The sequence below is a fragment of the Artibeus jamaicensis genome, unplaced genomic scaffold (assembly GCF_021234435.1).
Source record: "Artibeus jamaicensis isolate MK-2021 breed Jamaican fruit bat unplaced genomic scaffold, CSHL_Jam_final contig_332, whole genome shotgun sequence".
In the NCBI taxonomy this organism is placed as follows: domain Eukaryota; kingdom Metazoa; phylum Chordata; class Mammalia; order Chiroptera; family Phyllostomidae; genus Artibeus; species Artibeus jamaicensis.
Genome location: NW_026521788.1, coordinates 39,438,747 through 39,934,696, shown reverse-complemented (window position 1 = coordinate 39,934,696; position 495,950 = coordinate 39,438,747). Strand labels below are relative to the sequence as shown.

The 495,950-nt window shown below is 39.3% G+C and overlaps 4 protein-coding genes across 8 annotated transcripts; 3 read left to right on the top strand and 1 right to left on the bottom strand.

Annotated features, from left to right (window-relative positions):
• Positions 1 to 10,720: 10,720 nt before the first annotated feature.
• MAPK8 (mitogen-activated protein kinase 8) lies at positions 10,721 to 150,903 on the bottom strand. Of its 5 annotated transcripts, XM_037142082.2 has the most exons (13): positions 150,813 to 150,903; positions 117,938 to 118,052; positions 54,870 to 55,040; positions 51,360 to 51,489; positions 46,796 to 46,854; positions 46,568 to 46,706; positions 28,587 to 28,752; positions 25,038 to 25,109; positions 23,480 to 23,662; positions 22,864 to 22,988; positions 22,039 to 22,102; positions 18,977 to 19,054; positions 10,721 to 13,049 (listed from the first exon to the last, which is right to left on the bottom strand). In XM_037142082.2, the coding sequence occupies exons 3-13, from the start codon at positions 54,989 to 54,991 to the stop codon at positions 12,904 to 12,906; spliced, it is 1,284 nt and encodes a 427-aa protein (XP_036997977.1). In that variant the 5' UTR covers positions 54,992 to 55,040; positions 117,938 to 118,052; positions 150,813 to 150,903; the 3' UTR covers positions 10,721 to 12,903. The 5 variants fall into 5 exon arrangements, with proteins under 5 accessions (XP_036997977.1, XP_036997996.1, XP_036997969.1 ...); XM_037142101.2 differs by lacking the exons at positions 25,038 to 25,109; positions 117,938 to 118,052 and adding an exon at positions 25,462 to 25,533 and having other exon boundaries at positions 150,813 to 150,902; XM_037142074.2 differs by lacking the exon at positions 117,938 to 118,052 and having other exon boundaries at positions 150,813 to 150,902.
• Positions 150,315 to 162,669, top strand: LOC128627181 (homeobox protein cut-like 1). The gene is made up of 4 exons (XM_053663864.1): positions 150,315 to 150,331; positions 150,659 to 150,986; positions 156,546 to 156,602; positions 162,619 to 162,669. The coding sequence occupies exons 1-4, from the start codon at positions 150,315 to 150,317 to the stop codon at positions 162,667 to 162,669; spliced, it is 453 nt and encodes a 150-aa protein (XP_053519839.1).
• A 92-nt stretch (positions 162,670 to 162,761) lies between these two features.
• On the top strand, positions 162,762 to 271,848 carry FRMPD2 (FERM and PDZ domain containing 2). Its single transcript, XM_053663863.1, is given in 25 exon segments — positions 162,762 to 162,834; positions 185,025 to 185,092; positions 186,887 to 187,075; positions 188,959 to 189,091; positions 190,660 to 190,748; positions 191,670 to 191,824; positions 195,606 to 195,657; positions 197,772 to 197,952; positions 206,518 to 206,663; positions 207,291 to 207,345; positions 207,348 to 207,424; positions 217,554 to 217,709; positions 223,414 to 223,531; positions 223,534 to 223,598; positions 230,145 to 230,273; positions 240,888 to 241,124; positions 252,653 to 252,757; positions 253,841 to 253,934; positions 254,770 to 254,855; positions 256,667 to 256,814; positions 258,524 to 258,627; positions 265,189 to 265,314; positions 266,694 to 266,762; positions 266,764 to 266,808; positions 271,447 to 271,848. Coding segments are annotated over 25 exon segments (3,102 nt in total).
• Positions 271,849 to 316,176: 44,328 nt separating this feature from the next.
• On the top strand, positions 316,177 to 473,826 carry PTPN20 (protein tyrosine phosphatase non-receptor type 20). Its single transcript, XM_053663862.1, has 10 exons — positions 316,177 to 316,393; positions 370,429 to 370,523; positions 377,724 to 377,821; positions 380,324 to 380,433; positions 428,752 to 428,900; positions 431,516 to 431,606; positions 454,792 to 455,126; positions 457,515 to 457,730; positions 472,848 to 472,910; positions 473,761 to 473,826. The coding sequence occupies exons 1-10, from the start codon at positions 316,177 to 316,179 to the stop codon at positions 473,824 to 473,826; spliced, it is 1,440 nt and encodes a 479-aa protein (XP_053519837.1).
• The last annotated feature ends 22,124 nt before the right edge of the window (positions 473,827 to 495,950 follow it).

Genomic DNA, 495,950 nt, shown 5'->3' with positions numbered 1-495,950 from the left:
ACAAGGCACGTGTCTGAAGAAGAGGTGAACCAAAGTGCTGGGAAGTGCCCTTTCTCTGCTCTCAGGGAATCCATGCCTCAAGCCGTGCCCGTCTCCCTTGCAGACTCCTTTCCAGTTAGCACCAATCCCTCTCCAATGCCTGTTCACTTTCCCTCTGCAATTCATCCTTCACTCAATGCTCCAATTAGGGCAAATCCTTCAAGAGAGCCTTTCTCTAGCCATTAGCACACACGGCCTGGGCCTGGGCCAGAGCTCCTTGGCATGGGCCACAGGGAGCACCGGAGAAGCTGCCTCCTCCAGGCGGGGATTTGTCTCTGGGGCATTGGCGATACCGGCACCAGGGTCCCTTCATCTGTTCCTGCTCAATGTCCTTATGCAGTACCTCTCATTACCAGAAGCAGTAACCTGCAGTGGTGTTTTTTTTTTTGGCTGGAATGGCTACGAGGTAACCAAAGTGCCCCAATTTCTTCCCACTCTATCTGGAGCAGTCATTACACCACCCATCTTCCCAGAGTCAGGCATAAACTATTGTGCCAGTGCTTGAATGCCAGGGTCTCAGTGCTCCCAGGCAGTGCTGGCCTCAGTGGGAGCTCTAAGTTAGGGGGTCAGAGGGGAGCAAGACTTGGTCTGCCCTCAGGCCCACTGCCATCACAGCAGGCAGCCTGGGTAACCAGATTTCCCAGAAGATAAAATAATTGTCCCCCCTTTATTTCAAGGAGAAAGAAAAGAATATGAGTGACTTTGATTGCTCACAACTACTCAGTAGGGTAGGAATTGGCCCACACTCCCAATTCAGAGGAAAAAAGCTAGCGGGAGGTAAGTGAAAACACAGATGTATTCTTAGGGTCCTGAGTTCCACAGACCTGGAATTCTGCCATCTTTGACCTGGCGATAAAATGCCCCCAAGCTATCAAAGGGACAGAAAAGACCAAAGGGCTATCACATAATGGAAAGGGCATTTGTCTGTCCTTTCTTAGCTACTAATATTGGCAAAGGCTGAGCTTTCAGTCAAGTCCTTTGTCAAAACCTGCTCATGAGCCTGCTGACAAAACCTGCAAGTGCATTTTTTTCACAGAAAGTAAAGTAGCAATGTTCGGTAGACGTTCTGCCCTCCAATTCCCACTTACCCAGCACCTCCTCCCCCATTTGGTCTATAATACACGCTGACTTTTGCTCATGAAGCTCTGGGTCTGGCAGGCTCTGTCTGTCCCCTGTTCCCTTTCACTCTGGTTCTCCTCAAGTGAATGACAGATGCTGTTCCCAAACCTGTGGATTCAAGCTGTAGTCCTTGTATTGACATCATTGAATATGATGAATGATTTATTCATCATCAAATAAGGCAGTGAAGTATGAATGTGAAAAGACAAGGAATTAATTTCTTGAAAAATCTACCTGAATGCTTTAGAAAAGACTCAGTAAAGTCAAGTTGCTAAAAGAAAGTTGTCACATTAAGTATGGATGGATTGAACATGCAGTAGCAGAAAATTAGTGAAAATGTAGCACTCTGCTTCAAAACTACTTCAAAATGTGTTTACAGAAAAAACAGGAAATTTTAACTCTCATACAGAAAAAAAGGTGCCTGATATTAAAAGACTGACAAATGATGTATGTTTTAAAGTTAGAATGCAGTTTTGTATGTGTGTGTGTGTGTGTGTGTGTGTGTGCGCACGCGCGCACGTGTATGAGAGAGAGAGAGAGGCAGAAATGGCTGTTAAATAATGAACCAGGCACAAACCATGTTCCCTTCACATTGTAAAAGGACTTTGGAATGAAGTCCATGTATCCATGCTCTCTGGCCTGTGGGAAACTAGTGGAATCAGAAATAATCACAGTTGATGGTCTTAAATATTTCATTTTGGAGGATAAAAATGGTGTAGAAGATAGGTCCTGGCCATTACTTTACCAGCCCAAGACTTTCTGAATGCCAGCTTCCCCGGTGTTAACTGAGTAAGACAGGTTCTTCACTCCAGGAAATGCCAGACGGAAGTATCTGCAGAAGCTGAGCACACAGGATGCACCTGCAGACAACATGAAGAGGCCTCCAGCACACTGATGTCTTACACCCTCTGTGAGACAGGTGGGGAGAGTGAACAAACACCAGATGAGCATGTGGAAGAGAAAGGCATTGCAGAGGGAGGAGGAATTCCTTGAGCTGGGCCTAAGCAATGAGGATTTTAAATAGGCAAGTGCAGAGCAAGTAAGCAAAGCATCCAGCTGGAATGAGCTAGACAGCAGGAATGAGATGAAATTGACCCTCAACAAAATTCGATATTGACTTTGAGGAATTTCTCTCCAATGAGGAATCATTCTCATCAACCATGTGAAGATTGGGATTACAGGCGATGGAGATGGTGATTTGGGGATTAGAGTGTATGGAAGTTTTGTGATGCAACACTACACAGAACACCTCCCTTTCTTGTCGTTGCTCCATCTCTTAAAATACGTCTTTTCCTTTCCAAAGCTAAAGCCAATAATTACACTTGCTTTACATGGGTTATTTTAATAAAATACATGAAGTCAATTTTATAAAGTACATGAAGTCAATCATTACAGTAGCCCTGTGAGACTCTCCAATCACGTGAAAGATGAAGCTACACTACACTCCTCAAAGTTAAGCCTTGTTTGAAGTTATTCAAACTCTGCATCTTGAGCTCAGGCTGACTTGGACCCATGGGATTCAGCAGATACCACCTTGTCTAGGACCTCGTCTTGTCAAGGCTTTTAGTTCTCCCTCTTTTTTCTCAAGACACTGTCATGTTTTTTAATATTTCCTGCCAAAGTTTCAAAAGGACTTTTTACTATTGCTTCACCGTTGACTCAATCCTTATTGATCCAAGCTATGCTCCCACTTGTCCAGGTAGTTCTAAGTCGTACATATATTACACCCAGCAGGAATCCCCTTGTCCTTCTCCTCTGTCCACAAAATGACAGAAGGGAAATGGTGCAAGAGCTGTACCAGCAGAGGAGGCAGACCTCATAAGGGAAGAGACTGCAAGACTGGAGAGGTCTGCTGGGTTAGGGAGCAATTATTCCTTTCCTCTCACTTTCTCCCCAGGTCTGAAACATACCCAATGTGTGTTCTGTCATAGACTCTTCAGACTGGGGTGTACCAGCTGGAAAGTACATTGGATGTATTTTCCCTGCACATCCACAGCCCAATCACAAGGGCTTGAAACCTGAATAGCTGAAGTACTTATTAAATGGAATAGCAACTAAAAAATAATTAAATAAAAACAACCTCCCCTCTGCCCCAAATGCTAATCTTGGTGATTTTGCTTAGTAATGCCAACATGAGTAACCTCTTTTCCATTCTCATTACACAAAAAGGACCACAACTCTCTCATCTGAGTCTCTGTGGCTTCCCAGTCACCAATTTCCACACCTCCAATGTAATGAAACTAGCTTCCACTGCCAGTGACCCTCCTAAAACAAAAGTGTGGTCATATTACTCCTCTCTCTCACAACTGCAAGTTCTTACTGCCTTTTAAATAAAGACTTTTCCTCCAAAATGTGTCAATTCTGATCCTGAAATTTCAGTCTCATTGCCCATTTTATTTTCTCTTCACATTCCCATGCCCATGCCATTCCTCACTCCTTGCCCATTCATTAAAATTTTTTTTTAATTTTAGTTTTTCCATTACCATTTAACCTACTCTTATAATCCCCACTTCCCTGCAATGACCACACTGTTGTCTACGTCCATGAGTCATTTTTCCTTTTTGCTCAATCCCTCCGTCCCTTAACCTTCCCCCCTCCAGTAGCTGTCATCCTGCTCTCCATCTATGAGTCTGCCTCTATTTTGTTTTGTTAGTTCAGTTTGTTCATTAGATTCCACATGTAAGTGAAATTATATGGTATTTGTCTTTCTCTGATTGGCTTATTTCACTTAGCATGCTCTCCGGGTCCACCCATGCTGAAAAATTTACATAAAGGGTAATTTTTTATTTTTTATGGCTGAATAGTATTCTGCCGTGTTAATGTCCCATAGTTGTTTTATTCACTCATCTACTGATGAACACTTGGGTTGCTTCCATATCTTGGTGATTATAAATAACACTGCAATGGACATAGGGGTGCATAAATTCTTTCAAATTGGTGTTTCAGGATTCTTGGGATGTCTTGCCATAAGTGGAATCACTGAATCAAAAGAGAATATAATTTTTAATTTTTTGAGGAAACTCTGTTTTTCACAGTGGCTGCACCAGTCTACATTCCCACCAACAGTATGTGGTTCTCTTTTCTCCACATCTTTGCCAAGCTGTCTGTTAATTTATTGATGGTAGTCATTCTGACAGGTGTGATGCAGACATTGGCGAGCAGTGTCTACGGCGTTGTGGGTGAGACGACAAATTCCTATGGACTAACTACCAAGTCCTTGGGAGGAAAAGGGAAGGCATGGCCACTCTCTCAAGAGATCCTTGAGATAATGGAAAGGGCATTTGTCATTTCTTAGCCACTAATATTGACTAAGCACACTGACCCTTGCTTTGACAAGCTTTTATTGGCTTAATTTGTGTAGGAATATGGGGCATATATGGAGAGCTCGTCAATCATTGTCAGGCAGTAATAATCAAATAGATAACATTTAAAGAACTCTGAGGGCTTATTTTGAGTCAGGGTCAGATACCTGAAGGGCCATAATACTTTAGGGAAACAGACTCATTTCAGGCTTGGACCCTTATTATTTAAATTGAGGGTATTAGCAAAGTAGGTTTCACAGGATTTTTTGCATTCTTTCTTAGGCCTGATTGCCCCAGGAACCTGCCCCTTCCAGCACAGGGCTGCACCCACCTCTGACATTGTTTCAAGCTTAGGTTGAGCAGGGGAAGTAAGGCAGCCAAGAGATTAGGAGACTTCTTGCAGACAGAATGAGGACTCAGGCTATGTCAAAGCTGAGGGGTGAGGGTCCATCACCTCCTTTTTCTATAGCCCCCCAAGTCCTTCCCTGAGGGCCTCCTCATGACCACACCTGTCTTAGGTCATCCCTCCTTTGAGGAATCTTACCTGTCATTGGCTAACCAGTCATGCGCTGGGAGCCAGGGAGGGTGAGGTAAAGTGGGCAGTGGTGGTGCTCCTGCCTGGGAGATAAGCTTTGTCTCCTTAGTAGCTTAGCATCTCCAGGTCTCTCACTCAGCCTTCGCCACGGGGGGTTACAGTTTCTGAAACTAGGCAGGGCAGTTCCCAACATGCGAGGTGGTATCTCATTATGGTTTTAATTTGCATGTCTCTGATGATTAGTGATAATGAGCATCTTTTCATATGTCTATTGGCCATCTGTATGTCCTCATTACAGAAGTGTTTATTCAGGTCCTTTACCCTTTGTTTTAATTGGAGTTTTTAAAGTTTCTTTTATGAATTTTTGATATTAACCCCTTACCAGATGTATTGGCGAACACGTTCTCCCGTTCTGTGGGTTGTCTTTTTATTTTGTTGATGGTATCCTTTGCTGTGTAATAACTTTTTGGTCTGATGTAGTCCCACTTGTTTTTTCGTTTGTTTGTTTCCCTTGTCTGGGGGGGTAATATCAGATAAAATATTGCTATGAGCAGTGCCCAACATTTTACTGCCTATATTTTCTTCTAGGATTTTTATGGTTTCAGGTCTAGTATTTAAGTCTCTAAATCCATTTTGAATTATTCTTGTGTGTGGTGTAAGAAGGTGGTCTAGTTTAATTTTTCTGCACATATCTGTTCAATTTTTCAGCTCCATTTGTTGAATAAACGATGTTTAGTCCATTCTATGTGCTTGCTTCCTCTGCTGAATATTAATTGACTATAAAGGTGTGGGTTTATTTCTGGACTTTCTATTCCATTCCATTGATCTGTTTGTTTTTATGCCAGTACCATGCTGTTTTGATTACTATGACCTTGTAGGATAGTTTGATACTATGTGGAATGATTCCTCCAAATACGTTTTTCTTCCTCAGGATTGCTGTTCCTATGCAGGGCTTTTTATGGTTCCATATACATTCTTGAAATATTTCTGTAGAAATATGACATTGGAATCTTGATAGGAATTGTATTGGGTAACATGGACATTTTAATGTTAATCATTCTTATCCATGAACATGGTATGTGCTTCCATTTATTTGTATCTTCTTCAGTTTCTTTCTTCAATGTCTTATAATTTTCCCAGTACAGGTCTTTTGCATCCTTGGTTAGATTTATTCCTAGGTATTTTATTCTTTTTGGAGCAATTGTGAGTGTGATTTGCCTTTTTCCTTTTATATTTTAATTAATTATTTATTTATAGAGGGAGAGGGAGAAAGACATGGCGAGAAACGATTGTGTGAGATACATCTACTGGTTGCCTCTCACTTGTCCCCTACTGGGGACCTGGGCCACAATGCCAGGAATAGCCCTGACTAGTAATAGAATCAGTGACCTTTCAGTTTGCAGGCTGGTGCTCAGTCCACTGAGCCACATCAGCCAGGGCTGGAATCGTTTTCTTAATTTCTGTTAGTTTATTACTGGCATATAAAAATGCAACTGATTTTTGGGTATTTGTGTATCCTGCTACTTTGCTGAATTCATTTGTCATTTGCAAAGCTCCTTGCCTATCCTTTAACTTGGGAATACCCCATCCTCTCCAAACCTTCCTTATACCAAGGCTCAAAAAAAAAAAAAAAAAAGGAAATCCCTCCTCTCCTTTAACCACCCCTTCTGTCTGCATCCCTTCAACATTGTTCTTGCTCCTCTACATAATTACTGCAATCAGGTGAACTACACTCTTTGAGTGACCTTCATTTTTTTCTCTCCTCAACCCCAGCATACAACACAGGGGCTTAAAATTAAGGGAAATGTTAAGACATAAGCCTAACATTTACAAAGTATACCTGTAGTATCTTTTAAGTTTAAAATGAAGTCCAAAAATATATTGGTATATTAGTTGTAAAAGCTAAACAAAATTTTAAAGTACAAATCAGTACAATTTAATTTTCATTCACATAAAGTCAATAGACCTTTCAAGGAATAACACTAAAATGCAATGCCTAGATTAACAAGAAAAATTTTTTTTATTGTATTTTATGTTATTACAGTTATTCCCCCTTTTCCCACTGCCACTCAGCACCCCCCTTCTCAGGCCATCCTCACACTGTTGTCTGTGTCTATGGGTTATGCATAAATGTTCTTTGATTATTTCCTTCACCTTAAAATTTTTTTAACAGAATGATGACCTACTTTTTAAAAAGATTTTATTTATCTTTAGAGGGGAAGGAGAGGGAAATATCCATGTATGGTTGCCTCTCATGCATCCCCTGCTCGTAATTGGCCTGCAACCCAAGCTTGTGCCTTGACTGGGAATAGAACTGCGGTTGTTTGGTTCGCAGGCCCACGCTTAATCCACTGAGCTACACCAGCCAGGGCTAAAAAATATATATTTAAAATATTTATTTATCTTTGAGAGGAAGGGGAGAGGGAGAGAAACATCATGTGGTTGCCTCTCACATGGTCCCAAGTGGGGACCTGGCCCACAACCCAGGCATGTGCCCTGACTGGGAATCTAACTGGTGACCCTTTGGCTCACAGCCCATGCTCAGTACACTGAGCTACAGCAGCCAGAGCCTCCCTTCACCTTTCATCCAGTCCCCCCAGCCTCCTCTGAGAGCTGTCAGTTCCATGTGTCCATGCCCAATTTTATTTTGTTCATCAGTTTGTCCATTAGATTCCACATGTGAGATCTTATGGTATTTCTTTCTCTGATTGGCTTATGTCACTTCAGCACAATACTCTCCAGTTCCATCTATGCTGTCGCAAAAGGTCAAGATTTCCTTTATTTTTGTGGCTGCATGGTACTCCACTGTGTAAATGTACCACAGCTTTTCTATCCACTGATCTACTGATGGGCGTTAGGGCTGTTTCCAGATTTGGCTATTGTAAATAATGTTTCTATGCACACAAATTATTCTTTCACTTGGTGTCACCAGGGTGTTATGACTGGGTGGAAAGTAAATGAACGAACATTCTACTCTCCGCTGTTGCCACCATTTTTCACTAGAGGCCCCTCCAATGACTGATGCAGCAGGATGCGCTGGGTCAGCAGCAATGGTCAGGTCCTGTCCTTCACTCAAAGCAGGTAAGTCCAAGTGCAGACAGGGTGGGAACAGCAGAACATGGGGGTGATCTGAAGCAACTTGAGCAAGACAAAGGAGTGCCAACATATGATGCTGGTCACATGTAGCAAGTGACCCTGCTAAGAAGCCTGCCCAACGCAGGCTGAATGTAACGCTTGACAAAAGCTGGAAATGTGCTCAAAGCTAAAATTCCCGGGTTGTTTTGAAAGAGATCCTTTTAAAACACTTACTTTTGCCAAGTGGTCACAATAGCCGGTCTCTTATATGGTTAATAAGATTAGGGTGAGGCACTGAAGCAAATTTCCTTTTTATGATAAAGTTTCTCCAGTGACTTGAAACACCAGAAAAGCAAGAATAGATACACCAGAAAATCAGGGCAATAGATTAGGCTACTTATAAAATCCCAATCTAAGAAACTAACCCTAGTACTATCCTTGTTATCCCAAGCCACAGGATATTTTAAAATTGCCCTGAAAAACTTTTTACTACAAATTCAGATTTTTCAATAGAAACACTCAATTTCATAGTTTTCATACCACTTTTTTTATTTAAAATATTATAACCAATGAACATACTAGATAACATTGTTTACATTCCAGTGGTGCATGTTTAATGAGTAGGGCATGAATGATTAAAAACCACAATAATTATCTCAGCATTCCCTACAAAGTGCCCCATTTTGTTTTGACTAGAGAGAAGAGGGAACAGAACACAGGGGAGAGGAATGAAGAAAGAATGGCATCATAATACAGGGAGGAAAGCAAATGTCAATTATACTTAAGTTTTCAGGCTTTAAAACCTGCTGAATAGGATAAACTGCAATGAGAAAATAGATGTCACAGTCCAGGTAGACAGCTAGTTCAATTTAAATTCATCATTCGGCTAAAAGATTAAGAGCTTCTCAAAAATATACCAAATATCGGGCCTACAAAAGTAATTTATTTCTTCGTAAAATTTACTAAGATTTATTCCTTTTGTAAAATGTAAAGAATGGACTGATATCACGAGCAGGTTTCTACTTACAAAACAGATGCTAATAATGTCCAACAAACACATCTAACACAATTTGCCAAGATATACAGTGGAAGATTTTACATGTGAGTCTCTTACTGATGCAAGGTATGCGTTTTACATACTTACTGGTACTGTGTCAACATTGGCTATAAAGTATTTTACACACATTTATCATCACACTCAGTAAAGATCTAACAGCAAGGGCAACAGCTTGGGAAAGCATAGAAAATTAGTGTGAGGTAGTTCAATACAAGCCGAGTTTAATTTGTAAGTTACTGTGAGAATAAAATGTTGTGCAAAACTAATCCACAGGTAATATTTCTTAAGTTTCAGTAATGAAGAGAACCTAAACCAGAAATGGCCAGGAAGTGTTACTCTTACTAGACTCTCCTTAAGAGCACTTAACTAAGAGCAGTTAGTTTGAAATTAGGACTTGTTTTCCTTATGTGTTTTCTAATCATACCCCAAACTATACGTTTCTGCTTCAATGCCCTTTACCTCCTCATCTTTCTTGCTAATAAGGAAAAATCAGTTTCCCCTGATTCAGAAAAAAACCTAAGAGAGATCAGTAGAAACACAATCTATACTAAAATGTAAAGGACACAGAATCAACATTTAAGACGGCTGCTAATGACAGAATGGTGGTGTTTAGTTTTTCTACCAGTTAGAGAAGTTTACTGGGATCATGGGGCTTCATGCAGTCACTCTACCGCTAATATGTGACTAATGAACAAACACTCACAAACTACAACAGTGTCTTTGAAAACGGACTATGCTGTACCTCAAAATGTGCAAGGCTTGTGCCTAGGCAACACCGAGGAGTTAAGTCTTCACATGCGTAGCACATACTGGCTGATTGTGTATACCAAGTCTTATTTGTAACCCCGAAACTTGCCTGCAGCTGACTTTACAAATATTAGACATTGATGTCTATTCACCTCCATCTTTTTAGACAACATGGCAGGATTAGCATGGAACAGAGTAACAAGGACTTACAGGAAAAGTTTGCTGCTTTACACACAATCAAGCTTCTCTATATTGTCAAAGGGCTTGTGTGGCAGCTTCATATAAGAGGCTGGCATTTCTCTAGGGGTCTCGTGTGAATGCACTGTGCCTTAACCAACGTGGAAGGGTACACACCAGGAAGAACCAGCAGCTGAGGATATGTGACAAAATGAGAACTGTTCAGCAAACAGTATCAAAGAGTTGAGCTGCAATCCCAACAACACAATCATTTTACAGTTGGTCAATATACATTAGAGGGTAACATAATAATAACCAGGAAGAAGTATGCAGAAAGAATTAGAATTAGTGTCTCTTTCCTAACCTATAAAGTTGAGTAACAGACCTTGGTCAAAATAATTTTCCAACAGTAAGATGATGGCTATATTAAGTGTATAAAGTTGAAAACTAAAGTTTACAAGAAAGGTGGTTTTACATTAAGTACTGCCTGGCAGAAATCTTATTTGTAATTTCTCTTAAAACACAAATGTTTAAGATACTTTAAAGGTTCAAAAAGTTTACAAAATAAAACATGTATATGTTTAGCTTACCAAATTTAAGAGGAATAGTTGTATTTAGATATTGCATGTTAAACCTAGGGTACACAACATTTAACAGACGTTTTCAGGACAGAGTTTAAGTATTTTTTAATCTACATTAACTAATAAGAGTTCATTTTCTCTGAATCAACTGAAACACGCTGGTTGGCAAGTGGGAGCTGGCATTTACAACAAATGATACAATAAGAACACTTGGTTTTCCTTGCTTAACCACAATCTGTATCAATAGAGATGGCTTACTAGCAATCAAACAAAATATGGGAAGCTTCTGAAAGCATGTCAGTTATTAAAGTGCAACAGTGAAATGATCTATCCTAGAAAACAGCTAATTAACTGTAAAACTAACAAACTAATAACACACTTATGCTCAGATTCCTCTGTATATCCAATTCTGTTTCTACAAATCAAAAAGTCTCAACACTCTAATCTGCTTAATGAAATTAATATACCATGTTGTATGAGTAGAAAAGGGTTTGATACAAAGGTTGGTAACTTTGAGACAGGAAATCATGACTTTTAAACCACCAAAAACAAACTTGCTGTTTTAAAGCATATAAAAAGGCTAATGTATTTAATCCTAAATATTGCACATTAACAACAATCTAAAATACTTTACTCAAAAGGAGTTTTGCACTAAATACACAAATAACATGCCAAGCCAACTTTCAGACGCCACATGCTGAGCCACACCAGTTCTTGCTCTTGTTGGCCTTTAATTCTAATGAGCTTTCTGCCTAGAACCCAGTCACTGATTTAAGTATGCATTTCCCAGTTCACGACATGTAATCTCTCTTGTTCCAAATATAACAAAAAGTGCCTGGGGGATTAGAGACAATGCATTTTAGAGATGAGACTTCAAAGACATTTTACTTAAGAAAAATTCAGTTACGCAGAAATAATTCTGCAGATATAAAATGTAAACAGTTAACATCCACTCGTCAGGAGCAGCACCGTTCTTACACTACTCAACACCCACAGTGTGTGTTTCACTGAAAATCAGATATAAAAAAATGAAAGCCTTAGACTAAATAATCACCATTTATGCCTGCTCTGCTCAGTGTGAAGAAACAGTCCTAGGAAAATGATACCTTATATATGGCTGTGTGCTACTATTTTCTGATGAACAGTATATTGCTCATTTGATACATTACCTACAAATATCTAGTAGGCTTTGGAACCTCCGAACAGCTTGCAAAAACATGATTATGCTACAGGTAGAATCAAATGGCCAGAAACGCCCAAACTGGTGCTCAACTGACTGACACTCTAACAGGAAACCAAAAAGGTCCAAGGGCTTGAGGCTGCAGGGAGGAGAAAGACCAGATCATCACTGGGGCCTACAGCCTGAGCAGATTAACTCAGTGTGTATGAAAATAGGCTCATAGCTAGTAGAAGTGAACCATGTTTTTATTTGCATTGAAATGTATTATTTATTAAGTATCCTCTTGATTTTATGTGATCATAAGCTTTGAGCATGCCACAGATTTGCAGAAAACACCACCTTCTTTTCACTTCACATTTGTTAGGTGTGGTTGGGGGAATAGAAGGGTGGTGGTAGATGCCCAGCATTTTCAAAGACATGCTCCGAGTTATTCTGTCATTTAGATGATGGGGCTTTTGCCAAAATTCTTGTAGGACTGTACACCAATTGCTTAACTAAATTAGGTTTGGCAAGTAGCAAATCTGGAGGTTCTTTTTTTAAAAACATGTTCATCATTTACAGTAGTTATTCCTGAATATAAGTGGCTACAAGTTATTCCCTCTCACTCTTCTGTGATTATTTCATTGATAAGCACATAACCCTGAAGGACAGCATCGTGAACATTTGAAATAATTTCAAATTAAAAAAAACTATAAAAATCTTAAATAATTCATGATATAGGCAAGTCACCACATAATAGTTGCTTTGATAAACAAAATCTTATAAATTCAGTAAAAAAAATCAGCAGCATAAGATAAAGCAAATATGCAAAAATTTTAAACCATGATAAAATAATTAGGTTTACATTATACAGTTAATTACAGCAAAAATATAATACGTTTTGTTGCTGTTTTAAAACACAACTTAAGTTTTAAATTACATCACTTGAAATTAAAAAAAATAAACTACTTTACTACAAAATGAATTCTACCTTTTTGAAATCACTCAAAATAAGACCACTGACTTACTTTTAGTTTTCAAAGTAGTTCTATCAATGACTAAACGACTCCCCATCCCTCCCACCCTGCCCCCACCCCCCAAGGCCCAAGTAGTCATCTACAGCAGCCTAGTGGTCCCGTTGAGGCTTCTAGACTGCTGTCTGTATCTGAGGCCAAAGTTGGATCTGTTGACATTGAAGACACATCATTGACAGACGACGATGACGATGGATGCTGAGAGCCATTGATCACTGCTGCACCTGTGCTATGAGAAACAAAACAGCAAATCAGTTGCAGACAGAGTTGCAGACCCAGCTACTTCTACTGTACTGGCTACCTCCAGTGGTAACTTTTCTCTAGGCTTTAAAAGGCTCACTAAAAATAATCGCAAGTGATATTCAACACAACACTAAGTTACAAAGTCTTTTTTATTGCAATCTATGAGGTGAGAATTCTGAATATCTGGAAACCTGGAGTCCTGTCCTTTCCATAGATTTGTTTTTTCAGTTCAAGACAAGAATCACCAAGTCCAAGCCATTTAGAAATGGGCTACAGGTTGTGTGTGAATAATACTGACAATACACACAAAACTGTGTTTTATTTTGTTGGAAAGGGGATCTTAAAGCTATGTATGATTCAAAAGGGTAAAAACTACTGCCCTAATAAAAAGTGATTTATGATACTCTCACTGTAAAAGTCCAAACAATACTTCTGGTACACCTTGTTTCAAAGTGAAAGCCAGGACAAAGACAGAAATCATTTCCACTGGAAGGGTATTTAGTTCAACTGCCCCAATTTACATAGGTTACATGACTTGCCTCCATCAATTAAGCGCCCTAGTTAGGTAAACTCTGGTCATGTAATTTCTATTTTAATAAATACTTGATAAATGAAAATACAGATTAAACAGGTAAAGTTGGGGAAGACTGTTTCCTTTACCAAAAACATAGCCTAAGACTTCTTGAATTAAAAAAAAAAAAATAGTAGTACAGGCATGTCTCCTTTTATGGTGTGTCACTTAATTGTGCTTCATTGGCACTGCAATTTTTTGGTATACTTTACTGATTATGCTATTAGTTTTTATAATTCCCCCCCCCTTTATTTCCCCTCTGCCATGCTACCCCTACCTAGTTCAAAGAACATGTAAATTCTTTGAATTGTTTCCTATACCATTCTTCTTCCTATTTTAAGCCTGCCAATTATGCTGCTTCTTCCCTGTACCTTTCCCTTCCTATTTCTCCCCTTCTCCTCCGCTCTGAAAACCCTCCAATGATGTCCATTTCTGATTCTGTTCTTGTTCTAGTTGTTTGCTTAGTTTTTGTTTTCATTTTTTTTCTTTTTTAGGTTCAGTTGCTGATAGTTGTTAAGTTTGTCATTTTACTGCTCATAGTTTTTGCTCTTCAATTTCTTAGGTCCCTTTAATATTTCATATAATAAGGAATTGGTGATGAACTCCTTTAACTTGACCTTATCTGGGAAGCACTTTACCTGCCGTTCCATTATAAATGTTAGCTTTGCTGGAGACAGTAATCTTGGATGGAGGTCCTTGCCTTTCATGACTTCAAATACCTACTCCATTCCCCTCTTTCCTGCAAGGTTTCTTTTGAGAAATCAGATGATAGTCTTATGGGAACTCCTTTGTAGGCAACTCACTCCTCTTGCTTCTGAGATTCTCTCTTTATTTTTATCTTGAGTAATGTAATTAATGTGTCTTGGTGTGTTCCTGTTTGAGTTCAACTTCTTTGGGACTCTCTGGGCTTTCTTATAAGTCTCTTTCCTTTGCAAGAGTGGGGAAGTTTTCCTTCATTATTTGTTCAAATAAGTTTTCAATTTCTTGCTCTTGTTCCTCTCCTTTTGGTACCCCTGTAATTCAGATACTGGAATGTTTAAAGTTGCCCCAGAGGTTCTTAAAAGCCTCTCTTCATTTTTTTTTTTTTTAATCCTTGTTTCTTCATTCTGTTCTGGTTGGATGTTTATTTCTTTCTTTTGTTCCAAATCACTGATTTGAGTTCTGATTTCCTCCCTGTCACTGTTGGTTCCCTGAATATTTTGCTTTATTTCACTTTGGGTATCCTTCATTTGTTCTTCCATTTTGCAATCAAGCTCAATCAGTTCTGTGAGCATTTTGATTGCCAGGGCTTTGAACTCTTCTTCATCAGATAGGTTGGCTATCTCCCCATTGCTTAGCTCTCTTTCTGGAGTTTTGCTCTGTTCTTTCATTTGGGCCATATTTCCTCATCTCAGTGCACCTGTTAAATTGTAAAGGGGTGGGACCTTAGCTATTCACCAGGGCAGGGCAACCCTCTTTGCTGTGTTGTGGCACTGTGGGGGAAGGGTCAGAGAGGGAACAATGCAGCTTGCTTGCTCAGCTCTACCCCCACTTCCCAATGAACTCTTGTTTGAGACTGGGTTTCTCCCTCTATGGGAACCCCTGCTATAGTCCACAGTCAGCTCTGAGTCTTAGGTTTCCCTTTCAGTCAGCCTGGCCTGTGCAGTCTGTTGCCTTGCCATGAGTTCTATCCATCTTGCCTGCCTGACCATCTTCCTCATCTCCCTCCTACTGGGTCTGGTTGGTCTGGTTGACTGTTTCTTTAATTCCTTGGTTGTCATAGTTCTATGTAGTTTGATTTTCTGGTACTTCTGGTTATTTATTGATTTTAGATAGGTTGTTATACTCCTTTTGGTTGTGTGACGAAGCAAATGATTTCTACCTACACTCCATCTTCACCAGAACTCTGCATTTATTTAAAAATTAAAAAAATATTTTATTGATTTTCAATTACACTTGTCTGCATTTTCTTGCCATCCCTCTCCCCTCGTCCGAACCTACCTCCCTCCCTTGCTTCCACCCACCTCCTTGGTGCATTAAAAAAAAAAAAAAAAACAATCTGCCCTGGCTGGTGTAGCTCAGTGGATTGAGCACAGGCCTGCAAACCACACAATCGCGGTTCAATTCCCAGTCAGGGCACATGCCTGGGTTGCAGGTCAGTTCCCAGCAGGGGACTCACAAGAGGCAACCATACACTGATGTTTTTCTCCCTCTTTCCTTCCCTTCTCCTCTAAAGATAAATAAATAAAATATTTAAAAAAAACAACAACAAAACCAATCTTAAGTCAAGACCTTCCACTTGCAAAACAATTACAACTTGCTTTTTATGATGCTGTCTTTGTTCTAGTGGTCTGGAACCAAACCAGCAATATCTCTGAGGAATGCCTGTACTTAACTTACAGATAAATCTTCTCAAGGTCACAAAAAGGGGGAAGAAATGATATTGGGGGGTTGGGAATGTGTTAGAAAAGGTGATTCATATAGTAGGTAAGAACTTACAAACTTCATGATCACTAAATAACGGTCTTTCCAGATTTCAGTATATCAAGTAATGCAAGTTATACAAAAGTTCCTAAGAACACATTTATGGAATAAAAGCAATGGTTTACAAAATGAGCAGTAAGGAAATTTCTAGGGGTGAGTTTCAGGCACCCATCAATGTTTAAAACCAAGCAGGTTGAAAATCACTGTTCCAAAACCCATAATCCTGGTGTTTGAAATTCTCTCTCCATTCTGTCTAATGACAAGTAATAAAAGCTTAAATATGAAAGGTCCTCTAAGAGCTTGTCTTCAAATGCAACAAGGAAATAGCCAGAAAAGTAGGATTAAGTAAATCTTTAGGATGTTGGGGAGGGGACTGGGAGACAAAAAGGAATGAAACCACAGAAGACAGACAGGCAATTAAAGGTGTAATGAGAAAAAAGGAAGCAGACTGAGTACTTCAGGTCTTGATAGGAGAGAAGAAAAGCAGAAATGTGATAACCAAAAAAGATCCATTAGGTTCCCTGCTAAGAGTGCAATGAAGATACTATACTTTTTAAAAAGTTCAATCCGTATGACATTATTGGATATGTCTGCTGTGAGTGAGGAGTATTCAAATACAATGGCTAACTTCAAAGACTTGTACTGAAACATTCAATTCATAAAAGGATTCTACCATACATACTTTTCTATGCCTCTGTTTTTAAATCCAAATTCCCTAATTTGATGTTTCATTTTAAAAAATAAATGGTATTGTAATTATCTGATATTTTGACATCAAAGACTGTTCCTTCTAATCTTTGTATAGATATGAAAATAGAATATTTTTATAACAGCTTCACTAACATTCTTCTCTGTAAGCTATGAGAATTCAGAGGATGTCCAGAAACATGAAGTCCTGTCTTTCCCATCAACTTTTCTTGTAACCACAGTCAAGTGCTGTCTAGGATCCAAATTTTTCACTTATAAATTAAGAACAAATAAAATTGTTCTATCTCATGAGATTAAATTTATTCAAACATTCAACACTTAGGATGTGCCACTCAGTAGGACAGTATGCTACAGTGTATTCAGTTATATGACTACTGTTTATCAATACAAAGCTAATTAATTAACTCTGCTATTAAAGCATTTATGATATAGCTTTGTTATGACTAAATTTTATGTAAAAGCCATCAAAATAAATTTATATTTTCAACAGGGCCTATATTATAATTTGGAAAACTGCATTTCTGATTAAGGACTTAATGAAACCCCCCCAAAAATCTAAAACTTTAAAACCAAAAATGTCACAGGAAGCTACAGAAATTATTTAAACAAATGTTTACAGTACAACAAATGGGCATCTGAAACTAGAGTTAAAATTTTTACCCATAAATAGATACAGTATCTTTTTTTCTTAGAATTTAGAAGAGTTTCTGAGGGATAAGTAGCATAGTTTTACTCAAATTCAAGTGTATCTGATGAAACACTATCCAACCTTCAACAATCAGCCCAACTTTCAACTCTTCTATGAAACTGTCCTAACTTCTGGGGCCAGAAAAGAAGTCACTGTTCCCAGCCAGAGGACATACAGGATGCTGGGAAACCACGCCATCTGAAGTTACCGATAAACATGGCTTCAAAATATTAACTTTTCTATACAATATATTTGTAACCTTGTTTCACTTAATTTTTCTGAATTTTAGTTCCCTCATCTGTAAAGTGTACATAATGATCCCTCCTTTGGGGTCTTGAAGGTGAAGTGAAATGAACTACATAAACTATCAGGGTTTGTTATATAGCTATGTACTTAACATGTAAATGCTGCTTGCCATTTAACTTTTCCCCTCAACTCTTTATGCTTTTACAAGTACTAAAATTAAATATGAGCTTATGATAAAAAGAAAATGTTTAAGTCTTATAAACGAGTTTCTTCTTTTTTGAACAGTACTTGTTTTTTCTTTAATTTTTTTTAAAAGGTTTTATTTATTTATCTTTAGAGAGGAAGGGAAGGAGAAAAGGAGAGAAGTATCAATGTATGGTTGCCTCTCATTAGTCCCCTTCTGGGAACTAGCCTGGAACCCAGGCATGTGCCCTGACTGGGAATTGAACCGCGATGGTGTGGTTCGCAGGCCTGTGCTCAATCCCCTGAGCTACACCGGCCAGGGCTAAACCAGTTTCTTCTTAGAGAGAGAACACTTTCTAATGGTAATTTTAATGTTACTGCTTTAGTTCAACAAATCAAAAACACCAACAAGAGAAAGAGGGTAACTTGGTATCACATGTAACAGTTTATTTATTTATTTTTATTTTTTACTTTTTTAAAAAGATTTTATTTACTTACTTTTAGAGAGGAGAGAAGGGAAGGAGAAAGAGAGGGAGAGAAACATCAATGTGCAGTTGCCCCTCACGTGGCTCCCACTGGGGACCTGGCCTGCAACCCAGGCATGTGCCCCGACCAGGAATTGAACCAGCAACCCTTTGATTCACAGTCCACACTCAATCCACTGAGCCACACCAGCCAGGGCCAGTTTTTTTATTTTAGATTTTATTATTATTTTTAGACAGAGGGGGAAGGCGGGGAGGAAGAGAAACATCAATGTGTGTTTGCCTCTCAAGCACCCCCTACTGGGGACCTGGCCTGCAACCCAGGAATGTCCCCTGACTGGGAATCCAACCAGTGATCCTTTGATTCCCAGGCCAGTGCTCAATCCACTAAGCTATACCAGCCAGGGCCCAATGCTTTCCAATTTAACCACCCAAATTATACTTATACTTACTTAACTTTGTGTAATAATGGTAGTAAGTATGGAAAGGAGTGCAGGTTTCAGGCCACTGAAGATCACAATAAAAGAAGTAAACTGTAATCTTAACCAAGCTTATATTGTAACCAACCTAAAGGAGAGGGCTGTCCGCGTATAACTCCATTCTTGGTTCTCTCCTCCAAGTCCATAACTTCCTTGTATATTAATTCTGAAAAAGAGGTGAACAAAGACAAGCTTTTCAAAGTCTGAGAGCCAATCTCACAAGATATTTAGGTTTTTAGTGAACATTTTAAAACACACATTAAGTACTTTAAATTGTATCCTCCAATGGTAGAGGGTCCGTAAGTGCCAGCCTAAGATCCAAAGATGTTAAAAACAACTTCTTGATCCTCAGCCCTGAATTATGCTGAAAGAAACAAAATCTCTGCCTTAACTAGTGTTCCTGATGTTGGATTAAGGATACAGCTTGATCTTTTTAACTACAGAAGCACTTTGCACTGTACCATGGCATACCATGTATTACTCTGTTTTATAAATGCTTGTTTAATTCTGTCTCAGTGAGGGCTCAAATCACATTTGTCTTATTAACTTCTATTTTCTGATAGGACCTGGTACATTGAAGGTGCTTACCCAGATACCTGTTAAAAGATTTAAATGAAAAAGCCTGTGAAAGCCTCTTTTTAACAGAATAATATGTAAATACATTGTTATTAAAGGAAAAACAGTAGATGGCTACACTTTAAATCCTTCTAAGCTGAAGCATGACATGCAGTCACTGTCAAGATTTCTCCATGGGAACCTTGTTCTTTTACTAGGCTGCAGACAGCAAGTGGACTGCAGTGAGTCCCTCTACAGTCACATCAGATGCTCTCCTGTTGGAGTATATCTTGTCCTGTATTCTTCTAAGTGATCCTGATGTCAAGTGTGATGGGCCTTGTGACTCTGCATGTCTATTTAAGAAGAAACATCTGGTTGATGCTACAAAGCCATTATTCATCATCGTTTTGGGGTCATGGAATAATTTAAGAATTGTATAAAAGCAATGACCCCTCTTCTGAGAAAAATGTACAAGCAAAAAATGTTGCATAGAATTTTATGGAGTTTGTAATTCTTTAAACTTATGATAAAGAATCTGTGATTGTTTAGGGTATAACAATGTTTATGCTGGTAGCAAGGTAAAGCAAGTAGATATGCTGGAATGAACAAGTGCTAGAGACACCTAAACTTACTTGCTATGGTAACCTTCAGGGACTTGGAAGAATAAAAATAGGAAGTCTTGACAGATGAAAGAATAGTAGATGCTTTTCTTCAAAGAAACAAAAAGGAATGATAAGTGTTCTAGATAGGGAGACTTAAATTTATTTATTTACTTTTAGAGAGGGGAAAAGAGGGAGAGAAACACAATGTGTAGCTGCCCCCATGAGCCCCTATAAGAGACTGGCCTGCATCCCGGGCTTGTGCTCAATCCACTGAGCCACACCAACCAGGGCAAGATCTTTTGTAAAATGAGAAAACAGCACCCCTTTATGAACAGGGATTAAGGCAAAAGATCCAAAGCTAATTAGCAGTACTAACTAGACAAAGCAATCTGTAGTTAATGGCTTTGACAATGAATTTTTCTTTGTGTTGTGATGTTAAAACTTTTAAGCATATCTTGAAAAAGGCGGTTTGTAGGCAATTACTGTACAGCACCTAGGGCCAGGGGGAAAAATATAGAATAAAAGTAAACATATTTAGAGTATTCAGAAATCCCAGCTATATCCTTATACAACAAAAACACTATGTTTTACTGATTTTAAGATCCACTTTCCCCCACAGTTTAGTATTTCTGAAATTGGGATGTATTTTATAACCAATGGTGCAGTGCAGCTGGTAGTGTTTTCTCTTAGTGGTATATTATGGAATGTTTTACAATTGGTGGCCTATTAAGATTCTATGAGATAGCATAAATGTCTACTATAAATGTAATGACATAAAAATATCAGGTTAAATATTTTAAATATACATGCTGGTACACAGTTATATCCTTACTTACTACATGGCAAATTAACTCAGTTTCAATCAATTCTATTGTTCTGGTGGGTCTACAAAGCCTAATTATGTCTCCAGAAGTCAACTCAAAGAAAACTAATCACTGATTATTCCATGGGAAGAATCAAATTCATTCCTCCCAAATAAATTTATAGGTGGATTCCCTGTCAGTTTTATACCTCTACAGTCCCTTTTGCTTTCGCAGCATTTAGGACTTAGTTCTTAATAACAGTTTTAAGTTCGGGTAAAAGAGGGGGTCAAGTGACTTGCTCAAAGTCACACAACTACATAAGGGGTCCAAACAGTAAATTACAACACAAATGTAGTTAACAGGATCTAAAAATTGCCTGGCCTAAATGTCCCAGGGAATCTTTTAAAGAAATATTTTAACACTTCTATGACTACCAAAGCATTATTAATGTCCAACCACATTCATAAAATAAAACTATTATATTTGCACAGATTACTCACTCACTCTGTTGGTGAGGGTAAGGAAAAAACAGACATTCCTGTACAGTGCTGAAGGAAATGTAAAGTGCTACAACTTCTTGGGAAATAACCTGGAAATCATTGAAAAATATCCTTTGTCCAAACAAATCTTATAGAATTCTTTTATAGGCATGTTCTCACATGTGTACAGGAACACTGTAGTTGTCTGTAATAACAGACTGGACACAGCTTAAATAAAATACTCTTTAAATGGTTGGTGGATATACAGATTGTGACACAGCTGTAAAAGAGTATACCACTTGCAAATGAGCCAGGAACGTGGAGCCTAAGAGGATAACCCTCTGGAATATGTCACTACATCAACAAAGCAAGTGCGCACAGCATTCAACCATTTATGATTAAAATGGGGGGAGAGGAGAAGGGGGAGACAACAAACACACACACACCTAAGTATTTGCAAACTATGGAAACACAAAAAATTACAGAAAAAAGTAATGTTTCTGTATCTGGGGTGGAGAAAATGAGAAATTCGGATTAAGTTGGGGAAGGAGACCTACTTTCTATTTTTGAAAAATAAATTACTAATCATATTACCAAATATGAGTTATGAGTAATACAAAATATCTTTAGTTTCCCCAACATGAGGAATAAATCAACATAAAAAGCCAGAAGCTCTCTCAGCTTTATCTCTAAGAATCTGGTGACTGTTACCTTTCCACTCTTCTATCGTGTGTTCCCTTTCATCTAACTGCTTGTCAGGTATCTTTGGTGGTGGCTGAAAAACAAAAGGCAACAATAATTGAGTCAGTTTATTGGAAATACGTAACTTCTTCATAATTATCTGAAGTATCAGCCAGACAGAAAGGGTTTGTGAAAATAACATTACTAGACTAAAATTGATCAATCATCTTTGTATGGAGAGAGACTACTTATGCAAGACTCCTTCATGACAGGAAGAGGATATTTAACCATCTTTTTTCTTTTTTCCAACTTTTGAAATGGTCACATTTTATTTATTAGCATAGAACAAAAGGGGCTATGCTTTGGACACAATAATTTGTTTTTATAACTAAGGATGTTCTCCCAAAGCATTCAATGTTCTAGCTCACCAGACTGTCACAGCTCATCAGATCACATGTCATGACAAGAAGGCAAGAAACTGTGACAGGTAACTTTATTTTGTGTAAAAGATGCTTGGATATATGTTAGTAACTTAAGTTTTTTTTTAATGCAAAAACAAAAGAACACCATCATCATTTATCTGTATTTTTATTTCACTTATAATATTTCCTCTAAACCTAACTTTAATCCTAACTATAAGAGGCAGTATATTCTTCAAACATTAAGAAAAGAACTTAAAGAGCCCTGGCCGGGTAGCTCAGCTGGTTAGAGCACTGCCCCCTAATAGGCCAAGGTTGCAAGTTCAATTCCCAGTGAGGGCACATGCAAGAATCAGCCAAAGAATGCATAAATGAGTGAAACAACAAACTGATGTCTCTCTTTCTCTCAAACCAATAATAAAAAAAAAGAACTTACAGCTTCTGCTTCAGAAGGATCATACCAGACATTGATGTATGGGTGCTGAAGAGCTTCATCTACAGAGATCCTTTTAGATGCATCAATGACCAGCATTTTGGATAATAAATCCCTTGCCTGACTGGCTGCAAAAAAATTATGATGTTAATGTACGTGTATCTCATGAAGGTTTTTAAATTAGCAATACATTTCAGAACCTTGAAATTATGGTTCATTAAAAAGTATGTTTTTTTGAGCCCTGGCTGGCATAGCTCAGGGGACTGAGCGTGGGCCTGCGAACCAGAGTATTGCGGTTCGATTCCTAGTCAGGGCACATGCCTGGGTTGTAGGCCAGTTCCCAGCAGGGGATACACGAGAGGCAACCATACATTGATATTTCTCTCCCTCTCTCCTTCCCTTCCCCTCTAAAGATAAATAAATAAAATATTTTTTAAAAAAGTATGTTTTAAAAAAAATAGATTTTACTATAAAATCAGGTGATACATATGATGAAAAAATAGTTACAGAAAAAAACCCCTAAAACCTTACGTTATTCCACCATCCAGAAATAACCTTGTTCCATAATAACATGAAAACACACACAACAGGATTAAATATATAGATTTATAAAAAGTACCTTTAAGTTTGTTGTGTTCTGAGTCGGCAGGGAAAAGTACATCGGGGAAGAGTTTCTCAAAGCTATATCCAGCATACTTAGGTCTGTTTTCAACATAAGTCCTTACTGTTGGTTGTAGTTTCTTCATGAATTCAGGACACGGTGTTCCAAGCTGTTCAATAACTTTATTCCACTGATCAATATCTAATATCAAGTAGCTAAGAAAAATATTCTGTATCTAATGTTCAACACATCAGTCATAGCCATTAAAATAACAAAATAACAATTATAAAATCCTAATAAAGAATGTGGCAGTTTTAAATCTTATATCTTACAGCTACCTTGCAAAAGGTGGACAGAAAGATCAATAAACAAGTGTTGTTAACCTTATTTAGAGAAAGTGTGTATGTGTGTGTACTGTCTAAATTGATTTTAGCATAAAAATGAAAGCTTAAAGTAACAAATTCTAAATACAAATGACAAGTGACTCAAAGAAGAATGATTACCCACAGGGACTCTAAATGTAAACTGTACACAACTCTAGAATATAAAATTTTGCCTTTTCTTCTGGCATATAAGAAAATGTGAATGCATATACTATAGGCTAAGAAATACTTATGATAACAAGTCCTTCCTAAAATATTCTATGCTAACAGAAAATAATAAAAAATGATGACTTTGATAAAAGTGGCATTTTCTTTTGCCATTCTTTGTTCAGCTTATGTTAATAAAAATTTTTTTAAAGCTCTGAAACTTATGAAAATGAATCAGTACTTTGATAAGTTGTAAGGTTAGAATTCCCTAGTTTTCTTCCTCCCACGTCTTTACAACGAAAGTCCTCCCTGCAGACTAAGAACTAAAAGTTTCTTATTGTTGACTACTGCATATGGCTTTTCCCATTCCTTCTGTTACTAGCTGATTGTGCACCCATGTTTTTGTGTACATTATACACGGAATTATTATACTCATGGCATGTAAAATCATTATACCCATGTATAATACACATGCTTATTTTCCCTCAAAAATTTGGGCAAAAGTACACATTATAGTTGGCAAAATACGGTACTTAACACCATAAAAAAACTATTACTGCTGAGATTCTTAGATAAAAAATCAGTATGTTATGTTGAGAAATGAGACAACAACCCAAAGACACAAAATACATCAGACGTTAACGAAAAAGAAGGTGGGGATGGAGGATAAAACAAAAGGATGACCAGAATCAACAGACAATTCCAAAATTCACATTAAAGTCCTACATACTTCTAGACTTACTCAAGTGTATAATTACCAGAAATTTTTAATGCAAACCATGATTTTTGATTTAGGTTAAATAAATCAACTCAGAGACAGCAAGTAATTGTGGATAACTAATTTGAGCAGTTCTCAGAAATAATATATAACACAATCAGTGAGGGAAAGAAAAGTCTATGTCAAACAGCAGGTGGTATTTTGAAAGAGTAGAGTAATTTAACAATATTATTAGGGAGAGACAAAATACATTAACCTTGACCTAGCTAAAGTGCTGTCACACATTTTGACCTTTAGAGACTACATTTTAGGCCAAAGATAAGGATACGATCTGTACCTGGGAACAAAACACCACCTTTGATCATTTCTCCCATGATGCACCCAACTGACCAAATGTCAACTGAAAATAAAATGCAATGACATTAACATAAAGATTTTGGTTAAAATAAAAAAAATACTAACATTAAAAAAACCACACACCATGTATACTGTAAAATTATAGAAAGCAGTATAAAATAAAAATGAGTGACAGTGAATGTGCTCTAACTACCAGCAGAGACTGTTATTTCCTACTGCCAGATGCAGCCTACAAATATTTCAGCTTATCTCAACCATTTTTGAACTATAGTAGCCACAAACTTTGTATGTTTTAAAAAAACCCCATGTATGAATGTACCATATTCCTTTTCATTAGAGAACATAAGGAAGTGCATCACCTAACTAATTAAACTGCTGCAGCAGCACAAGGATACAGTCCCTTCCTGGAAAGAGGATTTTGTGGCAAACCATTTCTCCCATAATGCACCCCACAGACCATAAGTCCACTATATGTTTGCAGCACAAAAGAAGGAAAAGCAAAGCAAAAGGTCATTAAAATCAAAGAAGCATAATATGACTGGATTATATAAAAACTATAAAACATCACAAAAAGAAAAAAAGTGATTTTAATTTTAGCTAATGGAATACTTTAAAACACAAATATATTTCCAAAGGCTTTGATTCACAAAAGCAAATGTGAAGTGTGGCCTTTCAACTATACATCTAATTTTAAAGTGAGAGCTATGCATAGAAAGCACATACTTAAAAATGTTATGCATTTATCATTGAGAATTTGTTTATAAAGTATGAACTAGAACCAAACACAAACTTTGTCAATATGGTTGAAAAAGTACTTGAGTTAGCAAAACTTGAAAAATAAAATCTTGACACTATTTTAAGATTCAACTGTGCATTATGCTCTCTCTTTAAGTCAAATAAAAGAAAAAGCATGAGCAGAAATAATCTAGTATGTTAAATATTTAACAGAAAACATGTATTTCTATGGATAATTACATTAAAAAAATTAATGTAATGCCCTTTAGAAATTTTCAAGCTGGATTTCATAAATTTATTTGAGTAGTGCTATGTTTATTCTGAACTGAAAGTCCTTTGTTTTTTTTTGGCAATGTCATGCTTCATCTACCCTACTACCCCAATAGGAACAAATGCAGAGAGAATGAACAAATGATAAATTAAGGAAACTTACTTTAAAAAAGTATATATCATTTTTCCATCTAAAGTTTTTAAAGCCATAAAACTGAATGAAAGTTCCCATTTTAATGGGAACTAATCAACGCTGAAAAGAATCTGCTAGACACAGAAATTTGCAATTTGAGGATTTCCACCTGTTTCATTAAAACTAACAATACGCCCTGACATTTTATATCTTTATGTTTGAAAATAAGATAAAAAAATACTCGGTAATTTCAGTTTAATAGGAAAAGAGGGGAAGAATGAGCAATTTAAAAGGAAAGCCTTAGAAACTTGCATTTGTTTCTGAGGTCTGAAGGTCCAAATTCTTTCAGGGCAAAAGAGAAAAATGGCAAAAACTGATGTGAGAGTGTGTGAGAGAGAGAGAAAGAAAAAGAAAGAGACAGAGAGACACCCTTTAATCATGTTGGAGCACTTAGGAAATTGAAGTGTACTTTCTAATACATTCATAAAAGGAGACTGCCAGTTCATCATAGAATCTTAGGTGCTAAATTGGAAATAAATTTTGGAAATCCTTTGGAACTAAAGTTTCTCTAAAATTTCATATTAATTTATACGCAAATGGTTTTATACTTATAGTATGATTCAACTTTCAAAAATAAAATTTTAGAGGAAAGTTAATATTCATAAATCAGTTTAGAAAAAAAATTTTCCAGGGTTTTCATTTTTGGTCAAAATCTATTGCAATGAACTTTCCCTACAGATTTTATAAAGAATGGCAAACTTTAGTTAAATATCCAGGATACAACTATGTAAAGCACTTTAAAAAACATATTAACATATTTTAAACAGATTTCAAAAGCTACAAGCATGGGAGAAGTTACTGTCTGGGTCAGTGGAGACTTTCTCAGAACACGATAAGCCTGGTTCACACACAAAACTAGATTGGCTTATTAGGCAGTTTAAACATATTCCACTATATCATACTTTCCAAAAAGCTTTGACATAGCATGCAATAAGACAAACTGGGAGCAACACTAAAAGAAGGAAGTTCGTGTCTTTAACCTCGATGGCTAATGCAGTAATCATAATTAAGTACTATATTTGACTCAGCTTTCTGAAACAGAAAAGACAATACAGGGATCTACATAATTCTTATCTAAGACAGGAAATCATGTCAATTCTTTATATGACATTTTTTCCTTGGAAAATTTATGGTAGGGAGCTATTTCCCTGAATTACATTTATTGGACGTTGAGTGACACATTAGACAGGATCTGAGACAATCAATGGTTTTACAGCAAATGCAAAAGCAATCTTCATGTTGGTCGCTTGTATGAATTCTCAAACAAAATCAACCAACCAAACAAAAAAACCTCACCAAAAACCCCCGCTCCCAACAAACCCCTATGAGTCTAATACTAAATCCAACTCACTAGAGTCTACAGGGTGTAAGACAATTTTAGCTAGACAGTAAGAGAATAAAACATGTTTATTTAAGAACAAAAGACTAGTAGATGTTTAAATATCTGTTTTTAATTAGCTCACAAAAGGAAACTGAGCTAAAATTCTCAGTTCAATGCTATCTTTTATAAAACTGAATCATGAAGATTCACTCAATAGCTTATTAATTCAAAGTGAACTGCTGCTCCAGATTCCTTGCTAGAAAAAATGTCTAGGTCCTATTCTAGGGAGTATATTGGATGAAGTTACCAAATTTAAAAAGTTATAATTTAAATCAATAAAGTCCTGTGCAGACTTACCTCCTGAGAGTCAACAAAATTTCTTCTTTAATATATGTATATTTTTTTAATTCATGAACTACATGCCTGATAATTTTCTTCAACCTTGATTCTAATGCTGATATATGTAACTAAATATACCCATACATAATAATGACAATTCTTTAAGGCTGGACACAGGGCTTTGATGAAACAGTTTTCTACAAAAGGTCACCTTAATTACCCATCAGTTTTGCAGAATGGCTTTACCCTAGCTCTTAAAGTTTATACTAAGTGCTATTACCATTAACTCTAGTTTCAGGGGGTTGGAAATAGGTGCAAATGTTACTAACATCAAACTAGGACTACTACAAAAGATAAACTGTCAGTCCACTATATACTTCCTTAAGCCTATGTTAGAAAAATTCCCTTTCAAGTTAGAAGAAAGCAAATTTTAGGGGCAATGGCAACAAATTCTTTATTCAACAGTAGTACTGATAGTATTTAAATAAACAAGAGCCCTAAGTTTTTCTAAGCATTTATGACAAAATTTATAGTTACTTTCAAACTCTTGATAAAACATTTCAAACAGTGACATATATTTAACTAAGCATTTCAGCTGAAATATTTACATAAGAAATCTGATAAAAACAGAAGAGTATTTCAAGTAAATAGTGTTTGCTGACCGTTCTCTTTGTAGCCCATCCCTAGGATGACTTCAGGTGCTCTGTAGTAGCGAGTCACTACATAAGGTGTCATCATAAAACTAGTTCCTGCAGTCCTGGCAAGTCCAAAGTCAAGAATCTTCAAAGTGCAGTCTGATTTTACTACTATATTACTTGGCTTTAAGTCCTTAAAAAATAAAAATAAAAAATGACTGCTATGATATGCGCAAATATTTTGCAGTTCACAAGTTTTAAGACCACTGGTAGAACAATTCATGCTAATTTATTTCTCTCACCGTAACTGATATCCACTGTACAGATTCATCATAATAGGCAAATCTGAGGAATTGGCTTGATGACATTTGACTTTATGAATACATACAGTTATTAGAGAAGTTAGTAATACTTTATTTGCTGAAAAGTAATTTTCAATCAGGTGGAGTAAAGGTGATTTGGAAAGGCATTTAAAAGCTTACATAAGAACTAACACGATAAAAGAAAAAGATTCATAAATTAACCTTTATATTCACTCGTATACTAAATTACCATAATTTAAAAAAACGATTTTAAAGATACAATGAATTTTATATAGTATCATACATAAATCAACAACGGGGCATTCTATGTCAATCCAGACAAGTGTCATTTGACCTTTCAAATTGACAGATGTTCATTTCTGAAGGACTGAAATAGTCATTAGTAGTCTTTCTATCACTAACTTCCCAGCCTGAGTCATACAAATTTGTTCATAAAATTTTTGTCTGCTCGTAGAAGTAGAACAGCACTGTCCTAGTGCCACTAATCTGTAAAACTACTTGTTGTTAATGCTACTAAATAATGTCTTTGTGAAGAATTTTCCACCTGACCTCAATCTTAGGGAATTCTCTTCTATGCTCACTAAAAGAAAGGCAGCAAGCATAAACTCACAGTCTCAAGTTCAACACATTTTGCCTACTAGCTCCTATGAAACTTATCATGAACCAAGAGACCAAAGAAAGCAAGCGTATATACACAACACAAACACATTCCATTACTGGAACTGACAGCCTGAAAGGCAAGGATTACTTTTGTAATGTCTACACCCACAAAAATATTATATGTTGTCTTTAGAACATTTTCACAGGCAATCATGGATGGTTTTAGAAGATGTAGAACCCAAGGGTTTTTATCAAATTAAAAATAGAAATTAAACAGGCTTAGTAAAACAGAAGATGAAAATTTTCATTCTTGCTATTCTATAACATTTCCACTATTTTCAAAATATAGTATTTCAGCAAAGTAACAATGCATGTCCAAGTATAAAAATTATAAGCTTTGATACTTTAATGTCTACTGTGATGGTTAAAGATGAATGGGTTTTAATACTAATGCATTTTCATCTAGAAATAAGAATCCAACATTAACCACTTCATTTTGGAAAATTAAGAGCAAAATACACCTTCAAAAAGATATTTTTAAAGAAAAAACTGTGCAAAAATGCCTCAAAGAATATTACCAGAAATCTATTCTTGTATATCCAGGTGTACCTTTCTACAGATGTTAGAACCACTGCTAACTATGTAAGAGTAACTGGATTTGTATGAATTTGTGGAACAGGCAATAGAACTAACCTAACTCCATCTTCACTCCCAGAGAAATTCCAGCCTGCTCACAATTAAGTAGGTAAGTAGGCAAGCTTACAATGGGATGTGAAGAGGCCCACAGAACAGAAGGGCATCCTTTTGTCCTTTCCCCTGCTTTCACTAACATCCCAGATAGTGAAGCCTCTGTTAGTCAGTGTTCTGAACATCTGTGTAAAGCAGAGTCCCATCATGACCTGCTCTAGACATGCAATGTAGGAAATAAGGCTGTTAAGCCCCTGAGAAGTCAGGGTTTGTTACCTAGGCTTAGCTTAGTTGTGAAATTGTGACTTATAGTAAATATATATTTGGTCTTTGTCCCAATTACTGACACAGAGCTCCTAAAAACCCTCAGAATTTCTTAAGTGGTAAGAGCAATGAAGGTGAAAGGAGTGTTTTTTGTTATATATAAAAAGTCCTTTTCACTACTTGAGTTTATGGTAATGAGGTAACTTTTGGAAAGCCCAAAAGGATGGTTGCTTGTTGCTAGGAAAATAAATCAACATTGTGACTAGAGGATGGGGCTTTCAGCCCCACTCCCACACCTGGCTAGAGATTAAGTTCAATAACCAATGGACAATGATTTAATCAACATGCCTAGAGAGGCAATGAAGCCTCCACAAAACCCCAAATGGACAGGACTCAGTGAGATTCTGGGTTGGTAAAACCCCAAAAGGACAGGAATGACACACCCAGAGAGGGCATGGAAGCTCCACACCCCTTCTCACATGCCTTGCCCTAAGCAACTCTCCATTTGGCTTTTCCTGAGTAATGTCCTTTGTAACAAACTGGTAGTTTAGTAAGTAAAATGCTTTCCTGTTCTGTTAGCCCCTCCAACACATTAATTTAAACCTGAGAAGGGTGTCTTGGGGAACCTCTGAATTAGAAACAGTAGATGAGAAGCACAGTAACAACGTGGGCTTGTGATTGGCATCTGAAGTGTGGGCAGTCTTATGGGACTAAGCCCTTGAACCTGTGGAGTTCTGATGCTATCTCCAGGCAGATAGTATCAGAACTGAGTTAAATTGTAAGACAACCAGCTGATGTCCACAGAAGCTGAGAATTGCTGGTATGGAAAGACCCACCACGTATCTGGTGTCTGAAATAGTGCCATAGTACAGTAAACACACTGTCTTTCCTTTTCACTAGTCTATTCTGATAACACTGAAATTGGTGCCAGGAGTGAGTGGGGTGTTACTACTATGCAAACACAGGACCACAGCTTAGCAGCTGAGCAGCATACATCTGGAAAACTAACATCAAACATTGGAAAAGTGACCCAGGTTATATAGTAGCAATGCATTTCAAGACACTGTTACCTGCGACAACTTGGAAGGCACAGCCCTGCATAATAAATGTGAAACTCTAGAACAAGGGTTGGCAAATTATGCCTGTGAAGAAAGTTTTACTGGAACACAGCCACACTCATTCAGTTGCCCATTGTCTATGGCTATTTTTGTGTTACAACAGTAAAGCTAAGCAGCTATAACAGAGACTGCATCATCTGCAGAGCCTTAAATACTCCAGGGCCTTGCCTTTACAGAAAAAGTTTACTGAACCACTCTGAAGAAGTGATTGGAAAGTAAAACTTCAGCACTGTATGTTGGTGACTACTGCATGTATTTGAAAGAACTGGTCTTTTTAAAGATACAAATGAAAGCAAACAGAATTTAGAATTTCAGCACCTTGCCATTCTACAAAAGCTAAAAGCTACAAGCTACTACTAGACCGTTAAAAAACGGTGAGGGCATGGAGGGTGGCAAGTGTTCAAATATCTCCTCCTCCCAACCCAGTATACTTCTTTACCTTATTGATGGGCCTAGTCATATGACTTGATTCACTCAACAGAATGTGAGGGAATGTGATGTTACCAAATCTAAGAAGTTTTAAATGTGCTTGCTTTATTTAGCTTGGCTCTTCTTCTTTTATATTTCACCATGAGAAAAGAATGAGCCCAAGGAAGGCACTTCTTCAGCCTAGACAATGAAACCTGAATGTGGAATACACCGTAAACTGGACTGACCCCATGATCTGGAGCAGTGCACGTAGCCAGCCTGCAGACCTGAGCAAGCAATAAATGCTGCTTTACACCACGGATGCCTTGGATTTGTTTCTGATGCATCATTTTCACATAATTCTAAAAACCCTTGAGAGAAAAAGACTTGTAAACTCTTCCAACTGGTAACATTGCTTCAGCCTTGGTAACATTAGGCTGAAAGCTTGAAGTTTAGACATTAAGTCCAGTGAGCTAATGTTTATGTGCTTTGAAAAGAATTGTAAATAAAAGGAGATAAAAAAAGCCTCCTAAGTTTCTGAGAGAGCTATTCTATATCGAGGGGGAAAAATCTTCCACAGTTCTGTAACTATTTTAGCCTTAAAATAGTGGTTCTCAATTCAGCAAAATTTGGCCCCAGGGGATATGTGGTACTGTCTGGAGACATTTTGGGTTGTCACAACCGGGGAGTACATATGGCATCTAGGGGGTAGAGGCCAGGAATGCTGCTAAATACTTCACAATGCACAGGACAGTCCCTCAAAAACATTTACTCATCTAAAATGTAAATAGTGCCCAGGTTGAGAAGTATGGGCTTAACATGAGACTTGACCCCCAATCTTTTACAGACAGAAAACTGAGAAAGCTGAGCAGCTCCAAGAGAACACATTTTCTAATACTCACTTCAGAAATATTCAAGGAGGATAGTGGAACCAGGTACCACAGAGAATAGTGTATGTACAAGGTATTCTTTGCACAGATCAGATTCAGAGATTCAGAGCCTAATCAAGGAATATTCTTCACCCCCAAGGGAAGAGACACTCATTATGTCTCACCAAGAGAATTTCAAATTACAGCCCTGGCTGGTGTAGCTCAGTGGATTGAGTGTGGGCCTGCGGAACAAAGCATCACCGGTTCAATTGCCAGTCAGGGCACATGCCTGAGTTACAGGCCATGTCCCCAGTATAGGGTGTGCTAGAGGCAACTATAAATTCATGTTTCAATCCCTCTCCCCCCCCTCTAAAAATAAGTAAATAAAATCTTAAAAAAAGAGAATTTCAAATTACAAACAACCAACAATTGATTTTTCAATTTCTCAAATGGGATTATTTATTGTGGTTACCTCAGCCCTGTTTGACCACAGTTTCTAGGGAATGGGGCAGGGGATAGGTATGAGGATGGCTGGATAATTGTCATTTTAGTTCCAATGTTTCTGGAGCAAAAGGAACAATGTTGGGACTTGCTACAGATTCCCATGTATCACTTGGAGCTAATGCCTTAATAGACTAGGACTTTAGTTATCTCACCTAAGGAGGGGGTAACTATGAGATAAAGAGAGCACAGGAATTTTGGATAACCAGAAGGACAGACTGTGGCAGAGACTGGTGCTCCCCGTATTTCCCTTACAATGAGGTAGGTCCTTATGGCTATTTCTGACAATGGGCTTAGGGCAGAAGTGATGTGTATCATGTCCAGGTCAAAGCACAGAAGACCTTGTACATACCACCTGGCATTCTCTTTTCCAGACAGTAACCAGCAACTACCTAGATAGTAGAGACTCAACTCAGCTTGGGGCTCTGAGTGACTCTGTGGAACCCTATTCCCCACCCTTTCACTGAACCCATAAAGGCTGAAAGTTCAGGTTATTTTATCAAGTAAGCAATCTCAGACCAGCAGAGTTATTAGCTTAGGGCGAGGGGAATTTGAATGAGCAGTACTTATTTGAATAGCAGAGAGGTTAAATACCAATTATGGCCTCATTACCAGATGTAGAAGTGGGTATAGTAGTTTATCACATTAAACTTCTTGTAAGTTACTCAAGGAAAGGAACAGACATAAGATAAAATCATGGAAGAACAGTTTCCAGAACTAACTCTATGAAGAAAGTGGGAACAAGGAGCACGTGATGAATGGCCTATAGTCGGTGCTGTGAAGTGTACTCTGATTCTTGGTTCAGTACTGAGGAGGCATTCATTCTTCCAGCTGCTGGTAGTGTTGCTGACAGTTTTTAGCAAATCTCTTTGGGGGACCTGTCTTTAGCGGCAGAGTGCCACATTTTCCAGGTTACACTGCTCCCTAGGGCAAAAGTTCAGCTGAATTACCAGCTGAGGCTCTATAGTGATACATCCAATTCCATTTCCCACTCTGTACTTTTCCTTCCTTTATTCCCTCAGAGATGCTAATCCTAGGGAACACCCCAGGACACTTCTTACATGTGTATTTCCACCCTAGAGTTTGTCTCCTGGATAGAAGTATATTCTTTAAAAAAAAAAAAAAAAAGTCTTATTTATTTTTAGAGAGATGGGAAGGGAGGGAGAAAGAGAAGAAGAGAAAAACATCCATCAGTTGGCTCTCACACACCCCCAATTGGGCACCTGGCCCATAACCTGGGCATGAGTCCTGACTGGGAACTGAACCAGTGACCTTTTGATTCTCAGGCCAGTACTCAATGTACTGAGCCATACCAGCCAGGGCTAAAAAGGCACATTCTTCATCATAGGTAACAAATCCCAGAAGGAATTTTATTGGTTCAAATTTTTATATAAATATTCTGTAGCAGTTCTGCATTTTTAACACTTGTATTTATACTAAAGGAGTATATTAGAAATTCCAATACTATTGTGTTTGCGAATTTATTTTTTGCAATGTAGGATTTGTACATTGCACTCTACTCCATGTATCAAGTTTCTTGACAGTTATTTAACAAAATGAGTATTATTCCTTTCATCCTTAAAAAGTGACTCTTGACCCTGGCTGGTGTGGCTCAGTGGATTGAGCATGGGCTGTGAACCAAAGGGTTGCAGTGTTCATTTCCCAGTCAGGGTATATGCCTGGGTTGCGGACTAGGTCCCCAGTTGGGATGCATGACAGGCAACCACACATTGATGTTTCTCTCCCTCTTTTTCTCTCTCCCACTCTCTAGGAATAAATAAATAAAATCTTTTAAAAAAGTGATCTTTTTCCCATCATACTCAATTTCACCTGGCTAAATAGTTGCCCTTGTTTTCTTATTTATTTTTTTAAATGGAATCTATTGGGGTGACATTGGTCAATAAAACCATACTGGTTTCAAGTGTACAACTTCATAACATACATACTGCATCGTACACTCACCACCCAAAGGTGCACTCCTCACCCAAAATCAAGTCTCTTTCCTTCACAATTTATTTTGCCTTTGCCCTCTTCCACTTCTCTCTATCCCTCCTTCCCTCTGGTAATTACCATACTGTTGTTTGTTGTCTTTGTGTTTTTTTTCTTCTTCTTAATCCCTTCACCTTTTCCACCTAGCCCCTTAACACTCATCCCTTTTTGACAGCTGCCAGTCTCTTTTATCCTAGTTTCCACGTTTACATTCTCTCAGTAGTCTTTGCTAACACCTTTGCTTTCAGCCCTTGGAAGTTAGCTATAAATGTTTTTGTTAATACAAACATGGAGTTGTTGGTTTCGTGTGTGCATGTCATAATTTGACTTTTTGTTAAGAGGTTAATGTTATATATTAGTCTTCTGTATGGTCTTCCCTTTTTATGCCTTTTGCTATTTTTAAAAATCTTCTATTATCTGGTCTACGATTTCCGTTCTAATCACCTGCTGCTCCCATTAATCTGGAAATTTTCCATTTGGAAGATATTACTTTACTAAAATCAAATAAATTCCATGGTGGCATGTTGCTGTTCTGATCCACAGGACAAAGAAAGCAAAAACAACATCTATCTCATTTGCTATTACATTACTGCATTAACTCATTTGCTCCACCTCACATAATATATGAGTATGGGCTGAGAAAGATAATACTCTCCCATTTAAAGGGATTATCTTTTGTTGCTTAAAGAAGGCATTAGACATAATATTATAGCAGTTGCATATGTAATATACTGTATGAAAGTTAGAATAATAACTAAGGTTAAGCCTGAATACCTCAGATACATAATTACCTTAAAATAGTTAATTTGAGCATAAATATCATGTTTATTTTATGAGGTAGGTTATTTGATACAAGGTAGGTTAGAAGGAAGACACAATTACAAAGAATTAAATAAATTTTCAAGATATTCCTCTCAAAGTATATGCAGTGTTCATAAAAAATAAGCTAGAATTAAAACTGAAATGCAAAAATGTATGTCCACACAAAAACTCATACAATGTTCATGTCAGCATTACTTAAAACAGGCCAAAAAATGGTAACAGCCCAAGTGTCCCTCAAGTGATGGATAAACAAAATGTGGTATAGCTATATAATGAATATTATTTGACAATAAAAAGAAATGAAAACTGATACATGATACATACATGGATGGACTTTGAAATATTATGCCAAATAAAAAAAGCCAGCCACATAAGACCACATACTATATAATTCCATTTACAGTTGAACCTTGAACCACACAGATTAGAAATGTACAGGTCCACTCATCAATAAATATTGTAAGTGTATTTTTCTTTATGATTTTCTCTTAGTAACATTTTATTTTCTCTAGCTTACTTTACTGTAATTATACAGCATATAATACAAAATTTGTGTGCACTGACTGTTTATGATTGGTAAGGCTATAGGTCAACAGTAGGTTATCTACAGTTAAGTTTAGGGGAGTCAGAAGTTATATGCAGATGGTAAGCACACAGTGCAATATACAGATGATGCATTACAGAATCATACACTTGAAACCGACATAATTTATTAATCACTGTTACTCCAATAAATTGAGTTCAAGCTGTCAAAAATAAGTTATATGCAGATTTCTGACTGCACAGAGGGTCAGTGTTGATCAATAGTCAACTGTGTATGAAATGTCCAGAATATGCAAATATATGGAAACAGAAAGTAGTTCAGTGGTTGCTTAAGGCTGGGGGTGAAGTTGACAGGGAAGAATGAGATCCGAAGGTAGATGGACACAGTTTTTTTAAGGAGGGCAAAATTGTTCTAATCTCCGATTACAGTGATGGCTGCATAGCATTTAAATATAATAAAAAATTCTGAATTGTACACCTAAGTGGGTAAACTGTATGGCATGTGAATTATATCTCGAGTAAGCAGTTAAAAATACCCAGTACATATAGCAGTTAAATCTCGTACTTCTGGCCAGGTGGAGGCATAGGTAGATACACTTTGCCTCATCCTTCATTTGGTTGGACAATAAATAAATTTAGAAACAAAAACATCCAGAACTGCCAGAAAATTGAACTGTATGGAAGTCTGGCAACCAAGGAGTTAAAGAAGAAACATTCACCCAGACCAGTAGGAGGGGTAGAGACAGGCAGCTGAGGAGAGGACATGTGGCAAGGCAGCAGCTGGAGGACAAGGTGGGCGAGAGAGCGGCTGGAAGTACCACATTCGAGTACAGATAAACCAGGAGGAACAACTGGGGAGCAAGACACTGCACAACCCACGGTCTAAGCGTGGGAAAATAAGGCTTCAAAACCTCTGACTGTAAAAATCTGTGAGGGATAAAGCAGCAGGAGAAACTCCCAGACTCACAGAAGAGTTCATTGGAAAGACCCATGGAGGCGTAGAAAGTACACAAATCTACCCATCTGGGAATCGGCACCACAAGGGCCCAATTCGTTTGTGGGTAGTGGGGGAAGTACTGAAAGCTGGCGGGAGAGTAGAGTGGCATTGTTCCCTCTCAGACCCCTCCCCCAGAATGCAGGGAAGTGGGCTTCCCCACCCAGGTGAATACCTAAGGCTCTGGCCCTTACTATGTAACAGGTGCACCAAGACAAAGAAATATGGCCCAAGGGAAAGAACACATCAAAGCTCCAGAAAAAGAACTAAGTGACAAAGAGATAGCCAGCCTATCAGATGCAGAATTCAAAACACTGGTAATCATGATGATCATAGAAATGGCTGAGTATGGCTGCAAAAGAGGAAAAAGTGAAGGCTATACAAAATGAAACAAAGGAAATTTATAGGGAATCAACGGTGAGGGGAAGGAAACTGGGACTCAAATCAACAATCTGGAGCACACAGAAGAAATAAACATTCAACCAGAACAGAATGAAGAAACAAGAATGCAAAAAAATGAAGAGAGGCTTATGAACCTCTGGGAGAACTTAAAACATTCCAACATCCAAATCATAGGGGTGCCAGAAGGAGAAGAACAAGAACATGAAAACTTATTTGAAAAAACAATGAAGGAAAACTCCCCCATCTGGCAAAGGAAATAGACTTCTAGGAGGAAGTCCAGGAAGCTCTGAGTGTTCCAAAGAAGTTGGAACCCAAGAAAGCACACACCAAGGCATCCTCATAATTATATTACCTGAGATTAAAGATTAGGAGAAAATCTTTAATGCTTTAGAAAATGCTAGAAAAATGCTTTAGAAAAATCTTTAATGCTAGAGAAAATCTTTTCTCTTTAATGCAAGAGAAAAGGAGACAGTTACCTACTAAAGAGTTCCCATAAGGCTATCAGTTACTTTCTCAAAAACAAACAAATAAACAAAAGAAAACAAACAAAAAAACCTTACAGGGAGGAAGGCACTGGGAAGAAGTATTCCAAGTCATGAAAGGCAAGGACCTACATCCAACATTACTTGACCCAGCAAAGCTATCATTAGAATGAAAGGGCAGATAAAATGCTTCCCAGATAAGGTCAAGTTAAAGGAGTTCATCATCATCAAGCCATTATTATATGAAATGTTAAAGGGACTTATCTAAAACAAAAACAAAAACAAAACAAAGTAAGCAAACAACTAGAACAGGAACAGAATCATAGAAGTAGAAATCACATGGAAGGTTATCAGTGGGAGGGAGCAGGGGGGGAAGATACAGGGAATAGAAGAATAATTGGTAGGTACAAAACAGATAGGGGGAGGATAAGAATAGTACAGAAAATGGAGAAGCCAAAGAACTTAATGTATACGATCCATGGATATGAACTAAGCTGGGGGGAATGCTGGTGGAATGGGGAGTACAGGGCAGAGGGGAACAAAGGGGAGAAAAATAACGGGACAACTATAATAGCATAATCAATAAAATATACGTTAAAAAGATAAAAGCAAGTTGAATAGAAAAATACACAGGCTACAAAAATATAAAATATTTCTGAAAAAATAAACATGCATATGTATATACACATACACACACACACACACACACATATATATATAAAATAAGCTAGTGAATGTTCAATTTTATGTAATTGTTAAGGATAGTAGGTATTTTACATACTGCTTAATTTTAGGGCAAAAATAACTCAATAGTGCTCCATATAAATCAGCAAAATACAATGCTCCAAGAATTTGATGAAAGGCTATGATGTCAGCAAAAATGGTAGAGCAGATAGCTCCATAGAAACACCAAAAAGCAAAACAAAAATGATCAAAATAAAATTTTGCAGAAATCTAGAAAATGTTCAAAGGCTTATACCAAGTGAATGCAGAATCAAGAAAGAGGAAACTTCAAAACAACAGAAAAATTTTGCGATGTTTTCATTAGTCCTTGCCCTATCCATCTCCCCAGCTGGGTGAAGAGTCTTAAAGAAAGCAGTCCACATTCTCAGTGTGGAACCCTGGTCCTAAGCTAGAGAGAGGGCTTTTCTTGATAATGTTTTATAAGGCAAATAAACACTTTGCCTAGGATAAAACAAAGTGGAGGAAAACAAGACATGGAATACCACTACACAGTACACACACAATGGGACAAGTCCCGCAAGGATAGAGGAAAAGGGGCAGAAAATGTTTTAAGAAATAATGACTAAAAATTTTCAAACAAAAGACATAAATCTACATATCCAAACTGCTCAACTGCAAAAGGATAAAAGCAAAAAATCTTCACTGAGACTCATCAAAATTAAACTAATGAAATACAAAGATAAAAAAAGTTAATGTTGAGAGCATCAAGAGACAAGCAACTTGTCATTTACAAGAGATCTTCAATGATTTTAATAGCTAATTTCTCAAAAAAAATCATGGAAGCCTAAAGGTGATAAGAAACAAAGTGCTGAAAGAAAAAAAAAGCCAAACAAAAATTCTAAATCCAGAAAAACTATCCTTCAAAGTGAAAGAGAAATTAAATTCTGAGATAAAGCAAAGGGAGTCTCTTGCCTATCCTATATAAAAAGAGTGCTTAAGAGTTCATCGGGTAGAAATAAAAGAGCACTAGACAGTCACTTGAAGTCATAGGAAGAAAAGAATACTGGTAAAGGTAATTACACAGGTACATAAAAAGGCCAGTTCTATTTATATAATTAGAAAACAAATGCAGTAAACAGTAATTACAAATCTATCTACTAAATGGCACATAGTATATAAATTTGTAATTCGTGACAACAATATAAAGGGAAAAGAAGAGACTGTATAGGATCAGAGTTTTTGTATATTATTGAAGTTAAGGGGGTAGTAATTAAAAACAGATTGTTATAAATTGAAGAGGTTAAATTATAATGCCCAAGGTAACCTTAAGACTAGAAAATATACAGAAAAGGAAAAGAGAAAAAAAATCAAATGATATACAGCAAAAAATGTAAGCATACAAAAAGGCACTAATAAGGAACAAAAGGCAGTAGTTGAGGAACAGAAAGGTATGACTTATAGAAAATGAACAGTACAATGTGCAGGAGACTGGTTTGTCTTGGCCTGGCAAATGTGACTCAGCTCTGTATGGAAAACCTACAGATGCAAAGTGGTGGGCAGGAGCAGACCTTCAAACCCAGTTTTCCTGTAGGAATCAGGCCTGGAAAATGCATACAGACCGTTAATGGCTTACTCTTGCTAAAATGCTATCATCACCTTGGTCTAAAACAACAAATGTGTATTGTCTATCTTCAAGGTAATATCCAAAGCCTGTGTGAATTTTCCCAAGGACAGAGCTAATCAGCTCACCACTATTCCCCTCTGCACGTTATTTTCATTTCCTTGATTGTACCTAAAATGTAGACAATAATATTCTATGTAATAGATAATAAATCTTTCTCTGATGTAAGATCCCAGGAAAACAATAAAAGCCTGTCTAGACAAGGGTCAGTGTGCTCCCCTCTTGAGGGAGTGGTTGAGGCACCATAGGCACTCTCCCCTTGAGAGAGTAGTCGTGCCTGTTCGCTTTTTCCACACATGATTGTTGTCACCTGTGCACTGATTCTTGTTGTCAACCACAACAGGTGGACTCTGCTGGCTGGAGTCAGCTGCAACAATGGCCAAAACTCCTTCCTTATCAGCAATCACTTTTCAGGTAGATGCAGTAAATAAACTTTCCAACTAAAAGCCAGAGAAGGGCAGAAGGGATAGAAAGACAGTACTACAGACTAGCTGTAATAGACTCCTTTAGTTTCAAACACACAAACAGGTTGAAAGTGAAAGAATGAAGAAAAAAAAAGCCCACTATATTTCATTCAAATAGAAATCAAAGAGAAGTGGAAAGCTATTCTAATGTCATACAAAACAGACTGTAAGTCAAAAACTTATATGCGGGCAAAGGAGGAGAATATACACTGATAAAAGGACCAATTCATCAAGAATATATGTATACACACTTCACAAAGTCCCACAATACATGAAGCAAAAAAAAAATTGACAAAAAGGGAGAAACAGACAGTTATACACCAATAGTTGAAGGTTTCTATACTTCACTTTCATTAATGAAAAAAACAAGAAGATTAATAAGGAAACAGAATGTGAACAATACTATAAACCAACTAGACATAACAGATATATATAAAATACTCTCTCTAAAACAGCAAAATATATATTTTCCTCAAGTACATATGGGACATTCGTTAGTACAGACCATATGTTGGGCCACAGAACAAACCTCAATAAATTTTAGAAACTGAAATCATACAAAGTATCTCCTCTGACCAAAATGGAATGAAGTTAGAAATCAAGAAATGGAAAAGCAAAAAATCTACATATCTGTGGAAATTAAACAACATACTCAATGGTTCAAAGAACAATTCACAAGAAAAATTGGTAATACTTTGAGAGGAATGAAAATAAAAATATAACATACCAAAATTTAGAGAATGCCTAAAAAGTAAGAGTTTCGGGGTGATTTTATAGTTGTTAACACCCACATTACAAAAAAAACACCCTCAAATTGATAATTTAATATTTCACCTTAAGAAACTAAAGAGAAGAGCAAACTAATCCCAAAGCAAGAATATGCCAGGAAATAATAAAGTAAAGATGAACAAACTAGAGACCAGAAAAGCAGTAAGAAAATCAACAAAATGAGAGGTTGGTTCTTTAAAAAGAGCAACAAAACTGACAAATGTTTACTCACACTAAGAAAAAAGAAAAAGCAATTAACTATAATCATAAATGAAAGTGAGAACATTACTACCAAATTTACAGGAACAGAAGGATTACAAAGGAATGTTATGAGCAAGTATATACCAGCAAATCAGATGAAACGAAGTTCCTAGAAACACACATTACCAAAACTAACTCAAGAAACAAAATATGAACAGACACATAATACAGAAAGTAAATCAATTATCAAAATCTAAAAAGCTCAGGATAAGATGGCTTTAGTGGCCAATTCTTTCAATAATTTAATTAAGAATTAACACCAATCCTGCCCTGGCTGGTGTGGCTCAGTGGACTGAGTGCTGGCCTGTGAACAAAAGATTCGCCAGTTCGATTCCCAGTCAGGGCACAGCCTAGGTTGTGGGCCAGGTTCCCCAGTAGGGGATGGGTGAGAGGCAACCACACATTGATGTTTCTCTTCCTCTCTTTCTCTCTCCCTTCCCCTCTCTAAAAATAAATAAAATCTCAAAAAAAAAAAAATCCTTCTCAAACTCTTCCAAAAAACAGAAGAGGGAAAAACACTTCCTAATTCATTCTGAGACATTACCTTGATGCCAAATTCATACAGACAGCTTAAGAAAAAAACAATAACAACAAGAAAACCCTACACAGCAATAACCCTTATGAATACAGATGTCAAAATTCTCAGCAAAATGATCCCAATAGCATAGTAAAAGGATTATTCATTATGACCAAGTAGGATTTGATCCCAGAAATGCAAGGGTGGCTCATAACAGAAAAATTAATCAATTTAATGTGCCACATTAACTGAATCAAGGAAAAACAAACACTATCATCTCAACTGATACAGAAATGCATGTAACAAAATCCAACAACTTTTTATAATAAAAACACTTAAATTAAGAGAATGTATGAGGTGAAAAATTCATCTTAATGTAAAGAGAGGTCTGGCTTTTGCTTCTGCTGTCAGTTATAGGTGATCTCCAGGCTGCTGCAATGTCCTGGCCGACAGCAGTGTTCTTGCCTGGAATTCTGGCCACAGAACAGTTCGCAATGTGAGGGACTAAAGGTATTAGTGTAAACCTTAGGAAGGGTGGGAGACTAAAGGCCAGTTACCATGTAGGTAGTATGTGACTGAATAGCAAGAAAAACTTTGGATACTGAAGGCTTGGGTGAATTTTCCTGGTTGGCAATTCTCTGTATTTTAAACTTTATAAGGAGAGAATGACTGAGTGAAATCTCCATGTCTGGACTTCTTTCAGACTCAGCCCAATGCATCACCTTCTTTGGGCCATTCTAATTTGTATTCTTTTGCTACAGTAACACAGTAATAATAAGTATAATGCTTTTTAAAGTTCTGAGTCATTCTAGTGAATTATTAAAACTGAGAGTGGTTGTGGGGACCCCAAATTTGCAGCCAGCTGATATGATATGTATGAGATTGGTCTTGGGATCCTTGCAGTTGGTATCTGAAGTGAGGGCAATCTTATGGGTTTGTATTCCCTAACTGTACAATGAGGCTAATTCCAAAGCAAAATGAAATTTCCTCAAACAGATAAAGAGCAGTTAGGAAAACCCCACAGCTATTATTATACTTAATGGTAAAAACAAAACAAAATTATACTAAACTGGAAGCCTTTCCCCTAAGATCAAGAACAGGACAAAGATACCACTTTCACCACTTCTATTCAATATTTTGCTGGATGTTTTAGAGCAACTAGGCAAAAAAAGAAACAAGAGGTACCTACATTGGAAAGAAAAGAGTCAAACTATTGAGCAAATGAGATAATCTTACAAAGAGAAAATTGTAAAAAACAAAAACCTTAACCCTATTAGAACGGACTGAGCAAAGCTGCATGATATAACATCAACACACACAAATCAGTTTTGTTTCTATACACTCGCAATGAACGAGCTGAAAAGAAAATTAACAATATACTTTCATTTATAATGGCTTCCAAAAGAATAAAATACCTGGGGAAAAATTAACTAATGAAGTAAAGACTTACACATTGAAAAGTATAAAACATTGCTGAAAAAAATTACACATGATCTATGTTATAGACTGCACTGTGTGTCTCCCCACCCCCATTTTTTTATGTGGAAGCCCTAATCTCTAATGGGGCTATCTATATTTAGATACAGGGCCCTTGTGGCAGTAATTAAGGTTAAACAAGGTCATATGAGTGGGACCCTAATCCAGAATAACAGGTGTCTTAGTAAAAGATACGAGAGCCTGTGCATGCACAGGTCACTCCCTTCCCTCCCTGTTACAAGCCGGAAAGATAGGTCTCACCTTCCTTTTTGCTGGTCCTGAACTTCTAATCTCCAAAACTGCAAAAAAAATAACTCTCTGTTGTTTAAGGTATCCATTCTATAGTACTTTGTTATAGAGCCCAAGTAGACTAATGTAATCAAAGTAAATGGAAAGACATCCTGTGTTCATGAGTTAGAATACTAAATATGGCTGAGATGGCTAAACTATCCAATCTACAGATTCAAGAAAATACTAAAATTCCATTAACTTTTCTGTAGAAATGGAAAAGCTGATACTCAAATTCATACAAAATCACAAGGGGTCCTAGATAGTGAAAATGATGTTGAAAAAAAAATTAAGGGACTCACACTTCCCCATTTCAAAATTTACTACAAAGCCACAATGTTCAAAATAATGTGGTACTGATATTAAGGGTAGACATACAGATCAACGAACAGAACTAGGAGTCTGGAAATAAAATGATATATGGTCACTTTTCCACAAGGGGGACAAGAACATTCAATTGGGAAACAATACTCTCTTTAATAAAAATAGTGCTGGAACAACTGGATTTCCACAAGCAAAAGAAGCTAGATCCTTACCTTACACCATATACAAAAATTAAACTCAAAAAGATGTAAACATAAGAGCTAAAACCATAAAACTCTGAGAAGAAAACATAAGTGTAAATCTTTTAAAAATGTATTTTATTTGATTTTAGAGAAAGGAGAGGGGAGGCACAAAGACAGGGTGAGAAACATTGATATGAGACAGACACATCAACTGGTTACCTCCCATATGCACCCCAGGGGACTGAGCCTGCAACCCAGGCATGTGCCCTGACCAAGAATTGAACCGGCAACCTCTTGGTTCACAGGATGATGCCTGACCAACTGAGCCACAAGTATAAATCTTAATGACTCTGGATTTGACAATGAATTCTTGTATATGAAACCAAAATAATAAAACCAAAGACAAAAAGAGATAAACTGAATTTCATGAAAATTAAAAACTTCTGTGCAAAGAATATCAAAAAAGTGAAAAGACAACATACAAAATGGGAGAAAATATTTACAAATCACATATCTGATGAGGGACGAGTATCTGTAACTTAACAATAAAAAGGCAAACCATGTAATTAAAGAATGAGCCAAGGGCTTAAATAGAAACTTCTCCCAAAAGATAATGCACATGCCCAACAAACATATAAAAAGATGTTGAACATTAGTCAAGAGGAAAATGCAAATCGAAACCACAATGAGATACCATTCACTACGATGGCCTGAATAAAAGTCAGTAAGTACCAACAGAGATTTAGAGAAACTGTATTCCCAGTCATAAATTGTTACTAGGAATGTAAAATGGTGTAGCCACTGTGGAAAACAGTTTGGTGGTTCCTCAGAAAGTTAAAAATAGAATTATCATATGAACCAGCAATTCCACTCTTAGGTAGATACCCAAAAGAATTGGGTAATAAAAAAAAACTCAAACTCAAAAATAAAAACGCAAACAAATACTTGTACATGAATGTTCATAGCAGCATTATCCACAATGCTAAAATTTAGAAATGATCGATGCTATAATGTGGACAAAGTTGAAAACATTATGTTCAGTTAGAGAAGCCAAACACAAAGTTCACGTAATTATGATTCCCAGTATATAAAATCCAGAAGAGGTAAGTCCATAGAAACAGAAAGATTGGTACAATGCCAGGGGGTGGGGTAAAAGGGAATGAGGAGTGACTGCCTGAAGGGTATTAGGTTTTCTTTTGGAACAATGAGAATATTTGAAATTTGATATTGGTGGTAGTTGCACATTTTGTGAATGTACTAAATGTCATTGAATTGTACACTTTAAAATGGTTAATTTTATGTTAGATGAATTTCATCTCAATGATTAAAAAGAGATTATGATGATGGGTTTTTCTACTAACCCGATGAATGATTCCAGCAGAGTGAAGGTGCTTGATTCCACACAGCATCTGATAGAGAAGGTAGGACATTCTTTCATGATCTAGTTCCATCTGAATCACTTGGCAAAGATTTGCATCCATAAGCTCCATGACTATGTAACTTCATGGGTGAAAAAAGATGACAGCTAAAGTATACGGCAACAATGTAAAAATAAAGTACTAATATAAAATTTTAATTATGACACTTACACATCTTGAAATTCTTCTAGGGATTTCTGTGGTGTGAAAACATTCAAAAGGCCAATTATCTGTGGCAAAAGCAGAGAAATTAAAAAAATTACAAACTGCTTGATAACAGTTTCATTTACAAACTGCAAATACATGGATTAAAAAAGATCCATGATCCATTTAAAATTGTTCTAATCTTATTATCTAAGTTTAAGTAATCTCTTTTATATATTAAAATTTTATGGCTAGGGGTAGGGGTTGGGAGGGAACCAGAACAGAGGATCTTTAGGGCAGAGAAAACACTCTGTGTGATACAATAATAGTAGACATCTCATTATATACTTGTCCAAACCCATAGAATGTACAACACCAAGAGTGAACCATAATGTAAACTATAGACTTTGGGTGCTATGGATGTGTTAGTTGTAAGATTACTGACAGTAACAAAGGTATCACTCTGGTAGGAGGTACTAAAAATGGGGGAGGCTGTATGTGTGGGCAAACATTATCATTTGTACCTGAACTCCTTACCATTCCAGAGTGCCTTCTCTTTTACAATAGAAAGCTCAGATTGATTTTTTTTTTTACTTTTTCAATACTTGCACTGTAATAAGTATTTTAAAGGATGTTATCCATTGTATTCTCAGTCTGAACTTCAACCTCTTCATTCCCTTTGCACTATACAGGTTAAGGATTCTAGTATCATAATTCACATAGTGACTTCTAAACACTATGTTCCCTAACAATGGTTTTCTGTAAAGCTAGCTACCATTTTACTGTCTTTAACAGGGTAAAAGAAAGATCTGATCATATTAGTCACCTCCTTAAAAACTTAATGCCAACAAATCCTATTTTTTTGTTGTTCAATTACAGTTGTCTGCATTTACCCCCAACCACCCCCCCTACCCCAGCCATTCCCACTTCCTGCCCCTGCTTCTACCCCCACCCCCCTGCCGGTTCTGTCCATGTGTCCTTTATAGTTGTTCCTGAAAACCCTTCCCTGTTCCCCCTATTATCCCCTCCCACCTCCCCTCTGGTTACTGTCAGATACTCCCTTGCAGAACATTCAAAGCCCTCAATGAGAAGACATCAACCCATTTTACCTCCCACTAGCTAGTCCTCTATTAAACTTGATACTATGGCCATACTAAATTTAATTTTTTTAAAAACTCTCAATACATTTAAACATACAGTTTCATATGACTGTTATTTACCTACTAAATTTACTTACCTTCAAGACAGACTTCTTTTGTAAAGTCTGACAACCCTTAGTCCTTGGCAGAGCTGAATATTCTCTCTACTTTGTCCCTATAGTGTCTTATATGTTATTATGATATTTAACACATTGTAGTATAGTCTCATTTTCACAATAACTTTGTCCCAACCATACCAAGATCCTTGTTAGAAAGAGCTGTGTCTTATTCCCTTTATAGCCTTGGCACAAAGAAAGATTATCTGACACACATTTTAAAATGTTTGCTGACAATTACACTCAGGGATAGGACATAAACTTCATTAGGGCAGAATCCATGTTATTCATCTAGGTATAAAGCTTTGCTTATAGAATGCATTCAAATATATGTTCAGTAAATAAATTGGGAAAACTTTCAGACCAGAAAGGGTAAAACATATTTAAGATAGGGGAAGTGATAATAAAAAACATTTACTGCTCTAAAGGAACTCAAGTGTCTTAACCAGTTAAACTGCATGCCTAGAAACTTGGAGAAATACTAAAACTGTTCATACTAACATATGGGAAGTCTTAGAGTAGAAGAGAGGTGTTAAAGATGAAAGAAATATAGACGGAAAGGAGACTAGTGGTTGCTTAGAGCTAAGAAGGGTGGAGATGGGGAAATGAGAGCTAAATGATATAGGGTTTCTTTCTGACATAATGGAAAAAGTCACATCAATGAATAAACTGAACACCACTGACTTGTTCAGAGGAAATGGATGAGTAGTATGCTATATAAAGTGCATATTAATAGAGCTATTACAAAGACACTAAAACAGCTGCCTGATTTTTCAAAAAGAAAATTACATAAATTATAAGCTAGAGCCAAACAAAAGTTAAAAACTGATATGATTTATGGGCAGCATATGACTACTATGAAAGAAGTAATAATTACTAGGAGCAGGAACAGGTAAAAATTCATTGAGAAACTTTATATTCTTTTGTGAATAAAAACAACAAAACAATACTAAATCAGAGAAATGCAACTAGATATATGAAGATTTCAAAAAAGCATTTAAAAAATTTCTCTGATAATCATCTCCATGTGAATAAGATGAAGAACTGGGGATACCTAGATAACTTTTAATTAGACATGCAATATTTGCAGTAGAGCCAAAGGTTGCTAATGAACTAATCCAGCTATTAAGAAGGCATCCTGAGCAGAACTGGAAGTAAAGTCAACAAGTGAAAAGTCAGAATGAAGAACAAAGCAATCCCTAACAGTCCAGGAAGAGAAACCAAGTTTTTCATGTAAAATTTAATAGGGAGAAACAGAAAGTCCTATATTTATTCTCCCAAACCAAACCAAACCAAACCAAACCAAACCAAACCAAACCAAACCAAACCAAACCAAACCAAACCAAACCAAAGAAGGATGGGAGAAACGCAATCTGTGAGCAGGCCTGTAACAAAGAGTAACTTGCTTAGGCAATGTAAGTCAAATAAGGGCCAGATTTTCAACCAGGATTATAATGTCCAGTCAAGAGAAAATGGAAAATGACATGTCTCAGCTCCTCTTGGAAGATTCAATTAGACATGCAGTGCTGTGTTCTAGGTGACATATTAAAAGTGTATTCAAAGATAAGTGACCAAGTCAAAAAGGAAACTCAAAACCACCTATGAAAAGAGTGGGAAATGCACAATCATATGAATGGCCTTAGTATCACTTAAAAATGGTTAACCACCTATGTTTTGTGATATGTGTATTTTACTGCAATAAAGAAAAAAGGCAGAGATGTTTAGGCCAATAAAGAAATGATCTGTATAGAACATGAAAACACTGATAAGGCAAGACATTACAAAACCATCCACCCATTACAGAGTGAAAATATTTACTTTTACATTTGTTCACTGAACAAATATGTGTTGAGCACCTAGTCTGTGCCAGCATTGTTCTAGGTGGCAAGGGTAGTGGCTGGATAGATCTGAGCTACCCCCGTTAGGAGTCTGTGAAACAAACTTTCCACACCTTCCATTTAGATGATGGAGCCATCGACTGTCCAGACTCAGGAAGTGCAGCTGCCCAGGCTGAGGAGGTGGGAGTCACTGGCCATCTTTCATATGAAACTAAGGCATTGCTGGCACCACCACCACTGCCATGAAACAGGCTGCAAAGGGCAGCACTAGTAGCTCTGAGTGCTGGAGGCCACCAGCAAAACCTGACAAGCAACATGCCTGGGTCCCACCTACCAGAAGATTGGCTGATACAACCTCCCCATCACTGACTGACTTGAAATTTTTTTAATTCTATTTTTCCTCTCTGGCAGGTCGCCTTTCTTCAGCAATCCAATTTTTACTCCGTTATTTAAGAATCAGTCTGGGTCCACCCTTTCTCAAAGCTTTTTCATTTTATTATATTGTACAGCAATCTTTTCTCTCTTGGAATCTAAGCACTTATTTCTCATTCACCATGGTTTGACAATTAAACTTCTATTAAACTTTATTATATTTGGTCTTTAACTCTTTGTATATTTGCTTTGTCTTCAAAATAACAGTGAACTCCCCAAATAAGGAGCCTAATCCTTAATTTCCATAAAATTTTCCCCCTAGTGACTAATCTAATTAACTCCAATACACAGAGGCTTTGTACTTCGTTAATTTTGAAAATGTGGTAAATTGTGTCATCTGCAATCAGAAAGTACTGAGCTGATGACATTTTATACACTCCTTTGGACAAAAACCACAAAACATCTCTAATCAGATACTTCCGGTTTAGTTGTTCATAAAAACGTTCCTTGCACAATTCACCCCCAGTTTATTTCCTCTCAACATGAAGATAACATTCTATTAAAATATTTGTAAAAGTATCATTATACTTAATGTAAGCTTTAAAAAGTGAAACCATTTATTCTCAAAATGAGTGAAAGTTATGTGGTTAAGTCCTTATAATTATTAGAAAACAACTGGAATGTTTTTCTAATTCCATTTAAATATGTTTTAAAGTTTTTGCTCAACTGCTTTATAGTTGCTGGTTATCCTCCACATGAAGTGACCAGTGAGCACTGAAATAGAATGAGAACAATCTACACTAAGGCTCATTTTCTGAAATGTCAGCATGACAGTAAACAAGTAAAAGATGAGATGAAGCCTAAAAACGTTCTTCTAAAACATCTCTTTCAAAGTCCTTTTACAAATATCAGAAAACCACACAATCAAAATTTCAGAAGCTGTTTTTCTTTTAATTTACTAAGGTTGAGAAAAAATTCACACTGTAGAGATATATAAACCTTTTAAACAATGTTTCAATCCAGAAGAACAATTTAAAACATCTCATGTTTTTGGCTTTTGATTTTCACATATGAACAAATCTATATATCATCTATACTTAAGAAATTTTCTAAAATGTTCACTTACATTTTTGTGATTAACACATTTCATAAGAACTAGCTCTCTGTAAGCCCGCTTAGCATGAGTTTGATTCTGAAATGGCCGGCTTAGCTTCTTGATTGCAACATTTCTTTCAAGAATGGCATCATAAGCGGCACTGTAATAAGAAATTAAAAACAACAAACAACTTAATAAAAAATCTGCAAAACTGAATTTATGAAACATTCATTCAGATTCCTTACTTTCTCCAAAGATAATGCAAGTGGATCGGTTTCCAGTCTTTGATGATCAAATGTTTCTTCTATACCTACTACAGCATACTCCACATAATGTATAATACTGTCTCTTCAAATGCTAATAGTTTCAAAGAGAAAATGGATTGTGACTGTGAAGAGAGACTACCTGTTCACTGGGTTCCTCCAAGATCCACCTAGACTACAAATAGGCACTCAATGCACACATTTTTTTTTTAAAGATCTTATTTATCTTTAGAGGGGAAGGGAAGGAGAGAGAGAGAGAAATATCAATGTATGCTTGCCTCTTATGCGTCCCCCACTGGGAACCGGCCTGCAACCCAGGCATGTGCCCTGCCTGGGAATTGAACCGCGATCCTTTGGTTCGCAGGCCCGTGCTCAATCCACTGAGCTATACCAGCCAGGGCAATGCACACATTTTTAGTAAGTATTCAGGTCCAAAAGACAGGTTAAAGCCTAAGTGAACCATTCACCCTGCATGTACACCAAGGAAAGATAGAATGAAGAATGTATGTGGTCATCAATTCTACTCAAAATATTTGCTGAAGAATTCTACTTAAGTACGTCACTTCCATGCTCTCTGGATGCCACATAAATACAGAAAGAAGAAAGGGGACATAGAGGTTATCTATACAAAAGATTATTTTACTATATAAAAAGCCCTTAAAATTTGTGTTAGAGAGGGAATTAAAAATGAAGGTGTTTATAGGCTGCTTTGTAATTGTTAATGAAATGCCTATAATTCTGGGGAATAAAACATCATACTTATTACTCTTCATATTTTCCTCTCCCATGACACTGACCAAATGGCATGTTACACATAGGACAGGTCAGAGAAACTAAAGCACAAATAAGGTAAAGTATCTTAAAATTATAAAATATTATATAGTTCAAAGAAACTTTAAAAATCATTTGGATTCACCACTGCCTGATATAAGGCCAGAGATTAAGCACTTTGCCCAAGGTTAGCCAGAAAGTTAAAAAGCAAAGATGAGACTAGACGACTAAGACATGAGGTCACACTCTTCACACTGGATCACCTAACATACTATAAAAGACTATTTCTGTTTATTTAATGTTCGAAAAGTCAACACATTATTGATTAAAATTATTCTCTTATCTAAATGGAAACTCGAGTTTGTTTTGTAGCCGTCTTACTATATCAAATATACTATAGAAATACATGTGTTAAGAAATGGGTACTGCATAAGTGAACACATCTATACATTCTATATATAGCATAACTATTGCTTATACATTTTTCAGGGTGGGTAAGAAGTAGGTTTATAGTTGTTCACAGGGAAAATAATTGATAAGTAATAATATGAGAATAAAGTCTGTACTTTCTGCTCTCACAACTGTAAACCTTTTTTGTCCCATCCTGTATATACATACCAAAATATACATAAGTATTATGATCTTTACTTAGAAAGATAATTTACACATTTACATATTTACAGATATGTCCCTCCTAAATGAAAAATTAAAAAATCAAACATTAAGGGTCATGCAAAATGTTTAGAAGTTTTGACTATTTCAGATGAAACATTTTATTTTTAAGCATTAAATTCATTCTTATTAATTTTTATCTGCTAAGTCAAAATAATATTTCAAACTCTGAAGTTCAAACATATCTGAGTAGGTTATACCATTTTATATCCAAGGAAATTAGATGTCTAGTTTTTGATTAGTAAATGTGTACAATCAGAAATATCTGGGAACTCAGAGTTCCTAATCCAGACCCAATGAATCATACTATCTATGACTGAAGCCCAAAATTATGTCTTTAAAAAAATACATTAATGTATTTTTCTTCAGTTGATTCGATAGTAACATAAGAGTGAGTTAAAATTTATTGAATATTTGTTTGTTTCATAGTAAACTTTTATTGAAGAATAAGCAAAACTTTGAAGACTCATAGATAAAGAGCAGAATGACAGCTAGAGTTGGGTGGGGACTGGATGGGGGTGGAGGGAGTGACCACAGAGAAAAAAGGACTTGTGGACATGGACAATAGTGTGGTGATTATGGGGGGTGGGGGAAGGAGGTATAAAGGGACTAAACTGTAATGGGAAAAAAACAGTAAAAATAGAAGTCTAAATCAACTGTTAAAAAAGAAACAGGCTTAGATGTACTAATTAGCTATTAGTCAGAAAGTTATTAAATCACAGACCTAGAATCTAAACTAAGAGCTGGCTTTCAGCATCCTTCCCATATTGACTTTATCACATTTTCTTTATCTTTAATTTGTAGTTGATTAACTATAGTTTGTTCAAATGACAACCAGCAAGCCAAAAATGCATTGTAAAATAACTGTTTCTATAATTTTTGACTATATTACTTCAAGAATACAGAGTTTACCCTTGTTACATATAGCTCTAGTTCATTTAAAATATTGTATACTATTTCACTGTACATATATACCATATTTTAAAAATTCTCCTATTGACTGATTTGATGCTGCTTTATAAACGATGCTGCAGAGAACAGTTCCATGTATTTCTCTTTGTGTATATGTGCAAGAGTTTTTCTAGAACTGAGAGAAACTTATTACTGAGAGTAATAAGCACATAATTTTTTAATAGATTCTGAAAGACATCTGGCTCAAGAACAGGTAATCGGTATAGTTGTGCTTGAATGAGGCTTAGAAACTTTCCCCAAACTCTAGCTTATTATGCTAAATTAGTGATTTAAAATCATTAGCAGAACAGTCCCCAAGAGTGTTTTTTGCCTTTCAGTTTGTAAGGAATTATGCTGATATATAAACTCTAGACCTTTTACAGAAATTAGTTTGTAAATACATTTTAAAAATATGTAAGAGTTTTGAAGCACACAAAGTTAGATGATATAGCTGACTTCAGTCCCCAGAGTAAAATAAGATTCTGAAATTCAGAGTTTCATTATAGTGTGAAAGTGATGATTAAGTAAAACTTCTTATTAAACAATCAACTATGGGAATAAATGTATACATGAAATTAATAAGTATCCCATTTATTTTTTCCTGGTACAGGTATTTGTTTCTACATGGTTTACAGCCAAGTATTTAATCATAATTTATACTTAAAGATGATTGTGCTGATTTATTGTTATGTTTTATGAATAATAAAAAGATCATTAATCCCTGATTAAAACAACTTACTGTGTTACAACTTTAATATAAATTTTATAGTTTTAATTATTTTTGAGACAAATTAAATATTTTCACCAAGATATCTATATTAAAAAAGGAGAAAATAGTAGCAGTTAAGAATTCTTTGCCTAATTTTTGGAAGTAAAAACTTACCATACTATTCCTTGAGCTCCTGAGCCTATAGGTTTTAAATTCTGATATCGTTTCAGGACTGTGAATGTAGAATCTCCAATTTCTACACTATAAAAATTGCTGTCCCGCTTACTTCTGCTCATGATGGCAAGCAATTAGTTTAATGGCTTCATCCAAAAATTCACTGAGAAGCTGCAAAATGGAACAAAAGGTATTGTTAACAAAATGAATTTGTGTAATCTTAAAATTCAAGTTCTCAGTTCACTAACGGTAACACCAACTGTTAGATTATGTTAAAAGGGCTGCTTCATTAAAAACACACACACACACAATTTGAAAAAGAAAACACAATTAGAAAGAAAAAAACATCACAGAGCCTGGTTAGCATTCTGCTATACTTAAGGAAACGACTAATAGTTTAAACACAAAACTTGTACAAGAATAAACAGTTTCTCCAATTTAGAAGTCCCTGGCATTAATATGCATACATGTCTCAACTTAACTGGAAAACTGGAAAAAACAGCAAATAATTATAATAAAACATATTTTCAAGGTCACTTCCACAGTATGAAATTTAAAACCAGTCCTTTTTGTGAGAGATTGAAAAACTTTCATTTGAAAATAATTCACAATCTCATTTAGAGTGACATGGGAGGAAAAACAAATTTATATTCCAGTAAGCTAGTTAATACATATCACTCCTATCTAACAAGCCCAGAGCAGCACAGTGTTCTCACTGTAACAGCCCTTGATCCCCAAAAGCAACATCTGGGAGTGATGTACATGTTGAAGTTGTAATGGTTGAAAGAGGTAGAAAAATAAGAAGACATACTATTATTTAAAAAATGAGAAAATATGAGAGAGTGAAAAGCATTTAGTATATCAGGATCAAAACAATACTGTTCTGAACTGTTTGGGGTATCAAAAGCATGATCTAAGTTCTCAGCATAGTTATTACCACCTGTCTGATTAAAAAGCCAAGGTAGTCTTTTTCTACCCTTTTGGGTACTGGTTATTAATAAAACTATTATCCATTCTTACTAGACAAAAGTGGCCTATTGCAAAAGGTATATAGCAAGATAGTTTCAACCCTATCCTTACATACCACAATAAACCAAGAAACTTGTTAGGTCTGAAGAGTGTGTGTGTGTGTGTGTGTGTGTGTGTGTGCGCGCGCGCACATGCAGCTGTAAGACAATGCTAATAAAACAAAAATAACATCCCGATAAGAGTTACAAGACAAAGAATTAATTAAACAAATACAAAGTGCCTACCATGTAGAAGCTCGTGAACTGAATTCCAATAGCCCAATTCTAAGAGAAGGGTAGAAGCCACAGAAAGTGGAGAACAAGAGAGTTGGAAGAGGAAAACTAATGAGCTACTGCAATAATTCAGATGAAAGAGAACATTACAATTAACAAGGGTTCTCAGGTGTGATGAAATTAAAAATAAACAAAAACTAAACATCCAAACAATACAAATTTTACAGAAGAAATAAATTGAAAGTAATGGAAGAGTTAGATAAATTTAAAAAAGGCCCAGAGAAACATTTTCAAAATCAGTAACTAAACTAGTCATATAATATTCCAGAGAAGACTGTCTGGAATGACAAGTCTCACAAATTCTGCCTAAACAGAGAGGGTTTAAACAGTTTGATAATGATTTAAACACTCAGCTATACTCACAGATTAACAAGCGCAGGTACTGGTAATCCAGGTCAGTTTTGTACCTTAACTTGAATTCCCTCCTTGTCTACCAGAGTAGGGAAATAGGGAGGAAGAGAAGCAGAACGAGGAATGGAGGGAAGTGTTAATTGTCAGGTCCTTCGTCAACTATTTTACATATTTACCCTGGAAACTGGGTCTGCCTGTGGCTTGGAGACAATAATAGTGGAACACAGAGCTGACAGTGTGTGTACCTCATGAGAACAGTCTATTGTGTGTGCAGATCAGATTTTCTAAGCTTACACAAAAGACTTGCATTCCTCTCCTTAGGAAGATAAAGAGGTACCCTTGGTGCTTTATAGGAGTTTATTTACTGTTAGCAAAGCAGGGAACAGAAAGGCTGTGTTGCAGTTACTCTACTTGCTGGAAATCAAAGAAAAAGCTTAGTAGATTCAGGATCATACACAGGACAGGTTTCCCTTTCTTTAAAAAAAATTGTGTAATTTAAAAAATATTTCATTAATTTATTTTTAGGGAGAGGGGAAAGGGTGGATGGAGAAAGAGAGGGAGAGAAACATCAATGTGAGAAACACAGATGAGTTGCCTCTTGCATGTACCCTGACCAGGGACTGAACCCGCAACCCAGGCATGTGAGAACATGGCAGCCTTTTACTTTGCGAAATGACACCCAACCAACTGAGCCACACCAGTCAGGGCAGGTTTCCTTTTCTGTTAAAAGAATAACAATAGCAAGGAAAAGTTTCTCTCCCTTCTCAGAAAAGGGTGGCCTACCGGAAGGAGTGGGGTCCATGGAGAAGTCTGGACAGACCTGTGATAGCAGCTGCGCAGGACAGTGTGGAGGCAGCAGACAGAGGACCCAAGGTTAAGCAAGCAGCCCCAGTTACAGGTACCCTCCTCAGAAGCCACAGCTCCCATTCCTATGAACAGGAGATGAAGAGAACTTGATTCAAGCTCTATGCTAAGGTACTAAGAATACAACAGGAATCAGCATCTAGACATTTACAGAGCTTGCATTTAAGACAAAATGGCTGGTTAAGAGCAATGAAGAAAAAATGGAAGCAAGTCAACACTAGTCTGAGCTCAGGAAAAGGTTCTTTCCCCTAGTGGTGTAATGTCTGAGCAGGAGCTGAACACTGAATGTGAGTTAACCAGGAAGGGTGAGAAGGGAGCTATCTGGACATAAGAAACAACACATGTGAAGGCTCTAAAAAAAAATCCATCAACTTTAACCATACAATGAATGAGTTTCAATAAATGTATACAGCCCTGTTATCACCATCAAAGTCATGATATAGAATATTTCTATTACTGCAAAAATTTCCCTGAATGGTCAATCCCTTTCCTCTATCACTAACCCTTGGCAACCAATGAACTTCTTAGTTGTGTCTTTTCCAAATATTCATATAAATAAAATAATACAGCATGTAGTTTTTTTCATTTGGCTTCTTTCACTTGCCTTAATGCTTTTAAGATACAGCTATGCTGCATTCCTTTTTATCACTGAGTAGTATTCCATTGTGTGGATATACCATTTGGACATGTGATTCTTCCCAGTTTTGTGGTTATTATAAATGATACTAGTATACCTAGCATCCTTTCATACCTAGGAGTGGGATATCTGAGTTCTATGTTTAACTTTATAAGAAACTGTCAAATGTTTTCCAAAGTGGCCATACCATTTTTTTATTCCTACCAGTAATGTATGAGAGTTCCAGCTGCTCCACATTCTTGTGATTGCGATTTAATTTTTACCTATACAAGTGGGTGTATATTAGTATTTCACTGTAGTTTATATTTTTATTTGCTAATAACTAATGATGCTGAGCATCTTTTGTGGGCTTACATGCTACTCATATATTTTTTAGATAAAATAGATAATTCTCTTGCCCATATTGTCTTCTTGTTATTGAATTCTAATATTTGTATACCCTAAATATACATCCTTTATCAGACGTTTTGCAAGAATTTTCTCCCAACTGGTGGCTTGCCTTTCCATTTTCTTAACAGTGTCTTAAAAAAAAAAAAAAACCAAAAAAACTCTTTTACTGTAATATAATTTTAGATTTACAGGCTGCAAAAATAGTACAGACTTCCAGATTATTCTTCACCCAATGACAACATTTGGCATAACTATAGTACCGTTATCAAAATGAGAAAACTGATATTGGTATAATACTATAATCAAACTTTAGTCACATTTTGAGTTTTTACATGTCCTGACTGTGTACATGGTTCTGTGTAAATTTATCACATACATATATAAATGTTACCTCCACAACAATCAGGATAGAGAATTTTTTCATCATCCCAAAGAGAGTACTTCATGCTATCTTTTTATATAAGCATATACTTCTGCCAACTCCACCCTTGGCAATTACATTTTTCCAATTAAAAATTTTATACAATGATATCACATAATGTGGAATCTTTTGAGATTGCCTTTTCCCATTCAGTGTAATGTCCTCAATATCCTCCAGACTGGTGGTATATCAAGAATTTGTTCTTATTTTTATTGAATATTATTCTGATGTATGAATATAGCTTATTATCCATTCACCTGTTCGTATGGTCATTACAAATAAAGCTATTTACTATGAACCTCTATCAATTTTTGTGTGAAAATAAGCTTTAATTTCTTTAGGGTAAATATCCAGGAGAAGGACATGGCAACTGTACATTTTACATCGTAAGAAACTGGTAAAGTCTTTCCTACAGTGGCTGTTTACACTTTGTATTCCCACCAGAAATGCATGAATGATCTAGTTTTCCAATGTCCAATCAACACTTAAAGACAATGATTTTTATTTTAGTCATTTTAGCAGGTGTATAGTATCTCAGCAGGGATTTAATTTTGTATTTCTCTAATGGATAATAACATTAAACATCTTTTTGAGACTTTTGGCCAAGATAGAGGTGTAGGTATATATACTTTGCCTCCTTCCACAACCAAAAGAAGGCCAACAAATTTAAAACAAAAAAACATGAATTGCCAGAAAATTGAACTGTATGGAAGTCTGACAACCAAGGGGTTAAAGAAGAAACATTTACTCAAGGCAGTAGGAGGGACAGAGATGGAGAGCCAGGAGTCCCACATTTGCATGTGGATAAACTAGGAGGAACAACTAGAGTGTGAGGCAGACCACACAACACACAGTTTCAGTGAGGGGAAATAAAGCCTGAAAATCTCTGGCTCTAAAAACTTGTGGGGGTTGCAGCAGTGGGAGAAATGTCTAGACTCACAGAAGAGTTCACTGGAAAGACCCACAGGGTTCTAGAACATACACAAATCTACCCACCCAGGAATCAGCACCAGAAGGGACCAAGTTGCTTGTGGGTAGAGGGAGAAGTGACTGAAAGCTCGCTGAGAGTCAAGCAAGCAACATTGTTCCCTCTCCGATACTTCTCCCATATACAGTGCCACATGCAGCAGCATGGGTTGCCCCAGTCTGGCAAATACCTAAGGCCAAGGGGCAATACCTAAGGGGCAAACCCCTTACAACTTGTAAAAGGCATGCCGAAACAAAAAAAATATGGCCCAAATGAAAAAACAGATCAAAGCTCCAAAAACAGAATCAAGAACTAAGTGATGAAGAGAAAGCCAACCTATCAGATGTGGAGTTCAAAACACTGGTAATCACAGTGCTTACAGATATGGTTGAGTATGGTCACAAAACAGAGGAAAAAGTGAAGGCTATGCAAAGTGAAATAAAGAAAAATATACAGGGAACCAACAGTGAAGGGAAGGAAACCGGTACTCACATCAACCATTTGGAATAGAAGGAAGAAATAAACATTTATCCAGAACAGACTGAAGGAACAAGCATTCAAAAAAATGATGAGAGGTTTATTAGGAAACTCCAGGACAACTTTTAAACATTCCAGCATCTGAATCATAGCGGTGCCAGAAGGAGAAGAGGAAGAGCAAAAAAAATTGAAAACTTACTTGAAAAAATGATGAAGGAGAACATCACCAATCTGGTAAAGGAAAGACGCTCTCAGGAAGTTCAGGAAGCTCAGAGAGTCCCAAACAAGTTGGACCCAAAGAAGCACACACCAGGGCACATCATAAATATACTACCCCAAAATAAAGATAATGAGTGAATCTTAAAAGTAGCAAGAGCAAAGGAGAGAGTTACCTATAAGAGTTCTCATAAGTCTATCAGTTGATTTCTCAAACAAAAGCTTGCAGGCATGAAGAGCCTGTAAAGAAGTATTTAAAGTCAAGGACTTACATCCAAGATTACTCTCTCTAGCAAAGCTTTCATTAAGAATGGAAGGGCAGACACAGTGCTTCCCAGATAAGGTCAAGGTAAAAGAGTTCAGCATCACTAAGCCCTTATTATATGAAATGTTAAAGGGACTTATCTAAGAAAAAGAATAAAAATATGAACAGTAAAAAGACAACAAACTTACAACTATCAACAACTGAATCTAAAAAAGACAAACTAAGCAAACAACTAGAACAGGAACAGAATGACAGAAATAGAGATCACACAGTTATCAACAGGGTGGGGGAAAGGGGAGAATAAAGAAATAGATACAGGGAATAAGAAGCATAATTGGTAGGTACACAACAAACAGGAAGAGGTTAAGAATAGCATAGGAAATGGAGAAGTCAAAGAACTTATATGTATGACCCATGGACATGAACTAAGGCGGGGGGATTGCTGGAGGAAATGTGGGTACCAGGTATGGGAGTATAAATAAGACAAAAATGGGTCAACTGTAATAGCATAATCAATGAAACATACTTAGAAATAAAAAAACTTTGCAGGTGGAAGGGAGTGGCAAGAGATAGTCAAAGCGATGAAAAGCAAGGATCTACAACCAATATTACTCTATTTAGCAAATCTACCATTTAGAATTGAAGTACAGATTAAGAGCTTCCCAGATAAGAGAAACTAAAGGAGTACATAACCATCAAATCAGCTTACATGAAATAATAAAGGGTCTTCTTTAAGAAGAAGTAAATAAAAAATATAAACAATAAAATGGCAAAAACTACACATCTATCAACTACTGAATCTAAAAAACAAAATAAAACAAGTACAATAGAAAGAGAATCATAGATCCAGAGAACATTTTGATGGTTGCCAGATGGGAGGCAGATAGAGGATTGGGTGAAAAAGGTGAAAGGATTAAGAAGTACAAATTAGTGGTTATGGTCAAGTCATGGGGATGTAAACTACAGCATAGGAAATGGAGTAGCCAAAGAATATATATGTATGACCCAAAGACATGAACAGGGTGGGAACTGCCTAAGGGAGTGCAGGGGCAGGGAGGTGCCCAGTTGAGAAGGGCAAAAAGGAAAAACTGGAACAACTGTAAGAGCATAATCAATAAAATATAATTTTAATAAATAAATAAATAACCTAATTTTACACTTACAAGAACCTGAAAAATAACAATGTCCAAAGTGTGTAGAAAGAAAATAATAAAGATCAGAGCAGAAATAAATAACATAGAGTCTTTAAAAAAACACAACCACCAAAAGAAAATAAAAACAAGAGCTAATTCTTTGGAGAGAAAAAGACTGACAAACCTTTAACCAAACTTATCAAGAAAAACAAAAAAAGTGGACCCAAATAAATAAAACCAGAAATGAAAGAGAAGTCACCACTAACACCAAAGATATACAAAGAACTGTTAAGAAAATACTACAAACAACTATAGGCCAAAAAATTAGACAATCTAGACAAAATGGATACTTTCCTAGAAACATGTAATCTTACAAAACTGAATCAAGAAAAATTAGAGAATCTAGACAGACTACAACTAGTGAAATTAAAGCAGTAACAAAAACAAAATTCTAACAAGTCTTCGATTGGATGGTTTCAAAGGTGAATTTTATCAAATATTCAAAAAACTAACACCTGGTCTTCTTAAACTATTCCAAAACAAATTAAGAGGGGAAAACCCCCAAGCTCATTTTACAGGACCAGTATTATCCTAATTCCAGAACCAGATAAAGACACTAAAAAAAAAGAAAAGTATAGGCCAATAGCCCTGATGAACATAGACGCTAAAATCTTTAACAAAATATTAGCAAACTGGATCCAGCAATACATTAAAATGATCATACGCAATGATCAAGTAGGATTTATCTTAGGAATACAAAGTTGGTACAATATCCACAAAACAATAAACATGATTAAACCACGTAACTGAAGAATAAAAACAACATGACTCTATCAACAAATACAGAAAAAGCATTTGATAAAATCCAGCACCCATTCATGATAAAAACTCTCACCAAAGTGAAAATAAAAGGAACATTCCTCAACATAATGAAGGCCATATATGACAAACACACAGCTAACATACTCAACAGCCAAAAACTATAAGCATTTCCCTTAAGACTGGGAACAAGACAGGGATGTCCACTTTCACCACTCTTATTTAACACAGTACTGGAAGTACTAGCCACAGCAATCACACAAGAAAAAGAAATAAAAGACAAAGTGGGAAGGAAAAAAACCTCATTATTTGCAGATGACATGATATTGTATATAGAGAACCCTAAATATTCCATCAAAAAACTACTAGAACTGATAAATGAATTAAGTAGCAGAATATAAAATATCCAGAAATCAGATGTATTTTTATATACCAATCAAGAACTACTAGAAACAAAAACTAAAAAAACAACTCCATTACAATTGCTTCAAAAAGAATAAAATAACCTAGCAATAGATTTAACCTAGAATATAAAAGACCTATACTCTAAAATTTATAAGACACTGAAAAAAGAAACTGAAGAAAATACAAATAAGTGGGAACATATATTATGTTCATGGACAGGAAGAATTAACATCATTAAAATGTCTATATACCCAAAGCAATCTACAGTTCAATGCAATTCCTATCAAAATGCCAATGGCATATTTCACTCAACTCTAACAAACATTCCAAAACTTTATAAGGAACCACAAAAGACCCCAAACAGACAAAGCAATCTTGAGAAAGAAGAACAAAGTTGGAGGAATCATGATACCTGATATCAAACTACACAGCAAGGCCACAATAATCAAAACAGCACAGTTCTGGCATGAGAACAGAAATGTAGATCAATGGATTAGAATAGAAAGCCCAGAAATAAATCCATACTTTTCTAGTCAATTTATATTTGACAAAGAAGGCAAAATAACTCAGTGAGGTAAAGATAGTCTATTCAATAAATGGTGTTGGGAAAATTGGACAGGTATCTGCAAAAAAAGTGAAACTGATACAGGGTGCAGCCAGGGGGGCCCCCCAAAAAAAATATTTAGAAAGGTGTCCAGAATTCAAAGTGTATAGAAATATTGGAGAGACATATAAGATGTCCTCACCGCCCCCCCCCAGGGGGAAGGGATGAATGGAGCCAGGCCATTGAGAGCTATTTTGCATAGCAACAGTTTTGGAGCTAACCTCTGGAGGAATGGTTATTTAACATATCTATAAACTTTAACTGGTTTCATAGATATGTTAAATAGCAGTGGCCAAGTTTGGAGCGAGGGAGAAGGTTATGGCAGAGACTCAAGATGGGAACTAGGGGCTGCTCTCCTGAGTGAGAAGGGTTTGGACTCAGGAGGGTAACGAGGGACTCCTGAGTGAGAAGACCTGTGTGAGAGCTTGGAAAAGACTGGCTCCAAGACATGAAGTGTCCCCGCTTGGCCAGATGGAGAGAGAGCCACGCGGTTTCAGCAGAATGAGGACCCCCTCTTGGTGAGGTGAAAGAGGGAGCCACGCGGTTTTGGCAGGGTGCGGACCCCCTCTTTCCCAGGTGAAAGGGAAGAACCACGCAGCTTTGCCAGAATGGAGATCCCTGCAGCCAGGTGAAGAAGAAAGCCACATGCTTTTGGTGGAGTGCAGACCCATGCAGCTTTGGTAGAAGAGGCCCACGCAGCTTTAGGATGCCCATTTGGCCGCGTGGCCTGAAAAGCAAGAGAGACTATGACTGGAACTGGGTACAAAGGACTCTTGCCAGTGGACCATGAGAAGGTACCACAGTACTTTGGATTAACTCGAGATCCTGCCTGCACGGTGACACAGCTGACGGTGCCAGCGGCCTGCAACACAGACGTGTGCTCTTTTCCTGGTTTACAGTACCCGGAGTTGGGACAGTGGGAGAAGGGAGTGCTGTGTGGGTGTAGGTGTATATCCTAAAGGACTTTGATATTTTAGTGGTGGCATTAGGCCTGAATAGCATTAAATAAACATTTTGTTTCCTTTTCACAAATCTCTGGCATTAAGAGATGTCTTTCCAATTGGCGGCGGACAGAAGGGCCCAGTAGATTTTAGTATTTTGTTTTCGGGAGGGGCCCCTGTTGTATAGCAGTTTTGGGCATCCCTAAGTGGGCCAAATATTGTATTGCCCCTCCCTCGGACCTCTTGTTGTTCGGTAACAAAACTAGACCATCTTCTTACACCATACACAAGAAAAAGCTCAAAGCAGATTAAAGAGTTAAATGTTAGACCTGAAACCATAAAAATCCTAGAAAAGAAAACATAGGCAGTAAAATCTCAGATATTGCTTGTATCAATATTTTTTTCTGGTACATTTCCTCAGGCAAAGGAAACAAAAGGAAAAAAATAAACAAATGAGACTACATCAAACTAAAATGTTTTTTGCATAGCAAAGGAAATCATCAACAAAATGAAAAGACAACCCACTGAATGGGAGAATATATTTGCCAATGATACATCTGATAAACAAAATTTATAAGAAACTTATAAAGCTCAGTACGAAAACAACATACAATCCAATTAAGAAATGAGCAAATTACTTTACTAGACACTTCTCCAAAGAGGACATACAGATGGCCGTAACAGACATATGAAAAGATGCTCAATGTCACTAATCATCTGAGAATGGAAAATTAAAAACCACAGTGAGATACCACCTCACACCTGTCAGAATGATTATCATTATTAATCAACAAATAAGAAGCATTGGCAAGGACGTAGAGAAAAGGGAACCCTAGTGCCTTATTGGTGGTAATGTAGCCTGGTACAGCTACTGTGGAAAGCAGTATGGAGTTACTACAAAAATTAAAAATGGAACTGCCTTATGACCCAGTGATTCCACTTCTGGGAAACCTGGAACACTAATTCAAAAGAGTATATGCACCCCTATATTCAATGCAGTATTATTTACAGTAGCCCAAATTTGAAAGCAGCCCAAGTACCCATCAGTGGATAGAAAAGCTGTGTTATATTTACATGAAGGCATACTGCTTAGCCATAAAAGGAAAGAAATCTTACCATTTGCAACACTATGGATGCACCTGGAAAGCATTATGCTAAGTGAAATAAGCCAGAGAAAGACAATTACTACATGACTTCACTTATATGTAGAATCTACTGAACAAAAGAAACAATATACAAACAAACACAGATACAAACAGATGTCAGTATCTGTCAGAAGGGAAGGGATTTGGGACTGGGTGAAAAGGATAAAGGGATTTAGCAAGGCAAAGCAAAAACAAAACAAAACAAACAAAAACCCTCAAAGACGCAGACAACAGTTTGGTGATTACCAGAGGGAAAGGGGGGAGGGTTGGGGGAGGTAGCCCAGAGTAAAGAGTGGATAAACCCAATAGGGGTGTGATATTATCTTAACATTTCTGTTAGTTCCTACGCAAGATTCTAAAATGCTTTGCACTCAAAATGACAAAAACCTCAAAATATTACAGAGTTGGTGCTGGGCTTCTCAATTGTATCTAGATTATTCATGTTAGGGGCTAAAACACAATACCGATGTTCACAATGACATTCAATTCAATTAAAAAAAAAGGTAATCTAATTGGAAAGAATATACTATTTCCCAAAATATACAAAAGGTGTTTTCATTTTAAAGCTAAAAAGAGTTCATAACTGAAAGTTCCTATAAGTTTCTAATGAGTTCTTATGCAAGAAAGAATATCTAGCTTTAAGAGCAAACGTATCTTTAGTTAACTCTTACGTTATCCAAAAAAAATTCATTACATAAATATTCTTCTTTGAGAATTACATTTTCTTTTTTTAAACTTTTAAATTTATTTTTCAAATACAATTTTCTGTCTATTACTCCCATCCCAGCCCACCCTGGCCCGTGCTCCCACCTCCCTCCCATTTCCACCCCCCTTAGTTGTCCCTGTGTCCTTTATACTTGTTCCTCTAAATCCCTCCCCTCTCCCCTCTGGTCGCTGTCCCCCTGTTCTCTATTTCAGTGTCTTTGTTTTTATTTTGCTTGCATATTTTCTTGTTTAGCTTCCTATTAAAGGTGAGATCATATGGTATTTGTTTTTCAACACCTGGCTTATTTCACTCAGCATAATGCTTTCCAGTTCCATCCATGCTGTTGCAAAGGGTAGGAGCTCCTTCTTTCTTTCTGCTGCATGGAATTCCGTTGTGTATATGTACCATAATTTTTTATCCATTCATTTACTGATGGGCACCTAGGTTGCTTCCAACTCTTGGCTATTGTAAATTGTGCTGCTATGAACACTGGGGTGCATAGATTCTTTTGGATTGGTGTTTCAGGACTCTTAGGATATAATCCTAGCAGTGGAATTGCTGGGTCAAAAGGCAGATCCATTTTTAGTTTTCTAGAAAATTCCATACTGTTTCCATAATGGTTGTACCAGTCTGCAATCCCACCAACAATGAACTAGGGTTCCCTTTTCCCCACAACCTCTCCAACATTTGTTGTTTGCTGCTTTGTTTATGATGGCCATTCTGACTGGTGTAAAGTGGTATCTCATTATGGTTTTAATTTGCATCTCTCTGATAACTAGCAATATTGAGCATCTTTTCATGTGTCTCTGGATCCTCTGTATGTCCTCCTTGGAGAAGTGTCTGTTCAAGTCCTTTTCCCATTTTTTAATTGGGTTGGGTGTCTTCTTACAGTGCAGTCGTGTGAGTTCTTCGTATTTTCTAATAGTAATTTTTGCCAAGTCTTTTAGAAGAATCTCAGACTCACAAGAGAAGAAAATGTTGATCACATTCAGCTACCACCAGAGACTTTTTCTAAAACCATGAATTAGAAATAGCAAATGAAAAAGTGTCCCAGGTGCATGTTACCAGGGACTTTGTTCATACTAATTAATTCTGTATGTAATTACTATACTTTATCTTGCCAGCGATGTAATTATGATCAAAATTTTTATTTATATTTATTTATTTAGATTTTCTTTATTTTCAGAAAGAGGGGATGTGAGGGAGAAAGAGAGGGAGAGAAACATCAGTGTGTGGGTGCTTCTCATGCATTCCCAACTAAGGACCTGGCCCACAACCCAGGCATGTGCCCTGACTGGAAATCAAACCAGTGACCCCATGGTTCGCAGGCCGGTGTTCAATCCAGAGCCACACGAGCTATGGCTATATGATCAAAAAATTTAAAAAATGCTAGGTGGTATTAGAAGAAAATGTTTCCATGACAAAAACAGCTTTCTATAATTAAATGTGCCTGCTTCCAGCAGATAAAAAAACTCACTACATTTCAGAGTAAATTATACCATGTTTCAGAATCTGAAAGCTCAGCAAGATGGGAAGAAAACCAGCATTTCCATTTGATTGTGATAACTAGCATGACAAATCTAAGTTGAACATTTGCAATAGTTAAAAAGTTTAACTGTCCAGCTACAAAACAAATTAATCACCCAGAAAAAACTTTAATTTTAAGCTCTATCTCATCTTCAAGTTGCCCTTCACTGGGGAAGAACTAAGCTTGGGCCACAAAAATCTTTGTTTTTGCTCTAGCCAGGTGGCTTAGTTGGTTGGAGCATCATCTCAAAAGGCTGCAGGTTAGATCCTTGGTCGGGGTGTTACAGGAGGCAACTGATAGATGTTTCTCATACGGATGTTCCTCTCCCCCTAAAGTCAATAAAATATATCCTCAGGTGAGGATTAAAAAAAAACAACAGACAAACCTGTTTTTTCACTACCAACATAGGAACAGCAATGAAGGGCAGAGACTAAACATATTTTTTCCCTGCATGAATCTATAGCAGATGTTAAGTGTTTTCTCCTATAATCCTCTCCCCACCCCCCAGAGTATGAATTTCTAGAGTAGTTTAATAACCTATGCATGGAAAAAGCTCATGAAATCACTTAGAAGACAATTTAAACATAACATGGGTATCCAGGATACCAACTGGCAGAAGTAAATAAAATGGCTTTTTTCCTACTAGTTTGGAATTTTTGAATCATTTGCTGGCAATAAACATGTTTCAAAGAAGTCACAGTTACTCCTCAAATCTTTAAAATCTCCTTTTATGTTCCCCTATCTCTTGTACCCTCTGGAGAACAACTCACAAGTTCCCAAATCCAGTGGCCTGTTCACTCAACTACTCTTTAACCTTCTTGTGTTTCTCCACAAACTGCTCAAACCTAGCAAGCACACTGTCTCTACTTCCTTGTCCTTAAATATACACAGTACAAAAGAAGACTTTATCACTCTACATTATTTCCCTTCCTTGGTAAATTAATGGCTTCAATTATAATATCCAAATTTTGTTTCCAGTCCTGATCTCATTCCTATACTTTCAATTGCCTCTTGGTCATCTCAGTATCAGATGTTCCACAGGAGTATCCATACTCCAAAATAGTGTAACCTGCCCTGACCACTGTGGCTCAGTTGGTTGGGCATCATCCCACAAAGCCAAAGGTTGGCAGTTCTATTTCTGGTCAAGGCACGAGCCTAGGTTGCAGGCTCAGTCCTAGTCGGGAAGCCTCCAAGAGGCAATTGATCGTTGTTTCTCTCTCACATCCATGTTTCTTTCCCTCGTTCTCCTTCCTCGTTCTCCTTCCCTTGCCCCCTTTCTAAAAATAGTTTAAAAATGGAATAGTGAAAAACTGAACTTTTTTATTCTGTCCAAAGTGTTGCTCTTCCTTCCATATCTATTTCTATATCAGCAATACTATTGTTCTAGTAGCACAGCTTTGAAATCCTTAAAGAAACTACTGGTTCATTTTCCTTTTGTGTCATCTTCATCTTAGGAAATAATTGTTACTGAGTTACTCTCACTCTTTACATATAAGGTCCCCCAGACCTTTTAACAACTCTTTCCTATCAGTTCTCTTGTGCTTTTACTTTTCCTTCCTCAGTTTATATGCCATGGTCCATTAGTTAGATCACTACTAAGCCAGTATCCCTGTTCTCTCCCGATGCACCAATCTGAAATAGAACAGTAAGAACCAAACTAACAGTTGCCATCTTTTGAGCCTTATCTCAGCTGCTGAACAAAAAAATGCAAAGGTGCATAATGGCACTGCTTTTAAATTCAAGGCCTTCAATTTAGGCCAGACAGAAAACCCTAAATTTTCCTAGTCAGCTGTCTTCTGTAATTTCTACAGTATCTATTTCAAAATAGTTTCCCTGCCTGCTCCTTTAAATCTTTAATCCTTCCTCACTAGAGAAAATAGAAGTCAGGAAATACGTCAACTTACTTTTATTAAACCAGTGTCCATACAATAATCACTTTTGCATCATTCTTTACTATTACAGTGTGGTAATGCTCTGAGTAAGTCTCCTGACCTTGCTTAAATAAGTACCACTCTTTCTCCTAGCACTCAAATATAACAAATACCCTGCTATTTAAAACACACACACACACACACTTTAAAAAACCCTATTTCGAACACTTCCGCCAAGATGGAGGCATAGGTGGAGACGCCATGCTTTCTCACACAACCAAGTTGAGAGACAACAAAATATTAGCAACAGAGAACACAGCCAGAACACAGAAAACTGAACTTTTCGGAAGTCTGATAATAATGAATTCTTCAGCCTGACCGGTAAGAGGGGCGAAGCCAGCAGCTGGCAGAGCGGGGCTGCAGAGGAAAACTCGGTCAGACAGACTCAGGCCTGTGGATCCCAGGCGTGGAGTTGCAACAGGTGGACCCAGTGAGCGACCCAGTGAGTGGCTGGCAGATCCAGCGAGGGCGCAGGGTGGCGGGTTGACTGTGGTTGCACATTCATGCGCATACACCAGTGAGGGAGTGAGCGGTGAGACTTGACCGAGCAGGCCCCAGGAACAGGAGGCAGCAGAGGGGGCCACCACTTCCCCGCTCTAACCCCGTCCCCACATACAGTGTCACAACCCAGTGACCTGAGCGGCCCTGCCCTGGTGAACATCTAAGGCTCTGCTCCTCATATTTAACGGGCCCAAATAGACCAAAAATGGCTCAGGAAGATCTCAAAGCCCCAGAGCCTATAACTCTAAGCAACAAAGAAATAGCAAAACTTTCAGATACACAGTTCAAAATACTGGTGATCAGGATGCTCACAGAACTGGTTGATTTTAGTCACAAATTAGAAGAACATATGAAGGCTAAACTAACTGAAATGAAGGGAATTGCACAGGAAACCAATAGTGATGAAAAGGAAACTGGGACTCAAATCAAGGGAGTGAGCCAGAAGGAAGAAAAAAAATGACCAAACAGAAAAATATGAAGAAACAAGAATTCAAAAAAAATGAGAGGCTTAGGAACCTCGAGGACATCTTTAAATGCTCCAACATCTGAATTATAGGGGTACCAGAAGTGGAAGAGGAACAGCCACCAGTGGAAAACTTATTTGAACAATTAATAAAGGAGAACTCCCCAAATGTGGCAAAGGAAATAGACTTCCAGGAAGTACAGGAAGCTCAGAGAGTCCCAAAGAAGTTGGACCCAAGGAGGAACACACCAGGGCACATCATAATTACATTAGCCAAGATTAAAATGAAGGAGAGAATCCTAGAAGCAGCAAGAGATAAGGGGACAGTCACCTACAAAGGAGTTCCCATCAGACTGTCAGCAGATTTCTCAAAAGAGACCTTACAGGCAAGAAGGGGCTGGAAAGATGTATTCCAAGTCATGAAATCCAAAGACCTACAACTAAGATTACTCTATCCAGCAAAACTTTCATTTAGAATGGAAGGACAAATAAAGTGCTTCTTAGATAAGATCAAATTCAAAGAGTTCATCATCACCAAGCCCTTATTATATGAAATGTTAAAGGGACTTATCTAAGAAAAAGAAGATAAAAAAGATGAACTGTGAAAGGACAGCAAACTCCCAGTTATTAACAGCACACCTAAAACAAAAGCAAACTAAGAGGACAGCTAGATCAGGAGCAGAACCATAGAAATGAAGATCTCATGGAGGGTTAGCAACAGGGGAGTGGGAGGAGGAGAAGGGGGGAGAAGGTACTGAAAATAAGTAGCATAGATGGTAGGTAGAAAATAGATTATATTTAGAATGTATGGGAAATATAGAATCTAAAGAATTTGAGACACATGGTCATAAACTAAAGGGAGGGTTGGTGGGGGTGGGGAGAGTGCAGGGTAGAGGGGAATGAAGGGGGGAATAGAACTGTAATGGTATAATTAATAAAAATTTTTAAAAACACTATTTCACTGTTAAGAATAAATCTCTAGCTATTGGTCTCCTCTACTTTCTCTCACAGCACACTTTCTCAAGCACTATTTATATTTATTTTGGTCTCTTCATCTCTAAAGTCCTCTACCCTCTGCTTCAATTTTCACTATTTTCATTAAACACATTCGCCAATGTTATCAATCTGATCCTTGCTCTGAAATCAAACAGAACTTTTTTTCTGCTGTCCAGCAATCTCAAGCACTATATTACCCTGTCTGAACACTTTCCTTGGTTTCCTAAAAACACTGCATCCTCCTGATATTTCTTACCTTCTGTTCCTTATCAGTCTTCCCTTGTAGGTTCCTTTTCTCCCACCAGCTACCCTCAAATATGATTCTCCTCAGGGCTGTCTTGGCTCTCTTAAATCCCTATCAAATCTGCTTCTAAATTCTTCCAGCTCAGGGACTGCTGTCAAAATCCATTCACAGTAACTGAAGCCTTTATTCTTTACTCTGACCGCCCCCCCCCAATCAAACTTAACATACAATTCTGGAGATTAAATCTTTATCACAAATTCATTCTCTTCTTATTCCCTATGCTAACTCAGTTCAATAGTATCTATTGCCTGGATTACTCTATTCTAACAGGGGTCTCTAGTCCCCCTACCCACAATTTTTCAGTATGATCTTTTGACGCTGGTTCATTCTGAGATATCTGCTCAGTCCATACATCACTGCACCCTCTTAATTATGAGAGGGGTGGGTGTTCAAGCAGTTTATACTTATGCTAAAATGCTCTCCTAGCTACAGCTAATCAGACCAAGAGGAGACAACTTAATGAGCCAATCAGATTCTCTCCAGGGATTTGGAATTGGGAGAAAAACTAAATGGCCATGGATTAGCTCTGTAGTTAGAGAAGCAGAGAAGCCTGGATACAAAGAACAATGAAGCACAAGCTAGGGACAAAAGATACCTTGAGGGGAGGAAGAGGAAGACATAGAGCAAAAGCACCTGCTAATTGATAACTTTCTGGTTCCAGACCTTTGTTAATGGAGATCAGCTATACTTCCTACCCTGCATATTCTTACTTGGATAATTTTGTCTCTTGAGTTTCTTACTTATAATTAAAACACCCTCAACTAAAATAATCCATGTAACATGCAATCTCCATTGCTAAAAGTCATTTATCACAGTTCCTTTCTGCTCAAAAGATAAAGCCCAAACCTTTCATTAGGGTTTTCAGGGCTCTGAATGATTTGGCCTTGGCCTCCTCTACAGTCCCAGAATATAGACAAAATGAACTTTCAGTTCTACAATGTTACCACAATCTCTCTCATCCCTAAACTGACACAGAGGGTTTATTTCTTCCTCCAATATAATTCTACCTACTGACTTTCTCTGGACCAGACTTCTTCATCCATGTGGCTTTAAGTGTAGTGGTTGGTGCACTCACTCCCAGGGCACACTGGCTTTCCTTTACGGCAGCATGTGCATTACCCTGAAATGTCAACATGTGAATTTCCCACTGGACTAAAATGCTTAAGGCAAAGAGTTATGTATTTTGTTCATATTTTTGTCACCAAAACTGACAGCAGATACAGAAATATTAAAGAATGAACCTAATCCGTTGCCAGATTGTATTGACTTTACTGATATGTTGGTAAAGTGTTCTATTTTTGTAGATACCGTCCTACTCAATTTCCTTTCTTCTTTTTTAAACTATTTCAATGAATTTTTAACTAACCTCCCTGTCTAATTTCACCCCATTCAAATCCATCCCATTATTTCCTATAGCAGGTAGGATTTACAAGAGATGTTAGTTCTCTTCTCTTCTTAAAAACTGCCTCTACATCAAACTGCAACCCAAATGGACTATATTTTATTTTTTGAACACATCAAATTTGTCTGCCTTTTTACATCTATTCCCTTCTGTGACATGCCCTTTTCACCAGTTCCAACTGTTCAAACATAAGCCATCATAAAAAGCCAGGAAATGGAACTTATCATCTGAATTCTATCTATACTTGTCGTGACATTTAATGGTTTTTATATTGTACTAAAAGTTACCTGTATATTTAACTGTAAACTTTTATGTCAACCAAGAACTGTAAACCTCTTAGTTGCAAAGGTGAAACAACAAAAAGTGAGTTATTAATATCCCCACATATGATAATAATCATGCTTACTTTTAATTGATAAACTACATTTGTCAACAATACAGACTTTTCATATTTAGAATGTTTTCATTACCAAGGGTTGATGCTTTGTCCTGTTTAATGATATCCCCTTAAATAATTAACTTGAAACTTATTTTCTATTCACTGAAATATTCTTAATTGTAAGGGCACACACATAACCAAGGTATCTGATTTTATTGCTTGAGCATACCTTCCAAACAATTTTGAAGTCCAGAAAATAAAAGTGGCATAACACTTAGTGATTACCCAGCAGAGAGGATTCAAAAAAGCAAGATGTTTTTAAAGCTATTTTTAAACTGCAATAATAAAGCTTTACAAATGTTCAAGCTGCTTTAGAATAGTCAGTTGCTAATACTTAGGGTAAACAAATTTACTTTTTGATCTTGTATGGCAGTGTCTTCCTAACTATGAGTCTGAACCCAACCTATTGATGGGTCAGGAAATCAACTTGGTGGGTTAGACTTCTTTTTAATGAAGAAAAGAATAGAGAGTATCAGAGTGCAACTCAGGTGAATTTTTGTTTCTTGAAACACGTAAGTGTGCACTGCATCACAATAAAAGTCCCCCCCCCCCCCACGGATTACCGTCAAAACGTCAATACAGCAAATCAATGATGTTTTACAAGACACCGGGGAATAAAACGTATACTAAAAATATTCATTTAAAAATATTTGCTTAATTTCTAACTAACAAAAGCTATAGCAGATTTAATATTTAAGTATACCTAGGGTTCTCTATGTAAGAACATTCCTTCACAGCCACCTTGAATTATAGGAAACAGACTAGATGAGGTGCATTCTAAAAGAATTTTCATTTGTCTTCCATTTCTTGTGAACTTTTCTTTACTCGCCAAGGAAATTCTGCAAGCTACGAAGTAGAACATACTAGCTATTAAATGACTACATATTGTGACTTCTTATTGAATCAGGAAGTGACTAAACAATGCGTTATGCAATTAAGATTTAGATGAGACTGATTCATCAAGATATAATTGTTATTCAATTGTCATACCACAACTGTAACTCAGTGAACATGCTTATTCCTTGACAACAGAAAGTTTCTAATACTCATCTAAAATATCACCCAGATACATAGCAATCAATAACAAAATGGCTAAGAATTCAACATATTAAAAATACCTCTGCCAAAAATTTATTTTATTTACTTACTTTTAAAGAGAGGGGAAAGGGAGGAAGAAAACAGGGAGAGAAACATTGATGCATGAGAGAAATACTAATCGGTTGTCTCTCCTACATGCCCCAACCAAGGACTGAACTGGCAAACGAGGTAGGTACCCTCACCAGGAACTGAACTTGCGACCTTTTACTTTGCAGGCAGTGTCCAACCAACTGAACCACACAGGCCAGGACCAGAGATTTTTTATAGGCAGATGAGTAATTTTATATTTCCCTCAAAAGATGGGATAAGAATCTCCTCAGCTTCTCATTATCTTGGCAAAGATAATTCCAAATTGGAAATTTCAAATTTGGAATTTCCAATATAAGTCAAAATTTTGTAAACACAGTAATCATATTGAATAATACTGGGTAATAAGGAATAAAAATCTCAGTATATCTAGGCAGAATGTAGGATACTTTATAAGGTGACACGAGAGGAAAAAATTTACTTATGGTCAGAGCAAGATGACATTGTAACTAAAATCTAATTATACAATATGACATTAGTAGGTTCAAGTCAGTAAGCAGTACTGATTATTTGTTTCAATAGTTGTGAAGGTACAACACAAAGGTAAAACTTTGAAGGATATGTACCTAATGATACAGGGAAAAAGGACAAAAACTACAGAGCCAAGAAAAGTGATATCATAGCCAAAGAGAAATTCAGTACCCCCTTTGAATAAGTTTTAAAATCATTTCTTTGACTTTACTTCACTTTTGTTTCCTCAAGAAACTTAAAGATAATGACCATGTTTCCTCTTTTACATAGCTTAGCTACTGGACCCTTAAACAGGAAAATATATAGGAGTTTATAAAAAGAAACAAGTTATTATTAGTTATATAGTTACCATACTATCAATACTTTTTGTATGTTTTAAATCAATAACATGCCATTTAAAAAATTATATATTATATTTTCAAACTGATAGAAGTAATTCATAGTTATTACAACTGATAGTGAATAATATATACATACACACATACATGTATACAGTGCCTGAAGAATTAATGTTAGGTGTAGTTTCTCTAGATAAATCCATTTTTACACAAAGTTTGAGGTTATCATTCTAAGGTTATCTGTTAAAGAGTACTATGACTGCTATGGTTGGGTGACTCTGGTGGTTGGAACACTGTGCCGTACATTGAAAAAAGGTTTGGGTTTCATCCCTCCCTGGTCAGGTACATAAGGGAAGCCACCAATCCATGTTTCTCTCTCACATCAGTTCATGCTCTCTGTCTCTCAAATCAGTAAAAATATTTTTAAGAAAGAGTTAATATGACTGATTGCTCTAGTGTGCCAAGAACACTTCCTCATATCTAAGGTCTTTATAACAAGCAATTGCCAAAGACAATGTTTGGCATTTTCTGCCTTTAGGATATAAAAGTATCCAACCAGTTAAAAAATAGTTAAAAATAGAAGAAGATACTTAAGAAAATTATGATTTTTCTCTTGGTTAAAAAAGAATAAAGCAACCCTAGATATCCCAAAAAGACCCAGGTTCCCTTTTTGGAGTCACAGCCATCTTCCCAAGAGATTATGTGGGTACCTGGAGAAAATGAGAGCTTTGAAGGAGGTCTGATTAAGGACCCAAATCTTGCTTCTCCACTTAGTAGTTGTTTAATCTTGAACAACTTACTCAACCCATTTGATCCTTCATTTTCTTTGTCTGTAAAATGGAGATATATGTATTTGTCTTCCACGTTCTTGCCAGAATCAAATTAACTAGTGTATATTAAGTGAGAAACTGGCACATAATGAGCTTTGAACTGATCTTAATTCCCCTTCCTTTCTACATCAGAACTACAAGCATAAAATACTTCTGAAGAATACAGTTTTTAAAAAAATTCTTATAGTCACAGAGTATCAACAAGGACAATGTCAAAGAGACAAAATTCTCTTCTTCCTGTACACATGATTGATTACAACATAACCTCCACCAACCATTTGTTTACCTAATAGTACTTGGCTTCATAAACTTAAGAAAAAATAATGCAGTAGGCTCCCTACAGATAAACATGTCCTGTTTATTCACTCAGTATTTCTCACCTTTCCACCTAGTATAGTGCCAAACACATGAAAACTCAATAGATATTACTACTGAGCTGAAGCAAACAGCCCTAATATGCCTTAAAAATTCCTACTTATGTACCACCATATTCTGCAAAATGACTCAAAACAACTATGAGTCAGGAAGAATTATTTACTAACTATATGGCCCAGTATGAGGGAATCTATTTACAGATTACTGAAGCCCTAAACAGCTTCTGAAAGCAAAAAATATCTTTTAAGCATTGTAATACACTGTCTTCACTTTTTATATGAAGAGAACTTTAGCTGATTTTCACATGTTTGTACATAACTGGAAAATGTGGGAAACTTGTCATCACATATATGTACAAAACTGGGATAGTTGGTTCAGGTAAGAGTTCATCTAGATAACTTAGAAGCACATGGTATTCAGAAAGTAAGAATCACAGGCAAAGTAGGTAAAGGTCAACATGAGGTGCCAATGTGGTGCACTTGAGCTATCTAGCGGATAAGAGAAAAAAAAGTAAGGAAAGTCTTCTGTAAATTCTGTAAGGAAACTGTCCTATTGTTTCAATTTTCCTCTATGAAAACAAGGTATATGCTTTTGGGAATAGTAAATTGCACTCTATAAAAGAAAGTAGAGAACTAAGAAGTAGGTGTTGGAGAAAGATGAAAGATCAAGTGGTAACAAAGCTGGATGGACAGAATTGGGACAAACACTTCCTATATCGAAATTTCTTAAAACCATAACTACTACACTATATGTAAGTTTGTAAATGATATTAGAGAAAATGAGAAAGATTTCATACCAGCTACAAAGGTCTGAAGGACTACAGACAGTAAAAACAAGGTGGCAGGCTTATGATTAGAAAGAAAAACAAAGGAAACAGAATAAAGTAAATTTCTGTAGGACTAAATTAAAAAAAAAAAAGATAATGCTACCTTTCTGCCAGAAGAGTCTCATTCACCTAGGGTTATGACAACCCCAGCTCACTTAGCATGCCCCCCCCCTCACACTGTTAACCCTTCCTCAGAACAGGAGGCCCTTGAAAAATGCAGAAGAGTTTTAAACTCTTCTAAATACTCCTGTCAACAGCATTGATTCTAAAAGTTGAAATGTGAAATTTTAAAATTTCAGAAGACACAAACAACATGCACAGTATAATTACTGTATAATTCGCTTAATTCTGGAGGCATATTTTTCTCATCTATTAAATTGTGGTCTTGGAATAAATTAATGGCAAAATTACTTTTAACTCTAAAATTTAATGATTTTTTTAAAGGACAAAAAAAGAGGACCCATTCATTATTTTTTTATTTCAAAGAGTGAAGGGGGGAAAAGAGGTAGAGAGAAAGAGAGTGAGGGAGAGAGAAACATCACTCAGATGCCTCCCATGACTGAACAGGGGACTGAACCCTGAAATCTAGGCAGGTTCCCTGACCCAGAAGCAAACCCACGACCTTTCAGTTTATGGGATGATGCTCCAACCAACCGAGCCACACTGGCCAGGGCCAAATAATATTTTCTGATTTCAAAACTCACTATAAAATTACAGTAATTAAACACTATGTTACTGGTACATAGATAACAATCAGAAATGGATCGACTCCATCAATGGTCAATTGAGTTTTGACAAAAGAACGAGATAATTCAATGGGCAAAAGTGTTCTCTCCAATGACTGATCCTGTCCAACTACATAGCCACAAAAAAGAAATAAAATAAAATTGAACCCTTCTCTATACCATATTAAAAAAAATAAAAAAGGATTAAAAAACCTAAATATAAAAGACACAACTCTCAGAATAAAAGATATGGGAATAAATCTTCTTGATCCTGGATTTGGCAATGTATTTTTAGATATGATACCAAAAGAACAAACAACAAAAAAAATGGACGACTGGAACTTTGCCAAAATTAAAAACTTTCTAGACCAAAAAGAAATAATACAAGAATATAAGACAGCCCACAGAACAAGAGAAAATATTTGCAACTCATATATCTGACAAAACTCTACAATTGAGAATATATAAAAAAACTCTTACAATTTACCAACATAAAAAAACCTAATTTAAAAATGGGCAAAAATCATCATTAACCTTCAACTGTTTTTTTAATATATTTTATTGATTATGCCATTACAGTTGTCTCATTTTCCCCCTTCATTCCCTTCCACCCTGCATACCCCTACCCCACCATTACCCCCCATTTACTTTATGTCCATGTGTCATAAGTTCTTAAGATTCTATATTTCCCATACTATTCTTGCCCTCCCCCCTGTCTATTTTCTACCTACCGTCTATGCTACTTATTCTCTGTACCTTCTCCCCCTTCTCCTCCTCCCACTCCCCTGTTGCTAACCTTCCATGGGATCTCCATTTCTATGGTTCCACTCCTGATCTAGCTGTCCTCTTAGTTTGCTTTTGTTTTAGGTGTGGTTGTTAATAACTGTGAGTTTGCTGTCCTTTCATTGTTTATGTTTTTTATTTTCTTTTTCTTAGGTAAGTCCCTTTAACATTTCATATAATAAGGGCTTGGTGATGATGAACTTCTTGAACTTGATCTTATCTGAGAAGCACTTTATCTGCCCTTCCATTCTAAATGAAAGCTTTGCTGGACAGAGCAATCTTAGATATGGGTCTCTGGATTTCATGACTTGGAATACCTCTTTCCAGCCCCTTCTTGCCTTCTTTTGAGAAATCTGCTGACAGTCTGATGGGAACTCCTTTGTAGGTAACTGTCCCCTTCTCTCTTGCTGCTTCTAGAATTCTCTCCTTCATTTAAATCTTGGCTAATGTAATGATGATGTGCCTTGGTGTGTTCCTCCTTGGTTACAACTTCTTTGGGACTCTGAGCTTCCTAGATTTCCTGGAAGTCTATTGCCTTTGGCAGATTGGGGAAGTTCTCCTTGATTATTTGTTCAAATAAGTTTTCCACTTGTTGCTGTTCCTCTTCCCCTCCTGGTACCCCTATAATTTGGATATTGGAACATTTAAAGATGTCCTGGAGGTTCCTAAGCCTCTCCTCATTTTTTTGAATTCTTGTTTCTTCATACTTTTCTGTTTGGTCATTCTTGTTTTCTTTCTTCTGGTCCACTCCATTGATTTGAGTCCCAGTTTCCTTTCCATCACTATTGGTTCCCTGTGCATTTCCATTCATTTCAATTAGTTTAGCCTTCGTTTGTTCCTCTAATTTGTGACTAAAATCAACCAGTTCTTTGAGCATTCTGATCACCAGTGTTTTGAACTGTGTATCTGACAGGTTGGATATCTCTTTGTCACTTAGAAGTATTGGTTCTGGGGCTTTGAGCTGTTCTTCTTGAGTTATAATGTCGGACTTTGGTACAATTCAATTCTCTTGTGTTCGGTACAATTCAATTCTCTTCTTGTCGGACTTTGGTACAATTCAATTTTCTGTGTTTTGCTTGCGTTTTTGTTACCAAAACTTTGTTTTCTTTAACCTTGGTTGTGCTAGGAGGCACAATGTTTCCACCTATGCCTCCATCTTGGCAGGAAGTTGTCAACTGTTGTTTACACATGAGTCTCCCCTATGAAAGGCCTTTCAAGGAAATGTTTCTCTTGAAAACATGTTGAATAATTTCTTCAGATGTAGCTTTCAGTTCATTACTTTTCTATTCAAGTTTATATGATCTGCAATTAAATCCATCCATTGAATTTTTTTTTAAGTTTCAATTAGTATAAGTTTCAATGCTGTAAACTCTGCTGGTTACAAAAACCTTTTTAAAAAATATTTTTCTATATTTTTAGCCATGTTTTTACTGTCGTTCAAGTACAGTTTTCTGTCTTTGCACCCCCACCCCTCCTCATGGCCCTCCCCTGCTTCCACTCCCCCTTGCTATTGTCCATGTGTCTTTTATAGGTGTTCCTGTAAACCCTTCACCCTTTCCCCCTATAATCCCCTCCCCTCTCCCCTCTGGACACTTTCAGCCTGTTCTCAATTTCAGTGTCTTTGGTTATATTTTACTTGCATGTATGTTTTGTTGATTAGGTCCCACTTAAATACCATTTGGTATTTTTCTTTTACTGCCTGGCTTACTTCGCTCAGCATGCTTTCCAGTTCCATCCTTGCTGTCACAAAGGATAGCAGCTCCTTCTTTCTGCCTACTGAGTAGAATTCCATTGTGTAAATGTACCGAAGTTTTTTGATCCATTCATTTATTGATGAGCACCTAGGTTGCTTGTAGCACTTGGCTATTTTAAATTGTGTTACTATGAACATTGGAGTACACAGGTTCTTTTGGACTGGTGTTTCAGGGCTCTTAGGGTATAATCCAACCAGTGAAATTGCTGGGTCAAAAAGCAGATTCATTTTTAGGTTTTTGAGGAAATTCCATACTGGTTTTCATAGTGGTCGCACCAGTCTGCAATCCCAACAACAGTGAACTGGGGTTCCACTTTCTCCACAACCTCTCTAACACCTGTTGTTTGTTGCTTTGTTTCTGATGGCCATTCTCACCAGTGTGAAGTGGTATCTCATTACAGTTTTTATTTGTATTTCTGATGGCTAGTGATACTGAAGATCATTTCATATGTCTCTGGGCCCTCGGTATGTTCTCCTCAGAGACGTGTCTGTTCAAGTCCTTTGCCCATTTTTTAATTGGGCTGCTTGTCTTCTTCAAGTGGAGTTGTGTGAGTTCTTTAAACACTTTGGAGATCAAACCTTTGTCTGAGGTATCATTGGCAAATATGTTTTCCCATACAGTTGGTTCTCTTTTCATTTTAACACTGTTTTCTTTTGCCCTACAGAAGCTTTTTATTTTGATGAGATCCCATTTGTTTATTCTTTCCTTTATGTCCCTTGCTCTATGGGACTTATCAGTGAAAATACTGCTGTGTGAAATATCTGAGATTTTCCTGCCTATGTTCTCTTCTAGGCCTTTAATGGTGTCACAGCTTATATTTAAACCTTTTATCCATCTTGAATTTATTCTGGTGTATGGTGTAAGTCGGTACTCAAGTTTCATATTTTTGCATGTACCTGTCCAGTTCTCCCAACACCATTTGTTGAAGAGGCTATCTTTACTCCATTTTATGTTGCTGCCCCCTTTGTCAAATATTAATTGGCCGTGGAGACTTGGGTTTATTTCTGGGCTCTCTGTTCTGTTCCATTGGTCTATGTGTCTGTTCTTACGCCACTACCAGGCTGTTCTGATTACAGTGGCCTTGTAATACAGTTTGGTATCAGGTATTATGACCCCTCCTACTTTGCTCTTATTCCTCAAAATTGCTGCAGCTATTTGGGGTTGTTTATAGTTCCGTTTAAATTTTTGAAGTGTTTGTTCTGTATTTGTGAAATATGCCATTGATACTTCAATAGGTATTGCATTGAATCTGTAAATTGCTTTGGTTGTATGGACATTTTAATGATGTTAATTCTTCCAATTCATGAACATTGTATATCTTTTCATTTGTTTGTGTCTTCTTTAATTTCTTTCTTCAGCATTTTGTAGTTCTCTGGAAGCAGGTTTTTTACCTACTTGGTTGGGTATATTTCTAAGTAGTGTATTTTACTTGTTGCTCTATTAAATGGGATTTTCCCCCTGATTTTTGTTTCTGATGTTTCACTCTTGGTATACAAATATGCCTTTGATTTCTGAATATAGACTCTGTATCCTGCTGTTTTGCCAAATTTGTTTACTAGATCAAGAAGTTTTTTGATGGAGTCTGTAGGATTTTCTATGCACACTATTATGTCATCTGCAAACAATGACAGTTTTGTTTCCTCCTTTCCAATTTGGATGCCTTTTATTTCCTTTTCTTGTCTGATCACCATGGCCAGAACTTCCAATACTATGTTGAAGTGGTGAAAGTAGACAACCTTGACTTTTTCCTGATCTTAGTGGGAAAGTTTTTAGTTTTTGCCCACAGAGTATGATGTTGGATGTAGGTCTCTCATCTATGGCCTTTATTATGTTGAGGAATGCTCCCTCTATTCCCACTTTACTGAGTGTTTTTATCATGAATGGATGCTATACCTTATCAAATGCTTTTTCTGCATCTATTGATACGATCATGTGATTTTTGTCTTTGCTTTTTTTTATATGTATTATGTTTATTGATTTGTGAATATTGTAACTATCCTTGCATCCCTGGGATGAATCCCAATGATAATGGTGTCTGATCTTTTTAATGTATTGCTGGATGTGGTTATTTTGTTGAGGATTTTTAGTGTCTATATTCATCAGCGATATTGACCTCAAGATTTCTTTGTTCTGACTTTATCTGGTTTGGGATAAGGATGATGCTGGCTTCATAAAAAGAGTTTGGGAGTCTTCCATGTTGTTGGATTTCCTGGACTCACCTGTGAAGGATAGGGGTTAGCTCTCCCTTAAATGCTTTGTAGAATTCTTCTGTGAGACCATTTGGTCCAAGGCTTTTGTGTGTCGGGAGTTTTTTGATTACTGCTTCACGTTCATCTGCTGTTATTGGTCTGTTCAGGCTTTCTGCTTCTTCTTCATTGAGTTTTGGAGGATTATATTTTTCTAGAAATTTGTCCAATTCATCTAGGTTTTCAAATTCTTGGCATATAGTTCTTCATAATAATTTCTTATAATCCTTTATATTCCTGTGGTATCAGCTGTAATTTCTCCTCTTTCATTTCTGATTGTGTGTATTTGGGTCCTCTCTCTTTTTTCTTGATGAGCCTGCTTAAAGGCTTGCAAAGTTTGTTTATATTTTCCAAGAACCAGCTCCTGGATTCACTGATCCTTAGAATTGTGCTTTTAGTCTCTATGTTGTTTAATTCTGCTCTGATCTTGGTTATTTTCTTCATTCTACTTGCTCCGGGCTGTTTCTGTTTTTTGAGTTCTTCTAGGTGTAGGGTTAGGCTGTTTATTTGAAATGTTTGTTTTTTTAGATAGGCCTGTATCGCTCGCTAAGAATTTTCCTCTCAAGACTGCCTTACCTGTGTCCCGTAAGTTTTGGGATGTTGTGAGTTCAATTTCATTTGTTTCCCTAAACTTTTTGATTTCTTCATTGATCTCATTCTTGACCCATCCATTGTTTAATATAGCATGCTATTCAATGTCCATGAATTTGTGTGTTTTTGGGTTTTTTCCTTGAGGTTGGTTTCTAGTTTTGTAGGGGTAAAAGCCAAATGCCATTTTCTTAAAGTTGATGCAATAACCTATATTCTAGCTTCTGTAACCCTGTTTGGCGTGTGTAAACCACAGACACCCACCTGCCCCAGCAGCCTTGTGCAAGAAACCCTGCAAAAAAGTGGTGCTGAGCAAGCTAAAAACTGACAGCTCATCATGGCTCGTTCAGAAGTATAAAAGAGAAATAAAGGGACTTCCGCCAAGATGGAGGCATAGGTGGAAGCACTGCGCCTTCTTACACAACCAAGTTTAAAAAGAACAAAGTTTTAGCAACAAAAATGCAGCCAAACCACAAAAAATTGAACACGGAAGTCTGACAACAACAAACCCTTCAGCCAAACCAGTAAGAGGGGCAGAGCCAGCAGCAGAGCGGGGTCAGGCAGAAAAGATCCACCAGACCAACCTGGGCACGCAACGCAGGTGAGCCGGCAGCCATGGGCAGATCCCAGGTGTGGAGAAGCGGGCAGACCCACTGAGGGCACAAGGCAGTGGACTCACTGAGGGCTGAACACAGTCACACATTCGAGTGCAGATAAACCAGTGAAGGAGCGAAGCAATGACAGACTGGGCAGGCCCCAGTGGCGGAAAGTGGCAGAGGGGACTGCCACTGTCCCACTCTGACCCCGCCCCCACATACAGCATCACAAACCAGCGACCTGGGTGGCCCCGCCCTGGTGAACACCTCCTCGTACATATGTAACAGGCACGAACAGACCCAAACATGGCTCAAGAACAACTCAGAGTCCCTGAGCCGATAAATCTAAGCGATGAAGAAATAGCCAGACTTTCAGATGCACAGTTCAAAACACTGGTGATCAGGATGCTCACAGAACTGGCTGATTTTAGTCACAAATTAGAGGAACATATGAAGGCTAAACTAATTGAAATGAAAGGAAATGCACAGGAAACCAATAGTAATGGAAAGGAAACTGGGACTCGAATCAAAGGAGTGGACCAGAAAGAGGAAAAAAATGACCAAACAGAAAAGGATGAAGAAACAAGAATTCAGAAAAATGAGGAGAGTCTTAGGAACAACCAGGACATCTTTAAACGCTCCAACATCCCAATTATAGGGGTACCAGAAGGGGAAGAGGAACAGCCACCAGTGGAAAACTTATTTGAAGAAATAATCAAGGAGAACTTCCCCAATCTGGCAAAGGAAATAGACTTCCAGGAAATCCAGGAAGCTCAGAGTCCCGAAGAAGTTGGACCCAAGAAGGAACACACCAAGGCACATCATAATTAGCCAAGATTAAAATGAAGGAGAGAATTCTAGAAGCAGCAAGAAATAAGGGGACAGTCACCTACAAAGGAGTTCCCATCAGACTGTCAGCAGATTTCTCAAAAGAGACCTTACAGGCAAGAAGGGGCTGGAAAGAGGTATTCCAAGTCATGATATCCAAAGACCTACATCCAAGATTGATCTATCCAGCAAAGCTTTCATTTAGAATGGAAGGACAGATAAAGTGCTTCTCAGATAAGATCAAATTCAAGGAGTTCATCATCACCAAGCCCTTATTATATGAAATGTTAAAGGGACTTATCTAAGAAAAAGAAGATAAAAAAGATGAACAGTGAAAGGACAGCAAACTCACAGTTAGTAACAACCACACCTAAAACAAAAACACTAAGAGGACAGCTAGATCAGGAGTGGAACCATAGAAATGAAGATCACATGGAGGGTTAGCAACAGGGGAGTGGGAGAAGGAGAAGGGGAGAAGGTACAGAAAATAAGGAGCATAGACGGTAGGTAGAAAATAGATAGGGGGGAGGGCAAGAATAGTATGGGAAATATAGAATCTAAAGAACTTAAGACATGTGGTTATAAACTAAAGAGGGGTAAGGTGGGGGAGGGGATGTGCAGGGTGGAGGGGAATGAAGCGGGGAAATAGAACAAGTGTAATGGCATAATCAATAAAATATATTTAAAAATAAAAAATAAATAAATAAAAGAGAAATAAAATAGAAGTTTGGGGCCCAGACTTTGGGAGGCTACTCCTCTGGGCCCACATGAGTAGTAAAGTTCCCTTCATTACTTCCTCTCTTGCTTGAATTATTTCTGCAACATTTCTGCTTCCCTGACTGGGTGAACGACCCACGCAAGCATGCACTTTGCCTCCAGTGGGGTGCTCAGGGGAGCCCTGTGATGAGCAGGAGGTGGGTCACTGGACCCTTTCTCCAGGACCCTCCTTGCTCCTGGGTTCCCTGGCAGGCGCCCGTCGTCTCTACCCTGACCTGGGCTGCAGGGAAGGACAAACAGGCAATCAGAAGCCACTCAGCATCAGGAACAGGTAAGTGACCTTGGGCCCCATTCCCAAGTCAGGACCATCCTTTGGGATGGAAGGAGGGACTGATCTCCTCTCGAGGCCCTCAGGCCACCAGCAGGGCCCTCCAGGGAAGCAGGGAGTGGACAGTAAATAACCTCTAGATACCTGTAGTGTGACTGCAGTGTGTATGTTTGTGTGGCTCCATGAACCTAGCCCACGGCGTCTGAGTGGGCCCCAACCTGCGGTTCTTCAGCACTGTCATACTTTGTAACGGCTGATTAATCTGGACCCTGTGCAGGCAGCCTTAGCTAAGACAGGCCCAAGTTCCTTGTGAGAGAAGAGGCCAGGCGGGCAACTGAATGGTTCCCCAAAAGGAGACACCCTTCCATTACATGCCTGTGTCGCACTAGGTGGGAGGAACATGAGAGGCAGGCAGTCAATCCCCACTGCGTTAGATTGTATGCTGCAGAACTTTGGCCGGTTTTGGGGCATGGACCCCTCACTAAACCCAGACACTTTGGCCACCTTCTGCAAATCTGAGTGTCCCATCTTTGGAGCAGGCTGGCCCCCGGAGGGAACTTTAGACCTAGGGATAATCAGAGCAGTCCATCTCATCGTGACGGGTCGCCCAGGCCATCCAGACCAGCACCTATAGACCACTGGCAGGAATTAGTACTGGCAGGAATTAGTACAACAAATACCATCCTGGCTTCAGGCTTGCACCAGCAAAATGCCCAAGAGAGAGGGTTCCCCAACGGGGCACATCCAGCCCATGTGTGGGCTGGCCAGGCAGTCCAACAAACCACAAGACACTATCCTTGTCGCCCAGGGTCCAAGGACGAGAAGGCATCCTGTCTATCACACAGACCAAGAGGAGGAACCCCCAATACTAGCTCTTCCTCTACCATATGCCCCAGGAGGGCCAGGAGAGGAGCCAGCACTTGATACACTCCCTCGGTCAGTTTCTCCACCAACAGCACCAGAGCCGCCTCAAGCAGGCACTCCAGCAGCAACCCGATTCTGTCCCCAGCCAACAATCCAAATGCCCCTCCAAGTACACAAGCCCCTCCGCCCCAATTAGGACCAGATGGGACTCCCCAGTCAGGCCAGGCGATAGTCTACCAACACCCCTTCACCACCATGGACCTTCTGAACTGGAAGCACCACTCCTCCTCCTACTCGGAGAAGCCACAGGCCCTAATCGACATTATGGAACCTATCATAACGTCGACCCACCTGGTATGACTGTCACCAATTGCTCCTTACTCTGTTCAACACTGAAGAGCGGTGGAGGATCCTCTAAGAGGCTTTCAAGTACCCCCAGGTCACCACCCCTGTGGGAATGCTCAACCCAGAGGTGTGGGCCAGGGAGGCCACACCTGAAATGCAACCTGACTGGGACCACAATACGGAGGAGGGATGAGCGGCACTCCAGTGCTACTGAGAAGCACTCCTGTGGGGAGTGAGGAAGGGTGTTGGGGGCTGGGATAAGCCTGAAACAGGCTGATACAATCAGACCTGAGAGATACGCCTTGAATGGCAGGATGTTGCAGTCAGGAGCCATAAAAACCCCCCCTCCTGGACATGCAGGTAGCACACCAATCAGTGCCTTGATCATGCGCCCCCCGCCCAATCGTAGGCTAGAGCACGCCTTGAAGCCCCCTATCCACTGCGTTTCCTCTACTACCCTCCTCTATATAACTCCCTCCATTTTGAAATAAAATTTGCAGCTTGATCAGAATCCTTTGTCTTGCTGCCATTCTTCGCGCCTCCTGTCCCATCCCCCTTCATCCGTTACAGGTATATCGGCGGACCCCGTTGACTGCCTCGCTGGCCGAGGCGACTGGTGCCCAATGTGGGGCCCCGCTGATCGCCTGTGCGGACCGCTGTCCCCTTCGATCGCAGCGTTTCGCCCGGCTCACCGCGGCTACTCGACCGCGCGCCGGCATTCCCTGACGACCCCCGTTCCCCGACAGCGGCATTTCAAAGGTAAGACCCAGCCGTGGGACAGGCATGCTCACAACATGATTTGTTCGTTGCTCAATTAAAAGAGTCTCTCAAGGTGCGCAAGATAAGAGTTCGTAAAAAAGATTTGAATTCCTTTTTCACTTTCGTTTTTAAAATCTGCCCATGGTTTCCTCAGGAGGGTAGCATTGACTCCCGCGTCTGGCGCCGTGTAGGCGACTGTCTAAATGACTATTATAAGGTTTTTGGCCCCGAGACTATCCCTATAACTGCCTTTAACTATTATAACCTCATAACAGACATCCTTAAAAACCACAATAATTCCCCCTGACATACAGCGCCTTTGCAAAGAAGGGCAAGAAATTCTCCGCGGGCCGGGCAATTCTCCGAGTCACTCCCCGGCCCCCTCCAAAGCCCCCCTCAGTCCACGGCCTTCCCGACGTTCGTGCTGACTCGCTTTCGCGACCTCCCTCACGAGCGCCTTCAAACTGTCCTTCTGTTTCCATCCGAATAGATACAGACCCTCAAGTCCCTTCTCTGTACCCTCCCCTTCAGGACTTCTATTCCTCTGCTCCACCCCCCAATTCCCAGGACCCCGGCGACCAGTTAAACCCCTCTGAACAGGCAGAGTTAGAGTACGAGGCCGCTCGCTACAATAATCCTGACTGGCCGCCGCTCGTAGCGGCAGTCCTTCCGCCATTTAAACCGCTTCCTTACAGTCCCCCTCGCGCACCCGCCGCCGCCATTCCGCCCGCGGCGTGCAAGGCACCCACTGCTTTGCCGCTGGCGGCCACCGCCGCACTCACTCCGTTTCCAAAGCCTTTCCTTCAGGAAACCCTCTCTTTCATCCGAGATATTAAAACCATTGCCAATGAACTCTCCGCTCCTACGATCGGTCCCCCTCCCCACGAAACTTTAGCATTCCCTGTTACTAGATCCCAGACTCGCCCAGATAAGACCGAGAACGTAGATAGTTCAGCTGCGGCTGCAGCTACCCCCCTTCCTGACAGTGATGACCCCGAAGACTCTGACAGCTCCCCTTCTGATATAGACGAAGCACAGCCCAGTACAAGAGACACTACGACCCCCCAAGCTTATTTTCACACGTATAAAAAACTTAGTCTTAAAACACTAGAAAAAGTCAAAGCTGCTGTAACACACTACGGGCCCACGGCTCCCTTTTCCCTTGCCCTAATTGAAAATCTTAGTGAGCGCTGGCTCACGCCCAATGATTGGTTCTTTCTAGCAAAGGCGGCGCTGAGCGGAGGTGACTTTATTCTTTGGAAAAGCGAATATGAAGACACCGCTAAACAGTTTGTCCGGCGCAATATGCGAAAATCCTCCTCTAAAAATTGGACCGTCCTTAAGTTTCTTGGCTCCGCCCCCTATCAAAGCAATGAGAGACAAGCTCAATTTCCCCCCCCGGACTTTTAACCCAAATCCAGTCCGCGGGTCTTAAAGCATGGAGGCGCCTTCCACAAAAAGGCACCGCAACCACTTCTCTTGCAAAAATAAGACAAGGCCCAGATGAGCCATACAGTGATTTTATAAGTCGTTTACAGGAATTAGCTGAGAGGCTCTTTGGCGCGGGCGAAAGTGAAAACGCTTTCGTTAAACACTTAGCTTATGAAAATGCCAACCCCGCTTGCCAAAATGCCATCCGCCCCTATCGCCGAGGAGAGCTCTGTGACTATGTTCGCCTCTGCTCCGGCATTGGCTCTGCCCACGCTTTCGGACTTGCCATCGGCGCCGCCTTACAAAATTTTATGCCCCCACAGCCGGCACGCCCCCCTAATCGCCTTTGTTACAACTGTAACCAACCTGGACATTTTTCCCCGAGCCTGCCCCCAGAGGAGCCAGAATCAGACTCAAATTCAGATCCAAAACCCAACAGGACCTAATACTAATAGTCCAGGAGCCCCTGCCACAAGATGCCCTCGCTGTAGGAGAGGTTTTCACGGGTCCTCAGAGTGCAGATCTAAGACAGACATCTATGGACAGCCCATCCCCCCAAGGCAGGGAAACTCCAACAGGGCCCAGCCCCAGGGCCCCATTCCGGGTGTGAGCTCCGGGGCTACGCAGCTCACCCCCCAATCGCTCCACCCACAGATCCCTGCGCTCCCGGTAATCGATCACGCCGCCACGTCACAGACCTGTGGAGAGCCACAGCAGGCGGCGCAGGACTGGACCTCTGTGCCGCCACCGACACAGTACTAACCTCAGATAATAGCCCCCTAATAGTCCCTACCGCCTAACACTTTCCGGCTTATTTTCGGCCGAGTTAGGGGGGGGTTGGGGGGTTTTTTCGGTGGGGATGGTTCTTTTGTTTATCTCCAGCTGACCCTTCGAGGGATACAAGTCCTCCCTGGCATTCTAGATAATGATTTCGAAGGACAAATCCAAATTATCCTCTCCACCACTTCAGATTTAATTACCATCCCCAAAGAAACTAGATTAGCCCAAATAATCATCCTCCCCCTTCAACATCTTAATTCTAATTTTCAAAAACCCTTTCGAGGGTCAAGCCCCCCCCGGCTCTTCAGATACGTATTGGGTACAACAGGTCACTGAGGGCCGTCCCTTACTCGAACTCAAAATTAATGGTAAAACTTTTTCAGGTGTTATTGACACAGGAGCTGATGCCACTGTTATTTCCGAGTCTCAATGGCCTCGAAACTGGCCCTTAACCATAGCTGCCACGCATTTGCGTGGCATAGGACAGTCTACCGATCCACAACAGAGCTCTAAAACCCTTAAATGGGAAGATAATGAAGGAAACCAGGGCCTCGTGACCCCGTATATACTACCTCACTTGCCTGTTAACCTATGGGGGAGAGAGATTCTCGCCCAAATGAGAGTAGTCTTATGTAGCCCCAGTGATATGGCCATGACTCAAATGCTAAACCAGGGATTCATACCCGGCCAGGGGCTAGGAAAAAACCATCAAGGCATCACTCGACCCATTTCTATTAATCCAAAGCTTCATAAGACAGGTCTAGGATAGACCCAAAATTTACCCTAGCGGCCATTGACAGTCCTGCACCCCATGCAGATAAAATATTATGGAAATCCGCTGAACCTGTATGGGTTGATCAATGGCCCCTTACTCAGGAAAAAACCCTTGCTGCTATTACGTTAGTGCAGGAACAGCTTGCGGCAGGGCACATGGAGCCTTCCGACTCCCCTTGGAATACCCCTATTTTCATCATCGAAAAGAAATCTGGAAAATGGCGTCTTTTACAAGATCTTAGAGCCGTCAATAAAGTTATGGTCCCCGTGGGAGCCCTACAGCCTGGTCTCCCGTCACCTGTTGCCATTCCTGCCGATTATTACAAAATTGTCATAGATTTAAAAGACTGCTTTTTTACCATTCCTCTTCACCCTGAAGACAGACCCTACTTCGCCTTCAGCGTTCCTCAAATCAATTTCCAAAGCCCTATGCCTCGTCACCATTGGAAAGTACTACCTCAGGGCATGGCCAACAGCCCCACCTTGTGTCAAAAGTTTGTTGCTGCTGCCATCGCCCCAGTCAGAAAGCAATGGCCCCAGGCCTATATCCTCCATTATATGGACGATATCCTTTTAGCCTGCCCCGACAGGGACATCGCTAGAGCCTGTCACGCCCATATGATCGCATGCCTTGCCAACCGGGGACTACAGATAGCCCCTGATAAAGTGCAAACATCTGATCCATATTCCTATCTAGGATTTGAACTATGTCACCAACAAGTATTTACCCCCCGAATATCCCTCAGAACTGATCATTTAAAAACACTCAACGACTTTCAAAAGCTTCTTGGAGACATTCAGTGGCTCCGGCCATACTTAAAACTGCCCACAGAAGCGCTCCTCCCACTCAATCACATTCTGAAAGGAGACTCAGATCCCCTATCTCCGCGTGCCTTAACCCCCGAAGCAGAACATTCCTTAACCATGATCAACGAAGCCATACAGCGGCAAAGCACTCAACAAATTTCCTATAATCTACCTCTAGTATTCATATTACTCCCTACAGCCCATACACCCACTGGAGTTTTCTGGCAATCGAAAACCACAGACCTCACAAAAAATGGCCACCCCCTTCTTTGGATCCACCTACCGGCTTCCCCCCTCACGAGTATTATTCACTTATCCCTCCCTTCTTGCCACTCTAATTATTAAAGGGCGATCCACTAGCCGCCAACTATTTGGTAAAGACCCTGATTCAATAATCACTCCTTATACACAGGACCAAACAAGTTGGCTTTTACAGACCTCTGATGAATGGGCTATAGCATTATCCTCCTTTACAGGGAATCTTGGTAATCACTACCCCAGTGATCCCCTCGTTCAATTTGCCAAAACTCATCAATTCATCTTTTCTAAACTCACCAAAGCAGCTCCAATTCCTAAAGCCACCCTCGTCTTTACCGACGGATCTTCAAACGGCACGGCTGCCTATATCATTAACAAACAGACTTTTACAGTTAAATCTCCTTACTCCTCTGCTCAGCTCGTAGAACTGTTTGCCATACTTGAAGTTTTTACCTCGCTTGCCAACCAACCGTTCAACCTCTATACTGACAGCGCCTATATAGCTCAGTCAGTCCCTCTATTAGAAACAGTTCCCTTCATCAAACCCTCCACTAATGCCACCCCTTTATTCACCAAACTACAGAACCTTATCTTACAAAGACAACACCCTTTCTATATTGGACATCTTCGTGCTCACCTTGACCTTCCTGGGCCCCTAACAGAAGGCAACGCCCTGGCTGATGCTGCCACACAGGCCATCTGCCCTATTCTTACAGACCCAGTTACTGAGGCCACGCAAGCCCATACCTTGCACCATTTAAGTGCCCATACCCTTCGCCTTCTTTATAAAATCACTAGAGACCAAGCTAGGGACATCGTTAAAGCTTGTCCTCATTGTATAGGCGCTAATCCCCGTGGCCTTATACCCAATGCTATATGGCAAATGGATATTACCCACTTCGCCGCCTTTGGGAAGCAAAAATTTATTCATGTTACAGTTGATACTTTTAGTGGATTTATAGCTGCCACGCCCCAAACAGGGGAAGCGTCAAAAAATGTAATCTCTCATATGATTCACTGCTTTTCCACCTTGGGCAAGCCCCACACCATTAAAACAGATAATGGCCCTGGCTATACAGGAAAAAACTTCCAAACCTTTTGCCAACAACTCCAAATTAAGCATATTACTGGAATCCCTTATAATCCTCAAGGACAAGGTATAGTAGAGCGGGCCCACCAAACTTTAAAGAATGCCATTAATCGCCTAACACCCTCTCCTCTTGGATTTTCAAAACAACAACCTCGGAATCTTCTCAATCATGCCCTCTTTCAACTTAATTTCCTTACACTAGACATACAGGGCCGCTCGGCAGCCGACCGCCACTGGCACCCACAGACCGCATCACGACAAGCCACAGTCATGTGGCGCGACCCCCTCACTCACGCCTGGAAAGGCCCAGACCCCGTTCTCATATGGGGGAGAGGCTCAGCCTGCATTTATGATCAAAAAGAAGGTGGCCCACGATGGCTCCCCGAAAGGCTAATAAAACATGTCAATCATCGCCCCACCCCACCAGTTAAACCTAATCAAATCCCAGGGAATAATAATATGCCCTGAGGAGATTTTCTCTTCTTTCTATTTCAGGTAAAACATGTTTTCCCAATGGCTCTTCTTCCTGCTACTACAAGCACTCTTACACCCAAGGACATATGGAGGGCTTCAAGCGCCGCCTGGCAATATTTACCACGTCCTCTTTGGGCCACCGTGTGAGTGCCGTGGAGGAACTACTACCGACCGTGCCATCCCCTCGTCTTACACTCGGGCAGTAGACTGCAACACGAAAACAGCTTACCTAGCTTATTCACCCACAGTAACAGGGGGGATGTCCAAACCCACATGGACCTGCGTACCTAAGCCCCCTATCATACCTGCCATGAATGGAAAGCCAGGACCATGCCCGTGCACCACCTTTTATTCAACAATGCACTCTTCTTGCTACAATAAGGTTCGAGAGTGTACCCTTGGCAATAAGGCATGTTTTACTGCCATACTCCAAAAAACAAAAAATGCTGCAAACATAGGGGACTGGGGAGATAACTCATCACCCGTTGGCCTTAGTTCTACCAAATACTTACAAGCCGGCTGCCAAGGCACTGTAGGACAGTCAGTGTGCTGGGAACAAATTCCCCCTATTCACACTTCTGATGGAGGTGGGCCTCAAGATATTATAAGAGAACTCACCGTCCAGAACCAAATAGAACAGCTCATTGAAAATCAATTCCCTAAACTCACCCATCACCCTCTAGCTCTTCCCAAGTCACGAGGAGTAGATCTAGATACCCAAACGACAGACATTTTGACAGCCACCCATCGGGCGCTAAATATTTCTAACCCTACGCTAGCCCAAGATTGCTGGTTATGCTTAAGCCAAGGCACCCCTATGCCTCTAGCTGTCTCCACCAACATATCAGCCCTGAATATCACCGAACAAAACTGCACCCTCAGCATACCCTTTAGAGTTCAGCCTATGCTCTTTGACTCCTCCCCTTGTATCTATAAAGGTTCACAGAATAATTCTTTTGATATTTCTGTTGGTTTCGCCAGCTTTACCGATTGTAGCCACACGCTTAATTACAGCACATCCCTCTGTCCTGGCCCAGGGCGAGCATTCGTGTGTGGTAATAATCTAGCTTTCACCGCCTTGCCCGCCAATTGGACAGGGCTATGTGCCTTAGCTGCCTTATTACCTGACATAGACATCATCCCAGGAGATGAACCTGTTCCCGTCCCTGCTTTTGACCACTTCGCAGGACGACACAAAAGAGCCTTAGCTGTTATTCCCCTGCTTGTTGGTCTAGGAGTCTCTGGAGCGGTAGCTACCGGAACTACAGGATTAGGAGTCGCAATTCACTCCTATACAAAACTTTCCAAACAACTTGTCGATGATGTACAAGCCTTATCAGATACTATTACTGACATTCAAGACCAATTAGATTCCCTAGCAGAAGTAGTCCTACAGAATAGACGAGGTCTAGACTTACTCACAGCAGAGCAGGGAGGTATCTGTTTAGCTTTACAGGAACGATGCTGCTTTTATGCCAACAAGTCAGGCATCGTACGGGACAAGATCAAGACCCTTCAAGAAGACCTGGAAAAACGGCGAAAAGCTCTGACTGAGAGCCCTTTCCTTACAGCCTTCAACGGACTGCTCCCCTTTCTTCTCCCTCTCCTCGGGCCTTTAATAGCTATCATTCTTTTCCTGACCTTTGCTCCCTGGGTTCTCAGGCGCACCACAAACCTCATCCGAGACCGACTTAACTCCCTTCTTGGCAAGCCTATCCAGATACATTATCACCAGCTAGAAATGAATGAACCTGGCGCTGACTCGCGGCGTTTTCTCCGAGAATGTCCCCGCGCATAAACTCCCTTTTACACCCCCACCTCCTATGGGAACAGTATAACTCTTGGCATTATACTTTACATATGAATTGTAATGGATACCGCTAGGTGCAGAGCAAAGCATCGCAAGGAGAAGCTACCCCGAAGGTGGCCCTGCCATGTCTCCTGAGAGGCAAGTCGGCTTGCATAGAGGTCAGCGCCCCAACCCTCTCCTCCGAAAAGGGCGCTTCAGAGCTCAGGACGAGCTCCGGAGGAGCCAGACCTCTGCCTCCCCTAGCCGGTTAATGTCCACTCCTCACCTTAAAAATAAAAATAAGGGAGGAGATGTTGGGGGCTGGGATAAGCCTGAAACAGGCTGATACAATCAGACCTGAGAGATACGCCTTGAATGGCAGGATGTTGCAGTCAGGAGCCATAAAAACCCCCCCTCCTGGACATGCAGGTAGCACACCAATCAGTGCCTTGATCATGCGCCCACCGTGCGCCCCCCGCCCGATCGTAGGCTAGAGCACGCCTTGAAGCCCCCTATCCACTGCGTTTCCTCTACTACCCTCCTCTATATAACTCCCTCCATTTTGAAATAAAATTTGCAGCTTGATCAGAATCCTTTGTCTTGCTGCCATTCTTCGCGCCTCCTGTCCCATCCCCCTTCATCCGTTACAGGTATATCGGCGGACCCCGTTGACTGCCTCGCGGGCTGAGGCAGAAGGGAGCTCGGAAGACCACCAACATGTCAAAAGTTGACACCTATGATGCAAAGGCCAGATGAATGCCCAGGGGACTTCTATGAATGCCCCTAAGAAGCATGCTGCATCTACATCCTGTTCGATCCTGAAAATTCTGACAACTAGCGCATGGTGAATACTGCCTTATGCCAGGCAGCGGCTGACATAAGGAAAAAGTTCCAAAAGTTAAAAGGGTTTGCAGGAATGAACACCAGTCAGCTCATTGAGATATCTAACAAGGTCTACAACACTTGAGAGCAAGCGGCAGAGAGAGAGGCCAGGAAGAGAATGAAAGAAAAGGCAGCACTACTAGCCCCTGCTCTCAGGCAGCATAGACCACCTAAAGGGTTAACGCCTCTGCCCAAGCAAGAGGGGAAGAAGACTCAAGGGCCCCTGGACCCGGACCACTGTGCATACTGTAAAGAGAAAGGGCACTAGAAAAGAGAGTGCCCAAACAGTAAGGGGCAGCCCCACCAGAACCAGTACATCCCAGAACATCAGCTGGGCTTGACTCATACTAGGGAGGACTGGGCTCCCTCCAACCTAGGCCCCCAAGAGCCCATGGTCCGTGTCCAGATAGGGGCCTGAACAATCTCCTTCATGGCAGACACGGAGGAAGAACATTCTGTTGTCACCTTGCCAGCTGCAACCCCCTCAGGGTGAGCCACCCACATAGTAGGGACAACTAGACAGCCAAGCTCCCAAAAGACTTTTTGCCAATCACAAAGCATCTAAATAGGGTGCCACAGAGTCACACATGAGTTCCTCTACCTCCCACGATGCCCGATACCCCTCCTGGGAAGAGATTTGCTCACTAAACTCAGAGCACAAATAACCTTCCACCCTCGTGGAGATGCAAGCCTCCAACTTGGGAAAAGTCTCACCCTCCTAGTTATCTGCTGTCAGAGGAGGAATATTGGCTCCGTACATAGCAAGCCAAGAGTTTGCTCAACCTTGGCGAGAAAGAAGTAAAGAAACTCAGGGCCTGACACCCTTAAGTTTGGGCAGAAAACAACCTGCCAGGCTTGGCTGTCAACCATGTGCTGTTAGCGATAGACCTGAAACAGAGTGTGTCCCCCGCGCAGCTATAGCAATACCCAACCCCCCTGGAGGCCAGAGTTGGCATCTCTGAAATCATAGTGCAGCACCAAAAGAATGGAATTCTCATACCCTGCCAGTCCCCATGCAACACACCACTACTGCCGGTTTGGAAACCAGACAGGAGTGGCTACCAAACGATCCAAGACTTGTGGATGGTCAATGAAGGCACCATCAGTCCCCACCCAGTTGTGCTGAACCTGTATACCCTCCTTGGGCAGCTTTCCTGCAAGCAGCCTGGTTCACCTGTTTGGATTTAAAGGATGCTTTCTTCTACCTATGGCTGGTGGAACAGAGTCAGCCCCTGTTTGCCTTTGAGTGGGAAGATCCCACAATGGGGACCAAGACCCAGCTCACTTGAACCCGAAGGCCCCAGGGGTTTAAGAACTCTCCCACCCTCTTCGGGGAGGCCTTGGCCAGGGACCTGGGTCCATTTGTGGCCTCAGAGAAAGGGCTCACCCTCCTCTAGTATGCAGATGACCTCCTCCTGGTGGCACCAACCTGCCAGCAGTGCTGAGAAGGCACCTGCAACCTCCTAGGGCACCTGTCAGGGGCCGGGTACAAGATGTCCTGGAGGAAGGCCCAGATCTGCCAGCACCAGGTCAAATACCTGGGGTTCATCATCACTCGTGGAAAAAGGACCCTAGGACCTGAGGAAGAAGGTCATACACACCCTACCTGTGCCCAACAGCTGACGAAAATTACGAGAATTCCTAGGAGCTGCAGGGTTTTGCCACATCTAGATCCCAGAGTATACCACCCAGGCCAGACCATTATACCAGGCCCTAGTCTGTCCAGATACGGCACCATTTTCCTGAGGACAAGCACAGGAGGAGGTTTTCCAGGCTATTAAAGAGCTGTTAGGGTGGGCAGCAGCTGTGGGACTACTGGACATGACACGAGTATTCAACCTTTTCTTCCATGAGGACAAAATTGCCCTAAGGAGTGTTAAACACAGACAGTAGGACACTGGCAATGGCCGGTAGCCTACTTATCAAAATGGCCTCAGTGCTTGCAGGCCATTGCTGCTACAATAACACTCCTCCAAAAAGCAGACAAACTGACCCTAGGACAAGATATAGAGGTCCATGTTCCCCACGTTGTGGCCAGCCTCCTGACCAAATACAGACACAAATGGCTGTCCAACCCACGACTGACCCAGTACCAGGGGCTCCTCTGTGAAAACCCCCGAGGGAAAGTCAAAGCAGTTCGAAGGTTGAACCTGGCCACCTTTTTGCCTACAGAAGGAAAGCCCGAACATGACTGTGGAGAGGTCACCGAATAAATATATGCAAGCAGGCCAGACTTGCGGGACCAGCCCCTGCATAACCCCGAGCTGACTCTATCTATACACAGATGGGAGCAGCTATGTAGAACAGGGAACCTGATATGCAGGGTATATGGTGACTGACCACCACTGAGTTTGGGAGGCAGCCGCCCTACCAACAGGGTGGTCAGCACAATGGGCAGAGCTATGGGCATTAATCTGTACCCTACAGCTAGCCAAGGGGAAGATTGTTAACATATATACAGACCCATGGTATGCCTTCACCACCCCACACATCCAAGGGGCCATCTTCAAAGAAAAAGGTCTTCTCCCCTCAGGAGGTAAAGAGATTAGAAATAAAGGAGAAATACTCTAGCTACTAGAGGCCGTATGGGCCCCAAAAGCTGTAGCTGTAATGCATTGTAAAGGCCATCAAAAAGGAGAAACAGAAGTGGCATTAGGAAACCAAAAGGCCATAAAGCTGCCAAACAGGCAGCAAGAGGAAACAGAGTTAACTAAGGTGCTCCCAGCCAGCACCTGTCCCTTACTGACCCAAGACCTGCTCAAACCGGCATACACCCCCAAGGAGAATGCATAGTCAGAGAAAGAAGACTGTGCAAAGGCCCCCTCAGGCCTGTGGCGCCTGCCAGATGGTAAGATATATGTTCCCCATGGGCTAGCATTGGACCTGGTATCAATGGCATTACAGAATGCCATCAAGGTACCCACCTAGGAAAGAGAGCAATGGAAGCCCTGTTTAAGAAGTACTACTACATAGCCAGACTCCCCAGCCTTTGCACCCCCATTAGTGCCCCACTGTGTCACCTATGCCCGGAACAACCCGCCACACCACCCAATGGCTCCACCCGGGATCCAGATTACAGCTAGTATGCCTTTTGAAGATCTACAAGTAGACTTTACTGAAATAAGATCCAGCAAGGGCTACAAATACCTGTTAGTGTTTATATGTACCTTCTCAGGACGGGTAGAGGTATACCCAACTCAGACTAAAAAGAGTCAAGAAGTCACCAAGGCCCTTCTGAAATCATACCCTGGTATGGGCGGCCCCAGACTATTGGGAGAGACAACAGGTCAGCTTTTGTAGCAAAAATAATACAAGAACTGAGCAAGCATCTACAAATCAAGTAGATCCTACAAGCAGCATACCAACCCCAGAGCTCTAGAAAAGTAGAACTCATAAACAGGACCATAAAGACCACCCTAACCAAATTCCACCAAGAGACAGACAGGACTGCTCTGAATGGAGCTCTTGCCCTTAGTTCTGTTCCGGGTGCGAAACGCCCCGAACCGGGCTGGGTATACTCCCTTCGAGCTCCTTTTTGGGAAACCACAGCCAGTCTTACCTCTACCCCAGGAAGATTCATGAGTTCTAGGAGAAGCAGAACAGGGGGCCTTCCTGCACAGGCTAGGGAAAATTATAGCCCAAATACATAAAATAGCACTAAGCCGGGAACTCATTCCGCTGGCGGGAGGGGGCAGTGGCGGCTCAAGTTCCACTCACCACAGCCGGGAGACTACATCTGGGTAAAAGATTGAAAAAAAGTAAGCACTCCAGCCCATATGGACTGGTCCTTACCCAGTTGTCTTAACTACCCACACTGCCCTTAAAGTTGCAGGTCTCATGCCATGGATACACCACAGTTGGGCAAAATTCACTGCCCCCCACCAGAGACCTGAATGAGAGAGGTGGCAGACCACTCCAGACCCACAAGACCCTCTCCGGCTCAAGCTGCAGAAGACCTCTGTGACAAGAGGCAGACGATGGGAAGCTGCACCTGGCAGTTCCTACTGTGCATCAGCATCCCAGCAACTATGCTCAGAATCAGCCTGGTGACAGTCACCCCAGCAGATTGGAATGATGGCCAGCACTGGTCTATCTGGTCCTTAATGTGACATTTGGGTGCCTTTGCTGTTTTCCCACTAACACATGGGAAGGTTAAGACTACCGTTCACTATTATTATAATAGCGACACTTGGGTGGAAGGGGGGCCTCACCAACCTGGCATGCCAATGTGCACAGGGAGGACAGATGATAAAAGTAGGGGTCACATACTGGAAAAGCCCACCCTCTCCTTTTGTTGCCCATACCTTGGTACCTGCACGTTGCTCACAATGGGAGGGAGGCAACCCTCTGTGCCCACAGAGGGGCCACCTACTGGACAGGCATTCTGAGCTATTCCTCTAGTAGACTATGTCAAAGAATAGGATGAAGTGGAACCCAGGCATGCTGAACATACTTCCCTGAACCAGGGAGCTCAAACAGAGGAGGCAAACAGGATCAGGCCTTACGGTGCCACATAAACCAAGTCAGACACAATTTAACTTGCCCCAAGGCCCAGATGACCTATAAAGGACTCAACCTAACAGGGTACTTAGAGGCAGTCCAAAGATTCAGTCCCACAAAACAAGTAGAACAAGTAGTCCAAGGAGTTTACTCTCTCTACCATAATACTAGCCAGACAGCAGGTGGTTGATGCATCTGCTTACTCTTGACCTGACAGGTGATCATTGGGGTATCTACCCCCTCTAATTGTACCCCAACAGGGACACCCCAAGAGAACACCACTGTCCTCCTTGGGCCCATGGTGACTAGGGTAAGACTCATTAATACAGAGACCAACCTCACCTGCTTAACTCCCCAAGATGACCCCTCCAGAACCAATAAGAGCTGGAACCCTCACCGGGTATCAGTGTCAGTGAAACAAGACCCTTAGAAATAATGGGACTATATATATGCAACCCCCCAGGCTTTTCTTTCTACGCAACACTATGGCATACTGATGCCTATAGGCCAACTGAATAGGACTTTGCACATAAGTGTTCTTAACCCCAGATATCTATCTACACCACAGAAGAAGTAAGGAGTTATCTCTTCCCCAAATGGCGACAAAAGAAAGCTGTGCTAGCTGGCACACTTACAGGAATCAGTCTAGCAGCAGGAGTAGGCACAGGTGTAAGTGGGTTAGCAACCTCTGTGGGAGTTTATCATCAACTATCTCGAAGAATCAGTGAAGACATGGAATGAGTAGCAGACTTGCTCATGACCCTCCAGCAGAAAATAAACTCCTTAGCCAAGGTCACCTGACAAAACTGCCGGGCCCTTGACTTCCTTACTGATGAAAAGGGGGGAACCTGCATGTTCCTGGATGAGGAATGTTGCTATTTCATTAACCAGTCCAGGATAGTGACCCAGAAATTAAGAGAACTAAGAGAACACGTACAAAAGGCCAGGGCAGACTCTACTAGTTTCCTGGGGATGGGGCACCGAACCCTGGATACAGTGGCTCCTACCCCTGCTAGGACCCCTGCTCACTATCATAATAGGAATAACCCTTGGACCATGTATATAATACAGACCCTGGTCCAAACCACAGAGGCCATTGTGATCCAGAGAACCAACACATGGTTACTAGCCCTCCGAGAATATCAGGCCTTGAGTACTGAGGGAAAAAACACCTAATCCTAGAAAAGCAAAGTGATGCCTATGGTGATGCCCTCTAATATAGGGATCAAAGGGGGGAAAATGTAGGGGGAAAAGCCAAATGTCATTTTTTTAAAGCTGATGCAGTAACCCCTACTCTCGCTTCTGTAAGCCTGCCTGGTATGCCGAAACTGCAGACAACCACCTACCTGCCCCAGCAGCCTTGGGCAGGAAACCCTGCAAAAAGTGCTGCTGAGCAAGCTAAAAACCGATAGCTCCTCATTGCTCACCCTGCTTCTCCAGATGTATAAAAGGGAAATAAAATAGAAGCTCGAGGCCCAGACTTTGGGAGGCTATTCCTCTGGGCCCGCATGGGTCATAAAGTTCACTTCGTCACTCCCTGTCTCGCTTGAGTTATGATCCGGTCCCCGGTTTTCTGCAACAGTTTCAGTCCCTTGTGGTCAGAGAAAATGCTTAATATGGTTTCAATTTTCTTGAATTTGTTGAGGCTTGTTTTCTGTCCTATCATGTGGTCTATGTTTGGAAATGTTCCATATGCATTTGAAAAGAAGGTGCATTTTGCTTCTCTGGGATTAAAGGCTCTCTCTATATATATCAGTTCAGTCCATTTGATCTGGGGCATGGTTCAATGCCACAATATCTTTATTGATAGTTTGTTTGGAAGATCTACCCATTTTTGACAGTGGGTGTTAAAATCCATTACTGTAATTGTTTCCGTCTATGTCTTTCTTGATGTCCTCCAAGATTTTCTTTATGTATTTGGGTGCTAATATGTTGGGTACAAATATATTTACAATGTTTATGTTTTCATGATGGATTCTTCCCGAGTATTATGAAATGACCTTCTGTGTCTCCTTTTATAGCCCCTTTTTTGAAGTCTATTTTGTCCGACATGAGTATTGCTAACCTGGCTTTTTTCTGTCGTCTGTTTGTTTGGAGTATTTGTTTCCAGCCCTTCACTTTCAGTCTGTGTGACTGAACTTTTGTTCTGAGGTGGGCCTCTTGTGGGCAGCATATGTGTGGGTCATGCTTTCTTACCCATTCTGGTATTCTGTGTCTTTTGATTGCAGCATTTACTCCATTTACTCCATTGGTAGGTACTTATTCATTGCCATTTTTTTATACCAGTGTTCCTCTCTCTCTCTCTTTTCCTTCCTTTTGTTAAAGCAGTCCTTTTAGCATCTCTTGCAGAGCTGGTTTGGAGGAGGTGTATTCTTTCAAACTTCTTTTGTCTGGGAAACTCCTAATTTGGCCTTCCATCTTAATTGAGAGCCTTGCTAGGTAAAGTAGCCTTGGTTGCAGGCGTTTGGTTCTCATTACTTGAAATATTTCTTGCCATTCTCTTCTGGTTTGGAGTGTTTCCACTGAGAAGTCTGTAGCTAACCTTATGGGGGGCCCCCTTGTATGTTTCTTCCTGTTTCTCCCTTGCTACCTTTAAGATTCTCTCTTTGTCTTGGAATTTTGCCATTTTAATTATGATGTCTTGAGGTGGGCCTGTTTGGGTTCCTCTTGATTGGGACTCTCTGTGTTTCCTGGACTTGTATGACTTTTTCTCTCATCAAATTAGGTAAGTTTTCCATCATTACTTTTTTAAACAGGTTTTCTATCCCTTGCTCTTCTTCTCCTTCTGGTATCTACTATATGGACATTATTACTTGTTTCTTGTTGTCCTGCATTTCCCTTAATCACTCTTCATTCTTTCTGAGCCTCTTTTCCTTTTATTGCTCTTTCTGGGTGTTTTCTTCTACCTTGTCCTCCAGCTCACTGATCCGACGCTCTGCTTCATCTAACCTGCATTTGATTCCTTCTACTGTGTTCTTCAGTTTAGAAATTGTGTTCTTCATTTCCTCTTGGCCCTTGTTGATAGTTTCTATTTCCTTTTTCATGTTGATATAGTTTATGGAGAGTTCATTGTAGCTCCCCTGTAGTTTCTGGTAATTCTCTGTGAGCTCACTGAGCTTCCTGATAACCACTGCTTTGAACTCAGTATCTGATAGTTGACTTGCTTCTATTTCATTTAGCATTCTTTCTGAGGTATCCTTTCCTTTCATTTGGGGACTGTTTCTTTGTCTTCCCATTGTTTGTGAGACTCTTCTTGCAGCTGCTGCTTCTTAAATTGATCTGTATGACCCACTGCATTTATGATGTGAACTTCTATGGCAGGAGACCTGTGAAATTCAGTGGTGCAGTCTCCTTGATCTCCCAAGCTCGCTGGTCTTGGACTGTCATTTATGTTGGCTCTGTGTTTGTCTTTGGGTTTTGATTGTTGTTGGGTCTTTCTTTGGTGGGTCCTTCCCTCTAGCTGGTTAACTGAGGGTCACCCCTTCCACCACATCTTGTATTCTGTTGTGCAGGTGTGGACAGGTTGTGTTGAAGCTGAGTTTTCTCTGTGTATGAAGTTTTGAGTCTTCTCTTGCACCTGTTCAGTTGTTTGTTCTGGATAATTTCTCCACCATTTAGTTGTATTTTCAGATCAGTCCTGGACTGAGGTTAGTGTGGCTTCCACTCACTCCTTTGCCTTCTTCTGTTATTTGTTGATGGTTCCTTTGTTGATGTGTTTTCTCTTCCAGCAGGTACACTGGTGTTCACAGCTCCCACCTACTCGGGTCAGGGTCCATCACAGTCCAACTTGTCCCAGCCAGCATCCACAGTCTCAATGGGTGCACACCTCCCTGGTGTGTTTGCCACTTCATCCTCAAAAATCTTCATGGATACTCTTCATACAGCTGACCCTTGAACAATGTGGGAAGGTAGGGGCACAAACCAAATGCAGTCAAAAATCTGTATGTAACTTTTGCATTTGTATCAAAGAACAATTGGCCTTATATTCCTGGGTGTCTAGTGTAGTCTACTGACCTACAGGTCTGCCAATTCCACACTGTCTTCATTCTTCTAGCTATATAGTAAGTTGTATTCTTTATTTTTCAAAATTGGTTTAACTACTCCAACTCCTTTGACCTTCCAGATAAATCTTAGGATAATTTTTTCTATAGCTACAAAAATACCTTGCTGAGATTTTGATAGGGTTTTTATTAAAACTTATATTGTCTTTTGGGGAAATTAGACTATGCTAAGTATGTCTCTCCATTTACTTAATCTTAGATTTCATCAGCATTTTACTACTTTTAGTATACAAGTCCTATACATGTTTTGTTAGGCTCACATCTAAATATTCATTTTTCTGAGCAATTGCAAGTGGTATTGTATTCTTAATTTCTATTTCCATTCATTGGAAACACATTCATTGCTAGGGTATAAGTTAATTTTTGCATGTTGGATTTACACCTGTTATCTTGCTGAACTCAGTTATTAGTTGTACCATTTGTTTGCAGATTACTTGGGATTTTCTACATATATGATCGTGTCACAGACAAAACAGAAAGAGCTTTAATTTTCCTGTTCTAATCTTTATGCCTTTCCCCCTTGTATCTTATGCTCACTGGAACTTCTAATGATGATGAACAGAAGAATGAACATCCTCACCACCTTGTTCTCAATCATAGGAGGAAAGTATTCATTCTTTCATCAAGTATGACGTTAATTCTTAACTTTTCTGTACATGTTCTTTATCAAGCTGAGGAAGTTCCCCTGTATTCCTAGCTTTCTAAGAGTTTTAGTAATAAACAATATCCAACTCTGCCAAATGCTTTTTTTGCGGCAACTGATATAATTGTGATTCTTCTTCATTACGTTAATACGGGCAGTTATAAAATGACCTGTTTTCAAATATGAAGCCAACCTTGCATCCCTGAAAAAAAGTCATAGTATATAATTTTTAATATATTGCTGAATTATATTTATTTATACTTTGTTAAGAAATTTTCTTATTTATACTTATGAAGATTATTAATCTGTGGTTTTCTTTTTCTGATCTTGGTAGTAGCAATGTTTCATAAAATGAATTAGGGAGGGTTCCTTCATCCTGTATTTCCTGGCAGAGATTGTATAGAAGTAGTGTGAATTCTTAAACCATTTGGTAAAACACCAGTGAAACCATGTAGGTCTGGTTTTCATTTTAGAATGAAATTTAGTTTAATAGTTACAGGGCTATTCAAATTACCTATACTACATTGTGTGAGTTGTGGCAGCTTTTGCTTTCCAAACAATTCACTCACTACATTAAAGTTGCTTAGACTTACTCTTTGTTGGAAATTTCTATTTTTCATTTGTTTCTTTGTTTGTAATTGCTTGCTGAAATATTTTATGATGGCTATTTTAAAATCCCTGTCAGTCCTGGCTGGCATGGCTCAGGTAGTTGGAGCATCATCCCTTAATGGTCAGGGCACTTGTCCAGGTTTTGGGGTCAATCCCTGGTTGGGCGCATGCGAGAGGCAGCTGATCAGTGTTTCTCTCTTGCACTGATATTTCTCTCTCTCTCTCGCTCTATCTTGCCTGCCCGCTGTTAAATGAGAATAAAAACAAATTCCTTGTCAGTTTATTCTAACACCTGTGCTATCTTAATGCTGGTATAGATTGTCTTTTCCAATTTGAGTTAAGAGATTTCTGGTTCTTGGTATAAGACATTTTTAATTGAAACCTGGACACTTAAGGTATTATGTTATGATTTTCTACATATATGATCGGATCTTATTCAAATATTCTATTATAGCAGGCTTCCTCTGACTGTGCTCTGGTGGGGAAGGAGGACACAAAATTCATTATTGCCTGGCAAGGGTAGAAGTGCAGATTCCTCACATTAGGTTTTTACTGGCCACAGGTGAGGGAGGAAAAAAGGCAAAACTTGAGTTCAGGGTCCTCACTAATACTGCAGGCTAGAAAGAGTGTATTGTTACTGTTCCCCACATCACCTCCACTGATACCATGGGGGGAGGGGTTACCTTGTTATATCTGAGGAGGGTGAAGTCTAGATCCCCACCTGACTTTTGCTAATCAGGGTAATTTTTAATGTGTATTTGGCTGGAGTGGAACGGTTACTGTTTAAAAGTTCTGTCTTATTAAGCTATCCTTTTCCTGGTCCTTGGTTAGAGTAGACTTTTCTTGGGGCTTTTGTTTGTACCCTAAATTTCTGGGTTGCCAGCTTCTCCACATCCATTCTCATATATACGAGGCAATAAGAAAGCCCAAGATTTCTGCCATCATGTCCTAAGCCAATTTAACCTTCTGCTCCCACTTTTAGGACTCTTAAATTTGTTTTACACATTGTGTCAAGAATTTTTGCTCTACTTAGCAGAAGAAATAGGGAAAAAGTACATCTATTCCATCTTTCTGGAGGCAGAAGTTTCTGGAGGAAAGGTTTTCATTACTCCTCCCCACCAAGTTTCTCAAAGTATTTAGCACACTACCTTGTTTATAGCAGAAAATTTAATGAATTTATTTTAAATTTAAATTAATCTGCATTGCCATCATTTTTAAGTTTACTTCTTTACGGTTAGGCTTAGTAAAGAGGAGTGTGAGCATCTGTGTGAGTTGGAGTGTAGAGGGTTGTGTGTGTGTTAGAAAATTATGATCTTGAACTCAAAGAAATATTCCTAATTCATTTGACTCACATGGGTCCCAATAACTCTCCAAAACTTGATGATTTTATTTCACAAAATATTTAGAGTCAGTTTTCTAGAAGAAAATAACAAAGAACCTGAGGCTTGTATCCTGGCTGATTCATGAGCCAAACTGAGACAGCATACAGTAGTTAAGAGAGAGTGAGTTGAGCATAAGGAAATAAAGTAGGGAATCCACAGAAACACTGGCTTAAGCCATGAAACTAGGAGCTTCTCACAGGTTTACCTAAATCTCTAATATGGCTTATCTTGTTTTTCTCTGTATACTTTACTCAGAGATAAGTATGTTAAGGTCTCCCACTATGATCTATCAAAAAAATAAATAAATAACAAGAAACCTTTCTGTTCTGTTTACTGTTTTATGCCTTGAATTCTACCACATTTGATATTATTAACCTTGGTTTTCTTTACAATTTCATAGCCTTATAAAATATTTATGAAATTGTTTTTAATTTGTAACCTTTCTGCAACACTTTGCTTTAGGTGATTTTCTTTTATAAAACATCTACCTAGATTCTTTTCCTGATTCTATCTGGATTTCAGTGGGCTGAGAGAAAGAATAAGAGAGATGCAGGATCATGTCACAATCTTGCCAAGCATTCCTGAACTTCTACAGCATTTTAACTTCACCTGCCTTAGTAATTAAATGACAAGATTTTGGCATATTTACATACATGCGCTCTCTCCATGGACTGTAGGCATTTCAAAGGCAGAAAGGTTTTCATTACTCCTCCCCACCAAGTTTCTCAAAGTATTTAGCACACTACCTTGTTTATAGCAGAAAATTTAACGAATTTATTTTAAATTTTAATTAATCATGAAGATTAATCTGAGGCTAGAGAATATATCAACAATGAGATCCTAGCTACCAAGCCTCACAGTTTAGAAATGTACGGCCACTGACAATATATTCAGTTTCCACTCTTCAAAGCAGGAAAGAACAGAAGAATTACTTTGGTTAAGTACATGAGGAAAAACCAGTAACCAGTAGGAAACAACAGCCGATGGTCAATCTGGCAACAATTTTAAATAGGGTGTACCTCTTCAGGAATAAAGACAACAGGGAGTTATAAATAGTGCCAGAATATGTTAAGTTCAAAAGTAGCTCACAAAATCTGTGCAGTTTTAAAACGCATATAGAGAGGCAAACCTGTTCCCATAAACTCCCTAAGCTTTGTCTGGACCAAATTTTACTTATAATAACTGCCAAAGGTGACAAACTATAGTTGCCTCTAAATTATCTGTTGCATTGAGGAACCCATATTTAGAATAGATGCCAGTGACCTCTGTCTACTGTGATGCTGCTATATTTTACCACTTAATTTGCATACTTTAAATGTATCCTGGCTACATGGCAGAGACTAGGAAAACACCAGAAATGTGCTACGTTCAATGGGTAACCCAGCTAGGACTGAAATACTATAATGCCACACATCAAATATTCCAAGTTTGTAATTAAAAATTTTATAGCACGTATTTCCATATATATATATATATATTTGAGATTTTATTTATTTATGTTTAGAGAGGAAGAGAAGGAGAGATGGAGAGAAATATCAATGTATGGTTGCCTCTCATGCGTTCCCTGCTGGGAACTGGCCTGCAACCCAGGAATGTGCCCTGACTGGGAATCGAACCGTGATCTTTTGGTTCACAGGCCCACGCTCAATCCACTGAGCTGCACCAGCCAGGGCCCATATATTTTTATGTATGGCATTACCTTCTTTTTCTCTGCCTCCTTCACCTGTAGCTCCATACAGCCTTCTCTCGAAAATAGTAGTAATGAAAACCTATGAAAGCTGCATTACTTGCCATGTGAGGCAAGTTAAGACTGTAATCAACTGATGCTTTCACTTCATTCATGTTAGTCAACTGTTTTGGGAACTGGCTCTGGTAGCCACCATTTCAAAGAAAAGAATGAGATGAAATTAATCATGGCTGTTATTCCTCATTCCATAGAAAAATAAAATAGCCCTGGTCAGGTAACTCAGTTAGTGCGTCATCTCAATATGCCAAGGTTGTGGGTTCCAATCCTAGTCAGGAATCAATCAATACGTACAAGAATTAACCAATCAATGCATAACTCAGTAGAACAACAAATCTGTCTTTCTCCCTTTCCTTTCCTATCTCTAAATAATATAGAAATTACTGCCTAATCAAATGCCCACTATGAACCTCGTGGCATTCTACACCTTTGACCTGACCAAGGCCTTTACTCCTCTACCCTCCTAAACTTTTCTATGGAGCTATTAGAACTATAGCTCCAAATTATCCTATGTCCTCAAACATTTTTGCTAAGCATTTGCTTTTTTGTTTTGAATTAAACCTTATCTTTTCTCAAGATACCACTTTGCATGCTGCTCTCTCAAATGGTAGTATAGGTATGTTGCTTACTCCCCAAAGCTACCATACTTCCCAAACCCATATAAGTCACTTACACAAAAACTTTCTCCTTTAAAGCTCACATTATTCAGCCATAACACCCAGTTCCCCTCTTTGTTGCTGTGATCTACGAGCCTTGCAGTCACCCCCTCATTAGCTGAGGACTGCCACACTTGGTTAAAGTCTTCCCCTTTAAGTTCCTGCCATCATCCTGGGTGATATCAATATCCTTGAGACCAAACTCTCTAAAACTATGGTTTTCCAGTTTGTAATTAACATCCCTGTCTACAATAATTTACCTCTCTACCTAACCCTAGTCATCTACTCTCGTGGCCACTACCTGGATCTAGTCATCACTTGAAGCTGATCCACCTGTAGAAAACATATTTCTGTTATCCTACTGTAAACACAATCTCTTCTTCCAACAGCTTGCTTACAAACTACCCTAACTATGAACACTCTTTGGCCTCAGTTGGTCTTCTAGTACTTTAACTTTCTACCTTCCCCCACCTATCTTCCTTTTATATATTCATTTATTTTCCTAGGCAACTTAAAATTCCGTATTTTGTCCTGTTGAAAATACCCTTATGAATATCTTAACCTCCTTAAATTTCTGTCTTGCAAAGTCCCAAGACCTGATCAACTCGGCTTTTTTTTTTCTCCACTTATGCCCAAGTGCAAACAGAAAAAACACAACAGGACAGATACATACAACTATCATTTCATGATCAACCTCACTATGAGAACATAGAGATGCCCTTTACTTTCCACTCTCTACATTTCAAATTTTCTCCATTCTCCTCAAATTCTAATCTCTACCATTTCCTTCTCACAGAAGAGATGCCATCAAATAAGGATGGCACTCTCAATACCCTCCAATTTTGCTTTTGCCTCCAACAAACAGGTCTCTCAGGCTACCAATGAAGCATTTTCAAACAATTGAACTAGATCTTTCAGCTGTACCTGACATAATTAATCAATTAAATACTTGAAACATCCCCTTCCCTTCTGTGAAGTTGAAAAATGTCCTCCAAAGAAATCAGGCCATAATCTTTGGAACTAATGAATAGTATCCATTGAATGTGACATAGTACAAAATAGATATATTTGATTTAGTCCCTGGTTCCTACGCATAACTCCTAAAACCCTTGGACTCTCCAGAGAAGTAAAAAATTGTCTTTTATATACTGATGAGATGACTGGTAGCTCATAGGTAGCTTCAGGAGTGGTGCTGGTTTCTAGAAAGACCAAGAACAGATTAGAGGGTTAGAACATTCAGCCCTACCAGAACTAGAGACTGAGCTAATCACCAATGTCCAGTGATTTAATCACATATGCCTATATAATGGTACCTCCATAAAACCCCCCACATGATGGGGTTTAGAGAGCTTCCCAGCTGATAAGCACATCAAGGTGTTGGGAGGGTAATATCCCTATAGAGGGCACAGAAGCTCTACACATCCTTTCTCCCCATGCCTTGTCTTATACATCTCTTCCACCTGGCTGTTTCACAGTGGCATCCTTTACAATAAATGAGTAACACTATGTAAGGTGCTTTCTGAGTTCTGTGAGCTGTTTCTAGCAAATTCCCAAACCCAAGGGCAGGAGATGGGGGGAACCCCCCCACATCCCACAACCTGAATTTCATGGCTATTTGGTCCAAAGTACCCAGATTTGCAATTGGCATCTGAAGGAGGGATAATATTGTAGGACACCCAGTTATTGTCCAGAGTTGAGGAATTACTTGGTATGAGGGAAACCCGCACACACATTTGGTGTTAAAAGTGTTGTGTAGATAAAAACAGCTCAAAGTAAAGCTTTGGTAGATATGGTTAAATTAAGGGTCCTGAAATAAGATTATCCAGAATTATCCAGGTGGACCTTACACCAATCACAAATGCCCTTATATGGCAGAGAGAGATTAGACACAGAAAGAGAGAAGGCACTGTGATCACACAGTGACTGGAGTGATGTGGCCATAAATCAAGGAACACTGGCAGCCACCCAAAGATGGATGAGGTGCTGGAAGGAATGTGACTGCCAACACCCTGATTTCAACCCCATAGTTCTACTTATTTCAGATTGTGACCTCTAAAATTATGAGAGAATATACATTTCTGTTGGTTCCAGTCACTAAATTTGTGGTAATCTGTTAAAGCAGCCATTGGAAACCAATATTCTGTAGCTTTAATAATTCACTATCCTGGTTTACTGAAATCAGTTCTTTGGCTTCTTTAATGATTCATCATCTTTCCTACCTAAACATTTAAAAAGTGAACTTCTCTTTCTATATTCCTTTCCTCTGGCTAATTTCACCCACAAAAATTACCACTTCAACAAAATAAATCCAACTGTCTACTTTCAACTCTGACCTCTTCTACAGGATATTTCCATTTGGACGTGCCTCCAAATTCACCTCCAATTCAGTGTCTCCAAAAATCAAACCTGGTCCTCTCCTAGTGTTCTTTGTCTTAGCAAATGGTACTCTGCTCTCCAACCACACTAGCCTTCTCTTGGGTCCTTGGAATATGAAGGGTCCTTTCATAATAACTTCTGCATATGCTTCTCTGAGCTTAGACTGCTCTGCACATATTCTACTCACCCTACTTCCTCTTCTTGTTACTAAGCTCTTGCTCATCCTTCAAACCTCAAGTTTCTGCTTAGCTATCAGCTTCTAAAGCTTTGCCTGGCTCTCCGATCTAAATTGGGTGTCCTTATACACTTTCATGACAACATGCTCTTCTCCACTGTATTTATCAGAGTTCTGATTGTTCACTTTTGTGATTAGACAATTAACTCCAAAAAGGCAGGGGAATGCTTATTTTATTCATTCTGTGTGCTGAAAGCCTAAGTCTAGTGCCTGTCACATACAAATCACCAACTAATATTTGCCAACTGAACAAATGAAAAATGAAACCAATTATTTCAAATATGAGTGTCCTGGAAGTCACATAACCTTTCTTCCTTTACCTTTTACATGTAGTTATTGATGCTATTAACATGTTTTAACCCAGATCCACAAAAATATAGCAAAACTTTCCTAAATTTCAATGTCCATATTACCCATATTTAAAAAGAATTCGATGCTTTTAAAATAGTTCTTAAAGCAACTCTAAAGATCAAAATTAATAAAATGGACTTCTGCTTTTAGAATGGTGGAGTACTGGGATCAGATTTATCTCCTTTCAATAATTAGAAAGTACATAAAATATAATACTGTTACCAGACATTGGACAACCGTGAGTTGGGTCTCAACCCCTAAAAAAGGGAAGAAATTAGGGAAGCCATCTAACTGCCCTGCCATTCTGACTGGGTGCCCTTTCCAGATCACAATGCAGAAGGGGCCATACCACACAGAGAGTGTAACAGCTTCACTGAATTGATAAGGAGCTAGATGAGGAAGATGAAGGTAACTGGAATCTTGATGGCATAGAAGAAAGCTACTGACAGAATAAAGTACTCCAGAAATCACCACAGGGGTTCTCTTAGATCTTTGGCAGAATACTGATTTACATATGCATAAGGCAAAACTCTACAAGCCTTAAGCAAAGGACAGCTGCAAAGGAGCTGTAAGATGAACAATACCCAGAACTCATTCAGAAAGAAGGATGAAAATTACCAGAGACTTTTCTGAAATTGTGCATGTTAGACACAAGGACATTACAGCTTTAAAATGCTGGAAGATAAAAAACATCAATTCAAAAATGTGTATCATTTGCCTTTCTCATTCTCTCATAAATGTATAGTTTTCCAGAGGCTAAGAGACGTGTGATATCAAAACAGATTATTCTTTTCTTTTGGAAAATAGTTATTTTTTGTTAACTTGTAATTGGTTTATTATTTTGTAAGTAAGCTGATATTTTTAAAGTTCTTAATTTTTATTTCTAAGAAGGTAAATTTTGATAACCATAGCCAACAAAAAGAAAAATATATTTGAGATCCTCAATTAAGTTTTAAGATTGAGAAGACATTCCAAGAATGAAAGGTTTTGAGACTCACTGCTTTAAGAGTAGTGGTCCCATCAAATTAGTGTTCATTTGTGAGGTCACAAAACCTGTGTGAAAGTTTTCTATTACAAACTCAATTTCCCTAACAAATACATGGCTTTCTTATTATGTCAGTCAGTATAATACATATCTTTAAAAAGAATATGTCCATTTCATCTAAGTTGTTTAATTATTAGTATATACTTATGATACTCCCTTAGGCTGCAGCATACACAGAGATGTCTCTCTTTCACTTGAGATATAGATAACTTGTGGATGCTCTCTTTTTATACTGCTCGGTCTGTCTGGATAATTTTTTCCTCAAAATTATTAATTGCATAAATTTTGACACTCTAATACTTGACACAGATGGGTTTTGGTGATAGCCCTGTGAGTCCTTGTAACACAATAGCAATGGTGATTTAATGAAATATAACATTTAGAAGGTCTGCAGACCTCACTGAGCCAGTATTTTTCAAATGATCAGTGAATGGGCAAAAGTTCATTTAAATGCAAAATAGACCAATGGATTTGAATATAATAAAGTATGAAAATTTTATTTATATGATTCCATATTTCACAGTGCTGTTAAACTGTTGAATTTTCATGTAGTATAAAAGAGGAATCCAAATTATCTGTAAGATAACATGGGAAGTACACATAAGCACCTCTGCTGTGCAGAGGAAAGAAAAAGCACCTGTACAATATTGTTGTAATTGTACAACTGAGTTGTGAGCCACCTTATTATTTTTTACTATTGTTCAATTACAGTTGTCCCCATGTTCCCCCATTACTTTCCCCTGTCCTACCCACCCCCCACCTCCCACATTCAATCCTCTCCCCCAGTTGTCCATGTCCATGGGTCCTGTATACATGTTCCTTGACTTGCCCCTTCCCTTTCTTTCCCCCATTACCCACTTCCTCCCTCCCCTCTGGTTTGTCAGTTTGGTCTCTATTTCCATGTTTCTGGTTCTAATTTGCTCACTTGTTTGTTGATTAGGTCCCACGTATAGGTAAGATTATATGGCATTTGCCTTTTGCCATCTAGGTTATGTCACTTAGCATAATGCTCTCCAGTTCTGTCAATGCTGTCGCAAAGGGGAGGCATTCCTTCTTTCTTTCTACTGTATAATATTCCATTGTGTAGATGCACCATAGTTTTTTGATCCACACTTTTACTGATGGGCATTTAGGCTGTTTCTAGCACTTGGCTCTTGTAAATTGTGCTGCTATGAACACAGGGATGCATAAATTCTTTTGAATTGGTGTTTTGGAATTCTTAGGATATAATCCCAGCAGTGGAATTACTGGGTCAAAAGGCAGTTCCATTTTTAGTTTTCTGAGGAATTTCCATACTATTTTTCACAGTGTGAGCCACTTTTTAATGTAACATTATTTTTACTTGAAAGAACAACTGACAAACTATTAATTGGACTAGAAGACATTCTAGTAACTGGAAGAGATTTGCTTGAAAAGTGAACCTGTTACTTCATGGTAAGCAAATGATAACATTTACTTCTAATGATAAGATTCAAACTATCGACTGAAAACTAAAATTTTAGAAAATTTGTACTTGTCCCTTTGATCCCTGGCAGCTTCCCAAGATTTCTAATAACATGGTGATATTAACAAATAATTTTTTTGATATTATATAATGAAGCAGCTCTTAAATCTTTGGTCTTGGGACCCCTTAGGCTCTCCAAAGTTACTGAAGATCCCAAAGAACTTTTATTTATGTGGATAATATCATTATATACTATATTATACATTAAAACTGAGTTTTTGAAGATCTTTTAAACTTAATTAAAAATAAATATAACACAGCTATTATTACATGTTAATAATACTAGCATTTTAATGGAAAATAATCTTTTTATACTCCAGTGAGAAGAGTGCCACTATTTTACATTTTTACAAATCCCTTTCCTGTCTGGCTGAATTTCAGACAAGCTGTACTGTTTTATGTGTTTCTGCACTCACTCTGCTGCAACATCACAGGTCAGGTCATGTGGCCTCTGGAAACTCTTGAGAAGCATGAAAAAGGCATATAACATCTTAGTATTACTATAAAAAGTTTTGACTTCAAAGAACCCTTTAAGCCCCTTCCTGTATCTTCCACTGTTAGAAGGAAGTTAGGAGATGGTCATAAATCTTAGCTAAAGTAAGGTACAAAGACCAATGTTGCAAATCTCTTATTTTACAAAAATTCTTTATTAAGCAACAGATTTCTTTTAAGCATAATCTATTTTTAAGGCTTTATCCTTAATAAAATCAAAGCTGTTATCACTATTCTAGTCCCCAATTCAGGTATGTTAATACTACTTTTAAATCCCCTATACACATATACATGTATGTATGAGCCCATGTGTACAGCGTGTATACATAATCTCTCACACGTGCACAAAATATATGGGAAGAAATACAGCAAAATATTATTACCAAGACTATGGGTAATTTTGATATTTTTATCATTATTTTACTCCCCCCCAATATTCTATGTACACATATATGTTTTTGCATTTAATATTTGTTTATTTATTTAATCAATCCTCACCCAAGGACATTTTTTTCATTGTTTTTTAGAAAGAGAGGATGGGAGAGAGAGAAATACCGATGTAAAACAGAAGCATCAACTGGTTGCCACTTGTGCACACCTGGACCAGGGACTAAACCTGCAATACAAGTATGTGCCCTGACTGGGAATTGAATCCACAACCCATCAGTGAAGGGACAATACTCCAACCAACTGAGCCACACTTGCCAGGGTTGCATTTAATTTTTCGAAAATAAATGGATAAATGCTACCCACTACTCTCTTCCTTTCATTAGCACTGAATAACATCTTTTCAAAAGAAGAAGAGTGTCCTAACCCTAGGGAACCAGCAGGCCTTAGTAACTACAAGGAGGCAGAGAATAAGGAGAAAACAACATCAGGAAATAGCATATAGTGGACCTCATGCTGCTATATAAAAAAACTAAAATTTAGAATTGTGATGTGAGAATCTAGGATTCCCAGTAAAATATATTCTCAAAAAATAATGATCTGTTTTACACAGTGCTGCCAGGTACTGTGTACACAAACACACTCATTAAAAATATTTAGTTGTCTGTAACTTAAGTGTTTTTACTTACTCTCCTTTGATCTTACCACAGAATATAGTATTTTAAAATTCCTACTCTTAAGTGGACTTAAACTTTTTTAAAAAGGAGACATCAATCTTTTTGGAGATTATCACAATTCATAAAAATGGCTCTTAGCCAAAAGAACTGCAGCAAAGGGCCAATAACTCAGAGCAATGACATACAAGTTCTGAATCCTTCCAATGAGGGATCTCAAGAACTCTATTACTTAAATAACTGGTGTCTACAATGCTACATCAAGGAATGAGGATGGGACAAGTGGTACCCACTATACCATAATTAACATGAAGAGAGGGGGAGAACATGATGCGGGATCATAACAACCCTTTCACCTACCAGTAGAGAGGGAGCACAAAGCAGTGGTTAAAATTCAGACTCTGGAGCAAAATGTGTGGATTCAGATTCTGGTCCTACGACCCAGGGAAGTATTTATCTGCCTCAGTTTCCCCATCTATAAAATGAAGCAGAGGGTAGAATAATAAATAATGTATACCTACAAGGCTGTTACAAGGGTTAAATGTATTAGTATTTTAAAGTGTGGCACATAGGAAATACTTGCAGAAGAAAAGGAAAAAATGCTTAAGTTAGAGTTCAAACACTTTAAAAATAAATGATAAAATAATTGTAGAGATGCATAGAAGCCAAATCAGGTAACTGAGAATACTGTATACTCAGTTTTCTTAGCAGAAGTCCACACTGCTAAAGTACAAATCACTTTCAGGGACTTCACAGAAGAGTTTGGCTATATGTAATTTAAAATATATGTAATTTAAAATGTCTTTATTCCTATGTAAGCTGAAAAGGAAAATGTTTTGTTTTTGAAATAAGGAGGTACACATTCAATAACAGCATGGACAGGAAGCCTCAGTTGCTTTGTAGACTACCAAACAAAAGCAAAAATGCTGATCCTGTGCGCCAAATCTGTTCAAAGTCTGAATGAAACGAACAATTATGTAAAATTAAGATTAAAACCAATTCCTAAAGAAATGGAGTGTCTGAGGCTGAAGAAGCTTAAGTACAAGCTGAAATGCTGTCTGCCATCATTTTTTTCCTATTCTGCCAGAAATCACGGAAGCACTCAATGACCAACCAGATCAGATCAAAATGATACAGCAGTCATTCCAACAAATTCCCACTGGTCAAACCTGGGACAACATGAGCACCAAAAAGAACGTAATAATTGACACCTAAGTTTATCAAGCAGAAAAAAAATTAGAGCAGAAATCAATGAAAGTGAAAATAGGAAAATAGAGAAAAATACTCAATGAAAACAAAACCTGTTTTTTAAAAAATATAAATACATTGATAAACCTCTATCTAGACTGAGTAAACAAAAGAAGACAAATTATCAATATAAAAAATGAAAGAGGGGCCATCATACTGATTGCAAGTAAATTAAAAGAATAAAGAAATACGATTATCAAAAATTCTATGCTCACAAATCTGACTACTGAGATGAAACAGACCAGTTCTGTGAAAGACACAATCTACCAAAATTCATACAAAGAGAAATAGATAATCTGAATAAGCCTATGTCTATTCAAAAAAATGAATCAGCCCTGGCTGGTGTAGCTCAGCGGATTGAGCGCAGGCCTGCGAACCAAAGGATCGAGGTCCGATTCCCAGTCAGGGCACATGCCTGGGTTGCAGGACAATTTCGGCTGGGCACGCACGAGAGGCAACCATAAATTGATATTTCTCTCCCTCTCTCCTTCCTTTCCCCTCTAAAGATAAAATAAAATCTTTTAAAAAGTTTAAATAAAAATAAATACATTGAATTAACAGTTATTAATCTTTCCAAACTGAAAACACCAGGCCCAAATGGTTTCACTGGTAAATTCCACCAAACATTTAAGGGGGAGAAAAATGATATCATATCTCTATAATCTCTTATAAAAAATAGAAGCAGAGCAAACACACTGTACCTTCTTCTATGAAGGCAGCATTATCCTAATACAAAATCAGGTAAGGACATTACAAGAAATCTTCAGAACAGTATCTCATAAACACAGACGCAAAAATCTTCAACAAAATATTAGCAATCAAATCCAACAATGTATAAAAAGAATTCTATACCACAACCAAGGAGGACATATCAGGTATGCAAGGCTGGTTCTAAAGTCTATTAATGTAACCCACCAAATCAACAGGCTAAAGAAGAAAAATCATGATTATATCAATGGATGAAGAAAAAAGCATTTGACAAAATCTAACACCGTTCATTATAAAAACTCTCATAAAACAAGAAATAGAAGGGAATTTCCTCAATTTGATATGGAACATCTGCAAAACAACCAACCAAACAAACAAAAAACAACCCCAAACCCTATAGTTAACATTATACCTAATGGCAAGAAACTTGATACTTCCTGTATGTTCAGGAACAAGGCAAGAATTTGAACAATTCTCTCACCACTCCTATTCAATATCATACTGGAAGTTCTAACTACTGCAGTAAAACAACAAGAGAAAATAAATGGTATAGAGATTGTGAAAGAAGAAATAAAACTGGTTTTGTTCACAAATAATATTTTATGTAGGAATTTAAAAAAAAATCAACAAAAAAACTTCCACCTTGTTGATAGTTGTTTCCATTTGGGTGTGAGTTAATTCTGATATTGCTATACAGTTGTTTCCATTTGGGTGTGAGTTAATTCTGATATTGCTATACGTGTATACTGTACATAGTGGAATAGAATAATTATCTAATGGATAACTGAATGGCATATGGTAAGAGGCAGTTTTTTCACAGTTGAAGGAAGGATGCCAGAAAGACTGACATGGCAATGGATTGAAGTTGAAGATGGTTAGGAACTCACATTTAGCTTAATACAGACATAGATGGTTACAACCAGAAATATTTATAGATATGTGTACAGACATATGTGTGCTAATATATATACACTCAATCTTTGCTCTGCTGAGAGTGCCTAAACAAACTACATCCCAGTAACAAGCACAACTAGCACCCAGATCTTGGATCTAATACTATTTAAAAAAAAGAAAGAAACAGGGCTCCTTGGAGAAACAGTTGATTCTAGGACAGGGGCAGCAAATATAAAAGATGAACTGGGAGCATCTTACAGTGTCATAAAGTAAGAAAGTCCTCAAAAACTGGCACACATACACACACACAAACAATACTCATTTTGACACAGTATGTCAAATGGACACAGGAGCCAAAGGAAAGTTCTCAAAAGGTGAAAGCTGGATCAATCTGAGCAATAAAATAAAGTAGGTTTGGATTATAACTCAAAATATAAAATACATATCCATGACTCTGTACTGATAATAACTGAATAAATTAAAAAATGGAGAAGAGACAAATCTCTCATGGGGAAGGTTTCCAAATAATTTATGCTCTCCACTCTCAGAGAGGGACAGCATAACTCCTTAGTTAATCTTCAAGTGCAGGGTGAGGATGGGGAGAAAGGAAGTAACTTTATAGTGGTGAAATGTGACAAACACTACACACTACCTTAGCCAGGTGATCAAAGTCAACATCAATAATCAAATTATGACTTCCGCCAAGATGGAGACATAGGTGGAGGAACCACCTTGCCTCTGTGCACAACCAAATCTAAGAACAACTATTTTTAACAACAATCACAACCAAGCCACACGGAAAATCGACAATACGGAGTCCAAAGACAACTAAATGCTCAGCTAAACTGGTAAGAGAAGCGAAGCCAGCAGTGGAGCAGGTGAGCAAGAAAAAATTCCCGGGTGGTGCGCCGCGCGCAAGCAGCCGAAGGCACTGATCGCGAGCTAGCTACCGGAGCGCACAGGGAAGAGGCGAGGCGGGCTGTCTGCGGTGGTCGGTAGGTCAGCGCATCTGCATGCGGAGAAACCAGTGAGAAGGGAAGCCTGCACGGGGCAGCAGGCTCACACAATTCTGCTCACACAATTCTGATCGGATAAACAAGCCCGGGGCGAGACTGGACGGGCTGGGCTAGCGGAGAGGACTGCCATTGCTCCCTCTCTGACCACGCCCCCACACACAGCGTCACAAACCAGCGACCTGGGTCGCCCCGACCTGGTAACAACTAAGGCTTCGCTCCGCTTACTTAACAGCACGAATGGACCAAAAATGGCTCTAGGACAACTCAGAGCCCCAGAACCGATAGATCTAAGCAATGAAGAAATAGCCAGTCTTTCAGATACACAGTTCAAAACACTGGTTATCAGGATCCTTACAGAACTGGTTGATATTAGTCACAAATTAGAGAAACATATGGAAGCTAAACTAATTGAAATGAATGGTAATACAAAGGAAACCAATAGTAATGGAAAGGAGACTGGGACTCAAATAAAGGGAGTGGACCAGAAGGAAGAAAAAATGATCAAACAGAAAAGAATGAAGAAATAAGAATTCAGAAAAATGAGGAGAAGCTTAGGAACCTCCAGGACATCTTTAAACGCTCCAACATCCGAATTATAGGGGTACCAGAAGGGGGAAAGGAACAGCCACCAGTGGAAAACTTATTTGAACAAATAATAAAGGAGAATTTCCCCAATCTGGCAAAGGAAATAGACTTCCAGGAAATCCAGGAAGCTCAGAAAGTCCCAAAGAAGTTAGACCCAAGAAGGAACACACCAAGGCACATCATCATTACATTAGCCAAGATTAAAATGAAGGAGAGAATCCTAGAAGCAGCAAGAGCTAAGGGGACAGTTACCTACAAAGGAGTTCCCATCAGAATGTCAGCTGATTTCTCAAAAGAGACCTGACAGGCAAGAAGGGGCTGGAAAGAGGTATTCCAAGTCATGAAACACAAAGACCTACAACCAAGATTGCTCTACCCAGCAAAGTTTTCATTTAGAATGGAAGGACAGATAAAGTGCTTCTCAGATAAGACCAAATTCAAGGAGTTCATCATCACCAAACCCTTAGTATATGAAATGGTAAAGGGACTTACCTAAGAAAAAGAAGATAAAAAAGATGAACAGTGAAAGGACAGCAAACTCAGTTAGTAACAACCACACCTAAAACAAAAGCAAACTAAGAGGACAGCTAGATCAGGAGTGGGAACATAGAAATGAAGATCTCAAGGAGGGTTAGCAACAGGGGAGTGGGAGGAGGAGAAGGGGAAAGAAGATACAGAAAATAAGTAGCACAGACAGTAGATAGAAAATAGATAGGGGGGAGGGTAAGAATAGTAGAGGAAATACAGAATCTAAAGAATTTGAGAAACGTGTTCATGAACTAAAGGGGGAAATGGTGGGGGAGGGGTATGCAGGGTGGAGGGGAATGGAGGGGGGGAATAGAGCAAATGTAATGGCATAATCAATAAAAAAGTTTAAAAAAAATAATCAAGTTATGTTAATAGTAGGTATCTTTGATATGATGTGATAAAAACAGCACTTTACCTAGTGGCTTTCCTCCCAATACCTTAAACCATGATCTAAAAATGAGAAAAACATCAGACAAATTCCAGTAAAGAAAATCATAATACCTGCCTGATCAGTACTCCTCAAAACTATCAAGGTCATCAAAAGCATTCAAGGACTGTCTGGGAAATTCAAAGCCAAGAAGACCCTAAGAATTCATGACAACAAAATGTAATGTGGTATTCTGGATGATGATACCTGGAATAGAAAAGGACATGAGTTAAAAACTATGGAAAGCTGAATAACAGGAGAAACTGGGTGCAGGGTATGGGAACTGTCTTTATTAAATTATTATTTTTGCTGTGAGCCTAAACTTTATCTTTTTAGATATTTTTGGCTCACAGTAAAAATAAGAATTTATATTTCTAAAAAGGTAAAGGAATAGTGACTAATATGTTTATAAAAATAATGAAAAAAATAAAAATCTCTGTAATACTGAAGGAGAGAGGAAAACACTAAGTTTTACTGCCATTGGAGATGACCGGTAACCAATTTTCAGAGATTAAATCCTGTTCAGATTTCAGAGTTGAAAGAGTTAAAGAGCTGGTCTATCAAAGGAAAGGAAAATAAGCACTGACCTTATCTTTTAAGAGACAACTGGAGATTAATCCCAGTTGATATGGGAGAAGTCTTTGTAATAGAGAACAGTTGACTAACAGGTCCAGAGGGATGATAGGGTTACAAAGGCATCATTTTGCGAGAACAAATGAAATAACTGATTTAGACAAGGCTAACCAGACGCTAGAAGCGTAAGGCAAAAGGCTTCTGGAAAAGAGAATATTTGCAATTGCTAATTACAAAGGGGGAGTCACATTTTAGATAAAATGGACAGATCTGGTAATACCATCTCAACCAAAACGACCACACTTTAGGTAGACAACCTGATGTTACTGTCTTGTATTATGAATCAATATAATGTACACAGGGGCATCTAAACCAAAAGAAAAAGAAAAACTAAATGTAATCCAGCCAACTTTTTTTAAGGTAACAGTGGCTAAAGATACCAACCAGATCAACACTACAAGGAAACAACAAGACAAATCTAGAATGTAGGGACATTCTCTAAGACAAGTGGCCTGATCTCTTCAAGAAGCCAATGTCAGGGGGGAACAGTGAAGGTGTACACAAGTGAAGTGTGTTAAAAGTGACTAAAACAACAATCAAAGGTAATGCATAAACTCTGACTGAACTCTGGAGAAAACCAGCTACAAATGGACAATTAGAGAAACCTGAATACAGACTAAATATTGCTTTTTCCTCCAAGTATGGCATTTGTTGAATACGTTTAACTTTAGGAGATGCTTGCTGTAACATTCAGGGGTCAAGTGCAGCCAAACACACACACCCCCAAGAGATATACACAAAAAACTCCCAAAATGTTAACAATAGTATCCAACGGGTAGTATTCAGGGGTTCATTATACTATTCTTTCAATTTATTTGTATGTTTGAACATTCTTAATAAAAACTGGGGGTGGCATGAATGAATAAAATTGTTAGAAAAAATAGTGGCCAAATGATGAGTTGTAAACCACCAGAAAACAGTAATAGCAGATTCTATGGAAAGGTATAACAAAAAAACATGGATTTTAACCAGTCTCCTGTGACATGTAACACTGTATGACTACTAGGAAGTGGGGGGGGGGCATGAAAGAGAGGGAATCACTTTAAGAATTCCTATCTTCCAAAAGTTTAAAATATCAACCCAAACCCTACTGATACCATCACCTGACAGAGACACCACCAATCTCTCATTTTTTCCACAAGGACTGAAAAAGACATGTCATTTCTGCTCTTCCATTGTAGAGGATGAAGAGTGATAGATTTTGTAATTTTGAAATTTCAGAAATACAGGAGTAAGGGTAATCAAGTTTACATAAATTAACTCATGAGGACCATGAATTAATTTACATACATAAATACATATGAACATAGCACACTAAATCAACATCAGTAAATAATATATCTTATATTAATACTGGGTTTCATAAAATTAAGTTCTCTCTGCAATTATTTACCATACTAGTTGCTGTGTTGCAAATATATACTTCTTACAAGGCACAACCACAAGTCCAGCCCCAGAGTCAACCCCTCTATGTAATGACTTTGAAGGCTATCCTGCGGTTTCTCTGTGGAACAAATATAAAAATATTATCCAACATAAATGAGTGGATGCTTCTTGGTGCCTCCTCCACAATATCTAGGATTCTACAGCCCTATAACTATGAAAATATCATGACGACAAATATGTCAGCTCCTGTTATGTGTGACTGCCCTTTCCCTTAATGTCTTTCCCTTCTGTGTTTTATGTTGCTGGTAGATATAAAAAGGTTACTTTATCTCTCCCAAAGTTTGCAAAAATACCATTTACTTTGCCTTTTCCCCTCTATTTCTATTCCTAATCCTATTTCCCTTCTCTAATAATTGCTATAGTCCATATAAAATGAACATATAATGCTACATAAAGATACTGGTACCCCAAATTTCATCCTGAGGAAAAAACTAATACCACATGAGAATTTCAAATAGGGGACTTCTGCCAAGATGCAGGCATAGGTGGAGATGCCGTGCTTTCTCACACAACCAAGTTGAGAGTCAACTAAATATTAGCAATAGAAAACACAGCCAGAACACAGAAAATTGAACTTTTCAGAAGTCTGATAACAACAAATTCTTCAGCCTGACTGGTAAGAGGGGCGAAGCCAGCAGCTGGTGGAGCAGGACTGCACAGGAAAACTCGGTCAGATAGACTCAGGTGTGCAGAACCCAGGCGCAGGGTTGCAAGGGGTAGACCTAGTGAGTGACCCAGCAAGCGACCACAGGGAACCAGCAAGGGAACAGAGCCGAGATTTGACTGTGCTTGCGCATTCGTGCGCAGATAGACCAGCCAGGGAGTGGACGGTTAGACGGGACTGAGCAGGCCCCAGTGGTGAGCGGCTGCAGAGGGCGCCGCCATTTCCCTGCTCTGACCCCACCTCCACATACAGCGTCATAACCCAGCAACCTAAGTAGCCCTACCCTGGTGAACCACCTAAGGCGCTGCTCCACACCCAGAGGTGTGAAAACAGCAGAGGGGGTTGCCATTTCCCCGCTCTGACCACGCCCCCACATACAGCGTCACAACCCAGCGACCTGGTAGTCCAAGACTCTGCTCCTCATACTTAATGGGCCCAAACAGACCAAAAATGGCATAAGAAGATCTCAAAGCCCCAGAGCCTATAAATCTAAGCAATGAAGAAATAGCAAAACTCTCAGACGCACAGTTTAAAACACTGGTGATCAGGATCCTCACAGAACTGGTTGATTATAGCCACAAATTAGACAAACATATGAAGGCGAAACTAATTGAAATGAATGGAATTGCACAGGACACCAATAGCAATGAAAAGGAAACTGGGACTCAAATCAATGGAGTGGGCCAGAAGAAAGCAAATAATGGCCAAACAGAAAAGAGTCAAGAAGCAAGAATTCAAAAAAAATGAGGAGAGTCTTAGGAACCTCCAGGACATCTTTAAACGCTTCAACATCCGAATTATAGGGGTACCAGAAGGGGGAACAGCCACCAGTGGAAAACTTATTTGAACAAATAATAAAGGAGAATTTCCCCAATCTGGCAAAGGAAATAGACTTCCAGGAAATCCAGGAAGCTCAGAGAGTCCCAAAGAAGTTGGACCCAAGAAGAAACACACCAAGGCACATCATCATTACATTAGCCAAGATTAAAATGAAGGAGAGAATCCTAGAAACAGCAAGAGCTAAGGGGACAGTCACCTACAAAGGAGTCCCCATCAGACTGTCAGCTGATTTCTCAAAAGAGACCTGACAGGCAAGAAGGGGCTGGAAAGAGGTATTCCAAGTCATGAAACACAAAGACCTACAACCAACATTGCTCTATCCAGCAAAACTTTCATTTAGAATGGAAGGACAGATAAAGTGCTTCTCAGATAAGATCAAATTCAAGGAGTTCATCATCACCAAGCCCTTATTAGATGAAATGTTAAAGGGACTTACCTAAGAAAAAGAAGTTAAAAAAACATGAACAGTGAAAGGACAGCAAACTCACAGTTAGTAACAACCACACCTAAAACAAAAGCAAACTAAGAGGACAGCTAGATCAGGAGTGGGAACATAGAAATGAAGATCTCAAGGAGGGTTAGCAACAGGGGAGTGGGAGGAGGAGAAGGGGAAAGAAGATACAGAAAATAAGTAGCACAGACAGTAGATACAAAATAGATGGGGGGCAAGAATAGTATGGGAAATACAGAATCTAAAGAACTTGAGACAAGACACAAGGTCATAAACTAAAGGGAGGGTAATGGTGGGGACGGGGGTAGGGTGGAGGGGAATGAAGGGGGGAATAGAACAACTGTAATGGCATAATCAATAAAAAATAAAAATAAAAAAAAGAATTTCAAATAGGGAATCTAATGAGATATGTAATTAGGACCAATTCTTACTAAGAGCAGTGAGAAAAATTGGAAAAACAAACAAACATACTAAACACCTCTTTGAAGACATGACAGTGTGAAGGCAATGGATGGAGGATAAGATCTCAGGGAGTAAGGAAATCCCTAAAGGTGAGGCAGGCATCTGAGGTGCCTTTTTCGCAGGGGGCATTTGCCAATTCCATAAAGGTGGTTGAGAAGCTCATTAAACTTTTGACAGATCTACAAGACTTGAGATAGTTGGTGGAGAAATAGGGTTTTAAATATTGGAAGTAAGGGCCTAACAAAGTATGATGGTAGAAAATGGGGGAATGGGGAGCAGCAGCTGATAATACTCCTCATTTTATATTGGGAGTTAAAGAAAGCATAAAATAGACCAGCCTTTGCAGATTCTGGAGCCTAGCTTTGAAACATCTTTGTTTCTAACTAGGTGAATATGATCCAAGATTGCAAGTGTCACTAGCTAGGCTCCTACCAAAGTAAAACAAAAATCCTTTTTGGAAGGAGATAATATTTTTAAACCTTAAGCCAGCTCTATCATTTTTCACATAAAATGTCTTCATAAAAAAATCCAGGTATATGAGTGAGATCAAGTAAACAGTGATACAAAAGCCTACAGGATAATGAAGATCAAGATAATAAAATTATTCAAGACAACACAATGTATTTTTTATAAAGATTTTAAATTGAGAGTCATTAAAGACTGTCACAGTACAAAACTTTGCTAATTTCAAAATTTCACATCAGACCTAATTTCCTAATCCTTAAATTAATTGCTGATTGATTCTTTAGGAATTGGCACAACTGTTCTAAACTCTCCTTACTCCTCTTAAGTACACATATCCAAAAAGAACACTTCACCTACTAAACTAAGAAAAGTCCAACCTAAAAGGAATTCAATACACCAACAGACAGGCCCCCCTAATCTGCCTTTCAGTACATTCCCTAAGAGGGAACATCCCAGATTAAGTCACCACAAGAGAGTGAACTACTGCAAGGAGCCACTGTAACTCAAATGAGAGGTTTTCAAGCACTTTACATCACAACCAGTGTGTAATCTTACACATAAGTACACAACTTAATTGAAACACAAATTTCAAAAAACAATTCTTAGCTAAAGTAATTAAGATAGGATGACTGACATAAGGATAGATTATATAGATTAACAGAACAGAATTGAGTTTTTAAAATAAAAACAAGAATGACAAGACAATTTGATAATAAAGTACAGTATTCAGTGCTAGACAACTTCATTACCAGATGCAAAAGAATAAAGTCAGATCCCTTCCTCACACCATACGCACAAAAAAATGAACTCAAAATGAACTGCCAATCTAAATGTAAGAGCTAAAAACTATGAAACTTACAGAAGAAAACACAGGAGTCACCTTCATATCCTTGAGTTAGTGCTTTCTTAGAGAAAAACACCAAAAGCAACAAAGAAAAACTAAACTGAATTTCATTAAAGTTATAATCTTTTGTATTGCACATGATATAATCAAGAAACAATGATATTTTTTTTGCCCTGGCTGGCAAAGCTCAGTGGATTGAGCGCGGGCCTGCGAACCAGAGTATCGAGGTTCGATTCCCAGTCAGGGAACATTCCTGGGTTGCAGGCCAGTTCCCAGCAGGGCATGCATGAGAGGCAACCATACATTGATGTTTCTCTCCTACTCTTTCTCCTTCCCTTCCCCTCTCTCGAAAAATAAATAAATAAAATTTTTAAAAAATTAAAAAAAAAAGAAACGATGATATCTTTTTAAAGAAACTGAAAAGACAACCCCAAAATAGGAGCAAGTATATACAACTCGGATCAAGACTATACAAAGAGGGACTTCCGACCCAGATGGAAACATAGGTAGACACACTGTGCCTCCTTGCACAACCACAGGAGGACAAAAAAAAAAACAACCAGAACTGACAGAATACTGAATTGTATGGAAGTCTGAAAACCAAGGAGTAAAAGAAGAAACATTCACCCAGACTGGTAGGAGGGGTGGATACCAGCAGCTGGGTGGAGAGTACTACTACTCACAGCAAGGGAGTGGCTGGAGGACCTGGTAAGGAGGCAGACTGATGACTGGGAGGTCCCACATTCTTGTGCAGATAAAACAGGAGGAACAAATGGGAAGTGAGACAGACCATGCAATCCAGGACTCCAGCACTGGGAAATAAAGCCTCAAAGCCTCTGACTGAAAACACCTGTGGGGGTTGAGATGGCAGGGGGAAAAACTTCCAGTCTCACAGGAGAGTTCACTGGAGAGACCCACAGGGTCCTAGACCATACACAAACCCACCCACCTAGGAATCAGCACTAGAAGGTTCCAATTTGATTGTGGGTAGCGGGGGAAGTGACTGAAAATTGTCAAAGAGCAGAGTAAGCAGCACTGTTCCCTCTTGGACCCCCCCACCACGCCCCACCTAAAGGCTCCACCCCTTATTAAGTAAGGCAGGCCAAGACCAAAAAAAAAGGGCCCAAATGAAAGAACAGATCAAAGCTCCAGAAATAATACAACTAAGCGATGAAGAGATAGCCAACCTATCAGATACAGCTCAAAACACTAGTAATCATAATGCTATCCAAATCATTTGAATATGGTTGCAAATTAAGAGGAAAAAAAATGAAGGCTATGCTAAGTGAAAAAAGGAAAATGTAGAGGGAACAAACAGTGAAGGGAAGGAAACTGGGACTCAAATCAACAGTTTGGACCAGAAGGAAGAAAGAAACATCAGCCAGAACAGAATGAAGAGAGACTTAGGAACCTCCAGGACAACTTGAAATGTTCCAACAGCCAAATCATAGGGGTGCCAGAAGGAGACAGAAAGAGCAAGAAACTGAAAACTTATTTGAAAACATAATGAAGGAGAACTTCCCCAATCTGGCAAAGGAAACAAACTTCCAGGAAGCTCTGAGAGTCCCAAAGAAGTTGGACCTAAGGAGGAACAGAACACACCAAAGCCAAGGTAACAGCTAGGTAATCATAATTACCTTAGCCAAGATTAAAGAGAAGGAGAGAATCTTAAAAGCAGCAAGAGAAGAGACAGTTACCTACAAAGGAGTGCCCATAAGACTATCAGCAGATTTCTAAAAAGAAACCTTACAGACAAAAAGAGTCTGGAAAGATGTATTCCAAGTCATGAAAGGTAAGGACCTACATCCAAGATTACTCTACCCAGCAATTCTATCATTTAGAATGGAAGGGCAGAGAAAGTGTTTCCCAGATAGGGTCAAGTTAAAGGAGTTCATCACCACCAAGCCCTTATTATATGAAATGTCAAAGGGGTTTATCTAAGAAAATAATATAAAAAATGTGAACAGTAAAATGACAACAAACTCAGTTATTAATGACTGAACCTAAAGCAAAAACAAAAATGAACTAAGCAAACCAGAATAGGAACAGAATCACAGAAATGGAGATCACACAGAGAGTTATCAGCAGGGGAGTGGGAGGAGGAGGGAGGGAGAAAATGTACAGAGAATAAATAGCATAAATGGTAGGCAAAAAATAGACAGTGGGAGGTTAAGAATAGTATAGGAAATGTAAAATCCAAAGAACTTATATGTATGACCCATGGACATGAAATAAAATGGAGGGATGAGGGTGGGAGGGGGTATGCTGGGCAGAGGGGAATAAGGGGGGGGATGGGACAATGTAATAGCATAATCAATAAAATATGTTTTAAGAAAACAACCATATAAAGAGCACTCACAACCTAATACAAAGATAAATAAACCAATTTTTAAAAATACGCATAGAATCTGAATAAACATTTCTCCCCAAGATATACAAAGCAAATGGAAAAGATTAGCAACATCGTTAACATCAGAGAAATGTGAATAAAAGCACATCAAGATAACAATTCATTCTCATTAAAATGGCTACATAAAAATACAGACAAAACAAACACTGAGATGTGGAGAAATTGGAAACTGTACCTTGATAGTAGGAGTGTTGTAACCACTCTGAAAAAGTCTGGTGGTTCCTCAAATGTTAAACATGGAATTACCTACATGACCACCAATCCCAATCCTGGTTATATACCCAATAAACTGAAAACATAGGTCACAAAAACTTATGAATGAATGTCCATGACAGTATTACTTAGTATAGCCAAATGCCCACCAACTACTGAAGGAATTAAGTGCTGATACATGCTACAAGATGAGTGAACCTTGAAAACATTATGCTAAGTGAATTAAGTCAGCCACAAAACACTATATACTTTATGATTGCTTTATAGGATGCTCAGAATAGGCAAATCTATAGCAAGAGAAAGTAGATCACTGGTGGGCCAGGACCAATGGGTGTGGGTGGGTGGGTATGTGTGTGTGTGCCATAATGGGAGTGACTGCTAATGGCATGGAGTTTTTTTCTTTTCAGTCATTTTTTAAAATTAATGTTCCAATACAGTTGTCTCCATTTTCCCATTACCACTTCCCCCACCCCGACCTCCCACCCTCGATCCTACCCCCCTGAATGGGTCCTTTATACATGTTCATTGAAGCCCTTTCCCTTCTTTCCCTTATTATTTCCCTTCCTCCTCCCCTCTGGTTAGTGTTGGTTTGTTCTTAATTTCAGTGCCTCTGGTTATATTTTGCTTGCTTATTTGTTTCATTAACTAGGTTCCACTTATAGGTGAGTTTCTATCTAGAGTGATAAAATGTTCTAAAACTAGGATGTGGTGATGGGTGCATCTTTACACAGTGAATAATAAAAAACTCTGAATTGTGTACTTAAAATAGGTAAACTGTAATGGTATGTAAATTAAACTTCAATATAGCTGTTAAAAAATTCTTAGCCCCTTATTTACTTGTGATACACCCTGATATCAAGATTCCAATGACATATTTCACAAAACTAGAACAAATATTTCAAAGATTTACATGGAACCACTAAAGGCCCCACACAGCAACAGTGATCCTGAAAAAAGAAGAACAAAGTTGGAGGAATCATGCTACCTAATATCAAACTGTACTAGAAGTCCATAGTAATTTAAAAAGCTGGTACAGGCATAAAAACAGACACACAGATCAATGGAATAGAATGGAGAGCCCATAAATAAATCCATACCTTTATAGTCAATTAATATTCTACAGAAGAAGCAAGCACACACAATTAATGGGCTAAAGATAGTCTATTCAATAAATGATGTTGGGAAACTGGACAGAGAGGCAGAAAAATGTCTATATTCTTACACCACACACAAGAATAAATTCAAAATGGATCAAAGATTTAAGTGTTAGACTTGAAACCATAAACATCTAGAAGGAAATGTAGGCAGCAAAATCTTGGACATTGCTCATAGAAATTTTTTACTGAATATATCTCCCCAGGAAAGGGAAATGAAAGAAAAAATAAACAAATGGGACTTCATCAAACTAAGATGTTTTTGCACAGCAAAGGAAACTGTAGACAAAATAAAAAGACAATCCACAGAATGGGAGAACATACTCGCTGATATATCTGATAAAAGGTTAATATCCAAAATTTATAAAGTACTTTAAAAACTCAATACTAAAAGAACAAACAACCCAATTAAAAAGTAGGCAAAAAACCTAAATAGACACTATTCCAAAGAGGACATACAGATGGCCAAATAGACATACAAGATGTTCAACATCACTAATCATCAGAGAAATGCAAATAAAAAACACAATGAGATACTATCTCACACCAGTCAGAATGGCCATCATAAATAAATCAACAAACAACAAGTGCCTTTGAGGATGTGGAGAAAGAGGAATCCTTTTGTACTGCTGGTGGGACTGCAGACTGGTATAGCCACTGTGAAAAGCAGTATGAAGATACCTCCAAAAATTAAAAATGGATCTGCCTTTTGACCCAGCAATCCCTCTTCTGGGAATATATCTGAAGGAACCAAAACACTAATTCTAAAGAACATTAGCACACCTATGTTCATTGCAGTGTTCTTTACAATCGCCAAGATATGGAAGCACCCCAAGTGTCCATCAATATATGAGAGGATGAAACAACCATGGGATTGTACTTGGCCATAAAAGTGAAGAAAATTTTACATTTGCAACAGTATGGATGAAACTGGAGAATATCATGCTAACTGAAATACACCAGAGAAAGGTAAATACCATATGATTTCATTCATGTGTGGTATCTCTTGAACAAACTGACCTAACCAGCAAAACAGAGACATACTCATAGACAGAGAACAGATAACAGCTAGTGGGGGACTAAGGGGAGGGAAAGGTAGGTGGTGAGGGACTGAGCAAAAGGAAAAAGGACTCATGGACATGGACAACAGTGAAGTGATTGCTGGGGTGAAAAGGGTATAAGGGACTAAATGGTAATGGGGAAAATATAATAAAGATTATATTTAAAAAATAAAAAGTTAAAAATAAAATAAAAATACAACACTAACTGTGAGCTCCTAAGTTCATTCTACTACCTACTAATGGGTCATGACTGGTTATTGGAAAAACACTGCCATAGAGACCTCTAGTAGAACTGATACCCACTTTCTCCTATTATTAGGATTAATCCCATTATACCTCACATCCCAGGAAAAGTCCAGCTCTTCCTGGTCATCTGCCTGTTGCTCCCCCAAGTTCATATCACCACCCTGCTGGGCATATCCTCCACTGTATGTACCCTTACTTCCTTCACCCTTTGCTGATTTCACCATTAATGCACACCGAATGACCCCTTTAATACCTCAGCCTCTTTATTCACTGGTCTCTTCATTTCCTCCTCAGCAGCCCACTCCCAATACCATCCTGGGTATTATCACCATCAGAAACTGTTACACCTGTCAAATCTCTATTTTAAGCATCCATTCTGACCACCACGTTCAATCCTTACTCCACATCACTCCACCCTACGCCCTACAACAATTTTAATTAAAATTTCCAAAACAGTGATACTACCATTTCCTTACTATTTATCCTCATTTCACCTACTTTCTTGTCCACGTTAAACTTCACAATTCATCTCCACTCCTCTAACCATTCCCTTTAAAACGCCCTCATTTCCCTTGTCCATTTTCCTTCTACACTGAGTTAGTTTTATTAACTTGGGCTATAGTCTTGTTATTCAATCATATACTAGTGTATAAACGTTAATGTGAAGGTATTTTGTAGATGTAGGAGCATCCACAATCAGTTAACTTTAAGTAAAGGAGATTATCCTCAACAATATGGGTGAGCCTCACCCAAGCGGTTGAAAGCTCTTAAGAGCAAAACTAAGGTTTCCCTAAGAAAGAGGAAATTCTGCTTCAAGACTGCAGCATCAGCTCTTGCTCAAGTTTCCTGCAAGGCTGCCCTACAGATTGCCAACTTTTCAGGCCCATAATTATGTAAGCAAATTCATGGAAATTTCTTTATACATACGTATCTCCTATTGACGCTATTTCTCTAGAGAACTCTGATACACCCAGCAAAACGTCAAACCAGAGGAATCCAACCACCTGCAGTATCTGTGCTTCTATCTAGCCAGTTAAATAATGCTGGGGGGAAAGAAAAAAAACTAGGCTGACTGATACCACCTTAAAATTCAAGATTTCAAACTTTAAATTAACAACCAATAATTACTGGCAAACTGCTTCAAACTTCCCACACTCCTCTGCTCACACCAATATCACAGTTCACTGAGAAAACAGAAACCACAAGAGAAAACAAAAGCCAGGAGGATAAGGCTTCACCTTAAAGCCAACAAACTCCCTTGCAAGGGTACACAACTTTTCTGTGTTCCTTCCAGTTCATGGAAGACATCTCTTTCACAAAGGTCACAAAGGTTCATCTGTCTCTACTTGTACTCCATCCCCTTTCCACAGATTCTCTTTTCACCCGCCTGGACTCCACATTTTCTTTTATCTATCAACCCACTTCTCTGTTCCATTCACAGCTAATCTTCAAAAAGTTGTCTACAGGGGCAGTAACATAAAATGGAGTAAATATAGCCTCTTCAACAAATGGTGTTGGGAGAACTGGACAGCTATGTGCAAAAAAATGAAACTTGAGCACAGACTTACACCATACACTAAAATAAATTCAAGGTGGATAAAAGACTTAAATGTAAGTCGTGACACCATTAAAGTCCTAGAGGAGAACATTGGCAAGAAAATCTCAGATATTTCACGTAGCAACTTCTTTACTGATATGTCCCCTAGAGCAAGGAATGTAAAGGAAAGAATAAACAAATGGGATCTCATCAAAATAAAAAGCTTCTGCGTGGCTAAAGAAAACAGTATTAAATTAGCAAGACAACCAACTGTATGGGAAAACATATTTGCCAATGATACCTCAGACAAAGGTTTAATCTCCAAAATATACAAAGAACTTACACAACTCCACTCTAAGAAGACACCCAACCCAATTAAAAAATAGGAAAAGGACTTGAACAAACACTTCTCCAAGGAGGACATACAGAACATTCAGAGACACATGAAGAGATGCTCAATATCGTTAGCTATCGGAGAGATGCAAATTAAAACCACAATAAGATACCACTTTACACCAGTCAAAATGGCTATCATAAACAAAGCAACAAACAACAAATGTTGGAGAGGTTGTGGGGAAAAGGGGTTCTTAGTTCACTGCTGATGGGATTGCAGACTGGTACAACCATTATGAAAAACAGTATGGAATTTTCTCAGAAAAATAAAAATCGACCTGCCTTTTGACCCAGCAATTCCACTGCTGGGATTATATCCTAAGAATCCTAAAACATCAATCTCAAAGAACCTATGCACCACAATGTTCACAGCAGCACAATTTACAATAGCCAAGAGTTGGAAGCAACCTAGGTGCCCATCAGTAAACGAATGGATCAAAAAATTGTGGTACATATACACCATGGAATTCTATGCTGCAGAGAGAAAGAAGGAGCTACTACCTTTTGCAACAACATGGATGGAACTGGAAAGCATTATGCTGAGTGAAATAGGCCAGGTGCTGAAAGACAAATACCATATGATCTCACCTTTAACAAGAAGCTAAACGTCAAAACAAACAAGCAAGCAGAAAAAAAAAAACAAAGACACTGAAATAGAGAACAAGGGGATAGTGACCAGAGAGGAGAAGGAAGGGAAGTTAAGGGGAAAAGGGGAGAGGGATTTGGAGGAACAAATAGGAAGGACACAGGGACGAGAACTAAGAGGGATGGAAATGGGAGGGAGGTGGGGAGCACGGGGCGGGGGAGGCTGGGAAGGGAAAAATAAACAAAAACACTGTACTTAAAAAATAACTAAATACAATTAATTTTTAAAAAAAGTTGTCTACATGCAATGTGTCTGGATATGCTTTCTTACTCGCTTAAAAATTTTTTTACATGCTTTGTTTTTAAACTGACTTCTGTTTGGTTTCTTTCTCTTCACTTTAATAAAACTCATCCAAATCACCTATAATTCCCCACAAAATCTCTCTGTACCTGCTTATCTATAAAAATGGGAGTAAGATTAACAGTGTCTACCTCATAATGTTGTTGTGTGATGTTTAAATAATTTTAACATATGTAAAGCGCTAGAATAGTGCCTGGTGTATGATATACACTGAATAATTAATGAGATATTCTGGATTCTTGTTTTCCCTTGGTTCTGATTTTATTTCTAGCGCATTTGACAATGTGAGTACTTGAGTAGTAAACTGTCTCAGATTTTGGGGGGCATGGTAAGTGGTAAGAGAGAGAATATAAACAAACTATTAAATCTCCATTAAGCAATGAGATTCCTACTGAATTTTGACAAAGGATCTTCAATCAGCTACCACATGATTTCACAAGGATGAGTTACCTCAAACCCAAAACTCAAACCAAACTCACCCCCCTCTACTCCCTTTCTCACTCCCCAAGCTTTCTTGACTTGTAGATTTTTGCCAGTATCATTTTTCTAAGCATAAGTCTTTCCTGTTGAAATTCCTTCTACACAGCTTGCCCCTCTACCTTAATTATGTACTTCTAGGAAGCAAACTAAGTTATATTTCTGGAAATTGCCTCTGGGTGCTATACACATAGAAAACAATCTACATGTATTGCTAAATAAAAGGCAAGTTAATTACTAATTTTGCATTTGCTGTCAAAAGATCACTAACTTATCTATTTGACATTCTGACCATAATTCAAGTTCACATTAATACTAAGAGAAAACTTCACACTACTCTAATTACTCCCATAATCCCTCCCCAATTTCACTTATTCAGATTCTTTAAACCAATAGTGTCAAACTCATTTTCACTGAGGGACACATCAGCCTCAAAGTTGCCTTCAAAGGACTAAATGTAATTTTAGGACTGTATAAATGTAACTACTCCTTAACAGTTAGTTAAACAAGAGCTCAGAGCTGCCATGGGGTAGAAACAAGGTGCCAGGTTGGATTAAAAAAAAGAAAAAGGTAGAGGGCCAGATTCAGCCTGCAGGACTTGTTGTTTGCCACCTGTACTTTAAACAGTCAGTAGGTACACAGGTATTTTGGTTCTTGTTTCATATGCTGTATGGAAAAACTACAATGTTTTAAAAATCACTGCTGCCAATGCAATTTAAAAAAAAGCTAGGGGTATGAAAATTGGGAGAAGGAGGTAAAGGCTGAAGTACAGTAACTTGGGTAAAGGAAACAAAAGAAAAAAATAAACAAATGGTACTATATCAAATGAAAGTTTTTGTACAGGAAAGGAGATCATCAACAAATGAAAAGACAACCCACTTAATAGTCTATCTGATTAGAGGTTAACATCAAAAATTAATTAAAAGAAACTCATACAACTCAACACCAAAAAACCAAACAATTTAATTAAAAAATGGGCAAAGGACCTGGGCAAAGGAAAAAAAAAACTGAAGCAAAAAATGTGGTAAAATATTTAATAACATAAATAAAATAGTATTTCACCAATATAAATGTAAAGCTACATTTGGACTATAAGATGCACGCCCCCATTTCCCCCCCAAATTCGGGGAAAAGTGCATCTTATAGTCTGAAAAATATGGTATATATGATCTATATATAGATATATGTGTGACTGTTACTTGGCCATAAAAAAGAATGAAATTTTCCATTTGCAACAGCATGGATGGACCTAGAGGGTATTATGCTAAGTGAAATCGGAGAAAGACAAACACCATATTCACCTGTATGTGGATTCTAAAGAACAATATAAATGAAAAAACAAAACAGAAACAGACATAAATACAGAGAACAAATGAATGGTTGCCACAGGTAAGGGGGTTTGGGGGAACATATGAAAAAGGCAAAGGGATTAAGAACTACAGACTGATAGTGAAAAAATAGTCATGAGGATACAAAGTACAACATAGGAGGTGAAGTCAATAATACTGTAATGCTTATATGGTACCTGGTGGATACTGGAAATATTAGTGGGAACAATTTGTAAAGTATATGACTGTCTAAGTACTAAGCTGTACACTTGAAACTAATACAGGGGAGTTCCCATAAGACTGTCAGCTGTTTTCTCAAAAGAAACTTTTCAGGCTAAAAGGAAATGGCAAGAAATATTGAGTTATGAAAAGCAGGGACCTGAAGTCAAGATTGTTCTACCCAGCAAAGCTATCATTTAGAATAGAGGGGAAGATAAAGAGCTTCCCAGACAAGAAAAAACTAAAGAAGCTCATCATTACCAAACCATTAATATATGAAATGTTAAAGAAACTTATTTAAGAAAAAGATTAAAACTATCAACAATAAAATGGCAAAAAATACAATCTATCAACAATTGAATCTAAAAATCAAACTAAGCAAACAAGAACAGAGACAGAATCACGGATCGAGAGCATTTGATGGTTGCCAGATGGCAGAGGGGTGTGGGGAATGGGTGAAGAAGTGAAGGGATTAAGAAGTACAAATAGGTAGTTACAGAATAGCCATGGGGATGTAAAGCACAGTATAGAAAATAGAGCAGCCAAAGAACTTACATACATGACTCATGGACATGAACAATGGTGGGGGGAATGCCTGAAGGAGTAGGTGGTGCTGGGTGGAGCAGCAGCAAACAGGGAAAAATCAGGACAACTGCAATAGCATAAACAATAAAATGTAATTTAAAAAATCAAAAATACTGAATGTAAACTGTAATTAAAAAAACTTGTGGAATAAATTTAAAAATATTTTGAGGAAAAAATTGAAGTAAAAAAAGATAGCATGATTTATACCTGAAAAATGAAAAATTTCAATTATACAGCTACTACAAACAGTAACAGAATTTAAAAAGTAAGTTTGTTGTAGGCTAAAAAGTGGGTTTATTTAATATACAAATATTAATTAATATGCAAACTAAACAGATTTCTTATATATAATCAGGTAGAAGATAAATATACAACAGCAAGGAAAATAATTTAAAAACTTAAATATATAAAAATTTTATCCTAAAAGTATTAAAAATGCTATTAGACACCCCAAAAGAGACTTGAACAAATGAAAAGGTAAAGTTTTCCATATTCCTGGATAGAAAGACACACACCATAAAGCTATTCTCCTACAAAGAAAATACTAATGGCAAACTGCATCAATGTGATAGAAGTTAATCATGGTAGAGGTGCAGGAGGAGGAGATATTAACTTAAAAGGACATGAGAAAACTTTCTGGGTGATGATAATGTTCTAGATCTTGATATGGGTGTTACACAGGTGTATACATAGGCCAACTTTCATTGGGCTGTAAATTTAAGGTTTGTGAATCTTTCTGTATGTAAATTTTAATTCAAAATAAAAAATTAAATAATCCTAACAGAAATGGCAACCAGACTAGATAAATTGATTCTAAAAGTTTATATAAAATAAGTTAGAAGAGTCTGAAAAAGAAGAGAAATAAAAGAGAATTAGTCCTGATAAAAACATAGTATAAAATATAATAATTAAAACAGGATGGGTTGGTTCCCAAATGGACAGATAGATCAGTGGACCAGAAATGATCCCAAATACACATAAAAATTCAGCGAAACATAAAGGTGGCATTTTCAATATGTAAGACAAATGAATTATTCAATAAATAATGTTGAGATCAACTAGCTGATCCCCTAAAGGAAAAAAATAAGATTGGATTCATACATTGTATCTTACCCTGGAATAAATCCCAAATAAATAAAAGAATTAAAGATACTATAGGAGAGCCCTGGCAGGTGTGGCTCAGTTGGCTGGAGTGTTGTCCCATAGCAGAAGGGTTGCAGCTGGTTTGATTCCTTTCTGGGGGTGTACAATCCCTGCTCGGGGAGGAAGCCAATAGATGCTTCTCTCTTGCATTGATGTTTCTTTCTCCCCCTTCCTCTCTCTAAAAAACGATAAAATAAATGTCCTTGGGTAAAGACAAAAATAAAACAAAATATAAAAAGAGAGAAGAACGAACCATAAAAATACTAGAGAAATAACATTTGAGAGTTCTTTTCTTTTTTAGATTTTATTTATTTTTAGAGAGGGATTAGGAAGGGAGAAAGAGAGGGACAGAAACATCAATGTGAGAGAGACATATCAATAAGGTGCCTCTTTGCCAACCAGCAACCAAGGCACGTGCCCTGACTGGGAATCGAACCTACAACTCTTTGGTTCACAGGCTAGCACTTCACTGAGCCACACCAGCCAGGGCCATTTGAGAATTTTTACATCATACTGAATTAGGGAAAAACTTCCAAACCATTTCATGTAACTTAGAAGTCGGTAAAGATTGGTAAGTTTAACCACTGAAAAAAAAAATCATCATGACAAACCATGATAAAAAACTCAAAAAGCAAACAATAAATTGGGAAAAATATTTCCAAAAATTAGCAGTTATTTTCCCTAATATAAAAATGAGTCCTACAAACCTAAGAAATAGTACAAAAAGACAGAAAACCAGACAAAAATATGAAGAATTCACATTAAAAATATGAATAGCCCTTTAAAGACAAAAGATGTTTAATCTCACTCATGGCAATGAGGAAAGAAGCAAGCATCCTTATACAGGGCTGGTGAATGTAAGTTGTAACAACCTCTACATACAGCACTTTGGTAATATCTAAAAAATTATATGTGCACATAAATTATGTCCTAGCAAATCCATTTCTGGGAATGTATTGTATACATTTCTATACAACTATGAAATGATATATGTACAGGACAATCCATTGCATCACTGCTCTTGATAGCAAAACACTGAAAACAATCTAAATTTACATCAAAAATGGCTAAATAAATGTTATACCTGTATAATATGATGGGCAGAATTTTTGTGTCTTCCCCAAATTCATATGTTGAAGCCCTAATGAAGCCCATATGTAGGTGGAAGTGGGACTTTAGAAGATAATTCAGTTTACAAGAGGCCATAAAGATGCGGCCCATGGGATTAGTGCCATAAAACAAGGGAGAGAAGAGCACTCTCTCTGCTGTGGACACAGTAAGAAGGTGACATCTCCAAGTCAGGAAAAGACCTCACCAGGAACCAAATTTCTAGGCATCTTGATCTTGGACTTCTACATCTGATCTTGGACCTCTGGAACTGTGAGAAATAAATGTCTGTTGTTTAAACCACTCGGTCTATGGTATTTTGTTATAGTAGCCCAAGCTGACTAAGACAAATGGTATGCCACGAAAGTGCTAAAAAAAAACAACCCATGCTATTTATGTACTGATATGACTAATATAACATCATCTCTAAACTATATGGTTAACTTAAAAACAAAAGGTAAAGGTATGGTGCATGGTATGAAACAACTGAAATTAAAAAGAGGAGGGGAGGGCAGAGGGCACACATTATACATTATGTAAGACACACAATCCCTGACTGGAAATCTGAACTCCATACACCTCTGAAAAATAAGTTTTTAAAAAAGTAAGTTTTAGTACAAACCCATTTGGTGTCAAAATCTGAGAAAAAAATTCCACTAAGACTCTTTATGATCTTTACTTAGCCTATTTATTGTACTATTTATAATACAATACAGAAATATTAATGTGTTTGATGATGGGATGCTATGCCACTTCTTGCTTAGGGATTTTGTATAATATAGTAAGTGCACTTATATTACCTTTCTATAATCACCACCCTCCCCTTCCAAAAAACAAAACTTAATTCTGAAATACATCTGGACCAAGGATTTTAAACAAGGAATTAATATATCTATTTACTTGCACATACATAAACTATCTTTGGAAGACGTCACAGAAACTTAATACCATTTTCATGCAGAGGAACTGGGTAGCTGCAGAGAGTGGAAACTTTTTTAAAAATATATTTTGATTATGCTACTGCAGTTGTCCTATTCCCACCCCCTCCCACCCACATTCCCCCCTTTAGTTCATGTCCCTGTGTCATACATGTAAGTTCTTTGGTTTCTGCATTTCCCATAGTATTTTTACCCTTCCCCAGTTTATTTTCTACCTACCATCTATCAGAGTGTGGAAACTTTTTATTGTCTTTTAAAATCTTTGGAACTTTATACCAAAGTGAATATACCACTTAGTCAAAAGATAAATAAAATGGAAATATAATCAAATCACTAAAACTCTTTCACTCTCAACAGTAACAAACAAAGCCTTTGGTTTTTGTTTGTTTCAACTATAAAGTGACCCTTTCTTAAGTTACAGGGAACATCTATACAATGCTGGCTCTCCTTTATCTCACTTCTGGTTGACCCAAATGCAGTTTCAGAGTTACCCTCTCAGGAGAAAGTCAGGGAATGGTGAGTTTCCACTCCTATTAACAGCTTTTAGACAACAGCAACATGGATTTTTTGATTCCATGTGCCAAGCAAAGCAGGTGTGCTGGGCTGTTTTTCTTTTTTAGTGTCATCAGAAACATGTTGGGGCTCAGGCCTCTCAGCAACAGGACACAGTGAAGCCCACTCTTCTCAATATCAGAAGAAGGCGTAAGAAAGTGCTACCAGCACAGATCTAGTCTTAAGTATTCAGAGCTTCAATAAAGAGTTTGAGGATTCCAGTTAATACTTGAGGAGCATCTTTTCAACTATGTGCTTTTCATACACTTATTTTGATACCTTACTCTGTTCCAAAATATATTTGAGGTGACTATAAGGTTCACCTTTTCTTATGATTTAGACTAATCTGTACCACACTTACAATTTTAAACAGAAATTAGGAGAGAAGACATATTTTTTGTGGTTTTTCTAGCAAGTATAATTTAAAAGGAGGATCTGTTTGTTTTCTTTTCTAGGGCCTCCAGAAAGAATATGCTGGGCTTCGGCCTCTCAGTAATCAGAGATGTGTAGTATGATGTCCCCAAATGCCCCAATGTCCAGCCATCAGGCCTGATAACTAAAGAAATTCTTAGTAAAATGCCTAACAATATTTGGTTCATTTTGTTGGAACATAAATGCACTTAATATCTGTCCTTATTTCTCTTAAAGTTATGCTCACTAAAAGTAGAGATTGTCTGGCCATCACTTCACTTAATACCTATTAATATTTAGTCTCAAGGAGTACTTCCTGTGCAAACCCAGCACCATTTCATAGTTGTATCAAGAAGGAGCAAGAAATTTGATGTACTGCTATAATAGAAATACTGCACAAAAAACAGAAAAACAGAAGAAAAGATATATTTCTACGTTACATCTAATGAACTGGTGTTGTTACCAGGTCTCTGAGAAATTTGCAATCTATGAGTCAAAGATCCCAGTAAGATTAAATTTAGAAGATCAGAGAGCATTCTGTTTTCTTTAAATATGGGAACATGATAAAGCTATTCCCAGCTCCTGCTTTCCCATTCCTTTAGATATCAAAATAAACTGAAGAAGGCTTAAACAATTCTCTGCAATAGGGAAAGGTAGAGTGGCAAAAAAAACAAAACAAAACAAAACAAAACGACCCACTTTTGTATCAGAGAATGAGGCAGAAACATTTACTTTTAATACATGCTTTGGAACAGTTCCAATTTTGAAGGCAGAGAGGATCACTGGTCCAAATGTTAAATCATTTCAGGCGATTCAGATTAGATGAGATAATAACATTTTAAATAAAACTCCTCAGAGATGCAGAGGGAAACAATGGGCATATTCTGGAGAATGTGAATGTATACTGTACATCAAATTGGTTTTAAATTTACTTGGCACTTTGCACTTTTTCTAAGTTAAAAATAATAAGTGAGAACGACCACTAAAATTTCCTGAATCCTTGCATCTAGTGCTACAGGCACTGGACATGTAGAAACTTATTTAAATCTCATAGCCCTGTGAGACTGATTATGTGCTATTATTCTCATTTGACAGATAACAAAACAGGTCAAAAGATGTCATGTCATATAGCTTATGCCATATAGTTAGTTGGATTTGGAGCATGGATTGGAACTCAGGGCTGACCCTAAAGCCCATGCTAGCAACCACTTTTCAGTTTGGGCTCAACTTTCTAAAGAATTGGCAGATTTTTAACCAAAAAGTAACAGGATACACCATATATTTGTGCTATATTTGCTAGAGTGTGATATAATCCACCACCTTGAAAAAAATGGCAGCTAATAAGTTTTCTAAAAGGCCTTATCACACTCACAAATAATTTCAAATACTAAATTTCAATGAACTTGTGCTTGCTTCGGGAACACATATACTATATTTCAATGAACTTTAGCCTACCCAGAGATTTGTGGTAGATGTTTGTTTGAGGGAAGACCTCCATAAATCTTTTAAAAGAACATAAATTCACTATTTTGCTATGCCTTAAGTCCCATCCCTGATCATAAGCTTCTTAAGGCTAATAAATTTTTCATCTTCACATCTTCTACTAAGTCTCTGACAGTAGTCTTGTTAGTAAACATAGAGCTGTGGAATGCATAAAATCTATCCATGGAAGAACTCCCGGCTTATAGTGAAGGTTTTTATTTGTTTTGTAAGTATGAATATTATAGAAAACATTTGACTCAACAATTTACTCTGCTTCTAAAAATTACAAAAAGCCTAAGTTTTATTGCTATTCTTGACATGGGATTCTTGGATTATCACCTAATAAGGCTCTTTTTGTCCTAATATGTTTTCTGAAGAACCACCTATCTAGGGAACAATCTTCCCATTAAAATAAAAAAAGTTCCAAGAGTGTCAGGGTTCTAAACCCAAAAAGGTTAAACAACTTGTCGAAGGCTCTAGAGGTTGTTGATGGCAAAGTCCAGATGACGAGTATGATTCGCTGATTCCACTTTCTCCCCTAAATGATACACGGTAACTCTTATTTCAATATTCCTGAAACCGTTTATGTAGTAAAGCCTATTGACTCAGAACTCAAGTCTGAAATCAAAGTTCAAGTTAATTTGCATTAGAGTAAGACAAAGGTTCTAAATTTTCATGTAAGAAGCTAATGACTAAGACAATAAGCATCACAGGTCACTGAAATAGGCAAATGATTCATATCTAAAGCTACATGGCTATAAAGACTTCCATACACTACATGAATCAGAAAGGCTACTATCCATACCACTGACCTGACTGACCAGAGACCTCTAGAGAGTTGGCATCTTAATGTCAGACATTACACTTCTACAGGTGCAACAAAGCATCTCAGCTAGATGACTGAAATATGTCAAAACTCAATTTAATGACAAAGTAGACCAACAAGAATTACAACTAGAACAATTTGACTAGTAACTTAATTACTTCAAGTTGTTTCATAGAGCATTTAGTCTCTTTACAAGGTCATTTCCACAATATTAGGCATTGAGCACATACATAGTTAAGATTCTGACCTTATTAATTGTGGTAGAATTTATTCCTAAACTAATTTCCTTTCAGAGCGGACTTTCTCCCAAGATCTAACTCTACCTGACACCTAAAGGGAGCCCTTTCCAAGCATATTTATGGAATATACTTACTAACAGAATTAGTGCTATCTTACCTTTAAACATTAGAGAGGAATGGGGAGTGAATGCTATAGGGTTATAAGGCTTTCTTCTTGCAGTGATGCAAATGTTCTGGAATCAGTAGCGATGTACACTCTAAAAGGGTAAATTTTTGCCCTGGCTGGTGTAGCTCAGTGGATTGAGCACAGGCCTGTGAAACAAATCATGGTTCAATTCCCATTCAGGGCACATGCCTGGGTTGCAGGCCAGTTACCAGCAGGGGATGCATGAGAGGCAACCATACATTGATGTTTCTGTCCCTCTCTCCTTCCCTTCCCTCTAAAGATAAATAAATAAAATCTTAAAAAAAAAATAAAAGGGTATATTTTATGATATGTAAATTTTATCTCTACAATGCTGTAATTTTTAAAAACCCACAGAAAATAGAAACCAAAAAAAAAACCCCAAAAACCCACCTCTGGTTTCACATATAGCCCAACAGTGAGCCAAAGGATTTGTACCAATAACCCTTACTGGAATCTGACATACCTAACTAGCTAAAGCAATAAATAAGTTTGGTATCTCAAGATTCTCATCCATTATTTTAACAGAGTATCATTTTCTTAATTCTCTACATCAGATGGTAAGCTCACCCCAAATTCATATCCAAAACGAATGGTAAAATTAATTACATAGTGACTGGCAATTAAATGTAACTTGAACAAATTGATATTATTTTGAGTTTTATGTGCAAATGTTTCACCAATAGCATTAGTAAAAGAAAGAATTTTAAATTAACCATTTCTTAAGCCCTGGCTGGCGTAGCTCAGGGGATTAAGCATGTGCTATAAACCAAATGGTCACCAGTTCAATTCCCAGTTTGGGCACATGTCTGGGTTGTGGGCCAGGTCCCCAGTGGCGGCCATGTGAGAAGCAACCACACATTGATATTTCTTTCTCTCCCTCCCTTCCCCTCTAAAAATAAATAAATAAAATATTTTTAAAAAGAAAAAAATGAAATTAACCATTTTTTTAAGGTTTTTAAAATTTACTTTTAGAGAGAGGGGAAGAGAGGGAGAGAGGGAGAGAAATATCAATGCGTGGTTGCCTCTCCCACACTCCCAACTGGGGACCTGGCCCACAACCCAGGCATATGCCCTGACTGGCACATGGAAATCAAACCAGTGACCTTTTGGTCTATAGGCCGGCACTCAATTCACTGAGCCACCCCAGCCAGGGCGGAAGAATTTTAAATTAACCATTTCTAACATGTTATTGAAAATTAAACATTTCTAATAAAACTTTTATGCAGCTTGTTTTCTTCTAATTTTTCCACTTAAAGGAATCATCAGAAACTTTTCATGTAATATTCACAAAAGGATAAATGCAACCATTTATATCACTGTGCGTGTGTGTGTGTGTGTGTGTGTGTGTGAGAGAGAGAGAGAAGGGGTGGGGAGAAGAGGGAAGGAAGGAGAGAGAGATAATATGTAGACACATTTTAGACAAAGTTTTATTTTAGGATAGTGAATGGTTTAATAAGTGGTAAAAACATAATTGATGCTGAAGTAATTCAAAAGCCACTATTTCCATGACAGATAATATGTATGAACTGATTATTTAGACATTTGGAAGTGACAATTTGCATAAGATTTCCAAAACTTTACACAGAACATTAAATTTTCTTTTTTTTTAAAGATTTGATTTTAAATACTGTCAACTGTAAAGAACTTTTCACCAATCTGGCTTTTATTGAACACTTACTAATATTTCAGGCTAGGGGCTGGAGGCACATATGCAAGACAGGCATGTCTTTAAAGAAGTCCCATTTTGACTGTTTCTTTTTGTCAGGCACAAAACTAAACATGTGCACTTACAGCATCTGACATCCTAGGCTTAACCCACACCAGGAAAATCTGAGGCGAACATTACAGCAGACTATAAAGCTACAAGGTTGTAAGACTAAAAAGTTAAATTTGGAAATAAATAAAAGCTGTTGTATATTTAGGCTAAATCTAACTCAACTTTCTATATAACATTACACTAGAAGTTCCAGATCTATTACTAAAGGATAGTAAAATGACCCAGAATAAAACTATGTTTAACACAAATCACTTACTTATACACGGTGGGCAAAAAGCAGGTTTAGAGTTGCTCATATGGAAAATAATACAATTTAATTAATGAATAATAATGCAGGCTATGTTCTGCCTACTCAAAACTATAAACCTACTTTTGCCCTACCCTGTATAACACCTTATTTAAACGTACATCTACTGTGTTAATGTATCACAGCCTTTTTACCCACTCATCTACTGATGGTCACTTGGGCTGCTTCCAAACCATGGCTATTGTAAGTAATAATGCAAAGAACACAGGGATGCATCTTGCAATGGGATATAACTCAGCCGTTAAAAAAAAAAAAAAAGGAACTCTTACTTCTTGTGACAGCATGGATGGACCTGGAAAGCATTATGCTAAGTGAGATAAGCCAGTCAGAGAAAGACAAGTACCATATGACTTCACTTATTCATGGAACCTAATGAACAAAATAAATTAACGAGCAAAATAGAAATAGACTCATAGATAGAGTACAGACTGACATCTGTCAGAGGGGAGGGGATTTGCAGGGCTAGAATTAAAGGTGAAGAATTAAGAAAAAAACCTTCATAGACACAGACAACAGTATGGTGATTACTTAAGAGAAATTGGGGTTTGGGGAGGTAGAAGAGGGTAGAGGGGGTTTAGAAGGAGACTTGACTTGGGGTAGGAGAAAATATACATATTATGTATTATAGAACTGCACACCTGAAACCTATATAATTTTATTAACCAATATCACACCAATAAATTCAATTTAAACTAGGTACATCTATTGTATTTTAAAGCGTCATTTTTCATTAAAGGATTTTTCTTACTCTCAAACTCTTGTGAACTCTGAAAAAAAAAAAAAAAGATGCTTACTAAGAAGGTCTCCTGGTGGCTAACTGGGCTCAAATTTTTTAAAAAGCGGAAGCCTAGCAGCCATTTCTGCACTAGTGCCTCTCATACAAACTGCACTTTGTAGAGAACCCTCCCTCTGTACTACTGCCTGCCTGCAGTGTACTTCTGCCATCTAAGCTAGCCCTCATAAAGGAGTTCCTGGAATCCTATTCCAACAAACAGTACTGAGATTTTTCCCATCCTGCACAGCTCTCATCAATCAGAGTGGCTCTACTCTGACCAATCAGGACAGTTCCTTTTGGGCCTATCAAAGTGCCACGGTTCTGAGCCCTCGTTTTACACGAGGATGGACCAATCAGGGGCCAGAGGAGGAAACTTCTGTCCAGCTCCCCGCTCCCCCCCACCCAAGGTCAAGACTAAAGACTGTGTCTCGCTAGATGAACTGACACCCTGAGTGGGGAGCCCAGCAAACCATCAAGAAAGGGGCCTGACCCCAGAGATGTTCTACAGCTGTGCTGTTTTCACAGCCCACTGTAACATTACTGAGCTGTTTGGACTCAATATATTGTTTCTTTCCTCAGTGCACCCCAAATTGGGGATTCCTGTTGGCATTTGAATTGGCACCAGCAACCATGGTTAAGATTCTCCGTCAGGATACAGTACTGAACAATTGCTGAATAAATGAATGAAAGAATGAATGAAACATGTTCTAATGGCCAAGAAGGTACTTGTTAAAACACAAGGGACTGACAGACCAGAATTCTACTAAAAAGATCACTGAATTTCAGAGGTAAAAATAGTAACAATTGGTCATTATCCGTTATTAGGCACTCAGCATGTTATTAAGTTCACAGTAAAGATCTGATAAAGAACTTTCAGATATCAAAATGAAAAATGTTAATCAAAATACTTTAAAATGGACTTGTACCTACCTACCACCGAAGGACTGGAAACACAAGAACACCACATAGCTATGGGTGGGTGGGTAGGTGAAAAGGATGATAAAAAGTCAAAAGGTCACCACCAAGTGACCCTCAAGAGAAATGCCTGCTGACCACTGAAGCTGCTCGCGCTTGATGATGAACATTCCCCGCCCAAGCCAAGGGCGCAGGCTCTCCCTCGCAGCCCAGACCTGAAGGCCACCCCTGCCTTTTTCCGCGTGGCGCTTACCCAGGACGTTAGCACAAAGAAACCACAGAGAAACAAAACGGTCCCATGGATAGTGGGCAGGCGTAAGGACCCGGTGATCCCAGCGCTCCCGGCGGGTGCCCACCGCGGGGGGTGGTAGCCAGGGCGGCGCAGCGAACCACCCAGGTTCCTCAGTCCTCACCTTCGCTGAAGTGTTTCTGAACTTGCCACCCACCTCCCTGCCCCCACTCCACCGCTTCGCCCGCCCCCCCCCCCCCCCCGCCTTGGCGTGGACACGGTACCCGGGCGAGGACGGGAAGGCGGCGATGTGGTGACAGACTGGGGGCGAATGGCCAGGGCGTGCAGGGGTCCCACGCCTCAAGCCCCCAGGCCGAGCCCCAGCCTCCCGGGGCACTATTGTTCCCGCGCAGCCCCGGGCCGCCGCATGCCCCACCCCCGCACGCTCCCGCCCCCACTCCCCGGAGGGGGTCACGGGGGAGAAGGCGGCGGCAGAGGCGGCGGCACAATAACATAAACACCGCGAGGCCGAGGGCCGACCGGTCCTTTGGCGTCATCTGCACTTACCCAACAGCACAACGAACGGCAACAGGAAAGCCTGCCCGAGGGGGCCGGTGCTGTCCGGTTTGTCGCCAAGGCCGTTACCCAGCACGACTCACTGCTCTGCCTTTTGGACCGCGTCGTCCGGCCTTGGCGGCTTCGCTGAGTAACTGGGACGCGGGCCGTCACCACGCACGCCCGGTACGTCATCGCGCAGGGCACCGCCTCTGCGCCTCACGAGCTCCGGGGCCCGGATTGTGGGGGCGGGGCCCGCAGTCTGAGGGCGGGGCTACTCAGGGGACCCGGTGGACTTGCGGAGGTCACCCCGAGGAGAAGCAGAGATGGAGCCTCTGTGTGCTCCTAGTGAAGGGGCGGGACGGGGAGAGGGGGCGGGGCCCTGCTGCTAGCGCTTGGCAGGGCCAGGACTACAGCTCCGTAAATGCCCGGGGGCTGTCTGCTAGTCCGAGCCTAAGCCTCAGGTGCTTCACTCCCCAATCTTTGGAGGGCAGGTGCGATGAAACCAAACCAGCCCGAGGAGCAGGCACACACTTAAAGAAAAGCTCATTATATTGATCGACAAGTTACATTCTGAGAACACCTGCCCTGGGACAAGCAACCCACAAGCAAATGAGTTCTCTTCAGGCACCTGATAAAGCTGCTTCCGGTTTTCCCAAAGTCCACGTCGTCCTACTAGAGTGTGTGCATTATGTATTTATCTCTGGGCCCTCAAAAAGCGTATATATGTTAGTTATAGAAATTACAAATTGGCTAGTCCTTAAATACCCAACAACAAGTGAAAAGGTGTCTAAGTTACATACATCTATGCAATAGAATGCATTTTAGCAATGTAAATGAGATGTCTTCAAGGAATTCTTAACATAAGAAAATGTTCCTAATATATTAAGAGAATGAAGCAAGTTTATATAGATAAAACGATTTTATATACATGCTATATATACACAGAAAAAAACCGAAAAGAAATATGCATAATAAACAAATATAATAAACAAATTATATTAACAGTTCATCATTGGACTGTGAAATAAAGGCGAATTGGTTCTTTTTCTTGTATGTTGGATATTTTTGTCATGGTTTCCAAATGAAACAATTATTTTCATAATCAGAAAAAGTATGTTACTTTAATAATGAGTAAATAACAAAACAAAATATTTGTTGTATACATGAATGAATTCCAGGGTGAATTCCAGCCTTTTGGTGTCTCTGGGCCACAGTGAAGAAGAGTTGTTTTGGGCCACACATTAAATACATTGCAACATGTAATCACACACACAAAAAAAATTCATACTGTTTTAAGTAAATTTATGATTTTATGTTGGGCCACATTCATAGCCATCCTGGGTTGCATGTGGCCCATGGGCCACCAGTTGGACATCTTTGAATCTTCCCATGTCATGTTGGGCTGGCCAGTTTCCAGTGATTCTGAAGTAGAACATAGATGTGAGCATTCATTTATTTATTTTTCCTCCATTCCCTTGCTCCCTCTCAGGATTCTTTATTTTCTTTATTTATTTATCCAATATTATCTCTAGCTTGATTCTGTGCCAGGCATTGTGCTAGCACTAGCAACACAATGGAGCTTACAGACTTAACCATTTTGGTATGCAAATAATAGCAGTAAAAAATGCAAAATGATCAATGAATATATTTTTAGAGAGAGGGCAAGGGAGGGAGAAAGAGAGGGAGAGAAACATCACTGTGTGGTTGCCCCTTGAACTGCCCCCTACTGGGGACCAGACCTGCAAACCAGGTATGTGCCCTGACTGAGAATTGAACCAAGGACCTTCCGGTTTGCAGGCTGGCATTCAATCAATCTACTGAGGCACACCAGCCAGGGCTAAACAATAAATATAATATTGCCGGAACTTGATATGTATTCATATAGTATTATGAAACCAATTGATATAATTAATAAAGCCAGGAAATTGATAATTAAGGAATGCCTCTTGAGTTGAGAATAGATTTAACTAGTTAGAATATATTTCAAACAGAGGTAACTTGGTGTGCAAGGGACCTGTGGAAGAAAAGGGAATTGAGTGAGTTGGAAAAACTGAAGTAAGGCCAGTGCTGCTGGAAGAACAAGGAAGAAGGACCTATTAAATGAATTTGGAAAGAATGGAAAAGAATCAAATCTAGTGCAGCCAATCACCCATGTTGAACAGTGTGTCTTTATCCTAAGTGCAACAGGAAGCCCTTTACATGCTTCTGCAAAAGAGGTGGCATGTCAGAATGGCATTTTAAATATCCTAAGTGGCAGAGGTAGAGGCTTGGTCTAGAGTGATGGTCATGAAAACAGTAAGAGGAAGGCTCTGAGGACCATTTAGGAGCTTCAGTGCACAGAAGGTGATGATGGATTAGGTGGACAGTGAAGGAAAGGGAGTCATCAAGAAAAAGCCATAGGTTCCCTGCTTGTGGGTAAAGGATGGATATTGGTTCTGGTTCACTGAAAAGGAAAAAAGACAAGGTTTGAGTGAAAAAAATCATGAAAGCAGGTAGTTTGATGGCTTTTCATCTACCCAAAAGAGATGTCAAGTAGTTAGGTATACAGAGCTGAGCTCAGGTGGATAGAGATGAAGCGACAGGTAGCCATGACTTGAAGCCTTGGGTAAGGGTAAGATAGCTTAGGCCTGAGGGAGAGAGGTTAGTGAACGAGAAAGAAGGCCAGGGGCAAATCTTGAGGAACTTCAGCACTGAATGGCCATAGAGAGGATAAGCCTGCAAAGGAGCTGCTGGGGTGGTAGAAGGCAAGAGGGAAACAAGAAGACAAGAGTGATCAATAATATCAAATATAAGAGGAGGCTTGAATTCCTGGAGTACTTAGACACAAATGGATTAGAGTGGCACAACCTCTTCTTGATCATCCCTGATGGCTCCAGCAGAAACTGGTTTAAGGGGCTTGCAGCATCCCCTTCTTCCCTTTCTGCTGGAGCCCTGAGGGATGGTCAGGAAGAGATTGCACCCTGTCCAGAGCACTTCTTCCCTTATCATTTTCCCCAGAAAAGCCCCCACCCACATTGATGGAGCTGAGCCTTTGGCAAAGGTATCAGGTGAATCCTATACCTATAGCTCAAGGGTGCAGAAAATAAAAGTTGAAACTTCATCTCATGTCCTAGTTTCCTGACCTCACTCCAGGGGTGGGGAGGAGAGGGGACTTACTAACTAAGGCCTGCAGCAAGACATCTCCAAAGATACATCCTTTGTTTCCCACTCCACAACCATCCTTCTCCTTTAGCCTTGCTTTCACGCCAACCCATCTGGTTTCCCAACCATGCCCTTGAATCAAGTCTAATTCTCCCTCCACAGGAGAAACCAGTTTAGCTCCTCAGTCAGTCACCCTCTGACTCTGGGGATGCTCTTTGGAGCTTTTGCAGGGTAGAGTCTGCTGTCTCCAGAGGGAGCAGCTCAGTTTCTGATTGCACGAACAGAGAAAAAATGATTGCTCATATTGCAAACTATCTTTTTAACTTCAAAGATCTGCAGCTTATTTTGTCAGGAGTAGGATGGGGCTAAAAATGACCAGAGTTGCTCAGTCACAACTTGAGCAAAACAAGTGGAGACAGAAGTGAGTGGTTCTCTGACTTGAACAAGTAGCACCCCACTCTTTGCTTGAGTTTTCTTTTCTCCTTCACCCCCATATGCGTATGGATTCCAGGTGCACACAAGAGACAGACAAACCAGCTAGTCAAGTCTGTAGATAGAGTACACATGCATGGTTTCATGTACAGAACAGTCAACATTTATTCCTCTAACATATTGGTTCTCAAATTATGATCTCCAGACCAGCAACATCAGCATTACCCAGGAACTTGTTGGAGATACAAATTTTCAGACTTACTCCAGACAAACTAAATTAGAAGCCTTGGGAGATGGGGCCCAGCCCTCTGTTTTAAGGAGGTCGCCAAGTACAGGCATACCTCAGAAATATTGTGGATTCAGTTCCTGATCACTGAAATAAAGCAAGTTGTAATCTTTTTGCTGGTGGAGGTTCTTAACTTCAATTTGTAAAAACTGAAACATCTGTGAATCTCAACAAAGTAAGTGCAATCAAACGAAGTCTTCCTGTTTTTCTAGAGACCACTCAAGTCTGAGACCACTGTTCTAGAGCATAGCCCTCAAGTTGGCCTGCTCATTCAAATTACCTTGGGAACTTTTAAAACTATTCACACTTCTGGAGATCCTTCTTCAGAGGTTTGGAGAGGAACCCACGCTCCTGTAGGTTTCTCATAACCCCTCACATGATTTTGATGTGTAGCCAAGATGGAGAGTAAGTGCCTTAAGGAATTCAGGATATTTTGTGTTCCTTAAAAACCTCACAGCAAACAGAACAGGACAATTGGCCCCACACCAGCTTTTGTGTACAAGTTCTCTCTTAATTCCTACTTACATTATTGGCTCTTTTTTCGAATGTTCTGCATTCACCTCCCACAGCTTACGTATACCTTTGATAAATTGTCTTCTTTCTATCCAGACTCGAATATTGAAAATATTCAATATTTATCTTCTGGGAATTAATGTTAAGAAAAAATAAGTTACTGAAGTCCTGGAACTGATAAATAAAATCCTGGTACTTGTTTTAAATAAATATACATTAAGAAGGAGGCTTTCCATCAGACATCTCAGCATGGACCCTATGGCCCATTTACAGTTTCTTAGCCTAAACATGGATGGAACTGGAAAGCATTATGCTGAGTGAAATAAGCCAGGTGTTGAAAGACAAATACCATATGATCTCACCTTTAATGGGAAGCTAAACAACAAAACAAATAAACAAGCAAAATAAAAACAAAGACACTGAAATAGAGAACAGGGGTACAGGGACCAGAGGGGAGAGGGGAGGGAATTTCAGGGGAAAAAGGGGAGGGATTCACAGGAATAAGTATAAAGGAGACATGGACAAAAACTAACGGGTAGAAATGGGAGGGAGGTGGGGAGCACGGGGGTGGGGTGGGCTGGGATGGGAGTAAAAGACTGAAAACTGTACTTGAACAATAGTTAAATTTTTAAAAAAACAATTTCTTAGCCTAGAATTTCTTCCAGCGCAGTGTAATTTTGCCATTTACAATTTTTGGCCTGGAGAATATTTGTCCAGGCCTTGTGGTGGAGAGAAGACAGCACCCCAATACTGGTCTTTGTCCCTTGGAAGTTTTAGGAAGAATCCATTTTTATCTCCACTTTTATTTTTATCTCTTTCTCTACCTCCAGCTCCAATTCTATCTCCATCTCCACCTCCATCTCCAATTCTATCTCCACCTCCACCTTCTTCCTTATCTCCATCTCTACTTCTACATCTATTTTCTCTCTGCCTCCATCTCCCTCTCCACCTCTAGAGCTTTAGCACCCCACCCACCTTCAGATGTAAAACTAGAGCTCATGCTATGCTAGCCGGCATTCCACAAATGAACCTTTTGGCAGGGAAACCCCAATGAATTCCCTCTGCCAAAAGCTTTACCCGTTCTCGGCTAAATTTTAAAAGGCTCTTTATGGTGTTATTGGGTAAAAGAAGAAGATTTTGGCATCACCACAGAGTGAAAAGTCATTGTCTGCAGGTGGCAGGATTTTTAGCCCCTCAGACAGCAAAAGTGCTGCTAAGAGAGGTATTCTCTTGCTACTTCCTTGCCAAGGTAGGATTTGTCTTATGTCCCTGACTTCAGAGGTGATCTGAATCCCTTTGATTATCTGGAGATGTTCTTGCTTCTAGAAAGCAGAGGTTAATACACACTCTGGTGTCTGATTTTTCAACAGCTCCTTTATCCTGTTCCTGAAGCCGATTCCCAGACAAAGTCAGCTTTGCTTCTGAAGGTAAGTTTCATTGCCCTTCTTACCAAAATCCAGCAGGATTAATTATCAGATGAGGGTTGATTTATCTGCATTAGCCTTTCCAGCTCAAGCCTTGTTATGCGGCTAAGAAGAGAACAGAGGGAAGTGCTAAAACCCTTCAAGTTGTTTGAGTTGTGGCCCTCTTAAATAAAAGACAACTACACTGGGAAGACAGTAAGCTTTCCTTCCCTGAACCTGAGATAGTCCACACTCCAACTGACACTTGAGGAATAAGCAATCCAGGCTATATAGGGGTGAATTCATTTCTGAGGCCTCTAAGTCATCTCAAATCCAGACCTAGGCCTACTCGTTGCCTCCCCCCTTGCAGTTTTCTATTTCTTAGGAAAGCTAGAGTGTACTTGATAAGTGTCAGCTTATGCAGATCAGAGAGCAGAACTTCCCTTGGAATCAGATGGAACAATAGGATGTCACAAATATTGTCTTCTCAAAGGCATAGCATGGCATGAGGTTCTCTCCTTCACCAAACAATCAAGCAAGGTCTACCAAACAAGAGTGTGACAGAGACATAGGGTCTGCCTCATTGGGATCTTCTTGTGAGGGCACATACCACATACTTAGATATGGGACCATGCAAACTGACATCGGATGCACATACTTGGTTCACTCTGTACTCACAGCAGGTTTGGGCATCAGGACATAGGGCATGGAATTTATCCATTGTTTCAAAGGTCTGCAGCCCTGGAGGAGAGACTGGTCAGGGGTTAGAGAGGCAAGCCAAAGAGAAACCCCAATATGAAGAGCTTAGCTCAAGGGCAGCAATCTTAATCATAAAAAATAAGCAAAAAACCCAACTACACAGAAACAAAATCCCCCTGAAGGGATTAGCCAAGGCACTAGATTTCTCTCCACTCCAAATAGTTATACAGCCTATATACCCAAGGGAAGATATTTAAGAGTTCTGAGTAAATGGTGAGTTCAGGATTTTTGAGTAGTCCTCAGTAGAATCAAAAGCCATAGACTCAAAATTGCATAATTGTGAACATTTCTCTAGAATCCCTGTTAACCCAAGTAGAGAAAGAGACACTTGGAAGTGTGTATCTGGAACCTAGGGTGTCCCTGGGCATGTTGAAAGCAGAGATGGAGGGCAAGGAAGATTAAAGTGTTCCTGAGAGGATTAGGGTAAGAACTTCAGGGTCCAGGCTAGGCAGGAAGGACAGAAGAGGAAAGTAGATTGGGACCCAATTCACATAGGGAACAAGGACTTTCTGTTCTTTAGGACCAAGAATGTTTGTCAATGTACATGAAGGCATGCAAGAGGGATATAGACAGAGAGGAACTGGATGAGATCTAATAGTTTAAATTTCTAACATGAAGCAGCTCCTAGCTATGTTTACTACTGTGAATAGTTTGTTTGAAGCAGAAGTAACAGTCACTCGAAATGAGTAGTCAAGGAACTGTTAACCTTTTGTGCATGACAGGTAGTTTAACCAGATCTCCCAGCTTTTATATAGGATGGGTCCATTTTACACCAGTTCCCCAGTATAATTATTAATACTGCTTGCTGCTGTGGAAAGTACCCAGGTTTGAAAGACTAACTTGAACAGTAGTGATAGTCGTACAAGCAGCAGTGTTGGAAGAGTGATTGTGATGCAGGAGAGAGATGGCTTCTGCATGAGGGCAGCTCTGGGGCCCGTGTGAGGCACCTCCTCGTCAGCCTCCAGACCCCATCCCTGTGGCATCTGCACAAATGTGGACTTTCTCGCCAAAACTCAAGGACAAAAACTGCCCACACTCCGGCAGTAATTTCTTTGCTATAAATGTGTACTCTTATTACAAAATGAAGATGCAAATAGACATTGGAATAAAGCATATCAAGACATTATCGAAGTTCTTCAAGGCATGTAAAATATCTGGTTTTGAAAACTGAGGCAACATGACAAAACGAATATTCACAGACTTGGAAATAGAATTTAAGATGCAAGGTAGTCAAACTCAACAAAAGGATCCTATTTTCATATGAAGCGTTAAGTGAAACAATTATTAACAAGGAACACAATTTCAAAAATAATTTTTTCTTATGATGCTTAAGTAGGTGTCTTGAATTATACACAAATCATGAAGTCATTTTCAGTTTCTTCTTCAAGTTGTACAAGTTACAGGAAATGTCAGAGCAAATATTAAAAATGCTATTGCATAAGTTCACATTTAAAATTATGAGACTTACATAAAACTGAATTATATAAAGAGTTAAATATTTTTACACAAAATGTTTCTTTTATTTTTATTTTTTTAATTTTTTAAAGATTTTATTATTTTATTTTTAGAGAAGAAGAGAAGGAGAGAAATATCAATATATGGTTGCCTCTCGTGAGTCCCCTGCTGGGAACTAGCCTGCAACCCAGGCATGTGCCCTGACTGGGAATCAAACCGTGATTGTGTGGTTCACAGGCTCGTGCTCAATCCACTGAGCTACACCAGCCAGGGCCAAAAAAATGTTTCTTTTATACACCAATAATTAAATATCAGAAAGAGGAACTAAGAAAAACAATCCCATTTACTATTGCATAAAAAAAAAAAACCTAAGGTACCTAGGAACAAATTTAATCAAGAAGGTAAAAGACCTGTACTGGGAAAACTATAGAACGCTGAAGAATGAAACTGAAGGAAATACAAATAAATGAAAGCATATACTGTGTTTATGGACTGGAAGAAGTAATATCATTAAAACGTCCATAGTACCCAAAGAAATCTATAGGTTCAATGTAATTCCTACTAAAATACCAATGGCATATTTCACAGATCTAGAACAAATATTCCAAAAATTTATATAGAACCGAAAATGACCCCAAACAGCCTTAGCCCTTGTGAAAGAAGAACAAAGTTGAGGAGATCACAATATCAAACATTACAAGACCAATGTAATAGAAACATCTTGGTACTGGCATATAGATCAATGGAATAGAACAGAGAGCCCAGAAATAAACCTATAGGTCAATTTATATTTGACAAAGGAGGGAAGAGTGTACAATACAGTAAAAACAGTACAATGATGTTGAGAAAATTGGACAGGTACATGCAAAAAGTGAAACTAGACCACCAACTTATACCATACATAAGAATAAACTCAAAATGGATAAGAGACTTAAATATTAAGTCACGAAACTATAAAAATCTGGAAGAAAACATAGGCAGTAAAGCCTCAGACATCTTGCATAGTAATATCTTTTTCTGATATATCTCCTGAGGCAAGGGAAACAAAGGAAAAAAATATATAAATGAAATTACATCAGATTAAAAAGCCTCTGCACAGCAAAATAAAGCATCAACAAAATGAAAAGGGAACCCACTTTGTGGGAGAACATTATTCACCAGTGATACATCTGATAAGGGGTTAATCACCAAAATATAGAGAACTTACACAACTCAACACCAGGAAGACATATAATTCAATTTTAAAAAATGGCCTAAGAACCCGAATAGACACTTCTCCAAAGAGGGCATACATACGGCCAACAGACATATGAAAAAAATGTTCAATGTCACTAACCATCAGAGACATGCAAATTAAAACCACAATGAGATGTGACCTCATGCCTGCCAGAATGGCTACCATCAACAAACACCAAGTGTTGGTGAGGGCGTGGAGAAAAGGGAACCATGCACTGTTGGTGGGAATGTAGACTGGTGCAGTCACTGTGGAAAATAGCACAGAGTTTCCTCAAAAAATTAAAAATGAAACTGTCTTTTGACCCAGTGATTTTACTTCTGAGAGGATCCCAAGAATCCTGAAACACCAGTTTGAAAGAATTTATGTGCCCCTATGTTCACAGCAGGGCTATTTACAATAGCCAATATCTGGATACAGCCCAAGTGGGTAAAAAAAGCCGTTGTACATTTATAAAGTGGAACACTACATGGCCATAAAATAGAAGGAACACTTACCTTTTGCAACAGCAGGAATAGACCTGGAGATTATTTTGCTAAATGAAATAAGCCAGTCAGAGAAAGACAATACTGTATGGTCATACTTACGTGTGGAATCTAATGAACAACATAAACTGATGAACAAAATAGAAATGAGACATGGACATATGGGACAGACTGACAGCTCTCAGAGGCAAAGAGGGAGGAGGGACTGGATAAAATAAGGTGAAGGGATTAGCCAAAGAACACATATGCATAGTCCATAGACACAGACATCAGTGTGGTGTTGGCCTGAGGGAAGGGGGAGCAGGGAGGTGGGTAAAGAGAAAGAAAATGGGAATATCTGTAATAGTGTAAGTAATAAAAATAAAGTTTAAAAAATCATTCCTTAAGAATTGTCACTTGCAGATGTACTACAATTTATATTCTGAAGTAATTTGTGAGAAATTCATCCTTATGTTATCACAACCTTTAAAATAGTCTTAGCTCTAGTAACAGTTATATCAGCAGAAAGATCCTTTTCCAAATATATAATTATCAAAAATTATTTGTGATCTTGCCAAGAGCAACTGATGTCACTTTCAATTAAAAATTGATTTTTTAGAAGTTAACTATAAATTTTGATGACCTAACAAATGAATTTGCAAAGTGAGCTACAAAAAACATTATGATCAATCAAGATATCACATCAATAAGATATATTTTATTATATAAAATTATTATGCCAAATATAAATAATATAAAATAGCACCAAAATCCATTTTTGCTATTACTCATGAATTATTACTACTCCTATTACATTTCATAAGTAATATTTTAAAGAAAAAAGATATATATATATTTTGGTACCTTATACTTTTTCCTGCTATTTGAACAAGAATTCCATTTTGACACTGTGTACAAGGAACCATTCATTTCAGAGGGGAAATTGTATTTTACGACACTATCCCCTGTGTATGTGATGTGCCAGTGACTGGCCACATACCAAGCTAGCACATCCAGAATTTAACATCATTTTCATTTGTCTGTTTGAGACATAATATCAGGATTCCTGTTCACATGAGGAAATCTGTTCAGAGGGGCTAAGTAACTTGCCCAAGAATATCCAGCTTCTCAATGGCAGAGTCTGGAGTTCAAACTCAGGTATGGCTCTAATCACTAATCCATGCTGTCTTCTAAAAAATGTGTTATTTTTCTCTTTAATTTCTAAGAAATAATCACCTTAATTTGGGTTGCTCACTGAGTAGTCCTCAAGGTCATCCTGACAAAAAAACTGGCAATTTCATGACTGGGAGGGTTGGGTGTAGTTCCAGAGATGGCCAGCAGGTGTCATCATCTTTGGTCAGATGCAGCATGCTGGATCTGCATTGTTAAAAATGGGACTGCCCAGTCATTGTTCTTAGAAAGTCTTTCTTTTCAACAACTTAAAGGGAAAAAACACCCCAGACAATGAGCACCACACCTTTCATTATATGTTCCTCCCCACGTTTGGATACACACTTTTTTTTTAAATTTTTTTTTTATTGATTATGCTGTTACAGTTGTTCTATTCCCCCCCTTCATTCCCCTCCACCCTACCCCCAACCCCACCATTACCCCCCTTTAGTTTATGTCCATATGTCTCAAGTTCTTTAGATTCTATATTTCCTGTACTATTCTTGCCCCCCTATCTATTTTCTACCTACCGTCTATGCTACTTATTTTCTGTACCTTCTCCCCCCTTCTCCTCCTCCCACTCCCCTGTTGCTAACCCTCCTTGAGATCTTCATTTCTATGTTTCCACTCCTGATCTAGCCGTCCCTTTAGTTTGCTTTTGTTTTAGGTGTGGTTTTAGCCAAGGGAAAAAGAAGTCATATTGGCATAGAGTTCATGACTCAAGAGAATAGAAAGAATTCCTAGATTTCTAGAAGAAATGCTTTAATTAAAAATACTTTTTACAGGCAATAAACTATAGAGTTAAATAGAGAGGGGCAGTGCTTCAAACCTCTCCAGCACTACACACTGTGAAGTATCCTGCCAGAGTTGATTTCAGTAAATGTTTTAGTAAATGCCAATGATTAATTTACATCCATGCCCTTGCTGATTTAATTCTCACATCATTCTGTTTTCACAGAGAGATAAAGTAACTCATCTAAGTTCCTGCAGCCATTTAGTGGTGAGATAGGTGAGTAAATGAGTGACTGAATGATGGAGATAAACTTCATTGTTGTTATGTTCGAGACTAGCCTAAGTCTGTGAAAAGAAAACTCAGGAAAAATGGTGGCCACAGAGGAGCAGAGGAAAGACCAGGAGCAGAGTTTCTCTTCCCCAGATGCACATGCTATTAAAGGTCTGGTGGGGAGTGTCTGGGGTGGGATATGTAGCTGTGTGCAGCAAGGTGATATGGTAAAGCACCACCTTCTCATATAATGACCAAGAGTAGCACTTTCAGCTTGGCACGAGTATGTCTCAAAGTCATCATGGGCCATTTATGGATTAAAGCCATCTCACTAATCAAGGAAAATACTTGGGTGAAAAAATGATAGGAAGATACTGGGTTAGTCCCTTAATTACTGAGCAAATGTAGGGGTCTACTGCTCCCAGTGACGTGAAAGGAGCAATCACAAAGGGTCTGCCCCAGCAAATCTCTCCTCAGGGGAGAGAAACTGTCAAAGAATGGGCCACTTTCTTGAATTTTGCATTTCCCTTTTCAGTTGTATACTCAAGAGTTCATCTGTCTCTTTATAGCACCTCATCAGCAAATAAAGTATGTTGCCATGATTAGAAAGGACACAGCAGCTCAGGTCTTCAAGCTTCACCTTGGTGGCCTTTCCCTCTGTCCATCTCTATCTGTTCTGTATCCCTAGGGACCTAATTTGCTCCTCTTCTGTCCGCACAGCTGGCTTCAGTAGATTCTGGCCCCAACTCATGGCTGCTTTGTCTTGGAACTCTAGACTGGTCTTCTTTTCCATCTGGGCCAGAGCATACCATTGAGCTCCATGGCCTGGAAAGGAGAGCCACTGGAGTTGGCATGGGCAGGGGATAAGTGTTTGCATCTACATCATTTGACCCTGAGCTGGGTGATCCTGATCATTGTGAGGACCTTTTCTGTCTCCTCCTCATGACTTCCAGGGTTGGACCACACACCTGACAAGTGAGCTTTACAGAACTTAAAACTGTAGCCCTGAGGCCGGTAAGGAAAACAGCAAGTCTCAGTCCCTGCCCCAACATTTCTGGCTGGTCTGCCAGTCTCAGATGGCTCTGTTCCCCAGAGTCCCCCAGGATCCTCTTTGGTCACATCAACAGATCCAGTTCAGCCTGGCCCTGCCCTGCTTAGCACACTAGCTGGCCCTGAAACATTCCTTTTCTTGATTATAGCAGGATCCTCCTTCCTTTGTATACAAAACCTTTCTGTTCATTCTTCTCCATAAACAGATGTCATTGTTCCAGTTATGAAACCTGGTATCTGGTCTTTAAAAATCTCTGCCCTCCTCACCAATGGGAAATGCAGTATCAGGCATTGAGCCAGTCTTTGTTTGGCATTTGTTCCTGCCTTGTCCCAGTTACCCTCTCCTTCACTGGGCCTCCCACTGGCCTTCCTGATTCACTGACCTTCTGCAAAGCCTTAGCCCCTTGGGCCCACCTGCAGCTCACTATCTTCATTATTGTTCTCAAATTGATCACCATCTCACTTTTCCTGCTGTTCACTCCAAATTGCTTCCATTTTAAAGTCTGAAATTCATCATACAGATGACTGGATGCCACTTTCCTGAAAAGATTGATGTCATCTGCATGAGATTTTTGAAATTCTACCTATTGGCCTCAAATTTTCTATGTCCTCTCACTCATCCTTTTGCCCTCTCTCCCACCTCGAAGAAAGAACTACTTCTCCGAGGCTTTCCCTTGTGTTGGTTCTTCAGGTGGAAGGAACACAGGTTTTGAATTCTGTTTTGGGTTCATGGTTATTTTTATTATTATTGAAAATCACTTTGGCACCTAAGACCTTTACTTTTTGTCTTCCTGAGTAGATCATAGATTTTAAAGTCTGTTTTGGGTTCAGATCTTAACTCTACCATCTGTTGTAGCTATGTGTCTTTGGGCAAATTATTTGGCTCTTCTGAGTCTCAGTTTCCTAATTTGTAAAATGGGGATATTACTTTCTACATCTTAATAGGTGTGTACAAGATATCATATACTATTTTTAAAAGCCTCGACACACTGTAGGCTTTCATTAAAGCAAGTGTTCCCGGCCTGGTCCTGCTGTCATCATCAATTACTCCCTTGCTCTTAAAGCAATGTCTGGCACTTGAAACTGCTCCATGGATTGATCACCTAATCTGTTCCTTGGATGAGTGAACTTGCCCAGTTCAGTGAACCTCTCTGAGCTCTAATCTTCTTTAATAAATAATAAAAGAGGTATTCATCTCACAGGGCTGCTATAAGAGACAATGAGACTAGGCCAAAGTAAGCACGTTTCTACAGTGTCATTGTGTATGTTGTCAGGTCCTGTGTCTGTATCATGTTTAGTCTACAAAGTCACACATATTCCATCCTCCAGTCAGCACATATTGACTGAGCAATTGTTCTGAGCCAGGTCCTCTTCTAGTTGCTGAGGTACAGCACTGTGGCAGACATTCTTGGTTTTTCACCCAACAGACAATACCCCTCCTTCCTTGATTTCAGGGCCCCAGTTTGTGCATATACTAGGGAATTAGGTGCTCCAGAAATATGGGAAGTTGGCGAGGCTTCGGAAAAAAATTCCAGAGACATGAGGAGATAAAGCCTTTTCTTTCTGCTCTGACATGGTTGGGTCAGGATGTGAAGATTGGAGCTGCAGCAGCCAGACTTTAGTGTGAGAAAAACAAAGATGTCTGACATTGCTGAATTGCTAAATGCACACTGATGTGAAAACTCAGATGTCCTTGATTGTCTAAGCTACTTTTCATCGTTTTGTCTGCCGCATAAAACTGAAAACATTCTTCAAGCAGTAAGCTGGATGAATCAACTTCCTGCCCTCATATAGCTTACATCTGTCAGTGGGGAGATAGGAAATAAGCAAGACAACAAATATACACATAATATTAAAGTAGAAAATGACAATTGCTGAAAACTAAATAAGACAAGGGGATTCAGAATACTGAAAGCATACTACTTAAGGGACAGCCTTTCTGAGAAGGTAACACTTGAACAGAGACTTGAATGAAGTGAGGAAGCAAATACATGAAGGTCTATTAAGGCATTCCAAAGGCAGCAGCATTTGAAAGGCCTTGGATCAGGAATGAGCTGGGCCTGTTTGAAAAATCACCAAATACCCATATGACTGGAATTCAAGAAATCAGAAGGAAAGTGAGTTAACCAGGGTTAAGTAGCACTCCGTGAGTCACAGTAAAATGTTCAGATTTTATGAGATTAGTGTGATGGGAATCTACTGGAAGATCTTGAATAAGGTAATCACATGATCTGCTTTTGGTTTTAAAACGAGAACTTTGACTGCTTAGTGGAGACCATGCTAGGAGGGGACAATTGTTGAATCCAGAAAACTGCTTAGGTGGTTCTGGTGAGAGGTGATAAAGCTCCAGTAAAGGGTGGGGCGGGGTGATGGAGAGCTATCATATCTTGTTTGGTTCCAGGCTAAAGAGGACTATGTTTTAAATAAGACTTGCCCATAGATTAAATGTGAGGTATGAAAGACATGGAGGAATCAGAAATGACTTTTAGTTTTTGTGGAGCTGAGCAACTGGGAGGATAATGGGGACATTTATTTAGACAAATGAACTGAGAAGGGTGTAAGGTTTAGTTTTTCTGGGGAGAGGATTTAGAAATAACCAATGCTCTTTCAGATAAACTTATGTTTGAATTGACTATTAGACCTCAAAGTAGAGACGTGTGGGTATTTAGATAAAAGAATCCAGTTTATTGAAGAAGTAGGGAATCTTTATAAATAAGAATTTAGAATTCATTAGCCTGGAGATGAAAGCCAAAGCTATGGAAGTTGAGATTTTTGAAGTAGGTACTATTATCTCTCTTTTACAGATCGGGAGACACAGCACAGAGAGGATCAGTAGCTTGCTCAGGTAGCAAAGCTAGCATGAGGCAAAGTCAGGATTTGAACCCAGGTGGTTGTGTCTCTATAATCCTACCATTAACCATTATATTTTGATGTAGCTTATACTTCCACACATAGGTTTGTGATTTTAGTCGTAGGGTATACTAATGTAACTGATATGACAAAATATAATAGCTCAGAAAACATATATTTTTTGTTTCTTAACATTCCAATGAAAGTGTTGTATATGGGTAGATGTTTGGGCCCAAGGCTGAAGAGGACTCCGTCATCAGTAATCTGTTACTCCCAAGGTCCCTGAGGTTATCTTCACTGCCATTCCTGTTGGGGTGCACATATCTCATTCACTCACATTCCATTGGTTGGAGCTGTTATATGGCTCCAATCTACCTGCAAAGGAAGCAGAGAAATGTAGTCTGGATATATGTCTACAAGCTAAGGGAGAACAGATTTTAGTGGATGGCTAGCAGGAATTTCTGCCACATAGACAATGGGTTCTAAGCTGGATAATGAGGAAAGGAAGTATAGGGGGTGAGTGATGAACAGAGAAAAAGAAGTGGTAGGGTCCATGGATGGAAGGTCTCAATGGGCACAAAAATTTGTCAGAGTGAGGATTACTTGAACAAATAGCTGGAAATGTAGGAGTTGATGGGTTGTCTGAATCTACATGTTTGAAATATAAATTTTGGAGGTGATGCAGTTATTCACAATGACAACGGCCAAAGTGTGAACATGGGAGTGAATGGTTGTGGTGTGGTGAGGCAGGTGAAGTGAGGTGGTCAAGAATATGCTGAGGCAGGAGAAACTACTGTATTTTTGGACCATAATATGCACCTAGGATTTAGAGGAAAATAAGAAAAAAAATTTTGAAGCAAAAAATGTGGTAAAATATATAATAACATAAATAACATAATATTTCACCAATGTAAATGTAAACAGAACTCAACAGCAGCATTAACAACCATTATTCCTCCCAAATTTGAGGGAGGGGTGCGTCTTATAGTCTGAAAAACACAGTACATGAAAGCCTAGAGTTGACACTGTCAATGAGTAGGTGCAGGTCTTCTTTAACTTTTGCAGGGCCCAGGGAAAGAATACAAATGGAGGTCTAAATATACTTTAGGTCTAAATATTTAAGTTATAGGTTAAACCACTAGCTTTAAATACATATCTGTCTTCTTACTTTTTTAGATATGCCTTTATAAATTCCTGGAAGACTAAATTTGAAATGAAAATTCTGTCTGTGGATTTTATGAGAAGAGCTTTCCTGGCTTTCTAGCCTCAGGCTGTGGGCCAGTCTTCTTCCAGCTCTGCCCCATAGTGTATGGGGGTTCAGTCCTCACATCCAAGCTCTATCCATGCTCACAGTGAAAGACAGACACATGGGAGAGACCTGCGCAGGCCCTGAAACAGGCTCAGTGGGTGCTGAGCAGGACAACGTTAGCAAAGTCCAGCAGAAATACACAGGGGCTGGGTCAGCATGAACCCTTGGCCCATGGACTTCTCACCCACTGGGGAGAAGTATCTTCAAAGAGTGTGGATTGGGTCTCCTTGCATAGGTCTGGGTGAAAACTTCTTAGGAGCCAGTAGGGAAGGCAGAAGGGATAGCAGAGCATCTTGTCATTTATCTCAAAGTGGCTCAGCTTTTAGAGGGATGGTGTTGGAGAAATGGTTAGAGGAGTGTGGAGGATGCCTCCCAGACCCTGTGGAGGTAGCCAGGTGAGCCAAGGCTGCAGGAGGTAGAGTCAGGTGGACAGTTCAGGGATGAGGAAAGCCACAAATCTTTTGTATAACCACCAACTCACACAGAATACAGAACTCATTCATCACCAGAAAACTCTCCCTTGTACTCTTCCTATATAATCATCCCCTCTCCCATCATCCCTAACCTCTAGAAACCACTAATCTGCTTTCCATCTTTATAATTTTGTGACTTCCAAAATGTTATATAAATAGTCATACTGTAGGTGACCATTTGAATTTGGCTTTTGTCATCAGCAAAATGCCCTTGAGTCCATCCCAGTGTTGCACATACCAATGGTTCATTTGGTTTTTGTTGTTGTTGTTTTGCTGTGTAGGATTCTCTAGTAAGAATGAACCACAATATGTTAATTCATGCATGTACTGTAGGACACTTTGGTTGTTAACAGTTGACTGTTGTAAATAAAGCTGACAATCATGTACACATTTTTGTGTGGACTGAAGTTTTTATTTCCTTGAAATAAATGCTTAGAAATTCAATTACTGGCAAAAATATGTTTAGTTTTTTTAAGAAACTGTCAAACTGTTTTCTGGGGAAGTTGTGTCAATTTTATATTCTCAATAGCAATATACAAGAGGTTTTGGACTCTGTTTAGAATACTAAAAATGTATTGTTTTAGATTAAATTAATTTGTAATGTATGGGAATATAGACATTGACCATGTCCTTGGTATAAAGCATAAGATAAGCAGCACAATCGGGATCGGTGTTAGTGTTGAATTCTACTTGATTATACATTCTTTTCAAGAACTTTGTACAGCTATGAATAAACATGCTTCTTTAAAGTGAAAAAATTAATTAAATATGCAAATTAAAAGATTTTGATAATTATGATTTTCTTTGCTTTAATTTGAATGAATGAAATCTTAGTAGAGGTAACGATAGAAAAGGATTAAGACTGAGTTCTAACATTTGCAATAAAAGAGGTGAAGGCAAACCAGCTTTTGCCTGGGTGTCACTGACCTACATGTTGTTCTCTCTCTCTTTTTTAAATTAAAGCAAACTTGTGTTTATTATGGAGGGGGAATCCAAATTTTGTTGTTCTCTGTTCTGCAGTGAACCAGCCACATGGCAGAAGTTCACTTTGTCTCTCTTGGACTCAGTTTCTTCAGTTGTACATGGTTAGTCTGAACAAATTACTAAATAAAAATTACCTGGGTACTGCTAAAATGCAGATGTTCCTGGCTCTCCCTCAGAGATTCTGGTTCAGCAGTTTTGTGGTCGTGATAGGGAATCTACATTTTATCCAGTTATAGTTTGAATCTGATGAGTAGACAAATTTAGGAGAAAAAGCACAAGATGGTAGGTTGCAATTATTGTAAAATGCTTTACTAGCTAGTGTAGAATGTAAGTAGTTTCAAGCAGGAAAAAGGTAAATTTTGTGAAATGTATAAGGTTTATTAGTTTTTTTAAAAGACAACATAACGCAAAGTAAAAGCCCCCCAAGTGGACAATAATTTCCCTGACTAAATAAAAACTAACTAATGACTAAATAATAACTCAAAACTCTTTCCCCCAAGCAACCACTATTAAATTTCTAGTGATTCCTTCTCAATAAAGAATATTTATAAGAATATATAAACATACATAAAGAATACATTTATACATATTTTGTATATCTACACTAAGAGAAATCATGCAGGGTATTCCATACCTTTTATTTTTTAAATGATTTTCTTCTCAGTTGTTGGTGACCAGCATGCACAGATATACCTTCCTCCTTTCACTGCTGTATAGTTGGGTCTCCACTGTGTGTGAACCATAATTTATTTATCTATCCACTATTAGTGGATACTTTAGTGCCTTTTACTTTTTAACTATTACCAAAAAAATCCCACAGTGAGAATCCCTTTTTCTACTCTTGGGTGAATTTCTGCAAGAATGTTCTTGGGGACAGTTCCTTGCAGCTGGGTTTACAAATGATATGTGCATTTATGGTTTCAGTGGATATTCCTAAACACCCTCTGAGGGGTTGCACTAAACCACATTCCCACTAGGGGTATCTGGAACTACATCATTCATCATGCCCTTGCCAGCCCTTAGTTTCATCACACCTCATTATTTTTTTGGTTCAATATATGAAGTAAAATGTCTATTTTGTTTAAAAAAAAGTGCCTCTCTGTTTTGTAACTGCTATTGACTTAAAGGCTCCCAGAAATATATTTTTCACCCTTACCTCTGTAGAGCTATGATCTGATTCCTGCTGTTGCCCCTCTTCTGACTTCTTTCTGAACCCAAGTAGCAGAGAGTGTAAGATTTCCTCCTCTTTCTCCAACCACATCCCTCCTTAAAAAAGGAAAATTAACTTTGTCAAGGTATTATTGATATACAAACAACAGGACATATTTAATGTATACAACTTGATGAGTTTGGCAATAAGTATATACCTATAAAACCATCACCAGAATGTATGCCATAAACATATCCATCATGTCAAAAAGTTTCCTCCTTTCCTTTTTTATTATAATTATTATTTTTGTGAGGATTTATATAATGGTAACAACCACACTCCTCTTGCCTTCACATGGGCACTTGCATCACTCCTCATGATGACTTTGCATGGTTCTCTGTTCAGTTCAGCACAGGTTTGAAGTCTGACCATTTCGAAGGGCATGGAGGACTGCTGAGTTAATGAAATTAAGGCCTGACTCTTGGCTGGCCCAAAGTTCCTTACAGTAGAAATTGTAGTTCAAGGAAAAATCACAATGCTCAGTATTAGACATCAGAATGGCACAGTTAACTGTCTTGAAAGTTTGTTTTCATCGAAGACTTGAAACCAGGTTTGTGATGTCACCAAAAATGTACAATTTACAGGTGCAAAGGACCTGTCAAATTGCTACTGTTAAATGTCATTGCAGGAAGGACCTTGCAATGGAATGTCTTCCCAAAAGACAGTCTCATAGGCGCAGAGACTGGTTTGGGGATTGTTGTGTGAATTAACCTGTGTTCTTCTGTTTTCATAGGGTGTATGCCTATGACCTGCCTATGCCTATGGATGATTAGTTACAATATAGGCCTCACTTAAGGAGCCCATCTTCGTCATCGCCCCCCCTGAGACTCAACGGTTTGGCTGAACTAAGTAGTTGGGTTCGTGAAGGGCTGGGGCGGTCTGTGGGCTTCACTTTAGAAGTGATTTTCCCTTTTCTAGCTTGATGGCTTGGACAGAAAGGGCTCAGAAATCTGAAAGGAGGGAAATCCTAATGTATTCCCCTTCACTTCTGAGTGAAGTATAGTGGGCTACAAAAGTCTTGAATAGGTGTAGTATGACTTGCACACCTTCCACTAGATAAGCCATTCTTTACTTAAGTCCCTGCCTTTGTCAATTAACGGTTATGATTTAATTGTGCTTGCAATTTCTTGCCTAATCTGTCACCTCCAGAATATGACCTGACCAGAATGCCAATGGTCCAGTAATGCCAACCTTTGGACACCAAGCCTGCGACTTCCTGGTGACAGCCAACTGACCAGGACCCTGTAAGGTCGTTCCCCTTACAGGAAGGACTCCCTCTGTGCCACACTCCCCCCTTTCAGGGCACCCCTGACCCAGGGGTAGGTGGGAAAACATCCATGTCCAGACAGAAGTAGTTAGAAGATGAGACCTTTGTCCATTTTTATTTTTTGAAGCTAGCACTTTTTTTAAAATTTATACTTTATTGATTATGCTATTGCAGTTGTTCTATTCCCCCCTTCATTCCCCTTCACCCTGCATCCTGCCACCATTCCCCCCCTTTCAGTTTATGACCATGTGTCTCAAGTTCTTTAGATTCTGTATTTCCCATACTATTCTTGCCCTCCCCCCATCTATTTTCTACCTACCGTCTATGCTACTTTATTTTCTGTACCTTCTCCCCCCTTCTCCTCCTCCCACTCCCCTGTAGCTAACCCTCCATGAGATCTTCATTTCTGTGGTTCCGCTCCTGATCTAGCTGTCCTTTTAGTTTGCTTTTGTTTTAGGTGTGGTTCTTAATATCGCTTGGATATGTTAAATGGCTGTGGCCAGGCTTGGAGCTAAGGGGATGAAGTCACTTTCCCCAAGATGTAACTGGGGGCAGGTGCCCCGAGTTACAGCACCTGCATGGGAGCTTGGAAAGGATTGGCTCTAGGACATGGGGCCATGCATGCCCAGACTAACCATGGTAGCCTAGTAAACTTGGAATAATACAGAAATACTGGCAGGTATAACTGATCATGGGAGGAGTCAGAAATAGGGGTGCAGGGGAAGATTTGGCTCGGGGATTAAAAACCCAGACAAAGCAGCCATTGAGGGGAAGCCACGTGGTTTTAGCGAAGTAAGGGTCCCCTCTTGGCCAGGTGAGGGGAGAGTCACGCGGTTTTGGGCAAAGTGAGGACCCCCTCTTGGCAAGGTAAAATAGGGAGCCACGTAGTTTTGGCAGAGTGCAGACCCCCTCTTTCCCAGGTGAAAGAGAAAATCATGCAGCTTTGCCAGAATAGAGATCCCTGCAGCCAGGTGAAGAAGAAAGACACATGTTTTTGGTGGAGTGCGGACCCCTGCAGCTTTGGTAGAAGAGGCCCACGCAGCTTTGGGGTGTCCCCTTTGGCCGAGTGACCTGGAAAGCAGGAGAGACTTTGACTGGAACTTGGTACAAAGAACTCTTGCCAGTGGACCTTGAGAGGGTGCCATATGACTTTTGGATTAACTAGAGATCCTGCCTGAGGGTCAACACAGATGACGATGCCAACAGCCTGGAAAAACAGACATGTGCTCTTTTCCTGATTTAGGGAACCTGGAGTTGGGACAGTAGGAGAAGGGAGCTGTGTGTGTAGGTATATACCCTAAAGGACTTTGATATTTTAATGGAGGCATTAGGCTTGAATAGCATTAAATAAACATTTCGTTTCCTTTTCAAAGAGTCTCTGGCACTGAGAAATGTCTTTCCAATTGGCAGTGGACAGAAGAGCCCAGTAGGTATTAGTATACTGTCCTTGGAAGGGGCCCCTGTTGTTCTGTAGCAGGTTTTGGCATCCCTTGGTGGGCCAAATATTGCACCCCCCTTGGACCTCTTGTTCGGTAACAATTCTTCTTTGAGTCTCACTCTGGTGCTTTCACAGCACCAGGTCTTAGTGTCTCACTTATTGGGGGGGGGGAGGAGAAAGGGGGAAAAAAAGCCTCCTGCTGGCTTTGTAGAGGCCAAGCATCTTTTACAGTTCTTCCTTGCTGCAGCAGGTTGAGGGGAGGTGGGTTTCTCTTTTCTCCCTTCCTGTGGTTTTAAGTGGTTGGGAGCAAGATCTGGACTGCAGTCCTTATAGTTCCCCAGCCTTCAGCCCAGCTCCTCAGTTCACTGCTGGGCCCCTAGTGCCCTTCAGCACCAGGCCTATGACTATTTCAGTCCACCAGTCGTGCTGTCCTTGAGGTGCGCCAGTTAGGGGCAACTCACATGCAACCTTCTCACTCTTTGCTGTCCTAGATACTAGGGATTTTCAAAGTTTCTTCAGGGCAGTTTGGTTTCCCCACTGAGTTCATTCTTTCTGGGGATTGCTGACTCCCTGAGCCCTGCTCCTCCCCTTTGCAGGGGGCGCCTCCTCCTTCCTCTTAGCACCAGAGCCCAGCTCAGCAGGGCCAGAGTACTGCATGACTATGGCAGTGGGTTTGGGCATATGCCATTGGGACAGTGGGCCCGTGTGCACATGGCCTCCACTTCTGTGATGGCAGCAGGGCAGGGGACGCAGCCTTGGCAGTGGCAGGGTCAGGAGAAGCCTGCCGCTGGGGCTGTGACAGCTGTGTTGGGCACGCATAGCTGGAGCTGTGGGCACGTTCAAGCGCCCTTTGCCTCTGCAGCCAGGAGTAGAGAAGGGCCACAGCCAGTCCTGGTGGCTGGGGCAGGCCTGTATCTGAGGTTGCTGTGGCTGCAGAGGCACAGCCAGGGAGATGGGGGTGGCCACTAAGGGAGAGTTCTCTAAACAGCAACCGATAGCCTTTTTTCCCCCCAAAGATTTTATTTATTTATCTTTAGAGGGGAAGGGAAGGAGAGAGGGAAACATCAATATATGGTTGCCTCTCATACATCCCCTGCTGGGAACCAGCCTGCAACCCAGGCATGTGCCCTGACTGGGAATCAAACCTCGAGCTTTTGGTTCGCAGGCCCATGCTCAATCCACTGAGCTACACCAGCCACGGTTGATAGCCTTTCTTTTTAATAAAAAATTCCCCCTGTTCAAGCCTGCCTCTCCTAATAGGCACCCAGCCTCTCACACAGTCCAACTTTCCAACCAGACTGGAGACTATCTGCATCAGGGTCTGTCACAGCCCAACTCTTCTCCCCGCTCCAGGTTTCACCCGCCTCCCCAATTTTTCTGGTAATGATTCAGCTGGGGTCCACAGTCTCAGCGAGTGAACACCGCTTCTTTGCATTTGCCAGTTTGTCTTTATTATCCCCAGTGACTTCAAGCATCCAGTTCCATCCTGGTGCTGCTCTAACCTCCCTGTTTGGCAGGGGAAGGAACCACTGACCTTTCTCTCTCCCAAGAATCCAATGTGGCAGGCCCAGCAGGTGCTGGGCCTGGGGCTGCAGCCACTCTAGTCCCTGCACTTGTCCTAGGGACCTTATTGTCCCAAAGCAATCTCCTTACCATCTAATTTTTCAATGTCCTCTAAAATTTTTGCCTCCAGCCTTCATGTATGCTGGGATATCATTGCCTGTTCACTCTGTTCCTCAGAATATCGGCTAGGTGTTCCACCTGTGCACAGGGGGAAGTAGACTCCACTCCCACCTATCTCACTGCTATCTTCTCTCCCCTAATATTTTAATATTATCTTCCCAACAGTAACATGAGGTAGTTGCTGTGATTAATCCTATTTTTCAGATGACAAAACTGAGGCTCAGAGAGGTTAAATATGTGCCTTTTGCCCAAGCTCACATAGCCAGGAAGTTAGGGGGTTGGGGACTCAACTTCTTGACTCATGTCTTCTTTTAGCCAATTAGTAGAGTGTTGAATGCAAAAGAGCCTGTGATAGGCTGAATAATGCCTAACCAATCCTCCTGAAGATATCCATATTTTCATGGGTGGAACCTGTGATTGTTACCTTATATGGCCAAAAAATTTAAAAAAAAACAACTCTGTATGTGATTAAGTTAAAGGGCCTTGATTGGGAGATTGTGCTTGATTATACATGTGGGTCTTCCTGAGGCAGCCAGAGGAGGAGGCGACACAACTACAGAGACAGATTGGAGCAATATGACCACAAAGCCAGGGGTACCTGCAGCCACTAGGAAATGGAAGAGATGACAAATTCCTTTCCCTGTAGGGCCTCTGGGGGGACTGTGGCCCTTAACTACCCCCTGATTTCAGCCCAGTGAACTGATTTCCCTGAGATTAAATTACTGTTGTTTTAAGCCACCAAGTGTGTGGCATTTTTACAGCAGCCACAGGAAACCCTGTATTAACAGGGCCTGAGTAAAATCCTGAGGGGCAACACTTAAGGAACAGTGACAGAGAGAAAGAATACTGAAGAAGTTAGGGGGAACAAGGAGTGTTTCAAGGAGGGATTAATTGCCTTCTATCCAACCTCCACAATTTCACCCAGCTTCTCTTCGCTCTTAGAATCTGCCCAGCCCTGAGATTTTGTGCCCATTGTTCCCTTTTGTCTGGAAATGGTTTCCCACAGCTGAACCTTCAAATCTCAGTTCAAATGACACCTCCTTGAGTCACCTCCCTGACTACCCAGCTCAAGTGCATGTTTTAGTGTATCATGTATTACCATGTCTATCTCTTCTTCTTAGTCTCTCTGTGGAATTATTTTCTAATCTGTTTACTTGTTCATTCTGCCTCCTGCTGCTCCCCACTGGAATAGAAGTAGAATGTCATATTGTTTACCATTCTTTTTAAAAAATTTATTTAATTATTGTTCAAGTACATTTTTCTGTCTTTTACTCCCATCCCAGCCCACCCCCACCTCCCTCCCATTTCCACTCTTGTTAGTTTTTGTCCATGTGTCCTTTATACTTGTTCCTGTGAGTCCTTCCCCTTTTCCCCTGAAATTCCCTCCCCTCTCCCCTCTAGTTACTTTCAGCCTGTTCTCTATTTCAGTGTCTTTGGTTATATTTTGCTTGCTTGTTTATTTTGTTGTTTAGGTTCTTGTTAAAGGTGAAATCATATGGTATTTGTCTTTCACTGCCTGGCTTGTTTCACTCAGCATAAGTTTACCATTCTATTCATATAACAGAGCTTAAAATATGCAGATCCTTGATAAGTACTTATTAAATAAGGGATGGCTGAGGCAAGGGTGAGAGGATAACTTCACAGAGGAAGCTCAGGGCCACCGCCACCAAAGCCCACATGAGAGAGTGGCTCCACCAGAAGCACTGAAGAGTGGGCATAGGTGAAACTTCTAGGCTGGGCCAACTCATGTGAGGTGGCTACTGGAAGCTGGAGGCCAATAGAGAATATCCCTGGAAGGCAGGATGAACTGCATCATAAGAATTTTGGGGAAACTTAAGGAAGCTCTTGAATGGGCAATGGGGCTTAAAATAGAAAAGGAGACTTTTAGGCTACTAGATGACATTGAAACCTTCAGAGAATGAAGTCAATACAGAGGAGTCACCACAGAGAGTGAGGTCCAGGAAGATGCATGAGAGATGCATCCAAGAGGTATGCCCATTGGCTGGAAGCTTGTCTCGAGCATCACTCACAGGTTTACCTATGCAGCGGGGTTCATCTATTCCTTAGATGGTTACTGATGTTCTTTCTAGTGAGTGAGTGGTACAGCAGTACCTCAACCACCAGACTTTTAGAAAAACTTGAAAAGAAGCCTGGAGGCATAACAGCATGCTGGTGAAAGGCTAATGATGACTATTTTATAGCTCGAGATTAATATACATAAAGCATTTGGGACAATGACTATTAAGCATATAGTAAGGCTATAGAGTGTCTACTTGTGTTGTCATTAGAGGAAATCTCAGCTCTGAAATAAAATTTGCAATGGTACACAAAAAGATAACAATGTGAATGTGAGTCCAGCTTGTTTCTTTGAGGGCGAGTGGGTTGGAGAGAATTCCTCAAGTGTCCCCTAATAGTTTATCCCCCCTTGAAGTGAAGGGGTGTGGCTATGGCTGCCAGGGAAATTCAGAGGGTGGCATAGCTCCCAGGCATCCATGCTCTCTCCTGCCACCAACTCACTACTGTAAGCGGATAAAAACAGTCCTCTGGGACATTAGGGTCAGCCAGGCAGGAATTTTGTATGCAGAAAAGAGAAAGGTACACATTTTTTTTCCTGAAGGAGGATCATGTATGTGCTTTGGAACAAGTGTGACAATTTTGTTTTGTTTTGTTTTATTTAAGGGAAAGGATGATGAGTACTTTGCTGGCATTTACTTCTAGGTTCAAAGTTGCATTTGTTGTGAAAACTGTGATCCTGACACTTCCGACATGAGAACAGCAACTTCAAACCTCAAGAAACTCTTAGCTCTAACAACCAGGGTGCTTGATTGGCTAATCTGATCAGTTATGTAGTTTTATAGATGTTAAACTCCCTATGTCCTTATGTACCCTAGAATAAAAGAAAAAAAAACCATTGGGCCTTTTAACTGTCAAGCATTTGTTGGCAGGGTTTCAGGACAATTCTCTTCAGACAAGTTTAACATAACTAATGAAAGTTGTTGGATTCATATTTCAAGAAAGAAGGTGGAAATGTAACATGTTTTCCTGGCATTCACTTGAAATTGTTTTGTTTTAATTGTGAAATAACAGATACAGAAAACCAACAACAAATGTATAGCTTAACGAGTCATTATAAGGCCAACACCTTTGTAATCCTCACCCAGTCCAAGAAATAGAACTTGGCCACTCAATCCAGAAACCATTCAGTATGCTCTGCCTTAATCATAGTCCAAATACTCCCCAAACATAACCATTACCCTGACCACCACTACTTCCTTCATTTTTTTAAATGTTTTTATCTCTCAAATGTGCATTTCTTGACACTATATTTTGTCTTATGTATTTTAATTACATGTTCCCCTCATCCCCATATTTTCTTTCTTTTTAAAAAATATTGAGTTATAGCTCACATATCATAAAATTTATGTTAATAAAGTATACAACTAGGAAGCTTTTTGTATGTTCACAAAGTAACATAACCATCACCACTAATTTCAGAATATTGTTATCATCATTCTCAAAAGAAATCCTATACTCATTAGAAATATCTCTCCCCTCAATAAATAGGTTGTATTCTTCTGTAGTTTTCTAATCTTAGGATGTTTTTGTGTCATTTGGTATTAGGGTAACAGTGGTCTCATAGAAGTAGATGAGAAGTGTCCCGTCCTCATCTATTTTTTGAGGCTATGTGAGAATTGGTGTTAATTCTTCTTTTTGAGTGTGTGCAAGTCTTTTTAAATTTTAATTTATTTTTTATTTTAATTGTTGTTCAAGTGCAGTTTTCTGTTTTTTACTCCCAGCCCCCAGCCCCTCAGCCCCTCCACCTCCCTTCCATTCCACTCCCTCCCCTGCCCCACTTTTTATCCATGTGTCCTTTATACTTGTTTCTTTAAACCCTTCCTCTTTTCCCTTGAAATTCCCTCTCCTCTCCCCTCTGGTCACTGTCAGCCTGTTCTCTATTTCAGTGTCTTTGGTTATATTTTGCTTGCTTGTTTGTTTTGTTGTGTAGATTGCTGTTAAAGATGAGATCATATGGTATTTGTCTTTCACCATCTGGTTTCTGTTGCTGAGCATAATGCTTTCCAGTTCCATTCATGCTGTTGCAAAGGGTAGGAGCTCTTTCTTTTTTTCTGCTGCATAGAATTCCATTGTGTAAGTGGACCATAGTTTTTTGATCCATTCATTTACTGATGGGCACCTAGGTTGCTTCCAACTCTTGGCTTTTGTAAACTGTGCTGCTATGAACATTGGGGTGCATAGGTTCTTTGGATTCGTGTTTCAGGGCTCTTAGGATACAATCCTAGCAGTGGAATTGCTGGGTTACAAGGCAGATTCAGTTTTAGTTTTCTGAGAAAATTCCATACTGTTTCCATAGTGGTTGTACTAGTCTGCAATCCCACCAACAATAAATTAGGGTTCCCTTTTCTCCACAACCTCTCCAACACTTGTTTGTTGCTTTCTTTCTCTGACGGTCATTCTGACTGGTGTGAAGTAGTATATCATTGTGGTTTAAATTTGCATCTCTCTGATGGCTAGCGATATTGAGCATCTTTTCATGTGTCTCTGGATCCTCTGTATGTCCTCCTTGAAGTGTCTGTTCAAGTCCTTTGCCCATGTTTCAATTGGGTTGCTTCTCTTCCTAGAATAGAGTCATGTAAGTTCTTCATATATTTTGGAGATTAAACCCTTGTCTGAGGTATCATTGGCAAATATGTTTTCCCATATGGTTCGTTCTCTTTTTATTTTAATACTGTTTTCTTTAGTCGTGCAAAAGCTTTTTATTTTGATAAGATCCCATTTGTTTATTCCTTCCTTTATGTCCTTTGCTCTAGGGGAGGTATCAGTGAAAATGTTGCTGAATGTAATATCTGAGATTTTCTTCCCTATGTTGTCCCCTAGGACTTTAATGATGCCACAGCTTATATTTAAATCTTTTATCAACCTTGAATTTTTTTTGTGTATGGTGTAAGTTGGTGCTTGAGTTTCATTTTTTTGCATGTAGCTGTTCAGCTCTCCCAACACCATTTGTTGAAGAGGCTATTTTGATTCCATTTTGGGTTGCTGCCCCCTTTGTCAAATATTAATTGACCATAGAGACTTGGGTTTATTTCTGGGCTCTCTATTCTGTTCCATTGGTCTATATGCCTGTTTTTATGCCAGTACCAGGCTGTTTTGATTACAGTGGCCTTGTAATACAGTTTGGTATCAGGTATTGTGATCCCTCCTATTGTGTTCTTTATTCTCAAAATTGCAGCAGCTATTTGGGGTTGTTTATGGTTCCATATAAGTTTTTGGAGTGTTTGTTCTACATCTGTGAAATATACCATTGGTACTTTAATAGGAATTGCATTGAATGTGTAAATTGCTTTGGGTAGTATGGACATTTTGATGATGTTATTTCTTCTAATCCATGAACACGGTATATATTTCCATTTGTTTGTGTCTTCCTTGATTTCTTTCTTCAGTGTTGTGTAATTTTCTCATACAGGTCTTTTACCTCCTTGGTTAGGTTTATTTCTAGGTATTTTATTTTTCTTTTTGCTGCACCAAATGGAACTTCTTTCCTTGATTTCTGCTTCTGGTGTTTTATTCTTGGTATAAAAAATGCCTTTGATTTCTGGATATTGACTTTGTATCCTGCTGTTTTGCCAAATTCATTTATTAGGTTGAGCAATTTTTTGGTGGAGTCTATAGGATTTTCTGTGTACACTATCATGCCATCTGCAAACAGTGACAGTTTTGCTTCCTCCTTTCCAATTTGCATGCCTTTTATTTCCTTTTCTTGTCTGATTGCTGTGCCAAAATCTTTCAATACTATGTTGAATAGAAGTGGTGAAAGTGGACAACCTTGACATGATCCTGGTCTTAGTGGAAAAGATTTTAGTTATGGCCTATTGAGTATGATGTAGGTCTGTCATGTATGGCCTTTATTATGTTAAGGAATGCTCCCCACTTTCCTGAGTGTTTTTATCATAAACAGGTGCTGTACCCCATCAAATGCTTTTCCTTCATCTATTGATATGGTCATGTGATTTTTGTCTTTTCTTTTTTATGTGATGTATTACATTTATTGATTTGCGAATATTGAGCCATCCTTGCATCCCTGGGATGAATCCCACTTGGTCATGGTGTATGATTTTTTTGATGTATTGTTGGATGTGGTTTGCCGATATTTTGTTGAGGATTTTAGCATCTATGTTCATCAGCATTTTGTTGAGGATTTTAGCATCTATGTTCATCAACCATTTATCTGGTTTGGGGATGAGGATGATGCTGGCTTCATAGAAGGAATTTGGGAGTCTTCCATGTTTTTGGATTTTTTGGAATTGCCTGTGAAGAATAGGGGTTAGCTCTTCCTGAAATGCTTTGTAAAATTCTTCTGTGAGACCATCTGGTGCAGGGCTTTTGTGTGTTGGGAGTTTTTTTATTACTGCTTTAAGTTCAGTTGTTGTTATTGGTCTGTTCGGGCTTTCCTCTTCTTCTTCATTAAGTTTTACAAGATTATCTTTTCCTAGAAATTTTTTCATCTCACCTAGGCTTGCAAATTTCCTGGCATACAGTTCTTCATAGTAATTTCTTACAATCCTTTGTTATTTCTGTGGTGTCAATTATAATCTCTTTCATTTCTGATTGTGTTTATTTGGGTCCTCTCTCTATTTTTCTTGATGAGCCTGCTTAAAGGTTTGCAAAGTTTGTTTATATTTTCCAAGAACCTGCTCCTGGATTCATTGACCCTTATAATTGTGCTTTTAGTCTCTATGTCATTTAATTCTGCCCTTATCTTCTTCCTGCTACTTGCTCTGGGCTGTCTTTCTTGTTGTTCCTCTAGTTCTTATAGACATAGGGTTAGGTTGTTTGTTTGAAATGTTTCTATTTTTTTTTTTAGGTCTGCCTGTATCACTATGAACTTCCCTCCCAGTACTGCCTTTGCTGTGCCCCATATATTTTAAATTGTTGTGAGTTCCTTTTCATTTGTTTCCAGAATTTTTTTTTATTTCTTACCTAATTTCATTCTTGACCCATTTATTGTATAGTAGCATGCTATTTAATCTTTATGATTTTGAGTGCTTTGGGTTTTTTTTTCCCTTGGTGTTGGTTTCTAGTTTCATTCCCTTGAGGTTGGAGGAAATGCTTGGTATAATTTCAATTTTCTTGAATTTTTTGAGGCTTGTTTTGTGTCCTATCATGTGGTCTATCTTTAAAAATGTTCCATGTGCATTTGAAAAAATGTGTATTTAGCTTCTTTGGGTTGAAGGGCTCCATGTACATCAGTTAAGTCTATTTCATCTAGGGCATTGTTCAATTCCACAATACCTTTTTGATATTTTGTTTGGAAGATCTGTCCATTTTTGACAGTGGTGTGTTAATGTCCTGTACTATAATTGTATTTTTATCTATGTCTTTCTTGAAGTCCTCCAAGATTTTCTTTATGTATTTGGGTGCTCCTATGTTGGGTACATATATATTTACAATATTTGTCTTCATGATGGATTCTTCCTTTGAGTATTATGAAGTGACCTTCTGGGTCTCTTTCTATGTACCTTTTTTTGAAGTCTGTTTTGTCTGATATGAGTATTGCTACCCTGGCTCTTTTTTTCCTGTCCATTTGCTTGAAAATTTTGTTTCCAGCCCTTCACTTTCAGTCTGTGTAGGTATTTTGTCCTAAGGTGGGTCTCTTGTAGGCAGCATATGGGACATGCTTTCTTATGCATTCTCCTATTCTGTGTATTTTGATTGGCTCATTTAATCCATTTACATTTAAGGTTATTATTGATAGGTACTTTTTCATTGCCATTTCATTCCTGTGTTCCTCTCTGTCTCCCTCTTTTCCTTCCTTTCCTTAATGTAGTCCCTTCAGCATTTCTTGTAGAGCTGGTTTGGTGGAGGCATAGTCTTTTAGATTTCTTTTGTCTCAGAAGCTCTTTATTTGGCCTTCTATCTTGATTGAGAGCCTTGCTGGGTAAAGTAGCCTTGGTTGTAGGCCTCTGGTTCTCATTACTTGGAATATTTCTTGCCATTCTTTTCTTGCTTGGAGCCTTTCCATTGAGAAGTCAGCAGCTAACCTTATCAAGGCTCCCTTGTATGTTACTTCCTGTTTCTCCCTTTCTGCCTCTAAAATTTTCTCTTTGTCTTGGAATTTTGCCATTTTAATGATGATGTGTCTTGAAGTGGGCCTCTTTAGGTTCCTCTTGATTGGGACTCTCTGTGTTTCCTGGATTTGTGTGACTTTTTCTCTCATCAAATTAGAGAAGTTTTCCATCATTACTTTTTCAAACAGGTTTTCTATCCCTTGTTCTTCTTCTTCACCTTCTGGTATCCCTATTATATGGATATTATTACTTTTTATATTGTCTTACATTTCTCTTAATCCCTCTTCATTGTTTCTGAGCCTCTTTCCTGTTTCTTGCTCTTTCTGGGTGTTTTTCTTCTGATTTGTCCTTCAACTCACTGATCCAATCTTCTGCTTCATCAATCCTGCTTTTGATACCTTCCACTGTGTTCTTCAGTTCAGAAATTGTATTCTTCATTTCCTCTTGGCCCTTGCTGACAGTTTCTATTTCCTTTTTCATGTTGATATAGTTTGCAGTGAGCTCATTCAGTTTCCCTGTAGTTTCCGGTAGCTCATTGTAAGCTTTTTGAGCTTAAAATGGTTAACTTCCTGATAACCAGTGCTTTGAATTCAATATCTGATAACTGACTTTCCTCTGTGTCATCTAGCGTTCTTTCTGAGGCTTCCTCCTTTCCTTTCATATGGGGATTGGTTCTTTGTCATCCCATTGTTTGTGAGACTCTTCTTGTTAGCTTTAACTTCTTTGATTGATTTGTTCTGGCTCCCTGGGTTTATGGTGTGAACTTCCGTGGTAGAATACCTGTGAGATTTAGTGGTGTGGTCTCCTTGATCTCCAGAGCTCTCTGGTCTTGGGCTGTCATTTAAGTTTGCTTGGTGTTTGTTTGGGTTTTGATTATTGTTGGGTCATTCTTTTGTGGGTCCTTCCTGCCAGCTGTTTAACTGAGGGTCACTCTGTCCACCACCTCTTGTATTTTGTTGTGCTGGTGTGGGAAGGTTGTGTTGAAGCTGGTTCTTCTGTGTGTAGAAAGTTTTGAGGATTCTCTCTTGCTGTTTTTCAGTTGTTTATTTTGTGTAATTTCTCCTCTATTTAGTTGTATTTCCAGACAGGTCCTAGATTGAGGTTAATATGGCTTCCACTCCCTCCTACACATTCTTCTGTTGTTATCTGTTGGTCGTTCCTTTGTTGTTGGGTATCCTGGTCTTCACAGCTACCACCTACTCTTTTTTGTGATCAGTTGGAGGGGGAAGGCAAAATGGTTTAAGACAGCAAGGGAGTATTATATGATATTTACAGTAGCAGCCAGTAGAGAACCGATAGGAGATCCTTTGGCTGTGTATAGTGTTAACCATGATCTTCCACCCAACTATTCACTTTTTAGAAAGTGTGGAAAGAAGATAAGGCTTTTTGGGGGGAGGGAAGGGTTGTGAATTGGATCTAGAAAGCAGTGAGTTTGTGGGAGGTCAGATTCTGAGGTAAGGTGAGAGTAAAGGTAAGGTTAAGTATACTTAACAAGAAGTCTGGGGATTGGTTAGCAGCTCAAGGAATGTCATTAAGAATCCAGGCTGTGTGTTTCTATTCTGTTCTCTTTAGCTGCTGTTTTTTGTTGTTTTTATACTTTTTGCCTCATGGTCACAAGGTGGCAGTTCAGATTCCATGTTTGACATCAGACTTCAAAGCAGGAATAAGGAGGAAAGAGTGGGACTGGTCACATGTGTTCTCATAGTCAGTAAAACAAAAGTTTCTCAGAAGCTCCCTAACGGACTTCCCTTCATCTTTTGCCAAAATTGGGTATCATGGTCAGTGTGGCTTTTAGTTACTCTGGATGGGGCAGATCTAGAGCATCCCTGTCAATACAGTTCTGTTGAGCAGGGTTCTATAGAGCAGGAGGCAGCAAAATTTTAAGAGATTTGCAGATGGTTATTGGGTTAGCCAGCCAGTAGTGCCTGCCACATGTGGATATATAATCGTGTTTTTGACCATAAATAACAGAGGTGACTAAAATTTAATCATGTGCTTTTTCTCTTGGAGAGATACACATCTATTCTTTAGGAATGACCCTCTACTGGTCAGCAGGGTTTCATGTTCCACCAAATCAGGTCTGTAATAAGATACTCAAGTTTTTAGATTTACTTAGCATTATTTTTCTGAGGCAGAGACTATGTCTACTGAGCTGTGTGCCACCACTTCTTCTGCCTAGGTTCTAAGAAGGCATTGCCAACCAATTATAGGCCTGCTCTTGCTGAGTCCAGAGACAACCTTCAAGTCCTACTCATGGCAATCTAGGCAACCACAATTTAGAGCTGGCAAACAAGATAAGGCTTACTTACCACCTCTGTTCAGAGGAAGTAGCAAGCTAGAGGATTTGATGGCTCCTAATGACACAGATTTATAAAACAGGCTTTAGAGCAGTTCTTCCTGAAGTGAGATGCTTCCCTGAAAAAGGGTTCTGTGCTGAACTGATTTAGGAAAATGCTGCCTACAATGTCTTTCTCTAAAAAATTTTTTAGAGTAGTTTATTAAAGACTCTGAGAAGAATTAAAGCATAGACATTTTTAACTTTATCATAGAATTTCACAAAAATTTTGATTACAGAATTTGTGTGTGCGTGAATATGTGAGTTTTTATCCGACAATATAAGAAACCAGTGTAACAAGAGCACATGCTGGAGAACTCTGCCCAGCCTTTCATTCTTCTTTCCCTCCTTCCTTCCAACTTCTATCTCATCCTTGCCTTCTCTAGTTCAATGTTCCAATGTTTCCTGGTGCTGTTTCTGAAACAGGAACCTGCTCGTGTCCCTCCTCCTATGAAATCTTTTGTAGCTCCCCAGTACCCATGGGATGACATTCCACTTCCCAGCAGGGCATACCTGGAGCACAGAATTGGGTTCCCACCTATGGTTTTGTTTCCTCTCTGTACTCTGCCATAATCAGGGCTAGTTTCATGGCCATGTGGCCTGCATAATAGCACAGCACCCTACATTGACAAGAACACCATGCTTTATTTAATGCTTTGTGATCACTGTGTTGAAATTCTGAATAACTTCAAATAAAGAGCCCTGATCATCATTGCCCTGGGCCCTGCCCATAGCCCCTTTCCTTTCAGATATATGCTGACCTTTGCACATACTGCTCCCTCCACCTGCAGTTCGCTTTCCACTTTTCTGGTTAACTCCAGCATGGCAAGAAGTGGTAGTGCAATCTTTATCCACAGAGTGACCAGCAGTATGGATGAGCCTGAGAAAAAAGCCTGATTTGAGTCTGGGTGGAGGCCCTCCCCATATAAATAGTGGCCACGTAAATGCATGAGGGAAGTGCTTAATACAATAAAATATTGATTTTTTTCCTTTTGTTTGGTATATACATGTGACATAAAGTTCAACCAAAACTTACTTTGTGCTGCCTGCTGAAGATTCCAAAATGAAAAAGTCACTGTCCTTTTATATTGCTGAAACTTATATTCTAGTTGAAAGACCCAATGAGACCCATCCAAATAATCTGAGAAACATCACAGGCTGCCTAGATGAATGTAAATTAAAGGCTGTTTGAGCCCTGGTTTAATCTGGATGCTTGGCATGGGTGGAGATCCATTTGGTCAAGCACTTATTTTCCATAAGTATCCCAAGCACATGTGTGGGCTCTCTGTGCACTGAAGGGCATTGCTGTTTAGACAGCAGAAAACCTCACACAGCTAGCACAGTGACAGTTGTTCTGCATTTGGTGGCCTCAGTGATTATCTTGTATCCATCCCCGAATTCTCCAGAAGGACCAGGCCTTGTCGAAGGGTCATGAGAACATATGTTTTTGTTGCCTCCACTGCACACCTGCAGGAACTGGCTGCAGAGGAGCAGCTCTCCAGCTGGCTCATGGCTCATGCAGCACCTTGCTCCCCAGCTCCTGCAGCTCCTGCCCTTGCACTCTCTCCTGCTGACCATGTGTGAAGAGCAGCCTGGCAGGTGGCTACCACTATAGTTGGTTTTGGAAGCCTGCTGGGTTCATCAGGAAGAAGGGGCTGTACACTCAGCCTCGGCCAGTGTCCACGTCAAATGGCTGGTTGGCTTGCTTCTGGGCACCATATCTAAGGTCACTGTGGATCTTTGCTTCTCATGCCAGGAGCCATTAGCTGTGTGTGGTGGTTGAAATTTAAATAAGCCAAAATATAGTTAATTAAAGTGAAATACAATTAAAAATTCAGTCCCTCAGTTTCACCTGCCACGTTCAAGTGCTCAGTAGCCACATGGAGCTGGTGCTGGTCATTCTGAATGGGGCAGATCTAGAGCATCCCTGTCAACATGGTTCTGTTGGGCAGTGCTGGCAAAGATCTTGGGGCAAGCCAAGTTTCTCATGTGGCTAAGACCCTAGGGATGTTGGAAAGAGCCTTGTTACATAAAATCAATCATGTTTATAAAGCAGGAGTCATTTTGCCTATCAAAATTAAACTCTAGGACTCTTGTACAAAAAGTCTTCCCTCACCATGCCTACATGCCCCCCACCCCACCCCGTATGTGCTCCCCTCTGCCATTTTGCACCTGCAGGGCGTCTCCTTTCTGCGCTTGTCACATTGTGACAGTGCTGCCCTGTACCCTCCCCAACACCTAGGAAGGCACTTGGCATGTACTAGGTATTTGATTTGGGCTGGGTTTTCTTTTTTTTAAATATCAATGTATGGTTGCTTCTCCCGCATCCCCTGCTGGGAACTGGCCCCTGGTGGGAACTGTCCTGCAACCCAGGCATGTGACCTGACTGGGAATCGAACCGCGATCTTTTGGTTCACAGGCCCGTGCTCAATCCACTGAGCTACACCAGCCAGGGTTGGGCTGGGTTTTCCTGATGCAAAGACAGGAATATTTATGAAAATTACTTATTGGAAGATAAGTAATTGGAGTGTCACTTATTACTTATTGGAGTGTTCTTGGGAGTGATGGAAAGAGGACAGGAAGTGGAACAAGCCAAGCAAGAGGGTTACCTCAGGTGGAGACAGCCTCAGGGTGACTGCACCTGCATTGGGTCTCCTCAAGGCCAGGGCAGAGCAGGGACTAGGGTGAGGCAGATGAGGTGGCCAAAGTACAAATACAAAGAGGTTAGCATCTTAGAGGAACCAGAGAAGGCTGGGCAGCCCTGAACTCATCTTGGAGACAGGCTGGAGAACTGAGCCATAATTAATGAAGGGGTGATGTGGGTGGAGAGGAGAGGACAGTTGTGGGCAGGGGGACACTATCAAAAGTCAATCAGAAAATGGCTCTCGCATTCTGTTTTACTTATTGGATCCCTGCTTTCTTGGCATGTGGACATGTTGCCCCTATTTGTTGAGCCAGAGGATTTGGTAGGGAAGGGGATCTATTTGTTTCAAACACATTAGACCCTGCCCTCCTTTGGTGCCTCATTGTCCCCTGATGGACACTGAATTGACCTAAAAGCATTTTCATCAGGGAACCATAAGGTAGATTCTGGTCACTAATTGCACATTCATTGGGGCTGAATTAGGTGAGCTACAATGAGGCATAAAGCACACAGTGAGGTTGGGGGAGACAAATAAGCAAGCAAATGTGATATAATGGAATGTAATAGATGGACTTGTGAGTATAGTGATGAGGGAAGGTGCTGAAAGGACATTTACATCTGCCTGAGGGCAGAGGTGGAGAGGATTAGAAGTAGGGGGGCGTAGGTAGCTCTGGGTCTTGGAGGCACAGAGGACCTCAGCAGGGAGTCCCCCAGTAGCGGAGGAAGAGTGTGGGCAAAAGCACAGATGTGCATAAGTACACAGGTATTGGGGTGGAATTCCTTTCAGGGTGTGTGTGGGTGATGGGTACAGAGCATGTCTGAGTGCTAGGGAATGCATTTCTAGGCTCTCACTGTGTGGGACAGACACTTCCACACTGACTCAAACTGACAGTTTAGTCTATATGTATCTATATAAATGCCCCCTCAACCTTGGGATACCAATGTGTGATGCACTTGACCTTCAGGTGGAAAGGAAAGTTGTGGAAGAAAGCTTCTCTGCACAGGAGGACAGGAGCTACCTGCTCAAGAGTATGCTGTACCAGACGAGCTATGAGAGTTCAACAGCATGGACCCTGGAGGGTCTGCATCCCAGCAGAGGTGGGTCGGTGCCTGGGTGGGCCACTGGAGACCATGTGCTGCCATATGTGGGCCAGATGTCTATGCTGTGGTGACAGAGAATGCCAATGCAGAGAATGTGGTGAAGAGAATGCTTCTCTTCCAGGAAGCCCTTGAAGAGAAGGGGCTGAGCTTAGAACTCCTCTGTGTTGTGGAGAAAGCTTCATTTGGAGGTACAATTTAACAGAGATATTTATATCAAGTATAAACTTATAATTATAGGGATCTGGTGGTTTGAGTTGGTAAAACAATTGAAAACAAACAACATAAAAGACAATTTTCTTTAGTTTCTAAGTAGGGGGAAAGTGATTTGTAAAATATTGTTTTTATTGTTACATAAGTTAATCCAAAGTACTGTGGTACCCTCTCACAGTCCACTGGCAAGAGTTCTTTGTACTCAGTTCCAGTCAAAGTCTCTCCTGCCTTCCAGGTCACGTGGCCAAAGGGGGCAACCCAAAGCCATGTGGGCCTCTTCTACCAAAGCTGCAGGGGTCCGCACTCCACCAAAAGCATGTGTCTTTCTTCTTCACCTGGCTGCAGAGATCTCCATTCTGACCAAGCTGCATGGTTTTTTCTTTTACTTCACCAAGAGGGGGTCTGCACTCTGCTGAAACCGCATGGCTGTCTCTTTCACCTGGCTGCAGGGGTGTGCCCTCTTGTCAAAACCGCATGGTTCTCCTCCCAATGGCTGCCATGCCTGGGTTTAAATCTCCACACCCATCTTCCTTTGCAGCCCCATTTTCGACTCCTCCTACAATCAATTACACCTGCCAGGACTCTCATACCCTCTCAGTTTTACTGAGCTGCCATCATTAGTCTGGGCAGTTATGGCCCCATGTTCTGGAGCCAATCTTTTCCAAGCTCTCACGCAGGCACTGTCCCTCAGGGGAGCAGCCCCTAGTTACATCCTGGGTAGAAGCCACTCCTTTCTCCCTGGCTCAAAACTTGGCCACAGCTACTTAACATATCTATGAAACCAGTTAAAGGTTGTAGATATATTAAATAATCATTCCAGAGGTTAGCTGCAAAACTGTTGCTATGCGAAACAGCTCTCAATGGCCCTGGCTCTATTTGTTCCTTCCCCCAACTCACACCTGTGAGGGGGAAGGGGTGAGGACATCTTATATGTCTCTCCAATATTCCTATACACTTTGAATTCTGGACACCATTCCAAATCTTTTTTTGGGGGTCCCCCCTTGGCTGCACCCTGTATCAGAATGACCTTTAAATCTGTTCTCTACTTTTCAACTGTGTCAGAGATTAAAAAAAACCAAAATACAATCATTTTTGTTTGTTGTCTTTAAAATAAGGTACTCTTTCCTGTTAGGCTTTATCTTTCCCTTAGAACCTCCTTCAAACTTCTGTCACTTTCATTTCCATTTTCCACATGAGGAAACAGACTCAGAGAAATTAAATAATTTTGCCAAGGTCGCACAGCCAGTAAGTCAGGATACTGATATCCACACTCCAGTCTGTCTTATTCAAGAAAGGAGGGCAGATGACCCAGCTCTTTGTCTCTGCTCACACCCTCTACTATGTTATTGAGTTAGTTTCAGAGACAAGCACAGAGATCCAGAGTTCTCTGCAGCCCAGTCCAAGCACCTCAACACATAATCACTGTAACCTCTCTGTTAACAGGTAAGCAGCAAGGTGTACAGGGCTTTGAGCTTGATGTGGGAAATAGGGTGGTAGGTGTAACCTATTTCTCTACTGATTACTGATGAGAAGTCTATTGCTTCTCTAGAAGAAACTGACCCACTGGTAGGTGAAAAAGCCACATTTAACCAGATACCAAGCCAAGTTGATGAGGTGCCTAATGGCAGGTGTGCTGTCTGGGAATCTGTCTCCTCTGGGAACCAAGAGCAGGCTCAGTTATGGAACAACAACGTGCTTTTATATCCTTATGATTATCTATTGCCATGTGAGGCACCATAACAGCCACAGACCACAGTGGCTGAAAACAATGATTGATGTAGCTCTTGATTCTGTGAGTTGGGAGTTTAAGCTGTGCTCAGTTGGGAGGTTCTTTTGGACTCTGCTGGATACCACTGTGCACCTGTGATCAGCTACTTCTGGGGGGATGGCTTGCTATTGTCTTGGAGATCCTAGCTCTTTATCAGAAGTCTAGCCCATGATTGTCAGAGGGAGAAAGAGAAGGGAAGGGGAGGGGAGGGGAGGGAAGGGGAGGGGAGGGGAGGGAAGGGGAGGAGAAGGAGAGAGAGAGGAGGGGCACAGAACTTTCAGAACTAGCCTCCCACCATTTTCACCTTGTGGTATTGGCCAAAGCGAACCACAGACCAGCTTGGATTCAAGAGGTGGGGAATAGACTCCACCTCCTGATGGGAGGATGGACAAAGTCACACTGCGGCCTTAACTTCTCTAGGCCTTGGCTTCCTTATTTGAAAGTGGATATAGTGCCTCCCTCATATGTGTAGGGTGAAGATGAAGTGGTGTGCACATCCTGACTTGCTGAACATCTGCATGTGGTGGTCTCTTATTAGCTGGAAGCCATTTCCACTGTTAATTGTTCCTCCTATTCTGTGACTGCTGGCTGGCCGGTGCTCTTCCAGCTGAAGCTTCCCATGACCTTCAGGAGGGCAGGAGGCCCAGCTCCAGATCCACTGTCTCTGTAGCAGCGCATCACTCATGGCCAGAAACTCCTTCTCAAAAGTGTTTCCCGAAAAGAAAGGGAAAGGTGAGCATGAAAGAATGGATATCCACAAAGAGATTTGAATGGGGAGTGGGGGATGGGTGACATAGCAGCCGAAAATGGCAGGGTCTTCTTGGAATACCAGTCTTCCTGGGCTGAGATTTCTAAAATTGAACTTAAAAACCCTGAGACATTCAAGTCAGGGCATTAGGTGTTCATTGAGTGGCCTTGCTGTAGTAAACGATGTGTAGGATAGGAAGTTGAAGGTGCCAAGTCTCACCCTTCAGGAAGTTGACAGCTGTGGTGGAGAGGTGGCAGAATGAGGTAGGTGGTGAGAGAGCTGACAAGGCCCAATGTACTTGGAAGGGGCCTTCTAAACTGAGGGGAAATGCAGGGGCAAAGATGTGAGTGGGAAGGACAGGGAAGAGAGTCTGTGTTCTGGTTGGTACATAGGATAACAGGGTTAGAGCCGCAGCTGACAGAGGGACGGATGACAGAGACTCCTGCAGTGTGCTCATACCTGTGGAGACCCTCGACTCCTCACAGGCAGGCTGCTCTCTGCTGAAGGGCCTGTGCTGGACAGTGAGATTGGGCGGTCCCAGGATGCACCCTCTACCAGAAACAGCCCTCAGAACAATTTTCAGGGCTTAAAAAAAGCATTGCTTCCTCAAGGGTGACACTGCCATGGGCTGAAATATTGTTTTAATACCCACATGACACCTGGGGGAATAGCATTCCCTGGAGTGGTGACAGGTCCCTTATGCACAGGCTGTTTCCTGAGGAGACTACTTCCACCGGGCCTTCTGTTGAGTATTTGATCCTTTGGGAATGTCAGATCCAGATGCCCTCAGAAGGCCTTTGTCTGCCTGTCACAGAGACACTTGTTTCAAGCTTCTCAACAAATTAGAGATGAGCTGAGCCTGCAGTAGCCTTAGGTCATCCTCCTTCTGCATGGCCCTGGGCTGCCACCCTCTTAGCCCAGACCCCATTGCCCTCCAAGGCTGCTCTCAGGTCCTCATGATCTCTGGGGAACAGAAACAGGTTCATCTTCTTTGGCTTTTCTTTCTCACCACTCATTAAAGACACTTCTATTGAGTACTCTCTCAGGATGTGCACCACCCCTGGCTGGACCTTTGGCCTCTTGAGACAGATGTTCTGTTGGGTACCCTTGGGGGCACATTAGAAAATCCACCCAATTATCTCAGTCACTGATATTGGATATGGGAGAGTTTATTAACCTCTTAGAGCCTCAATTTTCTGCAAAATAAGTTGAGACTCTGTACCTCACAGCATAATAGCAGGGTCTAAATAATGCTGGGTATTAAGGTATTTCCCAGGTCATAAATGTGATACAGACATAAAGTATCATGTTATGAGAATGGCTGCACCTGCATGCCATTGATTCAACATCCATAGTTAGAGATAAGTTTTATCTAATCTAAATTAAAGTTATCTTTGTTTTCAAAAGTTCTTACTGCATATAGCATACATTTATATTATACAAGGTACTTTTCAAAATATATTTTATTGATTATGCCATTAGAGTTGTCCCATTCCCCTTTTTCATTCCCCTCTACCCTGCACACCCCCTCCCCCACCATTCCCTCCCTTTAGTTTATGTCCATGTGTCACAAGTTCTTTAGATTCTATATTTCCCATACTATTCTTACCCTCCCCCTATTTTCTACCTACCATCTATGCTACTTATTTTCTGTAGCATAGAAATTCTGTAGCAATGATTATGTAAGCATGCATGAATCTCCCCCTAATCCTCCTCCCACTCCCCTGTCGCTAACCCTCCTTGAGATCTTCATTTCTATGTTTCCACTCCTGATCTAGCCGTCCGATTAGTTTGCTTTTGTTTTAGGTGTGGTTCTTAATAACTGTGAGTTTGCTGTCCTTTCACTGTTCATGTTTCTTTAATTTCTTTTTCTTTGATAAGTCCCTTTAACATTTCATGTAATAAGGGCTTGATGGTGATGAACTGCTTGAACTTGACCTTATCTGAGAAGCACTTTATCTGCCCTTCCATTCTAAATGAAAGCTTTGCTGGATAGAGCAATCTTGGTTGTAGGTCTTTGGATTTCATAACTTGGAATACTTCTTTCCAGCCCCTTCTTGCCTGTAAGCTTAGTCTCTTTTGAGAAATCAGCTGACAGTCTGATGGGAACTCCTTTGTAGGTGACTGTTGCCTTAGCTCTTGCTGCTTCTAGGATTCTCTCCTTGATTTTAATCTTGGTTAATGTAATTATGATGTGCCTTGGTGTGTTCCTTCTTGGGTCCAACTTCTTTGGGACTCTCTGAGCTTCCTGGATTTCCTGGAAGTCTATTGCCTTTGGCAGATTGGGGAATTTCTTCTTTATTATTTGTTCAAATAAGTTTTCTACTTGTTGCTGTTCCTCTTCCCTTTGCCCTATAATTTGGATGTTGGGATGTTTAAAGATGTCCTGGAGGTTCCTAAGCCTCTCCTCATTTTTTTGAATTCTTGTTTCTTTATTCTTTCCTGTTTTGTCATTCTTTTTTCTTCCTTCTGGTCCACTCCATTGATTTGAGTCCCAGTTTCCTTTCCATCACTATTGGTTCCCTGTGCATTTCTCTCCATTTCACTTAGTTTAGCCTTCATTTGTTCCTCTAATTTGTGACTAAAATCAACCAGTTCTGTGAGCACCTTGATCACCAGTGTTTTGAACTGTGCATCTGATAAGTTGGCTATCTCTTGGTCGCTTGGCTCTGGGGCTTTGAGCTATTCTTCTTGAGCCATGATGTTTTGGTCTGTTCGTGCCTGTTACATATGAGGGGCAGAGCATTAGGTGTTCACCAGGGTGGGATGACCCAGTGGCTGGGTTGTGATGCTGTATTTGGGGTCAGGGTCAGAGAGGGGCAATGGCTTCTGTTTTGCTCTCTCTCTGATTTCGGTCCCCTCTGCTGCTTCCCGCAAGCAAATTGGGCCCTTCTGGTGCTGGTTCCTGGGTGTGTGGGCTTGTGCATCCTCCAGGACCCTGTGGGTCTCTCCAATGAACTCTCTGTGAGCCTGAGAGCCTCTCCCAGCACCTTGACCCCAAAAGTTTTTCCGATTGGTGCTTTTAGGCTTTATTTCCCAGCGCTGGGGCCCTGGGTTGTGCGGTCTGTCACACTGTTTGTTTTTTCACCTGGTTTACCTGCATGCAAATGTGTGACGGCAGTCAGCCAGCCGCCTTGGGCCCTTACTGGGTATGCCCGTTGCCACCCCATGCCTGGGATCTGCCAACCACTGACTGCATACCTGGATCGGTCTGGCAGCTTTTTCCTGCACAACCCACTCTGCCAGTCGCTGACTCTGCCTCTCTTACCGGTCTGGATGAATGGTTTGTTGTTGTTGGACTTCCATACAGTTCAATTTTCTGTCTGTTTTGGTTGCATTTTTGTTACTAAATCTTTGTTGTCTTTAAACTTGGTTGTGCGAGGAGGGACAGTGTTTCCACTGATGCTTACATCTTGGTCAGAAGTATATAAGGTATTTTTATAATTTTGATACACACAATGATTATGTAAGCATCATGAATTATGAAACATAATAAAATAGACACCCAGCTTAACTAGAACATTGCCACATCACTACCCTCCTGTAAGGCTGCTGCTTCAAACTGCCCTGCGTAACTAGGGACTCGGGCCCATTTAGCCTCGTGTCACTGAAACCTGTTGACTGCTGGCTCTGGGAAAGGGAGTGCTAGGAGGGTGTGGGGGGAGGTGTGCCCACAGAGGAATCCTAGTCCCAAAGCTGAGGGGTCTAACCCCATGGCACATGACTTCTCTTCTCTACCTTGAGTGACCCTGGCTGTTTCCCCACTTCTCCAGGCTGGTATTTACCCTGCTGGCTAGAGAAGCCCCGGTGACTTTGCATCTGCCTGGATCAATTGTGGTAACTGCTGGGTTAGACTGGGCAAGGGTGGAGGGTGCTGAGGGAGCTGACTAACTGGGCATGTCCAGAGGCTGGCTGACCTGACTGGGGTTTCAGCCTGGAGGGGTCCCCAAAGTGCTCATTCTGTCCTCTAGATGCCTGCCAGAGATCTCTACGAAGTCATACTCCTGCTTCATGTCCTTTAGCATGTCCTTTTCCCCCTTAAGAGAAACCTTCTGCAACTTTGGCAAAGTTCTTTTTGTCCTTTCAGCCTTAGCTCAGCCTTCATCTCCTCATTCAGTCAGAAATATTATTTAAACGTCTACGAAGTATCAGGCACTATTCCAGACCCCAAATCTATAGTATGGGCCAGAGTCCTCTTTGGAGCTTATAGTCTAGCATTTATACATTTGTCCATTTTCTGGGGCAGAAAATTTCATCTCCTCTCTTTTGGCTCTGTGCCCCAAGCCCAGGCAGACTACAGACTCCCAGAGGGGTTGCAACCTCTGTGTGGATAGGCACTGGTGCCTGGATTGGGGGTGATGAGATGGCTGTCCCTGCTGGGTCACCCACAGAAAGAGCTCTGGTGCTGCCAGCTCTGAGTGAAGACAGCAGCTGCCGTGCCCTGCTCTGAAACGTCTTGGAGTGTGTGTGTCTGACTGGGACCCTTCTCAAGCCAGCCCCTGCAGAGGAGGAGAGTGATGGTAGAATATGAGCTGGAGGCCACCCTGGGTGTCAGGTGGCAGGGGTTGCAGGGTAGGGAGGAGTAGGAAGGGGCCAGGTGCAGTTTGAGGCATCAGAAAGCAGAGGACTTAGCAGCCAGAACTCATTGCCAGGGGTGGGGAGGCAGGACCATTGTGAGCTTAAGCTCCATGTGCAGGCTCTACTGTCCCCTTGAAACACACATAGAAAATGCACAAAGATACAAATTTTAAGATTTCAAGAGGGCAACTACAGAGCAAGTAAACCCAAGCATAGGGTGCCTAGAACGTAAGGGATGAGCACTCCCCCACTTCTCTTTCTGTCTCTTTCTATCTCTTTTCTACCCCCATTGGTCCCTGAATCCACATGTTAAACAACTGCTCAGGTGATTCGGGTGTGCAGCAAGGGCAGGAGCCATGGTGGCTAAAACTGTGCCATGTGATTAGCTCTTCCCAGGATCTTGCAGAAATCTTTTCCCACAGGGTCCTCAGATCTGCATTGCCCCCTGCAGTATCCAGAGGATTGGGGTGTGGTGTGGTCTCAAGGCACTAAAACTACACATGTCTTTGTTTATCCACGGCTGTCCTCTAAGGAGAATTTCCCTGGGGAAGCCTGTGCCGTGGCCCACACGGGCCTTTGTAGCAGAGAAGGGAGTGAGTGACTTACTCTCCAGATTATAGCCAAGAGTCCTGAGCCTGACCTGGAAGGCTCCTAGGAACTTTCCATGTGGGGACAGAGAGAGAAGAGCATTCTATGCAGTGGGTGTTGTGTGCAGAGACACAGGCTGACTGGGTCAGGGGCAATGGAATGTGGGTGTTCAGAGGCCATGGTGGTCAGGGTGAAGTTGTGCTGGTGGATGAATGTGGAATTAATCTGAGTGCGTGGAAAGGCAGAAGGCTGACTGCTATGCATTTTTGGATGGGGCTCTGCTGACCCATTTCTTAATGTGAAGAAATCCCTTTGCTCCAGTCCTCTCTTCATTGGATCTGTGCCAGCCCAAATTCACTTTGCTGTGTTCTGGAGAACCTGGGGGGCACTATAGGGTTGAATGACACCACCAGGGGTGTCTGATTTATTGATAAAAGCCCCGAGCAGTCCTTTTGGAAGCAGAGTCTGAGGGGCAGCTGGGCTTTCAGCAAGGTAGAGGGACCAGTGAGACCTGCCTCCTCATCCTTCCTGGCTCCTGTGGAGCCCGGCAGAGAGTGTGATTTACAGCTGGCTATGCCTGTTACTAACTATGCTGCCATGAGTAAGTCCCTTACCATCTCTGAGCCTCATTTCTCATCTGCTAAATAGTATCATAAACATTCTTAAGAGTCGTATGTCAGTTAAATGAGACAATGCATATAAAGTGTTTAGCATAGCACCTAGGCCATGGTGAAGATTCCATGTCTTGTAGTTACTGTTACAATCGATACTGTTACTATTTTCAGGCCAAAAAAGGGAAATCCTTTTTGACTCTCAGGGACCTCTGTGTGGTGCTGCTGAGTGGGCAGTGTCTGGAGGTGAAATGTGACATCACATCCACAGCAGGGGCCATCTACAATGCTTTTATATCCTTTGCCAACTTTGGGGAGCTGACCCACTTTGGCTTGGCTTACATGGAAGGTAAGTGTCTCTTGTGTAGCCCACAGCTGTCCTGGTGCCTCAGGTAACCCAAGTGTCTAGGTACTTGAGCAATATTCCTTCTAAAATAACTGGGCTGGGGCATATCACCCTGCACATTTAGAAATTACTTAGCGTGGTGAAGGCCTCAAGTGTTCATGTTCAAAGTGTCAAGTAAGTGCAGAGGATTGTAATGTGTTGAGAACCACCCTGCCTAGTTTCAGGAGCTGTAATCCCCCCATGGCTAAGGCTGAGTGAATGACCTTTGGACCATAAGCCGCTAAGGAGACAAAGCTTATCTCCCTGACAGGAGGGCCACTTCCGCTTCTTTTTTCATAACTGGCCCCCAACCCTTGATCCATTAGCCAATAACGAGTAAGATTCCCCAAGAGGGGAACAACCTAAGACAGGCATGATCACGTGGAGGCCCCAGGGAAGGACTTGGGGGGCTATGGAGAAAGGGGTGATGGACCCTCACCCCCTTCACTTTGGTGAAGCCTGACTCCCCTGAGTCTGTGAGAAGTCTCCAAAAATTCCTCGGCTATCTTCCTCCTCTGCTTGACTTAAGCCTGAAACAATGACAGAGGGTGGTGCAGCCCTGGGCTGGAAAGGGCGGGCTCCCTGTGTGAGGAGGCCTGAGAAAGGATATATAAAATTCAGCGAAGCCTGCTTTGCTAAGAATGCTCTTAGTTAAATGATAAAGGTCCCAGCAGAAAATGAGTTTGTTTCCCAAAGTTTTGTAGCCCTTTAGCTAACAGACCCTGACTCAGAATAGGCCTTCAGAGTTCTTTTTATGCTATCTACTGTTTGATCCTTACTGCCTGACAATGATTAATGAACTTTACCTGTATTCCTGTTCAAACTGAAACCCAATAAAACCCTGTCAGGGCAAGTGTTGGAGTGCTCCCCCATGAGGGAGTAGCCATGTGGTCCCTTTTTCTTCACAGGACTGGTAGTCCTTGTTAATTTGTCTCATATCTCATCCATGACACCAGGGGCACTGCAGTCCAGTGCACACATCAGCTGGCTCCTGGAACAGGGACCTAAGGATTTGGCACCTGCTTTAACCCAGAGGCTATGAGCCATCATTGTAGACAACACACCAGCTTGGTGGGAGTTGGTGCGAATCAGCTCAGGTAAGGGCCAACGACCTCAAGTGCTTTTCAGGAATGTCATAGGGTGTGTTGGATTTCAGAGGAAAAGGATTTTCTTCCCAGGTCTCCCTCTCTTGCGACAGCTTTGCAACTGTACCTTCTTTAGTAAGCAGGAGCCTTACTGTCTCTCCTAAGCATGTGCCTGCCCACTAGGTCTAGGCTTGGGAGAAAAAGCAAAGACTTTCCCTTTATCAGCTTTAAGAATAGCAACTAGTTACAGGGCTATCTACAAGCATATCTGCAAATTGTTTCTTTCAAGCTCCTCTTGTAGTCCTTTTGATTTTTCTTTCTGGCTGCCTGCATAAGGAAAAGCGGATAGTGAATGAGTGTTTTGGTTTGGACCAGACTCTGCAGAATGCTTTCCGGAAGATTTAGTGTTAGTCCTAGTTTTTGTATGAGAGATTTTGGCATTTGCTGAGCTCCAAAGACAAAAGGCACTTCCTATCCTTAGCTCAAGAACTTGAATGTTTTCACGGGAGTCAGAACCTCTTGAGGGTGTCTGGGATAAATCCCCAAAATGTGAAGGGGCCTTATAGGGACCTCCAACACCACCTAATCTAACTTCTGGCTTGTCTGGGGAAGTGACACTTGAAGGTTGGTCATCTAGTGCTTCCAGCCTCCTCTCTTAGTCTTAAACACTTGGGGGAGATCCTGAAACCCATAAGCAGGGTTGGGGTATGAGGAAAGTCCAGCTCCTCCCTGACTGTCTTACACCAACAGCACATTTCTGACCCACTACTTTCTTTTCACAAATAAGAAGTAGGATTTAAAGGTGCAGGTGGAGTGAAAGTAAAACTGAAACTGGTTTGGTAATTGCTGTGCTTGTGGTGGGAGGAATTTCAAAAAAAGTTCATTTATTTGTTAAGGAATTTCTTGAAAGGTTTCTAAGAATCCTCAACCATGGGGAACAAGCTCTCTAAGGACTAAGAGCAATGTTTTAAGCTAGTTCAGCAGGTATGGGGCTGCTAAATATCTCCCTGATAAGGGATCTTTAGACATAGTTATTTAGGAAAAAGTTGGGCAGAAGTTGATACAACACTAGGTGGTGTGGGATAAGATTCTAAGGTTAATGTCTCATTCCGTCTTTTAGAGGATTTAATTAGAAAATAATTATGGGGGTCCGAGTCCAGTCCCTGTTCTAAGCGCCAGATGTGGCAGCGACTACTTCGAGAGGTCCCCCCGGTGCCACGGGCACGCATGAGTGAATAAATGTGGCTGAGACAAGATGAGATCTGTTTGGGGATGGAGGAGTGGGCTGTGGCCAGTTTCTCTGGGGAGAAAGAGACCAGCAGCGGCCAGTTTCTCCGAGGAGAAAAAGGCCTCGAGGGCCTTCTTCTATAGCCTTTTATTGGGTTGTAATACACAGGAATACAGGGCGACAAGGATCAAACAGTAGATAACATTACAAAGGTCTGAGGGTTTCAGTCTGAGTGAGTGTCTGTCAGGAAGTGAGCTGCAGAAACTTTGGGAGACATACTCATTTCCTCTCGGACCCTTATCATATGAATGAAAGCACTCTTAGCAGAGCAGATTTCACAGGCTTATCAACAAGTCTTTGTGGTGCCAGATTTTTCCCCAGGGCTCGCTCTGGCCAGGCAAAGAGCTGTACCTCTCCCCATCAGGTATTCAGGCTTTAGGGGATTAGAGGCAGGAAGTGCTTCTCCCAGAGAACATGGAGACTCGGGCTTTGACAAAGCTGGGGGGCGAGAGTCCATTGCTCTCTGTTGCAGCCCCCTGAGTCCTTCCATGAAGGCCTCCCAGGTGATCGAGTCTGGCTTAGGTTGCCCCCTGCTGTGAGGGGTCTTACCTGTCATTGACTTCTGACCAAGCTCTGGGGGTAGGGAGAGGAACTGAGGCAGCATTTGCTACCAGAGACAGGCTCTGTCTCCTGTGGCTGGCATTCCAAAGGTTGTCTCTTGCCCTCAGCCACAGGGGGTAGAGATACAATTCCTAAAATCAGGCAGAGTGGTCTACTACAAATAATGGTTTGCCTGAATTTTGTTTTTGTTTTAAAAGGAACAGTTCATTTTCAAAGTATTTTGCTAAACCTCTGGTAAATAGAATAAGATCTCTAATCTTGTTACATCATAAGGATTCTACTCAGAAAGAATTTAAATTGATTGTTTAAAGAAGGAAAAAAGATTTCCCTCAGACAGTAAAAAGCACAGAAAGAAAAATAATGAGAAAATGTGTCTTTTAAACACTCTGAATCCTCCTTCTGGAGGCCCAGAGACTGCCTTAGTCCTAAGAACAAGGCGTGTGAAGTGTAACATTAATGAAATCATACCTCTAAGATCTTGTGCATTTCTGTGATTTGCCGGGTCTGGTTGGCTGATATCAATGTACTGATAAGCAAATGTTAAAAATGTTAAAATGGAAGGACTTCCGCCAAGATGGAGGTTTAGGTGGATGTGCCGTGCCGTGCCTCCTCACACAACCAAGTTTAGGGACAACTAAATATTAGCATCAGAAAACACAACCAGAACACGGAAAACTGAACTTTTCAGAAGTCCGCTAACAACAAATTCTTCGGCCCGACCGGTAAGGGGCGAAACGGGCGTCTGGTGAGGAGCTGCAAGGGAGGGCTCGGTCGGACCCGGGTGCGGAATCCAGATGCGCGAATCCAGACGCACGGGTTCCAAACCCAGGATTGGACCTAGTGAGCAACCGAGCAACCCACCGGGTGAGCGACTGCAGAGGAGACAGTGGGGAGGCGGTGTAGCGAGTTGACTGCGGTTGCCTAATTGCGCGCGAGCGAGGGAGTGGGCGGTTGGACCGGCCTGAGCGGCGATAGAGGGCGCCGCCATTTCCCCGCTCTCACCACGCCCCCACATACAGGGTCACAACCCAGCGACCTGGGAGTCCAAGGCGCAGTTTCTCACATTTAAAGGGCCAGAACAGACCAAATATGTCGCAGGGAGACCTCAAAGCCCCAGAGATAAATCTAAGCGACGAAGAAATAGCAAAACTCTCAGACGCACAGTTTAAAACACTGGTCATTAGCTTCCTCACAGATCTGGTTGATTATAGCCACAAATTAGAGAAACATATGAAGGCTAAATTAAGGGAAATGAATGGAATTCCACAGGAAACCCATAGATATGAAAAGGAAACTGGGACTCAAATCAATGGAGTGGACCAGAAGAAACCAAATAATGGCCAAACAGAAAAGAGTCAAGGAGCAAGAATTCAAAGAAATGAGGAGAGTCTTAGGAACCTCCAGGACATCTTTAAACGCTCCAATATCCGAATTATAGGGGTACCAGAAGGGGGAAAGACACAACCACCAGTGGAAAAACTATTTGAACAAATAATAAAAAGAAAATTTCCCCAATCTGGCAAAGGAAATAGACTTCCAAGAAATCCAAGAAGCCCAGAGAGTACCAAAAAAGTTGGACTCAAGAAGAAACACACCAAGGCATATCATAATTACATTAGCCAAAATTAAAATGAAGGAGAGAATCCTAGAAGCAGCAAGAGCTAAGGGGACAATCACCTACAAAGGAGTCCCCATCAGACTGTCAGCAGATTTCTCAAAAGAGACCTTACAGGCAAGAAGGGGCTGGAAAGAAATATTCCAAATCATGAAATCTAAAGACCTACAACCAAGATTGCTCTATCCAGCAAAACTTTCATTTAGAATGGAAGGACAGATAAGGTGCTTCTCAGATAAGACCAAATTCAAAGAGTTCATCATCACCAAGCCCTTATTATATGAAATGTTAAAGGGACTTATCTAAGAAAAAGAAGTTAAAGAAACATGAACAGAGAAAGAACAACAAGCTCACAGTTATTAACAACCACACCTAAAACGAAAGCAAACTAAAAGAACAGCTAGATCAGGAGTGGAAATATAGAAATGAAGATCTCAAGGAGGGTTAGCAATAGGGGAGTGGGAGGAGGAGATGGGGGGAGAAGGTACAGAAAATAAGTAGCATAGACAGTAGATAGAAAATAGATGGGGGGGGGCAAGAATAACATGGGAAATATAGAACCTAAAGGACTTGAGACACATGGACATAAACTAAAGGGGGGTAATGGTGGGGTTGGGGGGGCAGGGTGGAGGGGAATGAAGGGGGGAATAGAACAACTGTAACAGCATAATCAATTTTAAAAAATAAATTAATTTTTAAAAAATGTTAAAATGTTAAACCCATTTCCATCTAGGTGGGAATATAAAATGGTGCAGCTACTATGGAAAATAGTATGCTTGTTCATCAAAAAATTACAAATAGATTTTCCATATGACCCAGCAATTTTACTTTTGCATACATACCCAAATAATTGGAAACAGATTTCTCAGAGATTTTTGTACACCTATGTTTGTTTGTAGCAGCATTATTCACAGTATCACAGTAGTTAAAGGACACTTGTGGTAGCAACCCAAGTGTCCATTGATGTTTAAATGGATAAGCAAAATGTGGTATGTATATACAATAGAATATTATTCAGCCTTAAAAAGGAAGATAATTCTGTCAAATGCTGTAACATAGATAAAACCTGAGGACATTGTACTAAGTAAACTAGTTGCAAAAAGATAAATACTGTATGATCTCACTTATAGAAGTGAGGTACCTAGAGTAGTCAAATTCATAGAAACAAAGTGGAATGGTAATTGCCAGGGGCTGGGGAAGGTCGGGTGGGGATTTATTGTTTAATGGGCACAGACCTGCAATTGTGAAAGATGAAAGGGCTTGGAGATGAATGGTGGTGATGGTTGTTCAACAGTGGGAATGTACTTAATACCACTGAACTGTACATTTAACTACAGTTAAGATGGTAAATTTTATGTTATATGTATTTTATCATGATAAGAATTTTTAAATATTCATCTAATCATTCAGTATTAATGGGAAATCAGTACCCTAACCCTAAGTTAAGAATGAGTTCTGAAGATCCAAAGAAAAATGTTTCTATGCCTTCTTTTCATCTCTGCCCTTCCATTAAGTGACTCTTTATTTCAATCAACCCCAAATGTCCTTTTGCTATAGTTGAAGTGCTTTATCCACTATGTGGAATAATGGGAAGGAAGCTGAGATGGGAACATGTGGGCCTTCAAGGTTAAATACTGGCTCTCCCAGCCCACCTTGCTAGGTGTCATAATCTTGGTGTTCTTCTTCTCTTCCTCCTCCAGTGAGCGAAGCTCATAAGCTTACTGTGGGATCATCCTGTATGCCACAGAGGTTTAGGAGGGTGGCCTTATCTCCCCATAGTTCTCTGCAGACCTGTGAAAAGTTTCTTTCCCAAGTTAAAAGCATTACATGTTTTGATGTGATCAATTGATGTTTCCTCAATCTTTAGAAAAATGTGAATAGAAGAATCTTTAGGAAGCATTGTATTTTTATTGATCTGTAATATGCAATCTAAATAAAACCAGTGAGCTTGCTCTGGGAGTAGTACACCATAGGGCTTACCTGCTACTGCCACCTCCTGGTCAGGTGCTGGCCCTAGGACCCCTCCCATTTGACATTAGCTGTTTAGCTGGGGCCTCCTGGGTAAATCACTCAAAAGTGGCCAGTCTGGGATTTGGCTATAAACCTACTAGGGAGGGTTTGCCAGGCAAACGGAAGCAGGGACCTACCATTCCCTGAGGAGAAGTGACCCTGAGGGAAGGGTGAGATGGTATGGGGACTCAGATTCAGCTGCAAGGAAGAGGAGGTTTTTTGAGTTTTTTTTTAAATGACATTTCCATATTTATTTACTGAGATCTGGTACTTTTGCATTTTCAAGAGCCTCTTGTGCCCCCTCCCCAATATGGGTAGTAAATGTGGTGAAAGTTAGTTGACATACACTCTAGGAAGCCGTTAATCGGGATCATTATGTTCATTCTTGTCTTTTTAAAAAATCTGTATGTCCCTAAAATGTTCTAATTTTGCTTAGAACTTAAATTTGCATATATATATATATATATGATTTTATTTATTTATTTTTAGAGAGGAGAAAGGAAGGAGAAAGAGAGGGAGAGAAATATCAATCCGTGGTTACCTCTTGCGCCCCCTACTGGGGACCTGTCCTGCAACGCTGGCATGTGCCCCAGACTGGGAGTCAAACGGGCAACCCTTTGGTTTGCAGGCCAGCACTCAACCTACTGAGCCAGACCAGCCAGGGCTGCTTTTATATTTTTAATTATTTTCATTAAGTTAAACCATTAAGAAAACATTTTGCTAACTTGGAATTAATATATATGTCAAAATAAGACATTGGGCACTGTGTAGTGACTGTTAACTTGAACTTTTCTGGACACCTCTTTCCCTCCCCCAATCATGCATATACATGCCTTTGGAAGGGAAGGCTGGTACCTGCTTAAGGCTTTGCCTTACAAAACTTGGCAACACTCCTGTGGCCAGGAAACCTGCTATAGGAGCATCTCTGTGCTGAGAGAACAGAGCATAGAGAAGGCTGTGGGGCAGAGTAGGCCTGGGGCAGATCTGCAGGAGGCCTGGGGGAGTGGCCAGGGCACCCAGGCAGTGGGGAGGGGATCTGTTTGCCCCAAAGAGTGCAGGGGTAGAGGCAGGGCCATCAGTGGCTGCGGCCAATTCAACCTCCTTCCCAGAGGTGCTAAGTACAAACAACAGGAGTTGAAGTCCTGAGCTTGGATTGGTAGAGTTTTTAAGCTGGCAACATTTAGGTCAAAAAGCAAATGTAACTCCATTTATTGCCCTGTCTTGGTCAGCTCGGGCTTCGAAAACAAAATGCCGCATACTGGGTGACTTAAACAACATTTACCTCTCATATTTCTGGAGCCTGGGAAGCCCAAGATCGGGGTTTGATCCTGGTCAGGTTTAGGGATGTCTCTCTGGCTTAGGCAGTCTCCTTCTCACTGTGTCTTCACACAGCAGAGAGAACTCTGGTTTCTTCCTCTTTTTGTTACATTATCCCACAATGATGGTCTACTCTTACCACCTTAACTAAATCTAATCACCTTCCAAAGGCCCCACCTCCAAATACCATCTCATGGAAGGTTAGGGCTTCAGTCTATGAATTTGGGGGAGACACATTCAGTTCATAACATACCCATGGCTGGGGATGCTTGGGGACCATCCAGTTGATGAAGAGGGCCTGGCCTATGGCAGGGATGGGATAAATACTCATTCCTTTGTTTTTCTTTTTATCTCCATGAGATGGTAGCTGGAAAGCAGATAATAGTGATGTCTTCTCTAAGATGAATAATCACGTTTTCTCTTTTGCTGCCAACTTTCTCCTCCTTGACTCTCTCCTCTTTGTCTCCTACTGCAGACCCTCACAGACCCAGAAAATCCCCAATGATAGCAGGTGTGCAAAGAATTTGCTTCCTGCTCTCTCCTGTAATGAGACAGCTCTTGTCCCACATTCTGGGCAGGGCTCAGGGCTATGGATCTGAGAGGTGGAGCCTGCCTGACTTCTTTTCTCTCCAAATATTCTCTACTTCCATTTCAGGCAGAGTTCTTTTTACTGGCTGATGAAACCAGTTTGTGCAAAATAGCCCTTAAAGGATGGGGTAAGCAACCACAGACGACCTACTGGAGTACCTTCATACTCTTCCTGAGGATCAAGTTCTTTGTCAGTCACAGTGGGCTGCTCCAGTGAGTTCTACAGACGTATTGCATTGTTCATTAAGGGATAGGCACATCCAGGCTGACATTAGAGGTGATAATTAGAGGCAAGTGCTCGGTGAACTTTAACTTGTATATAAATAATGATTATTGTGGTTGATCTTCTATTGACTGGATTCCAATATGATAGGAAAGTGGGGAAAATCAGTGTTTAGGAGAAAGGTCTGGTCAAAATGAGAATTTGCTTTTTTGTTTCAAATATATTTCACTTCAGGTCAAAATTCTATCTCCCCTGACCTACGTGCTCCTTCCCAAGCAGCCTAGTCATGAAGGTTGGAGGATAGGGTCATGGCTTTGGAGTTTAGTCATTGCTTCTTTGTTCTGTAGCTCACTAGAAAAACCACCCAACTGAATGTCAGGTTTTTTCACTTGAACCACAGCAACAAACATATCCATGGGTGTAAGTACATGGTACAGAGTTGCTTTCACCTAGAGGCAGGAGACATGGTGTAGATAAAGAAGACCACACTTGTCTTACTGGCATTGCCCTCTGGGTAGTATTTGTGTGTATCCTATCTTCTCTCCTTTCCCTGTTTTCCAGACTGAGAAAACCCTCTCAACATTCCAGTGGCATTTATTTCTTCTTTTCTTTCTAATGCAGAGCTGGACAAGACATCAATTTCCCCTGTAGCTTCAGAAAGACATCCTGGAGGAGAAGTGTACTGCAATGATGAGATGCTGCTGCAGCTGGGAGTCCTGGCCCTGCAGGCTGAGTTTGGCAGTTACCCTGAGGAGGTAGAGGAGGAAAGCTGGGGCTCTTGATAGGGTCAGCACAGAAGCAATTATGGGACAAAAGGAAACTGTTGAAAATGTGGAGACTACGAAGTATTGTTAGCATGTACAACTTAGATATGGGTAACCATCCATCCACCCACCCATCCATCCATGCATCCATCCATGCATCCATACATCCAATCAAGTGATCTTTGTGAGGCTCTGATGGATACAAAGATGAACAAGTCAAGTTTATATATTACAATGTAGTTCTAGTCTAAGATTCCTCCTAAAGACAGTAATTTACTAATTTATTTGGTTCCCATCATCATCATTATCATCAATATCATCATCAATTAACAGCCCACCTTTATTAAGAGATCACTATGTACCTGCCATTGAGCTAGAGATTTTCTACATTAACTCATTTATTTAACCATCAAAACAACATTGCAAGGTTGATACTCACATTTTCTGGAAGAGCAATTTGAGACTCATGTGCCAAGAAAATGGCAAAGTCTAAATTTGAGCCCAGGTCTATCTGCCTCCAAGGCCAGTGCTGTTTCTGCCAGATCTGCTGCCTCTCAAATAGCAGCTCTAACCTTGCTGGCCAAGCCCTTGTCCCTGCGGCACAATCATATGTAAGTTTTTTTGGTTTAATTTGTTTCTGATTGTCCTATGTTACAGCCTTCAAAACTTAGTAGGGGATACTGGTTATTTAATTTGCAAATACATCAATGTAGAGAGGGATAATGCTAATATATTTTTAACTTAATTAGGATTTAAAATAGAGGTGCCAGGCAGGAAGGAAGGAACAACCAGGTGAGCTATGACAGAGAACACTGCAGCTTTCTCTTGGATTCCTGAAGGTCACCCACCCATGTTCAAAATAAAGGGGTATGGGAGGGTCTGTTTATACCTCAATGAAAATCTAAACAGTGTGACATGGCATCCGAATGTGGAGTCTGTCTCTGGCTGCATCAGTAGGAGCAGAGAGGGAAGAGGAGTAGAGGTAAAGGTCTCACCAATGTCTTCCCAGGTGACTTCTCAGCCAGTGCACTAGTTTTAATCTTGGAGGGAATCACCACTACCATGTTATAAAAACCAAGAGCCTCTGAGGGTACTTAACCTGGAGAAGAGATGCTCTAAAGAGGACATGAGAGCTGAGTGATAGAAGGGTCCCTTGCCTGAAAGAAAAAATGAGGTTTAACACATATGGCCTTGGGCCTTTGAATGCTTTCCCGGTAGGGTCTACATTTTCATCCTGATCTCACCCACCCACCAAGATCAATCCAATCCCAACCCCACAGCTTTCCTGGCCTCCCCACCTATGGGAGGAAATTCTCCCCATATTCTCTGGACCCTTGTGTACATTTCCCCCACACTTCTTGTCCAGGACAGGTGACCACTCAGTATTCTCAATAGCCAGTGACAGGAAAGCTCACCTGGCTTAAATAAAACATGTAATTTATTGGCTTGCAAAACTGAAGTGTCCAGGCCTTCCTGCCCCTTGGACAAGCCTCCAGTCCTATCACTGCTTACCTTGTAGCTACCTCCTGTCTCCTTGGCCCCTAGGTCTCCACAGTCTCCTGGTCTTTGCCTGGGGATTGCTGGGTGCACAGACCCAAATGGCATCAGCAGGACTTGGATGTCCTTCATCTCTAAGTTATGTACTATCCTCAATCAAGTTTCCTTTCAGCGGCTCTAGATTCCATCCTCCAGGTTGCAGCCCAGCACCAAAGGGAGAGGCCCTCTCCCAGTAATGCAATGGAAATCCTGTTCTATCTCACTGGTTCTGACAGGTCATGTGCCCACTCTAAGCTAATCACTGTGAAGCGAGATGCTATGCTCTGATTGGTTGCACTTAAGTGATACTGCCACTCTAGGGGTTAGGGGTAGAACTAACACTAAGCAAAATGCTTGCACTGACAGGGAGAAGGGTGGTTTCCATTTCCAGAAAGGAGGGGCACAGTTGTACATTACCAAAAACATATGTCCCACCAACCAGTGAGCACTCATGGTGAGGAATGCTACATCCTTGGTAAACAAAGGAGATGCATTTTGCTAAAGTTCTGAGTCTGCTGGAGACATCTGGGTGTGGCCTTGTGTTATGCATTGAATTATATTCCCCACAGTTCATATGTTGAAGCCCTAACTCCCGATACCCCATAATGTGATTTTCATTGGAGAAGGGTCTTTAAAGTGGTTATTAAATTAAAGTCAGGCTGTCTTGGTGGGCTCTAATCTAATCTGACTGGAGTCTTTATAAGAAGGGGGGGATTAGGACACACAGAGGGACACCAGGGAGGCAGGCGTCCAGCCGAAAGACTATGAGAAGACACAGCAAGAAGGTGGCTGCTTGCAAGTCAAGGTAAGGCCTCAGAAAAACCAATCCTGTTGAGAATTTGGTTTTGGATTTCTGACCTCTAGAACTGTGAATTAGTTTATGTTGTTTAAGCCACTTAGTCTGTTGTATTTGTTGTGGCAGCCCCAGAAAACTAATATACCTTGAGTCTGCAGCCATCACCAAGTGTTGCTACCTTCACAGCATTCTCTGTTCTTAGTTCTCATGTAATGTGGGTTGGAGAGGGCAAGGCTGTGACCTCAGTCACAGTTTGTCTTTTCTGTCCCAGTAACTGGGTTTAAGGGTGAGGTCAAGTTAAAAAATTAAAATGGCTATTTGAGAACACTGGCTTACAAATGTTCTATGCCATGACCCATTATAGAAAAAATTATAGATGTTATAACCCAAAACACACATATGTATGTATCACAGAACTGAGACAAAAAATTAGGAAATAATATGCACCATTTCTATATGTCTTGACATTGGTATTTCCTATTGTATTCTAGTTAATTTAAAATTTTCTGGTTATGCCATACACCAAAATAAATTCAAGGTGGATAAAAGACTTAAATATAAGCTGTGAAACCATTAAAGTCCTAGAGGAGAACATTGGCAAGAAAATCTCAGATATTTCACGCAGCAACATTTTTACTGATATGCCCCCTAGAGCAAGGAACATAAAGGAAAGAATAAACAAATGGGATCTCATCAAAATAAAAAGCTTCTGCATGGCTCAAGAAAACAGTACTAAAATAAAAACACAACCAACTGTATGGGAAAACATATTTGTCAATGATACCTCAGACAAAGGTTTAATTTCCTAAATATACAAAGAATTTACACAACCTCACTCTCAGAAGACAACTAACTCAATTAAAAAATGGGAAAAGGACCTGAACAGACACTTCTCCAAGGAGGACATACAAAGGATCCAGAGTCACATGAAAAGATGGTCAATATTGCTAGCTATCAGAGAGTTGCAAATTAAAACCACAATGAGATACCACTTTACAACAGTCAGAATGGTTATCATAAACAAAGCAACAAACAACAAATGTTGGAGAGGTTATTGAGAAAAGGGGTCCCTAGTTTACTGTTGGTGGGATTGCAGACTGGTACAACCGTTATGGAAAACAGTATGGAATTTTCTCAGAAAAATAAAAATCGACCTGCCTTTTGACCCAGCAATTCCACTGCTGAGATTATATCCTAAGAACCCTAAAACACCAATCCAAAAGAACCTATGCACCCCAATGTTCATAGCAGCACAATTTGCAATAGCCAAGAGCTGGAAGCAACCTAGGTGCCCGTCAGTAAATGAATGGATCCAAAAATTATGGTACATATACACAATGAAATTCTATGCAGCAGAAAGAAAGAAGGAGCTCCTACCCTTTGCAACAGCTTGAATGGAACTGGAAAGCATAATGCTGAGTGAAATATGCCAGGCACTGAAAGACAAATATCAGCTTCCTTTAATAGGAAGCTAAACAACAAAATAAACAAGCAAGCAAAATAAAAACAATGACACTGAAACAGAGAGCAGGGGGACAGTGACCAAAGGGGAGAAGAGGGAATTTCAGGGGAAAAAGGGGAAGCATTTGCAGGAACTAGTATAAAGGACACATGGAAAACAACTAAGGGGGGTGGAAATGGGAGAAAGGTGGGGAGCACGGGGGGGTTGGGATGGGAGTAAAAGACAGAAAACTGTACTTAAAAATAATTAAATAATTTAAAAAAGATTTACAAATTTTCTGGTTAGGAACCACTAAATTGATTTCATAATTGCCATTTGCAAAAAACACTTTTCAGACTATATTAGTATCATCTTGCTTTCCTCCCAGTACATCTTCAGAAGAGGCTGCTGTGTCTGGGGTCTTCAAAGTTCCTCTTTATCCTCTCACACAGCTGTATTTGTCATTGTAGTAGACTGCTCTGCCTGATTTTAGGAATTGTATCTCTACCCCTTGTGGCTGAGGGCGAGAGATGACCTTTGGAATGCCAGCCACAGGAGACAGAGCCTGTCTCTGGTAGCAAATGCTGCCTCAGTTCCTCTCCCTGCCCCCAGAGCTTGGTCAGAAGTCAATGACAGGTAAGACCCCTCACAGCAGGGGGCAACCTAAGCCAGACTCGATCACCTGGGAGGCCTTCATGGAAGGACTCAGGGGGCTGCAACAGAGAGCAATGGACTCTCGCCCCCCAGCTTTGTCAAAGCCCAAGTCCCCATGTTCTCTGGGAGAAGCACTTCCTGCCTCTAATCCCCTACAGCCTGAATACCTGATGGGGAGAGGTACAGCTCTTTGCCTGGCCAGAGCGAGCCCTGGGGAAAAATCTGGCACCACAAAGACTTGTTGATAAGCCTGTGAAATCTGCTCTGCTAAGAGTGCTTTCATTCATATGATAAGGGTCCGAGAGGAAATGAGTATGTCTCCCAAAGTTTCTGCAGCTCACTTCCTGACAGACACTCACTCAGACTGAAACCCTCAGACCTTTGTAATGTTATCTACTGTTTGATCCTTGTCGCCCTGTATTCCTGTGTATTACAACCCAATAAAAGGCTATAGAAGAAGGCCCTCGAGGCCTTTTTCTCCTGGGAGAAACTGGCCGCTGCTGGTCTCTTTCTCCCCAGAGAAACTGGCCAAAGCCCACTCCTCCATCCCCAAACAGATCTCATCTTGTCTCAGCCATATTTATTCACTCATGCGTGCCCGTGGCACCGGGGGGACCTCACGAAGTAGTCGAGCCACATGTCATTATAACATTTCTTACCACTTGGCATGGGATATTTCTTTGTCAGCCTTAATGCTGTTCTCTCCCTTAGAATGAAGCCTGCCTGAGGGTGAAAGTTCTGTTTGTTTTGTTCTGCTGTTTCCCCAGCACCAAAGCAATGCCTGAAACACAGGGAGTTTGCTCAAGGGCTATTGATGTAAAGTGAATGAATGAACAAAGTACAGGCTCCTGGACTGGATGGCACTGTGAATAACAGGCAGCCATCCGAAAAGTTATCTTGCTTGTCAGGTTGATGTGGGAAGCTTTGGAAGACCTTTGTTCACCCAGACCCCAGGCGCCCTGGGAGAATGATAAGGCCGTCTGGGAAAAGCAAATAGCAGGATAGTCACAAGGACTGGGGCTAGCACCCCCACAGATAGAACTAATTTTCACATTTAGCCTTTGTACTCTGCTTCTGCCCTGTAGATAGAACTAATTACTGCATTCCGCTTCTGTATCTCGTTTTGCTACGTAGACAGGAAGACCCCATAGGCTATATAAACCCCAAGGATCCTTTGTTTGGGGCTCAGAATTTGGAGACTGACTCCTCTGAGCCCGTGCATGTAAATAAACCTCGTACTCCAGAATCCCTCAGTGTCTGGTTGCTTCGTTTTCCTATAACAAGGTGATAACTGTAGCTCAATTCCCAACACCTCCCTCCACCCTCACACCCCTGTGCCCACCTCAGTCCCTGGAGACTGGTATTCACTGACTCCTCCTGGCACTGTGCCAGCCTGGCCCGACAGTCTCCCAGAGCAGCCCTGGCTCCTATAACCTTCTCCTTGCCCCTTTGACAAGTCTTTAGCCCTGTCACTGATCACATGGAGCTCCTTCCTATATCCTTAGCCCCAAAGCTGGAAGCCTTACCATGTCTAAGTCAGCTCTCTCTTGCCCTTGTGTTGCTACATTTGGTGGGGGGGGTGCTTGGCAGGAGAAGAGCTCTGACATTTAGAGAGTGCTGTAAGCCACAGTTGCCATAGTGAAGCAGTTGACATCCTTGCTGCACCCTCTAGTCCAATCCTGTATATGGCTTATGTGGACAGGATAGAGTGGCTTCTAGCTGCAGTATTAATCCATCCTCAGCAGGTTCCATGGAGCAGAGTGGGCCTCAGTTTTGGAATCAGATGGAACTGGGACCAAACCCTGCCTGATTTTGTTAGTCATGATGTGCATGACTGGCTACATTATCTCTCTGACCTTCAGCTTTTTCATCTGCAAAATGGAAATAATAGGTCCCTTGCAAAGCTGCTGTAAGGGTGGAAGGTTATTATGCATGTATGATCCCCGGCACATAGCAACTGCTATTTGCAAGCTCCCTTCTCCCTTCCCCAGAATTTGGAGTGCTCTATTATTAAACCACACGAAGACTTAGCTTTCAGTCTCTGGATTCAGACATGAGATGTAATACCTGAGGCCTTTAACTGTAGCCTTACAGGTGGTGGAAACTGTGGGCCATGTCCATTGAAGGCAGCTGGGAGTCTGAGTAAGACTCAGCCCAGTCCTTCTTATGGGTTCACTCATCCCATGGTTCAGGGGCTCAGCCTTGTCTCTAGGTGCTCCATTGGTGACTCCCTGTGCCTGTCCAGTTTCTGATTGACCTCACCCATCCCCTACCTTATCCTGATCTCATCCTCCACCTCTGGCTCCTCCCCCAGATCTTGCCCCATCTCAACCTCTCCCATTGCCCTGGGGATCATAATTGTTCTGAGATGCTCTCTGATGCTCCCAATGGCAGATCTTTTCCCCTTCTCTTGTTTGTGTACAGAGGCAACAGATTACACAAACTCATTCATTTGTACATCCACTTGCTCAGTCCTAATTTATGCAAGGCCTGCTCCATGCTTGGCATCATCTAAGCCTATGTCAACCCTGCAGAGCCAGGGTAATTTCCATTCACAGTTGAGGAAAATTGTGCCTCTGTGAGGTTAGGTAAGCTGGTGAGAGCAGCAAGTACTCACTTCCGGGGCCTTGCTTCCTTATCCTCCTGGCACTGCGGTGGGCACATCAGAGGATGTTAGGGGAAACTCAGAGAGGAGAGTCCAACCATATGTATGTCACTAAAGGCTGCCTGTGCAGAGAGCTACAGATATTCCACTGCTGTCCTGCCTACAGGAGCTCTGAGACTGAGTGGTACTGCCAGTCTGGTCCAGGAGGAACTTATTGTGCCCTCGTATTTTGTACAAGGCCCTTGTAAGGGACTTGTATTTTGTTTGATAAATGGTTCTGGTGATGGAAAAAAAGAAGAATTTGGAGACCAGTGCAGTGGAAGATTGGGAGCCACTGATGAATTCTAAGCAGGAAAGTGTCATGATTACATTTGCATTTTAAAAAGAGAAACAAAGACATTTGGCATAAAAATAAATCTCCTTAATCACATTATTGCAGCAGAGCAGCTTTCCTCTGGGTGCCTTCTCCTGCAGCCTCTGATCACATGCAGAGATTTTATACAGTTGTAAACACTGCCATGGTTCATTTGCATTCTGCTTCCTCACTTGATGACACACGTCTTCTTGTGGCTTCCTAATGATCATTTGGAATAGCTATGTGTTACCCCATAACAACATTGGATCTCCACTTACCAGTATGAGTACAATATCAGGCATCATCTAGAAGTGTCATGTAAGTTGTAACTACTGTTATTATTATTCTAGCTGTTTTTGATCTTCCTCTTTTATAAATGACATAGTAATAAATGTTTGTGCTATAATTATTTTAGTTCCATGTTGACTTCTTCTCTTGGACATACTCCAAGCAATGAGATGCTGGGTCAAAGGTCTTAAACACTTAAAAAAATGTTTACTAGTTTTAAGTTTGCAGCAAAATTGAAGGGAAGGTACAGTGAGCTCCCAAATTCTACCTGCCCCCCCACAGCCTTCCCCATTTTCAGCACCCCCCAACCAGTGGCACATTTGTTACAGTGACAAACCTACATAGACACATCATAATCACCCCAAATCCATAGTTAACATTAGGATTTTTCTTCATGCTATATATTCTATGGATTCGGAAAAATTCACAATGACATATATTTACTATTATAGTATCATAGAGTAGTTTCACTGCCCTAAAAATCCTCTGTGCTCTATCTAATCATCCCTCCTCCCACCAATCCCTGGTAACCACAGGGATTTTTACTGTCTTTACAGTTTTGCCTTTTCCAGAATGTCATATATTTGGAATCCTACAGTATTGAGTCCTTGCAGATTGGCTTCTTTCACTTAGTAATATGCATTTAACTTTCCTCTATTTCTTTTCATGGCTTGATAACTAATTTCTTCTTAGCACTGAATAATATTTTATTGTCTGTGTGGACCACAGTTTATTTATCACCTACTGAAGAACATCTTTTCTTCAAGTTTTGGCAATTGTGAATAAAGCTGCTATAAACATCCACATGTAGGTTTCTGTGTGGAGATGTTTTTAACTCCTTTGGGTAAATACCAAAGAGCATGATTGCTGGATTGTATGGTAAGAGCATGCTTAGTTTTGTAAAGAAACTGTCAATCTGTCTTCCAAAGTGGTTGTACCATTTTGCATTTCTACCACCGATGTTGCTCTATACTTGTCAATACTTGGTGTTGTCCATACTCTGGATTTTGGCCACTCTAATAGCAATCTGAATGCTTTTTATGTATTAGATTGCTGTGCAGTTTCTTTTCCTTTATGTTTCCAAGTTGAGCTCAGAGCTGGTATGAACCAGTCCTAGGCTGGAGGATTCTCAGTCTATGGCCACACAGGACAAGCCTGTACCACGTCAGGAGCATGGGGATGTAGTGGACACTGCTGTTCCTTCAGATCTCCTTATCTGGTCATTTTGCCCATCCCCTGATATGAGAAGGCCAGGTGCTCTTGGCTCCCAGTTGCCTTCCTCTGGGGTAGTTGGATAGTTGCCCTCAGCTGTGGGGAAATCTTGCTTAAGGTTAGGCTGGAAGGGGCTGCCCGAGACCAAGAGGGCTGATTCAGGAACACAAGGGCAGGAACACCTTCACCCTCTGTCAAGTCCTGCCTCCCTCATTTTTAACCAGGGACCCCAAGACCACTCCTCCAAAACTGCATACCCATCTCTGCCCCGGAGTCCACATCAGAGACTCAGCATCAAGCAGGGGCGATGCCTCTACTAGCCACTCCTGCTGGGGCTGCAGCTTCTGGTTCTCTGAGGAGCCAACTGATGAAGAGTCAGACCTGGCACAGGGTGGGGCTGTCAGATGTGTTTTTTTGTTTTGCTTTGTTTTGTTTTAAAATATTTTATTTATTTATCTTTAGAGGGGAAGAGAAGAAGAGAGGGAGATAAATATCAATGTATGGTTGCCTCTCGTGCATTCCCTGCTGGGAACTGGCCTGCAACCCAGGCATGTGCGCTGACTGGGAATCGAACCGTGAGCCTTTGGTTCACAGGCCCATGCTCAATCCACTGAGCTACACCAGCCAGGGCAAGAGGTTTTCTTGTTCATGGGTCAACTTGTTGATCACCTTCTTTTGGAGAGACAGTGTCATAACCAAGACCTCTCCTTATAAAGAGAAGACAGTGCACCAGGAGCACACATGCATAGAAATGCTTAATAAATTAAAAAAAACAACAACAAAGTTTCAGGACCAGGTTTTTCTGTCCTGAAAAAAAATTTCATCATGCAATGTGTGAGGGCTTGTATGACCAAATCTTCTTGCTGTCACTTACATTGGTGTGACCATTGAGTGACTTCCCTCCTTGTTCATTGTGTTTATCTTGTGTCTGATAATGCTGTCCCTGTAGGATTACTGTGAGAATCAAAGGAACTAATGGTTCTGAGGACCAACTGGAATACAGAACAGGCTCAAAACCAATGGTTTTTCTTTTCCCTCCCTTCCATTTGCATCATATGATGTGATGCAACTTCTATATAGTAGAAGAAAGATGTGCCAGGTGGGGATTTTGAAGGAACATCCTAGCCCTGAGGCCCTGACCTGGGTTTTGACTGCAGGCAGACTTCTGTTCTGCTTAGAGTCCCATAGAAGGTATTCCTATGAGCCCCCTTTTTTCCTGCATCTTATTTCTAGCAGGTAGAAACCAAAGCCTATTTCCACATTGAAGATTACATCCCAGCAAGTCTGACTGAGAAGATGACTGCTCTCAGGGTCCAGACCCAAGTCTCAGAGATGCATCATCTCAGTCTTGTGCTCTGGGGACAGGAGGCCAAGCTGGAGTTCTTGAAGGTGAGGCCCTGGTATTCTTGGAAGAAGTGTTGGTGTTCAAGGGCACACAGTCAGCAACCCCCTCTGACACCTTTCCTGATGGGTAAATGTGCTCAGACCCAAGAGGAGTTACAAGCAAGGGTTCTGAGGCTTGGGGAGAAAGAAAGCTCCATTGCCCACCAGGCAAAGAGAGGCTTCTAGAAGCAGTTGGCATTGGAAATAATCTCAAAAGATAGGTATGATTTAATGGGCTGTGGTGGGTTCATATGTCAGGGCCTTTCTTCAATCTCAGAGCTCACAGTCACTCTTCTGTGAGTGGGAAGATCACATTTCTTGTAGATGACATATGGGAAAACTGAGGCACAAAGTCGGGTGGTGAGCCAAAAGCAAAACCATTGGAAGATGCCCAGTTTTCAGACTTCCAGAAAACTGTCCTCAGCACAGCACAAATAGTGTGGTTCATGCATATGGGTGCATCTCTGGTCCACTCTCTCCTCAGCCCTTGAGCCAAAGGAGCAGCATTTTAGGTTCCATGTTGGTGGGCCTGCACCACCAACAGAGCCTTCATACAGAGCCTGCAATGAATAGGCTTTGCTCACTCTTAGACTTACACCAGCTTGAGCCAGTCACTGTGGGCAGTGGAAAATACAACACATGTTCCCTGCCCCCCAGGGAGTCCCAAGTCTCCTGGGAAGTACAGACAGGTACCCTGAGGTATGCAACACTGTTATAACTACCCCATGAGAATGACAGCAATAGCAGTTACTCTCTCTCAGGGTGGGAGGGAGTGACTACTATGCCCCTGGAGGCAGAGCTGTCAGGCATGTGGGAGCAGTTCCCCCCACCCAACCCCAAGTCTTTCCCAGGGCAGGATACCTGGCTGGGCCTTTAGAGTCAGAAGCAGTTTAAAAAGGAAGTTTGAAGACTTATACATTTCTCTGTACAAAGTCTTCTGAGACAGATAGAAATATTCTGTTACTGTGTTTTGCCTTTAATAAAGACAGGCATTAGAATGCCAAACTGTTGAGGGGAGGTGTGACTTTTTCTTTTTGGTGGGTCACTTAGCAGAACTATTTGTAGCACCCAGCATGGTGTAAACCTGCAAACATTTTTCATTTGAGAAGCCCTGTCAGAAAGGTGCTGGCTGCATTCCAGAATCTAGTGTTCATGTGTGCTCCTTGTCAAGAGGATGCAGCATCCCCTTGACAAAGGGCCAGTGGGGACTGCAAAGCCATCAGCACACATTTGGTAGAAAGTGGCCACAGAGCCAACAGAGCCAGTGGAGATGCCAAGGCCTCAGGCCCACAGAGGCCATGCAGGACTGACAATGCCCACCTGCCTCTGCTCAGGCCTGGCTTTGTGGCTGGGCTCACTGTATCCCTTCCTCCCCTGGTTGAAGAATAAAAATGATTGTAAAGGAAGCCACCATTTCATAAACAAAGCCCTGACAGATTTGATTTTACTTGCATGCAATTTTATCAGTTTCCAGCTAGCTTTTTGAAATTTCCCTTTGTTGGGCTTGCTAATACTATGTGCCACCTGAGGTACAGAGGTAGCCCAGAACACATTGTGACCCTTTCTATTAGAGTGAATGTTTGCTAAACAAAGTCCTACCCCACGATTGTAAAAGCAATGATTTGTTTCTAATTATGCCTCACTGTAGATAGCACAGTTACACTGGGATGTATTTATTCTTCTCTCTTGTTCTAGGCATTCACATGTGCATGTACATATATATTTAAAATTGGCTTTATATTATATATGCAGTTTTGTGTATTTTTATAATCCCATCTCAATAAAATTTGAAACTATTTTAAATCAACACATGTACCCTAATTTTTTTACTTAATAAGGTTGAACATGGGACTATTTAAAACAATACTGAGATTAGTACTTCTTTTTTTAAAAATTAATTTCTTCATCTTTAGAGGAGATGGGAAGGAGAGAGAGAGAGAAACATCAATGTATGGTTGCCCTTTGCGCATCCCCTGCTGGAAACTGGCCTGCAGGGAACCGGCCTGCAATCCAGGCATGTGCCCTGACTGGGAATTGAACCGCGATTGTCTGGTTCACAGGCCCGAGCTCAATCCACTGAGCTACACCAGCCAGGGCAGTACTTCCTTTTTACGTAAGTCTTTAGTTGCACTTCTGCTTAATTCCTTAGGAATAGAATCTCATGAATGCACTTACAGGATTGAAGATTATGAAAACTGTAAACATTTAAACATGCTAAGACACTTTATGTTGTAGTTATTTCTGTGCATTTCTTGTCCCCTCTACTAGGTTGTAAAGGTCCACAGGGCCCATCTCAGAGCCTACTTGCTCTATAAACAGGCTCTGGATTATTTAATTACAGCTCCTCCAGGCTCCCTTTTCCATTATCAGATGGTGCCTGTTGGTGTGCTGTTCACTGATGACTAATTCTGCTAGTTCATCATCTCACACTGGAAGGAGACTTGGCAGCAGTCCAGTCTGGGTAATGCTGAATAATGTACTTTGTCTGGAAGATTCACAACTACATTAGCATATTAATCCCAGAACAACCTGTTCAAGGTTAATTCAGTGTTTTCTAAAGTTCCTCAATCACAGAACCATTTTCCCACATAACTAGGGGTTGTGATATACTATTGAAACACTTTTTTTCTGTTGAAATCATACTGGTTGTATCTTATATTTTCCTCCACTTAGCATTATAACATATGCATTCCCGGGACAATTACAAATGCTTTATAAATATCCTGTGTTAAAACTGCCTGATAATCCCTTTTAAGGCAGTACTGATTTTAGTAAATCACTGACCTCTGGGAGCTGGTACTCCCAACTTAATCTTGTAAGTCTGTCCTGAACATTTCTGTGAGAAGTTTGTATTGATTTTGTATTATATTTTCTTAGGACGGAGTTCCAGGAGTGGAGTTATGGGAGGAGCTCCCAGAAACTCAGTTCTTCTCGCAGATGCAGTAGAAAAATCACAGATCAGCTAATCTATTAGCGTGCAAGCAAGGTTTATTAGTCATCCATTCTCATGGATGACAACAGGCTAGCTAAAGTGGTGGGGGGTGGGAGTGGAGTTCAGTGAAAGTCATAGACAAAGCAGTGTTTGGGTGGCTGAAGTAAGTGTGGCCAAAGGCCATGGTGCACTGCATGGCCAGGGGTGGGTGGCCAGAGAGCCAAGGGAGAGAGAGTCCTTTATTCTGAGGGCTTATATAGTTGGCGGGATGGGGTGAAGAAGTTACATACTGATTGACAGGTAGATGTGACTACCCAAACTTAGGTATGTGTGGGGGGTCTGTTAGCCCAAATCCTCATCTTGCTCCAGACCCCATTTGTACATCTTGGTATAAGACAGATACGTGACTGGAGGCAGTTAAAGTTGGGGCAGGTACCAAAAGGGCTCTTCCTTTAAGCATTAGGGACTCCCTCATGAAACAGATAGTGACCAGCTGTAGGCAATTAACTAAAGTTGTTCTATGGGCTCCTTCCCTTGGGCACTGTAGATCCTCTCCTGCCTTTTGGCCTTGAGGTAAAAGCACAGTTTCAAGACTTTCCTCAAAAGTGGAAACAATACATAGAATTTCAAGGGTTTCCCTCATCCTGTTTTAGCATGGCATTTCTTATGATGTTGTTACATCTGGCAATATTGGACCAAGCTCGGGACTGCTAAGTTTGTAGGTGAGACATGTCTCCCTCCTCCTTCCTGCCTTGGTTTTCTATCTACCCTACCTAACAGAATTATAGAGTCAAAGTATATGAACTGTGAATCTCTTGATGAATAGCTGGAAATAACTCATTTGTTCTGCCAGTTTTCAGTACAGAGAGGGTGCTATGTGGGCTGGGAGCCAGGAGAGCTTGGGTCCAATCTCAACTTTGCTGCCCCATTTAGGGAGAAGGGGAAAAGAATGAGGTGACCCTAAGCACATGGAGATGAAATGACCCTCTGAGAGGAAAGTCAGGGGTAGCAACACAGAAGGGACCAGGAGAGATGGTACTGAAGACTCCCTAGCAGAGCACGAAGACATAGATAATGTTATCTTTTTTATTTTTATTTTTTTACAAATTGCAAATGCCCTCAACAACCTTATATATTGTCAACCATGTTTCCAGACTTTACAGCAACTGTATGTGTGTTGGTAAGAGTGAAGACATAGAAGCAAATAGACTCATGTTTCCATTACTGGCACCCAGTGGGAACTTTGTAGATTACTCAATCCTTGACCCTTCTGTGCTTATATAAAACAATGCCTGAGGAAATACCTAGAATGGTGCTTTATATATTTCAATAGCTTATCCCTCTCTATGTAATTACAAGTAAAATTAATAATTAATATTAAACAATTAAAAATGTAAGTGAGCCTTTCAAAGGCATCTTTAGTATGAGTTCATTTTCCTGTCTTACATTATTTTTTAAAGAAATATTACATCAAATACTTTTAAAGAATTTATCTAATTGTTTTAGTGTGACCTTGATTTGTCATACCTCAAGCACATACCTAGTCTGGCCATTGGCTATTTCCATACCAGTGGTTAATAAATATTGTTTTGCATGATGGTGACGAAGATGATGATGATGGTGACAATGATAATGACAGGAATAATAAAGTCTCTCCAGAGTTAAAAGAAGGAGGCTCAGGGTCCAGAACTTTCATGAAGATTATATGAAGAGCTATAGACTCTGTACCAAGCAGAATTAATGCATAGAGATTATTGATTCACAAAAGGAGAGAGGTTGGCAAGGAGCATGAGAAAGGAGCTCTCAAAAGCCATAATTTGTCCCTGTGTTTGTGACCCTGCCTGGGGGTGAAAGAGATGGGACAAGACATGGTACTCTCTGCTCAGTAATTAGAGATAGGAAGCTGGATTTCACCACTGAAACCATTCTGAGAGGTTTTCAAATACCTTGATCAAGATGTTCCAGGTGTGACTCCAGGTGCATCAATCTTCTGAAGAGAACTGGAGTCATCCAGTGGAAGATGAGGATGGTAGAGAGCAAGCTAGAGACATAAGTAAAAATATTTCTGTTAGGTTTATACTTAAGTCTTTTAAGAATTTGGTTGGCCTGATGCAGTGCCAGCCAGCTTTGAATGACACTCAAGCCCCTGACAAAATTCAGCCTCCTAACCAGGTAAACTGGCAAACAGGACAGACGCTGGACTTGGGGAACCACAATGAGGCACTGCCACATGGTTAGAAATACCAGTGATTCCTCATTTTCTCTGCAAGATGTTAATGGCTCATCTTGCTTTAATGGTGATGTCAACAATTTGGACAGTGGCTTTCTGTAGCTGGGCCTTAATTTTTTCTATCAGTAAAGTGAATGGGTTGGATCAGATAATACTACAGTTGACTTTGACGCAAATAGAAAAGGAATTTCTTATGGTGAGATTATCCAGAAGAGTCTGAATTCTAGAAACTTGTCCACAATACTATTATGCTATTGTACCATTTTCATAACTGTATTCTAGGTGTTTTACAAAAGTACTCCATGAAAAAAGGATTCCTTGGGTTAAAAAAATAGAAAAATGTTATCATATCAGAAGTGCAAGAGAGATTCTGGAGTAAGGAGATCTATTTAGCTTAGTGTTTCCTAAACTTATTTGGCAAGCTTATCCTGTCCCTCTTTCTTTTTTTCTTAAAGAACATCTATTAAGGTGTTTTATAGAATCTCTCGAAGCCCTTTATTTAGACCAGTGTGACTGTCTTTTATAAATGGGCATTTTTCTTGCTCCAGGTCACTCAGCAACTCCTGGAACATGGTGTCTTGGTCCACCAAGTTCTTCCAGAAAAGATGAGGCTTGAAGGGGGAGTGGCCTTGGGGATCTGTGCCAAGGATCTCATAACATATGAAGTGAAAACAATAGCAGGATTGCAATTTTACGATTTCAGTGGAAAGAAATTGGGAAGATTTTAACTTATGTGAGTGTAGCTCAGTTGGGAAATGACCAATGCTTCATTTTTCTTTGATCTGTTGCCTCTTTAAAGGAGCAATGAATGGGTCATGTAATCTTCTCCTGACCAGAGGAGTTCACAGCCTGCCAGGTAACCTGCACTCAGATACACTGTGGCATATTTATAGGAAGAACACCAGGGGATTTGAGAGTTGTCAGGAGGCCATTTCTTCTCTATAGGCTCTCACCCAGTCCCTGCCCCACTTCCATACATACACACTCCCATGAACAGCTATCAGCCTAACGGGCTACACTTTCACTCTGGGTAAAGTTCTGTTAATGTGGGGAATCCACTGATGTTGAGAGCAAGGCTGGAGGTGGGAGATGGGAAAGGAGGACGTATTGTAGGTGCAGTGGAGTCCACAAGGTTTTAAAACATTTGCCTTTTGTTTTAATTTTCCCTTCACATACAGTGTGCTGAGGCTCCCCGGCCTGTCTCCCATGGGCTACAGGTGTGCTGCAGGACACTGATCACTGCAAACCTCTGATACCCATCAAAAGTCTTCAAAGCCTTCTTTTTAACGCCCCCCAAAAAATCCCTAGTAAACACGTAACATTTGAAATTGTATCTGAACACCATTTACATGAGTATATATACCTCCTGGATTTAGTTACAATAAATTTGGCACTGAAGAACATTATGTGCTCCTGCTGTAGTCAGTGCTCTGGGATCCAATCTTCCTACAGCCCTGAGGGCCATCCCACTTCAGCAATGATTTCACTATGAAACATGAAGTTCTTCACCTTGTGGCCCTTGAAGAAATTGAGTTCTCTTCTATTTAATTTTCTCTCATGTTTTAAAAATATTTCTTTCTCACTAGAATGCTGATTTTATTATCATAATCTGATGTTAGAGTTTCCTAAGTAGAATGTAATTGAATAATGCATTTTCTCAATGTTTCTTTCATCTTAGCTGTTGGAGTAACATACTATTAAAGTATGATTCTTGATAAAATTTTATAATCAATTATTGTTTGTCTTTATGAAAAAAGCTTATATTCACAAGTAAATAATAACAGCATAATTTAATTGAGGTTATTAAAGTGGCCTTTATACTAACAGGAAAATGACTTTTTCCCAAATATTTTTACAACCCTAAAAATAAATATTTATATTTGGGAATTGTTTAGAATTTTAAAGCTATATTACTTTAATTTACTTGGAAGATTATTTAAAGAATTTTTATTGTTGAATTAATTCAATATTATTGCATTAGTCTCTCTTTTCTTTACAACCCGCTTAATTGTTACATTTAAAACAGTAACCTGTTTTAAAATAAATCTGTGAAAATGCAGATAGCCTAAAAACTAATTTTGAAAAATAGAATTTTTTAACATGTAAAGTTTAACGATTTCCATAAGTAATACTTTATATTTCAGTTGGTTTAATTTTTACAGATACTTATTTTCCCCATAACCAAGGATGATTTCTTGATTGTAGCTGAGAAGTCATCAGGTGCACCAGTCAAACTTAGGAGCTTAAATAAAAAAAATTGCTACTAATTAGTATTTCCATGCCCTAATGACCATCCTCTTTCTCAGCATGAATGTCTTTTGTTAAAGTCATCAGGTAAAATAATTTTACCAGCTGCTTGGCATGCACCAGGTATCTTACACAGAAAAGGACTTGGACTGTTCACACTTCTGCAAACACAAAATGGGGAACTCTTTGAACAATAGGAGAATGAGTTCAGGAACCTGGTTTGAAATTTGCTTAATTAATAGTAGAAGCCAAAATGCTTCAAACAATCACAGGTCATTCATCTTGCTAGCCTACAGGGAATTAGCAAAAGAAATAGGGAAAATGCCTTTTCAAAGAATATGGCTTGTAGGTGTATTGGCAGTCTATGACACAGACAACACAATTCAGAAGATCATTCAATTGAGAAAGTATTCATTGTAGAGTGATGCTAGTAACTGTTCTTGGTTATTAGCAATAGCTAAAATGTCTGAAGAGAAAATAATGGGCTTTGTAGGCCTCTTTCTAAGAAAAAGAATACAAAGTTCAAAATACTACAATATACAAGTGAATGTTCATTTAGAATGGGAAAATAAAATATCATAATTTTTGAACTTAAAAAAGCTGAGCAGATATTGCAGAACTACAAAAGCCAAAAAATAATATATTAACTCCCTGAAGAACTCTATAATTCTTCTTTTCCTTTTAAGTTTTCATTGGCATACACTCTGATTACATTTTTAAAAGATTTTATTTATTTATTTTTAGAGAGAAGGGAAGGAAGAGAGAAAGAGAGGGAGGGAAACATCAATGTGTGGTTGTCACTCATGCACCACCTACTGGGGACCTGGCCTGCAACCCATGCATGTGCCCGTGACTGGGAACCAAATGAGTGGCCCCTTGCTTTGCAGTCTGGTGCTCAGTTCACTGAGCCACACCAGCCAGGGCAGAGTACATTTTAACATGATGACACTTTTGTAATATCATTTTTTTCTAGAGAAAATAGAAATATAATTTAGTCTTCCTTCTAGTATGGCTGATCAAAGATTATTTTTGTTTTTGATGCATAATACATGCAGCTTTGCAGAGACATAAGTACTCTCTGTAGTGCTGCCAAAAGTTTCTATGCTAGAATGCTAGAAATCTAGTAACTTCCATTTCATGGGATTGCCATCAAAAAAGAAAAGTATTGTGTAGTGTATTGATAATGAAGCATATAAAATTAATAAGGTATACCCCTGAGAGGATAGAATTTCTACTTGATTGAGTGCTTTTGAGAACTAAATTACAGTTTATTATTCTGACAATTGGAAAAATTTCCGGTGTACTGGTCTCTGGCACTGTACATTTCAAGCCTGGTTCCCTTCCAATGCTGCCCTGACTGCTTCTGGTGCTGGGGTATTGTGGAGCACAGTTAATGTCATATGGCTACTGGGCTGATATTGTTATTCTGAGACTTTGAGTGTGCTGGCCTAATGGAAGGACTATTCTGGGACAGCTTGCAATAAATTATTGCAGAACAGACTGCAAACCACATAAATAAATCCCACTAAATCCACACAGTACATTCTCATCTTAACTTCTTAGTGGGATCTGCTTCCATACCACATACCACCTGTAGCAAGGAGAAGTGAGAATGAGCTGGAGTGGAAAGAAGAGTCAATAGTCTTAGTGAAATTCTGGTGAAAGCATATTTTCCCCATGTTTTACAAGAAAGCATGGAGACTTTGCCAGGGTTTCTCCTGGGAAGTGACCTACCCAAGTGAAGGGCTCTGGAGCTTTAGCTTCATTAGCTTCATGGCAAATGCCCCTCTGCCTGGGAGAATGTTATTGTTCTGCAAAGATGTATCAGAGCAATCAAACTAGAGTATGAATAAGCAGTGACAATAAAACTACTAGGGATGAAATGTTTGCAATGGTAAAGCAATGCTTTGAAACAAATAAGATGCTACAGAGGTACTAGCATGTCTGTACTCCAACCACAGGGGTGTAAATAAATTCTTCATGTTTATGCTGAAAACCCTAAGGTTTAGGTTATACATAATTTTATTCATAAAGCAGCTAGCTCTTGAGAAAATTTGCCTGCAAATATGAATTTCTCATTAAATAACATTATCAAGATGGAAAAAATCCAAACCATATACTCAAGACTGTTTTCAGCTTTATGCCAAGAAATAGGATCAGAATTCCATTCTTTCTGTTGTTTGATACCTTAGACTGACCATTGATGTCCAAAAGGAGAGTTTTGTTGAGAGTTTATGAGCTCAAAGATTGAGGTGTGTGTGTGCATATGTATGTGAGAATTATTTTCTCTTTGCAGATTTGTTATAGAACAGCAATTACATTTGTACAGATGACTTATCTAATTTTTTCTTCTTTATATATTTTATTAATTATGCTATTACAGTTGCCCCATTTTTCTCCCCTTTATTCCCCTCTGCCCTCTACCTGCCCTCACCATCATTCCCCAGCCTTAGTTCATGTCCATAGTTCACACACATAAGTTCTTTGTCTTCTCCATTTCCCATATTATTCTTAACCTCCCCCTGTCTATTTTGTAGCTATCATTTATGCTTCATCTTCTCTACACCTTTTCCCCCACTCTCCCCTTTCCCTCCCTGCTGATAACTCTCCATGTGATCTCTATTTCTGGAAATCTGTTCCTGTTCTAGTTGTTTGCTTAGTTTGCTTTTGTTTTTTTAGGTTCAGTCATTGATAGTTGTTTGTTGTCATTTTACTGTTCATATTTTTTATCTTCTTTTTCTTAGATAAGTCCCTTTAGCATTTCATATAATAAGGGCTTGATGATGCTGAACTGCTTTAACTAGACCTTATCTGGGAAGCACTTTATCTGCCCTCCCATTGTAATGATAGCTTTGCTGGAGAGAGTAATCTTGGATGTAGGTCCTTGCCTTTCATAACTTGGAATACTTCTTTCCAGCCCCTTCTTGCCTGAAAAGTTTCTTTTGAGAAATCAGCTGATAGTCTTATCAGAACTCCTTTATAGGTAACTGTCTCCTTTTCTCTTGCTGCTTTTAAGATTCTTTCCTTATCTTTAATCTTGGGTAATGTAATTATGAGGTGCCTTGGTATGTACTTCCTTGGGTACAACTTTTCTGGGGACTCTCTTGGCTTCCTGGACTTCCTGAAAGTCTATTTCCTTTGCTGGATTAGGGAATTTCTCCTTCATTATGTTTTCAAATAAGTTTTCAATTTCTTGCTCTTCTTTTTCTTCATCTGGCACCCCTGTGATTCAGATGTTGGAACGTTTAAAATTGTCCCAGAAGTTCTTAAGCCTCTCCTCATTTTTTTAATTCTTGTTTCTTCATTCTGTTGTTGGATGTTTATTTCTTTTTTTCTGGTCTAAACTGTTGATTTGAGTCCCAGTTTCCTTCCTTTCATCATTGATCCCTGTACATTTTCCTTTATTTCACTTTTCACAGCCTTCACTTTTTTCTCTATTTTGTGACCATATTTAACTATTTGTGTGAGCATCCTCACTACCAGTGTTTGGAACTTTGCATCTGATAGGTTGACTATCTCTTCATCACTTAGTTGTATTTTTTCTGGAACTTTGATCTGTTCTTTCATTTGGGCCATATTTCTTTGTCTGAACACACCTGACTTACCTAAAAATTTTTAACACCTGAGTGAACTTTTATAAAATTGTCACGACTCAATGAAAGCATATCAATAATGTACTGTCAAGGTAGATAAATCTCAGGCAAATATTCAACTTCAGTAAAGTGTGACTAAAATGATTCACTATTAGAGTTTAGGCATTATTATAATATGAATATAAGGAAAAATTATTAAGGCTAGTAGGACAGCATCTATCAATGTTTGAGAAAATATATTATTTAAAAATTGTAGATATAGTATATTCGGTTGGATTCAAAATCCATTTATTAGTACAATAAGGCTTAACATTATACTTATTAATAAAAGAAAAGATTATTTAGAGAATGCTCAAATTATCTAAAATTAGGTTAATGATAAAAAATTTCTGGGAGAAAATATGATGAATAGTTCTCTGACTTTTGTTACTATCTGGCTTGTGTGAATGAGGTTCCTTAGAAAAGGTAACCATTGTGAATTAAAAAAGAGCCAACATTAAAGAGGATCAGGAGTTTCAGAGACCCCTTTCAAGCAAAAACTTTACATTTACTAAGTTATCTTCATTGGAGCAACTCAAGATTCTTAATGAAATATCTAGAATAGCAAGTATTTAGATTTTATTTGGGTGTTACATATAAATTTATACTTCATGTAATCTCTATTACTTTGTACTTTATTAGTATTCTTAGAATTATATATTACTAAAGTTATGAACTTTTCCCACAAAGCTCCATATAAATAAACCCATATAGATAATCCTCTCCAGTTTATCTCAAGGATCTGTACAAATATTATCACTTTGTATGTGGACCATGAGGGTATAAACACGGGGGAAGTGTTTTGTGGTGGTGTAACCTCAATTCCTGTTGCATTTTCAGAACTGGTGGTCTATTACCTAATCTGTAGAATAAGGATCATATTATGACTTCCCTCATTCTGGAGCTTTCAGGGAGAAATAAATTAATACCCAGAAAACAGAACAGAACTTGGCTCATAATTGTAAGAAATATGAAAATATATGCAGTGTTTTTATCTTTTCTATAACCCCACTAGGTGAGATTTTTGTCTGCAACTTCTGAGAATTTTTACAATGCAAACTATCTTTATATTTAATGGCCTTCAAAATGTGCACTGAGGATTATGTTCACTCTTTGCTCAAGGTCAAGTGTACATGTACCTGACTCAATTTATATTATTTTCACTTAGCATACCTTGGTGGATAGAAGTCACCTGACAAACAAATGTCCAATTTATGAATGGAGGAAAAATACAAAGAGGATTTTTTCTTAATCAGAGAAAAATTATTGAGCCATGGGCAGACAACATGTGCCATACATTTCTGATGCCTAGAACCTTAACATTGAACTGAGGCCCAGAATTTGATTACTCTCTGGACAGTTGTGCTTTATAGTTTAATGTCTGTGTTTGCTTCCTTCAGCAAAAGATGTTCACTGTCACAAGTAGCATCACTGGAAAAAAGCACACATTTGTCACTGATTTGGCCAAGACCTGTAAATATTTACTGAGCCTGTGCTCTGCTCAGTATGGCTGTAATGCTCAAATGAACGCTCCCTGAGTTGCAACTGGTGAGTAGACACTATGCTTTCAGTCTTCAGAAATTTAGCCTTGAGTGATGGGTTTATCACATTGCCTGTTGATCTCTAATCATCATTTCTTGTTGCAAAAAGCAGGATTTCCTTCTTTTTAAAAAATTTTTATTTTATTGATTATGCCATTACGGTTATTCTATTCCCCCCTTCATTCCCCTTCACTCTGCACCCCCCATCCCTACCATTCCATGTGTCTCAAGTTCTTTGGATTCTATATTTCCCATACTATTCTTGCCCTCCCCATATCTATTTTCTACCTACCATCTATGCTACTTATTTTCTGTACCTTCTCCCCCATTCTCCTCCTCCCACTCCCCTGTTGCTAACCCTTCATGAGATCTTCATTTCTATGGTTCTGTTCCTGATCTAGTTGTCCTTTTAGTTTGCTTTTGTTTTAGATGTGGTTGTTAATAACTGTGAGTTTGCTGTCCTTTCACGGTTTATCTTTTTTATCTTCTTTTTCTTCGATAAGTCCCTTTAACATTTCATGTAATAAGGGCTTGGTGATGATGAACTCCTTGAATTTGATCTTATCTGAGAAGCACTTTATCTGTCCTTCCATTCTAAATGAAAGCTTTGCTGGATAGAACAATCTTGGTTGTAGGTCTTTGGATTTCATGACTTGGAATACCTCTTTCCAGCCCCTTGTTGCCTGGAAGGCCTCTTTTGAGAAATCTGCTGACAGTCTGATGGGAACTCCTTTGTAGGTGACTGTCCCCTTATCTCTTGCTGCTTCTAGGATTCTCTCCTTCATTTTAATCTTGGCTAATGTAATTATGATGTGCCTTGGTGTGTTCCTTCTTGGGTCCAACTTCTTTGGGACTCTCTGAGCTTCCTGGATTTCCTGGAAGTCTATTTCCTTTGCCAGATTGGGGAAATTCTCTTTTATTATTTTTTCAAATAAGCTTTCCACTGGTGGCTGTTCCTTTCCCCCTTCTGGTACCCCTATAATTTGGATGTTGGAGCGTTTAAAGATGTCCTGGAGGTTCCTAAATCTCTCCTCATTTTTTTGAATTCTTGTTTCTTCATATTTTCCTGTTTGGCCATTTTTTCCTTCCTTCTGGTTCAGTCCCTTGATTTGAGTCCCAGTTTCCTTGTCTTCACTATTGGTTTCCTGTGCAATTCCCTTCATTTCAATTAGTTGAGCCTTCATATGTTTCTCTAATTTGTGACTAAAATCAGCCAGTTCTGTGAGCATACTGATCACCAATGTTTTGAACTGTGCATCTGAAAGTTTTGCTATTTCTTCGTTGCTTAGAGTTATGGTCTCTGGGGCTTTGAGATCTTCCTGAGCCATTTTTGGTCTGTTCTGGCCGGTTAAGTATGAGGAGCGGAGCCTTAGGGGTGGGGAGGGGCCTCCAGGGTGGGGTCGCTGGGTTGTGATGCTGTATGTGGGGGCGGGGTCAGAGCCAGGAAATGGCGGCCCTCTGCTACCTCCCATCACTGGGACCAGCTAGGTCCCATCTCACTGCCCACTCCCTCACCGGTCTATCTGTGCAGGAATGCTCCACCAGTCAACCCGCCACCCTTTGCCCTCGCCAAATCTGCTGGTTGCTCACTGGGTCACTCACTGGGCCCGCCCTTTGTAACCCCATGCCTGGGATCCACACTCCTGAGTCTGTCTGACCAAATTTTCCTGTGCAACCCTGCTCCGCCAGCTGCTGGTTTTGCCCCTCTTACCGGTCAGGCTGAAGCATTCGTTGTTACCAGACTTCCGAAAAGTTCAATTTTTTTGTGTTCTGGCTGTGTTTTCTGTTGCTAATATTTTATTATCTCTAAACTTGGTTGTGTGAGAAAGCACAGTGTCTCCACCTATGCCTCCATCTTGGCAAAGTCCCGATCTCCTTCTTTTTAATGGCCGAATAATATTCCATTGTATATGTAACCACATTTTCTTTTTCCATTCATCTGTTGATGGACACTTAGTTTGTTTCTATATCTTGGCTATTGTGAATAATGATGCAGTGAATATGGGAGTGTAGAGATCTCTTTAATAGTTTCTTTTTGCTTCCTTCAAGTTCATACCCAGAAGTAAAAGTGCTGAATCATATGGTAGTTCTATTTTTAATTTTTTGAGGAACATTCATACTCTTTTCCATAGTGACTGTACCAAATTACTTGCCCACCCCCAGCCCCCCAAGTGCAAGGGCTCCCCTCTGTCCATATCCTCACCAGTTCTTATGTTTTGCCTTTTTTTATGATAGCCATTCTAACAGGTATGAGGTGATACCTCATTGTGGTTTTGATTTGCATTCCCCTGATGATTAGTGATGTTGAGCGTATTTTCATGTACCTCTTGGATACTTGCATGTTTTCTTTAGAAAAATTAAACAATTTTTTTTGTCTTTTAAAATATTTTTTCATATTAGAAACTCTCCACATATACCATTTCAATGCATCCAGGTGAGAATGAGCCATCTTCATCTGATGGCCCCACAGACTCCTCACACTCAGTGTATCTGAAGTTGACCTCATCCTCCCACACATAATCCATCTACCTTGGGAGGGTCTGGACCCTTTCTCCTCACTTCGCCTGTCACCAAGTCCTGGGAGTCATGTGCCCCCAAAGACATCTTGCTGTTAACCTTCAAAGTGGCAAAAGGACCAATCCAACTATGTTCTTCCACACAAAAATTTGTCCCCCTCACCTCCCCTCCTCCCTGTGCAAATGGGAGCAACCTTTCCCTGTGTCCAGTGCCAGGTGTGGTCTTGACCCACTGGATCTGCCCCCCAGGCCATGGTTCCATGCAGAGCCTCACCTTGGACAGTGCCTAGCAGCAGATTAGAACTGTTGCAGAGAGCATGTTGCAGAGGGAAGTTCCAGCCAGGTCTTCTCTGAGGTAAGGGGCAGTAGCACCCATGCTTTGGGAGGCTGCCAGCATGCTTAATTTCAAGAAATGGATTTCTATTTTGTTTGCATTTCTATAACTGGAATAGGGGGCATTTCTCAGCCTGCAAAAGTGGATTAAGCTCGGGCCTGCAACTCAAACAACCACCATTTGATTCCCAGTCAAGGCACATGCCTGGGTTGCAGGCCAGTTCTCAGCAGGGTACACACAAGAGGCAACCATACATTGATATTTCTCTCCCTATCTCCTTTCCTTCCCCTCTAAAGGTAAATAAATAAAATCTTAAAAAAAAAACCGAAGACATAGGGTAGGTGAATGGATAAGAAAACATGACCCAAACATATGCTGCCTACAAGAGACCCACCTCAGAGCAAAAGCCTTACACAGAATGAAAGTGAAGGGCTGAAAACAAATATTCCAAGCAAATGGGCAGGAAAAAAAGATGGGATGCAATACTTATATCAGACAAAATAGACTTCCAAACAAGGCCATAAAAGGACCCCAGAAATATACTTCATAATATTCAAGGGAAAAATCCATCAAGAAGACATAAACATTATAAATATGTATGCATACAACATAGAAGCAGAAAATACATAAGGAAAGTCTTGGAGGACTTCAAGAAACACATAGACAGAAACACAATTATAGTAGGGGATTTTAACACACCACTATCAACAATGGATAGATATTCCAAATGAAATATCAAAAAAGATATTGCAGCATTTAACAATGTCCTAGAACAAATGGACTTAACTGATATACATAGAGCCTTTCATCCGAAAGAAGCAACATACACATTCTTTTCAAATGCACGTGAAACATTTTCAAAGATAGACCACATGATAGGACACAAAACAAGCCTAAAAAATTTTAGAAAATTGAAATCATATGAAGCATCTTCTCTGACCATAAGGGCCTGAAACTAGAAATCAACCTCAAGGAAAAAACTCAAAAACATTAAAAATAATGGAGATTGAATAGCATGCCATTAAACAATAAATGAGTTAAGAATGAGATAAAGGAAGAAATCAAAAAGTTTCTGGAAACAAATGAAAATGAACTCACAACAGTCCAAAAGCAATGGGACACAGTGAAGGCAGTCCTGAGAAAAAAGTTCATAGCAACAGGCCTACCTAAAAAATATACAAAAATTTCAAATAAACAACCTAAACCTACATCTAGAATAACTGGAAGGACAACAACAAAGACAGTCCAGAGCAAGTAGAAGAAAGGAAATATCCAAGATCAGAGCAGAATTAAATGACAGAAACTAAAAGCACAATTATAAGGATTAATGAATCCAGGAGCTGGTTCTTGAAAAGATAAACAAAATGGACAAGCCTTTAAGCAGATTCATCAAGAGAAAAGGAGAGAGGACCCAAATAAACACAATCAATAGTTAAAGAGGAGCGATTACAACTGATACCACAAAAAAATAAAGGATTGTAAGAAATTACTACCAAGAATTATATGCCAAGAAACTTGAAAACCTAGGTGAAATGGACAAATTTCTAGAAAAATATAATCTTCTAAAATTGAATGAAGAAGAAGCAGAAAGCCTGAACAGACTAATAACAATTCATGAAATTGAAGTAGTAATCAAAAACCTCCCTACACACAAAAGTCCTGGACAGGATGGTTTCACAGGAGAATTTTACAAAACATTTAAGGAAGACCCAACCACCATCCTTCACAGATTATTTCAAAAAATTTAAGAAGATAGAAGACTCTAAATCCTTTTTATAAAACCAGCATCTTTCTAATCCCAAACCAGATAACAACACAATAAGGAAAGAAAACTACAGGCCAATATCACTGATGAACATAGACACTAAAATCCTCAACAAATATTGGCAAACCACATCCAGCAATACATTAAAAAGATCGCACATCAAAATCAAGTGAGATTCATCCCAAGGATGCAAGGATGGTACAATATTCATAAGTCAATAAATGTAATGTATCACATAAAAGGAAAGACAATAGTTACATGATTATATCAATAGTTGTGGAAAAAGCATTTGATAAGGGGTAGCAACCATTGAGGTAAAAACACACAACAAAGTGAGAATAGAAGGAGCATTCCTCAATATCATAAAGGCCATATATGAGAAACCTACAGCCAACATCACACTCAATGGGCAAAAACTAGAAGCTTTTCCACTATGATCAGGAACAAGACAAGGATGTCTACTTTCACCACTTCTACTCAATATAGTATTGGAAGTCCTAGCTACAGCAATCAGACAAGAAGAAGAAATCAAAGGCATGTAAAATGGAAAGAAAGAAGTAAACTTGTCACTATTTGCAGATGACATTGTAGTGTACATAGAAATCCTCACAGACTGCACCAAAAAACTACTTGACCTACTAAGTAAATTTGGAAAACAGCGGGATACAAAATCAATATTCAGACATCAAAGGCATTTCTGTATTCCAGCAATGAAATATCAGAAACAAAAATCAGGGCAAAAAATTCCATTTGATACAGCAACAAGAAAAATAAAGTACCTAGGAATAAACCTAACTAAGGAGGTGAAAGACCTGTACTCAGAAAACTACACAACACTGAAGAAAGAAATTAAGGAAGACACAAACAAATGGAAGCAAGCACCTTGTTCATGGATTGAAAGAATTAACACCATCGAAATGTCCATACTACCCAAAGCAATTTACAGATTCAATGCAATCCCTATTGAGATACCAATAACACATTTCAAAGGCATTAAACAAACATTTCAAAAATTTATATGGAACCACAAATGATTCTGAATAGCTGCAGCAATTTTGAGAAAGAAGAACAGAGTAAGTGGGATTACCATACCTGACATCAAAGTATATTTCAAGTCCACAGTAATCAGAACAGTCTGATGCTGGCATCAGAACAGATACATAGACCAATGGAACAGAATAGAGAGCCCAGAAATAAATCCAAGTTTCTATGGTCAATTAATATTTGACAAAGTGTGCAGAAACATAAAATGGAGTAAAAATAGCCTCTTCAACAAATGGTGTTGGAAAATATGGACAGCTACATGAGAAAAAAAAAAAGAAACTTAGCCACTAATGTACTCCATGCACAAAAATAAACTCAACATGGCTAAAAGACTTAAATATAAGTTTGAAACCATAAGAGTCCTAGAGGAGAAGTTAGGCAGGAAAATCTCAGATATTCTCTGCAGCAATATTTTCAATGATATGTTCCCTAGAGCAAGGGACATAAAGGAAGGAATAAACAAATGGGACTTCACCAAAATGAAGAGTTTATGCATGGCAAAAGAAAACATTAGCAAAATGAAAAGGGAACCAACTCTATGAGCAAATATATTTGCCAATAATATCTTGGACAAGGGTTTGATATCCAAAATATATAAAAACTCACAAAACTCCACTCCAGGAACACAATTAACACAATTAAAAAATGGGCAAAAGACGTGAACAGACACTTCTCCAAGGAGGACATACAGAGTCCCCAGAGACAAAGGATGTTCAGCATCATTAGCCATCAAAGAGATGCAAATTGAAACCACAATGAGATATCACTTTACAGCAGCCAGAGTGGCCATCATGAACAAATCAACAAACAATAAGCACTGGTGGAGTTGGGGAGAAAAGGGAACCCAAGTGCACTTTTGGTTGGAATGCAAACTGTTTCATCTTCTGTGTAAAACAGTATGGAATTTTCTCAAGAAACTAAAAAATGAAATTGTATTTTGAACCAACACTTCCATGGCTGGGTGTACACCCTAAGAATCCTGAAACACTAATTCAAAAGAACCTATGCACCTCAATGTTCATTAGCATCACAATTTACAATAGCCAGTGCTAGAGACAGTCTAGGTGCCCATCAGTAAATGAGTGGTTCAAAAACCTGTGGTATATTTACACAATGGCATACTACATAGCAGAAAGAAAGAAGGAGCTCCTGCCCTTTGTGACAACATGGATGGAGCGTGAGAGGATTATGCTAAGTGAAGTAAGCTGCCACGCAGTGAAAGATAAATACCATATGATCTCGCCTATAAGTGGAACCTAATTAACAAAACAAACAAGCAAGCAAAATATAACCAGATACATTGAAATTAACAACAAACTGACAGTAACCAGAAGGGAAGGGAGAGGGAAATAATATGGGAAGGAAAAGGGTCATAAACAAACATGTCTAAAGGACTCATGGACATGGCCAAAGAGGGGTATGACTGAGGGTGGAAGGTGGGGGTGGATAGAGTGGCAGAAAGTGGTGATGGGAAAATGAAGAACTGTATTCAAACATCAATAAATTTGTTTAAAGGCAAAAAGAAAAAAGAAAAAAAAGAAAGTGGCTGCTTCAGGATTCTATGTAGTTGGAGCTTAGTTGTGGCAGTCAGGTGAGAGGAAGACTGTGAACTGTTCTTAAAGCTGAATTTGCATAGCAAGCATGTTATCTTACTTGTTTAAGACTTGACATGTTAGAGATCAACAGATTTGGTGAAAATTTTAAAAAGATACCTTTATCCATCCTTAGATACACATGAGAGAAAGAGTAGCAATTGCCATATCAAACAATAATGTTTATATGTTTATTTGGGCAGATTTGGGGAGTGGTGGAGGTAATAAGGAAAGGTTAAAATCCTCTTTTCTTCCATTTACCTGGGACCACTGCTGCTTTTTGGTTGCATGACCCTAGAATTTAAGAGCAGGCTGCCTGCAAATTCAGTCTCATGGACTTCTTCTTCAAAGTCCAGGGTCATTATACAATTTCCCTTTATGATCAGAAAAAATTCACATTGCACCAGCCAGTATTTCCTAGTTCTTTAATGTAGTCACCCTATTTGCTTCACCCTTTGAAAACCACACACACTCTCACTCTTTTACATGAACACACCATCACCAGATGGCTTTACCAGATCTTGCAGGTACCTATGGTCCAGATCCATGGAGGATGGGAGGTGTCAAAGCTGGAACTTCAGCCATGTGCCTTTCATCCCACCAGGGGAGCTGACTGAGGTGCCTGCGCCAGCACTTCCACAACAGCAGCCCCAGCTCACTGTCTCACTGTGTCTGTTGGGTTTGCCAACATTGTCATAATGTTTTAGCTTTTCCCTCTGTACTTTACACAGGGGTAGGACTAAAAGGACTAATACCCCACACACACATTTTTTGGTCAAGAAATATGATGCAGGTGAGTTGGGCTTAACAGTATTGTTCAAGGATGGACTGCTTTAGTAGAGGGTGTCAACGCATAGATGACAAGCATCTCTTACTCTTGGCCTCTAGTTGGTCCTCAAGCTGTAACTAAGTGACTTGGCTGTTGACAACCTATAAGGAGGAAAAAGACAAGGCTGACTCTGGTGTATGGAGATACGTGTGTTTCAGCCCCAAGATCCAAACCACAGTCATATTACAATTTGACAATGAGTTTTTTACAATGCATGTGGATTAAATGTCCTTTCACTGTGGGTCCCCAGTCACTGGTTGGTCGAGTTGCCTCATCACAACTGATGTTTTTATGCAGCTTCTATCACTGCTGGAGAAAGATTTTTCCATGGTGATGCTGACTGGGTCATCGTAGGCAGAGGCTGGACCTCCACAATTTCTACCTGGTTAGGTTACTGCTGGGGCAGGCATTCTAGACTGGAACTCAGGGACAAGATTGACGTGAGCCCTGACCAGCAGTGCCCGCAGAGTTATGAATGATCAAGACAAATTCACACGGACTACTGAGTCCGGTGGAGAATAGGGGCAGGACACTCTCTATGAAGAGCACCGTGTAATGTTGCCTAGACAGGTTTTTATTGTTTTTGTGTGTGTGTGTTTGTGTGTGCAGGAATTCAAGTACAATTTATTAGTCCTTGTTAGGCAGTAAACAGTAGATAGTATACAAAGAACTATTAGGGCTTCCTCTAAATCAGGGTCTATCAACTAAAAGGCTATAAAACTGGGAAAATAAAAAATGTTTAACTAAAAGTATTCTTAGCAAAGCAGGTTTCACAGGATCGTTAGGAATTCTTTCTCTTGCCAGATTACCCAGACCACACTTTAGCTGGCAAAAGGCTGCACTGTCTTTCCTGTCATAGGTTTTTAGGCTTAAGTGGATTAGAACCAGGAAGTGCTTCTCCCAGAGGACCTGGGGACTCGGGCTATGTCAGAATAGCCATGGGGTGAGGGTTCATCACTCCCTCTTTGTTGCAGCCCTCTGAATCCTTCCATGATGGCCTCCCAAGTGATCGTGTCTGGCTTAAGTTTCCTCTTCTCTGAGGGGTCGTATCTGTCTCTGACTACTGACCATGCTTTGGGGGCAGGGGGATGAAGCAGAAGCAGTGCCTGCTGCCAGAGACAAGCTTTGTCTCTTAAGTGGCTCACATTCCAGAGGTCGCTCACTCAGCCTTAGATGGTTACAATTCCTGAAACCAGGCAGAGCAGTTCCCAACACAAGATGTAACATTTTCATGATGAGTAGCCATCACTGTCTATAGTAGATTGAGTTTTAATTACCTGCAGAAGTTCTCCCTAGCCAGTGTTTCCTTTAGGCATGGCACAAGCTGCAAAGCTTGATTTTTTATTTCGGTCATGAGTCCTGCCTTCATTTCTCATGGAGGGTATGGAAGAAAATACACAGTTGTTTACAAAATTGGCAGAAGGACAGTGGAATCTGTGGATGAAAAGGGCAGTAATAGGCATTATAGAACAGTAGCCCTACCATTATCTGCTGAATACCTTTAGGTTTGAATAATTTCAAATCTTATTCAGTAAAGTATGTTAATTTAAAAGGTGAGTTTGGGCACTTCTCTGGCTGCTGATGAGTCTGTATCAAAAATAGTAAATTTACTTGTGTATTTCTATATCCAGATCCAAAGAAAATCTAACTAGTATGTCTTCTTCCCACATACATTTGTTCAGCAGGTAATATTATCATATTGATAGTCAATATATTTACTGAGGCTCTCTATCAGGTACTATGCTGTCATTTCCCCTTCTCTCTCTCTTCATATGTAAAATCTCTCTATATAACTTCTAAGACTCACCAACCCTATAATATAGCTGATATTATCTCTATTTTAGGTATAAGAAAATTGAGGTTCAGAATTCAGTACCTCTTCGAGGTTTTACCTTTTGATTACAACCTTGTGTCCTTTTCTCTGTTCTGTGCCAGATGAAGGGGCATTTATGGGATAAATAGGAAACAGTGGCTCAGCCTTCACTCACAGGGAGTTCACTATCTGGTTCAAGTTCCCCAAAAGAAACTGAGATGTTGGTTTTAGAATCACACGATGATTACAGGTATGCTCAGCAGGGTCTCCAAAAGTGGCTGGCTTTAAGAGCACTACCACATACTACTTGTGGGGCCTCACAAAAGCTGCTTAATCTTTTTGACCCTTCTTTCTGATAATTGAACTGGGATAACACCTCCCTGTTGCACATATTGAAAAGATGGAAAGGTATACATATGTGTGTATGTGTGTTAGCATGTGTGTGGTGCTCATCACATTGCAAGAGCTTGATAAGGGGGAGCTGGCATTATTAATTCTCCATTGCCCCTCTGTTTTCATAGCTATGTCACAAAACTCTATTTAGCTTTAGAAACCACACCCAGTATCTTCCCTTCCTTATTCTAAATGTACCACCCTTCATGAGGTGTTAAACTCACATAATTCCCAGAAGCTATAAAAGGTCTTTCTGTCATTGGTGAAAATGCTGCACCCCACATAGAGATGCCACTGAGATGCCAACTTTTCCAAGCTGTTGACTTCTTCTTGGTTTGTTTGTATGGGTGTTGGTGGAAACACCCTAAACGAGGAGAAGAATAGCACAGCCAGTTCTGTGGTCTTTTCCACAGACACTCTGAGCAGTGGGCATCAGGGAAGATTTTCTTCACACATGCAAGACCAGGAGAGAAATACTGAAGAACTAGAAGTGGCTGGAGCTCAGAGCTTACTGTTTGGATAGAGGCCTCAGCTATGTGCTCTCCCATTAGAGGTCATTGTGCCTGTGGGTTACTCTCTAGAATTTGAAGGAAAGAGAACAAGTTGTAGAGCTCAACATCTCTGGCTTCAAAGTCCCTCTTTGCTCTCTATTTACAATATTGGGTGGATAGAGGTTATTTAATCCTTCTGGCCCCCAGCTTTCTCATTGGCAAAATGAAAAATGCCTGCACTGCATGGTTTTTGAAAAGGATATAAACAGAAAAAGGCAAAGCTTCTAATATAATACCTGGGACATAGACTCAGTGTTTTAGCCTCCAGTCTCCTTTGTCTGATGCAGACACTGGCCCTCAGTGTCCATGGCATTATGCATGAGATGAGACATTCACATGGACTATCACCAAGTCCTGTGGAGGAAAGGGATGGCACCACTACTCTCTCAAGGGGAGAGAGTGCCCCAACCCTTGACATGCTTTTATTGGCTTTCAATTTGCACAGGAATATAGGTAAAGCTCATTAATCATTGTCAGGCAGTAAGGATCAAACCATAGTAGCATACAAAGAACTATAAGGGATTATTCTGAGTCAGGATCTGTTAGCTAAATGGCTACAAAACTTTGGGAAACAAACTCATTTCCTGCTTGGACTCTTATCATTTAATCGAGAGCATTCTTAGCAAGGCAGGTTTCACAGGATTTTATATATTCTTTCTTAGGCCTGATCACCTGGGGAACCCGCCCTTTCCAGCACAGGGCGGCACCCACCTCTGTCATTGTTTCAGGCTTAAATCAGGCAGGGGAAGTAAGGCAGCCAAGAGATTAGGAAACTCCTGGAAGACAGAATGAGGACTCAGGCTATGGCAAAGGCAAGGGGTGAGGGTCCATAACTCCCTTTTGCTATAGCACCCCAAGTCCTTCCCTGGGGGCTCCCTGAGATTGTGCCTGTCTTAGATCACCCCTCCCTTGAGGAAACTTACCCATCATTGGCTAACCAATCAAGCACTGGGGGCCAGGCAGGGTGAAGTAAAAGGAGCAGAGGCGGCACTCCTGCCAGGGAGATAAGCTTTGTCTCCATAATGGCCTATGGTCCAAAGGTCCCTCACTCAGTCTTAGCCATGGTGGGGTGTTACAGCTTCTGAAATCAGGCACTGCAGTTCCCAATACCAGAGAGCCCACACATAAACATCTGATATCACAAGTGTTGTAAGGGGGATAGTATGTTAGAGTAAGGAAAATAGGGAGTTGTCTCTAGACATAGGCCTTCTCCTAGGCAGAATCAACTAGAAGGCAGAGGGGAATATAGTCCATAAATGTCAGTTTTGCAAGGCCCATAGAAAAAGGGAAAAATGTCTAGAGGGGAGAAAGAAAACCATTCTACCTCATTTCCAAGGAGACAGAGCTGGATGGTGGTGGTTCTGGGGCTGAAATACATGGCTCTCTATACACCAAAGTCAGCCTTGTCGTTCCTCCTTATGGGTTGTCAAGAGCCAAGCCACTTAGTTGCAGCTTGATGTTAGGGGCTAAGGGAAATAGTCTTAAGAAAACTAAGTTGTTTGTTCAACCTTAGCTGCTTGCTCAAGCTTGGGTGGGGGGACCGCACCCACCCCCGGGCAAATGTTCCAGGAAGTTAAGAAGTTAAGAAAAGAACAATGAAGTGACAAGAATTGGTCAAGCAGATAGCTTCTTGGAACATTGATCAAGCAGATAGCTTCTTGGAACATCCGGGGGGAAAATTTTTAGCCCTAACATGAGCCCCTAGGCCAATGGCTAAACCTAAGCACAAGCTGTTCATGAGTCCTGCCAGTCAATCATCAGCAAGATCACGAGCCCTAGCATAAACCCCTGAGCCAATAGCTAACTGTCACCTTTTGCTTCTGGAAATTGCTTGCTTGCTTGCTTCTATAAGAACCCTAGCCTGTAAGCATTAGGGCGACTCTCATTTGCAGCCATTTTGGCACCTGTGTCTCTGGAGGCACCCCGAGAGTTCGCCCCTGCGCAGGTAAAACTTTGAAACTGGCCAATAAAGTTCCATCTTAAACTCCTGAAGGCTTCCGACATTTGCTCGCATTGGGGTATGTTACACTTGAGAGCCAAGTAGAGCCAAGAATATGAGATGCCTGGTTGTTGATGCATTGTCCTTGGCAGGAACCAATGTTATTACCAGTAACAATTGTAATTAATGACTAATGTTGGGAACTGCGGTGCCTGATTTCAGAAGCTGTAACACCCCCACCATGGCTAAGACTGAGTGAGGGACCTTTGGACCATAGGCCATTATGGAGACAAAGCTTATCTCCCTGGCAGGAGTGCCGCCTCTGCTCCTTTTACTTCACCCTGCCTGGCCCCCAGTGCTTGATTGGTTAGCCAATGATGGGTAAGTTTCCTCAAGGGAGGGGTGATCTAAGACAGGCACAATCTCGGGGAGCCCCCAGGGAAGGACTTGGGGTGCTATAGCAAAAGGGAGTTATGGACCCTCACCCCTTGCCTTTGCCATAGCCTGAGTCCTCATTCTGTCTTCCAGGAGTTTCCTAATCTCTTGGCTGCCTTACTTCCCCTGCCTGATTTAAGCCTGAAACAATGACAGAGGTGGGTGCCGCCCCTGTGCTGGAAAGGGCGGGTTCCCCAGGTGATCAGGCCTAAGAAAGAATATATAAAATCCTGTGAAACCTGCCTTGCTAAGAATGCTCTCGATTAAATGATAAGAGTCCAAGCAGGAAATGAGTTTGTTTCCCAAAGTTTTGTAGCCCTTTGTGATGTTGGCTGTAGTTTTCTCATATAGGGCCTCTATCATGTTGAGGAATGCTCCTTCTATTCCCACTTTGCTGAGTGTTTTTATCATCAGTGGGTGCTATACCTTATCAAGTGCTTCCTGTGCATCTATTGATGAGATCATGTGATTTTTGTCCTTCCCTTTGTAATACATAAGTGTGTAATATATCACACTTACCGATTTGTGAATATTGTACCAACCTTTTATCCCTGGGATGAATCCCACTTGATCATGGTGTGTGATGTTTTTAATGTATAGCTGGATGTGGTTTGCCAATATTTTGTTGAGGATTTTAGCGCCTATATTCATCATCATTATTGACCAGTAGTTTTCTTTCTTTGTTGTATCTTCCTCTGGTGTTGGAATTGGGGTGATTCTGGGTTCATAAAAAGAGTTTAGTGTCTTCCCTGTGTTCAATTTTTTTGGAATAGTCTGTGAAGGATACAGGTTAGCTCTTCCTTGAATTTCTTGTAAAATTCTGCTGTGAAACCACCTGTTCCACAGCTTGTGTGCTTGCAGTTTGTTCATTACTGCTTCGATTTGGTCAGCTGTTATTGGTCTGTTCAAGGTTTGTGCTTCTTCTTCATTCAGTTTTGGAAGATTATATTTTTCTAGAAATTTGTTCACTCCACCTGGGTTTTCAAATTTCTTCCATATCATTCTTCATAGTAATTTCTTACAATCCTTTGTATTTCTGTGGTGTCAGTTGTAATCTCTCCTCTTTCATTTCTGATTGTGTTTATTTGGGTATTTGTGTCCTCTCTCACTCTCTCTCTTTTTTTTTTTTTGATGAGTCTGCTTAAGTGCTTGTCTATTTTGTTTATCTTTTCAAACAATAAACTCCTGGATTTATTGATCCTTAGAATTGTTCCTTTAGTCTCTATGTCATTTAATTCTGCTCTGATCTTGTTATTTCCTTTCTTTTACTTGCTCTGGGCTGTCTTTGTTGTTCTTCCTCCAGTTCTTGTAGGTGCAGGGTTAGGTCGTTTGTTTGAAATGTTTCTATCTTTTTTAGGTAGGCCTATGTCACTATGAACTTCCCTCCCAGGACTGCCCTTGCTGTGTCCCATAAGTTTGGATTTTTGTGAGTTCATTGTCATTTATTTCTAGAAACTTTATTATTTTTTCTTTATCTCATTCTTAACCCATCCATTTTTTAATAACATGCTATTCAATCTTCAGAAATTTGAGATTTTTTGAGTTTTTTTCTTGAGGTTGGTTTGTGGTTTCAGGCCCTTGTTTTCAGAGAAAATGCTTGATATGATTTCAGTTTTCTTGAATTTGTTGGGGCCTCCTTTGTGTCCTAATATATGGTCTTTGAAAATATTTCATGTGCATTTGAAAAGAATGGGTATTTTGCTTCTTTGGGATTCAAGGTCCTATATGTATATATCAGTTTAGTTCATTTGATTTTGGGCATTGTTCAATGCCACAATATCTTTGCTGATATATTTTTTTGGAAGATCTGTTCATTTTTTGACAGTGGGGTGTTGAAATCCCCTAGTATAATTGTGGTTCTGTCAATATCTTTCTTGATGTCCTCTATGTTTTTCCTTATGTATTTGGGTGCTCCTATGTTGGGTGTATATATGTTTGTAATGTTTATGTCTTCTTGACGGATTCTTCTTTTGAGAATTATGAAGTCACCATCTGGGTCTGATTTTGTGACCATGTTTTTGAAGTCTTTTTTGTCTGATATCAGTATTGCTACCCTGCCTTTTTCTTTTTCCTGTTCATTTGTTTGGAATATTTGTTTCCAGCCCTTCACTTTCAGTGTGTGCAGGTCTTTTTTTTCTAGATAGGTCTCTTGTGGGTATCAGATGTGTGGGTCATATTTTCTTATCCCTTCAGCTATTTTATGTCTTTTGATTGTAATATTTAATCCACTTACATTTAAGGTTATTATTGATAGGTACTTAGTCATTGCCATTTTACTTCTCTATACATGTGTTCCTCTCACTCTTTTTCTTCCTTTTATTTTTTTAAAAACAGTCCATTAACATGTCTTATAGTATTAATTTGTTGGAGGTGTATTCTTTGAGGCTTCTTTTGTGTGAGAATGTCCTTATTTTGCCTTCCATTTTAACTGAGAGACTTGCTGGTTGTAGTAGTCCTAGTTGTAGCTCTTTGTTTTTCATTGCTTGGAATATTTCTTGCCAGTCCCTTCTGGCTTTGAGAGTTTCCATTGAGAAGTCAGCTTCTAGTCTTATTGGGGCTTCCTTGTATGTTACTTGTTGTTTTTCCATTGCTGCCTTTAAGGTTCTCTCTTTGTTATTGGAATTTTGCCATTTAATTATGTGTCTTGAAGTGGGCATCTTTGGGTTCCTCTTGTTTGGGACTCTGTGCTGTTTGGATTTGTGAGACTTTTTCTGTCATTATATTAGGGTAGTTTTTCTTCATTACTTTTTAAACAGGTTTTCTATTCTTTGCTCTTCTTCTTCTCCTGGAGAAAAACCTATTATATAGATATTATTATGTTTCATATGGTCTTGCAGTTTCCTTAACGCCTTGTTGTTCTTTCTGACTATTTTTTCTTTTCTTCCTCCTCCTGGGAGTTTTTTTAAATCCTGTCCTTTATCTCACTGATTCAATCCTCTGCTTCATCTAACCTGCTTTTGATTTCTTCTACCCTGTTCTTCAACTCAGAAATTGTATTCTTCATTTCCTCTTGGCCCTTGTTGATAGTTGCTATTTCCTTTTTCATGTTGATATATGTTGCAGTGAGTGCTTCATTATTTCTCTATAGTTTTTTTATAAATCTCTGTGAACTCATTGAGCTTTCTGATAACCACTGCTTTGAACTCAATATCTGATAGTTGACTTGCCTCTATTTCATTTAGTGTTTTTCCTGAGGCTTCCTCCTTCCTTTTCATTTGGGGTTTGTTTCTTGTCTTTCTATTGTTTTTGAGACTCTTCTTGTTAGCCTCTGCTTCTTACATTGATCTGTTCTGACTCCCTTGATTTGTGTTGTGAACTTCTATGGTAGGAGATCTGTGACATTCAGTCAGCAGTCTCCTTGATCTCCTGAACCTACTGCTCTTGGGCTGTTGTTTTTGTTGGATCTCTGGATATATTAGTTTTGAGTGTTATTGTGTCTTTTTTTGGTGGGTTCTTCTCTCCAGCTGGTTAACTGAGGTTCATTCTGCCCACCACATCTTGTATGTTGTTGTGCAGGTGCAGAGAAGTTATGTTGAAGTTGGTTCTTCTGTCTGTCTAAGGTTATGACTGTCTAAGGTTATGACTCTCTAAGGTTATAGCTCTTGCTATTGTTCAGTTGTTTGTTCTGGGTAATTTCTCCACCATTTAGTCATAATTTCAGATTGGTCTTGGGTGGAGGCTAGTGTGGTTTCCACTCACTACTCTTCCATCTTCCTGTTTTATTTGCTGGTGGTTCCTTTGTTGGTGGGTTCTCTCTTCTACCAGCTGAGTGTTCTCAGCTCCCACCTACTCTTTTATGTGATCATTTGGAGGGGTATGGCAAAATGGATTAAGACAGTCCTGGCTGTTGTGGATCAGTGGATTGAGTACCAGCATACACACCCTTTAGGGTTGTAGGTTTGATTTCCAGTGAGGGCAACTAAAAGAGTGGATTAAGACAGAAGGTGCATGTTCTATTGGATTTAAAGTACCTACCTGTACAGAAGAGATAGGAGACCCTTTGGATAAGTGTAGTGTTAACTGTGATATTTCACCCAACTAGCCACTTTTTATAAAAGGTAGAGAAGAGATAAAGCTCTTTGTGAGCTGAATCCAGAAAACAGAGCTCTTTTGGTAGGTTAGATTAAGAGATGTAGTGAAAAAAAAATGGATAGGAAAACAGGTGTGGTGTGCAAGAGAATAGAGTTAATGAAGTAGTAATAAGGCTCTGAAGATAGTGAAATGGGCTAAGATTCAGGAGGGGTGCTGTGTAGTATTTACAATTATATGGAAGAACAATTACTTACAATAATACTGGAACAAAATAATATGACAGGAACTATATGATCTGAAAAACAAGAATAGTGAGTACATGACCTAGAGTAGTGTGCTGTTGTAACACAAGTGAAGTGAAAAGGAAAATTAAAATATGCTATGAAAGAGAGAACAAGAACAACCAGTCAAACCATGCAATTAAACAAACAAATAAAATGAAGAAAACTAAATAGAAAGAAGAGAAATAAAAAAGTACTAATAAAATAAAAGAAGTACAAATAATGAAAAACATAATACAAGTAAACAATAACATGCAAGTTCTATAGGATAATAGAGTGAAATTTGTCTCATTTTCTCAGTTGTTGGTATTAGCTTTGTGTTCCCTCTATGGATCTGTCTCTGCAACTTTCACAGCTCCAGGTCTTATTGTCTTACTTGTAAGAAGGGTAAAAAAAAATGCCTCTTTCCACCAAGCAAGTTCTGCTGGTCTTCTTGGATGCTAGAGGTGGAGGGGGATTGGGGTTTGCTTTTCTCCCTTCCTGTGGTTTTGCAAGCAATGGGGCCAGGTCTGGGATGCAATATTTACTGTCGCCCAACCTCCAGCCCAGGTCCTTCATACACTGCCACCACTGCCTGCCCCCCACAATTCATCTATGCCAGGCCAGCACCTTTAATCCACCAGTTGTGTCATCCATGAGGTGCACTGGTTAGGGTCAACTCAACTATCCTCTTCCTTTTTGCTGGACTGGGTGCTGCACACTCTTAAAGTCTCTTTAGGGTAGTTCAGTTTTCCCACTAAATTAAGTCTCTCTGGGGACTGCTAACTCCCTGAACCCTGTTGCCCTCCTCTGATGGTCCTCTTCACTAGCCAGCTACTGAACAAGCCCACCGCATGTGAGAGCACCACCATGAGAGCCAGCCGCTGCACAAGGGTTCTTTAAACCGTGGTTGAGAGCCTTTTTATGAATAAATCCACTTGTTTAAGCCTGCCATTCTTAACAAGCACCTGGATTTTCACACAACCCAACTTTCTAACTGACCAGAGATTACCCAGATCAGGGTCGATCAGGGTCCAATTCTTCTCTCTTCTCCAGATGTCACTCAGCTCCCGAATTTCTCTGGTAATGACCTAGGCTGACATCCACAGTCCTAGCAGGTGAACACCACCTCCCTGCATCTCCTACTTTGTCTTTATTCCCCCCAGTGACTTCAAGTAACCAGGTCTCTCATGGTAATGCCACACTGTCTTCCATGCTTTGGTAATAGAGTGGGCTGCTGATATGGTTCTCCTCCAGAGATCTTGTGGCTGCTGCCAACCATGGCAACAGGTTCTGGGCTGGGGGCCACAGCAGCCTTGGTCCCTGCACAGGTCCCAGGGACCTTATCATCCCTACCATCTGTTTTTCAACATCCTCTACGATTAGGCCTTAAAACTTCATATAAACTGGGATTCTGTTGGCTGTTCACTTGGTTCCTCAGAAGATCAGCTAGGTATCCAGCTGAATGCAGGGGAAAGTGGGCTCCTCTCCCACCTACCTCACTGCCATCCTAATTAATTTTTTTTGCAGCTTTTGAGATTCTCTCCTTGTCTTTAACCTTCAGCATTTTAATTATGGTATGTCTTCTTGTGGGCCTCTTTAGGTTTATCTTTTTTGGGACTCTGCTCTTCCTGGGCTTATATGTCTAGTTCCTTCACCAGGTTAGGAGAGTTTTCCATCATTATTTTTTCATATATGCATTCAATTTCTTGCTCTCTTTTTTCTCCTTATAGCTCCCCTATGATGCTATATTGGTATGCTTGAAGTTGTCTCAGGGGCTTCTTATACTATCCTATTTTGGGGGATTTAAAAAAAATTTTGCTGTTCTGATTAGGTATTTTCTGCTTTCTTATCTTTTAAATCACTGTGTTGATTCTCTGTAATGTATTCTTCATTTCACTTAGTGTGTTAATTTTTGACTGGTTCTTCTTTATGTTTTCCTCTCCAGTTAATTATGTTGAAGTTCTTACTAAGTTCCTCTACTCATCTCTTAAGTTCACTGAACATCATTATAACCAGTGTTTTGAACTGTGCAACAGTAGATTTCCTGTCTCCATTTTGTTTAGTTCTTTTTTGGGAATTTTGTTCTGTTTTTTTCATTTGGGACATGTTTCTTTATCTTCTCATTTTGGAAGTCTTCCTGTGTTTGTTTCTATATATCAAGGAGAGCCTCTATGTCTCCTGGCCTTGATAGAGTGGCCTTAGGTAGCAGGTGTCCTGCAGGGCCCAGTGGCAAAGCCTCCCCAGACACCTGAGCTGGGTGCTTCAGGTACACCTCCCTTGGTGCTGGCTGTGTGTACCCCACTGTTGTAGTTGAGCCTTGATTACTATTGAAATATCAATGGGAGGGATTTACCGCCAGGCAGATCAGCTGTGGGAACTGACTCTTACCATCTTAGAGAACTTGCTGTGTAGAGGCTGATCCCACAGAGCAGAGTTCACTTCAGCAGGGCTCAGGTAACTGTAGATTCCACCCCTTGAGTGTGTTGCTCATGAAGAAGGTTGGTGGTGGTTTGGTGTGATCTGATTCTGCCCGCTGGGTGTGCTGGCTCTGGATCCTCCTCAAGAGGAGGTCAAGGTCAACTGCCACCAGTGCCCCTCCCAGGGCCACCTGGAATGAGCTACAAAGCAATCTACACATGGCTGTCACTTGTGCTTGAAGATACCAGGGAAAGGCCAAGTCATGAACCAGGACTGGCTGCTGCTAGTGCCAGGCTGAGGTCACATAGCAAGAAGTATGGAGGATGTAGAGGCCAGTTACTGCTCTTTGTGAGGTTTTTAGGAAAGTGAGCAGCATGAGCCAAGACATGCCATTTGTATGGAACACCCACTGAGAAGGGCTTGGATGGGACCAAAAATTGGGTGGATAAGGGTCTCAGGGAATCACCAGGGTGGGGTGAACAGTGTGAGCTAGGGTGATGGAGACTCAGATATGGCACCTGACTGCTGACTCTGTGGCTGGAGGGCTTAGCAAAGAAACTTTTGCTTGGGAAAAAGCTGCCCTCCAGCCAGTCCTTGTCATAATGCCAGATAATTCAGTTCCTCTCCATATGTCTAAGGCACTTTTCAAACTGCTACCCCACTGCTGGAGCTCAGAGTGAGTGAGTCTGGGTGTCTGTGCACGGACCATTTAAGAGGAATGTTTGGAGCTCTAGAACCTGTCTCACTCGGCCACAATCCCCACTGGACTTCACAGCCAGAAGTAATGCAGACTTCTCTTCCCAGCACTGTAACCCTGGACTGAGGGCTTGGTCTGGGGCTGAGACCACTTGCTCCTGGGGGGAACTTTCACAGCTGAGATATCCCACCCAATTTTTGGTGTTGGACCAGCATGTTCCTCATGTCTGTTCCACTTACAAATCTTGATGTGGTTTCTTATGCATATTCTTAGTTACAGAACTTCCGTTCTCCTAGATTTCAGATGGTTTTGAATAATGGTTGTTCTGAAGTTTAGTTGTAATTCTGATGTGGTTATGGGAGGTTTCAAGTACTGTGTTTACCTACACTGCCATCTTGACTGTAGGCTCAACCTCATTTTTATTTTGGTTGTAGTAATGATGCCTCTCCACAGAGCTGTGGAGAAAAAAGTACCCAGGATCTGCTTCACAGTAGAATTTGAAGAATGTTAGTTCTTTTCTTATTGACCATCATGCTCACCTGGACAGCATACCACATGAAGAACCAGGTGTGGGGTCAACAAAAAAATAATACTTAACAGTGAACCTTTATTGAGTGCTTAACCATGTGTTAGGTGAGGGCCCGAGCACTTGGTTTTGTTATCTCATGTAAGCTTCATGACAAGCCTATGGGCATTACTATCCTTACTCCTTTTATATGTGGGATACTTGAGGAACAGAGAGGAAAGGAACATGCCCATGGTCTCTCAGGGAGTTAATAGCAGAGCTGGGATTCAAATCTGAGGAGGAGACTACAGAGAAGAAACCTTCACCCTGGACTGCACTTTGGAAGACCCCCTTCTGTAAGAAGCAAGGCCTAAAGGGCTTCCATTGAACTGATAAATTTTTTAGCTTACTTTAGCCTGCTTAGTTTCCTATGTGTTATATTTTCCAACATGGGGGTGGGCTAGAAAGTATCTAAGCAAAAGGGGAAGTTAGGACAAAAGGATGGGAATATCTCTGGTTCCATCTTCTGGACAGAGTTCATTAAAATTCTCTCCCCCACTAAACAGTAGTTTGATAATGGCAGGTCTGTCTGATCACTGCCATATTTCTGGTGCTCAGTTAATGTTGTCACATGATTGGATGAATAAATAAACAAATCCTATATGGTTATTTTACAATACCAAGCAAAAATGCCTGACATGTGTGGTAGATAATTCTCCCCTTTTCTCAAGGATTTATCCACTATAAAGAAGAAACCCAATGTAGCTGCTCTTGCTGGGGATGATTGAAGGTTCTCCTGAGGTTTTCTTTTGCTCAAGAAGCTGCTGAATATCCAGTATACAGCATGCTATAACTTGGCTGATGTCATATGTGATGGTACCAGGAAGTGCCTTGATGATTTCAGTTTTTATAACAGTATTTGCATCTTGAGTAGTGACTTATATTTATTGAGTCCCTGCTATGTGCTGGGCACCATTCATAGTCACAGTTAGAAGAGGAGCTCTTATTCTAGTTCTGTGGACTTGGAAACTAAGGATGGAGAACTCAAGAGCCTGGTCTAGGGTGATGTAGGGAGTAGCTGCTAAAGCTGGAAACAAATCCCCTGTTGGCCCAACTCTGTTCATGCCTGTTTTGGTGTGCAATGCTGCCAGTCCATGAGAGCAGGTGAGAGCTAAGAGGTGCTATTACTTAGGCAGGACAAGTGACCTCACACTTTCTTTATTTTTGTTTCTTTGCAGCAGGGTGCTGGTTCTTCTTGTTTTCCATCACTTTCAGAAACCAATGCCAGTGGAATTTGCTTTGTGGAACTGGTTAAAGAAGATGGGACACTTGGATTCAGCATAACTGTAAGAGTTATTAGGAGAGCTCAGAATGTAAACAGTTAATAAACTGTTCATCTGGAGGCTTGATGGGCATTCTACTCACATGGTAACCTCTGATAATGTGCTCAATGGTACAAGCAGAATACAAGAAGTGGGTGAACCAAGAAAGTTGGTTTGGGCCTTTGTGGGGTATGGGAGTTCAAAAACAAACTGGGAGACATAAGGCAAACTTGGGATAGGCAGTGTGGGTAGAATTGGGTGATGTGCCCTAACTCTGAGTTTATGCTGGGCAGCAAGGAGAGGGTAGCAGGGTGGGGCTGGAGGGACACAACCAAAGGTGAGAGGGATAATCTACAGTCACCCAGAGAAGGGTCATGATAGAGTCTGGTGCTCCTACTCTCAAGGTCAGGACAAAGTCAGGTTGGCAACAACTCTTTTCAGAATGGGCACTTTGCATTTGGTTTGTGAGCTCTATGTGGCAGATCCTGGAGGAGGAAGGAAAATACTGTACAGGACTGATGTAATACCACTGATCTAACAATCTGTATATATATATATATATATATATATATATATATATATATATATTCATGAAGTAATCAGAAGAGAAAGATAGAATTAAATCTTTATCTCATGGCCTATAGGTATGTTCATGATCAATTATTAAGTTTTAAAAAAGTAAGTTGCTGAATAGTATATAGTGTAATTCTAGTTTTGTATCCACAAACCAGCACACAAGCATACAGGACATACCAGGTAGCAGTCAGTGATGTGATAGGCACAGCCTGTAGCTGCATCCACCTTTATTGGCTCCTGCTTATGGAGAGACAGTGTGGTGCATTGATGTGGTGCTCTGATTTTCAAGCACCTGCCATGGGCCATTGCTGGGGCTGGATACAGCACAACTCCCTTACACAGCTCGTATTGTTATACTTCTTGTGAGTACCTGCTCATGGATAATATATGCTAAACAAATGAGTGAATAGATAAGATGGTGTCACATGGAGATACAGTGGCAGGCAGATAGGGGCTCTTTTAGTCCTGAAAGTCAGGGAGGCCCTCCAGGAGGGAGCAGACAGGTGGTGAGTTTTTTGTTGTATTTTTCAGGATGGCATTACCACAGGTGTGACCCATGGAGGGATATACGTGAAATCCATCAATCCTGGAGGACTAGCTGCCAAGGAGGGGCAGATCATGCAAGGTGAGGAATGGAATCATCCTGGGAACTGAATTCTGCAGTGTGCAGAACCCTGGCCTGGGAGGTGTAGCCCCACTCCCACTGTTGAGACATTGTGCAAATAACTGCCTCACCATGTCATAGCTGCCTCACCTGGAAAAGGGGACAATTTACGTTGGCCCACTTACTTGATAGGTTCATATAGTAATCAGATATTTATAGTAGCACTTTGGGAACCACAAGATGGCTCAAAAACATAAGATTTTAAATAAGCATATTATGGTTTGGCCTTCATAGGAGAAAATAGTGGTTTCCATGGAAGACAGAGAATGCTTTGGTGATGCTCACTTTAGTGTCTGGGGTGGACACTGGTGAACCTTCTCCCTGCCTTTCCTTATGTCCACTGCTCTAACAGAAGTGGGTGATTAATATTGTTCTCTAAAACAGCCATAATTGAACCAAAAAGGGCACTTAGGCTCTTACTTCATTTCCCCTAGAATTCCAGTGTCTCTGGCATCAACCAGGTCTCCCTGACCTATTTTAAAATAAAAAATATTCTGGAGATAAACATTACCCCAAAGTGACTTGAAAAACTTTCAAAAACAGTTTCACAGGAAAACAGGAGAAAGGATGGGGTTGTACAGAGATGGCCCAACCAGTTGAAAGGCTTCTCTCTCACAGGTAGGTGAAGGAAAGATGTTCACAGCAGCGCTGATACTCAGGCCCAGGCAGGGCTCCTTGCTGCTCTGCTTCCTACCTCTCCTGGAGGCTGCATAGAAGTGCGCTAGGAAGTAACCCCCAGGAGAGTCCTTCTTGCAGCCTCAGGGACCTTTGAACATCACATCTGTCTCCCTGCCAGGTGACAGGCTCCTACAGGTTGATGGAATGAGTCTGTGTGGCCTAACCCACAAGCAGGCTGTGCTGTGCTTCAAGGGCTCCACGCAGGTAAGTGCACCATCACTCATAACTGGGGAGATTCCCTTCCTTTCAGAGCTTTCCTGGACAACATTAGACACTGCAATTTCCTATGAGTGGGCGGGGGCAGGCAGGAAACAAAACAATACCTTCTTCATTGTCTGTTTGTTTTTCTTTTGTGTCCTTCCTTTCACCATTCCTTTTCTATGTGGATGTGAAAGCCAGGAGGAAGCAGACGGATGTTCCCAAGCGGAAAACCTAACCCCTATAAACAGCCTTGAAAAACGTACTTGTCCTTTGCTTAAATTCTGGAATCACACAGCTGAACAGAGCTGATGGAGTGGGGCCATTTTTCTTCCCTGGCCCTGGCTGCCCTCACTCTCTGTTCCAGCACTAAGTGACCAAGGCTTCCCACCTACTCTTAGGCTCTCTCACTAACCTGCCTTTGCATATGCTTATCCCCCACCCCCACCCGACCCCAGTTTTTACCGTTTTCATCATGCTGTGGTGTTAAAGGCCACATTGTCCTGGGAATCCTTTTATTACAATGAAGTAGAAATTCAAGATGCTGAGAGCTAGAGGCCTTCATCCAGGCAGCATCTGGATATTATCACATTGTTCCATTCTCTGCCTAAGGGTAAGAGACTCTACTTGTCCTAGCATCCTAAACTACAGAGCTAGCATGACTCTCTCAGTAACTGGGGATTCTGCAGAGACAGAAAGGACCCCAGAGAGCCCCTTCTGGAAAGCTTTGCTTTTTTTAAACCAAAGCAGTCTTCTGGGTTTTGGTAATTTACTTATATTGATAGCTTTGATTCACATATCTTGAGAACAGAATCATAATTTATTAGTGCTCTTTGTTCTTTAGACCTTTGCTAATTAACATGATTACAAAGGTACTTGGCCAGCCTACTGGTGGTGATGACAGGTAGGAATTGTCACTCTAGGATCATGGGCTTAATGCTAAATGACAACTGCAGCAAAAGAATGTTAGGAGGGCCAACTCCCTTGAATGGAAGTTTGACATTTCTAAAAAGTGTCCAGGTGATATCAAGCCACTGGTTCTTGAACCATTATTTGGGTAACAAGAGTTTGAGTGTGTGAAGAGGGATGGAAATCAAACCAGAAGTAAAGGGGGTCCAGGTTGGCACGGGCATGGGATATTATGCTAGGGGTTGGGAGTTTAGCTGATGGGAAGCACTGGAGACCCTTAGTTAAGAGTATTGCATATTTAGTTTGTGTCTTTGATCAATCCCTGGTTATCCATGAAGAGGACAGGCCACAAGAGGAAAAGTTAGGGTCCAGCAAGCCAAGGAGCTTTCCACAGTCCAGCTGGGCAATGGTAGCAGGAGAGGGAGTAAAGAAGTGGGGAGCACTGAGAAGTTTTTGATGGCAAGCATTCGAGCCTTAGAAATCAAATGAGAATTTTAAGGACAGCGGGGGAGAGCTGACTACTGCAAGCCTGGCCCTGGCAGAGTAGTTGAGGGATGTCCCATATTCTGGAAGAGAAAATGCGTGGGGAGAAATGTTTTTGGCAAAAGGAAGAGGAGGAGGGCAGGATGAGTGAGGGGGAGAAAATGAATTTGGCCTTGAATACACTGAAATAGAGGCATGTGTATTATTTCCAGGAGAATTTATCCAATAGGCAGTTGGAAATATGACTCTGGATCCCAACAGATAGGATAGCTCGGAGATTTTAATTTGAGAGATTCAAATGCAGCAGCTTCTGAAAGTATCAGAAAATTAAAAAGCATTTGCAAAAAAAAAAAGCATTTGTAGGGTGAAGAGAGAACCTTTGGGTGATACACAAGGTATAAATTGCATTTGTTTGCGCATCCTAGGTTACAAGACTGGCCTTAGAGAGAAGAGGCCCAAGGACTGCACAGCAGTGTCCTTATGTTAATAATGGGATGGGACTTGAATGCATGGCTGTTTCCTTGGCAACAGCCTTGCCTGGCAAGCCTGCAAGCTGTGTCTCAGTGACAGATGGTGAGAGGAGAGAAAATTGTTACTATTGTCATGTCATCCTGTGTTGCTTTTGAATGGTGAACTCAAAAGGGGAAGTAGAAAGGCTTTCTCTGGGTTCTCAAAAAGATAGTGAGCAGTGGTGGTCATGATGTTGTCAGCTTTCTAATTAGTGGAAGACGATCTAATAAATTGTGTTTCTGGAAAAATAATGCATTGTCCCAGAATGATTTCAAGGCATAATTCTGCCACCAAACCTTCTGAGGGTTTCTGATCAGCTGCTAGAATATTTGTGTTAAGTATTTGGGGGTGAAATTGAAATGAAAAGGTCATTCATTTTTCTGACCAAAGCTCCACATTCGAGCCAAGGTATTTGTAACAAAAGATCTGAGGAAAGATGAAGCTGACTGGGAGAGAAAGGTGTTCAGAATCTATTCTTTTTATCAACATCATTTTAAAAAGCAGACCCACAATCAGTTTACAAGGGCATCAGTGCACATCTTCTGGGGGTTGCCCCTCTGACCTTCCCTGTGATTTTGTTAGGAAAAAGGCTTATTTCCATGGGATATCATGATTTGGAGCTTAACTGTTTTTCTAATCTCTTTGTAGAGATTTTCTGTAAGGTGTAAGTCAGGTGGGATGCAAGGTAGCCGTAGTGAATGATGGGTTGGGTGGAGGGGCACACATGTACATAAACAAGTCTGTTTTCTTTTATTACTCCTCTGTTGATTCCAGTGAGGACCTTTGAGAAACTGAGTACAAAATGAGCCAAAGGGGCAGATGATGGTGAAGGTGAAATCAGTCACACAACATACTTGCACCTAAGAGCTTCTGATGCTTTTATTCCTGCCCCAAATCAAAGTTCGCAAAGGCAGTGCTCTTTGCCTCTATTGACCCATGCCAGCTGAGTTGAAGAAGCCAAATGAGGGGATACTGAGAGGCCTCTTTGGCTGCCAGACACCCAAGTTCCTGGGACTGTATCTATCTTGGGTTCTCAGAGGCAGCTGTTTTTCTATGGTCAGTCCACATGGCTAAACAAAACAGCAGCTACAACATTTCCATACAGTTGGCCACAATTGTCTCCATAGTCTAATTATGGAAAATTTAGCTTAAAATATATTAAAAAAAGATTGAGGTTCTAAAGGAGTACTAAGAGTGTATGTGATACTAGTTTTACTAAATGCAATGGGTATATTGTATATGTATAAAGAAATAGTTTACATATAGACTTTGTTGATTATCTATAATTGCATTGTGTGATGTGATTGCCATTTGTCACATGTGCCTATTAAGTACTTGAAATGTGGCTAATCCAAATTGATAAAACACACTCTCAATTTCTGAAAACTTAATGAGATGAGTGTAAAATATTAATACTCTTTTTGTGTGGATTGCAAGTTGAAATGGTAATACTTTAGACATATTTAGAGATATGTAATCATAAATAAAATACATTATTAAGTTTATTTTATCTCTTTCCTCTCACTTTAAAAAAAATAAATGACTTATGTAGTTTGCATTTTCAGCTAACATTCTATTTTCATTGGACAACATATATAGATCTATTATATGTTATCTATAACATATATAATAGATTCTGTCATAAAAATTAGCAAAGTAAAATCATTTATGTAAAACAAATAGTTCATCTACTTGATAGTTTACATTTTGAGGCTGGTCAGTTTCACTTGTAATCTACTGAAGAATTTATTCATTCACATCCTACAATATAGGTCCACAATTTGAAGTCAAACTGAAAAAGAATGCCAGTGGTTTGGGATTCAGTTTTGTGCAGATGGAGAGAGAGAGCATTGTGCCACCTCAAAAATGGTCTTGTGTTTGATTTGGAAGATGGCAACGGAGTAGGAGGGAGCAGATTCCAGTTCCCCCTACACACGGGAGAAAAACCTGGCCGATCTATGGAGGAACAGAGTAAACAGTCAACAGTACGCTGGCATATGGGAAAATAAGAAAGCAAAAATTATAGTGGACACTGAAAAAACAGAAAATAAGAAGATTACTGCAGGACAATAAGGTCCCAGGGACCAGCTCGGGGACCATGGCTGTAGCCCCAGGCCCAGCGCCTGGTGCCTGGCACTGGCGCTGGGTCTACCACAGACTTTTTGGGAGCTGCAGGCCTGCCACAGAGCTCTTGGGAGAGAGCCAGGTCAACTGCTCCCTCCCTCCCCAGCCAAGCAGGGTTTGAGCAGCACCAGGAGAAACCTGGTTGTTTCATTGCAGAGAGGGGAATAAAGACAAAGAGGCAAACCACACAAGGGCCTTGATCACCCTCAGAATCTGTGGTCTCTGGCTTGGGAGAGTGGAGAGCTCCACAGTGACGTGCATGGACCCTGATAGTCACTGGTCTGGCTGGAGAATTGGGCTGTATGGACAGGCAGGCTTGAGTACGAGGAATTTCTCAAAAATTAAAACTGTTTGGGGGATTCTCCTGTGACAGCTTAACTTACTCCCCACCCAGTTAGGCAGCAAGCCCAAGGTTGTGTGGAAGGGTTCGTGGCCAAACCGTGGGACCCAGGCAGCCTGGCCAGGCACTAACATGCACCCACATCCCAGCCCACAGCAATAACCCTCTGGGAAACAACACTCTGAAGAAGACCTGGATACCTCACTTAAGGTGCCCAGGAGGGGCACCAGGCTAGCCCTTGGGAGAGTGCTTACAAGAATGGCTGAGTACACATCAGGAAGGGAGAAAGACCACACTAATCACCCCTCAGCCTGCTGCGGCCAGTGAGACCAGGAAAACTGATTTGGCCGGTATGAAACCAACAAGAGAGTAAGTGGAAGTAGTGAACACCAGGATACCGACTGGAAGAGGTAACCCAACAACAAAGAAACCACTAACAGATAACAACAGAAGAAGGTGAAGGAGGGAGTGGGAACCACACAAACCTCAATCCAGGACCTATCTGGAAATACAACTAAATAGTGGAGAAACTACCCAGTACAAACAACTGAACAAGAGCAAAAGAGAATCCTGAAAACCTTGTACACACAGAAGAACTAGCTTCAACACAACCTGCCCTCACCAGCAAAATAAATTACAAGAGGTGGTGGGCACAGTGACCATTAGTTAACCAACTGGTGAAATGACCCAGAAAAGAAAAAACTCCAAAATAATCAAAATCCAAAGACAAACACAAAGTCAGTTTAAAGGACAGCCCATGACCAGTGAGCTTGGCAGTTCAAGGAGACCACACCACTAAATCTCACAAGTATTCTACCAGAGAAGTTCACACCATAAACCCAGGAATCCAGAGCATCAATTTAAGAAGCTGAGGCCAAGAAGAAGAGTCTCACAAACAATGGGAAGACAAAGAAAAAAAACCCCAATAAAAGGAAAGGAGGAAGCCTCAGAAAGAATGCTAGATGAAATAAAGTCAGTTATCAGATATTGAATTCAAAGCACTGGTTATCAGGAAGTTCAAAGAGCTCACAATGAGCTAACTACAGGGAAACTATAATGAGCTCACTGCAAACTATATCAACGTGAAAAAGAAAATAGAAACTATCAACAAGGACCAAGAGGAAATGATGAATACAATTTCTGAACTGAAGAACACAGTGGAAATAATCAAAAGCAGGATCTATGAAGCAGAAGATCAGATCAGTGTGTTGGAGAACAAAATAAAAAAAAAAGACACCCAGAAAGAGCAAGAAAAGGAAAAGAGGCTCAGAAAGAATAAAGTGGGATTAAGAGAAATGCAAGACAATATGAAACATAATAATATCTGAATAATAGGGATACCAGAAGGAGAAGAAGAAGAGCAAGAGATGGAAAACCTATTTGAAAAAGTAATGATGGAAAACTTCCCTAATTTGATGAGAGAAAAAGTCACACAAATCCAGGAATCACAGAGAGTCCCAATCAAGAGGAACCCAAAGAGGCCCACTTCAAGACACATTCCAATTAAAATGGCAAAATTCCAAGACAAAGGGAGAATCTTAAAGGCAGAAAGGGAGAAACAGAATGTAACATACCAGGGAGCCTTGATAAGTTTAGCTGCAGAATTCTCAATGGAAATGCTCCAAGCTAGAAGAGAATGGCAAGAAATATTTCAAGTAATCAGAACCAGAGGCCTGCAACCAAGGCTATTTTAACCAGCAAGGCTTTCAATCAAGATAGAAGGCCAAATGAAGAGCTTCTGAGACAAAAGAAGTCTAAAAGAATATGCCTCCACCAAACCAGCTCTGCAAAAGATGCTAAAGGGACTGCTTCAAAGAAAAGAAAAAAAAGAAAGAGACAGACAGGAACACAGGTGCAAATATGACAATGAATAAAGACCTATCAATAATAACCTTAAAAGTAAATGGATTAAATGCTCCAATCAAAAGACATAGAATAGCTGAATGGATAGGAAAACATGACCCACACATATGATGCCTACGAGAGACCCACTTCAGGACAAAAGACCTACACAGACTGAAAGTGAAGGGCTGGAAACAAATCTTCCAAGCAAATAGACAGGGGGAAAAAAAGTCGGGGTAGCAATATTCATATGAGACAAAAGCATCTTCAAAAAAAGGGCCATAAAGAGAGACCCAGAAGGTCACTTCATAATACTCAAGGGAAGAATCCACCAAGAGGACATAAACATTGTAAATATATATGCACCCAACATAGAAGCACCTGAATATATAAAGAAAATCTTAGAGGACTTCAAGAAAGATATTGACAGCAACACAATTATAGTAGGGGATTTTAACACACCACTGACAAAAATGGACAGATCTTCCAAATAAAATATCAACAAAGATATTGTGGCATTGAACAATGCCCTAGATAAAATGGACTTAACTGATATATATATATATATATATATATATATATATATATATCCCTTTATCTCCCAAAAGCTAAATACACATTCTTTCAAATGCACATGGAAAATGTTTGAAGATAGACCACATGTTAGGACATAAAACAAGCCTTAACAAATTTAGAAAATTGAAATCATACCAATCATTTTCTGTGACTACAAGGGATTAAAATTAGAAACCAACCTCAAGCAAAAAACCCCAAAACACTAAAAAATCACGGAGATTGAATAGCATGCTATTAAACAACAAATGGGTCAAGAATGAAATTAGGGAAGAAATCAAAAAGTTTCTGGAGACAAATAAAAATGAACTCACGACAACCCAAAACTTATGGGACACAGTGAAAGCAGTCCTGAGAGGGAAGTTCATAGCAATAGAGGCCTACCTAAAAAAGTCAGAAACATTTCAAACAAACAACCTCACCCTATGCCTACAAGAACTTCAGGAACAACAATAAAACAGCCCAGAGCAAGTAGAAGGAAGGACGTAACCAAGATTAAAGCAGAATTAAATGGCAGAGAGATTAAAAGCACAATTCTAAGGATCAATGATCCAGGAGTTGATTCACTGAAAAGATAAACAAAATCAACAACCCTTTTAGTAGGCTCATCATAAAAGAAAAGAGAGAACCCCAAAAAACACAATCAGAAATGAAAGAGTAGAGATTACAACTGACACCACAGAAATACAAAGCATTGTAAGAAAGTACTATGAAGAACTGTATGCCAAGAAATTTGAAAACCTAGGGGAAATGGACACATTTCTAGAAAAATATAATCTTCCAAAACCCAATGAAGAAGAACCAGAAAGCCTGAACAGACCAATAACAGCAGATGAAATTGTAGCAGTAATCAAAAAAACTCCTGACACTCAAAAGCCCTGGACCAGATGGTTTCACAGGACAATTTTACAAAACTTTTCAGGAAGAGCTAATCCTTATCCTTCACAGACTACTCCAAAAAAACCAAATGATGGAAGACTCCAAAACTCTTTTTATGAAGCCAGCATTATCCTAATCCCCAAACCAGATAAAGGCACAACGAAGAAAGAAAACTTCATGCCAATATCAGTGATGAACATAGATGCTACAATCCTCAACAAAATATTGGCAAACTGCATCCAACAATACATGAAAAAGATTGTAGAGCATGACCAAGTGGGATTCATCCCAGGGATGCAAGGATGGTTCAATATTCGCAAATCAGTAAATATAATACATTACATAAACAAAAGCAAAGAAAGAAAAATCACATGATCATATCAATAGATGCAGAAAAAGCATTTGATAAGGTACAGCACCCATTTATGATAAAGACACTCAGCAAAGTGAAAATAGAGGGAGCATTCCTCAACATAATAAAGGCTATATATGAGAGACCTACAGTCAACATCATACTCAATGGGTAAAAACTAAAATCTGTTCCACTAAGATCAGGAACAAGACAAGGTTGTCCACTTTCACCACTTCTATTCAATATAGTATTGGAAGTTTTAGCCACAGTGATCAGACAAGAAAGGAAATAAAAGGCATTCAAATCGGAAAGGAGGAAACAAAACTGTCACTGTTTGCAGATGACATGATAGTGTACATGGAAAATCCTATAGACTCTACCCAAAAACTTCTCAACCTGATAAATGAATTTGGCAAAACAGTGGGATACAAAGTCAATATCCAGGAATCAAAGGCATTTTTGTATACCAACAATGAAACAGCAGAAGCAGAAATCAAGGGGAAAAAAAAACCATTTGATATAGCAAAAAGAGAAATAAAATACTTAGGAATAAACCTAATCAAGGAAGTAAAAGACCTGTATGCAGGAAATTACACAACTGAAGACAGAAATCAAGGAAGGCACAAACAAATGGAAACATGTACCATGTTCATGAATTGGAAGAACTAACATCATTAAAATGCCCATACCACCCTAAGCAATTTATAGCTTCAGTGTAATACCTATTAAAGTACCAATGACATATTTCACAGACATAGAACAAACACTTCAAATATTTATATGGAACCATAAATGACCTTGAATAGCAGCTGCAGATTTGAGAAAGAAAAACAAAGTAGGAGGGATCACAATACCTGATACCAAACTGTATTACAAGGCCACTGTAATCAAGACAGCCTGGTAATGGCATAAAAACTGGCACATAGACCAATGGAATAAAACAGAGAGTCCAGAAATAAACCCTAGTCTCTACAGTCAATTAATATTTGATAAAGAGGGTAGCAACATAAAATGGAGTAAAAATAGCCTTTTGAACTAATGGTGTTGAAAGAACTAGAGAGCTACATGTAAAAAGATGAAACTCGAGCACAAACTTACACTATACACTAAGATAAATTCAAGGTGGATAAAAGACTTATATATAAGCCATGACACCATTAAAGTCCTAGAGGAGAACATTGGCAGGAATATCTCAGATATTTCATGTAGCAACATATTTACCGATATGTGCCCTAGAGCAAAGGACGTAAATGAAAGAATAAACAAATGGGATCTCATCAAAATTAAAAGCTTCTGCATGGCTAAAGAAAACAGTATTAAAGTAAAAAGATAACCAGCCATATGGGAAAACAGATTGCCATTGATACCTCAAACAAGGGCTTAATCTCCAAAATATAGAAAACTTACATGACTTCACTCTTAGAAGACAAGCAACCCATTTAAAAAGTGAGCAAAGGACTTGAGCAAACACTTCTCCAAGGAGGACATACAGAGGATCCAGAGTCACATGAAAAGATGCTCAATATTGCTAGGTATCAGGGAGATGCAAATTAAAACCACAATGAGATACCACTTTACACTGGTCAGAATGGCCATCATAAATAAAGCAACAAACAACAAGTGTTGAAGAGGTTGTGAAGAATAGGGGACCCTAGTTTTCTGTTGGTGGAATTTCAGACTGGTACAACCACTATGGAAAACAGTATGGAATTTTCTCAGAAAACTAAAAATGGATTGCCTTTTGACCCAGCAATTCCACTGCTGGGATTATATCCTAAGAACCCTGAAGCACCAATCCAAAAGAACTTATGCACCCCAATGTTCATAGCAGCACAATTTACTATAGCCAAGAGCTGGAAGCAACCTAGGTGCCCATCAACAAATGAATGGATCCAAAAACCATGGTACATTTCCACAATGGAGTTCTATGCAGCAGAAAGAAAGTAGGAGCTCCTACCCTTTGCAACAGCATGGATGGAACTGGAAAGCATTATGCTGAGTGAAATAAGCCAGACAGTGACGACAAATACCATATGATCTCATCTTTAACAGGAACCTAAACAACAAAACAAATAAACAAGCAAAATATAACCAAAGACACTGAAATAGAAAACAGGCTGACAGTGACCAGAGGGTAGAGGGGAGAGAATTTCAGGGGAAAAGGAGAAGGGTTTGCAGGAACAAGTATAAAGTACACATGGACAAAATCTAAGAGGGCGGAAATGGGAGGGAAGTGGGGAGGGTTAGGGGTGTGGGCTGGGATGGGAGTAAAAGACAGAAAACTGTACTTGAACAACATTAAAATAAATAAATTAAGAAGATAAAAGGAAAAAAATGATCTTGTGAGGATCAAGCAGCTCTTCCCTGGACAGCCTGCTGAGGAGAACAGGGCCATTGCAGCTGGTGACATTCTGGCAATGAATGGAAAGCCCACAGAAGGCCTTGTGTTCCAGGTGGGAGGCTATGAATGATGTTGCCTCATGTGCAAGCTGATGTCAACCATGCTTTTTTTTAGGCCCACTCACTGTAGAGAATACTCTGGGATCTTGAAAATCATACCTAGACTTTGATCACACACAGATCATTGATCACAACAATTGGAAGAACATTGTCACATTTAATTTTCCATCTTAGTGTTTAAATAGGTGACCTTGTTTACCCTTGCTTCTAGTTAGGTTCATAATGAAACTGAGGATAAACCCTGGGCTTTTGTGTTGTCTAAAGGTCTCCTAACATGTTCTGGTAGGTGAGTATAAGGCTGAAGGGACTATAGTGGGTCTCATTTTCCCTTCTTCCCCTTTTTCTACTAAATTCACAGCTTTTGGAGTATAGTGTTGTATTGGTTATCCTGAATATGATAAAAATGTAATTTAAAAAAGAGTGAAAAGTAGACACTTTTCAATGCTTATTCAAAGAAGCTCTATGAAATATTATACATATCAGTCAGGGTTCTGGAAGAAAACTGGGTCACTCAAGGGAATTTTAATAAAGGTGTTGGCAAGGGAGATATGAGATATGGAGCCCTGGGGCTGGGAACATAAGGTGCAGTTATCCACTCCCCCAAGCCCGAAGGGATATGGGAAGGAGCAATTACCCAATCCTAGAAGCTGGAGCAGACTCACTGAAATGAGCTATGATGTTAACTGAGGGACGCAGTCATCACTAACCTCCCTCTGTTCCCTGTCTCTATCCATGTCCATGCTGGCTCCAGCTGAGCCCAGCAGGAAGCCCCACTGCTGCTCATACAGGTCCACCTCTGGAGCACAGCACACACATGCTGTGTGAAGGTGGAGAAGGGCTCCAGGTGGGGTAGGGAGTGGGGAGTATCCCCTAAACAGTGTATGTTTGGGTGGGGAATGCCTTTTTTCATCTAGCTTCAGATCTAAGGGGTATTCTCTGAGAACTGTGGCAATATTACAGTCAAGAGGTTCCCAGGGCCTTGGCTGAGCACTGGCTGCAGTGCCTACATAACTGGTGGTTTTGAGATTAGGGGGTGGAAGGAAAGGAGGTTGAGACTGGAACAACCATTTGTTTGTGTCACTGTATCTCTGAAGAAAGACATTATTATTGGAAGATGCTCTATGAACAGGCCCTGGGTAAACTCTGACTATTTCCAGTCCAATATTGGTGCATTACCTTTGTGGGAGCTGCAGGCTGGTGGCCTTGCATCCTTGCACTTTGGGAAGTTAGGCCCACAGTGGTGTTCTTCCAGAGTTTTCTGGAAGTGAGGAAGTGAGGAAAAAAGGGTGGGGAGTAGAGGAGCCAGCACAGGGAGATAGTGGAGAGCACAGAAGAGGAGATGCACGGCCATGCCAGCTCCATATCTATGGAGTTTGGTTTCTTATATGAGGTGCTCCATTTACTGAGAAGGGCCTCACAGGAAGTCATGCTCCTACCTTGCTGACCCTCTTCCAGGTGTCTTGCCTGAGATGGAACAGGGATGGCCGGTAAGATGTGGTGTCCTTGCTCTCTCCACATGCCTCAGGTTCAGGTATCCATTTCCCTATCTGGGGGCTTCTGAGAAGCCCAAATTTGCTTTCTAGGTAGGGTTCAATGCCAACTTCTCTCACTGGAACAGGAAAATAGCTGGTCCCCAAACCCAATTGGTTGGTAACAAGTTCATGAAGTCATATCTCTGCCTTTTCCTTTCCCTCCCTGATTCTGCCTCTCCTAATGTTTGAATCTTCCTGTAGATGGTTACACATGTTCAGGTCTTGGCCATAAAAACTCTATAGCTAGACTCTATGAGAGCCAAGCTGATTGTGGGGAAACCAGAAGCAAGGGAAATAAATACAAAACCAGAGTGAAGGAAGGGAAGGACTTCCATTCTGAGGAGTGAAAACGACAGCAGAATGTGATCCATCCTCCTAACGCATGAATTAACTACATATGGTCTAGTGCAAGGAAAAGAGGCATTGGAATAAAAAAAAAATGAGGTTTTACTTTGATGCCTGTATTAGGTTCACCAGAGAAATAGAACCAAGAGATGTGTATGTGTGAAGGTATATGTGTGCCAAAGCAGGTTCATATATACAGGAGAGTGAGAGAGGGAGGGGAGAAAGGAAGAAGGAGAAATAAGAGGTGAATAGGAGTAGAGAGGAGGAGGAAGAGAGAAGAGAAGAGGAGAAGAGGGAAGGTAAGAAGAGAGGAGAAAAGATCAATTTTAAAGAACTGGATCATGTGAATGTGGTGGTTGGATAGCCTAATTCTGCAGGGCATGCTGGCAGTCTGAAACTCCAGGGAAGAGTTAATGTTACAGCACAAATCCTAAGGTAATCTGGAGATTTTATTCAGTCTTGGAGTTCTTGGTCTTTTTCTCTTAAAACCTACAGCTGATTGATGCCCACCTACATTACAGAGGTTAATCTGCTTTATTCACAATCTACTGATTTAAACATCAATCTTGCCTAAAAAAATACCTTTACAGAACATCTAAACTAATATTTGACTAAATGTCTGGGTACTGTGGCTTAGCCAAGTTAGCCCTTAAAATTAACTATCATGATGCCATGTGTTGGGTCCCTAGGGCACAGGACCTGCAGGAGAGATTCCAGTGTCATAGTTGCATAGGGCTCATTCTTGGAAACACTCTTGGGAAGATGGGGAAAACAGTTTGAGGGGGTGGAAAAGGAGAAGAAATGTGGTGCAGCTGCAACAGGGGCCTTGGCTGACCCCACAGGGAACTCTGGAGCTAGGATGGCCTCTTCCAGCTGTTCTTAAGTGGGACATTTGTACTGAATATCAACCAGCACTGGCACATGGGCTGTCCCAAGGGAGGGGGCCTAACTTTGGCTGAGGCAGCTCCCTTGAGCTGAGCTCAATTTCTAGGGAGGGACTTGGTGAGTGCTATCAGCATCTGATACCCTTAGCAACTGGGGAATCAGGGCCTCAGTCCTGGAAGAGGATCTGTGTGGACATCCTGGAATCCCCCATGCCTGCTCTGTCACTCACTTGCCGCCTGGCTTTGGGCATGTGCCTAACTTCTCTAGGGCTCATGATTCATCATCTATGAAATGAGGGTGAGAGTCACTAGAGACAGCACAGGAAACTTAGTGATTCAGATTCTTTTGGTGCTCATACTCTGAGAGTTGGTTGATGATGACTTTGGTGAGAAAAGAGCTATTAGAAGGAAATAAGAAACTTACCCATTTGGAATAAAGTTTAAATGACAGCAATTGTTTAAAGCAATTGAACAGGGTGAAAGAGGGTCAAGTTTTGCACATCAGGCTGAGGAGTTGGGTACCCTGGATTTTTGTTGGGATATTCAGGAAATACCAGGGGAAAAGTTGTCCTCTGTCCCGGGAAATAGTTACCCCTGGGAGAACCCAGAAGAGCTAGGTAGGATGGCTTGGGGTAAGGTATGGTGGGCATGCCTTCTCTCTCCTACCTGGAGCCAGGTGGAGAGGAAGTTTCATTTGTGTTACTCCAAAGGTCAGATTGAAGACCAAGAAAGGGGACATTTAATTTATAATTAGAATAAAGTAATTATGAGAAAGAGGCAGATGTAAAAACATTTTGAGTAAGGTCATTCCAAGCAGAAGGAACAGCAAGTGCAAAGTCTCTGAGACAGGAATAACCTGAATGTTTGAAGGACAAAAAGATTAACAGTTGGTGTTTGGACTGTAGTTAATGAAGGGGAGACTAGAAGGAGAAGTGTAGAGGCAGTTGGGGCCACAAGGACCTTGTATGTTTTGGTAATGTGCTGGCTGCAGTGAGAAGCCACTGGAGGGAGTGGTGGTGGAAGATGAAGTGTTAAGCAGGAACATACCCACACCTGGTCTATGCTTTAGAAAGATTACTCATTGCTTGCTGGTGGAGATGGGCTAAGGGAGGTAAACCAGTATCGTATAGGGAATATATTATGTGACATGGACTCAGGTTGTAGTTGAATATTTGGCAAGTAGTGAGATTTGGGATACATCTGGGAGGTAGATCCCAGAGAATTCTATTTCAATTAGATATGGGTACGAAGAAAGAAAACAGTTTGTCTTGAGAAGCTGGATGAATGGTGGTACCACTTACCAAGATAGGGGGTGCTTAGAGGGAGGAGTTCACAATACATGGAAAAGAAGCAATAGTTCTTGATAGCATGTAAAACTGAACTGTTTATGGAACAGCCAAATGGAGATGTCTATTAGACAGTTATGTGAGGAGAACTGAAAGTAGATTTGGGAATTGTCAGCAAATAATGTCATTTAAAGCCATGAAATGGATGATACTACCTTGGCAAAGAGTGCAGAAAAAGTCAAGAAGAGGGCTGAAAAAGTAAGTCATGGGACACTCCAACATTGAGAGGTCTGGTTCAAAGAAATGAGACAGAAAATGGGACTAAGTGGCCTGGGAGGTGGTAGTAAACTCTGAACATTTAAGTAGAATAAATGAATAACTAATGCTCTCAAGAAGGATGAAGGCTCAGTTATACTGGATGTTGCTGAGAGGTAGAGTGACATGAGGACAGAGAATTGTCTTTTGGATTTAGAAAGAGGCAGATCTTCAGAGACCCTGATTGGGACAATTTCAGTTGGGGACTGAATGATGGGGACAGAAGCCTGGTTAGAGTGCATACAAGGGAGAATGGGGAGATACAGAAATAGCGAGTATAGACACTCATTTGAAGAGCAGAGAAATAGCATGGCTATTAGAGGAGACGTGTTGGGGTATTAGTAGAGGAGGGTGTTGGGGTAGGAGGCAGGCTGGTCAGCTGAATTTACTATGAGAGATGAAGGATTCTTATCTGAATATGTTCATTCTCACTATGAAGTAAGAGACAAGGTGGGGGAACTTGGGGAGAGAAGATGAGAAATAATTTAGAGAGTAGAGAGAACAGAAAACTGAATTTACTAAGAAAGTAGAGAAAGATTATCTGGAAATCTTGAGTGTCCATTTTACCTCTGCATCCCTACATTTGGAATTAGTTGGTGTCTCAAAAGGAGGCACAAAGTCCACAAAGTCGGCTTTGCTAAGAGTGCTTTCATTCATATGTGAAGGGTCTGAGCAGAAAATGAGTATGTCTCCCAAAGTATCTGAAACCCTTTTTCCTGACAGACACTGACTGACTCAGACTAAGCCCTCAGATTTCTTTGAAATGTTATCTACTGTTTGATTCTTACAGCCTGTATTTCTGTGAATTACAACCCAGTAAAAGCCGTTGAGGAAGGGGCTCTTGGCCTTTCTCCTCTGAGAGACTGGCCACCTCTCTTCCCCAAGCAGATCATGTCTTGGTAGTGTTACTTTCATCCATGGCGGACAGGAGGACTTGCTGGCAAAGTTGTCCCCACACCCCAGACTGTGCTAGAGGCAATGCATAGTTTCCTACTGAAAAATAGATTCTTTTTTTCCTCTAGAAAGTTGAGTGGTGTTAGTGCTCCATAGCAGGCCATCAAAATCAGAACCTAAAAGGCCCAAGAGGAATGTAAAGAGTTGAGGACAATCAAGCAATATTTGGAGAAGTGAAGAGTAAACCCAAGAAATGGCATCATGTTGGGAGGGAAGGTGAGGCTGTGAAATGGGCCATCTTGGATGAGGACAGATGAAGACAAAGAAACAAAAACAACTTCCTGTTAGAAAGTGGGATAAAGAGTCATTGTTACTTCTGTTTTCATATTGTTTAAGTTTTCAAAATATTTTTTAAAGGTTTTATTTATTTTTAGAGAGAGGGGAAGGGAGGGGGAAAGAGAGGGAAAGAAGCATTAATGTGTGGTTGCCTCTCGTGTGCCCCCCACTGGGAACCTGGCCTGCAACCCAGGCATGTGCCCTGACAGGGAATCAAATTGGTGACCCTTTGGTTCTCACACCAGCACTCAATCCATTAAGCCACACTAGCCAGGGCTCAAAATATTTTTACTAAAAAAAAAAAAAACCACATTTATCAATGGTCCCAAGCTAAGGGGTTTAGAGATGGTTAAATGTGCTGCCCAGGGCCCATGGGAGCTGGGGTCCTGACAGAGGGAGAATGACCCCAGAGCATGTCTCTTAACTGCTCTATTCTACCGAAAAAATGCCTCGTTATTTTAAATGGAAGCAACTTTTAGATTCTTCCCACTGTACATCATGGATCTATTAATCCTTAGCATTTATTTTAATAGATACTTGTTTCAGACCAAGAATTTACCAAGGCAATATGCACTGACTCAGAGCAGAGCCCAAGCCTGGATCAAGAGAACAGGTGGAGGGACAGTGCCTCCCCAGAAGTAGGGGGAGGCCTGGGTCTCAGGCCAGAGTCTTGGCAACAGGCCACCAGAGAGGCACAATGGTACCAAGACATAAGAAGACCCTGGGCTACTTCCTTGATGCGTCCTGTGGATTCCAACCCTGATTTATGCAGACAGCAACAGGAAGTAGAGGCTGAGGCATTGCCTATCTCTTTGGAAAAAGATATGAAGCAAAACTGCTATTCAGTCTGTGATATCAGAAGACTTGGTAAGACTCCCCACATGTGCAGAGGTTTTGTAAATGGTGTGCATTTCATGGCTAAAAATTACAATTGAGTCATTAATAACTGTGCTTAGATACTTACTGGGTCCAGCACTATTCTAGGCATATGGAGGGGAGGCCAGCACAAGACAAGCATAAGGTCTGGAGCTGCTGTAATCACAGCTTGTGAACTTTTGGAGGCTGCAGATGGTTTGGAGGCTGCGTTGGGGTTTTTTTGCAGCACACAAATCTGTATCTTGCTCCCTCATAGCATCTTAAAGCACTGTGGTAAGAAAGAATTTCCTTGTATGCATCATCTCTATTGCTAATATAATGCTTCACAATCAGCAGCAGATTAAAAAAAATGCCTACATTTTCAAAACTAGACTGAAACATTCATTTCAATAGCCATTTTTAACTTAGCTTTATTTTTGTGCTCATGCAGCCCTAAGTATTCCAGTTCTCAATCCCGTCTTGGTGGAAAACATACTATTTGATTCCACTTGACATATTTATTACAGATATCCAAAGTGCACAGAGACCTGTTAAAAGCAGAGAGAGGGGCACAAATACTGAGAAAGGGTAGGATAGTGCTCCTAGGTGTGTGCTAGGTGGAAGCATGAGCACAAAGCAGGCAGATAATGAGAAACAATTGTTTGTGTTTTACACCATATAAACACAGTGAGATTAAAGGGCTCCTTTTTTGTTGATCAACTTAGAAGACTGACAAGGGAAGATCTATAGGGACGAGTCAGTGACGTGAAATGTGAAGTAGCCCACATAATGCAACTAGGCAGGGTGAGATCTGTGACTAACAGGAGCCATATATGTTCCATAAATGTATTCAGAAAACTTTTAAAAGAAGACTGTGCCAGACAAACAAAAACCAACTTAGTCTGCAAAGTAGAACAAAGTGGGTAATCACATTTGTCAGTGTTATTAATTTCATTGTCTAAAAATGCATAAACACAAGTGTATTCTAGGCAGTAACTGAAAAAATTGGTCAAATAATAAAAGAAGTAATCTACAGAGATTTATCTAAGGACAGTTATGAGCATGATCTTATAGGAAAAATAAAAGAAACTACTTGCTTGTAGGCATGGGACCACTCTTGGAATTTGAAAGGTTTTTACTGCCAGATAATTTAGGGTGATGGACCGAGACCCTGAGAACTGGCTTACTCTGGGTTTAGGTATAGCCTGGATTTTGACTTGCCATAAGCCATTAATCTGACATGGTTATAAGTTATTGGTAAGTTATTTTTTTAAACTAATTATTAGTATAGGAAGTCACTGCTTCATTCGCTGAAGAATTCATTACAGAATCTCAGGATTGTTTGATATAAAAATCATTGACTCCAACCATAAAGCCCATGCTGAAATCTGCTCTGTGATGTTCCCGAAGTCGGGGTCCTGCTTATGCTTAAATATCTCCAGGGATACAGAATTCACTTCCTTTTGAGGTGGCCCATTTTATCATCATGTTTCCAAAGTTAGGGAATAAGGTGAAAATCACCTCAAGCCATATTACCCTTGAACATCACTTTGGAACATGTGATGTTCCCTCCGCCTCCCCACTGTGGAAACAGATCACTTTTTTTTGGGGGGGGGGGTTAAGCCTCCGATAAAGTCTGGTGACTTGTGTTTATGGGCTCTCTGCAAAATGTTCATCTTTAAATGCTGGCCTTATAGGAATGAAGGGATGAGAAATTCAAGTTTCCCACTGATGTTCACTTCAGGGCTTACCCTCATTGAATGAAGAGTTGGTCATTGCAGAATATTTTCATTTATTTCTCCCCTCTTTCTCTCTCTTCCTCTCTCTCTCCTTCCACCCCCAGCACATATAAATTCATGTAATTAAAACACATGTAGTTTTAGCAACTAGCATTTAGTGAAAGAAATGATAGGAGTCTTCATAGTAATTTAAGAATGTAAAATGAAGTCAGAGTTCTTGAAAGAAACCCAGAGTTACTCTATGCCTTCATGGAGGCAGAACACTATTCCTGGATAATAAGGAGGCTAAAGGTCTAACTCTACTGCAGCTGCTGTGCCAGCTGTGTCATCAGAACAGCTGGCTGAGGGATGAATGAGGCTGGCAGGTGAGGGCTGTTGGTCCAATGGGAGGGTGCGGGGGAGCTCTGTGAGGCCTGCTCTGGAATCGGAGTGTGGCTGAGTGGAGTGAGTGAGGCTGATGCCTGGCTAAGAACAGGAGCAGTATAACAGCAGGGCAGAGCCCTCGTCAGGCTGGGGCCTGGGCACTGCCTTCAGCAAGGTGCTTTCCATATACAGATTCTCAGGGGAAAACATCTACCCCCCCCCCATGCATACCACTCTGACAATCCTAAATATTGATCTCCAACAGAATCATTGTTTATACTTCAAACCCAGTAGTCCACTGGACTTCCACTTGATGTCTTAGAGACACTGCAAATCCTACATGTTAAATGCTGATGTTGGGGCTCATAAGAACAGTGGCCCTGAGTTCCCAGCTGCACTAAGTAGGGCTTACAGGATACCAGGCCGGGCTTGTTGCTGGAGAATTGAGAAGGCTAAGCTTCATAAAAAAGACATAAAACCTGAGCTTTGTTGTGAGTTTAGCCACAGTAAATGGGGTGATGACAAAACTTTAGCATCTAGGCTTGAAATACTGTCTACTCATTTGACTTGTCTTCCTGGAGGGTACACATGATTTTGGTGGGCCAAGTCTCCAAAGAACAGCTGTTCAGGGAAGTAAATACCCTGTAATAAGCAAATGCTTCACAATGATTTCACTTACTAAAACTTAACTGGGATTCTTTTAAGCAGTATTTGAAGAGCTACAGGATTTGGGGTCCTGGGCCCTGCCAGTTTGTTTGGAGAATGTGGCTGGGCAGGGAGCTCACATCAGGTCTGCAGATTCTCCTCTAGTTATCTTATGTCTAGCAGCAGCTAAGGTCATTAATTGTACCTGGAGGTCAGCAGAGAGCTCTGTGACCTTGATCCCCTCAGGCTCTTAATAGGAGTCCTGCTGTATTACTCCCAGATGCCCCAAGCTAGCTTGGAGCCCTTGATGAAGAACCCTGCTTCTTTACCTGGCATGTCCACCTGCCCCAATATCTGGCCTTGCTCTAAAGCAATTGTACCACCCTTATTAAATTCCCCAAATCTCTAAGTCTTGCCCCTTCCATGAAATAAGCTGTGCCTTGGAGGTCTCATGGGACTTTCTGTGCTTCTTTTTCACTTCCTCACCCTTCCCCACCCTTACAGTCAGACTCCAGGTCACATCTCAAGAGCAGCTTGGTGGCATGTGTGAAAGGGCGGGAGGAAAGAAAGTCATTCTCCCTGACCTGTGGTGGGGTGATTGCCAGGATTTTTTTATTTTGGGGCTACTAAGCACCCCCTAGGCTTTGGCCACCTTGCCTCTTGCCTCCCAGGCTGATGGCTTCACTGGGTCTCTCTCTTCAGGCAGAGCCAGAAGTTGAAGCCCCAAATCAAACCAGGAGAGCAAGGAGCTTATTAGAAATGTTGGAAGCATATGGTGGTAGGATTTGAGGCCTGGACAGTTCCATACTGCTGTGGCTGATGAACACACGTTTCCACCTATTTCTCCCCCTCAGAGAACCTCTCCTGGGAGGTGGTGGTGGGGAGTACACTTGGGCAATAGGTTGGATTTCCCACTCTTCAGCAAAATCTCCATTTTTTCCTGCACAATTTCCTTACAATTAAGAAGCCATATTTTCTATACAATTTATCAAAGTATTTTAAAGTTTTAAACCAATTTTTTCTTTTAAAGTGCTTAATGATTTTAAATAAATGATTTTTTAGAATGAATGTTCTTTAGTTTGTTACATGCAATTTCCTTATATACATAAGAATATGTGTATATTTACATGGAATGAACATTTTCATATACCCCATAGCTCTCATGAGCAGAAATAAGCTCTTGACAGCAAAACTGAGGTTGGAACAGACACTCCGATTCTACTAGAAAGGAAGACAGGTGCTATGGGTATTTGGGGGCTTGTGCTATTGGGAGGCACCTGAGCTGATTTTAAAGAAAAGAGGAATTGTTAGAAAGGGAAAGAGAGGGTTAGGGGACATGTAACAAAGCCAACCCGTTGATTTGAGGGTCGGGAAGGAGGCTGATAAACAAAGATTTATGAATTTGGTAAAAAAAAAACAACTAAATCTATGTGCATTTCTTTTAGATTTTCCTACTCATCATCTCTAACTAGACTTTCAAGAGATACTTTCTGAGCACCTTCTCCACATATTTGAAACTGCAAAAACTGTTCCATCTGCACAGGCTGCTCTTTTTCATCAAAAAGCATGTGTGGTGACTTTGGAGAGCATCTAGAAGGCTATTCTTTCATTGTGTTTGTGTCTTCTTTGCCAGACAATGAGTCTCACCGTTCATCTGCTTCTTGTGTCACACAAGGAATCAATGTCATTCTAGCTGGCTGCTTCCAAATAGGCACTTTTTCAGTGCTCAGGAAACGATCTGATATTTGCACAAAGTGCTTTGAAGGTCACCTGCTTGAGTTGCTCCCAACCTCCTGCTTTATCCCTTCTCATCTAATTCCTCTGCTGAAGTAACAATCATAATCAGTGTTGTAGTTTCTGTTTTCCAGTCCTGAATCTGACCAGGATGATGAGCAAGGCGACATGTGCCATCTGACTGAAGTTCCTTCTTGTACTGTGGATGATGAAGTGTATCTTCCCATCAACTGTGTATCAGAACACCAGCTACCTTGGGGAAAATGTTTGGAAGCAGATTCAGGGACCATTTTCTTGCCACAGTTCTGTTCTTGGGGTGCTCCCTCAGGGTGTTTGCCTCTGGGAAGGTCTCAAGATAGTGAGAGTGAATGGGAAGACCTATAGGAGATAATGGACCCAGGTGATGGCATCCTCAGGTGGGTATCACTTTGTCTTGGCAGAATGAGGCTGGACTGAGTTCTTCAAGTTGAGCTCACTGTTTTCAGTCTACTTTGGCTGGATGATGGCCTGTGGGAAACACTGCATTCCCCTCAATTCCCTCCGAGGGGGTCCCATATCAACATGACAGGTGTTTTCACTGAGCACTTACTATGTCCATGACAATGCCCTTATAAGAAAAGGTTATTATCATTCACATTTTACAGATGACACATGTGGGACTTTTCCACAGTCTACAATGAGTAAGTGATAAAGTCATAATCCAAACCCAAGTCTCCTACTCCATGAATCACATGTTCAGTGTTGTCCTCTGCTGCCTCCAGCACTGGCTGGGCAATCATCTCTCCTCGGGCTTCTCTGTTTTGGTGGGCTGCTCATGACATGCTGATTTCTATTTTGTCTGCTCCTACCCGACTCTGGGTTTGATATATTTCATAGAAAAGTCTTAGTATCATGTAACCTTGCCCTTCTTGTTGAGCCACCATGGCTCAATACAACAAGCTCTTTCTTTTTTTTTTTAAATTTATTTTTTTAAATTGATTATGCTGTTACAGTTGTTCTATTCCCCCCTTCATTCCCCTCCACCCTGCCCCCCATCCCCACCATTACCCCCCTTTAGTTTATGTCCATGTGTCTCAAGTCCTTTAGGTTCTATATTTCCCATGCTATTCTTGCCCCCACCTTCTATTTTCTATCTACTGTCTATGCTACTTATTTTCTGTACCTTCTCCCCCCTTCTCCTCCTCCCACTCCCCTGTTGCTAACCCTCCTTGAGATCTTCATTTCTATGTTTCCACTGCTGATCTAGCTGTCCTTTTAGTTTGCTTTCGTTTTAGATGTGGTTGTTAATAACTGTGAGTTTGTTGTCCTTTCACTGTTCATGTTTCTTTAACTTCTTTTTCTTAGATAAGTCCCTTTAACATTTCATATAATAAGGGCTTGGTGATGATGAACTCCTTGAATTTGATCTTATCTGAGAAGCACCTTATCTGTCCTTCCATTCTAAATGAAAGTTTTGCTGGATAGAGCAATCTTGGTTGTAGGTCTTTAGATTTCATGACTTGGAATATTTCTTTCCAGCCCCTTCTTGCCTGTAAGGTCTCTTTTGAGAAATCTGCTGACAGTCTGATGGGGACTCCTTTGTAGGTGATTGTCCCCTTAGCTCTTGCTGCTTCTAGGATTCTCTCCTTCATTTTAATTTTGGCTAATGTAATTATGATATGCCTTGGTGTGTTTCTTCTTGAGTCCAACTTTTTCGGTACTCTCTGAGCTTCTTGGATTTCTTGGAAGTCTATTTCCTTTGCCAGATTGGGGAAATTTTCTTTTATTATTTGTTCAAATAATTTTTCCACTGGTGGTTGTGTCTTTCCCCCCTTCTGGTACCCCTATAATTCGGATATTGGAGCATTTAAAGATGTCCTGGAGGTTCCTAAGACTCTCCTCATTTCTTTGAATTCTTGCTCCTTGACTCTTTTCTGTGTGGCCATTATTTGCTTTCTTCTGGTCCACTCCATTGATTTGAGTCCCAGTTTCCTTTTCATCTCTATGGGTTTCCTGTGGAATTCCATTCATTTCCCTTAGTTTAGCCTTCATATGTTTCTCTAATTTGTGGCTATAATCAACCAGATCTGTTAGGATCCTGATGACCAGTGTTTTAAACTGTGCATCTGAGAGTTTTTCTATTTCTTCATCGCTTAGATTTATCTCTGGGGCTTTGAGGTCTTCCTGCGACATTTTTGGTCTGTTCTGGCCCTTTAAATGTGAGAAGCGGCGCCTTGTACTCCCAGGTCGCTGGGTTGTGACGCTGTATGTGGGGGCCTGGTCAGAGCGGGGAAATGGCGGCACCCTCTACTGCTGCAAGCCACGGGGACCGCAGGGCCCCGGTCCAACCGCCCACTCCCTCGCCTGTCCGCTCGCCCGCAGATAGGCAACCGCAGTCAACACGCAGCACCGCCTCCCCACTGTCTCCTCAGCAGTCGCTCACCCGGTGGGTTGCTCGGTCGCTCACTAGGTCCAATCCTGGGTTTGGAACCCGTGAGTCTGGATTCGCGCCTGGATTCCGCGCCTGGGTCCGTCTGACCGGAGACCTCCTGTGCAACCCCTCACGAGACGCCGGTTTCGCCCCTTACCGGTCGCGCTGAAGAATTTGTTGTTAACGGACTTCCGAAAAGTTCAATTTTCCGTGTTCTGGTTGTGTTTTCTGATGCTAATATTTAGTTGTCCCTAAACTTGGTTGTGTGAGAAGGCACGGCACGTCCACCTATACCTCCATCTTGGAGGAAGTCTAACAAGCTCTTTCTTGATTAAGAAAGTGAAACTGTCTACAGAAGACATCACTGGAAGTTGGAACTCAGTCACCAGGGTGGGGTAAGATTATACCATGAAGACACAGGATGAGGAAGTGTAATAAAAACTGTCAGACTTGTAGTAGAGTAGGTTAAAATGTTGACATGTTGCTAAACCACTCAACGTTGTGTTAAAATGCCTGTTATGTGCAGTTCCAGTTTTTAAAAATTGCTGAGTGATCAAGAAACTCACACAAACACATTTTCAAGTTGCAGTGGAACTTACCAAAGCATTGCCTCATGGAGATTTAGCTATAATTGAAGCATACTCATTCACTGTCATTCTATTGTGGACTAGCTACATTTTCATCACAAATGATTGAATTGGATTCTTACAGGATGTGGCAGGTGAGCTGATAATGTGGGTGGATATTTGAAGTTCAAATATGACAAAAGTGCTGGTTCTTATATGAAATAGGAAACAAAAACTTAATAGAGGGGCAACATGGAACCTTTGAAGACCATGTACAATTTATGGGGAAGTTGGGTACTCTGACATCTTTGTAAATGACACATATGGATTCACAAAGCATGGAGCAAGCAGGGAGCAGCTTATCTATGAAGGACAATCTTCTGGAGAGGGCCCCTCAGGGCTGGGGAGCTGAGAGAAGATAGAGTCAGCAATGCTCTGGGGGCTCAGGGAAGCAACTAAGGACCATGAGTGTTAGCAGTTACAACATGATCCATGAGATCTGCAGTGCCCTGAAGGGAGGCTGTGGAGAACAATTGTTAGAACAGGGCTTTGCAGCTGGATGGGTTCAGGCTCCAAACCTTGCTCCACCACTCACTAGCTGAGTGACCTGCAGCAAAATGGCTCTCACACCACCTAAGACTCAGCTAAGTGACTGCCAAGAGGAGATAACAAAACCTACCTCATGCTGTTACCCTGAGTTAGAGGAAAATCTGTGTCAGGTGTTTGCCATACTCCCTGGCATGTTATGAGACTGAAAAGGCATGAGCTATTTTTTTCTTATAAATTATAAAGGAGGCAATAACTTCAGTGAGTTGATGCAACCTTATGAATGCATTCAATCCTTTTGAAAATGTTTCTGCACATAGATGAAGGAACTAAGCAGTCAGATTTGTGTCCCAACATGAGGCATAGAGTTGGGTGGAGAGAAATACTGGTTTATGGAGAGGCTGTCAAGATCTGGAATGGACTGAATAGCCCTCAGCTATGAACATTGGCTTAGGAGGTAATCAGGCTGAGTCTTGTCACCTTCACTTACCCTTTCCAGCTAATAGAAGGCAGGCACGCAGCTGTGAGTGATCAAGACATTAGCTCTTAGCCTGGGTTCTGTGGAGCAGCCCACAGATGTGTCTCAAGGCATCCATGGACTTCTGTGTCTATTGTAGAATGTTGACTTATATGGTTCTTTTGGAAAAAAAAGCAGCTCTTAACCTCTTTGAATTCTCTAACAGATCCATCACCTCCCAAAATTTAAGAATCTCTGTTGTAAATATTCCTTCTCTCGTCCTGGAAATGGGGAGAAGTGTTGGAGGGCATAGAGGGCTTGGCTTATGGGTGAAGTAGTGCATCCTTGGCCTTTAAACTTACATAACAAAATTTTGTCCTGTTAGGCAGTAACAGTGTATAGGTAGAATCTATAAATGATTTAATTTAATCCTCACATCAACTTTGAATGGTATTCCTCTTTTATAAACAGGGTTAGAATGTTTATTTAATTATTCCAAGAGCATGCAGCTAGAAGAGATAGATCCACATTGCGTCTATCTGATTCTATTTTTGATACATTTTTACATTTTCCCTTGAATATGTCTTTCAATGTGAACTTATATAACAGAGATGTCTTTCCATTACATGTCATGAGTCCTACTTTTTCCGTTACAGGATATTTTTCTCTAATGAAGCTAAAACAAACCTTGCTCTCCAGTAGGATTGGAAATCAGAGCAACTGTTCTGTTTAGGAAAGGCTGCTGGCCAAATGGTGGAGGCCACCCAGCAAAACCTATGTCTTGTTTTAGATAAACACAGTCTCTTATGGCAGAACCTGATGGTTTCTGCATGGATGTCCTTTTGACTGTGATCACAGGAAGAGCCCTCAGATGTCCTTGGTCCAGAAAATGTGCCCATAGAATCTGCCACCAGGAAGGAGAAGGAGCCTGGGAAGAAAATCTGTGATGGAGGGTCTGGCCCAGTTTTTAAGAACTAATATTGAAAAAATCATGCCTGTCATTTCTGAGACTCATTATGAATAGTGACCTGTATTCAATTCTGAGGTGTATGTCAAGTGTGTTTGAGTGTGTGTGTGTGTGTGTGTACCCTTGCACTCATGGCTGGGAGTGGGGGAATTCCCTTTGTGAAAGATGTCAAGAACCAACCTTCTATCAGGTTTGTTCAACCTGCGCGCCGCATACAGTCCAGGATGTCTGTGAATGCAACCCAACACAAAATTGTAAATTTACATAAAACATTATGAGATATTTTTTGTGATTACTTGTCACAATGTATTTAATGTGTGGCCCAAGACAACTCTTCCTCCAGTGTGGCTCAGACACACCAGAAGGCTGGACACCCTTGTAACTACATTAAAATAAACTTGGACGAGGCAAGATACTGGTACACACTTTCTGGGACAGATGCAATGTTCCAGTTTGCAGCTTTTAGTTCTCCATTCATTGGAGGAGTTTTCATGGCTTTCAAAGTGCCCCAGTTCCTTCAAATAAATCTGCTAAGTGTCTTAGCTCAAAGGTCATGAGAGTAATGCATTTTGACATATTTTTGTGTTCTTTCTATGCAACTCCATATTACCATAAATTTTTTGAAAGAATTTTTCCTTTGAGACTCAACAATCTGAATCTAAAGATTATATCAAGGAAAAATAAGATGGAAACATATAAAAAAAGAAGAGTGAAGTGGCAGATCCAGCATTACCAGATATTAGACATATAGCCAACACCATAACAAAAAGATGGAAACTGTGGGATTAGCTAATACACAAAAGAAGTAGACTTGATGGGCCACAGTGTGAGCCAAGGAAGACACTCAACACTACACAATGGGAGACTCATTGCTGTTAGTGTCCCAATGTCAGGAAGGGAGAAAAACCTCATCGAGAGAACAATGATAATTAAAAAAAGATGACTTAGCTTTAAAGCTACTTCATCTACCAAAATTACATATAGATTGATTAAATGCAAAATCATTTTTTAAAAATCAGAAAAATGCTGCTAGAAAACAGGTTTCCATTGTATCAGATCTATAGATGAATAGTAAACTTATCTCTGGCTTACCATAACAAAGGACTACAAAACTGATGGTATTAAAATAACAGTGCTAAAATTAATGTAAAAATAGCAATGGATTGGAAACCATTTACATACTTGTAAATAAAGATTAATATATATAATTTTTATAAAGCCCATTATAATTTATAATACATTAATATTTAAAGGGCAGTGCATAGAATAAAATGTACATGGTGGATAAATACATATTTTAATCAAAATAATGTTAATGCACTTGTTCATATTCATTATTTTTGCAAAAATTTAAAAGGTAATATCCTATTTTGGCAAAATTTTAGTGAAGCTGATATACTCAGAAATATTAAAAGCTATAAACAAGGTTATGTCCAATAACTTAATATCATTCCTGAGAATTTATCCCAAAGAAATTCAAAATAATAAGTAAAATCTGTATATTTTAAAATGTTTATTGCAGTACTCTTGTAAAAACAACAACCTGAAAATGGCTAAAATGGAGTTCCAGCAAAGATGGAGGCATAGGTAGAAACCCTTCAATTCCTCACACAACCAAAAGGAGGATAACAACCAATCTAAAATCAATAAACAACCAGAAGTGCCAGAAAATCAAACTGCATGGAACTCCAACAACCAAGGAATTAAAGAAAAAAATCAATCAGAACAACAGACGAGTAAGGCGGTGGACTATGTGGGCCAGTAAAAAAACTGCAGGAAGTCAGTGGATCTTCCAGGCAGGGCTGCCTGTGATGTGGAGACGGGCTGCATGGGCTGTGTGGGTGGGGCTGACTTAAGGGGAAACTGAGACTCAGAGTTCTATGACGGTTGCTACATTGGGAGAAATTCCCAGTCTTACACAAGAGTCCACGGGAAAGTGCACTAGGGACACAAAGATCTCTACTGGTCTTTGACAAAAGTGCAGAAGGAATTTAACCGAAAAATTGTCTCTCAACAAATGGTCTTGGAATAGTTGGATATCTATGGACAAAAAGAACATTGACATAAACTTCACACCTTGTACAAAGATAAACTCAAAGTGGAACATGGATTTAAAAGTAAATGTAAAATTATAAGACTTAAAAAAAAAAGAAAAGCTTTGGGGACTTAGGGTTCCCTAAAGAGTTCTTAGGTTTGACATCAAAACCATGAAACATAAAAGGAAAAATTGATAAATTTGTCTTTCTCTCATATCCAACAAAATAATAGTACCTGGAATAGGTAAAGAACTCTCAAAACTAAATAGTGAATAACAAAAAATCCAGTTAGAAAGTAAGCAAAGGCAATTTCACTGAGGATGATATAAGCAGATGGCAAATAGGCATATGAAAGGATGTCCAACCTCATCAACTATTAGAGAATTGTAAAATAAAACTTCAATTAGATATCTCTTAATATGTATCAGAGGATTAAAAAATAAAAAAAGTAGTGACAATACCAAAGGCTGGTGAGGATGTAGCAGTATGAATACAGGCATTCTGGAAAACAGTTTGGCAGTTATCAAAAGATTCATAAGTTGCATATTAGACATTTATCTCAGAGAATTGGAAATATGTTCAATATGTTTCATGTACACAAAAGCCTGTACATGAAAGCTTATAGCAGCTTTATTTGTAAAAGCCAGGAATTGGAAACAATCCAGACGCCCCTCAAAAAGTTGAAAGGTTAAACAAGCTCTGGTACATTTATACCAAAAAAGATGGAACTATTGATACATGCTTGGTGGATCTGTAGAGAATGATGCTGAAACAAGTCCAGTTCCAAAGGTTTGCACAGTATGATTCCATTTATATCACATTCTTTTTTTAAAAAGATTTTATTTATTTATTTTCAGAGAGAGGAGAAGGGAAAGAGAGACAGAGGGAGAGAAAAATCGATGTGTGGTTGCCTCTCATGTGCCCCTTCCTGGGTACCTGGCTCACAAACCAGGCATGTTCCCTGATTGGGAATCAAACCAGCAACTCTTTGGTTTACAGGTCCACACTCCACTAAAGTAAACCAGCCAGGGCTATATCACATTCTTATAAAGACAAAATTATACAAATGGAAAGCAAATTTATGGTTACTAAAGGTTAAGGAGGGAGTAGGAGAGCAGGAAGGGAATGAGTGTGGTTATACAAGGGCAACAGAAGGGATCCTGATGGTGATGCAGCTGTTTTATGTCTTGACAGTGATGGTGGACATGTGAACCTACCCATATATAAAATTATATAGAACTTAATACACCCACACTCACACACAAATAAGTATAGGTAAGTCAAAAGAAATCTGAACAAGACAGATGGATTATCTCAATGTCAATATACTGTTTATGATAATGTACTATAGTTTTGTTAGATGTTACCATTGGGGAAAACTGGGTAAAGGGTAGAGGGAATCATGATATTATTTCTTACATGATGATATAATTGTGTGAGTATAATTATTTCAAAACAGTATAATTTAAAAAGTGGTGGGGAGAGGGAAAATGGCAGAGGCATGAATGGAAGTCACACTGACTTCCTCCAAGGACCAATCTGGAATTACAGCTTAATTGTGGAGAAACCACCAGAACAAACAACTGAGCAATAGCCAGAGAGAAGCATATAACCTTAGACAGACAGAAGAACCATCTCTGGCACAAACCTATCTTGTAAGGAGTGTGGTAGAAACTTGAAAAGGCTGGCTAGGCACCCACAGGCAGCAGCACGTGTGGGATAAATAAGTGGTAATTGGATACCCCAGAGAAGATTGGGGTCTAAACCCTAAGCTAGGATTCCCAGACTAGAACACCAGAGCCCTAAAAGTACACAGATAAAAACCAGCAGCAAAAAGAGGCAGGGTTGCTCTCTGCCAGAGACAAATGGCTGGAGAAGCAAGGGCCATTTAAAGAGACAATACGCAAATTTTCATTTGCAGCCACTTACCTTGGGCTCTGGCAAAGGTGTGGGCAGAATGGGCTGGAGGTGCTTGAGGAGAGAAGGGGGGATGGAGGCCTTAGGGAGAAAACTGAGAGTAGCTACCTGGATCCCAGTGCTGAGTCATCCCCCAGATAGCAATAGTCTTTATGCTTAGGCAGACCACACCTCTCTGAGCAGCTGTAGCTGGAGGGGAAACAATAGCCCCAGTGCCAGGAGGGTCTCTGCCTCAGCCCTGTGGTGCTTAAGCATGACTGCTGAGTCAAGTGATCAGATAAACAACCAAAGGAGACAGCCAGAGACAGTAGATCTCTGGCAAAGGAGGCACAGAGTGGACTAGATAGACGTGAAGAGAGACTGGGGTTGGAGGCTTTGGGGAGAGAACTGAGAAAGTAGCCTCCGGGATCCAGTGCTGAGCCAACCTCGATATGCAGCAACATTCTGCTCAGGCAGACTACTGATCTGAGCAGTAGCTATCTGAGTGGAAACAATAGCCCCCACTGCAGGATGGATTCAGCCCTGCTTTCTAGTGCTTAAATCTGGTTGCTGAGTGTGGAGTGGCAATATTAACAATTGAAGGAGACAGTCAGTGGCAGAAGATCACCGGGAGTATCAAACAGGGTACATAAGGTCTGACAGGGTCAATGTCTGACATCACCAAAGGCAGATCTAGAGAGAAAAAAAAAAAAACCAGTGGTAAATAAAAGAGTCTATCAAGATGAAATCCACTGTTGTCTTCTTTATGATTTGCCATGTTTTCTTTCCTGCATAGCTTTATAATATTCATTTGTTGTCCAGTAAATTTGTGTATGTCACTAGATTTTATACTATTGTGTATTTCAATTCACATATTTTGCCCCTCCCTTAACTTAGCACATTTTACCTTTCTCTTTACTTGCAATATTTTCATTTCAAATTTGGTTTTCTTTCTAGCTACAACTTGTTTCCATTTCACATTCTTACTATTTTTCCCCCATCCAGACACTCAAAACATATTTTCTTGTGAAGGGTCATTTCACACCCTTTGGCCCAGCTCTTAAAATACCCATGCTCTCTCTATACCTTTAGCAAACAGTGCTAGTTGGGTGTGGGTAGGGTAGTTGTTGTTGCATTGTTTTTTCAGGGTTATCTCTAGAGCATCACTAACTCTGTATTTCAAATTAGAAATTTCACTGGATCCTTTTTCTCTTGTTTTCATCTCAAATTTTAATTTTGCCATCTTAGCCTGTTTTTTCTTATTTTTCTTTGTCTTTTTCTATTTCTCTTTCATTCTGCTGTTTTATTCTTCTTTATTCTCCTTTTTTTGCTTTACTTCCATATTTTATTTTTTTCTCACTTACTCTGGTTTTTGTTTCTCACTCAGTATTCTGTCTCCCTCTATTATTACAAAATCACTTCCCATTCCTCTAAACATCTCTTAGACTTTTCTTTGTTTCTTATTTTCCTCTTATTCTCATATTACCTATATTAATTTGAGCTCATTTGTTGTTGATAGTACTCTGATGGATCTTTCAGCCCCCCAGTGGCAATCATTTACCGCAAAGTAACTTTCTAAAATCCATGCTAAATCTTCCAAAAAGGAGTATAACTGGTTCAACCACTTTTGCCCTTTTCACTTGCAAATATTCCTCTTCTGTGATGTGATTAGCAGCATTGGCTCCTTTGTTTTCTGTAAAAGGTAACCTGTGCATACTAAATGAGGACCATTGTGTAATATGCTGAGAAACTCAATAAAGGCCGGTCATGGCAAGGGCCTCAGCTTTTGCTCCCCTTGAGAGAAAAGCCATGCTGTCCCTTTTCCTCCACCAGACTCCGTAGTCTGTGTGAATGTCTTATTTCATCCATAATGACACTGTGGGCTGGTGTTTGCATCAAATTATTTAATATTTTCCTTATCCTTTTCTTATTTCTCTCACTTCATTTTAACTTCTGTTTAAATCTTATATTATATGTTTCCCTTGTCATACTAATTCCACACTCTTCATTACTTTTACTCATGAGGTAAACTTTACCTTACCTGTTCTCCTTCTGTTGCTTCAGCTCTCAACTCTTATTATTGCTCCTCACTCTACCCTCTCAAAATCATTTCTCTTTCAGTAAGTCATCTCATATCCACTCTTGACATGTGCACCAGCTCACGGTGCCTGAGGCATCATGGACAAGATATGAGACAAATTCACATGGACTACCAAGTCTTGTGGAGGAAAAGAGATATTGATACAGGGTGCAGCCGGGGCGGGGGGGCCCAAAAAAGATTTGGAATGGTGTCCAGAATTCAAAGTGTATAGAAATATTGGAGAGACATGTAAGATGTCCTCACCGCCCGCCCCCCCCCCACAGGGGGAAGGGACAATGAAGCAGGGCCATTGAGAACTGTTTTGCATAGCAATAGTTTTGCAGCTAACCTCTGGAATGATTATTTAACATATCTATAACCCTGAACTGGTTTCATAGCTATGTTAAATAGCGGTGGCCAAGTTCTGAGCCAGGGAGAAGGGAGTGTCAGGGACTCAGGATGAAACTAGGGGCTGCGCCCCTGAGTGAGAGTGCCAGTGTGAGAGCTTGGAAAAGATGGGCTCCAGGACATGAGGGGATAACTGCCCAGGTGAAAGGGAAAGCCATGCAGCTTTGCCAGAATGGAGATCCCTGCAGCCAGGTGAAGAAGAAAGCCACATGCTTTTGGTGGAGTGTGAACCCCTGCAGCTTTGGTAGAAGAGGCCCATGTGGCTTTGGGATGCCCCCTTTGGCCACATGGCCTAGAAAGCAGGAGAGACTTTGACTGGAACTGGGTACAAAGAAATCTTGCCAGTGGACCATGAGAGGGTACCACATGATTGGATTAACGAGAGATCCTGCCTACACAGTGACACAGCTGACAGTGCCAGTGGCCTGCAACACAGACGTGTGCTCTTTTCCTGATTTACGGTACCCGGAGTTGGGACAGTGGGAGAAGGGAGAGCTGTGTGGGTGTAGGTGTATACCCTAAAAGACTTTGATATTTTAGTGGAGGCGCTAGGCCTGAATAGCATTAAATAAACAGATTCTAAGCCTCTGTGCCACTGCCATAGCGACAGGACTGGACGCCGGGGAGTCAGGTATGGAAGCCGGGATGCTCCAAAACCCTGTGATGGCCCTGGGCGGCAGAGGAGCCAGCTACAGGAGCCGGGACATTCTTGGCCCCTGTGCCGCTGCCGTAGTAATGGGCCTGGGCGCTTCAGGAGGTGGCTACTAGAGCTGGGATATTCAGCAGTGGTAGGGGACCAACGCAGGGACCAGCGCGAGGACCAGCGTGAGAAGAGGTGGAGACAAAGAACATCAAGGAACTTCAAGGAGTCTGCACCACTGAACTTCACAAGGATCATACCACAGAAGTTCACACCATAAAACCAGGGTTTCAGAACAGATCAATTTTAGAAGCTGAGGCTAACAAGAAGAGTCTCAAACAATGTGAAGACAAAGAAACAATCCACAAATGAAAGAAAAAGCAGAAACTTCAGAAAGAATGTTAGATGAAATAGAGACTAATCAATTATCAGATAGTGAATTCAAAGCACTGGTTATTACAAAGTTCAAAGAGCTCACAGTGAACTACCAGAAACTACTGGGGAACTACAATGATCTCTCTGCAAACTACATCAACATGAAAAAGGAAATGGAAACTATCAGCAAGGGACAAGAGGAAATGAAGAATACAATTTCTGAAATGAAGAACACAGTAGAAAGTTTCAAAAGTAGGATAGATGAAGCAGAGGATAGGATTAGTGAGTTGGAGGACAAGGTAGAAAGCATCTAACAGAAAGAGCAAGAAAATGAAAAGAGGCTTAGAAAGAATGAAGAGGGATTAAGAGAAATGCAAGACAATATGAAACGTAATAATATCAGAATAATAGGAATACCTGAAGGAGAAGAAGAAGAACAAGGGATAGAAAACGTATTTGAATGAGTAATGAGAGAAAATTTCCCTAATTTGATAAGAGAAAAAGTCACACAAATCCAGGAATCACCGAGAGTCCCAATCAAGAGGAACCCAAGGAGGCCCACTTCAAGACACATCATCATCAAAATGGCAAAATTCCAAGACAAAGAGAGAATCTTAAAGGCAGCAAGGGAGAAAAAAGAAATAACATACAAGGGAGCCCCAATAAAGTTAGCTACTGAATTCTCAATGGAAAGACTCCAAGCAAGAAGACAATGGCAAGAAATATTACAAGTAAGGAGAACCAGAGGCCTACAACCAAGGGTACTTTACCCAGCAAGGCTATCAATCAAGATAGATGGCCAAATAAAGAGCTTCCAAGACAAAAGAAGTCTAAAAGAATATGCCTCTACCAAACCAGCTCTACAAGAAATACTAATAGGACTGCTTTAAGGGAAGGAAGGATAACAGGGAGACAGAGAGGAACACAGGTACAAAAATGGCAATGAATAAGTACCTATCAGTAATAATCTTAAACGTAAATAGATTAAATGCTCCAATCAAAAGACACAGAATAGCTCAATGGATAAGAAAGCATGACCCACACATATGCTGCCTACAAGAGATCCACCTCAGGACAAAAGACCATCACAGACTAAAAGTGAAAGGCTGGAAACAAGTTTTCCAAGCAAACAGACAAGAAAGAAAAGCTGGGGTAGCAATTCTCATATCAGACAAAATAGACTTCAAAAAAGGGCCATAAAGAGAGACCCAGAAGGTCACTTCATTATACTCAAGGAAAGAATCCACCAAGAAGACAATAACTTTGTAAACATATATGCACCAAACATAGGGACACCCAAATATATCAAGAAAATCTTAGAGGAATTCAAGAAAGATATTGATAGCAACACAATTATAGTAGGGGATTTGAACACCCCACTATCAAAAATGGACAGATCTTCCAAACAAAATATCAACAAAGATATTGTGGCATTAAACAAAACCCTAGATGAAATGGACTTAACTGATATATATAGAGCCCTTCATCCCAAAGAAGTTAAATACACATTGTTTTCAAATGCACATGGAACATTTTCAAAGATAGACCACATGATAGGACACAAAATGAGCCTCAAAAATTTCAAAAAAATTGAAATCATACCAAGCATCTTCTCTGACCACAAGGCACTGAAATTGGAAACCAACCCCAAAGAAAAAAACCCCAAAGCACCCAAAATCATGGAGACTGAATGGTATGCCATTAAACAATGAATGGGAAAAGAATGAAATTAGGGAAGAGAGCAAAATGTTTCTGGAAACAAATGAAAATGATCTCACAACAACCCAAAACTTATGGGACACAGCGAAGGCAGTCCTGAGAGGGAAGTTTATAGCAATACAGGCCTACCTAAAGAAGATAGAAACATTTCAAACAAACAACCTAATCCTACGCCTGCAAGAAATCGAGGAACAACAACAAAGACAGCCCAGAGCAAGCAGAAGGAAGGAAATAACCAAGATCAGAGCAGAATTAAATGACATAGAAACTAAAAGCACAATTCTAAGGATCAATGAATCCAGGAGTTGGTTCTTTGAGAAGATAAATAAAATAGACAAGCCTTTAAGTAAGCTCATCAAGAAAAGAAGAGAGAGGACACAGATAAACAGAATCAGAAATGAAAGAGGAGAGATTACAACTGATAACACAGAAATAGAAGAGATTGTAAGAAATTACTATGAATAACTGTATGCCAAGAAATTTGAGAACCTAGGGGAAATGGACACATTTCTAGAAAAATACAATCTTCCAAAACTCAGTGAAAAAGAAGCAGAAAATCTAAATATACCAATAACTGCAAAAGAAATGGAAGCAGTAATCAAAAAACTCCCATCACACAAAAGCCCTGGACCAGATGGTTTCACAGGAGAATTCTACAAAGCATTTAAAGAAGAGCTAACCCCTATTCTCCACAGACTATTCCAAAAAATCCAGAAGGATGGAATACTCCCAAATTCTATTTATGACGCCAGCATCATCTTAATTCCAAAACCAGATAGAGACACAACAAAGAAAGAAAACTTCAGGCCAATATCACTGATGAACATAGATGCTAAAATCCTCAACAAAATATTGGCAAATCGCATCCAACAATATATCAAAAAGATCATACACCAAGACCAAGTGGGATTCATTCCAGGGATGCAAGGATGGTTCAATATTCGCAAATCAGTAAATGTAATACATCACATAAACAAAAGCAAAGACAAAAATCACGTGATCATATCAATAGATGTGGAAAAAGCTTTTGATAAGGTACAACACCCATTTATGATAAAAACACTCAGCAAAGTGGGAATACAGGGAGCATTTCTCAAAATAATAAAGGCCATATATGAGAGACCTACAGCCAATATCATACTCAATGGGAAAAAACTAAAAGCTTTTCCACTAAGATCAGGAACTAGACAAGGATGTCCACTTTCACCACTTCTATTCAATATAGTATTGGAAGTTTTAGCCACAGCAATCAGGCAAGAAAAGGAAATAAAAGGCATCCAAATAGGAAAGGAGGAAGCAAAACTGTCACTGTTTGCAGATGACATGATAGTGTACATAGAAAATCCTATACACTCTACCAAAAAACTGCTTGAACTAATTAATGAATTTGGCAAAACAGCTGGTTACAAAGTCAATATCCAGAAATCAAAGGCATTTTTGTATACCAACAATGAATCAGCAGAAGCAGAAATCAAGGAAAAAATCCCATTTGATATAGCAAAAAGAAAAATAAAATATCTGGGAATAAACCTAACCAAGGAGGTAAAAGACCTGTATGCAGAAAACTACACAGCACTGAAGAAAGAAATCAAGGAAGACACAAATGGAAACATACACCTGGTTCATGGATTGGCAGAATTAACATCATCAAAATGTCCATGCTACCCAAAGCAATATACACATTCAATGCAATACCTATTAAAGTACCAATGGCATATTTCACAGACATAGAACAAACACTTCGAAAATTTATATGGAATCATAAACGACCCAGAATAGCAGCTGCTCTTTTGAGAAAGAAGAACAAAGTAGGAGGGATCACAATACCTGATATCAAACTGTATTACAAGGCCACTGTAATCAAAACAGTCTTCTACTGGTATAAAAACAGACAAATAGACTAATGGAACAGAACAGAGAGCCCAGAAATCAACCCAACTCTCTATAGTCAATTAATATTTGACAAAGGGGGCAGTAACATAAAATGGTGTAAAGATAGCCTCTTCAACAAATGGTGTTGGGAGAACTGGACAGCTACGTGCAAAAAAATGAAACTTGAGCACCAACTTACACCATATACCAAAATAAATTCAAGATGGATAAAAGGCTTAAATATAAGCCGTGACACCATTAAAATTCTAGAGGAGAACATCGGCAAGGAAATCTCAGATATTTCACGCAGCAACTTCTTTACTGATATGTCCCCTAGAGCAAGGAATATAAAAGAAAGAATAAACAAATGGGATCTCAGCAAAATAAAAAGCTTCTGCGTGGCTAATGAAAACAGTATTAAATTAGCAAGACAACCAACTGTATATGGAAAAACATATTTGCCAATGATACCTCAGACAAAGTTTTAATCTCCAAAATATACAAAGAACTTACAGGACTCCACTCTAAGAAGACACCCAACCCAATTAAAAAATGGGAAAAGGACTTGAACAGACACTTTTCCAAGGAGGACATACAGGACATCCAGAGACACATGAAGAGATGCTCAATATCGTTAGCTATCAGAGAGATGCAAATAAAACTACAATGAGACACCACTTTACACCAGTCAGGATGGCTATCATAAACAAAGCAACAAACAACAAATGTTGGAGAGGGTGTGGGGAAAAGGGGTCCTTAGTTCACTGTTGGTGGGATTGCAGACTGGTCCAACCACTTTGGAAAACAGTATGGAATTTTCTCAGAAAAATAAAAATCGACCTGCCTTTTGACCCAGCAATTGCACTGCTAGGATTATATCCTAAGAATCCTAAAACATCAATTTCAAAGAACCTATGCACCACAATGTTCGAAGCAGCACAATTTGCAATAGCCAAGAGTTGGAAGCAACCTAGATGCTCATCAGTAAATGAATGGATCAAAAAATTGTGGTACATATACACAATGGAATTCTATGCTGCAGAGAGAAAGAAGGAGCTACTACCTTTTGCAACAACATGGATGGAACTGGAAAGCATTATGCTGAGTGAAATAGGCCAGGTGCTGACAGACAAATACCATATGATCTCACCTTTAACAGGAAGTTAAACAACAAAACAAACAAGCAAGCAGAAAAAAAAAGCCAAAGACACTGAAATAGAGAACACAGGGACAGTGTCCAGAGGGGAGAGGGAAGGGAATTTAAGGGGAAAAAGGGGGAGGGATTTGGAGGAACAAATAGGAAGGACACAGGGACGAGAACTAAGGGGGGGTGGAAATGGGAGGGAGGTGGGGACAAGGGGCCGGGGAGGCTGGGATGGGAGAAATAGACAAAAAAACTGTACTTGAAAAATAACTAAATAAAATTTTTAAAAAAGCATTAAATAAATATTTTGTTTCCTTTTCACAAATCTCTGGCATTGAGAGATGTCTTTCCAGTTGGGCGGTGGACAGAAGAGCCCAGTAGATATTAGTATTTTGTCCTTGGGAGGGGCCCCTGTTATATAGCAGTTTTTGGCATCCCTAGGTGGGTCAAATATTGTATTGCCTCTCCCTCAGACCTCTTGTTGGGTAACAATGGCATGGCTACTTCCTCAAGGAGGGAGCACCTCGGAGTAGTCTGGCCACTCTCTCAGGGGACAGTGCCTCAGAGTGGCCTGGAAACTCTCTCAAGGGGAGAGTGCACTGGCCCTTGCCTTGACAGGCTTTTATTGAGTTTAATTTGCACAGGAATACAGGTACAGCTTATTAGTCATTGTCAGGCAGTAAGGATCAAACAGTAGATAGCATACAAAGAACTATTAGGGCTTCTTCTGAGTCAGGGTTTATCAGCTAAAAGGCTACAAAACTTTGGAATAAAAACTCATTTCCTGCTTGGGCCTCTATCATTTAATAAGGGCATTCTTAGCAATGCAGGCTTCACAGGATTTTACATATCCTTTTTTCAGGCCTGATCTGCCAGGGAGCTGGCCCTTTCCAGCCCAGGGCTGCACCACCCTCTGTCATTGTTTCAGGCTTAAGTCATACAGAGGAGGCAGATAGCCAATGGATTCTTGGAGACTTCTCGCAGACAGACTGAGGACTCAGGCTTCATTAAAGCTGAGGGGCACGGGTCCATCACCCCCTTTCTCTATAGGCCTCCAAGTTCTTCCCTGGGGCCTCCACATGATCATGCCTGTTTTAGGTCATTCCCCACTTGGGGAATCTTACCTGTCATTGGCTAACAGATCAAGCATTGGGGGCCAGTTATGAAAAAAGGAGCAGAAGCAGTGCTCCTGCCAGGGAGATAAGCTTTGTCTTTTTAGTGGCTTATGGTTCAAAGGTCACTCACTCAGCCTTAGCCATGGCGGGGTTACAGCTCCTGAAACCAGGCAGGGCATTTCCCAACATGCTCTTTTTTCTTATAATAGTCTTAATCTCATTACACCCGTATTAAGAGAGGTCCATTTGCTATTGATAGTGGGATTGTGTGTGAGGGGGATTATAGTTGTGGGTGTGGGTTTGTTGCATGGGCTCTGTGGTATTGTTCAGGCAGCACCTGCACAACAGTGTACAACATGAGGTGGGAAGAGTGACCCTCAGTCAACCAGCAGCAGGCAATGTCCCATAAAATAACAACCTGACAGCAATCAAAACCCAATTACATACAGGATGCCAGCACAAAATGCATAAAGGACATGCCAAGAACATCAGGTTAAAGTGATCAAGGATGCTATAGCATTGAATCTCACAGCCTCCAACCATAGAAGTTCACACTACAAAGTCATAAAGTCAAAACAGATCAATTTAAGAAGCAGAAGCAAACAAGAAGCATCCCACAAACAGTGAGAAGACAAAGAGAAAATGCCCAAACAAAAGGAAAGGAGGAATCCTCAGAAAGAATGCTAAAAGAAATAGAGGCAAGGCAACTATCAGATACTGAGTTCAAAACAATGATTATAAGAAAGCTTAATGAACTCAATGAAAATTACCAAAATCTACAGGGAACCTGTGAGTAATTTACTGCAAAATGTGTATTAGCATAAAAAACAACAGAAACAATCAACAAGAGCCAAGAAGAAAGAAAAAATACAATTTCTGAATTAAAGAACATAGCAGAAAGAATCAAAAGTAGGCTCTCTGCTGTGTAGTATTCCATTGCGCGGAAAGAAAGAACACCTGCTGTCCTTTGCACCAGCATGAATGGAACTGGAGAGCATTATGCTAAGTGAAATAAGCTAGGTGGTGAAAGACAAATACCCTATGATCTCACCTTTAAGAGGAACCTAGTCAGCAAAAGAAACAAGCAAGCAAAATATAACTAGAGACATTTAAATTAAGAACAATCTGACAGTAATTAGAGGGGAGGTGAGAGGGGATAATGGGGGCAAAAGGGGAAGTGTTTTTGAAATAACAATAAAGGACTCATGGACAAAACCAAGGGGGGTGGAATCAGGGGAGAGAGAAGGGGATGGTTGGGGTAGGAAGAGTGGTGGGGGTAAATGGGGACAACTGTACTCGAACACCAATAAAAACAATTATAAAAATCATTGAAATTAAAAATGAAACAAATACAAACAAACAAGAAATACCAAACTCAATTAAGCAGAGGACTGAATCATTGAGCTGGAAGACAAAGTAGAAAAAAACTCCCAGAAAGAGTAAGAAGAGGAAAAAAAGACTGAAAAAGAAAGAAGAGGGGGTAAGGGAAATGCAGGAAAACATGAAATGGAATAATATTCATATAATAGGGATACCAGAAGAAGAAGAAGAGGAGCAAGGGGTAGAAAACCTATTTGAAAAAGTAGTGATGGAAAGTTTTCCCAATTTAATTAGGAAAAACACACAAGTCCAGGAAGCACACAGGGTCTCAATCAAGAAAAACCCAAAGAGGCATATTGCCAGACACATCATAATTAAAATGGAAAAAAAAAAGAAAGATAAAGGGAGAATCTTAGAGGCAGCAAGGGAGAAACAGGAAGTAACATATAAGGGAGCCCCAGTAACGCTAGCAGCTGACTTCTCAACAGAAAAGATCTAAGCCAGAAGGGAATGGCAAGAAATATTCCAAGTAATGAAAAGCAAAGGCCTGCAACCAAGACCACTGTACTCAGTGAGGCTCTTAATTAAAATGGAAGGCCAAATAAGGAGCTTCATGAACAAAATAGGCTAAAAGATTAAACTTCCACCAAACCAGCATTGCAAGGTATACTAAAGAGACTGCTTTAAGAAGAGGGGAAAAAAGAAAAAACAGTGAGAGAGAAAGGCACAAAGGTACAAAGGTAGTAAAATGGCAATGAATAAGTACATATTAATGACCTTAAACATAAATGCATTAAATGCTCCAATCAAAACATATAGGGTAGGTGACTGGATAAGAAAATATGACCCACATGTATGATGCCTACAAGAGACACACCTCAGAACAAAAGACCTACACAGACTGAAAGTGAAAGATTGGGAAAAAATATCCCATGGAAACAAAATATCCCATGGAAACAAAAAATATCCCATGGAAACAAAAAATATCCCATGGAAAAAAAATGGCAGGAGAGCAATACTTGTATGAGATAAAACAAACTTCAAAGCAAAGGCCATGAAAAGAGATCCAGAAGGACACTTCATAACTCTCAAGGGAAGAATTCATCAACAAGACATAAATATTATAAACATATATGCACCCAACATAGTAGCACCCAAATATATAATTTCAAAAAATCTTGGAGGACTTTGAGAAAGACATAAACAGTAATGCACTTATACTAGGGGATTTTAACACTCCACTGTCAAAAATACACAGATCTTCCAAATAAAATATCAACAAAGATACTGCAGTAATGAGCAATGCCCTAGATCAAATGGACTTAACTGATATATACAGAACCTTTCATTCCAAAGAAGAAAAATACATATTCTTCTCAAATGCACATGGAACATTTTCAAAGATAGAACACATAATAAGACATTAAACAAGCCTCAACAAATTCAAGAAAATTGAAATCTTCTTCTCAGACCACAAGGGCCTGAAACTAGAAACCAACCCCAAAGAAAAAACTCCAAAACACGCAAATTCATGGAGAGTGAATAGCAGGCTTTTAAACAATGAATGGGTCAAGAATAAAAGCAAGGAAGAAATCAAAAAGTTTCTGGAAATGAGTGAAAATCAACTCGCAACAAACCAAAACTTATGGGACACAAGAAAGGCAGTCCTGAGAGGGAAGTTCATAGAGGTACAGGTCTACCTAAAAAAGATAGAAACAAACAAACAATATTTCAAACAAACAACCTAACCCTACACCTGCAAGAACTGGAGGAACAACAACAAAGACAGCCCAGAGCAAGTCGAAGAAAGGAAATAAACAAGATCAGAGCAGAATTAAATGACATAGAGACTAAAGGAACAATTCTAAGGATCAATAAATCCAGGAGTTTGTTGTTTGAAAAGATAAACAAAATTGACAAGCGCTTAAGCAGACTCATCAAGAAAAAAAAAAGAGAGGACCCAAATAAACACGATCAGAAATGAAAGAGAGATTACAACTGACACCACAGAAATACAAAGGATTTTAAGAAATTACCTCAAAGAATTATACGTCAAGAAATTTGAAAGTCTATGCGAAGTGGACAAATCTCTAGAAAAATATAATATTCCAAACTGAATGAAGAAGAAGCAGAAAGCCCAAACAACAACAGCTGATGAAATTGAAGCACTAATCAAATAACTCCCAGCACAAAAAAAAAAACACCCTGAAACAGACAGTTTCACAGGAGAATTTTACAAAACATTTAAGGGGGAGCTAACCCCCATCCTTCACAGACTATTCAGAAAAATTTAAGAAGAGGGAACACTCCCAAACTCTTTTCATGAAGCCCGCATCATTCTAATCCCAAAACCAGATAAAGACACAACAAAGAAAGAAAACTTCAGGCCAATATCGCTGATGAACATAGACGCTAAAATCCTCAATAAAACATCGACAAACTGCATCCAGCAATACATTAAGAAGATCATACTCCTTGATCAAGTGGGGTTCATCCCAGGAATGCAAGGATGGTACAATATTTTCAAATCAATAAACATAATACATCACATAAATAAAAGCAAAGGCAAAAATCATATGATCATAGAAATAGATGTGGAAAAAGCATTTTTAAATATATTTTATTAATTATGCTATTACAGTTGTCCCATTTTCCCCCTCTATTCCCCTCTGCCCTGCACACCCCCTCCCACTCACATTTTCCCCATTTAGTTCATGTCCATGGGTCATACGCATAAGTTCTTTGGCTTCTATATTTTCTATACTATTCTTAAACCCTCCTGTCTATTTTCTACCTACCATCTGTACTACTTATTCTCTGTAACTTTTCCCCCTCCCACTCCCCTGTTGATAACCCTCCATGTGATCTCCATTTCTGTGGTTCTATTTCTGTTCTGGTTGTTTGCTTAATTTGCTTTTGTTTTGTTTTAGGTGTGGTTGTTAATAACTGTGAGTTTGCTGTCATTTTACTGTATATATCTCTTATCTTCTTTTTCTTAGTTAAGACACTTCGACATTTCATATATTCAGGGCTTGGTGATGATGAATTCCTAGAACTTGACCTTATCTGAGAAGCATTTCATCTGCCCTTCCATTCCAAATAAAAGCTTTGCTGGATAGAGCAATCTTGGATGTAGGTCCTTGCATTTCATGACTTGGAATACTTCTTTCCAGCCCCTTCTTGCCTGTAAGGTCTCCTTTGAGAAATCAGCTGACAGTCTGATGGAAACTCCTTTGTAGATGACTGTCCTCTTATCCCTTGCTGCTTCTAGGATTCTCTCCTTCATTTTTATCTTGAGTAATGCAATTATGATGTCCCTTCATGTGTTCCTCCTTGGGCCTAACTTCTTCAGGACTCTCTGAGCTTCCTGGACTTCCTGGAAGTCTATTTCCTTTGCTAGATTGAGGAAGTTTTCCTTCATTATTTCTTCAAGTAAGTCTTCAATTTGTTGCTCTTCCTATTCTCCTCTGGCACCCCTATAATTCAGATGTTGGAATGTTTATAGATGTCTTGGGGGTTCCTAAGCCCCTCCTCACTTTTCTGAATTCTTGATCTTCATTCTTTTCTGGTTGAATGGTTCTTTTTTCCTTGTGGTCCACACCATTGATTAGAGTCCTAGTTTCCTTCCCATCACTATTGGTTCCCTGTACATTTTCCTTTATTTTTCTTAGCATTGCCTTCATTTTTTCATCTAATTTGTGACCAGTTTCAACCAGTTCTGTGAGCATCCTGATCATCAATGCTTTGAACTGTGCATCTAATAGGCTGGCTCTCCCTTCATCGCTTAGTTGTATTTTCTCTGGTGCTTTGATATGTTCTTTCATTTGGGCCATTTTTTTTTGTTCGTTTCAGCACTCCTGCTATGTTAAGGGGTGGAGCTTTAGGTGTTTCCCAGGGTGGGGCAACCCATGTCACTGCTTTGTAATGCTGTATGTGGGGAAAGGGTCAAGAGGGAACAATGGCACTTACTCTTCTCTCTGCCAGCTTTCAGCCAGTTTCCCCACTACCAAAATGAAAAGTGGGGCCTTCTGGTGCTGATTCTTGAGTGGGTTGGTTTGTGTAAATTCTGGGACCCTGTGGGTCTCTCCAACAAACTCTCCTGTGATGCTGGGAGTTTCTCCCACTACCACCTCAACCTCCACAGGTATTTTCAACCAGTGGTTTGAGACTTTATTTCCCAGAACTGGGATCCTTGGTTTGGAGCCTGCCTCACTCCCCAGGTGTTCATCCTGGTTTATCTGCACATGAATGCGGAGCGGCTGCTCCACCAGCCACTGCCTTGCTGGCCCACCAGCTGCAGACTTGCTGGCCAGCTGCAGCCTTGCCTGCCCTACTCCATAATCCAGGACTTCACTGGGTCCACCAGCTGCCACCTTGGCCATGCTGGTCCTCCATTGCTGCTTTACCACGAGTCCATTCTGCCCAGCTGCCCATTTCCACCCCTCCTACTAGTCTGGATGGATGTTTCTTCTTTAACTCCTTGGTTGCTGGTCTTCCATATAGTTTGATTTTCTGTCAGTTCTGGTTGTTTTTTGTTTCTAAATTGTTGTTGTCCTTTTTTTGGTGATGCAAGGAGGCATGGTGTGTTTACCTACACCTCCATCTTGACCAGAAGTCCCAGAAAAAGCATTTGATAATGGATAGCACCCATTTATGTTAAAAACACTCAGCAAAGTGGAAACAGAGGGAGCATTCCCAACATAATAAAGGCCCTATATGAGAGATCTACAGACAACATCATATTCAATGGGCAAAAACTTAGAGCTTTCTCACTAAGATAAAAAACTAGACAAGGATGTCCAATTTCACCACTCCTATTCAATATAGTATTGGAAGTCCTAGCCACAGCAATCAAACAAGAAGAAGAAATTAAAGGCATGCAAATTGGAAAGAAGGAAGTAAAATTATCATTTTTTGCAGATGACAAGGTAGTATACATAGAAAACCCTACAGACTCCACCTAAAACTATTTGACTTAATAAGTGAATTTGACAAAAGAGCAGGATACAAAAATCAATATTTAGACATCAAAAGCATTTTCGTACACCAACAATGAAATATCAGAAACAGAAATCAGGAAAAAAATTCCATTTGATATAAGAACAAGAAAAATAATGTACCTATGAATAAACCTAACCAAGTGTAGAAGACCTGTACTCAGAAAACTACACAACACTGAAGAAAGAAATTAAGGAAGACACAAACAAATGGAAGCATCTACCATGTTCATGGGTTGGAAGAATTAACATCATCAAAATGTCCATACTACCCAAAGTAATTTAATACAGATTTGATGCAATACCTATTAAAATACCAATGACATATTTCACAGATATAGAACAAACATTTCAAAAACTTATGTGGAACCATAAACAAGCCTGAATAGGTGTAGCAATTTTGAGAAAGAAGAACAAAGTAGGTGGGATCACCATACCTGACATCAAACTGTATTACAAGGAAACTTTATTCAAAATATCCTGGTACTGCCATAAGAACAGACACATAGACCAATGGAACAGAACAGAGAGCCTAGAAATAAACTGAAGTCAATATGGTAAATTAATATTTGAAAAAGGGGCAAGAAGCATAAAATGGAGTAAAAAATAACCTGTTCAACAAATGGTGTTGGGAGATCTGGACATCTTCATGCAAAAAAATGAAACTTGACCAACAACTTATACCATATACAACAATAAGTTCAAGATGGATAAAGGACTTAAATATAACTCATGATATTTTAAAAGTCCTACAGGAGAAAATAGGCATGAAAATCTGAGATATTCCATGCAACAATATTTTCACCAGTATGTCCCCTAGAGCAAGGGACATAAAGAAAAGAATAAACAAATAGGATCTCATCAAAATAAAATGCTTCTGCATGGCTAAATAAACCATCATCAAAATGAAAAGGGAACAGAATGTATGGGCAAACATATGTGCCAATGACACATTGAGAAGGGTTTAATCGCCAAAATATGCAAAGAACCCACACAACTCCACTTCAGGAAGACAATAAACCCAACTAAAAAATGGGCAATGAACTTAAACAGACACTTCTCCAAGGAGGACATTCAGAAGGTCCAGTGACATATGAAATGATGTTCAGCATCACTAGCTATCAGAGAGATGCAAATTTAAAACACAGTGAGATACCACTTCACACCTGTCAGAAATGGCCGTTATAAACAAATCAACAAACAAGAAGTGCTCACGAGGTTGTAGAGAAAATAGAACACTAGTGCACTGTTGGTAGGAATGCAAACTGGTGCAGCCACTGTGGAAAACAGTATGAAATTTCCTCAAGAAACTAAAAATTGAATTGCCTTTTGATCCAGTTTTCCACTGATGTGATTATATCAAAAGAATTCTGAATCACTAATTAAAAAGAACCTATGCATCTGAATGTTCATAGCAGAACAATTTACAATAGCCACATGCTGGAAGCAGCCAAAGTTCCCATCAGTTAATAAGCAGATCAAAAAACTGGTATATTTACACAGTGGAACACTATGCAGCAGAGACAAAGGAGCTCATACCCTTCATGAGAACATGGATGGAACTGGAGAGCATGATGGTAAGTGAGGTAAGCCAGGTGGTGAAAGACAAATACCTTATGGTCTCACATATAAGTGGAACCTAACTAATAAAGCAAACAAGCAAGCAAAATATAACCAGAGACATTGAAATAAAGAAGAAGTAAAAAGACTTCTAAGATGGAGGCATAGGTAGACACACTGTGACTCCTCGCACAACCAAAATAAGGACAACAAAAAAATTAGTAACAAAAAACAACCACAACTAACAGAAAATTGAACTGTATGAAAGTCTGACAACCAAGGAGTTAAAATAGACACATTTATTCAGACCAGTAGGATGGGGCAGAGTTGGGCAGCCTAGCAGAGAGGGTTTGTGGCAAAAAACGCGGTGGCTCCCAGACCCTGGGTGCTCAGGCAGTAGCTGGCAGTCCCTGGGCGTGGGGTGGCAATGGGCAAACCCAGTGAAGTGGCCAATTGTGGAGGGGTGCAGTGCACAAGGCAGCTAGCAGGCCAGGTAGTCCCACTTACACGAAGATAAACCAGGCGAAACTGGGGGGCAAGACAGACCGCGCAACCCAAGGCTCCAGTACAAAGAAATAAAGCCTCAAAATACCAATTGATTGAAAACACCTTTGGGGGTGTAGGTGCCAGGAGAGACTTTCAGCCTCACAGAAGAGTTCATTGGAGAGACCTACAGGGTCCTAGAATGGATACAAGCCCACCCACACAGAAATCAGCACCAGAAGGTCCCAGTTTTTTTGGGGGAAGCAGTGGAAGGGACTGAAGTCCGGCAGAGAGCAGAGAAAGTGCCATTGTTCCTCTCAGACCCCGCCTTCACATACAGCATCACAACCCAGCAACTAAGTTGCCCCGCCCTGGTGAATATCTAAGGCTCTGCCACTCACTATGTATCAGGCACATCAAGACAAAAAAAAGTGGCCCAAACAAAAGAACAGATCAAAGCGCTAGAAAAAATACAACTAAGTGACAAAGAGATAGCCAACCTATAAGGTGCACAGTTCAAAGCACGGTGATCAGGATGCTTACAGAATTGGTTGAATTTGGTTGGAAATTAGATGAAAAAATGAAGGCTATACTAAGTGAAATAAAGGAAAATGCACAGGAAACCAACAGTAATGGGAAGGAAACTGGGACTCAAATCAATGAAGTGGACCAGAAGGAAGAAAGAAACAACCAAACAGAAAAGAATGAAGAAATAAGAATTCAAAAAAAATGAGGAGAGAGAGGAGGAGGAAAATGGCGGTGAGGTAGGAGGGAGTAGATTCCACTTCCCTCTACACATGGGAGAAAAACATAGCCAGCCTATAGAGGAACAGAGCAAACAGCCAACAGTACCCCAGCATATATGAAAATAGGAGATCAAAAATTGTAGTGTACATTGAGAAACCAGATAGTAAGGAGAGTGCTTCAGGACAAAAAGGGCCTAGGGATCAGTGCAGGGATGAGGGAGGCCTCAGCCCCAGGCCCAGTGCCCACCGGGTCTGCCACAGTATTACCAGGTACAGTCAAGAGGGAGACCCCCAAAAGGGATCTGGAGTGGGTGTCCAGAACTCAAGGTGTCTAGGACATATTAGAAAGATATATAGGATGTCCTCACCCCTTTTCCCTGCAGGTGTGAGTTAGGGAAGGGACACATGGACCAGAAACATGCAGGGCTCTTTTGTACAGCCACAGCATTGCAGCTATTTCATGGCAGGGTCATTTAACATATCTATAGCTTTGGTGGGTTGCTTAGATATGTTAAATACCTGTGTCCATCTTTGGAGCCAGGGGATGGAAGTCACTCCCCCCAAAAAAGTAACTGGGGTGAGGTCCTCTGAGTTACAGCACCTGCATGGGAGCTTGGAGAGGATTGGCTCCATGACATGGGGCCATATCTGCCCAGACTCATAATGGCAGCCCAGTAAACTTGGAATAATACAGGAATGCTGGCAGGTGTAAGTGACTGTAGGAGGAGTTGGAAATGGAGAATGGGGGTACAGAGGAAGATTGGCACAGGGATTTAAACCCAGACACAGTAGCCACTGGGGAGAGTACCATGTGGCTTTGCCAGAGTGGGGACCCCCTCTTGGCTTTGCCAGGAAAAGAGATCCAAGTGGTTTGACCAGAGTGCAGACCCCTGAAGCTCTGGTGGAGGAAAGAACCATGTGGTTTTGGCCAGAGTGCAGACCCCTGAAGCTTTGGCAAAAGAGGACCACGCAGCTTCAGGGTGCTCCCTTTGGCTACGTGGCCTGGGGAGCAGGAGAGACTTTCCCTGGAAAACGGGTACAAAGAACTCTTGCCAGTCACATGGCTTTGGATTAATTATAAATTCTGCCTGGAAGGCAACATAGCTGATGGTGGCAGAAGCCTGGATCCTGGATGTTTGCTTTTTCCCCTGAGTTACGGTACCCTGAATTAGGGCAGGGGGATAAGGAAGCACTGTGTGCATCTGTGGGTATCCTAAAGCTCTTTGATATTTTAATTGAAGAAGTTAGGTCTTTAAGTCCTAAAGTTTAAGTCTACTTAAATTCTTTATAGCATTAAATAAGCATTTTCTTTCCTTTTCACAAATCTCTGGCATTGAGAGATGTCTTTCCTATAGGGCGGCAGACATAACGAACCTTGGCCCCAGTTGTTCTGTAACAACAGGGCTCTTGTAGGGAGGGCTAGGTCAACTGCTCCCTCTCCAGCCAAACAAGATTTGAGCAGCACCGAGAGAGACCTGGTTGCTTGAAATTGAAGAGAGGGGAGTAAGGGCTAAGTGGCAAGCACACAGGGTCTGTGAGCACTCACTCATAGCCCCGGGAAGAGTGCGCATCTGTCCCTGTGTGACCAGAGGTGCCCTGGCTGAGAGCCTGAGCCCACAACCTGGGGAAAGTGTGCTCTGTGGAAGGCCAGGAGCCGACATGGTAAACTTGGGGACAGCGTGCTCTTAGGAAGGCCTGGATCCAACACCCAAGGCCCTGTGGTGACATGCCAGGCTTGCTCTGGAGAGAATGCTTGGCTAGCCCTGGGGAGTGTACTCTGCTGAACAGGGAGGGAGAAAATCAATACCAATTGCTCCTCAGCCTGCTGCAGCCAGCAAAACTAGAAAAACCTGATAGGCCAGTTTGAAACCAGTAACAGGTTTTTATGTTTGTTTGTTTGATTTTTTTTGTTTTTTTAAAGGTAATTTTGTATTTTTAATATTTTCTTTTTTAATCTCTCAATTCATTTTGCTTCTTTTTCCTTCTTTCTTGTTTAATTCCTTCTTCCTATCTTTTCATTTTTTCTTTTCTTCCTTCCTTCTGCTTTTTTTCCTTTTTGAATACCCACAAGTGAATTAAAAAACAAACAAACAAACAAACCCTGGAACTGTGAAAAGACCAGAGTTGGACCCAAACAGGGGGCATCCCAACAGCTGAGACAGTGAGAAAAATTTCACTTTGCTATTACAGAGATCCTGCAAATTATTGCATATTTGTATTGTTATTTTTTCAGTATTCTTACATCTTTTATTTTAATAGTATTTTTGCATTCCTCTTCTTTCTGTTTAGTCTTCTTTGCTTAGATGCTTATTTGTATCATTTGACAGGTTTCCCCTGTCCCCTCATTCACAGTGTATTGCTAATTTACTGTCATTCCCTTCACTTGTGTTACCTTAGCACACAACTAAAGGTCCTATACTCTTTATTTTTGCTATCTAGATCTCATAGATTCTGTCATATGGTTGTTGCTTTAATATTACTGTAAATGATAGCTGTTTCATACAATTATAAATACTGCATAACACTACTCCCAGATCTTAGCCCCCTTCACAGTTTCCTGAACTCTATTACTGTAGTGGTTAACTCTATGCTCTCGCACACTATACCTATTTGCTATCCTTTATTCTCACTTTACCTCAGAATCTGACCTCTCACAAGCCAAGTACTTTCTAGATCCAACTCACAATCCTTCCCTCCCCAACAAGAGTCTTCTTTCCATCCTTTCTGAAAAATGTCTAGTTAGGCAGAAGATCACGGTTAACACTATACATAGCCAAAGGATCTCCTATCTATTCTCTACTGGCTGCTGCTCTAGATAGGATAGAATTCACTCTTGCTGTCTTAAACCATTTTGTCTTCCTCCTCCAACTGATCACACACACACAAAAAACCTAGGTGGAAGCTGTGAAAACCAGGATACCCAAAGGAGACTGCACCACTGAATCTCATAGGTATTCTACCACATAAGTTCACACCAGAAACCTAGGGATCCAGAACAAATTAAGAAGCTGAGGCCAACAAGAAGAGTCTCACAAACAATGGCAAGACAAAGAAACAACCCCCCAATGAAAGGAAAAGAGGAAGCCTCGGAAAGAATGCTAGATGAAACAGAGGCAACTCAACTATCAAATGTTGAGTTCAAACCATTGGTCATCAGAAAACTCAATGAACTCACAATGAATTACCAGAAACTACAGGGAAACTACAATGAACTCAGTGCAAAATATATCAACATGAAAAAGGAAATAGAAACTATCAAGAAGGGCCAAGAGGAAATAAAGAATACAGTTTCTGAACTGAAGAACAAACACAGTGGAACGAATCAAAAGCAGGATTGATGAAGCAGAAGATTGAATCAGTGAATTGGAGGACAAAGTAGAAACAAACACCCAGAAAGAGCAAGAAAAAGAAAAGAGGCTAAGGACTTCCGCCAAGATGGAGGTATAGGTGGATGTGCCGTGCCTTCTCACACAACCAAGTTTAGGGACAACTAAATATTAGCAACACAAAACACAGCCAGAACACCGAAAATTGAACTTTTCGGAAGTCCGTTAACAACAAATTCTGCAGCCTGACCGGGAAGGGGCAAAACCAGTGGCTGGTGGAGCGGGATTGCACAGGAGAACTCAGTCAGATGGGCTCAGGTGCGGAATCCAGAAGCGGAATCCAGGCGCAGGGTTGGACCTAGTGAGCGACCCAGCGAGTGACCAGGCGAGCGACTGCGGAGGAGACAGCGGGGGAAGCGGTGCTGCGTGTTGACTAGGGTCGCCTATTTGTGCGCGAGCGGACAGGCGAGGGAGTGGGCGGTTCGACCGGGGCCGGCTGGAGTCCCCGCGGCAAGCGGCAGTAGAGGGCGCCGCCATTTCCCCGCTCTGACCAGGCCCCCACATACAGCGTCACAACCCAGCGACCTGGGAGTCCAAGGCGCCGCTTCTCACACTTAAAGGGCCAGAACAGACCAAAAACTGTCGCAAATTCTCAAAATCCCTGAGCCCATAGACCTAAGCGATGAAGAAATAGCAAAACTCTCAGACGCACAATTTAAAACACTGGTCATCAGGATCCTCACAGAACTGGTTGATTATAGCCACAAATTAGAGAAACATATGAAGGCGAAACTAATTGAAATGAATGGAATTGCACAGGAAACCAATAGCGATGAAAAGGAAACTGGGACTCAAATCAATGGAGTGGACCAGAAGAAAGCAAATAATGGCCAAACAGAAAAGAGTCAGGAAGCAAGAATTCAAAGAAATGAGGAGAGTCTTAGGAACCTCCAGGACATCTTTAAACGCTCCAATATCCGAATTATAGGGGTACCAGAAAGGGGAAAGGCACAGCCACCAGTGGAAAACTTATTTGCACAAATAATAAAGGAGAATTTCCCCAATTTGGCAAAGGAAATAGACTTCCAGGAAATCCAGGAAGCTCAGAGAGTCCCAAAGAAGTTGGACCCAAGAAGGAACACACCAAGGCACATCATAATTACATTAGCCAAGATTAAAATGAAGGAGAGAATCCTAGAAGCAGCAAGAGCTAAGGGGACAATCACCTACAAAGGAGTCCCCATCAGACTGTCAGCTGATTTCTCAAAAGAGACCTTACAGGCAAGAAGGGGCTGGAAAGAGGTATTCCAAGTCATGAAATCCAAAGACCTACAACCAAGATTACTCTATCCAGCAAAACTTTCATTTAGAATGGAAGGACAGATAAGGTGCTTCTCAGATAAGATCAAATTCAAGGAGTTCATCATCACCAAGCCCTTATTATATGAAATGTTAAAGGGACTTATCTAAGAAAAAGAAGTTAAAGAAACATGAACAGTGAAAGGACAACAAACTCACAGTTATTAACAACCACACCTAAAACGAAAGCAAACTAAAAGGACAGCTAGATCAGGAGTGAAACATAGAAATGAAGATCTCAAGGAGGGTTAGCAACAAGGGAGTGGGAGGAGGAGATAGGGGGAGAAGGTACAGAAAATAAGTAGCATAGACAGTAGATAGAAAATAGATGGGGGGGCAAGAATAGCATGGGAAATATAGAATCTAAAGGACTTGAGACACATGGTCATAAACTAAAGGGGGGGTAATGGTGGGGATGGGGGGGTAGGGTGGAGGGGAATGAAGGGGGGAATAGAACAACTGTAACAGCATAATCAATTAAAAAAATAAAAATTAAAAAAAAAACAAAAAAAAAAAGGAAAGAGGCTAAGAAAGAATGAAGAGGGATTAAGAGTCCCTCCTGCACTCTTGGTGGGATTGCAGACTGGTACAACCACTATGGAAAACAGTATGGAATTTTCTCAGAAAAATAAAAATGGATCTGCCTTTTGACCCAGCAATTCCACTGCTAGGATTATATCCTAAGAACCCTAAAACACCAATCCAAAAGAACCTATGCACCCCAATATTCATAGCAGCACAATTTACAATAGCCAAGAGATGGAAGCAACCGAGGTGCCTATCAGTAAATGAATGGATCCAAAAACTATGGTACATTTCCACAATGGAATTCTATGCAATAGAAAGAAAGAAGGAGCTCCTACCCTTTGCAACAGCATGGATGGAACTGGAAAGCATTATGTTGAGTGAAATAAGCCAGGTGGTGAAAGACAAATACCTTATGATCTCACCTTTAACAGGAAGCTAAACAACAAAACAAACAAGCAAGCAAAATATAACCGAAGACACTGAAATAGTGAGCAGGCTGACAGTGACCAAAGGGGAGAGTGGAGAGAATTTCAGGGGGAAAGGGGAAGAAGAATTTACAGGAACTAGTATAGAGGACACATGGACAAAAACTAAGGGGGGTGGAAATGGGAGGGAGGTGAGGAGCACTGGGTGGAGCAGTGGGCTGGGATGGGAGTAAAAGACAGAAAATTGTACTTGAACAACAATTAAATCAATAAATTTAAAAAAATAGCAGAGATGAACACCACACAAAAAAACAAAACCAAATATAAGACACATTTTTAATTTTCACCAAAAATTTTAATGATTGAGATATTTTGAGTATGTCGTCTATCTCTCACTATTGGGTAGAGGCCGGGGGTGCTGCTAAACCTCTTCCAATGCATAAGATAGCCCCACAGCAAAGAATTATTTGGGCAAAATGTCAGGTGTACGAAGAAACTTTGCAAATCACTTTTGACACATTTGATCAGTCACAGCACCTTTTCCATACACTGCACAAACTCTTTTGTGTGTTTCAGTTGTGTTTTTATCTTTCTTGAAATAATAAAACATAATATGCCAAAAACATTATGTATTTCTACCATCTTCAATATTAAAATGACTGCACAAAAATTTACCAATTTTGATAAGTTTTTTTAAATGCATGCTAATATGACAGCTGTCACGATAAAATCTAACAAAATTGTTTTGAATGAAGTTAAAGACAACTAAACACTACTAGAGCCATTGGAAGTAGCTATGCTCACCACTATATCACCAATGCCACTCCTACTAGAGCCATTGTATGGAAAAAAAATAAATGAACTTTTTGGTCAATCCAATAGTTTATTCGGAATCATAGATTTTTAGTGTAGTTTTTATATGTAAGGAAATTGAGATCTAGAGAGTTTCAATATTTGTCTGAGATCACAAACAATTAGTGGTCCCAAAATAAAACCCAGGTCACTCTGGAATAAAGCTCATGCCTTTCTCTCTCAATGATGATGTGTGGGGGCGACTTCTCTGTGAGTCCCCCCAGTGCCATGGACACACGTGAATGAGTAAATATGGTTGAGAGATGCTGGATCTGTTTGGGGAAGAGGAGTGGGCTGTGGCCAGTTTCTCAGGGGAGACAAAGGCCAGTGGCGGCCAGTTTCTCCTTGGAGAGACTGGCCTTGAGTACCTTTCTCCATAGCCTTTTATTGGGTTGTAATACACAGGAATACAGGGCGGCAAGGATCAAACAGTAGATAACATTTCAAAGATATCTGAGGACTTCAGAGTCTGAGTCAGTGTGTGTCAGGAAGAGAGTTGCAGAAACTTTGGGAGACATACACATTTCCTCTTGGATCCTTATCATATGAATGAAAGCATTCTTAGCAGAGCAGATTTCACAGGTTTATCAGGAAATCTTTGTGATGCCAGATTTTCCCCCAGGACACGCTCTAGCAAGGCAAGGAGCTGAACCCCTCCCCAACAGGTATTCAGGCTTATGGGGATTAGAGCCAGGAGGCACTTCTCTCAGAGAACATGGGGACTTGGGCTATGTCAAAACCTGGGGGTGAGAGTCCATTGCTCTTTGTTGGAACCCCTCGAGTCCTTCCATGAAGGCCTTTTAAGTGCTTGGGTCTGGCTTAGGTTGCCCCCTGCTGTGAGGGGTCTTAAATGTCATTGACTTCTGACCAAGCTTTGGGGGCAGGGAGAGAAAATGAGGCAGCGTTTGCTACCAGAGACAGGCTTTGTCTCCTGCGACTGGCATTCCAAAGGTCTTCTCTTGCCCTTAGCCACAAGGGGTAGAGATACAATTCCTAAAATTAGGCAGAACGGTCTACTGCAATGATGCCTTCCTAAGAACTTGGCAAACCAAGGAGAATGAGTGTCTTACAAGACTATTAGAAAGACTTCAATAAGTAAGTAAAAAGTCATAAATTCTTTTATTCTAATTAGAAGATTCTCTAAATATTGCTTATTAATGTTCTTAGCTCACATTAAAAAAAAAGTTTCCACTTTCACTGAAACTTTCCATACTGTATCCAAAGAAAGCATGCAAAGAGGAAAGTAAAAATATGTGCTATCTTTTAAAATATCCTTTGATGGCTAATCCTATAGGATAGTATTCAAATTTCTTAGCACAATATGCAAAACACTCCAGGAATCTGGTACAACTCAGTTCTCCACATTTCAGTTCCATCTCTTTGTCCAGCCCTGAAAATCTCTTTCTTATGCAATCACATGGAGCTCCAAGAACATGCTGTGCTTTCTCATACCATGTAGCACACTCTCCCTCTTTTTTCAATCAACACCTATTTATGCTTTATGAATCACTTCCTCCAGCAAGCCAGCAGCACTGGTGATCATCCATACATAGCTTATGAGACTTTGGAGGACTGGGAAGTCAGGAATGAACAATTACTCTGAAAGGTTGTTGGAACACTATGCCATTTCACCCATTTCTGAGATAGAGTGGTGCTTCTCCTTTACCTCTGCCTTTTTGAGAGGGAATTTAAGAGAATAATTTAAAAGGCCTAATATGTGTCTCCTGAAATTTGAGGGGACACAAGGGCTTAGTGTTTGACCCATGCCTGAGCAGTCTAAAGGTGAAAGGTGATGGCTCAAACAACATGCCTTGTGGGAGAGCAAAGAGAAAGAGGACAGGCCCCAGGATTGAACTGGCAACATGTTTGGTTGGCAGAGAGTGACACGCAAGCCCTTATTATAGCCAAGTGGACTTACAGGCAAGGCACAGCCTGGAGCTGCTGCAAAACGAGAGAGAGTGATATGGCCCCAAACAGAGAGAGAGAGAGCCAGACCCTCAATTCATAACAGAGGACGCACTGGTGAGAATCGTGAAAAAAGCACCTCCTATGGCTGATGAACTATGTGAAGGTTGCCTTTCCTCCCTTTTAGAATCCTCTCATTTTGAACAAAAAACCAATTCTTCATTTTGGCCTCTACTTACCCATTTGTCTAGTACATTTATTTATGGCACAAACCATATAAAACACATTCATGCCCTGAGTGAGCCCACAGAAGGCAAGAGTAGAGGGAGGGCATTATACACAGCTGGACAGAGGTGACATCACCCAGGTGGTAGAGTTGTACTTGGACACATCTTGCAGGGGGAATTCTTAGGAAACCACAAGATTCTCTCCTAGGGCAACTGCAAACACAAAATATCTACTGAGTCCAGAGGGCTTATCAGTGGATTCTAACTGCAATGGTATCAGTACTGTGTCTGGAGAGTGTGAAGCCATGTTAAAAGTGATAGAAACCTTTAATTTCCTAAGCCTGTTTCCAATCCAAAGAAGTCCTGGCCTTGATGCAGAGAGAACCTATCACCTAGATAAGAAGTCAGAGAGAGTCTTGCAGTGAAATGAGACTATTCTGGGTGTTAAAAGTTATGGGCCTGTCCAAGATTTTATATGCAAGGGCCCAGGGGGTGGGGAATGCATCTGGGCATTGAGTTTGACTGGCATTGGAAAAAAAGAAAAGAAGTTGTCTTCTGCATGCACCCTATTCAGTATGGCTAATAAGATGCAATAAGGTGGTGACATTTGTATTCTTGCTGTAAAGCACAGGGCTTGGCACAGACCGACTGGTAAATGCATGAGAATGGAAAGGCATGTATCCAGCTCCTGTCTTAGAATTTGGCAGTGTTTGCAGTTCCCTTTCTTCCACATCATTATTTTACTGTCAATAAGTAGAGCTCAAAGTGAAAGGCAAGGACATTTATTAGAAGAGTTTGTGGCAGGCTCTCCTGCCAACTTAGCAACTCTCCTATCCAAGCCTAAGTATTCTTTCTCCTTGTGGTGTGTGCATGCAGACCAGTATGGGCTGGTTGAAGGTCTGCAGATAGGTGAAAAGCCAACTAATGTGTCACTCAGTTCTTATTAGGCATCTACCATGTGACAGACTCAGGGACTAGACAGCTAGGAATCCATGCCAAAGTAAGGGCATGCCCTTCTGCACTTTGTATAAACTAGTTTTTAGCCCCCACTGGAATTTTTATTGCCATCGTAATTTTTACAATTTATTTTTATAGAATATTTTATGTGAAGTCTCTCAAAGCCGAGTAGAAAGAAACACACAGAAAAGGCTTCCCAGCTCACAGCTTCTTCTAAGCTCGTGGTCCTCATCAAATGACACTTGGTGGTGTTGGGTGTGAAGAGCACCATCTAAAAATAAACTGGCTACATGCTGAGGTCTCTATCTCAGTGAATCCTATGAAAGTGTGGTGTTGCTGAAATGTTATTTTTTTCTGTCATTGTTTCTTATCCTTAGTTTTCTGCCTTTCTCTGGCCCCAAGTCAGGTTTAGAAAACCCTAAACTTGAGCATGGGTCTTAGAGATTGTAAAGAAATGACTTTGGGTCCTGAGATTCTGGGTGTGAGCTGTCTGAGGTCTGGGAGCCCTCATTGCATGGGTCCTCTCTGGTTGTGTCTGGATGTCCATGGTTTGAGATGCAGGGTCATTTTGGCAGTGAATTCTTACACTTGAAAGGAACATATGGGCCCCTGCTCAGCAGAAAGCAGATATTTGCCTGGCCTTCAGAGTCCATCTCAGAGGGTGTGTGGATGCCCAGACCAGGGATAGAGATGCAGATAGTGAGAGACCAGAATCAGTATTAGCTGTCTGTGCTGGTCACTGTTGCTCCTCTATTTGAGCTTCCCCATGGATCTTCAGTGAGCCTGGGGCCAACCAAGACATGTGAGCTCATACCTCATATGAGGTATATCTGGGGGCAGCAGAAAGGGGACAACCAAGAGACTCCTTAGCCTAGAAAAGGGACCTGGAGGATTGGACTAGGAGAGGCAGAACTGAGGCCTGGGCTGGAGGACCAGAGTGGAACCAGGCCTGCACTGAGGATTGTACAGTAGAAAGTTGTGAGATTGAGTCCCGGAGTTAAGAGGAAAGGAAACATTAGCAACCTGACCTTTTGGATTCTGCTTAGGAGCGACTGTCTGATGTGTGAATACACCTGGCCTGATTTGTCAAGGGTATCCAGCCTTACCCACAACAGAACAGAGACCATGACTGTGACAGGTCCTCTGCTGGGAGAGAAACAGACAGTGAAAGATAGGAAAAGTGAGCACAGAAACTCTGGGAGAGCCACATCTCTAGGGAAATTTGTGGCTCTAACCTCCTGGGAAAGGAAAGTAGTGCTTAATGCCAGACATAGTGTTGGGTTCTTCCATCCTTTGCCTCATCTTTTGACTCATAACCCTATGTCCTCTCTAAAAAGAGAGAGAGACTAATGCAAAAGTTGGGAAGAAATTTGCCCAACGTCAACAGCTATTCAGTAGCAGAACAGGGACTAAGTCCAGGCCTGCAAGACTCTTTAACTATCAGTAATTAGCAAGACACAAGGATTTGAAAATGTTCTCCAGAGTAGTAGAAACCAGCAACAAATTCACAACTATCAACAGCTGAATCTAAAAAAGAAATTAAGCAAACAGGAAGAACAGGAACAGAATCATAGGTATGAAGATCATTTGGAGTGTTATCAGCTAGGACAAGAAAGTAGGAGAATGGGGGAAGAGGTATAGGAATTAAAAAATGCAACGTGGTAGGTACGAAATAGACAGAAAGATGTTAAGAATAGCATAGGAAATGGAGTAGCCAAAGAACTTATGTGAGTGACCCATGGACATGAACTAGGGGAGGGAATCGTTGGAGGGAAAGGGGTACCAGGAGGAGGGAAGCAAAGGGGGAAAATTTGGACAATTTAAAATTGGGACAATTTATTGATTATGTAAAAGCATAATCAATAATATATATATATTTAAAAAGTGATAGAAACCTTAAGAAAGCACTCAACTTTATAGCTCTTTGAAGATCTCACTAGTTAAAAAAGAAGCAGCCAAAAAAAAAAAAGACTTTTCTGGGTCAGTGGTTTCTGGGAGTATTGTGTGGTTTAGCTGGAAGTTAAGAGGGGTAGAAAAAGACTTCAGGGTCCATTCCCAGAAAGTGTTTCTTCTCCATTCAGGGATTTCCTAATGCTTTGATTGGGAAATCTTCCCTCTGTCTGTCCCCAGGACAGCCATCTATGTAGGCATACAATAATATATATGATGTTTGGATTCAGCCATGCTGCTCATGTTTGTGAAATGGTGACCACGTACAGTTCTTATTATCAGACATTATGAGAAACAAAAGACACATCTAACATGGGGTCTGCCTTTATGAGGAATCCTACCTTGGCACTTGTACCACTCACCTAGAGGGTACCTTGACTGCCAGGAAAGGTGAGGCCTCAGATGGAGAGAAAGCATCCACCTTCGGTGACTCACAGAGCAGGAAGCTGATCCCTACAGACCTGGACAGAAGTGGACTGTTTTCTCTCAGGCTCAGTTCATCTCAATGATATGGTTCTGTCCTTGGACCAACACTGAGGGTTGTGGGCTAAGAAAGACAAATCTAGTTATGCCTTCAAGGCTAATGGATCTGTCAGTGTGGCTCTGGTCAGGACCAAATGGAGACGGGTGTGCTTACCAAGAGAAAAAGATTCTGGCTTCATGTCTTGAGGGATGTTTACACTCTGAAGTCCCTGCTTGATCACCCTAGTTGAAACACTCAGCTGACCTAGTAGCCAACTGACCTCACATTCTAGCACAGGTTAGGGACTCCTTCTGCCATAATCTCTTTTGTCCAAAGTGTGCACTCTACATATGCCCCTCAGTGACACTGTAAACTGACCCCAAACCCAGCCCCTCTATGACTCAGTATTGGCCTTAGCACAGCTATGAACCATGTGAGCACACCTAGAGAACACAATGTTCAGTGGTTCAGGATCTAGGCATGGGTCAGAAGTTGTTGGCATTAGGAGCCTGGCTTAGGTGAGGGACGTGTACAGAGTGGTGGATTCCCCTGCCCCCACCCACAAAGAATTTACTGCTGGTCCTCAGCAAGCGTTACAATGCCTGCGGCGGGCAACAGAGGGCAGCGCTGTAGGCTCTGGTCCAGCCAGCAGATGGTGTTGGCACTGGGCGAGCTCTTGTGCGCAGGCTCACGGGCGCTGCCAGGATTGGACTGTGCCGATCCCGAGGGCTGGTTGCCTTCTGGGAAAACTCAACTGGTCGGGCAGTCGGGAGCAGCTGGGGCGGTTGGGGCCAGGCCTGTCAGCGCAGAACCTGGTGAGGAAAGTTGGCTGGGGACTAGGTGGGCCACTGGAGAGAGGGAGAAGGCTGCTGCTCTGCCTCACTAGGGGCAGAGTTGGGCCCACCCGGTGGTCCTTACACGAAGCTACCACTGTTGTGTAGGGGCCGAAGGAGTGAATTGTGCCCCCCAGACACCAGGAGGCTTTTGTGGGCTGGATTTGGACGGACTCTGAGAAGAATGAGGCCAGAATCCTCCAAAGCCTCAGCCTAGGCAGTGTGATGCCTGGCTCTACTGTGACATCTGCTGTGGTCCTGTGTGTGACAGGTGTGAAACAGGAAACACTTTGACTCTGTGGTAAAGGAAGGTACTAAGTCATGGTCTGCTCTGGCCTGGGCCAGGGTGTCTGGGATGCAGAAAACTCCATTCTTACCCAGGACTGGTGGGGGTTGAGGGGCGTAGAAACAGCGTTGATTCATCAACTAATTCAACAGTTACTTTTGAGTACCTGTGTGCCAGGTACTGTTCTTGAAGTTGGGAATATTAATGAACAAGATACACAAGGATTCTAGTTTTTTTGGAACAGGTAGAGTCAAGAATTATGTTTTGATATGGTAGTTTCTGATGCCTGGTAGATTTTCCCCCCAACATATACTATATGAACAGCATGGTTGGGAAGAATTTTCCAGTGAACTGGTACACCCACCACCTAGATCCCACCATTAATGTTTAGCTATACTTGGTTTTTCACATGTCAATCACCTGGTAGATTTAGTTTTTACTGTAGTAAAATATATACATAACATAAGTCATCTAATAGATACTTAGGAAGTCAAATTGGCCATTGGAAATTTGAATCAAGTCCTGGGGGATATCAGGGCTAGAGTTGATATTTGGAATCATCATCATATACATGGTATTTATTTATTTTTAAAAAATTTATTTATTTATCTTTAGAGGGAAAGGAAAGGAGAAAGGGAGAGAAACATCATTGTATGGTTGCCCTTTGCGCATCCCTTGCTGGGAACTGGCCTGCAGGGAACCGGCCTGCAACCCAGGCATGTGCCCTGACTGGGAATCGAACCTCGACTGTCTGGTTCGCAGGCCCGAGCTCAATCCACTGAGCTACACCAGCCAGGGCCCATATACATGGTATTTAAACTAAGGGCCTGGATGAAACTATCTAGCTTGAGAGTGTACACAAAGAAGGGGGCAGAGTCCAAAAAGGGGAAGGTGGCACTCAGTGGGTGAATTGTATTGTGCAAGGTGGGCTTGGCAATTAGGAGAAATTTAATGATTATCATTTTTAATTCTCACCTGAAGATATGTTTACTGATTTTGAGAGAGAGACAAAAAATCAGAAACATAGATGTGAGTATGAAAAAAACATCAATCAGTTGTCTCCAGTAATGTGCCCCAGTTGAAAACTGAACTCACAACCTAGGTATGTGCCTTGACCAGGAATTAAACCTGCACCCTTTTGGCACAGAGAATAATGCTCCAACCAACTGAGTCACCTGGCCAGGCCTAGGAGGATTTAATTATTTTAACAAGGACAACATTTCATGGAATAAAGGGCCTTAAGATCAAAAAGAATTTTTTAGGTAGACTTTTTTTTTTAGAAGAAAATAGCATGTTTATATACCAGTGGGATCAAACTCATAAAAAGGGGGTACATTGCAGAGGGAAGTCCTCAATACCTGAGAAACCATAGAGCAGGTCGATAGTTGGCTTCGAAATGAGCATGAACACATATTTTGTGGTAACTGGAGGAGACACTGACAATGGGTACAGATGCAGATAATGGTAGAGACAATGTCTGTGAAGGCGGTTATTGGCTGAGAGTAAGGGAAGCAGAGGAGAAGAAAAGAGATATTAGAACTTGGAGGAGAGATATGTGACATAGTCCTTCTGGAGAATGGGAAATTGAACTATGCAACTAGGAAATGAGATTGGATTGTCAGACTGTGTTGAGTACCTGTTTGAGATGTGAATGTCATGAATTTTAAAGTGAGATCAACCATTGGGGATTGTGTGGTTTCCTGTGGGAATGTTAGCCTTGGAAGGGTGTTGTAAGGATTCAGTGAGATAATGCATGGATAACATTTAGTACAGTGAGAAGTATATTATGAATGTTACCTACGTTTGTTTTCCTCATTTTGTTTTTCTTTTGCTTCTATAAATGGGACTGGGGAGCACAAACATTTACCACCTGATGGGATCTTCTCCTGTAGTATGTTCTGCAGTCAAACAACTGCAGTTTGCAACTACTTGGAGCTTGACTCCTGGTATATTTGCATTTATGTAGCTTGAAAATTGAAGATGTTCACTAAAAATAAACTATAGTAAATAGAGCTCTCCATTGTCAGACTCCATTGTCAAGACTAATTCATGGTCTTGGACTGGATGGGCTGTGCATTTGTCACAGTGGCAGTTCATAAATTTTAGTGAAAATCTTTTATCACGGTGTTTCATATTGCACTGATGTACAATATTGGATCTGATATACTGGGAATCTACAGAATCCACAGCTTTAAGATCACCAGGGAAATATTCAGTTTAATAGGTTGTCATTTCTTCCTGACCACTTGGGCTGTATTATGATACAAATAATAATGACTGACGTTGACAGCTCTTAAAAGTGCTACTTTTCTAAGCATTTTGTATACATAATTCTTGTTGAAGCCACACAGTGTGAGGCAATTGCTATTATTATATCTATATTTCAGATGCAAAAGTAGGCTCAGAGAAGTTAAAGAATTTCTCCAAGGTACATTTAATTTGATCTCCAGCTTCAGCTGCAGACTTTAACTGTTTTTTTTTTTTTAAAGACTGCTTGGCCATTACTTATCTACATATTAGTGAAGTAAAAGTAATGGATTGATGCAGATTTTCTAGCTTCAAAAGCTGCCACTTACTAGCTATGGGACTTGGAGCAAATCATTTAAGCTCTGTGTGCCTTTGTCTTTATATCCATGAAATGGGAATAATATTAGAAGTCCTGCATGAAAGGGCTATTGTGAGGATCACATGAGTTAATACATTTAATAAGCAGTGGCTGGTTATTTAAATGCTGCTGTTATCCTCTGACTGGTCCTGCAACCAGCGTGGCCTGTGTACTGATCAAAATTCTTATAATCACTGTGCCCAGGTAGAATTTAAAAATCACAGGCTTTCTGCTAATGTTCCTAACTCAGGCATTACCTCTGTTTCCTCTGATTTTATCATCTCTCTGAGCGATGCAAATTTAACAATTTGCTTCTTGGTGCAGAAAACAACTCAGACTTCATTTAGACATGTCTGACCAATGAGGTTCATTCCATTAGTCTTGATATTTGCATGCCACTTCGAAACAAGGCTTAGCGTGATACCTTTTGCCTTTCCCAAATGGGAGGGATTTGGTTGGAAAGGCCAATATACTAGTCAGCTGTTGCTGAGCATAACATACGGTGAATGTTAGAACTGCACATGAAAGCGTTCTGAAAGTGTCTATAAAATTTAGACTTACTTTGATATGTTGTATCAGTTACAGATTAAAAGCAGCTAGCCAGGCTTGACATGGGAGGTCAGTGTAAGTTTACACAAAAAGAAGACTAATGAATAATATAAAATAGTGATCACAGTGAGTTTACATCAGAATCTTTGCAAAATACAGATTCCATGTGCACATATTCTAAATTAGTAAGTCATGATGTTGTAGATGGAAGTGGGGTCTATGTTTTGGTGGTCACAAGCATAGAATTGGACTATCCGCATGGATATTGTAAAACAAAGCACGTGGGAAATTTATTAAGGAAGGAATAAATTTTCAAGAAATAGGAGTGTGCCATCTCTGGCCAGGGGATGACTATCTTCTGTTGAAGGGTTACAGGCTGTTTAGGGTTTTTACTTAAGCATCTACACATGTGATTTCCCACAATCCTCTTTGATTGCCCACTCTGAGTGGAAACCACAATGCTAATTACTAACAGGTGTTACAAGGTAATTCTCAGAAATCAAGATACTCATTGATGAAGCTGCAGTGTCTCAGGGTTTCCTGTTCTATCTCCTGCCTCAATTTCTGCCTGAGAGACATGGTTCTCAAAAATTCTCTTTTGGGGTTACTAAGGAAAGATGGTCAATCTTCTGTATCTACTTCTTGCTGGAATAGGACAATAGACCCCACCTGCTGAGAATCACGAAACTCTTGCCCTATCTTACCTCATGGTTGTGGAGGAATTCCTGAGACAGGCATGGGCACTGGGTGTTGTATGATGTTGGCATCAGATTCTTTAAGGATTGGTTGAAAACCTTAGAGCACTATTATCCTGATGTGGTGAGTCTGGAAGATATAAATTTAACCAACAGGTTAAAGATTCAAGGGCCAAAGATTAACAAGTCCCAACAGAGGTAGAAACCAAGTTACTGAGGGAATGTATTTCTTTAATAATATCCCAGATAGTTTCAGTTATCCCAGATACAATCCTTTTAGCCATGTTGCTTGCTGTAATATTTTATAAGCATTCATTTCTATTTGCCCTAGTGCACAAATCCCACCTTCCTAGGTCAATAAGTAATCTACTTAAAAGTTCACTCAGATTTCTGGGCTGGAAGAGAATTTTGAGGCTTGGATTGTGTGTTAGTTCATTTGGCCCAAAGTACTATTAGGGATATTCCTCCTAACACTGCTCAGATTCTGTGTTTTGGCTCAGGTCCAGGTGCTGAAGTTGTCATGACTGACTTGTTTCTCTATCAGGTTGCCTACTGTATTGTGGGTGATGAGGGCAATCCCAGCAATTATTAAAAGTACTTCCCCAGAGCAAATCCTGGGTGATTTAGAAAAGAGAGTTATTGAAGCAAGAAGGAGTAGCAAGAGTGCAAACAGTTAGCTGTAAGAGGTTTCATATTGATTTACCTTTATGTTTTTTTCTTTTTGAACAGAAATTTGGGGGTCTTCTAAGGGTCCATAGGCATAGGTGGGATCCAATTCTTCTGTTGGCCTGGGGGAGAATCTACTGGTTTTACTCTGGAAATGTGGACTTAACTATCTACTCCTAGCAGGTTCATGGCCATGGGGGTACTTAGAAAACCTGGTAGAGTCCCTTTCATTTAGGGCTAAGTTGATCTGTTGGGGCTCCCTCTTTCCAGGTTTTGAGAAGTACCCAATCCCCTGGAGATACAGTGGTCTGGAATTTTCCTTTGGGAGTGTGTAAGACCTTATTTCCATATTCCTGTAATGGTTTTTGTACCTGTCCTAAATTTATTAATATGCTTAACTGCTCAATAGGTCTCTATATTCAAATATCAGATCTAGAATTAAGAAAGGCCTGCCATTTAGCATCTCAAATGGACTCTGTCTAGTATTGACCTTAGGGGAGGCCCTGATTTTCATGAGTGCTACAGCTGGTAATTTAACCCAATTTTCAGAAGTTTTTGATGGGGCTTTGCCAATGACCTTTTCAAGGTCTGATTTGCCTGTTCTACCTTCTCAGAGGACTGAGGTCTTTAAGCAGAGTGCAGATAATATTCTATGCCTAGAGATTAATCGAATTTACATCTTAGATGTAAAGGATGGCCCTTATCATTTTGTAGCAGAGTGTGGGAGACCAATTGGGGTATTATTTCCTTTAGGAGGGTTTTTGCTATTTCTGTGGCTTTCTCCATCCTTGTCAGAAAAGCCATAGTCCATCCAGTAATGGTATCTATCAGAACTAATAAGTATCCTCATATATCCTCTAAAGGGAGGTATTTTGAAAAAAAAATCAATCTGCCAGTCTTCTGCCAAATAGGTCCCTTTTCACTGAATAGGCTCTGACAGTGAGGGAAGGGATTTTTTCCCCCAGGTATATTGTAGGCATAAAGAGTGTAAGCTTGACAAATACCTTTTATGGCAGTTGTTAGCTCTTTGCCTACAAATAATTTGTTAACCATTGTTGTTGTGGCATCCCTTCCTCTGTGGAAAGAGTCCTGTAAAGCCTTAAAAAGTTTCCACCAGGAGGCCTGGGGAAGGAAGAGTTTTGGGCCAACGTATATCCAAGATTCTTCATGGATGCCCCCTTGCTCCAAAGTCCAAGATACCTCCCTAGATGTATAGTTGGGCTTGATATCTGAGTCATTCACAGAGAGAAATAAAGCCAGTTGTTTGATAGTCCTTAGTGCTGCTTTCTTTGTCTCTCGGTCTACCCTTCTATTTCTCTAGGAGATAGAGGACATATCCTTTTGGTGAACTTTGCAATGCATGACTTCCACTTAGGGAGCTTAACTGCTTCTAATAGATTTAGGATTTATGGTCCATTTGTAATGGGAGAATTCCTAATAGTAAAGAGCCCCCTTTCTTTCCACATAGCAGTGTGAGCATGCAGAAGAGGAATCTGTTAGATATTAATCCACTTTCCTTATCCTAGAATAAGAGGTGGGTAAGGGCCATAATTTTAGCCTTTAGGGCAAAGGTCGAGAGTGAAAGGGGTTGTGCTTCAGTGGTATCATATAAACTAACTGCTGCATATCCTGCCTTTTGTTGCCCATTCAGTACAAAGCTGCTTCCAACAGTGGAACCAGTCTTCATCAGGGTTTTCTAAGGATTGTTCTAGTAAGTCAGTTCTACTGGCATAGGTGAGATTAAAAATCTTTGAGCAGGAATGCAAGTCTGGAGATGATTCTATAGGCATGAAGGAGGCTGGGTTTAATGTATTACAGGTTTTTACAGTTACTTCAGGATTGTCCAGAAGAAGGGCCCTGTACCTAGTCAGTCTGTTTCCTGTTAGCCAGAGGTTCCCTTTCATTTCTAGTATTCCTTTTACCTGATGCTGAGTTAAGATCTGTAACTTCTGCCCAAGAGTTCACTTAGCTTTTTCTGTTAGCATGGCTGTGGCTGCAACTGATCTTAGACATGGAGGCCACTTGGTTGCTACATTGTCTAGCTTTTAGAGAAATACACAACTGATCAAGCTTTGTTTCGTAGTTTTTGGACTTAGACCCCTAAAGCTATTCCATGCTTTTCTGATATGTATAGAGAGAAAGGCTTGTTTAAGTTAGGGATGCATAGGGCCAGGGCCTCAACTAGGGCCTACTAGATTTTATTAAAAGCCCAATCATGTTCCTTTCCCCATATAATGGGTTTGGTGTATGGCCCTGTAGTAGCTTCATTTAAAGATTTTGAAATTAGTCTAAAGCTTGGCATCTAAATTCTGCAATATCCAGCCATTACCATTTCTAAGAAAGAAAGAGAGGAGTTGTTCAGTATTAGGTGGTGTTAAGTCAATGGTTGCTTTTATTCTTTCTTGTGACAGTTGTCTAGATCCTGGGGTTAGGGTATATCCTAAATAGTTTACTTTTTGTCTGGTAATTTGGACCTCTTTTTTCCTTAGAGACTTGATATTTCAGGTCCCTAAGGAAGTTCAGAGTTTGGTTAGTATTATGATCTGAAGCTTCCTTCAAGGGCTGAAGATTAGGATATCATCTACATAGTATGAGATGTTTCCTTATGATTGTAATTCCCTTAGATCTTTTTCTAATGCTCTTGCAAACAGATAAGGGCTGTCTCTAAGCCCTCGTGGTAGTACCAACCAGGTATATTGCTGATGGGTCATTATTTTTAGGTCTGTCCACTCGAATACAAGTAAGTTTTGGAAATGTGGGTGGGCAGGGATGCCAAAGAAGGCATCTTTTAGTCTAAAATTGTATATACCACTGGGTATAGTCTGGTACTTGAATGAGTATGGTGTAACCATTGGTTATAAGAGGATGGAAGGGAACTATAGCCTCGTTAACTAGTCTTAAATCCTGGAGCAATCTACACTCCCCTTTTGGGTTAAGAATGGCGAGGATTGGAGAATTGCAGGGAGGTCAGCAGGGTACTAGCAGCCTGTGTGCTACATATTTCTCTATGATGGGCTGCAGACCCTCTAGGGCAGGGGTGTCAAACCCATTTTCACTGGGGGGCCACATCAGCCTCATGGTTGCCTTCAAAGGGCCTAGTGTAATTTTAGGACAGTATAAATGTAACTACTCCCTAACAGTTAAGTGAGAGCTAGGTGCTATTGCCAGGTAGAAACAAGGTGCTGGGCCAGGCAAAACAAAGTGGAGGGCTGGATTTGGCCTGGGGTCTTGTGTTTGCCACCTGTGCTCTAGGGCCTCCTGTTTGACATGATACTGTTTCCTATGACAATCAGCTGTTCCAGGGCCTTTAGTCAAATTTGAACAGGTTGGGCAGCCTTGGCTTTCAAATTGACAGGTGACGGGGGTATGTGAAAACAAGTTTGAGATGTTCCTTCAACATCCACAATATTAATTGAACAAGGGGAGAGAGGTCCAGCATAAGAATTGAGGACAGAATAAGTGGTCCCAGTATCAACAAGAAAGTTACTTTTTTTACCTGCCACATCAAGGTTTACCCAGGGCTCCTCATTAGAGATCAAAATGCTGGTGTAGGCTGGGATCAGTCTGATCCCTGGGCACCCTCAGTCCTCAAGTGCTGCCATGGCCTTATGTGATGACCCCTTTCCACTCTGAGAATGGGGGCAATCTACCTTCCAGTGCCAGATGTCAGGGTTTGCACCTTTGCATGTGGCATATGGCCCTGGGGGTGGCCTAATGTGATCCCTTGCTCTGTTCCCAAAACATTTACATTTAAAGTATTTTTGATCTTTTTGCCCTTGGCATTTCTGTGGCTCTCCTGGGTTACCTTGAGGTGGCTCCACATTGCCAATGGTGTTGCTAACAGCAAACACTATTTACATGGCCTATCTTTCCACTCCCTCTTTCCTATGCTGGATCTGTTCCTCCCTTTCCTCAAGGTCTGAGTTGTTAAAAACCAATAAGGCTGTATCAATTAATTGGGCTATAGGAGTTTTTGGACCCATTTATAACTTTTGAAGCTTTCTACAGATACCTGGTGCTGACTGGCTAATGAAATGCTGTTTCATTAATACTTGACCTTCTGGAGAATATGGATCTAGATTAGTATATTTCCTGAATGCCTCAATCATCCTGTTATGGAAGAGAGCAGGATTCTCTTCATTTCCTTGTGCTATTTCCAATACTATTTGCCAAAAAGAATATTCTTGTTTTTCATTGAATTGTCACTGCTCCTTTGTCAAAGATTGTGGACTGTATCTGTGTGGGTCTATGTCTGGGCTCTTTATTCTATTCCACCAATCTATTTGTTTATTCTTTCACAAGTACCATGCTGTCTTAATTACTGTAGCTTATAGTACACCTTGACATTCTTAGTGTCAATGTTCTGACTTGTTTTTCAGTACTGTGTTGGATTTTCTAGACCTTTTGCTTTTCCAGATACACTTTAGAATGAGTTTGTTGACAACTAGGAATACAAAATAACTTTCTGGGATTTTGAAAGGGATTGTATTGACTATAAATCACATCAGGAAAAATTGAGATCTTAACAATATTGAATTTTTCTATCCAGGTACATGGAATACTTCAACATTTACTTAGATCTTTGCTTTCTCTCTTCACTTTTGTAGAGTTCCTCATATAGATCCTGTACATATTTGTTAGACTTATCACTATGCATTTCATTTGGGTGATAATTAATGTAATGGTAATATGTTTTTTATTGCCAAATCTAATTATTCATTGCTGAACTATTGAAAGGGAATTTGCATATTAACTTTGTATCCTATAATCTTACTATAATTACTTATTAGTTCCAGGAGTTCTTTATAGTTATTGATTCTTTGGGATTTTCCTCATAGACAATCATGTCATTTAAGGAGAAATGCCAGTATTATTTCTTTCTCCCTATTTGTATACTCTTTACTTCCTTTTCTTGTCTTATTGCATTACCTATGACTTCTAATATGATCTTGAATAGGAGTGGTGAGAGAGGACATTGTTGCCTTGTTCCCTATCATAGAGGTATGTAGATTCTCACCATTAAGTTACCTGTAGTTTTTTAAATAGGTGTTCTTTATCAAGTTGACAAAAGAGTTCTCTTTTAGTGATTAAAAATCATAAATGAAATTTGGATTTTGTCAAAATTTTTGGATATGTTGATATGATAGTATGATTTTTCTTCTTTAGACTGTTTTGTTGCATTACATTAATTTAATTCCAAATGTTGAACCAATTTTGCATACCTGGAATAAGTTCTGCTGGTCATAGTGTATAATTCTTTTTGTATGTTCATTATTGGATTCAATTAGCTAATATTTTTGTTGAGGAGTTTTGTATCTATGTTCATGAATGATGTTGGGCTATAGTTCTTCTTCCTTCTAATGTCTTTATTTGGATTTTGGTATTAGGGCAATGCTGGCTTCATAGAATGAGTGACAAAGTGTTTCATCTGGTTCTATATTTCAGAAGAGATTTGAGAGAATTGATGTAATTTTTATTTTTTCTTAAACGTTAGATAAAATTCACTGGTGAAAATATCTGAGTCTGGTACTTTTCATATTGGGATGTCATTAGTTATTGATTTAATTTATTTATAAGTGTTTTTTATTGATTATGCTATTACAGTTGTCCCATTTTTTTCTCCCCTTTATACTCCTCCACCCTGCGCACCCCCACCCTCTAGCACCCCTCCCAATCTTAGTTCATGTCCATGGGTTGTACATATAAGTTCTTTGGCTTCTCCATAGACAGGGGGAAGTTGAGAATAGTACAGGAAATGATTCAATTTCCTTGATAGACATTGGCTTATTAAGATTATCTATTTTTCCTTTTGTGAGTATTGGTCAGTTTTCATTTTATAAGGGACTAGTTTCTTTAAATTGCCAAATTTTGGGGCATTATAAAATTCATTTTATCCTTTTAATATCCATAGAATCAGTAGTAATAACCCCTCATTACTACTAATTTTTGTTATTTTTGTTATTAATGATTTGTAACCTCTCACTTTTTTCTTGGTTACCCTTGACTATACATTTGTCAATTTTATTTATTTATTTTTTTTACAAAGAATCAGCTTTTGGTTTTACTGATTTTCTATTATCAATTTAATTTATTTCTTTTTTTATTGTTGTTGAAGTACATTATGCTAAGTGAAACAAGCCAGATGGTGAAAGAAAAATACCATATTATTTCACCTATTTCATTTATTTCTACTCTAATTTTTATTATTCATTTATTTTTGCTTGTTTTATGTTTACTTTGTTCTTTTTTCTCTAATTTCTTGGGGTAAAAACTTAGTTGTTAATTTTATCTTTTTTCTTAATATTTGCATTCAGTGCTACAAATTTCTTTCAAAGCACTGCTTTTGCTGTCTCTCATAAATTTTGATAAGCTGCACTTCCATTTTTATTTAATTTAAAATATTTAAAAATTTCTCTTGAGACTTGCTTGACCTATGTGTTATTTAATCACATGTTTAATATCCATCTCTCCCTCTCTTATTTATTTCTAGTTTAATTTCACTGTGGTCTGAGAGCACACTTTGTATGAATTCTACTCTTTTAGATTCATTAAAGTTTCCTTAATGGCCATAATTGTAGCCTCAAAACTCTTCCAGCTTCTATGCATTACCCAGTTACTTCTGTGTTAAGTATTCTTGACAGCAGCACCCCTTTTTCTCAGTACCAATTTCTGCCTTAGTCGTTTTGGGTTGCTATAACAAAATACCATAAAATGAGTAGCTTAAATAATAAACATTTATATCCAACTGTTCTGGAGGCTGGAAGTCTGAGATCAGGGTGAATGGTTGGGTTTTGGTGAGGGCTGTTCTCTAGGTTTTATCCTCACATGGTGGAAAGAGAGCTAATTAGCTCTCTAGTCTCTTTTTATAAGGGCACTAGCCCCATTCATGAGGGTTGCACCAATTACTTCCCAAATACTCCACCTCCAAATATCAGTTTGGAATTAGGGTTTTAATACATGAATTATGGAGGGACACAAACATTCATTTCTTCACAGGAGGAAAGCGGATGCAAGCTTCATCTCTTCATGGAGTCACACAGGAAGCACTTAATTCTCCCTAGCAACAAGCTGTGACAGCTTGTGGGAAGTGTGTACTAGGGAAGCTCACTAGAAATTTAAGGTCTTCTTTAGGGGTCAGTCATGGAGGTTTACAGTGCCTGTGTGATCGATGGAAGTTCTGAAATTCCAGACACCCAGGTGTTAGCATACATGTCATCATTTGTACAGTTGAGACAGTGAATCACTCTTATCAGTTAGGAGAAGTTTTACCAGGCAAATTTCTAGATGCCAGTTAAGGCCTAACCTTGCAAATAGGCCTTTCTAAGCATAACAGGCTCAGGACTATTTGGGTAACTCTTGTCTGTACACAAATGTAATATGCTTATGCTCTTGACTGATATCTCAGTTATGGAAATAGTTCAACTGTACCTTATAAATAGTAGTTCTTTAGGTAATGGAGTACTGTATATTTTGGAGTAAGCATTATCATATTTACTTGTGAAAGAGAGAGAAGAAGATAGGATAGAAGGAAACAAGGAAGAACAAACAGATGGATAGTCAGAAGGACCTGAGGTTCAGGAGGATTGAGGGGATATGCCAAAGCAATTTATGCCATCAATAATACAAACCAGAGAAAATTGTAATATAAAATATTACATTAGTTTCAGATGTACAACATAGCAATTAGACATTTATATAAATTACCCTAATTACTCTAGTACCCATCGACACCATACATGATTATGACAGAATTATTGGCTAAATTCCCTGTGCTGTACTTTATATCCCTGTGACTATAACTGCTAATCATACTTTGTAATCTCTTCACCTTTTTCATCCTTCTCCCCAACACTCTTCCTCTCTGGCAACCATCAATTTGTTCTCTGTATTTATGAATCTGTTTCTGTTTTATTTACTTTGTGTTTTTAGATCCTACATATAAGCAAAATGATATAGTCTTTCTCTATCTGACTTCACTTAGCATAATATCATCTAGGTCCATCCATGTTGTTGCAAATTGCGTTTTCCTTCCTTTTTATGGTTGAATAACATTCCATTTTATATATGTACCACAACTTCTGTATCCATTTGCCTAATGATAGACAGTTGGGTTGCTTCCATTTTGGCTATTGTAAATAATGCTGCAATGAACATATGGGTGTATATATCTTTTAGAATTAGTGTTTTATGTTTTCTTGGATAAATACCCAGAAGTAGAATTGCTGGGACTAAGTAGTTCTATTAGTAGTGTTTTGAGGAACCTCCATACTGTTTTCTATAGTGGCTATACCAATTTTCAGTCCCACCAACAATGCACAAGGGTTCCCTCTTCTTCACATCCTTACCAACACTTTTTTGTTGCTTTATTGATGATAGCCATTCTGACATGTGTAAAGGTGATATCTCATTGTGGTTTTAGCTTACATTTCTCTAATGATTAGTGAGTTTGAGTTTCTTTTCATATGTGTATTGACAATATGTATGTCTGCTTTGGAGAAATGTTTATTTGGAACTTCAGCCCATTTTAAAATTGGATTGTTTGTTTTCTTGGTGTTAAATTGCATGCTTTCTTTATAAATTTTCCATATTAACTCTTTATAGGATGGTAGCTTCACCCAGTGTGGAGCTTCCATTAATGAGTAGCTTCTCCCAATGTCTTTTCATTTTGTTGACGTTTTCCTTTTCATGCAAAATTTTGTTCAGTTCGATGTAGTCCCATTTGTTTATTCTTACATATGTTTCCCTTACCTAAGGAAATATGTAAAAAATATTACTAAGGGCAATGTCAGAAAGTTCAGTGTCTAAGTTTCTTCTAGGAGTTTCATGGCTTTGGGCCTTATATTAGCTGTTTAATACACTTTGAGTTTCTGGTGTAAAAAGGTGGCCTAGTTTCACTTTTTGGCATGTATCTGTCTACTTTTCCCAACAGCATTTATTGATTAGACTATCTATGTCATTATGTATTCTTGCCTTCTTTTTTCCTAGATTAATTGACCATGTAGCTGTGGATTTATTTCTGGACTGTCTATTCTCTACCATTGATCTGTGTGTTTGTTTTTATGTCAGCACCATGCTATGTTGTTTATTTATAGGCTTGTAGTATTGTGTGATATTAATAGTATTAGAGCTCCAACTTTAGGCTATTCTGGGTATTTGTGGTTCTATATAAATATTAGAATTATTTGATCTAGTTCTGTGAAAAATGCCATGGCATTTTCATAGGGATTGTGTTGTAACTATATGTTGCTTTGGGTAGTATGGACATTTTTAAAATGTTAATTCTTTTTTTTAAAGACCCAAACTTATATTTGACATTTTAGAACAGCTCTTTTAAAACCTCTTTAAAATTTATTTATTTAATTGTTGTTCAAGTACAGTTTTCTGTCTTTTACTTCCATCCCAGCCCACCCCACCGCACCGCAGTGCTCCCCACCACCCTCCCATTTCCACACCCCTTAGTGTTTGTCCATGTGTCCTTTATGCTTGTTCCCGGAAATCCTTCCCCTTTTTTCCTGCAATTCCCTCCCCTCTCCCTTCTGGTCACTGGCAGCCTGTTCTCTATTTCAGTGTCTTTGGTTATATTTTGCTTGCTTGTTTGTTTTGTTATTTAGCTTCCTGTTAAAGGTGAGATCATATGGTATTTGTTTTCACCACCTGGCTTATTTCGCTCAGCATAATGCTTTCCAGTTCCATCCTTGTTGCAAAGGGTAGGAGCTCCTTTCATTCTGCTGCATAAAATTCCATTGTGTATATGTACCATAGTTTTTTTATCCATTCATTTACTGATGGCACCTAGGTTGCTTCCAACTCTTGGCTATTGTAAATTGTGCTCCTATGAACATTGGGGTGCATAGGTTCTTTTGGATTGGTGTTTCAGGGTTCTTAGGATATAATCCTAGCAGTGGAATTGTTGGATCAAAAAGGAGGTCCATTTTTATTTTTCTGAGAAAATTCCATACTGTTTTCCATAGTGGTTGTACCAGTCTGCAATCCCACCAAAAATGGGTTAGGGTCCCCTTTTCTCCACAACCTCTTCAACACTTGTTTGTTGTTTTGTTTATGGTGGCCATTTTGACTGGTGTAAAGTGGTATCTCATTGTGGTTTTAATTTGCATCTCTCTAATAGCTAGCGATATTGAGCATCTTTTCATGTGTCTCTGGATCTTCTGTATGTCCTCCTTGGAGAAGTGTCTGTTCAAGTCCTATGCCCAGTTTATAATTGGGTTGCTTTTCTTCTTAGAGTGGAGTCATGTAAGTTCTTTGTATATTTTGGAAATTAAACCCTTGTCTGAAGTATCATTGGCAAATATGTTTTCCCATACAGTTGGTTGTCTTGCTAATTTAATACTGTTTTCTTTGGCCATGCAGAAGCTTTTAATTTTGCTGAGATCCCATTTGTTTATTCTTTCCTTTATGTCCCTTGCTCTAGGGGACATATCAGTAGAAATGTTGCTGTGTGAAATATCTGAGATTTTCTTGCTAATGTTCTCCTCTAGGACTTTAATGGTTTCATGGCTTATATTTACGTCTTTTATCTACCTTGAATTTATTTTGCTGTATGGTGTAAGTTTGTGCTCGAGTTTCATTTTTTTGCATGTAGCTGTCCAGTTCTCCCAACACCATTTGTTGAAGAGGCTATTTTTACTCCATTTTATGTCGCTGCTTCCTTTGTTGAATATTAATTTACCATAGAGACTAGGGTTTATTTCTGAGCTCCCTGTTCTGTTCCATTGGTCTATGTGCCTGTCTTCATGCCAGTACCAGGCTGTTTTAATTACAGTGCCCTTGTAATACAGTTTATACCAGGTATTGTGATCCCCCTACTTTGTTCTTCTTTCTTAAAATTGCAGCTGCTATTCAGGGTCCTTTATGGTTCCATACAAATTTTTGAAGTGTTTGTTCTATGTCTGTGAAATATGTCATTGGTACTTTAATAGGTATTGCATTGAATGTGTAAATTGCTTTGGGTAGTATGGACATTTTGATGATGTTAATTCTTCCAATCCATGAACAAGGTATATGTTTCCATTTGTTTGTGTCTCCTTGATTTCTTTCTTCAGTGTTGTGTAGTTTTCTGCATATGGGTCTTTTATCTCTTTGGTTAGTTTTATTCCTAGGTATTTTATTTTCTTTTTGCTATATCGAATGGGATTTTTTTTAAAATTTCTGCTTTTGCTGTTTCATTGTTGGTATACAAAATTGCCTTTGATTTCTGGATATAGACTTTGTATCCTGTTATTTTGCCAAATTCATTCATTAGATTGAGCAGTTTGGGGGTAGAATCTACAGGATATTCCATGTACACTATCATGTCATCTGCAAACAGTGACAGTTTTGTTTCCTCCTTTTTGATTTGGATGCCTTTTATTTCCCTTCATTGTCTGATCGCTGTGGCTAAAACTTCCAATACTATATTGAATAGAAGTGGTGAAAGTGGACAACCTTGTCTTGTTCCTGATCTTAGTGGAATAGATTTTAATTTTTGGCCATTGAGTATCATGTTCCCTGTAGGTATCTCATATATGAACTTTATTATATTGAGGAATGCTCCCTCTATTCCCACTTTGCTGAGTGTTTTTAGCATGAATGGGTGCTGTAACTCATCAAATGCCCTTTATGCATCTATTCATATGATCATGTGATTTTAGCTTTTTGTTTTGTTTATGTGATGTATTACATTTACTGGCTTGTGAATATTGAACCATCCTTCCATCCCTGGGATGAATCCCACGTGGTCATGGTGTATGATCTTTTAAATGTATTGTTGGATGCAGTTTGCTAATATTTTGTTGAGGATTTTAGCGTCTATGTTCATCAGCGATAGTGACCTGAAGTTTTCTTTGTTTGTTGTGTTTTTATCTGGCTTTAGGATTAGGATGATGCTGGCTTCATAACAAGAGTTTGGGAGTCTTCCACCATTTTGGATTTTTTGAAATAGTCTGTGAAGAATAGGAATTAGCTGTTCCTGAAATGCTTTGTAGAATTTTCCTCTGAAACCATCTGGTCCAGGGCTTTTGTGTTTTATGATTTTTTTGTTTACTGCTTCAATTTCATCTGCTGTTGTTGGTGTCTGTTCAGGATTTCTGCTTCTTCTTCATTGGGTTTTGGAAGATTGTATTTTTCTAGAAATGTGTCCGTTTCACCTAGGTTTTCAAATTTATTTGCATACAGTTCTTCAAAGTAACATCTTACAATCCTTTGTATTTCTGTGGTGTCAGTTACAATCTCTCCTCTTTCATTTCTGATTGTGTATACTTGGGTCCTCTCTCTTTTTTTCTTGATGAGCCTGGTTAAAGGCTTGTCCATTTTGTTATCTTTTCAAAAAACCAGCTCCTGGATTCATTGATCCTTAGAACTGTACTTTTCGTCTCTATATGACTTACTTCTGCTCTGATCTTGGTTATTTCCTTTCTTCTACTTGCTCTCGGTTCTCTCTGTTCCTTGAGTTCTTGTAGGTGTAGGGTTAGGTTGTTTGCTTGAAATGTTTCTATTTTTCTTTTAGGTATGCCTGTATCTTTATGAACTTCCCTCTCCGGACTGCCTTCGTTGTGTTTCATAAGTTTTGGGTTGTGGTAAGTTCACTTTCATTTTTTCCCAGAAACTTTTTGATTTCTTCCCTAATTTCATTCTTGACCCATTTGTTGTTAATAGCATGCTCTTCAATCTCCACGATTTTGTGTATTTTGGGTTTTTTTCTTTGGAGTTGGTTTCCAATTTCAGTCCCTTGTGGTCAGAGAAGATGCTTGGTATGATTTCAATTTTCTTGAATTTTTTGAGGCTCGTTTTGTGTCCTATCATGTGGTCTATCTTTGAAAATGTTCCATGTGCATTTGAAAAGAATGTGTATTTAGCTTCTTTGTGATGAAGGGCTTTATATATATATATCAGTTAAGTCCATTTTATCTATGGCATTGTTCAATGCCACAATATCTTTGTTGATATTTTATTTGGAAGATCTGTCTATTTTTGATAGTGGGGTGTTATAATCCCCTAGTATAATTGCGTTGCTGTCAATATCTTTCTTGAAGTCCTCTAATATTTTTTTATATATTTGGGTGAAACTATGTTGGTTGCATATAAATTTACAATGTTTATTTCTTCTTGGTAGATTCTTCCCTTGAGTGTTATGAAGTGACCTTTTGGGTCTTTCTTTATGGCCCTTTTTTTTTTTGAAGTGTATCGTGCTTGATATGAGTATTGTTATCTGAGTTTTTTTTTTCTGTCTGTTTGCTTGGAAAATCTGTTTCCAGCCCTTCACTTTTAGTCTGTGTAGGTCTTTTGTCCTGAGGTGTGTCTCCTGTAGGCAGCATGTGTGTGGATCATGCTCTCTTATCCATTCAACTGTTCTATGTCTTTTGATTGGAGTATTTAATCCATTTATGTTTAAGGTTATTATTGATAGGTACTTATTCATTGCTATTTTTGTACCTGTGTTCCTCTCTGTCTCTCTGTTTTCTTTACTTTCCTTAGAGCAGTCCCTATAGCATGTTGTCAAGAGCTGGTTTGCTGGAGGTGTATTCTTTTATATTTCTTTTGTCTTGGAGGCTCTTTATTTGGCCTTCTATCTTGATTGAAAGCCTTGCTGGGTAAAATAGCCTTGGTTGCAGGCCTTTAGTTCTTATTACTTGAAATATTTCTTGCCATTCTCTTCTAGCTTGGAGCATTTCCATTGAGAAGTCAGCAGCTAACCTTATCAGGGCTCCCTTGTATGTCACTTCCTTTTTCTGCCTTGCTTCCTTTAAGATCTCTCTTTGTCTTGGAATTTTGCCATTTTGATGATGATGTGTCTTGAAGTGGGCCTCTTTGGGTTCCTCTTGATTGGGACTCTCTGTGATTCCTGGATTTGTGTGACTTTTTCTCTCATCAAATTAGGGAATGTTTCTATCATTCCTTTTTCAAATAGGTTTTCTATCCCTTGCTCTTCTTCTTTTCCTTCTGGTATTTCTATTATTCAGATATTATTACATTTAATATTATCTTGCATTTCTCTTAATCCTTCTTCATTGTTTCTGAGCCTCTTTTCCTTTTCTTGCTCTTTCTGGGAGGTTTTTTTTTTTCCTACTTTGTCCTCCAATTCACTGATTCAATCTTCTGCTTCATTGATCTTGCTTTTGATTCCTTCCACTGTGTTCTTCAGTTCAGAAATTGTATTCTTCATTTCCTCTTGGCCCTTGCTGATAGTTTTTATTTCCTTTTTCATGTTGATGTGATTTATGGTGAGCTCATTGTAGTTCCCCTGCAGTTTTTGGTAATTCCATGTGACCTCATTTAGCTTTCTGATAACCATTGCTTTGAATTCAATATCTGATAGCTGACTTCCCTCTATTTCATGTAGTATTCTTTCTGAGGTTTCCTCCTTTCCTTTCATTTGGGGATTGATTTTTTGTCTTCCCATTTTTTGTGAGACTCTTCTTGTTAGCTTCAGCTTCTTAGATTGATTTGTTCTGGCTTTCTGGGTTTATGGTATAAACTTTGGTGGTAGAATTCCTGTGAGATTCAGTGGTGTGGTCTCCTTGAACTGCCAAGCTCATTGGTCATGGGCTGTCCTTTAAGTTGGCTCTGAGTTTGTCTTTGGGTTTTGATTGTTTTCGGGTGTTTCTTTTGTGGGTTTTTCCCACCAGGTGGTTAACTGACTGTTTCTCTGTCCACCAACTGTTGTTGTTGTGCTGGTGAGGGCAGGTTGTGTTGAAGCTAGTTATTTCATGTCTACAATGTTTTGAGGGTTGTCTTTTGCTCTTGTTTAGTTGTTTGTACTAGGTAGTTTCTCCACTATTTAGTTGTATTTCCCGATAGGTGTGGATTGAGGTTTGTGTGGTTTCCACTCCATCCTTCACCTTCTGTTGTTATCTGTTGGTGGTTCCTTTGTTGATGGGTTTCCTCTTCCAGTCAGTATCTGGGTGTTCGCTGCTTCCACCTACTCTTTTTTTGTGATCAGTGGGAGGAAAAGGCTAATGGTAATGACAGCAGGAGAATATTCTGATAGTTACAGTAGCATCCATTATAGAAAATATAGGAGATCCTTGGCTATGTATAGTGTTAACCATAATCTTCAATCCAACTAGCTACTTTTAAGAAAGGATGGATAGAAGATAAGACTCTTGTTGGGGAGACAAGGCTTGTGAGTTGGATCTAGAAATCAGTAAGGTTGTGGGAAGTCAGATTCTGAGGTAAGATGAGAGTAAAGAATAGTAAATAGGTGTAGTGTGTGAGAGAATAGAGTTAACCACTACAGTAATAGAGTTCAGGAAACTGAAGTGCGTGAGATCTGAGAGGGGTGTTATGAAGTATTTATAATTGTATGGAACAGCTATTATTTACAATAATATTAGAGCAACAATCATGACAGAATCTATATGATCTGGATAAATGAATAGGGGATATTTAACTTTGAGTAGTGTGCTAAAGGAAAACAAGTGACATGAAGGATAGTATATTATTAATACACTGTGGAAGAAAGAACAGGGGAAACCTGTCAAATGATACAATATAACCAGCCAAGCAAAGAAGACTATACAGAAAGAAGAATACAAAAATACTATTAAAATAAAAGATGTAAGAATAATGAAAAAATAATAATACAAATATGCGGTAACTTGTAGTTTCTCTGCTATAGCAAAGTGAAATTTGTCTCTCTGTCTCTACTGTTGAGTTGCCTCCTCTTTGGGTACAACTGTTGTCCTTTCACAGTTACAAGTTTTTTGTCTCACTTGTGGGTAAAAAAAAAGGCAGGAGAAGGAGGAAGAAGAGATATGTTTGGAAAGAAAGAAAGAAGGTATAAAACAAGAAAGAAGAAAAAAGGTACTGAAAGATAAAACAATAATAAAATTAAAAAAATAAAAGATTACTTAAAGAAAACAAGCAAACAAAAAAACCCTCTTGTTGGTTTCAAACTGGCCAAACCAGTTTTTGTGGTCTCAATGGCTGCAGCAGGCTGAGGAGTGATTGGTATGATCTTTTTCCCTTCTGGATGTATACTCAGCCAGTCTCATGAGCACTCTCCCAAGAGCTAGTCTGGCACCTCTCCCCAGCGCCCCACGCAGGGGATCCAGGTCTTCTTCAGAGCACTTTTTTGCCTGGGGTCATCTCCGTGGGCTGGGGTGTGGGGGTCGTTTGCCTGGCCAGGCTGCCTGGGCAGGGAACCCTTGGACGGGAACCCTTTCCAGTACTATAGAGGAATGCAGGGCCTTTCACCTGGCTGGGTGGGGAGTAGGCCCAGTGGCTGTTGCAAAAGAATCCCCCAAACAGTTTTACTTTTTGAGAAGTTCCTCCTACTCAAGCCTGCTGCTCAGTACAGCCCAGTTCTCCAGCCAGAGCAGTGACTATCGGGGTCAGTGCACGTCACTGGGACTCTCAACTCTTCCAAGCTGGTGACTACAGACTCTGAGGGTGATCACAGCCCTTGTGTGTTTGCCTCTTTGTCCTTATTCCCCTCTTTGCAACTTCAAGGAACCAGGTCTCTCCCGGTGCAGCTCAAATCCTGTGTGGCCGGGGAGGGAGGGAGCAATTGACCTGGCTCTCTCCCAAGGAGTCTGTGGTAGACCCAGTGCTGGGCACTGGATGCTGTGTGCTGGGCCGAGGCCACAGCTGCCACCTTCTCTGTCTCTGCACTGGTCCGTTGGACCTTATATTCCCGAAGCACTTTCCTTACCATCTGTTTTTTCTGTGTCAGCTACAATTTCTGATCTCTTATTTTCATATATGCTGGGGTACTGTTGACTGTTTTTTCTGTTCCTCTCTAGATTGGCCAGTTTTTTCTCTTGTGTGCAGGGGGAAGTGGAATCTGCTCCATCCTACTCCATTGCCATCTTTTCAATCTAAAAATAAAAAAAATTTATCATTGTTCAAGTATATCTGTCTCCATTTTCCCAGCGCCACTTTCCCCCATCCCCCCACTTCACCTGCCACTGTCAGTCCTACCCCCCTTTGGCTTTGTCCATGAGTCCTTTATGCATGTTCCTTGATGACCCTTTTCCTTCTTTCCCCTATTATCACAATCTCCCTCCTCCCATCTGGTTACTGTCAGTTTGTTCTTTACTTCAGTGCCTATCTATGAGCATGATATATACTTCCATTTATTTGTATCTTTTTCAATTTCTTACAATTTTCTTGAATACAACAAGTCTTTGTACTCAAAGAACCATTGGCTATATTCAAGGCTTTTAATTTTTTTGATGCTATTGTAAATGAGATTATTTTCTTAATTTGTCTTTCTGATAGATAGTTCATTATTGATGTATAAAAAATATAGCCAATTTCTGAATATTAATTTTTATTCTCCTGCTTTACTGAATTCATTTATCAATTCTAATAGTTTTTTGGTGGAATCTTTAGGGTTCTCTATGTACAGTATCATGTCATCTCTGTGTAATGAATTTTACTTCTCCCTTTTCAATTGGGATGTATTTATTTACTTATTTTTTTTATGTGATTGCTGTAGCTAGGACTTCTAATACTGTGGTGAAAGTGGACACACTTGTCTTATTCCTGATTTTAAAGAAAAAAAGCTTTTGGCTTCTCACTGTTGAGTAACATGTTAGCTGTCTGTTTTTTATATATGGCCTTTATTATGTTGAGGTACATTTTCTTTATTCTCACTTTGCTGATATTATTTTTATTTTTATTACAAATTGGTGCTATATTTGCCAAATGCTTTTTCTGTGCCTATTAATATGATCACATGATTATGTGTTTTTTCTTTTATTTTGTGTAATTGATTTATGGATGTATAACCAACTTTGCTCCCCAAGAATATATCCCATTTAGATGATGGTATGTGACCTTTTTAATGTATTACTTCATTGGTTTGTTAATATTTTGTTGAAGATTTTTGCATCTGTGCTCATAAGGGATATTGGGCTGTAACTGTTGTTTTGTAATGTCTTAGTTTTGGTATTAGGTTACTGCTAGTCATACAAAAATGAGTTTGAGAGCCTTCCCTCCTCTACAGTTTTTTTTTGGGGGGGGGAATAGTTTGAGAAGGTAGGTATTAATTCTTTGACTAGTTTGTAAAATTTACCTGTAATGCCATTTGGTTTATGTCTTTTGTTTGTTGGGAGTTTGTTTATCTGTTTATGTATTTTATTGTATTGTATTTATCAGGGTGACATTGGTTAATAAAATTATATAGGTTTCATGTGTACGATTCTATAATACATCATCTGTATACTGATGTGTGTTTTCCACCCCAGGTCAAGTCTCTTTCCATCACCATTCAATCTCCCTTTACCCTCTTCTACTTTCCACATACCCCTTTCCCTCTAGAAATCACCATGCTGTTGTCTGTGTCTATGAGGCTTTTTTCTTTCTTTTGCTTAACCCCTTCACCCTATCCACCCAAGCTCCCAACATTGTCCCTTCTGGCAGCTGTTAATCTGTTCTCAATATCTATGAGTCTGTTTCTAATTTGTTTGTAAGTATATTTTGTTAATTGGATTCCACATGAGTTAAATCATATGGTACTTGTATTTCTCTGATTGGTTTATTTCACTTAGATAACACTCTCCAAGTTTATCCTTGCTGTCACAAAAGGTAAGATTTCCTTCATTTTTATGGTAGAGTAGTATTTCATTTTGTAAATGTACCACACATTTTCTATCCACTCACTTACTGATGGGGATTTGGACTGCTTCCATAGTTTGGCTATTGTTAATAAGGGTGTGCGGGAGCAACTTTTCCTGAAATTCCCCCTGTGTGCCACAGATGAGAGTAAACATGACTGAGACATGATCTGCTTGGGGAGGAGAGGTGGCCAGTTTCCCAGAGGAAAAGGGCCTTGAGCAGTGGCTAGTTTCTCAGGGGAAAAAAAGGCGTTGAGCCCCTTCCTTCAAGGGCTTTTATTGGGTTGTAATACACAGAAATACAAGGATCAAACACTAGATAACATTTCAAAGAAATCTGAGGGCTTAGTCTGAGTCAGTGTCTGTCAGGAAAGGGGGTTTTGCAGAAACTTTGGGAGACATACTCATTTCCTCTCAAACCCTTAACGTATGAATGAAAGCACTCTTAGCAGAACAGATTTCACAGGTTTTTCATGAAGTCTTTGTGATGCCAGATTTTTTCCTGGACACACTGTAGTAAGGCAAGGAGCTGCACCCCTCCCCATCAGGTATTCAGGCTTAAGTGGATTAGATCCAGGAAGCACTTCTCCTAGGTGACATGGGGACTTGGGCTATCTCAAAGCGGGGGGCAAAAGTCCATTGCTCTTTGTTGCAGCCTCCCAAGTCCTTCCATGATGGCCTCCCAAGTGATTGTGTCTGGTCTAGGTTGCTCCTCCTCTGAGGGGTCTTACCCATCAAGGACTTCTGGCCATGCTTTGGGGGCAGGGAGGAAACTGAGGCAGCTTTTGCTGCCAGAGACAAGCTTTGTCTCCTGTGGCTTATATTCCAGAGGTAGTCGCTCACTCATCCTTAGCCACAGGGGGTAGAGTTACAATTCTTGAAACCAGGCAGAGCGGTCCACAATAAGGGTGCAATGAACATGCATATATTTGAATATATGCAAAGGCATGCATATATTCTTACAAATTAGTATTTTGATTTTTAGCAGATAAATTGCTAGAACTGGAATCACTGGGTCATAAGATAGTTTCGTTATCAATTTTTAAGGAAACTCCATAATGTTTTCCACAGTGGCTGCACCAATCTGCATTCCCACAAACAGTGTATGAGGGTCCTTTTGGTGTTTGTGGGTTTATTGATTATAGCCTTTCTGACAAGTGTGAGGTGATATCTCTTTGTGGTTTTGATTTGTGTTTCTCTGATGATTAGTGTCATTCAGCATCTTTTCATATGTGTATTGGCCATCTGTATGTATTCTTTGCAGATGGTCCTTTGCCCATTTTTAAATTGTATTGTTTGGGTTTTTTGGTGTTAGGCTTTATATGTTTTTATATAAATTTTGAATATTAACCCCATATAAGATGTATCATCAACAAATATGTCCTCACATTCAGTGTGTTGTCTTTTTGTTTTGTTAATGGTTTCCATTGCTGTGTAAAAAACTTTTAAAATTTGATGTAATTGTATTTCTTTTTTTTTATTTGCCTGAGGAGATATTTCAGAAAAAAAATTGCTATGAGATTTTACTGCCTATGTTTTTCACTAAGATTTTATAGTTTAGAGTCTAATGTTTAGAATTTTTTAGATTATTATGTTGTGTATTTAAAATATATTTTATTGATTATGTTGTTACAGTTGTCCCATTTTCCCCCTTTTCCTCCCCTCTGCCTTGCTCACCCCCGCCCACCCACATTCTCCTCCTTTAGTTCATGTCCATGGGTTGTACATATAAGTTTTTTGGCTTCTACATTTTCTGTACTATTCTTACCCTCCCCCTGTCTATTTTCTACCTACCATCTATGCTAATTATTCTCTGTATCTTTCCCCCTCTCTCCTCTTTCTACTCCCCTGTCGATAACCCTCCATGTGATCTCCATTTCTGTGGTTCTGTTCCTGTTCTAGTTGTTTGCTTTTGTTTTTGTTTTAGGTATGGTTGTTAATAATTGTGAGTTTGCCATCATTTTACTGTACATATTTTTTATCTTCTTTTTCTTAGTTAAGGTATTTCAACATTTCATATAATAAGGGCTTAGTGATGATGAACTCCTTGAACTTGACCTTATGTGGGAAGCACTTTATTTGCCTTTCCATTTTAAATGAAAGCTTTGCTGGATAGAGCAATCTTGAATGTAGGTCCTTGCCTTTCATGACTTGGAATACTTCCTTCCAGCTCCTTCTTGCCTTTAAGGTCTCTTTTGAGAAATCAGCTGACAGTCTGATGGGATCTCCTTTGTACGTGACTGTCCCCTTATCTCTTATTGCTTCTAGAATTCTCTCCTTCATTTTAATGTTGGGTAATGTAATGATGATGTGCCTTAGTGTGTTCCTCCATGGGTCTAACTTCTTTGGGACTCTCTGAGCTTCCTAGGCTTCCTGGAAGTCTATTTCCTTTGCCAGATTGAGGACGTTCTCTTTTATTATTTGTTCAAATAACTTTTCCACTTATTGCTCCTCTTCTCCTTCTGGTACCCCGATAATTTGGATTTGGGAATGTTTAAAGATGTCCTGGAAGTTCCTAAGCCCCTCCTCATTTTTTTAATTCTTATTTCTTCATCTTTTCTGGTTGGATGTTTCTTTCTTCCTTTTGGTCCTCACCATTCATTTGAGTCCCAGTTTCCCGCTCATCACTATTGGTTCCCTGTACATTTTTCTTTATTTCACTTAGCATAGCCTTCATTTTTTCATCTAATTTGCCACTAAATTAGACCAGTTCTATGAACATCCTGGTTACCAGTGTTTTGAACTGTGTATCTGATAGGTTGGCTATCTCTTCATCGCTTAGTTGTATTTTTCTGGAGCTTTGATCTGTTCTTTCTTTGGGGCCACTTTTTTGTATTGACATGCCTGTTATGTAGTGAGGGGCAGAGCCTTAGGTGTTCACTTGGGTGGGGCAACCCACGTGGGTGCATCATGAAGCTGTAGATGGGGGAGGGGTTGAGAGGGAACAATGGCACTTTCTTTGGTCTCTTCCAGCTTTCAGTCACTTCCCCTGCTTCCTACAAGCAAATTGGGCCCTTCTAGTGCTGATTCCTGTGTGGGTGGGTTTGTGTACATTCCAGGACCCTGTGGGTCTCTCCAGTGAGCTCTCCTATGAGGCTGGGAGATTCTCCGGCTGCTGCCTCAATCCCCACAGGCATTTTCAATCAGTGGTTTGAGGCTTTATTTCCCCTCATTGGAGCTCTGAGTTGCATGGTCTGTCTCATTCCCCAATTGTTCCTCCTGGTTTATGTGTGAAGGAACGTGGGACTGTCTGCTCTACTAGGCACCCACGCAGCCTTGCCTGCCAGCTGCGGCCTTGCGCACCCAGCTCCACTATCTGGTGCTGGGTCTGCCAGCTGCTGCCTTGCCTGCCCCAGTCCTTCATCCACCACCTTGCTGCAACTCTTCTCTGAGTGCCTGTCTCCACCCCTCTTACCAGTCTGGGTGGGTGTGTCCTCTTTAACTCCTTGGTTGTTGGTCTTCCATACAGTTCAATTTTCTGTGGGTTCTGGTTGTTTTTTGTTTTTAAATTGTCCTTCTTTTGGTTGTGCAAGGAGGCAGTGTGTCTATCAACACCTCGATCTTGGCCAGAAGTTCTAATGTCTAGATCTTTAATTCATTTCGAGTTTATTCTTATGTATGGTAAAAGAAAGTGGTCTACTTTTTTTTTTGCACTTACTGGTTCAGTTTTCCCAACACCATTTATTGAAGAGACCATCTTTACCATATTTTATTAATATATTTTTGCCTCCTTTGTTGAATGTTAATTGACTGTAAAGGTGTAAGTTTATTTCTGGTCTCTCTTTTCTGTCCCATTGATCTATACAGCTGTTTTTATACCATTACTATCTTGTTTTGATTACTATGGTCTTGTAGTATAGTTTGATATCATGTAGCATGATTTCTCCAACTTTGTTTTTTTTTTCTCAAGATCTGCGGTTATTTAGGGTCTTCCATATTTCTATATAAGTTTTCAGAATATTTGTTCTAGTTCTGTGAAATATATCACTGTTATCTTGATATGAATTGCATTGGCTCTATTAATTGCTTTGGGTAGTATAGACATTTTAATGATGTTAATTCTTCCTATCCAAGAACACAGTATATGCTTCCATTTATTTGTATCTTCTTCAACTTCTTTCTTCAGTTCTTAGAATTTTTCGAGTATAGGTTTTAATCCTTGGATAGATTTATTTCTAGGTATTTTATTTTTTGATACAATTGTAAATGGAATTGTTTTCTTAGTTTCACTTTCTGATAATTCACTATTGATATATAAAAATGTCACTGATATTTTGATATATATTTTGTATTCTGCTCATCTACTGAAATCATTTATCATCTCTAGTAGTATTGGGGTGGAATCTCTAGTGTTCTGAAAATACAGTACCATGTCATCTGCAAATAATGACAGTTTTACTTCTTGCTTTTCTATTTGTATGCTTTCTATTTTTTTTTCTTGTTTGATGGGGGTGGCTAGGACTTCTAGTACCATGTTGAATGAGAGTGGTGAAAGCCAGACCAGCCACAGATCTTTAGTTTGTAAACCATCCAATTATCTATGAGGTGCAGTAAAGTGAAGTGCAATAAAATGAGGCATGCCTGTCCCATGTAAAATGTGTATATATCACCAAGCAATCTGCATAATCATGTCAAGAACTCTGGAAAATTATGGAAGTAAGATTTCTAAATTAAATGTTTCCCTTCAAATCCTAGGGCAGGTATAGACAATCAGTAAATTAACCCTGAGAAGGGGAACCTGAAAAAAAGTATTACTTGTTTTAGGATACAGCATTAAGCTGTATCCCAAGATACTTTAAGATACATTAAGATACTAACCAAGGAATAAAATCTCCAATGTGGTGCAAAGTGGTCTCATCTGATCATAGAGGAAGAAAACAGATGTTTGTTTTGCCTAGTCAACAAAGACATGACATTTTGCTTCAGTAGTTAGAATAAGAAAGAAGAAGAGCCAATGAATTCTGGACATATTCTCATTTGGGGTGCTATTTTCAGTTTATCTCAAACTCAATTAAAACTAAAGTAGATGCTGGCAAAGAAGGTTTTCTCATAATTGACTTTATGTTGGATACAAGATGCCAAGATACAGAATTTTAATCTGAGGCCACTGCCAGTTCTTTTTAAAATTCTGTCACATCTCACTCTCAGAGACCTAGAACTAGCATGGAAAGAAGGGGTTAAAAGAAGCCCCAATGCCCAATACTGAGTTATCTTCCTGCCCTACCTGAATTACTTTTAGTTTAGTTGTTGTTATTGTTTTTTAAGGAATAGTGTTGTTCCTTTTTCTAATTATGAAGAAAACCAATATTTATGCAGAAAGTAATCATTAGTATGGTTAATATCTGACAGGACAATAAATCATAATCTTTGATGTTTTCATTTGTATTGCTACTGGATAAAAATCTATAGGGTAAGATATAATTGACAAAGTCTAGAATTTTGAATCAATTGTAAAAAATGATTTGAATAAAGTACAATAATACTTTACTCAATAATACCTATGTATTCATAACACATAAGTACTTATGTATTATCCACATAATATTCAATGATTTGAATAAAATACAATAATATATAAGTACTTATGTATTATCATAAATACTTATGTATTATCCACATAATTATATAAATCTCTAGAAGACCTGTTAAACATCACCCTTGTATAACATTAAAAGGACATGCTGCTTATCTTTTTGCCTTACTTCCATGTTTTCAATAATCTTTTTTAACATCCTATATCTAAAAATGTTAAAATATATGTTTTAAAACATTAACTTTTAGAGTCAGATTATAGTAATCTCATTTCATTTGGAACAAGCTAATTGAAAGGTTGACAGAGAAAAAAATACTTTAGGTTTTAACCAATGCAGGCAATATAACATGATTTCACAGGCCTCTATGGAAAAGATTAGATGAGACATAAATATTTATCCTATATGAGGATGTTTTATAGATTAAACATGAACTCTTTAAAGAGGTACTCTGTAGCTAATTCTTACATCCATGCATTGCATACCTAGCACTTATTTCAGCCTAAGTATGGCATTAAAAGTATCAAGTCACTGAGTGACAGTGACTGAATAAATGAGTAATATATCAAGCTGTGAAAACTTCAGTTGTCTAATAGAAAATCCTTTGCATTGTGTGTTTGACCAGGTGAACATCAATTGTGTGCTTGCTCCAGGATACTAGGTAGATCTGCTTGAGACTTAGGACACAAGAAGCTTTTTACCAATCTCATCTGCACATGGGGAAATGTCTTCACCCAGAAAGGCTACGGCAGAATCTGGTAGGTTCTCATCCAGCACACACTTTGGGGTGTGCAGGGACCAAAAGGAACCAGAGTAGTCTTTCTCAGACTGTAAATATGCCTGGAAATCCCATGTAGATTTGTTAACCCGCAGATTCTGATTCACTGCATTCATAGATTCTGCATTCATAAAAAGGTTATATATAGTACTTACAGTAGCGAGGTACTTAGAGTAGCGAGAATTAGACTCTTGTGTTTTATTTCCTCTTTACAAGTAACATTTTTTCTAATTATAAATATAACATATTTATTGTGGAGAATATGGGAAGTACAAAGGAGCACAAAAACACAAAAAGAAAGCTCTTGGTATATAATATCAATGCAGTGATTTAATTAGATGCCAACTCTTTCCCATCTAACTTATATTGTCATTATCTTGCCTCAGGCATTAGTAGCTTGCTTTCATATTTCAACCTTTCTTATGGTATCAATATGTATCTTTCCTCATTCTTTTTATATTCACCTCAGTTCCTGTTGCATCTTCTACCCTGCCCAATTTATTATCAGTGTTTCTCACTACAGGTTTAAAGTAGAGCTGCACAGGGCAGTTTCTGGCCTTGCCATTCCAAAGTCAGAAAACGTAAGAAAAGATCCAAAAGTCCTTCTGGTCCCATTCACACTCTGAGAAACCACAGGCAGCTTTCTTTCTAATTATGGTATTATTTATCCATAGCATGTATATTGTTTCCAGCTTATCCTTCTGTTATTGACATCACTATTGATAATGTATTGATATACTATTTATAGATTTTATTCTTTTGTTGAATTCTTTAAGATAAATTCTCAGAATCTGGATTCTTGAGCTAGTGAGTCTGAGTTTTATATTACTTTTACTACTGCCATATTATTTTCCAGAAGAGGTTAATTATGTTATTATTAGTTTACCAGTTATATTGTAACCTGACCACATTTGGTATTATCACAGCAAGAAGAATTTACTTGTTATGAAGTGATGCCTTGAGTTGTTACATTTCTTTGATTACTGTCCAGGATTATTTATTTTCTTTTGTGTAACCCAATTTTTTAAAAAAAATCTGTTTCATTCTTTTTTCTTTTTGAACTTACTTGTGCATTAACAGTTCTTAGTTAATTATCTTCTGATCATCTGTCTACTTATCTAAGGAAATTCTAAATTTTATTGGAGTCTTTTTAAATATAATTTTGATTCAACTTCTTTTCTAGTTTATGTTCTAAACACAATTCCTTTATTTTAGCTTCTATGAAAAAGACAAAAGTTGTTGAAGCACCCATTTACTTAAGACATTTGCAAATCAGTAGGCAAGTGGACACAATGGGTGGGTTTCCTTCACAGAAATTACAGTGAAAGTAGCAATTCTTATACTTTATTGGCAAGACATAAGATTTAAAGTACATTTTTTCTATATTCAAAAAGTGCTTTGTATGTTATGATAATTTATAGTTTTGGTCTTTATTGCTACCTAGTGAATGGTTTCTTTTCTCAAGAAAAGATAATGCTTTGTAAACTTGAAAAGTTAACATATAGATGAGTTTAAAGTCTAAAATAAGAAAGACAGAAACAAAAACAAAGAGAAAGTGCCAAATTACTTTAAGTAAATTAAAAATCTTCAGTCACAAACACAGTCCCAAAATCACTTATTAAAAGTATTTACAGTTTTCATAGAATTCCAGCTGAAATTGAATTATCTTTTCTGGGCTCCTTAAGGCTTTATTTATATCTTTATTGGAGTGCTTATTCATTGTCTCATATAGTTATTTTTATATTTTCTTTTTGAAGTGCAAACTTCTTGAGGCTTAAGCTTGTCTCTCTTTTTTGTTTAAGCAAGCTCAGTGCTTTGTATATTGTAGATGTTTAATAAATGTCTATTGAGTTGAACATTATCTCAGAGCTGTTCTTGGTGGTGGAAGAAAGGAGCAGAAAGGGCACTACTAATCTGTAGTTTCTACAATATATTGTCCTTTAGGAAAGGACAGATTAGTAATTCTGATTTATGACAAACTTTTAATTACCAAACAGATGGTTTGTGAGCCCTTGATAAAAAAATGAAGTGATCTTTAAGAAGTGACCAAGTTTCACTCAGAACAAGACAGGTTAAACTACCCTTCAACTAGGTAGTCTAGAGCAGCCCTGGACCTAGATTTTATAGGAAGCACCTTATTTTGATGGGCAGGTACTCTTTTTCCTGGCCACCCTAAGAATAGGATGACCCAAATCACCAAACCCCCAGGAAGTTTTCGCTTGGAGCACCTAGTGGCCCTAAAATCTCCCGAGAACCCAATTGCAAAGACAAACAATAGGTGTTTGCCGAAATCAGGAACTGTCCTTTTTTTGATTCTCAAATGGTAGAATACATGGGAGATTCATTTACTCATCTAATTAGTTTACTAGTCACTTAGATGTCCTATTAACAAAGTCTATGTGAAAATTCTCAGCCTTCTTCATGTTGCAGGCTCCTTTAAAACTTAACCATGATGAACTGAAATTTCTGATAATCTTATTGCATCAGGTCTGATATTCAGAATTATACAGAACCACCTAGGACCTGAGCTAGCTAGCCCAGCATTTATGCTACATTGTTAATTCTCATTATAGTAAACATTAATGCTAAAACAGATTACTTGTTTCTGATTCCTTGTGCTGGTTCATCTTTATTTTCTCCAGTCAACCCCACTTTTTTTTAACAGAAACTTCTTTCTGATCTTTCCACCCGTGTGTCTGAGAGGGGCCACCTTTGTGCCTTGTACTTTTTAAGGTTGTCTAAGTTTATGTCTACCTACTAATAAACCAGATGGGGTATTTAAAGGAGTCACTGGAAAGTACTTTTGATATTGTGCATTTATGGGTAAAGTGACAGGCTACATAGTGCCCAAATGTTGTATTAATACATAACAGGTAGTTAAATCAGTCCACACATCTGTCATAGTAATTCTATCCTACACTTCTAGTGCTATATACTTTATCTATAGCCATCCTAACTCTGGCTTTGGTAAGGAGTCTCAATCCATGAGAAAGACTTATTGGATCATCAGGGGCTTCAACAAGGATTCAACTGATATGTTATTGCTCAACAGTTGAAAGCATTCCATAGGCAACCCAGATTCACTCAACCCCTGTGAAATCTCTATTACTTAACCTTTCAAGAAACTTGAAGATTGCATTCTTGTTCTTTCTGAGTCACTGAAGTTATAAAGGTTACCACCTTTCTACCACCATCACTTCATTCATTCATAGTCTCCTTGTCTTTCACCATTCCTTACCATCTTATGACCATACCCAGGCCCTGGGTATTGTATTGCAGCCAGGACTTTCAGGATACGCTCCACAAGCAGCTTTCAGGATATGCTCCACCAAAGGCCTGCTTTGGTGCCTGAGCCAAGGAGGAAGGCTGGACATTAGAGAAGCTCATAGGAATCTGAAGCTCAGGAAGACTTTCTTAGGAAGAGGATTTCAGACTGGGCAAAGAAGAGACATCCTTGCCTTTTTTCAAGGCTAGGAATCCAGGAATGAGTGGAATGGGAGAAGCAGGTGTTTAAAAGCATGGTGCTTTTAAACTTGCATATCTGTAGCCCCTAAGTCACACATGGGCACACATAAAATGAGTATCTAGTTTCTATTCATTTGTCATGAACCCAATTAATTTATGGCCTTATTCCTTTTGTATGACTTACTCCTAATCTAGCTTTCCGCTTTATATTTAATTCCTCAGACTGATGCTTAGCATCCCTTCTCTAGCTTTGACCTCCTACATTCCTCCTTGATTCTGATTTGGACTCTTCTGCACAAGCGATTATTATGATTTTGAGAAAATATCTTGTTCCTTATACTCTGCCAATCTAGAATCCATGATAAAATGGCACATATCCACCACAACAGAAAAACTTTCCCCATCACTCAGCACCTTGCATTTGTTCAAACCTGGGAAAAGTACTCTTATTGTTAGAGAAACATACAATAAAATGGATCATACAATGAGAATTGATAACAAAATTCACTATTCTATAGACATTTGTCTAGTGAATGTTCTGTCCTGGGCATTGTATTCTGGGTTGGAAATAGAGAATTAGATAGAACATGGTGTCTCTAAGGAGATTACAATATACTATGGAAGTCTGTATGCAGGTAAATTGTATACAAACAGGGATCTTATAATATTAATCATATGGGGGAAAATTGCTATAGTAAAGTAATCTCAGCAGGTCTGGAAAAGGAACTAAGCAATGTGAAATATAGTAGGAATAACGTTAAAGTTTTCATTTGTTTTGTAGAAGGATATGACCAGGATAAATTGTGCTTAAAATACATTCAGGAAACAAGCACCTAAGAGATTCTTGCACCAAAATATAGCAGATTAAGCTTTAGTGCATGCTCCCTCTGGAAATCCTACTGAAGAAATAGTGAAGAGATGAAAAGATGTAACCACAAGAACATCTTATAAGAAGCAATAATAACAGATGAAAAAGGCTTACCATTTGGGAATATGGAAAGCAGATGGACAAATAAATGCCTTTAGCAGAGTGGAGAAGAAACTGAACTGCCAGAAAGGCATGGGGGATGGGAAATGGCCAATAAGCAACTACCAGATTTTTGCATTACATCTAGAAATGATAAGGAGTTAAAGGGAATAGTAGCTAAAAACAGGGTGACTGGCTTAAAGTCTATATTAGAATTTTTTTAGACTCTTAGATCACTTCTCTCAGCCTGTGCAGCAAGATAACTGTTCTAACTTCATCTTAACAGTAGGTGGTAGACTTGCTCTGTTGAGAGGTGAAGGTGAAAGAGTTCTTTTGGATTGGAGATTGGCTAAGCTGGGAGTGGGGGTGGGATGCTAAACTGAAAGCAGGAGAAATAGTTGAAAGTCTGTACTTAACACAATTTTATGATCCCTCCATCTTTTTTCCCCCTCAGCTGTCCTGTTTCCTTCACTCAGCTTTCAGATTTATACTCACTAGGTAGAAATTCTCGCTAGAGAAATTGGCTTGTCCAAGAGAAAAGATCTACAGATTTTGGGCAGTTCCCAATTAAGGAACAATCTCTCTCTCTCTCTGTCTCTCTCTATCTCTCTCTCTCAATCACTACACTGTAAGATTGTAAGGGCTAGTATTAGCTAAGCAACCACATACACACGGCTCCTATTCAACATCTTAATATCTCAATATGATCCACATAAATGGGAAAAATGAATTCAGAAGCAATGCAGGTAAAAACAAACAAATAAGTAAACATAATTAATTTTCTCAGAGAACTAAGAAACTATACTGAATCAAGAAGCACAGAATGTGGCTGTTGGCCAAGATGGAGGCATCGGTAAATACACTTTGTCTCCTTGCAGAACCAAAAGAAGGACAACAAATTTAAAAACAAACAGTAACCAGAACGACAGAAAATCAAACTGTAGAGAAGTCTGGCAACAATGTTAAAGAAGAAACATTCATTCAGATTGGTGGGAGGGGCAGAGGAAGGCAGCTGGGACAGAGGATACATGGTCAGGTGGCAGCTGGAGGACCAGGCAGTCTCATATTTGCCTGCAGATAAACTGGGAGGAGTAACTGGGGAGCAAGACAGATTGTACAACCCAGGGTTCCAGCACAAGGAAATAAAGCCCTAGAACCCTTGGCTGTTAAAAACCTGTGGAGGTTGCAGCTGTGGGAGAAACTCCCAGCCTCACAGGAAAGTTGATTGGAGAGACCCACAGGGTCCTAGAATGCATACAAACTCACCCACCCAGGACTCAGCACCAGAAGGGCCCAAATTGCTTGTGAGTAGCAGGGGAAATGACTGAAAGCCAGAGAGCTGAGCATGTGGCATTGTTCCCTCTCGGACCCCTCCCGACATATAGTGCCACAATGAAGGAAGGTTGGTTGCCCTGCCCTGGCAAATACCCAAGGCTCTGCCTCTTACAACATAACAGGAGCACTAAGACAAAGAAGTATGGCCCAAATGAAAGAACAGATCAAAGCTCCAAAAATATAACTAAGCAATGAAGAAAGAGATGGCCAACATGTCTGATACTAAGTTCAAAACACTGGTAATCAGGATGCTCACAGAAATGGTTGAGTATGGTTGCAAAATGGAGGACAAAGTAAAGTCTATGCAAAGTCAAATAAAGAAAAGTATACAGAGAACCAACAGTGAAGGGAAGGAAACTGGGATTCAGATAAACAATTTGGAGCAGAAGGAAGAAATAAATATTCAATTAGAACAAAATGAAGAAACAAGAATTCACAAAAATGAGGAGAGGCTTAGGAACCTCCAGGACATCTTTAAACATTCCAACATCTGAATTATAGGGGTATCGGAAGGAGAAGAGAAAGACCAAGGAAATGAAAACTATTTGAACAAATAATAAAGGAGAACTACCCCAATGTGGCAAAGGAAATAGACTTCCAGGAAGTCTAGGAAGCTCATAGAGTCCCAAAGAAGTTGGACCCAAGGAGGAACACACCAAGGCACATCATCATTACATTACCCAACATTAAAATGAAGGAGAGAATTCTAGAAGCAATAAGAGATAAGGGGACAGTCACCTACAAAGGAGATTTCATCAGACTGTCAGCTGATTTCTCAAAAGAGACCTTAAAGGCAAGAAGGAGCTGGAAGGAAGTATTCCAAGTCATGAAAGGCAAGGACCTACATCCAAAATTGCTTTATCCAGCAAAACTTTCATTTAGAATGGAAGGATAAATAAAGAGCTTCTCAGATAAGGTCAAGTTCAAGGAGTTCATCATCACTAAGCACTTATTATATTAAATTTTAAAGGGACTTATCTAAGAAAAGAAGATAAAAATATGAACAGTGAAAGGACAGCAAATTCACAGTTATTAACAACCACACCTAAAACAAAAGCAAACTAAGTGGACAGCTAGATTAGGAGTAGAGCCACAGAAATGGAGGCCACATGGAGGGTTAGAAACAGGGGAGTGGGAGGAGTAGGAGGGGAGGGGAGAAGGTTCAGAGAACAAGTAGCATAGAAGGTGGTGAGAAAATAGACAGGGGGAGGGCAAGAGTAGTTTGGGAAATGTAGAAGCTAAAGAACTTATGACACACGGACATGAACTAAAGAGGGGGAATGTGGTTGGGAGGGGGTGTGCAGGGTGGAGGGGAATGAAGGGGGAGATGGGACAACTGTTATGGCATAATCAATAAAATATATTATAAAAAATAAATAAAAAGATAAAGAGACAGGAAATAGAAAAAAGATAGGATTAGGGGATGAATACAAGACAGCCTGGATTTAACTAAGAGGAATTTAGAAAAAAAATGAAGTTTGAAGAACTATTAAAGATGAAAAAATATTAAAGAAAAATTTCCAGATTGAAGAACATGAGTTTCTAGATGAAGAGTAAGTTCAAGTACCCAGCAAAAAGGAAGGAAAAAATGGTACCACACCAAACATAGAAGAAAGATCCTAAAAAACTTTCAGTAAGGGCGAATAGAACAAGGTCTAATAATGAAATGTGCTCTACAGTCAGAACAGCATTGGATTATCAGTTTGTCAAATTTATCTCACTGGAAGCTAGAATAAAGGATTTCTCAGAATGCAGTGTCATCATATGTATTTTCAAGGTAGATCAAGTAAGGAATCTAAGTTGTTGAATAAGGAAGTAGGAATGTTTATTCAAAGAAGAGAGCCTAGGAATAGACATTATACCTCTTAGCTCTTCAGAAGAGTTATCATGAAATGATTCATTTTGTGGTACTCCAGAATGCAGAAGTAGGATCAAGGATTATAGATTGAGACTCTGGTTTATTTTGTTAACTATCTGTGCTATTCAATGATGAAAATATGATTGTCTAATACAAACCAGTACAACTTTAAATAGAATTATATGAGACTCTTGAGGAGTGGCTAGACTATTTAATGTAAAATATATACAATAAGATGCCATTATGAAAATAAATACCATTTTATTCTTTAAAATAGTAGAGAGAAAGTTTTCTGGCATAGGCAAAGGTAAAAATTTGGTGGGGTGAAATGGAGACAATTATACTTGAACAACAATTTTAAAAAGTGTGTCAGTAGATCCAGTAGGTTTATGTTTTAAAATTTTTTCTTTTAAATTTATTTTATTTTATTTTTATTGTTGTTCAAGTACAATTATCTCCATTTTCACACTACCACCCACCCTCACCCCAACCACTCTGGTTTCCCACACCCTTTGGCTTTGCCCATGTGTCCTTCACACATGTTCCTCCATGCCCCCCCCTTCATTATCCCCTATTATTCCTCTCCCACTTCCCCTCTAGTTACTGTCAGTGTTCTTTATTTCAATGTCTTTGGTTGAAAGAAGGAAAATTAAAAATATACTATGAAAGAGAGAACAAGGAAAACCAGTCAAATGATACAATTAAACAAACAAATAAAATGAAGAAATAAAAATAAAATAAACAGAAATAAAAAATACTAATAAAATAAAAGAAGTGGCCCTGGCTGGTGTAGCTCAGTGAATTGAGCACGAGCCTGTGAACCAGAGTATCACAGTTCGATTCCCAGTCAGGGCACATGCCTGGGTTGCAGGTCAATTCCCAGCAGGGGACACATGAGAGACAACCATACATCAATATTTCTCTCCCTCTCTCCTCCCCTTTCCCTCTAAAGATAAATAAATAAAAAATCTAAAAAAAGATTAAAAAAAATAATAAAATAAAAGAAGTGAAAATTTAAAAAAAAATTACAAATAAACAATAACTTGCAAGCTCTGTGGAATAGCCAAATGAAATTTGTCTCAGTTTCTCAGTTGTTGGGATGACCCCTCTTTGGGTCTGACTCTGGTTCCTTCACAGCTCCAAGTTTTATTGTCTCACTTGTAGGGGGAAAAAATAGAAAGAGAAAGAGAAAGAGAAAGAGAAAGAGAAAGAGAAAGAGAAAGAGAGGAGAGAGAGAGAGAGAGAGAGAGAGAGAGAGAGAGAGAGAGAGAGAGAGAGAGAGAGAAAGAAAGAGAAAGAGAAAGAGAAAGAGAAAGAGAAAGAGAAAGAGAAAGAGAAAGAGAAAGAGAAAGAGAAAGAGAGAAAGAGAAAGGAAAGGAAAGGAAGAAAAAAGAAAAGACAAGAAAAGAAAAAAGGCAAGAAAGGAAAAGAAAAGAGAGCCTTCTGCTGGCTTTAAATCAGCCAAGCAAGTTCTGCTGGTCTTCCAGGCTGTAGCAGGCTGAGGAAGGTTGGGTTTCACTTTTCTCCCCTCCCGTGGTTTCATGAGGATGGGGGCCAGGTCTGAGCCACATTCTTTACAGTTGCCCAGTCTCCAGCCCAGGTCCTCAGTTCACTGATGGACCCCCAGTGCCCTCCTGCACCAGGTCTATGCTTTCAGTGCACCAGTTAGGGGCAACTCACACACTACCTTTTCACTCTTTGCTCTGCTAGGTGCTAGAGATTCACAAAGTCTCTTCAGGGCAGTTCAGCTCCCCCACTGAGTTAAGTCTTTCTGGGGACTGCTGACTCCCTGAGCCCTGCTGCTCCCTTCTGGGGGTGGAGGGTGGGGGGTGTGGGCAGACACCTCCACCTTCCTCTTAGCCAGTCAGTCCTGCTAGCAGGGATGTGAGGACACACCTCTGGGGCTGCAGAGTCAGAGGGATGCCACTGGAGCTGCCCAATTTGTACTTATTAGTTCCTTCACTTTTTCACCCAGCCCCTCACCTTCCCTCCTATCTGGCAATCATAAGTGTGTTCTCTGTATCAGTGAGTCTGTTTCTGTTTTGTTCTTAAGATTCTGCATATAAGTGACATCATATGATATTTGTCTTTCTATATCTAACTTCACTAGTATAATATCATCTAGGTCCATCCCCATCCATGTTGTCACAAATTAAGATTTCACTCTTTTTTAAAATTTTTATTTACTTATTTTTCAAGTACAGTTTTCTGTTTATTTCTCCCATCCCAGCCCCCCGCCCCATGCTCCCCACCTTCCTCCCATTTCCACCCCCTTTAGTTCTTGTCCTTGTGTCCTTCATACTTGTTCCTCCAAATCTCTCTTTTTAAAGGCCAAATAAATGTCCATTGTATTTATGTACCACATCTTTATCCAATTGTCCATTGAAGGACACTTAGGTTGCTCTTTATTTTGGTTACTATAAATAATGGTGCACTGAACATAAGAGTGTGTGTATCTTTTCAAATTAGTGTTTTGGGTTTCTTCAGATAAATACCCAGAAGTAGAACTGCTGTCTCATAAGGCAGTTCTATTATTCATTTTTTGAGGAACCTCTCTATTTTTTTCTTTTGTGGCTGCACCAATTTCAGTCCTACCAACAATGCACTAGAGTTTCCTTTTCTCCACATCCTTGCCAACCCTTGTTGTTTGTTGATTTAAGGATGATAGACATTCTTACAAGTGAAAGGTTTTTTCTAATTGTGGTTTAATTTGCATTTCTCTAATGATTAGTGACATTGAACATCTTCTCATATATTTATTGGCCATCTGTATATCAGCTTTGAAGAAATGTTTATTTGGGTCATCAGCCCATTTTAAAATTAGATTGTTTGTTTTTTTTGGTGTTAAATTGTATGAGTTCTTTACACATTTTAATATTAACCACATATTCAATGTATTATTGATGAATATCTTCTCCCAATGGGTAGAATTTTTTTGTTGTTTTGTTGATGTTTTTCTTTGCCATGCAAATTTTTTTTAGTTTGATGTAATCCCATTTGTTTACTCTTATTAAATAGTTTTAAAATTTATTTTTAGAGACAGGGAAAGGGAAGGAGAAAGAGAGGGAGAGAAATATTGATGTGAGAGAGAAACATCACTTGGTTGCTTCTCATACACACCTGGACTGGGGACTGAACCCACAGTCCAGGCATGTACCCTAACTAGGAATTGAACTGGTGACCTTTCAGTTTACAGGATGATGCCCAACCAACTGAGCCACATGGGTCAGGGATGTTTATTCTTTCTTTTCTTTCCCTTTCCTAAGGATATATATCAGAAAAAATATTACTAAGCAATATCAGAGAGTTTAGGCCTCTGGTTTCTAGGAGTTTTATGGTTTTGAGTCTTACATTTCTTTTAAATATCACTGAGTCTTACATTTAAGTGTTTAATCTATTTTGAGTTTATTCTTGTATATGGTGTAAAAAGATGGTCTAGTTCTTTTTACATGTATCTGTCTAGTTTTTCCAACACAGCTTATTGACTAGGTTGTCTTTAACTCATTGTGTACTTTTGCCTCCTTTGTCACAGATTAATTGACTGTATAGGCATGGGTTTCTTTCTGGGCTCTCTATTCTGTTCTCATTGACCTATGTGTTTATTTTTATGTCAGTACCATGCTGTTTTGGTTACTATAGGCTTGTAGTACTGTGTGATATCAAGTAGCATTATACCTTCAACTTTGTTCTCTTTTTTTCAAGATTGTTTTGGCTAGTCTGGGGTTTTGGGGGGTTCCATATAAATTTTAGATTATTTGTATGTATTTCTAGTTCTGTGAAAAATGCCATAGTATTTTGAAAGGGGTTGTGTTGAATCTATAGATTGCTATGGGTAGTATAAACATTTTAACAATGTTCTTCCTATCAATGAGCATTATATATGCTTCCATTTATTTGTATCTTTTTAAATTTCTTTTTTCACTGTCATAATTTTGAATACAGGTCTATTACCTTGGTTAAATTTATTTCAAGATTAAAATTTTTTATGCCATCGTGAATGGAATTTTTTAAAATTTCCCTTTCTGGTAGTTTGTTATTAGTGTATAAAATAAAATTGATTTCTGAAAATTAATTTGTATCCTGCTACTTTATAGAACTCATTTATAAGTTCTAATAGTTTTTTTTGGTGGTATCCTCAAGTTTCTATATACATAAGTTTTTTGTTTTCTTTATATATGAAAGTTTTACTTCATCTTTTACTATTTGGATGCCTTTATTTCTTTTTCTCATCTGATTGCTGTGGCTAGGACTTCCAATAATATGTTGAATAAAAGTGGCCGTTTTTGTCTTGTTTCTGATCTTAAGGAAAATGCTATTTAGCTTTTCTCTGTTGAGTATGGTATTAGCTATATATTTATAATATATGGCCTTTATGATGTTGGGGTATGTCCCCTCTATTCCCACTTTGCTGACAGTTTTTTAATAATAATAAACAGATACTGGATGCTGTCAAATGCTTTCTCTGAATCTATCGATATGATCATATGATTTTTTGTAGTGTATTACGTTAATTGATTTGCAGATGTGGAACCCACCTTGCTTCCTAGGAATAAATCCCACTTGATCATGGTGTATGATTTTTATTTGATTTTTTAGTTTTTGTAATTGTTGTTCAAGAACAGCTGTTTCCATTTTGCCAGCACCACTCCTGCCAACCCCACCCATGCCCACCTCCCACCCTGATCCCACTCCACCTTGGTTTGTCCACATGTCCTTTATACATGTTCCTGAAAACCCTTCCCCCCTTTTCCCCTATTATACCTTCCCACTTCCCATTTCCTCTATGGGTACCGTCAGTTTGTTCTTAATTTCATTGTCTCTGGTTATATTTTGCTTGCTTGTTTGTTTTATTGATTAGGTTCCACTTACAGGTGAGATTATATGGTATTTGTCTTTCACTGCCTGGCTTATTTCACTTAGTATAATGCTCTCTAGTTCCATCCATGCTGTCACAAAGGGTAGGAGCTCCTTCTTCCTTTCTGCTGCATAGTATTCCATTGTGTAGATGTGCCATTGTACTACAGTGGCCTTGTAATGTAGTTTGATGTCAGGTATGGTGATCCCTCCTACTTTGTTCTTCTTAAAATTGCTGCAGCTATTTGTGGTCATTTATGCTTCCATATAAATTTTTGAAATGTTTGTTCTATATCTGTGAAATATGTCATTGGTACTTAAATAGGGATTGCATTGAATCTATAAATTGCTTTTGGTAGTATGGACATCTTGATGATCTTAATTCTTCCAATCCATGAACGTGGTACATACTTCCATTTGTTTGTGTCTTTCTTAATTTCTTCATTCAGTGTTTTGTAGTTTTCTGAGTATAGGTCTTTTACTTCTTCGCTTAGGTTTATTCCTAGGTACTTTATTTTTCCTGTTGTTATATCTACTGAAGGATATTTTTGTTACTTTAAAATTTTTGACAATTATGAATGAAACTGCCATAAACATCTGTGTACAGGTTTTTGTGTGGACATGAGTTTTCAATGCCCTTAGATAAATACCAATGAGTGTTATTGCTTTAATTGTATGGTAAGAGTATATTCAGTTTGAAAGACACAAACTGTTTTCCTAAGTGGCTATAACCATTTTGCTTTCCCATCAATAATGAATGAGAGTTTCTTTTGCTCCACATCCACACCAGCATTTGGTGTCAATGTTCTGGATTTTGGCTATATAATAAGTGTGCAGTGCTATCTTATTCTTTTTTTATTTTTCTTTTTAATCATTTTTATTCATGTTCAAATGCAGTTGTCTCTATTTTCCCACCCCATTTTCCCCCACCCCATCCACCCCCATCTCCCACCCTCAATCCTAGCCCGCTTTGGCTTTGTCCATGGGTTATTTATATATGTTCATTGATAACCCTTTCCCTCTTTCCCCCATTAATTCCCTCCTCTGTCCCTTCTGGTTACTGTCAGCTTATTCTTAATTTCAGTGTCTTTGGTTATAATTTGTTTGTTTTGTTGATTAGGTTTCCTTTAAAGTTGAGATCATATGGTATTTGATCTCATAGTTTTTTATTAATTTTTAAATTTAATTATTGTTCAAGTACAGTTTTCTGTCTTTTACTCCCATCCCAGCCCACCCCCCCCCCCCAGTGCTCCCCACCTCCCTCCCATTTCCAACCCCCTTAGTTGTTGTCCATGTGTACTTTATACTAGTTCCTGTAAATCCTTCCCATTTTTCCCCTGAAATTCCTTCCCCTCTCCCCTCTCCCCTCTGGTCACTGCTCCCCTGTTCTCTATTTCAGTGTCTTTAATTATATTTTGCTTGCTTGTTTGTTTTGTTGTTTATCTTCCTGTTAAAGGTGATTAATCTCATAGTTGGTTTTTTTTTTAGATTTTATTTATTTATCTTTAGAGGGGAAGGGAAGGAGAGAGGGAGAGAAACATCAGTGTGTGGTTGCCTTTCATGTGTCCTCTCCTGGGAACTGGCCTGCAACCCAGTGCCCTGACTGGGAATCAAACCACGATCCTTTGGTTTGCAGGCCCGCACTCAACCCACTGAGCTACACCAGCCAGGGTGATCTCATAGTTTCTTTATCCACTCATTTACTGGGGTCACTTAGGCCACTTCCAGCACTTGGCTACTGTAAATTGTGCTGCTATGAACTTTGGGGTGCATAGGTTTTTTTGAATTAATGTTTCAGGATTCTTAGGGTATAATTTCAGTAGTGGAATTACTGGGTCAAAAGGCAGTTCCATTTCTAGTTTGAAATCTCCTTATTTGCCTTTTATTATAGCCTTTGTTTTAAAATCTATTTTGTTTGATATAAATATTGCTACCTTAGCTTTTTTCCATTTGTATTTCCATGATATAACTTTTTTCATTCCTTTACTTTTAGTCTCTGCGTGTCTTTTGATCTGATGTTGGTGTCTTGTAGACTACATATGTATGAGATTTGTTTTCTTATCTATTCATCAACCCAATATCTTTTGATTAGATTATTTGTTTATATTTACAGAAATTATTGGTAGGTACATACTTATTGCCATTTTATTGTTCATGTTTATGTTCTTTTTTCTCCCCATTCTTCTTAAAATATCCCTTTGACATTTCTTATAATACTGGTTGGGTGGTCAAGAATTAACTTTCTTTCTCTCTCTCTCTCTCTCTCTCTCTCTCTCTCTCTATATATATATATATATATATATATATATATATATATATTTATTTAGTTTGGAAAGCTCTTTATCCCTCCTTAAATTATAAATAATAGCCTAGTTAGGTTGAATACTCTTGGTGGTAGGTCTTCATGTTTCATCACTTTGAATATTTTTTGCCAATTCCTTTTGTTCTGTAAGCCAGCTGACAGTTTTATGGGAGCTCTCTGTAGATAATTGCCTTTCTCTTGCTGCCTTGAAGATTCTCTTTTTTCTTTAATCTTTGCCATTTTAATCATGGTGTGTCTTGGTGTGGGCCCCTTTGAATTCATTTTGAATTATTTTAAAGATTTTTTTTTTTTAATTTGTAGAGAGAGGGAAGGGAGAGAGAGAGGAAGAGAAACTTTGATGTGTGGTTGCCACTCACATGCCCCCTACTGGGGATATGGACTCTGCAACTCAGCCATGTGGCCTGACTGTGATCAAACTAACAATCCTCTCTCTGGTTTCCAGGCAGGCACTCAGTTGGTTCATTTTGTTTTGACTCTGTGCTTCCTGGACAGGTATGTCTATTTTCTAGCCCAGGTTAGGGAACCTTTCAGTCTCTCTCTTTTTATTAAACAAAAACAGGTTCTCAAATCCTTTGTTCTTTTTTGTTTTTTGTTTGTTTCTTCTTTTTGCACTCCTACATGGCAAACATTGTTAAACTTATGTTGTCCCAGAGGTCCCTTAAACTCTCCTCAGTTTTTTATTTTACTTTCTTTTTGCTGTTTTTGAAGGGGATTTTCTGCTACCTTGTCTCCCAAATTGCTGATTTGATCTACTTCAGCTAATCTGCTCTTGATTTGTTTTAGTGTGTTCTTCATTTTAGTTACTGTACTCTTCAATTCTGACTTGTTTTTCTATGGTTTCACTTTTTTTTATGTTTACTACCTCTTTTTTTTTAAAAAAAGATTTTATTTATTTATCTTTAGAGGGGAAGGGAAGGAGAGAGGGAGAGAAACATCAATATACGGTTGCCTTTCATGCGTCCCCTGCTGGGCTGGGAAGTGGCCTGCAGGGAACTGGCTTGCAACCCAGGCATGTGCCCTGACTGAGAATCGAACCGCGATTGTCTGGTTTGCAGGCCCGTGCTCAATCCACTGAGCTACACCAGCCAGGGCTGTTTACTACAGTCAGGGCTGTTTACTACCTCTTTACTGAAGTTCTCACTGAGACTGTGTAGTCTTTTTATATTATTAAATTAAAAATTTTAAATTTTAGGCTGTTTCCTTCTAACATGTAGAGTACAGTTGAGTTTTATACTTCTTTAGCAATCATTTTTTCTTCTTATCTCACATAACTGGCTAAAACTATCTTAGTAAAATGTTGAAAAGATGTGGTAAGAACAGACATCTTTCACTTGTTCCTTTTCATTGGGGGAGAGAATTCAGTCTTTTACCCTTAAATTTGTTAGTCATAGGTTTCATGTAGATATCCTTTATCTACATGAGATGTCCTTTAATTCATAGTTTGCTGAGTTTTTTATTAGATAGGAATTAAATTTTATCAACTTTTTGCATCTATTGAAATGATTATATATATGTATGATTTTAAGTATACTCATATAGTAAATAAAATTGATTATTCTTCAAGTGTTAACTAATTTTACATTCTTGAATGAACCCCACTTGGTCAGGATACACTGTCATTTTTATATATTTCTGGATTAGCCAGAACTTTTAAATGATTTTTGCATGTTTGTTCATGAAAGGTTGTTGATCTATAGTTTCCTAATAGTATCTTTGATATTGGTATGAAGATAGTTGTTATGAACTGAAATATGTTCACCCAGAATTTGTGTGTTAAAGTCTTAATTTCCAATGTGACTATCTTTAAGGAGGTTTTTCAAGGTAAATAATATTATATAACAGTGGGTCCCTAATCCAATAGGACTACTGTCCTTGTAAGAAGAGGAAAAGACATCAGAGATATGCACACACAGAGAAAAGGCCATGTGAGGACACAATAAGAAGCAGCCATATAAAAGCCAATGAGAAATTCCTCAGGAGAAATAAAAACTCCCAGCACCTTGATCTTGGACTTTCAACCTTCAGAACTCTGAGAAAATAAATTCCTGTTGCTTCAGCCACCCAGTCTGTGGTATTTTGTTATGACAGCCCTAGAAGACTAATACAGTAGATTTTACCTCATTAAAATAATCTGGGAAGTGTTTCCTCTTCAGGTTTATGGAAAGTTGATGTAGAACTGATATTTTTTCTTAAATGTTTTGGAGAATTTGTCAGTGAAGTTATTGGGCCTGGTATTTTATTTGTGGGAAGATTTGACATTTTAAATTTAATGTCTTTAATAGATATAGGACTATTCAGATTATATATTTCTTCTTGGGTGAGCCATGGTAGATTCTGTCAAATATTAATTTCATTTAAGTTGTCAAATTTACTGACATAGTTACTTGTAATATTTCTTTGATATACTTTAAATTCCTAGAGAAAATATAGTGAAGTCTTTACTTTCACCCCTGAGGTTGTTTATTTCTTCCCTCTTTTACTTCTTGATTCATCTGCCAAGATATTTACTAATTTTATTGGTAAGCCAGATGTTAGTCCTATTATATTATTTTTCTCCTTATTTTATTAATTTATGTTCTTACCAACATTTTCATTTTTCTGCTTCTTTGAATTTAATTTTCTATCATTTTAATAATTTTATAAGGTAGAAGTTTAATTTATTGGATTTTAGGCCTTTCTATTTTTCTCATAGATGTATCCAGTGCTTTACATTTCCACAAAACTTTACTGTGGCTTCATTCTTCACATTTCAATGTGCTGTTTTATTGAACTTCATGTCGTTTAAGATATTCCCTGGATATCCTTGTGACTTCATTGACTCAATTTTTAAATAAAAATTTGTTTAGCTTCCAAATATTTGTAGATTTCTTATATATCTTATTATTATTGATTTATAACATAATTCCATTGTGATCTGAGAATATTTATTTGATATACCTATAATTTGTATGTATATCTATATGATTTCATAGCTTGTAAACTTACTGAGAATTGTCCTATGGCTCAGTGTATCTTTCAGAATGATCCAGGGACACTTGAATGTATATTCTTTTGTTTTTTGGTGAAGTGTTCTATAGTTTAAAATTTTATTCTTTCTGGTAGGTGAGCTAATTATTCCAACCCCATTAATTTTATTACTTTCCCCAATGATATGCAATGCTACCATTATCAAATGGCAAAAGCACTTATCTTTAGTCTTGTTTAAATTCCTATCATCTTTTATTGATCTGTTTTTCTATCCCTTCACAAATTCACACTGTTTTTGATGACTTTAGCTTATAGTAAGTATTGATAGCTGATAGGGCAAATGCCTCAAATTTGTTCTCCCTCACTGAATTGTCTTTGCTTTTTTTAGACTTGTATTCTTTAGTCTATCTACACACGTATGTACATACACACACACACACACACAGAAAATATTTGCTTGAATTTTTACTGAGTTTAGAGTATACTTCCTATTACTATGATATTGAGCATTTACTAATATGAATATATATGAGTTCTTTATTGTATTTTGCTCCCTTCAATAAGATTGTTCAGTTTTCACTATATAGTGGTTCACTTTATTTCCACTTACCTTATATTTTTATTTCTATTGTAATTAACATTTTCTTTTGTTTCAATGTCTGGTTGTTTTTTTTAAAAAAATTATTGTTGTTCAGTTACAGTTGTCCTGCCTTTCCCCTCCTTGCTTACCCCAACCCCATCCCCCCACTGCCACAGGAAATCCCCCCACTGTTGTACCTGCCCATGAGTCCTCTATTCACGTTCCTTTGCTTGCTCCTTCCCCGTCTTTCCCCCATTACCTCCTCCCCCTTCCCCTCTGATTACTGTCAGTTTGCTCCTTATTGGTATATGGAATGTTTCTAATTTACTGATCTTGTACCAACTTTTTTGTCAAGTTTTCTTATTTCTAGTAGTTTGAATATAGATCTCTTTCATTTTATATGTAAACAGTTACAGTATTTGCAAATAAATTTTCATTTGCAAATTTATTTGCTTTATTTTTAAGCATTATGCCTTTTTCCTTCTTTTTATTTCTTGGGACCTATATCTTACACAATATTAAATAAGGGTAATGGTAGCAGGCATTCTTATATTTTCCTTAAAACAATAAGAATATGTCTAAAGTGTTACCCTTAAGTATAATTTTGGCTCAATATTTTAGATAGCCTAATCTATAAGTTAAAGAAGTTCCCTTCTATTTCTGCCTTGAAAAACTATTGCATTTTTCAAATGATTTTTACCTGTTTAGGTGATGTTATTGCTGTTTCTTATTTTGCTGGCAGTTATTAACATGCCAATTTACACTGATAGATTTTTCTGATACTAAGCAAACTTTGAATTTTGTATTTTTCTACTGTACTATTTAGCAGTTTTATTTAGGACTCTGGCATCTATATTCATTTTTTAGTTTAGCTTATAATTTTTCTTATTTGCATTTTATGTTTTGTTTTCACATCTAACTTTTTCCCATGTCTAAATTTTAAAATAAATTAGATAAGTTTATATTTAAAATAAGCTCTAAAATAGTTTGCATAAGAGGCTTTTGTTCACTGGAAATTAGATGAAATCTCATGTAGAAATCTATTTGGGCCCAGTTGCCTTTTTCATCCTGAAGTAAGATTTTTGGTTATTGGTTTAACTTTTTAAATGATTATTATTTGTTTCAGGCTTCTTATATATTACCAAGTAGATTTTGATAATTTATAAATCTCGTAAAATTTTTTTCATTTTATTAAGTTTGTCCAAAGTATTTGTTTAGCACTTCTAAAAGTAGTACTTGCTTATTAATTTTAAAATATTGTTTGCTTATTCTAAAAATGACAGTTGGATCTGTGGATGTGCCCGTTTTATTTTTTAATGTTATTAATTGAGTAGTGAAAGAGGTTTGTATTTTTAAGTCATTTTAGAAGGCTTTTTTAATTTTTTGATAATTCTAGTTTTAGCTTATTTCCTATTTTCTATTTTGTTGTATATTTTATTCATTATGCTATTACAGTTGTCCCATTTTTTTCTCCCCTTATACCCTCTCCTACCTGCATCCTCTCACCCTCCACTATTCCCCTGCTCCAGATCATGTACATGGATTGTACATGCAAGTTCTTTGGCTTCTTCATTTCCTATACTTTCTTAACCTCCTCCTGTCTATTTTGTGCCTAATTATTATGCTTCCTATTCTCTGTACCTTTTCCCCCATTCTTCCCTCCCCTCCCACACTGATAACCCTCCATATGATCTCCATTTCTGTGATTCCGTTCCTGTTCTAGTTGTTTGCTTAGTTTTGTTTTTTTTGTCAGTTGTTGATAGTTGTGAGTTTGTTGCCATTTTACTATTTGTAGTTTTTTATCTTTTCTGATTTCTTAGATAAATCCCTTAAACATTTCATATAATAAGGGCTTGGTGATGATGAACTCCTTTAACTTGACCTTATCTGGGAAATACTTTATCTGCCTTTCCATTCTAAATGATAGCTTTGCTGAATAGAGTAATCTTGGATGTAGGTTGTTGCCTTTCAAGACTTTAAATACTTCTTTCCAGCTTCTTGCCTGCAAGATTTCTTTTGAGAAATCAGCTGATGGTCTTATGGGAACTCCTTTGAAGGTAACTCTCTCCTTTTCTCTTGCTGCTTTTAAGATTTTCTTCTTATCTCAAATTTGGGTAACTTAATGATGATGAGTCTTGGTGTGTTCCTCCTAGGGTCTAGCTTCTTTGGGACCCCGAGCTTCATGGACTTCCTGGAGGTCTATTTTCTTTGCCAGATTGAAGTAGTTTTCCTTTATTATTAGTTCAATAAGTTTTCAATTTCTTGCTCTTCTTCTTCTCCTGGCACCCCTATGATTAGGATGTTGGAGCAGTTAAAGCTGTCCTAGTGGTTCCTCAGCCTCTTCTTTTTTTTTTTTTGATTCTTGTTTCTTCATTTTGTCCTGATTTGATGTCTATTTCTTCCTTTTGTTTCAAATTGTTCATTTGAGTCCCAGTTTTCTTCACTTCACCTGCAATTCCCTGTATATTTTCCTTTATTTTACTTTGTATAGTCTCCATTTCTTCCTTCATTTTGTGACTGAACTCAGTAAATTTTTTGAGCATCCTGATTATGAGTGTTTTGAACTTTGCATCAGATAGGTTGTCTATCTCCTTGTCACTTATATTTTTTCTGTTTTTAAAAATTATTTATTTATTTATTTATTTTTAGAGAGGAAGGGAAGGAGAGAAGGAGAGAAATATCAATGTATGGTTGCCTCCTGTGAGTCCCCTGCTGGGAACTGGCCTGCAACCCAGGCATGTACCCTGACTGGGAATTGAACCGTGATTGTGTGGTTCACAGGCACACACTCAATCCACTGAGCTACACCAGACAGGGCCTTTTTCTGGGGTTTTGATCTGTTCTTTCATTTGGGCCATAGATCTTTGTCTTGTGCCATGGACCAGCCACAGCAGGGTCCAGGGATTCCTGAAAGGTGGGTAAGACATTGGCGATGGGTAACAGACGACAACATGCCTCAAAGGACAGTGAAGCTCTGTTCCATTTATTGCAAGTAGAAGCAGGTTTTTATATTTTTATTTTTGGTAGTGATTAACATTTGTAGTATAGCATGATCAGTTAAGCAGAAAAAAAATCAATACAAAGGTAACCAGGAAAAGTACAAAAGTTCCCATAGATTCAGTTATATTAAACAAAGATTATTTTGACCAGGAGAGCCATAAATCAGACAATTAGAAGTAGCTGTATGTACAGAATTTGAATATCTTATTGTATATTAAAGTTTCTCAGAATTTGTTATGGGGCAAAAGGATAGACTAGATTGAGTAGAGGTAATAGGAAATTTATTATAAGGCCTTTGTGATGTCTAACTTAGCTATCTAGCCTTTTCTGTCTAAAATATTTCTCTGTGTACTATAAACTCTGACTCCCTAGTAACTTTCTATGTGCTTAGTTTGTAGTAATTAACTAGCTTTTGTTATTTCTTTGCCTGTCTAATTGATATATATTCCTATCAAGGTAAAGGATGTGCTATTACTCCAACAACTTTTAGACATACAGGGACTATGTTCTCTGGTCAAGAAATTATTTTGTATAACTTCATTGGAATTATGCTAGTCAATGAACCTGAAATACAAGTGTCTAACAATCCCACCACCTTTATATCACCCAAACAAACATGTAAGTAGAAATAGACAGGAAATCCAGCCACAGTTGCCTCTGCGTTGCAGATTCATCTCAACCATCCAGACCATATCCCTGGGCTGTGGTAGGGGTCTATAATTTTTACTTGTTTTCTTGGAAGACCCTTTGTATCTGTGGGTAAGGAACAGATGTGAGAAAGTCTTTCTAATCTGTTCTTCCATTCCCTCAACTGTTGGCAGCACAACCTGTGCTTGCAACAATAACCAAGTTCTCTATTAACTGGCCTTAACTGTTGATTTAAGAGATCTAACTTATTTTTCTTATTTCTGGTACACCATGGCAGTCCTGATCACTTTAAGTTGCTCAGACCAGGGTAATTTATACAACTTGACATGTTTTCCCTTATGGTTAACAATTATATTACCCTGGCTGTCGTACACCCCTGTATAAGGGAGAGGGGAATCTGTGGGGATTTTTCCATCCTTTCAGGCAGTTCCATGGGGAATACTAATGTTTTCCCTGAACTGTCCCTTCCTCTTGGGTGATTTTCACAGGAATAAGTAAGTACAGTACAATGCCTATATTCAGTAGCAAGAGTAAAATAATTAAAATAAAACAACCAATTGTTAACCCATTTTGGATGCCACATTCTCTTCCGGGGAGATGAATTCCTTGAATTCAAGTCCTCCATGCCCAGACCTTGTCAGACAACATGGTTGGAAGAGGACGTGGCAGTCTTGGTGCACTTCTTATGTTTTAAGGGGAAGAGCCTTAGGTATTCATCTGGGTGGAGCAACCTTCTTTGCAGCACTGTGGCACTGTCTGTGAGGAGGGGTCAGAGAGGAAACAGTGCCACTTGCTGGGCTCTTGCCCACTTTCCATCACTTCCCCCATTATTCACAAATGGATTCTGCCCTTTCAGGTGCTGATTCACGGGTAAGTGGCTTTGTGTACATTCTGGGACTGCATAGACATCTTCAACAGACTCTCCCATGATACTGGGAGTTTGTCCCACTGCAGCCCCCGCAGATTTTTACAGCCAAAAGTTTTGAGTCTTTAGTTTCCCATGCTGGAACCCTGGGTTGCCCAGTCTGTCTCACCCCTATTTGTTCCTTCCAGCTTATCCCCGTGCAAATGTGGAATGTCCCAGTCAGCTAGCTCCCCACCTCACTACTCTGTCTGCCATCTTGCCACTTGTCTGCTCTACCCCACTGGCCATCTTCACCCCTCCTAGCAGTCTGGATGAATGTTTCTTTAATTCCTTGGTTGTTGGACTCCCATGCAGTTTGATATTCTGGCATTTCTGGTTGTTTTTTGTTTTTAAATTGGTTGTTTTCCTTTTTTTTGGTTATAGAAGGAAGCAAAACTTTTCTACCTATGCCTTCATCTTGGCCATTACTCTATTTGCTATTTTTTAATGTTATCTCCCTTTCTACAGTTTTGATCATTTCCTCAGTTATTCTTGGCCTTTAGAATTGAATACAAAACTTAGTTTAGTAAGTTTTTTTTCTTTTTTTTATCAATCTATTTAAAAACTATGCACTTCTTTCTTAACACTGCTTTAGCTGATTCATATTAGTTTTGATATGTGGCCCTTTCATTGATATTTCTTACTGTATGTTTATAAAAATTTATGTTATAATAGTCCATAATTTATATTTGATTTCCTTTTTAAGACATTCAACAATGCACTAGTGTTCAGAGTATTTGTTTACTACATATTTATTATATATAGTAAACAAGAAGGTTGATTTTGTAACATGCTGTGTCACAAAGTTTCTAAATTATAATATTTAAGACTGCCATGATGTGGGAATCGGTACTCCAAGTGCTCAATTCTAAAATCAGAGAAAAATATATCTCTCTTGGCTTCTGAAAGATTCTGTGCAATAGAATTAACAGAGTAAGCAACAATCTTGTAATAAACCCAGCAATGATTTTTATAGGGATGATTTACATTACATTCTTCAATAAAGCCTAAAAGAGCTTTTTATGTATATTTACATATTGCTAATGTATTTATTAGTAATAATATGAGACTTAAGTCACATTTTTAATCTAAAAAGTAGACTCTGAAACACAGAAAAATTTTATTCTGTAGATTTCTGTGCATAGTTTCTTTGGGCCATATATTTAGGATTTACCTGAAGAATACTTCCTTGAAAAATATAGAAGTAGGAACAAGGGGACTGCTCCACAGTTTCCTGAGGATGTTTGCAGAAAAAGAATCATATTTGCTATGTCAGTTTTTCAAAGCAAGGAGAAAAGCAAATGTAATATACGAGATAAAGATGAAATGACTAAAATAGGAAAAGTAGGTGAGAAATCCCTTCATGCAGCTTGACTTTTCTTTCAGTTTCAGTCATTTCTTCTGTGTAACACTTTGTATATGATTAATTCTTTCCTTCTCTTTGTTCAGGAAAAGATCAGAAGGGAGATGATTCTAATATGGAAGACCTGAATTTCTGGAAGGCTTTGCCTTCATCAAGTCAGAGAAAGACACCTAGATCAGTGGCTAATGAGGTAAACCTAGAAAAAGTGGGGTCTCTACTCGTGATCTCTGGCTAATACTCAAATTGCTGACTAAGCTCTCAAAGAAATAGGTGCCCATTTTGTTTTCCTTACCACAGTGATATTTTCATTTCTGTGTTACTCTGATATTGAAGGTAACCAAAATAGGGATTTGAAAGGGTGGAACTTTGTGCAGTTCTAAATAAAACCACTTTTGATGCTATTCTGGAAAGTTTACTCATTTTGGCACCTATTTCATTATATGCTACTAACAGATACAAAATAAAATTCACATAAACATTGAAGAAATTTTAAATGTATCGATGATGGAATTTTTATTTGACAGAGACAGCTTGGTACAGTATTTCCAAAGTATGGGAAAATAGAGGGTTATAAAAAAAATTGGGGGCAAAAATCTTTCACCTTGATACAGTACTTTCCATTTGGAGATACTGACAGGTTTGGTGTACCAAAATGGCAATACATTTTCATCTTCTGAGTGCCTTGCATTTTTTCATCTGATCAAATCTACCAAAGCTTTGGGACATCCATGATTTGGGTCTTCCTGCTTACTTCCTATAAGTTCTAGCATGAATAAAGATAAAAATCATTATTAAGAATAATCCTGCTTCCCCACTGTCCAGTTTGGCCGCCACCCTCACTCATGGATGACAGTTGTGCTGCTGCTTTGAAAAACATCTTTGAAGATTGGTAGATTTTTTGTGTATGTGATATGTAAGCTGGTCTTATCAAGGGCACCTCTGCATCTTTGGCTAGCAGCCTCTAACTTTTAAGGTACTTCTGGGCTCTCAGACCCACTCTTCGTAAGAATGATTTTCTTCTTGAAGGAGAGATGATTTAACAGTGAACAACTTCATAGAATGTCCTGGGTAGATCCTTTATATAACTCTACTTGCCTCTCTTCTAGAATTGAGTACATTTTATCGTTTGTTTTTCCTTATGTCTTCTGGCTTGACCTATTTGAATGAGTTTTGATATGCTTTAATGTTTCCTTTTAGAAAAGATTATCTTAGTATATTTATGGATTTTTTAAAAAGATTTTATTTATTTATCTTTAGAGGGGAAGGGAAGGAGAGAGGGAGAGAATATCAATGTATGGCTGCCTCTCGTGGGTCCATGGCTGGGAACTGGCCTGCAACCCAGGCATGTGCCCTGACTGGGAATCGAACCACGATCCTGTGTTTGCAGGCTCACGCTCAATCCACTGAGCTCTACCAGCCAGGGCTATTTCTGGATGGTTTTAAAAGTATGTTGGGAAAATCAGCTATTTTATCAGAATTTGCTTTTCTTATATTTCATAAAGCAATTAAATTGATGTTATAGACACCATATGCTTTTTCAGGTATGATGCTGTTCCTAGGAATTGTCTAGACTCATAGACTTATAGATGATTAAATTTGAAAAATAGATCAAGAAATTTTTCTTCATTTTATTTATTTTACAGGTGAAGAAACTAAGGTCCTAGAGAAAGCTGAAATGGTTTCTCTATGATCATACAGCTGTTCAGTCACAGAGAAAAGGCTAGAAACCAGGGTCCTATTTTCTAGTATTACTTTGTTTTAATAAAATCCTTAGAATATGCAGTGTAAGAAAGCTAACTTAACCTTGTAAGAAAAATTTACCCAGCCTTTTCTTTAGTTTGAAATTAATTTGATTTAGTGAGCAATCTACAAAAAGACCTGAAATCTTGATAATTTAGTATATTTCTCCTTGTGCCTTCTTGACTTTGCTACCCAAATCACATTTTATTCAATCAAAGACATATAGTCCTAAGTGAAACTTTAGCTTCAAATGCAGCCATCTAGAACAGTTTGCTACTTTGATAAATGTAATCAAGTTGATTTTGAAGCATGACTTGAAATATGTCTCAGGTGAAAATTATGCTAGGACTTCTCACTCGGGTGGTATAACCTTTCCTTAGTAAATGAGTTGTATGCAAATGGATTTTAAACTATTTTGTGCTGGAGATTGGAGGGATCCTGTTGATGAGATAGCACCACATCACTTCTTCTCTATCTCATTGCATTCACAATCTCCACATTTCTATTTTAATTATTCTAAAATCAATTTTTAGGGATTTACTATACTGATTAATATCAATAAACTAGTTCTCAGGACTAGGTTAACTCTATAGAACTAATTTAATTTAATTTATTGGTAATTTAAATAGTTTAATGAGGAAAAATCCTTGGGAAATATTTTTCCTTGATATTTTATTTGTTTTTTAAGATTTTACTTATTTATTTTTAGAGAGAGAGGAAAAGAGGGAGAAAGAAGGGGAGCGAAACGTCAATGTGTGGTTGCCTCTCTAGCTTACCCCCTACTGGGGACCTGGCCAGCAACCCAGGCATGTGCCCTGATTGGGAATCAAACTGGTGATGCTTTGATTCACAGGCCCATGCTTAGTCCACTGAGCCACACCAGCTAGGGCTCCCTTGATATTTTAAAATAAAATAGTTAAAATACACAAATTAACACTAACAAAAGAGAGCTGTTGTAGCTATAGTAATATCAGATAAAGAGGCAAAAGCAAAAAACATTAGGCATTAAGAGGTCACTATATAACACTGAAAGGTTGAGTTCACAAGGAAGGTATAAAATTTTAAATTTATGAGCACCTAATAGCTTCAGAATATATAAATTAATATTTGACAGGATTATAAGGAGGAATTTATAAATTCACTCTGATAGTACAACATTTAAAACTATCTCCTAATAATAGATTAGACAGTTAAGAGTATAGAAATTACCCCCCAAAAATAATTAGCAAGCTTGATATAATGAACATAAATAGAACTTGCATCTAAAAATTAGAGACCACATTCTTTTTAAGCATACATGGATCATTTACAAAAATTCACCATGTTCCAAGTCAAACTATATCTCAAATAATCTTATAGACCGAATGTGGCTCTCTGACATAAAGAAATTTGGTAGAAGTTGACCACAAAAGGATAAAACATACATTTGGAATGTAAAGATATGTACTTCTAAACTCATGGGTCAAAGAAGAAATCATAAGAAATATAAAGTATTTAGAATAGAATAAATACTAAATTACTACATAAGAAAATCTGTGGTTTGTTCATTATGTAGTGATTAGCAAATATAATGGCATAATCTATATCATTATATTTACAATGATACCAGCTATTAAATATATAGGAATAAATCTAAGAAAATGTGTGAATTGCCTTTATTGAGAATATCATAGAATGTTATAATAGCTATATCATATTAATGAATAAGACTTAATGTAATAAAGATAATGGCTATCCCTAATTTAAACTACAAAATTAATTTAACTTAATTTCACAGCTCTTGTGTTGTGTGTGTATGTGTGATTTGACCAGTTGATTCAAAAACTTGGGAAAACAGAAGGCCATTAATAGGCAAGGAAGTATTAGGTAAGGAAGGAAAAGCATGTATGTGGTAGAGGGGGTGACTGGAACTGCAGGTTATCAAGACTTATTACAAGATTATAGGAATTAAGCAAATATGCAGTTAAGCAAGTGGCAAATAAGACCAAAGAAACTTCATGGAAATTACAGAAAAATACCCATTGTTGCATATATAGGGACTTTTTATGTGATAGGTAGCATTGCAGATAGAATGGTCTGCTTAGTTAATGGTGCTGGTATAATTGGTTATTTCCATAGGAAAAATAAAACTGCATTTTTACTTATGCATAAAGGTCATGAGAACCTTTTCTTCTTCACAGTGAGAAAATAATCTTTTGTTAGCCTTGTGGTATCCTGTTTCTCTGGAAATCTAATAAAGGTGAAATATCATCTGAGTTATCAAGCAGCATTGGTTATGGTAAAAATGGCTCCTGGATTGGAAGGTTTATGACTAAGACAATAAATGTCTTGTTGAAAGTGCAAATGGGGTGAATGTGGGAAGCCCTTTCCTGTGAGCCCCAGAGGTCAGGTTCGTGGAGTGTTACAAGAGACACTGGTTTTTGTGCTGCTTGAGGCTTCTCAGCCAGGATGACATGGGTGAGACCACCCATGTGGTCTCGCTACCTTCACCTGAGCTGACATGAGAAAGCTCTTAGGACCCCTGATACAAGCAAGTGTAAGACTGTCTTGCTGATGTGTTGTGGCTGTTCTTCTATATTCTTTGACACCAGGTATGGCCTATTGGGTCTTATCAATGTCCAGTTGAATGCAAGATCATCGTTGGTGGTTGAGCAGAGAGACAAAGTACACTGTATATTGAAATTGATTCTTGGTGAATTAAGTTTGTAAATATTAAAAGCAAAGCTTAAAATATTTTAGAAAAATTTAGGAGAATTAATATTTTTCTTACTTGCATAGGGATTTTTTAAATTTATGTTTTATATATTATTCAAAACAGCAATTAGCTAATCTACCAGAATTTAATACATTCTAAAATAATAAGCTTATTGCTAAAGTATGTTAAGTTTATATTTCTGATGTGGACCCTGGCTCATGGGGTCCGCCACATTGTAGATGAGGCACGAGAAATTCACATGGACTACCAAGTCCTGTGGAGGAAAAGGGATGGAATGGCTTCTCTCTCAAGAGGAGAAAAAGCCTTGGCCCTTGCCATGACAAGACTTTATTTCTTTTCTGGACACATTACATGATGGTCCTCATTTACTGTGCAGAGGTTCCCTTTATTTTCAGGCAATGTTTATTCATGTTATATTAAAAACTCAATAAGCTATATGTTTTAAATTGTTCAGCAAAATGAATATGCTTGATTGGAGTTCTGGGTAGTTGTTTATATCTTTCCATTAATGTGCTTGGTTTTTACATTGTGTTTGGGTTCATGTTTTGGAATGATGGCTGTATATATGCCCACAAGAGGTATTTCAGGTCTAGGAAGTTTTATGGAATCAAGCAAAACACATACAACTAGCAAGAGGGGAAAAGATTAATAAGTTTTACAAAATTAAAGTGATCAAAGAACACTTCAAAAAAAGATGAAAACGCAAGACATAGGCTGTGGCTGGAGATGCTGCATGAGAAATAGGCAAGAGATGAGGGTGGAAAATTAGGCAATGGCTAGACCATAAAAGGTTGCCTGGACGTGGACCTGCTCTTTTTGCTCAGGATGCTTCCTTTGCTTAGTTCTTCCTCTTCCTTTTCCTCTTCTTCTTCCTCTTTCTCTTCCCCTTCCCCTTCTCCTTCCCCTCCTCCTCCTCCTCCTTCTTCTTCTTCATACATGGTTATTATGCATCACTATACTCTGTTACTACATTAACACTTATCACCACTGTAATGTTTATATGCTTGCTTGTATATTTCTCCTTTCCCTATAAGACTATGTATGCTCCACAAGGGCAGAACACAAGCCTCTTTTGCTCATTGTTTTATCTGCAGCATTTAGAAGAGTATCTAAAGTATTCCTGTTAAAGGAGTATCTGTGTATAATAGATCTGTGTATAATAGGTCTCCAGGCAAAAACTGTGAGTGAATAGATTAATTGAAGCAGAAATGAGAGCTAAAATATTGATTACTGAATCTGTATTTTAATGTCTTTTCCCTTCTGGTTATTATTCAATTTTGTTTATTGGTAGGCTAGGTACTGTACCAGAGGCTCCAAATGCAACAAAGCAGACTAAAGTCAATTGGGCAGTACTAAATCTCATGGCAGAGAAAAGCTCTAAAATACATATAAATATAATGTTGGGACTGTTCTTTTTTAATTTTTTTTTATTTTAATTGTTCAAGTACAGTTTTCTGTCTTTTACTCCCATCCCAGCCCACTCCCCTAGTCCCCAACACCTCCCTCCCATTTCTATGCCTTCCTAGTTTTTGTGCATGTGTCCTTTATCCTTGTTCCTGTAAACCCTTCCTCTTTTCCCCTGAAATTCCCTCCTCTCTCCCCTCTGGACACTGTCAGTCTGTTCTCTATTTCAGTGTCTTTGGTTATATTTTGCCTGTTTGTTTGTTTTGTTGTTTAGGTTCCTATTAAAGGTGAGATCATATGGTATTTGTCTTTGACTACCCGGCTTATTTTGCTTAGCATAATGCTTCAAAATAATAAAAGCCATATATGAGAAACCTACAGCCAACATCATACTCAATGGGCAAAAAGTAAAATCTTTTCCACTAATATCAGGAACAGGACAAAGTTGTCCACTTTCACCACGCCTATTCAATATAGTATTGGAAGTTTTAGCAACAGCAATCAGACAAGAAAATGAAATAAAGGCATCCAAATCTTAAAGGAGGAAACAAAACTGTCATTGTTTGCAGATGACATGATAGTGTACATGGAAAATTCTATAGTCTCTGCCCAAAATTGTTCAACTTAATAAATGAGCTTGGCAAAACAGTGGGATACAAAGTCAATATCCAGAAATCAAAGGCATTTTTGTATACCAACAATGAAACAGCAGAAGCAGAAATCAAGAAAAAAATCCCATTTGATATAGCAAAAAGAAAAATAAAATACCTAGGAATAAACCTAACCAAACAGGTAAAAGACCTGCATTCAGAAAACTACACAACACTGAAGAAAGAAATCAAGGAACACACAAATGGAAATGTATACTGTGTTCATGGATTGGAAAAATTAACATCATCAAAGTGTTCATACTACCCAGAGCAATTTATGGATTCAGTGGGAATGTTCTATTTACAATAAACTCAACACTCATTACAAGAATTTCTGGGTTGAAGTCATAATCTTTTTTCTAACAAAAATAAAACTTATTTTTTAAAATCATCTTTTGGAAAATAACTTGTGTGATTCAATAAAAATTACTTGTTTATAAATAGTACTATAGTCTATTATGACAGATTAGAAAATGTTTAATAGGGGGATGCACATTTCAAGTGACTTTCTAGGAGTAAAAGTCACATTATGATTATGGTTTTCATTGTTATTGAAGAACTTATTGTTTTTTAATATTAAAAATTAAATTATAATTGACATATAGTATTTTATTAGTTTCAAGTGTACAACATAATGATTAGATATTTACATGCCTTATAAAGTAATCACCCTCTTAAATCTAGTATTCATCTGACACCATGCATAATTATTACAATATTATTAACTGTATTCCCTATGCTGACTTTACACTCCTGTGTTTTTAAAACTGTCAACTTTTATTTGTTGTTTTTTGAGAAGCTATAGAAATCATACTTTTAATTTATATGTTCATGAAATCTTAGCCATAATGTTCTATTCTTATGCCTGTAGGTTTCTGCAAATGAAGTTAACTCAGAAAAGGTAAAATTCTCTCTTCAGGATCTCCAACATAGTGACTCTGAAAATTTTTTTAAAGATCCTACAAAAAGGTATAACTAGTATGCTTATTTAGTTTTCAATTTAGTCATTTTAATAGCTAGCTAGCCCTCTAAGTGAAGACAAATGTTTGATATATCTTTTTCAAAGTATAGCTCTTAGTGTTAAGTACAACTTGATTTGGCTAGAAGTAGGATGTATTTCTGATCTCATAAATATGGCATTAACACAAGAAACAGGTATTATTTAAAGAATTTAATTTCCCTGTCATCTCAGTAATTCCATAGTTCCCAAGCCTTTGTAAATGATGAGCCACTGTACCTGAGGTCAGGTGAAGCTCAGTATGCAGTGAGACTTTATTATGCCTGTTTTTAGAAAGAAAATAATGTGCTAGAAAAAAAAGGACTGCTAGCATGGTGAATTCCTGGGACTTTGTATGAAAAAAATTAAAGAACCAGGAACAAAGTTAATTTCCATCAGAAAAACCAAAGAAATAGATTTCCTGCTCATGAAATGTTCACATTTAGGTGTTATATGCAAAAGCATATCAAATAAGGAAACATTTTATTTAATCATATTTCCTTAGATGTTTCTAAGTTATATTACCTATAGACTGCGATAGTACTGACAATAATGTGCATAGTATAAATCTTGTATGTACAACTTTCAGAAGTGCAGTAAATGAATAAACTATATGCTAATAGTATATAATAATTAGCAGATACTAATTATATATTGAGCACTACTTACAAATGCAAAACACTGCATAGTTCTTGCTCTTTAGTTTACAGTTTAATTAGGAGAAAATATGAAAAAGACAAATTTAAATGCAATATAGTAACTATTATAGAGTTAAAGTCCAAGGACTTTTGAGTACGGAAGACAGAGAAATATGGAAGAGGGGCATTATTTATCATTTCCTTGGAGAAAATATATTTTGGTTGGATTTAGGGTCATAAATAAATAAAAATCTAGCAGGTGAAAAGAGAGGGAAGAAAATTTCAATCGTGGGGCAGAAGTTTGAGCAAAAGTAATGAGTTGTGAAAATATCTTATTAATGGTGGGGAAATGTTATGTGTCAAGAATTGTAGGGTATGTGTGAATTGGAATGTCAAAGCTTCAGAAGATGAGAGATGCAGCCAAAAATATGGCATAAGTCAAAGTGTGAAGGAACTTGATATGTGTGAACTTGAGGAGTATATGTTTTTTTCTATCTGTTAAAATGAAAATAAAGTATAGAAACAGCCCTTGTTTTATCTATCATCTATCTGTCTATCTATCATCTATCTATCTATCTATCTATCTATCTATCTATCTATCTATCATCATCTATCTATCTATCATCTATTATCTATCTACCTATCTACCTATATGGAGGATTTTTGATAGCAAGCTAGAATGTAGCTGGCAGGAAATGAAGAAGGAGAAAGAGAAGTAATCTGAAATTATCCACAGAAATGAAAGAAAAAAGCCTTTATTTTGTTAAGGTTAAAGCTTGAAGTGCATGTAGAGATGATGATGTAGGCAATTGAAGTAGGCAAAGACCACATTGCCAAAATCCTAAACTTATGTGTCCAGTAGGAGCCTTGGTTTATCCTGAAGTTGGTGCACAGATATAATAACATTTGTATTTTAGGGACAATTTTCTCTGGACATTAAAGATTAGACCCAGAAGTCAAAGTAAGAGTTTTTTTTTTAGGTGGAGTTATAGATGAAAGTGCAACAAAATCCAAGCAGATTGCACAAGTGAGTAACCTGAGTGGTGAGAAACTGGAAAGAAAACAACTGAGTGTGGATTAGTATTTGAAAAATCATTAGAAATAGAGAAAATAGTTAGATGGTGATAGAAAGTTTAAAGGGTTTCCTATTTTTAAAATGAGAGAGGATTGAGTATCTTTATAATATGGAAGAATATGTCGATAGGGAGTGATTATATATAAAGGAATTTTAGAAAAATGTCTCAGAGGAGACAGCATTCATGGTAGTTGAGAATGTGGAAGGATTAATTCTGAACAGGAAGTAAGGAATAATGAAGAATGTTGATGCATATGGATATACGTTTTAAAAGTAAGTTGAAAGAGCTCTTGTTTTTTGGGCTGCGTTTTCTAGAAGGGGTTGTATTTTTACTATAGAGAGCATTAAGGTCTGGATTACATGAGGGTGGTAGTTCAGAATTAGCTGTAGTGAAGGAATGGTATAGGAAACAGAACAGAGATACACCAATGTTTTCCAAATGGCTCTCTGCTAATACAAGAAAGCTCAGTAACCCTAGTACTGTTTTCCCACAGCCTAGATAAAAGAAGAAGAAGGTGAATAGATCCAAGGTAGCTAGTTTGCAAGCCAGGTAAAAGAAGGAGGAAGTGGAGTTGGTGATCAGATACTAGGATTTTAGAATTATCTCTTTGGATGTGGGTCAGTTCCAGGTGCAGATAATGGAAGTGTGTGACTGAATTGAAATAGAGGTTAATGTCAATTTAATAATTACTGTGGATTATCAGGTTTCTTTTAATATTCATGTTCTTTGATATGAATACTTATACAAATTTATTTTCTAGTGAGAGTGAACATAGTGTGTGGACAGCCAGTGGATCCCTCCTAAGAGACAAGTGGAGGAGTGAGGATGCGCTTGCAGGGCCATCCCAGACTGTTTCTCCTCATCCACATGGTATGACTTCATCCTATTTCTAATAGCAAATTCTTCAAGAGGCTATGTTTCAGATGTATGCACAAAGAAATTTCTATTATAATGCAGGAAAGAGCTAGGAAAACTCTAAAATGAGGGAAAACAGGGTTTTCTAGGTTTTTCTTTTAAAACTGAAGAAAATGCTGCACATTCTACATTCAAATGGGCAAATTTCTATTCTTTAAATATTTTAATATATCAAATGTGATATATAAACGTGAGCTACTTTGTTTTCTTAAGCTAAAGATTATAGATTTGTGTAGAATTGAAATGACCTCCCTCATTTACCTAATTGTAATTTGTTGCACAGTATGTATTTTTTAAGTAAAATAATATTTTTTGGATTACACATAATCACATATTGTGGGGAAAAAGGAAACACAAGTATGTATGATATAATAAATCATAATACTGAAGAATACTCCAACTATTTTCTGTGCATATATATTTACATTTGCATATAACAGAAACATAAATATATCCATAAATGCTTATATTCATATAGGTACGTACATAAAAATTTTGTGGATGAGATTGGAGGGAGTCACGTGCATACCTCAAAAACTATAGTGTTTTAGAGTATTTTAGAGATCACCCATTTCAACCTCCCATCAAGTGCCAGAACATCTTCTTTAATGCCTTTTTAATTTTAAAATGTCAAATATTATTAAGATATTATCACACTATGCAATTATTAAAGCACAAGTCTCACACAAAAGTAGTTTATAAGAAAATACTTCTCAAATATTGAAATATAATTTACATATGGTAAAATTCACCCTTTTAGCATATAGTTCTATGAGGCTTTGTTTTCTTTCTCTTTTTCTTCTTCTTAAAGCAAGCCCTTTAATATTTGTTGCAGTACTGGTTTGATGTTAACAAACTCATTTAGCTTTTTATTGTCTGGGAAGCTCCTTATTTCTCTTTGAGTTTACATAATAGCTTTGCTGGGCAAAGTAGCCTTGTTGTAGCTCCTTGCTTTTTGTCACCTTGAGTATTTCATGCTACTCCCTTCTGTCCTGAAATGTTTCTGGTGTGTAATCAGATGTCAGTCTAATTGGTGCTCCCTTGTAGGTAACTACATGCTATTCTTTTGCTCCTTTCAGGATTCCCTCCTTGTCTTTAAGCTTTGTCATTTTAATTATGATGTGTCTCAATGTAGGTCTCTTTGGGTCCAACTTCTTTTGGACTCACTGCATATTCTGGACTTGTGTGTCTTTTTTCTTCACCAGATTAGGGAAGTTTTCCGTCATAATTTTTTTTAAAAGAATATTTTATTTATTTGTTTTTAGAGGGAGGGAAAGGGAAGAAGAAAGAGAGGGAGAGAAACATCAATGTATGGTTATCTCTTGATCACCCCCCAACTGGGAACCTGGACTGAAACCCAGGCATGTGCCCCGACTGGGAATTGAACTGGCAACCCTTTGGTTCGCAGGCTAGCATTCAATCCACTGAGCCACACCAGCCAGGGACCAGTCATAGTTTCTTTAAGTAGGTCCTCAATCACTTGCTTGCTCTCTTCTCATTCTGGTATTCCCATAGCCCAGATGTTGTTATGCTTCATATTTTCCAAAATATTTCTCAAGCTCTCCTTACTTTTTACAATTATTTTTTTCTTTTTGCTGCTCTGCCTGGGTGGTTTTTTTTTTCTACCTTGTCTTTCAAAACACTGATTCAATCCTCTACTTCATCTAACCTACTGTTTATTCCTTCCAGTGTATTATTTATTTCAGATATTGCATTCTTTATATCTGACTGGTCTTTTTTTATGTTTTCTATGTTTCTTTTTATGCTGTTGAGTATCCATATAATTATTACTCTAAATTCTCTGTCTGATAAATTGTTTGCCTCCATTTCATCTAGTTCTTCTGGAGAAGTCTCTTGTTCTTTCATTTGGGGTTTGTTTCTTTCCCATTTTGGCTGCTTCTTTGTATTTTTTGCTTTAGTTATTAAACTAATCAATCATTAAACTGACCAGTTGCTATCTAATCAGAAGCTGTAATCAGAAACTAGGCTTAAGCACCACAGCAGGGTAATTCCTATGTGCAGGGCTATTGTTTCCCCTCAGGCTGATGCCACTACGAGAGGAGTGTTTTTCTGGAGAAAGATGGATTTTGCAGTATGGGGAATGATTCAGCATAGGTATTCTGGTAGCTGTTCCTTTAGTTCTCTCTTCAGAGCCACCAGTGCCAGGCTCTCCTCAAGTGAGAGGCTCTCCTCAGGCGCTCTTGTCCACTCTGCCTTCCCTCTGCCAGAGCCCAGGGTAAGTGGCTGCATATGAAATTTTGGCCATTGGCCTTTTAAGAGGCTCTCTGCATCTCCAGCCATCTCTCCCTGGCAGAGAGAAACCCTGCTGCTTTTCACATCTGGAAGTTATCTGGATTCCTTTATGGCTCTTGTGCTGTAGGTTGGAGAGCCCAGTTTGAAGTTTAGACCTACATTTCTCAGGGGAACCCCAAGGCCACTGAAATATCCCTCCAGAACTTCAGCTGCTGCAATGGGAGCACAGCCATCCCTCTTGCACCTCCTATTCACTGCCTACTAGTCTTGTTGTAGTGAAGTGGTTTCTTATGTCTGTCCCTGGTTATAAGGCTTCTCTCCAGCTAGTGTTCAGTTGGTTATTCTGGATGATTTCTCTGCAATTTAGTTGTTATTCCTAATTGGTCCTGGGAAGAGGTTAGTGTAGCTTCCACTTCTCCATCTTGGATCTGAAAGTCCCTGCTTTTCATGACTGAATATTTCTTGCCAATCCCTTCTAGCCTGCAAAGTTTCTTTTGAGAAATTAGCTGACAGTCTTATAACTCCCTCGTAGGTAACTAACTGCTTTTTTGTTGCTGCTTTTAAGATTCTCTCTTTATCTTTAAACCTTGGCATATTAATTGCGATGTGTCTTGGAGTAGGCCTCTTTGCATCCATTTGTTTGGGACTCTTCCTGGACTTACATGCCTATATCCATCACCAAATTAGGGAAGTTTTCTTTTATTTTTTTTTCAAATAGATTTCCAATTTCTTACTCTTTCTCTTCTTTTTCTGGCACCCCTATGAGGTGAGTATTGCTCCACTAAAAGTTTTTCCAGCTGATGCCTACATTGTCCACATTTTTTGGATTCTTTTTTCCCCTTGTTGTTCTGATTGGTTATTTTTTGACTCTATGTTACAAATCAATTTGACTCTCAGCTTCATCTGCTCTACTATTGTTTCCCTATAAATTATTCTTTATTTCAATTAGTGTATCCCTCATTTCTGACTGAATCTTTTTTATGCTGCTGAGGTCCTCACTAAGTTTCTTGAGCATCTTTATTTATTTTTTTGAGAATTTAAAATTTTTACTTTTAAAAGATTTTTATTGATTATGCTATTACAGTTTTCTCAATTTCCTCATTTTATCCCCCCTCCTCTCTCCAGCATTCTGCCCCCCTTCAGCTGATGTTCATGAGTTGTACATATAAGCTCTTTAAGTTCTCTGTTTCCTATACCATTTTTAATCTCTCCCCATCTATTTCATGCCTACTAATTATGCTTCGTCTTCCCTGTACCTTTCCCCCCAGTCTTCTCTTCCCTTTCCCCACTGAAATCCCTCCACATGATGTCCAGTTCTCTGATTCTGTTCCTGTTCTAGTTGTTTGCTTAGTTTTGTTTTAATTGTTTGTCTTTTCTTATAGGTTCATTTGTTGATAGTTGTGAGTTTGTTGTCACTTTATTGTTCATATTTTTTATCTTTTTCTTAGATAAGTCCCTTCAACATTTCATGTAATAAGGGCTTGGTGATGATGAACTCTTTTAACTTGACCTTATCTGGGAAGCACTTTAGCTGCCCTTCCATTCTAAATGTAAGCTGGTCTGGACAGAGTAATCTTGGGTATAGGTCCTTGCCTTTCATGACTTGGAATACTTCTTTCCAGCCCCTTCTTGCCTGCAAAGTTTCTTTTGAGAACTCAGCTGAATCTACAAAGGAGTTCTCATTAGACCATCTTTCCTTTCCTCTTGCTGCTATGAAGATTCTCTCTTTATCTTTAATCTTGGGTAACTTAATGATGATGTGCCTTGATGTGTTCCTTTTTTGGGTTCAATTTCTTTGGGACTTTCTGGGCTTCCTAGACTTCCTGGAAGTCTCTATTCTTTGCCATATTGGGGAAGCTTTCCTTCATTATTTTTTCAAATAGGTTTTTAAATTCTTGCCATTATTATTCCTCTTCTGGCACCCCTATACTTCGGATGTTGGAACATGTCTGGTTGTCCCAGAGGTTCATAAGTTTCTCTTCACTTTTTTTAATTCTTGTTTCTTCATCCTGTTGTGGTCGGATGTTTATTTTTCCCTTTTGTTCCAAATAATTGCTCTGAGTCCTGTTTTTTTTTCCTGTCATTGTCAGTTCTCCGAATATTTTGCTTTATTTCATTTTGGGTATCTTTCATTTGTTTTTTCATTTTTTGACCAAGCTCAATCAGTTCTGTGAGCAATTTGATTACCAAGGATTCAAATTCTTCATCAAATAGGTTGGCTATCTCCTTATCACTTAGCTCTTTTTCTGAAGTTTTGCTCTGTTCTTTCATTTGGCCATATTTCTTTGTCTTGGTGCACCTGTTAAGTTGGAAGGAGGCAGGGCCTTAGATATTCACCAGGACAAGGCAACCCTCTATTCTGTGCTGCAGTGCTGCCTGTGGGGCGTGGGCTAGAGAGGGAACAATACAGCTTGGCTGCTCATCTCTAGCCCACTTTCTAATGAACCCTTGTGTGAATTGGGAGTTTCTCCCACCATGGAAACTGTTGTAGTCCACAGTCAACTCTGAGGCTCAGTTTCACCTTCAACCAGCCCCACTCATGTGGTACGCTGCCTTGCCATGGTTTTTCTCAGCTGGCCCTGGCCCATGTAGTCCACCACCTTGCTGCAGGTTCTTACCAGTCTGGTTGTTCTGGTTGCCTTTTTCTTTATTTCCTTGGTTGTTGGAGTTCAATGCAGTTTGATTTTCTGGCGCTTCTGATTGTTTACTGATTTTAGATTGGTTGCTATCCTCCTTTTGGTTGCATGAGGAAGCAAAGGGATTCTAACCTACACCTCCATCTTGGCCAAATGAGGTTAAGCATCTTTATAATCAGTGTTTTGAACTCTGTATCTGACAGATTTCCTATCTTCATTTTGTTTAGTTCTTTTCCTGGAGTTTTGATCTGTTCTTTCATTTGGGCCATGTTTCCTTTTCTCCTCATTTTGTCAGCCTTCCTGTGTTTGTTTCAATGAGTCAGGTATAGCTGCTATTACTCTCCGTCTTGGTAGTGTGGCCTAATGTAATAGGTGTCCTGTATAGTCCAGTGGCACAGCCTCCCTTATCACCCAACCTGGGTACTTGAGATGGATCCTCTGTATAAGCTGAGTATACCCTCCTCTTATAGTTGAGGCTTGACTGCTGTTGGTAGGTCAATGGGAGGGATTTGCCCAGGGCAGTCAGCTTCAAGGACTGGCTGTGACCACTTATCACCAACCTCCACCCTCCATGGAGAATGAGCTGTGCAGGGGCAGGGTGTTGGTGCTCCAACATGGTCTGTAATGCTCCACTGGATATGCAGGCTCTGGAGTTTGTTGTGGGCCAAGGTCATCCCCCACTTGTGTTCTGCCCATGGCCACCTTGCTTGAGGTATAAAACAATCTGAGATGGCTGCTACTTGTGCTGGGCTTGGAGATTCCAAGGTGAATCCAAGTTGAGAATCTAGGATGGCTCCTGCTAGTGCTGGGCCTGAGGCCACTTAGTAAGTGGTACAGGGGCTGGATACTGAAGACAGCTGTCACTTGTGTAATAGGATTCAGGGAGTTGTGAAGCATGAGCCAAGACCAGCCATTTATACGGAAAAGCCATGGTTAACAGTTTGAGTGGGCCCATAAGTTGGGTGGGATGAGGTCTTGGGGATCTACAGGATGGGGCAAACAGTGTTAGCCAAGTTGATGGAGTCTTAGATATGTCATCTGCCTACTAGCTCTGTGGCTTTGCTGAGAGAGCACTTAGAAAAGGGAAAATGGCCTCTGCCCAACTTCCTGTGTGGGAAAAAGTTGTTCCACAGATCTTGCCTTGATGCTGAACACTTGTTCCTTTCTGTATGTCACTGGTGCTTTCCAAGCTGCTACCCCAGTGGTGGAGTTCAGAGGGAGTAAATCTGAGTTAGTCCATGTGTGTGTTCTTTAAGGGGAACTGCTTGGGACTCCAGAAGTTTCTTCTAGTGCCTTAATTCCCACTGTTTTTTTTTTTTTTATATAGACAGAATTTATGGAGACTTATCTTCCTGGCGCTAGAACCCTGGGGTGGGGAGCCTTGTGTGAGACTGGGACTTTTTGCTCTGGAGATATCCTTCCTAAATTTTTATCCACCATGTGTGGATATGGGACCAGCCCATTCTGCATGTGAGGAAATTTCTCACAAAATTGTTGAATCATCACAAAACATCATTGCAAAACAGCTTACATCCTTCCAGCAATTTATAGTAAAATGTGAAAAGAGAAATGAATTGAAGATAGAATTGTTAAGCAGAAATTAACTGGAACTTAAATATTTGGAAAATTTATAGCCTATTTATATTGCAAAAAAAGAGAAAGTTTGATAGGGAAAGTAATAAGGGTGTGAGTCAGGTACCAAATAAGCCACCTCAATAGGAAGCCAGGCATTGTTTTCAGAGCAAGAAAACAATAACCTGTCAGAAATCATCAGGGCTGCCACTCCCACTACAGGCCCAGAGTGTGTTAAAAGGGTTGGGAGGGGGGATAGCAAGGGAAGAGCAGATGAAGGAGATAGAATGGTCTTTCTATGTGAGAATGCAGAAAGAAAGCAGCCATTTGTAAACTAGAAAGAGGCTATTCACTAAGAACCCAACCATGTTGGCACCCTGACCTTAGACTTTTAATATCCAGTACTATGAGAAATGTTTGTTGTCTAAGCTACCCAGTCTAAGATAATTTGTTATGGCAGCTCAAGCTGACCAAGACAGAACTGACATCAATGGGCACTTCACTAAAGAGGAAATATGTGAAGGCGTTCAACCTAATTTTAAAGCAGGCAAGTGAAAATTAAACCACAGTGAAATAACAAATTATACTGACCAATAGTTAAACATTAAAAACTTATGACGGTCGTCAATATTCATGAATATGGGCATAATAAAGAATGATAGCATTTTTAATGTGTACATACCCTATCCCCTAGCATTTCCTTTCCTGATTATTTAGCTTAGAGAAATTCTTTTCTTTTGCACCAGAACATATATGCAAGAATGTTCATACTGTTCTCATTTGTAGTAGACATAAACTATAAAAAATCACATGTCCTTCAACACTTAGAATAGGTACATTAGTTGTGGTATATTTGAAAATGAACAGACTTAGCTAGATGTCTCAGCATAAAAGCCAAGATTTAAAATAACATATAATTCTATATGTATAAATTTTCAGAATATTCAAAACAGTGTATGTGGTAAACAAAACAAACAAAATCAAAGAAATGATGGCATAATCCAGAATAGTGATTATCATTGAGGGAGGAGAGGAAGGTACATGAGGACATGAGGCAATCATAATGTTATTTTTTTCTTTAAAGACTTTATTTTTAGAGAGCAGGGAAGAGAGAGAGAGAGAAACATCAATGTGTGGTTGCTTTTCCTGCTCCCCCTACTGGGAACCTGGCCTGCAACCAAAGCATGTGCCCTGACTGGAAATTGAACTGTGTTCCTTTGGTTCACAGGCCAGCACTCAATCCACTGACCCACACCAGCCAGGGCGCTAATGTTCTTTTTTAAATTGGGTAGTATATTAACATTTTATACCTTAATGGTATTTTACTTAACTATTAATTTTGTAAATACTCAATACTTAATAAAATATTTTAAAAGTCCAAATTCAAAAAATTATAAACTTAATATATGCTTGCATTAATAAAAATCAATACAGTGAAATATAAATGATTTTTTTCATCATCTAAACTCCTAACTCAGTGATAACAAATATTAATAGTTTCTCTATAAACACAAATACATAGGCTTTTTGTTTACAGTTTAAATAAATATTGTGCTATAAATTACTCTATAATGTTTTTAAACAAACTATGCTATGAATATATGTTAATTCTAACATTAATAGCCACCTAATATTCCATTATGTAGGAATACTATAATTCACCCACTCTACTTCTGACGTTTTTATTACTAATCTGTGATACATATTTTATACATATTTTTTATGTACTGGTGCATTTATTTTGGTTAGAAGGTTGCTAAGCCAAAGTATATGTTTATTTTATATTTTAGTAGGCAATATTAGACTCCTTTCCAAAAGGTTAGAGCAATTTATTCTTGCTCTGTTTTAAAGGGTCCTATTTCCCACATTCTTAACATCCCTAGGTAATACTTTGTTTAGCTTTTGCCAATCTGATGGATGAAAAATAGCACTTCTTTATTACTCTAATTTACATGATGCTGATTGCTAGTGAGAACAAATATCTTATTTATGTTTATTAGACTTTCACTTGCATGTTTACATTCTTTGTTTATTTTTTCTTATTACAATATTGTGACATGTATAATGCACAATTTTTGCCCAAACTTTTGAGGGAAAAATATGGATGTGTATTATATGTGGGACTTATGATTACATACTATGGGTATAAGTAATGGCTATAATAATCCCATGTATAATGCACAAAAAAATCTGAGTATGCATTATACATGAAGGCACATTATACATGGCAAAATATGGGGTAATTTGTAGGCCCTCTTCACATGTAGGAAGTCTTAACACCTTGTCTATTTGACAAATGTATTATAAATTCTCTTTCTACCCCATACTTTAAGAAATGAGGCCTTTATGAGGAGAGCTTATGAGACTTTATGAGACTCCATAAATATTTTGGGTTTCTAAAATGTTTAAAAAGGTCTTCTTTTTAAAAAAAAATTTATTTAGTTATTTTTCAAGTACAGCTTTCTGTTTCTCCCATCCCAGCCCACCCCACCCCATGCTCCCCACCTCCCTCCCATTTCCATCCCTCTTAGTTCTTGTCCTTGTGTCCTTCATACTTGTTCCTCCAAACCCCTCCCCTTTTTCCCCCTTAAATTCCCTCCCCACTCCCCTCTGGTCACTGTCCCCTTGTTCTCTATTTCAGTGTCTTTGTTTTTATTCTGCTTGCTAGTTTGTTTTGTTGTTTAGCTTCCTGTTAAAGGTGAGATCATATGGTATTTGTCTTTCAAAACCTGGCCTATTTCACTCATCATAATGCTTTCCAGTTCCATCCATGTTGTTGCAAAGGGTAGTAGCTCCTTCTTCCTCTCTGCAGCATAGAATTCCATTGTGTATATGTACCACCGTTTTTTTGATCCATTCCTTTACTGACGGGTACCTAGGTTGCTTCCAGCTCTTGGCTATTGTAAATTGTGCTGCTATGAACATTGTGGTGCATAGGTTCTTTGAAATTGATGTTTAGGGTTCTTAGGATATAATCCTAGCAGTGGAATTGCTGGGTCAAAAGGCAGGTTGATTTTTATTTTTCTGAGAAAATTTCATACTGTTTTCCATAATGGTTGTACCAGTCTGCAATCCCACCAACAGTGAAGTAGGGTCCCATTTCCCCACAACCTCTCCAACATTTGTTGTTTGTTGCTTTGTTTATGAGAGCCATTCTGATTAATGTAAAGTGGTATCTCATTGTGGTTTTAATTTGCATCTCTCTGATGGCTAGCGATATTGAGCATCTTTTCATGTGTCTCTGGGTGTTCTGTATGTCCTCCTTGGAGAAGTGTCTGTTCAAGTCCTTTGCCCATTTTTAATAGGGCTGCTTGTCTTCTTAGTGTGGAGTCATATAAGTTCTTTGTATATATTGGAGATTAAACCTTTGTCTGTGGTATCATTGGCAAATATATTTTTCCATACATTTGATTGTCTTGCTAATTTAATACTGTCTTCTTTAGCCACGCAGAAGCTTTTTATTTGATGAGATCCCATTTGTTTATTCTTTTCTTTATATTCCTTGCTCTAGGGGACATACCAGTAAATATGTTGCTGCATGAAATATCTGAGATTTCCCTGCCAATGTTCTCCTATATTTTTTTAATGGTGTCATGGCTTATATTTAAGTCTTTTATCCACCTTGAATTTATGTTGGTGTATGGTATAAGTCGGTGATCAAGTTTCATTTTTTTGCATGTAGCTGTCCAGTTCTCCCAACACCATTTTTTTTTAAAATTTTATTTAGTTATTTTTCAAGTACAGTTTTTTGTCTATTTTTCCCATCCCAGCCTCCCCTTTAAAGAAGCTATCTTTACTCCATTTTATGTTACTGCCCCCTTTGTCAAATATTAATTGACTGTAGAGAGTTGGGTTGATTTCTGGGCTCTCTGTTCTGTTCCATTGGTCTATGTGCCTGTTTTTATGCCAGTACCAGGCTCTTTTGATTACAGTGGCCTTGTAATACAGTTTGATATCAGGTATTGTGATTCCTCCTACTTTGTTCTTCTTTCTCAAAATAGCAGCTGCTATTCCGGGTCATTTATGGTTCCATATAAATTTTTGAAGTGTTTGTTCTATGTCTGTGAAATATGCCATTGGTACTTTAATAGGTATTGCACTGAATCTGTAAATTGCTTTGGGTAATATGGACATTTTGATGATGTTAATTCTTCCAATCCATGAACACAGTATATATTTCCATTTGTTTGTGTCTCCTTGATTTCTTTCTTCAGTGTTGTGTAGTTTTCTGCATACAGGTCTTTTACCTCCTTCATTAGGTTTATTCCCAGATATTTTATTTTTGTTTTTGCTATATCAAATGGGATTTTTCCCTTGATTTCTGCTTCTGGTGTTTCATTGTTGGTATACAAAAATGCCTTTGATTTCTGGATATTGACTTTGTAACCTGCTGTTTTGCCAAATTCATTAATTAGTTTTAGCAGTTTTTTGGTAGAGTCTATAGGATTTTCCATGTACACTATCATGTCATCTGCAAACAGTGACAGTTTTGTTTCCTCCTTTCCTATTTGAATGCCTTTTATTTCTTTTTCTTGCCTGATCACTGTGGCTAAAACTTCCAATACTATATTGAATAGGGAGTGGTGAAAGTGGACATCCTTGTCTTGTTCCTCATCTTAGTGGAAAAGTTTTTAGTTTTTGCACGTTGAGTATGGTGTTGGCTGTAGGCCTTTCATATATGGTCTTTATTATATTGAGGAATGTTCCCTCTATTCCCATTTTGCTGAGTGTTTTTATCATAAATGGGTGTTGTACCTTATCAAAAGCTTTTTCTGCAACTATTGATATGATCATGTGATTTTTCTTTCTTTGCTTTTGTTTATGTAATGTATTATATTTGCTGATTTGCGAATATTGAACCATCCTTGCATCCCTGGGATGAATCCCACTTGGTCATGCTCTACAATCTTTTTCATGTATTGTTGGATGCAGTTTGCCAATATTTTGTTGAGGATTTTAGTGTCTACGTTCATCAGCGATATTGGCCTGAAGTTCTCTTTCTTTGTTGTGTCTCTATCTGGTTTTGGAATTAGGATGATGCTGGCTTCATAAAACGGTTTGGGAGTTTTCCGTCCTTTTGGATTTTTTGGAATAGTCTGTGAAGAATAGGGGTTAGCTCTTTCTAAATGCTTTGCAGAATTCTCCTGTGAACCCATCTGGTCCAGGTCTTTTGTGTGATGAGAGTTTTTTGATTACTGCTTCAATTTCATTTGCTGTTATTGGTGTGTTTAGATTTTCTGCTTCTTTTTCATTGAGTTTTGGAAGATTATATTTTTCTAGAAATTTGTCCATTTCCTTAGATTCTCAAATTTCTTGGCACACAGTTCTTCATAGTAATTTCTTACAATCCCTTCTATTTCTGTGGTATCAGTTGTAATATTTCCTCTTTCATTTCTGACTGTGTTTATTTGTGTCCTCTCTCTTCTTTTCTTGATGAGCCTACTTAAAGGCTTGTCTATTTTGTTTATCTTTTCAAAGAACCAATTCAGGGATTCATCGATCTTTAGAATTGTGCTTTTAGTTTCTATGTCATTTAGTTCTGCTCTGATCTTGGTTAGTTCCTTCCTTCTACTTGCTCTGGGCTGTTTTTGTTGTTGTTCCTCAAGTTCTTGCAGGCGTAGGGTAAGGTTGTTTGTTTGAAATGTTTCTATCTTCTTTAGGTAGGCCTGTATTGCTATAAACTTCCCTCTCAGTACTGCCTTCGCTGTGTCCCATAAGTTTTGGGTTGTTGTGAGATCGTTTTCATTTGTTTCCAGGAACTTTTTAATTTCTTCCCTAATTTCATTCTTGACCCATTCATTGTTTAATAGCATACCATTCAGTCTCCATGATTTTGGGTGCTTTGGGTTTTTTCCTTTGGGGTTGGTTTCCTATTTCATTCCTTTGTTGTCAGAGAAAATGCTTGGTATGATTTCAATTTTCTTGAATTTTTTGAGGCTCATTTTGTTTCCTATCATGTGGTCTATCTTTGAAAATGTTCCATGTGCATTTGAAAAGAATGTGCAATTAGCTTCTTTGGGATGAAGGGCTGTATATATATCAGTTAAGTCCATTTCATCTAGGGTGTTGTTTAATGCCATAATATCTTTGTTGATAATTTGTTTGGAAGATCTGTCCATTTTTGATAGTGGGGTGTTAAAATCTCCTACTATAATTGTGTTGCTGTCAATATCTTTTTTGAAGTCCTCTAAGATTTTCTTTATATATTTGGGTGGTCCTATGTTGGGTGCATATATATTTACGTTGTTAATGTCTTCTTGGTGGATTCTTCCCTTGAGTATTATGAAGTGACTTTCTGGGTCTCTCTTTATGGCCCTTTTTTTGAAGTCTATTTTGTCTGATATGAGAATTGCTACCCCAGCTTTTTTTTCTTGTCTGTTTGCTTGAAAAATTTGTTTCCAGCCTTTCACTTTTAGTCTGTGGTGATCTTTTGTCCTGAAGTGGGTCTCTTGTAGGCAGCATATGTGTGGGTCATTCTTTCTTATCAATTCAGCTATTCTTTGTCTTTTGATTGGAGCATTTAACCCATTTACATTTAAGGTTATTATTGATAGGTACTTATTCATTGCCATTTTTGTACCTGTGTTTTTCTCTGTCTCTCTCTTTTCCTTCCTTTCCTTAAAGCAGCCCATTTAGTATTTCCTGTAGGGTTGGTTTGGTGGAGGCATAATCTTTTAGACTTCTTTTGTCTTGGAGGCTCTTTATTTGGCCTTCTATCTTGATTGAGAGCCTTGCTGGGTAAAGTAGCCTTGGTTGTAGGCCTCTAGTTCTCATTACTTGGAATATTTCTTGTCATTCTCTTCTTGCTTGGAGTGTTTCCATTGAGAAGTCAGTAGCTAACCTTATTGGGGCTCCCTTGTATGTTACTTCTTTTTTGTCCCTTGCTGCCTTTAAGATTCTGTTTTGTCTTGGAATTTTGCCATTTTAATTAGGATGTGTCTTGAAGTGGGCCTCTTTGGGTTCCTCTTGATTGGGACTCTCTGTGATTCCTGGATTTGTGTGACTTTTTCTGTCATCATATTAGGGAAATTTTCTCTCGTTACTCTTTCAAATACGTTTTCTATCCCTTGTTCTCCTTCTCCTTCTGGTATTCCTATTATTCAGATATTATTATGTTTCATATTGTCTTGCATTTCTCTTAATCCCTCTTCATTCTTTCTGAGCCTCTTTTCATTTTCTTGCTCTTTCTGTGAGATGTTTTCTACTTTGTCCTCCAACTCGCTGATCCTATCTTCTGCTTCATTGATTCTATTTTTGAAACTATCTACTGTGTTCTTCAATTCAGAAATTGTATTCTTCATTTCCTCTTGTCCCTTGCTGATAGTTTCTATTTCCTTTTTCATGTTGATATAGTTTACGGAGAGTTCATTGTAGCTCGCCTGTAGTTTCTGGTAGCTCATTGTGAGCTCTCTGAACTTCCTGATAACCAGTGCTTCGAATTCCGTATCTGATAGTTGATTTGCCTCTATTTCATCTGACCTTCTTTCTGAGGGTTCCACCTTTTCTTTTATTTGGGGATTGTTTCTTTGTCTTCCCATTGTTTTTGAGATTCTTCTTGTTAGCCTCAGCTTCTAAAATTGGTCTGTTCTGACTCCCTGGGTTTATGGTGCGAACTTCTGTGGTATAATACCTGTGAACTTCAGTGGTGCAGGCTCCTGCAGGTATCTTGATGTTCCCTGTTTCCACCTACTCCTTTTTTTCGTGTGTGTGTAATGAGTTGGGGGGGGGATGGTTTATGACAGCAGAAGAGTATTTTATGGTAGTTACAATCACATCCAGTAGGGAAGAGATACACGATCTTTAGGCTATATATAATGTTAGCTGTAATCTTCAACCCAACTTGCCACTTTTATGAAAGGATGGACAAAAGATAAGCTTCTTGTTGGGGAGGTAAAGCTTGTGAGTTGGGATTAGAAAGCAGTGAGGTTGCAGATGGTCAGATTTTGAGGTAAGGTGAGAGTAAGGAATAGTAGATAGGTGTATTGTGAGAGCAAATAGAGTTAATTACTCCAGTAATAGAATTCAGGAACTTGTAAAGTGGGCTAAGATCCGGGATATTAGTTTTGAAGTGTTTACAGTTATATAGAACAGCTATTACTTACAGTAGTATTAGCGCAACAATCCTGTGACCGACTCTATGAGATCAGTCTGAATAGGGAGTGTAGAGCTTCACGTAGTGTGCTAAAGGAAAACAAGAGGCATAAGGTATAGAAAATTAGAAATACATTGTGGAAGAAAGAACAGAGGAGACCTGTCAGATAATACAATATAACCCGGCAAGACTAAGAAGCCTATAATACAGGAGGAGGAGGAATACAAAGATACTATTAGAATATAAAAGAAGTGAGAATAATGAAAAAAATAATACAAGTATGCAGCAACAAACAAACAAAAGAAAACAGCACAAAAAAGGCAGGAGAAGGGAGGAAAAAGTGATAAGCTTGGGAAGAAGAGAAGGACTAAAACAGGAAAAAAGAAAGAAGAGGATCAAAGTATTGAAAGATTAATTTAAATAATAAATTTCAAAATAAATGAGATTACAAAAAAAACCCCACAAAACAAAACTCCCCTAGTTGGTTTTAAACTGTCCAAACAGGTTTTTCTGGTTGCAGCAGGACCTCTCTATGGGCTGTGTTGCTAGCGTGGGCCAGCCAGGCTTGCAGACTGGGATGCGGGCACCTACACACATTTATTCTTCTTTCTTTCCTTCCTTGCCTCAACTGGTGCAGCTAGATTGGTCATGTCCTGAGGGAAGATTAGGGTGAATTGAGAAATAAAGAGACAGAGTCAAAGCGGGGTCAGGTGGAGTCCCTTCTCTGGGATGCAGAGAAGTGAACTGTTTATTGGTGAAGTCAGGCTGTACATATTGAGCCAGCTTTGAAGCAGAGCTTGAGAAAGACAAACTGCGAGGCTAGGTACATTGTATTTTTTAAGAACATTTGCTGCTCTTTCTTGGTACAGTGATATAGCAAGCAGCCAAGTCATTCTTTTCTTATAATAATCTATCAGGCAGTCTTCCATGGCTTAGGGAAGCTGTGCTGAACCCAAGGCCTACTTCCAACTCCCTTGGCACTCATTATCCTGCTTGGTCTCCACATCTTCCCCTTTTCTTTTTTCTAATTGCACCTGATTCAGCTTTACTCTTGTATGGAATGATTGGGCTCACAGTTTTTGGCAGACTTGGGAAAAAGCACAGAACATAATGAGCAACAGTACACCTAAGCCAATGAGGTACCATAAGGAATGCTTTAACAAATTAAAGGGGTTAAATCCCTGCAATTATTGTAGCAGATTATGGGCTATTTGAGCAGGGTCAATTACAGAAAGATGCATCATTCTGTATTTGCAGTATTTCAGAATGGAATTACTTTCTGTCTAAACTTATGTGTTTATGCCTCCAAATTCCCATTAGATGGTTTTTGACTTTGTCCCAGTCCATACAGAAGCATTATAGGGGACAGGAGTTATACAGACATACCTGTATTGAGGATGCAATTGAAGTTTGGAATGGAGAGTCAAGGCTTCTAGCCTATCTCCTAAGCCACTGACTACAGCCTCCAAGGCATTAAGTTTGGCCTCTAACTTTAAATCTATATTTTCTTTTTTTAAAGATTTTATTTGTTTATCTTTAGGGGGGAAGGGAAGGAGAGAGGGAGAGAAACAGCAATGTATGGTTGCCTCTTGTGCATCCCCTGCTGGGAACTGGCCTGCAGGGAACCGGCCTGCAACCCAGGCATGTGCCCTGACTGGGAATCGAACCGCACTTGTCTGGTTTGCAGGCCCGCGCTCAATCCACTGAGCTATACCAACCAGGTAAATCTATATTTTCTTGATCTCCTAATGCTATTGATACATTATGAGCTAAATTGTTAACAAAATCAGCATTATGAATACTTTGTGTTAATGCAACCATGGCAGTGCTGGCAGTGCTATGAGTGTTATTAGAGCAATGATTCCTGTAATGATGAGCCCAATGGCTTGTCATGTGCAGGTTAAAATCTTTTTCATTTCTTCTAGGACTTGAAGCCCTGTGTCAGTACCAAGGGCCAGTCAGATTTATAGGAAGCATAATGAAAGGAGGTTAATGCAAAATCAATAAAGCCCTATTTTGATTGTAATGAGATACGCAATTAGTAAGATTGCAATTATGACACTGAACCAAGAAAGTTTGGTCCTGCAAAGTAATATTTACATTCCCTACTACAATAACATAAGGTGGTTGAACACAGGCCCACAACCCATATGCCCAATGGATTCCCAAGTCAAATACACTTCCTGTAGACATGTTAATGAACTGGAGGGCCATTCCAAGATGACAAATGTCCTTTTGGAAAAATCTATTTGCTGTGGTCAGGATATTGTAGATGAAACTTCCAGGGGTCCAGTATCAAATGTTAGAATGAACTGGATGCAAGGGGTGGCTCCAATCATAGAGTATCAGTCCAGTTCCAGAAACATTATTCATCATAGGCAGGATGCTGGCATAATCAGTCCATGGAGGGAATTCACTCCATGCAACATGAGAACCATTAGGGCAATAAGGAAACGGTGCATGAGAAACTTTCACAATTCAAGTTGTGTTAGGAAAACCTTATTTTGACACAGTCATATATTTGGCAACGTCCCATGGGCCTGTTATATTAGCAATGTCTGCCCACACTATAAGCTGTTTTGCATTCCTGTTGTAGGTAAACACACCCTAGATGTAAGTCAGGAAACAAGCAAAGAGGAGGCTTGCTAGCTTATCCCTCATACAAATAATTGCCATGGGACTGTGGCACAATATGTTTAGAGTTAGAACCCCCCACAAGATGCATATCATTTACAAACACCAGGATCAAGGGTCCTTCCCAGGGGCTGGGAAAAGCAATGGAGGTTCTGGAAGGTAATCCCAAAAAGGATCAGTGACTCCCACACCCACCTGGGTAGCAACGATAGCTAACATGGCTATGAACAGGGTAGAAGCATCATGGGGAGCAGATTGCTGGTTGACCAAGCCTTGTGCTTGCTCAGTCAGTTTCTTCAGTTGTCCCCATGTCAGAGGTTCAACCCTATTGGTGCTAATAGCCAGCAACCTCAGCACACTCTCCCTGGATTGTCTGGGGCTTATACTGAGCCATTTCATCTTTCTCTCCAGGGTATCCAGGAGTGGAGGCTTGTAGGGTTCCATCACAGATGTGGACCAGTCTCTCTGGGACCCAAAAAGGTCAGGATGCAGATAGGGTGTTCCCCTTGTTAATAATATAGGGTCAGGACTCTGCCATTGGTCTGTGGCAAGATCTTTCCACTCGGAGGAAAGTAAATCCTTGATAACTGGAAATGACTGGTGTTTTTCTGTGGGAGTAATCCCTTGCTCATCACAATTTAAAAAATTAAGAATATATAAGGAAAAGGGGAAGGATTACAGGAACTAGTATAAAGGACACATGGACAACAACTAAGGGGAGTGGAAATGGGAGGGAGGTGGGGAGCACTGGGGGGGGTGGGCTGGGATGGAAGTAAAAGACAGAAAACTGTACTTGAACAATAATTAAATTTTAAAAAGAATATATAAGGCTAGTCCTAACTGTCTTTGGCGGGTATTAGTATAGTCTCCCCCTTTTTGTTTTTCAATATAGGTTTTAAGGGATCTGTTAACTTGCTCTACAATGGCTTGTCCCTGAGAATTGTAAGGGATGCAGTGACATGAGTGATCTGAAAGTATGTACAAAACTGTCGAAACATCCTGCTGCAGTGCACAGGTGCATTCTCAGTTTTGAGCTATGTAAGGCATCCCTTAACAGAGAATGTCTGGAGACAGTGAGAGATGACATTTTTAACACTTTCTCCAGTGTGACAGGAAGCCCATGTGAAATGAGAAAAGGTATCGATGGTTACGTGAACCCATGCCGATTTGCCAAATGCAGGGATTTGTGTAACATCCATTTGCCATAGATGGTTGGGTCTAAGTCCACAAGGATTGATCCTGATGACAGGTGAGGGGAGGTGCACAATGCAATGAGGGCACTTTGTGACAATTTGTCGAGCCTGTTCGCTAGTAGTAGGGAAAATTTTTTGAAGGGTTGTGGAATTGACATGAAATTGGGCATGCGTGTATGTGGCTAGTTGCAAAGGAGTATGCACCAGAGTGGAGACTAGCAGGTCAGCATTAAGATTGCCCTCTGCTAAGGGTCCAGGTAATTGACTATGAGAGCAAGTATGTTCACTAAAAAGGGTCTCTTGTGGACTAAATATTGTAATTTGATAAAGAGATGGACCAATTCCTCAGAGGACGTGTCCAAGGATTGCTGACTCAATGTGTCATACAGTATGGATGACACAGTGACTGTCACTATAAATATTGATGGGTTCTGCAACAAAATGAGTTAAGGCCATACAGACAGCATGGAGTTCAACACACTGAGCAGATGAATAGGGATTAGTTTCAATCCAAGTTTTCTGAGGCGTATAAACCCCAGCTTTTCCTGAACTTGACCCATCAGTGAATACTCCCACTGCCCCTGAAATAAGAGTCAAAGTTACAATCCTTGGAAAGATAAAGGGATGTCTCTGAGAAAACTGAAGGAGTTTATCAGGGGAATAATGACTATCTATTTGACCAGGATAAGCAGCTAGGGCTATTTGCCAATAACCTTTGGTTTCCCACAGCTGTAGTTGTTGGGCAGCAGAATAGGGGACTACAATTTTATTTGGCTTCAGCCCTAACAATTGTTTGCATCGTCGTCATCCTTTACTGATTAACCAGCAGACAACATCTGGGTAAGGGAGTAAAGATTTCATGGGGAGGTGGGAGGCATGGAACCATTCTAGAACACCCTGAGTTTGCCAAATAGCTCCAGTGGGAAGATAAAGTGTGGGTAAGATAAGGACCCAAACTTCTTGAGTCAAGTCAACCCAGGTGACCTGAGAATCTAGAATAGTTTGCTGTACTACTTGTAGAGCCTACAGGGCAGTTTTGTCAAGTTGCCATGGGGAGGAAGGGTCAGGGCTTCCTTTAAGAATATTAAACAGTGGACTGAGTTGTTCTGTAGTTAATTTTAATGTTAGTCAGATTCAATTAATTTCACCTAGTAATTTTTAAAAATCGTTGAGGTTTTTGAGAGAATCTCATCTGATTTGTAGCTTTTGGGTAATACATCATCCTTCAATAATATAACCTAAATAGGAAAATGGGTGTTATTTCTGCACCTTTTCCAGGGCTATTTTTAAGACCCACTTTTCTAGTTGTAGAACTACTTCTTAGAACAAGGAGAGGAGTAACTCCTCACTTTGACAAGACAGTAGAATATCATCCATATAGTGGATAATATAAGCCTTGGGGTATTTGTCATGAATAGGTTGGAGGGCTCATGCCACAAACTTTTGACAAAGAGCTGGACCACTGGCCATGCCTTGGGGTAGTACCCTCCAACAATAATGCTGCATGGGCACCTGTTGATTGATGGAAGGAACAGAAAAGGCAAACTGCTGACAGTCTTTAGGTGAAAGTGGGAGAGTAAAAACCACATCCTGCAAATCAGTGATTATAAGATGTTAGTCCTGCTCAGTGGATTGAGCGTGGGCGGTAAACCAAAGTGTCACTGGTTTGATTCCCAGTTAGGGCACATGCCTGGGTTTCAGGCCAAGTCCCCCCTTGGGAGCATACAAGAGACAACCACACATTGATATTTCTCTCTTTCCCTTCCTCTCTCTCTAAATATAAATAAAAATAAAATTAAAAAAAGATGATAGTCCCAAGGGATTGCTGTAGGAGAGGGCAAACCAGGCTGTAAAGGGCCCATAATTTGCATGGTCTCACTGACCTTGTGCAAATCCTGCAACAATCGCCACTTTCTTGATTTCTTTTTTATGACAAATATAGGAGTATTCCAAGGACTCATAGTAGGCTGAATATGGTGGGCTTTCCATTGTACCTCTACTAATTGTTGAGCTGCTATTGATTTCTCCCTTGTGAGGGGCCACTGGTTTACCCACACAGGGGTGTCTGACAACCAGATAATAGGGTCAGCCATGGTTGCCAGAGGGGGAGCTTTTACCAGGGCCCCTACCCTAAATATGAATGTTGAGTTTGCATCCCTAGTCCCAGATGTTTGGGGTGAGGGGCTGCCTCAGTAGACATTGTCCTACCTTGGTTGTTAACTCCAAGCCCTTGATGAGGCAACAATCCTTGATTAAGCACCATTTGAGTTACAGTTTTAGAAGGGCTGTATAGATATACACCCATTTCAGATAATGAATCTATTCCCCATAAATTCACAGAGATTGAAGGAAGGACATAGGGTTGGAACCATCCTGAATGCCCTTCAGCATCCTGCCACTTGAGAAATTTTGTGCTTTGCAGAGGAGTCTGAATTTGTCCTACACCCTGTAACTCAGTACATACCTCTTGAAGAGGCCGTGCCTGTGGCCAGTGAATTTGAGCGATAATGGAAACATCAGCTCAGGTATCTAGGACACCTTTAAATGACTTTTCTTCTATGGTAAGGTTCATTTGAGGCTGTGTCTTTTTAACCACTTGTAACCAAAAGTTGGCATCAGAGGAACCAAAGCCTTTGTTCCCTTGTGGTTCATCAGTAATAACCTTTCCCATGGCCTTACAAGGGAGGAGTAGCAATTGTGCTATCTTTGTCTCTGGCAATATTTGAATAATGACAGAGGCTTGTGCTATTACTTTCAACTCTCCTGTATAGTCTTCATCTATTATTCCAGGAAGAACTTGAAAAACTTAAGCAGTGAGACTGCTTCACCTTAAAATGAGTCCTACGGTGCCAGAGGGCAATGGCCCAAAAACCTCTGTGGGGATGTCTTGAGGACCCATCTCAGGCATTAGTACTTGTCAGGCGGTGGGACAGAGGTCCAATCCAGCACTCCCTGTGGTGGATCTGGACAGTTGGGAGATTGAAATTCCTGCATCACGGTCCCTATTCTTTTCCAGGGCTGGGCCAGGCCCCCATGAGGAGTTTCTCATGGTCCCCCAATGGGCTGACCATTAATGTCAGTTTTAGAGCACCACTCATTAGCCCAATGCTTACCCTGTTGGCAGGAAGGGCAAAGGGCTGGGGAGACATGGGTTTTACCCTTTTGCCCTGCATTTTCAGTGCCTTTTTCCATTTTTTTAGGACAGTCATGGGAGAAGTGTCCACTCTGCTTGCAGTTAAAGAAAGCACTTTTTGTCCCCAAAGTTCCTTTGACAGCAGCTGCAAGAGTAACTGCTTGGATATAGGAGGGGACAATATTTGCACAGATTCTAATAAAATCAAGTAAGATTCCCCTTCTTATATGGCCTTAGAGCGGCTTGGCAGACCTTATTTGCATTTTCAAAAGTTAGCTCTTTGACTAATATATTACCAACCTCGGGAGCCCCTATCAACCATCCAGTAGCCTGGAGGAGACAGGAAATCCTGATAAGGCTCTTCTGGCCCCTGTCAGATTTTGGTGATGAGATTGGTTTTAAGATTTGGTCTTGAAATTTTTCTCCTTTGGAAGGAAAGCGGCCCCAAACTTTGGTGGCACATGGCATAATTTGTTAGTAAACTTGTAAGATATACCCTAGCTGATTCTGCAAATTTTCATATAATCCAAACCCAGTAAGCATTTCAAATGTAATAGGTATGTTATGATTTTGATTCCTGTCTGCCTGTTGTGTCCACATTAGATAATCCGCCAGCCCACTCCCCCCCCCCCCGCCCTTAAGCATGCTTTGAATAGTACAATCTAGTCTTTCAGTGCCACGGCTTCAGAGCCAATGGTATCAAGAAGAGCAAGGGAAAAAGGGGATGTTGGCTCATATATACTGCAAGCATCTTTTAACCCTTTTAAAGTTTTAAAGGAGAGGACCTTGTGATATCTTTGTCTGTTGTTAGGATTTTGCAGATCAGGCCTCTCAGACACAGGGAATAGCATAAATCCCTGTGTTTTGTATATGTTCTTTCCCAGATCCACAGCTTTTAGTAAAGCCCTTCATAAGGGAGTAGTTTTTGGTGGTCCCACTGGACTATGATAAGGAAGGGCTTTCAAAGATGAGGGGTTAGTGGGAGAAAGTACTTCAGTGAGCTTAGCTCTGTCTCCAGAGGATAGTTGAGATATTTGCTTTACTAGTCCTACTACTGATTCCTCCTCATCAGAATTATTGGGGGACTCATCCTCTTGCATTCTCTGCTTCTGGTCTCCAGCAGCTTCTGTTCCAGTTTTTGTTCAAACTCTGGTGGCTGCGACTCATCACTGGGCTCTAGCTGGAGAGCAGTTGCCTTCAAAGTAGCATATCCCTCTACAGTAGTAACCAGGGTTTCAGCTGCTGTTCTTTGCACCCTACATTCCTCCTTTTCAGGATCTACAGCTTCCCTAATCAGGGTTCACAAAGTGAGAGCAAAGATTGGAATGTGTGTTGACCCTTCTACTGTATATCTCTCTCTAATTTTTAGGCCTACCTGAGCCCACATATGTTAATTTACCATGCCTTTTTTAGGAAACCAAGGACGAATTTACTGTACAAAGCTTAAGAATTGCCCCAGCTGTGTGGCAGGGACTTTAGTGCCCTGTGCAAGTAACATAGAGCACAACATTTGTATATATATCTGCCACTCGATGGACCCAGAATTCCCCATTTTACACCTGATTACTATAAATCCTTTTCACTTCCCACTTACTGTACCATGGCCACTCAGGAGTGGCCCCTCCTCTTCTGGCCGAGGAGTTCCTTCATACTTGGGTCCCTGTTCTGGGCGCCACCTGCCTAGACCCACGTGGCTAGATCCTTCAGGTCCTGAGGGAAGACGAGGGGGGATTGAGAAAGACACAGAGTCAAAGTGGGGTCAGGTGGAGTCCCTTCTCTGAGATGCAGAGGAGGGAACTGTTTATTGGTGAAGTCAGGCTGTACATATTGAGCAAGCTTTGAAGCAGAGTGTGACAAAGACAAACCGCGAGGCTGGGTACATTTTATTTTTAAGAACATTTGCTGCTCCTTCTTGGTACAGTGATATAGCAAGCAGCCGAGTCATTCTTTTCTTACAGCAATCTATCAGGTAGTCTTCCATGGCCTAGGGCAACTTCCTTGGCACACATTATCCTGCTTGGCTCTCCACATTCCTTCCACTCATTCATTCATTCTGTTACTAACTATGGTAGAGGTATAGAAAACTGACTAGACAGTTATAGCAGCACCATTTACTAAATAAACCACAATACCCAATTGAATTTAAATATACTTTCATGACATATTAAATTCCCCAAAATGTTTCCTGTTCTGCAGCCTTTTTTACCAGATTGACTGGTTTGTTCCTGTGGACATGTTATTTTGTTTTGTTTTGTATTTATTTATTTTTTAAATTATTTTATTTATTTTTAGAAAGATGGGGAAGGGAGGGAGAAAGAGAGGAAGTTAAATATCAATGTATGGATGCCTCTAGCACACCCCATACCGGGGATATGGCCTGCAACCCAGGCATGTGCTCTGACTGAGAATCAAACTGGTGATACTTTGGTTTGCAGGCCTGCGCTCAATCCACTAAGCTACACCAGCCAGGGCTGTATTTATTTATTTATTTTTAAAATTGTTTTATTATTGTTCGATTACAGTTGTCTGAATTTATCTTCCACCACTCTACCCCATCCCAGCCACTCCCCTTCCCTCCCTTGCTTCCACCCTCTTCCTTAGTTTTGTCAATGTGTCCTTTATAGTTGTTCCTGAAAACCCCTCATTCTAAGTAATATCTAGAAAGGCACATCCTACCCCTAATTTTTTAAAAACAAATTTTTGTAACTTATTTGCATGTTTTGATACATGCGGAAATTAAAATTACTTTGTTAATTCTCTCTAAATCCCTTTGAAATTCATATTAGAGTGACATGGGAAGGATAAGCATTTTTATGATATTAAGTTCTTCACTCTATTTAAAGAATCAGGTGAACCAGGAGATTAGCTACAGTGTGTGAGCTACAAAATGGCCATTGTTTCAGGTTTGCCTTTCAATTCTCACCCAAGAACTTCCCTTAACCATCTTAACTAGAAACATTCAGGGATTGGAATTCTGGGAAAAGTAATTCAGTCTAGCCATATTAACATATTGTGAAGCCATCACAGTCCATGCCTTGTCAACTTGGCATCCACATACATCTCTTAATCTCCAAGTGAAAACAGAATTATCAAGGGCACAAGATGGCGGAGGAGTGAATGGAAGCCACATTCAATGATTAACAGCATAACCTCTTCCCAGGACCATTTAGTTGTAATTTAGGAATTACAACTAAATTGTGGAGAAATCATCCAGAATAAACAACTAAACAATAGTGAGAGAGAAGACTTATAACCTCAGACAGACAGAAGAGTCAGCTTCAGCAAAACTTGACTGGTAAGGAGTGTGATGGAGACTCAGGAAGGCTGGCTAGGCACCCTCAGGCAGCAGTGCTGGAGGGATAATTAAGCAACTGGTTGGCTCCCCCTGAGAAGTGTGAGGTCTAACCCCTAGGTTGGGATCTGAACCTGAAGCACCAGAGCCCAAAATGTGCACAGATTATAACCAGCTCTACACAGATAACAACCAGCAGTGAAAAGTGGCAGGGTTGCTCCCTGCCAGAGACAGAAGGCTGGAGATGCGAAGAGCCATTTAAAGGGCCAATACACAAATTTTCATTTGCATCCACTTACCTTGGGCTCTGGCAAAGGTGGGGACAGAGTGGACTAGAGACACATGAGGAGAGGCTGGAGACAGAAGCTTTGGGCACAGAACAGAGAGAGCAGATTCCAGGATCCTGGTGCTGAGTCATCCTCTATACAGCAGCAGCCATCCTGCTCAAACAGACCACTCCCCTATGAGCATGAATAGCCTGAGGGGAAACACTAGCCCTGACCCCAGGAGGGATTATGACTTGCCCTACTGTGTTTAAATCTGACTAAGTGCAGAGTGACTAGATTAACAACTGAAGGAGAAAACCACAGACAGTAGATCCCCAACCATCTCAGAGCAGTCTGCCTAAGGTCAGACAGGATCAACATCTGACATCAGCAGAGGTGTATCCAGAAGAAAAAACAGTGGTAAATACTAGAAGCTACCAAGACAAAATCCACTGTGGTCTTCTCCGTGATTTGCGATATTTTGTTTCCTGCATAGCTTTTTAACATTTGTTTATTGCCCATCAAGTTTGTACGTATTAAATCACTAGATTTTTATAGTATAGTTTATTTCTCTCCTTTCTTATAATAGTCTTAATTTCTTTCACCCTTATTAATACTGGTTCATTTACTGTTGATAGTGAGATTGCTGGTGTGGAGAGTTATTTTTGTAGATGTGGGTTTGTGTGCTGGGCTTTGTGGTTTTGTTCTGACAGCACCTGCAAAACAACATACAAGACAAGGTAGGCAGAGTGATCTCAGTCAAACAGCTGGACAGAAGAACCTACCAAAGAACTATACCACAATAATCAAAATCCAATTACCTCCAGAGGACTAACATAGATGGCATAAAGTTCATCCCAAGAGCATCAAGGTCAGAAGATCAAGGAGACTGCACCACTCAATCTCACAGGTCTTCTACCATAGAGTTCATACCACAAACACAGGGAGTCAAGACAGTTCAATTTAAGAAGCAGAAGCAAACAATAAGAGACTTACAAATAATGGGAAGACAAAGAAACAACCCCTAATCGAAAGGAAAGGAGGAATACTCAGAAAAAATGCTAAATGAAATAACAAACTTCAACTATCAGATATTGAGTTCAACACAATGTTTATAAGGAAGCTCAAGGAGCTCAGTGAGAATTATAAAAAACTGCAGGGGTACTACAAGAAACTTACTGCAAATTATGTCAACATAAAAAAGGACATAGACACTATCAACAAGAGCCAAGATGGAATGAAGAATACAGTTTATGAAATAAAGAACACAGAAGGAATCAAAAGCAGTCTAGATCAAGAGAATCAAACTCGTTTTCTTTCAGGGCCTCATCAACCTTGTGGTTGCCTTGAAAGGGCTAAATGTAATTTTAGGATGGTGTAAATGTAACTACTCCTTAAAAGTTAAGTTAGAGCTTGGCTCTGCCACTGGATAGTTACAAGGTGCCAGGCCAGATAAAACCAGGTGGAGGGCTGGATTTGGCCCATGGGACTTCTGTTTTCCACCTGTGGTCTAGATGAAGCAGAGCATCAAATGAGTTAGCTGAAGTACAAAGTAGGAAAAAAAACATGTAGAAAGAGCAAGAAAAGGAAAAAGGAATCAGAAAGAATAAAGAGGTGTTAAGTGAACTGCAGAACAAAGGGGTGTTAAGTGAACTCCATTTTGTTAACATGAAATGGAATAACACCCATATAACACAGATATCAGAAGGAGAAGAAGAGGAGCAGTGGATAGAAAACCGGTTTCAAAAAGTAATGATGAAAAACTTCCTTAATTTGAAGAGAAAAAAAGCCACAGAAATCCAGGAAGCATACAGGGTCCCAATTAGGAGGAACCCAAAAAGGCCCACTCTAAGACACATCCTAATTAAAATGGCAAAATTCCAAGACAAAGAGAGAATCTTAAAGGCAGCAAGGGAGAAACAGGAAGTAACATACAAGGGAGCCCCGATAAGTCTAGCAGCTGACTTCTCATTGAAAACACTACAAGATAGAAGGAAATGGACAGAAATACTCTAAGTAATGAAAACCAGAGGCCTGCAACCAAGATTACTCTATCCAGCTAGGCTCTCAATTAAAATGGAAGGCCAAATAAGGAGCTTCCAAGACAAAAGAAATCTAAAAGAATACACCTCCACCAAACCAGCTCTGTAAGGGATGCTAAAGGGTCTTCTTTTTTTTTTTTTAAAAAAAAGGAAAAGACTGAGGGGAAGAGGAACATAGGTATGAAAAAATGGCAATAAGTAAGTACCTATCAATAATAATATTAAATGTAAGTGGTTTAAATGCTCCATACAAAAGACATAGGAAAGCTGACTGGATAAGAAAACATGACCCACAGATACGCTGCCCACAAGAGACCCACCTCAGAATCAGAGAACTACAAAGACTGAAAGTGAACGATTGGAAAAAAATATTCAAAACAAATCGCTAGGTAAAAAAATCAGGGTACTAATACTATCAGACAAAATAGACATCAAAACAAAGGCCATAAAAAGAGACATAGAAGATCACTTCATAAAACTCAAGGGAAGAATCCATCAAAAAGACATAAACATTATAAATATATGCACCCAACATAGGAGCACCCAAATACATAAGGAAGATCTTGGAGGACTTCCAGAAAGATGTTGACAGCAACACAATTATAGTAGGGGATTTTAACACCCTACTATCAAAAATGGATAGATCTCCCAAACCAAATATCAACAAGAATATTGTGGTATTGAACAATGACCTAGATCATATAGACTTAAATTATATACATAGAATCTTTCATCCAAAAAGAACAAAATAAACATTCTTTTCAAATGCACATGGAACATTTTCAAAGATAGAACACATGATAGGACATAAAACAAGCCTCAACAAATTCAAGAAAATTGAAATCATATCAAGCATGTTTCCTGACCACAGGGGCCTGCAACTAAAAACCAGCCTCAAAGGAAAAAAACACACAAAAATATTCAAACTCATGGGGATTTGATAGCATGCTATTAAACAATGGGTTAAGAATGCAATCAGGGAAGAAATAAAAAAAGTTTCTGAAAATAAAGGGAAATGAATAGACAACAGTCCAAAGTGCTGAGACACAGCAAAGGCAGTCCTGAGAAGGAAGTTCATAGCAATATAGGCCTATTTTAAAAGAATAAAAACATTTCCAATAATAAATGAGCTAACTTCACATCTACAAGAACTGGCACAACAACAACAAAGACAGACAAGAGCAAGTAGGAGGAAGGAAATAACCAAGATCAGAGCAGAATTAAACAACACAGAGACTAAAGGAACAATTCTAAGGACCAATAAATCCAGGGGCTGGTTCTTGAAAAGATAAACAAAATGGACAAATTTTTAAGCACACTCATTAAGAAAAATAGAGCATCAACATAAACACAATCAGAAATGAAAGAGGAGGAATTACACCTGTTACCACAGAAATACAAAGGATTGTAAGAAATAACTATGAACAACTATATATATGCCAAGAAATTTGAAAACCTGGGTAAAATAGACAAATTATTGGAAAAATAGAATCTCCCATAACTGATTGAAGAAGAATCAGAAAGCTTGAACACACTGATAACAACTGGCTATTTGAAGCAGTAATTTCAAAAATCCCAACAGACATAAGCTCTGGAACAGATGGTTTCATAAAATTTTACAAAATATTTAAGGAAGAGCTAACCCCATCCTTCACACACTATTCCAAAAAATCCAACAATAGGGAAGATTCCCAAACTCTTTTTATGAAGTTGGCATCATTCTAACCCCAACACCAGATAAAAACACAGCAAAGAAAGAAAACAACAGGCCAATATCACATATATACATAGATACTAAAATTCTTAACACAATATTGGCAAACTGCATCCAGCCATAGATTAAAAAGATCATGCACCATGATCAAGTGGGTTTCATTTTGGGGATGCAATGATAGTACAATATTTACAAATCAATAAACATAATACATCACATAAACAAAGGGAAGACAAAAATCACATGATCATATCAATAGATGAGGAAAGAGCATTTAATAAGGTACAACACCCATTTATGATAAAAACACTCAGGAAAGTGGGAATAGAGGGAGCATTCCTCAACATAATAAAGGTCATACATGAGAGATCTACATCCAGCATCATACTCAATAGGCAAAAACTAAAAGCTTTGCCACTAAGATCAGGAAAGAAACAAAAATATCCACTTTCACCACTTCTATTCAATACAGTATTAGAAGTACTAGCCATAGCGATCAGACAAGAGAGAGAAATAAAAATCATACAAATTGGAAAGGAGAAAGTAAAACTGTCATTGTTTGCAGATGGCATGATAGTGTACATAGAAAACCTATAGACTCCACCAATTAAGTACTTGACATAATAAGTAAATTTGGCAAAACAGCAGGATACAAATTCAATATTCAGAAATTGAATGCATTTTTGTACACCAATAGTTATATACCAGAAACAGAAATCAGGAAAAGAATCTTATCTGATATAGCAACAAGACAAATAAAATACCTAGCAATAAACCTAACCAAGGAGGTAAAACACCTGTACTCAGGAAACTACACTACACTGAAGAAAGAAATTAAGGAAGAGAGAAACAAATAGAAGCGTGTACTGTGTTCATGGATTGGAAGAATTAACATCATCAAAATGTCCATACTACCCAAAACAATGTACAGATTCAACACAATCCCTATTAAAATACCAATGACATATTTCACAGATATAGAATAAACATTTCAAGAATATGCATGGAACCATAAATGACCCTGAATAGCTACAGCAATTTTGAGAAAGAAGAACAAAGTAGGAGAGATCACCATACTTGATATCAAACTATATTACTATATAGTTTGATCAAACTATAATCAAAATCCACTATAATCAAAATCATCTGGTACTGGCATAAAAACATACACACAAACCAATGAAACAGAATAGAGGGCACAGATATAAGCCCAAGTCTGTGTGGTCAATATTTGACAAAGCAGGGAGGAACACAAAATGGAGTAAAAATAGCCTCTTCAACAAATGGTGTTGGGAGATCTGGACAGCTACATGCAAAAAATGAAACTTGAGCACCAACTTACACCATACACAAAAATAAATTCAAGGTGGATAAAAGACTTAAGTATAAGTCATGACACCATAAAAGTTGTAGATGAAAATATAGGAAGGAAAATCTCAGATATTCCACACAGCAATAATTTCACTGATATGTCTCCTAGAGCAAGGGACATACAGGAAAGAACAAATGGGACCTCATCAAACTAAAAAGCTTCTGCATGGCTAAAGAAAACAGCATTAAAATGAAAAGAGAACCAACTGTATTGGAAAACATATTAGTCAATAATACCTTGGACAATGGTTTGATCTCCAAAATATATAAAGAACTCATATGACTCCATTCTAGGAGGACAAACAAACCCATTTAAAAAATGAGCAAAAGGCCTGAATAGACACTTCTCCAAGGAGGACATACAGAAGGCCCAGAGACGCATGAAAAGATGCTCAGCATCACTAGCCATCGGAGAGATGCAAGTTAAAACCACAATGAGATTCCTCTTCACACTCAGAATGACCATTATAAACAAATCAGCACACAACAAATATTGCAGAGGATGTGAAGAAAAGGGGACCCTAGTGCACTGTTGGTGGGATTGCAGACTGGTGCAGCCATTGTGGAAAATAGTATGGAATATCCTCAGAAAACTAAAAATGGAACTGCTTTTTGACTCGGCAATTCCACTGGTGGTATTATACCCTAAGAATCCTGAAACACCAATTCAAAAGCACCCTTGCACCCCAATGTTCATAGCAGCAGAATTTACAATAGCCAAGTGCTGGAAGCAACCTAAGTGCCCATCTAAATGGATGGATCAAAAAACTATGGTACATTTACACAATGGAATACAGCAGAAAGAAAGGAGTTTCTAATCTTCTGGATAGTATGGATGGAACTGGAAAGCATTATGGTCAGTGAAATAAGCCAGGTTGTGAAAGACAAATACTGTATGATCACCTATAAGTGGAATCTAATTCACAAAACAAGCAAGCAAAATATAGCCAGAGACGTTGAAATAAACAAAAAACTGAAAGTAACCAGAGTGGAGAAGGGAGAGGATAATGGCGGGGGGGGTGGGGGTGGAGGAAGGGTCATCAAGGAACATGTTTAAGGGACATATGGAGAAAGCCAAAAGAGGATAGGATTGAGGGTGGGAGGTGGGGATAGGTAGTTGGAAGTGGTGGTGGGAAAATGGATACAACTTACTTGAACAACAATAAAAAAAAAAGGGCAGAGTAAAGCAAAGAAGTAAATAAGAACACAATGAATAACAGATGAACTGTATGATATTATTTTTAATCTTGCACTGTAAAGTATCTTCATAAATAAGAGTCTTTAAAATATTGTATTTAGCTGATTTAAAAATTCAATTTTTTAAAGGAAGACAAAAAATAAAAAATAAAATGCAGAGACTTTTATGGCTTGGTAATACAGTGAAAATAGGAATTTACTCACTGTAAGATCTCTAACATTTAAGACTCAGGGAGATTCTTCAAGATGGCAGTGGAGTAGGAAAAAAAGAATTCCACTTCCCCCCACACATGGGAGAAAAATCTGGCCGATCTGCAGAGGAACACAGCAAATAGCCAACAGTGCCTCAGCATATAGGAAAAAAAGAAGTCCAGAAATTGTAGTGGACACTGAAAGATCAGAGGGCGAGGAGATAGCTGCAGGTCAATAAGGTTTGAGGAACAAGCATAGAGGCGGAAGGCCGAGGCTGCCGCCTCTGCCAGGCCAGGCGCCAGGGGCCTGGGCCGGGTCTGCTGTAGACTCCTTTGGGAGCTGAGGGCTGGCAGCAAGGTCCTTGGGAGAGAGCTGGGTCATCAGCTCCTTTCCTACCAAGCCCCGTACAGTTTGAGACCTGTTTGCTTGAAGTGTCAGAGAGAGGAATAGGTACAAGAAAGCAAACAAGGGGGCCTTAATCACCTGTGGAGTCTGTGGTCACAGACTTGGGGGAATTGCGAGTCACCCTTGCATTTCTCTGTAGCACTGGGAAAGGTTCCCGCCCACGCCTGCAGGACCAGGGAAGCCTGGCCTGGCGCTCATGCCTGCACTCCAGCCCTCAGTGGTGACTCTGGGGAAAGAGTAGAGGACCTGGATCCCCTCAGTGGAGTGCTGGGGAGAGGTGCCAGTCTGGATCTTTGGAAAGTGCTTTTGAGACTGGCTGAGTAGACCAAGAAGGGAGAAAGGCCACACCTATCGCCCCTCAGCTTGCAGTAGCCAGAGAGACCAGAAAAACTGGTTTGGCAAGCCGGAAACCAACAAAAGGTGTTTTTTTTTTTTTTAAAGTAATCTTTTATTTTTTAAACTTTATTATTGTTTTATCTTTCAATACCTTTTTCCTCTCTTTTATTCTTTCTTGTTTTATTCCTTCTTCCTTTCTTTCCAAACATCACTTTTTCCTCCTGCCTTTCCAACCCTCCCCCTCCACAAGTGAAACAAAAAACTTGGAACTGAGAAAAGACAAGAGTTGGACCCAAAGAGGGTCCAGCTCTCTGGACAGAAGAGACAGAGAGACAAATTTCACTTTGCTATAGCAGAGAAACTACAAGTTACTGCATATTTGTATTATTATTTTTTCATTATTTTTACATTATTTTAATAGTACTTTGTATTCCTCCTCTTTCTGTATAGTCTTTTTTGCCTTGGTTGGATATATTGTATCATTTGACAGGTTTCCCCTGTCCCCTCATTCATAGTGTATTGCTAATTTACTGTCCTTTGCTTCACCTGGGCTACATTAGCACACTATTGAAGGTCCAATACTTCCTATTTTTGGTATCTCATAGATTTTGTCATGCGATTCTTGCTCTAATATTATTGTAAATAATAGCTATTCCATACTATTGTAAATACTACACAACACTCCTCCCAGGACTTAGCCCACTTCATTGTTTCCTGAACTACAATACTGTAGTGGTTAACTCTATTCTCTCTCACACTACATCTGTTTACCATCATTTATTCTTACCTTACCCCAGAATCTGACCTCCCACAACCTCACTGCTTTCTACATCTAACTCACAAACCTTCCCTCCCCCATAAGAGCCTTATCTTCTTTTCATTTTTTCTAAAAAGTGGCTAGTTGCATTGAAGATTATGGTTGTCACTATACATACCCAAAAGATCTCCTATCTCTTCTCTACCAGCTGCTACTGTAAATATCATAGAATACTCTCCTGCTGTCATAAAACATTTTGCTTCCCCTACAACTGATCACACACACACAAAAAAGAGTAGGAAGCGGTGAACACCAAGATACCCACTGGAAGAGGAAACACAACATAGGAACCACCAATAGATAACAACAGAAGAAGGTAAAAGAGGGAGTGGAAACCACACAAACCTCAATCCAAGACCTATCTGGAAATACAGCTAAACAGTGGAGAAACTACCCAGTGCAAACAACTGAACAAGAGCAAAGAGAATCCTCAAAACCCAGTACACACAGAAAAACTAGCTTCAACACAACCCACCCTCACCAGTACAACAAATTAAAACTGGTGGTGGACAGAGGGACCATCAGTTCACCAGCTGGTGGGAAGAACCTACAAAAGAAAGACCCCAAAACAACCAAAACCCAAAGAGAAACTCAGAGCCAACTTAAAGGTCAGCCCAAGACAAGTGAGCTGGGGAGATCAAGGAGACTACACCACTGAAACTCACAGGTATTACAGTACAGAAGTTCACACCATGAACCCAGGAAGCCAGAACAAAGCAATTTAAGAAGCTGAAGCTAACAGGAAGAGTCTCACAAACCATGGGAAGACAAAGAAACAATCCTCAGATAAAAGGAAAGGAGGAAGCCTCCAAAAGAATGCTAAATGAAACAGAGGCAAGTCAACTACCAGATAATGAATTCAAAGCACTGGTCATCAGGAAGTTCAAAGAGCTTACAATGAGCTACCAGAAACTATAGGGGAGCTACCATGAACTCACTGGAAACTATATAAACATGAAAAAGACAATAAAAACTATCAGCAATTGCCAAGAGGAAATGAAGAATACAATTTCTGAGCTGAAGAACACAGTGGAATCAAAAGAAGGATCTATCAAGCAGAAGATTGGATCAGTGAGTTGGAGGACAAAGTAGAAAAAAACTTCAAGAAAGATCAAGAAAAGGAAAAGAGTCTCAGCAAGAATGAAGAGGGATTAAAAGAAATGTAAGACAATATCGAATGTAATAATATCTGAAAAATAGGGATACCAGAAGGAGAAGAAGAAAAAAAGAAAGGGATAGAAAACCTATTTGAAAAAGGAATGATGGAAAACTTTCCTAATTTGATGAGAGAAAAAGTCACACAAATCTAGGAAACACATAGAGTCCCAATCAAGAGAAACCCAAAGAAACCCACTTCAAGACACGTCATCATTAAAATGGCAAAATTCCAAGACAAAGAGAGAATCTTAAAGTGAGCAAGGCAGAAAAAGGAAGTAACATACAAGGGAGCCCCAATAACCTGAGCTGCTGATTTCTCAATGGAAATGCTCCAAGCTAGAAGAGAATGGCAAGAAATATTCCAAATAATGAGAACCCGAGGCCTGCAACCAAGGCTACTTTACCCCACAAGATTCTCAATCAAGATAGAAGGCCAAATAAAGAGCTTCCAAGACAAAAGAAGTCTAAAAGAATACACCTCCACCAAAACCATCTCTACAAGAAATACTAAAAGCACTGCTTTAAGGAAAGGAACAAAAAGAAGGAGACAAAGAGAAACACAGGTATAAAAATAACAGTAAATTAGTACCTATCAATAATAACCTTGAACGTAAGTGGATTAAATGCTCCAATCAAAAGACACAGAATAGCTGAATGGATAAGAAAGAATGACCCACACATATGCTGCCTACAAGAGACCCACCTCAGGGCAAAAGACAATCACAGACTAAAAGTTAAAGGCTGGAAACAAATTTCCCAAGCAAATGGAAAGGAAAAAAAAGTCGGGTAGCAGTACTCATATCAGACAAAATCATCTTAAAAAAAAGGGGGCCATAAAAAGAGACCCAGAAGGTCTCTTTCATAATACTCAATGGAAGAATCCACCAAGAAGACATAAACATTGTAAATATATATGCACCCAACACACAAGTACCCAAACATATAAAGAAAATCTTAGAGGACTTTAAGAAAGATATTGACAGCAACACAATTATAGTAGGGGATTTTATCACGCCACTATCAAAAATGCACAGATCTTCCAAATAAAATGTCAACAAAGATATTGTGGCATTGAACAACACCCTAGATAAAATGGACTTAACTGATATATATAGAGCCCTTCATCCCAAAGAAGCTAAATACACATTTTTTTCAAATGCACATGGAACATTTTCAAAGATAGATCACATAATTGGACACAAAACAAGCCTCAAGGAATTTAAGAAAATTGAAATTATACCAAGAATTTTCTCCAACCACAAGGGACTGAAACTGGAAACCAACCCTAAGGGAAAAGACCCAAAACACTCAAAATCATGGAGATTGAATAGCATGCTATTAAACAATGAATGGGTCAAGAATGAAGTCAGGGGAAAAAATCAAAAAGTTTCTGGAAACCAATGAAAATGAACCCACCATAACCCAAAACTTATGGGACACAGCGAAGGCAGTCCTGAGAGGGAAGCTCACAGCAAGACAGGCCTACTTAAAATAGATAGGAACATTTCAAACAAACAATCTAACCCTATGCCTACAAGAACTTAAGGATCAACAACAAAGACAGCTCAGAGCAAGTAGGAGAAAGAAAATAACCAAGATCAGAGCAGAATTAAATGACATAGGATCAATGAATCCAGGAGCTGATTTTTGAAAAGATAAACAAGACTGACAAGCCTTTAAGCAAGCTCATCAAGAAAAGAAGAGAGAGAACCCAAATAAACACAATCAGAAATTAAAGAGGAGAGATTACAACTGACACCACAGAAACACAAAGCATTGTAAGAAACTACTATGAAGAACTGTATGCAAAGAAATTTGAAAACCTAGGTGAAATGCACACATTTCTAGAAAAATATAATCTTCCAAAACTCAATGAAGAAGAAGCAGAAATCCTGAACACACCAATAACAGCAGATGAAATTGAAGCAGTAATCAAAAAACTCCTGACAAACAAAAGTTCTGGACAAGATCATTTCACAGGAGAATTCTATAAAGCATTTAAGGAAGAGCTAATCCCTATTAACAGAGTATTCCAAAAAATCCAAAATAATGGAAGACTCCAAATTCTTTTTTGAAGCCAGCATCATCCTAATCCCAAAACCAGATAAAGATATAACAAAGAAAGAAAACTTCAGGCTAATATCACTCATGAACATAGACGCTAAAATCCTCAACAAAATATTGGCAAATCGCATCCAACAATACATTAAAAACATCATACACCATAACCAAGTGGGATTCATCCCAGGGATGCAAGGATGATTCAATATTTGCAAATCAGTAAATGTAATACATCACATAAACAAAAGCAAAGAAAAACATCACATGATCATGTCAATAGATGCAGAAAAAGCTTTTGATTAGGTACAACATCCATTTATGATAAAAACACTCAGCAAAGTGGGAATAGAGGGAACAATCTTCAAAATAATAAAGGCCATATATGAGAGACGTACAGTCAACATCATACTCAATGGGCAATAACTAAAATCTTTTCCACTAAGATCAGGAACAAGACAAGGTTGTCCGCTTTCACCACTTCTATTCAATATTGTATTGGAACTTTTAGCCACAGCAATCAGGCAAGAAAAGGAAATAAAAGGCATTCAAATCGGAAAGGAGAAAACAAAACTGTCACCTTTTGCAGATGACATAATAGTGTACATGGAAAATCCTATAGACTCTACCAAAAAAACTGCTCGACTTAATAAATGAATTTGGCAAACAGCAGGATAAAATCAATATCCAGAAATCAAAGGCATTTTTGTATATCAACAATGAAATATCAGAAGCAGAAATCAAGAAAAAATCCTATTTGATATAGCGAAAAGAAAAATGAAATATCTAGGAATAAACCTAACCAAGGAGGTAAAAGACCTGTATGCAGAAAACTGCAGAACACTGGAGAAAGAAATCAAGGAAGACACAAACAAATGGAAACATATGCCATATTCATGGATTGGAAGAATTAACATCATCAAATTGGCCATACTACCCAAAGCAATTTACAGATTAAATGCAATACCCATTAAAGTACCAATGGCATATTTCACAGACATAGAACAAACAATTCATAAACTTGTATGGAACCATAAATGACCTTGAATAGCAGCTGGAATTTTGAGAAAGAAGAGCAAAGTAGGAGGAATCACAATACCTGATACCAAACTGTATTACAAGGCCACTATAATCAAAACAGCCTGGTACTGGGATAAAAACATGCATATAGACTAATGGAACAGAACAGAGAGCCCAGAAATAAACTCTAGTCTCTACAGTCAATTAATATTTGACAAAGGGGGCAGCAACATAAAATGGAGTAAAAATAGCCTCTTCAACATATGGTGTTGGAAGAACTGAACAGCCACATGCAAAAAAATGAAACTTGAGTACTTACTTATGCCATATACCAAAATAAATTCAAGGTGGATAAAAGACTTAAATATAAGTTGTGACACCATTAAAGTCCTGGAGGAGAACATTGGCAAGAAAATCTCACATATTTCACGCAGCAACATTTTTACTGATATGTCCCCTTAGAGCAAGGGACATAAAGGAAAAAATAAACAGATGGGATCAAAATTAAAATCTTCTGCATGGCTAAAGAAAACAGTATTAAAATAAAAAGAGAACAAACTGTATGGGGAAACATATTTGCCAATGATACCTCAGACAAGGGTTTAATCTTCAAAATATATAAAGAACTTACATGACTCCACTCTAAGAAGACAAGCAACCTAATTAAAAAGTGAGCAAAGGACTTGAACAGACATTTCTCAAAGGAGGACAAACAGAAGATCCAGAGACACATGAAAGGATGCCCAATCATTAGCTATCAGAGAGATGCATATTAAAATCAGAATGAGATACTACTTTACACCACCTCAGAATGGCCATCATAAACAAAGCAATAAACAACAAATGTTGGAGAGGTTGTGGAGAAGAGGAGACCCTAATCCATTGTTGGGATTGCAGACTGGTACAACCACTGTGGAAAACAGTATGGAATTTTCTCAGAAAACTAAAAATCGACCTACCTTTTGACCCAGCAATTCCACTGCTAGGATTATATCCTAAGAACCCTGAAACACCTATCCAAAAGAACCTATGCACCCCAGTGTTCATAGCAGCACAATTTACAACAGCCAAGTGTTGGAAGAAACCTAGGTGCCCAGCAGTAAATGAATGGATCTGAAACTATGGTACATATACAGAATGGAATTCTATGCAGCAGAAAGAAAGAAGGAACTCCTACCCTTTGCAACAGCATGGATGGGACTGGAAAGTATTACGCTGAGTGAAATAAGCCAGGCATTGAAAGACAAATACCATATGACCTGGTATTGTTACCTTATACTTAGAATGGAATATGGTATGACAGATGGTTTACCTCAATGTTTTTTCTACCCTTTACTTTAGGTCTCCCCATTCTACCTGCACCTAAGATAAAGTTTATATCCATGGTCTGGTCCTTTCCTTAACAATATAATGCTCTTATAATTCTGTTGCTTGCTAATTTGATTGTAGATGGGAGTGGCATTCTCTGTTGTCCTAGATCAACCTTATTCATGTGCATGTTCCTGGGATGGTCCCTTCTCAGTTATTCTGCCCTTTCTTTAGAGGTAGGAGATATGTTATGGTTGGAGCCCAGCATGCTTTTCTACCTCCTCTGTCCCCAGTGTTGGAGGTCTTAACCTATGCTTTGAGAGTAATAGGGTTTGGGAAAAAGGGCAGTTTTCCAACTTGTTATGCTTTTGATCCCTAGGTAAGATAGGAAAGCAATTGGCTGGGGCTTCATGCCTTTCATGTAGAAGCTGCTGTTCCCCTGTTCAAGTTTGCACCATGAGGGAGGGTTTCCTGAGTTCCACACCTTGTCTCCAGTTTTTCTCCTGAGCTTCTGATGAGGTCCTTGTATGCATTATCTTTAGTTTTTCCCCCTTTTCTTTTTTCATTAATTTATACACACATCTTTGTTCTATAAATAAGTTAATTTTTGTCTACTTTATTTATCTCAGTATTTAACTTAATTATTAGTTCTATAATCATGTACTTTTGACCTTTAATTCATTTAATTAGGTCTATAAAATTTTTACTTTATTTTGTTGTTTTTATCTCATTTTGTCTTATTATTCTAAATAATTCATATTCTTTTTTAAAATTTTATTTAGTTATTTTTCAAGTACAGTTTTTTGTGTATTTTTCCCATCCCAGCCTCCCCCGCCCCTTGCTCCCCACCTCCCTCCCATTTCCACCCCCCTTAGTTCTCGTCCCTGTGTCCTTCCTATTTGTTCCTCCAAATCCCTCCCCCTTTTTCCCCTTAACTTCCCTTCCTTCTCCCTTCTGGTCACTATCCCCTTGTTCTCTATTTCAGTGTCTTTGTTTTTTGTTTTTTTTTTCTGCTTGCTTGTTTGTTTTGTTGTTTAGCTTCCTGTTAAAGATGAGATCATATGTTATTTGTCTTTCAGCACCTGGCCTATTTCACTCAGCATAATGCTTTCCAGTTCCATCCATGTTGTTGCAAATGGTAGTAGCTCATTCTTTCTCTCTGCAGCATAGAATTCCATTGTGTATATGTACCACAATTTTTGGATCCATTCATTTACTGATGGGCACCTAGGTTGCTTCCAACTCTTGGCTATTGTAAATTGTGCTGCTATGAACATTGTGGTGCATAGGTTCTTTGATATTGATGTTTTAGGATTCTTAGGATATAATCCCAGCAGTGGAATTGCTGGGTCAAAAGGCAGGTCGATTTTTATTTTTCTGAGAAAATTCCATACTGTTTTCCATAATGGTTGTACCAGTCTGCAATCCCACCAACAGTGAACTAAGGACCCCTTTTCCCCACACCCTCTCCAACATTTGTTGTTTGTTGCTTTGTTTATGATAGCCATCCTGACTGGTGTAAAGTGGTATCTCATTGTGGTTTTAATTTGCATCTCTCTGATAGCTAACGATATTGAGCATCTCTTCATGTGTCTCTGAATGTTCTGTATGTCCTCCTTGGAGAAGTGTTTGTTCAAGTCCTTTTCCCATTTTCTAACTGGGTTGGGTGTCTTCTTAGAGTGGAGTCCTGAAAGTTCTTTGTATATTTTGGAGATTAAACCCTTGTCTGAGGTATCATTGGCAAATACTGTTTTCCCATACAGTTGGTTGTCTTGCTAATTTAATACTGTTTTCTTTAGCCATGCAGAAGCTTTTTATTTTGATGAGATCCCATTTGTTTATTCTTTCCTTTACATTCCTTACTCTAGGGGACATATCAGTAAAGAAGTTGCTGAGTGAAATATCTGAGATTTTCTTGCCAATGTTCTCCTCTAGGACTTTAATGGTGTTATGACTTACATTTAAGTCTTTTTATCCACCTTGAATTTATTTTTGGTGTATGGTGTAAGTCTGTGCTCAAGTTTCATTTTTTTGCATGTAGCTGTCCAGTTCTCCCAACACCATTTGTTGAAGAGGCTATTTTTACTCCATTTTATGTTACTGCCCCCTTTGTCGAATATTAATTGACTGTAGAGAGTTGGGTTGATTTCTGGGCTCTCTGTTCTGTTCCATTGGTCTATGTGCCTGTTTTTATGCCAGTACCAGGCTGTTTTGATTACAGTGGCCTTGTAATACAGTTTGGTATCAGGTATTGTGATCCCCCCTACTTTGTTCTTCTTTCTCAAAAGAGCAGCTGCTATTCGGGCTCGTTTATGGTTCCATATAAATTTTCGAAGTGTTTGTTCTATGTCTGTGAAATATGCCATTGGTACTTTAATAGGTATTGCATTGAATCTGTATATTGCTTTGGGTAGTATGGACATTTTGATGATGTTAATTCTTCCAATCCATGAACAAGGTATATGTTTCCATTTGTTTGTGTCTTCCTTGATTTCGTTCTTCAGGGCTGTGTAGTTTTCTGCATACAGGTTTTTTACCTCCTTAGGTTTATTCCCAGAGATTTTATTTTTCTTTTTGCTATATCAAATGGGATTTTTCTCTTTATTTCTGCTTCTGCTGATTCACTGTTGGTATACAAAAATGCCTTTGATTTCTGGATATTGACTTTGTAACCAGCTGTTTTGCCAAACTCATTAATTAGTTTGAGCAGTTTTTGGGTAGAGTCTATAGGATTTTCCATGTACACTATCATGTCATCTGCAAACAGTGACAGTTTTGCTTCCTCCTTTCCTATTTGGATGCCTTTTATTTCCTTTTCTTGCCTGATCACTGTGGCTAAAACTTCCAATACTATATTGAATAGGGAGTGGTGAAAGTGGACAACCTTGTCTTGTTCCTGATCTTAGTGGAAAAGCTTTTAGTTTTTTCCCCATTGAGTATGATATTGGCTGTAGGTCTCTCATATATGGCCTTTATTATTTTGAGAAATGCTCCCTGTATTCCCACTTTGCTGAGTGTTTTTATCATAAATGGGTGTTGTACCTTATCGAAAGCTTTTTCCGCATCTATTGATATGATCATGTGATTTTTGTCTTTGCTTTTGTTTATGTGATGTATTACATTTACTGATTTGCGAATATTGAACCACCCTTGCATCCCTGCGATGAATCCTACTTGATCATGGTGTATGATCTTTTTGATATATTGTTGGATGCGATTTGCCAATATTTTGTTGAGGATTTTAGCATCTATGTTCATCAGCGATATTGGCCTGAAGTTCTCTTTCTTTGTTGTGTCTCTATCTGGTTTTGGAATTAAGATGATGCTGGCTTCATAAAAAGAATTTGGGAGTTTTCCATCCTTCTGGATTTTTTGAAATAGTCTGTGGAGAATAGGGGTTAGCTCTTCCTTAAATGCTTTGTAGAATTCTCCTGTGAAACCATCTGGTCCGAGGCTTTTGTGTGAGGGGAGTTTTTTGATTACTGCTTCAATTTCTTTTGCTGTTATTGGTGTATTTAGATTTTCTGTTTCTTTTTCACTGAGTTTTGGAAGATTGTATTTTTCTAGAAATGTGTCCATTTCCCCTAGGTTTTCAAATTTCTTGGCATACAGTTCTTCATAGTAATTTCTTACAATCTCTTCCATTTCTGTGGTATCAGTTGTAATCTCTCCTTTTTCATTTCTGATTGTGTTTATTTGTGTCCTCTCTCTTCTTTTCTTCATGAGCCTACTTAAAGGCTTGTCTATTTTCTTTATCTTCTCAAAGAACCAACTCCTGGATTCATTGATCCTTAAAATTGTGCTTTTAGTTTCTATGTCATTTAATTCTGCTCTAATCTTGGTTATTTCCTTCCTTCTGCTTGCTCTGGGCTGTCTTTGTTGTTGTTCCTCGAGTTCTTGCAGGCGTAGGGTTAGGTTGTTTGTTTGAAATGTTTCTATTTTCTTTAGGTAGGTCTGTATTGCTATAAACTTCCCTCTCAGGACTGCCTTCTCTGTGTCCCATAAGTTTTGGGTTGTTGTGAGATCATTTTCATTTGTTTCCAGAAATGTTTTGATTTCTTCCCTAATTTCATTCTTGACCCATTCATTGTTTAATAGCATACCATTCAGTCTCCATGTTTTTGGGTGCTTTGGGTTTTTTCTTTGGGGTCGTTTTCTAATTTCAGTCCCTTGTGGTCAGAGAAGATGCTTGGTATGATTTCAATTTTCTTGAATTTTTTGAGGCTCGTTTTGTGTCCTATCATGTGGTCTATCTTTGAAAATGTTCCATGTGCATTTGAAAAGAATGTGTATTTAGCTTCTTTGGGATGAAGGGCTCTCTCTCTATATATATCAGTTAAGTCCATTTCATCTAGGGTGTTGTTTAATGCCACAATATCTTTGTTGATAATTTGTTTGGAAGATCTGTCCATTTTTGATAGTGGGGTGTTCAAATCCCCTACTATAATTGTGTTGCTGTCAATATCTTTCTTGAAGTCCTCTAAGATTTTCTTGATATATTTGGGTGCCCCTATGTTTGGTGCATATATGTTTATAATGTTAATGTCTTCCTGGTAGATTCTTCCCTTGAGTATAATGAAGTGACCTTCTGGGTCTCTCTTTATAGCCTTTTTTTTTTGAAGTCTATTTTGTCTGATATGAGAATTGCTACCCCCAGCTTTTTTTCTTGTCCGTTTGCTTGGAAAACTTGTTTCCAGCCTTTCACTTTTAGTCTGTGATGGTCTTTTGTCCTGAGGTGGGTCTCTTGTAGGCACCATATGTGTGGGTCATGCTTTCTTATCCATTGAGCTATTCTGTGTCTTTTGATTGGAGCATTTAATCCATTTACATTTAAGGTTATTATTGATAGGTACTTAGTCATTGCCATTTTTGTACCTGTGTTCCTCTCTGTCTCCCTCTTATCCTTCCTTCCCTTAAAGCAGTCCTTTTAGTATTTCTTTTAGAGCTGGTTTGGTGGAGGCATATTCTTTTAGACTTCTTTTGCCTTGGAAGCTCTTTATTTGGCCATCTATCTTGATTGAGAGCCTTGCTGGGTAAAGTAGCCTTGGTTGTAGGCCTCTGGTTCTCATTACTTGAAATATTTCTTGCCATTCTCTTCTTGCTTGAAGTGTTTCCATTGAGAAGTCGGTAGCTAACCTTATTGGGGCTTCCTTGTATGTTATTTCTTTTTTCTCCCTTGCTGCCTTTAAGATTCTCTCTTTGTCTTGGAATTTTGCCATTTTGATGATGATGTGTCTTGAAGTGGGCCTCCTTTGGTTCCTCTTGGTTGGGACTCTGTGTGATTCCTGGATTTGTGAGATTTTTTCTCTTATCAAATTAGGGAAATTTTCTCTCATTACTCATTCAAATACGTTTTCTATCCCTTGTTCTTCTTCTTCTCCTTCTGGTATTCCTATTATTCAGATATTATTATGTTTCATATTTTCTTGCATTTCTCTTAATCCCTCTTCATTCTTTCTGAGCCTCTTTTCATTTTCTTGCTCTTTCTGTGAAATGCTTTCTACCTTGTCCTCCAACTCACTAATCCTAGCCTCTGCTTCATCTATCCTACTTTGGAAACTTTCTACTGTTACTTCAATTCGGAAATTGTATTCTTCATTTCCTCTTGTCTCTTGCTGATAGTTTCCATTTCCTTTTTGATGTTGCTGTAGTTTGCAGAGAGATCATTATAGTTTCTGGTAGTTCACTGTGAGCTCTTTGAACTTCGTAATAACGAGTGCTTTGAATTCACTGTCTGATAGTTGATCAGCGTCTATTTCATCTAACATTCTTTCTGAAGTTTCTGCTTTTTCTTTCATTTGGAGATTGTTTCTTTGTCTTCCCATTGTTTGAGACTCTTCTTGTTAGTCTCTGCTTCCAAAATTGATCTGTTCTGAAACACTGGTTTTATGGTGTAAACTTCTGTGGTATGATCCTTGTGAAGTTCAGTGGTGCAGACTCCTTGAAGTTTCTTGATGTTCTTCGTCTCCACCTACACTCACGCTGGTCCTCACGCTGGTCCCTGCGTTGGTTGCCTACCACTGCTGAATGTCCCGGCTCTAGTAGCCGCCTCCTCAAGCACCCAGGCCCATTACTACGGCAGTGGCACAGAGGCTGGGAATGTCCCGGCTCCCGTATCTGGCTCTCTCTGCCGCCCAGGGCCGTCACAGGGGCTTGGAGTGTCCCGGTTTCCGTACTTGACTCCCTGACGTCTAGTCCTGTCTCTATGGCAGTGGCACAGAGGCTTAGAAAGTCCCAACTCCCGTACCTGATTCCTCAGTGTCCATTCCCTTCGCTATGGCAGCAGCACAGGGGCTGAGACCATCCCAGTTCCCGTAGAGGGCTCCTCTGCCACCCAGGGCTGTCTCAGGGGTTTGGAGAGTCCCGGCTTCCGTACCTGACTCCCCGGTGTCCAGTCCCGTCGCTATGGCAGCGGCACAGGATTTGAGAGCCAATAATTCATATTCGTATTACTTGTTTCTAAGATGGTGGATCTACAATTTATGTTTCATTCAGAATAGCTTAAATATTTTGCATGCTATATTGCATTTCTCATTATTTACCACAACTCATGTTTTATCTCCGCCTTGTTCAGTGACATGCATAGTTAGCTCTTCATCTGTTTGATTTTGCTAATTAAGCATGAATGAATTCTTCTTGACTCTCATTCCATTTAACTTGAATTTAAAATCTTTCTTTATGTAAATGACACTTTAACAGCTGGATTTTTCCCAAGGACAATGACATGTGCCAAAAGTTGAAGGAAAAGGAGCAGAAATCGGAAAGGATGTGGTTTAATTGTTATGTCTTAATATGTTGTAGATCAGCTTACTCAGCATTGACTTATACCCTTTTCCTCATGTACCTGCCTGTATGACCCAGGCAGAAAAACAAAAAATTACATTCCTGACATCCTGATAGATATGGTTTGACCAATCATATGCACTTAACCAAGACTTTAATGTGTAGAGAAACATCTGTGTTGCTGATGCACACCATACCAGGCATGGCATTTCTGGTGCTTCATTACAGGTAAGGTGGTGCATTACTAGAGCCGATGGCTGTGGTGGTGAGTTTCAAGTGTTCTGTGGTTGCTAAGGTAGTATCATCCAAGAGATAGGAGTTAGAGCTGTAGTGTCCAGCTTCCTCAGAGTCCTCCTCCTGGCAAAGGTAGCACTTTTCTTGTCAAGCCATTCTGTAGTGTTATTTTGAGGTCATAATAGGGGAAGCACCCCATCTTTAAACCCACCATTGATGTTGTCAGCACTAGCTAGCTAGATAACATCTCTCTGTAATGATTTACATTATCTACAGTGAAGTCTGACCTATACAGATTTTTGGAATACTTGAACCAGGCTGCAATAAAAAAAAAATTCAAAATGATGTTAACAATAAAGAAATATATTTTCTTCTATAATGGAGATCAGAGGTAGGAGCTGATCGAAGTTCACTATGATTAGTTGCTCAGTGATCTTATCAAGAACATAGATTCTGTATTTTTTCATATTTGCTATACTCAGCTCATTCTTTTTATGGTCACAGTAGGGCTGCTTATGATAATCAGGGCCATATGTTTCTGTGCTTTTGTCTGGGCAGGGGATGGAAGTGAGACAGAGGCTAGATTCTCTGGCCCATTAGCCCTGAATAAACTTCTCCTTACTTCTGAATGGCCGAATCACCTACCTATTCCTGAATTGTTCACTGGCAAAGAAAGTATTGTGGAATGATCACAAAAGGTTTTAACTAACCATCAGAATAGAATCAGTGTTGGGGAGTCAACAACAGTGTCCATTGCAGTCATTCTACCTTGTCTTTCCTTTCCTTTCTGCCTTTGCTCAGCTTCCCCCCTCCCCCCCAGCAAGGCTAGAATACAATGAAAAACTCTAAGTGTTTTTCTGTTGGGAGTCACAGATGACAAAATGGCGTCTGCTCTTGTGGGTATTTTATCTCTCCTTCTGAGCTTCCTAGACCTCACCTCACACTACAGTTAGAGATATCTGTGAAAAATTTTAAGATTTCTGTGAATGTCTCTCCCAATCCACAGTCCCTTACTCCCACCCTTACAGAAAACTTTTAGGTGTAGTAGTGTTCCAAGAAAAGATGAGTTTCCCAAGGCTGTGCAGGTTTCAGAAACTTCCATCTTTTTTTATGGTCATTATTCTGCTTAATTGCTTCTAATATACTTTTTGCTAGAGTTAACTTGATTTTATTAGGGTTGGACAAAAAGTTTCTTTAGTTTTTTTTCACAAGATGGCTAGAGGAGTATTTAGTTGTCTTTACTTCATTCACATAAATTTTGTTAGATTGTATTGTGACAGCTGTCAGTGTGCATTAAAAAATCAAAATTGGTAAATTTTTGTGCAACCACTTTAATATTGAAGATGGAAGAAAATACATAACATTTTTGACATATTATGCTTTATTATTTCAGGAAAGGTTAAAAGTGCAACTGAAATGCAAAAAAAAAAAAAAGAAGAAGATTTGTGCAGTGTATGGAGAAAGTGCTATGAGGCTCGAGCACGTCAAAAGTGATTTGTGAAGTTTCTTGGTACAATTGATATTTTGGCCAAATGATTCTTTGCTGTGGGGCTGTCTTATGCATTAGAGGATGTTTAGCAGTGCCCCTGGCCTCTACCCATTAGAAGCCAATAGTGGGAGGAAATCAACATACTCAAAATATCCAAATCAATAAAATTATTGGTGGAAATGAAAAATGTGTTTTTTGTATGGAAAAACCTAAATGGACTTTTTGGCCAACCCAATACTTTATATTATTTGGCTTTAGACAGAGATTTAGAGAACTGGTTTCTCTTGGGCATTTTACTTCAAAATTCTGAAATTTAAAAAATATTCTTTTAATACTTATAGGCTTATTACATTTTGGCCTGTGAAAATTATTTATAAAATTTCAGATATATGGAATCTAGACTGTCAACATGATCTAAAAGATCATCATTTAAAAAAGAAAAATTATATGTGTAATATTAAATAGAAACTATTGTATTCTATGTGTATAACTATATAATATATATTATGTGTAATTATAATAGTATATATCTATTTTAGTTTTATTGATCACATCATATAGATCCTTGTTATTCATATGTTTATGCACATGTGTACATGTGTGTGCACATGTATATATGTGTGCTTGATTTGTTTTAGAAGAAAGTGTGTTAGATTCTCCACATCCTCTCATCTCAGACTCCAGGGACTTGCAAAGACTTGGTTCCAGGAAGAGAAAGGTTCTCTCTTTTCCTGTCCAGATCTTGTGCATGCTTGTCTTAATGTAATTGTCAGTACATAGGCTCAATTCACACTGCACAACAGAGTGCTTACAGTGCAGGTCTAGTGTATCCGTTATACCCTATAGCACTTACAGTTGTTTCCAAGAACAGTGGGTTTTATGTAATTTCAAGGTACATAGTATGATTTTTCCAAAACAAGGATACTTTCAAAGTAATAGATGCTTCACCTCTGAAAAAATAAACTTCCATTAATCCTTAAATGACTGTGACTTTATTTAGGAGAAAACAACAACAACAAGAAAATCTCCCTTTCATACATACAAATAAGTTACAAATATGAATTTTTCTCTCTCTTAGGTACACAAATTGTTTCTGAAAGGGAGTTAGCTCAGTTGGCTCAGGTTCAGCCGTTAATATTCAGTTTTCATGAGAAATCAGCCATCAAGGATTGTTTTAAAATACTTCAGAAAAAAGTAGAAGAACATGAAATCATCCAGGAATTTATGGTAAATATTTTGGTCTTAACAAAAGCCTATATGTTATTTCTTTTTCCACATCAATATCAGAGAATTTCTTTTTCTTTTTTTAAAGATTGAGTACATACATTGTTTTTGTTTTAAAATTACATTTATTTTATTAAAAAATTTTATTGTTGTTCAATTACAGTTGTCCCCATTGCCCCCATATCTCTCTCCTGCCCTGTCTATCCCCTTCTTCCACATTCAGTCCTTCCCCACCCATTGTTCTTGTCCATGGGTTTTTTATACATGTTCCTTGATTTGACCCTTCCCCATCTTTCCCCCATTAAATTACATTTATTTTCAAATATTAAGTTTGTTTTAGAATTTATATGTGTACCTGGTTAAAAAAAAGTCAAATACCATAAAAGATTATAAAATCTCTTTCTTCTTCTCCCTTGACTTGTTTTAGGCCCCCTTTCCACTAGTAAGTTTCTCATAGAGACTAATAGAAAAGTTGTTTGCATATACTTTTCTTACTATTCTACCCTTCCATTCCTTTTAAGACATTTTCTGCATAGGAAATGATTTCCAAATATATTATCAGCACATATAGTTCTAGCTCACTGTTTTTGTGTTGCATGGTTGTTGATTACCTGAATAAAGACCTTTAAATAGTCACCTATGGTGGATATTTAGATTATTCTTGTTTTGACTATTGTGAACAACATTCACCCTTCCTCATATGCCTGTGTATATTTGTATATATTCTTTAGAACAAATTCCTAGAAAAGCAACCAGCATTTGGTGCTATTAAATTTTTAGATATTTGCTCATTTCTTAAATGACAAATGATTCCTTATTGATGATCTAATTGGCAGTTCTTTATTTGAGAACAAAGGAATAGCTTTCCATGTGGTTTTAATTAAGCCTTTCATGTTTATTTTTAGTGCACTGCTAGTTCCAATTCTTTGCCCAATGTTCTACTTATTTTTTTACTTATTCACTAATAAGTTTTTACATAATGAAGAAATTATCAATTTTGTATATATATGGCAAAGTTTTCCAATTTGATGTTTGTGTTATACATGTGTGTGCGCACACATTTACTAATAAAAAATAGCTATTTTTAATGATCACATATGGCAAGGTTTTCTTTCTGGGCTTCAGGGTTTTCTGTGTCTTTTATGAATTCTACTTTAAGTTTAGGATTGTAATAATTTCATTTTTTCCTAATATTTTGATGATTTCTAAAATATAAATTTTTGGTCCAGCTAGAATTTAATTCATTATAAGGTATTTGGTAGGGATCCAGCATTATATGGCTACCTAGTTGTCCAAAGATTCTCTGGAAACGTCCCTTGTAAAACTTCTCATGTAAAATGCCAGTCTTATCATCTACTGAAGTCCTACATACATTTTAATTTGTTCTTGGTCTTTTTCCATTCATTTGTTTATTCATAGACTGGTACCAAACTGTTTTAATTAGTGTAGTTTTATATTACTTTTACCATCTGTTAACTCTGGTCTTTCCTGATTAATCTTATTTTACAAAATTGTTCCTATGGTTCTACAATTTTTTTCTCATTCCCTATTGTAGGAGTTGCCAGTAGCTATTTAAATACTGGTGGTGCCAAGTTGGCAGCTAAGAGTTACTGAAGAACTTTTAAAATGTTGAGGCTTTAAGGCTTTATCCATCAATATTCTACAGAGTAGGACAAGATATATCTCAATTTCTTTTGAAGGCCTTTATGAAACAAGGCCTTCCAGGCCGTTATAGTTTCCTTTGGGCTAGGTCACATGCCCCATGCTCTTGTTACATGGTTTTTACTGTTTCCCTGAGAGGATCCCTATGCCTCCATTCCTTTATTCCTGTCTTTTAATCTGGAATGATAACCAGTCACCTTTGCTCTTCTTTCCTTGCACACACACGCACACATGCATATATGCACACACACATACCAGACTTTCTAGATGCTTTCCTTCCCATACCTTCAGGTACAATCTGGTGGTGTTATTTTTACTGGTATCCTTGTACATTGTTCACATATCCACCTCTCTAGCTTCTCTGTTAACTCCTTTAGGGTGAAGCCATTTTTAGATTCAGATTCATTCCTGTATTCTAATATTTAGAAGAGTGCTAAGTACTTACTGAACATTTAATAAATGTTTATTGAATTTACATTTGGCAGATAATATTTTTTGAAAGGAAGAATTATTTAATTGGTGTCCTAGCTGTAATTTCTTTATGGGGTAATGAGTAAAGTGTGAGATTTTTTGTATGTTTTGTTTAAATGTTTATATATTTTTGGTGCTGTTATTCTATTTTTTTGCCAATAAAATGGTAGATTTATGAAGAGATCTTAAGAAGTGAATATTCTGTACTGGCTTTTCTTTTAAGGAAAGTTGAAGAGTATTGAAGTTCAAGCAAAAAAAGAATATCTAGGAGTTTAACATTTCTTCATCAAGCAATTAGTTGATTGACATGTTAAATTTGAGATATTTTATATGGTACTTTTTAAATGGGGTTTGATTTCTTCACTTATCATACAACATTTAACATAAGGTCATGTCATATAGAGTTTTAAGGATCATGAACACTAAACAAAGGCAGGTATTTTTTGTTATAGTAAATATATGACTTATATTTCTTACCTTTAAAGGCTTTAGAAAATAAGCATCTGCCTTGTGAGTACAACTCTGGGAATGAACGATGCAACAGAGACAAAAACAGATATCAAGATATTCTTCCATGTAAGCTAAAAATGGTTTTGATTATATTCTTGTTCACATTTGGGTTATATAGCTTTTAGTGTTATACATTTTAGTGACCATGATGAGGAGCTCTAGCAGTCAGCAACTCGTGCATATTTTTTGGACATGCTACAGGGGTGTCCAACCTGTGGCCTGCAGGTCGCAAAGAACCCAGGATGGCTATGAATGTGGCCCAATACAAATCATAAATTTACTTAAAATATTATGAGGATTTTTTTTGTGATTACATGTTACAATGTATTTAATGTGTAGCCCAAGACAACTCTTTTTCCACTGTGGCCCAGAGATGCCAAAAGGTTGAACACCCCTGGCAGCTAAAAGGTCAAGTTTTCTATTCCAGGTACTTCTTCCAGCCACTGACACAGGATTATTTACAGAAGTACTTCAACCTTGTTTCTATGCATTTGTTCTTACTTCTATGACCATGGACTATCTAAAATATAGTCTAATACTTTGAGACATCTGTCACTTTTGGTTCAACAAGCCCTGACCACCTTCCCTAGCCATTTCATTCAGACACATGATTAGAATGGGGCTATTTATTTGTCCTGGACAATAAAGCTGTCAATATATTCTCCAACAGTAGGCTACCCTTGATTCTCTCCATGGGGCCCTACACATTGCTTTCCTGTGCTGAGTGTTACTAATGCCACTGCCTTCCCCACCTGCTTGGTTGCTCAGAAGATTTAACTGTCTCAGGACATCCAAAGAGCAGAAACAAAACACAACACAGTTCTAATCTTGGGCAATCTCATTCTAGGCCTTACATTCCTTTCAAAGTCAATAAATTTCCAAATTAAATTACAATTTTTCCTTCCAATTTGACTTTCCTCCTTTATTATATATATATACCTAATTTAATGCAACCACCCAGTTGTCCAAACTAGGAAACTGAGTCACATGCAATATCCAAAAGTAGTCACAAAGTTCTTTGATTTTATCTCCTCAGTCCCTCTAGAATCCTCTCAAATCTCTCAATTCCCACTGCTGATAAGTTAAACATTGAGCCTGTTTCATGTTTAAGCTGGTCTCTGTCTTTTTCACTGCCTCTATTCTCAGCTACTAACTGCAGCTACTGAAATGATTTTCCTACGACATTTCCTAATGATTTCCTAAATCATTTCAGCTACTAAAATTATTTTCCTACAACAGCAAATCACAACATTTTACTCCTATGTAAAAGTTTCTTTGCCTCTCTGTTTCTATCATGGTAAAGGTCTTTAGTATGGCTTAAATTTTACCTCTCCAGCTTTAGCTCTCCCATAGGACTTGTTTTGGTTTCTGGAATATGTCATTCTTTTTAGCTTGTCTCTAGGCCTTTAAACCTGAGGTTCTTGCAAGAACCATCCATCCTCCCTTCTTTGCTGAGGTAATTTCTGCAGTCTCTCAGAACTAGCTCTACCAGACCTTCCTTGTTTTCCTCAAAGATAGGTTTGGTGTTTCTCTAATAGTCTCTACCATTTTGTGACTACCCTCTGCCACTTACCAAACTATATTTGAATTATCTATTCACATTCCTGTTTCTTCCACTAGTCTTGAAGTAGTTATTATAAAAATCAAAGTAGAACACAGTGACTGCCATCATTGAGTAAATATGTCATTTTTTGTTGGTTCTAAATGAATCAACTAAAATAACTCTATGATTGTAAAAGTAATGTGTATCTTCATAAGATTATTTTGCTATATTTTATGTAGAGAATGCAGAAATGCATTGATGAATATTTCTGAAATTAGATGAACCATTATTAGACATTTTAAGAGATAATGCCAAAAAGAGGTTAGAGGTCCAGTTGTATAATTTGTATCCCTACACTTGCCATTATCCCTCAAGGAGACTAAATGCAAGCAGTCCTTTAAAATGAGCCTCTTGGGAGTAGAAGAAACTCATCTTAGGATATTGGATATACTTAACATTTGATCTGGCTTTTTTATTCTGACTATAAGAAAAGTGACAACTAAAAAAATGTAAAGATATGAAAAAGTAAAATTAAATGATTAAAACTATGGAAAACTATATAAAACTTTTTGATTTTATCTTAAAAGAATATCAAATATTATTCAATGAAGTTCTATTCTGAAGTTCACTGATTTATCTACTTGATACCACAATGTAATTTAATTTAAAATAAGCCTATATAAGTGACAATCAAAGAACATTTATTTGATTTCTTCATCACACTTACTTGGAATTAATAGAAGAGGTCTCTGAAAAACATCAAAAAAATCCAAAGAATTAACTAATTTTCCTTCCTCTTCCAATGCTGAGTACATTAGATGGTGATTTCACACATTTCAGGACACTGAAAGTATAGGCGGTCCTCACTTTGCATGGCTCCAGTATGCACAAATTTCAGTTACTGTGTTTAGTTAAATATCTGCCATCCCCAACACAATTGAAATTTCGGTAATCATGACATATTAACTATGAGTAATTACATAAAGCATAAACTTCATTCCTAATTTTCTGTCCATAAAGCACTATGTAACATGTGCATCATGATCAGTAACTAATCATGTCACTTCTTTTCAAATATGTCAGTAGTTGTCACTCTGTGCTGATTATTCAGCTCATGCACAGACAGCAAAGTATGCAGCTGTGTTGCTTCCTTAGCTTTCAATGATATACTGACATAATATTTTACTGGATATAGATAATCAAAAGAAGGAGCCCTGGCTGGCATAGCTCAGTGGATTGAGTGCAGTCTGCAAACCAAAGGGCCGCCAGTTTGATTCCTGGTTAGGGCACATGCCTGGGTTGAGCCAAGTCCCCACACAGCCCCAGTAGGGGCCAGATGAGAGGCAGCCACACACTGATGTTTCTCTCGCTCTCTTTTTTCCTCCCTTCACTTCTCTCTAAAAATAAATAAATAAAATCTTAAAAATAAGTAAATAAATGTTTAAAAAATCCAAAGAAGGAATTGACAAAAAAGAAAATTGCATCAAAAAAAGGAAATGTGATAACAGTGGAAGTAAAATCTCTAAGAGAATGTAAATAGAGTTATAGAAGAAATAGCTGACCAGGAAAATGTCAGCACTGCCACCACTGAAGATACTCCAGATATGAAGCCAGAACTTGTCAAAGGGGAATTTATTGGCATAAGTGAGGAAAGCATCTGTGACAGAAAGGATAAATATGTTTAATGGAAGTGGGGGTGGTAAAACCTTCACAATAAAGGAACTCGAGGTGCTGTTATACAACATTGAAAGTGCAAAGAATAAAATGGTGGGAACTAATTTAAACTAGGAAGGAAGTATGATAGTCCCTCAAGGCAGGAATGCTCAGCCTGTATTGTTAGTCATGTGATGAAAAGAAGAGGTAAACACTATTCAGACCACTCTTGATAAGTTTTTAAACAAAATAATTGCTTTTGCTTTCAATATTTCTAATGTTTTAAATTCCAATGTGCTAAATTAATATTATTGTTGCTATTTTTACACTTTTCTTAGATTAGTAATCAACAGAGGGTTTCTGAAGTTTTGAAAAGATTTTTTGAAAATATTTTTAAGGGTTATGAAGTAATCATAACTTGTACCCTTATTTACAAACATTTTTTTGCATAGCTCCAGCTTACACAGTCATAGTTATAGTTCTGTACTATCATGCAGAACAAGAATGGGCCCCACTATAATATCCAGGGACTTTCAGGTATAAAGAAGTATCTTGAATTTCTATAGCACTTTACAATTTATGAAGTGCTTTTAAATGTATAATCTTTATCAGATTCCTCTGAAGTGGACCAGTCAGATATTGCCATTCTTGTTTTACAGATGAGGAAATAAACTCTGAGATTAAATATATATTTAAGGCTGGTAAAGGGGTGCCTGACTTACCCTGAACTAATGAATAATAATATTACTGACATATTTCTATGAATTTTCCGCTTTTCATACCAGGGTTGCACATTTAAGAAAATATTTTATTGTTGTTCAGTACAGTTGTCTGCATTTACCCCTACCACTTTACACCCACCCCAGCCATCCCCACCTTTCTCCCCTAATTCCATCTCCCTTGGTTTTTTCTATATGTCTCTTATAGTTGTTCCTGAAAATCATTCCCACCTTTCCCCACAATATCCCCTTCTACCTCCTCATGGTTACTGTCAGATTGTTCTTAATTTCAATGTCTCTGGTTATATTTTGCTTGCTTATTTGTTTTGTTGATTAGGTTCCACTTAAAGGTAAGATCATATAGTATTTGTCTTTCACCACCTGGCTTATTTCACTTAGTGTTATGCTCTCTTGTGGGGGTGCTTTGTCCACAGAGCCCTCCTACATGTCACGGATGAGAATAAGTCTACCAAGACATGATCTTCTTGGGGAGGAGAGGTGGCCAATTTCTCAAAGAAAAAAGACCAAGAGCCCCTTCCTCAATGGCTTTTATTGGGTTGTAATACACAGGAATACAGGTAAAGCTCATCAGTCAATGTCAGACAGCAAGGATCAAACAATAGATAACATTTCAAAGAGATCTGAGGGCTTAGTCTGAGTTCAGTGTGTGTCAGGTAAGGGAGTTTCAGAAACTTTGGGAGACACTCATTACCTGCACGGACCTTTATCATATGAATGAAAGCACTCTTGGCAAAGCAGGCTTGACATGACTTTGTGAATTGTTTCTTATGTCTGATCACCCTGGATCCCACTCTAGGCGGCAAGGGGCTGCACCACCTTCCCCATCATAGGTTTTTAGACATAAGTAGATTAGAGTCAGGAAGCACTTCTCCCAAATGGAAATGGGGACTTGGGCTATGTTAGAATAGCCAGGGGGTGAGGCTCCATCACTCCCTCTTTGTGCAGTGCCCCCCCGAGTCCTTCCTTGATGGCCTCCCAGGTAATCATGTGTGGCTTAAGCCCCTCTCTGAGGAGTCGTACCCATCATGGACTAACCGACCATGCTTTGGGGGCAGGGGGAAGAAGCAGAGGCAGCGTTTGCTACCAGAGACAAGTTTTCTCTCCTTGTGGCTCGAATTCCAGAGGTAGCTCACTCATCCTTAGGGATGGGAGGTAGTTACAATTCCTGAAACCAGGCAGAGAGGTTCCCAACAATTATTGGCTAATATGTTTTCCCATGCAGTTGGTTCTCTTTTCATTTTAATGCTGTTTTCTTTAGCCACGCAGAAGCTTTTTAGTTTGATGAGGTCCCATTTGTTTATTCTTTCCTTTATGTCCCTTGCTCTAGGAAACATTATCAGTAAAAATATTGCTGCGTGGAATATCTGAGATTTTCCTGCTTATATTTTCCTCTACAACTTTTATGGTGTTATGACTTATACTTTTATTTACCTTGAATTTATTTTTGTGTATGGTGTAAGTTGGTGCTCAAGTTTCATTTTTTTTTGCAGGTAGCTGTCCAGATCTCCCAACACCATTTGTTGAAGAGGCTATTTTTACTCCATTTTATGTTACTGCCCCCTTTGTCAAATATTAATTGGCCATAGAGACTTGGACTTATTTCTACACCCTCTATTTTGTTTCATTGGTTTGTGTGTGTGTTTTTATGCCCATACCAGATGATTTTGATTACAGTGGCCTCGTAATATAGTTTGATATCAAGCATTGTGATCCCTCCTACTTTGCTCTTCTTTCTCAGAATTGCTGTAGCTATTTAGGGTCATTTATGGTTCCATGTATATTCTTGCAATGTTTGTTCTATGTCTATGAAATATGTCATTGGTACATTAATAGGGATCGTGTTGAATCTATAGATTGCTTTGGGTAATATGGACATTTTGATGATGTTAATTCTTCCAATTTATGAACATGGTACATGCTTCCATTTGTTTGTGTCTTCCTTGATTTCTTTCTTCAGTGTTGTATAGTTTTCTGAGTACAGGTCTTTTACCTCCTTGGTTGGTTTACACATTTTTCATCAAATGTTTTCTACAATCACATGAGGAGAAAAGAACAGATGGTCATATCTGGTTTTAAAGATGCAAGTCAGGAAGCAAATGATAATCTTTCCATAATTGGTTCTGGATAACTGCATATTCTTGTACCAGAAAATAAACTATGACCCCTACTGTCTATAAAGATTCAAAATAGATTATAAGCCTGAATGTAAGCATTAAAGCCATAGTACTTCTAAAGAAAACCTAACAGAAAAGTTTAGTGTCTTTGGGTTTGGCAAAGTTTTCTAAATAGGATTTCTAAATAGAGTTTCTAAATAGAATTTCTAAATTGAGTTTCTAACAGAAATCCTGAACTATAAAAAAAAACCAAGTTGAACTTCATCAAATTAAAAAAATATATTGGCCTTCAAAGTACACTGTTATAAAATAAGAAGGCATGCAACAGACTTGGAGAAGAATACATCATAAACATTTATTTGACACAGGACTTATATTTAGAATAAATAATGAATTCCTATAACTTGATAAGAGGACAAATGAGCCAAGAATAAGTCAGCAAACTATTTGATCAATTGCTTCTCTGAAGAAGGTATACAGGTGACAAATATGTGAAAAGATGTTCAACATCATTAATCATTAAGAAAATGAAAGTGAAAAGTATAGTAATATATTTTTTCCCATCCACTACAATGAAGAGCTTAACAATTTCTTGTAAAGTTAGCCATCTACCTACCATATGGATCCACAGGTCTACTCCTATGTATTTTCTTAAGAGAAATAGAATCATATGTCTTCATAAAGACTTGAACACAAATGCTCATATCAGTTATATTTTCTATAGCCAAAAACTGACAACAAGCAGATGTTCATCAATAGAGTACATAAACAAATGTGATATGCTCATACAATGGAATACTGTCCAGCAAAAAAGAAAATGCAAACTAATGAAATATTCAACAACATTAAATAATGCTGCATATAGTCAAAATAATTATGTGGAGTGAAAAAAGCCAATTAAAAGAGTATATACTGCACATTATAGGCTGAATTGAGTTCCTCCAAATTTGTATGTTAAAGTCCTAACCCCCAGGACCTCAGAATGTGACTGTGCTTGGAGAAAGGGCCTTTAAAGGGGTAATTAAGTTAAAATGAGGCCACTAGGATAGACCCTAGTTCAACACAATTGGTGTCCTTATAAGAAGATGAGATTAAGATACTCAAAAGACTTCAGGGATGCATGAGCACAGAGGAAATAAGAGGATATGAGGGACATAAGAACATTGTAGTAGTGATGGAAATGTTAAATTACTTTTACTGTAGTGATGCTTTTGTGTAGGTCAATTATACCTCAGTAATTTGTTTAAAAGTGTGGTTTGTGACTGAGTGTAAAAAATATACCTTTTATATTTTGCACAGTTTATCATTATAATATAATAGCTGGGAAAATACCAGTTCTCTAAGGGAGAGATTCAACAAGGATTCATACTTTAGTGATTGTTAATGTTTGTTTCTATTAATATCACCACCAATAATAGCAGCAATAATAATAGTAGTAATAATATGTTTATATGTGCTCAGCACTGATCTAAATCCCACATAGGTGGTAACTCATTTAATCCTCACCACAACTCTATGATGTTGGTACTCTTAATATCTTCATTTTACAAAATGGCTAAAACAGACTAATTACTTTCCCCACAGTCATACTGCAAATAGAAGATAGATCTGTAATTTAAACCTATGCTTAACCATTAATCAATAGGCTTCCCTGTATTAATTATTTTTCCAGACTATTAATAGGTCTTCCTATGTTTTATGCTTTCAAGAAATCATTTTTAGCACTTAAATTCTCATCCAAAAACTGTTTTGCGAGTCTTGTTTCCTACCATTTTCCTTTCTTTCCATGTTTCCTTCATTTGAGGTCTTTGTTCTGATTCATTAGTTGTTTGGTTAGAGATGGGCTAAATAGTTGATATAGTCTCAAACTCTGTATGCAACTCTCTCTAGTTTTTTTAGCTTCCACTCACTCCTCTGCCATCTTGGGTCTCTAAATCATTATACTTTTAATAAAGCAGGTTGCCCTTCATATATGGATGAACTTTCTTCATTCAGTTAAAAGTATTGAGAGAAAAAGATTGACATCCCCCAGAGGAAAAAGTCATTCTGCCTCCAAATTGCCTTTCAGACTCAAGGCTGCAACATCAGCTCTTCCTGAATCTTCAGCCTGACAGCCTGCCCTGCAGATTTCAGACTCTCTAGCCCCACAGTCATGTGAGCTGATTTCTTAAAATAAAATTTTCACTGTCTACATATAGACTGTTGATTCTATTTCTCTATAGAACACTGACAAATACAAATATTGGAATCAAGAGGGGTTCTTATCATCTACTGAAGTCCTACAGTATCTTAAAGATGACTTTTATTAATTTATTCCCTAATTTGAAAATATATAAAGGCATTAGTGACTATTTTCAGCTTGTAAAGAGAGCACTGGTAATCCATGTTGTGAAGTGACACAAAATCTCACTGCTTTATATTCATACTCAAATACTTGTAAGAAGCAAGGTTCTGTATTACTGTGTATTTGATACATTAGAACAGTTTTGTCAGACTAACAAATATAATGAAATTAGCTATTTGCTCCTAATTGTGCTAGACAAAGTGGGGAAAGAAAAAAATGATTTCAGGGATTTGAATTTTCAGCTCAGGCATCACATAAGTGACCTAAAAGATTTTATGTCTTCCCTGAAAGAAATGCTTATCTCCTGTAGCCATGGAGTTGGGACTGCTGAAAATCGTACCCAGAGACTCATCTTGCAAATAGCTGAATTACAATGCAAAGTGAATTCCTAACCTTACAGGGTGTTTCCTGTTAAGGTTATGGTACCAGTGGAGAAGGTATGAGATCCTGAAATTTGGAATGGAAACATGTGGGAAGATCCTGATGAAGATGAGCACATTAAACCCTAAACTCTGGAGAGTCTTCTTTGTCAATACTGCTGACACTAGCACTGATCCGACACTAATTCCAGGAGACCCAAAACATCACTGTGGCCTACCAATTAGAGCGATGCTAATGGAGGTCCAATTAGCAGTGAAATTTTATCTTAGGTCCATTTTACAGTGGATTTAGTAGGTACCGAACCATTATAGTTATTTCCCCAGGGGGGGAATGCATAATTGTAATAGAAATACTTAGCAGTTGTAAGGATCCCCACATTAGTTCCTTAACCAGTAGAGTGAGGGATATTATAGTGCAGAAGGCCAACTGAAAGCTACTAGATATGCTTCCAGAAAGAAAAATAGTAAGCTAAAAGAAATACCGCATTCCTAGAAAGAATGCGGAAAGGTTAGTTACACCATTGCTTAAAGATGCAGGGGTAGTGATTCCCATTATATTACCATTCAACTCACCTATTTGACCTGTTCAGAAACCAGATGGATCTTGGAGGATGACAGCAGATGATTTTAAGCTTAAGCAGACAGCAATTCTAATTACAGCTACTGTACCAGACACGATTGCATACACATTCCTTGGTACTTGGTATGTACCTATGGACTGGGAAAATGCTTTCTTTCCCATCCCAGTTAGTAAATACTACCAGAAGCCTACCTTGGGTATATCAACTTTTCAGCTCTATTCTGTAGTTCAGGGGATCTTGATCACCTTTCCTCTTACTTAAGACATCACATTGGTCTATTATATTGATGACATTATGCTGACTGAACCTAGAGAGCAAGAAATTGCAAGGAACTACAGTCATATGTTCCTTAATGACAGGGATATGTTCTGAGAAATGTGTTATTAGGCAATTTCATTACTGTGCAAACATCTCAGAGTACACTTACACAATGTGTAAGATGGTGTGGCTTACTACATACCTAGGCTATATGGTATAGCCTATTTCTTCCAGGCTACCAACCTGTACCAATCTATTGCTTCCAGGCTACCAAACTGTACTGAACACTGTAGGCAATTGTAGCACAATGGTAAATGTTAGTGTGTCTAAACATTCCTAAACATAGTGAAGGTACAGTAAAAATATGGTATGTGGTATTTTATATGTCTGGCAGCTCAGTAGGTTGGTTAATGCCAGCATCATCACAAACATGAGTAATGTGTTATGCTACAATGTTAGCAGAGATGGCTACCATGTCACTGGGTAATAGGAATTTTTTGGCTTCATTATAATCTTATGAGATATTTGTCATATATGTGGTTCATTGTTGACTGAAATGTCTTTATGTAGCACATGACTGTACTTTTAGACTTACCGGTAAGACCTTTGTATATCAGAGAGTGGGAAGTGAATGCAACAAAAATTCAGTGGCCTTCTACTTTGGTGAAGTATCTAGAGATCCAGTGGTATGAGGGGCATGCCAAAATAATCTTTTCTTAAGGTGAAGGATAAGAAGTTGCCTCTGACCCCTCCTATAGCCAAAAGAGACACAGTTCCTAGTGGACTTCTTTGGACTTTGGAAGCAACATATTCCTCATTTGGTGTGATACTCTGGCTCATATACTAACAGACTTGAAGAGCTACTATTCTGAATGGGGCTCAGAACAATGGAAGGCCCTGCAACAGGTCCATGTGCAAGCTTCTCTGCCACATGCACCATATAATCCAGCAGATGCAATGCCAGTGGAAAGTAGGGATACTGTTTGGAGCCTTTGCCAGCTTCTATATGTAGCCCCTGAGCTCAGACCCAAGGGATTTTGGAGCAAAGCCCTACCAATATCTGCTTACAACTACTTTTCTTTTGAGAAACAGCTTTTTACCTACTACTGGGCCTTACTAAGTACTAAACACTTACCCATGGGCCATCATGCCAGAAAGGTATGCTTGCATAGCAGCACTCCATCCTCTAGTGGAAGTGGTATATAGAAGGTCAGGCTTGAGCAGGCCATGAAGGCACATGGAAGTTACATAAAGCAGCCAAATGCCCGTGGTCCCTCTCTTGCCATATCACCTTCTTCTTCCTAGCCTCTTTCTATGGCCTTATGAGGCATTCCTAATGATCATTTAACTGAAGGAGAGAAAACTGGGTCTTCATTCACAGATGATTCTACACGTTATGGAGGCACCACCTGGAAGTAGCCAGCAGCAGCACAATGGTCCCTTTTGTGGGACATCTCTTAAAGACAGTGATGAAAGGAAATCCTCCCAGTTGGTAGGACTTTAAGCAGTGTACTTGGTATTCTTTTCACTTTGAATAAAGGAGAGATGACCAGAGGTCAAATCTGTAGCAATTCATGGGCTGCAGCCAATGGCTTAGCTGGATGGTCAGGGATTTGGAAGGAACGTAACTGAAAAATTGGTTACAAGGTGGTCTGGGGAAGAGGTATGTGGCTAGACCTCAATGAATGGGCCAAAAAAATGAAGATATTTATGTCCATGAAAATGTTCACTGAAGGGTGCTTTATATAAAGGATTGCAGTAAGTGAACATAGTCTATTCTGTGGTTATCAGTCAGCCTCTTTCCTGGCCACTCCTGCCAGTGCCCAGGGACCCAGGAACAAAATAGACATGCTGGTAGGAATAGAGGTTATGCATGGGATCAGCAGCATTGACTTTCACTCACCAAGACTGACCTTGCTGTGGCCTCTGCTGAGTGCCCAATCTGCCAGCAGCAGAGACCTACACTGAGGCCCCAGTAGGGCAGAATTTTCTGAGGTCACTGCCAGCTTTCTGATGGCAGCTTGATTACATTGGACTGCTTCTGTCATAGAAGGAACAGTGCTTTATTCATACTAGAATACACAATGAGTATAGATTTGCCTTCCTTGGATACAATGCTTCCACCAAATCTGCCATCCATGGACCTACAGAAGGCTTTACCCACTGTTATGGTATTCCACACAGCACAGGGAACTCACTTTGAGGCAAATGATTTGTGGCAGTAGGCTCATGCTCATACAAGTCACTAGGATTACCGTATTCCACATTATCCTGAAGCAGCTGGCCTGATATAATGGTTGAATGGCCTTTTGAAGACTCAGTTACAGTGGCTGTGCCTCACAGGCCTGAGGAAATGTTCTCTAGGAAGTTGTATATGAGTATACTTCAAATTGGTGTCCAATATATGGTACGATTTCTGCTATAGCCAGGATCCAGTAATCCAGGGCTGGAAATGTGAGTAGTGTAACTCTATTTTACCTGCAGTGATCCATTAGCACAGTTTTTGCTTTCTTTCTCTAACTTTATGCTCTGCTAATGTCAAGGTTTTAGTGGTTCTCTTCAATAATGTCATCTGACACTAGGTGAGGCCTAGTGTCATATGACATTCCATCTGCAAGTTTGGAAGGATAAACTTCCATCTGCAAGTTTGAGTCTTACTTGAAGGGCAGCAGATCATGGAATTATTTGTGGACTGTGGAGTCTAGGAGAATTGTGTAATATGAAACAAATTACTTAGCCACTTTGAGTTATAGGCTCCTCATCTGAAAAGCATGAATAATAATGTGCCTTCTTCAAAAGATTATATGGAGGTTTTTTATTTACATATTTATTTTGAAGGTTTGAATTGAGATGATGCATATAGAGTATATACCATGCTGCTTGGACCTGGTGTTAATTCCTTCTTTTACTATCTATTCTATTACTATCCCTTCTTTTTTCCTATGATCACTTGAGTTACTTATTTCCTGCTATGTGTTTTATACTTTTCTTCTGAAATTCATTTTACATGTTTCCTTTACATGTTCTGCCTCCTTGCATTTTAGTGATTATTATTATTTTTCCATCATTTTTCCAAGTTCTGGGAAAATTCCTTAAGCCATTTTCTAAATCACTAATTTGTTTTTCTGTTCACTTCTAACTTAAAAATTTTAAGGGTTATAATTGAGTTAGGCTGTTTTCCTTAATTTTATTTTTGTTAAATTTATTAGGGTAACATTGGTTAATAACATTATATAAATTTCATGTGTGCAACTTCATGATATGACATCTCTGTGTGTTCATTACTGGATGTGTAGTCTTGTTCCATCATCATATATTTGATTCATTTTACACTATCTGCCCTCCTCCCATCACTCTTTATATCTGCTAATCAACAAATCTCTTCTTTACACCTATGAGTTTGCTTTGTTTATTCATTTATTGCTTTTTGTTTTATATCCTACATTAGTGATATTATATGGTTCTTGTCCTTTTACATCTGACTTATTTCACTTACCATAATACTCTCAAGATTTTTCCATATTGTTGCACATGGTAATATTTCATACTTTTATGACTGAGTAGTATGCCATTGTTTACAAGGTCTGTCCAGAAGGTATCCAGCCACATACTATGATAGAGACATTTATTGAAGAAGATACAAGACACAAGAAAGATTGTACATAGCAAGGCAAATCACCAGTTGCCTGTAGCTGTGGCCTTCTGAATCATCTGAATAGTTCCCACAGAAGAATGTTCATGCTCAGTGCAAAACTTGATGCAGATTTGATGTTCTACTTATTCAGTCATTTTTTTTAAACTTTTTTATTGATTATGCCATTACATTTGTTCTATTCCCCCCCTCCATTCCCCTCTACCCTGCATACCCCTCCCCCACCATTTCCCCCTTTAGTTCATGAACACATGTCTCAAATTCTTTAGATTCTGTATTTCCCCTACTATTCTTACCCTCCCCCTATCTCTTTTCTATCTACTGTCTATGCTACTTATTTTCTGTGCCTTCTCCCCCCTTCTCCTCCTCCCACTCCCCTGTTGCTAACCCTCCATGTGATCTTCATTTCTATGGTTCCGCTCCTGATCTAGCTGTCCTCTTAGTTTGCTTTTGTTTTAGGTGTGGTTGTTACTAACTGTGAGTTTGCTGTCCTTTCACTGTTCATCTTTTTTATCTTCTTTTTCTTAGGTAAGTCCCTTTAACATTTCATATAATAAGGGCTTGGTGATGATGAACTCCTTGAATTTGGTCTTATCTGAGAAGCACTTTATCTGTCCTTCCATTCTAAATGAAAACTTTGCTGGGTAGAGCAATCTTGGTTGTAGGTCTTTGGTTTTCATGAATTGAAATACCTCTTTCCAGCCCCTTCTTGCCTGTAAGGTCTCTTTTGAGAAATCAGCTGACAGTCTGATGGGAACTCCTTTGTAGGTGACTGTCCCCTTAGCTCTTGCTGCTTCTAGGATTCTCTCCTTCATTTTAATCTTGGCTAATGTAATGATGATGTGTCTTGGTGTGTTCCTTCTTGGGTCCAACTTCTTTGGGACTCTCTGAGCTTCCTGGATTTCCTGGAAGTCTATTTCCTCTGCCACAATGGGGAAGTTCTCTTTTATTATTTGTTCAAATAAGGTTTCCACTCGTGACTCTTCCCCTTCTGGTACCCCTATAATTCGAATGTTGGAACGTTTAAAGATGTCCTGGAGGTTCCTAAGCTTCTCCTCATTTTTCTGAATTCTTATTTCTTCATTCTTTTCTGTTTGATCATTTTTTTCTTGCTTCTGGTCCACTCCCTTGATTTGAGTCCCAATCTCCTTTCCATTACTATTGGTTTCCTTTGTAATTACCATTCATTTCAATTAGTTTAGCTTCCATATGTTTTTCTAATTTGTGACTAAAATCAACCAATTCTGTAAGGATCCTGATAACCAGTGTTTTGAACTGTGCATCTGAAAGACTGGCTATTTCTTCATCGCTTAGATCTATCGGTTCTGGGGCTCTGAGTTGTCCTAGAGCCATTTTTGGTCTATTCGTGCTGTTAAGTAAGCGGAGCAAAGCCTTAGTTGTTTACCAGGACGGGGCGACCCAGGCCGCTGGTTTGTGACGCCGTGTGTGGGGGTGTAGTCAGAGAGGGAGCAATGGCGGTCCTCTCTGCTAGCTCAGTCTGTCCAGTCACACCACTCGCCCTGGGCCTGTTTATCCGATTGGAATTGCACGAGCCTGCTGCCCCGTGCAGGCTCCCCTCCTCACTGGTTTATCCGCACGCAGATGCGCGACCAACCGCAGACAGTCCGCAGCACCTCTTCCCTGTGTGCTCCCGTAGCTAGCCCGAGATCTGCGCCTTCGGCTGCTCGCACACCGCGCACCACCCGTTCGGGGATTTTTTTCTTGCCAACCTGCTCCGCTGCTGGCTTCGCTCCTCTTACCGGTTTAGCTGAGCATTTCGTTGTCTTCGGACTCCATATTGTCGATTTTCTGTGTGGTTTGGTTGTGTTTATTGTTGTTAAAAATAGTTGTTCTTAGATTTGGTTGTGCACAGAGGCAAGGTGGTTCCACCTACACCTCCATCTTGGCAGAAGTCACTATTCAGTCATTTTGAATGCCACAGCCACACAGTACACATGCTCACTCAATGGCATCAACCACCCCCACTGACTAGCATAGTGAAGTCATCATTGCTTGTGCATTCACATTCCAGTCCACTGTCCTTAGCTGTCACTTTGCATTGTTGTCATGCATATCATTCTCATTATATTAACAATGGTTGGGCTTTTCCTGGGCAGGCATCATATATGTACCATATCCAGTCATCTGTTGAAAGATACTTGGTTTTTTCCATGTGTTGGCTATTATGAGTAATGTTGCAGTGAACATAAATACACACACACACACACACACACGCACACACATATCTTTATGAATAAGTGTTTTCAAAATTTTCAGGTAGTACCCAGAAGAGGGATTGTGGGTCATATGATAGTTCTATTATTAATTTTTTTAGGAATTTCCATACTGTTTTCTATAGTAGCTGTACCAGTTTACATTTACATTCCAACTAGCAGCATGCGAGGGTTCTCTTTTTTCCACATTCTCTCCAACACTTGTTATACTTTGTCTTAATGGTAATAGACATTCTAACAGGTGTGAGGTGGTATCTCATTGCAGTTTTAATGTGCATCTCCCTTATAACTAATGACATTGAGCATCTTTTCCTATGTTTGTTGACCATCTGTATGTATTCCTGGGAAAAGGAAGTATTCATGTCCTCTGCCTATTTTTTTAAATTAAATTTTATTTAGTTACTTTTCAAGTACATTTTTTTTTATCTATTTCTCCCATCCCACCCCACCCCCCTGCCCAGTCTCCCCTCTCCCTCCCATTCCCCCCACCACAGTCCTCATCTCTGTGTCTTTCATACTTGTTCCTCAAAATCCATCCCCCTTTTTCCCCTTAAGTTCCCTTCCCTTTCCCCTCTGGTCGCTGCCCACTTGTTCTCTATTTCAGTGTCTTTGCTTTTATTCTGTTTGCTTGTTTGTTTTATTCTTTAGCTTCCTGTCAAAGGTGAGATCATATGGTATTTGTCCTTCAATACCTGGCCTATTTCACTCAGCATAATGCTTTCCAGTGCCTATTTTTTAATCAGATTGTTTGCTCTTTTATTGTAGGGTTGTATGAGTTATTTATGTATTTTTAATATTAGCCCCTTATCAGATATATCATTTGCAAATATCTTCTCCCATTTGGTTGATTGCCTTTTTGTTTTGATGATAGTTTCTTTTGCTGTGCAGAAGCTTTTTAGTTTGATGTAGTCTCATTCATTTTTAATTTCCTTTGCCTTTGGGGTCAAGTTCACAAAAAACCATCTGTATTCCAGGTGGATAAGTTTAGTGCCTATGTTTTCTTCTATGTATTTTATTGTTTAAGGTCTTTAATCCATTTTGAGTTAATTTTTGTGTGTGGTATCAGATAGCAGTCTAGTTTCATTCTTTTACATGTGGCTTTCTAGTTTTCCCCACACCATTTATTGGAAACACTTTCCTTTTCCTGTTGTATGTTTTTGATACCTTTGTTGAAAGTTAGTTTCCCATGTTTCTGGGCTCTCAGTTCTGTTCCATAGGTCTGTGTGTCTCTTTTTCTTCCAGTACATACTGTTTTGATTATTGTAGCTTTGTAGTATAATAAGAAGTTAGGGAGTGTGACACCTCAGGCTTTTTAATTTTTCCCTCAGGATTGCTTTGGCTATTTGGGGTCTTTGTGGCTCCATATAAGTTTGAGATTTGTTTTGTTTTATTTTTGTGGAAAATGTCATAGAATTTGGCTGGAGATTGCATTAAGTCTGTATATTATTTTCAGTAATATGGCCATTTAAAAAATATTAATTCTTGTAATTAATGAACATACCCTGTATCTTCCTCATTTTTAAACAATATCTTGTTTTCAGTGTACAGGTTCTTCACCTCCTTTATTAAGTCTATTCCTAGGTATATCTTTTGTATTGCAGTTGTAAATGGGATTGTTTTATTTGTTTCTTTTTCTGATATTTTGTTGTTAGTATATAGGAACGCAATAGATTTTGTATATTGATTTTGTATCCTACATCTTTACTATACTTTTTATTGTTTCTAATAGTATTTTGGTTCTGTGGTTACCAGTAGTCTTATGTAAAAAATGTTTCATACATACAATAGTCCTTTTTCTTTTGATTACTTTTCATTTCTATTCACCTGTGCAAGTTCAGTTATTTTTCTCCTCCCCTTTTATAGTTTTGTTGTCACAAATTAGCCTTTTCGTTGTTGTGTGTTTGTTTCCAAATTTCAAATGTTATAGCCTTTTTAAAAACTTCTTTTTTCTCCTTTAACCTCCATGCTATAGTTAATACCCTATTCTGAAAAAAAAAAAAGCTTCATTTTCCTGCTTTGGTCTCTCTGTCATATGAAAGTTTTGTATACTTTTGTCTTTTTGTTCCAGAATTGTCTTTTTGTTCCAGAATTCCAGGTCTTGCATTAGAAGAAATTCCTCAGCTCCTATTTTTTTGGGGAAAGTTCCTTCCTCCTTCATATCTAAAGGATAATATTGCTGGATATATTCTATTTGGCTGGTAGTTTCCCTCTTTCAATAGTTTGAATATTTAATTCCACTGCCTACTGGCTTGTAAGGTTTTTCCTGAAAAAGCTAGTGATAATCTAATGCAGTTTCCTTTGTAAGTTACAGTCTTGTTCCCTGCCTCTTGCTGCTTTGAACATTCTTTTCCACTAACTTTTGATAGTTTTAATATAATGTGTCTTGGAGGTCTTTTGCATTGAGATAAGTAGGTTTCCTGTTAGCTTCTTGAATTCCAGGATCCAACCTTTTCATAGGTTTGGGAAGATCTCAATGACTTGCATGACTATTTGCTCTTGTTTCCTACCCCCATCTCTTCTTCTGCTATATCTATTATGCTTATGTTGCTCTTTGTAATGGAGTCAGATAGTCATGGGTCATGACTATCTTCGAGCTAATCCTTTTTTCACCTTGTTTGGTGTTTCAAATGCTTTCAGATGCAGTCCTCATCTTATTTACTGTGTTCTTCAACTCCAGAATTTTTTTTATTGATCCATTCTTTTTTTTTTAGCTTTTATTTATTTATCTTTAGAGGAGAAGGGAAGGACAGGAGAGAAATATCAGTGTATGGTTGCCTCTCATGCCTCCCCTGTTGGGAACTGGCCTGCAACCCAGGCATGTGCCCTGACAGAGAATCAAACCGTGATCATCTGGTTCGCAGGCCCGCACTCAATCCACTGAGCTATACCATCCAGGGCCAGAGTTTTTTTATACTTTCAGTCTCTTTGGTGTAAAGCACAGCATTTATTCATTAATTTTCTTCCTGAGATCATTGAACTTTTTTTCTAAGTACTCTTTTACCTCATTGAATGTCTTCATAATTGCAATCTTAAAATCTGTGATTTAAGTGACAGTCTTCTGTAACTTTGGATTTGGTTTCTAGAGAATTCATTTCTTTCTGTGCTTCCATGTTAACTTGGTTGCTTATGGTATTTGATAGATTGTTTCTCTGCCTGGGCACTTGGGGTAGTGACCTCTCTTTTCTTCTTTAAATACTGTTTTGCTCTCAATAATTCAGCAGGTTAAGACATAGGCTACTTTTTTCTTTCATTTTTCAGTAGATGATGTTAGCACAAGTTTTGTTTTCTCTCACTGCACTATTTGCACCTCTGGGGCTGAGGTGGAGCTATATCACTTTGGTTAAGAAAAATGCTGTGTGTCCACTGAGATGCTGGATGTTCTTTGTGTAAGCAGCTCACCTTGTTTAAGGTACACTACCACCGTGGTGGAGGTATGTGCTGGGTGGCAGAAAACTGGTTTTATGAGCTCTCAGCACTACATCCTTCTTATTAGTGGTCTGCCTCTGCTGTGTTTCTGAAAGCATCTCCACTGTCTCTACTGCTCTCTGCCAGGATGAGATGGTCTGAAGGATGGGGGTAAGTTCATGATTTCACAGCCTCAATGTACAATTTAAGGCATCTCAGTGATCTCTACCTGGCTCTTTTAGGGAAGCACGGTGCAATTCAGGCAGCCCCACCCCACTGCCAGCAACAGCTGTGGGCACCAGTGCCCTGTAGAAGGCCTCTTAGTTTTATTTACTGGGCTGTCACGATGCTATGGAGGCAAGTGTGTCTCTACCCCTCTTGCTGTAATGGCTGTCAGAATTGCTCTATTGTTTTAAGAGATAGCTTCCCAGCCATCTCTGGGGGAGGGGGGAATCTGCTGCAATGGGGAGAGGGGAAAGGAACCATTTTTCCTTTTCTCAGAAACCACTTTGCCTTTTCAAAAGGAACCACTTTGCCTTTTCTCAGGAACCACTGACTCTGCCTCTCTTTCTCTCCAGGCTCAAATGTGAATATGGCAGCCAGATTCCTCCACTGCTGCCCTCACTGGAGCCTCTGTGAACTGCATCTGCAGTTACTGTCCTAATCCTTCTTCCTGTCAGCCTCTGCTGCTCATTCAAATCTGCCCACCTTCAGATATTCTTTTTTCTTTTTTAAATTGTTTTATTGTTGTTCAAGAACAGCTGTCTGCATTCACCGCCCCCCCCACTCTGCCCCACCCCCAGCCACTCCAGCCATCCTCACCTCCCTCCCCTGATTCTCCCCCTTGGTTTTGTCCATGAGTCCTTTATAGTTGTTCCAGAAAACCCTTCCCACCTTTCCCCCATTATCCCCCCCCCCCAGCTCCCCTCTGGTTACTGTCAGATTGTTCTTAATTTCAATGTCTCTGGTTATATTTTGCTTGCTTGTTTGTTTTGTTGATTATGTTCCACTTAAAGGTGAGATCATATGGTATTTGTCTTTCACCACCTGTCTTATTTCACTTAGTTATAATGCTTTCCAGTTCCATTCTGATGGATAGATCTTTTTGACATCTTTGTGTGTTTAGCAGGGGGTCCTTTGTTGAGTTGTAATTGTCTTACTTGTCATTTTAAGAGGAGAAACAATGGAGTTTTCTTACCCCACCATCACCCTCTCAGTAATTGTGTTTTTTATCTAAAAACAAGCTCTTATTATTTTGGATTATTTAATTTTTCCAGATTTAATCTCCATTTTGAAAATTAAAAAATGCTTTTCTGTCATGAAGTAGTTCATATTTATTCTAAAAAAATAAATAATGGAATGCCCACTGTTAGCATTTTGATGAATGCTTGCTAGGGTTTTTTTTTGTTTATTGTATTTTTATATATGATGCATGTGTATGTGTGTGTATATATATATGTACATATATAGTGAAAGATCTCACTAATTCTCTTATCGCCTCCTTTAAAATTTTAAAGTGTAGCATATTTATGTAAATAAACAGATATCCTTTTAAATGATAACACAATATTCTCTTGGATTTCATTTAAAATGCAAATAGGAGTTCTTATTTATTTTCATTGAATTTATTGGGATGAGATTGGTCCACAAAACCATATAGATTTCAAGCAAACAACTTAACAAAAACATCATCTGCATATTGCATCATGTACCCATCATCCAAAGCAAAGTCTCTTTTCATCCACATTCTTGGTTTGTATGATAACAATGTAATCTGGAAGCCAAGGAGAGCAGACTGGAATATGTATGCATGAACAATGATGACTTCACTATACTATTCATTGAGGTTGGTAGACAATGTTGAGTGAGCATGTGTACTCTGTGGCTGTCACATTCAAATGACTGAGCGAGTAGAACAACAAATCTGCATCAAATTTTGCATTAAGCTTGAACATTTCTCCATGTAAACTATTTGGGTGATTCAGAAGTCTAAAGCTATGGGCAACTGGTGATTGGCAGCTTCATCACAACAATGCACTCACTCATGTATCATGTCTCCTGCAGAGTTTTTTTGTAAAACATCAAATTACCCAGTTGACTCAGCCCCACTACAGCCCAGATTTGGTGTCCTGAGACTTTTGGCTTTTCCCAACTACAACCACCTTTGAAAGGGAAGAGATTTCGGACCTTGAATGAGATTCAGGAAAATACAAAGGGGAAGCTGATGGTGATTTGGGTGTGCGAGGTCCCAAGGTGCCTACTTTGAAGGGGACTGAGGCATCCTTGTCCTTTGTACAATATGTTTGTATCTTGTATCTTCTTCAGTAAATGTCTCTATTTTTCATATTACATGGCTGGGTACCTTCTGGAAAGACCTCATTGTATGTTTTGTTTTGTTTTGATTTTGCTCAATCTCTTTATTTTCTTTCATCAAATCCTCCAAACTCATACCCCTATGACAGCTGTTAGTCTGTTTTATGCCTCTGTTTCTATTTTGTTTATCAGTTTATGTTGTTTATTATTTTCCACATATAAGTAAAATCATGTGGTATTTTTCTTTCTCTGACTTATTTATTTCACTTAGATTCATAATCTTCAGGTCCATCAGTGCTATCACAAAAGGAAAGGCTTTCTTCTTTTTCATGGCAGAACAGTGTTCCATTGGGTAAATGCACCATAGTGTTTTTATTCACTCATCTACTGATAGACAGTTGGGCTGCTTCCAGATCTTGACTATTGTAAATAATGTGGCAATGAACATAGGGGTGCATATATTATTTTAAATTAGTGTTTTGGGTTTCTTAGCTTATATTCCCAGAAGTGGGATCACTGGGTCAAAAGCCTGTTCCATTAAAAAATTTTCAGGAAACTTCATACTGTTTCCTATATGGCTCTACAAATCTGCATTTTTACCAACAGTACATGACGGTTCCCTTTTCTTCACATCTTCACCAACACTTGTTTGTTGACTTACTGATGGTAGCCATTCTGACAGGTATGAGGTGGTATGTCATTGTAGTTTTAATTTGCATTTCTCTGATGATTAGTGACATTGAGCACTTTTTCAAATTCTGTGGGCCCTCTCTATGTCTTCTTTGGAGAAGTGTCTATGTAGATCCTTTCCCATTTTTAAATTGAGTCATTTGGGTGTTTTTTATGTTGTTTTTCTTTATTTGGTGTTGAATTGTATAAGTTCTTTTTTTTAAGTTATTTATATATAAAATATTAATAGGAGTTTTTAAAGCACCCCTTCCTCTTATAGAAAGGAAGACATTTGCTATGATTCTGCAGAATGGTTTCCTCTTGTGAAATACCATATATATATATATATATATATATATATATATATATATATATATATAGTGATTGTTCTTCCTATTTATTCATATTTACAAGTGATGGCTTGTGTCTGCTATTTATGTTGGAATTTGAGGAGGGTTCTGTCAGATATTGTGTAAACTCCTTTTCAATTATCTTGGTCATAGCATATTTGATAGGTAAGTGATCCATGTGTAGTAGGCACAGGCTCCTGGTGTGACAGCTACATGGCAGGGAAGGTCTCTCCTTTTCTGAGGTCATTTGCTCTCTCTGTCTAGGAACAATGGTAGAGCCAAAGCTCCAGATGTTGCTATACAGTGAAGAAAGAGCACCCAGGCCAGCGGGGTTTATTAGTGAGTCAAGTGACTGGATTTTCCCCCTCTTATATTTGTTGTAACACTTGTGTTAGGTATTTCTCCTTTTACTTGGAGCAAATCCTCTTTATAGCACTCTTTCCCCATATCTTTGCTTTGGTTAATATGCCACTTCACCAGGTGGAGGCTGAGGATCAACATAACAGATGGTTGCCTTGTATGTGTGTGGCATTAATAGAATTCTATTAATCCTAGTATGTATATTTGATCAGCTATCTCAGTTCTTAGTTGTTGGTATTTTTCCCCCTGGTCCCTGCTGCTTTGGCCTTGATGCTCCAGATTAGTAGGAGAATGTTACTCACTTGGTCCTTCAGAGGGCTCCTTCTTTGCTGTGTTTAGCTGCAAACTAGTAGGTACCTCCTTTGACATAATCCTCCCTGTGCCATTTCTAACAGAAGTCTATCAAACTGTCTGGATACTGGTGGAATCCTTTTCTGTTTAGTAGAAATTGATTAGAATAAAAATTCCCCTAAATGTTTATTTCTTAGATCATACCAATAGGTTTTGGTGAAGGAAGAATTTAAATTTATGGACTCAAATAATGCTTTTGAAAAGAGACTCCTATGCCATCCTCTAGTGGTCAAAGATATAAATGGATTTATCTATAGGCAATGTTTTCAGGAAATTTGGTTGTATGTTTCTGTTTTTGTAACAGATGATTCAACACGTGTTCCTCTTGGAGAAAACAAGGACTACATTAATGCTAGTTATATTAAAATAACCAATTCTGGAGAAGAATATTTTTATATTGCTACCCAAGGACCACTGCCAGATACCACAGATGACTTTTGGCAAATGGTTTTGGAAAATAACTCTAATGTTATTGTCATGATAACCAGAGAGATAGAAGATGGAATTACCAAATGCCACCGTTACTGGCCCATTTCCAAAAAGAAGCCTTTAGAATTGAAAAACTGTCGAATCTTCCTGGATAACTACCAGATACTTCAATATTTCATCATTCGAATACTTCAAGTTGTCAGGAAGTCTGTAAGTTTTCTAAAATCAGTATGAGGTATATATTTCATTATATGAGCACATGTGTCAGGAAAATAAGTTAGGAATATGATAAGATATAGATTGGGAATACTTTTTAAATAACTTATTTTTAATTCTCTCTGGTACCAGAAACTAAGACACCACCACTTCTTCTTGTGTTTAACCAAACTCCAGCTGGAGAGAGGAAAAACTGAAAAGGGGAGATGGGGCAAGGAGAGCAAGTATTGAAAGTTACCTAATCCCAGGAGGTATTTTGGCTGCTTCTGCCAAGTGAGACAGATATGCGTAAAATTCTTAAGTTGTACTAATCAGTGTGCCAGGCACTGTTACTGCTTACTGAGTGGAGAGTTTGGTACATTCACTAATAATTCCTTCCAAGGAACTGAGCTCAGTGGTAATATTGAGGTATGTATGGAGGGTTTGGGGGCTTGGAAGGGAAGTACTTAGCATTACCTGGGGTTTTGGGGAAGGTTTGCTGGAGGAGGTAACATCTGGATTAAGAATTGTCTAAATAAGAAAGATGGAAAGGGGAAGTAGATGAAGCTAAGAGGTATAAAAATCAGAAGGAAGAGGGAGTTTATTTAAGGAGAAGAAATAGTGCACTGGAAACAGGAGTGAGCAGCAAGCAGTAGGTAACCTAATCTCTGTGCTCTGTGGTGCTTGGGCAAAAGAGAACAGGTAGCCCTGATCAGAGAGGCCCTCAGAGAGTGAAGTGCCTATGAGAGACAAGGCAAGGAAATAGAAGAAATATTTAGGGAGATGATTGGGGTTTCCAAGAGATTACCGTGGGATGGGGGACCTGAGTGAAAAGGGAGAAGTCGAAGATACAGAGGAGTAGAAAAGGATGGGAAAAGATAAACTTGAGGAGTATGGGGAGGGTCAGAGCCCAGACTGAGGAGTAGGTAGGTCAAGAATAATGGCTGACATAGATACAGAACTTGCAGGCTGAGTGCTGGGCACTGTGCTTGTTCTGTGTACCTGGGGATTTGCCTCATCCCCCATTTCCCTAATACCTGATGATTCCTTCCTATTAACCAGGTATTATGTCAGGTGCTGGAGATATGAAACAGATACAGTCTCAGCTCTTAGAGTACTTACAGTCTAGTGTGGAAGACACCAAGCACATCAATTCCAAATGCCATGTGCTACATGCTATGGCAGCAGGACAGTATGCTTGGAGAATATAGGCCAGGTGGGAGGCACAGATGAATGATCTCTCTGCAAGGACTCAAATTTTGGGGCCCACTTATGGAGTATTGGCAAGACAGTATAGGACAGCAGCCTTTGGGCTGAGGCCCACGAGCCTTAGAACCTTGTGATTCATGTTTGGAGAATCTGCATCAGGGGTTCTGTCTTCATGGCATAGGGTCAGGAAAGCAGTGAAGTGAGGCCCACCTTTTTGCAGACTCTTAATGGTCAACAGTAGCAGGAGAGATTTAATCCCTGGAATATGTGATAGGGTGAGAGTTATCCTAAACTCCATGCCTTCACAGGATTTTCAAGTATTGTTTTAATCACTGAGATTCATGTACTAATGATTCAGACTTGAGTTTTCTATTTCAAACTTAGGAGAAAAAGATGCATTGCGGGGAACAGAAGAGTTAGAAACCCATCCTCAGTTTTTCCAGAAGAGTCCTCAGTGAAGTAAAATAAGGACTTCAAATGGGAAAAGTGTGATCTCTTTGGAAGGAATGATGGGTAAACTCCAAATGTTTTATCTGTCAACCTTGAGGAGAGTTTCATGACTCTAGTTCCAGGGTGCTCAGCATGAGAGTGGTGGCCACAGTCCACTCACATGGCCTTGAATCACCCTATCCTCATTGCCAGAGAAGATTGGTGCCCCTAGTCAAGCAACTTGACAGCACCTACCTGTTTTGATTATATTTAGTATTATAATACTTAAGATAGATGGATTCTTGTTTTTACTGCAGCCTCATGGTGCAGAAGGAAGATAGTCAATTTGGATTCAGGGGGCCTGAATGACAATCCTGGCTCTAAACATGTGAGCTTCCTGACCTAGCATACATTTCTCAATCACTCTAATCCTGACCTTTTTATCTGTAAAATGAGAATGAAATGCACACAGTGCCACCTCCCAGGATTGATGTGAGAATTAAGAGATAATGCATGTGAAGTTCCTAGCACAATACTGAGAAAATAAGTGCTCAATTCATGTTACCTATTAGTGTTCATATTTTTAATTCTATTACCATATAGCCATTATTATTATTATTTATTATTTATTATTATTACTGGTATATTAGAAATTGAAATGAGACCTCTAATATAAGAGGTTGTTAAATCTCTCTTCTCTCTCCCCCACTTCCTTCTCTCTCCCTCTCTCTCACTCCCTTTCCCTCTCTCTTCTTTCTTCAACAGACAGGAATGAGTCACTTCGTAAAACAGTTGCAGTTCACTAACTGGCCAGACCACGGCACTCCTGCCTCAGTAGATGGTTTTATCAAATATGTTCGTTTTGTGAGGAAGAGTCACCTTACAGGACCCATCATTGTTCACTGCAGTGCTGGTGTGGGCCGGACGGGGGTGTTCCTATGTGTGGATGTTGTGTTCTGTGCCATTGAAAAGAACATTTCAGTAAGTGTGCGAATTAAGCAGATAAACCCATGTTAGTAAACACCCTAGTTTTAACAGTGTTCTTATAGCTGAAGACTAATATATGGCCTTCAAGAGCAACTTAGTATATAGACGTGAGCTTTGGGTACCTGCTTCTTATTTAACTGCTACAGGTTCCTGGAGATGGATGTGAGGGTTAAGTACATAATGTGAATGAATGGCTTAGTACACAGTAAATGTGAGTTCATTTTCCTTTTTCTGCCTTTTGCTCCACAGATACAGTTTTTATACTCCAGTTAGAGAATGTCAATGGAGTGAACATATTTTTAATGAATGGAAATACATGGGTGTGAGCACACTGAAAAAAGTAGACTTCAGAGTTAATAAGAGGTTCCCTGGGTTGGACTGCCAGTTTTACCACATACTGTAGATTTTTAGAGACTTTACAAATTGCTCATCCTCTCTGAAACCCAGTTTTCTCATATGTAAGGATATGAATAAGGATATGAATAAGGATAATAATGTTGTTGTGTTTGAGTCCATTTTGAGCAATTATTTGCTCTTCTCTTAATTTAGAACCAGCTAAGAGATTAGACATATGGTGATTATACTAATACCTTTATCACTGATTAAACTGTGTAAGGAATGTGAATTTAGATCTGTGGTAAAAAAAAAAATTGTTTCTTGTGCTGCAGAATAAGGAGGCACTGGGGGAAAAGTGGCTCTTACCATAAATAACCACAAGGAATATGAAAATGCCCAGTTCAGCCATGAGTAAACAGGGGCTATGCAGCATTTTCCCTGGTAGACAAATTCTGCAGACTTCTGTTGTCAGAACAAATGTCAGACTCTCCTCTCTCAGACTTTATATAGTTACACCCAGACAGTGACAGGCTCTTCCTGTGGCAGCAAATGGCTACATGGGTTCTATGGAGCTCATGGTCCTCAGGCTGTATTATGTGGGATGGTAGACAAATGGCCTCTCCCAGTAACTTCTGAAGGATAGAAGAAATTTCCTTCTTTTCAGAATCTTGAGCCCAATGTTTCCTAACATTTCACTGTTTCCACTGAGTTATAGCCCTTCACTGAACAAGTCACCGTGGGAGATTCTGGTCAATGAGGCCAATGAGGACTACTCCAGGCCATATGGCAGAGAGTGAGAGAGGAATTGTTTCCCAGAGCAAATTCAGGGCTCTGTGACAAAGAATAAATATAAAATGTCTGGCCCAAAATAAAGACAAGTACTATCAAAAATGCTAAACATTTGAGTCTGATGTTACCTATTCCCATAACAAATTACATTAGTATAATTTTATATGTTGTTCATCATAATTTCTTAAGTAGTTTGTTTATATTAATATTTACCTTTATTTTATATCCTACAAGGGATATATTCATGATCCTAAAGAGCACTGTTTTTTTCCCCATGTTATGCTTTCTTTAAACTCTAAGTGTGTTTTATAGTAAGTCATCTGAGAGTTTGACGGTGGTTTTTTTTTTTTGTGGTAAAAGTATTCATTTTACAATCAGGGATTCTTAGTTTTATGAAATATAGTGGTTCAAAAATAGGCAACACATCCATTGTTTCCTTACTGGCTTTTCAGTAGAGTCTTAAACCGTCAAATATTTTTACTGATGCCCCTCTATACTCTAGAAATTTTGTAGAGCTACTAGAGCTACTCAAAATGTGGTCTTGGACCAGCATCAATCTGTGGATGTTTGTTATCTGCTGCAAGATAAATTTACAGAAATTTAGAGTAAGCATTTAGAAACACTCAAGGCAGTTTGATGCATTGCCATACAATCCAAGAGCAAGCCCAGTGTTTTGGTGGTGTCAAGTAGTCACAGACCAGTGTGCATGCTATGGAACTCACGTGGGGAAGTCTCAGATGCTGCAAGCTATGTACCAGCCTACTTATGATTTTAAAGGATATGAAAATCTGGAAATATGTAACTACCTATTTATTTTCATTATTATTTTTATAGCCATTTTCATTTTTTAACCAAGGCTGCTTAAAAATCCCGGAACCTTTGGAAATGTTAAGACTTCTCATTCTATGGAGAACTTTCCCTTCTCACCATCTGCAGCATGCAGTAACAGTTGTTAATTGTCAGTTACCATATGATCACATCATGAAGTGACCGATCTAAATTCTTAATATACCACTTACTAAGCACACCATTTAGTTCATCAGGCAGGCATGTTTACTTTTTTTTTAAGTCTCTGTAACTACTTTCAACTGTTTTCCAGCCATAGAAGTTCTACTATGAGTACATAACTGTACACAAAATTAAAACTCCAAATGACATTTGTTGACAATGCATAGTTAGTACTTTGAATTTTTATACAGTTTAGAACTAGTAGTGTTTGTCAGTAATCCAACTGCAAAAAGGAATTATTTCTTTGTATCTCATCATGTTCAAATCACATATATACTGAATTACTATGTAAGCAATATCTATGGTTCATTAAGTTTCAATAGTAAGTAAATTGCTACTTTGTTTCATAAATTAGTACCATTCAATTTCATTAACCAGTTTCTGAATTCATCAAGCTGGGGTGTCATTAGAAAATGGTACTTTAGAGCTAAACCTGTGGTCAAGATGGAGGCATAGGTACATACACTTTGCCTCCTCACACAATGAAAAGAAGGACAACAACAAATTTAGAAACAAAAAATAACCAGAACTGCCAAAAAATTGAACTGTATAGAAGTCTGACAAGCAAGGAGTTAAAGAAGAAACATTTATCCAAACTGGTAGGAGGGGCAGAGATGGGCAGCAGGGGTGGCAGAGGATGTACATCAAGGCACATGCTGGAGGACCAGGTGGGTAAGACAGTGGCTGGTCAACTGACCAGTCCCACATTTGTGTGTGGATAAACTGGGAGGAACACCTGGGGAGTGAGACAGACTGTGCAAGCCAGGGTTCCAGCACAGGAAAAGAAGACCTCAAAACCTCTGGTTGTAAAAATCTTTGGAGGTTGCAGATGTAGGAGAAACTACCAGCCTCACAGGAGAGTTCACTGAAGAGACCACAGGGTCCTAGAACATATACCCACCCACCCACCCACCCAGGAATCAGTACCAGAAGGGCTCAATTACCTTGTGGGTAGTATGGAAAGTGACTGAAAGTGAGGCAAGAGCCAAGTAACTAGCAGTGTTCCCTCTCTGACCCTTTCCCCATATACAGCATGACAACACAGCAATGTGGGTTGCCCTGCCCTGGTGAATACCTAATGCTCCACCCCTTATGACAGGAGTTCCAAAACAAAGAAATATGGCCCAAATGAGAGAACAAATCAAAACCCCTGAAAAACATCTAAGTAATGAAGAGATAGCCAGCCTCTCAGATGCAGAGTTCAAAACACTGGTAATCAGGATGCTCACAGAAATGGTTGAGTATGGTCACAAAATAGAGGAAAAAGTGAAGGCTATGCAAAGTGAAATAAAGGAAAATGTACAGGGATACAATGATGGGTAGAAAACTGGGACTCACGTGATGATTTGAAGCAGAAGGAAGAAATAAACATTCAACCAGGACAGAATTAAGAAACAAGAATTTAAAAAAATTGGCAGTCTTAGGAACCTCAGGGAAAACTTTAAATGTTCCAATATCCAAATCATAGGGGTACCAGAAAGAAAAGAGGAAAAGCAAGAAATTGAAAACTTATTTCAAAAAATAATGAAGGAGAGGACTTCCGCCAAGATGGAGTCATGGGTGGAAACACTTTGCGTCCTCGCACAACCAAATCTAAAAATGACAAAGTTTTAACAACAATAAATGCAACCAAACTACACATAAAATTGAACAATATGGAGTCCGAAAACAACGAAACGCTCAGCTAAACCGGTGAGAGGGGCGAAGTCAGCAGCGGAGCGAGCTGGGCAAAAAAGATCCCCCGAACTGGGTGGTGCGCAGGCAGCTGAGGGGCTTAAGGAGATGGCAGAATGTAACGTGGTGTGTGGACAGGATCCTGGAACAGAAGGACATTAGGAAAGAATGGAAGAAGTCTGAACAAAGTACGGACCACAGTTAATAATGCACCAGTATAAGTTTATTAGTTGCCACAATTATACCATACTGATGTGAGACACTAACAGGAAATGGTTTTGTAACAAACTATCTTGAACATTGTTTGTAAATCTAAAACTATTCTGATGTTTATTTTTTTAATATTTTAATAAAGGCCCTTCAATGTTTAATACCCCCCCAAAAAATAATGAAGAACTTTCCCAATCTGGCAAAGGAAATAAATCTCCAGGAAGTCCATGAAGCTCAGCGTCCTAAAGAAGCTGGACCCTAAGGGGAACACACCAAGACACATCATCATCAAGTTACCCAAGATTAAAGGTAAGGAGAGAATCTTAAAAGCAGCCAGACAAAAGGGGACAGTTACCTACAAAGGAGTTTCCATAAGACTATCAGCTGATTTCTACAAAGAAACCTTACAGGCAAGAAGGGGCTGGAAAGAAGTATTCAAAGTCATGGAAGGCAAGGACCTACATCCAATATTACTCTATCCAGCAAAGCTATCATTTGGAATGTAAGGGCAGATAAAGTGCTTCCCAGATAAGGTCAAGTTAAAGGAGTTTATCATCATGAAGTCCTTGTTATATGAAATGTTAAAGGCACTTATTTAAGAAAAAGAAAATCAAAACTATGAACAATAAAATGATAACAAACTCACAACTATGAACAACCGAACCTAAAAAACAAAAACAAAAATAAAGTAAGCAAACAACTAGAACAGGAACAGAATCAGAGAAATGGAGATCACATGGAGGGTTGTCAGTGGGGAGGGGGTGGGGCTATAGTGGGGGAAAAGGTACAGGGAATAGGAAGCATAAATGATAGGTATGAAATAGACAGAGGGAGGTAAAGAATAGTATAGGTAATGGAGAAGCCAAAGAACTTATATGTATGACTCATGGAAATGAACTAAGGGGTTGCAGGGGTGGGGGTGCTGGTGGGAGGGAACACTGCAGAGCAGAGAGGAATAGAGGGGAGTAAAAATTGGACAACTGAAATAACATAATCCATAACATATACTTTTAAAAAAGTAAATGGTATTTGAGATCTTTTTGGCCACATACAGTGATGGGAAAAATAGGTTAATAATAATATAGTAATTAATAAATAATAATACAGGAACAACTCTGTTTTTTGTCCTCAAAACTGTAAACCTACTATGCTAATCCCTGTATTTACTCAGCATTTTCAAAAAAACATCTTTAATACAGTGTTTTACCATTGTCTTGGCAATTGTATGTGGGTTTTTAGTCTTAGCAATTCAAAGTGATATTTTGTAAGTCTCTAGTAGCTTAATGTTCTGTGAAATATTGAACATCAGTTTCTGTTGTCTTTTTAACTTAACATTCTTTAAAATAATTCTTTTGTCTTTGAAATTATTTTTATGTACACGACAAGTAATATTAATGGTTGCTTTGCTTTGTTAGCTGGTACATCTTTGCAATTAACACAGATGTGGTTTTAGCAATTCACAGTCAATAATGGCTATACACTTCAACAATTAGTGTTGGGAGATCTGGACAGCTACATGCAAAAAACTAAACTCGGCCACCAACTTACACCATACACAAAAATAAATTCAAGGTAAATAAAAGTATGAGTATGACATCATAAAAGTTGTAGAGGAAAATATAGGCAGGAAAATCTCAGATATTCCATGCAGCAATATTTTCACTGATATGTCCCCTAGAGCAAGGAACATAAAGGAAAGAATAAACAAATGGGACCTCATCAAACTAAAAAGATTCTGCATGGATAAAGAAAACAGCATTAAAATGAAAAGAGAACCAACTGTATTGGAAAACATATTAGCCAATGATACCTTGGACAAGGGTTTGATCTCCAAATTATATATAAAGAACTCACACAATTCCACTCCAGGAAGACAACAACTCAGTTAAAAAATGGGGAAAGGGAGACTTCTGCCAAGATGGAGGCATAGGTGGAAGCACTGCGCCTTCCCACACAACCAAGTTTAAAAACAACAAAGTTTTAGCAACAAAAATGCAGCCAAACCATAGAAAATTGAACTAAACGGAATTCTGACAACAATGAACCCTTCAGCCAAACCGGTAAGAGGGGCAGAGCCAGCAGCAGAGTGGGGTTGGGCAGAAAAATCCACCAGACCAACCTGGGCGCTCAACCCAGGCACACAGGCGGCCGTGGGCGGACCCACTGAGGGTGCAAGGCGGTGGACTCACTGAGGGCTGACCACAGTCACACATTAGAGTGCAGATAAACTAGTGAAGGAGCGAGCGGTGAGACAGACCTTGCAGGCCCCAGTGGCAGAAAGTGGCAGAGGGGACCACCATTGTTCTTCTATGACCCTGCCCCCACATACAGCATCACAAACCAGCAACCTGGGTGGCCCTGCCCTGGTGAATACCTCCTCCTATGTAACAGGCACGAACAGATCAAAACATGGCTCAAGAACAACTCAGAGCCTCAGAGCCAATAAATCTAAGTGATGAAGAAATAGCCAAACTTTCAGATGCACAGTTCAAAACACTGGTGATCAGGATCCTTACAGAACTGGTTGATTGTAGTCACAAATTAGAGGAACATATGAAGGCTAAACTAATTGAAATGAATGGAAATGCACAGGAAACCAATAGTAACCGAAAGGAAACTGGGACTCAAATCAAAGGAGCAGAACAGAAGGATGGAAAAAATGACCAAACAGAAAAGGATGAAGAAACAAGAATTCAAAAAAATGAGAGGCTTAGGAACCTCCAGGACATTTTTAAACATTCCAACATCCAAATTATAGGGGTACCAGAAGGGGAAGAGAAAGAGCAAGTGGAAAGCTTATTTGAACAAATAATAAAGGAGAATTTCCCCAATCTGGCATAGGCAATAGATTTCCAGGAAATCCAGGAAGCTCAGAGAGTCCCAAAGAAGTTGCACCCAAGAAGGAACACACCAAGGCACATCATCATTACATTAGCCAAGGTTAAAATGGAGGAGAGAATCCTAGAAGCAGCAAGAGATAAGGGGACAGTCACCTACAAAGGAGTTCCCATCAGACCGTCAGCTGATTTCTCAAAAGAGACCTTACAGGCAAGAAGAGGCTGGAAAGAAGTATTCCAAGTCAAGAAATCCAAAGACCTACATCCAAGATTACTCTATCCAGCAAAACTTTCATTTAGAATGGAAGGACAGGTAAAGTGCTTCTCAGATAAGACCAAATTCAAGGAGTTCATCATCACCAAGCCCGTCTTATATGAAATGTTAAAGAGACTTACCTAAGAAAAAGAAGATAAAAAAGATGAACAGTGAAAGGACAGCAAACTCACAGTTATTAACAACCACAACTAAAACAAAAGCAAACTAGGAGGACAGCTAGATCAGGAGTGAACCATAGAAATGAAGATCACATGGAGGGTTAGCAACAGGGGAGTGGGAGGAGGAGAAGGGGGGAGAAGGCACAGAAAATAAGTAGCATAGACAGTAGGTAGAAAATAGATAGGGGGGAGGGCAAGAATAGTATGGGAAATATAGAATCTAAAGAACTTGAGACACATGGTCATAAACTAAAGGGGGGGGAATGGTGGGGGAGGGGTGTGCAGGGTGGAGGGGAATGAAGGGGGGAAATAGAACTGTAATGGCATAATCAATAAAATATATTAAAAAAATGGGCAAAGGACTTGGACAGACACTTCTCCAAGGAGGACATACAGAGGATCCAGAGACATGAAAAGATGCTAAGCATCACTAGCCATCAGAGAGATGCAAATTAAAACCACAATGAGATACCATTTCATACCAGTCAGGATGACCATCATAAACAAATCAACAAACAAGTATTGGAGAGGATGTGGAGAAAAGGGAACCCTAGTGCACTGTTGGTGGGAATGCAGACTGGTGCAGCCTCTGTGGAAAACAGTATGGAATTTCCTGAGAAAACTGAAAGTGGAACTGCCTTTTGATCCAGCAATTCCACTGCTGGGATTATATCCTAGGAACCCTGAAACAGCAATCCATAAGAATCTATGCACCCTAATGTTCATAGCAGCACAATTTACAGTCAGCCAAGTGCTGGAAGCAACCTAAGTGCCCATCAGTAAATGAATGGATTGAAAAACTATGGTACATTTGCAGAGTGGAATTCTAAGCAGCAGAAAGAAAGATCTCTTACCCTTTTGTAACAGCATGGATGCGACTGGAAAGCATTATGCTAAGTGAAATAAGCCAGGTGGTAAGGAACAAATAACTTATAATCTCACTTTTAAGTGGAACCTAATCAACAAAACTAATAAGCAAGCAAAATATAACCAGACACATTGAAATTAAGAACAATCTGACAGTAACCAGAGGGGAGGTGGGCGGGGATATTTGGAGGAAAGATGGGAAGTGTTTTCCAGAACAACTATAAAGGACACATGGACAAAACCAAGGCAGGGCGGAAGCAGGGGAGGAAGGTGAGCATAGCTGAGTTGGGGGGGAATGTTGGGGGGTAAATGCAGACAACTGTACTTGAACAACAATAAAAATTTTTTAAAGATCTGTTGTATTTATTTTTCCACTCTGATTGATAGTTTAATTATTCCAATTCTATTTCAAATAATCATAATGAAAGTTGGCATTCTTCAGTTGTTTTTGATTTTAAAAAGAAAGTTTTGGAGGACATACAGAATATCCAGAGACACATGAAGAGATGCTCAATATCGTTAGCTATCAGAGAGATGCAAATTAAAACCACAATGAGATACCACTTTACACCAGTCAGGATGGCTATAATAGACAAAGCAACAAACAACAAATGTTGGAGAGGGTGTGGGGAAAAGGGGACTTTAGTTCACTGTTGGTGGGATTGCAGACTGGTACAACCATTATGGAAAACAGTATAGAATTTTCTCAGAAAAATAAAAATTGACCTGCCTTTTGACCCAGCAATTCTACTGCTAGGATTATACCCCAAGAATCCTAAAACATCAATTTCAAAGAACCTATGCACCACAATGTTCATAGCAGCACAATTTACAATAGCCAAGAGTTGGAAGCAACCTAGGTGCCCATCAGTAAACGAATGGATCAAAAAATTGTGGTACATATACACAATGGAATTCTATGCAGCAGAGAGAAAGAAGGAGCTACTACCTTTTGCAACAACATGGATGGAACTGGAAAGCATTATGCTGAGTGAAATAGGCCAGGCATTGAAGGACAAATACCATATGATCTCACCTTTGACAGGAAGCTAAACAACAAAACAAACAAGCAAGCAGAATAAAAACAAAGACACTGAAATAGAGAACAAGTGGACAGCGACCAGAGGGGAGACGGAAGGGAACTTAAGGGGAAAAAGGGGGAGGGATTTTGAGGAACAAGTATGAAAGACACAGAGATGAGGACTGGGGGGGGGAATGGGAGGGAGGGGGGAGACCGGGCGGGGGGGGGGGTGGGGTGGGATGGGAGAAATAGATAAAAAAAAATGTACTTGAAAAGTAACTAAATAAAATTTAATATTAAAACAATTTTAAAAAAAAGAAAGTTTTGTTTCACAATTGAGTATATAGCTAGTGGTGAGATTGTCATATATACTCTTTGTCAAGTTGAGATTGTTTCCTTCTATAAGCCTTTGAAATGTTTTTATCAGTAATGCATGTAGTGTTCTATTTTTCTGTATCTCTTGAATATTCATATTTTCATTGATGAATCACATCAATTGTTTCCTGGATGTTGAGCCATTCTTGCATCACTTGTATATTTACACTTGATCAGGGTGTTTAATCATTTAAATATATTGTTCAATTTGTTTTGGTACTATTTTGTTGAGAATTTCAGTGTGCACGTTTATCAAGAATACAGGCCTGTAAGTCTCTCTCTCTCTCTCTCTCTCTGCAGTCTCTTGCATTAGTTTAGGTGTCAAAGTTATGCTGGCCTCATAAAATAAATTTGTAAGTGAATTTCAATCTATGGATTAGTTGAGATGGATATATACTAATAATTTTTTAAATATTTGTTAGATTTCTCCTGTAAATCTATCTAGGCCTAGGTTTTTTATGGGGGTGTTTTAATTTCTGATTCAAATTTATTGCTAGTAATTGGTTTGTTTAAATAATGTGATTTGTCATGATTTAACCTTCAAATGGAATATGATTAAAAAATTTTCTATTTCATTAAATAGTCAAATTTGTTGTAAAAAATAATGGTTATAAAACTCAATATATGAGGAATCATAATGCCAGGCAAAAATTAACATGAACTTTTTGGATCTTCATTTCTCTGCAGTTACATCTATAATCATCATTTGGTAACAAGACAGTCCAATGAAGCTTGTTTTGCCAACAGTAAATTGAGGTTAAATAAATACAAATTTATTTCTACAGTTTTTATAATCTTAAATTATAAATTTAAAAACAGACTTTCAAAGAAGCAATGGTTTTAAAATTCAGTGAGGTTTTATTTTATCAATACTTCCTTTGGTGGATCATACTTTTGGTGTGAAGTGTCAGTATTCATCAGCCTAAATCTCAAAGAATTTTTCCTCTGCCATTTTCTGAAAGTTCTGTAGTTTTATATTTTACATTTAAGTCCATAATTCACTTTGGATTAATTTTTGTATAAAGTGTGAGGTTTAGGTCAAGGTTGACTTTTCTTTACTTATTCCTCCCTCCCTCCCTCCCTCCCTCCTCCCTCCTTTCTTTCCTCCCTCCCTCCCTTCTTTCCTCCCTCCCTCCCTCCCTTCCTTCCTTCCTTCCTTCCTTCCTTCCTTCCTTCCTTCCTTCCTTCCTTCCTTCCTTCCTTCCTTCCTTCCTTCCTTCCTTCTTTCCTTCCTTCCTTCCTTCAGATGTTCAATTGCTGCAGCACAATTTGTTGAAAAGGCTGTTGTTTTTTCATTGAATTGCTTTTGCACATTTGTCAGAAGTCACTGGACATGTCTGTATGAAACTAGTTTTGGTTCTGTAATCTATTCAATTAATCTGCATGTCTGTTCTTTTGCCAATACTATACTTTGCATTACTGTGGTTACATAGTAAGCCCTTATATCATGTAGAGTGATTCTTTACACATTCTTCTTCTTTTTTGAAATTGTTTTTTTTTGGTTATATGTATTTAGATTTTTATTCAAAAAATCATTGAAAAGAAAAATAAAATAGTCTCCTGTCAACAATAATTCATTCATTCACTCATTTATCTGCTCACCAATTCAGCAAATGTTCACCTAACCCTAACTTCTAGACACTGTACTAGAATTTGAATGCACAGTGATAAATGAAAATGACAAGATCTCTTGGCCCCAATAAAGGTGAAAACTTAGGGATCAAAACACAAAATAAACATGCCCTAACAAACATATTACTACATTTCATTAACTGTAATTAATGTAGTGGAAAGAAAGCATAGGAAAGAAAAGTGAATTTGAGGAGGGACTAATTCACATAACAAATCAGGTTCATACTCTTTGAGATTCAATTTATGCAGAGAACTGAAGAATAAGAAAGGCCCAATATAAGGAGCAAGGAAATGCATTCCAGGCAGAAGCAACACCAACCATGTATGGGGGTCCTGATGTTTAGTCAGCATTTAGTAAATAAGAGAAAGAGTTTCCTGTGATGATGGTAGGGAGGTCACAGGGTGAAAGATTTGGATTATCATTTATCTGTGATATAAGTCAGTGATGGTTGTTAAGCAAATGTCAGCATCCCTCTAAAATACACATACATACATCTTTCTCATACATACATGTATACATACATATATACATTTTAATGGGTATATTAATTAGTACAATATTTTACTTGTTTTAAATTCCAGTATATGTTCCCACCAAAACTCCTGTATTTGGTGGGAAAAACATCATAAAACATACATAAAAATTATACCAAAGGGAAGAAGGGCAAGATAGCTACAGAGTAGGGGGATCTGTCTCACACACTGCCTCCCAAAACAAAACTGAAAATAAAAATAAAGAGGACAACAGGCAACTGAAATAAACATCTAAAGACTATTTGAAGAGGAGACACCTAACCACAGACAGGCAGAAAACACCTCAAGACTCGTAGAAAGGGCAGGAACTTCAAATGGGCCGGCATCCCTTTCATGGGTGGCAGGTTGAGATTGCAGCAGGGGTAATCTATAGGAACTTTCCCAAGAGATGAGGGAAGCCTGGACCCCAGACTAGGCTCCCAAGCATGGAGCATGGGTGCTGAGATCATCTACCCACATAGTACCCGGCAGTGAAATGTTTTCAGGTTTTGGCCTCCTGGAGAGAGAGAGAGACTTCTGGAGGCAAAGCTTGAAATTGTTTTGATGATTATAGGGTCTGTGTCTTCCCACATAAATTTTAGAATTCCCTTGTCTCTGTCTACAAAAAACCTTGCCAGGATTTTTATAGGAATTGATTAAAATCTAGATCAATTTGGGGAGAATTGACATCTTTACTATGTTGAATTTTTTAATCCATGAATATGGTATGTCTCTCCATTTATTTAGGTCTTCTTTGATTTCTCTCATTAGCATTTTGTAGTTTTCAGCATATAGATCCTATATATGCTTTGTTAAACTTATTTCATTTACTCTTAAATTTTATTTATTTTTTTTTAGAGAGGGGTGAAGGGAGGAAGAGACAGAGGGAGAGAAACATCAATGTGTGGTTGCCTCTTGCATGCCCCCTACTGGGGACCTAGCCCACAACCTAGGCAGGTGCCCTGACTGGGAATCAAACCTGTGACCCTTTGGTTTGCAGGCAGGTACTCAATCCACTGAGTCACACCAGCCAGGGCAACTTATTTCATTTTCTTTGGAGTGATTGTAAATAGTATTGTGTTTTTACTATCAGTTTCCATATGTTCATTGTTACTATGTAGAGGTACAGTTTTTATGTGCAGATCTTATATCCTTTGATCTTGTTAAACTCAGTTCTAAGATTTTGTGTTCTGTTTTGTTTTTAGATTTATTGGCATTTTCTACATAGACAATCATTCAACCTAAAAAATAAGGATAGACTTGTGGCTTCTTTTCCAATCTATATGCCTCTTATTTCTTTTTCTGGCCTTATTGTGCTACCTAGAACTTCAAGTGCTGTGTTGAATACAGGTGGTGAAAGAACACATTTTGCCATCACTGATATTAGGGGCAAAGAAAATTAAAATGATTTGTTTTGTGAAAGACCCAATGAAGAAGATTGAAAATACAAGCTGCAGACTTGGAGAAACTGTAAGCTGTATATCCACAAAGGTCTTACATCTAGAATATATTTAAGAGCCATTGAAATACAATTGCAAAAAAACAATCAATCCAGTTATACAGTGGGTAAAAGACATGAAGAGACATTTCACTATAGAAGATATATAGATGACAAGTAAGCACTTGAAAAGATGCTCAGCTTTTTTAGCCTTTAGGAAAATTAAATTAGAACCATGATGAAATGTCACTGGACATCTATCAGAAAGGCTAATATGAAAATAGTGATATAAGAAAATCTTCAACAAATGCTGGTGAAGATTAAAGACACTGGATTAATCATATACCACTTATGGAAATGTAAAATGGTATATATACCCACTCCGGAAAATAGTGCTACAATTTCTTTAAAAAAGAAATTGTTAAACTTAACAGTATAAACACAACAGCAACACTTTTGGGTATTTATCCCAGAGAAACAAAAACTTATATTCACACAAAACTTGTATACAAATGTTCACAGCAGATCTACTCATAACAGCCAAAAACTGGAAACAACCTAGATGTCCTTCAACAAATTGATGGTTAAAAACTGGTATTTATCCAGACCATAGAATACTATCTAGCAATAAGAAGGAAATGACTATTAACATATACAACAGTTTTGATGTGTCTCAAGCAATTATGCTGAATGAAAAAAGTCAATTTCAGAAGGTTAGATAGTACCTTATTCCAGCCATGTAATCTTGAAATAAACTATAGAGATAGATAACATATTACTGTTGCCAAGGGTTAGGGATTGTGGTGGGTGGGTGCCCTAACAGATAGCATAAGGAAGTTTCATAGTATAACAGTTAGGTATCTTGACTGTGGTTTCAGTTACATAAATTTTTACATATGATAACATTGCACAGAACCACACACCCCTATAAGTGTACATACAAATGACTACATGTAAAACAGGCAAACTCTGAATAAGCTTTGTGGATTATACCAGTGTCAATTTCTTTGTTGGGATATTATACTATACTATCCTGGATGGTATAATGTGGGGAAACTGGGAGAAGTATACACAGAAATTCTCTTTAAATCTTTTTTGCAATTTACTGTGAATAATTCAATATAAAAAATTTAAAAGCTAAATTAAAATTTTAAATTATTATAAAAACGATGAGTTATAAAAATAAAGGAATGCTTACATTTTCTCTGATTTTTTTATATACTTTGGGGTTATGGTTGACAAACCTGAAAATTTTCAAATGTCAGTAAGGTCTCTTCGGACATAACTGGTCCTCAGCTTGCACCACATATGACCCTCCAGGTCAATTCAGCAATACCCTAGCTGATTTCTGTACTGTTCCACTGAGGATACTTCTTGATGCTGTTACCAGTGTCAGATTGCCATGAGAGTTTCTAAAACTTACTACTAGTTTCTGGGCTTATTGTATTGTGGACCAGCAACAGCCTTTTGCAGACCTGCTCTGGCTCAGCCACTACACTGAGTAGAGTAGATCTCTGCACACGTGCAGAATCTGGTGTTGAGCCAAATGTTGCTCAGGGTCTCCATTTGAGTTAAGAGGGTTCTTTTTATGACAAACAGCTGTACTACTATTGTAGCCAGAAAAAGTCTTCGATGCTTCCAGAGTTTTCCAGAATTATAATGCTACTTTAAGTTCTCCCTTTGGAGAACAGAAAAGTATACACAGGGGAAATTTGTTGTTATTTCTTTTGGAGAGCATTTCTTGTTATAAATTATTGCTTCCTGCTTTTTCCTGGAAACCCATTTAAACAAGTCTTCCTTATCCATTATGCTAGGTTAAAAATAGTATATTTTCTTATGACTGAAAATGAGAATTTTCTGATTAAATCTTGACATCTCTTTTACTGGAAAGCAGTATGGAATACTTATTTGGCAATCTGTACATTTATGTTCTCCCCCTATATGGATAATATAAAATTACTATCATCCTGTTGCAGTTCAACATCAGAAATATAGTGGCCCAAATGAGAGAACAGCGTTATGGCATGATTCAAACAAAGGTAAGCTCTCACCTCATAAATTCTAATTTGAAGAATAATGAATATAAAAGTTAACACTATATATAGCACATTACAATTCATAAATCTCTTTTACCTACATGATTTCATTGTTTTTTACCTTTGAGGTTGACATTGGTTTTGTTCTGATATTACTGATGTAGAACTTTAAGTTCAGAGCAATCCAGTCTGTTCCATAAGTTCCTTCAGATAGCAAGTGGAGGAGCCAAAACTAAGACTGAAGTCTGTTGATGCCATTATGGACAAGTCTCTTTGTCCATAATGCTGTGTTATTTAAGTAACATAATTTATTTTTTATAAATTGGTGGATAGCAATTTTGGAATATTTACCTTCCACTGAAGTATTAATGTCATTGGCATGTCATAAAATGATATTATTTGTCACAGGTTAATTATTAATCATTTGGGGGGTTAAGAGAATATGGATAATGAAAACAAATAGGTACCCTTAAATCTTTAGCTTGGGCTGGTTTTAGGCCATTGTCGAATAATATAAAGCATTTTATTTGAACTAGTGGTGTGAGAGACCTGAGGCTATTTCTGGAAAATAAGTTTAAAATTAAATTTATCAAGACAAAATATAAGAAGATTGAGAATGAGAGTCCATTTCCTCTCTATTCAGTTTATCCTTTAGTTCTAGAGCAAGAACTATATTGTGATCATTTATTTTCCTGATATTTAAAAATATATTTATGCAAATAAATTATTAGTTAAATGTGTGCTCTTTTAGGAACTTTTCTTTCTGGTTAAAAATTACAAATATGTTCTCTGAAAGTGGATATTGGTATTCAGTTACTTAACATTCTGTTGTTTTTCATATACATGTATGTAGGAGCAGTATTACTTTTGTTATAAAGTTGTGCTTGAAGTTCTTCAGAAGCTTGTGACTTTCCATTAAGAAAGACTTCTGTTGCCTCACACTTGAAATCACCAAATGGCTTGGAGCTTCCTCATAAAGAATATGTTCAAGGTGTACTGACTGGCTTTGCTTATGCCTATAATGTGCTTTCTTGGTGCATCATTTAATTTTCTTTCTGACAACCTCCTGAAGGCAGCATCATTTGGTTGGTGGCGAACAGTGTTTACCCACTGATTTTACTTAGATAATATCAAAATACCTTCCCACATTTTCCAGCAAAATAAAAAGCTACTTAAAACAACTGCTTGAAGGGATTACAGAGCCCAATAAAGGACTTAAACTATATTCATTAAGATTTTATTTGGAAAGACAACTAAAGGGACTGAGGATTTTCAGGACCTTCTAAAGCCCTGATTCTGGCAGTGTAATGGAGTCAATAAACTATAAGATCATTATGACTTCTTACAGGCATATTCTAGACAGATACTTGTTAATGTGTGCATGTGTTTTTAGCTAGAATCTGTATTTTTAGATGGTATATGAGTAACTCAGCTGAATAAAGAGCCCTGTTAGGATGCTCTATCTTGTTATGCAACTTGAATTTCATTTTTTTATTCTTCCATGCTCCCATGGGAGACCTCAGAGGATGAGTTGCTTTTATTGACCCACAGGACGAGGAACCATTGGTCTGGGAAGCATTTTATGGGTGGGTAGAGCTCCCCTTGCCATCCCATGAGCATACAGGTGAACAATCCAAAACTCAAATAGATGTTTATGTAGAAAGTCCAAGAGGAAATTTTTGCTTGGCTCAATTTTTTTCCTATTCCACCCTAACACTGGAGCATATTACTCAGTCTGCTTTCTTGAAAGCAATTATTACATTCTACTTGCCTCTTATTTTTCCCTTTAGCTAACTCATAAACTTTGATATAAGTATTATCATGTAATTCTGAATATCTCTTATGCCAGATATATTTTTCAAACTAAGGTCTGTGATAGTTATTTTTCCCTTCAGAGTTACATTAAATAATTTATTTTCATTACTCCCACCTCTGCTGCAACATTTAGAAGTTGGCTTTGGGAACCAAATCTTGGAAAACCGATTTCATAGTTTAGAAAACAAAAACTTCCACGTTCTGTTTTTTGAAAAGATTGTGGCCATTATTACATTCATCTTATTTTAGAACTTTGCCTCATACAATTACAGTGATATTTTTATCGAAGAGTTTTCATGACCTGTTAGACTTGATTATAGGCTATAAAGCAATTGATTCAGATCATTGCACAGTGTGATTTAGTGCAGATAAGAATATTCTATGTATTATTTGAGAGAATTTCTAATATTAAGCTGTAAATCTTTCATTTTAAGAGGCTTGTATTATTCCTATGGCTGAATACTTTAATTGGATGAATTAAAATTGATAATTTTCATTTAAAAATAATTATATGTCAAAAATATATTTTATATTAAATAAAATTAATAATTCTACCTATTTACATTGTTCATATAAACAATGGTCTATGCTAAATATTAATTTAATTTTGGTGACTGGGCTTTAATATTTATATTCTTAATTTTTTCTCTTTATGTAAAATAGATATAATGTACAACAGTGTTCCTGAGGATTTCATGTTATTATTCAAATGAAAATATTTACTGTGTATTGCCTGTTTTATTTTTATTATCTAGCCCTTAAAATACTCTTGTAGTGTAAAGTTCCACAATTTTTTATTGTAAATATATCTCTTCTTAATGTGTGCCTCATATTTTCTATAGCTGGACTAATTTTTAGTTGTTTTAGAGAAATTAAGTAAGTAAATATGGAAATAGTGATTGCATTTTTAAAATTTTATTTTTGGAAAGTGAATTTCAAGTTGAAAACTTCTGAGTAATTGAAATACTAAGTTTCATATGAACAATAAATCAATTTTTGCCTAGAATATAAATATTAAACTCCCATTGACACCTTTGTGAGTATATGAATTATTATTTAAGGGAAATTTTTAAAATATTTAAATATAAACACATATGCATTTATTAACTTTGATCTTTAAATTCATATTTTAAAAGTTATATATTCTTGATGGACTCACAGGTTGGATCAAAGGTTTTCAGAAATAAACATTGTAAGTTTTATTCTCATTTAAGTCTTAGTAATTTTTACTTTTAACCCCCAATTTGTCTAGAACATCATTAAAGTTTCAATTAAGTTTACATTTATATTCAAAAGTCATTTCAGTGATTTATTTTTATTGGAAAATCTCAAAGGAAAGCAACTCTAAAACAAAAAAGTTTAATTTCCTACTTAATTTTTCTTAATCTCTTGGAAGAATTAATTTTCTTCTGTGGTGTCCAGAGGTTCAAGTAATTGAATCAGAATTACTGGAAGGTATCCACTAGGTAAAAATAGGTCAATAGTTTTCAGTGGGGTGTGTTGGATTGCTCAGTGGAATACTGAGTACTTAATTTGTTTACAGTTATAACCAAAAAGCAGTATGACCTCATAGTGAAACAACTGGAATTAGAAGGGATCTTAGAAGATATTTAATGCAGCTATATCTGAAATTTGAATGTGATAAAGAACATTTTTTTAGAAACTCATAGCAACATCATCATATTTGGAGGGGAAAAATAGTCTTCCCATTAAAAAAACATCAATACCTCCTGTTAAGCAATTGAGTATTGCTTAGAGTTATGTAGCCAATGCAATGAGACTATAAAAAGGAAAAGTCGGTATACATATTGAAAAGTTAGAAAAAAAAGGTCTTTTGTTTATATATTTGCCTGCATAGAAATAATAGACTCAACTAAAATATTGTATTGGGTTGGGCAAAGAGCCATCTTATGGGAAAAAACCCCAACTTTTTGACCAACATGATATTAGTAAATTCATTACAAAGTCCAGACATGAGATAACTATGTAAAAATTAATCTTTCTCTATATCAGAGCTCAGTTAACTATGGCCCACAGGCCAAACCTGATCTGCTGTCTATTTTTGTAAATAAAGTTTTGTACCCATTTGTTTATGTATTTTCTATGGCCACTCTTGTGCTACAATGGCAATCACCAAGTTAGCAGTGGTGGAGATCGTATGGCCCATAGAGCCTAAACTATTTAACACCTAACCCTTTGAAGAAAAAGTCTGTCAATCCCTAAAAGTCTATCAATCCCTGTTCTTTATCTTCAATAGGAAAAATATCTCTGAGCAACAAGGAAATATAAAGTATATATTTTATAAAATACAAAAATACCTAAAATTAATCTCAACAAGAACTCGACCAGTTGGTGCTCACATTCCAAATGACAGGAAATGCATGAAAAAAGCCAATATATTTTTGAAAAAGAAAAGTTGTGGGGAAGGGAGAGGATTTATCTTTATGATAAAGTATTTTCTAAAGTCTTAGTAATTAAATATATGGGGTATATAAACAGAGCAATGGAGCAAAATAGTCAAGAAATAGACAACAGATTCATGTATATTTGTGAACTTATTATATGCTAAAGCCAGCATTTCAAATCTAGAGCTTCAAAATAAATGAAACACAAATTGATAAAACTGGGAAAACAGATCACCATTCTTTTCTTAGTAATTGATAGCATAAGTAGAGAGAAAAATGAACTAGCTTGAACTATTTGGCACTTTAGAACACTGCACCAAGCTACAGCAGAACACATTCTTTTCAAGTGTATGTGGAACATTCTCCAAGAAATTATATGTTGGGTCATAAAATAAATCTCAATGTATTTCACAGGAAAGGAACTGTATATGTGCTTATAGTTATATGTGTTTGTAGTTATGGAATTAACTACAAACCAATAGCAAAGATAAATTTCAAAATCCTAAAATATTTGGAAATCAAACAGAGGTACTTCTAAAGAATCTATGAGTCAAAGAAAGTAATTACAAGAAAGTAATTACAAGAAATTACAAGAAAGTATTAGAAAATATTTTTAAATAAATGAAAGTGAAAACATATCATATAATTATGGGATGTAGTGACAAAGTTTGAGGGCAAAGTTATTTGCTTTGTTTGGGTCATGCTGGATTTGTGTTTGTTATGCTCTTAGGACCTTCAAGTGCTTCAACATCTGATGTTAAAAAGAATTAGCTGTTCCATGAAGCCTCCTAACACTCCTCTTACCTTCCTTTCATCAGTGCTCCTCCATCTCCGGTGAAGGACCCATTTTATTTACAAACAGAGGATATGAAAACAACCAAAATAGCCAATAGGAAAGTTGAGTGAGCTAATTTGAGGACAGCAGCTGAAACTAAAGGAGTAAGTCTCATTGTCCACTTCAAAAGTGAATAGATAGGTGGAAGGAGCACTATGTAAGGCCTAAAGGGGTTAGAGCAATCTTGTTCTTAACTCCTCTAAAAGCTGACCCACCAAGACACCTTCCAGAACAAAATCCCACACTGAAGAGAAACTAGAATGGAAATTCAGCAGAAGACAATTAGTAGGGGTGAAGAAAAGAGAAAGTCCATATAAAAGTGAGTGGGGGGATAGAGCCAGGAAACCTCAGAAGGTAAGCTCAGTAAAGTTACAAGACCCATCCGAAAAAGCCTCTCAAAAATTCAGGAAAATTAAATTTACATAAAAATTAACAAAAGAAAAGTATCATGATAAAATCCCAATTACTATAAAGAAGAGCTAAAGAATATATAATCTCTACAGACAATAAAGATACATCAGAAAGACATGCTCAAAACAGATCAAAACTATAACTTAATATTTCAAAATGAGCTTCAAGACATTAGGAAAATTACATAAGACAAAGGAGAGCAACAAAAACCATAATATAAAAAATTCAAAATCATATGACAAATCAAGAATTAGACACAAAAAATTTAAGAAATGAAGACTAAACTATTAGAAACACAAGTAAATAAACACAATCATGAAGATGAATAAAGACTATTTCAGACACAGCAAAACAGTTTGCCTCCAGCAGAGTACCCTCAAGAAAATTTTAAAGGTGAAAATGGCAGAAAATTATCTCAAATGAGTTAAAGATAGAATTAAAAGCAGAGAATAGATTAAATATTTTAAGAGATTTAAAATTCATGTATTGAACTAAAATACATTACATCACTGGCATATTGGTCAGGGGGAAAACAAATGAGTTTAAAATATTCCCTATAAAAATACCAATGTCATATTTCACAGACTTAGAAAAAATATTTCAAAAATGTATATGGATCATAAATGACCTTGAATAGCCTCAGCAATTTTGAGAAAGAAGAACAAATTAGGAGGGATCACAATACCTGACATCAAACTATATTACAAGGCCATGATAATCAAAATGGTCTGGTGCTGGCACAAGAATAGACACATAGATCAGTGAAACAGAACAGAAAGCCCAGAAATAAACCCAAGTCTCTGTGGTCAATTAACATTTGACAAAGGGGGCAGAAGCTTAAAATGGAGTGAAAATAGCCTCTTCTATAAATCACATTGGGAGATCTGTTTAGCTCCATGCAAAAATGAAACTCAATCACCAACTTACATCATACACAAAAATAAACTCAAGATGGATAAAAGACTTAACTATAAGTCATGAGACCACAAAAACCCTAGAGGAGAACATAGGCAGGAAAATTTCAGATATTCCATGCAGCAATATTTTCATTGATATGTCCCCTAGAGCAAGGGACATAAAGGAAAGAATAAACAAATGGGACCTCATCAAATTAAAGCTTCTGCACAGCTAAAGAAAACATCAGCAAAGTGAAAAAGGAACTGACTGAATGGGAGAACATATTTGCCGATGATACCACAGACAAGGGTTTTATCTCCAAAAAATGTAAAGAACTCATATGACTCAACACCAAGAAAACAAACAATCCAATTAAAGAATGGGCAAAGGACCTGAACAGACACTTTTCCAAGGAGGACATACAGAGGGCCCAGAGAGATGTGAAGGGATGCTCAGCATCACTAGTCATCAGAGAGATGCAAATTGAAACCACAATGAGATGATATTTCATACCAGTGAGAGTGGCCATCATAAACAAATCAACAAAGAACAAGTGCTGGTGGGGTTGTGGAGAAAAGGGTGCACTGGTGCACTGTTGGTGGGAATGCAGACTGGTGCAGCCACTGTGGAAAACAGTATGGAATTTCTTCAGAAAACTAAAAATGGAACTGCCTTTAAAATTTTTTTAAATTTTATTTAATTTTATTTTTTACTCACAGAAATGGAAATATTTTAATATAAAATGTATTAATTTATTATGGCCAAAACAAAACTCTTTTTTCCAACCCACGCCCCCAGTGCTCCCCACCTCCCTCCCGTTTCCACCCCCCCCTTAGTTTTTGTCCATGTGTCCTTTATACTTGTTCCTGTAAACCTTTCCCCTTTTCCCCTGAAATTCCCTTCCCTCTCCCCTCTGATCACTGTCAGCCTGTTCTCTATTTCAGTGTCTTTGGTTATATTTTTCTTGCTTGTTTGTTTTGTTGTTTAGCTTCCTGTTAAAGGTGAGATCATATGGAACTGCCTTTTGACCTGGCAATTCCACTGCTGGGATTATATCCTAAGAATACTGACACACCAATTTAAAAGAACTTTTGCACCCCTATGTTCATAGCACAATTTGCAATAGCCAAGTGCTAGAAACAGCTTAAATGCCCATCAGTAAATGGGTAGATCAAAAAGCTGTGGTACATTTACACAGTGAAATACTATACAGCAGAAAGAAAGAGGGAGTTCCTACCCTTAGCAACAATATGGATGGAACTGGAGAGCATTATGCTAAGTGAAATAAATCAGGCAGTGAAAGACAAATACCATATGAATTTACCTATAAGGGGGACATAACCAACAAAACAAACTGGAGAGTAAAATAAAACCAGAGACATGGAAATAAAGAACTGAAAGTGACCATATGGGAGCAGGAGGGGAATAACAAGGGCAGTGGTCAAGGAACTGGAATAAAGGACACATGGACAAAAACAAGAGGAGGCAGGGGGAGGACTGAATGTGGAAGGTGAATGTAGGTAGGGCAGGGGAGAGTAATGGGAGAAAAATGGGGACAACTGTAATTGAACAACAATAAAAATAAGATAAAAATGTTCTAAGTGTTACTGAATAAAAGTGGGGTTCAGGCCAGCCACCACCCATACAGGCAAATTCCAGAGGCAGAAGTTTGGTGAGAAAAGGAAAGGGGTCTTTTATCCAAAAGCTGGATAATTTGGAAGGATGGCAGGCTCCTGCCTCAAAGCCATCCCCTCTGGAAAACCCAGCCACCCTCTGCCAGACTAATCCAAGGCTGCAACAAGAGTTCCTTCTCCCACTTAAAAAGACAATCCTTTGGGAACCACAGATGGCTGCTGCACCATCATCCAAGTGGCTTGGCTTGCTCTAGGTTGTTATTGAGCTTTAGGCTCCTTCCTGGGGACCCATGTGTGCGGTTGGCACTGCCACTGGCTGCATGCCTTCCAGGGCTCTCGCCCTTCCCTTGGTTTATATAAGCTACTCCTGTGGGCTGGATGCGGTACTCAAACTTGCACGTGCTTTGGGAGGGTCCACCTCCCACTTCCACCAATCCCATCTTTTCCCAGGCTGGACTGACAGGTCTTCATCCAACTGGAGGGGATTAGGAGGTCTTTTTCCGTAGCCAATCTCCCCCTCTCACCTTTCCCATTCTCAGCACAGTGACTTCCTCCTGTCACATCTTTCTAGGGGCTGGGGATCTGTCCTTGTGCACCACATCGCGCCAGCCTGGTTACCCAGACAATGTGATGCTGCCCCTCTGGCCCCTCCCCTCTGCTCTGGCTTGCACTCCATAAACTGACTCAGCTAGCAGTATCATAAGGTCCTTGAATTATTTAAGAAAATAAATTTATTAATATTAGGTTTTAATAACTTTAAAATACTTAATAGTTTTTATTATAGCTACTAAAATAATAGGAAAAGAGTATTTTTTCCACACTAAGAGAAGGTAACTTTGGGCAAGACAGGAAAGAAGAAAAAACCTAAGAAGGTGGTACAAATGAAAAGCACATAATAGGAGAGAAGATTGAAGCCCCAAAATAACAGAAATTACAATAAGTGATAAATGGATCAAATGCTCAAGGTACATGATGAAGACTATCCACAAATCTAAAATAAGGATACCAAAAAGGTTGAAAATGAGAGTCTAAATAAGGATTAAACATTGGCCACAAGAAAGCAGCTATGATATATTACTTTTAGACAAAATAGAATTCAGGTTAAAAGCATAACTAGAGAGGTTCTCTGGTAATATATTAATACAGGGTGCAGCCTGGGGGGCCCCCCCAAAAAAGATTTGGAATGGTGTCCAGAATTCAAAGTGTATAGGAATATTGGAGAGACATATAAGATGTCCTCGCCCCTCCCCCCAGGGGGAAGAAAGGAATGGAGCCAGGCCATTGAGAGGTGTTTTGCACAGCAACAGTTTTGCAGCTAACCTCTGGAATGATTATTTAACATATCTATAACCTTTAACTGGTTTCATAGATACGTTAAACAGCAGTGGCCAAGTTTGGGGCCAGGGAGAAGGGAGTAGCTGAGCCCAGGATGGAAACTAGGGCTGTGCTCCTGAGTGAGAAGGCCTGTGTGAGAGCTTGGAAAAATGATGGGCTCCAGGACATGAGGGGATAACTGCCCAGGTGAAAGAGGAAACCACGCAGCTTTGCCAGAATGGAGATCCCTGCAGCCAGGTGAAGAAGAAAGCCACATGCTTTTGGTGGAGTGTGGACTCCTGCAGCTTTGGTAGAAGAGGCCCACGTGGCTTTGGGGTGCTTCCTTTGGCCGCGTGGCCTGGAAAGCAGGAGAGACTTTGACTGGAACTGGGTACAAAGAACTCTTGCCAGTGGACCATGAAAAGGTGCCACAGTACTTTGGATTAACTTGAGATCCTGCCTACATGGTGACACAGCTGATGGTGCCAGCAGCCTGCAACACAGACGTGTGTTCTTTTCCTGATTTACGGTACCCAGAGTTGGGACAGTGGGAGAAGGGAGCTGTGTGGGTGTAGATGTATACCCTAAAGGACTTTGATATTTTAGTGGAGGCATTAAGCCTAAATAGCATTAAATAAACATTTTGTTTCCTTTTCACAAATCTCTGGCATTGAGAGATGTCTTTCCAATTGGCGGCGGACAGAAGAACCCAGTAGATTTTAGTATTATGTCCTTGGGAGGGGCCCCTGTTGTGTAGCAATATTTGGCATCCCTAGGTGGGCCAAATATTGTATTGCCCTCCCCCCACCGGGACCTCTTGTTCGGTAACAATATGACCATTTTAAATTTGAGTACACCTAGTAGTGCCTTCAAATATATAAAGCATATATACAGAGTAAATGAAGCATATATATGTAAATTGAAAATTATAAAGAGAGACAAGTACAAATAATATTTGGGGATTTAAACTATCTTTGTTAGTCATCAACAGAAAACACAGAAAAAAATCAGTGAGACTATAGGGAGAAGACAGCTATTATTTAGAATTGAAGAGCAGATAAAGTGGCTCCCAGATAAGGTATAGCTAATGGAGTTCATCATCACCAAGCCATTATTATATAAAATGTTAAAGGGACATAATTAAGAAAAAAGATCAAAACTATGGACATTAAAATGGCAATAAATTCACAATTATCAACAACCGAATCTAAAAAATAAACTGAGCAAACAGAATAGAAATGGAACCACAGAAGTGGAGATCATTTGCAGAGTTATCAGTATGGAGGGAGAAAGGGGATAATGGAGGAAAAGGTGCAAGGATTAAGAAGTATAAATTGGTAAGGGGATGTTAAGAACAGTATAGAAAATGGAGAAGCCAAAGAACTTATACATGCATGACACATGGACAGAAACTAAACAGGCGGGACTGCCGGAGGAAATGGGGGAAACTGGTTGAGGGGGGCAAGAGGTAAAAATTGGGACAATTGTAATAACATAATTAATAAAATGTATTTTATAAAGAATACAAAGTTATCCTTTTGGTCCCTTCAAAGCTTTACACTTTTTTTTTTCTGTTGTTTAAAAAAATTATCATGATCCAATTAGCTTTAGTCTAGAAATGTCAAATCAGTTTGTAATTCAATGAATATATTCATCACACTAATAGATTAAAGAAGAAAAACATGTGGAGAGCTCAATAGATGCAGAAAAAAAGTTCTGATAAAATTTAATATCCTCTTGTTGTAACAGGGAATATAGAAGATATTCCCAGTAAACCTGGCTTGGGGGAGAGAGAAGCCAGGGACAGCAATTGAGAGTTACTTTGCATAACTATGGCAACTTGGCTAGCTTCATAGTAATGCTAAAAAGATGTGTCTTGCACACTTGCAGCCAGGGAAACTGGCTTAGAAAGGAAAGGGAGGGGTTCTGCCATGTAGGTTGTACTAAAGAATTAGGCCACAAGCTGCTGCTGTAATCATTCCTGCTCTAGCTGACTCCAGAGCCGCAAAGGACTTTCTTGCAAGATCCTGATCTGCTGCACTTGTATTTTACCTGGACTTTAAGACCTGTGCCTTTCTTGAGTTTCACCATGACTCAGTGTGTTACAGAACAGACCCAATGGGAGGGTGTATGATGTACTATTACAGAAAGGAACCCCCTTTTTCTCCAGGGGTCCCCTCCACCTACTAGGTTTACTATGTCCACTGCCAGAGGAAAGACATCTCTCAATGCCAGAGATTTGTGAAAAGGCAAGGAATTATTTATTTAAAAGCTATACAGACTTACAGTAGTGACTTAATGTCTTCATTAAAATAGTAAAGTCCTTTAGAATACCCACAGATGCACACAGTACTTCCTTCTCCCTCTGCCCAGTCCAGAGTACTGTATCTCAGGAAAAATAGAAGTCCATGATTCAGGCTACTGGCCCCATCAGCTGTGTCACTGCCATGATCTCCAGTTAATCTAAAACCATGTGGCACCTTCTCATGGCCCACCAGCAAGAGTCCTTTCATCTCTTCTTCCAGGCAAAGTCTCCCCTGCTTCCTAAGCCATGTGATAAAATGGAGCACCCCAAAGCTGAGTGGTTATCCTCTGCAAGGCTGCCATGGCTGGGTTTAAATCCCCGAGCCAATCTTCCTCTATGGCACCATTTCCAACTCCTCCTACAATTGGTTACACCTGCTTTTCTTCCAGCTTTTCTGGGCTGCCGTAGTGAGTCTGGACAGGTGTGGCCCGATGGCATGGAGCCGATCACCTCCAACCTCTCACGCAGATGCAGTTCCTTTTTAGTTACATCCTGGGTGGAAGTCACTTCCATCCCCCTGGCTCAAAGCATGGCCACAGCTATTTAACATATCCATGAAACCAGTTAAAGGTTATAGATATGTTAAATGACCATGCCAGAGGTTAGCTGCAAAGCTGTTCCTATTCAAAACAACTCTCAATGGCCCTGCTCAATGTGTCCCATCCCCCGGCTCAAACTTGTGGGGGTGAGGACATCCTATATATATTTTTCTAATATTTCCTGAACACTTTGAGTTCTGAACCCCATTACAAATCCCTTTTGGGGGACCCCCCCTCTTGGCTGCACCCTGTTACAAGAGTAATATGGAACATGCTTTTCTCAACTATTAAATGGAGGCTGAGGAACATGTATCCTGGATTCTGAAGGAGAGAGCTGCTGTGTGAGGATGATGACTTTGGGACTTTCCAGAAGGACCAGAGAACAGTTTACACAGCTAGCTTAAGTTAAGAACATAGGAAACTTTTTGGGATGTTTCTGGCATATAGCCTGGTGGGGAGGATGCAAACTGCTGGGTCTTATGGGAAAACTGGGCTTGGAGCATGAGTGCTCTAGGATCCCCCAGGGGAGGAATGTTATAAATAAAGATCTGCTTCCTCTAGCATTAACTGTTGGGTCTTACACCAAGGCAGCACATGGACAGGCCCTGTTCTGCTCTATAATATCATGATCTAAAAAAGAAAGAATTCTTAGCAAACTTGAAATAGGAGGGGATTGTCTTAATCTGCTAGCAGATAGGTACAGCAAACTTACATTGGACATTCATTTAATAGTAAAACATTGCTTTCCTTCTACAAATCATTTCGTCTTCTGAAAATCAGGTGGGAGTGGAACAAGGAAAATGAGTCTATCACACAGCCTAGCTTGGATAATAGCCCCAAGGAAATGACTAAGTGTTCCTTTGTGCAAGAGATCATTTCTTTCTCACTGGTGATGATTCTTAACTTTTTTTCTCAGATGTGGACAGAATAGATTTGGTTTATTATACCCAATAAAGCACACTGAAAAATTTCTGCCATTATCCTTTCTTCTCAGGAGCACCACTGAGATGTTAGCAATCCAGAACCAATCCTCAATGTTTAAAAAAAGATACTTCACAAGCAAAACAGATATGCATATGTGAACAGTATTTTGCTGTCCAGGAAAATATGTCTCCTGAAGAGCATAGTACTCCAATACTGAGGTGCCTATTTACAGGAATTCTGCCTGTGTGGAGAAGAAAGCAGGTGGAATATTAAAGATGTTTGCAACAAAGGGCCTGCTTAGCATTCCAGAATCTCAGTCCCGCTGCCTGCACACTTCAAAATAGTGTATGGATCCAGAGCTATGTCCTGGCTGGATTGCCACTATGTGGGAATGTTACAGAACAGAGGTCCAAGGGGGGCGGGCAATATTTGGCCAACCCAGGGACACCAAAAACTGTTACAGAACAACAGGGCGCCCCTCTCCAAGGACAGTATACTAATACCGTCTGGACTAACTATTGGGTTCGTCTGTCCGCCACCAGAAAAAAGATGTCTCTCACTGCCAGAGATTTGTGAAAAGGAAAGGTTTATTTAAAGCTATGAAGACTTAATGTAGTGACCCAATGTCCCCATTAAAATATCAAAGTCCTTTTGGACATCCACATATGCCCACAGTGCTTCCTTCTCCCCCAGCCCTAATTAGGGATACTGTATCTCAGGAAATAAGCACACATCCGTGTTTCCAGGCCACTGGCACCATCAGTTGTGTCACCATCCAGGCAGGATCTCTAATTATTCCAAAGCCATGTGGCACCTTCTCATCGTCTACTGGCAAAGAGTTTTTCCCCCCTTTTCCAAGCAAAGTCTCTCCTGCTTCCCATGCCATGCGGCCAAAGGGAGCACCCCAAAGCTGTGTGGTCCTCTTCTACCAGAGCTGCAGGGGTCTGCACTCTGGTCAAAACTGCACGGTTCTTTTCTCTACCAGGGCTGCGGAGATGGCAGGGTTGCCACTCTGGCAAAGTCGAGTGGTGATTCTCTGCTAAAGCTGCCTGGCGATTCTCTCTACCCTCAGCTGCGGGGCTCCCCACTCTGTCCAAAAGTGTGTGGCTCTCTGCACTGCCATGGCTGCATGGTTCCCTCCTCTTAAATGGCTGTTGTGTCTGAGTTTTAAATCCCTACACCAGTCCTCCTTTGCAGTCCCATTTCTGACTCCTCCTACAATTGGATACACTTGCCAGCATTCTCGTATTATTCCAAGTTTTACTGGCTGCAAGTGTGAGTCTCCACAGATGTGTCCCCATGTCGTGGAGCCAGTCATCTCCAAGCTCTCATGAAGGCACTGTAACCTGGGAGACTTGCCTCCCAGTTATGTCTTGGGGAGAAGTCCCTTTTTATCCCCCTGGCTCAGAGCATGGCCATAGCTATTTAACATATCTATGCAGCCAGTTGAAGGTTATAGATATGTTAAATGACCATGCCAGAGGTTAGCTGCAAAGCCATTGATGTGCAAAACAGCTCTCAATGGCCCTGATCCACGTGTCCCTTCTCCCAACTCACACCTGTAGGGGGTAAGGGGTGAGGACATTTTATATGTCTTTCTAATATTTCCTGGACACCCTGAGTTCTGGACCCCATTTCAAATCCCTTTTTTGGGGCCCCCCTCTTGGCTGTACCCTGTTACATCTTCAGAGCACCCCTGTTGGGCACGACCCACTGTTCACATTTGCCAACTTGTTTGTTCTGGTCTTGTGCTAGTCCTGCCACAGGGTCCTCATCCGTGGGTGAAGTTTGCAGCAAACATGTCTCCTCCTGTAATAGAAATTGGGATCCCAGGCATTCCCTTCAGTGGAAGCAGCTAACAACACCCTTTCACAGATAGTAAGAATCTGAGACTTACTCAGCATAGTGACTTTCCTGGGGCCGGAGATATTTTAGTGCTTCTCTCTCTTTTTTACTTTTAAATCCTCACCCAAGGACATATTTTCATTGCTTTTAGAGAAGAAGGGAGAGAGCAAAACATCGATGTGAGAGAGAAACATTGATCAGTTACCTCTCGGAGGCGCCATTAACAGAATCAAACTTATAACCCTTCTGTGCACAGGACAGCACTCCAACCAACTGAACCACAGTGTCCAGGGCAGTTTTAGTACATCTTGTCTACACACCATCCTTGTGTTCCCAGCTGTTGAGAAGGATGGGTGTGGGCAGCACACTAAGACCTAACTGCTGGAATTAGCTTTTGGTCATCTTGTCTCTTTCTTGGTCACATATTAACTTATTTCTAATGACAACCCCTTTAAAAAAAAGGAGGTCAGTGCCAGGAAAAGCTTAGAACAAGCACACCTCCTCTTAGAACTGTTACTGTCTAATTATCAGGTGAAGTTCCACTTTAAAAAATCCACCCCTTTACTTAAGGGAAAAAATACCACAATTTTAAATGTTATTGTTGTGGCAATAACTTCACTATAGGCATACCTCATTTGATTGCACGTCACTGGACATTTTGGCAATTGAAGGCTTGTGCCAAACCTACAAGGAGAAAGTCTATTGGCTCCATTTTCCCCATAAGCTCAAGTAATGGTTATTTTTAGCAATAAATAATTTTTTTCAAAGGTGAATTTAATTTATTCAAAAATATTTGGGTTTAACACATTAAAATTTTTTTCATTGAGTCCTAGAATGGAGAAATGATTAATGGAAAACTGATTTTGATATAAAAACAAGTCTTTACAGAGATTATCAAACAATGCAGGTAATAAAAGGATAACCCTAGGTAGTCTATCAAAAAGGAATGTTTTTACTGTATGCTCTGTCTCTGATTTTTTGGCTTTATAATAGTTATTTCTTATTTTTCTTCTGTTCTCCCCAACTGCTATAGACTTCATCTAAACAGCTCACTGGCAAACTCAACACTCAGTGTCATTGTGATTGAATTATTAGACTTTGAAATTATTCACTTAGACATTACCTTCTTTTAATTGTGCTTTTTATTTTTATTTTAATAGTTGTTCTAGTACAGTTTTCTACCCTTTACCTCATACCAGCCCAGACCCCTAGCTCTCCCTCCCACTTCCCTCCCATCTCCACCCCTCACCCTTGTTATTGTCCGTGTGTCCCCTATACTAGTTCTTACAAACCTTTCCCTAGAAATTCCCTCCCCTCTCCCCTCTGGTCACTGTCAGCTTGTTCTCAATTTCAGTGTCTTCAGTTATATTTTGCTTGTGTGTTTGTTTTGTTGATTAGATTCCTGTTAAGGTGAGATCATATGGCATTTGTCTTTCACTGCCTGGCTTATTTTGCTTAGCATAATGCTTTCCAGTTGCATCCATGCTGTTGCAAAGTGTAGGAGCTCCTCTTTGGATCCGAACTGGATCCAAAAAAATTGGATCCATTCATTTACTGATGGGCACCTAGATTGCTTCCAGCACTTGGCTATTGTAAATCGTGCTGCTATGAACATTGGGGTGCATAGGCTCTTTTGGATTGGTGTTTTAGGGTTCTTAGGATATAATTCTAGCAGTGGAATTGCTGGGACAAAAGGCAGATCCATTTTTAGTTTTCTGAGAAAATTCCATACTGTTTTCCATAGTGGTTGTACCAGTCTGCAATCCCACCAACAGTAGACTAGGGATCTCTTTTCTCCACATCCTCTCCAACACTTGTTGTTTGTTACTTTACTTATGATGGACATTCTGAGTGGTGTGAAGTGTTATCTCATTGTGGTTTTAATTTGCATCTCTTTAATAGGTAGCCATACTGAGCATCTTTTCATGTGTCTCTGGATTCTCTATATGTCCTCCTAAGAGAATCTGTTCAAATACTTTGCCTATTTTTTAACTGGGTTTCTTGTCTTCTTAGAGTGGAGTCCTATGAGTTCTTCATATATTAGATCAAACCCTTGTCTGAGGTATCATTGGCAAATATGTTTTCCCATATGGTTGGTTCTCTTTTCATTTTTTTAAAATTTATTATTTATTTATTTATTTTTAAATTTTATTTAGTTATTTTTCAAGCACAGTTTTTTGTCTATTTTTCCCATCCCAGCCTCCCCCCCCCCTTGCTCCCCCACCTCCCTCCCATTTCCACCCCCCTTAGTTCTCGTCCCTGTGTCCTTCCTATTTGTTCCTCCAAATCCCTCCCCCATTTTTCCCTTAACTTCCCTTCCTTCTCCCCTCTGGTCACTATCCCCTTGTTCTCTATTTCAGTGTCTTTGTTTTTTGTTTTTTGTTTTTTTTTCTGCTTGCTTGTTTGTTTTGTTGTTTAGCTTCCTTTTAAAGGTGAGATCATATGGTATTTGTCTTTCAACCCCTGGCTTATTTCACTCAGCATAATGCTTTCCAGTTCCATCCATGTTGTTGCAAATGGTAGTAGCTCCTTTCTCTCTGCAGCATAGAATTCCATTGTGTATATGTACCACAATTTTTTGATCCATTCATTTACTGATGGGCACCTAGGTTGCTTCCAACTCTTGGCTATTGTAAATTGTGCTGCTATGAACATTGTGGTGCATAGGTTCTTTGATATTGATGTTTTAGGATTCTTAGGATATAATCCCAGCAGTGGAATTGCTGGGTCAAAAGGCAGGTCGATTTTTATTTTTCTGAGAAAATTCCATACTGTTTTCCATAATGGTTGTACCAGTCTGCACTCCCATCAACAGTGAACTAAGGACCCCTTTTCCCCACAACCCCTCCATCATTTGTTGTTTGTTGCTTTGTATATGATAGCCATCCTGACTGGTGTAAAGTGGTATCTCATTGTGGTTTTAATTTGCATCTCTCTGATAGCTAATGATATTGAGCATCTCTTCATGTGTCTCTGGATGTTCTGTATGTCCTCCTTGGAGAAGTGTTTGCTCAAGTCCTTTTCCCATTTTCTAATTGGGTTGGGTGTCTTCTTAGAGTGGAGTCGTGTAAGTTCTTTGTATATTTTAGAGATTAAACCTTTGTCTGAGGTATCATTGGCAAATATGTTTTCCCATACAGTTGGTTGTCTTGCTAATTTAATACTGTTTTCTTTAGCCATGCAGAAGCTTTTCATTTTGATGAGATCCCATTTGTTTATTCTTTCCTTTACATTCCTTACTCTAGGGGACATATCAGTAAAGAAGTTGCTGAGTGAAATATCTGAGATTTTCTTGCCAATGTTCTCCTCTAGGACTTTAATGGTGTTATGACTTACATTTAAGTCTTTTATCCACCTTGAATTTATTTTGGTGTATGGTGTAAGTCTGTGCTCAAGTTTCATTTTTTTGCATGTAGCTGTCCAGTTCTCCCAACACCATTTGTTGAAGAGGCTATCTTTACTCCATTTTATGTTACTGCCCCCCTTTGTCGAATATTAATTGACTGTAGAGAGTTGGGTTGATTTCTGGGCTCTCTGTTCTGTTCCATTGGTCTATGTGCCTGTTTTTATGCCAGTACCAGGCTGTTTTGATTACAGTGGCCTTGTAATACAGTTTGATATCAGGTATTGTGATCCCCCCTACTTTGTTCTTCTTTCTCAAAAGAGCAGCTGCTATTCGGGCTCGTTTATGGTTCCATATAAGTTTTCGAAGTGTTTGTTCTATGTCTGTGAAATATGCCATTGGTACTTTAATAGGTATTGCATTGAATCTGTATATTGCTTTGGGTAGTATGGACATTTTGATGATGTTAATTCTTCCAATCCATGAACAAGGTATATGTTTCCATTTGTTTGTGTCTTCCTTGATTTCGTTCTTCAGGGCTGTGTAGTTTTCTGCATACAGGTTTTTTACCTCCTTAGTTAGGTTTATTCCCAGAGATTTTATTTTTCTTTTTGCTATATCAAATGAGATTTTTCTCTTTATTTCTGCTTCTGCTGATTCACTGTTTGTATACCAAAATGCCTTTGATTTCTGGATATTGACTTTGTATCCTGCTGTTTTGCCAAACTCATTAATTAGTTTGAGCAGTTTTGGGGTAGAGTCTATAGGATTTTTCATGGACACTAACATGTCATCTGCAAACAGTGACAGTTTTGCTTCCTCCTTTCCTATTTGGATGCCTTTTATTTCCTTTTCTTGCCTGATCGCTGTGGCTAAAACTCCCAATACTATATTGAATAGAAGTGGTGAAAGTGGACAACCTTGTCTTGTTCCTGATCTTAGTGGAAAAGCTTTTAGTTTTTTCCCCACTGAGTATGATATTGGCTGTAGGTCTCTCATATATGGCCTTTATTATTTTGAGAAATGCTCCCTGTATTCTCACTTTGCTGAGTGTTTTTATCATAAATGGGTGTTGTACCTTATCGAAAGCTTTTTCCGCATCTATTGATATGATTGTGTGATTTTTGTCTTTGCTTTTGTTTATGTGATGTATTACATTTACTGATTTGCGAATATTGAACCATCCTTGCATCCCTGGGATGAATCCTACTTGATCATGGTGTATGATCTTTTTGATATATTGTTGGATGCAATTTGCCAATATTTTGTTGAGGATTTTAGCATCTATGTTCATCAGCGATATTGGCCTGAAGTTTTCTTTCTTTGTTGTGTCTCTATCTGGTTTTGGAATTAAGATGATGCTGGCTTCATAAAAAGAATTTGGGAGTTTTCCATCCTTCTGGATTTTTTGAAATAGTCTGTGGAGAATAGGGGTTAGCTCTTCCTTAAATGCTTTGTAGAATTCTCCTGTGAAACCATCTGATCCGAGGCTTTTGTGTGATGGGAGTTTTTTGATTACTGCTTCAATTTCTTTTGCTGTTATTGGTGTATTTAGATTTTCTGCTTCTTTTTCACTGAGTTTTGGAAGATTGTATTTTTCTAGAAATGTGTCCATTTCCCCTAGGTTTTCAAATTTCTTGGCATACAGTTCTTCATAGTAATTTCTTACAATCTCTTCCATTTCTGTGGTATCAGTTGTAATCTCTCCTTTTTCATTTCTGATTGTGTTTATTTGTGTCCTCTCTCTTCTTTTCTTCATGAGCCTACTTAAAGGCTTGTCTATTTTCTTTATCTTCTCAAAGAACCAACTCCTGGATTCATTGATCCTTAAAATTGTGCTTTTAGTTTCTATGTCATTTAATTCTGCTCTAATCTTGGTTATTTCCTTCCTTCTGCTTGCTCTGGGCTGTCTTTGTTGTTGTTCCTCGAGTTCTTGCAGGCGTAGGGTTAGGTTGTTTGTTTGAAATGTTTCTATTTTCTTTAGGTAGGCCTGTATTGCTATAAACTTCCCTCTCAGGACTGCCTTCGCTGTGTCCCATAAGTTTTGGGTTGTTGTGAGATCATTTTCATTTGTTTCCAGAAATGTTTTGATTTCTTCCCTAATTTCATTCTTGACCCATTCGTTGTTTAATACCATTCAGTGTCCATGTTTTTGGGTGCTTTGGGTTTTTTTGTTTGGGGTTGGTTTCCAATTTCAGTCCCTTGTGGTCAGAGAAGATGCTTGGTATGATTTCAATTTTCTTGAATTTTTTGAGGCTCGCTTTGTGTCCTATCATGTGGTCTATCTTTGAAAATGTTCCATGTGCATTTGAAAAGAATGTGTATTTAGCTTCTTTGGGATGAAGGGCTCTATATATATCAGTTAAGTCCATGTCATCTAGGGTGTTGTTTAATGCCACAATATCTTTGTTGATAATTTGTTTGGAAGATCTGTCCATTTTTGATAGTGGGGTGTTCAAATCCCCTGCTATGATTGTGTTGCTGTCAATATCTTTCTTGAAGTCCTCTAAGATTTTCTTGATATATTTGGGTGCCCCTATGTTTGGTGCATATATGTTTACAATGTTAATGTCTTCTTGGTGGATTCTTCCCTTGAGTATAATGAAATGACCTTCTGGGTCTCTCTTTATAGACTTTTTTTTGAAGTCTATTTTGTCTGATATGAGAATTGCTACCCCAACTTTTTTTTCTTGTCCGTTTGCTTGGAAAACTTGTTTCCAGCCTTTCACTTTTAGTCTGTGATGGTCTTTTGTCCTGAGGTGAGTCTCTTGTACACAGCATATGTGTGGGTCATGCTTTCTTATCCATTGAGCTATTCTGTGTCTTTTGATTGGAGAATTTAATCCATTTACGTTTAAGGTTATTATTGATAGGTACTTATTCATTGCCATTTTTGTACCTGTGTTCCTCTCTGTCTCCCTCTTATCCTTCCTTCCCTTAAAGCAGTCCTTTTAGTATTTCTTATAGAGCTGGTTTGGTGGAGCCATATTCTTTTAGACTTCTTTTTGTCTTGGAAGCTCTTTATTTGGCCATCTATCTTAATTGAGAGCCTTGCTGGGTAAAGTAGCCTTGGTTGTAGGCCTCTGCTTCTCATTACTTGAAATATTTCTTGCCATTCTCTTCTTGCTTGAAGTGTTTCCATTGAGCAGTCGGTAGCTAACCTTATTGGGGCTCCCTTGTATGTTATTTCTTTTTTCTCCCTTGCTGCCTTTAAGATTCTCTCTTTGTCTTGGAATTTTGCCATTTTGATGATGATGTGTCTTGAAGTGGGCCTCCTTGGATTCCTCTTGGTTGGGACTCTCTGTGATTCCTGGATTTGTGAGACTTTTTCTCTTATCAAATTAGGAAAATTTTCTCTCATTACTCGTTGAAATACGTCTTCTATCCCTTGTTCTTCTTCTTCTCCTTCTGGTATTTCTATTATTCGGATATTATTACATTTCATATTATCTTGCATTTCTCTTAATCCCTCTTCATTCTTTCTGAGCCTCTTTTCATTTTCTTGCTCTTTTTGTGAGATGCTTTCTACCTTGTCCTCCAACTCACTAATCCTATCCTCCGCTTCAATTATCCTACTTTGGAAACTTTCTACTGTGTACTTCAATTCAGAAATTGTATTCTTCATTTCCTCTTGTCTCTTGCTGATAGTTTCCATTTCTTTTTTGATGTTGCTGTAGTTTGCAGAGAGATCATTATAGTTTCTGGTAGTTCACTGTGAGCTCTTTGAACTTCGTAATAACGAGTGCTTTGAATTCACTGTCTGATAGTTGATCAGCCTCTATTTCATCTAACATTCTTTCTGAAGTTTCTGCTTTTTCTTTCATTTGGGGATTGTTTCTTTGTCTTCCCATTGTTTGAGACTCTTCTTGTTAGTCTCTGCTTCCAAAATTGATCTGTTCTGAAACACTGGGGTTTTATGGTGTAAACTTCTGTGGTATGATCCTTGTGAAGTTCAGTGGTGCAGACTCCTTGAAGTTTCTTGATGTTCTTCGTCTCCACCTACACTCACGCTGGTCCTCACGCTGGTCCCTGCGTTGGTCGCCTACCACTGCTGAATGTCCCGGCTCTAGTAGCCGCCTCCTCAAGCACCCAGGCCCATTACTACGGCAGTGGCACAGAGGCTGGGAATGTCCCGGCTCCCGTATCTGGCTCTCTCTGCCGCCCAGGGCCGTCACAGGGGCTTGGAGTGTCCCGGTTTCCGTACTTGACTCCCTGACGTCTAGTCCTGTCTCTATGGCAGTAGCACAGAGGCTTAGAAAGTCCCAACTCCCGTACCTGATTCCCCAGTGTCCAGTCCCGTCGCTATGGCAGCAGAACAGGGGCTGAGACAGTCCCAGTTCCTGTAGAGGGCTCCTCTGCCACCCAGGGCTGTCTCAGGGGTTTGGAGTGTCCTGGCTTCCGTACCTGACTCCCCGGCGTCCAGTCCCGTCGCTATGGCAGCGGCACAGGATTTGAGAGCTTCCCGGCTCCCGTAGCTGGCTCCTCTGCTGCATCACAGGGGTTTGGAGAGTCCCGGTTTCCGTACCCGACTCCCTGGCGTCCAATCCCGTTGCTATGGCAGTGGCACAGGATCTGCGAACGTCCCAGCTCCCGTAGCTGGCTCCTCAGGGTCCAGGCCTGTCTTTATGGCGGCGTCACAGGGGCCTTTTGTGTCCCAGCTCCTGCGACTGACCCTTCCGTTGCCCAGGCAGGTAGCTATGGCATCGGCACAAGGGTGTCCCCGCTCCGGTTCCTGACTCCTCTGTCTCCCAGGACCGTCACAGGGGCTTGGAGTGT

Coding starts and splice junctions, on each gene's coding strand:
- MAPK8 (XM_037142082.2), bottom strand. CDS start 54,991: ATGAGCAGAAGTAAGCGGGACAGCAATTTTTATAGTGTAGAAATTGGA. Junction 51,490..54,869: donor GGAGCTCAAGGAATAGTATG/GTAAGTTTTTAC, acceptor TTCTTATTACAG/TGCCGCTTATGATGCCATTC. Junction 22,103..22,863: donor ATCCTTCTGAAGCAGAAGCT/GTAAGTTCTTTT, acceptor TTTGTTTTTCAG/CCACCACCAAAGATACCTGA.
- PTPN20 (XM_053663862.1), top strand. CDS start 316,177: ATGCCTGCGGCGGGCAACAGAGGGCAGCGCTGTAGGCTCTGGTCCAGC. Junction 316,394..370,428: donor GCCTGTCAGCGCAGAACCTG/GTGAGGAAAGTT, acceptor CTCTTTGTTCAG/GAAAAGATCAGAAGGGAGAT. Junction 377,822..380,323: donor TTTAAAGATCCTACAAAAAG/GTATAACTAGTA, acceptor TTTATTTTCTAG/TGAGAGTGAACATAGTGTGT.
- LOC128627181 (XM_053663864.1), top strand. Junction 150,987..156,545: donor GCCGTCACCACGCACGCCCG/GTACGTCATCGC, acceptor ATTTTTCAACAG/CTCCTTTATCCTGTTCCTGA. Junction 156,603..162,618: donor AGTCAGCTTTGCTTCTGAAG/GTAAGTTTCATT, acceptor CTGTTTTCACAG/AGAGATAAAGTAACTCATCT.